Genomic DNA, 541639 nt, shown 5'->3' on the forward strand with positions numbered 1-541639 from the left:
ACTATGGAAACTGCTTAGTTATATTTTGCCATCATGGTGAATGGACAGTCATATCAACAGAAGTCGATGTCACTTTTTCTCTCCCTCCCCCCCTTGCCCCCCTCCCGCAAGCTCATTCTTCATGCTGTGTTTGTTTATCTGAGTCATCTGATGGTCCCTTATGTTCAGACTTCTGCATTCCACCAAGCTTTCCCTTTCAGATGCCATTTAAAAGAGTATAAACTTCACTGTGGTTTTGGACAATTAGTTTGAAACTAAGTTTAGTAGCAAAAAGGGAATTCCATTTGCCAGATTTCATGAATCACTGGGGTTTCCTTTGGCTAACGATTCCCTTCTTTGAGAGAGTAGAGCCCTCTTCATTTTGCTTCATCTATTCCTGTAGCCTTGTTTCTTCCCCATCTAATTTGTTCTTCATCTATTTATAAACTGCTCAGTTAAAAATGCTCTCTCTGTTGTTACTAGTGATCGTTCCCTAATCACCCAACTCAAAGAAAGACCTACTCCTTTCCCCACTGGAGACTTCTATAAATTAGTAAGTTTGCCTTCTTCCTTAAAAAAGCAAATCCCAAATCCTCTGAGGTTAACAATCGGAGGGAAAAACTTCACATGAAAAGAGAAGCTGGCCTTGGAAGCCCTCACCCTTGTCCTCCTGAAGCTCGCCTTCCTCTTTGTAAGATGAAGCCCTACAACGTGAGTCCCTTGACTCTGGGACAAGGGGGTTCAGGGCTCCTTGTCCTAACCACTGCAAAGCTGACAGGGTTGAGGGCAATGTTGCTCGGCTCTCAGCTTTACTACGTGACCCTTTCCTTACCTTCCCAGAACACCTCACACAGGTGGTTCATTCCTGCTTGAGTCACTAGATTTTGGCTCTTTCCCAGTATCTACGGTTAAACTTCTGGATGAAGAGATGGACTGATCTAGGACACAATGTTCCCAGGGTTCCTCTCTGGATGGACGTGTTGGACTGCCCACAGGTAGGCTTTTGTTGGGCAGATGCCCATCTCTGAGAAGACCCAGTGGTACTTCGTGTGTTTGTCATCTGAAACAGACCCTTTTTTAAAAAAAACTTTTCCTCTATATGTCAAAAATATTTTGAGTAACTATGTCATAATAAAAATCAAATATAATATTGATTTATTTTTTACTTTTAAAGCAATTATTTTAAAAAGCATTTTTCAAATCAAAGTATCATTTGAAACCCATAAACCAGTTCATTTAGGAAATAAAATTTGTACTTCCAAGCAATATTATGTATGTTCACATTTCGCTGTTTTAAAATTTGAGCAAATAAAAACTCCAAGTTGTCCCATAGAATTGAAGTAGTTCAAGTTCTGTTTCTCAGTTTTGATAATCACAGCACTATCATTGTTTATTTCAATTCTACTATTTAATTGCAGGGTTATGTTGTGCCACAGAACTTGCAGACAGGAATCGAACCAGAAGAGAGCTGGAACAATTCAGAACTACTTTCATCTGATAGTGAGTTCAGAGTGGTTCTGCATTTTTAAAACTTTAAAACAGCTGTGTCCATGTGCGTCGAGGCTCGGTTTTATGATTGGGAGTTCTTCAAAGTGACTTTCACAGAGAATATTATGTGTGTTAAAGGATAAATAATACGAATTACATTACATGTAAATTATTAGAACTCACAGTAACCCCAGAAATTGAGTAGAACTTAGACCAATGAAAGACTTTTTCAGGTTATTTTATCACTGACATTGTTTACAATGGCCAGCACATGGTGATAATAAAAAGCAGACACACTTTTAATTGGTTCTATTACTGTTGTTAACTTCTCTATTAAGAATGCATCCCTTTAGGGCTTCCCTGGTGGCGCAGTGGTTGGGAGTCCGCCTGCCAATGCAGGGGACATGGGTTCGTGCCCTGGACCGGGAAGATCCCACATGCCGCGGAGCGGCTGGGCCTGTGAGCCATGGCCGCTGAGCCTGCACGTCCGGAGCCTGTGCTCTGCAACGGGAGAGGCCGCAACAGTGAGAGGCCCGTGTACCACAAAAAAAAAAAAAAAAAAAAAAAAAGAATGCATCCCTTTAGTGTCTGCCTCTGCGATGGACCACACTTAGTGCCTGGACTTCGGCAAACCAATGGAGAGGTCTTCTCTGAACCCTCTATCTAATAAGTAGATCTCCCCTCTACTCTTATTTCTCTTTATCACCAGAACCCTATTAATTTGCTTTACAGCACTTATAATTTGTAATGACATATTTGTTCATGTACTTATTTACTGTCTACCTTACCACATTGCTATCATCATCAATTGGTGATGGTATGTCCCAGCACCTCGTGGATATCTGACATGTAGTAAGCACTCAGTACATTTTTTTAAATGAATGAATGCATGCATGAATGAATTAAAGTCTTATTCATTTAGCAGTGGCCAGGGGGATGAGATCATGTAATACCATATGGCAATTAATGCAAAAAATAGAGGTGTGAGTATGCTTTGATATGCCCTGGCCTGCCTATTCACCTTGATTAAAATCATGAGAGGTATATAGATCAGATGTCCACGTGATGAGATATACAACTGTCAGAAAAGCCAGGAGTTTACATCAGCCTTATCAGTGCATTCTTTCTTATAGTAAATATAGACGAGAAATCAAATCAAGTTTGCTTATATAGGTGGCCAATAAAGCACATGAAAAGATGCTCAACATCACTAATTATCAGAGAAATGCAAATCAAAGCTACAATGAGGTATCACTTCACACGGGTCAGAATGACTATCATTAAAAAGTTACAAATAACAAATGCTGGAGAGGGTGTGGAGAAAAGAGAACTCTGCTACATTGTTGGCGGGAATGTAAACTGGTAGAACCACTGTGGAGAACAGTATGGAAGTTCCTTAAAAAACGAAATGTAGAACTATCGTATGATCCAGCAATCCCATTCCTGGGCGTATATCCAGGGAAAACCATAATTCAAAAAGATACATGCACTCCAGTGTTCATTGCAGCACTATTTACAAGAGCCAAGACGTGGAAGCAACCTAAGTATCCAATGACAGGGGAATGGGTAGAGAAGATGTGGTACATATATACAATGGAATATTACTCAGCCCCATAAAAAAAGAATGAAATAATGCCATTTGTAGCAACATGGATGGACCTAGGGATTATCATACTAAGTGAAGTAAGTCAGACAGGGAAAGACAAAAATCATATGATATTACTCATATGTGGAATCTAATTTAAAAAATGATATAAATGGATTTATTTACAAAACAGAAACAGGTTCACAGATTTCAAAAACAAACTTATGGTTACCAAAGGGGAAACATGGAAGAGGGGGACAAATTAGGAGGTTGGGATTAATTTACACACACTGCTATATATAAAACAGGTAGCCAATAAGGACCTACTGTATAGCACACAGAACTTTACTCAGTATTCTGTAATAACCTATATGGGAAAAGAATCTGAAAAAGAATGAATATATGTATATGTATAACTGAATCAGTGTGCTATACACCTGAAACTAACAAAACATTATAAATCAACTAAATAAATTTTTTAAAATAAAGATTGCTGGATGAACCCAAAACTGGGGCCAAGAGAATTCAGGACATGCTTCAAATGTTTGACATAATAGTGACTTATCTGGAAGAAGTCCGTAATGGTTGGGGAAAAGGAGGGAACGAGATGGGGTCCAGAACCTAAAATGCTGGGTTAGGTCTCATTCTTGTTCTTTTAAAACAAACGCTGGAGTTGAAAATCCAAGATACAAAGAGACCTACAGACCATTCAAAGTGTTATCCACAATATTGCTCCTTTATACTCTAGTAAAAACAATCTCATACACACTACATTCGGAATTACTGATATTACTGACACTGGTTTCAGCCACCTGCTTGGGAGGTTTTTTTTTTAATGTTTCCAAGCAGATCTGCCACTCCCTTCCCTCATTTCATTGGATACAGTAGGGTTTGTCCGCAACTGGGTTTCTCTTTCAAAGGCATAAAATATACTGGCTTTATTTCTAACCACTAACCTCCCTGCTCTCTCCCCCTACATTCATGATTCAAGGTAAATATGATTAGCAGTGATTATCTAACCATAATGCTATTACCTTATTTGAGGCAAACTTAATAGGCAGCTCTCTCCTGCGTGTGCGATTTCTCTCTCCCTCTCCCTCTCCCTCTCCCTCTCCCCCCTCTCTCTCCCTCCCTTCCTCTCTAGCTATATTAAAGACCATGATGGCACAATTTATGGTTGAAGATTTCTCATAGGAACTCTATAAGCATTGCATGTCCCATTGGATGCAATATTTTTGTTTGTTTGTTTGCGGTACGCGGGCCTCTCACTGTTGTGGCCTTTCCCGTTGCGGAGCAACAGGCTCCGGACGCTCAGGCTCAGCGGCCATGGCTCACGGGCCCAGCCGCTCCGCGGCATGTGGGATCTTCCCGGACCAGGGCACGAACCCGTGTCTCCTGCATCGGCAGGCGGACTCTCAACCACTGTGCCACCAGGGAAGCCCTGGATGAAATATTTTAAAAAACATTTTTCTGAGAAAGATGGACACTGACATACGTAGAACTTATTTGAAAACAATAGCCAGTCATCACAATTTCTTACTTCAATCTTCTTCTCAAGTGAGAGGAAACTACATGGTGACTGTCATTCAGCTCCCATCCTACAAAAAGAGAATCAGTACAAAACCCCTTGGCTTCCTTTAAGATCATTGAAACAGATGGAAAACACGATTCTTCCCCTGGAGGGCTTGACAATTTTTTCTGCAAAACAAACTGGAAGAGAGACCTTCATTGTCTCTAACTCCACCGGGTCTAAATATGCATCTCCTACTGGGCTCTGATTTGCTCTTCAGCTGACTCTGTATTTTCTGTAGTTAAGAGCTTGGGTTTGGGGATGCACAGACCTGTGTTCAAATTCCAGGGCCATTACTTACATATGACTTTTGAGACCTATTTAATCTCTCCAAGCTTCAGTTTCCTCTATTAAATCAATGGGATACTCATACTTATCTACTCAGAGGTTCTGGGAGCATTTTATCAGAAAATGGAGGTAAGGTACTCGGTACAGTACTTGGCACACACTGAGATCTTGATAAATTATACCCCCCGTGATTAATTTTATACAACAGGGATTAACTATAGATATAGTGATAACTATTAATAGGGGTTATGGGGTTCATAACTAACCACCCTCAAATTTGGTGGCTTAAAATAACAAGCTATTTAGCTCATGCCACTGTGCATTGACAATTTGGGCTGGTCTCAGCTGGGCGGTTGTTATGCTGGTCTTGGCTAGATTCACTGTTGAATCTTTGTGGAGCTGGTGGGTCCGTTGTGGCTGGCTGACTTATGATGGCCTCGTCTGGGATGGTTGGGATGATTGGGGCCTCTCTCCTCCAGCGGAGCCCAGGCTTCAACGCATTTCCTAAGTCTCTGCTTGCACAATGTTTGTTGCTGTCCCATTGGCCAAAGCAAGTTGCAAGGCCAGTCCAGAATTAGGACTGGAGAAAGAGAGTCCCAAAGTCAACTGCAAGAGTGTGCACACAGCCAGGGGAAGAAATTGAGGACATTTTCCCAATACACCACAAACAGCCTCTTCTAATACAGCCTTATATGTGGAATCTAATTTTTTAAATGATAGAAATGAACTTATTTACAAAACAGAAAGAGACTCACAGATTTTGAAAACAAACTTATGGTTACCAGAGGGGAAATGTGGAAGGTGGGGACAAATTAGGAGTTTGGGATTAACTTACACACACAACTATATATAAAATAGATAAGCAACAAGGACCTACAGTATAGCACAGGGAACTTTACTCAATATTCTGTAATAACCTATATGGGAAAAGAATCATGTACTTTGATTTATCTATTCTTGTCTTTATGTCCTTTGTTTATGCTCCCCCTTCTTCCCTCTCTGTTCCTCTCTTTCTCCTTCTCTTCCTCAAATGTTTATTAAGCACCTAATATGCTCCATGTAGAGGGAATACCCCAATACATAAGATGTGATTCCATTTGTCATTAAAAGGCTTGTAAAGGATCTCACTGCCAGGAATGCCCCTGTGTTTAAGGAGCTTTTTCCTCTCTCTCCTTTTAGCAGCTCCACTACACCCTGTGTTAAATGCTAAAGCTAGCTAGCATTTTAGTAAATAACAATGAGAGATAATGCTTTCCTCTAATTGTTTAAAATGGTAGTGTTTCTAAGGAAGAGTTTCCAGCTGTTTTGTCTGACCTAATAAGAACTCTTAACCTTATTATCTCAGGATTTTGCTCCCTATCCATTTGCAATTCTCTTTATGAAGCACAGATGACTGTGACATTTGGCTCGTGGGATGATCAGGAGTGTGTGCCTTGCATGCTGTCCTAGTTGGCACAGAGAGGGGTTAGGAATGACCTTCTGGATTAGAGGCTCATTCTTTTTCGTTGTTCTTGTGTGTTTCCAACTACTTTGGCTAGGACGGTAGTGAGAAAATTACTCTGGCATTCAGAGTGCAGTGATCTCAAATGCATGAGCTTAAATGGCAACAGAAATGGCCTGATGAGATGTATGACATGATTAGAGTCTCATCATACTTCAAGTCTTTTCTAAGAGAATGGAGCTCCACTTTGGTTACACACAGAAACATCTGGAGAGCTTTTAAATTAGGTCCACACCCAGGCCACAATGCAGACAAAACTATATCAGAATCTGGGGAGTGGGAACCGGGCATGGGTTTTTTTTTTTTTTTTTTTTTTTGGTGGTGGTACATGGGCCTCTCACTGCTGTGGCCTCTCCCGTTGCGGAGCATAGGCTCCGGACACGCCGGCTTAGTGGCCATGGCCCACGGGCCCAGCCACTCCGCGGCATGTGGGATCTTCCCAGACCGGGGCACGAACCCGTGTCCCCTGCATCGGCAGGCGGCCTCTCAACCACTGTGCCACCAGGGAAGCCCCGGGCATGGGTATTTTTAAAAGCTCCCCTGATGATTCCAAAGTTCAGTCAAGTTTGAGAACTGCCTTGAGGGGACTCATAGAATGTTACAACACAGGAATGTCTCTTGATTTTGAAATTGAGGAAAATTAAGTCCAGAGAGGTCAAAGATGTCAAAAGGCCAGGTAAGGGGGAAGGCAGTATTCAGACCCACGTTTTCCAAGTCCAAAGTCTGTACTTTTGATGCCTCATAAGAACCAGAAAGCCCTGAGTCAGTATTAGGCAATGGTAGAAATAGAATGGAAAGAAATGAAACAAGAAGGGCATATTACTGATATAAATATTTAGTGAGAAAGAAAACTAAGCAACGAGAGCATCAATTTGCATCATTATGACCTTTTGGGAATAAGCTTTTGGGAGAAGTAAATAACCTTACAGTTATTTCCTATAAACTGTAAATTTGCTGGCAAATACCTTTGAGCACTGTACTTCCTTGGTGGTGCAGTGGTTAAGAATCTGCCTGCCAATGTAGGGGACATGGGTTTGAGCCCTGGTCCGGGAAGATCCCACGTGCTGCAGAGCAACTAAGCCTGTGCACTACAACTACTGAACCTGCACTCTAGAGCCAGTGAGCCACAACTACTGAGCCCGCGTGCCACAACTACTGAAGCCCACGCACCTAGAGGCCGTGCTCCACTACAAAAGAAGCCACTGCAATGAGAAGCCCGTGCATCACAAGGAAGAGTAGCCCCTGCTTGCCACAACTAGAGAAAGCCTGCGCGCAGCAACAAAGACGCAACTCAGCCAAAAAAATTATATATATATATATATATATATATATACCTTTGAACACAAAAATGCGTGCCAATTAAAAGTGAATCGTCTCAGTGCTTGATTTGGAAATTGGAACAAATACTGGACTAAACATGAAGCAGAGCTATTTTGGGCAATTTGGGCTAAAAGCAAATACTCTGATAGGATGTTGACAATGATCTTTCTAACATCATCTTAACTGATATTATCAGGCAGGCATCCTTTCTGGAAGAGGGATCTATCTAGTGGCTCATCTTGGTGTTGGCCCTACACAGTGTGTACGAACGAGAGCTGGTAAGTGTGTGGACACGGAGATGGATAAAGCCCAATTCCTCCCAGTTCAAATTGGGCTTTAAGAGAGGAGCACTGGGGCTTCCCTGGTGGCGCAGTGGTTGAGAGTCCGCCTGCCGATGCAGGGGATGCGGGTTCGTGCCCCGGTCCGGGAAGATCCCACACGCCGTGGAGCGGCTAGGCCCCGTGAGCCGTGGCCACTGAGCCTGCGCGTCCGGAGCCTGTGCTCCGCAACGGGAGAGGCCACAACAGTGAGAGGCCTGCGTGCCAGAAAAAAAAAAAAAAAAGAAAAACAACCGAGGTCCAGGAGAAGCAAACACTCTTAGCCTAAGTATTAAGAAGGTGGTGGCAGAATCAGTCCTCTAGAAATTGGGGGTGAGGGGAGGGGTGATACAGAGGCAGAACTTGATCCAGAGGATTTGACAGGGGAAAGGGGGTCTGTACCGTAACTGTGTTACCAGAAGCCTACGTGTACTAATTAGGAAAACACTTAGGTGTGGTACATGTGATCCAATCATCAGGATATTATTATTCCTGACCTTGTCCTTCCTTCCTTCCTCAGGATCTTTGGATGCTGATTTTATTTCTGGCAACTGTACAAAACCAAAAGGCCAAGGGGATTAAAAAAAAAAAAAGAAACAATGAAAAAACCAAACCCATTATGGGCCAAACTATCTCAGGGCCTCTGGGATTTGCATCTTTTTTGAACAATGTAAGCAGAGATGTCTGTCATTCGGCATCCGTATCCTCCTTTGCCTTCCTGGGCACTATGCCCTCTGGATCTCCTCTATCTCTGTCATTTTGGCCCCACACCCTCCCTCAGCAGGCTTTCTCTGACTCTTGCCTTCAGCTTTTGTCCCAGGGCTGAAGACTCCCAAATCTCTTCTTGAGATCCCTCTACCTGCCTTCAGGCTGGTATGCCCAGCTGCCTTCAGATCTATTCTCTCGGATGTTTCTCTTGGACGTCATCTCAAGCCTAATACGTAAAAGAGAAACTCACACCCTCTCTTCACATCTCCTCCCTAAAGCAGCTTTCCTTCCCAAGTTGCCTACTGCTCTTCCAGCGCATCCGTTTCTTATTCCGTAAACTTGGTGTTACGTAACTAACAGATGCCTCGCTTTTGCTCCCAAGTCAGCAGCCAGCAAATCCCAGGGAGTCTTTGTCGGCAGTAAGATTCAGCCCTTTTCTTTTCCACAGCCACCAATACTATGCACCTAACACTCCCTTCTGTATCAAAATCGAGGTCTTCCCTCCATGGATTGTCTGTCATGCTGTCGGCTCCATAGAACCCTGTTGCTGATAATTCAACGCTACGGTCCTTATAAAGAACCTAGAGTGGTTTCTTAAAGGACATATTCCAAGCTTGCACGTAAAGTTGTTCATTAACTAGTTCCATTGTACCTGTTTTGTTTTGTTTTTACATCCAGTCAATAAATATGTACTTTATTTACATAGTTATTAAATTAACATGCTCTAGTCCCCCTACTGTGTGCCAGGCAGGAATACAGAAATACGAACAGAATATGGTTTTCGTCATTTTCTGAAATGTGTACAGCCCAGTGGTAGAATACAAGCACGTATGACAGTTTACTTAGGATTAAGTGGGAAAAGTGCTACAGTAGAGGCAAATCAAGATGTTGTGAAAGTCTGGGGAAGAAAACTGGGAGCAGGAAAGATGTTATAGATGATAAAAATATGCAACAATGCATTGAAAGAAAACCAAGTATTTGGTAATCTGCCCCTTATACCCTTAAGCAAGAGACAGCCTCCAACATACCATTTGTACACACTTCCCTGACTCACTCTAAATTGCCCTCCACCCTCCCACAGTCTCTTTAAGAGCTCTCCAGATCTTTGCTAATTCAAATTCTGCTTTCTTACAAGTCCACCTCAAGATAGTTTCCCTCAAGCCCTCCCCCCTCTTATCTTCACCTTCTTTTTCTTCTCCTTTCAGTACTGTACAATATCATTTCTTAACCAGAATGTTGGCACTAGGACAAAGGATCTCAAACTTAAATAGGTATTTGAATCACCCTCAAGTGTGATCCATCGGGGTTTAGTTAGGAAGGCAGGAATCTGATTAACAGGTTCCCAGGTGATTCAGGCACAAGAGGATCTTAAGCCACTTTGAGAAACACCGGTTGAGACCTCTGTGGCTTCCTTCGATTTCTCCATACTGGCTGTCCACAGCCCACAGGGACTAGCTAAGCATATGTGGGATGCTGAAGGCTCTGGGCTCCAAGTATTCGCTTAGGTGACCATTAGATACTCACACATTCGCTTAGGTGACCATTAGACTCTCACATTCAGAGAGTCAAGAAAAGTGACTCAGTCAAGTGGATAGAACCGCCCTCTCTGGAGGAAACTGACTCCTGAGGCGTGAAATCTCTCTGAGTCACCAGCAGAGCAAGAGGAAATTACATTTGCTGTCCTCTCAGAACAAGCGCAGCCGTCGCCCCTGATGACCTCCGTATGTCTCAAACAAATCACGCTTTCAGAGAATACAGAACACACTGCAAGTTCAAGAGCTTATAAAAGAAAAAGCCTACAGGTACACGATGCACTCAAGGCCGTCACGCGTAGCCCTCACAACCTCATAAACGGGTGCAGTTGCAAGAAACAAATATTGCTAATGCACCTCGCATAAGGGTTCATGAAAATGAATATGACTCAAATCAGGAGGGTCTGACAATAAAACGAAGCCCGAAGTCGCCCTTATGCGCGGCCCTGTCCTCTCCAACTTCCCCAAGCCCCAGCAAGCAGCCCCTCCCTGCCCGGAGCGCGGCTTCCTGTGGAGGCGGGGCCGAGACGTCGGTGACGTGCTGACGTCAGGGCGTGCGGACGCCCAAGTGTCGTCCGGCGCGGAGCTGGGCCGGCTGCAGCGCCTGTCGCCAGCTTCCTTTGCGTGAGCCGCGTGGTTCGTGTCGGCGCTCTCCGCCCTTCGCCCTTCGCCCTTCGCCCTTCGCCTCGTCCCGGTCTCCCCGGCCCGTCCGTCATGGTGCCGTCGGCGCGCCTGGCGAGGCCCCGCTGAGCCTCGGCCCGGCGGCTAGCGCGGCTCGGGGTCACCATGCCTACCCGTGAGTGGCCGGCCGAGGGTCGGATCGGGCGGGGAGCGTTGGGAGGCGGCGGCCCGCTGGGCGCGCACTCAGGTGTCGCCGTCCGGCGGGGCGGTGGGGCAGGCGGGCCTGGCCGGGGAGAGCCAGGAAGTGCCGGCGACCGGCCGAGTTAGTTTCGTTTGGTCTTAGGCTTTCACGGTGGGGTGGCGTGGGAGCCCGTTGTAGAAACGGGGAAACCGAGGTCCGAGCGCTAAGGACGCACGGCTAGTAAGTGGCAGAGCTGCTAGTAAGCTTGACCTGTGGGACTTGGAAGTCCAGCTCTTTCTCCAGCAGAGCTAAATGGCACTGTATGGAAATGCTGAAAATAGCTCCGTCCCATCGCCGTTGCCTCCTCACTTGCTCGAGGACCAGGCATCTCCTGGTGGGACGCTCCGTCCTGGCCCAGAGCCCTTCCCCGCGGCGCCCGACGTCCCAGCTGCCCTGACTTTTCTCTGTGACACGTCCCGGGGGTTGAAGCAGGTGCTCTTTGGGGAACTTGTTGGACCCACCGGCTTCAGATCCAACTGGATCTGACAGCTGATTCCAGTGGCAGTTGATTGAAATTGCAGGTGTAGGCAATTTGAATAAGACGCGTTGAATAAGATTCTGGAGCTTGGGCCCAGGCATCTGCGTGTCCTGCTTGTTACTGAGGGACCCTGAAGTTTGAAAATTGCTGGATAGTGGAGGCGTTTTGGACAAACAGGGTACTATAACACTACCAACGACAAATTTTAAAACGACCCAGAGAATCACGTGACTTTAAACCCGGTGACCTATCTGGATATGTGCAGACTAGGGAAGCTCCTGATTTTGGACGTAGAGCAAGCATGATGATGATTGATTTGAGATTCTTTTCAAGTAGGGCTCTTGCAAGCGTTTCATGTTGTAGAATCTTGAAACACTTGTCTGTATGTTTCCAATTAGTTCATATTTCTTAGAATTCATAACTTTTCCTGATTGTCCTTATTTTTGTAGACACATGGGACATTGGATTTCCAGGTCAGCCTCAAATGCATTTTTTGTCCAGTGGTGGATAAAGAGGAATTATTTCCTGATACTAGAAAGGTTTATGTAACGCTGTTACAAATTTTTAAGCAATCTTGATGTAAAGATTACTAATAACTCCTCATGTATGTATGGGTAAGGTGGATTTTGTTCTCTGAACCCAGTCCTGTGTGTCCTAAACTTGATGTTCTTGGATTTTTGTATCCCGTACGTATGTCAGCAGTTTATATTTTAATTTTATTCTTCTAGACTGGAGGAATATCATCATCAGTATTAATTGTCAATTTATTGTTCCTAAATTTATATTTATGTTAACAAGTGAATTAGCACTGTGCTAATCTTTTACTTTCTTAGAAAGCAAAGGGGGTGGGGGAGGAACACCTTTCTTGAAAGTTAAGGCTTCAAGTGGACTTTATTGGTAAAATGGCAATTAAACAGAGTTTTTTAGTTATGTTCTAAGGTTATATAGGCCAATAGAGTGGATAGAGGACTTTTTTCCCCCTTTAATTGTGTGATTTACAATGCAGAACGACACAAGGATGAGCCATGGTGTACTTTGCATAGTTAGTTAGTATCCGTGACCTGACTGGAGGGCAAGTGAAATATTTGAGTTATCTATCATTGCTGTTAATATTTATTATGGTACAGTTTCTGTGATTGCTTAAAAGTGTGGTACCGATTGGTGGTACATGTGTGAAGTCAGTTGTGTTCATAATTGCCTTTTTCTCTTCTTTTGTGACCAGAACCACCAAAATAGCTGATAGTGTATGGATATTAGTACTTCCCAGAAATTCTGCATGTAGAATAAGTAATTTCCAAGAACATTATTATTTTCTTTAGGAATTTTTTAGGAAGGAACACCCTCCGTGTCCCGCCAGTAAGCGAAGCTTTTTTTCCTTCTAATGTCAGATGAGTTAGGAGGCTCATGTACATGCTCAGCCAGTTAATCCTTAAGCATTTAGTGAAATAAATGTAATGCTTTTCTGTAAAATGAAAGTGTTGGAGATGATCACTAGGGTCTTTTCAGACTCTATAATTCTGGGAGTGACCCTTATTCCAAGCCATAGAATTATTCTACTCTTGCTATTTTGTTGCTTATTTGGAATATTGATACCCTCAGTCATTGAAACTGGAATTGGTAAGTAGAATCCAGTGGAGCATAGCACCCCCCTGAAGGCTGAATGATGGCATATCTCATGAATGTTAATAGTCACTTCATTGGACTTATTTAGGAGATCCATAGACTCTTTTTCAGAAAACAGCTACCTGGAAGGATGTGTGACAGGAAGTTGCTGCGACACAGGAACAGTTCTGTGGTCATGTCACTGTATATTTTCAGGCAGTAGTTTGCAATAATCACTAAGCACAGATTTCAAGACTGTTTCACTAAACGATCTTTTCAAATCTACAAACCTGTAATTTGTCACATCATTTCTCTAAAAGCCTTCATTTCATCCTCCTACACCCAAAGGATCATTAAGAAACATTTTGATTGTGAAGATTTTCCAAACTCTGTATCAGAATTTGAGTGGAAGAAACGTTAAAGCTTCTCAATCCAATCGTTTTATTTTATTTTGCATATCAGGAGACTGAGACTCGGTGAGTTTCAGTAACTCGGCTAAGGTCACAGGTGGAGTAGAAGCAGGACTTGAACACAGACCTGGGATTAGGGTTTGGGTTAGGGTTCCTATCCATAATCACACTGAGCATAGATACTGTTTATTTTTCCATAGCAAAGTTGATAATAGTTTATCTTTTTAAAAAATTTTCCCTGGAGTTACACTAAGGCAAAAGTGAGCGTGGCCAAAACTTATATCAGACATGTGAACTTGAAAGAATATTTAACATTTTTGCCTTTGCTTCTGTCTTGTCACAGGAATCTGAGCGAAGATTGCCGGGGATTCCAGTGGTATGCTAGGTAGATGCTTGGTTATATAGGTATAGACGTAAACTTTTTAGTAAACTACTTCTATGAAAGGGACTCGTTAGCTGACAGATAACTTGTCTCAAAGCAGGTCCAATAAAATATGCCCTTTTATTATATATGAAAACATTGTATATTGGCTAAGGGAAACTGTAACTATTAACCATTCTTCGCTGTTAAACTATACTTTCAGTAATTATTTGTGGGTAATGCTTTCTTTTCTCATTTAGATGTTGGCATTGATATCTGGCTGCATTTGTTAGGCTGTGGTAATGTGGTCCATCTGTGTGTGGATTTTTTCCGTTGATGAGGTTGATTATATTTGACTTATTTTTCCATCCATTCTTATGAAATAAGTGCAGAATATAGGTGAATTGTGAAGTGAGGGATGAATGCTGGTGCAAGTGTTTTCATTTAGAAACACATGACAAGTAAACTTGACCTGTTACTGGCTTGTGAACCTTTTGTGTTTGTTCATTCTCTCTCCCTCCCTGCCCCTCACCCCCTTTTCTCCCTCTCCCACCCAGCACCTATGTACACTGCCAGAGTTACAGCTGAAGAGTTTTCTTACAGCGACCTTTGGCCTGACATGTTTTGGTTACTACCAGATCTCATCTTTCAATCTGTCCCCACTCACGAGGACACGGGGCTGCATTAAAGATGATGTAGGTCATGGGGGATGAGGCTGGAGAAGGAGAAAGGAGCCAGAATTTGAAGGATGTAAGATGCTGTGCAATTAACGTGACTAAATCTGTGTTCCAGCTGCCACAGTCACAGTTAGTGGCTACTTTGTAGGCATATTAGCAGTTTCCAACTTAGTGGTTGCTTAAAGACTTAAAATTTGCTCTTAATAATAGAAATTGATTATTGGATATTGATTGTGTGCGAGGCAATATACTTTGTGTTTTACAGGAATGATCTTACTTAGTTGTCTCCGACATTGAGGAAGGCCCTATTTGACCAATTATAGAAATGAAGAGATTGGTTCAGGGAAGTAAAGTAGCATGCCTAACGACAGTGAGTGGTGGAGCTGGGATTGGAAGTGGATAGGTGTGACTTCACAGTCCCAGTTCTTTTTTCACACTGTACTGCTCTGAGCCAGGCAGGGATTGAATCTGCAGTCCTCAGATCCTATCAGTTTCCTTTAACACTGTCACTTTTGCTTAGCGCTATGTCTTATCACATAATAGGTGCTTGGTAAATGTTGAATAAAAGAATGAATTCTAACCGGAGTCAGAGAAGTTATTCTTTGGATACTATAACCTGAAATAACTTTTTTCCCCCATAAAAACAGTGTTATAAAAAGTTTTGTAGTTTATGATTAGATTCTTAGCAGACCTGCCTGAAATATTTGCAAGACCTGATACAAGAATACAAATGGAGGCCCGCAAATCATAGTCTAAATGCGGGTTTCTCAGTTTTTTTCTCGATGACTTGGACTGGATCATTTTTTGTTTGGGAGGTCTAGGGCTTTCCTGTGCGTTGTAGGATATTTAGCAGCTTCTCTGGCCTCTACCCACTAGAAGCTAGTAGTAATCCTCCCTGTCCCCTAAAGCTGTGACAACCAAAAATGGTGGGGGGGATTGTCCCTGGGTTGAGAACCACTGGTCTAAATATTAAATGTTATAGACCAAGCTGTGGCCACAGCCTGGCCTGCTTTCCCATCCAGGGTCCCTACAATCTGCTCCCCAGAGATTACTTTCTCAACCTGGAGGTCCAAGCAGACTACAGGCCTGACCTCGTCAGCAGTGATCTGTTGGGTCAGGGTGGGGTCTTGCCTGACCCTGTCCAGCTTCTTTGGGGAGCCAGAGTGAGAAGGTCCCCCCCGCCCCCCATTACCTCACTTCCATCTCGGGAGTTTGGTACAGTTCTAAGCACCTCCCAAAGCTATTACCACCTGAGTAGAGGGGCAGGTGGGTGGAGGAAGCCCCGCTTTCTCGGGAAACTGCATCTGCCTGGACTCCCACTTCGGGTAATTTGGGGTGGGCAACTTCAAAGAAAAACAGCTGCCGCCATCTTTCTCTGGTTTCCTAGGATGCGATTTTCAGTATTGTCCCCTCCCCGACCCACACGTACCTCTCTAAAAGGAAAGAAAACTCTGTGTTTTGGGAAGCAGAGGCCTTTTCCCCCCCACCTCCACCCCCGAGTCGAGTGAAAGCACTAGTTCTTAGGAGAAAGCCACATCTTACCTATTATATAGTTCAACTTAGGTATGGAATGACCCCAGGTCATCTGAATACTGGGTGGGTATTCACAACTACATACTTCATACTACCTTTATGGGGGATGGAAAGGTATGGTATAGGAGTATTATAAAAATCTGTGGCTAAAGATTTGAAGAAGGATTCAAAGTTAACATCAAATAAAAGATCAGTATTTGCAGTATTTATACAAATCGGAAAGCAAAATACCACCAACCCTCTGTGGTTAAAGCACACACCTATGCTTGTCAAAGTCTAAGTGCAAATGGTTGATAAAGATTTGCAGGGAGATGGTTCAATTTTACTAATAAAGAAATGCTAATTAAAAGCTGAAATCATTTTTGGTTTACCGCATTACCGAAGACTTTTTAACAGTAATAGGCAAAGGTGGTGGTGAGGTGCAGTAGAAAAGGCAGAAGTTTAAATTGGTACAATTCTTGGAAAGTAATTTGACAATATTTTATCAAGTGCTCTGATAATGCTTTTTACTCATTGACCCAGTAATTTCACTTTGGGGAATTCTTAAGAAATGATTAAAAACATAAACTGCACTAGGATGTCTGCCCTGAGGTGTCTGTCACCATAATATTTATAAAATAGTAAAAACGCAGAAACTTTAATGTTCAATAATGGGGAAGTGGTGCAAACATAGAATATTTGAATATTTGAATGTAGAACATCCTTGCAACAAAATATCATGCAGCCATTTAAAATACTTATGAAAGCACTGGGATTATGAACTGTTTTTATTTTCTTTTCTATAATTTGTGTCTTCCAGAGTTTCTACAGTTAGCGTATAATCCACAATCAGAAAGAGTTGCTTAAGTTTTTTTTTTTACAACTTTACCATAATTTTTTCAACATTTTCATAATTCTTTCCAAAACCTAAATGAAACAAAATATTGCCCTGAACTGGTTCTTCCTTTAGCCCATAGAAAAGAATTTTGGGTAACTGATCAGATAGTGTTGATTGTGTGTGTATGTATATATATGGCTTAGGGGCACAGTGCACTTACTGTCTGATTGCTGTTGCTGTCAGGTGATAGCAAATGCTTATCCTTGGTGTTTTATTCTGAAAGGAGGAAGAAATGATTTCTGATTTATTAAGTGGTGGTTTCAGTTGTGAAAACCTGAAAGGTTGAGATGAATCACTTTGGGTGTGGTTTATTGGGAGTTTGTAGGCTTTTTTTGTTTTGTTTTTTCCCCCTGAATGATCGTGTATTGTAGAATGAACACAATTCTAGGGAAGTATGATCACAAAGTGAATGTTGGCAATTCCTCCTATGATTAATATGTCAAACCTGTCAAAATTCTTTCACCATTTGTATTTGCCAGGTTTATTCCACTCTTGAAATGAGCCTGCTTTCGCATATGCTTGAAGTCAAGCAGGAGCTACTATTCATTTTCCTCTTTCTGTATAGGCTGTCATATCCTCCCTTCTGCATATTTATTTACTGCTTGCTAACTTTAGGTATTATTAGATAACTTGCTAACTTTAGGTATTATTAGATAGCATGATTCTAATTTTCATTAAAGAAGGAATCACTACTCAGGTTTTTGTCATTGTACCTCTGCATCAGGTTTGCCATATTCTAAAAAATGGGCATTAAACCTTTTGCTCTGCAGTCTTGAAGAGGACTTTCATTCCCCTCAATGCCATTATGTTTGGTTTTATTCTTAGTTGGTGAGTTCATTACCAGACCTCCAGGGTATTTCTGCTGTACTGTATCCAGTACGTTTCTGGATAATTCTGAGTGTTCTTCACACCCCTGCTATTTAATCGGCTTTTTGAACAGCTATCTTGGCAAATTGCTACAAAGTTCTGTGGGCTGTGGTTGCACTTAACTTTAAATGGATCTCACTCCCGCTGGGCAGGGAAAATGAAATATAAGATGTTCAAGTTTGCTGTGGTCAATTCCTGGGGCCTCGTAAATGGCAAAAGGTACTGGCCAGGCTAAAGGACTGGCGTGGAAGTTGAAAGGAGTGGTCCGTTTATGATATCTGACATAAATTGTTTTTTGAACTTAGTTATAAGTATTTTTATTAACTATTTGATCCATTAAATGGAAAATGATAATACTTCTCAGGGAAATTTAGATACAGTAGAATTTATGTAATTGTGCTTTAGAGGTAGAAATGCTTTATGAGCATGTGATTAGAATCAGAATTAGAATTGCTTCTTGGATTGTTACCCTTTGCTGCAGCTGGTTCCAGAAGGGCATCTACAGAGGAGGGTAGTCTAGGCAGATGTGTAATAGCTAGAATTTTGGGTCTAAGTTCCTGTGGGGTTTTCCCATTCTCTTAGCTGGCTGGACGATGTGACCTTCAGGGGTCCAGTTTCTTTTTCAGTTCACAGCCCAGATCAGAAACAGACTTAAATAATTTGTCTACTCCATGCTACCTTTTCCCTTGGTTCCATCCTGCTTCATCACTTGGTCTTCCAAGGATGGGAGCACCTTTGGGAAGCTGCCCCAGGTTTGTCTTACTGTGCCATCTTTACGAAATGGAACAGCTCAGGTCCAGGAGATTGAGGAAAGAAACTGCCCCAGGTCAGTTCTATTTGTATGACCTTTACTAAAGCTCCACCCCCTGACACAGGATTCTCCTTGGGAGTTCCTGAGCATTACGTGTTGTTCTTGATCCGTATTGGAGGGTGGCACAAGGGAAGTTTGAGCTACTGCTAGACCTAAGTTTTCAGGATGTCTTCCATGGAAATATAACAGGGACTGCTGTGTGGAGAGGGTGCTGAAGAGACTGAGCAGGTAGGCCTCTCGACCTGACCCAGCTTCAGCCGGGCCAGCTCTGTTTTTAATCTGTCTTACGGTAAGATTCTGCATCCAATTTCAGGAGGTAAATAACATTGGCTCCTTTTTAAAAAGTTTGAAATTTATGGTCTTAGACATTAGAATGTGCCTTCTGACAAGAACGTAAGATATTTTAGAATCAAAAGCTTAGGGACCTAGAGGCAAAACCAAAGCCATTTAGCTGGTGGTGCCTCACCCGCTTTTGCTCTAATGACCTCTAGGAATGGAGCTGTCTCGTCTCTCCTTGGAGTCGTTCCGGTCATAGGCGCTGTCTGTATACTCGTGGAGTCACAAGCATTCTCTTTCAGTCTTTCTTATCTTCCTGTTGGATTTCTCTTAGGGATTGATCCACTCAGCAGATTATTTTAGTGCCTACATGTGCAAGGCAGTGATAGGTGGGGAATATGGAGATGAATAAAGCAGTGCCTAGCTTTAAAAAGTTTATCCAGTCTGTAGAACCTTGTGTAGATGGCTATCACACAAAGAAGGAAATGCAGGCCCCCTGAGACAGTGCTGTGGGGTTCACAGAGAGACTGCAAGGAAAAGGCGAGTGGAAGATGGCGTCCTCAACCTGAGTAGTTACTAGAGGTGAGAGTGCGTGTTTGGGGAAGTTAAGTTGAGTCACGCAGGTGGAAGTAACCGACAGCTGGCGGGAGTAAGTCATTGGTGCTGGAGAGCGTGACGACTTTAAGGCCATATATATATACTTGGTAATTCTGTCTTTTAAGCAACACATACTTATCAACGCCTAGTATGTGCCAGCTCTTACAGGCACTGAGGCCACAGCAGTACCTCATACTAGACACGTGGGCATCACCCCGGCCATCTTCTCTGCTCTCATAAAGCTTAATCTGGGGAGGAAGACAAGTGCTGACCAGACACTTATCTTCCTCACCAGACTAATTACAAGCACCTAATGCCTGTTTTCTTTGCCAACGTGTATATTGTTTTTGATACAGTAGGTGGCTCATGGTACACATTTGGTGTATATTTGTAGAGTGACTCAGATTACTAAAGGAGAAACACAGGTTGCTATGGAAACACATGAGAGAGGTTGGAGGGAGAGCAGTTAGAGGTTATTAGAATACAGTAGTCTGAGTGGTGGGCTTTGGGACTTGGATGATAGTAGTGGGATAGATTGCAGTGTACAAATCTGAATATTGTTGAGAAAGTACAATTCATAGGGTTAATTGGACGAGGCGTTGAGGGAGAAGGAGTCAGGATTCACTCCCAGTTTTCAGGCTTGATCATTTGGGTGAACTGCTCTGGTACGATACAGGGACTTTCTGGAGAATGAGCTGTTTGGGAGACTTGAGATGGCAGGTGCGTCCGTTGTAGGGTATGTTAAGTGTGTGGTGCCTTACAGGACTTTCAGGGTACATTTGTAGGAATAACAGTGGATGAAATTACTAAAGGATAGGTTGTAAAGAGAGGAAAGATGCTGAGGCAGATCCTCGAGGAACGTGTTCATTTAAGGATGGAATCGGCAGAGGGAGCAGGTGGAACATTGTTAAAACAAATGCTTGCACGACAAGAACTAGGTAAGACTCACGACAGTCCATTTATTTATAGAAGCGCTGGAAGCATTTCAATGTAGCAAGGAAAAGAAGCTGGACATTCTCTTACTGTTTGATGTGAGGCTTTTGACAATGATAGTTTATGAAGTGTTAGAAAAAAAATCTTACTTTAAAACCTTAAAGATGATTGTATGTCTTAATTGTGGGTATGTACTGTCCTGTACTTATGTCATTAACTTGTCACAGCTTCCTAGCTGAGGGGAGAGATTGTCAAATTATACTTGGTTGAGAGGATATAAACTCTTCTATAATTCCTGGGTAGACAAGCTAAATTGTGCAATGTGCGGGTAGAAATTAGGGAAGCTCCACATATGTAATCTGCAACTTTCATATAGAACTAAACTATTAGTAACTTATCATCCCATGCTGTCTTCTTTGAGTCTCACTGTGACGTGTATTTGTGGAAGAACTGAATGCTCGTGGCAGACACAGTGCTTATGTAAACTTGCTGAGGAACTGCTTTACTTCAAACAAAGAACTGAGGGGGCATTTAGAGACTGGAGCTGTCACCTGAGAGCATCAGTTCGCCCTGAGTGTTGAGCACCACATTCTCCCCCCACGCAGCTGATACTCCTCTTTTTCCCCTTCCCTATCCATTGCTTTCTGCGTATTTACTCAGTGACATGGAGTAGACAGCCTCTATCCTCTTTAAAGCAGCAAAGAAATATTGCTGCTCTTTTTGCTGCCTGCCCTGATAGGGTACAACAACGTGCTGGTTAAGGGCTGAAAATTGTTAAAGCTTTCTATCCAGTGGTTTCAGGAACAGTAGGGAGGGGTGAGTAGCGATTAAGTGTGGTTTGGCTGCAGAGCTTTTGCTGGAATGGTCGTTGATTCCACCATTCTTAATTTTTTAAATCTAAAATTTCACTGTGTTCAACCTTTCTAAAGAATCTGAGTATTTACACAAAAGTGAGATGATTTTCTCTTGTTCCGTTTTAATTTTAAAGAGTGAATAGTTTCTTTTTGTAGTTGTAGTAATAACATGAATACTACAAGTGTGTATAGATTTCCAGGTTCTCCTTTTGTGTATAAATGCCACAGAAAGTTGCCCTGTTCTTTATTTCTTCCATGCATTCGTTGTTATAAGTCTTATTAACCTTTGAACTTGAGGAAGATATAGTAATACATTGAAATCTTCAGATTTCAAAATCTTCAGCATCAGATTTTGGTTTATGATTCATTAAAAAAGATATTAGAGAAAATTAGATTGCCTTCTTAAGAGTTTTGATTCACATAAAAGTCAGTTGTGCGTGCTGTGACCATAATGTGTATAATAAATTAAAAGAATACCTAATTTAAAGAAGTCTTAGGCTTTTAACATTGTGTTACCCAAGTGAATACAAAATGTTTGGAGTCTTTATGCTTTAGCTGGAAGTTTTGGGGAGACTATGTCAAGCACTTAACTTCGAAGGTTTAAATTAGTAGCTTAATGTTTTTTAAATTAAACTTTGTACTTAGCTAGACCCACTCAGAAAGTCCTGTGTTATATTTTCCTATCTTCAAACTTTGGATAGAGAAATTAAATATATATTCTGTTTAGATACATAATGAGAGTGTTCCCTATCTTTCCCTTTACTGTTTAATCAGGAAATTTAATCATCTCAATTCAAATGAAAATCTTCAACATATGGCATAGACGTGGGTGTTGTGAAATCTGTAAGAAGAATCAATGCCATTGGTATATTGAATGTATTTGTTCTGAAAGTAATTTCGGAAGTTACAAATACCCCAGATTTAACCCTTTTGTTATTCTGTGACTAATAAGGAAATAAGAATTTGTTAAAATTTAAGTCGGGGAATTTTAATGCTGTTTTGAATTTTGCCTGAAATAACTCATATCCTACTTTTGAAATATTCAGAGAATTTTTAATTAAAAATAACTCAAACATCTGGTTCACTGAGAAAAATCCTAGTCATTGTCTATGGTGGATTCTTTATGTTTGTAATGGTGACAAATTAGTATCTTTTGATTTAAGGGTTTATTTTCCTCACTACAGTGCCTTAGCTCGTTTAAGCAGAAATTGGATTTGGATGTGTTGATGTTTTTTTGTTTTTGTTTTTTTTTAAAGAACTTAGCTAGAACTCTGCAGAAAACCCCACCTTTATCTTTTTTCAATATCCAGGTTTTCATTGTGGACAGTAGGGTAGCAGTAGGGTTTTAAACTGTGACCTTAGTAGTACAAATACTTACTAAGGTCACAGTAAGTATACTGATGGAAATAATTGATTTTTAAAAAGAGCTGTATTGAGATATATAATTTGCATACCTGTATTAAGTATATGGAAAGATGTGATTTTTATGTAAAATAAAAACTGTACAAATTACCTGAGCAGTGATTATAAATGTGAAATCCTAGGTGCCCAACCTTTCCTTTCCCCCAGATTTTGATTCAGTAGGACTCACAATTCGATAAATTGCATGGTGTTAGGAGACGTGCTAAAATTAAAGACACTGAGTGGCAAGATTCTGAAATTCTAGTTCTTTTTAACCTCTTTATTATAAATCAGATATTTTTTTCCTCTGGATTTTAAAACTTACACAGTATATTTTTAAATTTAAAAATCTGAAATCGTCCAGGACCAGATTACCATAATCCCAAAACGAGTGTTTTAATTTGTAGAGGGGAGAATTAACTGGACTTTTTCCTCTGTATGCCCAGATTATAATAAAGCAAAGGATTCCCACCTTATTTCTACAAAGTAAAAATGGGTTGTAGCTTCAAAACTGAAACTTGCTTTAAGTATGGATTTGCTGCTAGAGTTTTGTGAAAGTTTACATATAAATGCTTCTATTATTTTCCTTGTTAGTTTTGGGAGTATTTCGTTGTTACAAACTGAAACTCACAGTGCACAGTGGATAGGGAAGCTTTAAGACATCCTAAACAGCGGTTGTCATTTGGCTGTGATTTTGTAAAGTAATGAGGTTCTCTCCCCCTTTTTTCAGTGGCTGAGCTCCATACAGCTCTTGTTTGTTGTCAGGTGTGCTGGGAATTCACCAGTAACTTTTTGTGGGGGCAATCTAATAGCCTAACAAAAGCTTCTCATTTTTCCTTTCATGATGTTCTTGTATTCTTAGGGATATTTTAGAGCTCAGAGTAACCTACAATAGGAAAAGAAGACACTTTCTAGAAGTGGGAACTTTTGTAATATGACAGGTTCTCAGGCAGGGTGTCACTTCTCCATTCTCTACCATCTGACTTGTTGGAGAGCTTGGTAACAAGAGTATAATCTTTGGGCAGCTGTGAAATATTTTGACTGTGTTGCTCTACTCTCCATATTAAACAGTTCAGCTTATTCAAAAAAAAAAAGCCATCTCAGGAAGGTAGTACAGTATAGAAACTGTTAAGAGCACAGGCTCTTAAGTGGATCCACCACTTCTAGTTGTGTGACCTTGGACAGATTAGTTTTATCTTTCTGATTTCCTATTTGTAACCTATAAGATGTTGATACCTACCTCATACAGTTATGAGCATTAAGGAAGATAAAATCTGGAATATAGTAGATGTTCAAATACTGGTTGAATGCATTCTGAAAGAATCATACTGGCAGATAAGGAATAGATAAGCACAGGGTATTCCTGGGGCAGGTCTTCTGGTTTTCTACTATATTTTGCATTATATCCATGAAACCAGAATTTGTGCCGTGGGGAACTTGCATTTAGTGTTTGCTGTTGTATTAGTTTACTAGTGCTGCTGTAATAAAATACTGCAAACTGAGTGACTTGAGCAACGAATTGATTGGCTCACAGTTTTGGAGGTCAGAAGTCTGAAATCAAGGTGTTGGCAGAGTTGGTTCCTTCTGAGGGCCGTGAGGGAAGGGTGTGTTCCAGGCCTTTTGCTCTGGCTTGTAGATGGCCAATTTCATGTTCACCTGGAGTTCTCCCTGTGTGCATGTCTGTCTCTTAATTTTCCCCTTTTATAAGGATACCAGATATATTGGGTTAGGGCCCACTCTAATGACTTCATCCTCACTTAATTGCCTCTGCAAAACCTTATCTCTAAATAAGGTCACATTCTTACGCCCTGGGAGTTAGGACTTAAGCATATGAATTTGGAGGGGGATACAGTTCAACCCGTAATAGCTATGTGAGATATGAAAGTGAAACAGATTTTTTTTACTTACAATATTTCAATTTTCTAAACCATGCTTATTTATTAAACTTTGATGTAAACTGATGGCATAGTAACTTTTTATTTTGCTAAAACCAAATATTCATTTATTTAAACTTAGGGTGAAGTATATCTAGCGCTAGAAGAAAATTAGTAGAGTTGAACAAAAGTTCTTTCTTTTCATGGCTCAGTTATTTGGTATGCCACTAAATTCTCTGAAGGCTGACTTAAAGTCATTTTGGCATTTGAGTTGATTTCAGGAATGGTACATATCTTAATATCTAGCAAATACAGAATTTACTGGTCTACATGTTATATGAAATCTTACTTGTGTTAGTTTTTCAAAGCTGCCATATACAAGGTACCATAAGCCAAGTGGCTTAAGACAACAGAATATTCTCACAGTTCCGGAACCTAGAAGTCTGAAATAAGGTGTGGGCAGGGCCATGCTCCCCCATAAGTTTCTAGGGAAGGATCCTTCCTTGCCTCTTCTAGCTCTGGTGGCTGCTGGCAAGCCTTAGAGTTCCTTGGTTTGTGGCAGCATGAATGTAATCTCTTCCTGTCTTCAATGTGGCCGTCTTCCCTGTGTGTCTCCTCTTTCTCTTATCCACTTGTCTTATCTTTCTCTTTATGAGGGTACCAGTCTTTGGATTAAGGGCCCACCCTAATCCAGGATGACCTCCTTTTAATTTGATTCCATGTGCAAAAACTCTGTTTCCAAATAAGGTCACATTCACAGGTACTGGGGTTAGGACTTCAACATATCTTTTTTGTGGGAACACATTTCAACCTGCAACGTTTGTCCATTGCTTTAAAAAGTTAGCTTCTTTTAACTTCTCTAATCTTCCAAGTATTCTTGACTAGTAAATGGACAACTTTGTTACTACAGATTAATGTTCTTGAGCCTCACAATTCAGAACCCTCCCACTGTCTTGATGGTTAACCCATTACCTTGGTTTTCCAGGTAAAGAATTATGCTTCACTTTCAGCTCTTTGTCCTGTTTCAGTAGTTTGCTGCAAATTCTTTTTAAAGTACCTTTTGTCTCATACTTTCTTTACCAACTCAGTGTTATGAGTTATGTTTGAAATTGTTGAACCTACTATTTTATAATTTACAATAGATTGCAATTCCAGGAGCCTTTTGTAACTGGAATGTGTGTTATCTTACTGCTGAATGCATCTTATCTCTAGTACTTTTTATGAAGACAAGGTATTCTATACAGATAGAATGGTGTGAGCAGGTGCATGGGGATGAATAGGTTTGGAGCTTGATTTAAGAGCTGTGAATATTCACAGTTTTTATCTGGGAAGTAAGACTGAAAAGCTAGAGACTGTGCCCAGGTTCATCTCCAAAACCAGCCTAACAATGAAGTGTAAATAAATTGGGGAGATCTTTATTTTGGTAAAGTGTAACTGACTTCACTTTTTAAATCTTTAAATAAATGTGTGTGTGTGTAGCTAAAATGAACTATTAAATTTATCATATATATTTTGTAAAATAAGTGATTTGGGTTTTTGTAGGTATGCTCTGAATGAACTATCTTATAATTTGTCTAATCGTGGATACTATTTTAATAACCTTTTCCATTATATTCCATTATATTCTCAATATATTTCTGACATACAATAAAATATCTTGTAGTCATATTCTTTCTGTGTTAACTTTGCCTTAAAAAAACCTCACAGCCTTTTCAGAGGCATTTGGAAAATGTCAGTTTTGTTTTCTTTTTTTTTTTTTTTTTTAACTTTCACAAATTGGAAATGTCACAGTCAGACAGCTTCTGAGGAGAAATAGAAAGCTTTTATTGTGAGTCAAGGTTTGAACTTTATTTATTTATTGCTATTTTCTTCTTATTAGTCATCCATTTTATACACATCATTGTATACATGTCAATCCCAATCGCCCAATTCATCACACCACCACCCCCAACCACCCCGCTGCTTTCCCTCCTTGGTGTCCATACGTTTCTTCCTCTACTTCTGTGTCTCAATTTCTGCCCTGCAAACCAGTTCATCTGTACCATTTGTCTAGGTTCCATATATATGCGTTAATATACAATATTTGTTTTTCTCTTTCTGACTTACTTCACTCTGTATGACAGTCTCTAGGTGCATCCAAGTCTCTACAAATGACCCAATTTCGTTCCTTTTTATGGCCGAGTAATATTCCATTCTGTATACGTACTACATCTTCTTTATCCGTTCGTCTGTCGATGGGCATTTAGATTACTTCCGTGACCTGGCTATTGTAAAGAGTGCTGCAGTGAACATTGGGGTGCATGTGTCTTTTTTAATTATGCTTTTCTCTGGGTATATGCCCAATAGTGGGATTGCTGGGTCATATGGTAATTCTATTTTTGGTTTTTAAAGAACCTCTGTACTGTTCTCCATAGTGGCTGTATCAATTTACATTCCCACCAACATTGCAAGAGGGTTCCCTTTTCTCCACACCCTCTCCAGAATTTGTTGTTTGTAGATTTTCTGGCGATGCCCATTCTAACCAGTGTGAAGTGATACCTCGTTGTAGTTTTGATTTTCTTTTCTCTGATAATTAGTGATGTTGAGCATCTTTTCATGTGTCTCTTGGCCATCTGTATGTCTTCTTTGGAGAAATGTCTGTTTTGGTCTTCTGCCCATTTTTGGATTGGGTTGTTTGTTTGTTTGATATTGAGCTGCATGAGCTGTTTATATATTTTGAAGATTAATCCTTTGTCCATTGATTTGTTTGCAAATATTTTCTCCCATTCTGACTGTTGTCTTTTCGTCTTCTTTATAGTTTCCTTGGCTTTGCAAAAGCTTTTAAGTTTCATTAGGTTCCATTTGTTTATTTTTGTTTTTATTTCCATTACTCTAGGAGGTGGGTCAAAAAAGATCTTGCTGTGATTTATGTCGAAGAGTGTTCTTATGTTTTCCTCTAAGAGTTTTATAGTGTCCGGTGTTACATTTAGGTCTTTGATTCATTTTGAGTTTATTTTTGTGTATGGTGTTAGGGAGTGTTCCAACTTCATTCTTTTACATGTAACTGTCCAGTTTTCCCAGCACCACTTATTGAAGAGTCTGTCTTTTCTCCTTTGTAAACTCTTGCCTCCTTTATCAAAGATAAGGTGACCATATGTGCATGGGTTTAACTCTGGGCTTTCTATCCTGTTCCATTGATCTATATTTCTGTTTTTGTGCCAGTGCCATATTGTCTTGATTACTGTAGCTTTGTAATATGGTCTGAAGTCAGGGAGTCTGATTCCTCCAGCTCCGTTTTTTCTCTTAAGACTGCTTTGGCTATTCAGGGTCTTTTGTGTCTCCATACAAATTTTAAGATTTTTTTGTTTTAGTTCTGTAAAAAATGCCACTGGTAATTTGATAGGAATTGCACTGAATCTGTAGATTGCTTTGGGTAGTAGAGTCATTTTCACAATATTGATTCTTCTAATCCAAGAACATGGTATATCTCTCCAACTGTTGGTATCATCTTTAATTTCTTTAATCGGTGTCTTATAGTTTTCTGAACACAGGTCTTTTGTCTCCCTAGGTAGGTTTATTCCTAGGTGTTTTATTCTTTTTGCTGCAATGGTAAATGGGAGTGTTTCCTTAATTTCTCTTTCAGATTTTTCATCATTAGTGTATAGGAATGCAAGAGATTTCTGTGCATTAATTTTGTAGCCTGCAGCTTTTCCAAACTTGTTGATTAGCTCTAGTAGTTTTCTGGTAGCATCTTTAGGATTCTCTACATATAGTATCATGTCATCTGCAAACAGTGACAGTTTTACTTCTTCTTTTCCAATTTGTATTTCTTTTTCTTCTCTGATTGCTGTGGCTAAAACTTCCAAAACTATGTTGAATAATAGTGGCGAGACTGGGCAACCTTGTCTTGTTCCTGATCTTAGAGGAAATAGTTTCAGTTTTTCACCATTGAGAATGATGTTTGCTGTGGGTTTGTCGTATATGGCCTGTATTATGTTGAAGTAGGTTCCCTCTATGCCCACTTTTGGGAGAGTTTTTATCATAAATGGGTGTTGAATTTTGTCAAAAGATTTTTCTGCATCTATTGAGATGATCATATGGTTTTTATTCTTCAATTTGTTAGTATGGTGTATCACATTGATTGATTTGCGTATGTTGAAGAATCCTTGCATCTCTGGGATAAATCCCACTTGATCATGGTGTATGATCCTTTTAATGTGTTGTTGGATTGTGTTTGCTAGTATTTTGTTGAGGATTTTTGCATCTATATTCACCAGTGATATTGGTCTGTAATTTACTTTTTTTGTAGTATCTTTGTCTGGTTTTGGTATTAGGGTGATGGTGGCCTCATAGAATGAGTTTGGGAGTTTTCCTTCCTCTGCAATTTTTTGGAAGAGTTTGAGAAGGATGGGTGTTAGCTCTTCTCTAAATGTTTGATAGAATTCACCTGTGAGGCCATCTGGTCCTGGACTTATGTTTGTTGGAAGATTTTTAATCAGTTTAATGAAACAGCTTCAATTTCATTACTTGGTGATTGGTCTGTTCATATCTTCTGTTTCTTCCTGGTTCAGTCTTGGAAGGTTATACCTTTCTAAGAATTTGTCCATTTCTTCCAGGTTGTCCATTTTATTGGCATAGAGCTGCTTGTAGTAGTCTCTTAGGATGCTTTGTATTTCTGCCATCTCTGTTGTAACTTCTCCTTCTTCATTTCTAATTTTATTGATTTGAGCCCTCTCCCTCTTTTTCTTGATGAGTCTGGCTAATGGTTTATCAATTTTGTTTATCTTCTGAAAGGACCAGCTTTTTTATTGATCTTTGCTATTGTTTTCTTTGTTTTTATGTCATTTACTTCTGCTCTGATCTTTATGATTTCTTTCCTTCTGATAAGTTTGGGTTCTGTTTGTTCTTCCTCTCGTTCCTCTAGATGGAACGTTAGATTGTTTATTTGAGATTTTTCTTGTTTCTTGAGGAAGGCTTGTATTGCTATAAACTTCCCTCTTAGAACTGCTTTTTATGCATCCCATAGGTTTTGGATTGTTGTGTTTTCATTGTCATTTGTCTCTAGGTATTTTTTGATTTTCTCTTTGATTTCTTCAGTGATCTCTTGGCTCTTTAGTAACGTATTGTTTAGCCTCCATGTGTTTGTGTTTTTTACGTTTTATTTCCTTGTAATTTCTGATCTCATAGCGTTGTGGTCAGAAAAGATGCTTGATATGATTTCAGTTTCCTTAAATTTACTGAGGCTTGATTTGTGACCCAAGATGTGATCTATCCTGGAGAATGTTCCATGTGCACTTGGGAAGAAAGTGTAATCTGCTGTTTTTGGATGGAATGTCTTATGAATATCACTTAAATCTATCTGGTCTGTTGTGTCATTTAAAGCTTGTGTTTCCTTGTTAATTTTCTGTTTGGATGATCTCTCCATTGGTGTAAGTGAGGTGTTAAAGTCCCCCATTATTATTGTGTTACTGTCGGTTTCCTCTTTTAGAGCTGTTAGCAGTTGCCTTATGTATTGAGGTGCTCCTATGCTGGGTGCATATATATTTATAATTGTTATATCTTCTTGGATTGATCCCTTGGTCATTACGTAGTGTCCTTCCTTGTCTCTTGTAACATTCTTTTTTTTTTTTTTTTTTGTGGTATGCGGACCTCTTACTGTTGTGGAGCACAGGCTCCGGACGCGCAGGATCAGCAGCCATGGCTCACGGGCCCAGCTGCTCCGCAGCATGTGGGATCTTCCCAGACTGGAGCACGAACCCGTGTCTCCTGCATTGGCAGGCGGACTCTCAACCACTGCACCACCACGGAAGCCCCTAACATTCTTTATTTTAAAGTCTATTTTATCTGATATGAGTATTGCTACTGCAGCTTTCATTTCTCCATTGAATCAGAGTGAGATCCTTGCTGGGTGGAGTAATCTTGGTTGTAGGTTCTTCCCTTTCATCACTTTAAGTATATCATGCCACTCCCTCTGGCTTGTAGAGTTTCTGCTGAGGAGAAATTAGCTGTTAACCTTATGGGAGTTCCCTTGTATGTTATTTGTCGTTTTTCCCTTGCTGCTTTTAATAATTTTTCTTTGTCTTTCATTTTTGCCAATTTGATTACTATGTGTCTCGGCGTGTTTCTCCTTGGGTGTATCCTGTATGGAACTTGCTGCGCTTCCTGGACCTGGGTGGCTATTTCCTTTCCCATGTTAGGGAAGTTTTCGACTATAATCTCTTCAGATATTTTCTTGGGTCCTTTCTCTCTCTCTTCTCCTTTTGGGACCCCTATAATGCGAATGTTGTTGCATTTAATGTTGTCCCAGAGGTCTCTTAGGCTGTCTTCATTTCTTTTCATTCTGTTTTCTTTATTCTGTTCCACAGCAGTGAATTGCACCATTCTGTCTTCCAGTTCACTTATCCGTTCTTCTGCCTCAGTTATTCTGCTATGATTCCTTCTAGTGTATTTTTCATTTCAGTATTGTATTGTTCATCTGTGTTTGTTTGTTCTTTAATTCTTCTAGATCTTTGTTAAACATTTCTTGCATCTTTTTGACCTTTGCCTCCATTCTTTTTCCGAGGTCCTGGATCATCTTCACTATCATTATTCTGAATTCTTTTTCTGGAAGCTTGCCTATCTCCATTTCATTTAGTTGTTTTTCTGGGGTTTTATCTTCTTCCTTCATCTGGTACATAGCCCTCTGCCTTTTCATCTTGTCTATCTTTCTGTGAAGGTGTCAAGGTTTGAACTTTAAACATTCGTCTCGTTTTAGTGTAAAGTGTTTTGTTTACCAAGAAGTTAAGTAGACTTCCTTATTACCTGCAAAGCAAGTTAATTTAGACGGGAAGTATCAAAGCATATGAGTCCTTGTTAAATAATAGTTTCCATTGCTGGTCTTTTCTGTACCTTCCACAATACCTTGTATAGTACTTTCCACATAATTGGTATTCATTAATATTTGTTTTGCAGCTGAGTTGGCATGTCATGTGCATTTAGAGTTAGAAGGAATCTTAGATTACTTAATCTAACCTCTAGTTTGAATCTGGACAGCAACTGACAGATGATCCTGTTTGGAAGCTCTCAGAGAGTTCTCAGTTATTTTGACTACTTTTATCGAAGTTCTATTCTTTGAGGGCATTACAGACTAGTCTTTTTTTTACATGATGTGTTTTAAGTATTTGGGCAGTACCTGATATTTTGACATTTACTACATGATACATTCTGTGCTAAACATTTCTTCAAACTAAAAGAATGAAAATTTTTGTTAAGCATTATGAATTGCATTTGGTAGCCTTCAAATCTACGATACCACGGTCTATCTACAGTTAGTCAAATCCAACAGCAATTCATTTTTTTTTTTTTTGCGGTACGTGGGCCTCTCACTGTTGTGGCCTCTCGTGTTGTGGAGCACAGGCTCCGGATGCACAGGCTCAGTGGCCATGGCTCATGGGCCTAGCCGCTCCGCGGCACGTGGGACCCTCCCAGAGGACCAGGGCATGAACCCGCATCCCCTGCATCGGCAGGTGGACTCTCAACCATTGTGCCACCAGGGAAGCCCCAATCTTTATTTTAGTAGAACTTTTATTTTGCGATTATCTCATTCTAATCAATTATTTTATCCTTCATTATTTACTAAAAATTATAGAATATCATCTAGTTCTGTATTTCAGATAGGAGCCTTGTATCTTACTAAAAACTGATTAAAATAGTAATGAAATACATTACTAGATCCTTTTAAGGGATATTTCATATTATCCATCATTTTATTTTTAATAAGAACCTATAATCATTGTAAATTATGTGATTAGTCTCTTTATTTTTTCCCACATCAAGTGTAGAGTCTGTAAAACAGTGATTTTCATTCTGGATATTTTGAAACTGCCATTGCTTTGATTTAGTTTGGGTTAAAATATTTAACATATCTTGAAATTTTAATTTATATTACTGTAAAGTCTGAGATTTTCAGTTTACTTGTTTTTAAAAATGCTCTTAATTTCTTTTTCTGCTGTTTCCTCATTCTTGGAGTCTTTCTTATTTATTTATTTATTTATTTTTGGAGTTCTTATTTTATCTATGTAATTGGTACTTTTATAGAAGGTATAGGATTTGGAAAACTCTCCTTTGTTTTCTCTAACACTATTCTTTTTGTAGTTTTCTTCCTATTTCTTTAAATATCTTCCCTTTCACTTCCTTCTCTGCCAGTCATTATTTAAATGTTTGCTTTCCCCAGGATTCTCTCCCCAATTACATCCTATTTTTCTTTGACGACCTTAGCTACTCAAACTAGTTGCTTTTGCTATCATTTATATGCTTTTGGTTCTTAAATTTATATTTCTAGTCTAGATCACTTACCTACTACAGGATGTCCCACTTTCAGGTTTGTAACCTCAAGTTTAACATGTGCAAAATAAAATTTATTCTCTTTTTGATACTTCCTCCTACCCCCAAATTTGTCTTCCTCTGTTCCTTATTGGACACCACCATCCAACCACTTGTCCAAACTACCCTGTCTGTTCCTTTTGACTCCTTCCTCTTTATACCTTCTTAGTTCAGTTGGTCTCCAAGTCGGCTTCCTACAAGTTTGTCTAGCCATTTCTCTCATATTGCAGAACTTCATGTTTGTTTGCAAATTAAAACTACACTCTTGTTCTTAACATGTGGCTCTCTCCACCTAGAATGATAATCCTCCCCCCTTTGCTGAATTCCTACTTCTTCAAGACTTAGTTTAGTTATTACTTCTTGCAGGAAGGTTAGGGCTGCACTGCTGTTCTCCTATAGCAATCTCTTCTGTCATAGCTGTTGTCACATAGAGTTATAATTCTCTTTGTATGTGATTATGTTCTCTTATCAGACTATGAGCTCCTGAAGGCCAAGGACTTCGACCTGTATTTGTCTTCCCTGCATTTAGCCTAGTGCCTGGGGCATGGCAGGTCTCATGAAAACCTTGCTAAAAGAATTAATGTGATTGTGTATGTGTTTTTTCCAATTAGATATATCTGTTGATTTTAAGACTGTAGCAGTTGCACCCTTGTTCCCCTCTGAATTTGGAACCAATTGAGAGAAATATAAATATCAGACTGATAAAAGTCAAAATATGAGCTTTATTACTAGTAAAGCCGGGTCAGAAAATATGGTTTGACTTTTGTCTATCATCAGGCTTCCCACTTACTTTCCAGCCAAATCTAGACTTTCCAGCGATGTGTCTAAGGGACATTCCAGGTTGGCAGAGCAAATGCACTTACCAGCCTTCTGCAAGGAGGACACTCTGAGTTAGACTTCTGGGTAACCCCCTAGTGGCCACGTAGAGACAGCCTTCCAGGACCAAATATACTGATCACGTAGAGGCAGAAAGAGTGACTTGCAGAATGCAGATTTGAAAGAGAAACCTTTGAGAGTGCACTGTTCATTCATTCAACAAACAAATATGCCCTCTCTCTATGTGCTGGGCATTGCATAAGTGCTAAGGATACATATCCGGAGCTTATGTTTCAAGGCACGCTCAGTTCCTTTGTCCAGACTCACCAGTAAAATAAGTCACCCTTCCTCCTTATAATAGAAATTTTCTCTAGGAAAGGTAGGTCAGGAGAATAGAAAAATTTTCCAAACTGTGTAGCTCATTCTTTAGCTATTGCATGTAAAATAAATTCCAAGGACTGATCATTTTAAGGATAAAGTGGCATGAAATACAGAGAAGCATACCAGAGCAGTCTTTTAGGAAAAGGGGAAATTTCAAAGTTGTGGTCATATTTTGGAAAATCATGTGCGACGTCTGACCATGATAATTTGTTTTCCTTTGCTCCAGTACTTGATTTAGGATTTTAAAGGCCATTTAGTGCTTCACCTTGATTTACCTCCAGCATGGGTCTGCCAAATATTCACTTAACGTAAGTTGCTTAGAAAATCTAGTCCACAGGGAGGTATGGTGGTGGCATCTCACAGTGATGGGGAAGTTCTAGAGACCTCAGCCACGAATACCAGTGCACTGTTGGCAGTGAAGTTCTATCAGGTCAGTATCTTCTGTGACGTTGTTGCCAAATGCCCTAGCATTTATCGTCTCTGTCATTCATTTGGTCTCATAAATGGTGCTTTATATGATTCATTTATTATAATGTATTAGATGAACTTAAGATGCCGCCGGTATTATAATTTTTTATCCATTGCGTAAATTAGATAGTAAGTACAATGTCCTGCGTACCTCAAGTACACAATAAGAAAAAATCATATACGTAGTTCTTTAAATCATTATGCAAGAGGAGTGATTCTTGAGAACTTGAATGGTCATAGTAGGAAGCGGGGGTTATTTCTAGAAATAGGAATTCTGGTATCCCATCTCTAGAGACTGACTCAGAAGGTCCTGGCTGGGACCAGGGAGTATTCAGTTAAAAACATGTATTCCAGGAGACTCTTTTTCAGATGGCTCATAGAACCCTAAGGAAAGCATTGTACTATGGAAACACAGTTTACTTAGGTAGGATTTCTTATGAGGTAACCTTTTATCAAAAGAGAGTAATAAACACATTCACATCATAAAAGCAGAAGAGTTGAGAGTGTTTTAGTTAGGGAAGTTGAGGGTGTTCTGACTGTTCCCTAGAGATAACGTTTGTGTTAAGAGTGTGGTAGAAAAATCAGCATAATTCGATGTATATAATTCTACCTGGAGATTGAGGGTGAATTTGGTTACTTGCCATTATGGTTTTGTTTGCATCTGCCTTTTGTTTTTAGTAAAGGAATACTCATCTTGTTTTCTGTAGTATTGATTTCTTACAATTTTGTTAGTATTTTTTGTTGTCGCTTGATATTTAAAAAAAAATTTTTAACATCCTTATTGGAGTATAATTGTTTTACAATGGTGTGTTAGTTTCCACTGTATAACAAAGTGAATCAGCTATACATATACACATATCCCCATATCCCCTCCCTCTTCCATCTCCCTCCCACCCTCCCTATCCCACCCCTCTAGGTGGTCACAGAGCACCGAGCTGATCTCCCTGTGCTATGCGGCTGCTTCCCACTAGCTATCTATTTTACATTTGGTAGTGTGTATATGTCCATGCCACTCTCTCACTTTGTCCCAGCTTACCCTTCTCCATCCCTGTGTCCTCAAGTCCATTTTGTACGTCTGCATCTTTATTCCTGTCCTGCTCCGAGGAAGAGAAAAACAGATACTGTATGCTAACACATATATGGAATCTAAAAAATAACGAAAAACAAAAAACAGTTGTGTTATATTTTAAAGGTCTTCATGTTAGGAACCAGTTTTGTGACTTACACATCCCATCACAGTCCCTAGCTTCGTACCTTGACTGTAGTAGGCATTTGATAGAACATTAATTACAGATGTGCAGGGAATTTACCAGTTAATAACAAAAATTATTACATCATTTGATATATTATGATTGGAGTTATTATATACCAGAAAAATTAAAGCCAGGTAAACTCTTAAGTTATTATTATTTTTTTAAACCAATGTTCTATGTTTCTTTTTTTTTTTTCTCCTTACCTTTTTCTTTATCTTCCTTGGCTGGATTGTTGTTGCTTTTCCTCATTTTGTAGCTGTAACTGAAAATTTGTCTACTTTGTTTGATGCCTTTAGACATGTCCCAATACTCCGTCTAAGAGAATAAGGATAATCCTAGGTCCTAGGTTGCCTGTGACTGCCAAGATTTATATCACTGGTCCTGGCATAATTATTAATAGCATCCTCAAGTCACTCTAGAGATGCTAAATTACTAAGCATCCCTGGGCCTCAGAACCATCTGAATCAGTGATTTGCAAATGGAGTTCTTGCCTTTACTTAATCCATAGAGGTCCTTCTGAGGCTCTGCAAGTTTGTCTTTGCTGTGTTAATGTTAGTGGCTCTTTCTGTATTTTGATTTCTAATGTGAGGATTCCTAGACCCTGAAGTTTTGTTGTCCTCTAACAAGTAGCACTAATAGCATCTTTATTGAGAATTTTTGTGTTTTTTAAATGTGGAATTTTTAACTTATTTTTGAACTATACAATAGAAGGTTTTGGCTGTCTCAAGAAAATTTTGCCCTTTCAAAATGGATTCTAAATGGGTGAGAGAGAATTCTTGGGCCATTAGCTTATGTCTAGGCGTTGATATAAGAAAAACAATGTTCAAGAACACATAAAAAAGCAATATTCCATGGTGTTTCATGAACATTTGTTCACGTTAAGGGTTCTTTACAAGAAGTTCTAACTAAAGGGAAAGTTGTAAGTTCAGTTTCTTTTGTTGTTCTTCATAGTAAAGGAATTTAGATATACACTGATCTCAGTTTTTGTTTATCTTTGAAGAACACGTTTCCTTCTTAATGTAGGATACTCCTGTACTCTTTGGCTAGCTTTGTCATATTACATATTTACCAAGATTTGCTCTGAGAAGTGGAAAGTAAGTTTTTGTACAAAGCTCCAAAGATTGGTTTGTTGAAATATACTACAGAGATGGAAACTGTCAGAGCCCTCAGTTACTTTGCCAACTGTTTCCCTAGCTGGGTATTAAATCTCCTTTTGAAGATAAAGGGTTTTTTGTCCGCTAGAGTTTTTGTTAGACTGTGTTTTAAATAGGACTCTTAAAACACATTTGTGCTTTAGTATTTTACCTTGCTCAGTTACGTGACAAATTTTACATACTCTGATTTGCCTTATGCCCTTCTTCATCTTAATCATAATCCTTACATTTATCTTTGACCATTACATAATTCTCTCTTCCCCCCAAACATATTAATTGTGCAAAATAATTATCGATATAATAGTACCATGGTGTGGATTCAAGAGGAAAGTTCACATGCTTTTTTAAACAATTACATCTGGAGAAAATGTGATTCCTTTTGTAATTCTTAACAGTTCTACTGACATTATCATAGAGGACATTTAGTCAGTATTTCACCTATTAAACAAAAAAGGGAATCACATACTATTTCAGTTTTCAGTTCTGCCTCATCTAATTTCTTACCTCCGGAGATGGGGACACCGGAGCGCTGTGTACTCCCTTCCAAGACCACCCCTGAGTGCACTTGAAGAAGGTCTGTGGCACGCAGCGTCTGGTCATATGGTCTTAGAAGTAGGGATGAACCATACATGATGTCCTAATGGTGGTGGGGACAGAGCTGTGAGTACTTTTTTTTTCCTGTTGTAGCTCTGGTTTCTGTGTCATCCAGTGGATCCTTTCTTATTTGTTTTGCAAACTAAGCCAACATCAGATGAAATGAATAGAGAGTTGTATTTCCTTATTTTAATGTTTGTGGTATTTTTTTTTTATATGAGGATTCCAAAAGGTTTTCAAATGCAATCTTGCAGGATTAGATTTTCTAAAAGCCATGATTATTCTGTATTTTATTGCTCTTGTCCTTGTGTAACTCTACTGAGTAATATTTATTTTTTTCAGTTAAGTATGATAGTATACTGTAAAGTCTATGTATAAATCTGTAAATTGACTGTAAGTAGGACAATGCCTAATATATTTTTTTCCTTTAAAATTGTGATAGTGGGGGAAAAATGTGTTGAGTACAGACTGATCACTAGTTGATGCAACAAAATGCTGTTTTTTCCCTACAGAGAGTATCTCAGAGTAGTTTTTTGTTTTGTTTTGTTTTTTGTTTTTTTTTCGTTATGCAGGCCTCTCACTGTCGTGGCTTCTCCCGTTGCGGGGCACAGGCTCCGGACGCGCAGGCTCAGCGGCCATGGCTCTCGGGCCCAGCCGCTCCGCGGCATGTGGGATCTTCCCGGACCGGGGCACGAACCCGTGTCCCCTGCATCGGCAGGCGGACTCTCAACCACTGCGCCACCAGGGAAGCCCTCAGAGTAGTTTTGTGAAGTGTGCAGAGTTTTGTCTATGTTATGCCTTTTGTAGAGGCAAGTATTGCAATGCAGTGGAAAGACCATCTTTTAAAAAAGAGTTGGAACTTTAATTCCATTTACTGCCTTTGTTGTCCTCTTTTCCAGGAAGTTTATGTGCCTGGGAATAAAGAACAAGTAGTGAAATTGAGAATGAAAGGAGAGAACGTATAGAATTACATGCGGAAAGAATCATGTAATAAAATACTCCTCTAATGGATTAGAATCCTTTCAAAAGGAACACTTTCCTAAAGATAAGACTATTTTGTTCCCATTTTACTTTGACCCCTGTCTAATTAGTCACCAAACCCTTTTGATACTTCCTTTGTGCCGCCTTCCATGTGCCTTCCTTTCTAAGCTCTGGGTCATTAGAAAACGCCTTTTGGGTTTTCCATGCAGCGTCCTCCACAGTGAAACTTGCACTGTTCCATCTGCCTGTCATTGTCCTCCATTGTCTTCAGTGTATCCTTATAGTTCAGTCTACTTGTTCTTCAGGGGGAGCCCTCAGCTCAAATCCTATGTCCTTCACAAAACCTCCCTTCATTTGACCTGGGAGTGCTTTCTCTCTTCTCTCAACTTCTGTGGCCCTATGGCCATGTGGTCCATTTGACATTAAATGTCCCTTGTCCTCCAGTGTTGTCCAAATCTTGTTTTAAATTTCAATTTTTAAACCTTTGTCTTTTCAAGTAGATAGTTACCTTTTTGATCCTCTGTGGCTCTTAACACAGTACCTTGTGCATGTGTTGAAGTGCAGGAATAACACCCGTATTACAGACTTTATATATGGTGTCTATATGTGTGTGTATGGTATATGTAAATCTACATATTAAGTGTTCAGTACTTGGGAGGGGTATGTGTGAGTGGGACTGTAATATTACTAAATCTTTTAATTATATGAAGTGAATGTCTTGTTCTGACACTAACTGAATGAATAACTTGACTTTTAATTTTAACCTTGAAGAGAATATATGTGATGCAGACTTTTTTTGTGTGTGTGGTACGCGGGCCTCTCACTGTTGTGGCCTCTTCCGTTGCGGAGCACAGGCTCCGGACGCACAGGCTCAGCAGCCATGGCTCACGGGCCCAGCCGCTCCGTGGCACGTGGGATCTTCCCAGAACGGGGCACGAACCCGTGTCCCCTGCATCGGCAGGCGGACTCTCAACCACTTCGCCACCAGGGAAGCCCTGATGCAGACTCTAAAAGGGCTTTGGATACCATAGGGCTCGAGGTATTGAAGTAGTGAATTTTTTAAATCTTTGGATACCATAGGGCTTGAGGTATTGAAGTAGTGAATTTTTTAAATCTTCTAATAGAAAAACACGCTGTCTCTTTTCACCTTGATTACTGATAGCTTCCACTAGGCCTAGAAATAAAGCATGAATTGTTTAGAGTGATTCATGTGACACTGTCAGCTGTGCGCTGGAGAACTTACATTGTTCTGGCATTTATTTAGTATTTTGTGGTGGACAGTGTACTTTATCATTTTGATTTTTATAGCACATATCAACAGATATTAAATTCATTTTGTTTACCAGTGAACTTTGGGTCCAAATTCATTTAGTGAAGGAATATTTTTTGTGAATGTCTGATATATTCCAGACACGCACAACAATGAACAAAACATGGGCTTTATGTTGGAGTGACTCATTTTCATGGGGGAAAGACAGACATGTGTATAAGTACAATAATTTGTTATAGATACAATGATAGAAATATCATAAAGACCAAAATCCAGTAATCATAGCCATTCCCATTGGAAAGTATGACACTTAGTAAGCCCTAAATATGCCAGAGAATTCCTAATGCATTACATGTTAGAATTAACAGAGATAATATAATTGTTTTGTAGAAGTTATAGATACTGTTAATTTCTCCTTTAATAGATCATGAGACAAACCTAATTCAAAGTCATACAGTTGGTTCCCATCATAAGATCTAAACATTCTTCAACTTCATTATTTTTGTTTTAGAGGATAGCTTTTTCCCAAGTACCCAGTGCCATGATGGTGTTTAATAATAGACATTAATAGTTTAATTATTAATAATTTAATACTGGAGATATTACTATTTCCAGTTAGATTTAAATTATCATTGGTAATATAGTTAGTTGAAAGCATAAGTAACTTATTTTAAAAGGGGTCTTAATTAATTATCCAAACCCCCAGACTTACAAAGCTGCATAGGAAAGCAAATGTCATCACAAACTAGGAGTCCTCACTGGTGGACCAACCATTTAGATTATTGGCCCCATTAAGCAGAATTCTCCCAGCATTCCTTTATGCCCATGTATCCGGTCCATGGCTTCTGTCAGCTCAGACATGAGGTTTTCTGTGCAGCTACTCAAGTCCTTCTGTGAATGCCTGTTGGATCAGGACGGGTTGGAAATTATTTCTGACACCTCACCATGAAAGAAGGAGGACGATAGAGGTCGATACATTTCACTCCTGCCTGAGGCGAGGACTAGGAGACGCTGGTGAATCCACATGGTGTCTTGGGTGTCTTTAAAGAAGAAATGGTTAATTTAGGAGAGCAGAATTTACCAAAAAAAAATTTTTTTTCCAAAAGGTTTTGGATATATATATATATATATATATATATATATATATATATAATGTTTTTAAAGTGGCTTCTATATTCCAGGCAATTTTTTATATTGATTTAGTACTCCTAACCCTGAGAGATGGGTAGGATTTTTCTGTTTCCTCATTAAGGCTCAGAGAGCATTATTGAACAGGTTGCCCCATGAGCCTGTGTGCACACCATGTAATATGCAGCTTGGCACTTTTTTTTGGGTCATAATTTTTCTTTCCAGCTATGCCCCAGTTCCATTTTCCCATAGTTCACTTACCTACTTGAGACTTCCTGTTTCTTCTCCTGCTGTATCATACGTAGGGTTCTAAATTCCATATGCTGCAGGAGGAGAATGGTGAATTACCTTGTCCTTTATGTGTTAGAATTAAATTTAAAGGAAGAATTCATATTGCTTAGACCTGCCAGTTGCTTGAGGCTTTCTTGTGATATGCTTAGCCCCTTTTTCCTTTGGACAAGACGAGGTTGGGAAGCAGTTGAAAACTGAGGAGTTTGTTGGAAGGGATCAGAAGCTAGGATGAGGAGGAATTAAAGGAATGCTTTAAGAAAACAATGTAAGTTTATTTTCTTATTCAAACTATATGAAAATCTATAGTTAGTAAACTAGCAATACAATACTTTAATAGTATCTTGTTTAAGCTGTTTGGCCTTGTCAGCAGAATTTGATAGGGATATTATCAAGTTCTCCATAGCTTTATATTTGATGTCAACACGTTAGCTAAGTTACAGTGTATTAGAACCTTCTGTTAATTAATTACAAGTAAAGTGAACTAGGCGCTTCCTGCACAGTAGGTAAAAGGATCTAAGCAGGAAGATCAGCTAGAAAATCGTCTCCTACAACATGAAGGACTATGTTCAGGTACCTGCAGCTGAACTCGAAAAGCCTTATGAACTGACTTCAGCAAGGGAGTCACCCACATTTCTGTGCCTCAGTAGGTCCAATGATTTTATTTTACTTGTTCTTGTGGTGTTTATAAGTACAGCATTGTCTTATTTAAAATAGAGTTCTTTCTTTTGTGATTACTGTTACCACTCACTTTCACCTTGTATTACCTTCAGTATGTTACCATTTTATAGAAACCTGAGTAAATTGAAGCTTTCAAATCTAGTTTCATCTGTCTTCTCTATAGTTGGTAAGTTTTCATGCATAGTAAGTGGTCAAGAAGTTGTTTTTGTTTTGTTTCATTTTGAACCTCCTGGAGAAGCTCACTGTGATTGTTCATTTCCCTCCATTGGCAGTGCATTCCTCATCTGTTAGCCAGACTCATTCCTGCAGTCATGTTCATGGGTAATGGTTTGTGGAGAGCTAAAATGTTTAAAGTAATTTAGAAATTGTCTGGTACTTGAATTCAGAGTGGCAGTTACCCTTTAAAGTCATCAGATCTGCTTGGAATCTCAGCTCCTCTCCTTACCGGCTGTATGATATGGGGCAAATGGGCCTCCCTTAGCCTCTGTTTCCTTGTTTATCACACAAGGCTGAAAATAGCACCTCAGAGAGCTGCGGTAGGAACAGATGAACGATGCCGTAAAGTACTTAGTGTGGAGTGCTGCACACGTCACGTTCAGAAAACAGCAGTTACCCCACTGGTGCTCCTCTTGTTATTGAAGGCTTGCTGTGAACCACACGTAAAATTTGTTGGATTTTTAGATGATTAATTCTCAGCAAAGGTTTTCACGTTGTTGGCAATACTATCTCAAGGGCCCTCAAGCACCTCTGCTTACCCCGATTATAAGTACTTACAGCGTTACTAGTAATAACTACCATTTTATTGAATGCTTACTATGTATTACACCCTTAATAAGAACTTTACATATAGTTTTATTTCATTTTCCCAATAAATATGAAGAAGGCGTTATTACACCCATTTAACTGGTAAGGAAATGTAGGTAAAATAAGAGAAGGTAACGTGCCTTCCTAGGTGGACAGTGAGAGACCTTGGGTTCACCACGGTCTGTGTGACCCCAGAGCCCCTGCCCTTTAACCCCATGCTACCTGTGTCTTTTTACTCATCTGTCTCTTCCAGTACACCTAAGCTTCCTGAAAGTGGGAACTGGATATTATGTGTATTTCAAGTCCCCATTTTTTGGAAGCCTCTTTAAACTAAAAGCAGTGTATAATATCAGAAAGTGTCAATGTGAGACATAATACCTTATTAAGAGTTCTTTCTTACCTATTGAAAATTACATAATTTACCATTCTGACAGGAAACTTGAAGCTTTGGGACTTGTTTTTCAGTTCCATTCTCTCTTTGCCATAATAGCAATTTGAATTTACTATATTTGGCCTTGTGTTAGTGATAGCAAAGTATTCATCCTAATCTTCTTATCAGGTTATAAGCTTCTTTCATCATTGCAGTTTCTAGCTCAGTGCCCTATATAAGTTAATCACTTGATACATATTTGATTTTAACTTATTTCAGTGTATTAATATTCATCTGAAGTATTTTTATATTAGGTATAGTTGACACAGAGATATGACTTTTGCTTACTTGGCTTTTACCCTTGTTTTTCTTTCTAGTAATCTAGCCTGTGTTTTGCTTTTGGACTTTAAAAAGAGTTCAGGTATTTTGGTGTTAGTCTGAAAAAAATTCCCTAATGGACTCTTTGGAATATTTTCTTCTATTAACGTAGAAAACATCCTGAACAATGTATAACATTTTACATTATCAGCATGTAGTGCCTATGTATATATTGCTGAATTATCCACTATTTTTTTTTAATAACAAGTTTATGAACTTCTCAAGGGCAGGGATCTTGTCTCTTATACTTTCTTGTATCTGTGGCATCTAGCCACAGATGGTGGCTAGGGACATAGCAGGTGCAGATGAAATATTTGGATGTTGATTGATTTGACCACTAATATCTCTGGATTTGTGGAAAGAGCATGAGTTTAGAGTTAGACATTGGATTCTCACCCAGCCATTGATGTTGAGTAAGTTACTTGGTCAGTTCTGCTACAGTTTCCACTCTTGTAAAGTAGTAGTGATAATAATACCTAACAGATTTGCTGGAAATGTTAAATAATGTATGCACACTGCTTTATGGTAACTAAAGATGCTGTACATGTCTTAATTCTGTCTTGTTTTTATCAATATAATGGCTCCATTCTATGACAAATCTGGACTCAGTCTTACATGTTTTGGCCTGTTGGGCACTTAACTTGACGTTGTATATGACTGCATGCATGAGTCATGTATACTTCATGAGCAGAGTGAGGTCTGGAGAAGTTGTCTGTTGAATAACATTACTCAGTAAGATAATAGAAGTCTGCTTAAGTCTGCGTTCTCTTAACTTCTAGCTTAAGTGTTCTCTCATACCATATTTTGGTTTCTAAATCCATACAAGTGCACACTTACACACAGACACACATACCCCAGTTTCATAAATCATGGGAAGAATTTTATAACGGCTCAAGACCAACATTCCCGTGAAGTTATTAGTTTGTAGGACAAGAAAATGGATCCCTCCTACTTACATAGCTCTTTCCAGAGAGTTGATGTGCCTTACCCAAGGTCATGTAGCCATTTAAGTGAAACAATTGGAATGAACCCAGGTCTTCTAATCCAAATCCTTGACTCTTTCCAAGATGCCAACAACTGAAAATGTATAGAGCAGCCTTTGAGCACTTTTTGAAATTCCTGGACTTTCCCTTGATGTTGATTCTCCCTCACTCTTGTGGTTCCTTTGTATGATGCATCATATAGATACAGGTGTTAACTGTTTTCACCAGCTACACTAGGAGCGAACTGCCATTTTAAGACCATTGTAGCTGGAGCTGAGTGGATTGGGCTGGGCAGAAAAAGTGGGGGTGAGGGAGGTAGAGGTAGAGGTAGGGGTAGGGGCTGCAGAGAGTAGTAGGAAATGAGACCAGAAGGGAGGCAAGGTGGGGTACCAGTTGTGTATATGCTTTATAGGATGAATGGGGCAGGTTTTACGTGAATGTGCATGCATGTGTGTACACACACACATGCCCCAAAACAGTTTGAACAGTTTGGTTTGAAACTTTGGAGTAATTAATTAGCATGTTCATTTTGACCTGGTGTCTTTGGGGAGGGGAGGAGAAATTTAACTTTTTCACTTCTTAAGTAATTGAATTTGCATGCCTTTTTCTATTTCTGGCTGTTTGTACTTTCCCCCTTTATTTTAAATAACCCATAAATGTTCAGAACTTGAATTTCTAGGTCAGTTTACCATACGATTAATCTCTGTACTTTGTGATTTTATTCTTTTTGAACAGGAGTGTGTTGCTGCTGTTCAGCTTTGCGTCCTCGCTACAAACGCCTGGTGGACAACATATTCCCCGAAGATCCAAAAGTAATTTGATCTACATCTACTGATCCTTCTCTTTGCTGACCCGTCCTTCCCCCCTGCTGACCTCCCTAAAGGTTTCCCTAATTGCATTTCTCTACTTTTACTCCCAAATCTCATCGTGTACACTACTATTTTTATACTACTCTGTTTTTTTTAACCTGTAAATGATCCATGCTTGCTTGTCTGACTTTCAGATTCTTTTCTTAGATTAAAGCATAAATTCAGAATGATGGACGGATGATGTTCTTTAGTCTGTATAGTTCCTAAATTCAAGTAATACTCACTTACCAAAAATTTATGAACTAGTGTCAGATCATTTGTATGAAATGCCAAAAGAACACAACTGTGAATACAGACTTGGTCTTCTGCTCTCACCAAGCTCCTAGACAAGTAAATCGGCAATTACAATATTGTGTGAAACAATATGCTGTGATAGAGAAATAAGTACAGGGTACTGCTGGAGTAGGTAGGAATGATATCTAATCTGGGCTTGGGAGAAGAAAGGCCTGAAGGAAATGAAATCTAGGCGAAGATCCAAAGAATAAATAGGGTTGGTCACACAATTTTCAGAAGAGAATTGAGAAGTAAGGGGAGAATATTCCAGGCAGAGTTTGTTCTCTTTTTACTTAAGTGCTTTTTAATTTTTTATAAAAGTTACTTTATTGTGGAAGATGACTGGTTTCAAAGCAGTTGTCTTTGATTGATTTTGTTTGACACTGTCTTAAATTTTCCAAGACTCCTTTAGTCTAGTGTTAAATGGATAGGAACGAAAAAGTGTTACATGGGTTTGACTTCCAGAAGTTGCTTTATTTTAAAATGTAGCCAACCCTAGAAACCTTTTGGTTATCTTGATATTAATTTATGAGATACACCTCATTGTTAATCAAATCTGATTTAAATATTCAGCTATTTTTAGGAGGCCTATCAATTAAATATTTTGGCTGCGAGATATCCTGGATAATTTATGGCATATAAATAACTCTAAGATATGGTACCTGCCTTTAAGAAGCTTTCCATCCATTTGACTGATATAAAGCGAAAGCATACTAAATATTAAATCACAATGCATAAATCAGTAAGAAAAATGTTAAGTAAAACAGGTGGTAAAGTTTCTGCCTTTATATCAGGGAGGTATCACATGGGTTGGCAATCTCTGTGAAGCATTCTCAGAAGAAATGTAATTTGCTGAACTCTGAAGGATGTACACCATCTGGAGAAGCAGAGATTAGTCTCTTTGTTGCCGGCAAGAGAAAAATCATGGTAAAGTAAGAGATACATTTGCAAACAAGAGCCTTCAAATGAAGGTGCCTATAGCCTAATTGAAGTGTAATGAGTGATAATTGTACACAGTTCCTGACTGGAAGTTTCAGAAGTATCATTTAATAGACTGAATATTCAGATCATTTCCTTAAGGAATCTGGAACATATGATTACTGAAGATAAGGTGGAGCGCAGATTAGGGAGGAATGTAAATGACAGACAAGGCACCTACTTTATCCCCTGTAACTTACAGGCAGTGAGGGAGCTTTGAATACTTTTGATCATGGGAGTGGTGGCAGGTAAATTAGAGAATGGTTACAGAAAGAATCTTTATTTTTGCCAAGTATTTAGGTAAGATTTACGTAAATAGCAATCTGTAAAATAAGGTTTAAGGAAAAGAAAAGATTTACATGAACCTTGCATACATATGGCAACCATAAACCCAATTGACTACATTTCTTATTTTCAATTTATTAAACGAACAAATCTTGTGGTATATCCAAAACACGTCCAACAGTAGATACCCAGAGTGCAGAGGTCTACATGTCATAGTCTGTGCCTTCAAAGAGTGCTCTAATGAGGGGAACAAATAACCAAACCTTTTCTTATAATGACTAAAATATATTCTATTCCTTACATACTATATGCAGTTAATTGAGCTATTTTTCTGTAAAGGAAGGTGTTAGAATAATCCATTGCTTGTGAAAGCATATTTAAATGCTTTTCCTAAATGGGGCATTTATTTAACTTTTTGAAAATTCTACATATCCAGAATGGTGATTAGCTCTTAAGAGGCTATATCCAGGAAGGTTCAGCATAAATATGGATTAATTACCAATCCAAAAAGGGGAAATGTGAAGCAGGCAACACTTAGAAATACAAAAAATAAGCATGAAAATATAAATATAACCTATTTCACTTGTTTTTTTAATTTTTATTTTTAGGATGGCCTCGTTAAAGCTGATATGGAGAAATTGACATTTTATGCTGTATCTGCTCCAGAGAAACTGGATCGAATTGGTTCTTACCTGGCAGAAAGGTTGAGCAGGGATGTTGTCAGACATCGTTCTGGGTAAGGAAACTAAATTGCTGCTAATATAGTATCTTTGGAAAATTCTTCCTAGGCTAAATCATCCTATAAATTATTTTGCCATCTAGTCAGGGAAAGATAACATATGGAGAATAAAACATTGTAATATCATATAAGGAAATGTGTAATACCGAATAGCTAATACTGTAGCTTTTATTACTTTCCTGGTGGTCAGGTTTAAGAATAAACTCATGTTACTTAACAGAGTTGTTTAAGTATCCATTAATTTTTAAGACTTCCCTAATGGAAATAGTAGAAATTGATTCCCTTAGTCTGTCAGCACAGTACTGTAATTTAAAAATCAGTCTCAAAATTGAAAACTATCGGAAATTCTGTTAACGAACTGATTTTTATCACAGCTCCAGTTTTACCTATCAGAGGAGCAATAAAAGAGAGCTATGTTAGGCTTAAGGTTCAGAATACGTAAGCATGCTGATTTGACCTGTGCTAGCTATGCATCCACCTATAAATAAAAGTCTACCATCTTAATCCATTCTCTGTGCTTGAACAGCAGTAACTTTGCAATTTGGTTTATAAATACTTTTCCATATTGTCATTTTATGATACTAGTTTCTTAGAGTATTCCTTTCTCTAAGTGCTATACTGGCTCTCTCTACTTCTGCATTGTTACCATTTAGAGCATTTGATACAAATGTGAGTCTTGATACAAGTAGTTTTTATAGTTGATTGTTCAAGCAAAGTTATCTGAAGTCTGAATTTTAATTTTTAGTACAAGCTTTAAAATCTGATGAATTATATGGTAAAATGTATGATACCTTTACTTATAATATTGCTGATACTGTTTTATATACTCATATTTACAAATACAAATAAATTGTGTTAGAAATTTAGGCACATTTCTTATAATTACTTCTGGGTTGGATGCAAAGAAATGTGGTTAAAAGCCTGGAAAATGGAGAATATTTGTGTTTGCAAAAAAATTCACATGAAGGTAATGTTAAAGAAGCTCTGGGAGAGTTTTTGGTGAGCAGGAGAAAATGGGATAGTACAGTATAGTTTCTGTATACTTTCCACATGAGGACTATTTTATAATCTCAAGATCATTTGTGTTGTGTGAAGATTAGGATCTCACTTAGAAGCTGCTAAATTTGCCTTTCTGTGTTCTGTGCATTTAAGTAAACTTATTTTAATTATCCCTATGAAAATGATTAGGAGAATTAAGAGAGCTAGAGATGTGTTGACATTATTTTTCTCTTATATTTAGGTATGTTTTAATTGCTATGGAGGCATTGGACCAACTTCTTATGGCCTGCCATTCTCAAAGCATCAAGCCATTTGTAGAAAGCTTTCTTCATATGGTAGCAAAGCTGCTGGAATCAGGGGAACCAAAGCTTCAAGTTCTTGGAACAAATTCTGTGAGTAAAACTATTCTCTGATTTTAAGTTTAATTAGCATAACTTGGATTAACTCTTTTTAGAGTGTCTATCTGGTAGAAGCAGATGCTCTGGTCAGGGCATTTGGACAACCAGTACAATGGTAGATGATTAGAACATTTTGTCTCTAGCTTTTATTGTCGCTGCTTTTGAAATCTGGGATGTTAACCAATCATAAGGAACAACAGAAACTCAGTTGGCCATAAATGGAAGGCCTTTCTTTTCCCCCCAGGCCTTCTTACACTACTTCTGAACTATTTCTGCTAACAGCATTCATTTTCTTTTATCCGGAACCATAGTTTGTTAAACATGTGTGGGGTTGGGGAAGGCATATCTAATAAAGAAAATAAAATACAGTGATAACCTTTTTCCTCTTGTCTTTAGTTTCATTGTATAACCTTCAGTCTTTCAGTTCCAACTTCATCTCTGAGGAAGCTTTCAGGCATTCAACCAATCTATATGTTCCCATCCAGATTTTTATCAACAAATAACAGAGTCATATACTACCTGCTATTGTTTATAGATAACTGTTTTGTGGTTAGGAAGTGTAGGGGGTGACTGACAGCATGGATTCTAGGGTTTGACTGCCTTTCTTTGAATTATGCCTGTGACACTTCCTAGCTGTGTATCTTGGGCAAGTTATTTAACCTCTCCTTGCCTTAGTTTTTCATCTGTGAAATGAGGATAATAATAGGACCGATCTTGGTACTCCTGTTGTGTGATATGAGTTAATACAAATAAAGTTCTTAGAGCAGTGTTTGGCACTGTTAGTTATTGTTGGTAGTAATATAATGTTTTTCTTTTTTTGAAGCAAGAGTATGTAAATAAAATCCTCATTAAAAAGCCCTTAATATGATTTTGTCCATTTGTTTCAGAGGGAAACTATTGGCTATTTCCAAGTGCAGTTAGGTGGTGTGACAGGCTCCATTTCTGGTAACATAGCTACTTATGCTTCTCCTATTTCCTTTACATTTAGGTGAGGAAAGTTTAGGGGAAATTTAAAAAAAATTTTTATTGAAGTATAGTTGATTTACAATGTTGTGTTAATTTCTGCTGTACAGCAAAGGACTGAGTTATAGATACATATATACATATATATATATATATATATATATATATATATATATATATGTTCTTTTTCATATTCTTTTCCGTTACGGTTTATCACAGGATATTGAATATAGTTCCCTGTGCTATACAGTAGGACCTTGTTGTTTATCCATCCTATATATTAGGGGAAGTGTTTTAATGGTTGTGGGGGAAGGAGTTTCAGTGTAAATCTCCAGACGTTTCTTTACTTCAAGCCAGCAATGCCATTAGAATTCCTTTAATGACTCATTTGGGAAAAAGACAGAATTCTCCAGTTGCCTACTTTGACTTGAATGAATTGTATTAAATGAAATGCTGTATTATATTGACCAACATTATTTATATAGTATTCCCTGGAAGCCTGATTTTAATTTCTTAGTGGTGCTAAGCTGTCAAACATGACTGGTACTGATTTAGTCCCTCTGTATTTATTAGTGGTCTTTGTACATTTTATTTTAATTTGTTGACATTTGCCACTTTTTGCTGATGCTGACTCAGGGTAACAGTACGGGATTTATTCAGGTTCTCCTTTGTTTTAGAAATTGTGCTAGGTACTTTGTATTTTTACCCTTTTTTAAAATTGTGAGCTATTTCAAATATAGAAAAGTATAGAGAATAATATAGCATACCCGCATAAACACAGATTCAGGCAAGAAAATTGTTAAGTAGTTAATATATCAATAAATGATAATACATAATTATTGTTATAAATAATAATACATAATAGCAATAAATGTTAACACTCTGCAACATTGGTTCATGTTTTTTAAAAGAAATAATATAGTGTATGTTAGATACTTCATATACATTATATCATTTGATTCTCACAAAAACCCTTCAAGCTTAGAAGTATTATTCCCATTTTACAGATGAGGAATTGAAGCTAAATAACATGTCCAAAGACATAGTGAAATAATAGTGTTGTATAACAGGGATTCAGTGCTAGGCCTTTCCTACTCCAAAGCTTGTGTTATATAAATACACTGTCATTTTTGTGGATTAAAATCTAGGAAAAGCAGAGGTTACTTTCCTTTTTTTCTTCCTCTTGTATTCAATTGATCCATCTCACTTTTCTGAAGCCTACTGCTAATCTTAACCTTTTCTTTAACTATTGTTGACAGTTGTCCATAGGGCCCAGTCGTTTAAACCATTCACTACACTAAAGCAGTGATTCTCAACCAGGGACAGTTCTCCCCCCTCACTAACCCTCCCTGGACGTTTGGCAGTGTCTGGAGACGTTTTTGATTTTTCACACCTGGGGTTGGGGGAGTGCTAGTGCCTCCTAGGATGCTGGGCGTGCTGCTAAACATGCTATACGTAATGCACAGGACAGTCCCCACGACAAAGTTTATTGGGTCGAAAATTTAATAGTGCTTACTGTGAGAAACTACATCTAAGATCACAGTGCTGCTGCCTTTTGTTGTACCTTTTAAAACATATCTAGCTCTTCACTTAAATTTTTTTTTTAATTGGAGCATAATTGCTGTGCAATGTTGTGTTAGTTTCTGCTGTACGACGAAGTGAATCAGCTATATGTATACATATATCCCCTCCCTCTTGGACCTCCCTCCCACTCCCACACCTATCTGGGTCATCACAGAGCACCGAGCTGAGAGGGGGAGAAAGTAGCAAGGCCTTGTGCTAACTTTTGTTTGGTTCTCATTTGAACTTCTCAACAGCCCTGTAAGTTAAATATTCCATTTCACGGGTCACATATTTTGTTAGTAAATCCAGGATCCAAATCCAGAGCCATCTAACAGAATCCATTCCTAATCTCTGCACCATACTGTCTCATTTTTTCCCACTCCTACGTATGATAAGAAGTCTATAATGGTAATACCTTTCTTTTTATTGATTTTTCTTAGCACAGGGTATATAGGTTTAGAATTTGTTAGAGAGCTCCCAGAGTTACAGGAATTAGAAGAGCTTTTCCATAAAATTGGGAAGGAAGATAATATTTTATGCACTTCCCTGGAACATAGCCGCACATGTTTTATCCTGTTCTTTATGCCAAAGGGTGATAGGAGATGCTTCTGTAAATGATCACTCAGATTGTACTTGAGTATTTGTGACTTTCAATAAGTGAAAAGAGAATAAAGTTTCTCCTAAAAAATTTCTAGAACAATTTAACATTTTAATGGCCAAATTTTAAAATTTCTGATTAATTTTTTTCTAATTTAGTATGTGATTTTTGGTAGCAAGTTTGGAAAATGCAAGAAAATATGAAAGAGTAAACAAGTTAAAGATACCTGTAATTTCAGTATCCAGAAGTAGTCCTTTACTATTTTAATTTCTTTTTAAAATATATTTTAGAAAATGGGGAACATATTGTATATACACTTGTATGTGTTTTTATCATTCACATTTTTTGAGCATTTCCTGGTGTCATTCAAAGTTTCTTTTTATGAAAAATACAAATATTTGGCTTAATATTTTCTGAAACTCTTCATATGGTCAGTGTGTAGTTATGGGAATCTTGAAAATTGGAATCAAACCCCTGAACTGTAATGCCAGTTTCACCATTTACTCACAGTGTCATTTTGGGCAAGCAGTTTAACTTCTGAATTTCAGTGTTCCTGTCTGTAAAGTGGGGATGATGACACATTCTTTACAGGATTGTAGGAATGATTAAATAAGAACTCACGTGAAAACACCTAGTACAGAATATGGTACAGAGTAGGTAATGAATGTCAGTTTCATCTCTACCAGGTGTGGTATTTGTGGTCTTTTTCTAGATAATTGTGAATCATATGAAATTATAATTTAAAACAGATGACTTGGCTCTGGCTGAATTAATTTAAAATACTTTTAGTATCATAATTTTATTTTTTCAAATTTATTCTATGCTTACTTTAGTTTTGTTTCCAGGACAGCTTTAGGCTATTTTAGAAGTAATAAATTACTGAATAAATGAGAAAGCAAGTAAGAAAAAAAGAGTACATATTAAGGAATCATATGGCTAGGTCTGTGACTCATGTAGGATATTTAAAATTTCCTAAACATATGGATATCTCTCTTTTTTTAATCTTTAGAAAAGAGGTAGAATAAATTTTACCATCTCAGTATTTTTTCTTCTATATTGAGTTGGTTTTCTTCAGTTTAGGGCCCTTTTTTCTTGTCCCGTCTCATTTGTATAAATATTATTCATTCATGTGTTATGTAACAACTGTCAAGATTTCCTACCCGAGATTTAAGAAATAAAATTCCCTGAAGGTTTGGGACTGACTGAGGTTGTCATGGAAACACCGTCAGCATCCAGGAAATGCAGAAGGGCTTTAGAATGAGAGCTCTTGAGAGGGTGGGCTCACTCAAAAGAGACTGCATCACAAAGTTATATTTGATGTTTATAATGCTATATTCTTGATTAGGTAAAGTTCATTATCAAAAACTTCCTTTCGTATATATGTGGCATTTATGATATTTCATATTTCGTTTGCTTTTTACTTGGGTATTTCTTGTCGATGTAACAAATAATGAATGAAAGTAAATGTGTTTGTTCCACACTGTCAAAAAGGTGATAATACATCTTATTGTTATTTTTTTAGTTTGTCAAATTTGCAAATATTGAAGAAGACACACCGTCCTATCATAGACGTTATGATTTTTTTGTATCTCGCTTCAGTGCCATGTGTCACTCCTGTGATAGTGATCCAGAAACACGAACAGAGTATGTATTGTTTTATGGTTTATAGTCTTGGAGTTATTTATTGATGAATATTGTATTTATATATTACATAATGATCACCAAAGGAGATGGGAAAATATATGCTTTATTCCTGAAGTACAACTTTTCATTGCTGTTAGAAGAACTGACTAAAGCAGCAAAATTGAGAGTGGTTTCCTAACTCAGTCAGAATAAAATGCAGAGTCTTTACTGTAACCCAGAATGCCCTTTAATGCTCACCATACCCCAGTGTTAGATCCTGTCATTTCTTCTTCCTTTCACTCTGATCTAGTACATGGGTCTCCTCGCTTGCTTGAATACATGAGGCACACTTCTCCCCAGGGCCTTTGAACTGAGCGGTCTTTCGGCCTTACCTCACTTTGTTCAGATTTCTGCTCTTATCATGAGAATCCTCCCTCAGCCACCTTTTATTTATTAATATCAACCCTCCCAGTTAAGCTTTATCTTCTCATATCTTGTCTGTTGTCTCTCCTCTATGGAAGATGAACTCCAGGAGGGCAAGGGTTTTGTTTTGAGGACTGCTGTATCACTAGTACTTTGAATATTGCTGAGCACATTACCGGCTCTCAATAAGCACTTTTTGAATGAATACATACATAAATTGAACGAATGAATGACTGTATGTTATGGGATCATTGTTTGACTGAGGTTGTCATGACAACTGATTTGGGCATTTTTAAACATTTCTTCTAGATACATCCTAGTAATAATCTAGAATCAAATACTTATCTGCAGACACAATCGATAGATTGACATGTATATGAAAGTTAAAAATTAAATTCAAAATGACCCTGGTAAATGTAGTTTGAGCTTTACCATAATACACCTAAAAAGAAAGAAACTAACCCAAATTCAGAGTGTTGTCATGAACAGTCGATTGTCAAGATTGAGCATGTTTTGTGATTTTTACTTTTCTTTTAAAATAAAGGAATATACAGAAATGTAACTAGTTAGCTTTAAGCATGCAAGCTACAGTGTTGCTTTACACAAACAAAAACAAGTGTAAAAGTTACTTAACTTGGAGACAGAAAGCTGAGCGGTAATTTAATAGTTTTCAGATATAAGAATTATTTCTGTCTGAGATGCTGTTAGTATAATTTTTCCTTGGTATACTATAGACCATTTAGGATCCTGATGTTATTCCTTTATTACGGGTGTAAAGCCTTACAGAAAAATAGAGATAACTATAACTATCTTATAATAATAAACTACCTATTTCTCCCAATCACTGCTAAAGTCTCTTTTTCTCCCTAAAGGATATTCAAAAAATGTTTTATAAAACTGTTCCCTGTTCTCAGAAGCTGGTATTAACTTGTTAATGGGGCAAAAAGGTATAAAAATTAGCTAAATAAAATGCCACGTTTTGTTCAAAGTTGTAACAATTTTGTTTTCTTTTAAAATACAGAAAATAATCCAGAAGATAGGGTTTTTTTTTGTTTGTTTACTTTGTTCACGTAGGCATTTCCCAATTTTTGGTTGAGGTGGTGAATTTCACATATAAACCAATGTAGGTGAAAAGTGTTTATGATATTATAGTACCTATGAAAGGATGCATTTTAAAAATTCAAAGCTTTTACATAGGTATCTGATTTTTAGGTTTTAGCGCCCCCTAGTGAAAAATCTTGTCTTTCGAACACGTATTTTCGTAACATTTTTCAACTTACAAAAAAGAAACTTGAAATTTTCTGTACACAAATGAAAGGTGGTACTTTGTCTTAATTCTTTATTATATAATATTTGATATTCCAAAATAGCACTTCATTTGAATCACTGTGAAACAAATGAGTAAACTAAAATGCTTTAAGATACTTAGAGGGCTTGATTTTTTTTTCGGCTTCGTTTTTAGTAAAAGCCCTTTTGGTTTTCTTCAGGACTATTTATATTCCTTCTTAGGTTCTAACTTAGATAGTTATTATAAATCTCTCTATTTTTAGCAAAACACTGTCAAATAAAACTTAGGGGGCATGGCCAGTAGGAAATGGGACTGATAACTGTTAAGATTTTCTTAAAATATTTGACTTGCAAATACTACCTTTGTAGTAATGTTAGGCTTGCCCACTTGTGATAGCTGCAGAAGAGATTTTCAGGACTTTCTTTTTGTTGTAGAAAGCAGCATGAATAAGACACAGCTTTGTAAAAGGCAAGATTTGTCTCCTAGTTCACTTTCTCACCTGTTCAGCGTCATGTTACCACCGTATCCCATGTTCCACCTGCTACTACTGAATGTCTGCATTACTTCCCGATGGGTTTCTAAGCAGTATCACCCCCTTCCCCACATCTTCCATTCTCTAACCCTATTCGCAGCTTTTGGAAACAGTGCTGGGTAAGCTGAGTAAACTTCTAATGGTGACTATTTCAGGTAGTAACAATAAAGGAGGGTAAATAACAATCAAATTTGGCCAGAATGAAGGTGTTTCGGGGCAGAGGGGCTACCGTGTTAGCTCTTCTCGCGAGATTGTTCTTCCCCAGATTTTATATACTGTTTTCTAGTTACCTTTCTTCTCATCCTTGAACTGATAGATTTTATTTTTAAAGAAGAGTGAGGAAGAGCTTGAGGACGTTGAGGGCTGTGAATTGGGAAGGGAGGATAAGGCAGCATTCTCTCACAGTATGGATAAATATGGATAAATTTCAAGTCCCATATGCACACAGTAATGTATATACATGAGGACACATGGATGTATATGTGTATATGTATACGGCTCAGGTTATCGGCACTGCATTTTGATAGTTCTTCTTTGTCATACCTTTTAAGGAACCAGCCTCGTCTTCCATCTAGGTGGACTAAGGGAGGTGAGAGGTTCTCAGGGAGAAACAGTGCATGAAAAGTCTGCAGACGCATTAAGGGTGTTCAGGAACAGTGAAATCCTGTTCTCACTCAGCTGCTGAGACTTTTAGTCAGGAAATGGGAGAGAATCTGGTCTGCGTTGGTTTGAATTATTATCATGCACTCAGGAAAACCTAGTTTTTTTTCATTTTTTAAAAAATTTTACAGAAGTATAGTTGATTTACAATGTTGTGTTAATTTCTACTGTACAGCCAAGTGATTCAGTTATACATATACATACATTCTTTTTAATATTCCTTTCCATCATGGTTTATCACAGGATATTGAATAAAGTTCCCTGTGCGGTACAGTAGCACATTGTTTATCCATTCTATATATAATAGTTTGCATCTGTTAATCCCAAACTCCCCATCCATCCTTCCCCACCCAGCTTGGCAACCACAAGTCTGTTCTCTGTATCTGTGAGTCTGTTTCTGTTTCGTAGATAAGTTCATTTGTGTCGTATTTTAGATTCCACATATAAGTGACATCATATGGTATTTGTCTTTCTCTTTCTGACTTAGTTCACTTAGTATGATAATCTCTAGGTCCGTCCATGTTGATGCAAATGCTATTATTTTATTCTTTTTTATGGCTGAGTTGAGTATTCCATGGTATGTATATACCACATCTTCTTTATCCATTCATCTGTCAAAGGACATTTAGGCTGTTTCCATGTCTTGGCTATTGTAAATAGTGCTGCATTGAACATTAGGGTGCATTATCTTTTCAAATTACAGTCTTCTCCAGACACATGCCCAGAAGTGGGATTGCTGGATTATATGGCAGCTCTATTTTTAGTTTTTTTGAGGAGCTCCTATACTGTTTTCCATAGTGGCTGTACCAATTTACATTCCCACCAACAGTGTGGGATTTTTCTCCATTGCCTCTCCACCATTCGTTATTCTTTTCTCCATTGCCTCTTTTCTCCATTGCCTCTCCACCATTCGTTATTTGTAGACTTTTTGATGATGCCCATTCTAACTGGTGTGAGGTGATACCTCGTTGTACTTGTAATTTGCGTTTCTCTAATAATTAGTGATGTTGAGCATCTTTTCATGTGCCTGTTGGCCATCTGTATGGTCTTCTTTGGAGAAATGTCTGTTTAGGTCTTCTGCCCGTTTTTTGATTGGGTTTTTTTTTCATTATTGAGTTGTATGAGCTGTTCGAATATTTTGGAAATTAAGCCCTTGTTAGTTGCATCATTTGCAGATATTTTCTCCTAGTCCGTAGGTTGTCTTTTTGTTTTGTTTATGGTTTCCTTTGCTGTGCAAAAGCTTATAAATTTGATTAGGTCCCATTTGTTTATTTTTGGTTTTGTTTCTATTGCCTTGGGAGACTGACCTAAGAAAACATTGGTACGATTTATGTCAGAGAATGTAGGAGAACCTAATTCCTTTGATTAAATTATTTTTTATTGAAAACTGATACAGAGAAAATATGTCTATAAAAGTCTTTTTTAACTTTAAATGTTGATTGTAAAAAGATGGTATTAAAAGTAAGCCTTGAGACTTCCCTGGTGGCGCGGTGGCTGAGAGTCCACCTGCCGATGCAGGGGACGCGGGTTCGTGCCCCGGTCCGGGAAGATCCCACATGCCTCGGAGCAGCTGGGCCCGTGAGCCATGGCCGCTGAGCCTGCGTGTCTGGGGCCTGTGCTCTGCAACGGGAGAGGCCACAGCACTGAGAGGCCCGCGTACCACAAAACAAACAAACAAACAAACAAACAAACAACAAAAAAAAAAAAAACTAAGCCTTAGGCTTCCCTGGTGGCACAGTGATTAAGAATCCACCTGCCAATGCAGGGGACACAGGTTTGAGTCCTGGTCCGGGAAGATCCCACATGCTGCGGAGCAAGTAAGCCACAGGTGTGGAGCCTGCACTCTAGAGCCCACAAGCCACAAGTACTGAGCCCACACACCTAGGGCATGTGCTCCACAGTAAGAGAAGCCACCGCAATGAGAAGCCCGTGCACCGCAATGAAGAGTAGCCCCCGCTCACCACAACTAGAGAAAGCCCACATATAGCAATGAAGACCCAACGCAGCCAAAAATAAATAAATAAATAAATTTATTTATTAAAAAAAAAAAAGTAAGCCTCTTTTGGAACTGCCATATCTCTGTCCATCTTAGATTTTTGAGATTTTTATTTCTTAGACTTATTGTATGTTATTTTTATTGTCTCGAGATAACTATTTGACATCCATTCTCTTAGTTAAGTAAGCAGACTTGTTTAAATAGCTTTTTTTCATGACTCATTTTTTTTTCTTCTTTTTTATAGAATCCGAATTGCTGGAATCAGAGGTATTCAAGGTGTGGTTCGCAAAACAGTTAATGATGAACTTCGGGCTACCATTTGGGAACCCCAGCATATGGATAAAATTGTTCCATCCCTGCTGTTTAACATGCAAAAGATAGAAGAGGTTGACAGGTATTGAATAAAGATGTTAGGGCTGGGGCTGTGTTACTTTAATATGTGTGTATGTGTGCACGCTTGCTAGAGTAAGAACGTTTGTCTTTAGTATTATGTATATAGTAGTCCCGTGAACTTGAGCAAGTTTAAATATGTATCCTTTCTGAAAAAATATCAGCTTCAGTCATCAAATTAGACTGAGCAGACAGATTTTGACCCAGACACTTAAGCTTTTATTTCTTTTAGAATAAATTTTCACTTTACTTTCTGCTTATTATTGGGCATCCACATTGCTATTTGAATCAATACTACTTAGAGCTGCCAAGTGTAAGAAATAGAGATTATAAACTGAACTTCTGTTATTCTTTAGAGATCCAGCATGCTTTTTCGTAGGGAGTTAGTACTAATCTAAATAATAATAATAATAATAGCAGCTACTATTCAATGTATATATATTTTTCAACAGAAATACTAGGCTATTTATATCTTATTTATTCTTCTAAGATATTTTGGCATGGAATATTGTTTTGGGGTGTATGCTGATTTCTTCCCCCCCCCCACCCCAGTAACCTGTTGAACTTAGAATTCTGTACTTTATTCTCTTTTTTCAAATGCCATAAGCATGCTTTCCTCCCAAATTTGTTGCCTTACACAGAGGTACTATGCAGCCAAGTTTTAGAACCAGTATTCTCCAGTTTGGCTTATTATGCTGATCTCCCTGATTCTTGCAATTTAAAGAGGGAAATCCAAATCAAATTTAAAAGATACTTAATTCTGTAGCTCTAAAATTTTAACTTAATTTGTAATTTTGATGATTATGTATGCAATATCAAAGTAAAAGTGGTCTAGAAGTGAAAAGGTGAAACCGGTTAACTCTGCAAGCGCTTATATGTTTGTCAGAATTTATGGCAATTACAGCAAGTATTTATGCTAGATTCCTTAGATGTGATTGTCTCCAGCTTTGGAAACCTAAAATGTGAAACGATATATTTTAACACCTTGGGTATTTTTCCTGTTCTTGGCAATGTAGCTGAGGTTAGTTTTTCTGTCTAAAATATTTATTCTTCTAAAGGTACCTGGCTAGTTGAGAATTGACTCCCCATAATTATGGCTCTTGAGGTACAGGATTAGCATAAATAGGATACAGGAATGCTGATACCGTTGGTTGCCAAATTTTAAGAAGTTGTGTTTTCTCATGGTTTTATCCCAATGCTACAGATCCATGCTTTTTTGAAATTATTATTGCACATGAATACATTAATCTAAAATAAGGTTTTAAAATATGAACAAATAGTGTCTATTGAAGACATCTACTTATACAAATGTTCTAATTAGCTTTTAAATTTTTATTTTTTATTCAGACTGTGCCATAGTTTTTTACTTGATTTTATTTTTGCTCACTTACAGTTAAACTGGGTGATCTTTGGGCACCTTGTTCTTACTAGGATTTTGCTATAAATGTAGCAAAGTTGTAGGAAGTTAACAAAATAGCAACTACTGAGTATTTTGCCTTTAGAAAAGATATTCTATTAGTTAGAAACAAGTTATACAAGTGAATTTAGCTCTCCAGTTTTGAAAGATTATGTGATTAGCTTCAAGGTGTTGAGTTCATGAAGTAGAATTAAGCTCTAAAGTTATTTTGGGATAACAAGAAAATATCATTCTAATATTTCCGCGAAGTAAAAATCTGTTCTGTTTAACTGTCAGAACTAGTGTCAGAATTCTCGCATTCATTTGTTTGTCTTTATTTTTCAGTCGCATAGGCCCTCCTCCTTCTCCTTCAGCAGCTGACAAAGAAGAGAACCCCGCCATGCTGGCTGAAAACTGCTTCAGAGAACTGCTGGGCCGAGCGACTTTTGGGAACATGAATAATGCTGTGAGACCAGTGTTTGCGTAAGTAGTTGGTGTTTCCCTGGTTACTTGTGACTGTGCTACATTCCTTCTGTTCTAATTTACTTGCAGAGGACAAATACTCTTACCTGTGTGAGTGAGTTATTAATAGAGCCGGTGCAGCAATGTGGGAAGGGTACAGGATTGAGTCAGACAACATCCCTTTGAGCACTTGTTCAACCACTTTGCTAGATTTTCCCCCTGAAATAGGAAATACAGTCATGTGCATCATTTCACTAGAGTTTTTATTCACACCTTGAAATGTATATATCCAGTAAAATATTAAAACAAACGAATGTCCAAGGATGATGTATCTTATTTTATTAACTTCTGGTCAGTTCCTCATATTCCCTGGCTTCTGTTTCTTGGCTTTCTTTTTGCCATGGCTGGACTGCCTTAGGTCGCATTCTCTTCTCTGACTAAATTTTATCTTATACCGAGTGACTGAGCAGAGCAGGAATATTAAATATCTTGTTGGTACTTATATGCTGCCTTCCGAGCAGAATACATTTGTGAGCCTTGAGTTTCTCCACATAGACGTTATCTCTCAAGCCTTGTAAACCCTCTGAGTTCTAACTCAGTTGTCAGATGATAGATTTATATAACATTCTGTGTAATTTCTGGACATTTTTGCTAGTCTTTCTTTTGTTAATTATTTGCCTTGTCCTTTCCCCTTCCTGACTATAATAATGTCTTTATAGCATATATAAAGTAGTCAAAATGTAACATCCAGAATTCTTTATTTAGGGCAGATATTTGGGTTCAAAGTTGAGCTTTAGTTACAAGAATCTATAAACCGCAAAATTAAGCATCAGAGAAATATTATAGTGTTTTCAAAAGGATTCCCCCCACCCCACCCCACCCCCGACTGCTACCACCACCAAAAAGTTGAGATTTACCGTTTAAAGACTCTGTGGGCTTATGAAAATGCTACTAAGAACTAATCAAATTATGTCAAATATAACTAAAGGCAGATTTATTTTTTCCAGACATGCTGATTTAATATCAGAATTCCAGCTTTTATCTTGTTAACCGAGAGGTAATCTATAAGGCCTTAAAAATCTAGAGAGCTAGTCTAAAAGAAAGAAACTACCGAATTAACTATAATTGATTACTTGAGTAACTTGGAAGTGGGCCATATTCTTTTCTATGTAGAACTTAGTGGACTTACCTCCTGATCATGTGTTAATTAATTAAATGTTAATTAAATAGTTAATTATATATTAGCTATTTAGTTAATTAGCTGATTAAATATTAAATGCCCTCTGCAAGTAAGGTACCAGGTATTTTGGGGGAATATATACATGAATAAAACTGTCCTAGTCCTTAAAAACTTGATTGATAATTGGCATTCCTAGTGGCTTTTTACCTTGTGTGTTCTGTGAATTTTAACTTTGAGCTCATATTCATTGTACCTTTATTTGTGAGAATTCTTTGAGGCTTGGATTAATGGTGTGTACTCCATAAGAGGCTTTATTTTGCTTCTGCTGAAGGCATGGATGCAGTGTTATCCAGGCACCACTTTGAACTACGTTCTTATCTTCAGTTTTTTTGAGCCACATAGATACTTGTGAACTCTGTCAACCAAGATGAGAGCCTGGGTGCTAGGTTGAATTCTTCAGAGAGACTTTCGTTTTTGTGATTCTTCTCAGAGCCAAGGCCAACACAGACACGCTTTTTGACAGTCTTCTACAACATAGAACATTCCCCCAGATTCACTGAAGGTGTCGTCTTTTAAGGCTTGAATTGATGCATGTGTTTCTGATCTGATAGCCACCTTTCCTGGGTGGACCCTAAACTTTGTCTCCAGTCTCCTGTGTATACAACCCTTTAAACCACTAGCTATCAGCTACCAGAGATCTGAAGATGTGCCTAAGATAACTGCTGGCTTCAGTGTATACTTACCTCTCCAGATTCTCACCTTCTTGTGGAGTCTGGACTGAGGGACTTTTCTTTTTTGCCAGCTCATGTTGGTATTGAAAAATCATATATATATATGTATATGTATGTATATGTGTGTGTATGTGTGTGTATGTATATATATATATATTCTAGTCTTTTATTGTTACTGTTTTATGAAAGGATTTGGCAGTTCTGGAAATGGGAACATTGACTTTCTTTTAGATAATATTATTTTGTTGGTAGGCTTTGCATATTGTTGAGGGTTCTAGAGGAGAAAGTGTAATAAAAATAAGGAATTCTTAAAGTAATGTTCTTACTGTTAATTTACAGGCATTTAGATCATCACAGACTATGGGATCCCAATGAATTTGCAGTTCACTGCTTTAAAGTTATAATGTATTCCATTCAGGTAAGGATTGGTTAACTGTTATATTTATATATAAGTAATTTTAGTTCTGTGTCGATAAGCATGTCCTCAGACAGAGATAGAGAACAATGTAGGAGATAAGACGTGTTCTTAATTTAGTTGTCTCATTTATCTTTATTTACCGCTTTTATTCTTATTTGCCAAGATGAAAAAATATCTAATTAAAAAGAACTAAATGATTTTATGACAGTCTTTATTGTGCATTTATTAAGTACATTATTGAGCGTTTATATTTTATGATAAACTGGCATTAGAATTGATATTTATAGTCTTTATGCATCGAGGCACCTGATGAGGCAGTCTCGTCTACTGCGGAGGACAGCCTGGGTTTTCTTAAAACTTGAGCAGACCCAGTTAGCTCTTAATTCGAGTGGGATTTTAGGTCTTTATTTTTTAACACTATCTACATTTTTAATGCCCTAAAAAGTCATCATTAATTTAAAGGAGATAAGGTAGTAAGAAGCAGTACAGCTTTTAGTATAGGTCATACCAGGATTTTCATCCTAGATGTGCTGTTTACTAGTTGCATAGAACTTGGGCAAATTATTTAGCCTCTCTGAGCGTCAATTTCCTCATTTCTGAGAAGGAAATGTTAATGAATTCATTGAATGGTTCATTTTTATATTAAAATAGAAGGTACCATTTATCAAGCACTGGTTATACCTCTAAATATGCTAGTAACCTTATGTATATGCTTTATCTCATTAATCCTCCTTATTTTATGAAGTAGATATTGTTATTATCCCCATTTTACGGATCAGAAAACTGACCTTTAGAGAGGTCAGGCACCTCACTCAAGGGTACACAGGTAGAATGTAAGGATTCAAATTCTGGTCATTCTGTTCTAGAACTTTTGGTCTAAATTAAACATTAAGTTTAGGTTACTATAGCATGCCTAGCATAATGTAGGTTTTCAATGCATGGTAGTTATTATAAAGCTGGTTTGGGTGTGGAAGGATAATTTTTTAAAAAATTTTCCCGGTTTTATTGAGATTATAATTGACATATAACATTATATAAGATTAAGGTATACAACATTGCAAAATGATAACCATAATAAGTTTTCTCAAGATCCATCACCTCACATACTTACACATTTTTTTTCCCCTTTGATGAGAACTTTTAATTTAATTTTAGTTTAGTAGGTGAGAAGTTGATTTGTCCATCTGTAGACATAATTAAGGCTGTTCCCCTGGTTTTCAGTAGCCTTGTTTTTCTTCATTTGCCTTCCTCATTCAGATTTAGTTACTAGATGAAATTGTTATTTACAAAAAGTAAAGTAAATTACAAAGTTGAAGAAACTGAAGGAATCAATAAATATTTGTTGATTAAATGTCTGAGAAATGACTTCTGGTCCACAGCACTGCTTTAGAAGGAGCTTTAAGTGCACCATATGTTTTTTGAGGTCCATTAATCAAAAATTACGTGGTAGTACCCACCAGAATGGGAGTTTCTGTTTCATAAGACTATCCTGATACAATCAAAACTTCTGCTAGATTTGATTGTTTTAATTGCCATTTACTATAAAATTGATATAAGAACCATTCTTAGGTAATATTTCAACCTCTGTCCATAAAACGTTAAACTAGCTGGCCCTGATCAGGAAATTTCATCAGGTACACATTGTTAAGACTTTAATTTTGGTAGTGGCTCTTGATTAGATGAGAGTTTTGACTGTTTAGTATTGTTAGATGTCCATGATAAGTAATAGTATGTATCTGGTTGGGTAAGAGAGAAGTACCATAAATGTCATAATCTGTCTGTTTTTTAACAACGTTTTGTCCTATTATCAAGTTATAAGAGTGTATAAATATTCTTTGTGGAATTACAGAGAGGTACAAAGAGAGTAAAAATTTCTCATAAATCTCCCCCTCAGAGATGACCAGTGTTAATATGTAGGCATATATAATTCCAGTCTTATATACTTTTTAAAAAACAGAATTTTATTTAACGTAGTATTTTACAACTTACTTTTTTGCACTCAGGGTATCGTAAATATTTTCTGGTAACCCTATTTATTCTTAAAAAGAACGGTTTCTAATGGCTACATATTGTTCCATTAAGTGTCACATGGTTTATCATTCTTATGAATTCTGCCAGGATGCGTGTAATTGTTCATATATTTTTACACTATTTTGTTCTTTTAGGCTCAGTATTCTCACCATGTGATCCAGGAGATTCTAGGGCACCTTGATGCTCGTAAAAAAGATTCTCCACGAGTTCGAGCAGGTATCATTCAGGTTCTGTTAGAGGCTGTTGCCATTGCTGCTAAAGGTTCCATAGGTGAGTGCCAGCACCCCCCCACAAAAAAAATTCATTAACCTTTTTCAGAATTTTCTTTTTCACTAGGAATAGCAATGTGTGGAAAACGCTTTGAAAATATTTGCTATGTTTTTAAATGTGCCCTAATTTCTCTTGAAATGTTAGGTTCACGTGACTGTTGTCAGACTTCCTTAGTTACAGTTAAACACTTCCCTCCAGATCATTCTCTTCTTCCCTTCCTCCTTTTTTCCAGTAAAGATTCTTGAATACCAGTTAGTTATATGCTAAACATTGGGAGGGTACAGATTCAAGAAAGTTATGGTTTACTTGGAGTTAGATGCCTTTACCTACACTGTAATACAAGGCAGAATTTGATCACATATCATAAGAAAACCAGGGTCCAGAGAAGGGAGGGAAAATGGATCAGCAGGAGGGAAGTATTATGTAGCCTGTTTGACGAGGACGTATGGTGGTAGTGTGGGGGAAGCCCGAGAAGCGGCTTAAAGTTCCACTTGTGGCCAGGCCACGGGTGTCGTTCTACAGTGGACTGACACGAGTTAAAGATTTACTGTACCCTTCATCAGAGATGTGTTATAGGGTAATTCATCTGGCTGCAAAGCGTAGGACACGTTAGAAGTCACAGGTGGTTGTCACCATTGTAGGCACAGAGAAAGAACTTGACCTTGATGGCAGCAGTAGAAATGGGAACGTAAAGCCAGCAGGATTTGATAACTGACTGACTGGAGGGGTAACAAGGAGAAGGGACAGGTCAGACATCATGCTTTTTCACTCACATGGGATTAGAAGAATGGAAGGGTCCCTAATAAAATTACTAAAGTTAGGAGGAAAATCTAGTTATGGTTTCTTTGCTTCAAAATGAAAGTGGAGCTGTACATTAGCTGCTGAAATATTCTAATATTCACTCAGTGTCAAATGAGAGTGGGCATTTTGGATTTGGACTTGTCATTACTTATAACTTATCTCAAAGAGATGGAAGCAGGTTACTTAATTGAGGAGTTAACTTGAAATATGAAGTGAAACACAGATGATGCATTGACTGAATCGTCTCACCTGCTAATATCTATTATGTGTGAGGTTGCTATGTTTTAGGTTCCGTACATTCAAAGAAGCATTTGAACGTGGCTGCCTGTCCTGGAGAAAGTTGGCATCTAGAGTAGGAGGCAGAAATAAAAACACTGATTAAAGTATAGCGTGATAGATGCAGTGCCAGAAACACAGGCAGAGTATTTATAGTACTAAAAACAGAGAGCATAGTTAGTTTACCTGAATGTGATAAATTGGCTAGTTTCTGTCTAATAATTGAGGCAAAATTCTTTCTTCTTCAGCCTCAAAAGATGCCAAATAAATTTCTTAGGCCACAGTGAGCTATATTATAGTTCTCTGGATTCTGACCCAACAGTCAGGTTATCCCAATACTGTACACACTTTTCTGAGTAGACAAGATTAGATAGATGGAAAGTTTTTGGTAATCTTTATATGAATATACACATTTTGTGTGGTTTGTACCAAGGATTCAAACAGTGATTTGCTCAGAGATGCCCAGTAAATGTTTGTTGGAATAGCTAGGAGACTTTCTTGTTTAGGTATTTCTCATTTACTTTTTTAATGTGCTAGTTAGTTCATAAATTATGAAGTATTTCCAAGTACTTAGAAAATATGCAGAAATCTCTGTTGAGAAGTACGAGGATTGGATTTGAGTGTACGTTACCAGAAGAATGTATCTGCTTACATCAGGGTTCATTTGCAGGACCCACAGTGCTGGAAGTCTTTAACACCCTATTGAAACATCTGCGTCTCAGTGTGGAATTTGAAGCATGTGATTTACAGGGAGAATCTGTAAGCAGTGCCAACTTAAACACAAGTTCCAAAGACAGTGACGAGAAGATTGTGCAGAATGCTATCATCCAAACAATAGGTGAGTACATTTCACTTTTCAAATTATTCTGGAAAACAGCAATTCAGAAAGCCCTCACAGAAGGTACTTGTCTCTTACGGGACATTAGTCAAAGGTGAATGATAGCTTAGACTTTTAAAAGAACTTTCTGTTTGGAAAATAAACAAACATAAGAATACGACAAAGAACACTGTGTATACCCTTCACCCAAATTCATCTATTAATATTTTATGTCATTTACTTTATCATTTCCTTTCTCTCTCTGTCTGCCTGTCTCCATCCTTTTCTCCATTTCTCTGTGTGTGTATGTATATGTGTGTATATATAGATATGCACACATAAGCACATATATAAATATATACATATAGAGAGACATAGATACATACATATACACATCTACATTTTTTTCCTAACCACTGGATGGTAAGTGCATGGCTCTTTACTACAGATTATTTTTCCAAAGAATAAACCAGAGTACTCTTACATAACCAGAGTACAGTTATCAAATCAGTAAATTTAACTTTGATACAGTACTTTAGTCATATTTCAGTTTTGTCATTTGACCTGATAATGTCCTTTATAGCGTGTTTTTCCTTAGGTCCAGCATCCAGTCTAGGATCATTTAGTTGCATTTAGTTGTGATGTTTCTTTGGTTCCTTTAGTTTGGAACATTTCCCTTTTATAATATGGGCATTTTTTAAGACTATAGGTCCCCCTGACCCCTCACTTAAAAAAAAAATATCCTCACATGGGTTTGTCTGCTCTTTCCTCATGATTAAATTCAGGTTATGGGTTCCTGGCTGGATACTACGTAAGTGATGGTGTTCTTCTCAGATTATCACGTTCGGAGAAGTACATCTACTTCTCGCTGGTGATGTTAGTTTTGATCACGCAAAGTATTGTTCTATTTCTCTGCTGCACAGTTTCCATTTTCCCCCTTGCAAATAATAAGCAGTCTCTGAGAAGATACTTTTAGGCCGTGCAGATATTCTGCTCTCCATCCAAACTACCCCCTAGATGTAGCAACCATTCAAAATTCTTAGCTGAACCAGAGTCTCTACCATGATGGTTAAAAAATGATGGTTATCAACTTGGCACTCAGGGTTCATTGTAAGCAAGAGTCCCTTTTTCTCCCTACTTATTTATGTAGGATTACATGTGTTTATTTAAATACAGTGGTATGAGCTCATGGATTTATATTTTTATCTTCATAATTTATTTTGTACTTATTAAATTATTATTATTATTTTGGTGGTCAAACTGTCCCAGATTTGGCCAGTGGAGCCCCTATTTTCTATATCTTTGTAATATCCCCCCACATTTCTTTTAAGCACAGCCTTAGGTTCATTTTATACTTCCTGCCCCAATCCTAGAATCAGTCATTTCTCTAAGGAGCTGTGGCTCCTTTTAGTGGGGAAAGGCACTAGAGACCAGGATCTGGGTACTGATACTCAGGCTTTAATATTATATGCTTCCCCCTCCCCTCACACACACAAAGGGTAAAGAGCTTACTTTAAAAAAAAAAAAAAGAAAGAAAGAAAGAAAGATAGCCATGGGGAATTTTTTGGGAAATTAAATGATCAGACTGTATATAAATACAAATTAAAGCAATCAAACTCTTCCTACTTTAACCCTCCTCTTGCAATATTTTCTTTAGAGTATCCAGATCATATTTTAATGTAACTGTATGATTTCTAGGATAATTTCCAAATTGAGTTGTATTCTTGGGTTTAGTACCTAATCTCTAGTGGTTGCTAATAGTTTCTACTAATAATAGAGTCATATAAGTTTATTCTGGAGCTCAGTTTATGCCTTTTATTTGAGTAATATCCTACCTATGGGCGACTTGTCTATAATAGTCCTTTGGAATATTTAATACAGAGTTTTCCTTTGTTTATTTCTAAAGTTTTATGGATATGCATACATGCATTACGCATCCACATTCAGCACCTTTTTATTGAACGTATTGAACTTAACACCAGGCCGTATGCTTGGGCCTCTTGATGCACGTGACTCCTACCTTGTGGATGCCTTTGGTTGATCTGCTTGGGGTAGTACCTCTGTTTCACCTAATCACAACCTCATCATGTGTGTAGAAATTGTCCTCATTAGGGCAAAGGCCCAGGGTGTCTGTGATATTTTAAGATGGTATATCAAATCAGCTAGTCTTGTTTTCAGAGAATTAATTTAAATTGCTGTAGTGACTTCTAGTTAATTCAGTGTCACTGTTTTACTCTAGAGTATTTAATTTATTGTTTCTCAAGTATGTTGTTATAAAATGTATATACCACAGACAAGCAATATTTCTGTGATGTAACACATTCAGAATAACGTGAAAATTAAAACGTGAGAGAAAAACAGTGCAGTGTGGCACAGTGAATAAGACTTTTATTTAAATCACACTTCTGCTTTCCTCAATATTTTCTTTCAGAAGTTCTCAGTATTCTTTCTTTATCAGGTCACATGAATATCGGTGGGACACAGAACAGGGCTGCTGTAGCTTTTGCACTTGAAGACAGGAGGCCCGTTGGCCAAGCTCGTTCTTTTAAAATAATGCACTGCTCTTTTGGGGAGGCTCATTAGCACTTCTATTCAGCAGTTCAAATACAAACAGTGGGAATAGAGAATGAGTTAACTTTCTGGCTGTCCTCACAGTTGACTTGTTGGAAAATTTCCATCTTTGTGGTTAATGACCAGCTTGCTTGGAACAGAAAATCAGTGTCCAGTTTTGCACAGTGATGAGGAACATATCTAAGTGGGTTCTTGGAAAGTTGAAAATACCTTATAGAGAGGAAGCAGAGAGTAATAATAACACACATAGGCTTTGGAAATGTGAATGGATCTCACCTCAGGTCTTAGTGTTAGCTGTGTTATTTCTTGTATGAATTCCTAACCTCTCTTATCCTAATTTCCACAAGACGAAACTGACACAAATAATAGTACCTAGATTCATAAGGTACTATTATTTGTTGCTGTAAGGATACAAATACAAAGTAGCTTCTTACCCCATAAATATGTGCTCAAGTGTTAGGTAGAATAATATACTTTATGCTGATTGAATAATGTTCAGATCATGAGATTTTTGATTGCTAGAGTATGTTATAAAGAGAAATGAGTTTTACCCCTAGATCTAATCAAAATGATAAATAGAACAATTTGAATTTATAGAAAGAGATTATTAACTCCAGTAATACAGGCTGAAGAGTTAAGTTGAAAAACTAATTTACTCTTAAAGAAATATTGAAAATGTAGGTTTCTGTAATGATTATGTTGCACTTTAAGAAATGATCAAAAAATAGCCAGGTTTTAATACCTGTTCTGATATTTCAAAGAAACAACAGGGTTAAAAGTTTGAGTAAGTGATTATTAAGTGTCCTAAGTCTTCTGTGACAAGGAAGTAAACTTTCCAAAGCTATAACAGATAAATTCAAAATGTGCACAATACCCAAGAGTTCCTTGAGAAAAATGACAAATAAGTAAATAATTTGAATTATGTATATTGAATTAATACTGAATTAACCCACAATGTTAGACTGTAAACCTGGCTCATTATAATGGCATTCTAGAACATTTCAACAATCCTGGGGAAGCCAAAGTAGTGGCCTAATTATTGACTTTCTTACTAGAACAGGAATTTAGGCTTACAAAACGGGAACAAGGGTTTCATCAGAAATACTACCAAAAGTTTTTTTTTTCCTTTTTCTAAAACTCCAGTCAATTCAAATTGATGATTTGCCACTGTTAACTGTATGCAGAAAACTTTCAAACATTTATCTTAATCTAAGTATTAGTCCATTATACACATCTTATAATGTACATCATTAAGTGATTTTTACCAAAGAAATTATAATATCTTTAGACTTACATTTAGCTCAAAGACATTATTTTCCCACATATTGAAAGCTGTGGTTAAAAATATATTGATTTTTTATTATATGGAAAAATAAACTTTTCCATTTGCAAAATTTATCTTAAATTTATCTTAATATTTTTATAGGATTTTTTGGAAGTAACCTACCAGATTATCAGAGGTCAGAAATCATGATGTTCATTATGGGGAAAGTACCTGTCTTTGGAACATCCACCCATACTTTGGATATCAGTCAACTAGGGTATGTGTATGTAGTTGTTCTGTGTTCTCAAACTGTAAAGTTGAATTTAATCTTATATTACATTTTATCTTAAATCTATAAAATGTTTTGTCTTTTTACTCAGTAATAAAAGTCCTATGGTGTTGTTATGGCACTAGATTGCTAAGCAGTTGAATCAACATTGCATGCTTGGGTGGGAGGAATTGGGAGACTGGGGTTGACACATATACATTATTGATACTGTGTATAAAATAGGCAACTGATGGGAACATACTGTATAGCACAGGGAACTCTGCCTAATGCCCTGTGGTAACCTAAATGGGAGGGAGGTCCAAAAGGGAGGGGATATCTGTATACGTATGGCTGATTCGTTTTGTTGTGCAGTGGAGGCTAACACAACATTGTAAAGCAACCATACTCCAATAAAAATTAAAAAACAAAACAAAACAAAAAGAACATTGCATGCTTTTAGAATCAGTTTTCAGTATATCATAAATTCTCAAATTTTCTTATATTGGCTAGGTGGAAGGTCTATTCAGCCTGGGCATTTTCTATATATGTAGATTATTTAGGGTAAAGTTTCAAGTTTGTCACTGTGGAAGGAATGTTTACTTATTTCTAGAGTTCTAGAACTGAAAGTTATTTTAAAGATCATATGTCTTGGCCCCCTCCCCTCATTTTATAGATTTGCTTTGATTTTACAACATGCTAAAGCCTTAGTTTGTAAATATGTTTGTATGTTGCTAATTTAATAAGGAAATGATACTCTTATTTGACTTACATTTATTTGGCCATTAATTAGAGAACCCTTTCTTCATTTGTTAATTCTTTTTTGAAGAACTATTTATATAAGAATTATTTAGGCACATTCTTACCTGCTTATTAATATATGTTAAATAGATATTATGTTTGTCAATTATATTTGCAATAGATCTATTCTCCAATTTATAGTATCTTTTAATTGAGGTTGTTTTGTTGTGTATTCATACAACTGACTTTTCATGTCATTATGTGTAGAGGTCTGTTTCCTTTGAGAGCCAATAGCTTTTTAATTTTCTTTGTTCAAATTTGATTTATTTTTTAACATATAACCCTTTAATTCATGTGAAATTTACTTTAGAGTATAAAGTGAGCCTTGACTTTAGCTAGTATGAAAATAAAATCTATATAGCTAATATGAATAGAGTTTTAAAAATCAATAAATAATAATGTAAGGAAATGAAGTTAATTCCTGTTAATAAGATAATACCACTCTTTTGTATATTTTAGGGATTTGGGAACCAGGCGGATTCAGATAATGTTGCTGAGATCTTTACTTATGGTAAGGAATTTAAGACAGGTGAAGAACACACTTAACCCTAAATTATTAAAGAGGTTAAAAGAATAGCTTCACATTATCAGTTTCTTTTTCTTGTATTATAAGATAGTATTTACGGTAAGTTTTTTTTCTGTGGTTTATATACTTGAATATTATGCTTTTCATTCTTTAAAATTTATTTTTATTGTTTATTCCTCACTTCTCCTGTCGTCTTATTTGATCTTCATAATGATGAAACATACCGAGGGCAGGAAGCATTGCCATTTTATAGATGAAGATGCCTGGGCCCAGCTAGAGCCAGATTTGTCAGTCCTTTCCTCTGTGATCTTTGCTTTTTTATTTGTATCTTGTTTGAGAGCTCCTTGCCTACTCTGATGATATAAACACATTTGTTTATATCTTCTTACGAAAGGTGTAAAATTCAGCTTTCCACATGTAGAACTTTGATCTGAGGTTTAATTTTGTATGTGGTATAAGATATGGATATATTTTAAATTTTTCTAGGTGGGTAGTAATTGTCCCACCAATTTCTGCTCACTTATAAAACCACCTTTATCCTATAATGAGTGCCCAAATATAAATGTTAGATGTTCTATATATGCTAGTAATCCTGAATATAAATAGAGATTACCCACATGAAATTTCATTTGGTCCTAAGCCTTTTTATTAAATAAATTCCCTGAGAAAATAACCTTGTCTCTAATCCTAATTGTACTACATAGTCAACTGAATGAATTTCTATGTGGTATGGTTAAACTGTTTAATAGCGTTAAAGTATATGCTAATTAAAAGCTCCAACTTTAGACATAGGGATACATTCAGAAATGTCACATCAAATAAAGAATAAAGTACAGCTTTCCAAATGAGAATGCTTTCCTATTAACCTAAATTGCTTAATTTAAAATAAAAGAATTATTTGCCATTTAAAAATTTTCAGGTCTTACCTGTGTTATTTGCTGCCTGGTCTCCTTATATCCATTTAGGACTGACTCCCTGTTCCATATATTCTTAGTCTCTCTGAGCCTCCGTTTTCTTTTACAAAATGGGGGTACATTAATGCCTAGCCTCATAGGAATACGGTAAGGATGAAGTTAATACACATATAGTGCTTAGATTCAAGCCTGGCATATGGTGAATGTGTGCTATTATTAATTTTATTAACTCTATGCATGATGTTTTTGTAAATTCAGTAAAATCCTCATCATCTCACAAATTTCCTTTTAGTTTTTCCTTCAGGCTTGTTCCATACTTGCTGTTTTCTCTAAGCTTATGGTTCTTATAAAACAGCTTGAGAGTTTTACCAAAGAAGGACTCATGACAAAGGTTTTTTTGTTTGTTTCTTTGTTTTTCCTCCCTATAATCAGGTAACCTCTGGATACAAAGCAAAGACAATAGTTACTGCACTGCCGGGGTCTTTTCTGGATCCTTTGTTATCACCATCCCTCATGGAAGACTATGAACTGAGACAGTTAGTCTTGGAAGTAATGCATAATCTCATGGATCGCCATGACAATAGGGCAAAGCTTCGAGGGATCAGGTAATGTGCTATTTGAAAATAGGCTTAATGGTAATGTTTTCAGATTTCTATGTTAATGTATTTAGGTATTATAATTTTTTTAATCTAGGATTTTCAGGTTTTATTAATCCAGAATTTTATTTAATTGGTATTGTGACAATTTAATGATTAATATGTTTTAAGATAATCAGTGTTGAAGGTCTTTTAATGTACTTTCAGAGATCTCATCTACTAGTAATCACTAGTTACATAAATTTTATTTTGGTTTTGCTTTAAACTTAGGAATGACATCAGAAGTCAAGATTACTTTACGCAATTCTACTTGATTGAACTTGGTAATTCAGTAATATCATTACATATAGGCTTATTTAAAATGCTCATTGAAGTGAGTGTTAAATAGTTCAGACTCCTAAGTATAGCTGATTCATCATATAAGATATGATATTGTAACTAAGTGTGCTGTTCATTAAAAATGATGCATTGATTGCCTGTAGAATAATACCAGATGTGGCTGACCTAAAAATAAAAAGAGAAAAGATTTGTAGACAAGACACAAGTTTCATGAAAAAGGTAAGATTATCTTCTGAAAAAGAATGCATGACTTAAGTTATAGCCATTTGAATTGTTAGGTAGTTTTATATTGATCGATAACCTTAAAATGAAGCCATAGCATTTTAGAGTTGAAGATCTGAAGCCATCTTCAGCTCCCTACATTGCCACCACCGTCCTGATGGCGTCTCCTCCGGCCTGCGTTTAAGCTTTGGGTGGTCAGTCTGCTGTGATAGTTCCAGATTTCTCCCTTTGAGTAAAATGTCTCTCTGTGATTGCTGCCCTGCCCTCCTCCCCACCCCAAACACAGATGTTGCTTTCGCTTTTAATGGGTCCTTAATAGACAGCTTCAAGCTTTTGAGAATACTTACCATCATTGATTAAATACATATAATGAGTATTTAGTGTGTATTAGGCATTATTCTGTGCATTATTCCGGGTATAAAGGTCAGGTAGGCAGCATCTCTGCCTGTATAACTAGTATCTAGCTAGATTATCATTGCGATCACTTCAGTTTTGTAGGCGTATTGGCAAATGGCTGAATTTAGAAAATTATGGCATCTAAAGTTATTTAGTATATCAAATAAACTTTCTGTGCAGTTATTCTTCATCCAAAGCTTGAGCACCTAGTATTGCCAGACGCTGAGCTCAACACTGAGAGATACAACAGTAAGCATGCCATGTGTGCTAACTGACCTCAGTATAATCACAGTTCTGGTGGATAAATCACAGTTTTGGTGAGCCTGGATCTTTAGAGGTGCAGAGAACCACAGACCTATAGGAAGATAGGTACAGATATCTATAATCCCTGATCATCTTTGGCTCTTTGTCAGACCCCACTTTCTTCCTGTCACCATCTTTTATTTTTTTGTCCTTATCCATTAATATCGATTGCTGTGTTTCAAGTTAATGGCCTCACAGTTTAAAAACTTCATTTGAAAAATAATTTACAAACTATCACTGTTCCTAAATTAATGTGAATAAAAAGAATTCTTTTAAGTTTGACTGTATTGTGTATGAAAAAAGTGGTTAATAATAGGTCAAAGACATTAACTCTTTCCAAGTTTTATTTTTTTGATATTTTATATCATCTAGTTCATCAAAGAAATTATGCCCCATAACTGAGGAACTTTTAATCGAGTGATAGAATGAGTTTTAAAAATTTACTGATAGTTAATTTGGGGTTTTTTTACTTTAACGTCATGACATTAAGCAATCCTGAACTTTGGGACTGGATTGATTTTATTTTATCTAGTATGATAGAATAATCCTTTGTGCTTAATTTTGCTAGCCAATCAATTTGCAAAAGTATGGTTTAACTGAAAGGTTAGACTATTCCTTGTTAAAATTTGAATCATTAAACTGTTCTCTGAATTAGTTTTCCTTCCATTTTATAACTTAAAATAACCTGGCTAAGCATTTGTTACCATTAGTATAAACCATTTCTTTAGTATATTTTTCTTTAGGAACAATCTGTTCACGTTTTTCCTTTATCAAATTTTATTTTTACAATTGGACACCCTTTTTCATTTACTTTCTAATTTATTTTATCAGTAAAAATGTTGTTTGGTTTTCATATGCAACTTTAACTAGCCACTTACGGAAGTTTCAATGAAGACCTGAAGAAAAAATATTGAGGTCTATAGCCAGGGGACTGTGGACTGCCCTTTGGTTAAGAGAAGCTTGCAGTTTAGAATGGACAGTACCTTTGGCTTTTCCATGCAAGCATTATATCCAGGCAGCTGTGTCTCAGATGACTACCCAGCCTAAAACTGCTCCTTCTGACTGTGTTAGGGACATCTTAGACATTGGATCTAAGTTTGAAAAATTGTCCCAGGGCAGGGTGCCCTTACAAATTACATTGGGAGGTGCCCTTTCAGCTCTAATGTCCTAATGAAGGTATATTTCCAGATAAGAGAAAACAGCTGTTTCCACTCAGCTGTTCCAAACAGCTGTTTCCTCACCTGCCAGGGCTACTCTCCTAGAGCTAAATTCCTGGCAGAATGTCACTGTATGAAAGAGCTCTTGTTAGTGTTTTATCAATTAAGGATTATGTAGAAAAAAAGTACTTCTGGGGCTTCCCTGGTGGCGCAGTGGTTGAGAGTCCGCCTGCCGATGCAGGGGACATGGGTTCATGCCCCGGTCCAGGAAGATCCCACATGCCGTGGAACGGCTGGGCCCGTGAGCCATAGCCGCCGGGCCTGCGCGTCTGGAGGCTGTGCTCCGCAACGGGAGAGGCCACAACAGTGAGAGGCCCGCGTACCGCAAAAAAAAAAAAAAAGTACTTCTTATTATGAAATGTAAAATATATAGGCATTATTATTTTAATTACTTTTAAGTGAACAACAGTACAGCTAAAAGCATCCCACATGCCCATCTTGTTTACAACTCCATCTTCTCCCCAAGAGGTAATCACTGTTCTTGCTTTCATGAATATTATTCCTTGCTTTTTTTCCCTACAGTTTTGCCACCTAAGTATATCAGTATATCCCTGAACAGTACAGTGTCGTTTTATCAGTTTTTGTATTTTGTGTGAAAGGAAGCATACCTTATATATTCTTTTATGTTTTCTTTCTTTCATTTAGCTTTATTTTGGTGAAATTCATTCACATGTGTAGCTTTATAGTATTTTATGACATGAATATACCACAAGTTACCCATTCTGTTGGTGGACATACGAATTGTTTGCAGTTTGGGTTTGTTATGACCAGTACGGCTATAAACATTCTTGTCCATGTATTGTGCTATATATAACTCTCATTTCTCTGATGCCTGTAGGAGAGAAATTGCTGAGTAATAAGTTATGCATTCTTCAAATTTAATAGACAATGCCAAACCACTTTTTGCAGTCATTATGTCTATTTGCACTATAATATTATAATATGCAATGTTAGATCTTAATTTTATCTAATATGGTAGGTATGTAGTAGGTAATTTTTTTAAAATAAACTTGAATTACTAAGGAACCTGAAGTTTAAACTCCCATGTGTGTAAGCACTGCTTTAATGGTTGTTAATGACGTTTAGGAACGTCAGATTTAAGAATAGGATTGGAGGTCATGAAGAACCTAGGGGCGAGAAGGGAATAAAGACACAGACCTACTAGAGAATGGACTTGAGGATACAGGGAGGGGGAAGGGTAAGCTGTGACAAAGCGAGAGAGAGGCATGGACATGTATACACTACCAAACGTAAAATAGATAGCTAGTGGGAAGCAGCCACATAGCCCAGGGAGATCAGCTTGGTGCTTTGTGACCACCTAGAGGGGTGGGATAAGGAGGGGGGGAGGGAGGGAGACGCAAGGGGGAAGAGATATGGGGACATATGTATATGTATAACTGATTCACTTTGTTATAAAGCAGAAACTAACACAACATTGTAAAGCAATTATACTCCAATAAAGATGTTAAAAAAGAGAAAGAAAAGGATTGGAGAGGGCCCAATACATAGACTGTTATACACCAGAGTATAGAATCTTCTGAGAGAGAGACAAACTCTGGGTTCAGAAAGATGGAAACCAAAATGTCAGCTTCAGAAATAAAGAGGAATCTGTTAGGAGAGCATACATAGCTCTGTATCTGTAGCCAAAAATCCCCCCACTTGCTAATACTGAACCACAGACCTGAACAGACTTATTTAACCAGTCACTGGCGCAGCTGGAGGACTATGGCCACCCTCACCTGGGTAGGTCCACGTGCATGTTAAGTAGAGGACAGAGCAAAATGCATACCTTTAAAGACAGGCTGGCTTCCAGAGACTGTGCTGCTGTTGCTCATTTCGTTCTCCTAAAGTGAGGAAGCAGATGAACCTTCTGAGAAACAGAAACTTGAGCTTGGGGTGTTAAGCTCAAGCCCCTCCACGTGGGAATGAGCAGGCCTCACGCTGGCTGCACGTTACGATCACCGGGGGAGCTTTATGCTTTAAAAACACCGATGCCTGGGCTTCACCACTGACGGGTTAAATCGGATCGGGGTGGGCAGTGGTGACTAGTGGGGAGGAAGCGTGGTGGTCCTTCCATTTCCCAGTGATTGTGGCTTACAGTTTGTGTTGAGAACCAATGCAACACGTTGAGTTGATTACCACATAGTAACTTGAAATGGGAAAAACTCTCTTATTTCTGTTAGCTCTCACTTGGCAGTTAGACCTATACCCAGGAATGCTTTAGACAGCAAGGCTTTTATATTCTTTATTAATATATTTAGATTAGTTTGGTTTACAGGGGACCCTCTCGCAGTCCCTGGGGTGTGTCTGTAACCTCTCCCCTACAGATGGGCTTATAGATGTGCCATCGTCACTTCAGACAAAAGTGTAGCAGAACCTGGAGATGCTCTTCCCTGGACAGCTCTTAACTCACCTCACAGGAGGTTGTTCCCTAAGGCGGGAAAGCCTGAGTCCATTTCCTCTCAGCCGAATGTTCTTATCATTGCCAAAGCTCCCGTAATTCTGCCGTTCGTTTCAGTTTTTCTCAAATCAGTCTATAATTTGCTTGTCTTTTCAAATTAGTATTAAAAACATTTTCATTGTTTACAACTGGAACTATTTCTTACTTGCTGTTTTTACTTAAGTTTGTCCTCAACTCCAATATTAGTTTGTAGTTATATATTGGTGTAGTTATTGATGTTAATAATTGGAATATAATTTGACCCTCCGGTTATCAGCCTAACTCTCTTCCATGTTAAGTTATGTAATAAGATAGCTACGTTTTAAGAGGTTATATATGCATGTAAAATCTGCCTTGCTACATTTTAAGCAAAATTATCTTTTTCCTCTGTCATTCCCCTTTTCAGAATGGGCAACAACTATATCGGCACATATATTTGGGCTGTAAAGAGGAAGACAATGTTCAGAAAAACTATGAGCTACTTTATACTTCTCTTGCCCTTATAACTATTGAATTGGCCAATGAAGAAGTGGTTATTGATCTCATTCGATTAGCCATTGCTTTACAGGTATGTTTTCATAACCTTTCCTTGAAGAAAGGATTCTTTCATGAATTAGACACCATCTTTAAAATATTATTGCCTTTATCCAAGGACATGAGTTTTTTAAGTGAGATGTCTAGTTTTAAATCTAAAATACTCAAGGCTATGATCCCATTCATTTATTCTTTTAACAAATGTTGAGTATTGACTGTGTGCTAACTGTTGTTCAAGGCCGCAGGAGTAATGTGATGAAAAAGACAGCATGGTCCCTGTGCCCATCCTAGTGAGGAAGATGGTCATTAAATAATAAGAATTACATATATGTAGTTGTTTAATTGGAGTTTAAGTGTTACGCAATCACAGGACAGTATGCAACGAGAATATATATATTTATTTTTATATATCTTATATATATTCTGCCCACGCCCACGTTCCCTTTAGGAAAGGCTTTCCTAAAGAGCTGTTTGAATTGAGAGATTTAAGTCTCTTATAAATGGGCATTTATTCTCTTTTTAGTATTTTTTTTTTAAAAAGCTTCTTATAAGGGGACATTTTTGTTAGCATTCCAGACTACCTGCAGTTTTTTAGTATAATCATAGACAAAATGCTAATGAAGCGTAAGACCTTGATCTGTCAGTGTTTGTTTTTTGGTTTTTTATTAAAGGACAGTGCAATTATCAATGAGGATAATTTGTCAATGTTCCATCGTTGTGGAATCATGGCGCTGGTTGCTGCATACCTCAACTTTGTAAGTCAGATGATAGCTGTCCCTGCGTTTTGCCAGCATGTTAGCAAGGTAATGTATTTAGAAAAGCCCTCGAATTTGATTTTTATACAAAAGTGGCGGATTTTCTTCCAGTGATGATTAATTTTGATGATTATGTACCAAATTATTAAGATAATGCCATAAAAGTATGCATGACTTTTTCAATAGTGACAAAATCGACACTACAGCTCTAACTCTGACTAGTGTTATGTTTTCTTTGATGCCTGTTGTTGTATTAGAATTTTTCTGTGTAATGGTTGAGTAGAATATATGATTTTCTTCTAAAATACTTCATGTGATTTCTTATATAATTGTTTTCCTTTTAAACCATTATGAATCTTAGTATCTAATATTTCTTTAATTATACTGTTTTTGTTGTTATTGTTTTAAACGAATCTACTTGAGTTAGATCTGAAAAGTTGAATAATTAATATGCCTCTCAGAGATTTGTCCTGTGTCATTCAACTGTATTTAGCTTTCTCAGCAGTGACTCATTAAATAGTTACTGGCATGATTTAGTATACATTTCAGAGCTCCTAACTTACCTGGCAGAAAAAGTCCACTGTAGTTTTTATTCTTTAAAAACATCTTTCAGGGAGAACCTCATTTTTATGAAATTGGAAGCACATCTCTCAGTCCTTGCTAAAATGTCGGTTTTTAGAACATTCTAAGAAGTAAAACTCATTCATTCATTAAACAAATGTTTGAGTGAATATTTGACATCTGCCATTAGAGATACAAATGCTATGAAAACAGGGTCCCCCTCTAAGTGGCTCCCAGGTGAGTGGAGGAGCCAGACTTCACAAGAGCGCTGAGACCACCTGCCCATGCTGCAGAAGGTGGTGCAGAGGAGCCGGGACAGCGAGGGCCTGGTGTTTGTGAAGGCATTTCCCACATAGGGCATTTGAGAAAGTACAGCTTCTAATCCCTCTGTAGTAGGTTTAATCAAATGTAATGTATCCTCTTTTTTTTTTTTTTTTTTTTTACAACCTGTATTATTTTACTATCATGATTTTGTTACCTGCTTGCTGACTTTTTTTTTTTTTTTTGCGGTACGCGGGCCTCTCACTCTTGTGGCCTCTCCCGTTGCGGAGCACAGGCCACGGACGCGCAGGCTCAGCGGCCATGGCTCACGGGCCCAGCCGCTCCACGGCACGTGGGATCCTCCCGGACCGTGGCACGAACCCATGTCCTCTGCATCGGCAGGCGGACTCTCAACCACTGCGCCACCAGGGAAGCCCCTTGCTGACTTTTTAAAATAATAAATGTGAAAACAAAATGAACTCTACTTTTGGGCTCTAAATGTAGCTTAAATTCCAAAATAAAATGATGGTATTTCGTATAAATGTTTAGATTCTGTTTCTGTATTTTTAGTTTTCCAAACTTTTGTGGCAGGGTCCTGAGGAGTGAGGTTTCTGATTTTTATTTTGTTTTGTTTTTGAATATTTTTCAGGTTATTGAAATTCGAACTATGGAAGCCCCTTATTTTCTACCAGAGCATATTTTCAGAGATAAGTGCATGTATGTTAATTCTTTACATTTTAAGGAAGGGGCACTGACTTGGAAAACCAATCAGTGATAATTACAAAGGAATAAACTACTGTTAGAATAATTTTCTGGTGTTTTAAAATATTCATCGTTTTATGTTTCTGTCATTTAATTCATCTAACTTGTTTCTCTTGCTATAAAAGTTCTTGTAAAGTATAAATGTAGACTCATGAACACATGGAATCAATCTTTGATGAAAAAATGTATCTTACCTTTTTTTAATATGGAAGTATATCTCTTAAATATAGCATGTTCTGATATATAAGTGAACACTCCTTTAAGAGAATACAATATCCTGTTCAAGATTCTCAGTAATAGACAACAATATTAATAAAGCTGTAGGAGAAACAATGTATTACGGAAAATCAGTGTTATACCCTGAATTTTTTTCTTGCTGTCCAAACAAAAAAATACATATGAAAAATAGTTTATTCAAACTTTTGGGCTCTAAAACCAGTTTAATATTGAAAGCATGCACATAAGATAATATTAAGCAGTTTGAAAGGAAATTGAAATCGTAGGTCTTAGCCAGGTGCTTCCTATCACTTAGTTGGGTAATATCTTCTTCATTAACAGTCAGGGGGCTTCATTTTTATTTTCTTCTCTCAGTAGATTTTTAATTAGCATGAAAGTTAAAGCTGAATTTAGTCCTCTTCATCATTTAATGTGTGAATACCAGTGGAATCATGTAAGGCTGACTTCACCGTTGGGACATTACTGGGGAAGGAAGCAGCAGAATGCTTCATATATGGGTCCACATAACCATATGTTTTTAAAGAGCTCAAATTAGCCACCGAAAATACACTGATTTTTCTATTACTAATTACAGTTTAAGTTGCATTTATACTTAGGCCTTGATCTAAAATGTTTATATGTTAACTTATTTTTGCTCAGTAATTTAAATAATACTAAATGACTTCTTTTTTGATCAACTTGACAGGCTTCCAAAATCTTTAGAGAAGCATGACAAAAATTTGTACTTTTTGACCAACAAGATTGCAGAGTCACTAGGTGGCAGTGGCTATAGTGTTGAGAGATTGTCAGTACCTTACGTACCACAAGTAACAGGTAAGAGGAAGGTAATTAGAACTCTTACTCTAGTGATTATGTGTCAGCAATTTTTCTCTTAGCCCAGTTAGAAGGTTAATTATGTTTGTATACTTACTAGCTTAAGAGAGTTTACTTCTATTTAAAAATTTTGCTCTTGAAAACATTTAGTAAATCTCTAAAAACATGTATATGATTTTATCATGAGCATATTGAATCCTCAAGTGATTATCGTTATTATACTTCATATATTATTGATACTATACTGAATAATAATATCCTTTAAACAGAGAAGCAAAGTGAGATCTTTACTCTTTAAGCAATATTGTGTTTAACTTAGGGAAATTGGTGAAAATTGTTTAGTTAGTGATTTGTGACTATTGACCTTAATGAATTAGGTAATTTTTGTCATTTGAAAGACTACAGACTATTTGCTATGTAAACAAATCTGCAAACTTTTTAAGTTAAGAATATGTTTCCCTCTGCATTATGTATTTCCTTCTGTTCTTTTCATTGCCTGAGATAATTCTGTTTTGTTTCAAGGCAAAACTGCATGGTGTCTTGCACTCAGTTTTTACTTTGAAAACTAAAATCAAAGAATTTTTATCTTATACCTTCACTTTCATTTGATGACTGTATAAATATTAAATTTGGGAGAAAAACTAGTTCTTCCTTTGGGGATACCTCTGTTCTATAAGAGAACTGTTTGATTTCAGTTAGGTAGTTTTCTGGATTAATCACTGGAAGTAACACAATCTTTGGGAATAGCTATCTTTTTATAATGTGGATCCAAAATATATACATTTATTACAATGATAGTTGTTTATAATAGTCTGAGATGTTAATGAAAGATTTTGCATTTTCTTTTAAATTCCATAGTATAGGAAATTCTATTCCTCATGAGTTCCTTGGGGAAATAAAAGTGCTAAGAATAAAACATGAGTAGAGCTTTGTAATTTAAAAGAATTTTTAAAACAGACTTTTAAACTATTTCATTCTTATAACTTGGATTTAGCTCTCTTTCCTTCCGGCAAAAAACCTTATAAACCCAGGCACAAGTACAAAGGTAAATCCAAGTGTCAGTTTGGCTTGCCCTTTCCCTCACCTGTCCTCTAGGAAAATAGCTTAATACAGTCTGCCTTCTAGAAAATGGAGCCAGTGGCCTGTATATTTTATATAGTTGTGAGTTCAGTTATTATTTTGCTCTACCTTCCCCATAGCTGTAGTTTATTTTCACCCCTTGTTATTTCCTTTTACCCTATTCCTTTAACTGTAAACAATTTTTAATGAAAATTATGATACTTTCTTTAACAAGTGGTTTGCTCTTCCCATTTCCTCCCACCCCTGAAAATGATATATTCTCTTTCTTAATGTCTCCCTATCAGTGACTAGGAGAATTCTGAGTATTTCAGCATATACTTAGTTACATAACTGCACAGAAATCCCTAGTATAAATAAGGTTTTTCTGATTTATAAAGATTTTGATAGTTTAGAACCAGTCCGTGGCATGTGTGTCCTGCCTTAATGCAGAAAGAGTCAGAAGATACAGTGATACTTTATGGGATAATCAATCAGTTATTAAAGTTTCTTTTTGCTGTATAACCATCAGGTATTCATTTTTAAAAATAAGGGATTTAAGAACAATATATCAAAAGAAAATAACAAAATAGTTTGTTGTGTATCATGCATATGCCCCCATCATCATCATCAAAATACAGCCGCCGTTCATTATGCGCGGACTGTATGCCAGTCACTGTGATAAGCACTTTGTATTCATGTTCTCAGTTAATCTGTAACATAGTTTGGTGAGGAAGGTAGCACTGTCTTTGTTTACAAATGAGGATAGTGAGACTGAAACCACTAGAATTAACTGCCTTGCCTGTTCAGTTAGGTGCTTAATAAATTGATTTTTGCCAACTGTGTGCTCAAAGATTGTTCAGTCATCCATATTGATCCAGGTTTATTTTTTTATGTATTCCACAAACCTTTACTGAGAGTCTACTATATATATCAAGCACTTTTCTGACTTTGGGGGGTGGAAAGATGTTAAGATTCAGTCCCTATCCTCAAGGATTGAAATCTGGAGGAGAGGGCTTCCCTGGTGGCGCAGTGGTTGAGTCCGCCTGCCGATGCAGGGGACATGGGTTCGTGCCCTGGTCCTGGAAGATCCCACATGCCGCGGAGCGGCTGGGCCCGTGAGCCATGGCCGCTGAGCCTGCGCGTCCGGAGCCTGTGCTCCGCAACGGGAGAGGCCACAACAGTGAGAGGCCCGCGTACTGCAAAAAAAAAAAAAAAAATGTGGTGGAGAAGACAGACAAAGGATTGAAATATAATGGTAACTGGTTCTAAAGAAAGAAGAATGGTCTGCCTAAAGCTTACTGAACTGTTGGTGACTGACATATAGTAAGTGTTCAATAAATGTTAGCTGAGTATTGCATTTTCCTTTTATCTCAAATCAACCTATAATTTGAGTTAATAGCGTATGTCTAGGTGTATGCTAAATGCTCCTCTATGAGGGGGTACAGTACTTAATGAGTATTTGCAGTGTGCCAGCTGCTATGCAAACAGAAGCAAAAATGAACAAGAGAGAGGTTTCTGCTTTCACAAGACTTATAGTCATTCCTAATGGGTTCCTCATCTGGACCACAAAACACAGAAGATGACTTTTTTTTTTTTTGCGGTACGTGGGCCTCTCACTGTTGTGGCCTCTCCCATTGCGGAGCACAGGCTCCAGACCTGCAGGCTCAGTGGCCATGGCTCACAGGCCCAGCCGCTCCGCGGCATATGGGATCTTCCCGGACCGGGGCATGAACTCGTGTCCCCTGCATCGGCAGGCGGACTCTCAACCACTGTGCCACCAGGGAAGCCCTTAGAAGATGATTTTGAGTGACGTTTTTCTCAGTTCTCCCAAGATGGCACTTCACCAGTTTTATTCGAGATGCATAGGAAAGAAGTTAATTCATTATACAATTTGTCTAACAGGACAGTTGCAATATGCCTTAAAGGCTATGATCAGAGAGGTTTGGGGTCCTCAGGCAGCACCTAGGAGAGTGTTTGGTCCAGGTTTGGTGAAACGGATGTCTTCCAGAGGAAAAAGTCCCTATGATGAGCCTGAAGCAGGTGTTAGGCAAGTGAACTGTGTTTCATGCAGAAATAATAGCATATGTGGAGGAATGGAGGTAGGCAAGAACATGATTCTTCAAGGAATTAGTATAAAGTTAGTCTGCTTGGAGTGAATTGGAAGAGTAGGGTTGGGAATTGTAAAACCGGGTTAAATAGTTTGAACTATCCTAAAAGCAATGGGGAGTCATTAAATGATTTTAAACAGGATGGCATGATAAGAGTTGCATTTAGAAATGTTACCTGGTTGTAGTTTAGCAAACTGAAGACGGGACAACCATTTAGAATACTCTTCAGTAATCTCCAGGAGAGATGGCAGTGACCTGTACTAAGGAGGTCCCAGTGCGAATACAGGAAAGTGAGTGGACTCTAGAACACTGCAAGAGAGAATCTATAAGCAGTTGAGTGATACGGGGGCACAGGGAGAAAGGCAAAGATTTTGTCTAGGGCTCTACCACGGACATTTGGGTGCTTGGTACAGCACCAGGAGGAAGAGCTTGTTTGCTGCTTCATTTGCTTGCTTTTTGTTGTTTCTGTTTTAGGAGGGACGGGTGGTGTGACTGGGTTTAAGTGAAGAAAGAAAGAAGTATGCATTTCAAATGTAACTGTCTGTAAGTAGTTTTGAATCTTGGGTGATAGAAGGATGGACTTTTTATTAACAGAAATGAATAGGGAAGAGGGGGTAGTTTTGGAGCTCAGCCTTTTGTTGAGTGTCTTGGACAGTGGAGCATCCAGGTATGGTAGGGGTCAGGACTACGTTTTGTGTGAGAGATTAGAGGTTATGATGAGAATTTTGAAATTAGCAGTATAGGGAATTTTGCAAGAGCTTTCAGGAAAGATGACTTCTCAAAGTGAAGACGTGAAGAGAGAATAGAATGGCTTTGTTCTACCCTCGCTATGTGGCCTTGGGCATAACCCCTTAATCTCTCAGTGACCCCATATCCTCATGTGAAGCGAGGACCATAGCCCTGAAGCCATTTCGCTCAAATGGGATATATACATGAAAGTGCTTATAAAAACTACAAAATGCCATATCAATATAAGAATGGTATTAGTATTTTTTAATGTCTTAATCTTCCAGTTGGCATTTTGAATTTTGTTAATTTGTTTTATTGATTAAAAGCACTTATAACACGTGGATGTCTTTATCTGCTTTATCAAAACCTCCATTATTTTCCAACAAATATCTGCTTATAAAAGTATTTTCATGTATATATCCCATCTCTCCTTGTAGAGGTTTTGTTTTAAAGCTTGTTTTAGAAATAAAAGATTGTCTCTTAATATTACACTTTTTTTTTTTTTTCGTTACGCGGGCCTCTCACTGCTGTGGCCTCTCCCGTTGCGGAGCACAGGCTCCGGACGCGCAGGCTCAGCGGCCATGGCCCCTGGGCCCAGCCGCTCCGCGGCATGTGAGATCCTCCTGGACCGGGGCACGAACCCGCGTCCCCTGCATCGGCAGGCGGACTCCCAACCACTGCGCCACCAGGGAAGCCCTACACTGACTTTGTATTCATGGTGACAGTGGTTTTTTAGGTTCTTTTTATTTTATAAATATGCATTAGCTCTAGATGGAATTTTGTGTTTTTCTATAAGACCAAAAAAGTATATCTGTATAAGTAGTATCAGCATTAAACTGACATTTTAAATTTCGTGAAGATAAATTATCTGTGAAATTTCATTTTGCCCCAGTTAGCTTTTTCATTGAATCTGAATGGTATAGTAGCCCTAATTACATTTATGATTTATTATATACAGTTAAGTAAGTTCCTACCTCTTATTTTTTACATAGCCATAGAAAATTATATTGAATAATTTAATGTGGTTCTGTGTTATACTTGTATTCAGACTGTTTTCTCTGTTCTTTAGCCATCTGAATGCAGTTATATACATTACACACAGATACACCAGGTGGCAGCAAAATATCGCTGAAGGACGTTAGGCCTCGCTCTCTCTAAGTATTCCTTCTAAAACCCAGGTTCTAATTAAAAACAAAAAGAAGAAACAGTGATTACCATTGTGAACGGCAGATTATAGGAAGCGGAGAGGGAGAAGGGATGGGGAAATGAAAGGGCATAGAGAGTAGTGTCTGGGACTACCCCAAACCAACTTCAGGAAGGGAAGCAAGGGCCTCCCAAGGGGGTGCGTACGTCAGACACTGAGATGGTGACAGGGTAGTTCTCTAACTGGCAGGACAGTGCGGTCCACAGAGGCTGCAGTGATGCTGCATTTCAGCAGACTTTGAAAGGCAGGTCAGGAACTGATGTGGGCGGCCCGTGGAAACAGGAGAGTTATCTTTGGTAAGCTCTATTTTGGAAAGCTTACTTTTGTGTAGATGTACGAGATATCTGATGATAGTTGTATCTGGGCTTTTTCTGTCACCTACAAGCAGGTTGCTCTATAGGTCAAAAGAAAGAACTTTCTGAGAATATAGTATTAGAGTTTCCCACTGAATTTCATTTTCTTCCCTAATCTCTGCTCATTATACTTCCCTTCTGTTCTTGTTGATTTTTGTCACTCAGTAATCCCTCTCCTGCCTCTGTACTTCTCCTTTCCTTTTTAGTTTTGTCTTAGGCTTCAGTTTGACTTTTCTCTGCAGCCCATCAGCCTTTGTATATTAACCTAGAAAATCTTGTGTGGGTGGGAAGCAGGCTGTTATTTATTCCTCCTTTTGAATTCTGGTAAGACATTGAAAATTGGTGTGATTAGAGGGTAAAAAAGCAGGTCAGCAGTGATGACCACATACTATTTTGTGGCAGTTCCACTGATGTTTGGTCATTAGCTTTGGTGATTTATATTAGTGCAAATGATCATGAAGAAAAAGTAGAAAAAGTTCAGTATCTAGGCTACCTCAGTAATGGCCCTATGCAGGAGATATAATATTTCCAGCCTGAAAACTGTAGAACAACGATAGGTAATAACTTGTCACAGATATAGGTCTGTGTTCCTCCAGCCTTCACCCAGCAGAACCTGAGTAACTAGTGTGTGCTAGATGCAGACACAGAGTCTGCCCCTGAATTTCTTGTATACTTGGGGACATGAGACATTAATTCATATGTCTGTACTTCAAGGCCCACTAGATGACTAAAGGGTGATGATTGAAGAGTGACAAGGAAAGATCAGTCATAACTGAAAGGAAATTTCTGTAGCTAGAAGAAAGGGGGATAAGTAAAAATAATTAGAGTGATATTTAAGATTTTAAGGAAGCGATGTAATGTTTAACCAGGGCTTGAAAGATAAGAATCTTTACAGTGGGGAGGACATAAGAAAGGGCAGGTAATAAAGGGCTTCCAGCAGGAGTTTCTGTTTGTAGAAAAGTGTGTAAGGCAGATGTGCCAAAGCCTGCTCAGAGGTTGGAGAATAGGCACATTTGCCTTAAACACGAGATAAATAAGGGAGCAGCTCTGAAGTTACTGTTGGCAAGATCTGACTGGAGAACCCAGATGCCTTTTTACTTCATCAAGCAATGGGTAGAGTTGCTTGGAAGAGTGATGTGGTTAGTGTTTAAGAAGCTCATGGTGGCATAGAGGGAAAATTCTAGAAAGGTCTGTTATCAGTCAGGATAGACGGGGTCAGTGGTTCTCAACTGTGGGTGATTTTGCCCATCCCACGGAACATTTGTCAACCCTAGGGACATTTTTAGTTATCACCACTGGGGCAGGCCTACTGGCATCCGGTGGGTAGAGGTCAGGGATGCTGCCGAACATCCAGTGAGGCACAGAACAGTCCCCTTGGCAAGAATTACCTGGGCCAAAATGCCACTAGTGCCAAGGCTAAGAAACCCTGGCTAAGTTGTGCTGTGAGAACAGTCACAGGTTCTTAGTAGTTTAAACCAGTGAAGATGTGCTCATCGCTCCAACTAACTGTGCATAAGTTCATGTCATCCGTATTCTGGAATCCAAGCTGACGGGATCGCCGCGATCTGAAATGTTACTCATACTTTACTGGCCAGAGCTAGTTACACAGTCCCTCCTGACCACAAAGAGGCCAGGAATTGCAATCCTACTATGTCCCAGAAAGAGAATAAATTGCTGTATTTGATCAACAGCATTAATTACTGCCATGGAAGGCTACCTTGGAGTAGAGGAGTATTCAGTAAGAAAGAAGCTAGTTTCTTTATGTTGGCCTTCTTTTAGTTCATTATTCACCCCTTCAGAAGGATAAAAATCACAGTACAGTTGATCCTTTAACAACACGGGTTTGAACTGCACGGGTCTACTTATACACAGATAATTTTCAGTAAATACCTACTGCAGTACTATATGATCTTCAGTTGGTTGAATCTGTGAATGCAGAACATGGATATGGAGGGCCGACTAAAGTTATAATGCAGATTCTTGACTGTGCAGGGGTCAGTGCCCCAAGCCCCCATGTTGTCCAAGAGTCAACTCTATATACAAAATGAGATTAGGAAGATGGAGTGTTGCCAGATTATGAAGTGACTGACTGTGCTGTTTGACTAAGATTCTAGACCTGAGCTTCCCAGTTGTTATTGGGAGCTTTACAGGTGTGTCTGGATATTTATCTCCTTAGTTCTTCAGGTAGCTGGGTCGGGCCTGGGGTAGTCAGCTTGCAGTGCAAGCAGCCTCTTCCTTTTATCTCCATATGCCTTACATGTATTATAATTATATATATGTGGAAAAACTTGCGAAGCTCAGCATTACTCAGTGGGCTGGATTTGTTTTTTTGTTGTTTTTTAATTAATTAATTAATTAATTTATTTATTTATTTTTGGCTGCATTGGGTCTTCATTGCTGTACGCGGGCTTTCTTTAGTTATGTCGAGCGGGGGCTATTCTTCGTTGTGGTGCGCGGGCTTCTCATTGCGGTTGCAGAGCATGGGCTCTAGGTATGCGGCTTCAGTAGTTGTGGCTCGCGGGCTCTAGAGCACAGGCTCAGTAGTTGTGGTGCCTGGGCTTAGTTGCTCTTCGGCATGTGGGATCTTCCCGGACCAGGGCTCGACCCCGTGTCCCCTACATTGGCAGGAGGATTCTCAACCACTGCGCCACCAGGGGAGTCCCTGGATTTATTTTAAAATTACAGTTCAGTGTGAAAAAGATTTATTTTAGAACAACTCTACTGGTAGTATAGGAGGGAGTGTTGTATTAGACCAGCTAGTAAGCTATCCTCAGATCTAGGTAAGAAAAGATAAAGATTTTTCAATGATGGCGCTCTTGAAAAATAAATATGGCATTGTGGAGGTAAAGGAGGTTTATTAGAGATGTTAAAATTGGGTTTAGAACATGTCAAATAGAATTGGTTAATGGAGAATTGGGAAATTTGAACTGGAGATGTGGAGGGCCAACTGTAAAATGCTGTGCTGATTTTCGACTGTGCAGGTGTCAGCACCTCTAACCTCCATGTTGTTCAAGGGTCAGCTGTATTAAACTGAGTTCACCCATCAATTTTATTTTTTTAATCTGCTTCATGAAATATAAAAGTCTGAGAGCACACTGTTTTATATATTTAGTAAGAGCAAAAAAGGCAAACTGTCTTAATTTTCTGAAATTTTAAAATCTGAAATAGGTGTAGTTTATAAATGACATGTCATTCTAACTAGCAAATAATGGGGGAAATTTTTTAAAATTTTAGATGAAGATCGACTTTCTAGGAGGAAAAGTATTGTGGACACCGTATCCATTCAGGTGGATATCTTACCCAACAGCAATCCTTCAGATGATATGGTAAGTTGCTGAAAGTTTATGATGAAGTACTGTCTTGAGATAGACATCAATTTAAAAGAACTTTTTGCCCCTCCACACTTTTAAACAGGATCAAATACAACTCTCATTTATCCCTAAATCAACAAAATTGTTAGTAGAAGTTAATCTGATTTAGCCTTGAACTTATTTATAATTTATTTTACTGAACTCATTTCATGTACCTATAAATATACATAAACTTAATATTGTGTGTTATATCACTAGATTTCACATTGTAGTAAAAGGAACCATAAGACAGAACTAAGTATGTTTTTTTAATAAGTAAGAAATGCTACACAAGTCCTGTTATTAAATAAATAGGCCCTCTAATCCTATTTATTTTTAAAGATTTATGCAACATAAGTTGTGAGAATAAATGGAATTATATACACTGTCATGTGAAGCCAAATGCTCACTACTTTTAGAAAGTTTCAAAATTTCACCTATGAGAGAAATTTTTTAATCTTTTTGGATAGTAAGTATAATGAATTTAACATAGGTTAAGCTGTATCAGTGACCTGTGTACTCTTTAAGGAGTTATTTGAAACATCATAGATTTAATGTTCTCCTCCTGTTTCAATAGAGCGCAAGAGTGTACCCAACTGAGTTATAGGAAGAAAAAGCAGCCAGTGTTCTCTAGGACTTATCCACACAAATCAGCAGAGCGTTTTTTGATAGTCAAGTAAAAATTCCAGTGTGCCAGCATGTCACGTCAGCTTCCTCCTTGTGGTTTATCCATTGTTTGCCTTCCTAGGTATTTCATTATTTCTCATTGGTACAATGTAAATAACTAAAAGAATATCCATGTAAGAAAAGAGGAAGGAAGTTGTCTGAATTCATGCTTTCTCAGCCTCCTTTCTACCTCCTGCTTCCAATCCCTGTCAGTTAATTTGTCTTCAGGAATTAAAATTATTTGGTGGCCAGGGTACAGCCAATTAATTTATATCTTTCATGCTTTTAACTCCCTGTTATATAAAATTTATCAGTTTTATCAACGAATTATCTGCAGAGCATCAGAGTACTTGGAATAGGCAGTTAGTGTTCATTTTGGAACTTGGGGCTTTAAGGTTGGTTTAGAGTTTCTTACCAGTTTAAGACTCAGGAAAAATCATCTTCCCTAAATTTCACCTCTTCAAAGCCATTTTAATTTTTACACTCCTTACTAGCAAGAAGGATATCTTGCTAGCTGTATCTTTCAGTGATTATGAATTTGCTGCTATTACCTTTTGAGGGAAGAAATTCATCCAGAGCCTTAGTTTATACTTGTCAAGAGTGCAGTCTATTTTATTGACTGGTATTTTTCCCATTTGCCTTTTGTTAACCTTTTTTATTTCTTTTAAAAATACATATATAGCACTTTAAAAGATTGCAAAGAATCAGTCTATTTTGATAAAATGAACTGAAGAAACATTTGCATGAAGACAATATAGGAGGAAGACTCTTGAGCATGAATTCTACATGAAAAGTTCATTAATACATTTGTTAACTTATTAAAGATCCTTTTGTTTTATCTTTGCTATAACTATAAATCCTAAGTCAAATATGCCTCACCCTGAGTATTTGAAAAGTTAAATACAGTTTAGTATATAAGATTTACTTGAGCACATTGGAGTTTCAAACTCATTTACCGTTATGGTATCTGATTTTGTGTATTAGGAATGGTCGTTGAAACACCAGAAGACAGAATAACAGTACCTTCTAGGCTAAAACTAACTAATTTCATTGTGTGGACAGGAGAAAGTGTCATCAGTTAGGTATTCACCAGTTAGTGGTGTAACAAAATATCAAACTAAGAATAAGTATATTTGCTAACAATGAATCAAATTTAAAAATTGCTCATTTGAAAAATTGCTTGTAATTTCATCAAAATTACTTGAAATTGTATATACATAATCCCACTTCGTCCTCAAGTATATTTGATACCTGCTTTTAGAGCTTGTCATGTTGTTTAGATGGAGATCATAGGAAAACTTTTGTTTTCCCTGGATATAACTCAGCTTATTACTATGGTCTATTAAAATACCTGGTCCATTTCTGAGGTATGTGAGTTCTAACATTTGCAATTCAAATTTTAGCCCACCATGAATCATTTAGTGAACTTCTCCTAAAAATTGCACTATGTATGTATAAAGATACCTAAATTAAATTCAGGTATTCAAGAAGATAAATGGCTAAAACATTTATTTATTTCAGTGGCGTCTCTGCCTCCTGAAATTAAATCATCAGCTTGACTAATAGAATAAAGCACCATAGGCATGATTCTTTGATGCTGGGCAAATGCATCCTCATTATCCAAATTAAGGAAAACAACAAACAGAGAAGAGTTATTAGATAAAGTACTCTAGCTTTTCACTTATCCAGGATTGAACAGGTAATAAGTAAAAATTCTCCGTAATAAGAATTCTGGCCTTCTAGCTTCTCCTGTGTTCTTTCTCCTATACTATAGTTGTTTCTCAAAAGTCTAAAGCTCTTAACCAGTTGTAAGAACAACTTTGAAGTACTAGATTGCTTCTAGGTACAAATAATTGACCAGCCAGAGCCTAATCTTATATATCTGCTCCAAATATCTAGAACAAAGCAACTGAAGATTCCCAAGTTTAATCTGACTTCAACTAGAAATATGAGCCCTCAGTAGAAAAACTGAGGTAGTGGAACTCTTGCTGCTTTGATTTCCAGCTAAATCCTTTGTACAGAGAGCTAAGATGCAAAGCATGAAGTCTTTTGCTTTCACTAGTCTTGCTGCCTTAGGCTTAGCAAAAAGAAGCTCATGAGCTAAAATTAGGGATGACCAGAGTCCAAGGCAAGTACTCATATATCATTTCTTAACTTTTATTCAGAGATACTATAGTAACTGGATATATTATTCCTTCTGAAAATGTGCTAGTGCCACAAAAAGTATTACTGACTTCTTATGTAAGCACTTGATTTCACACCTTTTACATGTCTCAAAGCAAGCGAGATTTGAAAACTTCAAGTTAAAGGGAGTTTCTGGAGAATGAGACTTGGTGGTTGACCTTAAGAGATCCAGAATATAATTACTTTTAAGTGTTGGTTAACAGTACTCATTGAACATTTCCCAAAGTAGTGACTTTTTGCTTTAAGACTTTTGCACTTAAAGTTTTAGATTATTTCATCTTTGATTTTTAACCTGTATGTGGTACCAAAATTATAAAGAGTATAGAATATTTAGTTTTCATTTATTACATAGCTGAAGCTGCATTTATATATAATCTCTGCCTTGAATATTGGTTGGGTTGCTGTAAAGGTTGCTAATTCTGCCAGCCTAACATCAATCTGTAGACTTCTTTGGGGAACCACTGTGGTAGCCATTGTTAAATCCAGTGAAAACATGGAGATTACTTGATACTGTTGAGTGTGACCACAAATCCAGCCAACACAAAGAAAAGAAAGTATTTGTCAAAGTTCTTAGATTACTTGTAACTAGGTGCAGGTATCATTTATATTGACCGTTCCTAACTCTTTATTTTACTTAAAATCACTTTCCTCTAGGTTAGTAACACTGAAGAAATCACCTTTGAGGCGTTAAAGAAAGCAATTGGTGAGATTTTGCTTGTTAACTCTCCTAGTATTTTCTAGCTTATCTAGATCTTAGTACTTGTTTAAATGCCAGAATTAACAGAGGCAACATGGCAAGTGTATATACTGTCGATTTCTATATAAATATATAATCAATTTATTAGCTTATGTTCTTTAGGCTTTTGTAATTATCCTGTCTTGTCATAGATAATTATTTTCCTCTCTGTAGACTGACTTCTCTAGAATTATGAAAGCATATCACCATGTATTTGAATGCTGCCCTTATTTGGTGGCCAACATTGAGGCTGAGTGAATTTATGAGAAATAGTGAATGTATTTCCTTTTATAGGAGATGGGCAGGTGAATAATTCTGAGAGAATTACATAGAATGATTTTTAGTAGGCATATAGCAGTGTGATTCGAAGCGTGTTTCTAATGGGGTAAGAGAAAGGAGCTGGCTGAAATTGTCAGCAGGTACAGTAGAGTCACATTAATCCTTGCTATTTTATCAGTGAGGACACTGAGGCAGAGAAATGAGCAACTCTCGTGAGATCACAGAGCTAGTAAATACTGGAGACAAATTTCATACCCAGGTCTGACTGACTCTAGTCTTTTCACTTATGTTTGCATAAAATAGTACTCTGATTTTTTTTTCTCCTGTAGCCTTTATGGAAATAAATTTTACCTTATATAATTTGCCTCTTTTAAACATTTTTAAATGATTCCTTCAATTAAGTATTAATATAAATTCCTGCGAAGCTCATGATGCCTCGATCTCAATTCATTTCTAATTGGTAAAGCAATGCAGGGTGGAAACTGACTGTCACGATACAGAGTGGAAATTGGCTCTCAATTTGTAAGAAATATTAGAATAAGAAAATCATTAACAAGGGAAGTGAAGCGCTCTAGTACCCATCATACATGAAATAAAATCTGACCTTTTTCAGCTTAATCCATTAGAGGATTTTTTTTTTCTTATTGTAATATCAAATTTGCCAAAATAAAATTAATTGAATTTAATAAGCAATTTTTGAGCACCCATTGTGTACAAGATACTGTGAGACATTTAAAAATTAATAAGACATGTTGAGGAACTTACAGTCTGACAGTGGTTCTCAAAAGTATGTCTTTGGACCCCTGGAGCTTTGGGGAAGGCTCTTCCAAGGGATCCTTCAAATCAAAAAGTACATTCAGCACAATACTAAGACATTGTTTGCCTTTTTACTGCATGGATTAACGTGAATGAAGGCAGTGGCGTCAAACTGTACTAGTGGTCATTGAATTCTTCAGCACCACACATCCCCAGTTATTTATTTATTTATTTATTTATTTGCGGTACGCGAGCCTCTCATTGTTGTGGCGCCTCCCATTGCGGAGCACAGGCTCCGGACGCGCAGGCTCAGCGGCCACGGCTCACTGGGCCCAGCCGCTCCGCAGCATGTGTGATCTTCCCGGACCGGGACATGAACCCGCATCCCCCGCATCGGCAGGCGGTCTCTCAACCACTGCGCCACCAGAGAAGCCCACCCGTTATTTTTAAAAGGCAAGATTTCTCTTAAGAATGCCTTTGAAGAATCAGTATAAATGATTAATTTTATTAATCTCATCCCATGAATACATGCCTTTGGGGAGCACATATAAAGCACTTCTTTGATTGCTTTTACTTGCAAGCAGAACTAGTTGGTTTTTTTAAGGAATGTCACTTTTACTTTAAAAAAAAAAGACAGAAAACCTGTGGTATTTGAAGGGAAGCTGTCACTTCAAGAGAAAAAAACCACCCTGACAGTATTTGCTCCCAGTGATAAAATTAGCACTTTTTAACAAAATTAGAGTTTTGAAGCTTATGTCTGCCAGTGCAAGTTTGACAGTTCCCCAATATTTATTTAAAGACTTTTCTAATGAGATCAGTGATAATAACTAACAAATGTGAATTTAAAGAGTATTTTACAGTGAAATATGTCTACATTTAGAGGGTCTGCATAAATCAGTGGAGCAATATTCCAAATGACCTTGCATGATGTTACAAAACCATACATGAGTAAAGCTCTATTCAAACTGTAGAACAGACCAATAGATGTTAATATAACCAATTACAAAAAGTTCATTAATAAGGTTTCAAATTCCATATTGCAACTAACTTTTAAGAAACTACAGTTTGTCATGTTTTGTTGTAGTGTCCAAGAAGAAATAGCTACAATTCTGTGAAAAGGCTATTTATTGAATTACTCTTTCCCAGTCGATACCTGTGTGAGTTTAGTTTTTCTTTATATACTTCAACCAGAATAACATATTGCAGTGGATTGAAGGCATCTGCATGTAGAATCCAACTGCTTCTATTAAGTCAGACATTAAAGAGATTTGCAAAAATAGAAAACAATGCCATTCTCTTCACTAAATCTTTTCATTTTAGAAAATGTCGTTATTTTTTCATGAAACATTTATGTTAACATATAGTGGTTTCATTTCTTTAATGCATTTAATGACTATTTTTTAAGTCTCTCATTTTTATATTGTAATATGGAAAATATCAAATGTAATACATAAAGAAAGCAATTTGGCTTTCTTGATAATTTTTCAGAGTATAAAGGAGTCTTGAAACAAAAAGTTTGAGAACTACTGGACTTAATGCATGGAAAAGAAACTTGCTGCCTGCAGGCCAAATTTAGGTAGAAGAAGTATTTTCAGAAATTGGATTTGAATAAAGACCAGGGATATATGCTCAGCTTGCCCAAGTCCTGTTTTTCTTACTGCTTTTAAAACATTTATGTTTCCTGCCTAGCCTCTGGCACATTTGAGCTTGTGACCCTAATCTAGTGAACATGAGAGATGTGATCATAATTCTGTATTATAGTCATTCAGAAAAAGTACATAAATTCGACAACTTTCTTAACCTGCCACAATTTCAGAGGGGGGAAAATAAACCTATTTCGTTTGTACCTGATATATCCATTTTTTAAAAGTAGCTAATTGTTACAGTTTGTCTACCTGAAGGGAAGCTTTGTTTTTGAAGAACCTTGAACAGATTGTGTTTCATCTTATGAAATTCTTGACCAGGAAAAATAAAAAAGCTGAAGAGTTACTGAGTTGTTACTGTAGACCATCAATAAATAAGCCATTAATTAGCCTTCTTTTCAGATTCTTAAGCAAATAGACATAGTTATTATATGTATCAGAATGACAGACATTTATTATTTTATTATCTCACAAACTTTGGCCAGACCACACGTCATCTTAAGATTTAAAAAAATCCCTTTTCAAATTGTGGAAGATAAATGGAAGAGGCTAAAACAATATGGTTCCGCACGCCCCTATCTATATTTCAGTCACACCATTCACTATCAAGTTTAGCAGACTTTTAATTTAGTACCTCATATGTGCAAGGGCATGATTATTAATAAAAGAATCATCCTTCAGGAAGGGCCTTGAAGTTGTTGAACTTGTAGGAAGTTGTCATGCTTCTGCTTTTATTTGGTAAGAGAGACAAAGGTAGTCTTATGAGAAAGGGTTTTGTGCTGTGTAGTTTTTAAATTTTTTTATATCTGGGCTTTCTAGCCTTAACTAAGACACTTCAGGGATGTCACACCTTTTGCTTTTTTCCCTATACAAGTAGTCCTATAAATCACCCTTATTTTTTATTTATAGATCATTTGCTCTTATGGTCATTGGCAAGGTTCTATGAAATTTTCGTATTCCTTTTAATGGGTCTTTTTAAACATTTATATAGATACCAGTGGAATGGAAGAACAGGAAAAGGAAAAGAGGCGTCTAGTGATAGAGAGATTCCAGAAAGCACCTTTTGAAGAAATAGCAGCACAGTGTGAGTCCAAAGTAAGTGAACACATGGTGGAGGGGGCGGGGGTGGGGTTTGACTTCGTGGACGCTGTCCTGGTAATTGGTAGGTAGATTCCAAGCTTCAGGCAGATCAACAGAATCCACAAGGCAGTGGATTTGATAGGGACTGAAAGCTGAAGACATAGCTGTGAAGCCTAAATAATTTTTTTGTGTAATGTCAGCTGATGGGAATGGCAGATCCCAAATTAAATGTTAACGATTGTTACTGCTTTGAAACTGTTTTTGCAGTGGTTTTCTATGATTTTGCTATAGGTATTTTGTGTGTCTATCGATTTTGTTTTTACCAGTGAGACTAGGAGAGGAATAAAAGAAACTTTACATTAAATGCCAGTGTATGAGACAGATAAAACCAAAACATTAAAGCATTCTGTACCATCAGTTTAATAGTTAGAGTTATGCTTTGTCCTTTAAATCACACTTGTATTATTACATATGGGTATTCGGAATATAATAGATCCGTTCTTAACATTTTTTTTTTCTCCTTTGTAGGCAAATTTCCTTCATGACAGACTTGCTCAAATATTGGAACTCACCATACGGTAAGAGTTTTGGTACTACAAGAGCAATAAAGCAGCAAAATAGAAACCATTAGATCCTTATAAATTTGTGGCTTTTTAAGTAATTGTGCTTTTCATTTAGGGTAAACACAAGATCATACAGGTCTCTGTCTCAGTGGTTTTTCTGTTTACTGGATTGTCTGATACCATTTCTTGTCCAGGGGGCTTCTAGCTTTCCTTTTTAGATCATTTATTCCTTTAAAATGGTCCTATAAGGACATTTGAGTAATTGGAAGACTCTTATTCTAATGATATGTTTAAAAAGGTAATTTCTCAGATTTAACCATTGTGACCTATAAAAACTACAGTTTTATATGGTTCAACCTCATAGTTCTTTCCAGGGCAATAATGATTCTACCTATGCAGATGGCTCACTTGAATTATTAAATTTTACTTGAGTTTTCCTAAGTCATGTCTATTTGTGTCCTGTTATTAGTTACAGTCGGCCCTCCATACCCGCAGGTTCTGCATTCGCAAATTCAACCAACTGTGGGTCAAAAATATTTGGGGAAAAAAAAATTCCCAGAAAGTTCCAAAAAGTAAAACTTGAATTTGCTGCATGCTGACAACTATTTACATAGCATTTACATTGTATTAGATATTATAAATAATCTAGATACGATGTAAAGTATAAGGGAGGATGTGTGTAGGTCATATGCCAGTAGTGCTCCATTTTATATCAGGGACTTGAGCATCCAAGGATTTTGGTCTGTGTGGAGGGTCCAGGAACCAATCCCCTGTGGATACCATTGAACGATTGTATCTTATGCTCCAGAAACATAAGGTATCTAATACCGGTTTTTCTGTGTCATTTGGTTGTTAAGTAATGAAGCACATGACAGAGGGAGAGAAAAACTCCAGGTTCCACCTAAGGAAAGAACCTCTGCATATTCTTATATTGACTTCAGTGTGGAGACTGGTCTGTGTATAATGTGGCACAGTAAAGGAGCCATAGACAGAAATTGTGCTTCTGAAATTTTTTTTCCATCGCCGTATCTTTTATATTTTCAACTTGATTAACTAAATCTGTTTTGCTTCAAACCCTGTATGTATCCTTATAAACAGAATAAACAGGTAGATGCTCGAGATCAGTTGCTTTTTTTTCCCCAGCCTTTTTTCTGCCTTCATACGCAAAGCATGTTTTCATCACTTTAACATCTTATTCTAGGCATTTACCACCAATACTGCCCCCCCCCGCCCCGACTAAGTTGAGAATCACTCATTTATAAAAGTTCAGAACAGAGAATCAGACTCTGATACGCAATATACCTATACCTTAGATTCAGAGAAAATTGCTGGGTGCGGGCATTTATGCACAACCTAAAAGTTGAGAGTTAAGTTTTATTCGGGGACCTTGCTGAGGACTATAGCCCGGGAGACAGCCTCTCAGGTAGCTCTGAGGAACTGCCCGGAAGAGGTAAGGGAGGAGCCAGGGTATATAGGAGTTTTTGGCTGGAGAAAACCTTGTAGTCAAACATCAAAAGATCACTGCTAATCACAAAGAGCAGACATCTGAGGTTGATGATTTTAGTGCTTTTCTATGCATGGGAAGGTGCAAGGACCTGGGTTCATTGAAATTATTCCTTAGATATGCATCTTAACTGTCAAGGGCCAGTATCCAAAGAACAGAATGCTCCCTGTTTTTCTCCATCCTGAATTCCCCTCAGGGCGCACCATTGTAGGTGACTGCAGTGGCTGATGGCTTGATCTTGCAGAACTGGAATGGCAGGCAACGCTCCCTGTCCACAGCTTCTTTGATGCCTGTTAATTGTAGCAGTAAATATCTGCTGCTTTATATCTGTTGTTTTTACTAATCCTCCCCACAGTCCTGAAAAGTTAGGTAGATCCTTTCCCCCCCACCCCAGGTAAAGACACTGAGGCTTAGAGAAATAAAGTAACTAGCTGAAGTTTATCCAGCTAGTGAGTAGAAATAATCAAAATTCAAATCCATAACTCATGTTCTTAAAAGAAATGTTGCTAGAGGCCACCATGTTACATTTAATCACACTATCATAACTATATGGATTTAATATTTTAGAATAAGTTTTATGACTAATTCGGTTTCATTGGTACTGCAACTACTACTAATAATTTGTATTTATTAAGCCTTACTGCTAATAGTTATTTACTGAACACTTATGGTGTTCTAGGCACTGTGCTAGGTACATTCTTTCATTTAGTGTTTACAACAGATTTTAAAAATATGTAGTGATTATTTTTGCTTTACAAATGTAGAAACAGATGCACGTAGAAGTTTGGTAATTTATCCAAGGTCACCTAGTTAGGAAGTAGTAGTTTTGGGTACCTCACATGATACAGAGAAATGAAATAGACTTCTTAGTGTACCTTCAGGGTTTTCAGTTTCTATTTGATATATTTCCTCTTGTTAATTTGCCTCATTCTAACTAGGAGATAGAGAAAAGAGTTTGTATGCTTGAGAAAAGAAACAAAATAAGCAATATTATGTCTCAGTTTCCATTGTTCCTTCATTCACTTTGACCTTAGTACAATAAGAAAAAAATTACAAGAAATGCAAAGGAGCAGGAAAATACAGAAAAAGAATAAGCAGCCCCACAGATGATTGATCCAATTATTGGAATTAGTAGACCGTGACCTAAAAAGAACACACACACATATCAAAGAATTTAAAGGAAAAAATATGTATATTTTAGGAGAGAAATGGAAAGTCTAAAAAAGAACCAAATTGTAGTTCAAGAACTGAATGTTATAATATCTGAAAGAAAAAAATGTCATTGGATGGGCTTAATGGTATATTGGACATTATAGAAGAATTCGCATATATTGCTCATAGGAGTATAAATTGGTACACTTTGCAGAACTTCGGCAGTGTCTTATAAAGTTAAACATATACCTGCTCTTGATCCTGTAATCCCGTATCTCAGTATTTGCCCAGAGAAATGAAAACTTAGATTCACAAAAAGACATGTGCATGAATGTTTCAGCAGCTTTTTTCATAATTACCAGATGCCCATCAACAGGAGAATGGAGAGAGAGTAGACAAATAGTGGTACTCTTACAATAGTGAAATACTATTCAGCAGTAAAAAGGAACACATTTTGGGGGTAAATTTTTAAAAATGCATTGAGCAAAAGAAATCAAACATAAACGAGTATAGCTTGTATGGACCATTCCTATAGGCTGTATAGACCATGTGAAATTCAAGAACAAGTGACACTAGCCTTCAGTGACAGCGATCAGAACATAGTTACTGTTGGATGTGGGTGTATGTGTATGGGTATGTGGGAGTAGGGAGAAATTGGTTGAGGACACAAAGGACCTTTTTTGAATGATGAAAGTGTCAGTATCTTTATCTATGGTAGAGATAAGAATGAAGTAATGAATTGAGGGAAGAACATTGGTATCATGTGACAAAAGATCAGTTTCCGAAACTGATAAAAGAAAAATATCTGAGTAGAAATACAGGCAGTAGACTCAAGTAGACAATTCATTTTAAAAGAAACGCAGAATGGATACTAAATCTACAAAGGTATATAGCATTAGTAGTAACCCGAAATGTGAAAATAAAAGAAAGAAAGAATTCCCTTTTGCCTGCCAGAGCGCCGAGGATTAAAATAACAAGAAAGAATGATTATACCCAATATTTATAATGGTGTAAGGGAATGGCTACAATCAGATGTTGAAAGTATGAATTGCCAGTATTATGGCAATGTGTACCAGTCTCAAAAATGTAAATACACTTTGATGCAGAAATTCTGTGTGTAAGACTATAAACCAAGGAGACAGGATAAAATTATGTATAAGAATAGACCTAGGGGCTTCCCTGGTGGCACAGTGGTTGAGAGTCCGCCTGCCGATGCAGAGGACACGGGTTCGTGCCCCGGTCCGGGAAGATCCCACATGCTGCGGAACGGCTGGGCCCGTGAGCCATGGCCGGTGAGCCTGCGCGTCCGGAGCCTGTGCTCCGCAACGGGAGAGGCCACAACAGTGAGAGGCCCGCGTACCGCAAAAAAAAAAAAAAAAAAAAAAAAGAATAGACCGGGCAGCATTATTTATGATAATGAAAAATGAAAATGAACCTACATCTGCCCGTTGAAGTAAATCAATTATAATATATCTATATATTGAAGTACCATGCAGTGGTCATCAAAAGAAGTTAATATATGTATATATAAGATTTTTTACTAGTGAAACACAGCAAGCTTACATGAGTGGGTATAGCATAATCCCACTGTAAAAATTATACATACATATATTCAGAGGAGAATGTCTAGTGTAGACTTAAAAACAGCTTGGTACCACTGTGATCTATGTGCCATGCCACCTTGTAGCTGGCCCGCAGTTCCGTCACACTGATCCCTGCGATGAAGGAGCCTCACTCTGCTGCTGGCAGGTAGTAGTGAGAGTGCTCCGTGAAGTGAACAGCTTTGCAATGCACCTGTTGACGATGCCTCGCTCTTTTACAGCCCTCCTCCCAGCCCATCAGGAACACTGACCATTACTTCTGGGCACGCCCAATACCAGTCTGTCCCGGTCTACGAGATGAAGTTTCCAGATCTGTGTGTGTACTGAGTGGCTCACGAAGACCTCAGCATAAAGCCTAAAAATTAGGGCCAAACTGAGTTTTCAGGGTTTACTTAATGTGTGTTAACATACTTCGTGAAAATTATGATGGAATTTATCTTTAACCGAATGCTTGGCATATCAGATTAGATATTTTGCAGCTATATTATATGATTTAGAGTACTTTTGAAGATAGGTTTATGCCATGTTAATTTTTTTTGAGGTTCCTGATGGCTTTTAAAATTGAACGTATATTGGTCTCACATTAATTGTTAAATAGTATATTTAAAAATTTTCACAAACATGTAATTTAAAAAAAAATTAAGCCTTCAGAGGGTTGAAGATGTATCAAGTGTCTACTGTATTTCTTAGACATCTACGCAACTGCTTAAAATTAGAATTGCTGTTGTTTTTCTTTATCTGAAAAAGCAAAAACATACAAATATATTCCTAATCCTGGAGCAGCAGAACTGTTCTGTGGCTCTTGGTCCCCACGTTCTAGATGTCGTCGTGTGCATCCCTCTGTTCGTTCGCTGTAACGGTATGTGACAGTCATTCCTCAACTTGTTTGTGGAGATGACATTTACTGAGTAATATTCCTAGAATATGACCCTAAAATCTCCGACTTTAAAGTGTCTAGTTCTTGTAATACTGTGTTTTCTGCCAAAAGTTTGACCGTTCTACTTGAGAGTCTCAGAGCTCGCTCTTGGAGTACTGAACTGTGCAATATTTTTTACATCATTAGATGTATTAGTTTACAGACTGTGCTTTGAAATTACAGTAGTATTTTGCTGTGGCTCCATTAATTAAATGAGCTATATATTTAGTATAGGAAAAAAAGACATTTAAAACAGCTACTAGTTCACCTGTGAAGAGTGTGTACATTTTGATTTCTGTTGAGAGCATATTAATTTACATTTTAATATTGTGCAGTTTTTAAATCCTTATAGTCAAAAAAGGCCCCGAATGGACTTTCAGTTTGTAAGATTTGAACTGCAACTTGTATGCATCTCTGTTTAGGATTTGTGATATTACATTTGAAAAGAGTGCCTATGGGTTTAGCAATCAAGTGTGCTATAGATCGTCAATTTAAGCTTGTATTGATGTAAGCTACCAAGATTACATGTGCTGACAAACTTACAGTGTTCTTAAAATTGTGTACATTTTAGTGAATTCCATCACATGGCAAAAACGAACAATTTTCTTTGCAACTCATAAAATTCTTTTAGGACATTTTAATAAAATAATCTGTTTATAATTCTACTACCTTTTCAGATTTGATTCCCTTTTACATAAAACAATATACATATCAAAAATTGTAACCCCAAAAATAATTGCATTTTTAGCTTTAGATTTTGTTTGAAAAATTGCAGTGAAGAAAGGCATGTTATTACTTGGTGTTTACAGTTATTTGGGCACCTTTAGTAGAAACAAAAAAGTGAGGAAGTAATAATAGAACAAGCATACTCAAAATTTTTTTGAATATTTAAACCAAAGTACAGCGTCTTGAAACATCTTGCAGAAGATCCTAGTCTTTTTAAACCTGTCAAATGACACTCAAACATCCTGGGTGGTTTACTCACTGTTGATAAACAAGACGTTGTTTTCCAAGTGATAGTGCGGTCACCACTTGGGGGGTTAAATGGCCCCCATTGCAGCTGTCACTGTAACTTTACCTCTTGACGAGGTAAAATGTTTCACCATTTAATAGGCCAAGTTTTACGTTTTTTTAATTTCCCTTTTTTTCTGTATTTTTAAAGAAAGATTGTGTAAAAATCTAAGCAGGGGGACATGCAAAAACAATCATCATCCACTTGGATGTCATTTTATAGATTAACACTGTGTGCTTTTGTATGAAAAAATATATATAATTTAATAGTATAAGAAAAGAAGATATATATTCATTTGCACTCATGCAAAACAAACTTTGCTCTACAAAATTTCATGTTTCTCTGTGATTTAAAAATGCATGTATAGCATGTAAAGGAAAACCATTTCAGTTAATGTTTATCACACCTCTTGGTCTGTTTTGTAAACTGTAGATTTGGGTTTTGTGGGATTTTTTTCCTGTTGTAGTTGTTTTTAAATCACAGTAGACTTCTGTATATCCTAGATTACTGAACTGGTCTCGTTAACAACGATTCCCAAGAAATGAGGGGTCTTTTCTTAGGCTTTCTGTCCCTTCCAGGAGATTGCAGGAGATCCTGCACGTCATAGGTATGCCTACTGTATTACAGCCAGTTTGGATACTGAAAGTTTAGGATGTGTTGAAGTTCACTGTATTGCTGTATTTTTGTAGATATTTAAAACTCTTAATAAAAACTGTTAATCATTCTCTTTTTGCTATATACTGTTGCTTATATCATTCATTTTTTCCCCTTGACATTGAATAGTTAACATTGAAGTGTTCCTCCTATACTTGTGTTGTCTTTGCTTATACAGTCATTGGAGTTAACCTAAACACACACACACTTCCTTAATACTTCTGAACTCATTATCTTTTAGAATCATAATACTGTACTTAACCAGCAGTTAACTTCCCCTTCCTCTCAATATCTCTTTTCTTCCTTTCTGAAAATGGTACTGATTTGTTTTATTCATGCCAATATATGTACTAAATGTAATGAATTGAGTTTTTTGAAATGTAACAATTCACTGTGCAATTCATATGTAAGCAATAAAACAAAATCAGATTACTTCTGTATACGTACATTTTTGTAATAGCCATTGCATTTATTAAATTAAACGTATTCACTATTTTGCTTTAGTTAAAAATGAAGAACTTCAGTGAAAATCAAGCTGCCAAACGGATTCATCCTCACATACATTGGAAGAATCAGAACCATAACTGCAGTCGTGGTAAGATACAGCTAACATTAAGCTCTTAGCGTGTGCCTGTGAAAGCACGGTTTCCACCTCTGCATTAGTCTTACTGTTTGTATTTTCAACCCTACCCCTTTGCTGTGTAAGTTACATGAAGCCTCTCTCTAAAACGATAGCTCCTCTCTAGTACCCTCTGCCACCTGGTCTGCTCTCCTGCCGCTGGCAGGAAAGCCCACCATAGCCAGATGGGCTTCAGGGACTTCCTTTCGCAGTTTGGCAAAGCAACGAGGAGCACGGGCTCTGGCTTCAGACCCCACCCTGCCACTCCTGGCCGAGTAGCCTTAGGCAGTGCCGGAACTTTGAGCTTTGAAGTATGTAAAATGAGGCGAGTATGTTCTGCCCTCAGAGGTCATCTGTTGAGGGGTAAATGAATCACTTAGAAGAGGTTCCTCGTGTCATGCCTGCATGGCACAGACTAGACACTGAGTCGGTGTTTGTCATTAATAATCCTTGAGTTCGCCATGCATGGCGTCTTAAGCAAGCTGGGCAGCTGTCTCAGTTCTGCAGTCTTAGGCCAGTCACTCCAGTTTTCTGAACCTGTTTTCTGGAGGTGTAAAATGAGCAGCCTGTGTGATACACTCTCTCATGCGTTTTCTTTTCAGCTGTAATTGGTTGCGTCCCGTTCTCTCACCTGATACATAAGTTCACATGAATGAAAAAGCAGAGCCAGTGTGTAGCATCAAGCCCTGCCTCTTAGTTTTGCTATATTACATTCGCCTTGTACTTACACTTTGGGTCACAGGCAGACTTGGGAAGCCAGTAACTTAGCCTAGGTTCTCCCAAAGCAGAGCCGAAGTCAAAGGCTTACATGTAGGAATTGCTCTGGGAAGTGATTCCAGGGAACCCCAGCGAGGGACCGGACCAGTGAAGTGCAATGAGCAAAAGCTCATTAAGAGGGTTTATTTATGAATTACCAGCACCATAGGTGACTGGAGATCCATCCTGCTGGGCAGCCTGAGGAGTCTCATGAAATAATCTCAGAACTGTCCGCCCAGCTGATGAAAGCTGGGGAAGCATGTATGCTCCGCTTCTGTTCTTCATGGTCAAGGGTGGCCCTGTTGACATTAACTCCCCCGCGTTTTTGGATTGTGTGTGCTTGAGTGCCATTCCCAAGGCGTGCCATGCCTTTTTCTCAGAGAAGTCCTGTGTCCCATGCACGGAGCGTAGAAGTGCAGAAGGCAGGCATTGTCAGATTCCACCCCCGTGCACAAGGCAGGTGGAAGCCTGTGTGGAACTGGTTATCACGGCAGGATCTGGAGTAAGGTAGGGTTGGATGATGTGAAGTTCAGGCAAAAGATACCCAATATAGCACCACCTAGTGTAGTATTTAAGGACAAGATTAAATCTAGGAGCATCAGATTTATAATTTCATGTTTCCACCATCTTAGTTTAATGAGTCAAGGGAGAGATTTTTTAAAGATGGGAGACTTTAGGGCATGTTTGCATGCTGATTAGAATGATACAGAAGAAGAGAGGGATGAATTGATATAGAATAAAAAGGAAATGTTTGCAGGAATCAAGCCCTGGAAAAGGCAATAGCGGGGTACTGTAGCCAGAGCATAGGTGGAGGGGTTGACCTTTGACATGGATAAGGAACACTTTTTTCATTGAAACAAGAAGGAAGACAAAGACCGCCGGTAATTTTGTAGCTTTGGTGGCAAGAAGATCAGGACATTCCCACGGGAAAACTTCAGTTTTCTCAATGGAGTATTAGGTGAGGTCATTGTAACCATGTGCCTTGCATTTCTGCATGTCTTGTGAACAGAGACACTATCTTTATTCTGGAGTATCTTTTTTAAGGATATAGTACATCCTACAGACTTGGAACACAGAGACGGCATCTCCCTTTGGAGCCAAGGACAGACATGCTTCTTGTCCTGTATAATACAGATGATCTCTTTTCTGGGGTAAAAGGCAGGCTTGTGGCCAATAAATATTTTAGGTTCCCTGTGTAATGAAACCCACCCTGTGTGTAGGTGTTACCTGACCCTCTTTGCATTGGCCCAGGGCTTGAGGAACCAGCATAAATTATCATACTCAGGCTACTGCCATTACGGTAAGTAATAAAGTCCTTTGTCTCTGACCCAAGCATCTCGTATCTTCTGCCAGCATCCATGAAATGCAGACCAACTTGTTAAGTTACAAATAAGGTAAAATCTCAGACCCTTCCGCTCTGGACAGTTCTCAGCTGAGAGCAAGGGGAGGTGTGGAAGGTTTGAGGAGAGGAGGAAAGGGACCAAACAGTTGTCTTGGACAACAGAAAACTCAGCTTACTAAGAAAAGGTTGAGTGTCCATTTGAGGTTTTTGTGGTCATGAGCTTCAAGTGAAGTGGGTCAGCTCAGTTGCTTTTGTCCTTCGGCAACATTCAGCTGCCTCCGGTGAAGGTGTGGAGAAGGCAGGCAGTCACCATATGTGTGGGCAGCCTAGCATGGTGCCGGCCGTGGGAAGCGGACACTTAGCACACACCTGCTGGGTTAAAGGAAGGGAGTGCCATTGGTGGCCCACCTCGCCTTGACCGCTGTGGTGCCTGCGGGCTGATTGCCAGACACTCTCACCTGCATTTCTTGGCCTAAAGGCTTCCTCAGCCTCCAGAGCCTCCGGCCCCCAGGTGCAGCAGGCAGGAGACATCGCCCTCCATGGGAGTAAAGACTGATCTGATAGAAGGCGGTCTGTCTCCTCTCCCAGCGGGGTGTGTGTGTGTGTGTGTGTGTGTGTGTGTGTGTGTGTGTGTGTGTGTGTGCACGCGCGTGCACTATGCATATTCTACTTCCAGGGGCAACTGCCTTGGTAACGCAGCTTTCCCTGGCTACCGTTCCTCTGCCGTCTTATCCCTTTGCTCTCCCCTCAGCGTTTCCTGCACTTTCCAAATAAGCCACTTGCTCTCAAGTCCTTGTCTAAGGGTCCGCTTCTGGGAGGACCCAAATTTCAGCTGTTACTTAAAAGGTCACATGATTCAAAAGATTCCAACGTGAGGGACTTCTCTGGCAGTCCAGTGGTTAAGACTCCACGCTCCCACTGCGGGGGGTACGGGTTAGATCCCTGGTTGGGAAACTAAGATCCCACGTGCCACGCAAAAAAAAAAAAAAAAAAAAAAAAATTCCAATGTGTTGGATTCATCAAAAGGTGCTCATCAGGTGATTTCCCTGGAAGGTAGGGAAGGGTGTCAGCTGCTGGCTTGGCACCACGACCTTTTGATTTCTCAAGGTTTTCAATTCTTTAACGTCAGGATAGTGCCACACCATGAGAAGGTCACGAACACGAACTCTTCAGAGGCTCTGCTTTCCCGCCTGTCTGAGGAGCAGGCAGGGACCCTGTATTGTCTCACTGCAGGACACGTGATTTATGGGAATAGAGAACCAAGGATGTGATGTGAACTATAGTTCGTATCCTTATGAAATATTGAAGGGGATTCTGGAAGCACATTGCCTTTTTGCCTGATGCACAGTAAAATCTCAATAACTATCAGATGGGTGGGTGGATGGATGGATGGAGGGATATAATTTCCATTTTTTTGTAATTACAATTGTATTTGTCTGTGTCTGAGTGGGCATTGGCATCCCCCAAACTTCCAGCCACTGGGATAAACCCTATCATTTTTTTAAAATCAATTTAATATTGCCAGACCCAAGACAGGGTTATCAGTGATTCTTCATTGAGGTGGCTGAGGCCATTCTCTTAATAACATACCGGAAGAGCTGTCATCTCAGTCCTTGGCATATGTCTTTGGTGGGTTATTGGTGACCCATAGGTGATCTCATAAGATTGATTAAACATACTCCCTTCTGTATTTTTTGAATAGAAGATTGTGATTTCAGTGATTGCGGAGTGAAGATATCTTTTCCCCCTCCATTCCTCTGCCATCTCACCTTTGCCATCTATTCATGTACCAGCATCTTCAAAACCAAACCAGACAAAGAAATGTTGATGGGAATATTTATTGAGCCCCTACAGTGCACTCCAGGAAACATATAACCACCCCCTCGTTTGCCTTCTCCAAAGACACCTTTGGATGTGAGCTGACAAACATCACAATGCACATGTGCAAGGGTCTTCCTGCCTCTCCCCGCTTTGAGCCTCTGCTGAGGGCAGAGAGGATGGAGATGGGCCCAGAGAGGTTACAGTAGCAGGAGGGACAGAACGATAGGGTGTGATTGGTCATTTTCTCTGGGAATCTATCTGGGGCCACGCTGTGGCCTGGTCCCCAGGAGACCAAGGGACTTCCCCAGGAATCTTCTGGTTCTTCTCAGGCCCTCCCTGGGCAGCGGGGCCTCCACACTGTTCTCCTCAGAGCTGGAGCCAAGGGACGAAGCTGAAATCCTGCCGTCCTCGCAGGATGGCCGGTGGCCCTGGCACTCCTGTCTGCCAGGTGACTTGAGGCTTTGGTTGTAGAAGGCAGAGGCCAGGCATTCAGCCGCTGTCTGGTCACAGACACAAAGCAGCTTCTCACACAGGCTCTGGCCTACACCTTAGGGGGCAAGAACAGGGGAGCAGGCCTGAGACACCGCAGGGTGCTCGCCCCTTCCGCCCTGTACTCCCCGGCTCCGTCCTGAACCTCTTGGTCCTGCGTCCACTGAGTCCTCTACTGGGAATATTCTTAACTTTCTCCTCCTGGTTAGCGCATACTCTTCCGTCAGGAATCCACCCGGCATCCCCCCACCACGTCCAGAAAGCTTCCTCCAGCCCCTCTCCAGCCCCTCTGGCTAAAGGGAGTGTCTTTCCTGTGGGTTCCCATCGCATCCTACCCTATGGTTCTCACTGTCACAGCAGAAATACATGTATTTTTATTTGCTCCGTCTGGTGACCCCACTTCATTTCTTGAAGGTTTCAATGCATGTAGTGCGGGTTGGCACGCAGAACACGCGTGTGATTGAAAGGAAATAATGTATTTGAAGGTGCTCGGACGTAGGCAAGCATTCTGCAAACGTTATCCTTGTCTGTGGTTTTCAAAGACGTATTTGGTCCATTTAATGTTTTTTTGTCTGATCCTACCGCGAAGTATTCGTCAACCAGAACTTTTCTCATCACACTGACCCTCCACATCTCCTACCCTGGCCTTCACATCAGCCCCAGACATACTCGTTGCATCTCCACAGCGGGAGGCAGAAAGAGGAGACATGGAAGAGCAGAGCGGACCCAGACCTGAGCCTGTTCCCTAGAGCAGCTCTGCACTTGGGCCCCTGTGCCTTATGTGGGGTGGCCCGGAGCAGGCTCCGAGATGCCCTCATTTCTCACAACCCGACACCTGCAGCTGCTACAGGACACGGTGCTCAGGGCTCACAGAGGGTCGGAACCAGTTTACGGAAGCCCTGTAGGAGTTTGAACACCACACACAACCTTCCTGGATTCAGTGAGACCAGAGGGATGAAGGCGCCTTTAGCTGAGCAGGTGGGACCTCAAGGCGTGATTGCATCACAGACAACGATCATCTGGTCCTGTCGCTCATGGGTTCTAAACCCACCCCTGGCTTCTCACCCCCTAGAGGACAAAATGTAAATGTTTCAGCCTTGGGTTCGTGATCTGGTACCTGTCTCGCCAGCCTCACCTTGCATCACCATGGTCCCGCGACTCCCACTATCTCTTCCCGAAATATAGAACCACGTGTCGTTCCCAAACTGCCAGGAGTTCCCCAAAGGCCACAGTCTTTCTCTTCCTTTTTCTTGGAACACCCACACCCAGCACGGCCACCTGGGAACCTGTTAACCTCTTGGAAAACCTCCTTCACTGCCCTTCTAACTTCTCCCAAATTCTCCCATCCTGGCTGCCGTATTCCGCGGGCTCAAAAACCCCTTTCACCACGGTCCTGGGCACCTGTACCACCTCGTAGCAATACTAGTGATAATAGAAGAGTCCCTTGCTTGTCTCTCTTCCTTGCGGGCTGTGAGCAGTTTGAGGCAGGGATCATGTCTGTTCACTGTGTTCCTAGGTCCCGATGGAGTTTTTTTGGATAAGCAGATAATTGGGTGAATGAATGAATGAGTAAGTGACATATAAAGCACAGAGCTCCCTCCTGGGAGGTGAGAGGCACACACGATCCTCCAAGGCTGGGATTCCTGGAGGCTGAGGGAGGAGGTGGCACTGGAGCCTCAGCCTGGGCCTTCCCCAGATAAAAAGTGAGGGTGAGACAAACCCTCTCAGGGCTCTCGAGAAATGCTATAGGGACCATTTCCTTTTAAACTGCAAAGGGTAAGGGAAATACATCCACTGATGTACATGGGGAAGTGCAGCCAGAGAATGGAGATGAAGCCAGTTGTAAAGCAAGCCCAACAGAGTGAGGCTCCTGAGGGTGGGGCTGTTTCCAAATATCCCCCCCACCAGGCCCTGAATGGCCATGGAGGCACCTCCGGCTTCCACACCTGGGAGGAGTGGAGGTGCAGGCCCACCTCTTCCTTCAGCCAGAGACACTCCCCTTTTTATGGGCTTCTTAGGGGACCTCACTTGGGAAAAGTGTTCTGCTTCTCAGGAAAAGAGACCCACTGGCTCAGTGAAGACTCGGTTCTGGGTCTGAGGCTCTATGGTTTCACAGTTCCAGCCCCAGTTCTATCACCTCCTTCTACCTGTGGGGTCTTGGACCTCAGTCGCCACCTCTGTAAAATGGGAAGTCTCGTGGTGCTACCTCATAGGATTGGTGTGAGGTTGAACTCTGTTAATACACATGAAAAACTCAGAAGAGCACATGGGAAGCACTCCGTAAGCATGGGTGATTTACATTATTCCCCGTCTGCTCTTACTGGCTCTGTGACTTTTGTCAGCTGACTTAGCCTCTTGAACTTGAGTCTCCTCCTCAGTGGAACAGGAGTACTAATGTGTGCCTCAAAGTTAAGAAACATTTTAAATCACATTAGAGATAACAAGTGCTTGGGAAAGCATCTATAAGATGAGCTGTGGTCCTGATGCTGACTTGAATGAAAGAATAACCCACTATGCTGGCTCACAGCACTTACACTTGGGGGTACCATCCACGCATACCACTGGTGATCGAGGAAGCCTCTCGAGCAGGCAGTCCAGCCTTCTCACCTGCTCCAGGCAGCAGTGATGGGACAAACAGCACCTAAGAGCAAGGAAAATCGCTTACTGCCTAGAGCCCCCAGCTGTCCCCAGAACTCCCTCCAGGCCTGCTTATCCCATACTCCCTATATTGATGAGAGAAGCCAGTGCCTCCTTTCCAGTGCCACTGGACTCATTTATATACATCCCAAGGGCCACCATGTATGGCTGTTCAGGTTGTGGACTGCACAAGGATGCCACATCTAAGGCAGTGTCCATCACACCGGATGTATCTTACTCTTCTTTAAAAAACTCGGTGTTTTTATTGTGACTCTGTTGACTGAAAAGATGGGTGACTTGCATATTTATTACAGTAATTTTCCAAAAGATGGAAATAAAGAGTCTTGAGGAAGGGGTACCACTTCTAGCATACCATATGGGCTAAAAATAACCCACTCTCTCCAACCTTTTACATAATAGAACAGTTAATCTCACATCCATAAGGTACCCCCTTTGTCCATAGCCTTAAAAGAGAACAGAGTAACTATCTCGAACGTAAATAAATAACTGATCTAGGAAGGTGTCCAGCAAAGAGCAAGACCTCAGGAAATAGATGAGAATGGATCATGTTCTTGCTTTTTAGACCCACCCATCTGGCCTGATAAAGCCTCACAGTGTGCCCCCAGCTGGTGGACACCCCGAGGGAACTTGTGATGGCTCCAACCCATAGGAGGCTACAATTGCTCCTTAAATCCTCTCTCTTCAACTCTCCCCTGTCCTTTAACCACTCTCACTTGGTCCTGGAGGCCACAGCCGGAGGCAGGGTCAGGCAGACTTGTGGCTTTTCGGTAGTGCTTGTGTTTGACCACGTATGGGCTTCACCACCCATTCCATGGTGCCGGCAGTCGGAGGAGGAACAATCCACCTCTCACATCACATTAGCCTGTGTGGGATGGGAACTGCAGCCCCCATTCTACTGTTATGACAGCCGAGCCACTGTCTTGTGTGGCATTCGGCTGGGGTGGGTGGCGGTGGATAGTTAGTAATAGTTAAAATCTAAAGTCAGTGAATCAGAAATCATATATGATCCAAGTACCCTTGAAAACCATTCATATGTCTCAGGATATAAAGTATGCATGGTTTGGAAAAGACACCGTTGCAGAAAATAATATCATTTTGACTAACCCTTCCTTGTTCAAGGCTATGGCTTTCCATTTTTCCATTTCTTCCTAATGGATGTCAAGGAAGCTGTATCATAGCTCACTTGCTGCCTGGTCAAATCTCGTATTTTTTGTGAAATATGGTCAGTAGTCAGGAAACCTCTTCAACAGCACCCCCATATTCTTTCCATAGGGTTCAGCAGAACACAGTGACTACTGCTACCCAAATTTCTATTTTGCCTTATCTCACTGAGTGCTGTGGACTCAGGAACAATCCTTAAATGGTTCTCTGTCTTGGAGAGTAGTGGGCATGTTGTCAAGCCCCTTGATGAAAACACAGTGATTCCACAATGTGGTATACACTTTGCTAGAATAAAAACTTCTTCACTGTCACCTGGTGGGAGGTAAATTTTCTGAAGTCTGCCTGGGCAGCAGAGCCCCTGATTTCCCGGAATACCCCGCAAAGGTTGCATGATGGGGCGGGATGACTGTGCAGTGGAGACAGGAGAGCTGTTGTGGAGGTAGGTGGGTGCGTGAGTCATACAGCCATGCAGACACCACGTGACCTGCAGTGGACACGTTCCATGTTCCTGCCAGTACTGTATCCCTTTGTGTTAACTACAGTAAGACTCGTCTTCACTCTCAGCTATAGTTGTTGATTCTCCCCTGGCAAGCCCAACATTGGAGGTGGACATACACAATTTCACTAGAGCTCTAACTGGCTGTGAACTGGGTGAGTTTAGTCTTTAAACCTGATCAGTTCTGCTCTCAGCATCTTCCTCTAACTCATCTCCAGGCTGAGTTCCCCATCGTTTCCTCGGTGTCCCCACTGCATTTGTTACAGCAGGTGGTACTTGGTTGAATTGTCCATGTCTCTCACTCAGCAACGTCCCATGGGGCAGAGGCAGTTTGTTTTAATCCGCTTTGTTTAGGTTTAATCCTTTTTATGTCTCCAGCACCTAGCACAGTGCCCAACACAGAGCAAAAGCACAATAAATGTAGGCTGCATGCCTATATAAATGAAGGAATAAATTGATGAATGCATGAGGTCAGTGAAAATTCTTCCAAGAACAGTAGGTAAAAAATTTGACAATTATGCTTAAAAGTTGTTGAGAAGCTCATTTCAGTGTGTCATCCTGCAGAGCAAATCAACTGGGGACCCCAATTCTAATGCTGCTCGTTGCAAAATAGGCAGATTTGGGGTCTTCTGAAGTGTCTTTGCACATTGACCCTCATAGAGCAGCTGGGCAGTATTCGTGGTGGAGCTCTAGACCAAATCGAAAGATCTGGGTCTGCCTGGCTCTGCCCCTTTGTGGCTGAAGGACCTCAGACAGGTCAGCCTCAGAGCCTCAACTGCTCATCAGGAAAATGGGACCATAATGGCAACAAGCCCTCCTGAGTGAAATAATGGTACTCGGCGAGCTCTCTGTGAGCCCGAAGCGATGCCCGACATCGAGGAAGGCTGTCATCTCTCGCTGCAGCATCAACACCGCCCACCCGCCATCCTCACCCGGCCGTACCTGTCCAGAGCGTCCCTTGGCTCGCCTTGTCCTTCCTGCCCGCAGTAACAGCCGTAAGATTCAAATTCCTCCGGGCACCGGGATGTCAGACAAAAGAGCATCTCTCCAAGCTGTGGCATCACCCGAGTGTTGTCCCCGCTTCCCAGGTGCAGGAAGGTGAACCTGTCACAGGCTGATGAGAAACAACGACTCTGTCTCTCTATCTGGCCTCCTTCTCCTCTCCCCTCCTCAGCCTGCTCCTTGTGCTAAGCTAGGCGAAAGTCCACTGTGCAAACTCCATTGTCCTCAGTTCAGAGGGGGAAGAACCACGAAGCCGGAAGCCTGCGCAGGGCTCCTCCCCAGCCCCCCTCTCGAGAGCCTTGCATGCGTGGAGGGCTTGCCCAGGCATGAGCAGAGTCCTCCTGTGTGTCCCACTGGCTGTGGCTGCTTGCCGGTGCGGGGCCTTTGCCAAGGCACCCGAGGGAGGAGAACCATCCAAACCCAAGTGTTTCATTCTTTCCAGCAAACCACGCTGCGCATGACGCCAAGCTCTTTCCTTCAGGGCTAATAAGAGCGACAAGAGCCCTCGGTCAGGGGTTCCTTTCCCCGGCCCGGCCTCCAGCCGCTGATGGCTGCAGGCTCATCTGCCCGCTCTGAGAATCGAAGTGCTCAAGCGGCAGGAGGGATGGCGCCTCCCAGTGGCACCAAGTGGGACGGTCACAGTGCGATGCGGTAGCCGAAGGGGCTTGGTTAAGGACTTCACCAGAGGATCCCGAGGCCGGGAGAGGACAGACATCTCTGCCTGCTTCTGCTCACCTTTTCCAGATGTCTCCTCAGGACCACTTCTGATGGATGACACAGCCAACCCCAGAGATTTAATGCCAGCAGGGACGATGGTTGCACCTTTAGCTGTGGCAACAATCTCTGCAGACCCTGAAAACACATACCTTTATGGTCCATATCTGAACAGTGGTTCAAGAAGAGGTTTGCAGATGGACATGTAGTCAGGGCCAAATGCAGACAGAGCATCGGGAGAGTGTCTTCAAACTGGGTCTACAGGCATCAGGGCAGAGCCTCGGGGATCCATGGACACTACGTGAGAATCTGCAAATTTCCTACGATAACATTAAAACTGACAGGACCCCAAGCTAGGCCACCTGGATGACACCTCGTGGGCGAGAAAAGTCATAGCCTCTCAGGCCTATATTTGTGCTGTGTTTGCCATCATGAGCCTGCCGAGTGAAGGTCCATGATGATGCTCGCGGGTGAAGAGATGAAAAGAATGGTGGAGAGGTTAAGCCAACTCACAGTACTCAGTAATGCAAACTCCTCGGAGCACTGCACCAGCTTCTCTTCATACTCAGAATTAAGTGCAAGGTCCTCTCCATGGCTGTCAAGGCTGCCCGTGATGTGGCTCTGCCTGCCCCAGGCAGGCTCCCTGGCACTGTCTGGATCTCCCTTTGCTCTCAGACCTCAGTCCCACCAGCTCCTTTGGCTGGAGGCAGAGAGGTCTCCAACCCACAGGCCAGATCTCCAGCCCAGTGTGGTCCGGACCAAGGGAGCCTCAGTAGGCCCCGTGCCCACTCATCTGCTGACCCAGGCTCAGCTCCCAGAGCTCTGGGTAAGACCTGGGCCTCTGACTTGCAGTCCTTCCCCAAATCCACCATATTGGTTTGCTTTATACGTCTGGGCTTGTCTCAGCTTGCTCAACACTGGTCCTCATGGGTTAGAAGCAGACCTTTAGTAGTTCTGTCGTAACCTCAGTCTCCTAGGTTTAGTATCCTGCCCAGCTCTCCAACCCCACGAAGGTGAATCAGAGGGAACAGTGGAAAATAATGAGCTACCTTAATTTTCTATTAAAAATGGGTACAGGTTTTTTGTTTACTTGTTTTCAAATAATAGTAGGCACTGTTGGCCCCTGGCATGTGCATATGAATGTAAATTGGTTCAGTTTTTCTCCAGGGCAATTTGGCAACATATTGAGAGCCCTGAAATGATTATACCTTTTATCCAGCAATTCAACTTCTAGGCATTTATCAGAAGTGGATGGGCATAAAGCAAGTGCATATCTATTATTTATAATAACACATGTTGGAAATAATTGGTTAAACAGTTAATAGGATTCCATACAAGAAACTATTGCACAGCCTCTAAAAATCATGTTACAGAAAAATATTTCATGTCAGGGGAATATCTTCTCATTGCATGAAGTGATACAATGCAGACTGCAAAACCGTGGCTGCCAAGTGGTCTCAAATTCATTTTATTTATGTTCACAGATGTGCTCACTGTGGGCCGGGGCAGACTGGGAGAAAGCATCCTCAAATATTAAAAGTAGCTACTTTTATAATGTGGATTTAAATAGACAACTAAGTACAGTTTTCTATATTTTTCTAAATGCATCTCTTTAGCAGGTAGGTTTCAGTATCTTCCTACTAATGGATCTGTTTTCTAATTGCACTTGTCTAATTTTGGGCTGGGGGATATAAAAGTAAATTGGCTTCAATGATTTCTTTCATTCTCGGGAACACACTTGATTTCATAAACATATGGGGGACAACAATATATATAACATATACAAAGCTGAGCATGCTTACCTGGAGAAGGTGTGGCCCTTGCATCTTCTGTGTCTTCCTGGACTTGGCCTGGTTCTGCCCCTAGAAGAAGAGAGAGGGAGTAAGCATTAACTCCAGTCTGTCCCATCTTGGTCTCCAGAGGCAGCTCCCATCCCACTGAGCCCAGGAGGCAACGTGCTCCTTGCTCTGACCCTGGTCGCCTCCCAGGAGAGCTGGTGAGGGCAGGGTCCCTGCTGAGCTAAAAAAACCCCAGACTCAGGCTTGCTGATAAATACAGCCGCAACTTGTCATGCTAGAAGCAGGTGAGTCTGTTGAAATACTTTGAGAAAGCAGACTTCTCCAGAATTTGAATGAAAATAAATAAACATAAAAATCGCATTTTTTGGACAGAGGAGAATAAGGCAGCAGAACTGTGTGATTCCAGTTGCTTGTGGTGTGGCTCTAGGAAGGCTGCTGAGCCCCGGTTTCTTTGTGAAATGAATCTGTTGCTGTTTAACAGTCACTAAGCTTCTAGTATGCTATAGAATGAGTGTGTGTTTACCCCCCACCCAGATTCATATATTGAAAGCTAACCCCCAACAGGATGGCATTTGGAGATGGGACTTTGAGAGGTGATTAAGTCATGAGGGTAGATCCCTTGTGATGGGATTAGTGTCCTTATAAAAGGGACCCCAGAGAGCTCCCTCATCCCTTCTCCCATGTGAGGACACAGTGAGAAGGTAGCCAGCCATCCATAACTAAGAAGTGGACTCTTACCAGAACTTGACGATGCTGGCATCTTGATCTTGGATTTCCAGAGCCATGAGAAATGAATGACTGTTGTTTATAAGCCACCCAGTCTGTGGTACTTTGTTATAGCAGGCGGAATGGACTAAGACTTACTACATGCCATAGACAGCACTAAGTGTTTCGATTACATTAACTCAATAACAACCCCGTGAGTTAGTACTATGCTCACCCTCATTCACAAAGGAGAAAGGGGACACAGTTGCTCAAGGTCACGGAGCCAGGAAATGGTGACATGCAAACCTGGGCTACCTGGCTAAAGTTGACCCACTTAACCACTATGCTAGGCTACTGTTTCCCTTGTGGCTGTACCCCAGAGAGCTAGAGGTGGGACCTCCAAAATGCTTTGGAAAGGAAGGAACTGCCTTAACTTCAGTGTGCCAGAGACCAAGTTTATGATGATGTTATGTGAAAATCAGGCTTTGAAATTTCCTGATGTGGACACGAATGCTCAGCAAAGAGAGAAAATCTCGGCAGTTCTCAGCTGGGGCAGATGGTTCTCATCAAAGGCAGAAGGTACAGGTTCAGAACTAAAGGAATACTAAGATGTACTACCCTGGGGAGTGACCCACCTCTCAGAGCTCCTCCTTCATCTGTAAAATGGGGATAACAACGGGCCTCTAGGGTGAGAGAGGATTAACTCAGAGAAGGGGCCTAGGGGCCTAGGAGCCCGCCGACACATCGGAGGTCCTCAACAATGTCACTGCGTATTAAGCAAGGAATCCATTTGTTTACTTAGTCACTCTTAGTATTAGTAAACCGTTATTATCAGTTATTTATACTTATTAATAAAGGAGCCATTGTTGTTAATGACCACAAGCAAAGTAAATATGTTAATTCTTCTGATGACATCTCAGTCTAGATATTTTTAAGTAGGAGGTTTTTCTCTGTGAATCCCTATTGTATAACAGAAAGCCTGAATGAAGTCTGGGGTTAGAAACCAGTCTGCAAGTCACTGCTGAATGACAGGGCTTTTAACCTCCCAGAGCCCCAGTTTCCGATATAATCTGCAGAATGGGTATAATAATATTTCCTCCAGGCCATGTCAAAAACAGAACTGAACACAAATATTTAGATGGCATTTCTCCACTGGGTTTCTTGCTGTCCTCCTATGTAGTCCCCTCTGCTTACTTGTCCTGGAGAGAGTGGTCAGTCGGGCAGCTCTGGTCTCAGCTGCCACTGTGAAAGGAAACCACCACATCTCAGTTACCAACCCAGCTCAGCACCTCAGCTGGGCAGAGGAGAGAAGGCCCATGGCAATCTGATCAGACTATGTCTGGATGTTGTTGCACCATTACTTCCCAATTCAGTGGACAAGAGGCCAGATAAGTGCCAGTCCTGTGTTTAGGCAAAGAGACCGACAAATGACCTCTTTGGGAGAAAGGGCCATTATTTCCCCTGGTTGGGATGGCTTTGTTGGGGAAGGCAGCTGAAGAGGGAGTTTAGGTCTAGAAGTAAGGATGGAGACAGTGGAAGCCTCAAATCTCAGCCCTACCACCCAGCTCTGGGCTTGGACAACTTCTTTCTCCATCTCAATGTACCATCTCAATATGGAGGTTACAGCAATTATTTCATAGGGTTGTATGAGCATTAAATGAGATTATGTATTTTAGGCAAGTCGTCCAGTATCCTGCATGTGATTTGACATTGTATGCGGTTTTTTTATAGTCACGCTAGAATTTTTGGAAGATGCTGGCCCAGAATCTTCCCATGCTCTGTCTCATTCTCCGGTCACAACGGACTGGGATAATCATCCCTTTCCAGGGATTGGTAAACTATGGCCCTGCCCTCAGCCCATTTTTGTAAATAAAGTTTTATTGGCACCACAGCCACACCCATCCAGTTACAGATTGTGTATGGCTGCTTTTCTGCTGCAGTGGCAGAGTTGGGTAGTTGTGACAGAGACCCTCTGGTCCACAAAGTCTAAAATATTTACTATCTGGCCCTTAACATAAAAAAATGCTGATACCTGCTCTATGCAAAGGGGAAATTAAAGCTTAAAGAGCTTAAACCACGCTTCCCAAGTCACACAGATGAAAACTAGGAGAGCAGGGGATCCATCCCAAATCTGCCTGATTCCAAAACATAATTTCATCCCGTAATGGTGAGAGAACAACTACAAACCCCAGACCTTTTCCTCACAAACTGTCCCACCTGCACCTGCATGATTGATTTTTGAGCCCGCATTCAGGCTGCCCCCTCCTCTGAGGGCATTTGTGGTCACTGCCTAGGTCATGGATGTGAGGGGGTGAGTGCGTGTGTGTTGGGGAGCGAGGATGAGAGTGTATCCTCTCACTTCCTCCCGTTGGACTCTAGACTCGTTGAGGAACCTTATTTACTTTGAGTCTTTTCCAGGGTTGTGCCACAAAGGGCTGATGGGACGATGGTTCAGGCTGAAGAAAGTGGAAAATGTACGAATTTGGGGTTATTTTGTGATTGTCTGGTGGGGCCGTGAAGCCCGCAGCTTATCCTCAATTTAGAAGGGACATGGCCACTGCCAGTCATGCTGGGAATGGCTGCCGGTTGGAAGCAGGGCGTATGGTGGAGCTTTGGTTTGGTGTTGGTGCCATTTCCTCTTTTCTCTGGACCCGGTCTCCAAGGCATGGGCTGTCCGGAAGCCGTTGGGGCTGACATGCCCTTGGACATGGAGGATGGCTGGGGGTGAACACATGAGCCTCTGCTTTTAACCTGGCAGAAGCAGCAACAGCAGAGGAGAGCAATACACAAACTTGTAGGGCGGTGGGTGTGCAGCGCGATCTCCCTGAGGTGAAGAGTTGCCAGATTTAGCAAATAAAAACCCAGGATGCCCAGTTCAATTTGGATTTCGCATGAACAAAAGATACATTTTTAGTAGAAGTAAGTCCCATGCAAATCCTGGGACATACTTATATTAACAAAGTATGTGGTGTTGATCTGAAGTTCAATGTCAGATGGTCGAGGGCGGGGTCTGCCCTTTATCTGACAATTCTCCTAAGGTGGGACTAGGAGTGTGGGAGAAAGCTGAGCAAGTAGAGAAGAGATTTGGCAGTCAAAAGGAAGTAGGAGGGGTTCTAGAATGTTCCTGAGGCAGTTCCATTGTAAGCCCAGGCAGGGAGCATTTTAAGGGAGATAATCCCAGCAAGCAGGCAGCTGGCACAATCAAAACACGGCAGAAAGAGACTCACAGACTTTGAAAACAAACTTATGGTTACCAAAGGGGAAACGTGGAGGGGGGGTAAATTAGGAGTTTGGGATTAACAAGTATACACTGCTATATATAAAATAGATAACCAACAAGGACCTACTGTAGAGCACAGGGACCTCTACTCAGTACTCTGTAATAACCTACACAGGCAAAGAATCTGAAAAAGAAGGGATATATGTATATGTATAAATGAATCACTGCTGTACACCTGAAACTAACACAACATTGTAAATCGACTATACTCCAATAAAAAATAAAATTTAAAAAAAGAAAAAAAAATAAAGCTACTCTACCAAAAAAAAAAAAAAACAACCCACGGATATTTGGGTTCCATACCGGTCCCCGCGTGTTCATCTTCTCCTGAGAGGGCCGTCAGGCTGGAGTCCGTGGGCTCCACAGGGACCACTGCAAAAAGAGCCCCCAGGAGCAACGAGTGAGGAATGCAAGTGCCAGGGGTCCCCAAGGACAGGCTGGATGGCTGGATGAGGCAGGAGGATAAGGGGGCTGTAAAAGACGTTCCCAGAAGGGCTGCTTGTCCTGCCTCGGTATACCTCTGCCTCTCGCACATCGCCCAGGACACAGGGGTGCCCAGCAAGTCCCCCCCTCGGGAGGGACTCCAGCCAGGGCTGGGTTCTGGTGGGGAAGGCGACACCATTGGACACAGGCTGTGGCGATGAAAGGGCTGCAAACTCCGAAGGTTTTTGCCTATGGAGTGTGGTCCCAATTTGAGAAGACCTGTGTTCAAAGGGAAGGCAGATGGCAGAGAGAAAAGGGCGCTGACTCAGAACGTCCATAGAGATACAACCTGCACGCACACACGCAGCCATACACACACGTCAGCCTATACATGCCCATACACAAACCCACACATGCACACACGCATACACACTCATAGGCACAGGCACACCTGCATCCACACACACACAGCCATATCGGCTTCCTCTTTAACAAACACTGCAGTGCTAATTCTGAGAAAGAGAGCCCGGCCCCAGGAAAGGAGGGATGGTTGGCCGAGGTGCACCTCGAACTTCCCATCCCCGGGTACCCACAGTATTGGGACTGAAAGATCGTGGGAACTTTGGCAGACAAGGAATGATGGGCATAAACTTAACTCTCACTTTTTTCATAAGATGCATGTTTTAGAGTCAGAATCATCCCTTGCTTAGTTCAGTAGACAGTTATAAGGAGGCTACCCTGTCCTGAAAAGTGACCCATGAGAAAACAGCTTCCCCTTCAAGGAGCCTCACCTGGATCCAGGCAGCTCCTTGTGCTGCAGGCTCTGGGGGGCAGAGGAGGGGGACAGCCGGTCTGTTCCCGGGAGGCCTCAGTGGCCAGGAGTGCCCCCAGCCGGGAGGGGCCTTTGCCCCGTCTGAGCACTGGACCCTGTCCTGCTTACAACTATAGGCCGAGAGAAAGAACCTGGGGTCTCCGTCCTAACTGGATTAAATTCACACCTGTCTACGTAGAAAGGGCCATTTGACTTTGGGTGTGAACTGAGTTTATCAGAAGTAATGGCATCTCCGGCTGGGGGATGTGGGCACGTCTTCAGTGCCATGGGTCACTCCAGCTTCGGTGAGGCAGGCCAGGTGGAGGAGGTGTATCCACCCACTCCCATCAGTAGCCGGAGCCCTGTGGTCCAAACAAGAGCAGCTTCCCGAGAAGACCTTACCTCTGGGCAGAAGTGTCAGCAGCTCTTTCCTGCTGGTTGTCTCTGAAGAGAAAGCACATGAGAGAAGTGGTTTTGGAGAATGTTAGAAGGTGCTGGACTTGGCATCTGAAGAAACACAGCAACGATTGGTCCCATACCAGCTCCCGCCGCAGATCGCCATCCCCACCGCTGACGCAGGGCCTGGATCTTCCTACCTGGAGGCTGAGCCAGACAGGAGGACGTGTCCAGAAGGTTCAGGGAAGAGTTGATACTGGACTGAGCCAAGCACTCTATGGCAGCCTTGTCACAGGTACACAGCAGGTGCTCACAAGCGTCCCCGGACTCTGTACACAGAGCAAGGGCAGAGCAGACCGGAAGAGCTCATTGGGAATCCTGAGAGGGGAGGCAAACTCTAAAACTGACTCCCGCTCTGCCCCCAAAGCCCTGATTCTCTTGCGGTTTTCTTCATCTCATCCACGCCAGCTCCATGCCTTCAGCTGTGTGGGCCCAGCCCGGGAGCCATAGGCGCTCCTTTTCCCCCGCACTTACACCCGATCCACCAGGCCATCCTACCGGCTACTTTCAACCTATTTGAGTCTGACATGCGTCCCCATCTCCACCCCCGATCACCCCCTGCCTAGGTGATGTGAGTGACCTCACTGGCCCCCCCGCCTCCTGCCCAGCTGCCCAGCCTCTTCTCACTGAGGGGCCAGAACGGTCCTTTTCAAACCCAGGTTTCAAACTATACCTTTGTGTGTGTGTTCAGAACTTAGAGCAACTTCCGCACTCAAAGTAAAAGCCACTTGCCCCCTGTTCCTTCTCAGACCTCACCTTCTTGCACTCCTCCCCCGTCTCCCCACTTCTGACCCACTGTCCCCCTTGTTTCTGAAACACCAGGCACCTGGACCCTGGGGTCCACCACAGCTGCTTCCTCTATCTGCTCTTCTCCTGAGTAGCCACAGGCTGGCATCCCTTCTCTCAGTGTGTGCTCAACTGTCACCTTCCCAAGGAGGCTTCTCTTGACTTTCTTATTTAAATAGGAACCCACACCCCAGCTCTCCCTATGCCTTTCCTCTGATTTATTTTCTTCCGCAGATCTTAGCATTATCTAACATACCGTATGATTTGTTTCTGACATTTTCGGTGTCTGACAGCCAAGAGGAAATTCCAGAAGGTCAGGGTACCCCCAGCACGTAGGCGATTGTCTTACACTTGGTGTAGGTGCTCAGCGCGCGTGAGTTGAGCGAGTGAATGAATGAGTCATGTTTCTTTGTGTTCACTGTGTTCCTCACCTTGTAAACTTACACCCTTCCTGATGCTCTGAACTCCAGCCAGTCCATGTGGCCTGGACTGTGGGACCAGTCAAACCTGGGTTCAAACTCTGCCTTAGCCACTTAGAAGCTATGTGACTCTGGGCAAGTTATTTAATTTCTCTGAGCTTTCCTCGCCTTGTCTGAAAACTGGGGATAATGACCCCCATCTAACAGGGTTGTTCGGACGATCAGAGTTGCTGTGTATAACATCCGTGGCACGTAACAGGCACTCGGAGACGGTGCCCTAATATACTGCCCCAGCTTGCCATGGTCCTCTTCCCTCAATGCCTCTGCCTGTTCTACTTCTTCTGCCGGGATTGTCCAGAGACATGAAATAAAATTCCTGGAGTCACCCAGCTAGTAATGTGGAGGGCTGAGATTTGACCCGACGTGTGTGCCTGATTCCTACAACCACACCAGCCTTATTCATCCCTCGTGGACTCAACTTCTGTCACTGAGTTCTCAACAGATACCAGTCACCATATTAACTGTTTTACACTTAACATTGTTTACATTTTTAAAATGTAACATTGTTTTACATGTAAGCATTACTTAATTTCTATAACAAATCTCTGAAGCAGGTTTTCTCCTCCCCATTTTGAGGTTCCCAGTTGTTAAGTAGAAGGTCAGGGTATTCCCCCTAAATCATACAATGCATAAGTAGTAAGCTATTTGCTCTTCTCAAGCGGCCAGGCTTGGTACAAGCATAAAATTGTAGATCAAATAATCTGCTGAGCAGCTGTTGTTTCAATTCAAAAAGAATTTGTTGTGCCTCTACTCCATGCAAGGTACAGATGCCATAGATCTGGCCCTTGTAGGGCTCCAAGTATACACAGTGATGTTGCCAATGGAGATGATGATGAGGGTGGACCCTGGGAGCCTGGGCCTGCAATCTCTGAACTGTCATTTCTCAGCCCAGCCTCCTGGGACACCTGGAGATGCTCACCACAGGTGATACTCTTGCTGACACAGTTGACATCTGTGCTAAGCTTGGCGGGGTCTTGCAGACAGTCGATCTCAGCAGCCTGCTCGTAACACCTGCGATGCTGGAAGCAACAGCTGTGGCACGATGGGGAAGGGTCAGGGTGAGAGTGTGGGTTAGGGTCAGAAGAGGGGCAGACAGCACATGATCACTCTGGCAGTGGCCTGTTCCAAATACTTAGGGTACACACACACCCACACACACGATATTTGAATTTGAATTGTATTACCTATGCAGCAGGTGCTATTATTCTTATGAGCATTTACATATGTGAAAAGTGAGACACATAAAGCTCTGTAAGTTGCCAAGGTCCAGGTTGATCACAGAGAGAGGCTGACACTAAACAAGGGAGTCAGGTGGCGCTCGCAGTGCATGCAGCAAGCAGTGAAAACCAGTGTAAAGGAGAAGACATACAGGCAGCTGTGTGGGCAAGCTACTGAGTTTCTCACATTACCCAACTCATAAGAATTTGGGGGAGTCAAGAGAATGTCTATAAAGACCCTGTCATGTGGTTGACACTCAATAAACTATGGCAATTGTTTTTGGAATCTGGCGTGCAAGTTCGAGGTGGAAATAATCTATCCTCCAGGAGTCTGGAAATTCCCACCTCCATCACCTGCAACGTGTAAAGTAATTGAAATTGGGTAGGCCCACCATTCTGCCAGTTCTGGCCATCAACGCTTTGATCATTCAGACAGGGATGAATTACTGCTTCATTTCTTTGACTTCTAGGTTTGTGGGTGTTTTAATAACTAAAGGAAATGGTAAGGGAGGACCTGAAAGGAAAACACATTCCCAGAAATGGTTCTGGCGCTGTGCCCCGAACAGATTCAGCCTCCCCCTTTCTGAATGTCAACGGGCTGGCTTATGGTCCCAGAAACGACACACTGTCCTTTTGGTGCAGAAACAGCTTACACCAGTGGGAATCCTTCCCTATCTCCTGGGAGTCTGCGTAGATGAAAGCACACACTTTATCACACTGGATTTGGGCACAAATATAATACCAGTGAGGTGTAGACATGGTCCTGGAGTAGGGGTGAGATGTGGGTTCAATTTCCTGGTTCCACACTCCTGTTGCTGCTGCAGTTACTATAGCTCCAATTACCACTATTACGACTACTACTTCTACTACTCCTACCGCTACTACTACTACTACCGCCACCACCATTACAGTTTTATTAGTACTGCTGCTATTACTACTGTTATTACTATTACTATTACTACAGCTACTGTGACAACTGTCCTACTCCTAGTTACTACTACTACTAACAGCGCCACCACCACCGCCAGTTTACTAGGACTGCTGCTGCTGCTGTCACTACTGTTACTACCACTATTACTATTAATACTACAGCTACCTAGACAATTGTTAGTACTAATGCTGTTACTATCACTACTGCTATTACAGCCTGACTGTGACCCCCACAATACTATTACTACTATCACCACTACTACCACAGCCCTACTAATACTGTTATCAATCGCAAATACTCTTGCAGACCTAATAAGCCAGGCAAATCCCAATCACTTTAACTTGTATTTGCTCGTGTAATCCTAAACAATAACTCTAGGAGGTAGGTGTTATTATTACCACCATTTAATACATGAATAAATGGAACACAAAGAAGTAAAAGAACGTGCCTAACACCACAGAGTCCCTTAGGAACAGGGAATTGGAGGTACTGGGTTATAGGTGATAGGCATAAACTCTAACAGATACCACCAACTTGCCCTGATTGACCCTCCTGCTACCAGTAGCTACTTGCCGCATCCTTGCTAACCCCGGACGCTTCTAAGATTTTAAATTTCACTGCACACATCCACATACACCTGCAGACACAAACGAAGCCAAGGGAGTTTTCCGCATCCGTGCTCCGCCCAAGCCTCAGCCGGGCCTCCACGAGCTCACGTTTTGGTCGTGCTCACCTGTCAGACTCGTCCACAGGCAGCCCTTCCATCTCAAACCTGCAGGCACAGCCGTACTCTTCGAAGTCCCGGGGGCAGAGGCCAGCCACACACTTCATACCACTCACGAACTGGAGCAGTGCGGGGAAGTTGGTGAAGACATCCTGCAGCCAGGTGAAGTGAGAGCCCAGGCAGTCTGGGGAGGGGAGGAGGGCGCACCAGGAGCCAGAGTTGAGGAGGGAGCCCCCTTCTCGGGTGGATGGTGCCTTATCACCTACTAAGCGCCTACTGTGTACTTAGGACAATTCTAGACAATTGAAGGGAAGCGGGTTTACTAGCCGTGGTCCCTGTTGGTTGCCCACCTGAAAGCCATTCATCCCTCTTCCTTAACAACAAAACTGAAAAGCACTCAAGGAAGGTAATCTCCTCCCCAAGTCCCTGGGAGTGTTTAATAGTCATTCTCGGCTCATCATGGTAATCCCATGCTTCCAAGACAAGGACCCCAAATATGACCCCAAAACCCTAAGGGTGAGACTGTTAGAAGCTTTTGGGAAATAGTTCTTTCTTAATAAAGCATAAAGGCACGTAAGAGGGTCCTTCTGAGCTACACCTTTCTCCTTCCTTGAATATGGGGAGGATATGTTGGCTGGAATTGCAGCAACCACCTTGCAGCCATGAGGCCCCAAGCCTAAAGCTGAAAAACTATTATGTCCAGGGTAGCAGTGGGGTAATATAGAACAAACCTGCTGGCTCTCTGATACCTGTGTTGAGCTACTGCACCAATGCTGGTGCCTTCAGATGGCTTATGTGAGATCATTAAATGTCTTTATTATTTAAGTCACGATTAGTTTGCTGAATGGATCCCTAATGATACAGTCCTGGCAATAAAGAAGTATAAATCAGTGCAGGAAGAGAAGGGGTGCAGACACTAATCATTTGAGGGCACCTGCTATGTGCCAGAGACTGTGTTAAGGGCTTTATTTTATTTTTAACATCTTTATTGAAGCATAATTGCTTTACAATGGTGTGTTAGTGCTTTAAATAGCATGATAGTTAAAACTGATGGAGTGAGTAATGCTTTATAAAGCTTTCATTTGGTCTGTGATCCCATAAACTTCTTGGGTTTTTTGTTTGTTTGCTTGTTTGCTTTGCTTGTTTTTGGCAGCATCATGGGCCATGCCAGATCTTAGTTCCCTGACCGGGGATTGAACTCGCGCCCTTGGCAGTGAAAGCTCGGAGTCCTAACCACTGGACCACCAGGGAATTCCCCCCCCATAAACTTCTTGTTAATCCTGTAAGGCAGATGCTATTCTGTCGCCTCCCTTTCATGGGTAAAGAAATAGAAGGTCAGAGACATGCCCGAGGTATCCACCAGCAACAATGACTCATCCTAAACAAAAATGCTCTTGCACACAAAATTGGCAAGAAAACAGTATCCACCTTTTTGATTCCACAACTCATGGTCGCCCTCTCTGCTCTCTGCCTTTCTGATTGGATGATCGTCAGGTGCTTAATGAGGTGACCCCATAGCACCGATTTAAACACACAGGGTCATCGTGGGGAGCTTGGGGAGATCCAAAGTTGTTTGTGAGGACCACGTCCACCTCGACTGTTCGCTGCTCTTCTAGTTTCTTCCTACCTCATTCAAACTTCCCTTCCCACCTTTTGTTTCCACACAGCCTTATCAGAAACATGAATACATGGTTCTACGCTGATGGAAAGCCACCCTAAGGTTTATGTGTATGTGTATGTGTTTATAGAAACATGCATTTTCATTCAAGAGCTTCCAGGGCACCTGCACTTAGTCATACATACATTTTAAGTGCAGTTTTACGCGCAGCATTGTCTAATCCCGTAGCAGTTCAGAGTCACCTTGCTCATGTCCATCTTACTATAATCTTATTTTGGGTACTTTTAGTCATCAGTGATGGGAATCATAGTAATGCCGTGCGATTAACAGTCAAATAATAGATATATAACTGATCAGTGGAATGCTTCTTAAACTTTATGTATATTCAGTAGTTGAGAAGGAAAAATAAAACCACTTTTGTGGAAGGGGACCAAGCTCTGGACTCAGAGGAGACCTTGTCCCTTCTGGCTGTGTGGCTTTGGGCAAGTCCCTAACTCCTTTGGCTTAGTTTTCTTGCCTGTAAAGTAGGGATGCCATTCCCCTCCTGGCCAGGTTGAGGTCAGGATGAATGAAGGAAGGACAACGAAGCCACCTGGCAACTCAGTGACTCACCATGTGCTAAAGGGCACCACTACTCTCATCAGGACCTGGGTCACATTGTTGGGAGCTTGCTGACGAGGCTGTGGGAGCTCAGAGGGCAGAGCCCAAGGCCCTGGTAATTTCCTTAGATTTCCCACACACACCCCATGCCCTGACACCTGGGGGAATAAAAGGCAAGTTCAGATTTAACTTACCAAATATTTCGGCCACTCCTCCCACATTTTTAAACACCCCGTTGAGGAAAGTCATATCTAAGTGGAAGGAAGAGAAAATAAATTAGAGAGGCTTGAGGTCTACCCCTTTCCCTTCCCTGTCCACCCCCTGTGGGAAGAGTGAGTAAAACTCCTTCTCTAAAGATAGATTTGACCTTGGGCTAACTTTCTAATAACACAGGTTACCATGGAAACCTGATAAGATAGAAACCGTGAACTGTGTTGCTAGACAACAATGCTCCATGGTTTAAAAAAAAAAAAAAAAAAAAAAAAAAAAGGCCCGTGGATGGTGAGGTGTATCGGACGAACTACAAACACCTGGTGGGAAGTCATCATTTTTGGATCTCCATCAGCGTGACGACTCATTCAGTTGGGCACATCCATTCTGGCATCCTAGAAGTTATACCTATGCGGTGGTTACTAGGGGTACTGACTCCTATGGAGAGTGAAGATTCTAGGCCAGGGCGGGTCCTGGGTCTGCTGCACGTGAGCCCCGTTCCCTTGTACCTGAGTTGTTACCTAGGGGATCCTGGACTACTGTGTAGGTTGCTGCCAGGGGTTATCTCAATGAAGAAGAATGGCTGGCATGGCCTGCTGGCACACAGTGCTTCCTGGCCCTGATCCTTCTAAAAGCCAGGTGTGGCCTGTGAGCCTAAGTATCTACCTGAAGAAGACCTCCTAGCGGGCACTGCACTTTCCATGGGGGTGATGCCATTTGGAGAGAGGCCACTAACATTCATGTCTGGATGGGACTGATCACTTAGCTTGCGTGGGTTCCCGCACAAATAGTTCGGCTGACTCAGCTCACCTCTCTGCAAGGTCAGAAACGAACCCTTAACTCAGGGTTAACCTCACCAGCTAGTTCACGATGTATTCTATTCTTCAGCGATGCCTATATAAGAACCCTGAGAAATATTTACAATCCGTCACCAGGAAAACCTTCCGTTCCCCAAGGAACAATTACAGATCCCTCCTTCTAATAACCAGAGGACTGCAATACATCATATTTTTCTTTTCGTCCTGCCTTGCCTTTTAATGCAGTCACTACATAACCCTCATTCATCAGCCCATTTACTTCCCTCTTCTAGTTTCCCCTTTCAGCTGACCTGTGTCTTTGATGAGAGTTTTTAGTGCTTTATCTCAAAGGAGAGACCAACAGTGGGTCAGACACCAGAGTAAACTGTGAGAGAGAGGCTTTTGAGTCTTACTCAAATCACTTTACCTACAAATGCCACAGCAGTAAATGGCTCTAGGGTTTATTCAGAAGGGATCGATTTCTCTGCCGATATCCTAGACAGCTTTCTATCCAGCTAGGTCTCCTAAGAAAAAAGCAAAGGATGCTTACTGATATTTTCTGAGAGTCCTGGAGGCAGCTCCCATGGAAGATGTGGGGTGTCCAGAGGGTGGGCCGCTATAATCGAGGAGGAGAGCAGGGTTAGCACCAACACTGCCGCTGCCCAAGTGCTGGGCTACAGCTGGGAAGTGGTGGCCGGGCTAGCAATGAGGATGCACATAAATTCAATTCTAGACATATTTTTCTAGTACCTGCTATGTGCCAGATCTCTGTGGTCACCTCTTGAAGAAAATAAAGGAGTGGCTGGGTAACCCAGTGTTTTATGTTAGTTGGCCTTAAGGGAGTGACTTTCTGGTTTAGGATGGGGAGATTTGGGGACTTATCTTGAAGCTGTTGTTGCATATGAAGCATACAATTTTAACTTATATTGCATGTTTGTTTGGAGTTACTTGAGATGAAGGATTGGTGGAAATAAAAGCAGACATGGAAAGGACCCCAAACTCCAAGTAGTTTATAACTGAGGACAGGGGTTTCCCCCAGACTATCAGCATCAAACTCACCTGGGATGCAGGCTCAGTAAAAGGTACCATCCTTGTGCCCTCGCTCAAGTCTGATCCAGCAGGTCTGGAGTAAGGCTCAGAAATAGATATTTTTAACAAGCTCCCCAGCTGGTTTTAAAGTTGATGGCCTAGAAACTGCACTTTGAGAAATGTTGCTTGGGGGAAAAATGATGATTTCTACAGTACCCAAATATTACCACCAACTTTAGTTAGTGTTTCATCAAGGTGGGAGGATGGGCAATGGGGACAAATGGATGGGAATTGGAATCTTAGTTCAACCAGGGACCAGCTCCCTAGAGGCTCAGAGGGCTTACAGACTTGTCCATGCTCACATTGCTTTCCCCTCTGGTTATATGCAGCATGTGAGTAGCCTGAAATGTTGAAAGATTTTTGTCTTTCTTCACAAAGTGGTCAATTTAATCAGGCCCATAAGTTTGACATTGTTTGGAAACCTGCAAATCTGAAAGCCACGAAGGGTTGGCCTTCAAAGAAGCAGGTTAGATTAAATTTATTCAGGAAGATGCCCCCAGTTGGCCCTGTTTGGCTTAGAGCAGGTTTCACGGCCTAAGACTATTGATATTTGGGCTGGATAATTTTCTGTTGTGGCTGTCCTGTGCATTTTGTACCCCTGGTTGATATCTGGGGGACTGCAGTGAGCTGGGACAGCTGGGATCAATCCCTCTTGGATGCCACACTCCAACCATCCTGAATTGCTCTCAGTTCCATGAGTGTGCCCTGACCCCTGGGCCTTTGCACAGGCCACGTCCTCTGCTGGAGTACTTTATCCATGACAGCCTGGCTGAGCTACTCACCATTTAAGCTTAGCTTTAACAATACCATGTGGAAGTCTTTCCTCTCTCCCTCCCTCCATGTTGGAAGACTCTGGCTAGTTGCCTGCCCTCTGAGCTCTCATGCCCACTCCCACCTTCTGGTGACCTCTTCCATGGTACTATTCATGCTGATTCTCAGGGGCTCCTTACTTGTGGGTCTCTGGCATTAGACTTTGAACACCTGAGAGCAGGAACCTCATCATAGTTCCAAAGCCTAGCACCTCATTTGGCGTACTGTTTGCTGAGTGGATTAAAGGAAACCATGAAGAATGACTTGGAAGGGCTGAGATAGGAGGCCCAGAGCCCAGTAAGATTTAGACTGACTGTACTTGCCCAGGACAGAGAAAACAGGAGTCTTTCTTAAGACTCAAGACTGCAAACCCAAATCTCTCCAGGAGTCAGGCGGATGATTTAAACAAGAGAAGTGGTCCAGTGCTGGGAAACAATAAGGATTGGTGGAGACTGTGGAGAACTTGAGAGCCCCAGGCCTTGGGGAAGGAATCCCACAATCCAGATCTTAAAAAATTTGTTGGAAGTCTGGATTTTTGGAAAAATCTTCCCATTTTAAACTCTTGGCTCAAATTTTAAATTAAAACAGCAACAAAAGCAGGTTGCAGGCTGACTTTAGTTTGAGGGTGAAAGGAAGATACTTTGGGTGTGTGCAGAGGGGCTTGGTGGGGTCAGTACTCCACCTAGGCCAGCCAGGCAGGGCTTGAGCTGACGTACACGTCTCAGCTTTTGGTTCCAACCACGGCTCCTCCCTGCCAGGTTCTCGGAATGGTTCCCAGGGAGAGGAGTTCCCTCCTGACTGAGCGCCATGGGCTGTACAGCGACAGTGCTCTCTCTGCACAATGCAGGCTTTCAGACCAGCAGGGAGACTCACAACTTCAGTTCTGTTCGAGCCCTTATCACAGAGCCCGTGTAACTGCTCTGGCACTTTCTACACTGGGCACAGCGGCCTCAGGAACTGTTTAATTAGCATACCAGCCAACAGCTAAGAACGTCTACTGCCCACTTAAGCAGCGATTGTAAAATACGGCCTGCTGGGCTTCCCCGGTGGCGCAGTGGTTGAGAGTCCGCCTGCCGATGCAGGGGACGCGGGTTCGTGCCCCGGTCCGGGAAGATCCCACATGCCGCGGAGCGGCTGGGCCCGTGAGCCATGGCTGCTGAGCCTGCGCTCCGCAACGGGAGAGGCCACAACAGTGAGAGGCCCGCGTATCGCAAAAAAAAAAAAAAAATATATATATATATATATGGCCTGCTCCTTGTTCATTACTGCACTGGTATTTCCTTTGTGCAACTGATAATAAAATTTCTGCTCTGGAGGGTGGGGAATGATCTTATTACTGACATGGGCTTATCAGGTATGTTTGCCCCCCTACACTCCCACTTACTTTTCGGGATATCGGTGCCCACGCATTTTCATGAGCAGCTAAAAAAGTCACCCTGGATTTTATTTTATTGTATTTAGTTTTATTTTTTCTTTACATGCTGCAATATTTATTCCAAAAGTCTTTAAGAAAACCCTACTTTCTGCAGGGAATTGTTACAACCAGTGAACATAACGGAGAGAGATGTTTTCTCTGAGCTAATAGGAAACTGGCCCAGAAGTGAACTATAGCAAGAAGATTGATTTGGCACTTAGAAAAGAAACTTTCTAGACCTAAATAGACATTTCTCCAAAGAAGACATACACGTGACCAAGAGGCACCTGAAAAGGTGCTCAACACCGCTAATTATTAGAGAAATGCAAATCACAACTGCAATGAGGTATCACCTCCATCACCAAAAAATCCACAAACAATAAATGCTGGAGAGGGTGTGGAGAGAAGGGAACCCTCTTGCACTGTTGGTGGGAATGTAAATTGGTGCAGGCACTATGGAGCCTCCTTAAGAAACTCCAACTCCAGGAAGTGCTGTGCCCTGAAGTCTAAGGCAGTGTTCGCACAGAAGCCACAACCTGCGTCCCTCACGGCTGCTTCTAGCCAACAGCTCAGCACGGGCAGGTATTCACGGTGGGCTGGGTTCCTGGGGGACGCGGGACTCTTCTGATGGACTCCTCCCTGGGGGCCTTGCCAAATTTCCTTAGACACACCTGTGTCTGTCTAGGATGCGTTCACCACCACTCCTCCCTGGTCTCTCCTTCACTTGCAGAGCTGTATGACCTCTCCCAGACTTTCCTGGTTGACACTCCATTTTTTTAATCGTAGTTGAAACCTTTCCACACTTAATCCTGTCCCGTCATCAAAGAAGACCCAGACTTCTTTGAGTGTAGTGTGCAGGCAGAGGCCTCAAAAACAGACCTTTTCCCCTACAATGTCACGACCAAGAATTGGCAAACTGGGGAGGTGGGCAGTCTCTATGGTGGCCACACAGTCAACCCTGCAAAACTGGAACTGTAGGCATGGCACATTTAAACCCATATATAAGAGGGTATGTTTGCACTTAAACTTTCTATGGTTATACTTTTTTTTTTTTTTAACTCTAGGTGTTTGTGTTTGAAAATAAAATCTCTCAGGACAAACACAAATGTCTGTGACAGGTTATCATAACAGGATATCATGATCATTTTTAGTATCACAATGTAGTAGTAAACTAAGGGGAAACAGAGTTAAAGCAAGAAGGACAGATAGAAAAATGTTTAGTGGCCTCAATTTTATAAAGAAATTTAAAAATTTAAAAGGCATGTAAGTGGGGGTGGGAGGATATAAAAGGACAATTTTGATCAAAGGGAAATGTATCATTTTGGAAGAAGAAAGTGTTAGACAAGAAAAGTTTAAAAATTATAAAAATGGGTTTTGGTAAATGAGATTTCATTTAAAAGGAAAAAATTAGGGAAAAACTGTAGAACATTTCACAGTTTTGTCACCAAAGATGAGGTGAGTCAAGATCATAGCTGGGATCTTTTTTTTTTTTGCCACGCCACGTGGCATGCAGGATCTTAGTTCCCTGACCAGGAATCGAACCTGTGCCCCTTGCATCGGGAGCAAGTAGTCCTAACCATTGGACCGCCAGGGAAGTCCCATAGTTGGTATTTGATCAAGACCACTTAAGTTCTTGAGAAAGGTTGAGGGGCTGACACATCAGCCCCAGTTGTTCTAGCAATGGGACCCCAGTCATGACCAAAACCTTTTAATAAGAAAAAAGCCACATATGAAGGAAGTAAATAATCAATAGAAGCCCAGCACATTCTGAAAGTGGTTGACCCACTCTGTCTCAGAGGAAAAGTCCGAGGTGGTGTTTGGAAGGATTTGAAGTTGAAGGGAAGACTTTGCATCTTATGGAAAGTGGTTATATTCTAATTTCAACCTACAAGCTTCTGGACAACATGCAAACCTCTTGAATTATCTCCTAACTCAGGTCCTGGTCAAGATAAACGATCAATAATATTGTGGGTTCCCTTTGCTTCACTGTCACTATTGGGATTGGAAGGGAACCACAGAGAGGGGAGGGTCAGTGGGTTGGTACAGAGTTTACCTGAATATAGAAAAAGAAGGAGAAAAATGACAAGATAAATGAGTGATCTCAGCAATGACAGTGCCCAAGCAGTTGCAGGAAGGAAAGAAGTGATTTGGGATGTTTAGCTGCATAAATATGCAAATAAGAAAGAGCATAGGAAGGAGCCGGAAGACTCAGATTCACAGCTAAGATCCCAAGTGAACTCGTAGTTATTACCCTGGCTGCCAAGGAGCTTACTTAGATGGCTTTAGGGTTTGGTGGCATGGGCCCCAACTTTCGAATGTGGGGTTGGAAGTATTTGCTTTTACACCAGAGATGCCTCCAGAAGGGGCAAGGGAGCTGTTGCATGTCAGGAAGGCCAACACACTCCAAGGGAATCAGCAAAGCAAGGGACAGCAGCCCCTGAGCAGCGGGGGAGGAGATGCAATACTGGGTGGAGAGGACCTTGCTAACCCTTGCCCTTTGCTCTCCTTGGTGCCCACTTACCCCCATCCCACATGTCCATGCTCAAAATATCAACTTTAATATCAGTATTAACCCTCAAGCTTATCATTCATGTTTGTTTTCCACTACTCATTAGGCAAGGTGATAAAATTACTAGTAAGCAAATCAGATGGAATTTGACAAGACGGCCCAGGGTTCATTGTATGTAATTATATACTAAGCCAGAAATACAGTAAAATACCGTCACTCACCGCCATGCGGGGCCATTAGCATTCCTACAAGCAGAAGCACGATCATGGCAGCAGAGCAAACAGTGGGATCCTGGCATCAGCTGCGACAGCGTCCTGGGAGAGAAGTCAGCGTAATATGGCAGAAACCATGACACGAGACCCCACAGGAGCTGTTTGTCCCATAATGCAGTGCAGGAAAAAGAGAAAGCCCCGAAAGTGTCTCTGTCCCAGCTTTGCCAGCGGCTTTGTTAGCAATACGACAGTAAGGAGATTATGTTCCCTCTTTGAGACTCAGTTTATCCATCTGTAAAATGGACACCTCACCGTGCGCTCCTTGAGGACGTAGTTCTGGTCTCATTTATTTATTCACTAAATCAATGGTCATTTATTATGGGTCAGGCACATTGCAAGGATCCAGGAAAGCAAAGTGAGGAAAACACACCTTACCTGTGAGTGGTTCACAGACGAATGGGAAAGGGTGGCAATTTAACAAGCGCTATAGTTTGACTTCTGTAAATTGAATTTTGAGCAACCCATACGTTATGACCCACCAGCATTCTGAGCAGCATTCTTTTCTTAAAATATTTTTAACCAGTTTTTAATTGAAGTATAGTTAATTTACAGTGTTGTATTAGTTTTGGGTGTACAGCAAAGTGATTCAGATGTGTGTGTGTGTGTGTGTGTGTGTATGTGTGTATACTTTTACAGATTCTTTTTCATTATAGAGTATTACAAGATATTGAGTATAGTTCCCTGTACTATACAGTAGGTCCTTGTTGTTTAGCCATTTTATACATAGTGTGTATCTGTTAATCCCAAACTCTTAATTTATCTCCCCCCATCCCCTTTGGAAACCACAAGTTCTTTTCTCTATGTCTGTGAGTCGATTTCTGTTTTGTAAATAAGTTCATTTATATCATTTTTTTAGATTCCACCCATAAGTGATATCATAGGATATTCTTGAGCGGGCTGGCTCTGAACTTTTGTACCAACATCACAGAATAAATCCGGCCATCGCGTGGCAGCGCTGCCTGCTAGCAAACAATGCTTTTGCATACTTTGTGGCAGTCCTAGCAGTTCAAGGAATGTGCCTTTGGAAGGGCCTGGGGGGAAGGGGCGAGGTGGGTGGGGTCAGGAACCTGCCACATTTCAACTGTAGCTGCTGTGGGATCTGAGCAGTCAATATTGAACTTCAATAGTCACTTACGGTCTATTGCCTCAAGCATGTCAACCATGTATTTAATAGGGAAGGAACAACTTAAAGACCAGAGGGATTTAGAATAGAATAGTATTAGCTCCCTGGGAATCTAAATCCCAAAGGAATGTGAGACGGATGATTGACTTACACGTATTCAGTTTTAGAACATGTTTTTAGGACACAGTTTGAATGATAATACAGATTGACTAAGCTACCCCAGTGGCACACACAGGGCTGCTGAATACGGTTGTATATGTTGTGCACTTTGCAAAGGTGTTGTGCTGAGTGGGCAAGTAGGGGCTGAAATGCAGCCAGCGCTGAACTCCCACGCTTGCCCTCTGCAGGGCTGTGTCAGCCTGGAGGGAGGGGCAATTTCTGCAATTTTTTTCTCCCAGAGGCAAAGGCTGCCCTGTGTCCTGGTGGCCCAGCATAGGTACCCAGGTCCGTGGTGGGCCGCTCTGCAAGTGGACAGGGCTGGGTACTGGGGAAGGTGTCCCAGGGGAGAAGACATTTGTAGGTTGTAGGATCTCTACTCTGTGAACTTGCTCCAGGGCCCAGCACACCTCTGCTGGCTGGAAGATACCTGTTTGTTGAATGAATACACGAGAAGAGGGTGTGAGAGCTTTGAGATTCACACCAGCTCAAGCATTCTCTAATACTCTGTTTATTATCTGCCAGACATGAGGCTCTGCTTATAACAATTTTTAACCACATAAGTTCTTACAGCAGGTTAACTTTCAAGGTTAGACAGGCTCTCTGATGGCACAGGCTCTCCCGCTGGAAAGTGGCATGGCCTGGGAACTCTGTGGGTGGCAGCTAAAGGCATTTCAGGGGACCCTATTTAAGTCGTACCCTCATGACTGCGGCCGGTGGCACTACCTGGCACTTACTGAGTCAGATTTTTTAATTGTTACCATCACACAGAGAGAGGATGCCAACTGTTTGAGCTCAGAAGAGGCAGCAGAATCATCTAGTCCAAAGTCTCTTTGTACGAATGAGATCAGTGAGGCTCAGAGACTAGCAATTTATGGTAAAAATGCCCCATTCCAGATCCAGTGCTCATCACATTAACAATATAAATTAGGAGGTGTTGTGAGGACTGAATGAGTTAATCCACGCAGGGCACGTACAAGTGCCTGATGGAGAGAAATGGCTCAGAATCATCAGTAATTACAACGATAGCGTCCGGCACCAGAAAAGGCTCAAGAAAAAGCAGCTATTACAATGAAGGCTCCAGTTCCCTGTTGGAGTAGAAGCCCCTGTTGGATGAAATGCAGGAGAGGATCCAGTTGAGCACCATGGATGTTGTTCTTTTTCTCTTGTGATACTCATTTCAGGGAGATGTTCCCTTGGGTCATCCTGACGCTCAGGGAAGGACAGGCTGAGGGTGGTGTTTCTAGGAATCGCAAATATGTTTATTGGACTTTCAAGCATATATTTTATTAGAATGCAAATGAGCAGAAGTGACCTTATTACAGACATAATCTTGACTCGGGTCTAATATTTTTTTAAAGTAGGTTATAGGGGGACTTCCCCGGTGGCACAGTGGTTAAGAATCCACCTGCCAGTGCAGGGGACACAGGTTCAATCCCTGGTCAGGGAAGATCCCACATGCCATGGAGCAGCTAAGCCCGTGCGCCACAACTACTGAGCCTGAGCTCTAGAGCCCGTGAGCCACAACTACTGAGCCCGCGTGCCACAACTACTGAAGCCCACGCACCTAGAGCCCGTGCTCTGCAACAAGAGAAGCCACCGCAATGAGAAGCCCGAGCACCGCAACGAAGAGTAGCCCCCGCTCGCCACGGCTAGAGAAAGCCTGCGTGCAGCAACGAAGACCCGACGCAACCAAAAATAAATAAACAAAATTGACTCTTTAAAAAAATAAATAAAAAGTAAGTTATAGGGACGGGGGCGGGGTGATGGGGAGTTTGCGTTTAATGGGGCAGTTTCAGTTGGGGAAAATGAAAAAGTTTTAGAGATGATGGAGGTAATGTTAGCACAACAATGTGAATGCACTTAACGCTACTGGACTGCTCACTTAAAAATGGTTTAAATGGTAACTTTTATGTTATATGTATTTTACCACAATTAAAAGTGATGTTATTGTGGGGCCTTTAGGGACTTTCCACCCCCTCACTTGTTCCCGTAAACCAATTCTTCTCCCTATCGTGCGCCACTCCTTCTCCCTATCGAAACCAATTCTTGGAGTTTTTCAGTTGACGGGGACTTGCCAGACAGCGGGTAATTTTCCAGTTGCCCGTAACAGGTATACGCCCTAACCGCCACAATGAACAGACAACTATAACGGCCAGAAGGTGGGACAAAAGTTCCTAAGCCAATGAATTCAAAAGTCACCACATTTACCCAATCATTGTGAGAATATACCCGCCCTATGAGTAAATAAACCTATAAAAAGTATGTGATTCCGCTTTTAGGGGTTCCCCATCGGCCTCCTGCGTGAGTTCCAGGGAACCCCGGTGCATCGGCTCCTAATAAACCCCTTGCGTGTTGCAACGGCTCTCGACTCTTGGTGGTTCTTGGGCGAGTTGGAATCCCTCGTAGACCGTTTGGGTCTAACAGTTATAAACTCCAGGACCTCATTCCTTTAAACACTACCTTTCAGTGATTGGGTCATTCTTTGTCTTGGGTCTTCACAAAGCATCTCCGTATACTGGCTCATAAGGACATGCTAGAACTTTCCAGGTGAGGAACCAAGGCTCAGAGAAGTCCAGTAACTTGCAAGGCTACCTTTGCCAAAAGGCACCACGGCAGGGGGACCATGGCAGCACCAGGCACAAGATTCAAACTGTGCTCAGCCAGTCTGACTTAAGTCTTTGGTCCAGGTTGTAACAGGGAAGAGGCAAGTCTGACTACAGGCTGGATCTGTTTCTTTTACTTTAACCTTTGCTTTCCACTGCTTTTGTTCACTAAGAGGATACTGTCTATAAGTAATGGGCTGCCTCGGGGAACCCTGCCCCTCTGCCTGAATGTTAAAGTGCCTTTGTTCAGGGAAACATCCAGACCCTGTCCATGTGTGGATGGCTACAGGAAAGAAGAAATTAACACATCCCCTCCCTGAAGCTGGCTATTTCAGGGGATATTTGCAAAACTTATGGCCTTTTCACTTTACTTCCTGGTCGTCTCCTCCCTGCTCTGTGCTATAAGAGAAATTGGCATCCAAAACCCAATAAGATGGTTTTTTGGAGACACTAGTCTGTCATCTTCTCAATCTGCCAGCTTTCCGAATAAAGTCGTCTTCCCTGCCTCAATACCTCGCTTCCCGATTCATTGGCCTGTTGTGCGGCGAGCAGAGCGAGCTTGGACTCGGTAACAAGGTGTTTTACCCTCAACTGCGATGCTGATCATTAAATCTCAAATAAGCAGCCTAGTAATTTTATTCACTGTATAACTGTTGAGAGTTTTGGCAATACTTGTCGGGAGGTCCCCAGAGTGGCCAGCCACTCGCTGGGGTGTGGTGTGACACTGCAGTTGACAATCCCCAGCTGGGAGCCAAGAAAAGGGAAATTGCAGTGCCAGCCAGAGGTGACAGCATGGGCTCAGCCTTGAACAATGGGGAAAGAGACTTGAAGTGGGGGGACATGCACATTAGGATCTGGGGGTGGGATGACTCAGGGCGGCTGCTGAAATCCAGCATCCTTCTGCTGACAGAGTCAGGTGCCCTTGGGGCTGGGGCTGTGTCCACCTGGAGGAGAACAGCCTTTTCCTAAGGAGGCCTCCAGGGCTGTCAGGGACCCTGCGGCAGTGCTATCTTGTGGGACTGAGGGTCCCCAAGCCTCGCCTTGGTCTGCGTGCACTGGAGGCCTGGCTCACCAAGGTGTTCCCTGAAGACTGATTCCGCCTCATCTAGGATGTTTCTAAGAGCAAGGCCTTTCTAGCTGGACAGACCTGGGGTGGAGTCGGGTTGTGGGAGGGGGAGACCAGGGGAGGGGGCTCAGGCTCCGCCTTTCCTTTGATGAGTGCCCTGAGCCAGACACTGAAGCTGTCTTGTACTCATTTTCCTGGCCAGTAAGATGACCATTTATCTTCCTCAGGGTGTCATGAGGATTGAATGGAGTAATCCTTCAAGGTGGGGCCTGCCTAGCATGAACTAGGTGCTTAGTAAGGCCAGCCCATGACTCACGATGGTTATATTTCCACACCAGGTGCCCTAGGGAGAGACGGCCCACACAGGTTTGTAGGACTCTCATTGATGGGTTGTGCTGGATTTTTTCCCCAGGTAAATGCACCAGACGTTGTCCTCTGGCACTACATCTCTTTGTACAAGAGCTGAGTGCCTTTGAGTTTCTAGCTACATCTTGGAGTAGCATCCAGGTCTCAGGCACCCCTTGAGAGCATCCTCCCTCCCTCCCTTTGTTCCTCCCATCCTTACCATCCCTCCATCCTTTCCTCCCTCTTTTTCTCCCTCCCTCCCCCTTCTTCCATTCTTAACGCCCTCCCTCCATCCCTCCCTTTCTTCTTCTTTGGCCCCCTCCACAATCAGGAGAAGGGGGTGCCTACCGTGAAGGTCCCACTCGAAAGCTGCTGGATGCACGATGCTTGGCTTTGAGCAAGATGGAGACTGAGCCCTTTATACCCCAGGGAAAACCCTTAGTCATGCAGTCCCCCTCCCCCTCCTCACATCAAGAGGACAGCCTTTCATGTATCTGGCAGGTGGGCTGCCTCTGAGGGGGAGGAGGCATAACGCTCTGGCTTGGAGCAGGTGAAGACTCCATATTAAGAGGCCCATCTGGAGCCTCAGAGGAGACCCAGGCTCTAATTAGAGAACAATGGCTCCCCTGTTCCACACACCCTACCTCATCTCAAAGGCTTGGAGGCCCAGAGATTATGTCTCGGGGTCATCAGGGGAGCTCCAGTGAAATTCACAAGAGCTCTCCCTCCAGGAAAAGGGCTGGCTTTGTCTAGTCTAGTTAATTTTCCAGCAAGAGGATCTCTGGGATGATTCTTCTTCTATGTGCCTGGCCTGGGGCCTGGGAATTTGATACCTCTTTCCTTTAGGGCTTTTCTGCACAAGCTGGGGGGTAGGGCGAGATGGGGCTTGAAATCAGACATCCTAGGTTCCAGTGCCCATCCTGCTTACTCATTACCAGAGGGATATGGAGCTTGGAGCTTGTCACTGCTCAGCCTTGACTCCACATCCATGGGGAGTAATCCCACGAGGACCGTGAGAATGAGGTGAGCCAGATAAAGTGCATGGATGGTAGCGGGGCCCATTAAATCCTAGTTCTTCCTCTTCCCTTGATAGCCCCCTTGGGAATTGTTTCCTTTGCAGATTTAACAAGGAGAGAGAACATTTATTGAAAACCTATTGCGCACCACAAATGTTTTGACAGGATTTTGTCCTCATCATCCTGACAGTGGTAGGATACAGCACTAGCTCCATTTTACAGATGAGACAAGCAGGGGTCATCGAGGTTTGAGGAGTTAGTCCGAGCGCACGTGTGATGGGACCATTCTTGGCTTACAGGTGAACCTGGCTGTGAGCTGTTCCCTCCACCACTGCCTCCTGGAGAACCAGGGCTCATCCAATGATCAAATCTGGGAAGAGCTGAGCCTTTACAGAGCCCACTGAAGGGTTTCTTCAAATCATTAGTTGTCCTTGTGCATCGAAGCTTTGTTTATAGATCATTAATTACTGCTCAGTATCTCAGGTACACAGAGGAACGAAGCTATGCTGTGCCCATCCTTTCTCACTAATACAGAAGACGCACCATCTCTAAAACGATTACGTCAAGGGGGGTAGATGGATCAATGTGGCAAAATTCATCTTTTCAGCATCTCCAGAGCCCAAGTTCTGCTCAATGCCAAGGGGTAATAACAATCTGCATACGTGTGTTGTTCTAGACATTTCTCAGGATTTGAGAAGCTCATCTTCTTCCCATAGCCAACAACAGGGTATCTCAACCTTAGCACTACTGATATTTTCGTCCAAATAAGTTCTCGTTGTTGGGGTCTCCTGTGCATATTAAGGTGTTTAGCGGCATCTTGGGGCTCTACCCACTAGATACCGGTAGCAGTCCCCCTCCCCAAGTTGTGACAAACAAAAATGTCTCTAGATATTGCCAAGCAAACATCCCTGGGGGTCCAGATCACCTCTGATTGAGAACCACTGGCCTACAATATCCCTGGAACCTTGGCCTTTTCCTTATCTGTTGATGGAACAGGGTGAGAATCAGTTTTCACAAGAACTCAGACATAAGAGAAAAAAGGCTGTTGTATGGGAGTTTAAAATTTAAGGTTGCATTATGATAGCACCCTATTTCCTCACTCACACAAGCCCCCAACACAGGGCACCTATTCAGAATAGGTGGACATAGCAACATGCACACACGAACTCAACGGGACTAGGAAACACGCACAGAATCCCTTTTCCCCTCTCCTTCTCCTTCCACCTTCCTTTCTTTCTCTTGCTAGTTTAGCTAGTCTTTTGGACTTGAGTGAAATAGACAGAAATGCACCTGTGCTTTGCCTCCAGGAAGAATCCTGGTTAATGATGTTACATGTGTAGCTGCATGGTCTCCTTCATTGGCTGGGGCACCATAACTGTCCTATCTCTCTACCTCATCAGTAAACCACTGGTGGCCACATATGTACAAATGAGTAGGAACGCCAGTGTGGAAGCACCCCCTGAGGCCTCCTCATTGCCCTAAGCATCCGCCACATCAGGACTTATTCAGCCCAGGAGGGGCCAACCTCCCCTCACAGTCCAGGAGGCCATGGACTCCAGGCTCCAGCCAGTTTTCCTTGGGCCCTATTTACTTCCCGCCATGGCTGCTGTTGGGATAGTGTGACCCTAGAAAACCGGTCCCATGTGGTGCTCTGAGCCTTTGTCCCCGCTGCGTGGGCCTCAGACGTCCCCCACACTCGGGCTTTTAAAAGTTGTGGTCGTGCGTAATCATTATCCCTAAAGGATGGTTGGCGGGTTCCACACAAGCGGATAGCAGGGGTCGGGACCAGGTCATTCATCCTCTACCTTCCCTGATGATAAATTACACTCGGTGGAACCTCAGGGATCATTTCCTGCCAAACGTCCCTAATTAATATCAATTTGATCCTTTGCAGAGGGTAGGGTCAGATTAACTAACCCACACTTAACGAATGGTGCTGTTTTCTTGATTCCTATCCAGGTACGAATCCCTTCGCCTTAGCAAATTTACTGTATCCTCCTCAGCTTTGCAAACAAGGGGCTCTTCGCAGGCCCTAGGAGGCCCGACCACAGCTGTTTATGAGCTTGACATTTGAGTAACTTTGAGGGCCCCTCGGGTGTCCTGAGGATTAACAATAAATCGTTCTGTGTTTGACCAAACAGGGAAGCATTGAGCTACTTCCTTCACGAAAGAACCTGATGTTCACTGGTCGTGCAAGGACACTCAGGGTCTTCGGAAGGGGGAAAACTGTCTCCACGTGGATGCTACTTGGAAAGGCGGGCATAGATCATAAAGGAGGGAACGCTGGTGCTCCGCAGCGTGCAAGGTGAGTGAGTGGAGGGAAGCTGTCCCTGCAGTGAGGAACGAAGGGGTCCAGACGGGGCCGCTGGAGAGAGCTTAGTAATGCTCTGCATGGACACTCAGCATTTACAGAGATACTGGAGCAACCACAGACATGGAAATAGCGTACAGGGGCCTGATCCCATAAGGGGGATGACTCATTGTGTGAGTGTGCAGTAGAGGGTTGACTCAGGAGGGCATTCAAACCATGCAGCTGCCAAAGAACGTTCTGGTCCTTGAACAGTTCCTAGGACATAACCTCTAAACCCTTGGGGTATATTGCTTGGTAAGTGTCTTTGTATACCTGGGGCTTTGGACCATGCCAGGTAGTCTAAGCTAACAAGGTGATTTGTAGTGGGCGCCATGAGTCACACAGTGTCAGCTTGACCTCTGGTGGGGCTGGAGCCTGAGTAACTAAGCATAGCCATGTGGGCACTTCATGTCCCCGCATGGCTGACCCCCAGCAAAACCCCTGGACTCCATGGCTCGGATGAGTTTCCTGGTTGACAGTACTCCATACACGCTGCCACACGTCATTGCTGGAGGAATTCAGTGCTGTCCATGTGAGTCCGCTTGGAGAGGACACAACCAGGAGCTTGTGCCTGGACTCTGCCCTCTGCACCTTTTCCCTTGGCTGACCTTAATCTCTACGTTTTTGCTGCACTCGATGGTAAAAGTGACTCTAAGAACTTTTCTGACTTCTGTGAGTCCTATCAGTACGTCATCAAACCTGAGAGTGCCCTTGGGCACCCCCAAATACAGTGGGATGCACAGAAGAGAAATCAAGACCAGACATCCACAACACAACACTCTCCACCTCCCCGTGAGGGAAGGTTCTCATCACCTCCTGTTTAGGGGGCTTGGAAGGTTATGTGGATCGATAGTATAGCAAGTCTGATGAGTTGTAGATAAGCAAGTTTGAATAAACTGTGCAGAGAATTCATATGTGACTCTCTCCAGAGGATGGGTTCAGCTTTCCTCATTTATCCTTGTGTTGCCTTCCTGAAGTCCCAAGTTGAAGCCATGTCAGAGTCTCAGTGCCTGGACTGGTTTGTTCATGCTAGCATGACACCCCACATCCCATTTCTTCAGTCTTAGTCATCATGGGAGTCCCTTGAGCATAGCTACTAGGTTTCCATGACCTTGGAGCAGGCAAGGGAGTCAGCATCACTGCATTGATTGTGAGAGCTCTAACACGTGGTCTTCCACATTCAATCCCTTACACAGATTCACAGGAGAGAAAGAATTGCTACTTCCAAAAAGACCCACATTCAATTAATTGACCATCTGGCTGAATTCTGCAAATGCAGAATTCTGCAAATGCAGCCAACTTGGGCCAGGGGCCAGGGTGAACAGATGTTGCCCAGCTTACTGTTAGGTCCCATTGCTTTTTCAAGACCTCAAACAGACTTGCAGATATTCTCGAGGCATTTTTGTTTCAAGGCTGGAAAAAAAAAAGAGAGGGAACTCATGGTATGGAGAAGGAAATGCTACAGAGACATAAATTCTGACAGCGCCAGCGATGGCTCAGGCCCTTCCCAGGGGGCCAGTATATGGCAGTGCACAGGACAGGGTGTTACTCAGAGTCAACGTCAGAGAATGAAGGAACTTGTGCAAGACCCCCTTGCTAGTTAGCAGGAAAGTTGTGTTGAGAGCAAAGCCTCATTTCGCCAGTCTCTGCCAAGTGATGTTTTTCTAACACCCAGCTGTACCAACCTCATCTTCCCAGTTTGCACAGTGCTAATCTGAACTCGTTATGATGTTCCGTAAATGTAAAATGCTGTTTGTGTGGAGATTTTAATGTGGTGAGGACAATAGAAGAGCTAGTCAATAAGCAGTTTGCAAGATTTCCTCTTCCCTCTCCCCACACCAGGTAAATAGATTTCTATTTTTGACTACTGAGCCCCTCCAACACCCCCAGTCCAACTGCTTGGCTTTTATGATGCAGAATAAAGGTGACAGTGGAAGGAAAAGACAGCGGAAGGGGGGTGATGGATTTGTATAAGAAATAAGGAAGCTGTGTTTGAGAGATAAAAAAGTGAAAGGCAAAAGGAAAAGAAAATAATCAGAGGAGATATATGGAAACAGAGAAAGAGCCAGAAAGCTTGATTTTAGGAAAGTTATTGAGTGATACGTTGGAAAATGAAGCCTAAAGAGAGGTTTTGAGACGGTAGCTTGTGGGAGGTGAGAGATAATGGAGGGGCAAAAAGAATAAGAAGAGTTTCTAAGAAGTGTCATCATGGATCTCATCTGATATTCTTCAAAAGCCACAAGGAAGGGCTGGGCAGCTAAACTGTGTTTTGTTTGATTGTTTGTTGTTATGTAAAGCATGGCCGTATGACCACCTGCCTTATATTTGGGTTATACTTAGAAAGGATTTTTCACAGAGTTCAGCCTGGTTCCATGCTTTTCAGAAAGCCAGAGTCCCTTGACCAGACAGTTCAGGAGGGTGGCACAATACAATGGCCAAACTACTGGTTTTGGGAACGGACAGACTACGTCAGCCACTTTTGTCGGCAGGAGTGGAAGAAAAAAAGATGTCTGGCATCTCTGAGAATAAAAGGGGCTCAGATGCCATGAGGACGAGGACGGAGGTACCATACACATCCACTTCTAGCACTTCAAGCTGCCGTCTTCTTGAATTATTTGTATACATTTTGCTTTGGTCAGGAATTTGGGTGCTTACATGGTGAGTGTCTCCTGTTTCATTTGTCTTTGTCTTTTTGGCTTACATGGGGACTCAGAGAGGATAAGAAGCTTGCCCAGGAGCACAGAGAAAGCAACAGTGTTTGGCTGGGCTGACTCCTGCATTTTTTTTTTTTTTTCAAACTGTTAGGTGAAGGGGATTCAGAAATACCCTAGACTCTTTTTGTCTAGGATTCACGATCACTAGATGAGTTATACTTCCTCCTACTGACCCCGTGCTAAGGCAGGAACATCACTCAGAGTTCTAGAACCTTTTCTTAGAACGTGATTTACAATACAGTCCGGCTGTGTACTTACTGTGTGAGTGGAACACCCTTTTCACCCTCTGACAGATGTATGTTGCGTTCTTCAGAAACCAGGAATAGTATTCGAGACAATACCTAAAGATTTAAATCAGGGTTGAACGCAATTACTATCCTTTGTGGCTATAAGAAGAGAACCATACTAAAAAGAAAAAAAAAAGTCATAATGGCTAATTATTCATAGCAAGGAACTCCCTCTCCATGTTTATAGGCTGTGGGAGGAGAGGTAGAGAATGAGTCTGAGTAGGAAAAAGCTTAGACTTCAGAGTCAGAAAGACTTACTTTTAGTTCTACCATCATTACTTACTAGAATGTATGACTTTCAGGTTGATTACTTAATTCTCTGGGCCTTGGTTTTTTCATATATAAACGAGAGGCAATAATAGAATCTACACTCATAGGGTATCCTGAGGATGACATGAGATAACATTTGCAAAGTTCCCCAACGGTGCCGGGCGTATCATAGGTGCTGGATCAATGATGATGTTCATTTATTTATTTTTGTGTGAGGTGGAGTAAAAGTGCAGGGCTGTTATAGTCAACAATGTAGCAAATACTTAGCAAAATAATATCCTGCTCTTGGCTGGTGGCCGCAGGGATTGCTTCAAAAGGCTTCAGTGAAAAGGCCACACATGTCATTAGGAAGAAGAGTTTTCAGGACAGGCTGTGTCACTGGCTTCACATAGGACTCTTGGGAATCCGATTCCCTTTCAATCCTTTGCCTGAGCTATGAGGAGGTTGGGCTAAATATTCTCTAACTTCTCTTCCATCTGTATCATTCTGTGATTCTCGTGTATTCTGGGGAGCAACCAATTGCTCATGTAAAGCTGGCTGTGAAGATTTCCCAGGTTCTGTCACCCTCAATTTACAGGACACTATAAAACTCTGGAAACCGAGGCACAGAGATGTTGCTGCTGGAACTCTGGGAAAAGTCAAAACTCATTTGCAAGACCCAAGTAGATGTTGGGAAGGACAGGGTTTCCCGAATAGGGACATATGCTAGGACAGTGGCCTCCTGTTTTTGCTGTAGCTACCTGGAACTCTCCGTGGTCCTGAGATGTTCCAGTCTGCCTCTCACTCTCCACCTTTTTTGCCTGGAGTGGCCTCTCCCATTTTTTGCCCAACAAACTCCCATTCCTCCATAAGCCCTATTAGTTATTTCCTCTGGGGTCCCATGGCTTGTATTCTGCTATATGAGCTTGTATAGCAGAGCTTGTATCTGCTATAGCATCTGTCACACTTCTTTGTAATTTGTCTCTTCACATGGCCAACTGCCCCACTAAACCACGATTTTTTTTTTTTGACCACAGGGGCCGTCCTATTCAACAAGCACACTGAGTAATGCCAGCCTCCTACTCTGTTATTCTTATCCCATATTCAATGCTTACTATACGATTATAGAACAATTCACTATTAACTTAAAGGGGAAAGAAGGGATAAGCTCAGCTTTACAGATGCTTCATTTCTCTAAATTTAAACTCAAATTTCTTTCTGGAAATTTCTGCCTTCCTCATTATCCTTCCAGCAAATATGCAATATGGATGGTTCAAATCTGATTTTCTTCCAAGGGTATGAGATTAATAGGTTTTGCCTGTGTGCGTGACTTGTTTTTGTCACTTCCTATGTCATATTTTAATGTGTGTTTATGACCATTTATTCCCCCCAACTATGAAATCCTCAGTTTCTGGGTTTATTTCTGATTTGTCTCTATATCCTGCTGGCTCTGCTCAGTGTTAAATTGGTACATAGTGGAGACTTGACACTTGTTATTGATACAAAGAGCTCGCTAGATAGAGAAAGAAGGAAGGAATAGTGGGCTGATCAAGTAGGAAAGTATTGTTGCAAAATGTCCTCTTCTTTAGGATCAGCCTGTGCTGTGGAGAAGTGCCTCCACCCTGCTGGCTAACACCTTCAGGTCTGCGAATCCTGCGTATCTCCCTCTCTGGGTGGAAGAAGCATCCACTCTGATTGGGAGATCCAAGACCAGGGCCAGAAAAGAGTGATGGAAAAAGGCTGCCAACCTGACCTTGGGGCTCAGAGCCCATGGATAATGGGCATTTAAAAAGCTGAAAGATCTCATAAGTAGATTTTGAAAATAACTTTAAAGATCTGAGAGATTGGCCTCCTACTATTGGAGCAGAAATATTCATCTACCTTGTTTGGCTCTGGGTTTACAGCCAAGGATAAATCCCAGAAAAAAGGACAGTGTGTCAGCTTTCCCGGGCAGGAAAACATCCACACCTAGTCCTTCTTAATATAAGATGAGGTCTGCCTTCTAATTTTCCTTTTACGTCTTTATTATTGAGTCAGCAAATGACTGCTAGGGATTTATGAAAAAACTGGAATTTAGGTGGACATAACCTCTGATTAGTCTCTTCTAGCAAATCGTGCCAGGCTGAGGGCATTGGGGTTCTGGGACCACTCAAAATCCTCTGTAATTATTCCAGCAGATGTGACACAGCACAAGTCAACTTGACAGCACTGACTGTGTCATGGCCCACCCTTGGCTCTGGGGACCCAGAAATGAAGGAGGTTTCATGCTGGTTCTCAAGGAGGTGACAGTGCAATAGAGGACTCACTGGAGTGTGCATTCCTTGAGGTACCCCTGTCATCTGCGTGTGGATTACTTAATGCCTCATCACTTAGTGGCCTGCAGAGGAGTCAGGCAGAATCAGAAGCCTGTAAATACTGGATGGAAAAAGCAGTGAGTGGCTCAGGTTACCTCACTGCCTCCATCCTGGGGTCTCTCTTCTGGCTCATGCAGAGGCATTGCCGGAAAAAGCGGCACAGCTCCATCAGGCAAGGGTTGAGCTTCTGAACGGCCAGCGTGAGAGGAGCAGAGGTCATGGCGCCCTCCTTGAGGAGCGGCTCAGGACACCCTAGAAGATGCAATCCCAGACCATTCACATCAACAAGAATTTAGCAAGCATCTTCCCTTTGTTAGGGACTGTGCTGAGTGAATACTGTCTTGCCCCTGATCTCAGGTAGCTCGAGACCAACAGGTAAACATGGCCTTGCTTCACCATGTCTGGTAAAGCTGCTTGTGAGACTTCCCAGAGATAGGTAGAGAAAGGAGGGGGTCTGGTTCCTGGAAGGAATCAGAGATGGTCTCACTGAAATTTTATTAAAAATAAAAGTTCTAATGAGAAATTTTATATTTCTCATTAGATGGATGGAAAAAAATAAAAGTTCTGGGCTTCCTTGGTGGAGCAGCGGTTGAGAGTCCGCCTGCCGATGCAGGGTACACGGGTTCGCGCCCCAGTCCGGGAAGATCCCACATGCGGCAGAGCGGCTGGGCCCGTGAGCCATGGCTGCTGAGCCTGCGCGTCCGGAGCCTGTGCTCCGCAACGGGAGAGGCCACAGCAGTGAGAGGCCCACGTACCGCAAAACAACAACAACAACAACAAAAAAAACATCTCCTGTGAAACATCAACTCTACCGAATAAAAAGCTGGTAAAAAAAATAATAAAAAAATAAAAGTTCTAATGAGAAATTTTATATTTCTCATTAGATGGCTGGAACGATGGATGGATGGATGGAGCCATACAGAGATACATGTATAGATATAGATACAGATAAATATAGTCAACTTGTTTTCTAAAGCTCAGTCTGACGACTGCCCCCATCTGCACCACTCCTGTGTTTCTTTAGAACCTGGAGAAAACAGGGCTATAATTTCCTGTGGTAGCATAATCACGTCTTTGTGTCTGAAAGGTCCATTCACCATTCACTGCAGGTTGAGAATGGGGCTGAGGCAGATCTTAGGTCACATGAAAAAGGAGATGGTGCAGGGTCCAGCAATTTAATAATGCCCCGTTGACATATGACTAGAACATTCAGGTCCAGGAATATTCAGGAGAATCATATTGAAAGACATCTAGGAGTGGGAGGGACCTGAGGACTCAACCAGCTTTGAAGGACTCACTTTGTGTCAATTTCTCTCTCATGGAAACTGGCTCCACGGGAAAAAAGGAGAGATTGCCATCCAAAAATTGGAAAAATGCAACGTAAACCACAGAAACTCCCAAGTCCAGAGCCTCTGTCAGGGGTCCTGAAAACCCATATCCAAGCCCAGGAGAGGGATTCCCCTAGAATTCTGTAAGAATGAAGTGTCCAGGAATGTCCTTTCACAGGGAATAGAAGTAAATGGCACCCAGTGGCTGGGGATGGACTTTTGGAGTCATCCTTTTTTCCTTCCCCTCTTTCTGCTAACATCATGCTCATTGTAAGAACAGCTTCCGTTTACAAGGTGTGCAGCACATTCTCAGTGGGTGTCCATTCAAAAACAGTTGATTGAATTAAGTTATATGGAGCTCTCCAGTTCCAGACCACTTCCACACACATTATCTTACCTAATACGAAACGCTGCAGAGAAAGTACATTTTTAGTGCCCACGATAAATGTTATTATTCGTGCTTTACAGCGGAGGAAACTGAATTCTGGAATTTGAGCGCAGGAGGTTACCTCACCAGTAAATAGCAGAGCTAGGGTTTAATCCCAGCAGTCTGAATCTAAATTTATCAAACAAACCTCTTTTTATTATACTACACAACTTCGTCCAAAACAAACAAAAGCTATAGGAGCGACAGGGCACTGGTACGTACTTGAAACCTGGTGGGATCCTGGGACGAGGGCTGGCTCTTCTCCAGGGATAAAGGGCCACGCAGCAGGGAGATCACCTGCAAGGACAACAATGGCCTCGCAAAGGTCAGAATGAGATGGACCTGGGGTATACACACGAGTGGAGAATCATGGCATCTTAAAGAGTTCTATAAATCCATAGGGAAATTGTAGTCAAGAAAGAGAGAGTGATTTATGCAAGATCCTGGGGTGATTTAATAGCACAGCAAGACTTAGTTCTCCTGTTCTCCTCCTGCTGGAACCAATAAAATACAATAACAAGCTTAGTCTGCCTACAGGCACCCCCGTCCCGTCACGCCCCTGCCCCTGAACAATATTTTCCACCTGGGGTATTGGGTTCCTCTTTCCAGGGCCACATTCTTACCTGCCTGTGGATATCTGGGGGCCGGAGCCTTGGTGGGACTTGGAGTCTGTGTGCCAGGGGTGAATGGGCCTGGGATGAGAGGAGAGAGAGGTGAGCTTGAGTTTCTTCAAAGGATGCATGAGCAGAAGAGGCCCCCTGTCACCAGTCCTGCCCTGTTCATCCACTGCTGCTTATCAAGCCAGGTAGCTGGGGGTTGCCGAGGATGCAGAAACGAGTATGAAATAGACTCTACAATGGAGGCACCCCCAGTGTTGAGGAGGAAATGGGCAAGTCCCATCAGTAACTGTCATACAGTGTGTTGGTGCCACTGGAAACCCGCTAACACTGGTATGGAATGGGAGAGGAGTGGACTTGCATGGGCCCTGTCCCAGCACGGTGCTCCTAGGCAAAGAGGACACGAGATGCTCTTCATTCGCCTGAGTCTGGTGTGCACACTTACTCCGTCCCCACCCTGTACACTACCCAGCATCACACTCACTCCATCCCCACCCCTATACACTGCCCAGCATCATCATGATAGAATGTGGGCTCATCTCAACAATTCTTTTGATCCTCTTCATGAAGTCCTGATTTAAGGACCGCTTTGGGAAGCGATCCTGCTGTCAAGATGAATGCCTCTGGCAAAACCAGCAAAGCGGCCTTCTTACAGAAAATGAGGGAGAGGAAGAGGAAACAGGCACTTTCCCTCGTGTGGTTAAGCGGAAAGGAAAGGGGTGAGGCTGGGAGTGCAACATTTGCGTGGGGATGGGGGATGGGGGATGGGGCAGGTGACGTCTTCTCTGGGATGGAGAAAGCATAGCCGTAGGTGAGGGGAACACGCCTTCCAAGCAGAGGAAAGTGTGTAATAAGCAAAGACTCAGAGAAGTGAGTGGAAGGCCGTTTGCTATGGCTGGAGTCTGAAGGAAGATGTGGAGGGGTGGGGTGAGGTCTCAGAGCTTGGGCTGGACCCAGTGCAGTGTGGCAGTCCTGCTTGTTCCTCGTTAGGCTCCTCTGCTAGGATGGTGGGTGTGGTAGCGTTGAGTTCAACTGCCTCAGTAGCAGAGACGGGCAGCAGGACACATTTACAAACATAACTGTGGGCAGGACGCCCAACTCCAGGGGGCAACCTGGTCGTTTTCTCAGAGCCGGTCAGCATCCTCTTTGTTGTTTTTTGTTGTTGTTGTTATTTATTTTATTTATTTATTTTTGGCTGCGTTGGGTCTTGGTTGCTGCGTGCGCACTTTCTCTAGTTGTGGCGAGCGGGGACTGCTCTTTGTTGTGTTGCGTGGGCTTCTCATTGCGGTGGCTTCTCTTGTTGCGAAGCACGGGCTCTGGGCGCACGGACTTCAGTAGTTGTGGCTCACGGGCTCAGTAGTTGTGGCTCACGGGCTTTGTTGCTCTGCGGCATGTGGGATCTTCCCCGACCTGGGCTTGAACCCATGTCCCCTGCATTGGCTGGTGGGTTCTTAACCACTGAGCCACCAGGAAAGCCCTCAGCATCCTCTCTGGATTCCCCTCCAGGCACTGACTGTAAGCCCCTGAATACAGAAGGCACCGCTGACGCTCGCTGCCTGGGTGTGTTTCTGTGTAGTTCTGGAAGATGAGCAGCCTTAACTCTAACCCAAACACAGAGCTGACTCATCTGTGGTCACTGTTCACAGTTTAACTAAATGACTGCAGAATCACAGAGGGTTGGAGCTGCAAGGGGCCGAGGGCAAAAGCAGACACATGCTCTCCTCTGGTTGACACCCGCTTTGCCACTAGCCTCCTGAGCATGTGTCCTGAAGCTGGCTGCTACGCTGTCGCCCTGGGGGCAGTAGGACAGGGCAGTAGGCGTTGCCATTGACTGAATGATTCCAAGGTGCTCCGTGTGGAGCTGAACACCTTACAGACATCGCTTAACTGAATCAGCACAGCCACTCTGAGAAGTAAGCATCACCTTCCCCATTTCGAAGATGAGAAAACCAGGACTCAGAGAAATCAAAAGAACTGCCTAAGGAGACAGCAGTGGTGGAGTCAAGATGTCAAAGCTACTGTGTCTGAAATAAAGGCCAGAGCTCAAAGCCTCAGGGCTGTGCTGGCTGCTGTTGCCTGTTGGCCAAACCCAAGTATGTTAGCCTGTATTTTTGCCGATGCCATTATGTCAGGTGTTTCTCTGATTTAAGCTATCAGTTGCATTCCCAGACCTGTTTGTACAATTGAGATTTTGCGCCTAAAGTTAAGACTTTACATTTGCACCCTTTGAAATTCATTTACTTCTTCAGAAATTCAGGTAATTCAGCAAGCTTTTACTGGATGTCTGCTGTGTTTCATGGGAACTGGAGAGTAAAGACACAGGCCTTTAAAGAGAGCATAGTCCAGAGGGGAGAAAGGTCAAGTTCATGGCCCCTAACAGCACAGCAGTGATGAATGTTACGATCCATTGAAAACAGAAGCATAGAAGAAGGACCTCTGGCTGCAGAGATCAGAGGAAGTGATTTTAAAAACAGGTAAACCATTTTTGTCTGATCCTAGGAGTAGAAAATATGGAAAATTCATGACACTGAAGTGAAGAAAAATCGAATCTTATCTATTGATACTTCCCAGATATCGTCAAGGTTAACATGTTGTGAATTTCTTTTCAGTCTTATTTTGGTTAGTTTTTATTTTCTGTGTATCTGTATCACACACGCACACACATACACACATAAATACATAGACAAACACAAAATTGGAATCACACAGGTTTTCAGAGCTCAGGCCTTCCTCACACTATATGATTACATTTTAATGTGCCTGTCACTATATTTGATTATGTAATTAGTGGTGTAGGAGCGAGCACCCTCTCTTACCTGAGGTTGGGCTGGTCCCTGGTGGGCTGTCAGGCGTGGCCGCTGTCCTGGCAGGAGTCTCGGAAAAGTTCCGTGTGTTCGTGGCCATCTCGGCCTCTGCAGGAGATGTCGGCGGGGAGGAACGTGTTTCCCAGGGAAGCCCTCCAGGTGTTTTCTCACTGGTGGCCTGAGCCCAGGGCACAGGTAGTGTGGAAGCCCATGCCTGCCTGCGGGCTGTCACCCATGGAATTCCAGCCACCTTCCTGGTAGCTGCACAAGTGACAGTAACAGGGCACTTACTGCTTGCCTGCTTTGATCCAGATGTAAAATTGACAAGACATTGACGTATAGTCAAAGGGTACATGCAGTGCGCATGCATAATATAGATAATCCAGGGACTTCAACCCTACCCTGAATTGGAATAAGGGGACCACACTAAACTTTGTTTTCCCAACTACTAATTTAAAAAAATTCTCCAAATTCCTAGGACGTTGAACAGTCAGCTAGGGTGTGTGTCCAGAGGACAGTGGACACTGTCAAATTTAAGAAATACTGATTCTAGTCATGTGATACAGTGGAAAGGTTTAAGGTAAGGGGACCTGGAGGTGTACGTTCTGCCCCCACCTCCTCCATACTGTGAACTCTGGGGCAAGTTACTAAACTCTTCTCAGCGTTACCATTGAAATGGCAGTGTTGATAATGATGACGCCTGACTGACAATATCACAGGACGGTAATTAAGATAAGTCTTCCCTCACTGGTCTTTTAAACAATTGCCAGGTGTTTTCACTCGTTCATCCCCATGTTAAGAATTAAAATACATTTTTTTCAGGTTGTATAAAACTTATCCCCTGGGAGGATTTTAAATCTATAAGTTAAGTTGGGAACAGTTGCCATTTTAAACCTATTCCGATTTCTCATCCAGAACATGGTATAACCCTTTATTTATTTAAATATGCTTTTATTACTCTCTTGAAAGTTTTGTAGCTTTTCTCATGCAAAACTAGCACTTTCCCTCTCAGAGTGATAGCTAGATATTTTATGATTTTTCTTGCCACTGGCAATCACATCCTTTTTCACATTATACTGGAAAGCTTTCTAATTTTGTATAATTGTCTTGATGTGGATATATTACTAAAAAATTTCTAGTTAGTGAATCTGATTCCTTTTCCTGGTTCTTCTTTCCCTGTCTGCTTGCCTTTTATCAGTTCTCAAGCTCCTCAGGGGAGCTCCCTCTCTGGGCTTTCCAGGACAATAGCTCTTTGTAGCCTGGATAATAATTACCAGTTTACTTGTCTATGTCTCTCTCCCAGATCTGAGAGCTCAGGAAGGAAAGGGAATGTTGCTAGAGCTGTGTTTTTTGACAGCTAGCCTGGGGTCTGATATTAAATATACGTATTGATGAGTGAATGAATGAATGAATGTATTCTGATGACTGTGGTCCATTGTTGGAACTCATTGAGACATAATCGTCTTTTAATGAAGAGTTAGCTCAGTTGTATCTTATTGCAAATAGGATAAGCGTGCCTTTTACATCTTCAGTGGCAACACCACTGATCAGTGCCCACAAAAATGATGGGAAAAGAAGAACTTCTCAGCAGGTCAGCAGCAGCCGTTTTTTACACTGGCATCAAGTCATTAACATATTCTTGGCAACATTATCCAGCCAGCTACAAATTAACCTAACCCTGCCTGCCACAAAATGTTGACTGCATTTCACCATTTAGTGTGAATTTCAGGAGAGATATTGCTACCTGCTCTGTTAAAATGAAAATACCTGATGTTACCATATACCACATTTATATTACTATCGGGGGATGCTGGGTGCAGGGTGTGAGGGAATTTTGTACTATTTTTGCAGCTTCCTGTGGGTCTTAAACTAATATAACCGATTCACTTTGTTATAGAGGAGAAACCAACACACCATTGTAAAGCAATTATACTCTAATAAAGATGTAAAAAAAAAAGCAAAATAAATAGAAGTCAGGATGTTAAAAAAAATTATAAAATTAAATGTTAGAAAGACATTATGCCAGTGACATTTGTTGCCTTTGCGTATAGGTATCATACCCATACTGGTTCACATCTATCTCTTCTTAAAGGGCTGCTGAACAAAGAGGTTGGTGGAGAAGGGATAAAGGAAGGATTTCACTTATTTATCTGAGCCTAGAGGGAAGTGCGGGGAGAAACAGGACAGGAGAGGATGGGGTGAGAAATCTCACCCCAGTCTGGGAGGGTGGGAGAGGCGCCGTCCAGGGCGGCCGGGGCTCTGCTGTGACCCTCAGCATGCTTGTTTGTGTTCATGGTCTGTTCTCCCTCTGAAGGAGGAGTTGTCTCTGTCCTGGGAGAGCTTCTCAGAGCAGACACTCCAGCGTTCTGGGATCCACGTGGGGGGCTCGTCCTTGGTAGTGTTTGCTGGCTTGTGGGTGTGAGCTGTGAAGTCAGGGCTGTCCCCCTGGTAGCTGCACATTCAAGGAGACAGTCAATGGCAGCTTTACTATGCTTGACACTTTGCACACAGAGAACTGTCGAGCCACTGAAAGGTCACTGGACAGCAAATATACAGAATGCAGAGATTCAAACCTTACTCAGAGCAGTATGTTATGTCACCAAGAGGAGGGTTTCTCCTTGAATGACAGATTAAGCTAAAATATCGAGGGGTGAAAATGCCACGGGCAAAAGCAATGTGCACAGAATGCACAGCTGTCAGGCCAGAAAGCATCAGACACTTGAGGTGTTTCCTGAACAGAACCTGGATCCTGTCAGGGTCCTTGCCCACTTCACAACCCTCAACCCCTCCACAGCTCTGGCACTGGTCCCAGGAAGAGGGATTAGGTTTGCTCATGTGCCCTGTGGGTCTGACTAGGGGCCAGAGGTGAAATCTGGGGGAACTAGGGGCTGCCAGTAAGAAACCCACTTGAAAGATGGCCCCCCACAGAGACAGAAGGAAGGCTTCATTCAGAAGGAGATCTACACAGTGCCCTTGGATTCTCCATGAGGAACAGGAGGAAGCGGTCCAAGTGTTCATGAAGCCTACCTCGGGAAGGCTTAGGGGATGGAGGCTGCATGTTAGGATAGGACAGGCTCTCACTAGCCCATAAGGTCCCCTCCTCTGGGTGGACAAAGCCTGGCCTGCAGACAGGTGGGATTTCGGCCCCTACTTGCCCCTTTGGCAGGTAACTGTGTGTCGGGCACAACCAGTGCAATTGCAGAAGGTGGCCCTGCAGCCTCATTTCCTCTCTCCTGCCTTACTTCTGAGCTCAGTATCACCCCACATGCACCAGAAGCTCTCAGATTAATGCACGTGGGACTGAGTGCCTGCCAATCCATCTGTCACTCAGCCGGTGACTGGCTATCAGGCACATCAACTTTGTGTCAACTTGTTCATATGTTCTCTCTTCTCAAGAAGTTGTTGCTGGGAAAACTTTACGGGAGCACAGAAGGGGAGGCATCATTGAGACTGGGGGTCAGAAAGTCATGAAAGGACTCTCTGAAGAAGTGAGATTGACTCAACCCTCAGATCTGTCCTCAGAATTGGGTAGGTGAGGGGAACCCACCAAATGCCCATTTCTTCTCCTTATCAAGCAGCCTTATTCCATACAGTTGAAGTTCCTTCCTCGGCATAACTAAGAGATGCCCTACAATAAATACCAACCAAGGCAGCCCTCTGGAGTGGAATTGGAGGTTGACTGTAAACTTCATTTCACTCCAGTAAACACGGATAAAGAACCTACTATGTGCAAAGTACAGTGTGAGGCACCGAGGGGAAAGCAGACTATGGAGATGAAGGAGACAGTCTCTGCCTTCAAGTATGATTCAGTGAGGAGACACACAGATGAGGTCATCTGTGGTACAACCTGGAGTAACAGTCCAAATGACTTATAAGTGTGTGTTGTAGAATCATAGAAGACAGAAGACTAATTTTGACTGGGGGAGTTTTTGGAAAGAGGAGGCAGCAGCTGAGCTGGCCATTGACAGACAAATTGGATTCTGAAATATGGAAAAGTAGGGAGGTTCCATTCTGGTATGATAGCGTGAGCAAAGTTGCAGGGGCATGGAGATGTATGCCGTCTGCAAGAAGGGCAGGGATTTCAGTGGAGTCTTAGCAGAAGGTTTATGTAAAAGAGACTAGGTAGGGTGGGCCTGATGACAGACAAATGTATACTCGATGCTGAGGACGTCAGGCCCACTGCTGCTGACTTAGGAGTTCTGAGCAATGAAGAGACATAACCTAATTATTTTATCACTCTTATGACAGTGGATGGATATTTCAGAGAAATAAGAGACTAGGTCAAAGGAGATTGGTTCAGAGGCTATTATAGTAAAGATAGATGACAAGGACTTTAACTAAGATAATCATAGCAACAGACGATGATCTTGGAAGACCAGCCAGATTCCAGAAACTTTATTCAGCTAGAAATGACCCATAAGTGTAGGGGAGAAAGATGGCTTTAAGGTGGTTCCAAAAAATGCCACCTGATGCCAGAGAAAAGGCAGGAAGATGGGTAGATGTGTGTGGAGGGGTAGAGGATGGTTGGGTACGGTCTGTCTATTATGGAGTGGCAATGTCTACAACAGGGTCACAAATTCAAATACCTACAAAAACCAGGTGGTTTATATGAGAAGAAAGTGCAAGGCAACAGGGAGAAGTGAGGGCTATGGAAAAGAGGAGAAAGGTGTCTCTCCTAATGGGGAGGATGGCAACTCAACCCCAGTTGCCATGGGCGAGGGGGAGGGTCCAGGGCTACCCAATATTTTGCAAAAAAAAAAAAAAAAAAAAAATCTAGAAATTCAAAAAATTTTAATGATGAAATCCTCTGATTTTAACACAGTACAGCTAAATAAAATACCTGAGGGCAGCATTCAGTCTTCAGCTTGCTAGCTGGGACCCTGGTCTGGAGACTCTATAGTAGGAGTTTGGGAGGGTTACACTCACCCAGAACACCAGACATGCTGCTGGTAAATGTGTAATTGATAACAGGAGATTTTTCCGCCATCTCCCAGAAGTCAGAAAGATTCCTTCCTGCAAGAACCACACCAACACGGTCAAATCTCGGGCTCACCTGCTGGAGGGCTGTGTTTAATTCTCAGCTCAGAGAGCTTGTCAAAGAACAGCTGGTGGTTCACCTGACTTTCCTGACATCACACAGATGAAGATGCAGTCAGATTCATTCACTTGACTCACTGCAAGACAGACCAGGATACAACAGGACTTAGCAATGGGCCTGAAGCTGTTAAGTCTTTGGTTGAAATGAAAATTAAGCTGGAAATCTCTAGCTCTGGATGCTATAGGAAAATAAAGCTAACTCCTTATTTAGGAGCCCTGATTTTCAGTCAGCCCCGAGTTTCTGGTTTTCATTTTTTTGACGGAGGGAAGGGGCAGTATAAGGTAATGGCTAAGGGCAGAGCCCCTGGGGTCAGCGTCCAGGATTACAGCATTAGCTCTGGCACTGATTAGCTAAGTGAGCATAAATGAACTGCTTGACCTCTCTAAGACTCAGTTCACCTATCTTTAAAATGGGGAAAATTCAAATCCCACAGTACCTTATTTGCACCTTCCAGATCCCCAAATCTCCGTAAGGTGGAAGGTTTTTGTGTGAGTTTGGTACCGACTCATTCAGTGGCAAAACCTGAATTGACAGATGCAAGGCTATTGTAGTTTATCTATCCTTAGTGTAAAACGGGTGAACCATTTTGCTAAATGAATATGAATGTGTCTGATTTACAGCAAGCTGTCCTGGATGCTGCTGGAGGTGTTCTGTCGGGTGTAGTGTAGACACCCTATTACCCCATCAAAAATCCGAAAACTTCTGAGTTCCTAGGTATACTTGTCCCTGAAGATGCTGCCTAAAGGACTGTGGATGCGTGGTTGCACATCTCTGGTAGGATGGCTATGATGATCCAATGAGACAATGTACGTGAAACTCTAAGTATGGTGCTCGGCAGATAGAAGAGCTCAGTAAATAGGCATCATAGTAATAATGGTTCTTGTTAATGTGGCCCTATTACTATATGTATTAATAGTGACCAAGAGCGTGGACTTCAGAGCCAGATCACCTGGGTTAGAATTCTATCTCTGCAGAACGATCTTGGGCTAGTTCCTTAAGCTCTCAGTGCCACAGTTTCCTCACCTGTAAAGTGGAGATAAATATAGTAGCTGCCCCATATGGCTGTGGTGAGGATCCAATGAGGGAAGCCCTTAGAAGAGTCCCGGGCACCTGAATATATCTATTACTTCTCTTTCTTCCTCCCGCACTGCTCCTAAAACAGTAGTTGCTCCACAGTTGTAGGACGCCACCTTTCTGATGAGACCAAGAGTTGGGCTATTGACTGCATCTGTGCTTTTCAAAGTAGGCGCCCACGGGAGTGTGAATTGCCTGCGGGTTATGTGAAGCCACCTTATAACTGAAGCGTATCTTTCTCAATTGTATGTCAGACATGAGTTTAGGCTCCATAGAGATCTAAATTTGAATTCTGAGCCAACCTTGAGCAAAATATTCAACCTCTCTGAATCTCAGTTTTCTCATCTTTAAAATGGGAGTATAGCTGTCCAGTAGAAGCTGTTTTTTGAGTCTGCCTAACTCCCCCCAGTGCTGAGCCTCAGATTCTTCCTCCAACTTTTTGGACCCCAGGAATAGCTTTGATAGGAAGATGGAAGCTTCAAATACTATACTGGTGGTTGAAACTGTACCACACTGATTGTCTAAATAAAACTTACATTAAAGTTCCTGGCAGCCTGGCCTATGGTAGGGATCGGGGTGGGAAGTTGACTAGGTTTTATTCCATGATGAATGCCAAATCTCAAATTTGGCAAGCATTTTCAAGATGAGCACACCTGAGAGGATGGAGGTTGACTTTAAAATCTCTGTGAGGTAGCTGGTAGAATTTCCAGTGATGTCCACCAGTAGGGCTGTGAAATCTGTAAGACAGATTGAGGAGGTTTAAATTTCTGAGACTTGGTTTAAATTTCAGAGACTTGAAGGGAAATGTACATTGTATTTGGATTTTTCAGAGAAGATTTTACAAGTTTGATTTAGTTCGGTGTATTGGGGATTATTAACAATCATAAAAAGAAATACTACTAGTTATTTTTCAAGGCTTGATTTCAGGCAGGCAGAAAACTTTTGGATCCACCATCATCATCTCCTTTCTCCTCCATTTCCCTCCCCACCCCAGATCCTTCTCTGCCAGCACCAAAGAGCTTTGCAAAACCATAGTGTTGAATAATGGTTTTTCTGATTTGTTCCCCCCCCCCCATTATTTCGTCTAATTGATTTAGAATACCAAATTCATTGGATAGGAAGCAGCCCTGCAGACATGGGATGTAAATTTACATAACTTCAGATTTTCAAAATGATACCAAATTTAGTGGTGGATTATAAACTATGAACTATCAAAGGAGACAAGGACTTTACACAAAATAGAACAAGGGAGCTCTTCTCCTGCCCTCCACATTCAGAAGTCTGATGGGAGGAGATTGAGATAATTTTACAACATTTCAAGCTATAAAATCTTTGAGGACTTCCTCTCTGAGCACGTTCTGAACAAGTCTTGACATGGTGGGTGCCATTGACCAATGAAAGTTCCTAATGCACTTCCTACCCACACAGCTGCTGCCTCTTCTGCTGTTCAGTTATGGTTTTCCAGGACCCAGTAAGTTCTTGGCTTCTAAAACAAGGAGTACTTATTCTAGGAGCCCCAAACTGTGAATTTCTAAAGAAGCTTCTGAGGTCCCATGGATAGTTTCCCATCGTGCCTTGTCTAAATGCTTCTTTTACTCAGTAACGGGGTTATGAGCTGGGGTCAGGGGCAAGCTGACTTGAAAATATAGAACCCAGACCATTGAAAATATAGAACCCAGAGAGGCATGAAAACGTGATGTGACAACCAGTGGAATGTATAGCATGCAAGGCCAACAGGAGGTGGGCGCTACCCTATGTGAGCCGGAGCCATGGTGACATGCCACCTTACCACACTTGCACGGGTGCGTGGTTAGTCTCCTAGAGGAAGATGTGGTGGGCCACCTGTACAGGTGTGGACACGTGGCCATGCAGAATGTAGGCATCCTTCTTTATGTCTCTTTCGACTAATCTGTTTATAGTCACATTGTAGAAACTGAAGAGGGGTAGTATTTCATTACTTATGCCGTCTATTTTCTTTCTAATTCTCAAAAGTCTCCTTTGTTTATTAATTCATTCATCTAATAAACATTCATGGAGTGTTGGAGTATGCCAGACGTCTTTTAGGCACTGGAGGATTAAGACACCACCTCTGCCTACCCAAAGCTGAGATGAGTGAGAGAGAGAGAGAGAGACTCATAGATAGACAAGAAACTGCAGTCCACTATTTATATGACATAGAAGCTATGAGCATGGCTTTGCAGCCCAGACACCAAGCATGGAGTCCAGTTTCTGCCCAAGTTTCAGAGAAATGATGGAACTTTCCCAAGGTCCCAGAGCACGTGGCAGGGCTTGAATTTTATCTGAGGTCTGCCTCGTGCTAAAGCTCCTATTCTTCCCAAAATTTCCACCACTGCTCATACAAGTCTCCTACTCAATACGTTTGTCAACTCTCCTTTTAGAACTGCTTTCACAATCGGGTCCTAGGCTTGGAAGAATATCAGTTATCACTGCCTCAAAGATATTCTTTGTTTTGATGAAAATATGAACTATCTAATTTACTAGCAACACACAGATGAATGATTTCTGACTATTTTCATATATAAATAGAAAATAGGGAAAAAACCCTTTTTGTCTGTCTTAATTGGTAATGATTTAAGAATGTCTCTTGGTACTCAGTGTTGGCGAGGGTGTGGAAAAACACACACTTTCAAACATTACTGGTAAAAGTGTAAACTTATGCAAGATTTCTAGAGGAAATTTTAGCAGTTTGAAGCATCGCAAAATCCTCTTCCTGTCAGACAGCAGTTCTATTTTGAGGACTGTATCCTACAGTGATAATCAGGCAAACACTGCAAGTGATTGTATACAGGTTCTCATCACAGCATTGCTGATAATTGTAAAAAAAAAAAAACGTTTCCATCAGGAGGAGATAAATTATATTACAGTACATTCTTTCAATGAATACTATGAATTCATATGAAGGATGAAGCATATTTATATCATTGAATGGAATGTTTTTTAAGACATGCTGATTAGTTGAAAATGGAATATCAAATTTCATAGAAAACATGGTAGATACTGACAGCTGTCTCCCAATATCCATCCTCTCATTTTCCTTTAGTAAGAAAACATGAAATTTCAGTTGGACACATGGTAGTTTAACATAATTGAAACTTACATTTTCAAGCCTGCTTTGCAGGTGGGTGTGGCCATGTGACTCAGTTCTAGACAATAGAATGTGAAAAGAAGCAATGTGAAAGGTTTCCAGACTGAGTTTATATAGTGAATGGGCGTGCCTTCCAGTTCCTTTCTCCCCTTCCTTGTACTGGAATGTGAATGCGGTGACAAACCACCCTGGACTATGAGAACGAGGGCCAGACCTTGTGGAAGGCAGAGCAACAAGCTAGAGGGAGCCTGGGCTCCTAAACCGTCAAACCATCAGAGCAGTCCTGGTGTGCTTACCTAGCCTGTCACACATGAAACTTCTACCTTCTGTAAGTCACCCTGTTTTGGGGTCATTTGTTATAATAGCCTAGCTTGTTTTCTAAATAATATAGAGAAGGTACAGTAGGATGGGTAGATAGATGGCTAGATGAATGGGGTAGGTAGGTGGAGTATATAGGTAGGTTAGAGAGGTAGGTTAGATATGTAGTTGACAGATGGCTTAGATAGATGAATTAGAGAGAGGTGGCTTAGATCACCTTGGGTAATGTGATTACCTATGGATGTTGGGATATCAGGTGTCTCTGATATTTTGATTATACCTTCCATGTTGTATGGAAGGTATAATCATACCTTCCATGCAACACAATATATTATTTTTCACATCACAATATATTATTTTTAAATCAAGAAAATTTAAGCTCGGGCTTCCCTGGTGGCGCAGTGGTTGAGAGTCCACCTGCCAATGCAGGGGACATGGGTTCGTGCCCTGGTCTGGGAAGATCTCACATGCCGCGGAGCGGCTAGGCCCGTGAGCCATGGCCGCTAAGCCTGAGCGTCCGGAGCCTGTGCTCCGCAACAGGAGAGGCCACAACAGTGAGAGGCCCGCGTACCGCAAAAAAAAAAAAAAAAGAAAAAATTTAAGCTCACAATATATTATTTTTTAAATCAAGAAAATTTAACATCACAATATACTTTATCATCACAATATATTATTTTTTAAATCAAGAAAATTTAAGCTATTTTCATTAAGGAAAAACACACTCAGAGGAAGGCTATATATCAGAGTTGAGAATATTCAGAAAACAATCCATGTCTGAAGATTATCCGCAAACACATCTTCCCCAAAGGTTTTGAACCATGACAAGATGTTGGCCAAAGTGTACAGCCTCTCAAGGTAGCAGTTTGAGGGGAATCAGCATTAGGCGCGTTGTGACATGTTAAACCTTGTGAAAATCTCTGTGGTTTACCAGGGGAGCAAGATGCTATTTTATCAGTGTTAACGATCCATGGATCAATTCTTTTCAAATAAGCATTGCATGTGTATGAAAATACACTTCAGCTCACCAAACAGAATTACAAAATTCCCCAGCAGATGTGACTCCAATTTTTAAATTTTATTTTTATCTTTCACACAATCAGGGCAGGGTCTCAACACCAGACAAAACTTGGCCTCTAGCCGAGGCTAATAGATGGTGAGAAAGATGTGATTATGAAGAACATTTTCCCTCCCAAATGTAGTTTGTTGATGAGATTCAGAGGGTGAGTTAAATAAGAAGATGGATATTAGGTACTTATTGCAGAGTGTAGCATCCAGTACTTATTAAACAATAATCATTATCCTCTTTGCACAACATTTGGTCCATAAATTCCTCCTTGGGGAATCTATCCTCAGAAAGTAATCTAAAACAGGGAAACGTTTTAGACACGAAGGTGTCTAATACAGGATTTTTTTTATATTAAGAGAAACCTAGAATCCACCCAAAAGTTCAACAGCATACTAGCTAAGAAAATGCTCACATTCATAGGTTATGTAACCATTACACATTTGCAAAGAGTTTGTAATATCATGGAAAATATTTTTAATATTATGTTAAGCGAGGAGGAAAAAAAGCAGAAGACTTTTTCACCTTGAGTCTTTGCTTCCCTTACAGACTATTCTTTTTTTTTTTTTTTTTTTTTTTTTTGCGTTACGCGGGCCTCTCAATGCTGCGGCCTCTCCCGCCGCGGAGCACAGGCTCCGGACGCGCAGGCCCAGCGGCCATGGCTCACGGGCCCAGCCGCTCCGCGGCATGTGGGATCTTCCCGGACCGGGGCACGAACCCGCGTCCCCTGCATTGGCAGGCGGACTCTCAACCACTGCGCCACCAGGGAAGCCCAGACTATTCTTTAATAAGCAGCCAAAGGGCTCCTTTTAAAATGTAAGTTAGATCACGTCACTCCTCTGTGTGGACAATCACAATGGCTTCCTTCTTATTCATAGTAAAAGTGGAAAACCTTGTGGCAGACTATAAACTTCTACATGATCTGCAACACGTTTCCTGCCTTGCCCCCACAATTCTGAGCTCATTTCTCACGGCTCTCTGGCTCACTCGCTGGCCTTTCTGGTCCTCACTCTGCCTTTGCATGTGTACACGCATGCATTTATGCATTCTCTATGGCTGTCTTCCAAGCTTTGACTGTACCGTAGACTATTCAGCCATTTTCCTAATGATGGATGTTTAGGTTGTTCTCAGCTTTTGCTCTCAAACAATGCTACCTTTTGTTCTTGCCCCTTTGCGCAGATGTAACTATTGCTCTAGGGTAGAAAACCAAGAAAGGAACTTCCCAGGACGATGGATGTGCACATATTTAAGCATAATAGATATCATTTCATTTTCTGATCTTAGTCTAAGGAGAAAACAAATAATTCAACCTTATTTAAAAGGGCACAAGCAAAATCAGGGCAGCCTGCAAGCCTCAAAGTGAGTTCTACCCACCTGATAAATCGTTGGTCCGGTTGTTTAAGCAGTAGCAGTGCCGTGTGGGGAATTTGGCCGGGTCCACAGTCTTCAGGTTAGAAACTGTGAAGAGAAACGAAGCACATAGCAACCCTGACACAGGGCCTGGCCTGCCTACCCAGCGCTTACCATTCTCGCCACCGAGAAAAGATGGAGGAGGGGGCATAGGAGATGGATGGATTGGGAATTTGGGATTAGCAGATGCAAACTATTATATTTAGAATGGATAAACAACAAGGCTGTACTGTATAGCACAGGGAACTCTATTCAATATCCTGTGATAAACCATAATGGAAAAGAATATGAAAAAGAATGTATATATGTATAACTGAGTCACTTTGCTGTACAGCAGAAATTAACACAACATTGTAAATCAACTATACTTCAATAAAATAATTTTTTTTTTTTAAAAAGGAAGGAGAGCCAGCACTTACTGTTGTAAATGGCCACAGAAAACTTGTGGAAGGCAAAGGAGCTGTAGGAAGTAACACTTAACAAGGAGAAAAATTTCTTGCTATCTGTCAAAGACATTGAGATAAAGAAACAGTAAATGCCCACTAACAATAATAACAGTAATAGAAATTAGCAAACTGATCATGGAAATTAATAATACGATGAACAAATAAAAATATAAAAATAAACACTGAAAATAATAAACAAAAATCAAATCAAAGCAAAAACAAACAAACAAGGCAAAAATACATGTCCCTTGGCTATATTTCCTAATTTGTCCTTAAACTCTTGCAATTGTCTCATAATATAGTTATGAGTAGAGATGCCGACACAGATGCTGTGTTTGGAGCGCAGCTTGCTCTCAAAATGCTGGCAGACCTCCTGCTTCATCTGGATGTTTTCAATCTCATCATGAGTTAGGCAGGACGCACATCCTCTGCGCTGAACACAGAGGACCCGCGACACACAGAGACGTGACAGGTCTTGTCCAGGTCGTGGAGAGTCCAGAGGCGAAGCAGGAACAAGATAAAAATGGGCCTGGATTGTGCTTTTAAAAAAATGGTTTACCTTTTACAGCTCTGATGAGCATCCCGTTCACCAGCTCTGTCAGGTTAAGCGCAGACAGATCAGCCGACATTGCAGGCAGCTCTGAAAGAGATTCAAAGGTAACGTCATCAGCAGGCCTTTCTTGGCAAAAGGAAGAGTTCCTCATTTCCGACATTGAGGCAGATGTGCCTCCTCTTTGGACATGAACTCACACCCCGTGCTGGGCACAAGGAGTTGGAAGATAAAAGGCAGTTCCTGTCCTCAGGAGGTGACAGCTAATGGCATATACTGTGACAAGCAAGAGTAGGTAGAAGAAGTTTGGGTGAAACACAAGGAATGCTTATTTTAGGGAATATTTTCTCTCTGCATTGGAGAGAGTAGAGATTGGTGGGAGATGCTTATGTATAATATACAATATAAGCCCTAGGAAATTGCAGGAGTTCTCAACGTGCTGTATAATATAAATAATGACATTGTCTAACAGAGGAGCTCGGGGCTTCCCTGGTGGCGCAGTGGTTGAGAGTCCGCCTGCCGACGCAGGGGACACGGGTTCGTGCCCCGGTCCGGGAAGATCCCACATGCTGTGGAGCAGCTGGGCCCGTGAGCCATGGCCGCTGAGCCTGCGTGTCCGGAGCCTGTGCTCCGCAAGGGGAGAGGCCACAACAGTGAGAGGCCCGCGTAACGTAAAAAGAGAAAAAAAAAAACAGAGGAGCTTGGATCCTGGCTGGCCCTTGGCATCACTGGAAAGATTTTTTTTCCAGTTCCACAATTCTGATGCTTGGGCTCCATCCTCAGAGATTCAGATTTAATAGGTCTGAGATGTGTCACAGACATTACTACCTAAATCCATCCATCCAATTGCCGAGATACTGGTAGTGTGCAGCCAAGTGGAGAGGCGCTGCTTCTCCCAGCTATTCCCTGAAGACTTGGAAACAGCAGTTGACAAAGGGGACATAAGAGCTTGACGCTGCTCTTCATGTTTTGGCAAACACTATCTTCTTCATCTCTTAATGTTCAGATAATTGTGGCTAAAGCAATCTGAGGATTGGAGGGATGCCGTTGCTCTGCTGCGGGGGTGAGAATGGAGGTCCAGAGAGGCGGGAGAAGTAATCTCAGCGGCCCAGGCCACCCATGGAGCACTGGGGGTGGGGTGGGCAGTACTCACCTGTGGTATCCAGAAAAGCGACCCCCTTTTCTCTACTCTCGTCTCCTCTGAGGCCAGACACTGGGAAGAGAAAAGGCTTCAGGAGAGAAGTAGAGCCTTCGACCCCTGCCCCACGTTGCTGGAGGCGCCTTGAGGTCTGTACTGCAGCTGCCCTCCGGTTTAGGGAAGGTCTGCATCACCGGGGGCACTGTGGTCCCTCCCCCTGAGATTCTAGTCTCCTTGAACTGGACGTGGTCTATAAATGCATATTTTAATAAATGGACAAGGTGATTCCCATGCAGGGAGCCTAATCCACCCCATCTCTTTACTGGGTTGGGAAACCAAGGCTCAGAGAGGAGAAGAAACTTGCCTAAATTTGCACAACTGAGTCCTGGTAATGAAGGGCCAGAACCTACTTCCAGAATATCAGGCCACTTGCCCACTCAGCAAAAATTTCATGCTGCCAAAGAAGACAGTGTCAAAGGAAATCTTGAAATACCAAAGGCGTTCATTCATTCTTTATTCATTCGATAAATACTCACCTAGGGCTAAGCAGTATGGTAGGTGTTTGGTATAAAGAGGTCAACAGGAAGGGACTGAGTCTCCACGGCTGCAGAGCCTACTGTCTGTGGCTCAGAGGGAGGAGGGAGATTCATGTGTAATCCCATGAGAAGAGTGTCAAACAGGGACCAGCAGGATGCTGGGAGCACCTCTGTCAGAGAACCCAGCCTGGTCTGGGGGATGGAAGAGACCTCACTGCAGAAGTGATGGAAGCTAAAACCTGAAAAGTCAGCTCTTTTGCATTAGATGCCATTTACTTATATTGCATCCGTTACTATTATTGTTGCAATGATTATTTTTTCATGTCACATTCCAGTGGAGAAGGTGATTTATATCCATTTTATAGATGGAAAAACCAAGGCACAGAGAGGCTGAAAAATGTGTTATAGTGTCACAGAATAAGTCAGCATTTCAGACTGGTCTAGTTACCATTGCACCAAGGAAAGCCCCATCTTTTTCCTTCTTAACTTCTTTATTTCCAGACACTGAAATAAAAGTTTTCACGAATAAAATAGTACCGTGGAAGCAGAGCCTCAGCAATTTATAATATCCTTAAAACTCATCTTATCCAATACTACCTTTGAAGGATGAGAAACTGAGACCCAGAATGTTACGTGATGTATCTAAATCCCACATCTGGCCAGTCTCCCTGTGTCCACCTCCTCCCAGACCCTGGCAAGCACCTTTCTTCTCTCTGCTTCTATGAGTTTGACAATTTTAGATTCCTCATAGAAGCAGCATCATGTATTTGTCCTTCTGTGACTGTTTATCTCACTTAGCAGAAGGTTTATCCACGTTGTGGCAAATGGCAGGATTCCCTTCTTTTTCAAGGCTGCATAATATTCCACTGTGTGCATATACTCCATTTTCTTTATCCATTCGCTAGTGGATGAACATTTAGGTTGTTCCCTCTGCTTTCTATGTACCCTGTTGGGACTTAGGTTCAGTCAACTGTTGTCAGTTTGGCCTTTCACAGATGATCGGGTTTTTTGATTAAATATCAGAGCTTTGGGGTTAGAGGTAGGGGGAGTCTGTGGATGTCCTTCTTTACAACACAACATGGCTACTGGAGGTGGCGGTTATGTTCTCGATACAATTAAAGGAAGTCTGAGACAGATGTTTATTACCAAGCAGGCCTGAAGCTGTCAAACAACCCCCCCCACCCCGGCTTGGGAGAGTCCGTCCGGCTCTCCCCTCTCAGGCACACTGAGGGGCCCTTGACGCCCACAATCTACTCTGAAGCAGCTGCAGGGAGATCTGTAGGAGGTACCAGCCGACCTCACCTGTTACCTGACCAGGAAGCAGAGCCCTCTGTCAGGGTGAGGGACCAGAATCATCTGGGCTCTGGATTGCCAAGCTCCAGGGATGCTATAAGCTGCTGGGTTTGTGGGATTCTTAACACCTGTCAAATCCGAATGATGAGCCCTGGGCTGCAGTCTTCCTAACCAAGAGCCTTTCTTAACACTGCTCATTTCATTAAGGAAAAATTATTTCCACCACTTCTTTTTATAATTACAAACCCATGGGTGGATTTTGGTAACAGTATTTGAAGTGTGATCTAAATACCCCAGAAGCAGGGACTTCTGGATAGGATGCTATAGACATTTTTCAGGTGAATTGCTGGGCAGATAACTTAAAGCTATTGTTCTCTTTTTGGATAAAATGACCACCATAGTAGTATCTTTAAGGTAGATGGTATTAGCACTCTTCATACTTAGTCATGCTTAGTATTTTATTGCTTTTCATGGTTTATGATTACCTGTGAAACAGGAATCGTTCCCACTTAAAGAGAAAATTAAAGACCCAAACAGGGGAAATATTTACTGAAAGTTACCCTGCTTATAGAGAAGAAATTGGTACAACTGGTGTCTTCTGGAGAAGGAAGTGGCTGACTGGTAGAGCATTTAACTTTTACACCTTTGTACCTTCTGCATTTTGAACTATATGAATGTACTAACTAATTAAAAGTAAATTAAAAATTTAGCATAAAGAGTGATTCCTGCTACCACTCCCCATCCCCAAATTCAAAAATATTAAAAAAATTATCCTGCTTGTTTGCCAAAACGTTAGGAACAGAAACCCAGCGCCTGACTCCTCTGTGTCTTTTACCTTGTCCTGCATTCATTGTCTTGCTTTACAACCAAATTCATACCATCAGAAAAAAAGTCAAAGAAAGGTGGGATTATTACAAAAGTGATGATGTCAAATAACAATATCTCCCTTTATGAAATCTTCTATTGCTAATAGGAGGTCACAGCTTTTGTGGATTTAATAAGGTCATGAGAATCCGGGTGTACCATGAACCATAAAGCAATGAGCAGCTCATGGGAACTATTGCTATGACTGTTAGAGCTGGAGATACAGGTACAATCTCCATCTTACAGACAGAGAAAGTGAGGCTCAGAGAAGCCAAGGAATTTACCCAAGACAGAGTAAACTAAGAAGGACCACCTGCCCATTTACATGTTGTAAGTAGGAAGGTCATGACATTTTCCTTCTTGGCTTCCCCTTTAAAGGCAGACTCTAAAGGAAGAAAAGATTTCATCAGAGAAATTATAACCCAGACATAACATCAGAGAAAATTTAACCCAAAATAATCCTTCTAAAGATGAGAAAATTATGATGTGGACTTACTTAAAATCCCACATGTAGTTTGCTCATTCATTCGGTCATTTAGTCACTAAATATTTATTGACTAACTACAGTAATACTAATAGTTGATCATGTTACTAAGCCTCTAGACTTTAATAGGTGCTGTGTGTGTTAGATGCTGGTATAATATGAGCAGACAGATACAGATTCCATCCTTATGGAGCTTATATAGTCTAGTTGGGAAGGCCAACATGAAGGAAATTAAGACCCATGGATATTACTACAAACAATGTTAGATACTTTGAAAACGTTTTGAGTGTATGGAACAGGGAGCCTGATCTAATCTCAGGGATCTGAAAGCCGTCCCTGGGAGGTGACTTTCAGCTGAGATCTGAAAGATGAGTAGTGTGTGAGCAGGACGTACCTGGCTGAGGGGGTATTCTGTGTACAGGTAACAGCCTGAGCCCGGGGTCTGAGACGGGCATGAGTATTATTTTATGAACTGAAAGAAGGCCAATGTGATGGAGCATAAGGAATGAAGGATATGAGGGACTGTAGACGATGGGGAGGTGGGCTGGGTCATGGAGAGGACATAAAGGACTTAGGATACTGTCCAAAGAAAAGTAGAAAGTCATTGATTACTTTTGGGGAGGAGGAGGGAGAAATGAGGGAGGATTGGGAAGGTGGCTTAATGAAATGTATGAAAAGATGGCTCAGGCTGGTGAGTGGAGAATGGATCATTGAGAGACAAGAGGGGAAGCAAGGAGCTGCTTTGGGAAGCTCTCCTGGTGGCCCACCAAAGAGAAGATGATGCTTTGGATAAGGATGGTAACAGTGGAGGTGAAGATAATTCTGTTGCATAAATGGGACTCAACTGCAACAGAATAAATGGGGAATTTATTATTGCCATTTTTATCAAACTCGTTTGGATTCTGGGCTGAAATGCTGGCTGCTACAATTCTCTAAAGCACAATGAATACCCAAACATAGTATACAGAACAGACACTTGAACTTCGACCAGACCCACCTGTGTTGTAAAGGGACAGGACACATGCAAGGCCCATGCACAGCCTTACCAGTGGACCATGTAGCAGGAAGCCTGGCATGTCTTGGATACTCTGGCCCACCTGGAAGCAAGCAAGCAAGCACTTGGAGGAAACCAGCTGGATTACTAACCACATTGATGCAGAATATCCTTGAGAATACTGCATGGGGAGTCATTGGAAACACAATTGATGAAAGCCATTGTATAGTTAGGATAGGTGAGGTTATGCTGAGGTAACAAATTAACTCTGCAATCTCACTGGCTTAATTCAGCCATAAAAGTCGATTTCTTGTTGATAGTCTGTACCCTCTGCGTATTGGTGGGGAACTGCCCTTCACGCTCACTCAGGGGCTCTGGATGATGGAGGTTCCACCTTCTTGTAGGTCTCCATCCCTGTGGCCTCCTTAGTCATTGACTCATAGTGGCAGGGGAAGGGAGAGACCTGGAGGATTATGCACCAACTCTTAAATGCTCTGGTAGGAAGTGACACGCTTACATTCATTTACAGCCTCCACCAGAATTACTCATGTGGTCCTGAATAACTGCAGGAAGTCTGGGAGGGGTGCATGCTTATTCAGGGAGAATCAGTGTCTCTTCCATGGGTTTTCCCGCTGTTTAGATGGAAAATACCCTTCAAATACAGCATCACTGCTGCTTATAAATAAGAAAATAATATTAATACACACGCACACTTGAGTGTTCACACTCTCTTTCCTTCACTGCAGCACTGTGTGCCAGGCTTTCACCTGGGCATTTGCTGCACAGAATCAGTATGACAGTTAAAAGCCGCAAAGCTGAGACTAATAGGAAGGATGGTGAAAATTTATTGAGTGCTTTCTGTGTGCCAGACACCACACAGAATGCTGCCTGACGCACACTGTCACGTCATAACTACACAATCTTGATGTGTAGGTATTAATGTATTACCCATTTAATAGGGGCTGCGCAGACTTGATTTGAAAAGAGTAGAAATTTGCCAGTGGTAGAGAACGGAATAGATCTGGAAGGTGACTTGGGGAAGAGGAGAAATGTCAAGAGAAAGTGCGCTGGGGGGAAAATTGTCTCAGGAATTGAGCATCTTCACGGAAAATTATATTTTAAGAAGTTTTGCTACCCATTAGGGATAGAACCACCTTTGGAATTTTCTTGAAAGATCCTCGTAAACGTTTAAATTTGCTTTTTAATTATCGGTAGATACTTCAGTGGTGTTTCTTCTGGATGTCACCCTGGACAGAGATAGGCCTCACAAGGCTGGGGGGTGCTTCCTTGGAGTCCTCTCATTCTCATAAATCTGTCTACTCTTTGAAGCTTGGTTTTCCTCATCAGCAAAATGGGGATAAGAGAACCTAGCTCATTAGGTCTTTGTGAGGATTTAAGATAATGAATCTAAAGTACTTAACCCAGTGCCTGGCACATATAGGTGCTCGGTACATAACACCAGTCATCATGGGCAGGCAAAGTCCCCCTTAAGAGCCTGGGCCACCGTGGGACACTAGGGCAGAGGACGGAGCTGGGGTTAGGGTTTCACACACTTGATTTGCATCTTGAGTGCCCTCTGGCTCTAGATACTTAACCTGCATTCCCTCAAAAAATCTTTGTTGAGCTCATGGCATTGGTGTTACAAGCACAGACCCTGGAGCCCAGCTGCCTGGCCTTGCTCCTTGGTTTGGTCACTCCTGCTATGCAAGTTATTAAACCTCTCTCTGTCTTAGTTTCCTCACCCAAGGCTGTTATATTTATAAAATACAGTGAATGGTATATGGTGCAGAGCAAAGGCTATGTAAATTCTTAACAAATAAATAAAAGTGTTGGGACCTAAGAAGATGGTGGTACTCTAAGAGTAAAAAAGAGCAGCAATATTCCCCACGTGGATGGAATTACAATCTTCAAAGTTATATTTTACAAAGACTGGATCAGACGTCAAAAATTTCCTCTGAAACGGAGTCATCATTATTTCACTGCATTTCCCATGGCCATTTTTTAATTCTTTTTTATTTAAGTATAGTTGATTTACAATATTGTGTTAATTTCTGCTGTGTGGCAAAGTGATTCAGTTATACATATTCTTTTCCATTCTGGTTTATCACAGGAGTTTGAATATAGTTCCCTGTGCTATACAGTAGGACCTTGTTTTTTCCCATGGCTATTTTTGAATAAACAGCCAGTGACACTGGCATAAAAGCTAGTCATGTAGTGACACAATGACAATAATAACGTACTCAGTGGGGTCAAAATATGCTGCCCCCAAATATACCACTTTGGCATACGGATTATTTTGATCTAAAGCCCGTTGAGAATCAACAGGTGCAGAAAGAAGCCTTCTTGGAGCCTCCTCTCTCTAAGAGCAGGTCTGCCATAAATTCTCCTTCCTGGCGGGAGGGGGAGTCTTATGGCCATGAAGGGAATGGAAAGTTGGCACCAAGATGGGACTGCACAAACGAACCTTACTAAAATAACTCTTATCTTCCTCTAGTTTCCCCGTATATTTACCTTTCCACGATTTAGCACCCTAGAAACTCAAAACCCTTTTTATTTCTTGTCACTTCCCCACAAACTTAACATCCTTCTGTTAAAATGGTATAGAAGTTTCAGGGTCTGACCACCTTTTTGAGGTTTTCATTTATTTCTGTGGTGCTCCCATCCCATATGTATATGAAATAAACCTTTTTTCCTGTTAATCTTTTTATCATTTCAATTTGCAGAGCCCCAGATGCTGAACCTAAGAGGGTGGAGGGAACAGTTATTTTTTCCTCTCCAACAGTATAGTTTATTGAACCTCTACTTTTGGCTATCATCTCTGTTATTTTGCCTTCTCAAGCATCCCATGAGAGAGACACTGATATTTCAATTATACAAGAGAGGGCCCCGGGGATCGGTGGGAGAGCCCCCTACTCGTGGTCATGTGCCTCTAAGTGGGAGAACTGGGGTTTGAACCATGGTCTCCCAGATACTAAAGTTTGTGTCCTTTTTTTTTACCATGTTCTGCTCTGTTCTCCTGCCCTTCAAAATACCAGCCCAGAGTGCCACAAAAGGACCTGAGGTTGGAAACAAACAGAATTGATGATTATTTCAAAGCATTTTGGTGGGTCGAAGGGTAAGAAGTCCAGTCACACTCCCAGGAGAAGCGCCGAGAAGTGTCGTTGGGATCCATGATCCGTGAATCAGCCCAAGAGGCTTGTGAAATGAATTCACAGTCTGTCTGTGTCTGACTGGCAGTAGCCCTGGAGCTGGAAATGTGAGTGGTCAGAACAAAGCTGCTGGAGCCTTAATGAAACACTGTAGTACTTCCAATTAATGGGGCTCACCAATCAACAAAGACTAGTCTAGCCTGCCAAGAAAACCTACCTTTCTCACTGGACTTTGCAGCCGAAAGATGGCCAGTCAGATACAGAATAATGGTAATGTCAGCGTCAGGGTCAGAACTCACACTGAAGTCCATCTTGTTTGGACCAGCCACAGTCAGAGCAGCATGTTCTCAATACATTATAACGGCGCACTTGAGACAGGAAGTCAAGAGTACAGCCATTTTGAAAAAGGACTGGGGGAAGACCTTGGGCCAAAGGGGCCTTGGAAGCAAAAGAACAAAGGCTCTGGGGTCCTGAGTCCCAGAGACAAAAACCAGGCTCACAGGAGTACAAGATTAACTTTATCTCTGTTACACTAAGGAGTATACCTAGTTGCCACAAGACAAGAAGCTCAACTATCAATTTTAACCTTATCTGTTCCGATGTTTTCTTGCAGAAAATTCTCATGCACCCCTTTTCCCTCACCAAAGCGCTCCCTATTCCCGACAGCCACCATGGAGCCACCCGGTGCTGACCAAAGAAGTTTGATGATTTCTGGAAATTAACCAGTGATGATGAGACAAACCCTCCCTATTGTTACAAAAGCAACTCGCCCCTTCTCAGGGAGCTGCCACTCTCTTCCACCTTCTCCCTTGTGCACAAGCTCTTTCAATAAAAGAGAGAGCTTTGCTTACCTAAGAGTCTTGTGGAAGTGACATTCATGTCTATGGTATTGCATCCAAGAATCTGGAGATAACACTTGCACTCAGCATCCTTCCTAGTGAGGACCAGCTCCCTCTCTGTGAGGAGGACCCAGAGGCCTAAGGCCGTACACCCCAGCAGTCGGCTCCACTGCCCCGGGGGAGACACTGAAAGGGGAGGTTCTGGCTTTTCAATAGTTCATTCAGAAAAAGAAGGAAAGAATCTATTATTTCTTGACTATCTGAGGTGCCAGGAATTTTACATATGATATCTACTGGTCCTGGAAGTAACCCCACTTAGGGGTTATCATCCTTATTTTATAGTTGGAGGAAAGCAAGGCCCAGACAAGCAACCGGCCCCTGGGAACGCAGCTCAAAGAGCCAGGAGTGGAATCCCAGTCTGTTTGCCGCCCAAATCCGTGATTGATTGGCCTCTGAGAAAGTATAGTTTCTGAGCTGTTGCCTTGCTGCCAGCCATTTTTCACAGCATTCTTTTCTTCTCATTCCAATTCTTTGGATTAAAGATCGTGTTTCCTTTATCACAGATGTGAGGACAAGCCATCCTCCCGGCTGAGGACTGCATTAAGATGCTAATCGATAGCTTAAGGGAAAAAATGGAAAGAAACAGACTGTGATCAAGGGGTGAGTTTTAGCTTAAGTGCAGCGTAAGGGATTGGGTGATAGAAACTCCTCTCCTATCATTCGGCAACCAGGAGCCCAGAGTTTGGGAATTAGAGCAGATGCATTTCTTATCTGGCTTCATGCTTTGGGGAGTAGAGGGGACCGAAGGGTTTGCAAATCTCTACGGTATGTGACTTACCTGTCTCCCGAGCAGGATAAAGGACTTCAAAGAATTTAAGCAGCCTGAAAGATTAACAGCTAAGTCAGAGCTGTGGGGTTTATATGAGTTCTTAGTGAAAGATACAGAGGGTGGAGGTGGGGAAAGGCTTGATAACTTTGCTTTAAGTCCTCTGGAAAAAAAAATGGAATAATAATCATACCAAGAAGCCAAAGCGGTGAAACCGGATCACCTCCATCAGAGAAAAATGCCTTTGCTGGGAACTGAATAGCATCCATGAACAGAATGACAAAGCACTGATTCAGCGTGGGATGGGAAACCTCTTCTGACAGTAATTACATGTATTGAAGGAGCAGAACAGGATCACAGGGTGATGATTTCCCCTTCCTGCTGTAAAGGTCTGTGAGCCAAGCATCACCTGTCCTGTGAGCCAGTGGAAGTCTTCTGAAGAACCGGCTAGGGGTTGCTCGTGAATTTTAGCAGGGTGGGCAAGCCTGGCCCCATTGCCTGTTCTTATAAAGCCGAAAATGGTTCTACATTTTTAAACAGTTGTAAAAAAGCAAAAGAAGAAGAGTATTTCATGATGTGTAAAAATGATATAAATTTGAATTTCATTATCCACATGGTGAAGATCTCTTTGGCTGTGATATGCTCCCTTCAGCTACCCACACCCCAAGCTTTACCTCATCCTTTTTATTCTCACCTCAGACCTCCCCGTCACCAGGAAGCCTTCTCTGATACCCTCCCATCCCATTAAGGGTAATATTTTTGTATTTGTCTTATTGTGCTCTATTGGGATGATCTCTTTGCTTGTCTGTCTCCCTCAGTAGGTTGTGTGTATGTGTGTGCCTTCAGGGCAGGTACCCTTGTACCTCAAGCATCCTGCCTCCCCAGCACCTACAGTGGTTCAGGCCGGCTGGAACCCACGCAGGAGGTGGGGGACAGTGAGGATATTGTCGGAAAACGAGGCAGGGGCCAAACACTGTCTATGGGAATGGTCTAGGAGAGCCATTTGTGTGCCAGACCTTTTCAGGGTGCTGGGGACTCAGCTCCAAATAAGCCAGTCGGGATCCCTGCCCTCCTGGCCTGTACATTTCAGTTTAGGGAGATCAGTTACCTCAAAGTTACTTTTCTCATCTAGGAAATGAAGATCGCAATAGTAGCCACTGCAGAAGGCTGTCAGAAGGATAGAATGGTCGTAAGGAAAGGGCTTACAGCACCTGGTTCAAGGTAGACATTTGAGAATCGTTACCCATTGTCTGCCTAGAAAGATTGCATTTCTGAACTTTCGGTTGATTCTTGTGAAATATACCTACTGTGCTAACAGTAACATTTCTGGATGAAGCAGCAGGAACAAAAGCCACAGCTCTGGTTCTGCTTCAGTGACTGGCTAGCTGTGTGGCCTTGGGCAAACTGCTTGACCTCTCTGAGGCTCATTTTCCTTGTACTTAAAAATGCAGGTACAAAAAGACAAATGCTGCAGGCTTCCACTTGTACGTGGTACCTAATAGTCAAAATCATAGAGACAGAAAGTAGAATGGTAGTTGCCAGGGATGGTGGGGGGGAGGAGAATGGGGAGTTACTCTTGAATGGATGGTGCAGAGTTTCAATTTTACAAGAAGGCAAGAGTTATGGAGATGGGAGTTAGGGATAGTTGCACACTGTTATGAATTTATTCAACGCCATGGAACTGTATGCTTAAGATGGTCACTACGAGTTGTCCCTACTCAATGCCCCCAATTCCTCTCCTCTCCTCTCTCTCAAGGCCACGCCAGTCAGGCATCACGGCAGCACCCCACCCAAACTGCCTTTGTCAAGGTCTCCGTGACTCCCATGTGGCTAACTGCTCTGCTCACTCGACCTCTCAGTAGCACTCCGCGCCTGCAATAGGTCACTCGCTCCATGAGATGAGGTCTGCGCTTGGCATCGCCAACGCCATACTCTTCTGATCGTCTTCTATTTCATCAACTGCTTTTGCTCGGCCTCTTTTGCTGGTTCCGCCTCGTCTCCTTGACCTCTTGAGGTTGCTGGGTATAGTCGTTTGGTGTCTCCTCTTTTTTCTCTATACTTGTTCACTTGGAGATCGCATCTTGTCTCATGGTTTTAAAGGTTATCTAGAACTTGTCACATCTATAGATAGATAGATAGACAGACAGACAGATAGATAGGTGCCTTCAGCCCTAAATAATCTTAATTACACACTCAGCTCTCTACAGAACATTGCCACTAGATGCCTCATACGCATCTCAGATTTAACATTTAAAAAGCCAAATTCACATCCTTTTGCAGAAACTTGCCCCTTCCCTAATCTACTCCCATCTCAATTAATGATACGTTCATTCTTCCAGGTACTCAAATAAAATACTGCATAATCTTCCTGGATTCTTCTTCTTCCACATCTCACATTCAGTCTATCAGAAAATCCTGTCATTTCTACTCTTTTTTTTTTTTAATTGTCTGTGGCTGGGTTCTTTTTTTTAAATTCTTTTATTGGGATATAGTTTGCTTTATAGTGTCATGTTAGTTTCTGCTCTGCAATGAAGTGAATCAGTACCATGTGTAAAGCAGATGGCTAGTGGGAACCCGCTGTATAGCTCAGGGAGCTCAGCTCGGTGCTCTGTGGTGACTTACATGGGTGGGGAGGGGCAGCAGGGGGGGAGATCCAAGAGGGAGGGGATATATGTATACATATAGCTGTCATTTCTACTCTTAAAAGGTATCTAGATTCTAAATATTAAGATTTCTCACCACCTCCATCACCCTGGTCCAAGCCACTCTTGGCTCTCACCTGGATTATTGCTAATGCAGTCGCGTCCCTGATTAATCTCCTTGCCTCTGCCTTTGCCTCATTCAGTGTATTCTCAATACAGCAGCTAGAGAACCCCTTGTTAGCATCCGTCAGATCTTCTCATCTCTCTCCTCAAAGCCCTGCATGACTTCCTGTCTGACTCAGAGTAAAAGCAAATGTCTTTATCATGACCCAGGAGGCTGTTCATGACCTGACCTCTGTTACTTCTCTAATTTCATTTCTGCTTCTGTCTGCTAACTCCACCGGCCTGGGGCTGACCCGCCCAGAACCAGAAGATAAATTGCTGGCAACGTTTTCATATTTGATGTGGAGGCAGGATACAAGGACAATTGGACTCTTCTCAGGGGAGACACCTTACACGTCTTCAGTGTGGGGAAGCCACAGGCTCTCAGGTCACCTGGATGCCCGACATTGTTCATTGTTGCAAGCTTCATTGTTGGAAGCCGACATTGTTAGGAACAGTAACTGGCTCCCAGGAGGATCTGCAAGGTTATGAATGGGCTTTTGCTCCATTTGTGCAGATGGAAAGGGATTTTCTCAGGGATATAATTTTTAGGCTCTTTTTCTGTCTGGCATGCAGTCATCTGAGACCGGAGGTGGGTATGTTTTACTGGGGGAGGGACACGTTTGCTGAGTTGATGCTTATCTCACCTGTCAGCCACGGGTCTTCACAATGACAAATGTGGACCTGATCTTCTAGCAGACCCTCTACCCTGCTTCCTAGTGGTTACAGGCACTGTTTTAATAATGAACAAGTTCATGGGCACCACGGCCAGCTTGTCCAGTGTTGGCCAGCTTTGTCCTTTGACTTACAGAGTGATTTGCGGCAACCTGGCTGGGTTTTTGCTTCCCTGTGTGTATGTAGGGTTTTCAAGTGGGGCTTATGTACCAGATGCTCATGTTGCTATGCTGTTTTCCCTCTGCCCAGCTGCGAGCTCACCTGTGGTCACAGTACACAGGTCACAGCAGGCAGACAGCTCCTCTGGCTACGTCTCTCTGCTTCTCTGCCTTAGAGCTTTTGCACCTGGGAGCTTGCTCAGCTGTAGCACAGGAAAACTGACAGAGGAGGGAATTTATATCCCAGGGGCAACTCTCAACCAGGGAAGAACCGGGCTCCGTGGATGAATACCCCAGATACCTGTCCCAAGGTGGAATGATTCTCTGGTGTATTTCACATGCATTCTCAGGGGGTTCCTGGTGGAATTGAGCCCAGTTACCCACAAGGATTAGCTCATTCTTTACTGGCTTTTCTCCCTCCCTGTTCCAGTCTCTGCACTCTTTCTCAGCTGTGTTTTCTGGGATCACTTTCCGAATATACTACCTGCATCCAACATTCTGTCTCTATTCTTGCGGAAACCCAAATTAAGGCAGCCAGGCGTGTGGGTACAGGATGGAGTCAGAAGCTGTCATTCACTGAGCATGTGCTGAATGCCAGATCCCTGGCTAGGATAATGACCCTTCAAGGCACACATTGTTCTCCCCACTTTACAGATGATAAACCAAGACAGAGAAAGGTTAAGTAACTCTCCCGAGGTTCCCTGCTCCAACTCCCTCTTTCTCATGAGAAAACATCCCTTCCTGCTGTACTGACAACAGAGAGAGGCCATCTGATGTGAGCTTTACTAATTTCCTCTCTGTTGACTTACATTCACTCTGAGTCACCCACGTGGTCTTCCCCCCAACATGGTCTAGGAGGGGAAACTTCTCCAAAGAAAGTGGCATGAGTCTTGGGGGTAGATGGTCCTGGGCCCTACTTGTGACTGTTCACTTAGGAATGTCTGTCCTTGGGCAGGTCTTTTATGTTTCTGGGTCTGAATTTTCTCACCTATAAAAATGGAGTAATAATGTCTTAAAACTGTAACGATTAGATAATGTTTTACTAAAGTCTGTACATCTACAACCTGTATAGTGGCTGTTTCTAAGGAGGTGTGCAATCCACATCATGCACTTTGTAGCTATGAAAACATTGAATTATGTTTTCTTTCTTGTGTCTTTATTCTCTGCGTCTCAACCACTTCTTACAAACATACCCAAATCCCGTCCTATTCCTCCTGCCCGCAACTAATAATGAACTGTCTTTCCTTGTCGCTCTGTGTTGTTAATGAAGCAAAGAACATTTTGCCACACAATCATTGAAATGTCTATTTATTAATAAGTGGTGCGGTATTTATTTGTTTTAAGATAGAACATAAAAAATCAGGTAAGAATTGTTTGCATAATATATATGGAAATCAACTTATTAAAGTTGTTCAAATATTGGACAGAGCCAGAATATAAATTACACATACAGTTTAAAAATTACAGGAAATCATATTATAAAGAGCACGAAAGGCCACTTGTGGAAGAGTTGTGTTCCCATGTAAGCCAGAACGTGAAGAGAGCCTACTGTAGCGTGGAGGCAAATTCAGGGGGCAAGGCACCAGAATTCTATGCCGTTAAAGGGGGTTAAAGAAAATACAATCCAAAATCAGATACAACGGATTCATGTCACTGGAAGCCTCAGTTTGCTCTTCAGATTGGTGTTTTCCATCACTGCTACATCACAAAGAGAAAAAAGAAAAAGAATAGCCATACCCCATTGGAAGCAATGTGGAAGGCATCTTCCTCATTAAAACAGGGAATGATTGACAAATCTGATGAAGTTGGTGCATCTTTCTAAGGGGATTTTCAAGATGGGGCAGGGCCCACCTCACATCTCCAATAGCAAAGCCTCTGACACTTGACAACAAGATGGCTGCCAGTCTTGGAACTTGGCTTCCCACCTGGACTCTGAACTCTCACAGGAACTTCGGAGGGGGGAGCTGCGCTCCCTTCTCTTGGAAGAGGATTCAGAGGGAAAAGAAGAGCCCAATTATCAGATCAGGTTGGCTTCCACTGGGAACCTTGATCTTTTCATATCGAGAAAGAGAAACACAACTGTTCTGAGCCTTTGGCCTCCCAGAGAATGTTTTTGAAGACTCACCTGTTTCTGCAGGATCTCTAAGCTCTGAAATAAAGGGACAGTCTAGAGACAAAAGACTAGTCAGGAGGGACATTTGAACTTGTTTGGTTAAAACAATGAAAGGAAATCCTTGGGGGCAAAGAACAAGGGGCACTTGTGGGATAATCTGTAGCCACACCAAACTCCCAGAGCTGATGGATTCCAACATGAACCAGATGGACAATCTATGTGGCGTTATTCTCTGCCACCGACAGCTGGATCGTGAAACCACGCAAAGGAGCAGACAGGACCCGCCGAATAGCAAGGGGAACAGTCAATGCAAGAATCACTCTTCTCTCCAGGGAACCAACAGGGCTGTAATCATTTTACTTAAAGGTGATGGGGTGTGGGAGGGCAAGGCTTTGTGGAAGCCTGCAAGGCATGATTTGGGAGCATTTCTATTGACCTGGGAGACTTGGGGTGGGGAGGAAGAATGGGCTTTGGAGGTACATGGGTTTTGGTTAACGGCTTCTCCCTCTCAGTTTCAGCTTTCTATAAGATGGAAACAGTAATACCTCCTCAGTGGGGTTGTGATGAGGATTGCATGAAGTCGAGAGAGAGAACTATGACGTCACATGCTGCCCATAAAGAGAGCTTAGGGTGAATTCTCCTCCCCTTCCCTGAACTCAGTCTTGGGGACAGAGGAAGAGAATAGAACACTAAAGCGAAACGCACTCTCATTTTGAGTTACTCTCAGGCAACAAATTGTAGAGTCCATCTGACAAGTCTAAGAGGAATTACAAATATATTCCTAACCCCTGGGCAAGGCTTTTGACTGCTTAATTGTAAGTCACACTCAGGTTATTCTTACGTAGAACCCATTTTTGACTTATTTCCCTCTGAAACTTATTTTAACCTTAGAACGGTGCTATGTGAAGGCTGACAGAATGACAGTCATTAAAGTCAGTGGGTCACCTATTGCCATCCAAGAACTTGACCACCTTTCTATCTCTTAGGAGCTCCTGACTCAGGAGAACTGAACATCCTGCTACTAGCTTTAACAAGGGGAGCCCTGCCAAATTCTGGAAAGTCTATCCCAAGCACAATATAAGTGGAAACCAACTATGGAAATCCTCATTTGAGCCAATGGAGGCCTGTTGACTTCCTAAAATAATTTTCTAGGAACATAAGTTATCTTCAGTTGAATCCTGTTTGCTTCTTTGTAGCTTTTGGTGAAGACTAGAATACCTGGCTGTGATATGACCAAGACAGACGTTCTCTGGGACAAAGCAGGAGGAGCCAGGCCGTGCCCAGGTGGGACCCAGAGATCCCAGGGCAAAGGGACAACTTCAGTAGACCTGCTGACTTGGGGTCATATACTTCCCCAAAGAAATCACATCCCATTTCCTAAAATCAAGCCCATACATTTTTTTCAAGGAGAAATCCTGGTAAATTGGCTTATAGGTAAGGATATAACCTGAGGCATCACTCTGGAGCTGAATGAGTCCAAGTGATGGACCAAATTGCTGAACCAGTCTAAGCCTGGGGGAGAGGTCAGGGGAGCGGAGGGGAGGAGTGCCCTACATTCCTTTTCTCAACCACACACAGCAACAGTGGTATGTCTACAGCTTTGGAACACAGCAGGATTTTGGAAGAAAGAGCGATGTCATCTTTCAAGGCATGGGATCATCAATCATGTTCCAGAGATGGGAAGATGTCCCGACACATGTGTCTGGTATCGCAGTTTCTCCAGTGGACCAGGAAGTTCTCTCTCATCTCCTGGGCTCAACAGAAATACTTTATTCTCACTGGGTATTTTACTTTTAGTTTTTTGATCTCCAACATCTGTCCAGGAGTTAGGAGACCTAACTAGTCTAGATTCTGCTGAGTTCTAGATTCTGCTACACAGTCACTCATTTAATCACTGATCGACTAAGTGTGACTCCCTTTGCTCTGAGCCTCTGCTTCCTGATATAAAAAGAGAGGCGGTCTGGGTAATTAAGGTCTCTTCTTGCTCTGAGCATCTAAGAATCTATTGAAATTATACCTCCCTGTGTCTATGATAATAAAGCAGAACACTAGTCACAGTTTCCTGCAGGGATGCCAGAGTTGAGGCTGTTCAAAGCTGGGAACCAATCCCCCTGAGGAGGGTTTCAGCAAACTTAAACTCTTTCTTGGAAGTTCTCCACTCATTGCTAGCATTTGTCTGACAGACATCATGGCACGGTTGAATTTCCTCGTTGAAACCACTCATTTCTATATATTTAATTATTCCTTCTATTTGGCTTTACCTCCTACACATCATCCTTCGAGACAACGGGGCAGTATCTGTACAGTGTGTCCCATGGAACTGCCACAGCCCAACCACTGGGACCCAACAGTCTTGCTCTCCTCATTCCGACATTCCTGCTCTTCCTTATTTTGATGGAAAAAGTAAGCATTTCTATTTCTAGAGATGTCCTTATTTAAATAGCAATTGTGAAAGTGCCTGATTTTGTCGTGTAAAAATTGGGATTGTATCTTCACCACTCTTTTTCTGAAAAGATTTTCTAGTGTAAATTTAGAGTTCATGAGTAATACCAAGACTCAGGCAATGGCGTCCATACATGCTGTAACAAAAGAACACGAATAACAGTATCCCGGATATGGCAGTCATTGTAGTAGGGGCTTTATCTATATGGATTGTGTCTTTGAAAATCAAAACACGTCAGAAAAGCCAAAGACGTTTGAATATAAGTCAAATTTTCATCCAGGGCATCTCTATATCCTTCCGAGCTCTTTGGTATTTTTCATTACTGGTTTCCTAAAGCACTAAAGCTGTGCAGGTAGGCTGGTTCCTAACATGTTCTGACCTGGGCATCGTGATACCCGCTGCCTGATTTAGGGGACTGTTGGCTCAGTTTTAAATAGTGTAATATCAGTAACACAAGAACTTTGGGTTGATTTGAATACAAAGAAAGGACTTACGGTCTGTTTAAAAGTTCATCCTGAAACAAGCAAGCCTTCAAAGACAAGTGAGGACATGGGCAGATTCCTCAGGATGCCCAGGGTTCAGAAAGCAAAGATAATCCTTGGGTTCTAGGTTGCCCTGGATATGTATTCAAGGAAAACGAAGAGTAGCTATGGGGCATCTTCTGGAGGAAGCCTGGGGTGCACTTTCCAAAGTGCTGTTGGCTTCTTAGGACGCTGGACACATTTATTCTCTTGCCCCAGGAGAATCTGATGTGCAGGTTTCCGGAAGCAGAGTGACACTTTTCTCTTCAAATAGATGCTGTATATTGGTTTACTATAAGCTTCTCTTGGTCAACACAATGAAATGGAAGTAGCTCAGCTCCTTGCCTGGTCTCGATCATGGTAGGGATTTGGAGAGGAAGAAAAGCTGATTTCTCCAAGAACCTTCTCAGATACTCCAGAAACTCCTTCTTCCACAGCTTGTCTGGAGCTATAATGTCTAAGGCATTGAACGCAAACTCAAAGTCCCCATACAATCCAATCAGCCGTCCCTGAGCTGATGGGGTCATTACGATTTGATGCAGACGTTTTGCTTTCACTTTCTTCCATGTTCAGTCTCTCACTGATTCCAACCTAGGAAGCATTCCTGTCTGTATAGTTGTCTGCAGGGATGAATCAGGTTCTTCCCACTTCTGGTAGACATAATGTAAAGGGACCTTTAATAATTCCAGGCCACCAGATTCCTAGCTTTTTGATAGCAGTCTGTATTTTTTCTTATCTCTGAATTTCTGGTGCATTGGTGCAGTGCCTAGAAGACAGTGGTGCTTAATAAATCTTGTAAATGAATAACCAAAGGAACATTTTTATCGCGGTCATTAGAGTGGTATGGAATTATGACAATGATCTTGGCCAGTTTGAGTAGCTCCTGTTACGTTAACATTTTCTATAAGTAATTGTTCTTTCAACTTACAGTGTCTAGGAACCGTGTTGCACAAAGTGGGCATTAAACGCGTACTGTTGATTAATGAGCGCATTTGATGTACAGTATATACCTTGGGGTTTTCTGGCTATGTTTTTCATGACAACTAGAGCTTTATAATATCAACGCCATGTCTAATAAGTCTAATCTCTCAGTTTCCAGAACAAACACAGTTAGTGAATAGAACTTCTCAATTTGATTTTTTTCCTCTCACAAAAAAAAAACAAAAAAACTTTCAGTATTTGCTTGTGTGCTAGTCTCTGATAGTCAAACTCAAATTGATCTCAAGTATTTTCTTCTCAGCCCAATAGGATCACCCTTCACCTAACATTTGGAAAGTGTATCTATCTCATTAATGTTGATCCTGCTAAAAGACGAACCTCTTCAATTTTGCACATATCATGTTGTGACACAGAGACTGAATACATATATCATAGTTTTCCCTTGAGAAAATCATCCTTCATTTGCCATTAATTTCATGGAGTTCTGCTGAAACTACTGCAATTTCCTGGGCAAGCTTCAGAACCACTGGTTTATCTGAAGTAGAATAATCTTGGGCTGTGTTATTTGCCAATTCTGTTGATTATTTCATCATGCTGTTTTTTTTTTTTTTTTTTGACAAAAAGTAGGTTTGTGGAAGCACACACTGTTTCTCCTAATAACTTTATGTTTAATCCCAGACTCTGAATTTCTACTCATCAATGCAGCCATGTTGATGATGTCGTCTGTGGGCAGGCAACTTGAGTAGGCTTGGTTTGCATTCTGGAATGTGTTTTTTTTTTTAAAAGGAATATCAAAGAATATTCTAGATGATTTTTCTTTCTTTTTGTTTTCTTAGATGGGAAAGAACAGCTCTTAAGATTCTTATCATTTATTCATTCATGAAGACGTAATTTGCCTTTGTCTACACGGATAAAGACAACATACTGCATTGGAGTTATGGAATCGACACAAACCCAATCCCTGCCCATCAGTTACTAAAAGACCTAAGGTAATCCTCTTAACTTTGGAGCCATGGTAACTATTTTTAACCTGAGGATGAGAAAGTCTCACTCTTCCAGCTGGGAACTCCATTGAGTTCTTGGAAAATGCCTCTATTTGTAAGATACTGAGGCCAGTAGGTTCTGCGAGAATATTAATAAGTTAGAAAAATAATTGGACGTTAGACGGCTCAATCATTTTTGACAAGAGATTCCAGGAAGGTCAGAATCAAGAACCGAACTCTAAGGAAGGGCCATAAGGTTTCTTAGGTCATCAACTCCAGTGGCGCTTGCAGCCACACTGAAGGGGGTCAGGAGGCTCACATGCCCTTTGCCCTTCGGAAAGCCAGAAAGTCAAACGGCAAACCATGGGGGAGGGGGTTTCACGTCTGATGTATGTGCGCACCCTTGTGTATTTCCTACCTCGGACTTCAAAGCCAACACCCATCCATTCGTGGGACTCTCCAAGTAAAACTCCTTTTTTACCCCTCACAAAGCCAAGGAGTTCGGGCTTTGGTTTTAAGTCCCTAAAGTCAGGGGCTGACCCTTCATCATTACTGTACTCTGAGCCTTATACATGGTACCTGTTGACACATAGGTTGAAAGAAACCAATCTCTGAGGAAGGAGCTCCTCTCTCCAATATAGTGCAAGATCCCTGCATGAGGTAACGATGAAACCATCCACCATCATGTCTGCCACAGCCATTATGGCTCTTGACAAGACTGCGAGGGAAAGAACGTCGGTGGGACGTAGACACTCGCTTAGGCCATTTCAAACATCCTGTCATCAAGGTAACCATCCACAATGTGTGCTTAGACGTATGAAAAGAGTGAGACAATAACACTGCAGTGTAGTCATTTAGCTGATTACCTCAAGCCTAACGGAAACCTTTTCCATCAGTGTGTTTCAGAGAATAGCAACATCTCCTAGCAGGATGGCTTCTGCTTCATATTAATGCTTATATAGTAGGACAGTGAGCTCAGCTAGTCTTAGGGCTATGTGTGGTTTAAAAAATCTAGAGGAGGGGGAGTCCCTGGTGGCGCAGTGGTTGAGAGTCCGCCTGCCGATGCAGGGGACGTGGGTTCGCGTCCCGGTCTGGGAAGATCGCACATGCCGCGGAGCGGCTGGGCCCGTGAGCCACGGCCGCTGAGCCTGCGCGTCCGGAGCCTGTGCTCCGTAACGGGAGAGGCCACAGCGGTGACAGGCCCACGTACCACAAAAAAAAGAAAAAAAAAAAAAAAAATCTAGAGGAGGAAAAATGGATGGTTGTGGAAATTTTGTCTAGTATTAATGTCTAGTATTAATGAATGTTGTAGCTCACTTGTATTACTACTTTTTTCTGGGTCCAAAATGCAAAGCATCCGACAAACATGTTTTGCAATAAAAGCAGACATCCTCCTCCCGCTGGGTAAACAGTGTCACGAATGTTTTCCACACAACAGAGTACAGGCACCTCGGTCCTGCTGTGTAAACTGCAGAGTGGCGTGGCAGGAGGGACCAGGGCCTGGAGTGAGTCAGCTGACCGGGCTTTGAGTCTCAGGTCTCCGGGGAACACTGGAGTGGCCCTGGACATATGTCTTTACCCGGGCCTAAGCTTTCTCATTTTTACAAGGAAGGATGTGGACTGGATAATTCTGTGCGCCCTCTTGACTCTAGTTCCTATGTGAGGTGGACATTTTATACAGTATCTCGGGGAAGAATGTGAATTGGAACCTCATTTTGAAGGCACTGAGCTCCTGCCCCGAGGGGCACCCCGCTGCTGATAAAGTCTGTTATCTTTGGCTACGTAATTTGGGAACTATCTTAACGTGCGTGTGTGTGTGTGTGTGTGTGTGTGTGTGTGTGTGTGTGTGTGTGTTTTCTCCCTGCCTAGTCACAACTCATCCGACACGTTCCACCCGCCACCACCCCTCATAGATGAGGAAACCGGGGCGTGATGGTTGACGATGACAGACTTAGTGAGGTCCCTTTGAGAGCTTCTGGAAGGTTTTCCCAGGCTTTCCTTAGTAAAATAATGTTTTAAATTCTTGGTTTTGAAGATGTGATGATTATCTCGTTCCTGCCCTCACGTTTTTAGCTCAGGAGGCAACGTCACTGGTACGCAATGTATTTTTGTTGAGAGAATTATTTGCTTGCTTTAGAAAACGGTTAATTGTTGGGACTGTTTTACACAAAGGGGCAGTGACGCTAGAAACAACGTAAACGACTTTCTCTGCTCACCCAACCAAAACCCAAACCAGACGACCACACAGACACATAGCACGGCTCCTCAGTCATTTCTCCCTGTACTGGTCCAGTCATGATTCAAAGTAAGAAGAGCGGATAAATGTGTATCCTAAAGAGGTTAGCGGTACCATTTATATAGTGTAAAGTCATGCAAACCATGCTTGAAAGGAAGCGGCTTCACTGTGGTCACCTGGAGAAGAAAAAGGCCACGAGAAGCCCCAGCCCAGGTGGGGCTACCACGCACATGCAGGCGTTTGATGCAGCCACTGGGGATCTCACAGGTACATGGCGGGTGTGAGAGCAAGTGAGCTATACAAAGTCTGTCTACATTACAAGGAGGAGCCAGCCCACAACCCCTTTTAAGTGGGCTTGTTGGAAGGGGTCCATATCGAATCAGAAATACCATCCCCCGTGGATGACAAAGGCATGGAGCCACTGGGCGTGAAGGGGTCTGTGTCCGTGTCTGTCTCACCCTCGGCGAGGTACCGTTTCTCCCTCATCCAGCTTGACCCCCCGCTCGGGCCAAACACAAAATCGTCTCTGTCTTGGGAGATGCTGAAGCCACTTGGAGAGCGTTCCAGCTCCTCGTGGTTGATGGACATCAGGGACAGGGGTGTGTCACTGTCCCGGGTGATGCTGCGTCTCTGCTGGGGGGAGACCCGGTCCGAGCAGGGACTGTGCAGTTCAGCCTGGGAGTGGTAGCTCCCTCGGGAGTCGAGAAGAGTCAAGATAGGCAGGACGGTGGGCCTTTCCGCATAGGTGGTCGCCGAGGAGGAAAGGGTGGCGTGAACCTTTCCAGAACTGGGTGCCCCTCGGGACAGGTTCACGGGGTCGTGGGCAAAAACCCCGTAGGGGCCGGCCTTGTCAATGGGCACCTGGTGGACGCTGTAGGGAGCGCTGGGGGCGCCGGTCTCAGAGTCGTTACACATGATGGTTTTCAAATCCGCTTCCCTGCGGTCCTCTCTCTTCTCCACCTCAGCTGGCGAAGAGGTCCCCTGGGTCGGGCGGAAGTCGGTGACGTGCACCTGCAGCCGCTCCAGGTGCTGCATATGCATATCCACCAGGAAGTCCAGTTTCTTCCCCATGTCGCGAACCTGGAAAATACAAGGAACCGTGAATCGCTGCTTTTTCCGGACCTGCGGGTAGTTTTACTGGTCGGGAGGAAAAACTATAGCGTTTACTTTTCAGAAAGGAAGAGGGTTCTTGCAAGTCGTAATCATCATAACAGCTAATTATTTTGTGCCTCTTAATTTTGAGCCTTGCGCATGGATTAGTGCTAATCTAAAAAAAAAAAAAAAAACACAGGGCAAGGACTTTCCAGAAAGCCGGAAGCAGAGAGATGGGTGGAGGACAAGTTTTACCCGAGGAGGAGGTGGCCTTGCTGCTGCGTTTGGGTCTAGGAGCGGGAGATCTTGATTTGCAAACATCCCCTTACAGAAGCATCTAGACTGTTTGTGTACATTTCCCCTACCTGGTGATGTAAGCCCCAAAGATACAAGGGCAGTGGTTAGCAAGAATTGAGCTTCTCAGAACTGGAGACCCTGCCTAGGGGTCTTGGAGGCCAGGGGAAGATACACTGAGGTAAGCTGCATCTATCTGTTCCTACCCACACAATTGAGAACGTATCAAAATCTTTGAGTGCACAGACACAAGTGTGCATTCATGTGTGCATGGCATGTTCTTTCCCTGACAGTTCATAACTCACCAGGAAGCACTGCAGGCAGGTCTACCATCCTCTCTTACAGATGAAGACACACAGCGTAGAACTAGGTCATGGCTGAGTTGGTACCCAAGCCTTAACAATAACTAATACTTCTCTAGCAGTTAGTATGCACTTTAAAGATATTAACTTATTTAATTTTCGTAACAGCCCTATGAGGTGGATACTATTATTCTCTCTATTTTCCAGGTGAGGAAATAGAGGCACAGAGAGATGAAGTAACTCATCAAACATCACAGAGCAGGTAAGTGGAAGAGCTGAGATGAGAAATTAAAAATTTAAAATGGAAAAAGGATATTCCTGATATCCCAAAAAAGAATAATCATTCGAATTCTCTCTTGCTTCTTCTGCACAGATCCAATTTGAGGTTCTGAATAAAATAAAAGGGTTAATAGGAATCCTAAGGGAAACTGACAGTGCTATTTATCTAGTGTAAAGCTGGGCAAACGATCCTGAAATACAAGCTGCTTTACTGCAGAGAGGAGAGGTGGGCTACCTAGGGTGCTGTCACTGAATAGGTTTCTTTCTGCCCTGAATGAACCCCACCCACAGCCTGCCCCCCTCCAGGCCCCTTCACACCGGCCACACAATGACCCAAACTTTCAGGGAAGGAGGAGAATTACGAATAAACGTGGAGAAGGTCACCAACATTCCTTCAACACCATGAAGTTCATGGTAACAGGAGCCGCCATTTGTTGAGTGTTTACTGTGTGCCAGCTACTACTGTAGATAATTTACAGGTATCAGTTGATTTAGTCCTCATGGCAACCTTATGAGGTATTAAAATCCCTGTTCTACATACGAGGAAACTAAGACTCAGAACGGTTCATTCACTTGCATGTGACCACCCAACCAGTAAAGTGCTGAATCGGCGATTTCATTTCCAGATCCTTTTATGAATGGTAGATTCTCAAGTAAAGTATGTCATCTCCCTATGAAAAAAATGACATTTGAAAGTAAATTTCACATACTTGTTTTTTGGTGAGAGAAAGGAAGGACCTACCTGCCTTTCGACTTTCACAAACTTCCCCATCATGCTCTGGTCTTCAGTTTCGGATGTGGATGGTCTGGCCACATACGGTTCATTCCTAGGAAAGAGCCCATATTGCTGTAAGATCGTGATAGCTACTTTGGCCTTGCAAGGTCATTTCAGCTAGGTGGGCTGTGGCCCCTGGAACTATCCTTCTCGTGTTCAGGCTGACGTGGTCTGGAAGAGGCCACGCAACTCTGGAGGCAGATGGGCATCAGGAAAGGCCAGCATTTTCCTGTCTTCAACAGGGACATCTCATGCTTACCGTGTTTACTGCAGGAAAGTGTGAAGTTTAACCAGTGGACCGCCAGGGAAGTCCTGAAGCTGAATATTAAGCTGCTCTTAGGAAGCTTTGTGTCAAGGTTAGTAACTGTGCCCAGAGTGTTTGATTCCTTTAAATTATGTTCCTTGGCCTTTCCGTCTCACGACTGGTTGAGGATGGAGTGGGGGAGGGGTTGTCTCATCTCTGAAATTCTACACAGTGGGGACCAATATTCCAATATTTCATCTGTTTCATTTAGTTAAGACTGGGAAACAGATGTGAAATCTGGAAAATGATGCAAAAGATGCTGTTCGTAGGTAACAGGATGGAGACGTGTGCTGCATTTGCTCCTTGGCCAGGCACAGTTCACATCTGCCTAAATTCCAGTTAGTTTCAGTATTGCTCTATGTAGAAGAGACCTTTCAGGGCACCTAGCTATTGCTTGAAACCACTCATGTCTGGCACTTTCTAGGCAGTTGGTTTTTCTCTCTAGGCTACTGACTCCTGCTAAGACCCTGGCCTGTCTTGGGCTGAGCAATCTTGAATTAAAGCAGATGTCAAACACTGGTGGCCTGTGTGCTGAATCCAAGCCCACCAGTGTTCTCCTCGGCTTGCACAGGGTTCTAAACATTTAAGCCGTCTCAGAGATGGGGAATTGTACATCACATCTGGATATGCAGCTTTTCTTGAGAAATCAGACTCTCTGGAAACAGAGGATCTTCATTGGTATAATTAGCAACAGCAGAACAAAGTAACAGTTACCTCCTCGGGATGGGGCACGTTCACCCCTTGCTATTCTATCCCCAGGATTGAGCCCAAAGATTAGATGCTGTATATTATCCTCCTTATGTTCTCCCTTCTTTAATAATAAGGAGCCTTATTATGATAAGGTGCATAACATTTCTTATGCCTACCTCCCTTCACTCATGTTACCTGCCTTGAAGACATTCGGGAATAAAGAAGTGTACACTTCTTTTACAGTGGACTTTCTAAAGCAGGCATCCCCAGCGCCCGGGCCACGGACCGCTACTGTTAGGAACCGGGCCGCACAGCGGGAGGTGAGCGGTGGGCAAGCAAGCGAAGCTTCACCTGTATTTACAGCCGCTCCCCGTCGCTGGCATTACCGCGTGAGCTCCGTCTCCTGTCAGTCTCACAGTGAGCTGTATAATTACTTCATTATATATTACAATGTAATAATAGAAATAAAGTGCACAGTAAAGGTAACGTGTTTGAGTCGTCCCGAAAGCATCCCCCCCCTCAACCCCCAGTCCGTGGAAAAGTTGTCTTCCATGAAACCGGTCCCTGGTGCCAAAAAGGTTGGGGACCGCTGTTCTAAAGGACGGCTCCTTGTTCATGAGGACCTAACAAAGGACAATTCTCAAACATTTTTTGAGGGACAGCGGAGCTGCTCTGTTGAAGGACACAGCTCTACCTGTTACAATGTTGTCAGGGACCTGACATCTGATGTCCTTCTTGGGCTCTGTGGGTGATGATGCAGGAAAAGCCAAGATAGCTGACCAGGAGTGCCTTGGGCTCTGCCAACATGACATATTCTTTCGGTTCCAATAAAGCTCATAAGTCTCCTCTTATTTTATAACTAGGAACCCATTAGTTTCATTTTCAATAGCCATAAAAAGCAGTGTCACCTACAGGGTCTGGGTGGAGGGGCTGCAAGTCTTTTGTACAGAAACCTCTCAAATGGCCACAGGCCGGAATAGGCTTCAAACTCTTTCTCTTCATCTGGTTTAGGGGAATGGCAACCTCACCCCACCGTGAAGGAACCCAGCTGAGATTTGGGGAATGCTCTGTGGGCTTTGGCACCACACAGCCTGTCGGCCCATGACCACAGGCCCCACCTGGGAGATTGCTGGGATGGGTAGGTGAATGCTTTCTGAGACTTCTTATGTTTTGGAGTAGACGGAGGTCCAGGGGTGAAAATCATATCTATTCTGAAAGAGAGCACACAAAGAGAGGGGATTAAATTTAAAACAGCTTTACATGAAAAGAGAAGAAAGCAATTCATTCTCTTCCTTCTGTAGTCAGCTGTGGGTTTGGAATATAAAGGAGAAGAGAGAGGAAGGGGGAAAGGGAAAGGAAGAGGTGACGAGAGAGAGAGAGAGAGAGACAGAGACAGAGACAGAGACAGAGACAGAGGGACAGAAAGAGAGTAAGAATTTATAATCTCAAAGTATCATTATCTTTTTTCGGTCCAGGGGTACCGGGAGCATCTCTCTATCCCAGGGGAGAGAGGCAGCCAAACCACTGAGACAGGGTGACAGTTGTGTCTTGTTATTTCTTACAGGAAATGTCATGTGTGCTACAGCCTACGTGGTCTTCCGGCTCATTTATTCCACCCAAAACATCTAGTTAGGGAGTTTTTCTTCCTAAACCCTAGCCTCTGTTTTCAGCTGTGCTCTCTTTTCTCTGCTGCTTTGCAGGCCTCTCCGACCATTAGAGGGATGATCCAACACTGGCTCCCACGCCTTGCTTCCATTTCTGCTCAAGCCACTAGCTCCCTATCTGCGCCACCCTGAGCACAACAGGAGACAAACGCCCCCGCCCACCCCCTCCCCTCATCAAGTTGCAGGGCTAGGGCAGGGGCAGGGTGTGGGAACAGCCTTGAAGGCTTATCACAGGCCTAGGACCGCTAAGACCATGCACCCAGAAGAAGCCATGCCTTACTCTCTCTGCAAACCCAACCGCTCCTCCAGTGACCCCACCATGTACTAAATCACCCTTCCTTTCTCTCTGGCCTCCTGCAGTATCAGCATGGCTGGGGGTATGTGATTAGCCCACTTCGGCAGTCAACCTCCCGCTAAGACTCAGAAATTCATGTGCCTGCTAAATACCAAACATGATGACTGTGCAAAGGTCCACTCGATGCACATTAAGATGGGCTGATATTTCTGGAGGCCGGTATGTCCTAGACATCGTGTTCCCTCCTTCCATCTCTCAGAGAGACATACTGCATAAATAACAGCATGTTAGGCTCAGAACTTGTTCACGCATCCTTTTGCTCGGCAGGTATTGAGCGCCGATCGTGTGCCCGCCACTGTGCTGGGCCGTCACAGTTGGTATTCCATTTATGGATAAAGGCAGGTCACAAATAAGCATTCTTCCAACCCAGCAGCATCATTAATGGTCAGCTCATTCAACATGATGGTCCTATGAACTCTGCAGGACAACCCAATGGTGAAATATTTCAGATGAGAAAACTGAGGTCCAGAGAGGACCTGACTCATGTCAATTTGAAATCTCACACAGGTCTGAGAATGAGCCTCAGGGCTTTGGCTTCCTGATGTCAGTTCTATGACTTGACATCAAAGTGTCCTTTAGTTGTTTTAAATGATTTTCTTTTTAAAAGGATATTTTTACAATTCATTGAAGATTTGATACATTTAAAAAGTAGGAAAAAAAATCACACATGGACTCATCACATCAGTAGAGCTATGGTAACCCCTTGGGGGAAGTCTTATTTCTTTTCTTTTGGCTCCTGTAAGGGAGAGTGTGTATGTGTTGTGTATATTTCTGAATAAACGTTACGTGTGTACACTTTTGTAATCATAGTATATAAATAACATAGTTAATATCATCACAAGATCTAGGTAGACTATATATAAATATAATCATATGTATGTCCATGTAAGTATCTAAGTGTACTGTAAGTAATCATATTATGTATATATATATTCACTAATCACATAAATTTTTATGTCACTATATACATTTTTAACATGTCATTTGATGGCTGCGTAACTTTTTAATGAGAGCAGGTACCATTATTTTCTTAATCACTATTTATAGAATTGAGGCAGTGTGGTATGTTACAGGGAATGGGAGTTTTGTAACCAGTTGGATCTGGTTTGACTTCCAGCTCTGCCACCTACTAGCTGGGTAGTTTTGGGCAAATCCATTGTCCTATGAGCTTCAGTTTCATCACTGGTAAAATGACAGCTATAATGCAATAATTAGGGGGTTATAAGGGATTGGAGACATAAATGTAGAGCACCAGGTGCTTAACAAAAATGGAGGCAATTACTGGGAATTGGGAATCAATGCTGTTTCCATATTTTCACTAGTATAAATAACACTTGATGAACTTTTAATTGGGTGAAAATTTATATTCAGAATTAGTCAACTGGACTCATTTTAGGTAATCCCAATTTTGTTGGCAAAATCCAAAGCAGCACAGTCAGGGGCCAGTAGCACAGATGCCTTTTTCTCCCTGAGGCTTAATCATGGTGTTGGTTGGCTGTGACATCCATGTTTGATGAATGTTTGATGAATTTTGTTCTTAAAATTTCTCCCCTGCACTGTGGATTACTGAATGCCTTTCACCCTCAGCGCTAAGGTCTACCTGGCTCTAATTCCTTAGCAGTCAGGAGAGCACCATCCTTCCAGGTGTGCTGTCTTACCTCGTCTGAAGGTACTTTATCCTGGAAAGCATGTCAAGATGTCCGGCGGAATACTGCTCAATCACATCCTTCACGTCATAAGGCCTCAAAGTCTCCTTGAATTTTTTTTTATAGAGACGGAATTGTAGAATTCTGCAAGGCAAAGTAGAGACATTTGTACATCAAGAGTGGAGAGTAAAGGAAATTATGATACAAGATGAGCAAACTCTGGGGCGGGGGAGGATAAAAGATCCAAAGAGAAACAACTTGATGAGAAGTTTCAACTCTTGGTCCTGGTTCTACCTCTTGGAAACACGCTGAATGAGGCTAGCTAGCGTCTCTCCTTCATGACTACCTCCTCTTACTCATTTGAATAATAAATTCATAGTAACAATAAGAGCTAACATTTATTTCACATTCATTACATGCCAGACACTGAGCTAAGTGCATTTTTAACAATTTGCTAATAGATCAATTCACAGATGATGCAACTGTGGCCGAGAGAGCTTCAGCATCTTCCCAGGGCCATCTAGCTCATAACGTCAGAGTTTCCTTCAGACCCAGGTTTGTACGCGGACAAGGCTCGCGGTCCTAATCCTGTGTCACACTGCTTTCTATTTGAGGACAGCTGACATATCTCTTCCTCAATAGCCTCCTTAGTCTTTTGGCTTATGAGCTCCTGGAAGAGAAAAAAGCTAGCTTCTGTTCCCCGAGTTTTCTCAGGTTCTCAATTAAGTGGGGCACCCAGAACTTGGAGATGCTGAACCCTCACCTCCATCTTCCTGGGAACCAATAAAGTCATCCTAGGTGATTAATGCTCCTTGAAATTCCCATCACGAGGTCAACTCTTGCTGAACATAGTGTCAATTAAAACCTTTAATCATAGGCCAGGTAGGAAACACAGCTTCCCGGGTCCTCCCATCTCATTCTTGTACAGGTCTTTTATTTTTTGGCTGCCTCGGGTCTTAGTTGTGGCACGCAGGATCTTTGTTGAGGCATGAGGGATCTTTCGTTGCGGCAACAGGTTTCTCTCTAGTTGTGGCGTTCGGGTTTTCTCTTCTCTTCTAGTTGTGGCGTTCGGGTTTTCTCTTCTCTTCTAGTTGTGGCATTCGGGTTTCTCTCTAGTTGTGGTGTTCGGGTTTTCTCTTTCTTTTCTCGCTCGAGCTCAGTAGCATGTGGGATCTTAGTTCCCTGACCAGGGATCGAACCTGAGTCCCCTGCACTGTAAGGAGGATTCTTTACCACTGGACCACCAGGGAAGTCCCATGTACAGGTCTTTTTTATGGTGCATTCAAGGCTCATTTTGTTCGTCATAGCCCATGGCGTCAGCCCCTAAACACTATTTTTGCCTATTGACTGTATATCCAACTCGCCATCCTTTCCAATTTTACGTCATTTTCTAAGCCTGCCCTTTACATAGCTTCATCTAAGGTAGGTATCAGGAACTATGGCTTGCAGGCCAAATCTGGCCCACTGCCTGTTTTTGAAAGTAAAGTTATGTTGGAACACAGTCCCAGTCATCCATTTATAGACTGTTTACAGTTGCTTTTGCACTACAAAATCAAAGTTGAATACAGCGGAGACCTATGGATCATAAATCCTGACATATTTACTACCTGGCTCTTTACAGAAAAAGTTTGCCAACCCCTGAACTAAGGCATCAATGACAATGCTAAAAAGGATGGAGCAGAAGCCAGACCGTGAAGCATCCCGGCAGAGACCTCCCTCGAGCTTGACACAGATTCATTCATTGGTTTTCTTTGAATAAGACCATTCAACCAGTTATGAATCCAGGCCGTTGTGTTTTTATCCAGCCTCATTTCTGGGACATTGTACAGGATGGGATCACGAGGAACCAGGCTTTGCTGAGGGTCACATATTATAAACTATTGTGCTCCCTGATCTACTGGACTGGGAATCTTCTGAAAATATCACGACTAGTTCTCAGAGACTCTGACTTAGTTTCTAGAATTCACTGACTGCCACTATGGAGGAGTGCTTATAAGCCCATATCCTGGTCAAAGTTCCCTTGAAGTAGTAGCATATTTTTATTTTCTTGTGGAATTCAAAACAAAACAGAAATAGCCGGAGTGAATTACAGTCTTGTCTGAAGCAGACAAAAAAATCCTATCCGTGATTATCTTGTTGAAAATGCTAATTAAAAAAGAACTAGATGGATGAAGACAGACGGAAGAAAAGCTATTTTGAGGAAGAAGCCTATAAAATAAAACTCCATGTCAATACACCCCTGCCTCCCCAACATCCTTTAAAATAAATGGTGGCCGAAGCCAGACAAGAGGGTGACAGTCGGAAACACTGTCAGGGGCCTGTGGAAGCATGTTTATAAAACGGAGAGCAAGGGTCTCCCAGGATGACCTGCTAATGTAGCCGCTCCCTTAGAATTGACATAGTCTCTGGACTTGACTCAGGGGTTACTTGAGGGATCTTCTGCCCACCTTCCCAAAGCCTAAGAGCACTTTACAAAACCGCATCCTGTGGGAGCTGAGCTGGGGCCTTGGGAGGCCCACAGGTAGGGAGGAGGGGGCGTTACCTGACGGCTCGGATGGCGGCCTTCAGGGTGGGGATCATGTCTTCGATGAGGAAGTCATTCCCGTAGCCCCTGTCCTCCGCTATGGGGTCGGCCGTCCCGGCATCTGGGAGGGAAGGAGACACATATCAATGGCAGGCCGCAGTACTTGGAAAGGCTCGGGGACCTGGTTCGGTCAGAGCTATCCAAACTCAACCTCCTGAATCTCCGTTCCCATTTCAGAAACCCCGATGCGTTCTCCAGCTGTGACATCATTCCGTCATTCAGACCCTCTCCTCATCTCCCTTCCGTTATCCAGGTGTCTGAGTCAGAGGTGCCTGTAGGTCAGGACTGTTGCTGGGGGAGAAGGCTAGGATGGAGGTGATGTGAATCCCAGGGTTCCGGAGTGGCCCTTTGGAGGCAGCAAAGGGACACACGTGGGTGTCTATCAGACAGACCCGGGTTTGGATTCTTGCTCTGTCAGTCATTATCCTTGTGACCTTGACTTGGGGGGTGGTCACTTTCTGAGCCCTACTCATCCGCCCTTTTCGTAAGTGAAAGAGGCACACAGATGTATTGCTCCTACGGCCCCCATGGGGCACTTCTCCAACACCTCTTCCCACCCCTGGGGGTGCTGAGTTCCCCAGGTGTCCAGATCACTCTGCACCTGGCCCCTCTCCATCCTTCAAGGTGACCTCCATGGCAATGCACTCATCAGGGCCACCCTTAGGATCCATGGCGGTATGTCCCAAGGCTCCCTGGAGGGGATGTGCAGACACATGTGGTGACCCTGGCCCAGGAGAACAGCTAACGTGGGCCCTCTGCTCTTGGAGTGAGTGCAGGGACCTATCACAGCCCAGGGGCTGAGGATAAGACAAGTGAGACGCTAATGCAGGGCAGTAGGAAAGGGCTACTTTGTAGACTGCAGGGTTCTTCCACAGGGAGGGGAGGGAGGGAGGGAGGGAGGGAGGGAGGGAGGGAGGGAGGGAGGCGAGGAAGAGGGTGGGAGGAGGTGACAGGGAGGAGACAGGGTGAGGAAGAGGAAGGGCGTTACCTTCAGAGCTCTGCCAGAAAGCGTATGCTTTCATGCGGAAGGCGGTGCGGAAACGCTCTTTATTGTTTGAGCCAACAGGCTTTGGTTCTTTAGAAGGACTTTCTTCTATGGCATCTACATTCAGAGGGGTAAATAGCTTTCCTTTAGTATTGCTACCACGAGGATTAGAAAGGCGAACCCGATCCAAGAGACCCAGCTTTTGGCTACAAAATAAGCAAAAGTGAACAATTTTCCTCCTTGAGTGCAGGCTTTCGTAACTTCCCGTCCCTCTCCATAAAGACGCACACATCCTCTTCCACGCGGGAGTGGGACTCGCGCCTCCAGTGCTCAATCTGATTGAGCGGCTTGGAATGGGACAGGGCTTGGTTCAGATCCTAGCTCGGCAACCGACTAGCTATTACACCTCAGGCGCGTTTCTCTGTTTCAGTTTCTTCGTATGCTTAAGTGCAGCTTAAACGAGATCCAGGATATAAAATGCCAGCCTATAGCAGCAGGCAGCAAAGCTTCATTCCTCCTCCGCTCCCGTCTCCTCTGCATCAATAACTTCCCTTGTACTGCTTTGTGGTGCCCAGACAGTGACTCACAGAGGCAAAGAGTTATCAAGTGTTCCTTGAACAGAACTGAATGACATAAAGCAAGTACCCTAACCTGGTGTCCACAGACACCCCGCCATGGACAGAACTGTGGGGGAGGTCCATGAGCTTGAATGGGAAAAACACTGCATTTTAAATTTACTAATTAGATTTCAATTCACTAATCTCAAACTGAAAATTAGCATGTCTTTCAATTATGAATGTGTGAATAAACCCCAGTAATATCCTCAATGCCCCAGCCATGTCCTGTGACTTTCCACAACAGAAATCACAGGTCATTTTATATCCTGTTATCTCCAGGTATTGCCATGCTCGTCACTGCTTTGAAATTATGGTAGTATTCAACCTGCCACTACATCATGCCATTAGATTCAACACAAAGAAGCACGTATACGACTGCATCTCAAAAGTTTAAATATTTTGGTAATTACATTTCAACATTATCAGTTTCTTTTGTAACTGTCTGCCTTTTATTTATGGATTCAAAGTTGTTATTCTGAGAAAGGGTCCCTGGACTTCATTGTACTGCCAAAAGTCTTCTTGGCACAAAAAACAGTTAATGAGTCCAACAGAAAGTTGCCCTGGTGCAGAAACCATCTAGGTGTCCTCGGGCAAACCTGTGACCTTAACCAGACTCAGTTACCTCATCTTTAAAATAGGGATCAGCACATCCCACTTCACTTGGTTGCAGTGGGATCATGCCTGTCAAGGATTTGGCATGGAGCCTGGGATACAGTAGGTGCTCTGTAAATAGTAATTTCTCCCTCTGTTTCTTAGCCTCTGCCCCTCACCTGAGTGGGCACAGGAGGGAAGTCCTTTTGTGTGGTACAGACCAGAGAGACCCATAGTGCTTGTTTCACACATCAGTACACTCAGCTCAGCTGCGTTCTCTCCATCACCCACACGGGGCTTGGTACCCAGCAGGTGTGCATGTACTTGTGGGACAAATGAGTGAACAAATGAATATGACTATGGGTGGTCAAGTCAGCTTTGCGGCAGCCTGAGATAACTGAGTACTTCTAGAGTCTGCGTCTGGTGCTTCGCGCCAGAAGCCGCTGCCATCTCTGTGGCCTGGGGTGGTGAGGAGGTCCTGGCGTTGGAGCTGCAGAGGTGGGAGCACCTCGTGCCGAGCAGGTGCCTTACGCTCTCTGAGCACCGGGTCCTCATCGGTTAGGTGGGCCTAACGACACTTTGCTAAGGAGAGACTTGGGGAGCATTACATATGATAATGTCTGTAATGCTTCTTGTCTTCAGCCTGGCATAGAGAAGCCACTAAGAAGTATTTGATTAATGAATGAACGAACAGGTGGATGAGTAATTGTGACACCTGACTCCTTCTGGACTGTTCTCTCTCGCCCGGCATTGTTACATGAATCCATGTACATGCCCAGAGTAGATTCAGAGAAATGCCAGTACTCAGATGACTCCAACTTTCCTGAGCTGGTCAAAGTTTTCAGAGTGGTTTCCTGACCAGTACTAGGTAAATGACTAATGAGAATAAATCAGGGTCCAGGGGCTAAAAATACTAAACAAGGCAGGATGTCCACTGAACACACAGAGAAGGCTTTCCTAGCCATGAGCTAAGGGAAAAGGGGACTTTAGGTCAGTCACTTCTCAGGCCCTCTGCTTCCTGGCCCCTGCCTACCTGTCTTGCTATACCGCCAAGCAGATCCATCATCCCATCAGTACCAAGCCCCTTGCCCATCCCCAAGTCCCCTCCTGCATGCCTTGGTGCACTCAGCCATGCCCTTCCTTGCCTTCTCAGTTGACCTCATTCCCATCTGCCCTTTAAAACTGCCCAAGGGTCCCCTCTTGGAAACTAAGTTCTCCCCATCTGTTCCAAAGACAGGCTGTGTTTTTCTCCGTCTCTGTGTTTGGTACACAGGGTAAAGGCTGTACATTCCCACACCCGCCCGTCCCACTCGACTGTGTAGTCCTGGCAAAGAAAGGACTCTGCCTGGTTATTTCTGAACCCACCCCACAGCCTTGCTCAGCACAGCCTGATGGTCAGGACTTCGGGGCAAAACTGGCCTGAGGGGAAACGTCCTAAAAAACATGTAACCTAGGACACAGAACTCATGCCATCTGGTCCTCAGCTCCTTCACGGGCACAATGATGAGGGCCAACCCATGTTACATGTGGCTGTGGAAGGGTTAAGTGAGGGAATACGTGCAAAGTGCTTAGCTGACTGTCTGGGATGCGGATGTGAGAAGCTTTCAATAAATGCTGGCTGTCACCATTATCTCGGTAAATAATCCTCTTCCTACAGAAGCAGTAGAAAGCTAACGACATGTGTGAAAAGGATGGATAAAATTTCCTGAGCCACAAAAAAGTGTTTTTTTTTTTTTTTAATGAACTGAGATGAGTTCTCAGGATTTATGTATTATTTTACTGTACTTCTTCTCAACGCTAGTCTCAAACACTCACCACTGTCACAGAACTTGACCTGGGCAGGAGACAAGTGTATGAGAAGCTTAATTTTAAACTAAGCAAGACAAAAGTAAAAAAAGTAATGGCAGCCACTCTGTCCTGATTTGAAATCTCAGGATAACTGCTGACTATCAGATAATGAAAGAACTCTCTTGGTTCTATCTCTGTTGGGATTTAGGATTCGCTTGTTTGGCATTTAAATGTTTCACTGCAACTTCTAACAGTCTGAATTGCTTTGGCTATGTTCACTTAATACCCCACTGGTCACAGAGACCGTTTTATGAGAGATGGATTCTGACAGCATTAGGAATCCAGATGTGTCGGGCACACGTCAGGAATCTCGGCTCTGAATTATGGCCATTGAGCCTAAGAGGCTTAACGGAATTCTTTCTCCAGCAAAGTGGGTGATCAGCTTACTTCTTAATCGTGTCGCCTGAAATCCAAGACCCCAAAGGATAATCAAACGCAAGGCAAAGTTCATCCTTGAAACTCAAAACCCATCTCTGCCCTTCTCCGTATGGATTTCTAGTGCATGACTCAGGCCGTGTGTTTGGAGGCTATGCCGGGTCTCGCAAGAAAAGCTCTCCTTGAAGCTGACATCAGTTTCCCTTGGAAAGCCGGGGTCCCTGATTTGTTAAGTGCAGACAAATGATTTCCAAACACGAACTGGGAAAACTGGAAATAGAGACTAAGGATGGCAAAAGTAAAGTCCAGGCTGTTCTTTCCTGGCAGAGTTGTTCAGCCCCTGCCCTGGGCTCCTGCCCCAGGGAACTCTAAGTTGTGTTAAGCTCCACGCAGTTCCCCGATTACACACTTCCCAGCCGTGGCACAAGTGGTGACCTGTATCTAGGAAAACCTTCATCCCTTCTTTTATCCAAAAGACCGACTTTTTGTCTGAAACTTCGTCCAAATATCAGTCCCGAGGCACACTTCCACTCTTGGTCCAGTCAGATATCCATTCACTGTGCTTTCTTAGAGACTTTTCTCAACCATGGCGCTTGGCCACCATAATGAAATCTCTGACTTCCGAGGGACTCTCTCTCTCTCTCATTTTGCCCCCAATGGCACGTCTGGAATCGCACTTGATTGACGTCACTTGGAGAGCGCTACTGGCTTCCAGTGGGTCAAGGCCAGGGATGCTGCTGAACCTCCTACAGTGCACTCAGGGTGGCCCCACAGCAAAAACTTATCCCACCCAAAAAGTCAACGGAGCTGAGCATAAGAAACCAAAAGCGTAAGCTATTTGTTCAGAAACTGTACTTCGTCTAATGATCCAGCATCTAACACAGTGCCTGACACATTGTAGGCACTGAAAACACTGTTATGATGTTGGGTGAAAGAAGGAAGGAAGAATAATATTTGACCTTCTGATTAAGAAAACGAACCCAACTTCAGCTGAGGGAGGACGTGCTGTAGAGTGGAAAGAGTGTTGCCTTTGGGAGAAGAGAACTGGGTTCAAATCACTGCCCTGCAGGTAATATTTTTTAACTTGGGTAAGGCGTTAACTCTTTCTGATTCCATTTTTTTTTCACCTGTAAAATAGAGCTAATGTTATGTATTTATTCCACAAAAGTGTGTTCTACATCTTGAAAATGCTAGGCTCTTAGTAACTTGCTAAGGTAATAGTTGTGACTAAAACAGACGTGGTTTACAGCCTCCAGTGAGCTTACAATAAGGTCAAGAAATCACACAATAGGCAAACAGATATATGTATCGTTGGAAATCTGACCAGTGTCAATGAAGAAAATGTTGCCTGTCAAATCAGTAAACAAAGGATGTTGCAGCCATCAAGCCATCACATTACAGCTGCCCCAAAGGTGAACACTGAGGGAACTCAGGATAGAAACACGATGCCCCCCAGGGTGCACTCTGAGGGGATTCAGGATGAGAAAGTACCAGATGCTGGCCCTAGAGAGCTGAGAAATCATTCCATCAGTGGAATGATTTCAATGAGCCCAGACTTTTGCATCTTCCCATACATAGAAAAGCACGAAATTCCTTAACCTGAGATGCCAGGTTTTCTTTAATGAACAGTAAACTTTCGATGTTCTGACCACCCGGTCTTTGTGGCAGAAACTCCTATATATCCTGGATGCTCTTTGGAACGGTCCCTCAGAGCGATCTGAGAGGCTGCACCCAGGGCTTAAGTCCTCAGAAAGTCTGCCGAATAAAAAGTAATTCTCAACCTCTAGGCTGTGCATATTTTTTCAGTCAACACCAGGAAACAAAGAGAGCGCAGTAACAGAGAATATCATACGGTCACCTGAGGCAGGGTGGTCAGGGGAGGCCTCGGGTGGATGGGAAGAACAATTAGAGAACCAGGTTCAGTGGTTCAGGTTCAAGATAACGGTGGCTCCAGACATGGAAGCTGAGACTGGAAGAGCAAGAAGAAGCAAGATTTCAAAGAAAAGGAGTGAGAGCTCTCCAGGCAGAAGACTCGCACGTGGGTGCAAAGGGTGTGAGGGCTGGTTTGTGCCACTGAAGGGAGCGCACGTGACCAAAAATACGTGAATGGGGGACAAAGGGCAAGACGGGATCAGAGGCCAGGTCGGTGAGGGATTTTTAGAAATAGAATTCGAAAATAGGAAGAGGAACATAGGAATTTCTATTTTATTCTAGGTCTACCTGGAGACACCCAAAGAGTTCTAAGAAGGGAAGAGGATATCAACTTTGCTTTTAAAAAGAATTCACATGTTCATAGCAGCACTGTTCACAGTAGCCAAAAGGCGGAAACCACCCAAATGTCCGCGGATGGAAGAATGAATGAACAAACAAAACGCAGTATAAACATACGACGGAGCCTTAAAAGGGAAGGAAATTCTGACACGTGCTACAACATGGATGAACCCGGAGGATATCATGCTCAGTGAAATAAGCCAGTCGCAAAAAGACAAATGCTGTATGATTCCACTCCTAAAGTAGTCAAACCTGCAGAAACAGGAAGTTGAATGGTGGTTTGCAGGGGCTGGAGGGAGGAGGAAACGGGGAGCTGGTGTGTAATGGGTGCAGACTTTCAGTTTTATAAGACAAAGAAGTTCAGGAGATTGGTTGCACGACAATATGAGTATATCTAACGGCACAGAAATGTACATTTAAGAAGTATGTTACCACGGTAAAAACAGGAACACCGGGCTTCCCTGGTGGCGCAGTGGGTGGGAGTCCGCCTGCCGATGCAGGGGACACGGGTTCGTGCCCCGGCCTGGGAAGATCCCACATGCTGCGGAGCGGCTGGGCCCGTGAGCCATGGCCGCTGAGCCTGCGTGTCCGGAGCCTGTGCTCCGCAACGGGAGAGGCCACAACAGTGAGAGGCCCGCGTACCGCAAAAAAAAACCAAAAAAGCAACAAAAAAGGGAACACCGTGGCTGCTCCATGGAGAATGGATTGGAGGAAAGCAAGGAAAAAATGAAAGGCCAAAGAAGATGCCACTGAAGTTTCCTAAGCTGGTGGCTTGGACTTGGGTGACTGCAGTGGGAAGGAGGAGACCAGCACTTGGACATTTATTCTGGAGAAGAACCACAACAGTCTTCCTTGATGGGTTCTGGGTGGCCATGAGGGCAAGAGGCAGGTAAGGCACCACTCCCGGGTTTCTGGCTACACAAGTGGGTGGGTGGGGACACGATTTTTTCCTTACAGTGATGCCATTTTTTTTCAGTTGAGCAAAAGGAGCAAAACAGGTTTGGAGAAGAAACCAGAAGTTGAGTTTGGCAGTCCCTTGTCTTCACACACACACACACTTGATACAAGACTGTGGTGTGAAGCGGATTTTAGTAAATGGCGAGGATTTGCCTCACAACTCAAACAACTTAAGTTGAATATTAGACGCCACTCTTAAAATACTTTTGGAATTTGGAATATAAAAATATAAATAAATTTTGGTTTGTATGTGCTAAAGAAACACTGGAAAGATACCTAAAAACTGAAAAAGATTATTTATGGGGGGTAGGAGGGTGGAATGGGGTAGACAGGGATGGAAGTTGTACTAAGATGTTTTACTGTTTGCCTCTATATTATTTTGACTAATGAACCATGTAAATTTGTTTTAAGAAACTTAAAATTAAAAAAATTAAAATTAAAAAATCATTTAGACTCTCTCCATTGGGAAAACTTCTCAGTGGTTATACCTTCCTGCGTTATATCCTCCTCTCCCTTCCCATTTCTCCTCCTTATATACTCCCTCCAGGGTTGAGTCCTCCTCTGTTCCAATCTAGATTCTTCTCACTTCCAATTCAAGTAAACTCTCTTTTGTCTCTACTCTCACACTCAGCTCTTGGGCCCACTTTTGCACATTAAAAACTCACAGAAGTGTCCATATGAACAAAATACAAAGAGAACCTTAGGAGTGGTACTTTTAAATACAATTCTTGCCCTTCCCATCCAGGATACAGAATAAGATGAGATCGTGGGGAGGAGGTGTCAGTGAAGCTGTGATATCAGAGAGAAGTTGGAAGGGAGACAACCCAATAGGTAAGGTTAAAAAACATCAGAGGCAAACAGTGCTTAGTAAACAACTTTGCTTGGGACCAACCTGACTATATTCTCTGCCTCCTTATGCCATCTTTGTTGGACATGTGTGTCCTGGATAAGCTATAAATATGTTTTTTTAAAAAAACAAAAAAACAAAATTTGAGCTTGGGACAAGTTACTTTTAGGAAGACTGAGAGGCATCCTGTCAAATAAATCGTTGGGGACCTTATCTTTCTTATTCATAGCTATATTCCCTAAAAGGGCTTCTGGTACACAGGAGGGTCTTAATAAATATTCATTGAATAGGTGGATGGATGGATGAACAGATGGATGATGATGGATGGATGATGGATGGGTGGATGGACAGATGGACGGATGATGGATGGATGATGGATGAAGGATGGGTGGATGGACAGATGGACGGATGATGGATGGATGATGGATGGGTGGGTGGACAGATGGACGGATGATGGATGGATGATGGATGATGGATGGGTGGATGGACAGATGGACGGATGATGGATGGATGATGGATGGGTGGATGGATGGTTGATGGATGATAGATGATGGATGGATGGATCATGGATGATGTATTATGAATGATGGATGGGTGGATGGACAGATGGATGGATGATGGATGGGTGGATGGACAGATGGACGGATGATGGATGGATGATGGATGATGGATGGGTGGATGGACAGATGGACGAATGATGGATGATGGATGGGTGGATGGACAGATGGACGGATGATGGATGGATGATGGATGGGTGGATGGACAGATGGACGGATGACGGATGGATGATGGATGGGTGGATGGACAGATGGACGGATGACGGATGGATGATGGATGGGTGGATGGACAGATGGACGGATGACGGATGGATGATGGATGGGTGGATGGACAGATGAACGGATGATGGATGGATGATGGATGATGGATGGGTGGATGGACAGATGGACGGATGATGGATAAACCAAGAGAACAGTGTCACTGCAGCCAACAGAAGAGTCTTTTGAAGAAATGGTCAATCTGTCTTGTTCTGTTTGTTCAGCTCAATGAGCACAAACTGGGTAACCGGCACAGAGCAGCCAATCCCACCTACAGGAGTTAAAGCCCTGATTTTGTCCCTTCTCTTTTTCATTCTTTCTTCCTTCCCTCTTTACACATGGGAAAGGTAGAGCCTACACAAGACCAGCAGTCCCCTTTTAGAGGCTCCTTCAGCACCATGGTCTACCCTGAAAAAGGCAGAGAAAGCACAGAGAGAATAAAAATCTGTCACCATCCACGTGCCAAACCTTTGAGGCTTTGGTGCCCTGCTTTTCTCTCTGAGAAAAAACTATGAATGAAAGTCACTATCTTGCCTATGTTTGTTTTTCATTAAAACGAGAGATCTTAATTGGGAATTAGATGACAATGAAAATGGAGTGGTCGTCAGCATCCTGGTACTTCACGGTAGAGCTAGGAGAACTCACATCCTTTGTTTCTAGCTACGATATAAATTCCTCTATAGAGAAATGAAGACTCATTTATTTAGGCATTTTGCACATTTTTCTCTGCATGCTCTTCTTTACTGACCTTTAATGAGTTGGCGTTTCTAGGGATTTCTCATACAGAAATAGATGGCCCATGGAAAGATTACAGGCCTAGGGACTCAATGCTTATTAGTTTGAAGGATGAAAGAACAAAGGAGGGAAGGAACAAAATTAGAGCCCTAATCCCTCCCTCAGCCCCGTGTAAAGCCACTCAGCCCTTAACAGTCAAGTCAAAGGAAAGCACCTCAGGGATCCTCTCCTGATGTGTTGTTCCAGGTAGAACTTAGATTTCCCTTCCTCTGCTCACCTCCTCTGTACTCCTGTGTCTATAATATCCCCATACCAGCACCCTCCACACTACATTGTTCTTTTTTGGTTGACATATCCACCTCCCCCATCAGACTGTGAGTCCCAATTCCCTGGGAATCTCTAGGGCCTGAGGAAAAGCAGGGCTCTTAATGTTTGCATGGAAAGAAGGAAGGAAGGGAGGGAGGGAGGGAGGGAGGGAGGGAGGGAAGGAGGAAGGAAGGAAGGAAGGAAGGAAGGAAGGAAGGAAGGAAGGAAGGAAGGGAGGGAGGGAGGGAGGGAGGGGAAAACCATTGCCAAGCTAAGATTCAAACCTATGCTGATCTGGCTCCTAAGCTGGCCTTACAGCATGTGGAAAAGATCCTCGGCACAGAAAACCCAGAAATGTGGGTGTCAATCAGGATAATGACAGTAATAATAATAAAAGCAAACCTTATGTAGTATTTGCCAGGTTAAGGCTCTATTCACACCTAATCCTTACAATAGCCCTAAGAGGTAGGTATTCTTAATATAACCATTATATAGATGAGAAAACTGAGGCACAAAGGTTTGGCAATGTGCCCAAATCATACTGTCAAAAAATCTTCCAAGAGGCTTCCCTGGTGGCGCAGTGGTTGAGGGTCCGCCTGCCGATGCAGGGGACACGGGTTCGTGCCCCGGTCCGGGAAGATCCCACATGCCGCGGAGCGGCTGGGCCCGTGAGCCATGGCCGCTGAGCCTGCGTGTCTGGAGCCTGTGCTCCACAACGGGAGAGGCCACAACAGTGAGAGGCCCGCGTACCGCAAAAAACAAAAACAAAAAAAAAAATCTTCCAAGTGGCCTGTAACTCACATTATCTAATGTGGCAAAACAATGCGGGACCAATTCTGCTACTGTGGCCACAAGCTCACAACACACAGGAAGTGGCTGAGGAATCCCTTGGTCCGACGTCTGTGACGAGGCAGCCGAGGGCCAGGGGGCTGGTGGTTCCTAACGGACTGTCTGGACTGAGGAAGGAAAACGGTGGATAAAGCAGGGACCAGGAGGTAGGGTCATGATCGGACTGACTCCTGGGCTGTAGGAAGAACATCGTGATTTTAAAATAACCCTGATATATTGATCTGGTTCACTCTCATCTGGACAGGTTTGCAAAGTTAGCTCTGCTGAGCTCAAGGATCTGTTTCCTCTGATCCAGTATGTCTGGAGATCTATGAGCACAATTCCAGAACACTTGCAGCTGGTGCTCCGAGGACACGCAGACTCACACACTGATGGAAGAGTGAGAAACTACATATTTTTCTGTGTTGGTTTCCTAAAAGGATTACTTTTCCCATGTTTCCAAATCTCGTGGATGAATAACACACCAAATGAGCAGAACTAATCTCTAGTGAGCATTTACTTCTGCCGGATCACAGGCGTCATTCCAAGCAGCCTATGAGGTTAGGACTATTATTATCCCCTTCCACGTATGAGGACACAGAGAGGTTGCAGAAGTTGCTCAAGATCACACAGCTAATAAGCAGAGCAGCCAGGTTTTGAAGTCTGACGGTCTGACTCTGGAGTCTGTCTCAGCCGGAGAGGCAAGGAGGGTGTGTTACAGGAGGTGACATTTGGCAGAGTCTCAGATGAAGTGAAGGAGCAAGTGCAACAAAGAGATAAGAGTTCCTGGCCGAGAGAGAACAAGTGCCAGGATCAAGAGTCTGCGAGATTAACTGACCTCACTCTTTTCTCCTGGAGGACAAGGACGGCATGACGACCACCTGTGCTGTGCTGGGACTCAGCCTGTATGGTCTGATACAGTCAGACCTATATCTGAAATCCTCATCTTGGCTATTTCTGTCCTTGGCTTAGGTGTAAGTTACATAAACGCTTGAGCTCAATTTCCTCCTAAGGAATATGATTGTACAATATCTCTTTCGTTAAATCATTTATTTAGACATTCAGCAAATTTACGGAGCACACCCAACACTTCAGGCCCAGTGTTAGCCCTATCAAACTCGTAGAGAGGAAGAGGGAATTTTAAAAGTTTTGACTGTATATGAAGTAAATGCGGGACGTCCCTGGTGGTGCAGTGGTTAAGAGCCCACCCGCCAATGCAGGGGACACGGGTTCAAGCCCTGGTCGGGGAAGATCCCGCATGCCGCGGAGCAACTAAGCCCATGCGCCATGACTACTGAGCCTGCGCTCTAGAGCCCACGAGCCACAACTACTGAAGTCCACGTGCTCTAGGGCCCGTGCTCCACAAGAGAAGCCACCGCAATGAGAAGCCCGCGCACCACAACGAAGAGTAGCCCCTGCGTGCCACAACTAGAGAAAAGCCTGCACGTAGCAACGAAAACCCAACGCAGCCAAAAATAAATGAATAAATAACTTTATAAAAAAATAAAGTAAACGCTTCCTTAGGGGAAGTGCTGAGTCCTACTTTAGGGCACCATGAGTGGGGCATCTCAACTAGGTGAGAAGGGGTGAGGCGGTGGGTTGTCAACTGTCTCCATCTTTACAAGAATTAGTTAAGACGATCTATGGAAACTGCCCAGCCCCTACCAAGCCCACAACGGAAGTTGGCTCTCTTCCTTCTCAGAGTTATAGATCCCGAGAAGGAAGCACACCGTGATCAAAGCCAACCTCCCGGCCATTGTAGGAAGTCAGGGGGCTTCTGTTCCTCAAGCAAGCCTGCATAAAATCAAATCAGCCAAGACAGTCCCATCCTTGGGACCAAAGAAGCTCAGCTCTCTTGACCCTTTGCGGGGGGTGGTGGGAACACGCACTAGCTTTATAAGAAACTACAAGTATGAGCTCTTTCCAACAAGCTAAAATGTTCCTTTAATTTTTTTTTTTTTTTTTTTTTGCGGTACGTGGGCCTCTCACTGTTGTGGCCTCTCCCGTTGCGGAGCACAGGCTCTGGACGTGCAGGCTCAGCGGCCATGGCTCACGGGCCCAGCCGCTCCGCGGCATGTGGGATCTTCCCGGACCGGGACGCGAACCCGTGTCCCCTGCATCGGCAGGCGGACTCTCAACCACTGCGCCACCGGGGAAGCCCAAAATGTTCCTTTTCTTATCCCAACAGAGAACCAGGAGCTGTTAAGTTAAAGAGGATATAACTCTTTCCTTGGGCTGACAAACAGATGTGTGGGCCACCTGTGTTAGAAGGTGTCAAAAAGATGAACTCCAAATCTGATTCTGGCTATTTAGAAATAATAATAAAGTAAGATAGAAACACCAGTCAGCCGGCAGCCTGTTGAAGAAGCTAATGGTATACCAGTGAGTATTCATCTAACGCACACGTACATTGCTGACCATTCTCTGGTCTCCTTGCTCCCTGCCTTCTTCGGTCAAAGAATTGATTCCTCTGTCGACAATTCACCCATCCTTCCTCCAGATCTCCGGCACCGCCTCCAAGCTTCACGGCTACAATCACGCCTGCCATCTCACCTGCCAATCTATCAGCCAAACCTATTTGTTGTTCAAATCAAAAGTGCTGCACCCGAGCCTGGATGAGGGAGGCTGAGTGGCTTACGTAACTGACCTCGCTCTTCCTGAGGAGGATGAGCCAGAAAACCCCCAGCGACTCGAACCCCAAGAAATCATGGCATGTCCTTTCCCTCTGTATGTGCCCCTGGCAGAGTGGAGAGTTCTGGACAGAGGCGTGAGTAAGCTGATGAGCAGACTTCAGAGAGCCCATTTTCAATAACTGGAGAAGCATGCCCAGCAAAGCCGCAAAATGCATCTATCTAAGCCCAGATTAAACCAAGCTGCCTAGTCCAGTACACAACGGTGTTTTGCTCATACATTCCAATTTGGCTAAATTCTGTTCGTGTCTCCATAGAGAAGGATATGAAGGTCAATGCAGTCATTCACTTGCAGTGTCAACACCTGCATGATTTAAAACCCCATTAGTCATGAGATGAGGGGGAAAGACAACTCCACGGGGAGTCCTGAGATCACGTAACCCCTCGAGCTCAGGATTTCTGTAACTTGGGGTGAGCCTGCCCCCTTGGGGGGACTCATTTCTGTAAAATCATCCAGAGGAGGATCTCTGCGGCGTCTTCCCGCTCTGCCTCTGTGAGACATGAGCTGCTGCAGGTCCTCTAGCAAACGTCTCCTGACACTGTCACTGTCGGCGGTCAGCCCTCCTTTACAATCTCCCCAAATGCCCCCTGGAGTCCGGACTGGTTCCAACCACAAAATGCTCCTTCCATTTGAAAGTCTGCATAAAGGAGGGACAAAGTCCAAACTGTGTTCTTTGTGAGTTAACTGGTGCTGTCTGTTCCTTCCAGGCAGGATGAAGTGGTTCCCATACAGATGGTCCAGGGTCCCACCACCTCCTCTGCCCAATCTGTCAGCTCTAGAAGGACAACAGCTGAGTTGGCGTCCAGGAGATTGACTGAGAGGCTTTGCAAGTACTTTGTCAACAATAATACTTTAAATCTATATTATATACAGCGTGTATATTTACACATACAATTATTTCTATTTATAAATACAGGTGGCTTTCCATATCTGCAGGTCCCCCATTCACAGGTTCAGCCAAGTGAGGATCAAAAATATTCGAAAAAAATTTTCCAGAAAGTTTCAAAACACAAAGGTTGAATTTGCCACATACGGGGAACGACGTACAGAGCATTTGTGTTGTGTTTACAACTACTGACATAGCACCTGCACTGCATTAGGTGTTGTGACTAATCTAGCGATGACTTAAAGTACACAGAAGGATGCGCACAGGTCACATGCAAACACTCTGGCATTTTATACAAGGGACTCGAGCATCTGCGGATTTTGGTATCCTCGAGGGTCCTGGAAACAATCCCCTGTGGATATAGAGGGATGACTTGTATACAAACAGTTAAACTGTTTGCGAGAGGTGGTCTTCCTTTACAATCTCGAGCAGGGTCCATGGTTTCCCTGATACTGTGACATCTTCTCCAGATGGAACCAAAAGGAAGAGAGAGGACTCATGCGGAAGCTCAGCCTGCTTCTGCGGCAGCCTGCAGTGAGCATGGTTCACTGCGGATCATGAATTATAGTCTTGGTTCACTTTTTGAAAAACCATCTGTGAGCCCAAGAAGCAAACGAAGCAAGATATAATGGAAATAACATGGTCTTAATATTCAGACCTGAGTTTGGATTTTGGTCTTGCTCCTCAGTAGCTGTGTGACCCAGGCGGAGTAACTCAACGTCTCTGAGCCCCAGTCTCCTCAATCCATAAATGAAGACACGAGAGTCGATCTTTCACTGTGGATGTGAGGACCACATGAGATAACACATGCACGACTCCAGACACAGAGGAGAAACACTCAAAATGTGGCTGCTGCTATGATCACAATTAAGTTGTTCCTGAGTAAATTAACATGAAATTGGCAGAGGAAAATGGCGGCCAGCAACAGCAGTGAACCCCCAAACTCTATCTCACGACCTGCATGACTGCCCAGGGGCCCTACAGTGCACAAAACTGGACCCTCTGTCCCGACACAGCGGTGGGAAGAAGAGGCTTCATAATCACAAACATACCTGGCTGCTGCATCCAGCTGTTCCTTCCTGTGAGAAGACGGGGGAGAAAAAAATAAACACAGCATAAATTACATGCAACAGCTCCCCTTCTCCCCAAAATCTGTCCCCAAGCTTCCCTTTGATGAAGATCAAGGAGCAGGGTGGAGCTCTGGGACAAGATGGTGCATGTGGAGGAGAACCAGTGAATGACATGGGTTTCCCCAGCCAGACCGCAGACCCCTCCTGTGATCTAACAGGTCTGGCTCTGAACTCCAAGGTTCTTCTCAGCCATTCATTCATTTATTCATCCCAAAAATGGTTGCTGCCCCACACCTTGTGCTGGGTTCAGGTGATCTGTTTAGCGGTGGGGACAGATCAGGAAACCAGGAATTCCGTAACTTAGCAGCCGCACACCCCATCACTCTGTCACCACCGTCATCATTACAGTCGACATCATGTCACTAATATTTATTGTGCGGTGGTTAGGAGGCAGACACTCTTTTAAGTGCTTTTTATGGATTCACTTATTTAATCATCACTAGCGACCTCTGAGGTAAGTATTATTATCACCCCCATTTTCCTGATGAGAAAACTGAGACACAGAGAGATTCGGTAAACTGCTCAAGGTCTCATAACCAGGAAGCAGCCGAGTCAGGATTCACACCTAGATGATCTGGCTCCAGAGCCCACACTTCTAACCAGGAGTCTACACACATTCATAACTGAGACTTCGCTCAGGCTCTGCCTAGAACAGTCTGACTCCTCCTTTAAGTTCCAGCTGGAGGGGCTTCTCCTGGTGTTTCTATCTAAATTCCCAGGGTTGAGGCTGAGCTAATATCTTCGTACGTGGAATTGGACTGGATCACATTATCTTAGAATTACGGGGTCGTGAGGGGGCAGAGCCTCTGCTTTTCTCAGCTCTAAAATCTGAGCACCCCCTACCCTGGCACTTCGTAAGTGCACAGGAAATACTGAATGAATACCTGGACTGTCATTGGGATCCAGGGGTGGGAGAGATGGGGAGAGAAGATGAGGTATCTTGGTAGAAGAGCAAAAGGACCAGTTGGAGAGTTAAGGATTTCTAGTTCACGCGTCAGCTCAGCCTGTGGGTCTAGTGTGGCTTTGAGCTGGACACATCCTCTGGGCCTATTTCCCCTCCTGAAGCATGTGGACAGAAAAAGCTCTGACTTTTGGCTCCAGGAAAAGTAGGGACGGCACTAAGAGGAGAAGGAGAAGGCGAGGCGGTGGGCCAAGGGCAGGATGGGAGCAGAGGGCTCTGGGGGGGGCAGTGCTAAAGGGAGGGATAAATTAGGAGTATGGGACTATCAGATACACCCTACTATACATAAAATAGACAAGCAACAAGGATTTACTGTATAGCACAGGGAGGATCTTGTAGTAACCTGTAATGGAAAATCATCTGAAAAATTATATAACTGAGTCGCTATGCTGTACACCTGAAACTAACACAATATAGTAAATCAGCTCTATTTCAATTTAAAAAAAGAATTAGAGGCACCACTTCCATTCCCTTCTTATGCTACAGGACAATGATGCCATGCCTCCCCCTCCAGCATCAGAACTCCCCAACCTCCCCACTTCCCCCCCACCCCCCGCAAGCCAGTGACCTCCCACATGCCGCAGAGCAGCTGGGCCCGTGAGCCATGGCCGCTGAGCCTGTGCGTCCGGAGCCTGTGCTCCGCAACGGGAGAGGCCACAACAGTGAGAGGCCCGCGTAACGCAAAAAAACGAAAAAACCCAAAAAACTCTTTCTTTCCAGAGATACAATGGGCTTTGGCATAAGACCTGGGTTCCGATCTTCGCTCCACTGCTTACTAGCTGGGTGACATTAGACAAGATGATTAATCTCACTGATGCTCTGATTCTTCACCTATAAGCTTATGGCTATGAAAAATGGAGTCACCCATTCTACTTATCTCCCAGGACATTCTAAAGATTAAATGAGATAGCCTGTATGAAAACAGATCCAATATTATTTGGCTCTAGCAAAGGGTTACAGCATATAGTCCCCCTTCTCCATTTCTAAGCACTCCAGTAATCTTGACCCTGGTCATAAAAAGAACAAGTTCTGGTTCTACAATAAATTAACTGGGTCTTCTTGGTCACGTAACTTCTGTTTCTTGGGCCTAAGTCTCAGCTTCACTTTAGTTCTAATATCTAATGATTCCAAAGCTGCACTGTCCAATGGTAGCCACTAATCAATCATCACATATGGCTATTTCAATTAAAATGAAAGAAAATTAACAATTCAATTCCTCAGTAACTAGTAGTAGGTGCTCAACAGCCACATGTAACTAGTGGTTACCATATTGGGCGGTGCAGCTATAGACAATTCTACTATCACTTCTAGGGAACAAATCTGTGTGCATGTGTTCTTGTTGGTGGTATGCAACATCTGGTTTTTAATGTCTGCTCTCTTCTCTGTTTGTGCATGAGGATGTTCAATCTACCATCCCCCCAGCATCTTCCTGTACCTTCTCAGCCTCCTACCACCTACTTCTACTAGGTCTACACAGTTTCCACTGGCCAGCAAATCAGAAGACCTGGGTCTGGTCCCAGCTATGCCCAGCGTGATGTGTGGCCTTGAGCAAGCCCCTGAGCTGCTGGGGGGGGCCTCAGTTTCTTCTCATATGAAATTGGGGTGGGACTTGACACTCTCTGAGGTTCTCTGCAATTCCAAAGTAATGATTTTGTAATTTTAAGTAGTCATAAAAGAACACCAAAAAAGGCAATACCATCACTCATCACTGCTAGCCCAAAATATGCATGTATATACATACACATATGTACACATGTGTGTATACATACACACATATACTTGCAAATTAACAAAGAACTACGCTTGCTGGAAACTGATAGGACACCACTTTTTTTTTTTTTTTTTTTTTTTTGCGGTACGCGGGCCTCTCACCGCTGTGGCCTCTCCCATTGCGGAGCACAGGCTCCGGACACGCAGGCTCAGCGGCCATGGCTCACGGGCCCAGCCGCTCTGCGGCATGAGGGATCCTCCCAGACCGGGGCACGGACCAGCGTTCCCTGCATCGGCAGGCGGACTCTCAACCACTGCGCCACCAGGGAAGTCCTGACACCACTCTTAGAAATGGGCTACACAACTTCATCCTTCAAAGTCTTTTGGAGGACTATAAAGTGGTGCAGCCACCATGGAAAACAGTCTGGCAGTTCCTCAAAAAGCTAAACATAGAGTTACCTATTCCACTCCTAGGTATACACCCAAGAGCATTGAAAACACATACCCACACAACATGTACCTGAATGTTCATGGGCCAAAAAGTGGAAATAACACAAATATGCATCAACTGATGAATGGATAAATACAGTGGGGTATATACGATGGAGTATTATTCAGCCATAAAAGGAATAAAGTTCTGATACACAAGACAACATAGATACAACTTGAAAATATTATGACAAATGAAGAAATCACATTATAAGATTTTATTTTTATATGAAATGTGCAGAATAGGCAGAGTTGAGAGAGAAAATATTAGTAGTTTGCAAAGGGCTGGGGGACAAGAGGGAACCAAGAGTAACTGCTAAAGGGCACAGGGCTTCTTTTTGGGGTAATAAAAATATTCTGGTGGCGATCAATGCCCAACTTTGTGAATATACTAAAAACCTACCAAATTGTTACTTTAAAAGGGTACCTTTTATGGAATGTGAAATCCTTTTGTAGTATATGAAATATATCTCAATAAAGTGTTCTTTCAAAAAAGTAAGTCAAAGAAAAAAGCCTTTAGGAAGCAGGTGAGGACACACCAGTGTATTATCAGCTACTTTTTTTTTTTTTTTTTTTGCCATTAAACATATGGAGTGGGTTGGAATATGGGCGGGTGGGGGGGCACGGCATTTTTCTCCCAAGGGACGGCCTTGTTTCAGAACGGTTGCCAAGTGAATTCTCTAGTGGTTTTATACTTTTGTCCTTGAAAAACGGAAAGACATGTTCTCTCTTAGTGTAAAAGCCATTCCCATATCACGGCTGCTGTCTGCAGCACAACGTACTCCTTGGAGTCTCCGACAGCTGGGACAATGCCTTATTTATAATAAATCAACGCAAAAGAATGGGCCTCTTGCCAAGACCTTGGGATGCAAAGCAAACAGGAATCTTGATTCAGAATTCCATGTGGTGGCGCAAGTTCTTGTTTCTGAGTTCGAGGTCACTCTGTTCTCTTCAGGAGAAGCCCCCTGCCCATTCTAAGACCCTTGTTATCCCAAGGAAAGCTGATACTATCCCAAACCCAAAATGATTATAGCAACAATCGAATGTTAGAATCAAAAGGAATCACAGAGATCATCTTCTGAGTAAATCTAATTACAAGGAAGAAGACACAGTTAGTAAACCAAAATTTATCATTCCGTTACGGAAGGCTTGCTTCTTCACATCTCATTAACTCTCCCACAAGTCATCACTCCCTGAGTTTCTTTCCCTTTGCTTATTCCCTTTCAGGTCCTCCCTCTATCGTCCCTTCCTACTGCTGTTACCTTGGTTTAAGCTCTCATTTCCTCTTCCCCTGAATCGTGCATTCCTTTGCTAGCTGATCTCCTTGTGTAGAACCCTGAGCCTGTCCAATCCATCCTCGCTCCTGTCACTTTCCTGAAACACACATCTGATCACGTCATTCTCTGCAGCCAATGGCTTCTCTTCGCTTTCAGGATCAAGGTCAGAGTCTTTCACAAGTCACTTGTGACCTGCATGGTCTGGTCCAATCCTTAGCATATACAAGAGGCTCAAAAATATTGGAGGACTGAATGCCTGGACTAGAAAATGCCACGTGCCACTAGACCCTCTTGGGAGTAACAGCACCATAGACGCTGAGATGGGAGAGGTAAGCAGAGCCCTGAGGTTCTGGGGCCCTGCAGGTCGTGGTCAGGGTTTGGATCTTGTTCTCTTCATCATGGTTATCCAGTGGAAGGTTTTATGCAGGGAAATGAGTCAGTCATGATGTCATGAATTTTCTTAAACCTTTACCACAGTCCGGGGATGGAAGTGGAGGGAAAATTGAGGCCGAGTTCAGAGCCTGGCCCCAGGTTCCACAACGAGAGTGTGGGAAGGTGGGATGGGGTTGGGGGGAGCCACCCGTCCAGCACTGGGTCATGCTATGGTTCATGAACCCAGACACATGGCAGAAACATGCTTCAGGGCAGGGTTTCCACTCCAGGTATGAGTTCTGAGTGTCCCTCTACTTCTTCCAACTCAAGGGTCCTATCCACCCAGGCTTCTATCCACACACTTAAAAATCTGAGCTCTGGACCACAGTGTCTAAAATCTACCAAAGATTTTGGGCACTTCGCTGATGGTGTCGGTGAGCGTGTTTCCTGCCTGAGTGCAACTAGCGGTGAGTCACGGGCACCTCTAGTTTCCTAAGGTGAAAGCTTAGATTATTGAGATCAGGAACCAAGATGGCGGAGTAGAAGGATGTGCTCTCACTCCCTCTTGCGAGAACACCAGAATCACAACTAGCTGCTGGACAATCATCAACAGGAAGACACTGGAACTCAGAAAAAAGGATGCCCCACATCCAGAGACAAAGGAGAAGCCATGATGAGACGGTAGGAGGGGTGCAATCCCAGTAAAATCAAATCCCATAACCGCTGGGTGGGTGACTCACAGACTGGAGAACACTTATACCACAGAAGTCCACCTGCTGGAGTGAAGATTCTGAGCCCCACATCAGGTTCCCAACCTCCCAACGGGAGGAGGCATTCCTAGAGAATCAGACTTTGAAGGCTAGTGGGATTTGATCGCAGGACTTTGACAGGACTGGGGGAAACAGAGACTCCACTCTTGGAGGGCACATACAGGGTAATGTGCGCATCAGGACCCAGGGGAAGGAGCAGTGGCCCTAGGGGAGACTGAACCAGACCTACCTGCTAGTGTTGGAGGGTCTCCTGCAGAGGCAGGGGGTGGCTGTGGCTCACCGTGGGGACAAGGACACTGGCAGCAGAAGTTCTGGGAAGTACTCCTTGGCGTGAGCCCTCCCAGAGTCTGCCATTAGCCCCACCAAGGAGCCCAGGTAGGCTCCATTGTTGGGTTGCCTCAGGCCAAACAACCAACAGGGAGGGAACCCAGCCCCACGCATCAGCAGACAAGCGGATGAAAGTTTTACTGAGCTCTGCCCAGCAGAGCAACAGTCAGCTCTACCCACCACCAGTCCCTCCCATCAGGAAACTTGCACAAGCCTCTTAGATAGCCTCATCCACCAGAGGGCAGACAGCAGAAGCGAGAAGAACTACAATCCTGCAGCCTGTGGCACAAAAACCACATTCACAGAAAGACAAGATGAAAAGGCAGAGGGCTATGTACCAGATGAAGGAACAAGATAAAACCCCAGAAAAACAACTAAATGAAGTGGAGATAGGCAACCTTCCAGAAAAAGAATTCAGAATAATGATAGTGAAGATGATCCAGGACCTTGGGAAAAGAATGGAGGCAACGATCGAGAAGATGCAAGAAATGTTTAACAAAGACCTAGAAGAATTAAAGCACAAACAAACAGAGATGAACAACACAATAACTGAAATGAAAACTACACTAGAAGGAATCAATAGCAGAAAAACTGAGGCAGAAGAATGGATAAGTGACCTGGAAGACAGAATGGTGGAATTCACTGCCACAGAACAGAATAAAGAAAAAAGAATGAAATGAAGACATCCTAAGAGACCTCTGGGACAACATTAAATGCAACAACATTCACATTATAGGGGTCCCAGAAGGAGAAGAGAGAGAGAAAGGACCCGAGGAAATATCTGAAGAGATTATAGTCAAAAACTTCCCTAACACGGGAAAAGAAATAGCCCCCTAAGTCCAGGAAGCATAGAGAGTCCCAGGCAGGATACACCCAAGGAGAAACACGCCGAGACACATAGTAATCAAACTGGCAAAAATTAAAGACAAAGAACAATTATTGAAAGCAGCAAGGGAAAAATGACAAATAACATACAAGGGAACTCCCATAAGGTTAACAGCTGATTTCTCAGCAGAAACTCTACAAGCCAGACGGGAGTGGCATGATATACTTAAAGCGATGAAAGGGAAGAACCTACAACCAAGATTACTCTACCCAGCAAGGATCTCTTTCAGATTCGATGAAGAAATCAAAAGCTTTACAGACAAGCAAAAGCTAAGAGAATTCAGCACCATGAAACTGCCTCTTCAACAAATGCTAAAGGAACTTCTCTAAGTGGGAAACACAAGAGATGAAAAGGACCTATAAAAACAAACCCAAAACAATTAAGAAAATGGTCATAGGAACATACATATCAATAATTACCTTAAACGTGAATGGATTAAATGCTTCAACTAAAAGACACAGGCTTGCTGAATGGATACAAAAACAAGACCCATCTATATGCTGTCTACAAGAGACCCACTTCAGACATAGGGACACATACAGACTCAAAGGGAGGGGATGGAAAAAGATATTCCATGCAAATGGAAATCAAAAGAAAGCTGGAGTAGCAATACTCATATCAGATAAAATAGACTTTAAAATAAAGAACGTTATAAGAGACAAGGAAGGACACTACATAACGATCAAGGGATCAATCCAAGAAGAAGATATAACAATTATAAATATTTATGCACCCAACATAGGAGCACCTCAATACATAACGCAACTGCTAACAGCTAAAAAGAGGAAATTGACAGTAACACAGTAATACTGGGGGACTTTAACACCTCACTTACACCAATGGACACATCATCCAAAATGAAAATAAATAAGGAAACAGAAGCTTTAAATGACACAACAGACCAGATAGATTTAATTGATATTTATGGGACATTCCATCCCAAAACAGCAGATTACACTTTCTTCTCAAGTATGCATGGAACATTCTCCAGGATAGATCACATCAAGGGTCACAAATCAAGCCTCAGTAGATTTAAGAAAATTGAAATCATATCAAGTATCTTTTCTGACCACAATGCTATGAGATTAGAAATCAATTACACGGAAAAAAACGTAAAAAACACAAACACATGGAGGCTAAACAATACGTTACTAAATAACCAAGAGATCACTGAACAAATCAAAGAGGAAATCAAAAAATACCTAGAGACAAATGACAATGAAAACATGACGATCCAAAACCTGTGGGATGCAGCAAAAGCCGTTCTAAGAGGGAAGTTTATAGCTATACAAGCCTACCTCAAGAAACAAGAAAAATTTCAAATAAACAATCTAACCTTACACCTAAAGGAACTAGAGAAAGAAGAACAAACAAAACCCAAAGTCAGAAGAAGGAAAGAAATCATAAAGATCAGAGCAGAAATAAATGAAATAGAAACAAAGAAAACAGTAGCAAAGATCAATAAAACTAAAAGCTGGTTCTTTGAGAAGATAAACAAAATTGATAAACCATTAGCCAGACTCATCAAGAAAAAGAGGGAGAGGGCTCAAATCAATAAAATTAGAAATGAAGAAGGAGAAGTTACAACAGACAGTGCAGAAATACAAAGCATCCCAAGAGACTACTACAAGCAACTCTATGCCAATAATATTGGCAGCCTGGAAGAAATGGACAAATTCTTAGAAAGGTATAACCTTCCAAGACTGAACCAGGAAGAAATGGAAAATATCAACAGACCAATCGCAAGTAATGAAATTGAAACTCTGATTAAAAATCTTCCAACATACAAAAGTCCAGGACCAGATGGCTTCACAGGTGAATTCTATCAAACATTTAGAGAAGAGCTAACACCCATCCTTCTCAAACTCTTCCAAAAAATTGTGGAGGAAGGAACACTCACAAACTCATTCTATGAGGCCACCATCATCCTGATACCAAAACCAAACAAAGATACTACAAAAAAAGAAAATTACAGGCCAATATTACTGATGAACAGAGATGCAAAAGTCCTCAACAAAATACTAGCAAACAGAATCCAACAACACATTAAAAGGATCATACACCAGGATCAAGTGGGATTTATCCCAGGGATGCAAGGATTCTTCAATGTATGTAAATCAATCAATGTGATAAACCATATGAACAAATTGAAGAATAAAAACCATATGATCATCTCAATAGATGTAGAAAAAGCTTTTGACAACATTCAACACCCATTTATGATAAAAGCTCTACAGAAAGTGGGCATAGAGGGAACCTACCTCAACATAATAAAGGCCATATACGACAAACCCACAGCAAACGTCATTCTCAATGGTGAAAAACTGAAAGCATTTCCTCTAAGATCAGGAACAAGACAAGGATATCCACTCTCACCACTATTATTCCACATAGTTTTGGAAGTCCTAGCCACGGCAATCAAAGAAGGAAAAGAAATAAAAGGAATACAAACTGTAAAAGAAGAAGTAAAACTGTCACTGTTTGCAGATGACATGACACTATACATAGAGAATCCTAAAGATGCCACCAGAAAACTACTAGAGCTAATCAACAAATTTGGAAAAGCTGCAGGCTACAAAATTAATGCACAGAAATCTCTTGCATTCCTATACACTAATGATGAAAAATCTGAAAGAGAAATTAAGGAAACACTCCCATTTACCATTTCAACAAAAAGAATAAAATACCTAGGAATAAAGCTACCTATGGAGACAAAAGACCTGTATGCAGAAAACTATAAGACACTGATGAAAGAAATTAAAGATGATACCAACAGATGGAGAGATATACCATGTTCTTGGATTGGAAGAATCAATATTGTGAAAATGACTATACTACCCAAAGCAATCTACAGATTCAATGCAATCCCTATCAAATTACCAATGGCATTTTTTACAGAACTAGAACAAACCATCTTAAAATTTATATGGAGACACAAAAGACCCTGAATAGCCAAAGCAGTCTTGAGGGAAAAAATACGGAGCTGGAGGAATCAGACTCCCTGATTTCAGACTATACTACAAAGCTACGGTAATCAAGACAATATGGTACTGGCACAAAAACAGAAACAAAGATCAATGGAACAAGATAGAAAGCCCAGAGATAAACCCACGCACCTATGGTCAACTAATCTATGACAAAGGAGGCAAGGATATACAATGGAGAATAGACAGTCTCTTCAATAAGTGGTGCTGTGAAAACCGTACAGCTACATGTAAAAGAATGAAATTAGAACACTCCCTAACACCATATACAAAAATAAACTCAAAATGGATTAGAGACCTTAATGTAAGACAGGACACAATAAAACTCTTAGAGGGGGCTTCCCTGGTGGCGCAGTGGTTGAGAGTCCACCTGCCGATGCAGGGGACACGGGTTCGTGCCCCGGTCCGGGAAGATCCCACATGCCGCGGAGCGGCTGGGCCCGTGAGCCACGGCCACTGAGCCTTTGTGTCCGGAGCCTGTGCTTCGCAACGGGAGAGGTCACAACAGTGAGAGGTCCGAGTACCGCAAAAAAAAAAAAAAGACTCTTAGAGGAAAACATAAGAATACTCTTGGACATAAATCATAGCAAGATCTTTTTTGTCCCACCTCCTACAGTAATGGAAATAAAAACGAAAATAAACAAATGGGACCTAATGAAACTTAAAACCTTTTGCAAAGCAAAGGAAACCATAAACAAGATGAAAAGACTGGCTGAACTGCCCCGGAGCCCGAGGGGAGGGCAGCCTCACTGAGGCTGCCGGCTCTGGGGGGGCCCCACCAGCCGAAGCCGGACAGTCCTTGGGACCACGGGCCAGTTGTTTCAACAAGTAACTTAAAGACAAAATGGAAAACAAGGAGGTTTGTGCCTGAGATCATGTGGATGTGAAACCAGGGATGGCCACCTTGTGCCAGAAAAGCCCCTTTAAGATTTCTCGGCAGTCGGAGAAGATGGCGGAAGAGTAAGATGCAGGGATCACCTTCCTCCCCACAGATGCATCAGAAATACATCTACACGTGGAACTCTCCTATAGAACACCCACTGAACGCTGGCAGAAGACCTCAGACCTCCTAAAAGGCAAGAAACTCCCCACGTACCTCGGTAGGGCACAAGAAAAAATATGAAAAGACAACCCTCAGAATGGGAGAAAATATTTGCAAACGAATCAACGGACAAAGGATTAATCTCCAAAATATATAAACAGCTCATGCAGCTCAATATTAAAGAAACATACAACCTAATCCAAAAATGGGCAGAAGACCTAAACAGACATTTCTCCAAAGAAGACATACAGATGGCCAAGACGCACATGAAAAGATGCTCAGCATCACTAATTATGAGAGAAATGCAAATCAAAACTACAATGAGGTATCACTTCACACCAGTTAGAATGGGCATCATCAGAAAACCTACAAACAACAAATGCTGGAGAGGGTGTGGAGAAAAGGGAGCCCTCTTGCACTGTTGGTGGGAATGTAAACTGATACAGCCACTATGGAGAACAGTATGGAAGTTCCTTAAAAAACTAAAAATAGAATTACCATAGGACCCAGCAATCCCACTACTGGGCATATGCCCAGAGAAAACCATAATTCAAAAAGACACATGCACCCCAATGTTCATTGCAGCACTATTTACAGCAGCCAGGTCATGGAAGCAACCTAAATGCCCACTGACAGATGAATAGATAAAGAACAAGTGGTACATATATACAATGGAATATTACTCAGCCATAAAAAGGAATGAAATTGGGTCATTTGCAGAGACGTGGATGGATCTAGAGACTGTTATACAGAGTGAAGTAAGTGAGAAAGAGAAGAACAAATATCATATATTAATGTATATATGTGGAACCTAGAAAATGATGATGAACCAGTTTGCAGGGCAGAAATAGAGACACAGATGTAGAGAACAAACGTATGGACACCAAGGGGGGAAAGAGGTGGGGTGGTGGTGGTGTGATGAATTGGGCGATTGGGCTTGACATGTATACACTGATGTGTATAAAATTTATGACTAATAAGGACCTGCTGTATAAAAAAATAAATAAAATAAAATTCAAAATTTTTAAAAATTAAAAAAAAAATCTGGCAAGGTGCGGTCTATTTCAGAAGCCCAAGTAGTGAAAAAGATCATGGGCTTTGGAGGCCTCTAGATGTGGCTGACACTGGCCAAAATGACCAAAGTTCCTGAGCCCCAGTTGGCTCATCCACGAGAGGAGCCTGGTGATACTGACCACCCAGCCTGTCTCCAAGGATGCACCATGGGCCACTGTGTTAGAATCAACAGGGGCGCCTATGTGAGGTGCTTTAGCTACTCTAACGCCATTGAAATTGCTGAAGGTGGATGCAGGATCTGGTGTTTACAGTCCCCCACTGATTTTAACACACCTTGACATTTGAGAACCTCTGACTTATTTCATAGGATGCCTGTGAGAATTAAATGAAATGTGAACTTGGATTCCAGGAACATACTGGACATCCAATAAGTATTCATTTCCCTCTCCCTTTTCATAGGTGCTGGCCAAGGACTTCCCTGGCGGTCCAGTGGTTAGGACTCTGCCCTTCCACTGCAGGGGGCACGGGTTCGATCCCTGGTCGGGGAACTAGGACCCCATAAGCTGTGTGGCGTGGCCAAAAGAAATTTTTTAAAAAATAATAAAAAAAATAACTTAGGTACTGGCCATAGGAAGAGGTTTTAATTTTTTTTTTTTCCTGAAACCTTTCGATTAATCTCCCCCCACATCTCTGGGCCCCCAGCTGCTTCTTCCCCGTGCCCTTTCCCCCTGTCCAGAGCAGTCTGGCAGTGCAGGCCATGGGCAGGTGCTGCGGCCTCCAGGACCGCCAGGGTGGCCCATTGCACTGGATCCTCACTTCCTCAGCCACTGATCTGCTCAAACACTGGCCCGACCTCCCTTTTCAGCCACTCCACACTGTTTAGCTGGAAATGCTGGGTGACACCCTGGGGTCATCTGGGGAGCTTTAAAAAATACTGATACCTGGGCTGCAACCCTGGGGATTCGGATTGAATCTGCCTGGGTATGGTCTGGGCATTGGGATATTTTAAGCTCTAATGATTCTAACATGCAGCCCGGATTGGGAACCACTGCGCTGAAGGACGTCCTCCGGGAAACCGTGAAGCCAACAGGCACAAATACAGACCCACGGGAGGGAGGGTCGGTCACACACTGAGCATTCAGGTGAGCGGCCACTTGCCTGAAGAACGGAAAAGAGACGACTGATTCGTAGAACCTCCATGTCGCCACAAGGTCAATCCTGTTGGGGTTGGTAGCATAGTACCTCCAGGCGGCCTGGGGAGGAGAAAAGAGGGGCAGGAATGACCTGGCGTCACGAAACGTTCACATGGAATCCCACAACATTAAAACAGAAAGCCCTTGACACCTAAGAGTATAACGTACAGTGAGGTCATATCCAGAGAAGCCGGATTCTTGGCTTTCTGTAGCTCCTATGGGAAGAAAACCTTCCTTGACCCCATCATCTCGGAGCTATAATTGATGGTGTGGGGTGTGGAGAGGTGAACTACAGTGGACGGGGGAGGCGGGTACTGGGTAGAAGATCCCTGAAAGGAGCAGGGATTACTCTCGTTGCAAGATTCCTTGAGATTTCTCAAACAGGTAGGAAGACAAACAGTCTTCTGTGCCACTTCTGTGCATTTCCCAGTGCAAGGGCCAGCCCGGGAGATGAGGTTTTGATTCTAATATACTAGATCTTCTGTATACCGTGATGGTTTGGGGTTTGCGAAGATAGAGCGGACTCTCAGAGATCAGCACTGGCCTGGAAACTACAGTATGGAGGATAACGTCCTGTATCTGACCCACAGAGACACTCACTGCAACTGGACACAAGTTCACGAGTGGGTGGTCACGCAGACGTGCAGTCCCAGGCAGCTAGAGGCAGAACGCTCTCTTTTCCTATTCTCTGCGCTCCCAGTGGCCCATAAAACCACAAAGCAGGAACCTTCTCTGAAGTGAAAGAGGGAACACTCTGCCTCTCCCACCGTCTCTCCCGATGGTCCCCAACCCCCAGCCCACGGGTGGGGGAGAGATAAGGATGGAGAGCTGGCAGGAGACCAACACCGACTACTGCCTGGCTGCCTATAGACACACACACACACAGACACACAGGCAGAGGATCTGAGTTCCATTCCAGTTCATCCCCAGGCAGACAGACCTGGATAAGCTCAGCGGCGGGCTTCCTCCTTTTCTCAAAGTGCTTCTGACGGTGTTGCTCCTGCACCTTGAGCGCCAGCCCGGACCCCAGGATGCCCTGAAGAGAGAGGTCAGGCCCTGAAGTCAGCCCCACCCAGACTCTCCCAGAGCCCCAGCCCGGCTCCCAGCAGCAGGACGACACTGAAGCCAAGGGGAGGAGGAAAGATCCCTTCTTTCTCTTCCAGCGAGTAGGAGCTGGGTTAAGTGGAGCCTTAAAGCCAGGGCTTCCTGACGCTGCCACTTCCCTGCAGTGAGACCCTGGGCCAGCCTCCTCTACGCTGCATCTCACTTTCTACCACACGGAAGTAGGATAAAGGTACCTACCGCATAACTCTGTTAGGAAAAAAAGTGAGCTAATGTAATAGGAACGGCCTAGTAAGGAGTATGATGCAGAATAGATTCCCAGTTACTATTCAGGGAATTTAAAACATACTTTAGCTGCTTGAATTTTCACTTGAGGCTTTTACTCTGGCTGGAATCCCTCTGAATTGTGATCTGTTTTGATTTCCAGGTCGGACTCTCATGTGAATTACACAGGTAGGAACACACCCTTTTCAAGTCAAGAGAGAATTGAGAGACCAAGTCGCATCCTCACTGGCCCTAACCTGTTACAGATAAGGAAACTGAGAATCAAAAAGGCCATGTGCTCAAGGTCAAACAGCTTAGAAAAAAAACAGACCAGGTAGGGCTGCAGTGGTCAAAGAACGTTAGCCACAAAAGGATGCGAGGTGAAGGGCAGGGAAGAGGGTTTGTTATACAAGAAGGTTCTCTTCAAGTTTTGTGATTAAGAGCCAGGCTTGGAATGAGCAGACCTGGGTCCCTGGCTCCACAACCCAAAGCCCTGTGACTGTGGAAACTTCACGAACCCAGTTAAGCCTCGGTCTTCTCATCTGGAAAATGGAGATAAATGTAGCGCCAAACTCCTAATGTTGTCACAAAGATTAAGTGAGATGGTGTAGGTAAAGCATTTGGCATGAATCTAGGGCACACTATGTTCAACAAATGCTATCTGTTATTATTGCTGTTATTACACTGATGGGCACTGGGCTTTGGGAAAGTTATTCTATCAGGGGTCAAAACTTATTCTTGAGGGAAATGCATTTTTTATATAAACCAGTAGATGACAGGGCAAGGGAAGGGAACTCACATATACAAAGGACCCGCTACGTGCAAGGAATACGTGGGTGAAAGACATAATCTCAGCTCCCCAGGAGCTCACAGTCTTCTGGGCAGGCAGATTTGGAAATGTGCAATCCCAGCATGGGGTCCGAAACGCCTTTAAAGAGCTATGCCCAGAGGAGGGAAGGACTAACTCAGCCTAAAGAAGGCAGCATTGAAACTGGGTCTTGAGGATAAATAACAAGGTCCTACGGTACAGCACGGGGAACTATATTCAATATCCTGTGATAAAACATAATGGAAAAGATTAAAGAAAAGAATGTCTCTATGTGTATAACTGAGTCACTTTGCTGTACAGCGGAGATGGGCACAGCATTGCAAATCAGCTATACTGCAATTAAAAAGAATTAAAAAAGAAGAAACTGGGTCTTGAAAGAGGAGTAGGTGTTTGGGGGGATCACTCCTGGCAAAGGGATCAGCACAGCCTACGGAAGAGAGACAGGAAACCACGCTACGGGGATGGTTATTGAGTTGATAAGAGCTGGAATTCAAGATATGAGACGATGGAAGATGAGGCTGGAAATTTGAGCTGGGGCCAAGTGGTGAGGGGTCCTGCCCATCACACTAGGGAGAACACCTGAGATACTCACTGCTGGAAGGGCGAAAAAGGAGACGCCGATTAGGGAAAAGGTGGCTGCGATCAGACGGCCTTCCCACGTTTTGGGTGTCTTGTCTCCGTAGCCAATTGTGGCCAGTGTGATCTGAAGAGAGAAGAGTTCAGACGTGAGGCTTCCCAGGGAGAGGACATTAATGATGTATCAGCTGAGCTTCACCTACAAGCCTTGTGCTGACCGGGGTGCTGTTCCCGTTTAGAGTAAGATTCCCACGGGAGGGATGGTGCTAAGTACCAGCGAATTTATACGGAGCCTTGAGACCACACCTGTTTCTAAGTTAAGGATTTCTTCCCTATAGTCAATCAGTCCACACATATTTCAATAATTGCAAACACGTGCATGTGATATACATTCATGTGTATATTTGCCTATGTGTGATTTTGTGTATAGCCATGATTCTAAATATACGTGCTCTTGTGGGTGTATTCATATGCACTGTGTGTATACGTGTGCATGGCTAAGGTCTGTGCCCGTGTCTGTCCTGGTATGAGCTGAATATTCCTGTGTGTGTTCACATGTGTAGGTTATCAGCGCACATGTACTTATGAACGTGGAAGGCAGGCTTTCGGACCAGTTAAGGGTGTGGCTTCTAGAACCCGAATGCCTGAGTTCAAATCCCAAGTCAACCACTAACTGGCTCAGAGACTATCCTTGAATTAGTTACTCAACTTCATGCCTCAGTTTCCCTATTTTTTTTTTTTTTTTTTGCAGCACGCGGGCCTCCCACGTTGTGGCCTCTCCCGTTGCGGAGCACAGGCTCCGGACGCGCAGGCTCAGCGGCCATGGCTCACGGGCACAGCCGCTCCGCGGCATGTGGGATCCCCCCAGACCGGGACACGAACCCGCGTCCCCCGCATCGGCAGGCGGACTCTCAACCACTGCGCCACCAGGGAAGCCCAGTTTCCCTATTTTTAAAAGGGGGCTAATAATAAGAGTTATTTCAGCTTAAAATAGATTTATAAATGTAAGGTGCTTAGAGCAATGCTTTAGTACCACATGTCCTGTGGGTGTGAGGCTGCGTGTCTCTAGGTGTGTTTGAGGGTCTGGGTACACACATCTACATCTGCCACTGTGTCTGTTTGCACAGCATGGCTTGGCTGATGACAGCCTACGACGAATGAGGTTAGGTACCTGAATGACCGTAGGACCAGACTGTTGAGAGCTCTGACTTCTTATAAACACTACGGAAAAGCCCCTTCCAAGGGCCTACCCTGCAGGGGGCGTCTCCCAGGGGCAGGTTCAGAAATGGAGGAGGCCTCCCCTCACCTGTGGCCGCAGAACGCAGTGGCCCAACCGAGCGCATCCATGCCACGCCCTCCGTCTCTCTGTCCCTAACAGCCAATCCCCACCGGGCAGCCTTCAAGGTGGTGACTCACCAGACCCCACCAAAGGGCATCCGCGTAGGTCTCAAACTCCTCTTTCATCTCTTCTCCTTGGGCATCCACCTCCGGCACGTCCTTCTCAACCAGGTAGACGAGAAATGAGAAGGATGAGTGTCAGGAAACCCGATGTACCAGGCGGTGATGAGCTCCTGGGAGGGCAAAGCAGAGACAGGGAGGGGGTCACGAGTGGAGGCTGGGCGGAGGTTGGAAGCAGACACACTGGAGCTGGAGTCCAGGTTGCCCGGCTCTGTGACATGGGCAAGTTACTTACTTTCTCTGTTCCTCACCTCCCATCAATGTAAAGTAGGATCAGTAATATGGTCATTATTTTCATCATTAACAAAACAAGTGTATAGCTCTAGGAGGAGAGCAAGATTTCTGTGATCTCTATATCACAGCTCAAGGGCCTTCCCCTGGAGGCAAGAAGGCAGGAGAGACTGGCCACTGCCTCTGAGACAAGGCTCGGGACTCAGGAGAGCCGATCCTACACAGGACTGGGCAGGGCAAGGACAAAGCTCATTTCTACTGGGACAGGGATGGACAGCAATGGGGAGCTATCCTAGCAGAGCGGACGGAGCTGTGGGACAGGGACCCAGCCCTGCCACTAACTGACTGTTATGTGACTCTGGGGCAAATGACCCCTCCTCCACAGCCTCAGTTTCTTCATTTATTTATTTTATTTTTTTGCGGTACACGGGCCTCTCACTGTTGTGGCCTCTCCCGTTGCGGAGCACAAGCTCCGGACACGCAGGCACAGCGGCCATGGCTCATGGACCCAGCCACTCCACAGCATGTGGGATCTTCCCGGACCGGGACACGAACCTGTATCCCTTGCATCCGCAGGCGGACTCTCAACCACTGCACCACCAGGGAAGCCCAGTTTCTTCATTTTTAAAATGAAGGGACTGGACCAGAGAGTTCCAAAAAGTGCCACAGACACTTCAAATGCAGACAGGTGTTTTGCTACGTGACGTGGTCACCTACTGATTTAGACCATATTACACATTAGCATAGATTACACTGAAACCTATTATTTCGTGGATATTCCTGCATGACCGACTAGGACATGTACGTAAACAGGAGAAAGCTGATTTGGAGGAAAACGTTGAGGAATAGTAAGGATGGTGCAGAGATATGGCAAAGATGGGCAAATCACTGAGGTTTCGAACATCCTGGCCATGACAATCCCTGAGGTGCTTTCTATGTCTTTCATTCTATTCCAGTTCCAAGGCTTGCTGTGGTTACTGTGGCAGGCTGGGCAGAAGAAAGTCAAAGTCACGGGGCGAAACACCGCCTGGAGATCAGGCCCCGTCATTCCTGCCGAGTCATCACAGAGAATGAAGCTGTTCTCGTCGATGGAGTTCATCTGTTTGACCATCTGCGGCCAGTCAGCTGGCTTTATGGGTGAATCGCATCGCGCCGACGGGGCTGCTTTCTGCGCTTCTGTGCCTTTGTTCACCTTGGTCCTCCGTCCTCCCTGTCCCTCCCCATGGGACCAACCAGAGAGCACTGAGTCATCTTCAGACTCACGTCACCTCCCTCATGAGAGCTTTCCGGATGTTTGCTCCCCCAACTAGAGCTAGGGTTCATGTCTAGCTTTCTTTCAATGCCTTCACTAGTTTCCAGACACACTTTCAATCTCTAACACTTTCTTATGCTCGTTTGCTTAGAGGCCTGACCTTCCCCACAGCATCGCGTGCACAGTGCACTCGTGTGAGTTTACAGCGGAGAGAGGTTAGCGGAGGTGCTGTAGGCAATCCAGCCCGTCCTTCCCCTCCGTGAGTGTCTGCCCCGCTGGGGGCTCGAGAAGGAAAAGGTGAATTGGATCGTCCCTCCCCAGTGGCTGTATGGGCACGACCCTCTTGGTCTGGTGAGTGTGATTCTGGCGTGCCCAAGCTTGCTCACAGCCTCCGGCCCCCAAACGCAAGTCAGAAGTTTCACCTGGTACTTAAGCAGAGAAACAGCTGTCCATGCGCACACAGAAGCACTGCTGGGTGGGATTAGGAGCTGGTATAAAGGTCGTCCCTGAGGAGTGAAATGTGTCCCCACTCTGTGCCCTGCAGTCATCTCAAAGGCTATTCAAGGCAATTCTGCCTGGAGGCAGTTTTCACCAGCAGTTCTGTGGCAGAACACACGCCTGAGCCCCCCTGCAGTCAGGTGCGGGCTGAGGGCCTGCGGTCCAGCCAATGTGTGGGGGGTGATGGGAGCTACTTCCTGCCTTACATCCATTCTAGAGGACGCTCTGGGCTCCCCTTCCCTTGCCTTGGTGACTCAAGGCTCATTTCCAAGACAGACGAGGACCACCCAGCCCACATGACACACTGTGTGAGTGAGAAGACACCCACATCTTTTGTGCTAAGTCACAGAGACTCCAGGGCTTATTTGTTTTGGAAGCAGAGCCCGGCTGATCCTAACTTTAGTAAGAGTGTTAACTTTAAAGTCTAACCCTGTGCAGCCCTGTATGGGCCCGTCACTCTTCATCTCTGAGTCTCCAGGGGAGTCAAGCATGGAACTTGGCCCAGAGAACACGTTTTCTGAATGAATGAAGAAATGAATTGGTAAGTGCCTGTTCACCAGGAAGGAACTGGTCTAAGCTCTTGCAGTTAGTAAATGCTGGAGTCGAATCCAGGTACGCGCTTACCTCCTGAACACACGGCCTGCCCCGGAAGTGAAGGCCAGCCCTATAACTGCTCTGCAGCTTCGGCACAGTGAAAGGCTGAAGGCTCGTCTAGTGGGACTGTTGGGGGAAGGATGGGATACAGAGCTTGCCAAGCAGTTGTTTTGTCTGCCTTCGGTCTCCTACCACATACTTGAAGTTCTGCCCGCCTGGCATCAGTTGTGGGGTCTGGCGGTGGCGTGGACCATCTTTTCCCAGGAATTACATAGCAAACATCCAACTGTCGTCTATTCTAGTCTGAGGGAGCACAGGACAAGGACCGTAAGCAGCCACTTTTAGCCCTGATTTCCACTGGAGCTGTGAATCAGCTCAGCTCCATGGAGACAAGTTTAGGTATTGCTGACAAGTCCTCTGATAAAAGACAAAATAGAAGGTCGGGTGAAGAAAGAACTCTGAAAAGAAAGCCCTGACCTCCCAGAGCCTGTGGCCAGAAGTGGCACAGATGGGGAATAACACATGTATGGCAAGAAACTGCAACCTCCAGTGAGAGACTCCGGGTGTCTTAAATTTGTTATTTCATTTTCTGTATATTTTTACTTGTATGTTTGTGAAGAAAAGCATGTTTGAAATAATCCATGCTACCATTAATGAGCACTTACTATTCACCAGGCACTTACATGTACTTTTTCTTATGTGAGCAGCTGGAAGGATTCACATTTTAACCACTGGGGAAGCTCGTATAAAAACAGAGCTATGTTCTTAAAGTCTTACGGCTGGAAGGCGGCAGAGCTGAAATTTGCACTGAGCTGCTGTCTGACTCCTGAGCTCCTGTATTCTACGATGACATGCCGGCATATCTGGGTGTGCACTGAGCTGGAAGAACCCAGGAGTTAGCTGTGTGGAGGCATTCTGGGATTGCCAAGTGGGGATGGCATGGTGCTGTTAACGCATACAAGGGAAACTCTGAGCTCCCCAAGGGCAACTTGCCCCAGGATCACTGCCTTTGGTGCAGTTCCCCAGAAGCAGAGCCTGAGACAGAAACTTAGGTGCATGTGATGATTGAGGGACGGTCTCCGGAGAGAGGGAGTGAAAGAAACCAGACGGGGCAGGAGAAATAGCTCAGCAAGGATGTAGACTCTGCTGGAGCCTCCTTCAGCCTGATCCCACGGGGAGCTCTGGAGTGTGAACTGCACCACAGGGCTGGTCCCAACACAGGAAAGGTACTCGTGTCAGTCAGTCACTGGCTGTGTGCTTCCCTGATGTGGGGGAAGGAAGATGAGAACAGTATAAGCTCCCGGGCAAGGCTGCGCTCCTGTATGTCTCCAGAGAAGGGGACAGCTGGGAATATTAGCGGCTAACTCTCATAGCAGCTGAGGGCTGAGCACATCCTCCCGGTAAAGGTAGCCTGGTCAGGGCACCAACCGTGTCCATTGTACCCACCAAGCCTGGCACAAGAAGATGCTCTTGTAGTGAGAAAGGTAGCTTTGGCTTTATCCCCTGAAGAACACCCATCCCAGGGGCCCTTCACTCCGATTTCTCCTGAACTGGCCTCGGAGTGTGAGGTTTTTCCTGCCACTCAGAGGTTTTTCCTTCATTTCTCCAGGGTCCGGCTGAGGCAGGGATGTTAACACAAAGTGCTACCAAAGGTCTGGGCTAACCGTAGGAAAGAAACACGGGGAGCACGACAGAGACAGCTCCAGACACGCTGGACTCTGCCTGCCTGGGTTTCCACACCTGCACAAGCACGTGGGACTCTGGGAGAGACCAGGCCAGGTCCCACTCATCCTAGCTTCTCATCTCCCTTGGCGAGGCAAGAGCCACCACGACCAGCAGCAAATCACTGAACACAGGCTCTGAAGCCAGACGGCCTGGGACTGTGCTGGTGGGCAGCTCACTTCCTCTTTCCAGATCTGCTTCCTTGGCACTGAAATGGGGTAAGAACAGTGCCTGACCCCGGGGGCGAGCTAACCTGTATCAAACACTATGTTCTAGGCACCCGTGCTTCTGGCTCCATGATAACAATAGCAACTGAACCGCATCAATGAACTGGGTGTATTCTAAGGGCTTTTCACCCTGAGGTGAGCGCGTTATCATTTCCATTTTATAAACGGCAGGAGAGAAGACCCAGAGGGGTTACAGGAAATCTCCAAAGTCCCACCAAGAGAGTCTGGATTCAAACCGGTCTGCCGGGATTCCAGAACCCTTCCCTCCCATCCCATGCTGGTTTGCATTGGCTCATTTCATCCTCTCCACAATCCGGAGGTACAGGCATTATCATCCCTGCTTTAGGAATGAGGAAAAACTGAGGTCAAAGCGGGTTGAGTGACTTGGCCAAAGTTGTTTGCATTCGGTGCGGCTGAGACCTGAGCCCAGGTCTACCTGTGTCTGCCGGCTGCAGCACACCTGTGTGTGCTTCTCCTTCCTGCTGCTGCTTCTCCCCCCATCTTCACTGTCGTCATCATCATCACCAGTGGGCAGGACAACCACCCTCTGGGGATGCTGTCAGGGAGGAGATGCCACGGATGGGCCTAGGTGGGCGGGAAGCCAGTGCGCTCTGGCCCCTTCGCAGTGGCACTTACTTTGCTGTGGGCGCAGATGGCCGAGCCCAGGAGCTTCCAGGTGCCGCCCCTCCGGTCCATGCGGAGCATCCGCAGTATCTGCAGGAAGCGCAGGCTCCGCAGGGACGTGGCCAGGACATTGCCCTGGTTTCCCACGGCAACCACCGGCACAGAGGCAATCAGCACGAAGATGTCTGCAGAGAGGACAGAGGGTGGTAGGGGAGAGGGGAAAGGAGGTCAGGCCAAGGCACGGGAGCCATCACAGGCAGTCGGCGGCAGACGAACACAAGCTAAACGCTGCTGTGTTGAATCGTGACGTGGACCGCACGTGATCTGCGTTCTCCTGTGACAGGTGAGGAAACAGGAGCTCTGAGTGTGAATGCCCTCCTAGGGCCACGCGGCCGGATGTGGCCGACTTGGGATTGGATGCAGGAGGCCTGCTGGACTCCAACGCTCACTCTAAATCCTAGGGAAGTGATGCTCCAAGGCCCTCCAGGGGTGGCACTCGGGGGTCCCTCTCTGGCCGAGAAGGGATCTGGGTTGCCCAGGTGGTGGAGGTGAAGCCTGAAGCTCAGATGCTGCTTTACTGTGGGTTTTCCCTGCAAACAGCCCGAGACAGGGACGAGGCTGTGGCTGATTTAATGAGAAATGATTTCAGGAAGCAGAAGTGAGGGGAGAGGGGGGCGGGGAAAAGGCCAGTGCAAGGCACGTTGTCAAGGCCGCTGCTGGAGCCTCTGAGCTGTAGGCAGAACACCTCCCACCACTGTCCCTCTGAAAGATGGGAGCTGGGCCATCTGTCCACTAGATCCTGTTCCCTGCTGGCTGAGGGGGTCGTAACGTCCCCACACTCGCCAGCTCCACTGCCTGTGACCTCCCTCAGCTTCAGAGAAGGCCCTGGGGTAGACTGTGGGGAAACGTGGGGCCCACCCCAGAAGTGGGATGCTGCTGTCAGGAGGTGACCTAGAAACGTCTACCAGAGCTGTGACTGGTGGAAGCAGAGGCCGAGGGGATGAGGCACTTCTGAAAGGGCCAAGCTGGCTCCTGAAGTTAAATGGCTGAGGATGGAAGAAAGAGGGGGCCCTGGTCTCTTTCTGATTCCCTTCAATGCCCTCCCCTCAGCTCCCGGATCTGTTATCTCCCCACTGTACTGCAGGGGGCTAAGCAAGTAAAAAGGATCCCATGATCAAGTAAATCTGAAAAAAATTCAATTAAACAGGTTTTGCTACTGCAGGACTTCTCTGAGCCTTTAATATGCTAATATGCCCTGTGGCTCTCAGTTTCACCAATGAAGTCCAGCCTTTCTCCGAAGATTTTGACCTGTCCGAACTGTTTTTGTCTGTTTTGCTTTTTGTTTTGCAAGAGCATCAGGATTCCAGGGAACACATTGTAGGAATGTTTATCCACCGGGCAAAGTCCAAACTTCTGAAAACCCTCTGTGATCCAGCCCCTGGGAACCTTCTAGAAGCATGTGTGGTTTGCTGAGCCCACAGTGTCCTCTCACACCTCTACACCTTTGTTTGTGCTGCCACCCAGCTTGGATTAGGCTCCTTGATCCACACCAGGTACGTCTGCCAAAAAAGCTGGCACCCCTTCCACCATGGCCAAGTATCTCCCAGGTGTGCCTACGCTGTGGGAAAACGTAGTGCTCAGACACCTGGATACCAATATGTCTATATCCTTGGCCAGGCTTCTCAGTCTATCTGTGCAAAGATACCCATTTATCACGTTTGTAAAAGAGAAAACAAAACCTAGGTGCAGGGTAAATGTGACTTAAGTCTACGACACTCCGACAGGACAGCAAATTCTGGCCCAGAGGGACCCATCCACGCCCAAAATGGCAGGGTCTGAGGCTGCTTCGAGCAAGGAGGCCATGATGTGTGTGGACGTGATGACCAGCCTCTTGTCAGACACACAGAGAAAAGCAACATTTCCCACAGGGGCCACGTTACGGGAGAAGTTGAGAGGAGTAGAACAGAAAATGCAGCAACATCAGGAAAGAAGCCAGCAAGGATGGTGGATGCTGAGGCCCAGCCTTGTCTCTCCAGAAAGGCGGGCAGGGGAACGTGATCTGGAGCTCCGGTACAATCCTGGAATAGTGGAGACAGCTCCACGGGGAACGCCCCTGTTCCGGAGGGGCCCGGGCTCCACATGCTATGACATCCTCTAACTTGGCAGGAACCCGTTGATCACAGAGTCATCTCCCCCAACCCCTGCCAACACACACACACACACACACACACACACACACACACGCACACACACTGGATAGGTCACCCCAAAAAGAAGTCAGCTTAAGACTTAAAAGAAAGACAGGAAAGAGGAAGGGGAAGGAAAGTTGGGGGCTGCCATGGACTGAATGTTTGGGTGCTTTCAAATTCATATGTTGAGTCCTAACCCCCCGTGTAATGGTATTGGGAGGTGGGGCCTTTGGGAGGTGATTAGGTCATGAGGGTGGATCCCCCATGCATGGCATTAGTACCCTTATGAAAGAGACCCCAGCGTGCTCCCTCGCCCCTTCCATCATGTGAGGACACAGCAAGAAGACAGCTGTCTAGGAACCAGGAAGTGGACTCTCACCAGAACCCGGCCATGCTGGCACCCCAATCTCAGATGTCCAGCCTCCAGAACTGTGAGAAATAAATTTCTGTTGTTTATAAGCTACCCTGTCTGTGGTATACTGTTATAGCAGCTGTAAAGGACTCAGACACAGTAGATAGACATGGTAAGAGGACAAAGGAAGAGAGAAAAAAAATGTGGAAAAAAATCAGTAACTACAAAGTGCTCCAAAATTGCATGCGTGCATGTGTGCGTACACACACCCACCCTCCTTGCACTCAAAATTCTAAGCAATAAACAAAACCCTCAGATTTCCAACCTCAGCAGCAAATGGGAAGAAGGAAGAGAGGCTTCAGCCGAGAGTGAGGCTGGTACCTGTCCTTTGTGTGAGGCAACCTGCAAACGCAGCCACACAGCCCCAGGAGGCACGGAGAGAACTTGGCGCCTAGGACAGGGGAGGGGTCCAGCTCTTCCTCCCTGGCTGGGTCATTCGTACCCACAGGGCTGTGTCCAGTCCCGGCAGGTCACTTTTTAAAAGGGGAGTGAGGAATAAACAGCAGCTCAGAGGAGAGGGTCTATGATGCTAAGAAAATGGGCTATAAGATGGGGTTGAAGCCGCTAAGCACATCCCTCCCAATGAAAGGAGACTGCTGGAGTGGAGGGGAGGAATAGGATGGCTGAACTCGAATATCTGAAGAGAGTCAGAGGAGTTAAGATGGAATGAATACCCTCGAGAGGTGGTGAGCGCCCCATGACTGGAGGTATGCAAGTAGAGTCTGGGGGACCACTTAAAGGCTGCTGCAAAGGGGGCTGGGGAATCAGACAGGAGGGCATCTTCAACCAAACGCTTTTGAAGGTCCCTTCCAGCCCTGACTTTCTATGATCCTCTGACTTTAACCATCCCTAGGAAATCGAAGCTCCAAGACTCTTAACCATCACTGCAGGTAGATTTCGTCCTGTCACTGTATGATTTTAGTGGGATCTTCAGATGGGAACATGGTGGGGTGCACCAATAGGTGTGTGTGAGAGCTTCCATCTTCTTTGCTATCAAAATGCCTACACCTGGATGGAGGGGTCTCCATGACACCTCCCCAAAGCAAGGTGGGTCAGGACACAGCATTATGGTGGCGAGGGGGGTCACAGGTGCTAGATTCTTCCAGACTGGGTGTTAGGATGGAAGAATTACCTCTGCGGCCCTACAGAGGTCATTCTCAACCAGCAATGGTGTCACGCCTCCCATCCCCACCGTGGCCAGTCGAACTGCACGGGCAGTTTGCCTGTCACGGTGACTGGGGTGCTACTACTCCAGGGACTGCGGTTGCCCCACATCCTGCAATGAGCTGTGGCTCCTTCACGACCCAAATGCCAAGAGTGTCTCCCACCCGCCTTAAGAATTCCTGCCCTGTGGACTCATTATAAGGAGAAGCCACGGGGGCAGGAATTCCACCTACTGGAGGATTGAAGGGAGGGTCAGAGGCGGGGCGGGCCCCCACGATGCTGCATGGTTTCCCAGAAGAACAGCGTCTGCTTAAAATTGCCTCAGAGAAATAATGCACCAAAAGAAGGGGATGAGGCACCCCCGGGCTCGGGGTCAGGGCTTACCCAACATGCACAAGGGCTTCCTGGCAAACTTCAGTCGTCCCCGCCAGCCTTTGTATCGGCAGCAACACCCAGCAGCCCAGATCCTCAAAGCAAACTCGGCTCCGAAGATGAAAATAGCAAATGTTTCCTGCGTTGAAGCACATGTGGAGAGACACATTAACTGGGACCCGGTTGTCCAGAACTAGCGATTTCTGTCTGTAAGTTCTGAAGAGCTGGATTTCTGTTGTTGCTGGTTTGGTGGTAGAGGGGGTAGGACAGGCTGATCACCTCCATTCAGTTTGGGGCAGTTCCTGTCTTCACTCTGATGTGCTAACTGTCTCTAACATTAAGCCTTTTTTCTATGTTTTTGTTCTAATGGATCATTTTTTAAAAATCCCTTTAATGTACTAAAAGCCCCCAAGAAGTTCAGTTGGGTTGGAAGGAGAGGAATCAATGATATTGCCCAGCCGGTGTCTGGTCCCTGGTATTGCTAATCGTGGCCAATGGTTACTGAGCACAGCTCCTGGGCCAGGCACAACCGGAAGTATTTTATAATATGACCCTCATCTTGTATTTTGAAAAACCCAGGCTGGGCAAGGAGTGGCTGAACAAATGTCTCAAGGCCAAAAGTGGCAAAGAAGGAATCCCAGGCAGGTGATCAGGCTCTGAGCCCGTCAAGACCATGCTATGGCGTCTCCCGGGACAGCGGGTTTGCATCTTCCCTGCTGAGGGAAGATGGAGATACCTTCGCCCCCACTGCTTGGTGACCTCCCTGGGGCCCTTGGGGAGCTGCAGCAATCCTCGAAACTTAGTTCCTGGAACTGGATGGCTTCCCAGGAGTCATCTGCTCAGGTCTTAGCTTCAGATCTGCCCTGTAGACTGTCAACACCTGCCCTTGGAAGGAACCTGCTGATTTCGGCACCACGGACACATGGTTAGCTCAGTGGGAGGCAAAGCTATTTCGTAAACCCTGACTGGGGGCTGGCATCCCTTCCCTGTGCAGAGGGTGGGGCCTCACCCTAGAGAGGTGGGTTGATCCTAATCCAGGAAGGCGTGGTCATTCAAAAGGCCAGCTGGAGAAGGATCCAGGGCTGCAGAAGGATCCAGCCCTTCCTGGGAGCCTCCTCCTGGCCCGGTGTGGAGGCTGCACCCAGCCTATCGGCGTGTGCCCCTCACCGTACACTGCTACATCTTTTAGGTGAGGGTGGGAGGAGACTGAGTCGGGGTGTTAGGTAACTTGCCCGAGAATTCTAACTGCACGCTCTCTCTGCCGCATCACGGGATACAGACTGGAGAGTAAAAACAGGCGGAGGCCCAGAAGGGAGGTCCTGGAGTGCTCATGCAGAAACGGGATTTGTTGCTTGGCCTTGAAGGAAGAGATCCTCAGGGTTTAGGGAGGAAAAGCAGAGGAAGGGTTGGGACAAAACATGCCTTTGTGTTACTGTCAGAGGGTTGGGAAGCTGTATTTTATCATTTAACCAGTGGGTATTGGTGTTTGTGTTGACCTTGTTTATGTCCCCTTATCTCTAACCTGGAATCACACAGGCCAGCCGTTCCCTGCTCCACCTGTGCCCCCAGTAGACCTCATCAACTGATCCACCAATGCTTTCTCCTGGGACTGGACTTGGCCAGAGACTCCAGGAAGCCAAAACCGGTTGGGCAGAACTGCACCCAAGGGGCTCCTTGTCTTCATCGTTGGCGGTCCCACCAGAGCATCTACCCCCGCAGCACAGCACCACGGTGCAGGCGCCATCTCACCAGCAGCAGAAGCCAGTCTCCCGAAACAGTCTCGTACTCCCTGAAGGTGGTCAGGACGGCCAGAATCAAGCACCCAAGGACAATCAGGAACCTAGAGGGGAAGGAAGAAGGAAACTAAGGGAGCGTCTAGTCTTGGATCGCGCCGAGGCAAGACTGCGAAGGTGTCAGACGAGATGAAGCTACAGCATCCGTTAGACATAGGTGCGTGCTTTATCCGTTACCCCATTTAACCTCATAACACACCTGAAAGGCAGGTAGGAATTATTGCTCCAGTTGAGGAAAACAGGGCTGAGAGAGGTGAAGCAATGTGCATAACTGTTACTTTACCAGCTAGTTAGTGGAAACAGTGAGAATTTGAATTAGATCATCGGGTCCCAGCCCTGGAGGGCTGCAGATGCCTTGAAAAACCAAAGTTACCGCAAGCTTTGGTAGATCAACGGGAATATGAATATGTTAATAGTGTGTCCTGCACATATAGGTCTATGTTTTTCGAATATATGAAAACATTCTTAGAATAAAGACAAATTCATCCAACGATGGATAAATTCGGCGACGGCGCCTGTCACCATATCTTCATATTATTATTTTTTTTTTTACAGTCGATGGTTACTAAAGGAAACAACCCCTTTCAATTGGGGGTCTTCAGAATCGATTTTGAAATTACCAAGTGCGCTTCATGCTAGAAAGAACAGAAGCCACCGTGATGCACACTGCTGCTCATTGAAAAGTCACTGAGAGCTCGTCTGGTTCACGGCCCTGCCTCAGGCAGAAGCGAACTGCGAACAATCCTTTGAGATTATTATATTTATAAACTCCCTGTGTGTGAGGGGGGTGATGGTGGCGGTGGAGGGACAGTGTGTGTGTGTGCACGCTTCACTGTTTCAGCAGAGAAAAAGCGTTCTCCCTTGCCCTTGGTGGAGAGTCTTTGGTTCAATGGTCAGCACCAGGTCCTCTGGGTGTGTAAGAGGGAAATTACAAGAGAGGGTCCATGCAGGAGGCTTGGTCACGTACTCCAAGCTCTCCTGCTGTATATAATCTGGCTCTGTGCCCTGCTAGGTTCCAATCCATGCTTTTTTGGTTTGTGTAAGTGGGTACCCACTTGTACATTCATTCATTCATTCATCCAACCATCCATCCATCCATCCATCCATCCATCCATCCATCCATCCATCCATCCAATATTTATACGGCAGGCACTGGGGGACACAGAACTGAAATTCAATGATGAATAAGCTGGATCCGTCCTCCTGAGCTCAGAGTTCAGACAAACAGGAAGCGATCTCACGGTGTGACGGTAAGGACCATGATGTAAGGAGGCTTGGAAACGTCTGCTCCTGGCCCTGGATTGGACCAGAGTCCTGGCTCCGGCCCTTGGTGATCCTTCCTGATCACATTTTCTGATCAACAGTGCCGCTGATCTGCAGACCTGAATCTATGTTTCCAACCCTGCCCATGAACCCAAACAAGATTTTCAACCCCCTCCTGTGTTTGGCCATCTTATTTAAATGCATGACTCCTGATCCACAGCTGGAATCTGCCTACTCTTCCTCCCAAATCTTCTCAGGTGATGATGACGATGATGATGACGGCAGTGACAACTGTAACAACGTCAACACCCACCACCACTCTTTAGTGAGCAGTTACTACATCTATCAGCTCATTTATCCTCACAATACAACCGCCTCCCAAGGTAGATATGATCATTCCCATTTTAGCAATGAAGAAATTCATCAGAAGCAATCATTACCATCAGGACAACTGTGTTGTCAGTAAAAAGACCATACAGTCTGGAGTCCAAAGATATGGACTAGAAAGAGGCTCTGGTATGTGATCTTGAGAAGCTCACTGATTCTGGGAACCCCGACGATCACGTCCATAGAACGAGAATAACGAACCTGCCTAGAGATCACAGTTATTGTGAGGACCACAGGAGATAATGGATGGAGAGTCATTCAGTCCACTGTTTAAGATCAAGCAAATGACGCCTAGTGCTTGCCCGGACACACACGCATCACTGGCTGGACAGGCTCTGGAAAACGTGCTCTTAGACGATTCTAGAAATCCATATTCTTGTCCTCTCAAGACTTGACTTTACTCATTCAAAGTCTCTGGAGATAAGATCTAGATTAGAATCCTCTCCCTCCTCTCATGCTGTGTCATCTTAGGCAAGTTACACAACCTCTCTGCATCCTGATTTTCTCATATGTAAAATGGATCCAATAAAAGTGCCAGTGTTCTCAATTTTTCAATGATATAATCCATGTCATGGGCTTAGAAGAATGTCTGACAGATACTTAGCCTTCATTAAATGTTAGCTATTATTTTATTGTGATTTAATATCAGTGCCTCTTCTGTCCTAGGCAGAGAGATGGCTTTAAGGGTACAAACATGAATAAAGCCTAGCCGTCATTTCTCCTAGTCCAGCGGGGGAAACAGAGCACAAGTAATCACACGAGAGTGTGGTTGAGGTTATGATCTGAGCGTCCACCACATGCTTTGGGAGTACAACACTGGAAGCATGCCAGAGGCTGTGGCCAAAGGGTTGGAAAGATATGTGAGGCTTAGCTAGGGTTGACCATATGTTTCGGTTTATCCAGGACATCGCCCATTTTATGTGTTGACCTGGAGTATGGACCCTTCGGCACTGTGGACACAAAACCCCATTCAATCTTCTCCTTTAGCAAGGGGTGTGAGCCTTCTATGATCTGGCTTTCCCTCCTCACAGCCTCATCTCTTCTTGCTCTCCCACACCCAGGCGGGCCGTACTGAATCACAGCACTTCCTCAGATTCTCTTACCCTACCCGTGTCTGTCTCAACTCTCCCCTTCCCTGCCCGCTCCCCACACACGCCCCTTCGTCTTCCTGCTGATACCTTGGCGGTGCCGGTCATGGCTTTGCCTCCAGAGCCTCCCAGCTGCTGCCTGTAGGTTTCCTCATGCGATTCCCTCCCTTAGGATCACAGAGCACCCTAAGGCATTTCTATTCCAGTACTGATCCTAACCCATTATCATTTTGTAATCGTTGGTGCACTGTGTCATAAATAAAGCACTCTATCCTAACACCCAACTTCAGAATTCATCCTAGGGCAGGAACTGCCTTTGCCTAGTGAAGCATTTTACTGATCCAGTTGAGGTGGAAGTTGCAACCCTAAAGTCACAAGACTGCTAAACCTCTCAGTAAGAAAAAGTAGCCAGAAATTGGAGACGGGGGTTGGTCTTGAGGGCCGGGAATGACAAAGAGGAGAGGATATGGCCACATGCTGAAGGGGTGTTAGGTACAAGACTGGCTAAAATTACAAGTTCGTGGTCCTGCAAAGACAATCATCAACCACGGCCTTATGGAGTGGTTTTGTCTTTACCGGGCATTGAACATGGGGCTAGAGCCTGTGGTCTGGGTAGGGATATGTGTGGGGAGAAGGGAAAGCTTGATGTCCCACAGCTAAACTAATTCAGGAGGAACAAGAGTCCTTAAGCAGATTCTGGGACTCGACCCACAGTCCTGTACTTGAAATGTATGTGAATCTTGGGAAGAGTCTACGAGGTGTGTGCATGGTGACCATGCCGTAAAGTGACCCCGAACGAGCCATGCCCTTGTATAATCCTCATACCTGAGTGCAGGCTGAACCTTTGACTTGGTTCTAACAAGAGATTATGGCGGAGGTGATGGGATGTCATTCCCTTGAGTAGGTTTCATTATGTGGCAAAGGCAATGGGATAGACTCGTCTGTGATTATGTTACTTTAGATAAGACTCCATCTTAGCCGAATAGAGCAAGAATCACCTGCTGGCCCTGAAGTGAGCTGCCATGTCGGGAAGGGTCTGCGAGGGTCACAAGGCCAGAAACTGTGGTGGCTTCTAGGACCTGAAAGCAGCCCTGCATGAAAGTGGGACTTCAGTCCTACAACCACAAGGACCAACAGTCAGGTGAGTTTGGAGCACTCCCAAGCTCCAGAAAGGAGTACAGCCCAGCCCACCCTTTGACTGCTGCTTTGTGAGACCCCAAGAGGAGGGCCCAGTTAAGACATGCCCAGGCTCCTAACCCATGGAAACTGTGAGACGGTTCACATGTGTTGCTATAAGCCGCTAAGTTAGTGGCAATCTGTTAGGCAGCAACAGAAAGCTAAGAGTGTGGACGGGAATCTGTACCAAGTGCATCCAGTTTTTATAGAGCCCCACCTCACCCCCTCATTCTTCAGACGATGTCTGGGCTGCACTTGTGTGTTTGGTCTGTGAGGCTCCACTCCTTGAGGGTGGACTACCTTGTTCCTCTCTGCATCCCAGTGACTATCCCAAAGCCTGGCACTTAGGAAGAACCCATATGTGTTTAGAGAATGGATAAAAACAATTTCAGATATGAGCAGTGGTTGGAATAGAAGGCAAGGGATATAGGATGGGCCTGGAGGGGCAAGCCAGAATAGGGTATGAACAGTTTTGTTGGCCAAGTGAGAGTTTGGACTTTATTCTGCAGAAGATCTATAGCTACTACATCTGTAGGTATAGCCGTATCCATATCTGTATCATCTTTATCTATTTCTATATCCACCTCCATGTCATCTATATCTGTATCTATATCACCATCAGTATCCACACCCGTATCACCTATGCCTAGAAAGACTGCTCTCTGACAGGACAGCAGTCAGGAAGCTGTTGTCATGGACTGGCCTGCAGAGATGACAGGGGTTCCATGAGACAGAATCCTTCCGAAGTTTCAGCGGGACTTGCGACTACGGGGATGTGTAGGCTGGGCAGGAGGGGCATCTGGAGGCTCACGGGGGTTGGTGGGTGACAGGGTGGACCGTGTGGTGTTCACAGACTTCAAGAGTATGTGCCCCGGGGCCAGGACGACAGCAAAGATAAGCTACGCTGGGCACCTGCCGTCTGAGGTCCAAGTGGAAATATTCAGCAGGCTGGTCGAAATTCAAGTCTAAAGCTTAGGGGAGAGGTTGGGGCTAGAGACCTGAGTCCCTTTCAGCTCCAACTGTGATTTTAGAGCCAGGTGAGGGCATAACTCATCCTTAACCTGTCACCAAAACGCAGTGTCACTGTGGTTCCCATCTGCAGGGGGCATGCAGAACCGGGCTTCAGCCAGGAGAGGGCAGCAAACACCTGGCGGAACGTGGCACTTCCTGGCATCTCCAGGAATTAAAAGCACTGGCAACCTGGGGAATTTACTTGCTGGGATTTGAAAACAATGATTAATTCATAAAGCGAAAAGCAGCAGGGAAGCCCTCTTTCACCTGAGAAGGGGAAAACACCCTTTGGTCTCTTGCATAGTAAAGTTTATTCTTAAGATATGAACTTGATTTCAGACGGAAGGAACAAATGATCAGTCTCACAGATGGAAGCCAGATAGGTGTGGCTAGCCAGGGTCTTCCCTTCTCATCTTGTTCTTCTCTCTCTCCCCCCCCCCCCCCCCCCCCCCCCCCCCGCCTCCATGCCTCACCAATTATTCTGTTACTTCCTCTGTCACTGTGGTTTCCTTCTCTGTAGCCCTGGCTGTTTCCCTCACTCCACTCCTCTGTCACTGCCCTCCCTCCCCTGATTTCTTTTCCTATCCCCTCTGTTCCTCACCTAGCACTTCTCCCCCCGACCCCCGTCCTGGGACTTGCTGAAGTCTTGGGGAGAGTCAACAGCTGTACTTCTGTCGGCAGGGTCCTGGCTGTCTTTGCCAATGAGGCCAGTTAAGGTCAAGGGTCTTGACATACCCTTAAGCCAGACACCATCCCCTACCCACCTCTTCTCACCCGAGCTGGGCGTCCCCTGACAGGAACAAAGCCGGACCTGCTGGAAATATCCTCTCCCAGGCTTCGTTCAAAGTAAGCCCAGGAGGGTGAAAACTCCAGCATTGACTTGGTCGTCTTCTTTTAGCACATCATTTTCTTTTACCCCAGACAGCAGCAATGCCAGCCAGGGGCACTGTCACCGTTATATCTGTGCCCCCATTTTACAGATGAGGGGCACAGCTTCCAGGCTCAGGCAGCGGGGTCACCAAAGGAAGGAAGGGGGGCAGCGCTGCTGGGACCGGACCCTGTGCTGAGAGCGGTCACGGGGACTTCGGTGAGACTCTGCAGGGAACGGGGCCAGGTTAGAGCCAGCCAGAGAGTGGGAGGGCTGAGGCCCACAGTTCAGCTTCCCCTCTCCTCTGGACTCCAGTTTGGGGGAGAAAAGCTCAATTCCATTTCCAGGTAGTTCCCTGGGACCGCGGCTGGTTCCTGGGTCCTGGTAGGCATCTGTCGAGTACCTGCAGCTCACCAAACGTCCTAGACTGAGGGCGGAAGGTGGCGGCTGACCGCTGGACTCTCCTCCTTACACCCCTCATCCGTGTGCCATGAAACGGGCATGTGTAGAATCACGCTCCCTAGCCAGGCGCAGCAGAACTGACCCCTCTGACGGGGCAGGTGTGCTGAGGCCACAGCTAGCCCACATGTCCTGATCTTCGGCTACCACCCTGATCCTTGCTCTCCAGCAGAAGCTACAGCCTTCAGACCACATCAGGATCCTACCGATCCCCCATGGAAATTCCCAGAGGTAAAGCACCCACTGTGTGTCAGGGGCTTTCTTATTCCCTCCGAGTCAGCCCCAAGGCCTCCTAGAATCTCAGTGCCCAGCCCAAACGATTCTGAAGAAGCTACACACACCTGAGTTCTACTTCTAGCTCTGTTGTGTACTCATTGTAGGCACTTGGAGAAGCTTTTTCCTCTTCCCAGGCCTCAGTGTATACATCTGTGAAATGAGTGGGTTACAAGATCCAAAAGGCCTGTAAGGGAAGTTGTTGTGGGTTCAGGCCTCCAGCCCACCCTGGCAGGAGGGCCTGGAAGAGCTTTCACAGAAGCACAGACGGGTTCAGGAGTTCAGATCTCAACTCTGTCACTTGCCCCCTAGGAGACTGTTTCCTCATCTGTAAGTGGGAATGACCACAGTTCCTAATTCAGGGCTGTTGTGCATATGAGAAGCACACAAGGCCATGCTCGGAGGCTATGTGACACCGCGCCTGGCACAGCACGGAGGCCAATTCGTGTTAGCTACTGCAGGAGTGAATTTGAGCTTGGATGGGTCGGGCCTATGGCTGAGTGCCATGTGGCTAATGGAACTTTTTGCCATCTCTTCAGACCTGAGATTGTTCTTTAGAATAGGGAAATCAACTAGAACTTGGAAGAAGCCCTGGCAAGAAGATGTCTGAGTGCCACCATGCACTGCACCGTCTATACCAAGTCTGAGTCGTCACTTGTCTATTTCTGCAGGGATCCTGGCTGTCAGTATTCTCAGATCCATCCAGCCCTCCTAAAGGAGGCCACATTTATTTTGGGGAGGTGGGAGGGTTGGAGTCTTCTGCCTGGGGACAGGGTTATCAGCCTTCCCCAGACCAAGCGGTTCTGTTCCATGCCTCTGACCCCCTCTATACTCATAATATCATCAGCTGAAATAGACAACATTCCCATTAACAGTGCCACCAACATGCCCTCTCCAGTACCCTGGTTTTCATTTTACACTTCCTGATAAAGGTGATGCTATCCTAGGGCTGGCAGGTCACATTCTTTCCCCCCTACAGGCTAGAGACAGGAGTCATGAGCTCTGTACTTCCGGCTCCAGCAGGACTCCTGGGCCATGCTGAGTGGCAGACACAGTGGGAATCTGAACGAAGCCCGTGGAGAGAAACAGTCCATCTCTGGGTGTTTCCTTTTCTCCTCCCCAGAACAAGCCGTATCTCTGAAACATCCTGAGATGTTAAAGTCAGTCTGGCCCCCAACCCCCTCTCCCCATTCAATGGCATTCATTTCATCATCTGCAGTGTGCTTCCCGTGTGTCAGGCCCTGTGTTAGGGACTGGCGTATCTGCAAAGCCTTGTTATTGACAAAGCATTTTTAGTCAACATCCAAAAGCATTCCAAGGTAGTGGTGCTACAAAGTGATGTGAGGTTATATTTTAAGCTTCTTCTTCATGGTGCAAGCATCCACCATGCTCCCCTGGTAACCAGTACCAAAAAGGAGAAGAGTAAAGATTTTGGAATCTAGTGTTAACAGTCAGATCTTAAGATGACCCCAGTGAATCTTGCCTCCTGCTATACACACTTGTGGTTAATTCCCTCTGCGGAAAGTTGGCTGGGACCTATGGCTAGTTTCCAACCAACAGAATACAGTAAAGGTGGCATGTCACTTCTGGAGTTAGGTTATAAAAGACTGTGACTGCCACCTTGCTAGTAGACTCCCTCTTGCTGGCTGTATTTTTGGGAGGGGGTGGTGCGCTGTGAAGCTTACGGGATCTCTGTTCTCAGGCCACGGCAGTGACAGTGCTGAATCCTAACCACTAGACCACCAGAAACTCCCTCTTTTGCTGGCTTTGATGAAGCAAGTTGTTCATACCTCCATCTTGGAGAGGCCCACGTGGGATGGAACTCAATGTGGCCTCCAGCCAATGGCTAGCAAGGTACCAAGACCCTCAGTCCAAGAGGCTTCAGGGAACAAAATTCTTCCAATAACTACAAAAGGGGGCCTGAAAGAGAGTCCTTCCCCAGTGAAACCTTCAGATGAGACCCCAGCCCTGGCTGACACCTTAATCACAGGCTTTGTGAGAAACCCTGAGCAGGAGACCTAGGTAAACCACGCCTGGATTCCTGACCCATAGCAACTGAGATGGTAAACGTGTGTTATGTTAAGCTGCTAAGTTTTGTGGTAGCTTGTTATACAGTAATAGATAACCAGTGCTAGTTAACCAGGATCTGAATCTTGGCTCACCACCTAGAAACCAGATGACCTGGGGCAGGTTTATTTTTCTGAACCTCAGTTTCTCATCGACAACACAGGAGTGGCAAATCAAGGGATCTGCCTTAACTTCTTCTTTATCCCAGTCCGCGTAGCTCAGAGATTGCACAGGGCAGCAAAAATCCTCAAAACTAAAAACCACTTCTCTAATGAGGTCTCCATGCACACATCCTCGATGATTTAACAGCAGCCTATACCCTGGGCATCGCGGCCTTGAACTTCAGTCTCTGCCTCCCTATCAGGTAACAGCGTCCCATAGTACAATGTGAACCATCTGCAAAGTGAAAAGGCAAAGCTTACAAAGGATGTAGGATTCCACGAAGCTGATGGATGTGATGATGGAGAGCTGTTCTAAATACACCAAAGCCATTAACAAGTGACAGTCGTACTGGAACAACGAAAGACAAGTCAACTGATACTTCAAAGTGGGAAAAATACCATACAATCCTTCCCCCAGAATGTTGAGAAAATAAAATGTGAAGTTATATTGTATTATCATCTAGTTTTTGCAAAGAAAATATAACCTCAAATTAACACTCAATTGAGTCTGTTTTCATTGTAAAAATTAGAGCATAGTTGCAATTATAACCTCAATTTTGTGAACTATGAGATACAATAAACACGTTTTTGTATTTTAATTATATTTTTGTGATTACGTACTAATGAGAAATTTCCTTCACTGTTTAGTATGAAGTTTGGTCCCCATTTTCAGCAGATTCCCTTTAAGTAGATATTCACTGATTCCTATTAACTGTGGAATAAGGGACCCTCTAAACCTACCTCATGGCATGGTCATGTGGATGAAAAGAGAACCACATATGTAAACTGCCTGGAATCCTGGTAATTACCAGGCATTCATCAGGTGCCAGTTTCTTACCTCCTTCCTTCTCATCTTATGCTCAGAGAGGAGAGTAAAAAGATGACTTTAATGGGATATAGAAAAAATCATTTTGTCCTAAAAAAACTTCCCTGTTCCTGAAATGAGGCAAGAAAATCATATTCACAAAGAACCACAGACAAATCTGTATCTATACCTTGATCTATGTATATCCTATCCATATCCATCTATAGATTTACAGATGTGTAATGCAGATGCAGGTTTTGACCATCTAAACCGGGAGTTAGCAAACTGCGGCCCTGGGGTCAAGTCCAGCCAGCTGGTACTTCTTTCTGTAAATAAATTTTCTTATACCACAGCCACTCTCCTTTGTTTATATATTGTCTGTGGCTGCTTCTGTCATGCAACAGCAGAGCTGAGTAGTTGAAGCAGAAACCATCTGGCCCACAAGCCTAAAATATTTGCTATTCGGCTTTTTAAGAAAAAGTTTCCCAACTTCTGATTTAAACTAAGAGCCCAGGGCAACTGAATGCAATCGGTACCACCTCAAGATGTCTGATATGCCTAATTGCAGTGCAGAAAAAAATACTTAAAACTGAAAGTAAAGGATCTAATCTCACCGTGGTTGAGATAGATGACAAAATATTTAACAAGATTAGAGGAATAAAATAGGGTCACATCCAGGTTTGTGGAAGAAAAGAAATACAAATTTAGGGAAAAGAATACAAGTTATGATAAAAAATAGTACCGGGCTTGCACCTTAGGCTTCATTAGTTTCGTGGTGGATCTGTCTCTGGAAACATCTATTTGAGTTTCATGGTATGTTACAGTGTATTTCTTCTTGAGCATCCTGTCTGCTTACTAATGTTTTTTTTTGTTTGTTTGTTTTTTTTTGCGGTACGCGGGCCTCTCACCGTTGTGGCCTCTCCTGTTGCAGAGCACAGGCTCCGGACGCGCAGGCTCAGCGGCCATGGCTCACGGGCCCAGCCGCTCCGCGGCATGTGGGATCTTCCCGGACCGGGGCACGAACCCGCGTCCCCCGCATCGGCAGGCGGACTCTCAATCACTGCGCCACCGGGGAAGCCCACTAATGTTTTTTAAACAAATCAGCAGCTCTGTCTGAAGGCACTGTTGCTGCCCCAGAAGCATATTTGTGGATGGCACCGACTGTGTTACTTTAGGCTGCGAGGAAACTTCTCCACGACCTGACCAAGTGTCATGGGCACCTCTTGTCAGGGAACAGCCTGGGCCCTAGAGCCAAACACATCAGGGTGTCAAGGCCAGCCTCACCACTGGGCTTCTGGTCCCTGATCTATATAGAGTGGGATGAAGTGCCTACCTGCCAACAGGATTCAATGGGATAACAGATATAAGATGCTTACAGGCTGGTAGTACTCAGCACTCAGCAATTGGTACTTTCCTCCCGATTTGCCAACATACATGCCCATTTACAAAATATTTATAATTGGGACCCTAAATTTGGGAATCATACATGGAATGAATTTGAATTTTGACTACACTATTTACTGCTGTGTGACTTTGGGCAAGTAACTCAACATCTCTGATCCTTCAATGCCTCTCATTCCTTTTGGGGATAACTGCAGATGTAGCAATACCTTGGAGATATTGCAGGTTTGGTTCCAGACCACCACAATAAAGCAGGTCACGTGAATTCTTTGGTTTCCCACGGCACATGAAAGCTATGTTTACACTATACTGTAGACTGTTAAGGGTGCAACAGCATTATGTCTACAAACCAATGTACGTACCTTAATTAAAAAGTACTTTATTGCTAAAAAATTCTAACAATCATTTGAGTCTTCTGTGAGTCACAGCAGTAACAGCAGAGGTCAATGATCACAGATACTATAACAAATATAATAATGAAAAAGTTTGAAATATTGCCAGAATTACCAAAATGTGACACAGAGTCAGGAAGTGAGACAATGCTGTTGAAAACAATGGCACTCATAGACTTGTTCAAAGCAAGATTGCCACAAACCTTCAATGCGTAAAAACAGTAGCATCTGTGAAGCGTAATACAGTGAAGCACAGTAAAACGAGGTATGCCTGTGTTACACCTCACAGAGTTGTGAGGACCAAATGTGCCTCTGTTTCTCCATCTGTAAAATGGGGCTAATAAAGTGCTTAGGCTAGTGCTTGATAAATGTTGGCAATTAGTATTATTATGATGACTTATTTTTAATATTCCATAAAATAAAGTGCCTGGGAAATTTGTAATTTCTCAATAACTGGAAGCAACTCTTATTATTATAAGACATCTGGAGTTCATCTCACATATATCATCTTTGGGTAACTCTACCAAGAAACACTATATTTCATTCTCTCTCAGACACAATTAATTGTAAGACCGATTATAATTGTATAAACTACTAAGAAAGGGAAACTGGCAGTTAAACTATGACAGCCATTGATTGTATTCCACACCCTCATTTTAGAGATGTTAAAATGGGAAAAACATGCATTTAGAATTGACAAAGCAGAGGTAGGTAAAGCTGCCTTACAGCCAAGTCCTTTAGGACAAAAACCCTTGGGCAGGACAAGGGTCATGATAGGACTCAGGGGATGTCTGAGGGGCTGGAAGTAGATCCCGTGTCCCCAGCACCAGAAGGGCACAGGCATTAGTGTGGGTCCAGGGTTTATTTGGCCTAAGACCTTCTGCTTTCATTGGACCTGCTACAGCCCGAGTTTGTTTGCATCTCCTAACATTTCACATCTTTTATTTCACAGGAACTAAAGCTCCCACATTTTCATGCCGTGAAGCTTCCTGGGGCTCACCTCAGATAGCAGAGTGGTAAGCATCAGGAATCCTGTATGTGTTCCCAAGTGCCACAGGCTTTACGCCCTTCCTCCCTGGATATGACCATAACGGGCACCCAGCTTTGAATCTGGATCCTCCTTCTTGTGGGGTGTATGACTTCCGGCAAGACACCCCATCTTTCCGAGCTTCAGCTCATTTATTGGAAGATTTGGAAAGGAAGGCACAAAGGGCTGCTCACAGAGGCGTGACGAGTACTCAGTGAGATAAGGTTTGCCAGGTGCCCATCCCGGCTCCCCCACCAGGATACAGGGAGCCCCCCTACTCCTATGCTGCAGCTGTGCTCCACCCCTACAGGAATACTAATCCTTTAGCAAATTATGCCCATTTTTCCTCTGAAATAATATCAGACATCTGGTCGACTTGCCTCCATCTCTAGGACTGACGCCTTAGAAAGGCTACCTCATTTTTCTCTTGGATCACTCCAGGTGGTCTCCTGAGCTGGCTCCTACAGCCCTCTACTCCTGTCGCTCCAATCCATCCTGGAAAGTCCAGAGCAATCTTCCCCCAGCCTCATTTCCATCACTCCCCACCCTCCCTGCCTTCCCAACTCCTCATTTCAATTCTACAGAAAGGCTTTCGTTTTGCCCCCGTCTCCTCTCACCCTGTTCCTCCTAACCCACTCTCTCTCCCCACCTCCACACACACAGAGCCAAGCATCGTTTGGACAACTTGGCTTATCAGAAAAAGAAAGGTCTTAGTGGGAAGGCAGAATCTGCTTTCGATTTCTGGATCACGTTTCTAGCCATGTGCACTTGGTCTCGTTGTCTTGCCCCTGGAAACCTCAGTCTCCTTATTTCTAAAATGAGGCTAATAAAACACCAGCGTAAACATGGGACAGAGGCTGCTATTCCAGTGCAGATGGAGGGTAAGCACCAGTGAAAGTTGGTAACTTGCAACCCCCTTCAAGCCATTCCCAGTGTCCAGAGCACAGACTCCCATCCATTTCCTTTGTCAAATTTCTTTCTTTCTTTTATTTTTCAATTGAAGTATAGTTGATTTACAATGTTGTGTTAGTTTCAGGCGTACAGCACAGTGATTCATTATCTATCTATATTCTTTTTCAGATTCTTTTCCTTTATAGGTTTTTACAAAATATTGAGTATAGTTTCCTATGCTATACAGTAGGTCCTTGTTGTTTATCTATCTTATATATAGTAGTGTGTATCTGTTAATCCCAAACTCTTAACTTATCTCTCCCCCTTCTTCCCTTTCGGTAGCCATAAGTTTGCTTTCTATGTCTGTGGGTCCATTTCTGTTTTATAAATAAGCTCATCTGTACCATTTTTAAAGATTCTACATATAAGCTATATGATATTTGTTTTTCTCTGTCTGGCTTACTTCACTTAGTATGATAATCTCTAGGTCCATCCATGTTGCTGCCGATGGCGTTACTTCATCCTCTGTCAACTTTCAACCATGTCGACAGCAGTGTATCATCGTACAGAACTTCCCATGTGCACATACACCCCCAGAAAAAAAGTTACAGGATTTTTTCATGCCCATGTAGGACAGCTGATCCTGGAAGATTGGGTAAAATACAAAGCTACATTCCCACATGGCCCACTCTCACCAGGACCATTTTTATGGAATTTTTCATAATTTCTTCAAGACCTTGTCACAGGACACATTGTATTAGAGAGCTGGATGGGGTTGGGTGGTGCCTGCCATCAAGAAATCAAGAAAGTGGGGCTTCCCTGGTGGCGCAGTGGTTGAGAGTCCGCCTGCCGATGCAGGGGACACGGGTTCGTGCCCCAGTCCGGGAAGATCCCACATGCCGCGGAGCGGCTGGGCCCGTGAGCCATGGCCGCTGAGCCTGCGCGTCCGGAGCCTGTGCTCCGCAACGGGAGAGGCCACGGCGGTGAGAGGCCCGCGTACGCCAAAAAAAAAAAGGAATCAAGAAAATGAACCTTGAAAAATCAGAAGAGAAACAGTAGGTGCTCCCTTGGCTTTGCTGCAGGAGTGGGCATGAAAAAACAAAGGTGTAATTAAAAATTCATAAGCCTCAACTAAAAGTCCAGTCAGCTTTGTGAACAAAATATTCTTTCAGACTCCGGGTAGTACTTCCGAGGTCTCAATCCATCCTTCCATAGACGCCCACTCTGCCACTGGAATGCTACTGAACCCTAAGAGGATGCTTGATTTAACAATCGGTTACAGAGCACCTACTATGCTGTGAGCCTGTGATTTATGAGAAATAAATATGCGGTCTTGTCCCAGCTTCTGGTACTGAGTTCATAAAGCCTTTGGAATTTCCTTAGTGAGTAGCACAATCAAGGTGTCTTTTGTTATGTTAGTGAAGGTGACTTTTGGGAAGCACCTCAGGATGGGGGGCTGTTACCAGGAGAGGTAACCAAGTGATTAGAGGGTTGGAACCTCCAGTCCCAATTCCCAGACCTCTGGGGAGGGCAGAGGGGCTGGAGCTTGAGTTCCATCACCAGTGGCCAATGATTCAATCAATTATGTCTATGTAATGAAGCCTCCATAAACACCCAAAAGGACCAGGCTGGAAGAGATCCAGGTTGGACCCATGAGGGTGGAAGGTGACAAGGTGATGGGAGGAATGGCAAATAGGCTGCATGGTTCCCCTTCACCCCTCCCACTTTCCAGAAGGAGAGGGGCATGTCTTAAAAGGTTCACAGTAGAGGCTAGCATTTTCTCTCCAGTCCCACCTCATGTCTCTTCCATCTGGGCATAAGGATATTTTGCAAGGAATTGGCTGGGACTTGAAATCCAGAGCCTAGAGTCTAAGCATGTGTTTCCAGGGCATCCCTTCCCTTCCCCTCCAAGTCACCTCTGTTCCCATAGTCTTCCAGCCTCTACAGCTGCCCCAATAATAGCCTTTTCTTCTGCATTTCTCACTGCAGATCGAAAGCATCCCATCTCCTCACTGGTTCTTGGTCTCTGTGCGTGCCTACCATCAGATACCTTCCTCTGTGCATCTCCAGTCTTCTTGGTTTAAAAGCCTCAATTCACAGAAGACATTCTAAAGCAAACAATGGAGACCAAAATAAAAGAATCCTCGTATCTAATTCTGAGCCTAATAAATCAACTATTTTCATTTTCTCCTGCCCTTTTGCAGCCCAAGGACACAGGCACACACAATTTTTAATATTTGCTTTGTCTCAGCAGCGTAGTCTACATTTTTGTCTTATTAAAGCATAAATATTCTTCCACTTAGCTATAAAATATTCAAAACAATCATGTTTAATGGAAGAGCTGCATTCTACGATATCAGTGCACTGAAATATATATAACCATTCTCTTATTGCTGGATATTCCGATTTAGGTTGCTACCAATTCTGTATTGTTATAAGTAGTAACACGATGGTAAATGTTTTTGTGCGTGAAGTTTTTTCTTCTTTAGAACCAATTCCTCATAATAAATCTCTAGAATACCTGGGCTTTGAACATCTGAATGGATGATACATTCAGATATTCTGAATGGATTCTTTATACTTTTCTGAAGGGTCACACACTTTACACTGTCCCCAGGAACACAGGAGCACCCACTGTCACCCAATTTCACCAGCATTGACTATTTAATACAGTTTGCTAATTGACTTGCTAGTTTAACAGGTATAAAATGGCACCTAGGATTTGCATTTTAAAAGGGAATAAAGCCTTGCGCCCAAGGATTAAGTTACTTCTTGTGGGAGCCCCAGCTGAACAACAGAGGTTTTAGGAGAAAAGGGAGCAAGTCTTCTCAACAGCTCTGAAATTGTCCCAAGTAGGCATTCACCTTCCCACTCACATAGGGGCCAAGCCAGCCTTTCAATTGCCTTCAGGCTGAAGACAGTGGGAAAAATGCCAGTGTGTAATTGGCATATTACTTTTCTTACCATGCCCTGGAGACTTTTCTCATTCAGAGATAAAAATTGGTCCTCTTAAACCCAAACCAAAAGGTGTAAACATCTTATATTTTCTTATCCCATTAGCACCTTCCTACAAATGGCTCTAGTGTTTCTTTTGAGAGCTAAACACAGAGACACAAAGTAAGATCTGGGCCCCTCGCTGTATTCCCCCCAGCATGACACAAGCCCTGATTATTCTAGACTTTTTTTTCCTCTGCTTTTGAAAATCTCATTAGAATGGAAACATTTAGTGGCTTCAAGTTTCCAAAATGAGAGAGATTTTTTAAAAAAGTGTGTCCCATGATGGCGTTAGCATGACGGAGACACATCTGTTTGCCCAGCTGCACTTGTAGAAACAACAGCTATCATGGCTGATTGTTTGAGCAATTTCCTTCCTTCCCTGGGTACCGTGTTCATCTTTAAATGCTCCTGGATTTCATATTCACTCACTCAGTCCTTCATTCAATACACGTTTACTGAGCAATTACTCGTACTGAGCCCCGTGTCAGGGTACAGAGGTGATCCAAGAATCAGGTCTGCCTTTGAGATACTTACAGCATCATCGGGAAACCAATTACTCCAGCGGACATTCAAGTGGACAGAGCACGTACCACTGTGTGGGGACAGAGGGCAGTCAAGAGCACCCTACTAAGTTCTCAGGCGTTACCAGCTCTTAGCTACAATTTCAAAACCCAACAGTATCTTGGAGCTTTGAGACCCCCTTCCTCGCATTTCTAAGGTCAGTCACTGGAGGGAAAAATGCAAGACCATTCACTAGCCACGGGTGTTGGGAGTTACCTCAAGCTTGGGTTCACCGGCTCTACAGTTCCCAGTTCCTAGGACCAGCATCAAACTTTGTAAATTGAGCCACAATATTTATCTGAGGAGAAGGCTGAGAAAGTGGAGCAAAAGTTGCATGTATTTGGACGTGTAGGAAAAGAGGGATGGGGAGGAAAAGGAATACTAGGATAGGAAATCTCATTTTAAGACGTTGCCACCAACTACCTGGGCCATCTTGGGCAAGCTGACTCTGAGCCTCAATTTCCTCATCTGTGAAATGGGTCTAACCAACTGACCTCTCAGAGCGATTGTAAGAGTTGGGTTGGAAGAATCAGTGAGAACAAAAGCACACACAGTTCTGGCACATGGCAGGCCTTCAGTTCATGTTCATTCCACGTGTCATCCTCCCAAGACACCTTCTGGATCTAGAACAGATTTGTGATTCTTATTTGCATCAGGAGGGGCAACAGGGAATGTCCTGGGCTTCAGGCCACTGGAGAGGAGGCAGACGAGGCAGAGTGTGGCTTAGAACAGGCCCTCGGGGTTCAGTTACAGGGGAATTGTGATGAGCAGGAAGCAGACAGGCCCTTTCTCAGGAACTATGGGAACGATTTACCTGTGTGGGAAGAGAGATGGGCCACTTTTGGGTGCTCTGACTTCTAGACGCACCCCATATTCATTGAAGATAATCGGCAATGGGGTTTCACGTTCATTAGCCCTTGTCTGTCTCATTTGTCATAACTCTCTGACCTCTCCAGGAGGTGTCCTCCTCATTCTCTGACTTTGTATCACCTGTCTCTGTCTTTTCTTCTTCCTGCCTAGCAGCATTTGTCAGAGCACTTGGGGAAGATATTTGGTGCCAGCCAAGTACAAGCTGAATGAGGCTTTCCCCTTCTTAGGCAAGAAGAGCTGGGTATTAAAAACAATGTTTGTGTTTCAATGGAAAAATTATGATGCCAGTCGTGACCTCACCTTTTCCTAAATTATCTTTTAGCAAAGGGCTTCTCCCCAGATGTAATGATGATATGATTTCCTGGGCATCCCCTATGCCCTGGAACAGTAGTTTGTAAAGCTAGCTGTGAATTAAAATCACTGTGGATCTTCAAAAACAAAATACCATGGGCTACCCCCAACCCAGGGATCTCCTAGTTTAATTGCTCTGGGTGGGCCAATGCTGATCTAGTTTTTAAACTTCCCCCACATGATAATAATGTGAGGTCAGGGTTGAAAGCCACTCTCTGGAAGGAATACGCCACCACTTAACACTGTGGACTCTGGAGTGGAACCGTATGGCTTTGAATCCTGTCTCTGTCTGGTCAGTAGTCAAAGAAGCACATAAGCTTGCGGTGGGTACCTGCCTTGATCAGGGCTGTGTCTGTGCAATCAGAAAGAATGGTGTCTGAATCATAGCTCTAACAATTTTTAGTGATATACCTTGGGCAAGTTACTTGATATCTATAATCTCCTTATATGAATGAGTTTTCTATGCCATGTAACATACTGCCACAAGTTTAGCAGCTTAAAACAACACACATTTATCATCTCACAGTATCTGTGGGTCAAAAGTCAGCATACATGGTGGCACAGTGGTTAAGAATCCATCTGCCAATGCAGGGGACACGGGTTTAAGCCCTGGCCCGGGAAGATCCCACATACTGCGGAGCAACTAAGCCCATGCACCGCAACTAATGAGCCTGTGCTCTAGAGTCCGCGAGCCACAACTACTGAGCTTATGCACTCCAACTACTGAAGCCCGCGTGTCTAGAGCCCATGCTCCGTAACAAGAGAAGCCACTGCAATGAGAAGCCCATGCACTGCAACAAAGAGTAGCCCCAGCTCAACGCAACTAGAGGAAGCCCGCGAGCCGCAAAGAAGACCCAATGCAGTAAAAAAAAAAAAAAAAAAAAGTCAGGGTACAGCTTATCTAGGTTTCCTGCTTAAGGCTGTATCAAATGTCAGCCAGGGTTGGGTTCTCATCAGAGGCTCGACTGGGGATGAACCTGTGTCCAAGCTCCCTCTGTGGCCAAAGGGATTCATGGCGACTTGCTTTTTTAAAGCCAGAAATGGAGAGAGGAGGGAGGGAGGGAGAAAGAGAGGTAGAGAGTAAGGTTGCAGGGGGCACTCTAGCAAGACGGTGCTAAGCCTTTATGTTATTACGTATATCAGTAGAGGGGATGGTGAGGTCCACCTCGAAGTCTGTGCACCGCACTATTCCACTATTATCACCTGTAAAATGGGGAAATTATATTTACCTTAGGGTAGTTGTGAAAATTAAATAAGACAACCCACTAAAATGGCACATAAATGCTCAGTGTTAATTTTCATCAACAGTCCGCACAGAAGCCACTGCTGCACGGCTTCCCCATCAGAGATCACAGCGCCTCCCTCTGGGCCCACGGAACTCTGCACAGACCTGCCTTATGGCTCCTATTGCAGTGTGTCTTCCACCCAACCATCACGTCTGCCGGGCACCTCATCAAAATCTTGTCACGTGCCAGACATTGGTCAAAATGCAAGGCATGCATCATTTTCTTTTTGCTTTTTGGCTGTGTTGGGTCTTCATTGCTACGCACGGGCTTTCTCTAGTTGCGGCTAATGGGGGTTATTCTTTGTTGTGGTGAGTGGTGTTCTCATTGCGGTGGCTTCTCTTGTTGGGGAGCACGGGCTCTAGGTGTGCGGGCTTCAGTAGTTGTGGCACGCGGGCTCAGGAGTTGTGGCTCACGGACTCTAGAGCACAGGCTCAGTAGTTGTGGCGCGTGGGCTTAGTTGCTCTGTGGTATGTGGGATCTTCCCGGGCCAGGGCTCGAACGCATGTCCCCGCATTGGCAGGCAGATTCTTAACCACTGAACCATCAGGGAAGCCCTAGGCATGCATCATTTTCTTTAATCCTCAGAGCTAACTACTGATATACAATCTCTGCCATTTTCAAGATGGGCAAACAGAGACTCTAAAAGGTATAAGAAAACTCTGCATTGTTTAGATCATACCCTCCCAGGTTATCTTAAGTTTTTCATTGTCCTTAGGGGCTTTAGTCTTTCATTGTCTTTGAGCTACTTTATAACTGTAAATTGTAAATAAAAGAAGGCAAAGCCAACTAATTCTTGTATCTAAACATTCAGATTCTGTCCTGTCTAGTATAGGTTCAATTGATTTCTTTCCCCTTCCTCTTGTGAAAAAAACCCAGTGCTGCCAGGTGTCCATTTATTTCAATAGTCCTGATCTATGAATGTTTGTTTTCTCCCTTTTGAGTCTTTTGTAACATTTGCCTGGTTCCTTCATTAATTGATGAATTAAAGAAAATCTTTAACATATGTTCATTTTATATATGTATAGGAGTCATGAGTTTACTTTTTTTAAAAAATTATCTTTTAAGAAAGGTTACATAAATTTCCCAGGCCACATGGCTTGTAAGTGGTAGAACTAGCATTGATGTTCATCTGGCAACAAAACTCACATTCTTGGGCTTCCCTGGTGGCGCAGTGGTTGAGAGTCCGCCTGCCAATGAAGGGGACGCGGGTTCGTGCCCCGGTCCGGGAAGATCCCACATGCCGCGGAGCGGCTGGGCCCGTGAGCCATGGCCGCTGGGCCTGCGCGTCCGGAGCCTGTGCTCCGCAGCGGGAGAGGCCACGACAGTGAGAGGCCCGCATACCGCAAAAAAACAAAAAACTAAAAACAAAAACACCTCACATTCTTGACTGTATACTATAGTGCAACACGCAGGGTGGGTGCCCACTGATGCCTTGTTTGCCCCTCTGGCCAGCTGACCTTGACCTCCTTTTATTCATCACAGGCTCCCACACTCACTTTCCTATCTCCCCACGTCCATCTGATTCCTGCAGTTCCTGCAAAATTCCCTTAAAAAGCCCCACCAGTGGCCTTGGTCCCAAGAGCCTCCAAGTCCTTCCCCAAAAGGAGTTGACACCTGTCTCCCCATAAATTCTACCCAGTTGTCTTGCTTCTCTACTATGGAAACATACACAACACTACCTTTCATTCACAAATGGCTCTCCACGCCCACCACCCAAACTTTCTCTGGTTTGGAATCATGCTCTTTAAACCTGGCCTCTGATGACAGACTTTTGAGTGTCTTTGCCATGTTGATCATTCTCTTTTGGACATGTTCCACTCTCCACGAGCCCTCAGTAAGTGGTCCTTAGATCTACACACAAGGCTGGTCTGACCATGTAAAGTGCGAGGCCCCCTTCTGGATGTCCAGGCATGGCCCCTTTTAGAAGAAGACTCTTAGGTGAAGACTCAACTTGGGAACCTTGTCAGGCTTCAGTCCTCAGGCTGCAGACCCTGTATCCCTCATGCTGACAAGTCCTCGTCTCCGCTCTCTGCTCTGTCTCCACTGACGTCACCATCCATCCCCCAGGGCTATGACATTGGCTCTTCCCTACATAGGCATTAACTACTTGGGGTAACTCCCGCCAGGCCTGAGGAGCCCTGAGATGCTCTTCTCCACACAGAGCCCCTGCAGGCAGCCTGGAGCCGTGGATAGAGAAGGCAGACTTCTTCAGGTCGCACCACCGCCGACTCAGACAGCTTCTGAAGTCATCGGAGTTTGGGGCACGCACAGGACACTGTCGACTCTTCAAAGTGAACTTATGGAAAACTGAAACACAGATTTTCCCCCCACATTTATTGTAAAATCATAGATCGTTTCTCAGTGCTTGTGTAGTCGACGTCTTCTTGGACCTAAGTACAGGCACTTCCATTTATCTTTGCTCCGTTTCATCTTCTGAGACCCAGCCCGTATCTCTAGCTGCCACGATCATCTTCGACACTGAGTTCTGCTGCTGGAGCATTAACTGTCCCTTGCAGCTTTGCCATCTGAACGTCTGATAGTCCTTCCAGGGGCACATGGATTCATTGATGGAGGGGCCACTCTCCTTCCACAACTTCCCATGACTTCCCCCTCCCAGGGGGATCAGGGATGCCGGCTTAGGGTTCCCACTCCCCTCTGTTCCCCGGAGCCCATCTGCTGGAGAGAGCTTGCGGGTTTGGCTTTTTCATCTTTCCATATCTGAGAGTAGCTGCTGATAACATGCCAGCATCAAGGGCTCAAAGACCCAAATCAACACCAGTTACACTCAGCTCCTGCCAGGCATACATCATCCCCTCCAACCCTGAGATGCTGACGAAGCTCGTCCTCGGTGTGTCCCTCTCTTACTCACAGGCCACAGACCCAGAGGATGTGGAGAGAGAGAGCATCCTTCGTGGGCCGATCCGAAGGCCAGCCACCGCCTTGGCAGGCTACTGCAAGCTCTGGTTTGCAAACCATCCTAGACGCAGTAACGAAGACCCCAGATCCATTTATCAAGGTCCCTGTGCTCTCACGGGGCTCTGATGGGGACTGAGTAATCAATGCTCCTTGACGCCGAGCTATGGGGCTGCATGGGAAATGTGTCATGAGCGTGGCATCTCAAATGGGATGTTTTTTTCTCTCTCTCTTTAGAGATGAGGACACCAAGTTTCCTCCTTGAAATGAGGACAAGAAAAAAAGACAAAGAGAGAAGGAGAAATATGCAGAATGACTCAGAACCAAGGTACCTGACTAGTGCATTGTAAGTATGTGGAACTGTCCTCACTTCAAAGATAAAGCAAGGTGCGGAGGGAAGGGGTGGTGACAAGACCCAGGGCTGAAGTCAAGGGACTGGGTTCTGGTCCTGGATCTGCCAACTACCTGGGTGACTGGGAGCGAGTCACACTGTCTGAGCGACAATGTCCTCTAGTAACTAGATAATTTCTGCAGATCGTTTCCCATTCTAATACTAAGATACAGACCATCATTTAAGCAATAGACGTGCTCCTGAAAATATATGGGCAGACTTTTGTGCTCCCAACTGAAGCAGACTTTAAATAAAGGAGGTCAATATCTCCTTCTCTTTCTCTCTTCCCTCCTTCAGTCCCTCCCTCTCTCTTTCTTCCTCTTCTTTACTTAGGAGTGGAGTTCTTTCTTCAAAAACAAGTCTTTAAAACTACCGGCCATTCTCACACCGGTCAGAATGGCCATCACCAAAAAGTCTACAAATAATAAATGCTGGAGAGGGTGTGGAGAAAAGGGGACCCTCCTACACTGTTGGTGGGAATGTAAACTGGTACAGCCACGATGGAGAACAGTATGGAGGTTCCTCAAAAAACTAAACAGAGCTACCATATGATCCAGCAATCCCACTCCTGGGCATATATCCAGAAAAGACGAAAACTACAATTCGAAAAGATACATGCACCCCAATGTTCACAGCAGCACTATTTACAACAGCCAAGACATGGAAGCAACCTAAAAGTCCATCAATATATGATGGATAAAGAAGATGTGGTTTATATACAATGGAATACTACTCAGCCATAAAAAAGAATGAAATAAGGCCATTTGCAGCAACACGGATGGACCTAGAGATTATCATACTAAGTGAAGTCAGTCAGATGGAGAAAGAAAACGATTGTATAATATCACTTATATGTGGAATCTAGAAAATAATACAAATGAATTTACTGACAAACAGAAATAGACTCACAGACATAGAAAATAAGCTTACGGTTACCGAAGGGGAAAAGAGGGGAGGGGTAAATTTGGAATTTGGGATTAACAGAGACACACTACTATATATAAAATAGATAAACAACAAGGATTCACTGTATAGCACAGGGAACTATATTCAGTATCTTGTAATAACCTATAATGGAAATGAATCTGAAAAAAAATATATATATATATAAAACTGAGTCACTTTGCTGTACAACTGCAACTAACACAACATTATAAATCAACTATACTTAGGTAAAAAGTATCTCATGCAGAAGTCAAATAAATATAACTGCAAAAGTGAGAGTGGTTTTATGGGGAGGGATGTTTGTCCACCCTTGGCCACACCCCCTCCCCTCCGCTCCCCTCACTTCCCTCCCTCTCCGTGCGCACATGCAATTGGCACCATTTGTGGAGCACTGAATTAAACTATCCCCCTATTTAAAAGAGTCCTTGTTTTGATGAATGCTCTACCTGGGAAAGCAAAAATGACTCAGCCACATGAAGGCTAACGAAGCACTTTCCTGTCGCTACCTCATCGCTCTTCTCTGCAAATCTGCCAGGCTGGGTGATGTACCTGGTGCTACTGGAGAGGAGACTGGGCTTAGATGCATGAGAGGTGGGACGTGTCATTCTTGGTCATCGCTGTAGCCCAGACACCTGGGGACAGTACCTGGGGCATAGCAGGCGCTCCGGAAATAGTTATTGAATGAATGGGAGTGGGACTTGCTGACTCTCCTTAACCAAATCCCTGCCAGGGTTGGAGCTCCAAGTCTTTTCTCCCTCTTCTGGTTCACAGGCACTGAGGTTCCTTTCTTGGAAACATATGAGCAGTTGCAAATTCCACCCTGTAAATTTGAATTTTGGGTTGGACAGGTCTATCTCCCCCACACGCCCTGAACCATAGCAACGTAGTATCTCAAGGCTGTCCATCATTCATAGCAGAGGGAAATAATAAATCTCTATTCTGCCTTCTTCTCTTCATAGAGATGATTAAAGAAAAAGGGAGCCAGACAGGGATTCTAAAGCTTTGGGCAGTTCTATTTTGCCCTAAAAGACTGTAGCAGACGTGGTCCCTGCTCTGCCCAGAGCCTCTAACCAAGTACCTTTTACTGCTCCTCAGGTTCCTTCCTCCAACAAGCCTTATCTGCTATTCTTCTTGGGAAGAAGTAGCCCATGGGCTGCTGGAAATGCTTCATCTGTGGCCAGGAGCAGAAGGTAGAATGTATGGCCAGATGCGGGTGGGGCTTAGCCAATGACGAATGGGTCCTGGGTCAGGGCTGTAACTCACATTCTGGGACTCCTGGTAGGGTCAGGTAGAAGCTGCCCTCCTTGGGACTTTGCTGAAATCGTCCCTTTGTTTGTATCCTATAGCTTAGAGTCAGGTTCTTGAAAACCTGATGTGAGACAAAGGGGAGACTGGGAAAAGAGGGTCCATGATTATCAGTAAACATGAGTCTGAGGATATGCAAAAAAGCATAAATAGCCACATTTCTCTGTATAATAAACTCCTTTCATGATCCATGGAGAGGAGCTGCATTTCATGGAAGAGTGCTGGGTAGAGAAGTGGAAGATGGGAGGCTTTCAGGAGAAAAGGGCCAGAGGACCAAACCACATGGGAATGAAAAACAATGACAACAACACAACGGCAATAACAAAACACACCTCTGCAATAGGCCAGAAGCTTGGGGAGCGTTTGCTACATGCACAACTGCCTTATGTGCATGGTACTCTGAGGGACATCGGCGAAAGAGGCTGTGCTCCAGGTCCTGGAGACACCACGTGCATCAATGAGGAAGTACGGAGCCCTTCACAGAATATTATCCTGGAAGATTTCTAAGCCAGAGGACCACAGGCAAACAAGACCTCGCTCCACACAGCCCAGTGCTTAAGGAGACTGGGTGGAGGGAAGCAGGCTCCCACCATGCGTGCGATAGTGTTGGAACCAGTTCCACTTGGATCCCAAAGGACATCCAGGTTTCACACTGTTGATTGCACAGACCCCAGTGAAAGGGACAAGTAGAGGAACAGCTCTTAACACAAACAAAAGAAGGTGAAAAATGCCACTAACGAGGTGCAAACAGCATGCTCTTGGACCTTCAGCAGGGAGAGGGCACACCCCATCATCTGGTTATTTGCATCTTAGGAAGCACTTATTAGCCCCCAGTCCTCCCAGAGAGCACAGAGAGGGAAGAGGGGGTGGTGTCACTCCAGAGCTTGCACATGTGAAATGCGTAAGAAACAGGGGTGCACGGGAACCCCTTCATGGGACTCCAGAGAGCCGATGATTAAATTCTCAGGAATTTTTCAAGCTATGGTTAAACTCAGCTGTTATTAAAAACTAAATTATATAAGCTTATAGTGAAATAAATTATATGAAAAAAGGTACTAAATGCTCAAAACTCATCACTACCTAATGATTTTATATTTCACTGTTATCTATGCCCTTGAGGTTATTTACATCTTTTGTTTTCTGTCTGGTAGAAATATTATATAAGGGTGCCCTTCTCTTCCCTGTGTTCAGTGATGTCATGCTAGTAGTCTGAAATTCACCAGAGAGGGATTATTTACACCTCAGAAACCAGTAAACACTGCAACACAGGCCCCGCCCTTCCCCTGCTCACAGCTGGTTGTTAAATGTCTAGCAGCACGTCCATTGGAGAGGAATCTGAGAGTGCCCAGACAGGGTGCAGAGGAAATAAATCACATGACTTCATTCATTCATCCAACACTGCTTATGAATCACCTACTATGTGCAATGTGCATGGAGTTACAATTTCTTCATGGTTGGCTGTAACAGTGAGCTCAGTCAAAGCTGACTGATTGAGCTAATTGGGGCAAAGGTCCAAGCAAACCACTGGACGTTCCAACTACTGAGCGTCTTTCAATAAGTGCATTTTGATGATTTCCAGATCATGTGCGGCTCCATCTAAGAGCTAACTGCCAAGGAGGGGTCCCGGCAGACCTGCTTCAATAAATAGATAAAGATCATTTAAAAGCAGCCCATTAAACGTTTGCATGCAAATGGACTTGCCAGTCTCCTTGAAAAACAGTTTGTTCTCCTAAGGAGGTTAAATATTTTCAGACTTATTTGTGTTATTAATTTGCCTAGCCAAGTGTGTGGTTGAGGGTGCATTCTTAATAGAGGATGCAAAGACCTTGCAGAATGAGCCTTATCCTTGAAACCTAAATGAGGGAGGTTTTATGAATGCCGTCAAAATGACCACAGACTTTGCCTGTTTCCCGAGGAGAATAAATATCTGCCCCATTCAAGTCAGATAGCCCTGGTGTAACCTACAGGACGGGGAATAGAAGAGAAAAATGAATAAACTCCAGGCATGCTGCATGCCTCCCACCTAGCACTGTACCCAGCACAGGTGTAACCCACAGGTGAGGCACATAATAGAAAAATGAACAAACCCAGTTGTGTTGCATCCCTAGCATCTAAATAGCATGCGGTACGTGGTGAGCATCCAGTAGACTTTTGTTGAATGAATAAATGTTCCCATGCCATAATTCTAACCACAGTTTTGATGAGAAGGGTTCTCTAAAAATGGTAGACAGAAAAAAATCATAGAAGAAAAGGAGGGAGAAAGGAGGATTTATAAAAAAGAGTTAGACTCTTTTCATATCATATCTCATTTAATCCTTGCAAGGTTTTATTCTCCCCATTTTACAGATGAGATAAACTAAGGGTAATCAGTGCACCCAGTATCTCACAGGTAGGAAGCACAGAGGGAGGTCAAAATCTGGTCTGTTTCAATTTAAAATCCATGCTCTTTCTATGTATTATGAAATGGTGACAATCTTCCTGGAAATAATCAATTTAAAAAGAAAATCTTTCCCCCGCTCCCTAGAAAGTATGACGAATTTCCCTTATTGGAGAAGAGAGAAAATCGAAAACTGAAAACTCACACCAGAAACACAATGGTGGCCTAGCACCCCTTCCTCACTTCCTTTCTTCTGTCCTGGACCACAGAGGAATGGTGTGTGTGTGTGTGTGTGTGTGTGTGTGTGTGTGTGTGTGTGTGTGTGTGTGTGTGTGTGTTATTATTGTTTTCCTTTATTTTCCTGATCATCAACTTTTGCTTCAATAATGAGTTGGGTGCCAAACTCTACTTACAGCATCTCTGTTCCACAAAACTCTCTGTAAGGGGAGTATTATCGCCTCCATGGCGTGGATGAGAAAATTCAGAAACGGCTGATTTGGCTAAAGTCCACACCAGTAAATGGAACATCCAGGAATCTAGCGCAGGCTTATCTGTCACGAAAGTGTTTTTCCATTAACGGTTTTCTCAAACTCTAGTGTGTGCAGGAATTACTCGGGGACCTCACTAAATACACATTTTGATTCAGCAGGTCTGGGGTGGGGCCTGATAAGCCCCCAGGTGATGCCGAAATCTCAGGCCACCTTGGATGAGAAGGTTCCCAGGTAAACCGCTTCATCAATTCAGAGCTCAGCCCATTGTTTGGGGTTAGTTCTCAGTCCTTCCTCTTGTCTTGGTGAAGTTTCCACTCATCAGCCACAGTGAGGACCTGACAGGACAGGGTAAGCAGCAGTCTGTCCCCCCCTGGAGCCTGGCCAGCTTCCTCCCCCTTGTATCCGTTCCATCTCTGGGCAATAGGACCATTTACCCTGGAGCCACACAACTTCCCGGCTCTCCCCTCTTTGTCCACACACACCACCTACCTCTATAAATGGTCTCTGAGCCTGCAGTCTTGGCCCCTTGAGACTGTATTTTTCATAAGATAGTCATTGTGAGCTTTTTAAATGTAAATCTGATGACATCACTCTAGTTCTTAGATTCCTTCGAGAAAGGGGAAGCACCAACCCCCTTGCTCTGCCCCAAATCCTCTTTAACCAGAGCACCTTCCTTTTTATCTGCTTGTGGATACTGTGGTTCAGCATAGAACGTAATATTTTTATAAAACGAAAGATTCTTCTTCTAAAGAAAAGCAAGAATCCCTCTGACCAATCCAGTCTATGTCTTTGCCTTTTACAGATGAGAAGAACGAGCCCCAGAGAAGCCCAATCCCTTTCCCGAGGAGCCCAGGAAGAAAACTGGGGAGCTGGCACAAATATTAAGACCCTCCTGAAGTTTTCTTTGGTTTTCTCCTTCTCTTTCCTTTGCACCACACCCCTCCTCACCAACAACTTTCTATTTTTCATCAGATATTGCTTTCCTAAGATCCACTAAGTGAGTTCCTTTACTGGCTGAGAACAAAACACTCACGTCTGCTATGCCTTCTCCAAATCTGCCCCCTACAATTCCAAGCACGAGGAAAAGCAGAAAGACGTGCAGACTCTTATATTGGTTTTATAAGCAGCCTGTCGCAGACTAGACTGATTGCTTGGTCATGAGATCCGAAGCTTGGGGACAGTTAGGGATAAATAAGGAACAGTGACCAAAGCTACCACCTTCCTCCCAAAATTGAAGGAAGAATCTTTAAGGCTTTTATGAGGTACCATGGCCAAGGTAAGCTGACTCTCAGGACATGATAAAGTGAGTGCAGAGGCAGACTGAAGTAAGTACTCTGGGCCCTGAGCTGATGGACATTTTTCCCTAAAGTATTATTCTCTTAAAAAACATCAAGAATATTTTATGATGAAGGAAATCCTTCCTTTAATCAAAAAGTGCACCCCCAAAGCCCCTGATTACCAAATCTATACAAGCAAACAAGGCTCCCTAAAATTGGTTAATTTCCACATCAGCCCATTGGCCCCAGGATGACATATTCACAGTAGGTTAATAAATATTCCTTGAGTGAATAAGCATGTAATGAAGCCGACTGTTTGCAGGGAAAAGAGATACTTGGTACATCATTGCTTGCTAAGTTGAACGGTCTCGTTAGATCCAGAGATGGGGCACCTCAGTGTGGGCTAAGAGCAAGGGAAGGTACTCTGAGGGGGCTTTGGGTTGGTGGAGAAGAGAACATTCAGGAGGGTCCCAAGAGAATCAAAGTCTGCAGGTGGGGAGTTGTGTCTCCTTTGCTATATATGGTAGAGGAGAAAGCCAGGAGCCAGTTAAAATCTGAACCAGCAACTCTTGTCTACTGCATCAGCCACAGGAAGGCTTTTGTACGATGTGCAATGGACAGGTGGGTGGTATACAAGGGACCTTTAGTTATGTACTTAATGTGGATTTGAAAAAGCATACAATGTAGCATATCAGATAACATGATACTATTGCTTAGGATCAGGCTACATTTATGGGAGCCAGAATCAGCGAGTTTACTTCAAGAGAAAAATATTAAATCGATACCAGCTTGGATGTGACAAAAATCATGAAGGTGAACAGGAGCGACTGGTAATTGACACTTTGTGAAAGCTACGTATCAATGATCGTTATTCATTGTCTCATCAAAGGTAATACTGTGTGTGAAAGTGTTTTGTGGATTTCGTTCACTCATTCACAAATGTGAAAATTTATAATTCAGCAAAACAGATTAAATGAAATACTATAGACAATAATGAATAAGTTACTTCTCAGACAAGGAAGGAAGGAGACAGTATCTTTATGGACCTGCTAAGAATCAAACAACATGGGAGGCCTGGGGATTCAGACAGAAACAAGATGGGTTTCCTTCTCAAGGAGCCTGCTGTCCAGAAGGAAGGCAGGCAACTACGGACGTAAACTGCGATCCCACGTGAGAAGTATTTTCACAGAGATGTGTACAAAGTACAAGAACATGTAGGAGCCATCAGAGTAGGGGCAGCTGGCAGTGGTGGTGGTAGATGACTTTAGCACCTTTTGCCAGATGGGACTATCACTTGCGTTACTTACAAGTCAGGTGTTGAAGGAATTCTAGTGTAGGAATCTCAAGACACTGCAATCATTAAAAAAGCATAAATGCAAGCTATTACTATTATATTTAATGAAATGAATGACATCAAACTTTAGTATGCATGAGAAAGACCTGCAGAACTTATTTTAAAATAAACATTTTGGGACTCTCCCTTAATAGGCTCTGATAGTATGCTTGGAATGTGGTTGGGTTAATCTGAAATGTTAAGCCTAGGAGATTTAGATGTGGCAGGTATATCCTCTGAGAGACTAACTTAGAGAAGGCAGGAAACTTATTTACTTTGGACAACTCAGTATTGAGCACAATGCCGGCATACAGCTAGCGTTGAATAATGTTTGGTAAACACACACACACACACACACACACTAAATTATTAAAATCTAATAACAAATCTGAGCTCCAGAATAATATTTTGTTTTCCAATGGATTTAATTTATAGACTTAAAATTTACACTTGCATCCTTCCAGAAAGTAATGGAGATAGCCCATAATTAAAATTCAGACACACACAAATATAAACAGGATTAATTGCTTTTTAAAAGTTAATTTTTTGGATTGATTAGCCCAAGCTCAGGCTGACGGCTGTTGGGCCTCCCTTTGGGCGGTAGAGACTCTGAGAGTCTGGGTGCCCTTGAAAGTGAGGAAACATTCTCCTGCAGTGCATTCTGACCTGCCCCCCTCTACTAGTTGGTCTCAATTAATGGGGTCTGAAGCAACAGCTTGTCAATCATCAGGAACATACTGTACCCTCAAGAATCAAACTCAAGGCAGGCTTTCTCATGTTGCCATTTTCTCTGTCTCTGAAAAGTGTTAAAAGTAGGTTCATTATGGCCAATTGAGCCAAAGGGAACAGGACAATCCTTTCTCCAAGTGGCTGGAAAATAAGCCAATCGCTGGGCCACGTGTCACCCAAATACCTCGATTCGGATACTTTTTGAGCTTTCAGCAATGCTCTGTCCTAACCTTCCATTCTTCTCATGAGAACCTGCTGCGCCTAGCATGAGCTACATAATGGTAATTCCATTCACTGGAAGAATGGATGAGTGAATGAACGAAGGCACGGTCAGGTCTCATTACTGTCTACTGTACTTCAAGCATTATGCCAGGCACGGGTACGATGATAAAACAGAGCAGAGGGCTTTCCTGGTGGCGCAGCGGTTGGGAGTCCGCCTGCCGATGCAGGGGATGCGGGTTCGTGCCCCGGTCCGGGAGGGTCCCGCGTGCCGCGGAGCGGCTGGGCCCGTGAGGCATGGCCGCTGGGCCTGCGCATTCGGGGCCTGTGCTCCGCATCGGGAGAGGCCGCAGCGGTGAGAGGCCCGCGTACCGCAGAAAAAAAAAAAAAAAAAAAAAAAACAGAGCAGACACGGCCCCTCTCTGGGCTTACAGTTTGTAGGAGAAGGCTGCATTAATAACGTATTTATGCTAAAGTTAAGACAGAATAGACCCACCAGTTTGTCCCCTGTTTGCAAATCAGGAAGTGAGGATTCCCAGCAGGGCTTGTTCTGTGTGAGCCCCAGGAGGAAAAAATAAATATACTCTATTGGTAGCAGTAACAGCGAGGAATATTATGCCCAAATGAAAAGAACTTTCAAAATATCTTCACACCTCTAATAGAGATGGCATAAGATAAATATAAAAGTAGCCGAGTCCCTCCATGAATTGAAGCCAGAATTGAAATATGCCAGAGGAAATCAGGTAGTCAATCTAGAAAGATCACAGGAATCATATTCTGGGAGTGAAAGGGAAATGGTGTCTGGGAAGGCAGTTCAGAGCCTCAAGTTTTGCTAAATTTCATCAGTAGCAAGTAGGAACGGGTGCAGTGTAGGACAGAGAAGACAGGGTGGGTGAGCGCATGGGCTTCAGGATGAAGACCTGGGATGACGAGGCAGATCTTTACTTAGCTGTGACGCTAAGTGGATGACAGTGGTGTCCGGGGTCTGTTCACACTGCTTTGCAAGAGCCAGTTATGTGCACCCCTTCCTGACTCTGATTTCAGTCACTTTACATTGGTTACTTGAAACTGCCCATGGTGGGAGTATTAACACTACAGGAAGAGGCAAATGCTACAAACCAGTGTTTTTCTTTAAGTTAGTAAATATTTATCAGCACACGACTAGTTACAGAGTCCAAGCTAACAGCCAAAGGGACCTGCATGAAACCAGGAATTGAGAGCCAGAGCTGTGCTCAGGTGGTGGTGGCACTGGCTGCCTTGGAAGTGCCATTTCCCCTCCCCTGACATCAGCAAGGAGATTCAACTTTCACATGGGGGCCTGGAACAAGTGCTCTCGAAGGCGGCTTCCTACCCTGAGTCTGCACCCCTATGCTAGAAATAGTCGTGGAGGATTTTTTTTTTTTTTTTTTTTTTTTTTTTTTTGCGGTACGCGGGCCTCTCACTGTTGTGGCCTCTCCCGTTGCGGAGCACAGGCTCCGGACGCGCAGCCTCAGCGGCCATGGCTCACGGGCCCAGCCGCTCCGCGGCATGTGGGATCTTCCCGGACCGGGGCACGAACCCGTGTCCCTTGCATCGGCAGGCGGACTCTCAACCACTGCGCCACCAGGGAAGCCCAGTCATGGAGGATTTTAAGATTGCAGTGGTGAATTAAATGCCATAATTATGGGGTGTTTTCATCCAGTGCTGGTGGACAAGGGGGTGTGTGTGTGTGTGTTTACAAGCATAGAGGCAGGTTAGGGAATCACGGCTTAGTGGTAACATTTAAAATAAACTCATGAATTGACAAGTGGCCAAAGCCCAAATTAGAGTAACTTCAGAGCCAGAAACACAAAGCCGGAATGCGTGAATTTACACACTAGGTATGCTGTTTTGTGTTTTTTTTTAACATCTTTATTGGAGTATAATTGCTTTACAATGGTATGTTAGTTTCTGCTTTATAACAAAGTGAATCAGCTGTACATATACATATATCCCCATATCTCCTCCCTCTTGCGTCTCCCTCCCACCCTCCCTATCCCAGCCCTCTAGGTGGTCATAAAGCACCGAGCTGATCTCCCTGTGCTATGCGGCTGCTTCCCCACTAGCTATCCACTTTACATTTGGTAGTGTATATATGTCCAAGGCATGGTGTTCTTAAAAATAAACCTGAGTTGTAGCTATTACAGACAGTACCATTTTGCAGAAGTGTAAAGAGAGGTGGGTTGAGGCTGGTGCAAGATCACCTGAGAAATACAGCGGGGTATCAATTATCAATGATCTCCTGGAGCTAAGTCTATGACCAAACAGAGGAAAACTGATTTCACTGTAGGTCCCGCCAAGCCCAAATCAATGAGTGTGAACTGTGTGAGGAGGATGTAATTCTGTGCCCACATTTTGGCAACACTCTCTGAGTGATAAAAATAAAAGTCACGTTTATACAAAGGTTTTGAAAATTTCACGTCCATTATCTGACTGAACCATCACAGCATCTCAGAGGAAAGTATCACTGACATCATTTTTCAGAAGACAGAAGTGCATCTCAGAGAGGGGAAGTCACTTAGCCACGGTGGCAGAGAAGGTGGTGGCACATACAAGTTGCTACGTAATAAAGTACTTAATACATATCTCACTCCCAACAGATCCATTAATAATGGTTCTTACTTCTTCCACTGAGAAGGATCCCTATTCCTCATACCTTGACTCAGAACCAAGGATGCACAAGGCCCTTTGCTATCTGGCCTCAATATACTCCAACCCTCCTTTACCCACACCTTCCCAAGGACCACTAGCTGTAATCACACTGTGCTCTCATGTCTAAGATATCTTCTTTCCTAAAATATTTCATATTGGAGCATAGTTGATTGACAATGTTGTCTTAGTTTCAGGTGTACAGCAAAGTGATTCAGTTACACATATACGTGTATCTATCCTTTTTCAAATTCTTTTCCCATTAGGTTATTACAGAATATTGAGTAGAGTCCCCTGTGCTACACAGTAGGTCCTTGTTTCTTATCTGTTTTAAATATAGCAGTGTGTACATGTTATATGACCTTGTACATGCTATCCTCTCTCATCCATACCCACTTTCCCCATTCTCGGCTTATCAGAAACTTAAGCATAAATTCGAAATTTAGCTTAACTGTCACCCCCTCTGTGAGGCCTTTGCTAGATTTCCCAAGAGGATTTATTCTTTTCCTTCTGGCTTCACTTTACTTTGATCCCACTTTTACTACTGGGGACAGAACTGTTTAGGGGTGTTATGAGATGAACTGTGTCCCCCTAAAATTCATTCCTTAAAGCCCTAACCCCCAGGACCTCAGGATGTGACTGTATTTGGACACAGGGTCTTCCGATTGAGGATTAAGTTGAAATAGACTCTAAGTGTGGGCCTTAATCCAATCTGACTCGTGTCCTTGTAAGAAGAAACAATTGGGACAGAAAAAGAGATACCAGGGGCTCACTCACACAGAGGAAAGACCATCTGAGGACACAGAGAGAAAGTGGCCACATCTACCAGTCAAGGAGAGAGGCCTCAGGAGAAACCAAATCTGCTGACACCTCGACTGGATCTCCAGCCTCCAGACTGTGAGAAAATAAACTCCTGTTGTTTAAGCCTCCCAGTCGGTGGTATTCTGTTATGGCAGCCCTAGCAGACCAATACCGGGGCCTAGTTGACCCGTGCTTTGCGGAAACTTGAACCCACTGCAGGGTGGTGATCAACAGGGTCGCTGGGCCCTGTGCCGAGGGCAGCTCTAGCACATTGGCTGACACTTTGCCAGCGCTCTGCGGAGGAAGCCACGTTCGCCTGATTCCTCATTTCTTCTCTCCTACATCCGGTGGTCCCACTGTATCTTCTTCTATCTTTGGTTTACAATAAACGGCCCCTCACCACAATCATGGGGCTCCCTGGCCTCTCCACGCCTCTGCTACCATGCACATGTTTTGCCCTTGTACAAAGTCTGGCTCATCTCATTCTGGGTTTTGACGTTTCTCTCTCACCACAGGTGTCAATCCTTTAAAGAGAAGTAGGCCTTCTCCTAAACTTCTTCTCCTAAACTCCTAAACCCACAGCATTTACCAATTTTATATACATGCAACATTTGTTGCAGGAGTTATAAACCACGTCTCTTTTTGCTTACCTCTGTTCATAGTGCCTGGCATGTAATAGGTACTCAGCATATAAACGAGAGATTTTTTTTGGCTCTAAAGAACCACTGTTAACATTTTTTATTCTTTTAATATCTAACTAATTGCACGGATGTGGCAAAATTCTTATTTCTGACTTTGATTCAACTGACAGTATAGAGGTGACCTTGGAAACATTCTTTGTTGTTGTTGTTGATTTATAATGTTGTGTTAGTTTTAGGTGGTCAGCAAAGTGATTCGGTTATACATATGTATTCTTCTTCATATTCTTTTCCGTTATAGGTTATTACAAGATATTGAATACAGTTCCCTGTGTTATATAGTAGGACCCTGTTTCTATCTACTTTATATATAGTAGTTTGTATCAAACTGAGTGTTTTTTTTTTTTTTTTTTTTTTTTTTTGCGGTACACGGGCCTCTCACTGTTGTGGCCTCTCCCATTGCGGAGCACAGGCTCCGGACGCGCAGGCTCAGCGGCCATGGCTCACAGGCCCAGCCGCTCCGAGGCATGTGGGATCTTCCCGGACCCGGGCACGAACCTGTGTCCCCTGCATCGGTAGGCGGACTCTCAACCACTGTGCCACCAGGGAAGCCCAAAATGAGTGATTTTTTAAAAAATTATTTTATTTATTTATTTTTGGCCGCGTTGGGTTTTTGTTGCTGCGCGCCGGCTTTCTCTAGTTGTGGCAACTGGGAGCTACTCTTCATTGTGGTGCGCGGGCTTCTCATTGCAGTGGTTTCTCTTGTTGCAGGGCACAGGCTCCAGGGTGCGGGCTTCAGTATTTGTGGCACGCGGGCTCAGTCGTTGTGGCTCACGGGCTCTAGAGCGCAGGCTCGGTAGTTGAGGCACATGGGCTTAGTTGCTCCGTGCCATGTGGGATCTCCCCAGACCAGGGCTCCAACCCGTGTCCCATGCACTGGCAGGTGGATTCTTAACCACTGCGCCACCAGGGAAGCCTGAGCGGTTTTTTAAATGAGATAAAATACCCCAAAGTGCCCAGCCCAGTGTTTAGCACATTGTTGGTATTTAAGAAATCTCAGTTTTCTCCCCTTGATCAAGATGACTGATACTGAAACCTTGGCCTCCCATGTTATTAGAAGGGAACTCCTCTTTTCCGCAACCCCGTTATCAGTGGTGTTGTGGGAGACTTTATATTATGGGTAGTAGATTACACTGCCATTCCTATTTATTCATTTGCCCATAAGAAGACTACAAACTCGCCTCCCATCGCCCTCTGTCTTGCAGAATCTTCTGCGTCTCATAAACCGTAGACATTGCTCAAACTCAGAGAAGGTGAGAAATTAAGAAGCATTACTGAGTTCACGCAGACGTTAACAAAAACAACGAAAAACACAAAACCCAATAAGACTGTGTTCAGTGCCTCCCACAGTGAGTCAGCTGATTTTGCTGAGAACTCCTCTGCTGGTAGAAAATAGCATTGAAAAAATCAAAGCTATGGCAATTAGCCACAAGGAGCTTCCATGGACTGCTCATACATTTGTTAAGTAAGACCAAGGCAGTTTTGGTTCTGGGGAAACTTTTTTGATTTACACAAATCAAGTTCATGTGATTTCTCAACTAGTGGGCTTTTTTCCCCAAGAACTCAAACTATTCGGGCCTCAAAGTGACAAATGAATAATTTTATTGAGGAATACAGAGAGAGAGACACCCTATTACACTGAATAATTCACTTATGCACCCATCTGTTCACTCATTTATTAAAGAAAATGTTTATTGAGCACCTGTTATGTGTCTGGTATAGAATTAGCCACAGAAGATACATAATTGCAAAAGAAACGGTCTTTGCTTTCAAGGCGCTCACAATCTAGTACCTGTGTCAGAGAGCTATTGTGAATTTTAAATTAATTACTTCATGGAAACTCTTAGGAAAATGCCTAGAACATGGTGAACACTCAAAAAGCGTAGCTCTTGTTTTTATTGTTATCTGACAGAGAGACAAGAAAACATATTTTCAGTCCACTGTGGTCAAAGTTGAGGATAAGGGTAACCTTGGGGTCGCAGTGCGGAGAGGTACCTACCCCAGCCTAAGAATGTCTGGAAGTGTCCTTCCACAGATAGCCCGTCAGCTGACTCTTCAAAGGAAAGAAAAAGAGGCAGACAGAGAAGACTGGAAAGGAGTTCTGTGAGACGAAACCAGAGAGATGGAGGCCAAATCCTAACCAGCTTGACATACTGTGTTAGGGAGTTGAGTTTATCTTGCAGATAATAGGGCACCATCGAAGGTGAAGCCATCCAGAACACACCACCGTGGCATTCAAAATTATTTGGAGCTGAAGTCATTTGAGAATCGAAAGATGCAGAAAAGGGCCTTGTCTGAACTCCCCACCCCCATCTGCCTAAAAGCAGAACCTTCCAAGAGTATTCAGCTGCCATAAAGTCCTCCCTTCCAAGGGAGGCTTCCTGTACAGGGGGAAGATTGATTCCTATCACCAGAGACTAGAAGTCAGTACTGGGATGAGAAACTGCATAAACAAACATTGTCACAAAACTATCATAACTTGCATAGACTTTCCTAAGGCCCATTTTTCTTTCCCCAAAGTCATTCCTTTTTTTATAAGTGCCCTCTCTCCCCTTATCCTTCTCCTATTAACTTGGTATATAAGCCCCCAATTTTTAAAATAAATAAATAAATAAATAAATAAATAAATTTTGGGCTGTGTTGGGTCTTCCTTGCTGCCCACGGGCTTTCTCTCGTTGGGGCGAGCGGAAGCTGCTCTGCGTTGTGGTGCGCGGGCTTCTCATTGCGGTGGCTTCTCGTTGCGGAGCACGGGCTCTAGGTGTGCGGGCTTCAGTAGCTGTGGCTCGTGGTCTCAGTAGTTGTGGCTCCCGGGCTCTAGAACGCGGGCTCAGTAGCTGTGGTGCACGGGCTTAAGTTGCTAAGCGGCATGTGGGAACTTCCCGGACCAGGGCTCGAACCTGTGTCCCCTGCATTGGCAGGCGGATTCTTGACCGTTGTGCCACCAGGGAAGTCAAGCCCCAAATTTTAATCACTTCTTTGAAGTGTTTTCTGCACGCTCCTGCATACATATGTGAATGAAGTTTGTCTTTTCTCCTGTTAATCTGTCATTTGTCAGTTTAATTTGCAGGTCCTAAGAACAGAACCTGAAAGGACAGAGGAAGAGTTTTTCCTCCCCCCGACAAAGGATTTTAAATGCAATCATGATCACATTTGTGTTTCATAAAGATCTTTCTCGATGTGGGGTGAAGAATGGCATGAAAGGGGCTCCTGGTGCAGCTTTTCCCAGGAGATTACTGATGAGCGACTCAACCAAGCCAGTGGCAACAGACAGCAGGAGGAAGAGGCCGACTCAAAACACATTGAAGTCTTAAAGTTAAATCGACTTCAGAACTTCAGTAAAAAGGATGGAGAGTCAACTTTGACAGGGTTTGGAGGATAGCACAAGTAAGATGGCATTGCTCTTTGCTGCTGAGTTTTGGGTACAGAAGAAACTCTGGAAGAAAGCTATTGAGATTAATTTTGAAGATCGTGCTCGAGGTGCCTGTGGGGCAGCTTCCAGGCGGTGATGGCTAGTCAGCAAACACAGGCTGGAATTTCTAAGACAGTCTGATTTGGAGCTAGAAATTTGAGAGTCGTGAGCTAGCAGGTGGTCCGTTAAACCACGGGAACAAATAGGATTGAACAGAGCGTTCGAGAGGAGCAGAGGGTGTGGAGTGGGTCATTCCTAGACCTTCCAAGAGGCACATTCTTGTCACTAAATATACTGAACAAGGAAGCAAATGCAGCATCGCCCCACGACGAAACACGGCAGGGCAGAGCGCAGTCCCAGGCTGAATGCATTAAGGCTAAGGATATGCCACCATCTCCTACACGGAGACTTGCCGGGGAGGGAGCTTGGTAAATATCTCAACCCACATAATCGGCATCTTTCACAGAACACTCTAGCGCAGAAAAGGTGCTGGCTCTGGGAAGGGCACGATGGGGTCCGACGGCTCACCTTCCACCTGGGAAACCAATTTTGTCAATAACATGTTTGCTCCTCTGCTTCAGGGCCACGCTGGATCCACCTCGCCTGTTTCCAGGTGACAGGACCAAACGCCCCTCCCAGCTTCTCCCCAAGGCTGCCTCCCTAGAGTGGTACGGGGTGAGGTCCAATCAGCATTCAAACTGGCACCTGCCCAGGGCTCCCAGCAGAACGGACCCCTGGAGGCTGCCAAGTCCTCATCTGCACACTGGCAGCTGCCTCTTCAGTTTCCCAAAAGCCAGGATAAAAACAGCTCCCTACCTTCCAAGATGAAGCCTCCGCTAGAGAAAAGAGAAATCACACCCACGCACTCCGTCGAAATTCATCTTCCAATTTCTCAGCCTGTCACTGCTGAGAAAGACACAGCTACTGCTGCCACCACAGGCAGAAGAGGAAACCGCTCCCCCGCCCTGACACACACACACACACACACACACACACAACCCTCCGACCTCTCTCCAGATTCAGTCACAGGACAGTTTCTTACGATGCGTTTTCCTGCCACTCAGGGAGGTCCCCGTGACAGTATTTTGAAACTTTCTACAGAAAGCAGAGACATGAGAACTGATCCCAAGCCACAGGTGCCAGAGCAACGGGAAGACGTGATTCCTGAAAGTCACGGCCACACTAGTTTTTGGCAAGAAAGCACTATATTTTACTGGTGCTTTCCAAACCTGTTTTTCTTTTTTACCATTATGCTGTGGCCCTATATACAATACTAGGTTATATAGCTTCAACCCTCCCCTCCCCCTCCTCCAGAATTACATCCACTTCTCACCAAGAACCCTTGTTTAGTATTATGGGTTGAATCCTGTCCCCCTCCAAAGGATATGCTGAGGTCCCAACCGTCACTTCCTCAATATGTGACCTTATTTGGAAAGAGGGTCTTCCTAGAGTTAAAATGAGGTCATTAGGGTGGGCCCTCATCCAATATGACTGGTTTCCTTATAAGAAGGGAAAATTTGGACACAGACAGACATGCCCAGAGAGAAGAAGATGTGAAGGCACACAGGGAGCAGATGGCATGGGGCCGGAGTGATGTATCTACAAGCCAAGGAAGGAACGCCAAGAACTGCCGGTAAACCCCAGGAGCTAGAAGAAGCATGAAGGATTCTTCCCTAGAGCCTTCAGCGAGAGGCTGTGGACACCCTAATTTTGGACCTCTAGTCTGCAGAACTGTGAGGGAACAAATATCTGTTGTTTTACACGCAGTGCACGGGGCTTTGCTACGGCAGCCCTGGGAAGCTCATGCATTTAGATATGTGGGCCTCTTTGAAGATGCTTTTAAGCCTTTCCTTTGACTTGTGATGTCCACCGCAATTCTCTGTCCTGTTCCAGGCCACATTTGTATTCTGCATGATGGCTCCAAGGCATCTCATCTTTTAAGATGAGGGTTTTTTTTTTTTTTAATCCTATGTACAGCCTAGTTAGCTTTTTTAAAAATAAATAAATTTATTTATTTTTGGCTGTGTTGGGTCTTCGTTTCTGTGCAAGGGCCTTCTCCAGTTGCAGCGAGCGGGGGCCACTCTTCATCGCGGTGCACGGACCTCTCACTGTCGCTGCCTCTCCTGTTGCGGAGCACAGGCTCCAGACGTGCAGGTTCAGCAGTTGTGACACACAGGCTTAGTTGCTCCGCGGCATGTGAGATCTTCCCAGACCAGGGCTCGAACCCGTGTCCCCTGCATTGGCAGGTGGATTCCCAACCACTGCGCCACCAGGGAAGCCCGGCACAACGGTCTTTTGGGTCCCTCCCCTAGTCCCCAGCAGTCGTGATCCTGAGGGTCGCACAACAGTTCTAATTTTGAATATTTTCAGAAAGGAAATCTGTACTGACTGGGCTCCCATAACATATAAAACAAGGTGCTCAACACTCTGGATGTCCCATTCCTCACAACCCCCCTGTGGGAAATAGCGACAACCATTCCAGTAATTTCCAGCGGAGGTGACTGAACTTCAGAGACTAGGAAGTTGATGAAGGTCATCTAACTAGGGACATGGTAGGCTGTGGACTTAAATCATAGGCAAATGACTCCTTAGCATAGGCTCATCCCTCTGAACCACAGGAAAACCTACCCTTTTTCTTGTCCAAGTCTGTATTCCTGTTTCTGCACATGTGATCAAGCTACTTGGAGCATTACCATAACCCCAGAGCGCCTCAGGAGTTAATATGCACATGAATCCCTGGGGGTTTTGTTAAACGGCACCTTCTGATTCAGTAGGTTTTGGGTGGGGCTGAAGCAGGACATAGATGGGCCCCAGGGTAAGCAGCTGGAGTTCATTCCTTGTGGACAGAAGCTCCAAAACATCAATAGCAGGACAATCGAGAGAGGAGGCTGGCCCTGCCCAGATGAGAGATAAAAGACCACATATTCCTCCTTCTCGAAGTCAAGGAGACCTTCCTGACTACACATGTGCAGGAAAGCTCCTTGGATGTCGAAAAGGGAGTGGGCGTCACCCCACAGTAAGTGACGTCAACTATCCATAGGCCTCTTCGCTAGAATCCACCTTGGCTGAGAGATGCGCAAGCACACATGCGAGGTTCCTGAGATAAACCAAATACGGACTCAGAACCAGGAGAAGCAAGATGACTGGCCAAAGGAAACGGGGAAGGAATGCCCCATAAAAGTGATTCAAACTACACGAGGGCACAACTCTCTCCTCCCGTGTGTCTATCCATAGGTACCCTTTTCCTCCTAATAAACACCTTATTTGTTTCACTACTTTCCATCTCTACATGGAAATTCATTTCTACACAGCTGGCTGGCCAGGGCATTGTCACTGGCCACTGGCCCCTGGTGGTCTAGTGGTTAGGGCTCAGCGCTCTCACCGCTGAGGCCTGACTTCAGTCTCTGTCTGGGAACCGAAACTCTGCTTCAAGCCACTGCCTGCTGAGGCCACCTGAGATCAGGGCCTGAGAGACTGCCTTTCAAGTGTTTATTGAGAGTCTACTGTGTACCAGGCACAAGGCTAAGTGCTTGGAATACATCAGTGAAGAAAACCAACAAACATCTCTGTCCTCTTGCAGGGGGTGGCATGAGGACACTGTTACTTGTCAAGGGCTGTGGCCTCCTGTGATGACCCGGCATCGAGGTAGGTACTGGTTGCCTGTTTGGAGGAAAGTCTGCTTTGTTTTCTGGGATCGGCACACAGGGGATGTGAGCATGGTAAAGGATGGAGATGACTGGAATTTACAATCATGAGGTGTGGCTACAGGTTCCCGTCTCTCAATCTGTGTGACAACATTCAGACAGCCCGCCTGCAGCGTTTCCCACCCCACCTGGATATGGTGCCTTAGACTCAAAATGCAAAACTTCTTTTAGACTTAAGTCATTTCCAGGGTAATAAAACAAGTGAAAGAGTCCGTATCAAATTTCAGTCTGGGGACTTCCCTGGTGGCGCAGTGGCTGGGAGTCCGCCTGCTGATGCAGGGGACGCGGGTTCGGGCCCCGGTCTGGGAGGATCCCACGTGCCACGGAGCGGATAGGCCCGTGAGCCATGGCCGCTAGGCCTGCGCGTCCAGAGCCTGTGCTCCGCAGCGGGAGAGGCCACAACAGTGAGAGGCCCGCATATCGCAAAAAAAAAAAAAAAAAAAAAAGTCAGTCTGAGGGCCTCAAAGGCCAAGATTTGAAGGGAAATGGGAGATGAGAAAGCTAGCATATATTTGATTATCTACTTCGTGTCAACGATTATGCTTTGTGTTATGATATCGGACCTTTATTCACAACACCTAAGGTATTATTTTCTCAACACAGAAAGTGAAGCTCAGAATGTTTAAATGACCTGGCTAAGATCAGGAACTGCCATATTATCTTTTTCTATAATCGATTATAACTGGCCACCTATAGGGTCCAGTGCCATCAGTTGAGCCTGTCTTAAATGTCACATTTCACTGGAAGCCATTGTAAGGGTCACCCATGGCACTGGCACATCACAGCCCTGGGCGTGGGCTTCCAGCTTTTGCAATCTGTCAGTTTCAGTGTTACTATCCAAGGCTTCCTGGAGAACTAACAATCTCCCTCCAGCCTCCTCCTTCCTGAAATTACTTTGAGTCTCATTTTGTCATCCCCTACAGCATCAGCTTCCTAAATCAGTGGCTTTCATGAAATGTGCTTTAATTCTCCAAGCAATAACCTTAGAGGTACTTACAGAGGTGTTAAATTCCCTCAGTCTCTCCCAAGGCTTTTATTTATTCATGTGTTAGAATGTCGTTGATTATATCTTCTTGGATTTAGCAGCTTGCCAAGAGCAGGGTGTGTTTGCAGGAGTTCACGGAATCAAACTAAGTAGCAGGGAGGGCTGGACTGGGTCACGGAGCAGGTCATAGGGCAGCCTTAGTTCTTCCAGCATTTCCAAAGTCTCCCCCCATTTCACGGCTGGACTTAGTGACAGAGGAGCAGCAGATCCTCCAAATAAAATGATTTAAGAGGCCCCGGGCTTCCTTCGTAATACGTCAGTCCCCTAATAAATAAGGTTCTGCCAAGGCTTTCCATCCATCAATTAACTGGTCGCTAGGTAAGCTCACTAGCCTGACCCTTAAAGTACTTCATGACTTTGCTTCTGTGTTTCCCTCCAGTCTTTTCTTGCCTCGCCCCATTGCTGTGGAGGTAGCTTCCTCAGCACCCCTTTCATACAAATTCCCCCCTTTCTTCCCCATTCATTCAGTAGAAGCTTCCAAGTGAGGACTATATGACCCCATGTAATAGGCTGATCGGGCTGGGGGTGGGTCCCTAACCCAAGCTGGGCCAATGGAGTCTTTCCCTGAGAATTTAGTCTTGGGGCATGAGAGATGTTGTCATTCTCTTTCTGGGAGCATGGGGTATGACATGTATTTTGGGAAGCTCTTGGCAATCATGTTGCCCAAAGAGTCCAGGGGAGAAGGGGGAATGTAGGGAAAGAGAGAAAGAAAGAAGGTGTTTAAGAGAAAGGAGAGAAGGAGGGTTAGTTCTCGTAATACCTTAGATTCAGCTCAGTAATCCAGGAGACACCCTAGTTTTGTTTCGTTTTTGTTTTAATAATAAATTCTCTTTATTTCTTAGGTAGCTTTGAGTTTCTGTTATTTGCAATCAAGAAAACCTGACTTTTAAAGCACAGGTCTCCAACAGTTTCACCCAACTTTTGATTTCCCACACTTTTCATCCGATTGTATGCCTCCAGGCCTGTATTCATGCTGCCCCCGACCCTCCTCCACTGGACCAAGCCTCTTCCTACTGTGTGAAGCCCCTGCCTGTTGCCCAGCGTGGGCCATGGAAGGCCCCATGGAAGATGGGGCCAGGCGGACCCTGAGTTGGAATCCTGCTCTGACTAAGGGCGAACCTTGGGCCAGTGACATGACTAAAGTAAATATTCCCAACTTTCCTCAGCTTCAAACAGAGATTAAAATACTAGTTCCTGTCTTGCAAAGTTTGGTGTGAAGAGCAAGTGAGGTCACGCGTACTCAGCACTGACACAGAGAGTCCTCGGTAGATGTCAGCTCTGCCATCATGTCATCGTCGTCATCAACATCATGATCTCATCATCATCACTATCACTAGTATCCACTCCCCGTTGTGTCATCTGACTCAGTGTACTTTGTAACGTTACTGTGAGAGTATTACTGTTCCACTGCTGTGTGACTACCACAAACTTAGTGGCTTAAACGAGACCCATCTACTAGCTCCCAGATCTCTGGGTCAGAAGCATCTCTGCTCAGGGCGTCACAAGGCTGAAGTGCAGGTGTTGGCTAGCTGCACTCTCACCTGGATCTTGGGGTCCTCTTCCGAGGCCATTCAGGTTGTTGGCAGAATTCAGCTCCTGTGGTTGTAGGACTGAAGTCTCCGATCCCTTGCTGGCTGGCAGCCAGGAGCCATTCTCAGCTTTCAGGGGCCACCCACACTCCTTGCTGCGTGCCCCCCTTCATCTTCAAAGCCAGCAATGGAGAATCTCACTTGTGCTGCATCCTTCCCAGGCTTCAAATCTCCGTTTTTCTCTGACCTTTGTTCCCAGATTTAAAGGGCTCATATGATGGGGTCAAGCCCACCCAGATAATCTTCCTTTCTTAAAGTCAAGTGTGCCAGATGAGATAACCCAAACCATCATATCCACAGTCCCTGGAATTAGGCAGGGGCCAGGGAATGGTGGGGGCCACCTTGGAACTCCACCTGCCATCACGGGCTTAGACAGAGACGACGTGAATAAACCTCGTCTTGTGTGCTACTTGGCACAGAGCAGGCGCTCACCCAGTGGTTATTTTCTTGTTTTCATTATCAGTGTTAGTCGCAGTCGTGTTCTCAGTCAGGCTTCTGTTTTCTCAGTGTCAACTCTGCTTTCTCTCTCTCATAAGTTACAAGAAAAGGCACTTGAATCTCTGCAAGCATCAAAGATTTATGGGTTCTTTTGTATGTTTGGATTGAATAACCTGATGGAGGTCACGGTTAAGCTGGAACCATTTGGGAAACAGAGGTCCCATTGGAAAGATTTTCAAAATGTTCACTCTCAGGCAGAATCAAGTATTTTTCCAGGTGAAAACAGTTTGCCCTTTGCAACCGTGATTCTGTAACTGGGCTCGGAAAACTCTTCCCAGTAGTAGTGGAGTTGAGGAAGAGCTTGGAGATAATCCCACATTCTTCCTAGTTTGGCCACATTAGTGTAGGCGGCAGCACGGAGGAGAATCGGGCTTTTCCGATGGGTTCATCCAGAGGAGAATCTCATTCATCCACTGCTTCCTGCCAGGCCTTGTGCTGGGCCACAGAGATACAGCTGGAAGGAGCCCAGCATGGACCCCACTGAGCAGAGCACCTGCCAAGAGGGGAGGCTGACAATGACACATAGACCCATACATCAGAGGACTTCAGACAAGGGTAAGGTGCCATCAAGAAATGAACAGGGTGGTGCCGTTGGAAGTGGCTTAGGAAGGTGCTAACTCAGTTGGGGACAGGAGGAAAGCCAATCCAAGGAATGGCATTTTGGCTGAGATCCAAGTGATGCAAAGGAACCGGCCCTACGGAACCCAGCAGAGCATTCCAGGCAGGTGTCAAGATGGTGCAATCATCACCACTAGATCCGATTTACTTTTTAAAATGATGGTTCTGGCCATTGTGTGGAGAATGGACGGTGTGGCATGAGGCAAGGAAGCTCCTGCAGTGGTCCAGGAAGAACTGGATGGTGGCTGGACCAGGGCAGCAGTGGTGATGGAGAAAAACAGATGGTCCTGAGGCTTTCTGTTTTCCAAATCGGGACACTTGATGTGGTGACAGGAGCACAAACTGTGAGGCTGGACAACCTAGCTTTGGATCTACCACTTTCTACCTGCCCTAAGCATGGCAAATCACTTAATTGAGCTGAGCCTCAGTTTCCCAATCTGAAAAATGGGGACATGAATAACCACCTCATGTGTTTACTCTGGAAACCAAACAAGATAAAACACACATACATCCTATCACCATGCCCAGGAGGTAGTGTGCTCCATAAGTATCAGTTTTCTTCTGTTTTGAGATCTCTCTGTCCCACACTCAAAAGGCAGCCCCACCTTAAGGTCGGGTCTCAAGAACTCTGTCCAGGCATTCCCCTGTCATTACACAGAGTTAATTTCCCAAACCTGGAATGGGAGAACTGTGGGGCTTTCACCCACCAAGGGAAAACCGTTTTTCATGGAGATGGGAGAATTGTCACAATCTGAAATCCCCTGCCACCAAGCTGTGTAGTCTTGGGCAAATCACAACTCTTCTGAGACTCAGTTTCCCCATTTACAAAGGGAGTCATCTCCTCTGTCAGCGTTAAGCTGTGTATGCCTGGCGGGGGGGGGGGGGGGGGGCGGCGCTAAAGGTGACAGTCCGTATTTATAGTGTCACCACATATCCTGGTTTGCCCAGATCTGTTCTGGTTCACTCTTGCTGTGCCAGCATAATTATTAATAGCTCTGCCTTTCACTGTCAGAAGTGGTCTGGTTTGAACAACAAATTATTTGGTCATTCAATTTATTCACTTCATTACTTTTCCCGCAGGTCAAGTTAGACCTTTTCCTTTATTGCTTCAGCTGAAATATTGAAAGTGCCAGGTTCTGACAACTGAAGAGCAATTTTGGATGTTGGGTGCTTTTTTAAATTATTAAAGGAATCTTTGCCTGCTTTTCTGCCTTTAGAATCTAGTCAGCATAAGACACAATTGCCTTGCCTATGTGTAAGTATCTAATTTATGTTATATATCCATATTAAGTTTCTGTAAATCAGTAAAAAGGGCAAACATTTTTTCTGTGTCCTCAGGCTGAAACGGAGGGCAATGGGGAGGGTGGGGGACAGCTGTGTAGCTCGGTATCTCTCTTAAGAAGTGAAGAAGAGTGATGTATTCGTGTGTGAGATGAATGCAAGAAAGCAGGATGGAGGTCTCTGCTTTTTCCTCCCATCAAGAGTCTAAGCGGGGAAGCCAAAATTCCAGGGATGCTTTTAGGGTAGGGTGTCCAGGTGATTCATTAGCTCGGGTTTTATGCTTATGTTGAACCTGCAGCTTAGAGATAACCCAGAATGTATCCTAAAGGCACTGGGCCTCCCACACGCCCTAGCAGAATATCGAGGTTGAGGCAATTCTCAGGTAAACCTAGGATTTAGCATTTTCTATTCCGGCGTCTGAGTAGAAATAATTTCATGAAATGGACTCATGGAATCTGGATTAGACAGCAAGGGAAAGTGAAAACAGGGAAGAAGATTTGCTACTGACAGAATTCAAATCAAGTCATGGAATATGATTCTGGTTGGTGTTTGGCTGGAAATGATTTTGAAAACATGAGTTTTCAATGTCTGATGTAGCTTTGCTTCTCACTTTCGAATAGACTACCGCTATCTCAGCTGGTGCCGTGAGTGTGTTCCCTCCTGGATAAGGGTAGCATTAATTGGGAACACTCTGGGTCACCCATAAGACTGGCTTAAAGGAGGACATTTTATTTTTCTCACATAAGCAAGATATATGAGGCAAGCACCTGCTGACATCTGTTCAACAGCTCAGCGATGCCAGAGCCTATGTCTCAATGATCGTCTTGGCTTTTCCCTCGTCTTGGTTGTCTCATCATCATAAAGCACAACATCTACAGGTATTAAACCCATGTACAGGACAGAAGGAAGACAGGGGAAGCCTTTTATAAGGAAAAGCCAAAAGCCTTCCTGCCACACCTCAGTGGCCAGAACTATGTCACATGACCACCCAATCTACAGGGATGCTGATGGAGTTAGTGTCTGGGGCTGTTCTTGATGAACTGGGTGTCCGTTAGGAATGAAGAGAAGAAAGAAGAAAGACTAGTGGTTGACTAAGAACACCTGCCACAGGGGTATATTTCAGTGATGGTATTGTTTACTTGAGGGCTGTATTTTCGAAGCTGGGGATGTAAACAAGTCTTGACCAAGGGCTTGCTCTGTGCCCACGGTGCCCATTTCTTGAACAAATGAAAGAATAAATGAATCAGTTAATAAGAGTCTACGATGTGCCAGACACTGTATTAGGGCTTTTCCATATTCTAAGTCCTGTAGCTCTCACAACAACCCTACAAAGCTGCTATAATAATTCTAACCGTTTCATGGATGAGAAAATAAACTTAGTGACGTTAAATAAGTTGCTCAAGGTTACGGCTGGAAAACTGCCAGGACTCACATCACTGCGTTTATCTGCTTCTAAGCACAATGTAAAGTTCTTCTTACTTTATAAAGATGTCATGCAACAATAGTATCTTAGATCATCATTCTGTGATTACAGTTATTGTTATCCATCACCTGCCTTTATCTTTAGAAAAACACTGAGTGGTAGAAGGGAAAAGGATTAGTTCCATTTTTCGCAGAAGTGGAAACTGAGGAGGGAATTGAACTAACTTACTCAGGACTATAGTAAGCATTATACAGTCAAGGGCATCCGGAGAGATCAAGGATATTTTAATTTGCTTAGAATTTATTCCTCTTTGCACAGCCACTTACAGCAGCACCACATTCCTTACGAGGCAGGAAGAAAGCCCAGCTCATTTCTTTTCATGCATTAGTGGAAAAGAAATATCTAGCTGAGTCATGCAGAAGAGCAAATACCTCATATGTGGGTACGGCAGAGCTGATGACCTGAGAGGTGGTTAATGCACCTGCTTGCTCCCGTCTAATAACTTTTTACTAGTCAATCAACAGACATTTATTGAATAAGACACTGTGCAAGGATTTAAGGGGTGAGGTGGGTGGAAGGCAGTCCCACCCTGTGTAGGAACTGGGCGGGGCACGGACATCCATGGACCATCTATGATGTCTTGGCAACTTGCATACCCTGTCTCATCTGACCACGAGAACAACCGCATGACACAGGCCCTGTTTATGCTGAGAGATGTCAAGACACCTACCGAAAGCCACATAGTTGGTAAGTAGAAGACTTGGGATTTGAAACTAGAAAACTCTGATTTCAGAGCTGCAAGTTTACCTTCGGTACTACACCACTTTCAATAGCACAGCAGCTGGTTTTATAATGATCTATTGTTTTGTTGGGTTTCTTGACTAAATAGATGATAGATATACTAAAAACGTAGATTCCATACCTTTTTCATTCACCACCAGATCTCCAGCACCTAGGACAGCGCCAAGCACATAGTATGTATAAACATTTATTGAATGAATGAATAATTGAGTTATTTTTTGTTTTAGAATCCCAAGGGCTTGTCATAACATCTGACATTGTATTTTACGGGGAACAAAACAATGTTTGTATTAATTTATAGGCACTCTCACTTTCCTAGTTTTATAGGAAAAACCTCACTTTCCTAGTTTTATAGATGAGAACATAAATCTCAGAGAGAGTAGGCACTTGCTTTGGGACAAACGACTCTTTGGAAGAGAGGCTGGGATGCCACCTCCTTTCTACCATGATGTTTTACATAAGGAAGTGGGGGCAGTCTGAATATTTCTGAGGAGGAATAAGACAATAGAATTCCTAGAAGGAACTCTGGCAGTAGGGGATAAAAGGTATCAGGATGGGAAGATACTAGGCAGGAGAAAGAGAAGAGCCATCTGATTAATGTCAGTTCCATTCTGACAATGGGCCATGAGGCTTAACTTTCATGATATGGAGCCCATTCTACAGATTAACAACCTGAGGCTCAGGAAGGTTAAGTGACTTGCCCAAACTTACAAAGCTAGTATGTGATAGAGCCAGGATCTGAATCTCCACATGTTGGATACGATACAACCTCATGAGTCTTATAAGTCTCTAGTCTCACAATGGCAGTCTCGAAAGGAGAAAAAATAATGTGATCTGGAATTGTTCCCAAAGGCTTCCTGGAGGAGGTAACAGGTGACTTTGGTTTGGAAAGTGAGGTAGGGAAGGAATTCCTGGCAAAGGTTTGGAGGCCAAAAAGGAAACACATATAGGGTTCTGAGGGGTTTCAGCCTGAAAGAAGCAGAATAAAAAGCAGTAACTAAAAAGTGATTTTTTTAAACCCATTTATGAAAATTGTGTCAAAAGCCTCATCAAGTAAGACCAAGAGCTGCTTCATGGAAAGAGCCATAGCTTTGGAGCCAGAGATTTGGTGTCAGGGCCTGATTCCCAGCTTAATAGCTGTGTGTCCCTGGGTAAATTACCTAACCTGCCTGAGCCTCAATTTCACAGCAAGATAAAGTTACTAATGGTTCAATGTACACACTAAGTGCTCAATAATGGTTCATTTCCCTTTATCCCTTCCCTTCACGGCTGAACCTGTAAGGGTAGAAATATCCATCATCTTTCCTTGTATCCAGATTCCAAAGCTCTTAGGAAAATATGTTGGTTTCACAATCCAGGTATCATCATTATTGTGCTGTGCACGTGTGCTCATCCTTCACTGAAAATCTGAGGAAGGTCAGTGGCAAAAAGCATCAACTGAGCCTTCAAATGCCAGCTGACAGAAGGAAAACTACAGCCTAGTAGAGCAAGGGGGTGTCCTGGATGTTACTGTGCTGATTCAAACACGGATGAGCAACTGGTGAGGGACCGAGGTTCTTGGTCTCCCTCCAACCTCTAGAGTCTCAAAACTGAACAGGACCAGAGATAGCAGATAGTGCAAGGTTCTGAAACCTCAGTGATTACTTTTCCATATTTAATCACCACCTGCACCATCAATTACTTCTTTTTCTTGAGCTTGATTTTTTCACACAAAAGACATTTTCATAGGTATTTTGAAGAAGGAAAGTATATTATTACCTGCAATAATTAGAAGGAAACTGTAAAAATAAGTACAATGACAAAAAAAAAGACTGTGACTAAATTAGAGCCAGATTCTGTTGCCCGGCTAACATTTTGAGCCCAGGGCTTGCTCTTTTTTTTTTTTTTTTGTTTAAGAAAAGAAAGACCGAAAGAGGAAGGAAGGAAGGAAGGAGGGAAGGAAGAAAGAAAGGAAGGGAGGCAGTAAAGGTAACTATTAAGGGATAGAGAGGTGTTGAAAATATACTTTCAACAAAATGAGAATTCCTCCTTTTAACCAGAAAGATCGAAAAGAATAAAAAGGGAAAAACTTAACTATGTGATTCAATGTTATCTAGGGTCCTATTTCTCCATTTACTTTTTAAAACATGTGACAGAAAGAATCCGCGTTGGGGAAAACACAGATCCAGCCCCTCACCATGCACATGAGAGACTGAGGTCTCGTCTGAGCACCCTGAATTTGAATCATTGTACAGAACCCAGCCCGACATCCCCTCTGCTCCCTTCCTCTGCCTGCACAGAAGCCAGGATAAGGTGCTTCTCTCATTTCGGCCTGTGTCATCCCATAATCATTTGTTGGCAACTCTGGAGCCTGAAGGTAAAAGTTTTTCATTATTTACAGAAGCCTGGCTTTTATTATAAGAGTAACATAATCACAGCACCAAACTTAACCAATAAAAAGATGAAAAAGCTACTCACTACTACCCTATCACTTTGGTATCTCTTTGGTTAGCATTTCTTTTATGCATTCATTTACATAATGGCAATCACAATATGCATACTCCCCCCTGCCCCACCTTGAATGGTCTTATCTCCCGAGGGATGTAAACTGTCACCTCAAGCTATATAATTGGTGTCTGACCATATCAAAAGCCTTGGAAGGGGCTTCCCTGGTGGGGCAGTGGTTAAGAATCCACCTGCCAATGCAGGGAACACGGGTTCAAGCCCTGGTCTGGGAAGATCCCACATGCTGCGGAGCAACTAAGCCCGTGCACCACAACTACTGAGCCTGCGCTCTAAAGCCTGTGAGCCACAACTACTGAGCCTACGTGCCACAGCTACTGAAGCTCACGTGCCTACAGCCTGTGCTCTGCAACAAAAGAAGCCACTGCAATAAGAAGCCCATGCACCGCAACGAAGAGTAGCCCCCGCTCGCCGCAACTAGAGAAAGCCCGTGTGCAGCAATGAAGACCCAACGCAGCCAAAAATAAATAATAAATAAATTTAATTTAAAAAAATTAAAAACAAAAACAAAACAAACAAACAAAAGCCTTGGGAAAGAAGTATTTCCTCTGTGATTAATTTCAAGTCCTCTATCCTTCAGTTTCCTCACTTGCAAAATGGGGGTAATTCTAGCATATTTACTCACAGGGCAGCTGTGAGAATTCAATGAGATGATACACGTAAAACACTTAAGAACTTGCTTGTTGAAAGAGCTACATATAAGTTTCTCCCGTATTATTCTTACTCAGTTTACCTTATCTGGGACAAAGCTGGAACTGGCCAGGCCTCAGTAGGTCTCTGCAAGGACCTAGGATTAACTTCTGCAAGTTGGGATGAATTCAGTTCCTGCTCAAAGAACTTCAGCACTTTCTTCCACTGTGTTGCTCATCTAGGCACCTCTGGTCCTTCAGGATCTAAGAAAGGTGCCCACCTTTCTTATGCCATCTCCTGCAGTTTGCTCCTGTTTGCAAGCATTTTGTTTCATCATTCTGGAAAACTCCTATTCATTCATCAAAGCCCTATTCTGATGTGCTCTCCTATAGGAAAACTTCCCTGAAATTCTCTCTTAAAAGGAGGGAATTATGAGCATTATGTCTGCAGCCTATACCTGCATTTAAGGTTGTGTTTAGCAACTGGCCTCTAAATATATATGCTATATGAACATTGACTGCTTAAAAAAGTCGCAGATAAGGTTAAAAACTTCTGGAGTTTTTAACCACCCCTCTCAAGCCCACCAAGAAAATAACTTAGTTGCTTCCACTACTGGTCTTCTAAGATAATCATCAAAGTGACATAGGTCTATATGTCTCTTACATACCTATATCATACTTGGTGTGTTATTTTCCTACTCAGCACGCCTCAGATATTCAAGCATATTAGGACACATTACCTCATCCTTCCTAACTACTGCCTAGTATTACCCGGTATAAGCCTGTCGCTATTTAGCTTTCCCCAACATACATGGCGCTGCATCCTTGAACTTACTTTCCCAGGCACTTAACGCTGCTTGCTTGCTGGTAGCCTGTGAGCTTCTTGAGAATAGGGTCTAAATTTTATTTATGTCAGTAGTCATTTAACTTAGCAGAGTATCTGTTATGTACAAAATGCTCGTGAGTAGTTGATGAATCAAGGAAGGAATGAACAAACGAATGAATGAAGAGAAACTCAAAGGATCCCTCCAGAATGCAGACACAGAAACAAGAAGAATCTCTTCATCTTTCCTTCCCAATCTGCTGACCCTGAGGATTCAGGACCTGGGCAGTTTTCTACATGGGACATGGCCAGGGGCCCTCAGTTATATTGGGGGAGCCACCTGCTTACAGTAAACAGGCTGCCTGCCCCATCTTCTTTTTTTTGTACAAATGCTTAGAGCCCTTTGGGCACAGGCAAAGGGGATTTAAATAACCCAGGAAATAAATCATTGCTTCAAAATAGCCAAATGGGATATTTCCAATAAACCATTCCTTTCCAGGAGAGAAGGAATGTTGGGGGAATAACGCCCAAAGCAGCAAGTTTAGGAAGAAGCTATAAAGTTTGCAGAAATAGGAGGTCTGCAGAGAAATGTGCTGCTTCCACACCCCAACTTCAGGGTACTGCTGGGGTGTTGGTTTCTTTTATGAGGCCGTCATGAAGCTGGAAATATAAACAACACTTTAAATCATTATTTAGCAGGAGGGGAGCAATTTCTTTGCTTAGACAAGGCTGATCGCAGCCGTGATAATGCCTCTTGTTCATTTGTTCTCTCCCTCCAAGAGGCTGGAGATATTGGAGAGATTGTTCCAGTCTGTGCAATTTGCCATGACAGGGCATTACATCAGATTATTTAATGGAGTGTTCCGTTTCAGGGTTGAGACAGCAAGTTCTCTCTCTCCCTTCTCTGCCTTTCTTCACACTGCCCCTTCCACCCGGCACGTCTTCCTTCACCTCTGTCTTTCCTAACCAATTCTGCTGACCCCTCGGGGCTCAGCCCAACATCCCTTCCTCCAGAAAGTACTCAGCACCTCGGAGGAGGATATGGTGATGGTTATGAGCACCAGCCTATGTACGTGTGCAACTCTGTGCGCCTGCTTTAAACTCCTTTATAAGAGAGGGAGAATATTGGCATCTCCTTAATAAAGTTCTTAAACTATGTGTCAACGGCCACTGCCTAAGAAATCTCAGAGTCATTGTATTATGACTGTCGTTAGACTTTATGGCCTGGTGTGGCTCTTGTTACACTGTCGTGTAGGCATGTATTTACTTGTCTTTTTCTCTAGCTGTGATCTCCTGGAGACCTCAAATTCTCTATGAGCGCCAACAAAATTCTAACCTTTGCCAACGTACATGCATTTTTTTCTCCTTTATCTAATTTCACCTGCACCACAAACCTAGACATTAAACTGTGTATATTTTACACTTGCTTTGGACAGAAGAGAAAGTGAAGTTCAAAGGTGACTGAGTGACTTCAGCAGGGTCCCCCAGGTGAGACAAAGTCCAAGTCCACAGCACAACCTTGTCATCATATATGAGCTCACATTAGCCACCCTCACTCCTCATTTGCTGAAAGGGTAAGAGAAATACCTATTAAAGGCCGAGAATGTTCCATTCAACATGATTGTTTGGAACAAGGAGGGAGAAATGAAAATAACAGTAGCAATCAGTTATATATCACTTACCAGGTGCTTCACAAATATTAACTCATTGCATCGCAGACCAGAGGAGTAGGTACTATTAGTATCCTTATGTTACAGTGATGAAAACTGAGACGTGAAACAGTTACCAAAGGCTACGCAGCAGGTAAGTGGCAGGGCTTTCCTACTCTTCTGATACCAGACCCCAGGTTAATGGCTCCCAAAACTGACCCACAGACCTCTTCCAGTCTGTAAATTTCCATATTAGATATAGATATAACACAGGATTGACAGTACTATCTTTTCCAAGTAAGCACTTAAATAAGCATACGAATATGCTCATATATTCATGTATATATGACATATAGATTCATATGCTCATATATTCATGCATATATGACATATAGATTCATATGCTCATATATTCATGTATATATGACATATAGATTCATATGCTTACTTACGTGTTTGCTTGGAAAAAGAGAGCACTGTCCATCTTATTCGTGTTCGTTCACCAACATCACCTCCCCAATTAAAACCAGAAAATGACTAGAGCAAGGATTCCTTTGTACTGGCCTCTAGGGGGACCTCAGTACCCACCTCTGCCCCTCTCATAAGTCCTCTATCCAACACAATGGGCAAAATGAAGAGACAGCTCAGATTCCAACAAGATTTGTTGGGACCTTTCCTCTAATCACAGCACCTCAATACTCTTTACTTATCCTTCCACTCCTACACACTCAGTCCACGTGATTCACGTGGGGCTGATCCTCTCCACACCCGCCCGGCAGAGGCACAGACCCCAGATCCAGACAATAAGCAGACTCCCTCCCATCCTGCCACGGTGACTGCAAGTTAGTTCAATTCAAGACAATGCAGGGATGGATGTTTGCCAGCACGACTGGTGCCTCTCTTCATTGGAACGGCTCATTGCTAGGACATCATCCTGGGGAGAGTCCAACAGGGGATGGAGCCTCCACGGATAAAAGTAGCGCCAAGGAGACAGGGAAACAAAGGGATCCCTGACAACACCGTTAGAGTCCCTAGACTCAGCCTGGCTGGATCTTCAGCAATTCTTTAATGGAGAGAAATAGAAAGGCTGACCCCATGGAATAGCTTCTATGAATGTGATGTGTTTAGGCTTAAGTTAACTACATAGTACATAGTTTGTGGTTATCATTTCATATGGTGGGGACATCACACGTCTTTAAAATATTTCATCAAGTCCTAAGTTTCTAAGGTGAGCTTCAATAGGGTAACACCTACCTAAAATATGGAGTAGAGATTTGAGGGCACGAATAGCCTAGTCATACGTGAATATGAACAGATTATAAAGACAATCTCTGAGGAGATGTCTGGCCCATCTGTGGGCCATTTCACCTTCCCCAAGAGGAGTGAGCAGATCCTGAATTGGGCTCAGGCCCTTTGAGACACTTGTTATCTCACGAAACGGCACCAGGTCCTTCCCCAGATCAGTTCGTTCTGTCCACTGGTCACTCCTACCTGGCAAAATGGAATAGTTGCCCTTAGAATATTCAGGAAGGGTGACCCCAAACTCATCCCTACCCACTAGCTCCCAACAGTTTGGCAGAGGGAAACTTTATCGAGGGACATCTTGTGAAGTGCTGTTCATCAACTGCCCCAGATATTCTAAAATCAACCCCTGGGCCAGGTACGATCAGTAGAAGATGTGCATTGCTCTCCCAAACCTGCTTTCGTTGAATGGTGCGGAAGTGAAACACGTTCTCTTCTGTTGAGGAGGACCATGGCGGCTCCATGGGATCCCACGTGGCATCATCTCTCATCTCTGTCTCGAGGTTCCTGGGGATGCTCTTGAGCGTACTCTAATCTGATGGATACTAATGGCCCTTTTTCTTTTTTATTTATTTTTTTTTTTTTGCGGTACGCGGGCCTCTCACTGCTGTGGCCTCTCCCGTTGCAGAGCACAGGCTCCGGATGCACAGGCTCAGCGGCCATGGCTCACAGGCCCAGCCGCTCCACGACGTGTGGGATCTTCCCGGACCTGGGCATGAACCCGTGTCCCCTGCATCGGCAGGCGGACTCTCAACCGCTGCGCCACCAGGGAAGCCCGTAATGGCCCTCTTTTAATCACAGCTCATAGTCGCTTACGGAGTGACACTGCTCCAGGTAAAACACTGCTGTCTCACTTTTGCCTTTGTCACCGGCTTCTAGGAGGCCTGCCAATCCATTTTGCCTTCCTCACCAGTAGAATAAATCATCTCTGGAAAAGCACCTTTTCACTTCTTCAGAGAAAGATTTCACAAAGGCTCCTTCCTATACTTCCCTTTCTGAATTTCACCCACTCATCTGTTGAAGCAGAAACAGATTTATAGAGAGTGTCCTGTGTACCAGACACTGTGTTGGGTGAGGACCTCCCCAGAAGTTTGCATCCTAGCAGAATACGGGGTTCACTCCCAAGAAGCAAAGAGAGCAAGACTTGGAAGTTAGATGTGGGCACCACTCCTGGCTCTGATCCCAGCTGTCGACCTTGAATAGGTCACCCTCTCTGGGCTTTGGTGACCAACTCTTTAAACTTCAGTCATAACGTCTCCCTTGGAGAGTTAGGAAAATTAAATGGCATACTGGGTGGCAAGGACCCAGCAAAGAGCCTAGTGATAAAAAAGAAAAGCTAACATAACTCAGCACCTACAGAGGTGGTTGTATGTGGGTACTAACGTTATCCCCATCTTACAACAGAAGAAACTGAGGTACAGAGGAAACAGGCCCGAAACTGGAAACAAGATGCTCTCCTGCGGCTCCTAAAACACAGTGGCTTTGAGCACAGGGGTTTGCCTTCTCCCTCTGCCTTCCTTTCTTCTGCTTTATACACTTTCTCTCCTCCTCCTTCTTTTCTCAGAAAACGCGTATCGATATAAGAGACGCCTGGCATGTTTTGAAACCATTCAGATTTCTCCTGGCTTCCCCTTCACCCGTACTAATAATGCACAGCACTCAGAGAATCCAACCATGTTTGATTTTACAGTGACCTGGAAATTCCCTCCATCCATTCCTGGATTTCGGGCACAACCTCGCCAAAATCCACCCTAGAAGATGAACTTCTCCTTCACTCTGAAAGCCCTGAAGAAAATCCCACAGGATTCCTCTGTGACCCACATATGAAAGTTCAAGTGCATAAACAGCCCAGGTGAAGAAAGCAGATGGGAGCTATATTCTATCAAGGAGATGTAGGGGGCAGGCTTTGGAGGCCAATGCTGCTAAATCTTTAGGACCTTGCTACTCAAAGTGTGATCCGTGGACCACCATCACCCGGGAACTTGTAAAAGCACAGAACCTCAGGACTCATCCCAGACCTACTGCATTAGAATGATTTTAATCAGATTTCGAGTACCCACTGACATGTGAGGACATAGCGTTAGAGAGAGGCGGGAAAGGGATGCATGGAATCAACAGGAGAAGGGATGTCCTCTCCACTGCCTGGCGATGAAGAGTAGATGCATTCCATGTTAAGCAAATGAGTCACTGTTAAGCAAGTAATACTGAATTTACAGGGGCCTTTAAGGAACAAATAAACAAAGAATAAAACCACTTGCACAGCCAAGTTAGGAATACAGACAATGCATAAAATGAGGTGTACCACCTTGAGGGCAAAGGTTTTAAGGATAAATGAATAGAAAAGACAGTTCAGGAACACCAAAATAAGGTCCTCCTAAAGTCCTCTCCTTCATGCAAGCAACAAAAACCAGAATCACCTTTTCAGACCTCTGGAAATTAACCAAAGGCTTGGAACAATCCAGGAGTATTTATTCAAGAAACACGGCCGAATCTCAGAAGGAAGAGCAAAGCTTTGTTGCATTTTAATGCGTCTTAGTGCCATTTCTTCCTCTCCAGCCCCATGACAGCCTTGAAAACCAACAGCCCCACAAACCCCCAAGAAAACCAGCAGTCTAGTAGCCTCTGGATGGGGTGAGAATGGGTTTTCAGTGCCTTCAAAGCCAAGTTCCCAGAAAACTGTCATTATTTGATCTGTCTGGCAGTTCCCTGGAAAATCCCATTGCAGGGGCTTGTCTTTATTTGACCTAACTCAGAACTTGCCCAGTGAGAGCTGCTTTTTTTCCCCTGAGAGCATCTTCTTGAAAACCATCAGTGGAAACCGTCAGACATCATAGCTGACTGAGGTGGCAATAACAGCTGGGGAAAGCAAGAAGCTAACCAAAAACCTGAAAGGGAAAATCTGGGCCACGAGGGTTCCTGAATGTCCCTGGGAACCTAGCAAACCAAGCACACGCGTAGGGATGTGCACATGCCCAGGGCTAGGTGTCTGCCCAGGAAAGACCTGAGAAGGCCCTAAGCCTTCATTTCTGGCTGATTTTGAGGCTCTGCACAAGCAGAAAGTGGAGACCACGGTGGAGTTACAAGCTGCCTGCCTGAGCGCTGAAGCCACGCCCTAACACACATGCAGTACAGGCAGGGAGACTTACCCAGGAGCTTGAGAAAATCCCTGTCTAATCATTAGTTGACCACTAAGCTAAGTGAAGACTTAAGTGGCCGCACAGGAAAAAGAATACAGATCTTCAAGAATTAATTCAGGAGACTCACTGAACAAATACTGCCAACCACAATAAACAGTAGCCACAACAAATCCTGAGGGTATCTGGTTTCTAGCGTTGCCTAGCCTTATGACTTAAAGTGTCCAGTTTCCAATAAAACATAAGCCATGCAAAGAAACAAGGAAGTATTGCTCATATATAAAAAAAACCAGGTCAATAGAAACTGTCCCTGAGGAAGCCCCGATGAAAGACTTCTAGACAAAGATGTTAAGACTGCTAGGTTATATATGTTCAAAGGACTAATGGAAACCATGTATAAAGAATTAAAGTATGAGAACAACGTCTCACCAAGTAGAGAATATCAATGAGGAGACAGAATTAGAGAAGGACATTACACGAAATGGAATATTCACCAGAACTCAACATCAGGTGTGCACTGGCAGGAAAAAGAATAAGCCAACTTGAAGAGAAGTCAGTTGAGATTATTCAGTGTGAAAGAAGAAATGCACAACTTAAAAACTGCTGGAGATGTCAATACTCCATATTCAATAATGAACAGAACAACTAGACAGGAGATCAACGACAGCGTAAGCCGACTAGACCCAGCAGACATCTACAAAACATTTCTTCCAACAATAGCAGAATGCACGTTCCCCTCACGTGCACGTGGAACATTCTCCAGGATCACTATTTGCTAGGCCGTAAAACAAGTCTCAAAATATTTAAAAGGACTGAAATCATACAAAATGCATTTGACCAAAATGGAATAAAGTTAATAATCAATAATAGAACGAAATCCTATTGTTTTCATCCAGGGTATTTTTTTTTTGCTTCTCACCGTGGAATGCTCCCAACCTACTCCCATCCTTGGAAATACAGCAGCTAAAATAAAATGCTATATCTGCTTGAAACTTCCATAGTTCTTTGTTTACCCATTTCTGCTTTGATCCTTCCAACCCTCCATCCATCCATCTAATCACATATTCATCCTCTCATTTATTCTTTCATTCTTTTAGTATTGAAACCTAACCCCCATACTACAAAAGTCACTTTTTTAAAGTGTAAAATTTGTCGGTTTTTAGTATATTCACAAAGTGGGGCAACCACCACTACAGCTTATTTCCGGAACATTTCATCATTCCAAAAAGAAACCCCACACAGACTCACCGTTCCCAACAGCACTAAAATTTAAATCTCTTCCAAGGAGGTCAGAGGCAGAAGAGGGCCTGGGGCCCAGGAATATGCATGCAATTCAGCTCTGTATCTGGAGTGCATTGAGCAAAGTCGGGGGTCGGGTGGGACGTCCTGAAGCCACTGATCCTTGCTGAGGTACTGGTTTTCTCCCTGAAGTCAGAGAGGTCTCCTTTTTAATATCATGCTTCTTAGTGCGGCCACCTTCACCCATGCCTGACTCTGCCCAATCAAGTGTGCTCCGCCTTGCCCAGCAGGGCTCCATTTGCTAAATGGACCTGCACCAAATGACCCGCTGTCCCGTTCTCACTGTGCTTGTGCGTCCCCACCCCCATAGACATCCTTTGTTCTCTGACTGGCCCGCGTCCTCAATCCCTGCTCTGCAGCAAGCTTCCCAAAGGGTGGAGGATGTTTTGAAGCTACGACGAGGAAGGCAGTATGCAGTTGTCCCTCTGCAGAAAAGATGCAAGTGGCAGGATGGGACGGTGGCAAACAGAGTGGGGACCCACTGACGGCGGCAGATGTGACTGGAAGAACAGGAAAGACTGCAGTGGGGAGTCTTGGGCGGGTAACAAAGCTGACTCTGCTGCTCCCCCCTGGGCAGCTCCCCATTTCCAGCCTTTACCTGCACAGCCCTGGATGCCAATGTCCACACTCTGCTTGGGGAATTAGGCTGCTCTCTTGGTTTTCACTTTAGCCACGGAACAAAACTCTTCACATGTAGCAACAGGGCTGGGACGAGGGTGAGGGAAATGAGACGCTCACCTCATACACAAAATTTAAGGGGGTGCTTGTACACAAGATGCTCACAGCACTATTCAGAACAGCCCCAAAGAGGATACAACCCAGCAGATGAACGGATGAACAAAATGTGGTGCATCCATACAATGGAATCTTATTTGGCAATAAAAAGGAATGAAGTACTGATATGTGCTACGCTACAGGTGAATACTGAAAATATTACGGTAAATGAAAGAAGATGGACAGGACACAAGAAATGTCCATTTAAATGAAATGTCTAGAATGGGCAAATCCACAGACAGAAAGTAGACCTGTGGTTACCAGGGCCTGGAGAGAGGGGAGAACAGAGTGACTGCTAAGGGGTATAAGGTTTCCTTTGCCGTGATGAAAATATCCTAAACTTGATTTTGGTGATGGTTCCACAACTCTATGGACATACTAAAAAAAACTCTGAATTAGACACTTTGTATGGGTGGACTATAGGGTTGTGTGAATTATATCTCAGTAAAGTTGTTACCGATAAAAATTTAGGGGGATGTCAAAGGTCTCAGCAATCAAGGTATTTAATGCAACATTTAAAAGGTCAAAATGAATGCAAAACAAATCCATGATGAATAAAGTATCAAAAAATTTTTAAATAACAGGATCAACCCTGTACTGGCACGATTACCCTCACTCATCTCCTGTTTGTCCTGGCCGTGTATATCTAATGCATATGTGTGATAAACCCTATGTGTAGAATAGTAGTTACTTTGCAAAGGGATTAACCTGGGTAGGGGGTACACAAGGGGCTTCTATTTCCACATTCATATTATCTCATGCTCAAGTTGGATGGTGGGTCCATAGGTGTTTACTGAATTACTCTTTGCACTTTTTTTGAATATTAGGGATAACTGTTAATTCATTAAAATGTTAAAAAATGTGTCCTCAAATTTATTTATTTAGAGGAAAAACATTTTGCACGGCCGTTAAAGAAGTTAAAGCATAAATGATCAACAAAACAAATCAACCCCCCCCAAAATTCTCTACTGGGGCATCAGGGACCCAATGATAATTCAATGTCTCATGCAACACAGGTCTCTCAAGGGTGCCTGTGCTGGGGAAATGTATAGAGGTGAGTGGCCATCAAGCCCGCCTCACTCATTCAGACTTCCACTCATCCATATTTATTGAGCACCTACACTATTCCAGGCCTTGTGCTAGGGACTGTGGGCTCACGGAGGTGTTGGCAAGCCTCCAACATTCAAGGAGCTCCTTATCAGGCTACGCCAGGTGAGGGGTGGACAAGGAGACAGACCAATACGGTCTGACATGATACGTATAATCCTTAATGTTGGTGTCAGCAAAGACTTCTGTGGGGAAGTCACCTTTGGGCTGAGGGGTCCAGGATGACTAAGTGGGGGAAGGGCATCGCAGGCAGTGGGAATAACATGTACAGAGGTTAAGAGGCAGAGACCAGCAGGCTGCATCCGGGGGATGGGACTTCTGTCAGCCATCCCGTATCACCATATGCTCTTGAGGATGGAGGCGCACGCTAAGGAGGGGAGAGACAAAAAATGGAAGATGCTTTGGGTCCCCTTTGACACCCTGGAGCTGCCACACCAGCCTTGGAGAGGCTATGCCCAGACTTCATGAAAACACGGGAAAAGAAATATCTCACCCTTTTGTTACTTAGGTTTTATACATCAGAGCGTAACCCTAACACCATTTACTGAGTTCTTACTATGGATGACCTAAGTCCTTTGGAGGCACTGACTCATTTAATTTGGCCAGCAAAGCTTTGAATGGGTACAATCATCGTCCCCATTTTAATCAAGGGACCTGAGATGCTGAGGACGTGCCCAAGGTTCCATACTGACTAAGCGGAGGAGCTGGGATTCATCTCTCCGACCCCAAAGCTGATGCTCCTTGCATTGCTTTGGCTTCCCACTGAGTCAAAAATGGAGTTGGCATCACTCCTTCATCCTGCTGGTCCGGTGCTAACCTCGCTGCTAGTTTAGATGGTGACAGAGGACCACTCACTCTGGCTGCTTAATCCTAGGCCTGGCAATCTGCCTGGTAACCTACCCACTCTTTGACAGTGATCTCAGATCTCAGTGTGCTCTGCAAAGGGCTAGCTTCCTGGGGCTAGAGCCTCACTTTCGGGCCTAGGGCCCTGATTCCCATAGAGAGACTGATTTGACTGCTTTACCCTGACTCACCGCTCTGTCCAGTTCTGTGCTCAAGGGCACAGACCAACAGGTTGCTGCTAAGGAGGTTTACTGGGGCTCAGGCTGGTTTGCTGGCTTATTACTTCAAACGGCCAGAGGCAGATGGAACCAGAAGTCCACCTGTGCAGACTGTCAATGCTAAACCATCATCAGGTCCAGAGAAAATCTTGTTGATGAAACCGAAAGAGACAAGTTACTACACAGAGGCCAAGAACGGAGAGAGAAATCAAGTCAGGAAGGAGGAAAGAGGTCTTAGGATGCTTGCAGGGGGCGCGGCCCGGGTCCTCCTTTCATTGGGGGCTGAGGATGTGGTAGTCTCTGTCTCGTTTAATGGTCCAGGTTAGAGCAGCAGCCTCAGTACTCAGCTGGCCTGCAGACACATCTGTGACTTCAGAGAGGGCTCCCACTGCTGACCCCTCACTTTGCCTGTGCCCAGAGACAGCCTCGCTCCTTGGACAGTGTGCGCTCCCACCAGACTGGAGATCTTGAACTTTTGGGGTCACCGCCGGCCACGTCACGTCTCACCCTAGTGGCTCTAGCGCAGGTCCCTGTCCCTCAACTCCACCCACTTCTCCCTAGGCAACCTGAGAGCTCACTCTGTGTTAGGCACAAAGCCCAGCATCTTCAAAGTATCTAACGTACACTCACTATGATCCTATAGGTATATGATCATCCCCAGTCTGAGACACTGAGGTTCAGAGAGGCTGAGTGACTTGCCAAGTTGACCCAGCTAGCAAGTGGTGAAACTGAGTTCCAATCCAGGTCAGTCTGCCTCCAAACTCTATGCTTTTGACCCGTAAGCTAGGCTGGCTGCTTCACCTTAAATTCCCCCCTTGGCCAGCCTCTGTCCACAGGTGTCCAAAGGACTGGGCTGGAAGAGCATCAGGTAACTGCTGAGTACTGAGCTGCGCAGGAAGAATCAGAACCACACTCCCGCTGCCCCCAACAATCAGGAGGGGCTGTGTGTTGCTGTCATTTCCCCAAAACTTCCTGGCCATCTCCTGTCATGCTAACAACTGGGGCCCACTGAGCCTGGTGTGTAGTGAGTTCTATTTGGAGAGCCCAGGTGGACAGAAGGAATGGAACTTTCAGACACACAGGGGCTTCTAGGCAGGGGCTCCTACTCCAACTCTATCAGAATCTTCTGTGGGACTTCATAAAACACAACTTGTACCAGAGTCCCACCCCAGAAATTCAGATGCCTTCCAGGTCTAGGTTGACAAAGCAAATCCATTTGCCTGGGTTCAAAGCCACGGTCTACCACGTATTCGTTGTGTGACCTTGGATAAGTTATCTCCTACATTTCAGAATAATGACTACCTTACAGGGTTTTTATGAAAGTTAAAGGGACTTAGAATACAGCCTGACCTTCAGTAAGCATGCAGTAGGATGAGTTGTTACAATCATTTATTAGCTATAAACTTTTAAAAAGCTCTGAAGGTTAGAGTTGAGAACCATGGCAAAAGGCAAAAAGGGTTCTTTCTTCTTCTAGTGGAAAGAACCCAGGCTTGGCCTTAGACAGACCTGTGAGCTATGTGACCTTGGGCAAGACACTTAACCTCTCTGAGCCACAACTGCCTCATTCAAAAAGTGGGAATAGCTACCTTGTAGGGCTGTGGAAAGGACTGGTAGTAATTAAGGCACAGGGGCCTGGCACAGTGCCCAGTAGATGCTCAACAAATCACAGCTATTGCTGTTAAGCCATTCTAGAATAAGAAAGCTTAGCTAATTTCTACTGAATCTGGTGGTTTTAGGATATGAGTGGCCATTTATCCTCTTTCTCTGGATGAAATAGATGCTCTGCATTTTCAGACAGGAAATTTGTATTTGCTCGTAATGGCAAGGCCACGCTGTGTCAACCAGCATGCTTAGGACCTCCGGAGGGGAGTGTTAATAGCACAATTTTATTTCCTTGGCAATGAGTCTGTCTGTTATTCCCAGCTCTCCCAGGACGCTGAGTTGCAAGGCAAGGGCAAGAAAGCATGGCATTCCTTACAGGCCCCACTGTTCCGACAGGATGTGCTGTCTCCAGTGCCTTCCTAACCCCTAGGCAATGTCTGAGACACACCGTCAATCACCATGGAGATGGGGGCTTTTCCCGCGGAAGCTTGCGTGTCACACCCTGTGCATCAGTACGGCAGATTTTAGCTGTGACACACGTAAATGGTTGGAACTGACGTCAGAGCACACCATGGCCTCTGTGTTTACCGTTCATGTGCTTAGCTCATCTGGCTTTTTAATGGTGTTCCATGAGTCAGTTTGCCTTAAATCTCTGGGGTCTTTTTTTCCTCCCTAGAACAAGGTAAGGAATGAAACACTGGCAGGCACATTTAATGCCAGTGTCTTTTTCTGTCTCTATCTGATGTCGTCATCTAGACTGTGAGCTCTCTGGGCTTGGAGGCATCACCTTCTATTTTCCTGTCCCTCCTACAGCCCAGATGGCAAGCCAGGTAAAGCAGAAGAAGTCAGGCAGCCCAACTCAGCGGTCACTCGCCAGCTGGGGACCTTTGTAAACAATTTATGTCCCTGGATTTCTCCTCTGTAAAAAGGGAGCTAGATGTCGTACCCGCCAAGGTGTAGTTAGGAATGAATGGTACCACTTACCTAAAGTGCCTTTCAGATAGTAAGAATTCACTCAGTGCTACTTTAAAATCATTATGTATAGAGTCAAAGCGTTTGCTGATTGAGCTGACTGGTGGATGGATCTTTCTGGATGTGTTCTTTGCCGAATCAAAAATATTCCCAAGCAGCAGAAATGATGGAAGATTAATGACTCCTGACCATCTTGAGGGTTCAGGGGCGGGATAGGTAGCAGACTAAAATTTCCTGAGCCAGGAACCGAGATTACATTTTATCAAAGAATTCTCACAGTAACTCTGTAGCAGAGCTTTTTTGTGCCTGCTTTACTGATGGGAAGACAGGTGGCATGTTTGCAAGCTCTTCATCACAACCTGGTTTTTATTCTTTTAGGATGTTCAGACTACAAATCCCAGCCTGCTTCACAGGAGGTGTTTTCCAGTAGGAATGGGAGAGAAAGTGACCTGTATCCATTAGGACCTGGTGCAAAAACACTGCTATCCACACGTCTCCACCCTCCCCCTTCAGGTGGGAAGCAGAGGGCTCCAGAGGCCTGGAGCAGTGGTGATTCTCAGGCTTGAGGTGCCTCGGAATCCCTGAGAGTGTCTGAAAGCCCAGATTTCTGGGACCCTCCTAAGTTTCTGATTCAGCAGGTCTGGTGAGAAGCCTAAGAATCTGCCTTTCTAATAAGCTTCCAGGTGATGCTACTGGTCCAGAAACACATTTTGGGAACCTCTGTTCTAGACGATGACAGAGCTACAAGATGAAAAGTGCCTGGGTCCCTGAATCACCATACGGAGAACAGCATCCCTCTGTATTTAGCATTTGAAATCTTGTGTTATGTACCTGAAATCTGAGGGTTTATTTATTACCGCTGCTAGAAGGACACTGGAAAGGAAGGCTAAAGAAAATGTTTTCTCCATGTGGAAACGGATGATTTGCAGAAAACGAAAGCTACTGGATGGGAAATAAGGAACCAGGGTTTCCTACCAGGACCTCAACCCACTCAGATCCATCAGGAAACTCCAAGATGCTTTCTGTGGACTGCGGTCCTGATACCAAGAGCCACCTTCAAATTCCACTGCATGTAAAGAAGTGGTTGTAATACGCTATCAGGGATACATGCAAAGAAACAAAACCACCCACTTACCCAGGGTCCCAGATTATATTCAATCTTTGTTTCTGGAGTTCCGCCATACTCCTTCCTCTTATTTCCTGTTGGCATCATCTCAGCTCAGGAGTAAACATCACAACTGAAATGTGTTGCTCACTTCCTCCGTGCCAGGCACCATGTAAGTTCTTTGCACGTATTAATCACACTGAGTCCCAGCGTGCCTTTCCTGGACACGTGCGATGGCTTTCTAGCTCACAGCTGCAGACTGATCTTTTCAAAGCAACGCTTTGACCTTGTCACTCCCCTGATCAAAATCTTCAGGGCCTCCTTACAGGGCAAAGTCTAAACTCCTCAGAATAACCTTAAATTCTCTCCAAAATCTCACACATAGCTGCTTGTCAATCCTAAATCCTTATTACAGTCTGCATCAGTAACTCCTAAATGTTACTATATATCAGGACCCCTGGGAGGACCATGGACCCTCCTGAATGAAAATAGCTGGAGGAGGAACCCAAAAATCTACATTTTGATATCTCAGTGATTCTGGTGCAACTGGTCTAAGGACCACACTGAAAAACACTGCTTTTTACACGTTAATTTATTGTTACCCATAAGCATTGAAACAACTAACGCCCCATCCGTGTTGCCAACTGGACTTTATTTTATTATTATTATTTTTTAAATATTTATTTATCTTGGCTGCGCCGGGTCTTAGTTGCGGCACACGGGATCTTTAGTTGCAGCATGTGGACTTCTTAGTTGTGGCATGCCTATGGTATCTAGTCCCCCAACCAGGGCTTAAACCCGGGCTGCCTGCATTGGGAGCACGGAGTCTTACTCACTGGACGACTAGGGAAGTCCCCAACTGAACTTTATATCAGAGAGAAATTACCTTTTAGGCTAAAGTCCTGTTACAGCAACTAGAATTATCTTCAGTAATGCACAGATTTTGTCTTCCCCACTAGACTCAGCCTCTTGAATACAAGGGCCTGATCGCGGTGCCCCTTGCATATTTCTCTCCTCTTCCTGACTCCTGCCCTCTCTCCATCACAGCCCCACCTAACACGAATCCTGACGCAGAGCCGGGACTCAATAAATACTTGTCAAAATGAGATTTCGGACTTTGTGCATTCAGTCAACAGAGAGGCTGGGCGGGGGTAGGCAAGGCAAAAGGATGGGGCTCCCTCTGTAGCCCACACCTCTCCAAAGAGAGAATTTACAATTCCATCACCTACTCTGAAGTGGCTAAGTTTGTCAAGCCGTTTCCAAGTGGCCCATTATCTAAGGGACCACTTTCTCTAACCTTCCCACCTTCCCATTATATACCTGCAGCTTCCCTAGGATTTCTGAGCTTCATGATTTTTCTGGAAAAACAATTAAGCAGACTTTATTATGCAGCTTTGCCGAAGTAATCAGAGAAAACTTTAACTTGATGGTTCAATTAAAACTCTGGCAATGGGGCTTCCCTGGTGGCGCAGTGGTTGAGAGTCCGCCTGCCGATGCAGGGGACGCGGGTTCGTGCCCCGGTCTGGGAAGATCCCACATGCTGCGGAGGGGCTGGGCCCGTGAGCCATGGCCGCTGAGCCTGCGCATCCGGAGCCTGTGCTCCGCAACGGGAGAGGCCACAACAGTGAGAGGCCTGCATACCGCAAAAAAAAAAAAAAAAAAAAAAAAAAAAAAAAAAAAAAGAAAAAAAAACTCTGGCAATGGATACTGACACTGCCAGATTGAAAACTGATGGTTGGGAAAAGGCCGTTTTTCTAAAAATACCAAGTCAAGAATTTTCCAGTTTCCAACTGCCTGAAAGAGAATCTCCATATGCAGGGAGTCCTGGTCGCAGGCATTTCATCGCAGAAGTAGGCACATGTTGTTTTCCAAACACACTCGTCTGAGAGCATCCTTCCAAGAGCTGTGGGCAACCAAAGGCAAAGCTTGCACCACTTCCCTTTTAACTCTGACCATGGACAAGACTTTGAGCCTCTCTGAGCCTCAATCTCCTCATTTGTAAAATAAGGAGCTCTGGACTCTGAGGTTGGCAACTACGGCCTGTAGGCCAAAACCGGTCACTGTCTTTTTATAAATAAAGTTTTATTGGAACACAGGCATGCCCATTCATTTAAGCATTTCCTACAGCTGCTTTCATGATGCAAAGTCAGAGTTGAGGAGTTTCAACAGAGACATCCATGTATGAAAAATTTAATAAATTTATATTTTTATAGAAATACTTCCCAGAGTGTTTTTTTCACAGAATATTTTTACAGGATATTTCTTTACAGAAAAGATTTGGTTTGTTGAATGAACCAATGGCAAAGATTATACTTTGTCACTGACACTGTTATGTAATCACAGAGTGAAAATGACATCACTGTGCAGTGACTGACCAAAGGGCTAAAAGGCCACTTACTGAAATGGAAGTCGCCAGGTACCACATTGGTTAGAGCCAAGAAAAAGATGGGCTTCTCCTATGATCTGTTCCGCCTTATTTCTTTATTAAAATTTTAAAAAATCTCTTGAGAACTCTGCAATGAGCTTGTTTCTATGGTAACTCTGGCTGTCAGGCATTTCACTTCACTTCTGGTAACTTCCCTTCACCTAGGCTGTCCAGCAGGATGGAGAGATGGGATGGACATGGGCTTTGACATCAACCAGATCTGGATGCAAATCCAGCTTCATCTCTTGCTAGCTCTGGGTAACTACCTTGAGCCTCATGCTTAATCTCTCTGTGCCTTAGTTTCTGAATCTGTAAAATGGGGAGAATAACATATGCAAAATGCCTAGCATAGTGCCTGGCACAGAGTGGGTTCACAGAACTTAATAGTGTTACCAAACCGAACTAAGGTCTGCTTACCCGACGCACAGCAAAACCAGTTCACTGATGTTGGGTCACGGTGAAAGTACAGCATTTACTGCAGGGCACCATGCAAGGAGAATGGGAAGCTAATGCTCAAAAGACCCAAACTCCCTCACGGTTTTCAGGGAAGGGTGTAGGAGAGGGTCACAGGGTGTGTGATCAGCTTATGCACAATTCTCTGATTGGTTGATGGTGAGGTAACAGGGTGATGTTTGGGGATTACAGTCATCACCTTCCTTCTTGTTCCAACCGGTCTGGGGTCTACATGTAGGTGGTCAGCACGCAGTTAACTTTCTCCAACTGTTGGGGGTTTTAGTATCTGCAAAACAACTCAAGGATATGGCTCAGGATATTACTGATAGCCTTTGAGGAGGAACTAAAGATTCTTGACTTTATTTTATGGCTAAACTATTATTATTTTGTCTTGCTCGACTGCTTTCCTTTGTTTCTGTATTTTCTCACTTCTCTGATTAAATTTGCTCTTTGGAACTCGGGGAAGGTCTAGGAGGCTAAAGCTTTTCTACAAACAAGAGGCGGGGACAAGGAGCTTTGTCCCTGGCAAGGCCCCTAAGGGTCCTGCTCAGTTTCAGTAGCGTCACAGCCCTTCCCTCCCCTGCCATTGGCAGTGTTGGTCCAACTCTGGTCCACATGACTTAAGGCTGCCACCATTCCCATAGTCACTGTCTATCCAGAAGAAAGAGCCAGAATGGCTGGGCTCTATTTCTGTCCCGCCAGGAACTGAGTCTTCTGGCAGGTCAGTTTCATTGCATGCTAAATGAGAATAACTATTGTACTATCTAACAGGGTACACTAAAGGATCAAATTACAGCTCCTGCTTTTTCTGCAAAATATATTGCTCCCTTCCCCGTGCCTCTGCTCTTTCTAGAACTCGTGTGTCACATTTTATTCATTCCATCAAATACCGATTGTGTCTGATGTGCCATGTACTGTGCTAGGCTCTGCACTTGCCATCTTCAGGAAACTTGTGGCAGAGAGGGAAATGTCAACAAACAAACAAGTGTAAACTGTGAAGTTCTCAGTGGAGTGCTGGGAGCTGGGCGGCTGTTTAGGTAAGAGGGGACTCTGAGCTGGGTCCTGAAGAATGGAAAGGAGGTAGCCATAGTTGAGGGCAGGGGAAGGATCCAATTTATCTTTGCTCCCCAGGGCCTACACAATTCCTAACACGTAGTAGTCACTGAGTAAATATCTGTGGATTGAGTGAACCAGTGAAAAGGCAAAAGGGCATATGGGAAAATGTTTTCTAAACGATACGGCATTATACACGTGAATGGATGATTGCTACTATTGAAAGATTATTTAAACGCCCTTTCAAATCAAATAAAAGCAAACAATGAATTCACTGTATTATCCCTTGCGGGGCAGGGTGCGGGGTGGGGGGGCGGCGAGAAAAAGCTATGACAGAACACCGAGGAGTTCCAGGCACAACTGTTTTTTGCCGATCAGCCTTGCGGAGTTAGAAGCAACCAGGAAGGTCAGTAACTCCACCCTCCAGGCCCACTCAAGCCTCATAGGGTCCAGGGGTCGCTTTGAGGATCGATGGAACATTCCCTGTGTGCACTGGCCCTGACTGGTGACATCTGAAGCCCGCCTTGGGAACCACCTACTGAACCTAAATAATACAACTAAAATCTTACTACCACGACCATCACCGTCTACGATTTATCTATCGAGCACTGACTAGGTGCAGCCATTGCACTGACCCCATCTCGTCCACAGCCCCAGCAGATGGTGCCCCAGAACAGGCCTTCGATTCCAGGACTGCTCTTCAGACAAACCATAAAAGAACTCCACCTGTATTTTCATAATTTATTCATAGGAGTGAAAATAACGCTTGAAGCTACGTGTACTGTGTCCTCCCCACACTTCAGAAATGGTCCTGGGCACCTGCCCTGGATTATCTCACAACCACTGCAGGAGCCGGGGGCCCTTTATCAATTTTACAGAAGAGGAAATGGAGGCCCTAAGGTATAAGGGACTCGGCAAAGGTCACTCAGGAGGAGGGGCAGAGCCACGGACAGAACCTCAGAAACGTCCAGTCGAAGACTCTCCTTACCAGGGAGCCGAACGGGCATTTGGGAGCCCCTGCCCAGCCCCCTGCATCTTCAGTGGTGGGGAGTCCACCGGCCCCAACAAGGCCACCCACTGGGGTTTCAGGCATGATGGACATTTAAAACTATTTCCTCACATTGATTCAAAATGGGTATCTCTTCTCACTCCTCACAGGCATTTTTAGCCTACTTGGGGCTGAGGTCACACCTGCCTTATTTTGAAACATCAAGCAACCCTCCAAAAAACACATTTTTTTTTAAAGAAGTTAAAATGAATAAATAAATAACATGAAAAATTAAAACAATAACAACAAACAACCCTCCATCGTCAGGACTACAGACGAAGTGAAGAATCTGTGTTCCAGAGAACACCCGACAGAACCAGGATCGATCCCATTCTGCCATGCAGAGTCGCACGACTCTGGGAAATCACTCAAGTCCCTCGAGTCTGCACAACAAGGGTAACAGCGCCGACGGTGATGCGTGGATAAGCAGCGCTAAGAGTCCAAGAGTCCGCAATGTGTGCACAGTGCTTGGAACAGAGCACGTACTTAATCAGTGATCCTTCAACTTTCTCATCTTAGCACAGAATGAACGTGCCACATCAATGAGAGACAACAATTATGACTGAAGGAACTTGCAACAGAACTGGCTTAAAGATGGCAAAAAAGAATAAACAATATTCTCTTTAAAAGAAAGGAAAAATCTATATTGAAACTTACTACGTGCTAGACAGTATGCTCACCACTTTTGTGTTTTCTGAGTTTACAACCTATAAGGTAGATGTTACAGCCTCTTTTCACAGATGAAAAAGACTAGGACTCAGAGACGTTGAGCAACTTGCCCAAAGTCACACAGCTTTTAAGTCACAGATTCAAACTCAAGACTTTTGACCTCAATCCAGCCCTCTTTCCACTCCGTCTGTCCAAGCCATGGTTATTATCAGTGTTTGCTCAACCGTGGAATAGATGCAGGTCATGCTAAGCACTGCCAATACACGGGGGAACTAGATGCCCAAGTTTGCAAAGTAAATCTTAACAAGACTTAGAGAAGAAACTGCGAGGCTGCCAAATTAATCTGAAGGCGGACTCAATAGAGAAGGAGGGAAGGGGAAGACCGGCTGGGGAGACAGATTTTTGAGCGTCTTTTCGCGAAATCTAAAAATTACTAACCTTCTACATGTCAAAAGATTTTTTTGTCAACACATGCGAGAACGCCCTGCTGAGAAGGAGCCCAAATGAGCAGATGGGTGAGTTCGCAGACTCGCAGACGCTGAAGTTGGAAAAGTCCCTGCTGACAGTCTCCAAAGGACAAGCCCAGAAACCCCCGCTGTGAGCCGGGCTGGGTTAAATATCCCGGGAGCTGACTGGATCTTGTTGTCTGAAAACCAGAGCGGACAAAGGTCTTTCTGTTTCTGAAAATGAGACTCCTCCCTCTGTTTTCAGATCCTACCTGTCCTCTGTGTCTCTCCATTTCCCACTTGGTGTCCCATCTCTCCTTCATCCTTGTGGGGTAGGTGGGGGGATGACATCCTTCTGAGACAGGGAGGGGCTTACTCAAGGCTGGGATTCAAATGAGTCAGGAGGACCGAAATCCATCTGTCTTCCGAGACCACAAGATTTCCTTCAATTATGAAAGTAGGCAGACCACAGGAGTATTAATAGTGCCCATGCCTTTGTCATTAATAGAAATCACAGATGTTCTGATATCACATCATAGTTGTAGCAGAGATCTCAAAATAAGTCACTCTTTTCACTGCTTTGCAATGACGGTACTTAGGCTTGTTGCCGGATCTCGTTATTTAGCATATTACTAAAGATGCACATATATTACTGTTTCAAAAATGGTTTGTTTTGAATTTTGATAACTGCATTTCAGTATAATTGGCTTCTTGTGTAATCCTATTAATTTTATTTTATGCATTTAAAAAACATTCTGCTGAGAATGCCACAGGCCGACTGCCAGAAGGGACTGTTGCACAGACAGCAGAGAAGAATGCTGAGCCACAGACACTGGCTTCCTAACATCGCACTTTGGAATCGGCGTTTTCCTTGAGCAATTCTTCACTTCGCCAAGGCCTAGGGAGACAGATAAGAGAGGTGCAGGATTGGAAACAGGAACCGTCACTGACAATTTCCATTTGGATGGGAAGACAAGCATTGTTCTCATGAAATCAACCTCATGATTATGTCCCTCTCAGCATCTGTGGACAGTCATCAGGGATGCCATTCTACAGGTGAGGAAATGGGTCACCCAGGCTATTCCCGGCCCCTGGCCACTTCTGGTCAACAGGTGCCCTGGCTGCAGTAGCACAGAGGCCAGTCTTCAGGTTTGAATTTTACTGTAAGAGCCAACAGAACTGTTGGCTGAACTTCTTTCTCTATTTCTTTTCAACACCTGGGAGGAGGAGAAACACACCCAGGTCTGGGCGTAAGAGTGACTATGAACTGATATGCCCAGTCAACTCCAGACCAGGTAAGGGAGACTCCTATCCAAGCCTAGTTTTCACATCTGCAAAGTGGAGATAATATTACCTGCTCTGTTGATGGTGAGACACAAATATACACACACACAAACACTAACATATGATTGTATATGTATAGATGCACACACATGTGTAAGCATATACATATATACGCATGCCTATATGATTGTACATGTATATGTATGTATATATGAGTGTGTGTATATATATGTATGTACATCTGTACTTATACACACAAATATGACTGTCAAGGGGTATCATGGATCTGACGAGCTTTGACAAATTCCATAAGGAATTAACAATTGGGATAAACTTAATGATAAGACACTCATTTGTTTATGTAATATAATTACTGAGCACCCAATATCTATCAGACTCAGTTCTGGGTGCTGGGGACACAGTAGTGAATAAGAAAAACCAAGCCTCTGGTCCCACGGACCTTACACCTCAGTGGGGGAAAGACAAGCAATGAACAATAAACAAATACTCAAGATAATTTCAGAGAGAGGACAATTCTGTGAAGCTATGCCAGAGAACCACGACTGAGGAGGGTGGGCTGCTTTAACTTGGAGGCTAAAGAAGACCTTTTGATGGGGGTAACATTTAAGCTGAGGGTCCAAGGAGCCAACCATGAAGAACTGCAGGGACTGTATTCTAGGCAGATGGAAGAGAGCTGGTGCAAAGATGCAAAGGCAGAAATGAGTTCATCATGTTAAAGGAGGAAAAAAAATCCTTGTGTTTGCCCTGTAATTGGCCAGGGGACCACAAGTAGGAAATGAGCAGGAGAACTGCTGGCATCGTGGACCAGGGGTGAGCGATACAGGGCTTTGAACAGTGGAGGAAGAAGTGATGTGGTTTCTTTATTTGCCTGGATTCCAGCAAGACCAAGAATGGAAGCTAGTATCAAGGGTGGCTGCTCCGGCTGGGGTGGGAACTCACATTTAGTAAGCACCAGCTATATTCAGCGGCAGGCCCTTGCGGCTTTGTTTCATGCCCCACATCAGTATGGAGCACTTCCGGTGGATAAGCTATCACTGTCTGCATTGGACAAACCTGGAAACAGACTGAGACTGAGCATCTTGCTCATAGTATGCCACTGATGCCACCTGCCCTTCCGTTCAGACAGCACGTCCCCTGCAAACGCAGCTGAGAGGGACACTGTAGGCAAACCATGGCTGTGTGCCAGCATTCCCAGGGGTAGAGCAGCCCCAGGATGCATTCTGGTCCTGTGCAGTGCCTGCCCCTCCTCCTTTGCTACGGTACTCCAGGGGGGCAGCACTGACCCCCATCAAAGCTGTGTCCAGTCCTAACAAATTGACCTCCTGTGTATATATGTATGTTTCATAAATACATACATTTTATATATATATATATATATATATATATATATGTATATAATTCATCTACTTTACTCCATCTCCATCTGTATCTGCATCTCCATGCTGGTGTCAGTCTCCATGAGGACAACTGTGAGAGCCTCCCCTGGGCCGCCACATTCACTCCTCACTTAAAGGCAATTCACTGCGGCCTGGGAGAGCTTTACAAGAGCACGTCCTTGTAGACTCGGTATGTTGGGAATCCCACAGCGGCTGCCCACTGCTCAAGGAGCAGAGCCCAGCTCCTTCTACGGTTCAGGAACCCTGCCCCTCCTCTCACTCCTCTTGTGATGGTCCGGCAGGAAGAGGGAACTTGCTCCTGACCTCTCTTCCCTGGGTCCTCTGTCCTAGTCATCTTCCTCATACGCTTCATCCGTCTCACTCCAACTCCTCCCTCAAGCCTGGATGAAAGGTTCTGCGTGGCATGACTTTTTCTAACCACACCAGGTCATGGCTCTAGGTCCACAAAGCGCCCTACACCCAGCGTACCCTGTAAGACTCATTGGAAACACCCACTCTGTCAGCACCGGGAGGTCAGGGACTGGTTCCGTCTCCCCAGCCTCTAGCGGAGTTTCAAAAAAACCCCACCTTCCTGAGTGAACTGAATTTATCTGTGATTTCCTAAACAGCAGGCACAAGAGAAAAACTCCCTGAATGTTTGTCTTCCGGCCCTTTATCCCATCCTCAGCGGGTTAAGCAGGGCCACGTCCCATTCCTGAATTTTAACAGGATGAGAACCTTTAGTCCGCGCTCAGAAGGAGAGCGCAGGCCACCCTCATTCCCAGCCTTGTCTGTCCCCTTGCCCAGTTCTGAGGGACTGAACACAATTTTGTCCCTGGCACACTCCTGGTGTCTCTCGGGACCCTCTCAGGAGCACAGCACTGGGGTGTTTCTCTCCTCTTCTCGCCCACAATACTTATCCCCCCAACCATCGTCTGCCGTTCGCATCTCCCTCCTGTTCCCGCACACGAGAAAAACTCTGTTTCTCAGACCATGCTCTGCCAGGGCGGCTTGGCACTGGCACCGAGGCGGGCATCACCAGCCCTCCCTCCCCTCAACATTGGATGTCGAGGGCTCTGTGGGCCTAAAGCTCCCAAAATAGAACTGCGCCATGATCTCCACTTAGCAGGTTGCCCATGTGATGAGAGCCTGCTGGTGGCCTGGCCCAATGACCACAAGGCTGGCCACGGGTTCCCAGCAGAGTGGGGCTGGGAGCAGTGCTGGCAGGAGGGAGTCAGGCTGGGAGAGAGGGAAGGAGGATGCTGAGAGCAACCCAGGAAGAAAAGAGCGAGGAAGGCAACAACTGGGGAAGAGTCCCGGATGGGAAACAGAACAGAAGGAAGAAACAAGGAGAAAGGACACAGGGAGAACCCTCTGAAATTGTGTTTTTCTTGGTGGAAGATACTATAGAAATTCTTAATGAAAATCTGCTCCACTGCTTCTAATCATTTGCCCGGGCCTTTTTTTTCTAGCCAGGCATTATTATTTTTTATTTATTTATTTTGCGGTACGCGGGCCTCTCACTGTTGTGGCCTCTCCCGTTGCGGAGCACAGGCTCCGGACGCGCAGGCTCAGCGGCCGTGGCTCACGGGCCCAGCCGCTCCGCGGCATGCGGGATCCTCCCCGACCGGGGCACGAACCCGCGTCCCCTGCATCGGCAGGCGGACTCTCAACCACTACGCCACCAGGGAAGCCCCAGGCATTATTACTAATTCCCATTTTCCAGAGGAGGAAACAGAGGCTCAGAGAGGTAAAAAGACCAGTATTTATCTTTCACTCTCCAGCATACAGTCCTGAGTCAGGATACAAAGGAAGTTCTATCTAGCAAAGTGTTCACTGCATGGAAATATGAAGAAATGAATGGATTCGGTATATCTGACTTCAAATCCTGTTGTTTTACTAGGATATTTACGTGCATTTCTCTCAACAAGCAACACACACGGAGGAAAGACCCGGATCATCAAGCAAATAAAAGTGATTTGCTCCTTTCCATATGTTCTTGGGCATTTTGCTGGTAGAAACCCCAGCGCTGGGCGGGAGAGCTTCTTCCTGGTCTCACGTGAGTCATCAGCAGGGCAGGTCAGCATGGCCGGTGGGCTGCTGACCCCCAAGACTCCTCCAGAGGTCCCTGCCACCTCCTTGTCATCTGCACCCTGTGCCAGGTCGGGAGATGGGGAAAAGTCATCAGGGGGACAACACGCTGGATTTGAAAGTGCTCTGAAAACACTGAGAAATATACACATGTGGAAGGTGACACAGTTCTGCAAAATAGGGGCTGGTGTGTCCCTGATGTCATCTTTTACAAACTGCTTCTTTTTAACATTAGCGTCATGTGGGCACAGGATCACAGAAGGCGTAGGGCTGGAACCCCAATCTTTTGATTCCTATTCATTATTCAAATAAATATTCTTCTGGCATCTGCTTTTGTGCCACACACCAGGAATACAGATGGGACCCCTATGTTTACAGAGCCCAGAGAGGAGATGTACATTAAACAACAGGACAAGCAAAGAATTACAAATTGGGTTGTGTCCCATGAAGAAAAGAGGCGAGATGCTGTAAGGAATCTGCTCTGCTGATGCTGAGGGCAGGGAGATTCTCTTGAAGGAAGGGACTCTGGGGGTTGGGGAGGCATTCCTGGTCCAGTAATGAGGAGGTAAACATACCTTGGACTGTAAGTTACACCTCAAAAATAATAAAATCAAGAAAAGGTCACATCTGCTTTAACTCAATAATAACAACCATTTATTAATACCTACTATGTGTGAGTAGCTATCCAAGGTGACACAGCCAGGTGGTGGGCAACCTGGTATTTGAACTTGGATCTTCTTCTGAGGCTCTATGGATTTCCTTGTGTTCTCCACTGAGTACCCCATGGAGATGAAGAAAGGGGAGCAAGTGTCAGCCTGTGTATGGAGAATTTTCTACAGTGTTTTTACGAATATCTTTCCATGGGAAAAAAGTTCAAGCCGTACTGACTAGGCTTAGGATTAGACACTTTGTTTTGATGAAAAAGTACTATAATATGATAACCTCATCCTTCCCTTGCTAACATTATAACAGAAATATTTCCCCATGTTATTAAAATTTCTATAGAGTCATCTCCCATGGCCATGGAACAGTCCATAGACTGGGCGAGAGAGAGATCACACACCCAAAAGGAATGCCTTTGAGGGAAAAGAAGAGCTTAATGTGGGCATGTAAAGGGATTGAGTATAAAACCAGAGGGAGCAGTCGGAACTGAAGCTAAGCTGAGACATACAGGCCGACCAAAGACATTCAAGTTCAATTAAAAAAAAACTGACGATGAGCAATTCTACTTCTAGGTATGTCCCCAAAGGACTGAAAACAGGTATTCAAACAAAAACTTGTACACAAATGCTCATAGCAGCAATATTCACAATAACCAAAAGGTAGAAACAATTCAAATATCCATCAGTGGATGAACAGATAAACGAAAAGTGGTATATCCATATAACGGAATATTATTCAGCCTTGGAGAGGAATAAAGCACTGATACATGCTACAGCACAGTGAACCCTGAAAACAGTATGCTAAGTGAAAGAAGCCAGATATAAAAGGTCGTATGTTATATATTTCCATTTATATGAAATGTCCAGAACAGGTAAATCCACAAAGACAGAAAGCTGATTAGCAGTTTCCAGGGGGCAGGAGGGGGTGGGAAGTGATTTCCGTTTAGTGTGATAAAAATGTTTTGGAACTAGATAGAGGTGATGGTCAAACAACATTCTATATGCTACATACCACTGAATTATACACTTCAAAATGGTTAGTTTCGCTGCCTGCCACCTTGTGAGCTCTGGAAACCACAATTCATTTTGCTTTCCCTTCTTCTTGGACAGAGAAGGTATTTGCTGATTTTGACATTATAAATACTGCTGCAATAAACATCTCTATGCCTGATGTGTTTCCATATTTCATCTTATTCCTTTAGGATAGACTCTTGGAGGCAGCATCCTCGGGGTAAAATATGTGGGTATTTTTATGACATATTGCAAAGTCATTCTCTAATAAAACTGGATTAACTCAGCGTCCCGCCAGAAGTATGCAAGAGGTCTTATCACCTCATCCTCATCGACATACCCATGGCGCTTAACATTTTAAAAAATTGCTTGTATGATACAGGGCATGAGGCATCTCAGCTTTCCGCCTTGTAAAAATCACTTCTCCAAATCAAATTCCTGTAGGTAGTTCTCCCACGTAAATATGAGCTGCTCTCCAGTTTCTGGACTATTTGCTTTTCCCTAACTCTGTAAGTGACTCTCGTTGCCTCTGTCCATGCTGGTTCCATTGCCGGATAAGCACCTACAAATTCCCAGATTGCCCACGCTTCTCTACTGCTCTCTGATTCTCCATCACTGTATCACTTGTTTGCACATCTCTTACTTGCAAAGTACTTTGCCCCTACCTCTTTTTCAAGGCAGTACATTGTATGAGAGTTCTGGGCTTATGCGTCTACTTTGCTCTCTGGATTTTGAGATCCTTGCATTTGGGACTGATACTTACAAATCTCTGAGTTGAACGGAACCCACTGGCCCAGTCCCTGACCCACTCCGCACAATTTATCAGCCTCTGCGTGGGCCCACCTCAACAGCTTGGAGACACAGTCGGAATACTTAAGAGCCATTCGCGGTGAAGGGAGAATGTTATCATTCACGTTATTGGGTGGGAAGACCTTGTGCGTGGGACATGATTACACTATTCGAGACACAATGCAGAAGTTCAAAGTGGCAGAACGATGTCTGATTTTCAAGCAATCGAAGTGGATTTCAATAGGATCCTGAAAAGCGAAGATGTCGGTGGAGCTACAGAGACACTGGCTGTAAGAGGTGGGTTGGAAAATAGATCACTCAGATATGTTCTCATTCAAGGTTATAGGAAGAATATACGACTTAAGTCCTCCTTTAGCAGGAATATGCACTGAGAAGGCTGGAGAGAGAGAGAGAAGAGCTGTGAGCATCACGACGTGGAGGCTAATTAAAAGTGCACAGATGTGGGCTTCCCTGGTGGCGCAGTGGTTGAGAGTCCGCCTGCCGATGCAGGGGACATGGATTCGTGTCCCGGTCCAGGAAGATCGCACATGCCGTGGAGCGGCTGGGCCCGTGAGCCGTGCCCGCTGAGCCTGCGCGTCCGGAGCCTGTGCTCCGCAACGGGAGAGGCCACAGCGGTGAGAGGCCCGCAAAAATGCATAGATTCTAATGGTGAGCACTTCTTACACGTCGTGATTTATATTATCGATATTTGGGGATGAAGTTTCCTGAAGCTCCTGTGACAAATCGTCACAAACTTGGCAGCCGAAAACAACAGAAGTGAATTCTCTCAGAGTTCTGGAGGCCAGCCGTCCAAAATCAGTACCATTGGCCTGAAATCGAGATGTCAGTGGGCCACCCTCCGGCTGGAGGCTCCAGGAGAGAATCTGTCTCATGCCTCTTCCAGCGTTTGGTGGCTGCTGGCATTTCTCAGCTTCTGGCCACATCACTCCCACCTCTGCCTTGTCCCATGGCTTTTTCTCTTCTATCTGTGTGTCGCAACTCTCTGTGCCTCCCTCTTATTACAAGGGTACCTGTGACTGCATTTAGAGCCTATCAGGATAATCTGAGATAATCTCCGTATGTCACGACCCTAACTTAATCACATCTGCAAAGTCCTTTTTTTCCCAGTGCTTTTATATTCTCTCTCTTTTGCCTCCTTGTTGAATTACAGGCTTCCTGAAAGCAGGTATTCGACCTCTCAGGTCCCTTATTCAATCTGTGACTACATCCTTGGTAGCAGGCAGAAAAATCCCAACATCTCCAAGCAGGATTAGGTCCCAATGACACGGCCCTACTCTCTCTTGTATGGACTCTTCCTTGGTTGTTTAGACATAGTCTCAGTGTAGAAAGATGGTTTTGTATAAAGCAGACCTTCATACATTCAGCGAATGTAGAAGCCCATCTCCAAGTTCATGTATGGAAGATAGCCCATGCTCTTTCGTACCAAATCCGAAGTCCTAATAAGAAGGAGAACATTCATAATCCATACTCCTGACACAGAAAACGTGCCCGAGACTCTGACTAGTCATTACGTTAAAAAATTAATGCTACTCATCTTGGTGTCCTCGAGACCCAGCCAAGGACTGATCATCTGGCAGATGAAGGAGAGTGATAGAGGATGAGGCAGGAGGGGAAGAAGGCCACTGCAGGCTCTGTAAGGATGCTGTGCTTTATCCCAAGAACGATGAAAGGCACTGACGTGTTTCATCTGGAGGTGGGATGGGGGAAGGGGAGAGACATGACCCAATCTGCATTTTAACATGGGTCTCTCTGGCTGCTGGGTGGAGATTCAAATAGATGGAGAAAGAATGGTTGTTGCAGGGCGGGGCATTCTGGAGGCTGTAATCATACAGACTGGAGATTATGGTTTGAACCAAGGGCGTCCTTGGAGATGGAGAAGATAAAGACTTCAAGAGATATCTGGAGGCAGACCCAAGAGGTCTCCAAGATCAACTGGATACAGAAGATGGGAAAGAGGGAGGTTTCAAGGATGTTTTATAAGTTTCTGGTGGAGAATGGGTGGAATTCCACCCATTGGGTTAGAAAATACTGGGGAAAAAAGAACAAGTTTTAGAGAAAAGAAGAAGTTGCTTCAATGCCAATAACAAGAAGGCAACTGGACGTTCAGACTGAGAGCAGACACACAGACACATAATTGTGAGTGATATGCGCCTGGAAGAGAACTGGAGTCGTGAGTGTGGATGAGATTTCTTAGGCACCATGTTCTGCCTGGGAAAGACAGGTACCTCCATGACGACAGGGGACCAACAGTCAGAGGGGGGGAGAGGAGGAGGAGAAGCAGGACATCTAGTGTCATGAAGATAAAGGAAGAGAAGATTTCCAGAAGTGCTGAATGTTGCTGAGGTATCAAACATGTTGAAGACAGGAAAATGTCTGCTGGATTTAGTGTCATGCACTGGAGACCTTGGCAAGAGCTATTTCGGTGGATGGTGGTAAAAAGAGGCCAGACCAGGGTGGGTGGAAGGGGCGGAAATGGAGAGAGCAAATTCAGACAATAATTTTGAAGATCCGTGGAAGCTGGTAATGTTTACAAAGCACTCAGCACAGCGCAAACACCTAGGAAGTACACAGTCAGTGTGAGTTTCTTGGCCTTCCTCATCCTGAACACAAACAGCCTTTCGGATACTGAGAGAGATGAACACAAATGTTCTTTTCACAGCCTGGGAAAGTAGCAACAAAAATAATTCTCCATCACCAAGATTTAGCCTGCTGATCTGAAATATCCACAAAAATAATTCTTTTTGTTGCTGTTTCCCAGGATATGCCCGATGTCAAGTCATCTAACTCTACGTCATGAGGAAGGTCATCTGTTAATTAAGTTGAAATAATTTTTATGCCTCTGCTGCAGTTTTCCAATGTGTTTCTCAATCACATCTAACCAACACTTAGTTCAGATAATATTGCCCCCGTTGTGTATCTATGATTGTATACAAGATTCATGTTATCCCTTTCACTTATTAAAAATCCACATGAGACTTCACTTGGGAAAGATAAAGGCGTTCACTACTTGAAGAGAAGGTATGAAAAATGCCATCTATACATAACTGGATGCAGAGAAACTATAGAGACCCTAAAGAGAGGACCCCAGAGCCAGGACCTCCAAATGCCTGGGGTGATCCATCCAGGCATGCTGTGTGTAACTGAGTACTGGAGGCCAGATGAGGACCTTAAGGGAAAAGTTAATTTAAAAAGAACCAACAACATTAAGTCTGTCTTGGAAGACAAAATTTAAAAAGATGACTTGGCCTCCACGGGTTGCAGACAACAGAAGAGATAACAAAGGTAATATGCTGCGGTACAGCCAGTCCAGGCTCCGAGTGACACAGACAGAGCAAGGGCTGCTCCACGGGGAGATTTTAAGACCTTTTGTCCCCAAACAGCCCCACCCCACCCGAGTCCTGTCCAAATGTCTGAAATTGTTCATTACTTACACAGTGAAGAGTTCTAGAGTTTTCACATATTTAGTTTTAATTCCCAAATGATATGCTTGACTGATCTGTTGCTACTTCAAGTGATAGATGTTGAAATAATCAACTACATAAAATGCAGGGAGGGGCTTCCTTGTGGTGCAGTGGTTGGGAGTCCGCCTGCCGATGTAGGGGACGCGGGTTCGTGCCCCGGTCCGGGAAGATCCCACATGCCGCGGAGCGGCTAGGCCCGTGAGCCATGGCCGCTGAGCCTGCGCGTCCGGAGCCTGTGCTCCGCAACGGGAGAGGCCGCAACAGTGAGAGGCCCGCGTACCGCAAAAAAAAAAAAAAAAAAAAAAAAAATGCAGGGAAAGTCTGAGTCTCACTGGGGCGAAGAGTTCCTGGCTGATGGCCAGAACTTGTATGTCTTCAGTGTCCTTGGGGTCTGTAGTGGGTGATTAATAATAACAGCTAACTATATATCAGGAAGCGTTCCCGAGACTTCAAACGCATCATCTCAGGTAATTCTCACCCAACCCAAGGAGTATGAGGTAAATATTATTATTCATCCTCCCATGCAGATGAGGAAAGGAGGTTCAGAGAGACCAAGTCACATGGTAATAGCACAGAGCTGGAATCCCAACCTGTGTAATTTGACTCCAGAGAGTAAGCTGTTGGCCACCACATTACACATGTTTGTGAGTGGGTAGGTGGAGATATGGAAGGAAGAAAGGAAGAGAGGGAGGGAAGGATGGAGGGAGGGATGAAGGAAGGAAGGATGAACAGATAGGATAGGTGGAAAGACAGGTGAACAAATGCCTGAATAGATGGATAATGAGATGGACCAACAGAGGGATGGATGGATAAATGGACGGATGGATGGAGAGTTGAACATATGGATATTCATTTGTCTTAGGCTCCGTAAAAAACAGGAACTTCCCAGAGGGCTAGCGACAATGATTTAATACTGACTCTCACATTATTTGAACCCAGTTTCACATGAAGGAATGACCTACCAGTTATTGCAATGCCGTGCCTCTTATTATGGGAAGGCTGGGTTCTGTGCTGCATGAGTCATGGTGATGCAACTGACCTTGGGGACTGGTCAGGCCTGAAGAGGGAGGTCCATAGAAGGGTCAGGTCTTCAGACTGGGTGTTGAAGGGGAAGGCGCTGGGTGGGGAGGAGGGTTCTATTTCTTCAGGTCGTGATGATCGAAGAGTCATGATGTGTAGGACGATGCTCGAGAGACTGGGTGATCAGATGCTACTGGCAGGTGCCAGCAAACAAATGACAGGCAGGGATCTCTGTCCCTTCAGGTCTCATGTGAACTGGGACAGAGCTGATGAGCCCTGGAAAGGACCAGAACTCTCTCCTTTGTAAATGGCATTACTGAAAGATTCCTCACAGGCTCTGAGATGATCCTTCTAATGTTCTCCCTTAGTGTTCAGTAAGGTTGTTTGGAAAGACAGAGTTTATTCCAGTGATGCTGGAAAGAGAAAGGGGTTTAGGATTTTGTGGGCCATTATTATCGGGAACAGTGCTTCTGTGGGGGACACCTTAAGTTGAAAAGAAGAATCAGAGAGAGAAAGAAAATCCAAACTGATGTGTTAGGCCGTACAGCATCAGGGACTTTTGGTCCTATGGGTCCTTTCCACGGGGAACTTCTCATGCTGGGGCTAAACTTCCCAGATTTTGAGATTTATTTCATAATCCAGAGAAACACCTCCATAAGCACTCGTGGAATACCTGAATGATCAGATGCTCTATATTTTCTACGCTGTAAACATCTAGACTTACGGCTGACCCTACAGCCCGATGCTGGTCACACTGGCGGCTGCCCACCAGGCACTGTCCCTCTGAGATGGTGTTTTTACGCACTCCTTCTCCACAGGCGTGTGGAACAAATAAACAGGTGGTGAAAGTAATAATTTTTATATTTGAGCAACAACTCCAAGCCAGGTATTTTATGTACATTTTCTCTATTCCTTAGAACTATCGGGCACTTTAAATGTGGTTAGTGTGACTGAGGAGCTGAATTTTAAATTTTAATTAACTAACTTTGATTCATTTAAATTTAAACAGTCACACGCGGCTGGTGGGGGGATTATATTGGGCAGTGCGGAATAGAACATTGCCACCACCGCAGAAAATCCTACTGGACAGTGTTCAATTTGCCCAGTAAGACAAACTGTGTAGGCAGCCGAGTCAGGATGTGAACTTGGGTCTTTGCAACTCCAAAGCCTCAGAAAACTCTGATTTCATGGACAATTTACTGCTCACCATTTTAGTGGGTGGGGATCCAAGAGAGTTTAATGTGCCTTTTTCTAGAACCTTTCCCATTAGAGCACAAATACAAACTAACTTTATGTCGTAAATATATTCTAAATTATATATCAGTGGATCAGTCATGTAGGATAATTTATGCTACTATAACACACATTCTCCACATTTTTGTGGCTACGACATTTTGTGTCTTACTCATGTTACAAGTCCTGTGTGGGTCTGAACAGAGGTCATGCTGAAGGAGGCTACAGTGCCACCTGACCTTCTGCAGTCCCCCCGATACCCTGGCTCTAAAGCCACCAACCAGGACCGATAAGCTGGCACAGACTCCCTCAAAGGGTGCAGATTGGGGTGGGATAAACAGTGAAATTACCGATGACTTCTACAAGCAACTTACTGTCTTGGTATTTGACTCTTTCTCCTAAACGTGTATTGTAAGTTACGCAAGCTCTTTGGTCGTTCCGATTCTGAAATCACAAACGTTTACGCTTTGCGCTCAGGAGGTTATATTGGAGCCTGTGTCCTCGGCTCTGTGTTAGGGGAGGACCATGTGAGGGGAGCCTTCTGGCTAGCAGGAGATGCGCATGGGGAACCAACCACCCTGGTTTGCCCAAGATGGAGGAGTTTCCCAAGGCATGAGACTCTAAGTGTTAAAAGTAGGACAGCCCTCTGCAAACTATGATGATTTGGCCAACCTAGGGTAAGAGCAAGCAGAGCGCAAAGCCAGGTGGGACTGGAGCCTTGCAGCAGGAGACAAGGATGCCTTGGACCAGGGAGTGGCAAACTTTTTTCTGTAAAGGGCCAGACAGTATATGTCTTGGGCTGTGTGGGCTGCAGTGTCTCTGTCGCCACTACTCGAATCCCTCATGGTAGCACAGAAACAGCCACAGGCAACGTATAAACAAATGGGTGTGGCTGTGTGCCAGTAAAGCCTTGCTTACAAAGAGACGGGGTGGCCCACGGGCTGTAGTTTGAGCACCTCTGCCTTGGACTCCTAAGGATAAGATGTGTTTCAGCAGTCAGTGCCTGGGAGCAGTAGACACTCACTTTCTAGTGCTGACCGGTCTGTCACTGTCCACTCTTCATTTACTGAGCACCCACCTCATTGAAGGGGCCAGATCTTAGGGACGCTACAGGTAATACCTTAGGAGTGATCTCTTTTCACTGGAGTATGAGGTTTGATGGGCACCCTATCCAGGTGAACAGACCACTGTAGTCCTGCATGAGAGACTTATGATGGGGAGAGCATGGAATATTTTGGAAACAGAGAGGCAGAAAGGTGGTGGGACTTCCCTGGTGGCGCGGTGGTTTAAGAATCCTCCTGCCAAAGCAGGGGACCCGGGTTCAAGCCCTGGGCCGGGAAGATCCCACGTACCGCGGAACAACCGAGCCCGTGCCCCACGACTACTGAGCCTGTGCTCTAGAGCCCCGCGAGACACAACTACTGAGCCCGCGTGCCGCAACTCCTGAAGCCCACGCGCCTAGAGCCCGTGCTCCGCAACAAGAGAAGCCACCGCAATGAGAAGCCCGCACACCGCAAGGAAGAGTAGCCCCCGCTCGCCACAACTAGAGAAAAGCCTGCGCGCAGCAAAGAAAACCCAACACAGCCAAAAAAAAAAGGTGGTGATGGTGGGTACCACTGGGTGTGGGCACGAAAGGTGGAGGGGAAGTGTGTACCAGGCAGAGGAAACTGCTCCTGCAAATGCATGGGGGCCAGAGAGAACATGTCTCATTCAGGGAATTGCAAATAGTCAAGGATAGCTAGTGTATGGAATTGGTACCTTAACCTATTGGAAGAAAGGTCTGCAGATTATTTAATTAATTAAGTTACTTATTTATTTTTAATTCTAATTAAGATTATTTTGAAATGAGCATACATTCAAATGGCACAGTACCGAGTAGCGTATAGCAGTAAGTCTCCTCCTACCCTGCTATTTAGACAACTGTTCCCATTTCCACAGGCAACCAATGCTTCTAGCTTCTTATATATTCTTCCTGACATATTCTGTGCACATACGAAAAAAAAATACGCACATTGTTTTCCTCCCCAAATTGTTCCCCACACAAATGTTACCAGACTATACACTTCTCTGCATTTTGCTTTCATCACTTAAAAATCTAACCTGGAGGTGGTCCCAGGGCATTTGTATTCATAGGGAAGCTGGATCCTTGAGGGATTCTGATGGACATCCAGGGTTAAGATGCATGGCGGAAATGTGCTATTTATCTGTGTATGCCCTGTGCCAGCAGCGTTCACGGCAAATTCGCACTGGATGGATCGAGAGAACAAATGAAGAAATAAATGAAGCGGGAGAAGGGAAAATGCATTTTAAAATGAGATAAGGATGGAAAAAAGGAAGGAAGGATCCTATTAATATTTAATCCCTTGGAGGCATCTTGCTCCAAGATCTGAGAAGTGGCATGTCCTCATTTTGGAAAGTGGAATATAATTAGGGAGGTGCCCCGGCTTTCAGCCTGTAGGTCCCATTGCCTCTTCCAGAACCGGGTGCACAACTTTTTAAAAGTCTCAATCAAGCAGTCCTTTCCTGCCTGTCTGAAAAATGAAGCAATTTAAATTCTGTTTATAAGGTCAAAGAACTGAGCCCAAGGCCAGGCGATGATGGAAATGCTCTCCCTGTTGGCAGAGGGGATACTGGCTTATACCGAGGCCACGTGCCCCCTTTCTCTGCCCTCTCAGAGCTCTCTGGGCATCCTTCCATCCCAGCACCTACAAGCCCTGATTGTCAATACCTGTTCATACGTTTGCCTCTCTGTAGCCATCTGCAGGCAGGGATGTCTGTCCCCTATAACACTCCAGGGACACACTAACACATACAATAACCTGGGTCCTACTGCAACGGGGAATGAATGGAAAAATGTGTCTATTATGGGATGGAAAGAAAACAAAAGACAAGAATGGACCACAGATCATTCCATCATGGAAAAGTGACAGTTTTTTGTGTGTTTTTTTTTTTTTTTTTTTCATTTTCTCTTCCTGACAGGGAAAGTCCTTTGCTGCCATTTCAAGTGGCAGAACGTTGGAAGCAACTTCTGCCCATTTGTCAGGAGTGCCCCGCACAGAGGTAAGAGTACATGGATTTGTTTCACGATTTCTGTTTTTGTTCCCGGTAGGAAGGGCTATTTCTGTCTTATCTTTGCGGGGCCCCTTAAGGCAGGCACAACGATGCGCTCACAGGCTGTCAGTAGGTGGCAGGTTTAAAAACCGGGTACCTGCTGAGAGGTGCCCCAGAGGCCTTTTCAGGGATGTGAGACGGCAGAGGGAAGTCCAGATCTGGGACCCGTCAGCACCTGGCGCCATGACCCCACGACTGTAACACCAGAACCAGGCTGGGTCTACAGGCCCAGGCAGGGTGGGGAAGCGTTGTGGTTTCCAAGACTACCTGGGGAAGACAGCCCTACCCATCACACACTAAAACAGAATCTCGGGGGAACTGCACCCAAAAAACTATGTTTTAAACTGAATCTCAGGTCATGGTTCCACCTGCCTGGGACTCCCCACCTGCCTGGCCTCGGGCATATTAATTCTTCTCCAGGACCCTAGTGGCCTCATCTGTAGAGGAATCAGGAATGGCACCACTGATGACGAGGCAGGCTTGGCATGGAAATCAGAGAAGACGGTGAACAAGCGCTCTGTCCTCTGGAAGCATTCACAAGGGTTCACCAGCCTCAGAATGCTGACAATTATTTTGACCCACTTGCTGTTATAACAAGGGATCAAGCCAGCCAAAGAAGAATGAGAACGTTGCCAGCTTAGCCAGTGTTTTTTCTTTTCACTTTACTCGAGAGAAGGCTCACTGTCAGCTCGTGCTTGGCAAGTCGGACTGAAAGATGATGGGTTCCCTGGGTCTCTCTCCTCCTTTCTGCACATCCACACCCCTGTGATACCCAAACTCTTCCTTCAAACACTGTCTCTGCCCAGACATACCCTGGAGTCCAGGTGCCTTGTGGCTGCCCCAGTTTCCAATGGACTCCACGCCCATAGCTCGTGCTTTGTGCCTTCCCCACCCTTTGTTTGTCTTATGTCCTGTTCCCTCTTACTTGGGGCATGGAAACACGAATCTCCTGCTCAAGAACCAGCCAAGGCTCTCTATTTCCTTTTTTTTTTTTCCCCAAACCTTTTTTTTTTAATACCAGACCCTGAACTTCTGACAACTCAACACACCTTTTCATCGCATAAATAGTCAGCTCTTGCAATCGCTCTTAGGACCTCTACCAAAAATTTTAAGAGCATTTCTGTTGTTCTTGTTGTTGGTTTGTTTACTTGTTTTGGAGCTTCAAGGTTTGTTTTTTAAACTTTTAATTTTATATCGGAGTATAGTTGATTAACAAAGCTGTGGTAGTTTCAGGTGTACAGCAAAGTGATTCAGTTATACACATCCATGTATCTATTCTTTTTCATATTCTTTTCCCATTTAGGTTGTTACTTAATATTGAGCAGAGTTCCCTGTGCTATACAGTAGGTCCTCGTTGGTTATCCATTTTAAATACAGCAGTGTGTACACAGACTCTGAATAGCTTCTAGAGGTTTCCAGGCCCTCCAACTATGAACCTTCTGGCTCATTCCCCTCTGTCTACCTATCCCATAATACTCCACTCCAGTCAGGCCGACGATCCCTGCTGCTGTAAAATGGTCCTGTTCATTCCAGCCACCATTTCCCCCTGCCTGCCTGTCACACCTTCTTTTGCCACCTGACCGCCAGCTCACCCAGCCAGTACAGTCCTGTTCAATTCCATTTTTCTCAGGGGTCTTCCCAGATTTTTGTGCAGTTTACTGCAATCTGACATGAAAACAGGCCCACAGTTAAACAATTCATTAAGGAAGCGTTTACTGACCACATACTAATGACAGTTTGGACCAACTGAGAGGGATGATGATTAAACGGACAAACTGAAAGGAGGTCTTGCTTGGTCATTGACAGGATGTGGAAAGAGAGGGAAACGAAGGACTGTAAGATGACTCTCTAGGGCTTCCCTGGTGGCGCAGGGGTTGAGAGTCCGCCTGCCGATGCAGGGGACACGGGTTCGTGTCCCGGTCCGGGAAGATCCCACATGCGGCTGGGCCCGTGAGCCGTGGCCGCTGAGCCTGTGCTCCGCAGTGGGAGAGGCCACAACAGTGAGAGGCCCGCGTACCGCAAAAAAAAAAAAAAAAAAAAGATGACTCTCTTATTTCTAGCCTGAGAACCGGATGAGGGTGCTGCCCTTCACTGAGGTGGAGACGTATGAATGGGGCTAGGCTTGCAGGAGCATGCAGATCAGTTCCAATCAGGACTCTGCACCTTGGCTGCCGTGATGCACTTGCGGAACGGGGTCCCACAGAAAGCTGGCTATGTGCAATGTGTAGTCCCCAAATTAGAATATAAAGTAGCAAATGCAATAGATAAGGTGGAAACAAAGCTAAGGGAGCCAGAGGAAGGAATAGATAGATGCCTGGGGATGTCAGGAGACTTCTAGAGGAGGTGACAACTGAGCTGCTGCTGGAAGGATCAGTACAGGCTTAACATGTAAATGGGAGGGAAAAGGAATTCTGGGATGAAGGAACAGCATGTGCGAAGGTACTGTGGTGTGAATGAGGATGGAGTGTTCAGGCCTGCCCGCCTCCCTCTTGGGCGATTGATGGCTCTGGATGACAGTATTTTGAGGCTGCTGCCCTTTTGACTTGAGTCTTTCTTCCCCGCTAGTCAAAATGGCAGAAGAGTAGAGTATATGAAGGAATCCAGGGTAGTGGAGCTGGGGCAGATGAAGGGGCAGCAAAATAACAACCCTTGGACTGAATCTTATCCAGAGGATATGCTTTACCTGGTCCACAAAGTACTACAAGAAACTAGATACTTAACACCAAAATCCAGATTTCCCTCTTCTAATAAAAGAAAAAGGAAAGCCTGGACTCTCATTCTCTCGTATGACAACAGGCCAGCGGAGCTGTGGCTGGGCCCTCTGAGCAGCCGTGGACTTTCCAATGTGCCAAATTCTCCAAACTGCTACTTCACTCTTGGTGTCATCCACCTGGCTCTTGTTGGCATCTGAGACTTGACCTACGGCTGCCCCTGGAAAACAGCGCTAAGGAGTTTAGACTTACTTCTGGGGGCAACGCAGAGCTGGTCCCTGGGGACAAGATGATGAAGACACGGGGGTGAGGTTATTTCCTTTGAGTCCCTTCCCCTGAGAGGGTTGACCACAAACTGGTTTTGAATAGACACCATCAAAATGTTCTCTGGTTGGGCTTCCCTGGTGGTGCAGTGGTTGAGAATCTACCTGCTAATGCAGGGGACACGGGTTCGAGCCCTGGTCTCGGAGGATCCCACATGCCGCGGAGCAACTAGGCCCGTGAGCCACAACTACTGAGCCTGCGCGTCTGGAGCCCGTGCTCCGCAACAAGAGAGGCCGCGATAGTGAGAGGCCCGCGCACTGCGATGAAGAGCGGCCCTCGCTTGCCACAACTAAAGAAAGCCCTCGCACAGAAACGAAGACCCAACAAAGAAAAAGTAAATTAATTAATTAATAAACTCCTACCCCAAACATCTTCTTTAAAAAAAAAAAAAAATGTTCTCTGGTCTTTGAAGTCACGTCTCCTAGGACTAAGCTTTCCTTTCTCTCCTGCTCTCTCAGTTCTCAAACCCATCTGTAACAATGCTGTGTCCCAGGTACTGCGTCAAAATGCCTCTATCCAATTTTACCAGGGAATTCATCCACCCCAGGACCCCTCCGTTCAGCGGTCCTTTGGCTCATGGCTGCTCTGGACATCCAGAGATGTACGTGTCTGTCCAGCAGGCAGCTGCTCAGGAGAACCTATTGAATTATATCACAATTTTCAGGCACCGCTGATCCACCACCCTGCTGGGGAGGCATGCAAGGCAACATGTAATGACTGGGGGAAGAAAGACTCAAGTCAAAGGGCAGCAGGCTTAAAATACTCTCCACCAGAGCCATCAGTCGCCCGAGAGAGAGGCTGGCAGGCCTGAATTTTCTCTCAGCAGAGATCATGTTCATCTATAGAATTTAAACCTGTTAAGGAAACGGATGAGATTAGCACCAATAAGCCCCGTGCTATAGCCTTACCATTTCAGTGCTATGAAACCCATGAAGGCAGCAATGATGGCAAAGCACCCATTTGCCAAACTTATTCTTTATACCTACTATGCATCACACCTACTGTGAGGTCATCCTCAAAGACCTCACGCTCTATTAAGGAATGTAAGCAACTAAACAGATAACTGCAGTACGATGTGAAAGGTACACTGGCTGCGATACTAAGCATAACGTTGACAGGGCTTCAAAACTTTGCCTGGGGATTATAGAGGCTTCGTGGAGGAGGAGAGAGTTGAGTTGGATTTTGAAGGATGAGTAGGAGTTGGCTGAGAGGATGAGAATAAGGGTAGCTGGGCAGAGGGAACGGTCGTGGTATAAAGCCGAGTGTCTTTGGGGCCAGTGAGAACAGGGTTCCTGTCCTGACTCCATCATTTACCAGCCAAGTCATCATGGGCATGCTACTTAACCTTGCCAGGACTCAGTTTTCTCATATCTAAAATGCAGATAAAGAGAACCCCTTTCAGGGCTATTTACTTAACAGAGTAGCCCGAGCCTCTAAATCAAGTGCAAATTAACTAAAAGTAAAACTCCAGCTCATTATTCACAATAGTCATAGCTTGATAGCCACGTGCAGCTAACGGCTACCATACTGGACCATGCAGAAGGTCTGTTGGACAGTGCTGACTTAGAGGCTGAGACCTCTGGGTATAAAAGACAACCTGCATAAAGATGTTCAATAACATAATATATAATAGTGGATGGTTTATATATTATATTTTTATTTATACAATAAATATATATTCTATTTATACAATACAATTATAATCTGCAAGGGCTTAGAGCGGTAATTCCCAAAGTGTGAAATGACTGGAGGCAAGAGTGATAGATTGTAGTGACCCAGATGAAGAAGAATTAACATCAGTTGGGAAATGAAGAAATGAGCGGGGCGGGGGGGGGGGGGGAAGAAAGGAAAAGGGGCAGGCTGGCAGCTAAGGGTGCTGGTTCTTCTACATTTGTCCCCCAGAGCCATTTCCCTTTCCTGTCCTGCCCCGTGCCTGGGAGACTGATCTCTGAAGACCATCTCATCAGGGCTCCCTTGCAGGCTGCCTTCTGGTTTGGTTTGGCTAATGGGAGTGAGAAATAAAACAGAAACCAATTTGCAGAATGAACGCTGACCCTAAGAACGGATAATCTGAACCAGCCCTGACATGCAACACAAATTAAGCTCAAAGCATTTTAAAACCAGCTCCTTCAGTCCCATACGCTCCAAGATAAGACCACAAATTGATGTAGCAATGAACTCATATGTTCCAGAGATAAGACCACGGACTGTTCCAGGAACCTACCTAGTTCATAAATTCTGGTCAAGCTCTGTCCAGACCATGCTTACTACCATCTGCCCTCAAACCCTCCTATGACTCACTCCAGTCCCACAACCAGACAAGTACTTTCCATAATGCTTCTCCTTTGAGATAGTCTTGAAATTCCGTTTTGGGGCTGCTCGTCCTTGCTCATCATGTTTCATAAACCCAGCTTGGGAAGATCACAAGTTTTCCCTAGACAAGCTAGGAAGAGTTAGTGTGAAGCAGAAGTTAGTTTAAAGGGTAACAAAAATTTTCCTAGATAGATGGAACTGGTAGCCTTAGAAAGACTGTTATTCAGGGCAGAGTCTCATGAGTGATATCCCTTAGTTATATACACATACACACTGTTCTGGAGGAAGAGGATAATGGAATATTACCTGCCTTAATAAAGGTAGACCCTTGACAACATCCCTTTATATCTCGAGCTGGGAGGTGGGGAAATAATCTGCCCAAAGAGTCATGGGATTCTAGATGGGAATAAACCAAGACAGGATACAAAGTGGCTCAGAGTTTGGGGGGAGTCTTGGTCAGTGACACGGATTTCATACATGAACCACAGAATCTGTGAGAAAAGATTGGTTCCCGTATTACAAGCAGCTAAAGTTGACCCAGCCGTAGAATTATTCGTTACCAATCAATGACTGAGCATATAAGCATGCAATTAAGTAGGTGAAATCTTGGAACCTAAGTTTACAGCATCTTGGAAGCAAGTATAGGATTTGGGCCGGCAATAGCTCCACTGCAGGGTAAACAAAGCAGCCACTGGACTGTACAGGACCTGGGTTCCACAGTGACACCATGTGGCAGTGAGAAGTTACAGTAAGAGTGGACTGAGTAGCTGTCCCAATTTTTTTTTTTTTTTTTTTTTTTTTTTTGCCAGGGAGCATTAAGAGTACGACTGGCTCCTTTTTGAACTACGTAAGCCCTTTGAAATTGTGACTAATTCTAGAAGAACTTAGTGGTCTTCCCGCTAATAAGTAATAAATCGGGAAGGCAGAAGTGAAGTAGGTTGTAACAGTCACCTTGGGAAACCCAGAGCTTAATTCTAGTCACTTGCTGTGTGTGACTTCGACCAAAGCACTTCTCTTCTCTGGGCTTAATCATCTCATTTTTAAAACATCTTTTCCAGATCTGAGACTCCTCAGAGGGCTGTAAGCTCCATAACAACAGGGCCAATGTTTTGTTCATCACAGAATCCCCAGAGCCCGGTGGTGTGCAAAGCACTCACTCGTAAATGCTCATTTAATTGAACTGAATTAATGATCTCAGTATGATCTATTCTTCAGTGAGGTTCGCCTTGAGGCAAATGTAAAAGAAAAATCAGCTTTGGGTCAAGATATTGATCACTAACGGATTCACAGTGGTGCTGAGTATATGGAAGACATTGATAAATGTCCATCCCTTTATCTGTTCTTTCCCCTACCTGTCTTTGTTAGTGTAAGTTTTAGTGTCATACATTCTTGGGCATGGAGGGAGAAATATAAATGATCTTGTTCAGAGGCATTTAAATGTTTTTAAAAGCCAAATAGTCCTATCTTATAAAGGAAAAGCCTAGAGGAAAGCTCAGTATGTAAAACACTTTAGTCAGAGCTATTCTGATTGGCTGTGTAAGAAAGGAGAAGCCTCTGTGATTGGCAGGGTCAGAAGGGGTGGGGCTTCCATGACTGGCAGGGTAAGAAGGGGAGGAGCCTCTGTGATTGGCAGGGTAAGAAGGCAAGGATTCTCCCCTTGGCCGTGGGACTCTCCCTTCTTTCCATCCTGGGGGCTGAATTTGCCTGGAGAATGCTTTGAACTCTGCTGAACACAGTCGAAAAACTGCTCTTCTAATGCAAGGCTTAAGTCTTACAGCTGAGGAAACAGAAGATCAGAGAAGTCATGTGACTCTTGCGGAGTCACACAGGTCCCCAAGCTTCCCTTAGGCTTGTCTTTATGCTCCCTGGTGACAGAAATGTGTCCACCAGCTTCTTTTCTCCCTGGGCCAGCTGGTTGCTCCCATGAGAGCCTGCCTCCTCCTCTGGCCCCCTGAGGATGGCAACACTTGCCTCCTGGCCCAGAAACAAGCTCTAAGGCTTCCTGGGGCTTCCTGAGATCTTTCAGTGTCAGGCCCGCAGGGAGCCACAGGCAGGAAGGCAGGAGGACAAAGAAAGGCAGGACATCTCCAGGGAACTCACAACAGAAGCAGTCCTAGGATTCTGGTTGAAAAAATATACAGCTGGGCTCCGTGGCTCCCCTCGGCTTTGAGCCTGGGTCCCCTTCTTTCTCTATGGTCTCCTGGGTCCCTGGGCTTTCTTCTTTGTCAGTGGCTCCAACTGCAGTCCCTCCCAGTCCAGTGAGGAGGAGAGCAGATGAAGAGACATCTCAGCATCCGTGGCGATAACCACGATTGCAGAGAGGCTGCTGGAGCACAGAGAAGGGGGCGACGGACTCAGCCTGCTGGGGAAGGGCTGGACGAGGGACCTGGCTCTGGAGGGAAAGTAGACAAGGATAAGGTGGGAAGGCATTTCTGGGAAGACTATATAATTAGCAGGGAGAAAAGGAGATTTCCCAAAACTACTCTTAAGGATTCATGTGGGGGGCATACGTGAGGCAGGTGTGCGAACCACGCACTGTAATTCAGGAGCTGCCTGTATTTATTTTTAAATAATTATTAACATCAACGGGAATAATAATAACCCCAAGACGTAACGCTTACCGAGGGCTTGCGATGGGGCAGGTACGGTGACCGACATGGTTTGCTTGCTCATATAAGTCATGTGTCTCACAATAACCCCGTGACATAAGAATGTTATCATCCCCACTCTGCAGATAGAGAAACTGAGGCTCAGAGAGGTTAAGCGAATTGCTCAAGATGCCACAGATGCTAAGTGGCAGAAACAGGAGTCTAGACCAGATCCATCTGACGCCAGATTCTGAATTGTTAACTATCATCATCTCTTGTTGCTCATTCATTCATTGTTTAAGCAACTACTCTATACCAGGCACTGCTCTATGTTTTCCTACGTTGATTCCTGACATTCGATTTGGAGGCGAATTTCCAGGGGCACAGCTACCGCATGGAGCCACGCGCAAACCGGAAGAGGCCTGTGAGCTAATGAATGATTCAGCTCCACTTCGGCACCCCAGACACACTAGCCTGCATTGACAGGTGTGCCTCAGAACCTGAAGCCAGCTTCCAGCATCAAAACCAAGCTAACTGCAACTCCCAACAGCAAGGACCACATGCCAGAGATCTGACTCTCACTGAATTCCAGCTAAAGGAATGAACTGGTAACTGCATGATAAGGATTTTGCAAACAAAAAAATGAAATTGAAGAAGCATAAGCAGGCAGGACAAATCCACATCCTTTTGATGACCAAGTCCTGAAAACAGGTCCCTCTATGGCGTTTGAATCCCAACTACCTCACAGAGAGCTCTGAGCTATGAAATTCTAAACTTGGAAGGACCCTCGAACCTCTAGACTTTCCCAAATGTTGGTTGGTCAGATAGCTGATCACCATCTTTGCCTTATCCAGCAGGTACTACCCATACTATTAATTACTTTATATTTTTAAAATCTACTTTCCTTTCCACTTAAATCCAATTACAGTATTAGAAAGGGGAACTTTATATCACAACCTTTAAAAGGAAAGTCAGATGCCCTCACGTAAATGAGTTAGTTACTGCCAGAATAAATGTGCTGGCCCCAGGAAGTCATTAAGTTCAAAGCAATCTGAAAACTAAGGTCATAAATCTACGTGTCCCCCATATTTGGGGGAGAACAATGGGCTGCAGGGTGGGTAGGCAGCCTGCCTGGACCCCTGAGCGGCCGCTGCCTGGCCCGGACTGGCCGTGTAGATTCTATGTCCTCACCCAGGAACCCTTCCACGGCCATCCCATTGTTTGATGGATGCCTTTTCTTATCTACTAGCTGCATGTCTGTCTGAATAGCCGGGCACCCCAGGCTCATCTCCATGACCCTAGAAGTTCCCCAGCTGCCATTTCCATCGCAGGCTTCTCCATGTCTTAGCATGAATCTGTTGCCTATGCCTCTTCCACTCTATTCTCCACGGAAGTGCAGGTGAGGGGTACAAAGTGCTCCACTGGGGTCACCATGGTGAGGGCCTGGGGAAGAGTCATCTATCTATATGAGGAGCAGGTGTGATGGCGTGCCAGGAGCTGAACCCCACTGGCCTGCGTTGGCTGTTTGCTCCTGTAACTGACTGACAGGAAGCTGGACGTGCCCCTCTGCTCCCATCCCTATAAGCGAAGGGTCAGACTGCAGTGGTGCTACTCAAGGTGGGGCTGCATCACAGACACATACAGCTGCACACGCGGATTATGGGCTTCGGGTGACTCAGGTGGGGCGGGGGTAGGGAAGGTGAGTCCAGAAAGCCCACCCAAAGGTAAGACCCAGGGATGAGGCTCTGACCCCAGGTCCTGCCAAGAGCCTGATGATGGAAAACAAAGGCCCAGGGTAGCAGGGCTCCCAGGGTGTCTGAAACTCTACTGACCACGTGTAAGTGAAACTCACTGCTCCACCCACTAGATAACGCGGAGTCACAAAAGTGGAATATGAGCTGAAGAGTCTCTATTTTGAAAAAGGGTTAAAAGTGAATTTGGAAAAGTACATCTGAATAAATCTTGGAATTCTTTGAACAACTCTGCATGGTTTATTAAAGAGATGGGTTTGGGGGGGGGGGGGGCAGAGTCACCTACGTCTATATTTAATGAGACAGCTAACCTGGTAGATTAAAGTTATTTGTTTAGTCAACAAACCTTTATGGAATATCTACAGTATGTCAGGGAGTTTGCTAGGTGTTCTCCATATGCCAGGTCCCATGTATTACACAGGCACTGCGTGATGGCAAAATAAGGTGCCACCAAATGATTTGGAAATTCGGAAATAAGAGTGCCCTCTGGTTAGTAATTTATTTTAAAAGTAAGCATACAGAATTGGAGGACAATTATATGAATTGTCCTTAAGGAGACAGAAAGGTCAAGGTGATGTCTGTCCAGCAGTCCCAGTCTCCTTCAATTGGTATTTCTCATTAAAATACCAACGAGGACACAGGAGAAACAGGCAAAATTTCCTAACTCATAACCACACTGAAAACCAAAAGGGATAAGTAAACTCTTGCCAGAATTAGGAAAGAATTTTCATTAACAATATTTGATGAATTCAGGCATATAAAGTGCCTGGCACAAAGAAACACGAACTGTTAACTGTGATTCATCTAAAGTCAAAGGAGCTAGACTGAGAAAAAGTACTGGTGGCCTTGGCAAACACTGTCTTGTGAAAGAGAGAGGCCCAACCAGGCTGAAAGGTGTGAGGGGGAGCAGTGGATTGAACGGGGCCCCTCAAAATTCACGCGCGCCCAGGACTTCAGAGTCTGCAGACGTGACTTGTTAGGACGAGCTCACACTGGCTTAGGACCGGCCCTAAATTCAATGACTGGTGTCTTGGAGACACCAGACACACACAGACCAGAGGAGACACAGACACACACAGGCAAGAGGCCATGTGCAGATGGAGGCAGAGACTGGCGTGCTGTATCCACCAGCCAAGGAACTCCAAGAAATGCTGGTAGCCACCGGAAGCTGCAAGAGGCAAGAAAGGATCCATTGCTGGAGACTTCTGAGGGAGCGCAGCCCTGACCACACCTTGATTTCAGACCTCTGGCCTCCGGACCTGTGAAACAATCAATTTCTGTTGTTTTAAGCCACCCAATTTGTGGTACTTTGCTATGGCACCCTAGGAAACTACGACAGGAGATGTTGAGCCCCTCCTCTCCACTGGCAGAGAACCAGGGTCTGCATTCACGAGAAGAGTGGTCAGTCACCTTTCTGCTTTTGTGTGCTGCTTTACGAATCGGCCAGTGCTGTGTTCAGGCACTTCCTCCTCCCAATATTTTCATCTCCAGGGAAAAGACAAAGCAGAGAGCAGCAGCGATGCAATGCATCCTGGGGGATGGGGGTCACTGCAGGCGGAACCCTCCACTGGGGATGGAGACGGGACGGGTTTGCGGGCTTCACGCGCAGGAACTCGGTACCCTTCAGGTGCTGCACCACTGCAGACACACGGAAAGCTCTGACTGCCTGGCAGTGGAAGCTCCCACCACGGTTCATCAAAACTGCACACAGCAGATGCCTGTAAGACCCCAGGACCAGGGCCAGAAGCCGCTGGGCACACCAACCTCCTAGATGCACCCCTGGGAAAGGCTGTGACCATCATTCATGTGGCAGTGGCCAAGGCCAAAGGCAGTCCACATAAGTCTGCCTGTTGCCAAACCCTGGCCTGGAGAGACACCCCTTCTCTAGAAGCGAGTAAAGAGGAGGAAACAGCAAAAAATAAAGCCCATGAAAAGAACAGTGTGACATGAGTGGAAGAGAACGTTATCCGGAAGTCTCTAAGGAAGAGGATACCTCTGGCAAAGGGGAGACGGAAGAATATTTTAGAAACGCAGAAAGGGCTTTTGCAATAGGACATCAGGGAACCCGGCTTCTATGAAAACGGGAATAGGGAGTTACAAGGAGATCGTTTGCAATGGAAGGAGAACTGAATACGACCAGAGGCAAATACCTCCAGGAAGAAGACAGCTGCAAAAGTCCTTCAGAAAAATGGTAGCACGTGGATTGCCGAAGAACATTTTGAAGGAATAACCTACGGTGACTAAATAGGGTTTATGACATGGAAGGCTACCAGGGTTTAAAATCAGCAAATCATCTCATTATGTGTATCAGTAGATCATTTGACCAAGCTTATTGTCCATTCTTGAAAAAAAAAATCTAGTAAACCGAAAACGGAAGACTATTTTGTTGACATGAGGAACTATGGGAATGGTGAGCTATGTAATGGGATCCAACTAATGTCATGGACAAGGACCCACATTATCATCAACGTAATTTAATGCTATCCCTTTAAAAGGAGGAGTCAGAGGAATTAGAAACCAGAAATAATAGTTCTTGCGTTTGCATGTACCACTGTTTTTAGTAACATGAATCGTCTATCTCCAGCAACAGCGAGAGTAACATTCACTGAAGCCTCAGAAGGACTAAGCATTGGTTAACACTTTACATAAGTTCCCAGCTGAATCTTCACCATAACCTCACGAGGCAGGTACAGTCATTATACTCGATAAGCAGATAAGGAAAGCGAGGAACCGAGAGGTTAACTTTTTCCAGATCACACAGTGGCGAGTAGAGAGCCAGATGCACCGGCTCTGGAATCCACGTCTGAATGAGAACTCCCAAGCAAATCAGCTGAAAACAAAACCAAGCAAACAGCAACCAAGCACACCAAGCATTACCACTAATAAGAAAGAGACCAGGTTGTAAAATGGCTGGATATAAAAAGAAATGCATACGCCCAACACAGTGTAAAAACAGGAAAGATAAGAGTGGAAGAAATAAATCCACTGAAATTAGCAAAACCAATAATAACTCTGGCAACCAAACAGTGAGGGAGAGAAAATCCTGACATGAATTACTCAGCCCTGTAGGAAGACAAACAAAGGAAAAAACATGCCTCTGGAGGAAACACATTTCCTCTGGAGGAAAAGACTAACTAACATTTCCCAATTAATTTTAGGCTTATTAGAGTTCTTACAAGACCCCAAAGATTGTGGTGGAGAGACCCGGTTAAACTGATGGATTTTAAAGTAAACCTGGGAGAATATACCGGAATGTTTGGAAAAGCAGAGTAATGAGAAGTGCCTTGCCCTAAAAGAAAATGATAGTGAAAACTGTTAAGAGAGAAAATCATTAAGAGTTCTCGTGATGAGAAAAAACATTTCTCATGTTTTTTTTTTTTGCTTTCTCTTTGAGATGCATGAGATGACGGGTGCTAGCTAAACTTACTGTGTTCGTCATTTCACAATATACGTCAAAGTCAAACCGTTATGCTGTACACCTGAAACGTACACACTGATGAATGTCAATTCTATCTCAATAAAACTGGAAAAATGATTATTAAGCATACTTAATAATAAAAAATAAGGTACAAGCGTTATAACTTGTATAACAAGAATTGTTGGGTAGAGATAACCAAGCAAAATAACTGAAAAGAGGTTCCAGTAACGGGAAATTTAATTTATGGGAAGGTAGCGTCAGAAACAAGTGAGAGAAAGAAAAACCCAATATATGTTGTCCAAAACAATTAGCAAAATGAGATGTTTCCTCCATTCCAAACACCAAAATAATACCGAAGTCCTACAGGGTGTGGTGTGATAGACGTCTCTGAATGTGAGAAGTAGTAATGACCATCACAGGAGGCGGAGAAGTTAATTGCGAATGCAGGCGTGACAGAACGAAATGTGTCCAGACATTTGCGAGAAATTGTTTAGACTGAGGATAGAGTTCCAGAATAGGGAACATGAGAAAGAAGACCATGACTGTACATTGGATTTAGTTAGGGAGTTTAGGCTACCCTATAAGTGATGAAGAACCCACTACAGAATCATGTTAAAAAGATAAAAGGCATGGTCAGGTTAGGATTTTAGGAAGATGTTTTGGTTGGGAAAATGGAGGAGAAGCCAGAGAAATGGGAAATTGAATATAATTAGGAGGCTGCAGCAAGAGGCCGGGTGGAATACAATGAAGGTATGGAATAGGGCAGGGAGGATGCAGCGAGAAGGCTGGTCAGGTATAGAATTGAGAGATGCTCAGGTAGTAGAATCACCTAGACTAAGGCTTGCCTGGAAGGGGAAGGTTATGAGAGCAAAACGGAAGGGGAGGTCTTGGCTTCTGGTTGGTGACTCTAGGCCCACTGATAGAATTAAGGAATTCAGGAGGCAGAAGGGATAATGGTTAGGAAACGTTCATGTGACACGTGACTGAAGAGACTTGGGCTGTGACTCTCGGGGCATTAAAAGGTAAAAGCTCATACTCCCAGGGTTTGACTTGTCCAATGCCTACCTTCAAGGAAAAGTTGCTTTTCCCTGGCTCCCTTTTTGAGGGGGTCTTTGGGGTTGCAATACAGGTTTCTCTTCTGTAAGTACTTTCTTCAAGTTGGAAGATAACTCATTTCTCCTAACAGCTCAGTTCCTGTTTGTTTTCCCTTTTACAAGGGCAATCCATGTCCTTTAGTTTTCTTATATCTGAAACATTTCTATTCAATTAGCTCATTTCTCCCTGAAGTCATATCCTTCACTTTAATAAGAGGAAAATGAGGCCACTCTATGTATTATTAAACTTCATTTCAGGCCAAAATTGAATTATACACTAGCAGTAGTTCCTCTCATGTATCCCAAGTTATTGTTCTATGATTCATGCTTCTGAATGGTTTTCCATCTTTTGGAGGCAGTGGGGGAACTGTCTTAAAGGAGCCTGAATTGTAGCTCAATGAGTATTTTTGAGAAGTCTGTAATTTTGGAAATTTTTACAGAAACATTTTTACTCACAACGACCCTGGAACAGGGAATCTGCTTCAGGCTCTGCACAGGTGAGTTACTGTTTGTTTCTTTGCTTGTTTTCTTTTCCCAAATGTAGTGGTATTTTAAACGACCACATTTATCCCCAGATGAGGCAGGGTGATGAGATAGGCCCATTTTATCCAAACTCTCTGATTTCAGCAGTTCACTCTGGCATCATCCTTTCCTGAAAGATTATATTTAAATGCTCAGCTCACCTTGTCTGCCTTGAATAGTCTCTGCCTCTGTTTCTTCAGATTCACTCTGACTGGCACAAACTACTCTCCACCTCACAGAGCTGGGCGTGAGCAAGATGAGAAATGACGGTTAAGAACAAAGTCTCTAAAGTCAGACGGACCAAGTTAGAACCTTGGTTCTGCCAATTCCATGCATGGCTCTGTGATTTGGGGGCAAGCTCCTGATGTCCCGAGACTCTGATTCCTCATCTGCAAAGAGGGGAAAGCAGAGGTTCCTTCCAGATAGGTCATTCAGGCCACTATGAGGTCCAGCGTGTGATCCTGCAGAAGCACTAGTATGGCATCCAGCCCAGAGTAAATGTTCCAACACCGCACACATACACATGGCATCACGCGGCCTGGGACCAAGTCCCGCTGCCGTCTAGCTGTGTGACCCCGGCTGAATCACTCACCCTCTCTGAATCTCAGTTGCCACCTCATCGATATGCCAAAATGAGGAAAACGGATGTGACTCATGCAGTGACGGAACCCATCTACTGAGTGCCTATTCTATGTGAGACACTGAAGCATCACTTGACCCTGAATCCACTGCTCCCAGAAATGCTGGGCCCTGGTCCTTAAGGATATCTAGATCCCATGACCTTGGAGAAGTGCCTTGGATTGGCAGGAGAAACATTAGGGAGTGAGTGCAGGAAACAGCCAGGGCTGGAGATGCAAAAAGAGACGAATGCTAAAGACCAAGAAGGAAGGCTTCAGGGAGACTGAATTATAACAAGATAGAACTATAGAACTATAGATAGATAGATCCCCAAATGCCCCTGAAAAGTAAAGGGATGGGGTGAGCCAAGGCAATCCGGAGGCAGGGGAAATAAGTGAACAGGCAGGTTGGAAGGGGAAGGCATGTTAAGGAGATGATAATATTTCCCCATTTAACCAGGTGTTAGGAAATATCATAGAAGCCAGAGTCACTTCTGCCCAAAGGATGCAGAGATTGCTGGGGAAACAGGCTCAGAGAGACTGAGTAGCTTGTTCAAGTTCAAGATCACGCAGCTGATGTGATGATCTGCCATCATTTTCTATTAGACATTTTCTCCACAACCATGAAAAACTAAAAATATGAATCCACTCACTGGCGAGACTCTCTGACCTCCCAGAGCTTGAGCGGAGCAGGGAGGCACCCTCCTGACCATCGTCCTAACTGCAAAGCCGCAGCAGGCGCAGCGATGCCTGTCTCTCTGTGGGCTCGTGTTTTATCCTACTTGGTGGACTCCCTGAGGGCAGGGACCTCGGTCTAACTCATCTTGTCTCCCAGCGCCCAGCAGGCTCAGGACTTAACTTGTTGAGTGAGTTTAAAAGAATCAATCAACACACAGGCACCTGAAAAACATGCCTGAGATCAGAAGAGAGAACAGAGGCAGACTTTGCACTGATCTGAGACAGGCTGCCCGGGACTCTGCAAGTCTCCGTGGTTGGTCTGACCATGGCGTGATGGCCCGTGAATTAAAGGGCCGCTGAGGGCCCACCATGAAGTAGCTCTACTGCCCAGAGGTGACGGATGACGGCTACAGGTCCCTCTAGACTCCTGCGTCCTCCTCTCATGCTCATGTATGATCCCTGGATCACTGACACAGCGTGACGCAATGGGCTTTCCACTGCTCTAATGGCCTGGCCTGTCAGTGTGGACTTATCACAACATACACGGGGACATGGGGGCATGAAGCCTACTCAGGACGCAAAGTGAAGAGTTTACTCAGGCCAGCCTCAGTCTTACCCTCTCAGTTCCCCAGAATGGACCCCACCCTCACCCCTACAGCCGTTACGATGGCCAGACTTGGACAAACTTAGCTCTATTCCTGAACTACATGTTGAATGAATAAACGGAATAAAATGAATAAATGCCCACTGTGATTTCCAGCGAGCCCACAAGGCCTCATTTCCAACAGACAATAAAGCTGTCAGTTTTGAAAGTACAGTATCCTTAAAAAAGTTTAACGTACGGTTGGATTTGTATAGTTTCAGGTTCCCAGAACACTCACATATCACTTTATCTGGTGGTCAAGACCATGGGCTCTGGAATCCAAATGCCAAGGTTCTATTCCCGGTTCTGTCACTTACCAGCCATAGGACCTCAGAAAAGTTACTGAACTCTCAGACCTCAGTTTATTCATCTATTAAAATGAGGATGATAATGCCTATGGGCACAGGGCTGATGCAAGGAATAACTGAGATACACACAGGTAAGGAGCATCCCCGTCGCTGCCTCATGTGGATGCTGGCCTCATCTTGTAGGAATGGCATTACCTGCCTATTTTACAGATAAAACCACTAAGGCTCAGGAAGATGACACGATTTGCCCAAGGTCACAGTGTCACCAAAACCCAGGAGATCTAGCTTGCCATAGTCAGTTTCCAGCCTGAAATGGACCCAAATTGTTCACGATCCAGGTAATTCTGCCTGACCCTTTCAGCCCGCCTAATTCTGAGGGCAAAAAGCAGCTCACACTCAAAGGAGTAGCTGGGACTTTATCTTCCAGAAGGAAAGCTAATATATCCCGAGAGCCGCGTTTGCTCAGAGCCAGAGCCCCTGAAATTACATTCAGCACCAAGCGGAAGAGGGAAGTCTTAATGGATCTACGCGCTGCTGTTATGTACAACAAATGAGAAAACAACTGATGCTGGTGCCTGGTGAAGCTTCAAAATGCTCACAGCCGATGGGCACCTTCGTCTGCACCTGCTGAAGACCGTCTATATCCACTTGCAACCCTGAGAACTTCCTCTTCACCCACAGTCCCTCTCACAAATGAGTGGTTCTCAATGGAGGTTGCACATCAGAATTGCCTGGGCAACATTTGAAAAATAAATAAACAAGCAGAAGTATGTTAGATCTACCCACAGACAGGTCAGATTCAAAAGGTCTAAAATGGGACCTAGTCTTTGCTTTTCAAAAGCTCTAGGTGATTAAACGTGCAGCCAGGGTTGAGAGCCACTGGGGTAGCTCGTGGTTATGGAGATATAAAGTCCTCCCACTGTGTAGAGCACAAACATACTCAGGAGTCACAGAAACACAGGATGCTGGATACATAAGGCACCGTTCTCCCAAACTGGACCCCACCCCTCCTAGGTCCTGCCAGGTTCTTATCGCCCGACCAAAACCTGGAAGAGCCCTCCATTTTGCCCTGCTAAAACCTGGCTCTCACACCACTATCTCACCCTACTAAAACTGCCTAGGTACCACCCTGGCCGTGGACCACCCGCCATCTTGTCCTGCTAAAACCTAGCACTGGTACCACCATCTCACTCTGCTAAGACTTGGCCACGGTATCACCGTCTTGTAGGAGCCCTAGGTTTACCATGAATACCATCTTCTCCCGCTGCCACTCCCTCCTTGAGGCCCTCATCACACCTTTCCTGGGCTATTGTGGGTCTCCGTGCTTCCATCTGCTCTCCTTCCACACAGAAACAGAAGGAAGCATCTAAGCAGGTAATTTAATGTCACTTCCGGGCTGGACTCTGATTTCCTAAAGGATAAACTGCAAACTTCTCAGCATGCCCACAAGCCCAGCAAGACCTTCACAATTTCCTCTGGTTTTCTAATCACATTTTTTGGTGGCTTCTCCACATTATTTCCACCTGAGCCAAATTCATCTATATTCATTTCTAGAACACACCATTCACCACCATGCCTCAGTGCTTTTGTCCAGGCTGTTCTTTTTGCCAAGAACATCCGCACACCAGTGTACCAGGTGAAATCCTACTTGCTCTTTAAGATCTATTACATACGGACAAAGAATCTAGCATCACAGAAAGTGTCCTGGGCAGGCAGTCCCCAGCAGGACCCGCCTCCCCACTCTGGGCCAGCCAGGCTCTGGGCCAAGTCCCCTCCAGCATTACTGTTTAAAATCCCTGCTACAGCCCTATGGAAAAGGTATTATTATTATGTCCACATTATAGGTGGAGAAATAGGCACAAAAAGAGCTTTTCTAGCCCATTTTCTGGATAATGGCTTGGATGTGGCCTCAGGGCATGCTTTGGTAGCAGTGAGCGAGCAGAGAGAGGAGGAGAAGAGGAACAGAAATGGGCCTTGGGAGGGAGGGGCTCACAGAGATATCCGGCCAGTGAGCAGTTCGTGGGGATGAGTAGTCATCAAATAACACAGATGTCTAATATCCAGTTTTTTGGTTGTTTTTTGTTTTTTGTTTTTTGCAGTACGCAGGCCTCTCACCATTGTGGCCTCCCCCGTTGCGGAGCACAGGCTCCGGACGCGCAGGCTCAGCGGCCATGGCTCACGGGCCCAGGCGCTCCGCGGCATGTGGGATCCTCCCAGACCGGGGCACGAACCCGCATCCCCTGCATCGGCAGGCGGACTCTCAACCACTGCGCCACCAGGGAAGCCCTAATATCCAGTTTCAATGGTTTGCTGTTTAGTGCATGATTTGCCTCTCCCATCTCTGGTAGTATCCTTTATTCTCCAGAAATTCAGCTCTCCATGCCAATGCTCCAAGGAAGGGCTTTGGAAGGAAATCAAGGCAAGGGGCTTAGTGGGACGTCTCTGTTGACTCAAAGCAAAGAGGTGAGCAGGCATAGAGGGGAGGCAGGACTCAGATGGAGAGTCTATCAGAGCAGGAATCTCAGAGCCAGGTGACGCATTTGCCTGTTCCCACCACCACCCCACCAGGTGGCAGAGGTATTGGGAGAACAAAAAGAACTCACTGGGTTTCCCATCATATGTGGAATAAAGATAAGTAGGTCCTATCCTTTATTTAAATCTCAAAGATAAGACACCTGTATGACATGCCAAACCATGACTGCCATATAGCCCAGGCCTTCAGACAGCAGAGACTGGGACAGGCAGACCAAGTGTGTCTCTCTAGTCACTTGCTCAGCTCAGATACATTTGCAAAGGAAATGTATGCAAATGGAGCAGAAAACGTGGTCTTCATCCCTAGATGCTCGCTCTGAGCTGCACAGGCTTCCAAACCTCCACGTAACCAATTAAAAACAGGCGTGTTATGAGGGCTTTGGGCCACAGTTGGTGATGACCCATCTGAGGGAATGGGATTTCCCCAAATAATGACATTTCTCCGTGCAGCCCATGGACAAGCGCAGACGGGGCCACCTGCGAGGTTGTTAGATTGGCGCACCTTGGGCCCTGTGTTTCAGAGAGCAGTGATTATGTCTGCAGGACACGCCGAGCTCCCAGTGTCCCTCTCCTGTATGTGCCTTCCCTACAGATCACAGGCTGGTGAGGCTTCATCTGCCCCCAGGAAGCAAGGAAGGAAGTTTCCATTTGTCCCACCCCCTGTGCTCCATACAGAGGTCCACACTCGTGCCTGACTACAAAGACCTGCTTTCTTCCTCCCAAACCAAATCCACCCAAACTTAAAGCTAGAAGCAAGGCCGAGAAGAGATCCCGTGGCCTCAGGAAAAGGTAGGCATTAGGCTGACTGGTCCAAATCAGAGATCAGCAAACTACAATCCATGGATCAAACCCAGCAAATCCAGCCTGCCACATGTTTTTGTAAATAAAGTTGTATTGGAAGACAGCCACGTCCATTCATTTATGCATTATTTGTGGCTACTTTCATGCTACCAAGGCAGGGCTGAGTAGCTGCAACAGTGTTGTTTGTGGTCCCCGAAGCCTAAAATATTTACTTATTATCTAGCTCTTTATAGAAAGAGATTGCTAACCTCTGGTCAGCTGAAACCACCCCGATATACTTCCAGCCACCGTACTTCTCATTTAATCCCCACCACAACCAATGGTAAGCATTACTGTCCCCATAATAGAGTAAGAGTGAAGTAACTTGCCCAAAGTCATGCAGCTAAGAGTTGAAGTCAGGATTTAAGCCCAAGACTGCCCCTGCCCTCGAGGCAATCATAACCTCCTTAGGAAAAAAGAGAACAGAGAGTCTATTAAGAGTTGGAGCCAAAAGAGGCCTTTGAGATCATCCCAGGTCAACCCCTCACCTTGCAGCAGTGATGCCAAGGCCCAGGTGAGGTGTGTGTATCCCGCCTTTGCTCGGCCCACTCAGCTGGAGAGGTGCTTCGTACCCCCGGAAGGCTCAGCCCTTCCCAACCAGGACGTTGAGTAGCCCAGAGCCCCCGGGCCCACCAGATAGAAGGGTCTAGGGTAAGTTATGTTAGTCTGTTTCCTGGTTTCTGAGATGAGCTTTGGGTTGCCTCATTAGCTGTGAAGTTTCTGACTCTACGGTGAGGCTACTACTTCAAGGATTGACTCAGCCCTCTAGTCATCATCGACCTCTCTGCTATGACCCCAGCCTGGCAGGCCTGGCACGCTGGCTTGAACCAGGCTCTGCCCCGCGTTGCTGGGCATCCTTCCAAAGCGCAACCGCCACAAGGGTCCTGCACTTGAGGAACTGGCCTCCTGAAACCACGGTATCTGGTACATACCACCCGACCCGGACTCTGCAGCAGCTCCCACCCTCGGAATGGACTTCCTTGGACATCAACACCCCCAAGACCAGGACTGTCTCACTTTCAACACTCTGTGAGCATCAGGCTTCCCAGAATACTCTTCTCAGTCTCCGTAACCTCCATCTTCTTCCTCTCCTGTATCGTCAGCTGCAATCCTTGTATTGATGACCCAGTCTCTCTTGTCGGCCTTGATCCCTGTGCTGAGCTCCAGACACACCTCTAGAGTCTGCACGTGCTTCAGTTTTTACACCTTTATCTCATGATAATGTCTTTCGCTGCATTCTTTCTTCACAGCAAAACTATACAATTTTTGAGAGCAGGACCGTATTTATTTATCTCTGGGTCCCTAATCCCTAGACACAACATCTCAAAATCAGCAGATATTTGTTAACTGGATAAAGTGAAGAAAATGCACAGTGAACGAACGGGTGGGTGCAGACAGCCTTTGGCCCTCACTTTCCCATGTCAGAAAACTCCCCTCTCATCTTTTCCTTACCCCGTTAGCTGTATCTCTAAGGAAGGACCACACTTGAGGAAAAGTCAAGTGAACACAGGTTAACGTGAGAACTAAGGATAGTTACCAAACAGTATTTCCCTTTTTATTAAGGAACCATTCTTGGAGCATCTGCTAGGTAGCAACTATCGTGCCAAGTTCTTTATATGTATATTTCTTAAATAATTACGCGAAGGATGATGGGTTATCAGCTCCACTTTTACAGAAGGAGAAAACTGAGGTTAGATGGCAACCTTCCCAGAGTTTCCCAGCCGGCGAGTGATGGCGCAGAGGGAGGGCCCAGCTCTCCAGCTGTTGCCATTACAACACACCCCCTTCCTGAGCTTTCCTGTTATGTCACTGATTTGTGAAGCAAAGTTAGAGGCTTCCCAGACTGAACAAACCCAGAATAATATCGTTATGTCCTAGTTAGTCTTTTTTAAGGAAAAAATAAATAAGGGCAGCGTGTTCCCTGGCCTCCATCCCATTGTTTCTAGGATCGCCACACACCACAGCTCAGTAGGAGCTCAGAGTGGGCGGAACCAACACCCACACAGGGACAGGCTGGCTTTCCCCAGCCTCTTCCCGAGGCCCTGGAGGGACGGGATGGGGGAAGATGAGGATCCACCCAGTTAAGAGAGGAGAAACCGGCCGAGGAAGAGCAACAGGTGGGTTTCAGAAAACATTATCACATCGTCACATGGGATGGAGTGTGTGCTGGGGGACAAAAAACCTGGGTCCCTTCTAAATTCCAACACAGAGCTGGGACCTTAGTCAAGACCCTTCCCTACTTTTGGCCTCAGTTTCCACATCTGGGAAAGGAGATGGTGGCTGGTGTCATGGGCTGAACTGTGTGCCCCACAAATTCGTATCAAGTCCCAGCACCTGAGAACGTGACCATCCTAGGAGATAAGGTCTTCACAGAGGAAATTAAATTAAAATGAGGTCAAATGGGTGGGCCCTAATCCAATATGACTGGTGCCTTTACAAGGAGAGGAAATTAAGACACACAGAGGGAAGACCTTGTGGAAACACAGGAAGGGGAAGATGACCACCTACAAGCCAAAGAGAGCAGCCCCAGAAGGAACCAATGCTGTAAACATCTTGGTCTGGGACTTCAAACCTCCAGAATTGTCAGAAAATAAACTCTGGAGGTTGAAGCCACCCAACCTGTGGCACTGTGTCATGGCGGCCTGAACAGACTCATACAGATGGACAGGATGGACATCTGGTTTCTGCTCCGGCTATGACACGCGGGTGGGTGTGTCCAGTACCGTGGTGCCAACTGAAGAGAGTAGGGTTACGAGAGGCCAACAAAGGTGGCCAGATACGGAACTGGGGCTGTTTACGCTGGAGGAGGAATCACAACCGTGGAGGAAACACAACCTTTCCTTCTCACGACACTTATTGGGTGAGGAAATTTGTTTGAGTCCGTTAGGGCTGCTGTAACAAAAATACCACAGAATGGGGGGCTTAAACCACACGCACTTATTCCTGACAGTCCTGGAGGCTGGGAAGTGCAAGATCAGGGTGCTGGCAGATTCGGTGTCTGATAAAGCCCCACCTCCTGGTTTGCAGGCATCTGTCTTCTCGCTGTGTCCTCACGTGGCAGGGAGGGATCACCTCTCTAGCTCCTCTTTTCTCATAATCCCGTGACCTAATCATCTCCCAAAGGCCCCACCTCCACGTAGCATCACCCTGAGGTTTAGGTTTCAACATGTGAATTTTGGGGGGCGGGGGGGACATGAACTTTCAGTCCACAGCAGAGCCGGTCACCCTGAATGGAAGCAGCAGGGGGACAAATGTCACCATGGCCATTCCTCAGGGTCACGAGCTTCCCAACCCCGGGGGTATTTAAGCAGAAACCCAAATTGGATCCGGGGACGGTGACAAGGGCTCAGGCTGGATCATGGCAGAAGAAAGTTGACGCAGCATACATCTCAAAAAAGCTTTCTCAAAAGGGAGATAGCTGTCAAAGAAATCATGGGATTCCCATGCCTGGAGACGATCCAACAGGGTCCCAAGGCCACCTGCAGGGTTGTATAGATTCCCACCCCCGGTCAAAGTTTATACTAATAGACCTGCACTCATCCACAGAACAAACCTTTCGAGCATCCGCTGTCAGGCACAGCACAAGAGGCTTAGTGACACGGCAGAGACAAGACCAAGTCCCTGCCCTCAGATGGTTCATACTCACTCATTCATTCATTCACTCATTGACCTCTTCGAAGAGCCTTCCCTGAACATCTCATCTGAAACGGTGCCTCCAGACCCCCTTTCTTGTTTTATGCTTTACTGGAGTACTTAGAACCTCCAGCCACGTTCTGCATTCGGTGCTTGTTTGTTTGTCAATCTCACTCACTAAAATGAAAGCACCAGACAAAGGGGATTTGACCCTTTTACTAATTGATTCCTTGCTGTGCCCAGATTTCAGGAAATCAACAAGTAACGATTGAGTCCAACTCCACGCGAGGCACCAAGGCGGGTGCTGGGTGAACAGTGGCGCACCTCACAAACCTGGTTCTTGTCTTTATGGCCAAGAAACACACCAACCCGAGGAAACTGAGAAAACGGCGCGAGCTAACACTTACTTTCTGTGTGCCAGGCACCCGAAGACCTTCTATATCTTATTTCTTTGAATCCCCATAGTGTCCGTATGAAGTTACGTGCCATTATTATCCCTGTGTTACAGGTAGGTCAACTGAGGTTTTGAGAGATTAAGTAACTTGCTCTAAACCACATGGTAATAGGCAGAAGTGGGGTGTGAACCCAGCTTTGTGGGCAGTACGGTTCCTAGGGCTGGGCATCCAGGGTCCCTGTTCTGGCTCTGGCTTTAGGGACCCCACTAGGATCCTCCTTCTACCGTGTTCCCTGCCCCTGCACAGAAGGATCCTGCAGGACCAAGACGATGTGCCAGTCTGGAGCCCACGTCCCCACTCTGTCCCACCAAGGACCACGCAATTCCCCTGACCGACACCCCAAAGGTTTCCTGGGCAGGGCAGGTCTCATCGTGGCTCTGGGTTCCCTAGAGCAGCCCAGGCTCCTGCGGGCACATGAGGGGGTCTAAGGTGACGCTGGAGGGAGGGCCTAAATGGGTGGGGATGGAGGAGCTTATGTGCGAGCCGGGGGTCCAGGGGCGTTCATGCACACAAGCCCCTCATGGTCTGGGCCGCAGCTGGGGCTGGGAGGTGGGGGACAGCCGTGGTCTGGAGGGCCCTGTTCATACTTCAGCCCCTGCCTCACAAATGTTAGAGGCGGGCCTGCCTGTGGGACTCCAGGCTCGGACCCTTAATTTCCGTGCTGTGTCCCACAATGATGCCATCTTACCCAGCCCAGAGCCAGACTGGAGTAGGGCAAGCAGGATGCCTGCTCTCCAAGCTCAGGCAGGACGGCTGAGGTGCCACACGGCATGTTCACCTGGGAAGGGAACGTGCCGCGTGGGGAAGGGGCTGAATTCAGACGGCTGGGAGGATGCCCGCAGGCCCAAAGGGCAGTGGCACAAGGCACAGGGTTCCACCGCTCCACTCAGCGTAACCAGCCTCCTGCCCCAGAGGATGGTACCACCTGCTGGTGTCACAGCCGTGCGGCCTGGGAGTGGAGAGCAGGGGCAACTGGACCCCGGAGTTACGGGGGAGATGACCAAAGCCCTCCTTCGTCAACCTTACTGGCAGTTCTGCCTGTTACGTCTGTCTGTCTCCCTTCTCACTGCCTTGCCCTTTATAAGAAATGAAGATAGATAATTTTTACATGTTTGTTCCATCTCTTAAATACAACTTTATATCCCATATTTTAATCAAAAGCCGATGAGTTTCAAAATACTATAAAGTGCTGAATGAGTATATGAAACTGTCCATATGCAAAACAGTCAGGAGGGAACGCACTGGGATGGATGCTCTGGGTGGTGGGTTTATGCGCTCTATGTCATCCATCACCTTGCTTAGGCTTTTCTGTACTGTGTAAACTCCAAGTCAGAACTCTGACTTGCTTTTCTAACCACTTTCAGGTGAATGAAATTTTAACGATTCAAGTCTCTTCTTTTTCTTCACCGAGAAATCCCTAGCAAGATTAAGCAACTCATTTCTTTAGTATGAACCACTGCTTGTTCCCATGGGATGGTACAAAGAATAGATTCCCCATCCTTGCCTTAAATAGGCATAAGGGAATTGGAATTTTTAATCCCTTAAATGGAAACAAGCCCAATTTCAAGAATGTTATAAAATAAGAGTCAAGAGAAAGACAGGTAAGAGTGAGAAATAGGTAACACCAGTAAAGTGATCTGGAGCTGTATGGGGTGGGGTGGGCCATGGGGGAGGGACAGCTGGGGACCCTGTTGACCTTGGGTCAAAGTCTGGCTCCACCACTTCCTTCTAATTATGAAAGTTGGGGCGAAACTTGACTTTTTCTGAGCCTTACTTTTCTCATCTTTAAATGGGGATAATAACCCTGAACTTCCTTTCTCCCCCCTTCACACCTTCTATTTTTCCCCTGGCTAATTCCCATTCTTCCTTTAATTTCAGTTTATGTGTTGCTTCCTCCAGGGAGCCATTCCTGCCATCCTGGCCCAAGCCGCGTGGCCCTGTGAGATGGGTTCCCACAGCTCACAGGCTACCTGTCCACCTGTATGTCCACTGTGAGTCTTCACAGATAACTGGTTTTCAATGGTCTGTTTCCTCGTTAATTGGTGAGCTCCTGGGCAGGTGACAGCTAAAAACTATATCCCCCAAATCTAGTAGGTCCTCATTAAGCGTTTGCTGAAGGATGGTAGCCTGCAAGACGTAGCACTGTTGTTTCAAACAACAAATATTTACTGTGTTACAGTTTGCCTGGGTCAGGAGTCCGGGTGTGGCTTACTTGGGTGTCTCTGACTCAAGGTCTCTTATGTGTTGCTGTCAAGCTGTCTGCCGAGGCTGCGGTCTCATGCAATGGCTAGAGTGGGGAGGGAGCGTCTGAGTCCAGGCTCACTCATGTGGTCCTTGGCAGGCTTCTAGCTAGACGCCCCTCGTGGTGCAGTACCTCAGGGGGACAGGAATGCCTGTCTCCGGTGCCGTCCCCAAGCTGCAGGCCATAGAGCAATGCTTACAGGTGGGACAATCTCAGAAATACCTAATGGGGGCAGAGGGACTCAATAGGACATTCAAGAGCATTTCTTTCTGGGAAGACTGCATCCCTGGCTTTCATCCCCAGTGAGACCCTTCCCCCCGCAACTGTGCACACATGGTTATTTAACTCATAGTCCCACTGCCACGACCCTACTTCAGACCCCCACTGTCTCAGACCCGGATTTTACCGCAGTCTCCGCTCTCTGACCTATCACTGCCCCGTTTACTTTAAGTCCCCATCTTTCAGCCAAAGTGGTCTTTCCAAAATTAAAAATCTAAAACCAGAGCGTCGTAAATATTTTTCAACGGCTGTCCACTGACTTGCACCCCAGGCTTTCCATGACAGTCCCAACTTCTCTCGAGTTTCACTGTCTCCTCTGTGACTACACCCTCTCACTTTTTAATAAGTATTCACTCTGTGCCTACGAAGGGCCAGTGACTGTCATCGTTGATGTGGATACATGGCAGGAAGGCAAAACTCCTGCCCCCAGGGAGCTCGAGGTCTGATGGAGCAATCAGAGGATGACAGTCTGGGTGAAAGCATCCAGCAGAGGTGTGAGCAGGGCAAAGCACCCAATTCCAGAGCTCCCTTCTTTTCATTTAAAGCTTTTATCCCTTCACACCGATCACAAGACCTATTCCCAAAGAGACTGATCTAGACTCCAAATGCAAAAACAGAGAAAAGCCTTCTAGGAGTTTCAAGCAGTGGTATTTAGAGAAGTGTATGGGGGAGGGGTGGAAGGGTGGGGGAGGGGTGGAAGGGTGGGGAAGAGAACCTACATCCTCTTTATTCTGTGTCACTTGTTTTTATGTCTTTCCCCTCCCCTCCCCGCAGTGGTCTCATTTATTCAACTGAAGAACTCATCAAGCCTTAGAGTCTCACCGTGAGCTCCTTGGGCTGGGACCTTGCCTAGCTCCCCTCTGCAGCCCCAAGGCTAATTCCTGGAGAAGAGGCTCCTTCTTCATAAACAGAGCTGGACGTGTAGAAGGGAGCTGGCTTCACAGCAGTGGGGAGGCAGGGCCACCATCCCATCACCTGAGCTCTCATCCCACTTCCCTGCCTCCCCCACCTGACTAGAGGTTCCCAAAGGGCAGGTGCCGGTCTGGGCACGCGTGGACTGACCCCCGACAAGGCTGGCGGGGTTTCCAGAGACAGATCACCTGCATTACAAGCAGGGCTCGGCGGTGCCCTCACCTCCCCCTCTGCGCAGCCTCAGCACCGACCGCCACCTTGGAAGTCAGTGGTTGCTTTCCCATCATGGCTCTATTCCACGTGCAAAGGGGAAGGCGCTCAGGAGTGATGCAGGTTCCTCATCGGTTCATCTCAGGTATAAGGTACCTATCTGATCCGACGGGGAGGGGGAGGACAGCGTTGACGGCTAATCCCGTGGGGCTCCAGACAAGGAGCAGGGGGTGATTACAGCCATGGACTGACCTCCCACTCCATGCCAGGCACTATTCTAATGGCTTCATATGCACTATCTTTTCTAAGCTCAGAAGCACCCTGTGAGCTAGGATCTTTATCCTCCCTTTACAGACGAGGAACTGAGACAGAGACCATTAAGGAGGACGCCCGAGAGGTATACGGGGATCTGACGCCAGGCAGCTTGCCTCTGGGTCCACGCGCCCGCACAGCGTGTCCTCCGCCTCCCCTTGTCTATCAGGTTCATCTCCATGTTCCTGGAGGTTGGCAGATGAACTGGCCTCCTGGTTAAGCGTGTGGTATGGATAATGTTCCCTTCTCTCGGCAGTGATCGGGTTTGCAAGTTCTAATATGCTACGCTGTACACTTATTTTTGCCCACATATGGAGAGATTGCAGAAATAATTTTAAAAACCCCTACATAATAAAAGACATTGCTGCCTGGTCTGAAAAAAAAAAAGTCCAGTGAACTGTCACACACGGTCACAGTGTTCGCTCCATCCCCTTCCTCATACTTACACTCTGTACGGGGCACCCTTCATCTTATCACCATGACAATAAATCTTTTTGGATCAGAGATGCCCCCCATGCAACCCATAGACCCCCTTCACTCAAAACGATCGTATTTACAGGCAACAATGCAAAGGGCGTCCCCAAAGGTTGTTCAGGTTGTGCACTGCATGAGGGCACCAGGCCAAGGGGCCTCCGGTGGAGGCTGAAATCCAGCCCACACTCCACTCAGCAAGCCCTGACCCTGGAGAGGGCATCCAGGAGGAAGGGGACAATCTTGCTGATGAATCTTCCCAGAGAAGAAGCCCCTTTTTTTTTCCTCCTGAAAATGTTGGGCATCACCTTTTTCTAATTTGTATAGAGTCCTCTTTTGAGCTAGAACTGGCCTCGGCACTTACATATAATTCAAGGACAGCAGAGTCCCCAGGAGCCAATCAGTGGACGGACCGGGGGCATGATGGTTCCTCAGGACAAGAACTGTAGAGTCAGCTCCCACCTTGTGAATGATGGGCTGGTACCAACAGGCTCCCTGTTGGTCAATAGTTTGGGCTCAGAACATATTTCTACAGACAAAGAATTCACAAGGTGTCAAGGGCTCAGCACAGCCCCCTAAGCTACTGACCTTGCAGTTCAGGAATCACGGTGTAGTCGTAGTCATGGCTACGACTAAATGCATTTGGGCTCATTTTTTTTTTTTTTTTTTTTTTTTTTGCGGTACGCGGGCCTCTCACTGTTGTGGCCTCTCCCGTTGCGGAGCACAGGCTCCGGACGCGCAGGCTCAGCGGCCATGGCTCACGGGCCCAGACGCTCCGCGGCATGTGGGATCTTCCCGGACCGGGGCACGAACCCGCGTCCCCTGCGTCGGCAGGCGGACTCTCAAGCACTGCGCCACCAGGGAAGCCCTGGGCTCATTTTTGAGGATTAAAACCAACGTGCCGGCCCCATGTCTGGCATATAATAAATACTCATATAACCCTGCCCCCGCGCTTTTTGGGGTTGATTCTGTGCCAGAATGCCAAACTTGGACAGTGTAAAAATGAGCTTTGCAAAACACCTGTCAAGGGAAGCCTCATAAAATACACGCTCTATTCGTATCATCCAAATATTTTTTTTTCTAAATCAACCTAACATTGGAAGATGGAAACCACCTTGGGGCCATGTAGGGATGAGCCGGGTAAGGATAAAAGTGTAGTGGCAGGTCTCAGACGGTGGAAGGCTAGAGAAACAAATGCCTTCTGTAACTGTCCTTCTCTTCAAGTTTATTGAGAACATACGGGGTGCTGGGTAAGAGTACAGGGAAGCACTTTGCAAATGTCATCCTTTGTAATTCTCACGATGACCCTGTGACGGGGGTATGACCCAGCCTGGGGGACCCTGAAGGCGGGGGTCAGGCATGGCCCCAAGGTCATACGCTAACATGTAAGGCAGAACTGAAACTGTACACCCAGACCCCTGGCTCCACGACACCTCCTGCACGGCTGAGAGCACAGATCTGGGAGTCATACCATTTGCGTTTGAATCCAAACTCTGCCATATCCTAACTGTGTGAGTTTGGACAACCCCATTAACCCCATGTAATATAATGGGGATAATTGTAGCACCCGCCTCAGAGTATTGCTGGATGATTAATTGATCTCTGATAACATTTAGATGAGTGCCTGCCACTTGCATACTGTTCATTTCACTATCATGGCTGTTATTTTGATCACTGTTCTTCGAGTGTTGGTGGTTTGACAGTGGTGTGTGCAGGGAACCTGAGGGTGTGGGGGGAACACTTGCTAGCCTCAGCCCCAGTGGCGCCCGCCTGTCCAGAATTCCCATCTGTGCTCTGAGGAACATGCCGGTTGTTTGTCAGCAAATGCCCTTTCCTGTTGAGGGGATGGTGACAGAAAAAAAAAAATCGAGCTGTTTCTGGCAGGAAACAGCCCGGCAGAAACTGGCTCTGGGGGTGAGTGATGGATGGTTGCTGAGACTTTACAGAGATGTGACTCCAAGGTCGCCTTCGTGCCTCCTCGATGAGCTTTCTCCTGATAGAGCTTATCTAACGTTCTGGGGAGACCAGCTTGGCAAAACTCAGGAGAAGCCAGTGTAGAGCATGAGGGAGGCCCACAGAGCAAACCCATCAAAGGAGCTGCATCCCGAAAAATCCCATTTTCCACATTACAGGAGCACCTGGAATACGATGGAAAAGACATCAGAATCAGAGTGGGGGGATGGACCTAGAGATTGTCATACTGAGTGAAGTAAGTCAGACACAGAAAGACAAATATCATATATCGCTTATATGTGGAATCTAACAAAAAGGTACAAATGAACTTATTTACGGAACAGAAGTAGAGTCACAGATGTAGAAAACAAACTTATGGTTACCCGGGGGTAAGAGGGAGGAGGGATAAACTGGGAGACTGGGACTGACATATACACACTACTACATACAAAATAGGTAACTAGTAAGAACCTGCTGTACAGCACAGGGAACTCTACTCAATACCCTGTAATGGCCTATATGGGAAAAGAATCTAAAAAAAGAGTGGATAGAGGTATATGCATAACTGATTCACTTTGCTGTATACCTGAAACTAACACAACACTGTAAATCAACTATATTCCAATAAATACTAGAAAAAAAGAATCAGAGTGGGGGGACCCAGACTCCAGTTTGTGTCCTACTCCAGTTGTGTCAGGCAACTGTGTAGCCTCGGGCCACTCTCTTCCCCTCTCTGGGCTCAGGTGCCTCCTCTGAACAATGTAGGGGCCGGACCAGAGCCTGGACCAGGGTCCTTCCAGATATGAAATGACGAATTTTTAAAGAGAACAAGAATCTATGTTGTGTCTTATCTTTTAACTCTTCCCCTTCATTCATCCATTCACAAACTTATGCATTCTCTCCACCAATTGAGACTGGCCAAGCAGAAGACCCCTTCACCCCTCAAAAATCCAAACAGAACAAAACTGTCCTCAGCAATCCCAAATGCCTGGGAATTCAACACACTCCCTCAGAGACCTGCTGCCAAGGTCTGAATGTTTGTGTCTCCCCGAAATTCACATGTTGGAATCCTAACAACCAATGTGATGGTGTTGGGAGATAAGGACTTTGGGAGATGATTAGGTCATGGGGTAGAGCCCTCATGAGTGGGATTAATGACCTTATGAAAGAGACCCCAGAGAGATCCCTCACCCCTTCTGCCATGTGAGGACACGGCAAGAAGCTGGCCACCTGGAAGATGGCTCTCACCCAACCATGCTGGCACCCTGATCTATCTCAGGCTTCCAGCGTCCAGAACGGTGAGCAATACACATCTGTTGTTTATAACCTACCCAGCCTGTGGTGTACCGTTATAGCAGCCTGCGCGCACTAAGCCACCTGCCATTCCCCAGGACTTCCTGCAGGGTGGGGGTCTCTGCTTTATTGTGCACCCCCAGGTACAATGGTCAGCCCTTCACTTTCTTCCAAAAATCCACTCACACGAAGCGTTTTATCGGCTTGGATATTTAAGATTCGAGTGGAGGGTTATGTGACAAGCAAATGATCCCCGTCTGCTCTGCCCCGTCTCCTATCATCACCAGAAAGCCCACATTTTCCTGCCTCTGTTAGAGTAGCTTCCCCTTTCCCCAAAGCCTGGGTTTCTGGCTATACCCAGACCTTGAGAATATGGATGGGGCACCTTCTACTGGCCAACTTGTAAAGCCAAATCCACGAGAGCAGGCGCTCAGCGATACAAAGGTCTTCTCTGTACAGACATTCACTCTTCTTAAGAAGCAGCCTAGATTTTCAGCAGCAAAAAAATAGTTTCCTTCATTGCACCTATACTGAGCATCTACCAAGTGCCAGGAACTAAGCAAGAACACAGAGTTGCAAGGAGTTCTATTAGCCACTTTGTCTAAATTTAAATTAATTACGACTAAAACTTCAGTCCCTCAGTCACAGTAGGCACGTTTCAAGTGTTCGACGGTCAGATGCAGCTAGTGGTTACCATATTGAACAGAGCAGGTGCGGAACATCATCACTGCAGAAAGTTCTACCGGAACGCTCTGGTCCAGAAGGAGCAAAGAGAAAGGGAAGGAAAAGCTACATCAGCCAAGACGCGAGGCGTCAAACACGCATGAAGAGAACTCCTACCGCGCACAGCATTAATGCCTAACTGCCCCACAGGCAGGAGCCGCTCGCTGATAACCCTTAACGGGAGAGGTGTTTGTTGAAGGGTTGGCATGTTCCACCCTCTTCAGCCTTAAAGAAAGATGGGAGTGTCATCTATCCGGCTGAAGGCAAATCCTCTCCGTGTCGAGAGGTTCAACTCAAATGCCTCTTCTTCCCAGATGCTTCTCTCCTTAACTCCTGAGACAGTCATCTTTTTCACTCCTGCCATGTCCATACACATTCTACCTTGGGTCACAGTCATGGGTGTATGTGTCTTACAGTCCTTTCCAGCTGGGAGCTCCTTCTCTATCCTCGGGTCCTAGCACGGAACTTTGATAACCGAGTGAACAAATGAGTCTGTGAAAAGTGAATGAAGGAAGGAATGAACGCACACACCATGGCCCTTCCACCGTGGGCTTAAACCAGACCTGGTATCTCTGTTGTAAACCTCTCCATTCACTGTTGAACTTGGAGAGTCGAAGGTTCTATGCCAGCTGTCTGGTTACCATCTCTCTAACCTTGGAAATCTATGGGAACTAAAGGGAGGGCTTATCCACCTCTAATCGTCCAGAGCAACACCTATACACGACTCTCACACAACCATGCAGTTTTCACTAGACAAAAATAATTCACATGAGTCACATTTTTTCCCTAATAAATGGGATGGTTTTGCCTGCACAGAAACATCCTGACTCTTCTAGCCACACCCTCTTCTTCCTATGCCTGTTCCCTCCAGACTTGGAGGAGGAGTGTCCTCTCTGTTGACGTAAACTCTCTCCATGTCCTTGATCTAATCAATAACCTCCTATTTCCAGTGGGCATTGATCCACTGATCACTGTTCCCTCTCCTGCACGATCCCCCGTCCACCATCGCGCATGGTTGGTTTTCTGTAAGTTCAGATGGAGGATGCCAATCCCTCGGCACCGTTCTAACACACCCTGAACTCATTTGATTGTCCCTGGCTCAAGTCCAAACCATGACCCTTTCTGTTCTTCTTTCCACCATCAAATCTCTTAAAAGATGCACCATGCCTTCACATACTGCTCTCACATAACTGTCAAGCAGACTAAAAGAGACCGTGTAGAACACGTCATATTTAGAGCTGAAGAAAACAGACATTCACTGAGTTTGTTGTAGGGGCCAAACACTGTCCTGAGCACTTCACACATCCGGACTATGGACTCCTCAAGGAAACCCTGCGAAGTGGTGCAGTTATGATCCCCATCGTGTAGATGAGGAAACCGAGGACCAGAGGAGTTAAGAAATGCACCCAGGATCACACAGCTCATCAGGGGCAGAACCTGATTTGAATTTGAATCTAGAGCCCAGGAAACTAACACAGAGCAAGTGACTTTGTGGTACTCCTGGAAAAGACCACAACATAGGCTACAAAGGAGTAGACAGCTGCTGGGGACACTTGCATGGAGGCTATGGATAAAGTCAAGGCCAGCTGCAGCAGGAGCAAAAGGGAGATTGGGGGGAAGCAAACTGGTGGGTCCAGTGATGAGTGGGAGGCTGAGCTCTGACGGTGGGCAACTTGATGCAGTTGAAGAAGCAAAGAAGACGTCAACAAACAAAGGTGAAGGTGACCCAAGGAAGAGGACGAAGAGCTGAGAAAGGGACTTCCCTGGTGGTCCAGCGGTTAAGACTCTGCACTTCCACTGCAGGGGGCGCAGGTTCGATCACTGGTTGGGGAACTAAGATCCCACATGCCCCGCCGCTTGGCCAAAAATATTTTTAAAAAATAAAAAAGAAGAAGAGAGTCCACCTGCTGATGCAGGGGACGCGGGTTCGTGCCCCGGTCTGGGAGGATCCCACATGCTGCGAAGAGGCTGGGCCCGTGAGCCATGGCCGCTAAGCCTGCACGTCCGGAGCCTGTGCTCCGCAACGGGAGAGGCCACAACAGTGAGAGGCCCGCGTACCGCAAAAAAAAAAGAAGAGCCTAGCTGGCAACATACAGCTCCACGTGGTCCGTGGTGCATTTCTGCTAGACCGTGTTCGCATCGATGGACGACGGATCAAGGGGCACAGCATGGTGACTGTAACTTGCTTTGGGTGAGTCCCTGCTCCTCTGTCCCTCAGAACACTTACAAATATGACCCAGATGAAATTTAGAATGGCACTGAATCAGAGGTTCCGGCTAATTCACAGAGTAGCTACATTCACTTGGCATCTCTCATTGGTTTAATGTAGTCACTCAGACCCAGCCTGCCTCCCTGCCTTCGGTCTGCCTGAAGAATTAAAATAATAATAATTATATACGTGAAGGTGGCTACACTTGGAACCTCAGAAAGACTAAAATTGAGGGCGTGTGCCGCTGCCGGAATTTGTTCGAGCAGTGAGCTGGTCCTGAGCACCTGTCCAGGTCTGGGCAGGCACTGGGGATGCAGCTGTGAACAAGGGGATGCGCATTCGGCGGTCACCTCAGGCCGGGAAGACGGCTGCTGCGTGAATACCCACTGGAGGACAGCTGTGATAAACACTGATGAGAGAATCCCACATGCACTGAGAGCACCCCCTGGAGCAAGTCACAGAGTCTGGGTTGAATCCTATCCTCTCCAACTGAGAAATTTTTTTCTTTCCTTTTTTTTAAAATAAATAAATTTATTTATTTATTTATAATTTATCTTTGCTGTGCTGGGTCTTCGTTTCTGTGCGAGGGCTTTCTCTAGTTGCGGCGAGCGGGGGCCACTCTTCATCGCGGTGCGCGGGCCTCTCACTGTCGCGGCCTCTCTTGTCGCGGAGCACAGGCTCCGGACGCGCAGGCTCAGTAGTTGTGGCTCAAGGGCCCAGTTGCCCCGTGGCATGTGGGATCTTCCCAGACCAGGTCTCGAACCCGCGTCCCCTTCGTTGGCGGGCAGATTCTCAACCACTGCGCCACCAGGGAAGCCCGTTCCTTTTTTTCTTTTTGGTCCATTACATAAACCACTGAATCTCACTGGCCTTATCTCTAGAGCGCCGGAGCCCTGGAGAGTGGTGGGAAAATGAGATGATACGCACAGAACTTCACAATAGTAAGAGCTCAATAAATTGTTATTATTTATCATCACTAAAGGCTATAACAGCATTGACAGTGATGGTGACGGTGATGATAACTGATGATGATGGTGATTAAAACATGACGGTGACAGTGACGGTGACGGTGATGATAATGCGGGTGATTGACTATGATGATGTGATACGATGATGGTCACAATAATGGTGACAACAACGGTGAGATGATGGCGGCAGTGAGGCTTATGTCATGGCGTGACCTTAGCCGATCCCACTCTCCCCAGCACTGAGGACCCACAGTGGCTACTCGACAATAAACCTGGAACTTGAAGCCACGTGGGTACCCTGCTCTGGCTGTCAAGTTCCAAAAAGAGCAGACTGGCATTTCCACGCTGGTTTTCTCCAGCTGCATTTCCACTTCTGGCCTCTGCTCATGCAAGCGTCACCTCACTCTGAGAAAATGCCAGCCTCTTCGAGGTGAGAGCTGGAGCCTAGGCAGGCGGGTGCAGGAGCGTCGCCAAAGGTCAGGATGACTCAGCCGTCTTCTAAGCTGCTGGTGATAGGGGAGGGTGGTGCTGTCAGCACAAGGAGTGTCTAGAGCCCTCTCCACCATGCTCTCCCTCACAGTGAAGAAGCTTGACTCACCATTTCTTTTGCCTCTTCTGCAAGTCTAATGTGGGAACCTAGGAGATGTGTACAGTTGAGCTGCCACTGACTCTTCAACTGCAAAACCATGGAGCAAATTCCTCCACGTCTGCCTGGAAGAATCTCCCAGGAGGCCCTGGCTGGAAGGCACACCGGTGCTCAAGGAGCTGCAGGTTCTCCCACCAGCCAACCTTGCTCATCGCCTGTATAGTACTGTCCTGTAATAGGTTTATAACGCTTTTCACACGAATAATACATAAGAAAACAAACACACAAAAAATAAAGAAAACATTTTTAATCTTACAGTATAGTACAGGACCTTGAAAAGTACAGTAGCACAGTACAACAGCTGGCATCCAGGGGCTGGCATCACGTGAACAGGCAAGAAGAGTTACTGACTGGAGGAGGGAGAGGGGGTGGGAGGTGGCAGAGCTGAAGGATCGTCAGCGATAGGAGACGGAGGGCAAGCTGCCATTTCACTCACGCCCGATGCTGATGGCACAGGTTCTGGTTCCTTGCTGGATTTAATTCTATCTACCCTCTTGAAAAAATGATCCAGGATGTCTGGGTAGTAGCTCTTTTTTTTCTCATCACAGATGACACGTGGCACTGGATTGCATTCTGAACGGCCGCTGCAACCTTCATGTACCGTTCTATGTTCAGGTCCTGTGCCTCAAAAACTAACAGTGCCTTCTCAACTAAAGAAAATCCCCTTGTCATTTTCCTGCATCATGAATCGCTTCAGTTCTTCAGCAGTAGCAGCTACCGCACCGCTGCTTTTACTCTTGCTTCTGGACATCCTGGGCTTGAAGTAAAGATACTGCACTCCTGTACTCGCTACAGTACTGCACAGTAAAGTACACAAGAGCAGAACTTCTGGTAGAGGATGCACGCATGTGACAGTGTACGCCAGACACGTGAGCTAACTTACATGACTGGACGCACAAATGCACGCTTGCATCTTTGAAAGTTCGCAATTTGAAGGTTCGTATGTAGGGGGCTTACTGTATATATGTATATATATATATAACTGAATCGCTGTGCTGTACACCTGAAACAAACACAATATTGTAAATCAACTGTATTTCAATAAAAAAAAAATCTCTGTGTAAATTCACATCAGAGGGTTTGCTGGTTTGCGTAAGGTCTGCTAGAAAGAAGTTTTCATGAGGGTGTTTATGTTACAATCTAGGCTCTGCATGCTTTGTGGAGATCCAGTGTGACACCGTCCAGAACTTTTGGTGATGGGGGACCCATGCTATAGCTGTACTGTTAACATGGTGTCACTAGCTACACGCAACTTCGGAGCACGTGGAAAGTGGCTAGTGAAGGATGAAGAAACTGAATTTTTAATTGTATTCAATTTTAATTAAGTTCAATGTAAACAGCCACATGTGGCCAGTGGCTACCCTACTGGACAGCGCAGGTCCAGAGCCTGCCTAGTCCATCTTTCCTCCCTTTCGTGAAAGGCTCCACCACCTCATTAGACCACAAGGCTGGCAAGACCTGCTTCAAACTGTCATCATGTCTACCTCAAAGTGACCCTTTCTTGACTTCCCAGGCTACCAAAGACTTAGCAGGCTACAAAGGATTATCAAGCTCAAAATATCAATGCTGTTGAGGCTGAGAAACCCTGACAATTTAAGGTACACAACACAAGGCTCACATAGGAAAGTCACTGCCCAGAGCTGCTGTGATGATTAAGTCACGTGCTGCCCGTGGGCACAAGGAGAGCATAATGTTTAGGAGGAAGCAAGTAGGGACTGGGGTGGTTACTTAGCTCTGGGAGTGACAGATCTAACCACGAGATGGCGCTAGTAAGTGGCAATGGTTACATGCCGACATGCTCATTTTTTTTCTTTGATTTCATTTTTTCATTTAAATGGAGATTATCCTATTTTACCTGTTAGGGCAAAAATACTCGCTGACTCATGTGTCAAGATCTGCATAACTGGTTTTGTGAGTTCTTGACAGCTCTATCATGGTTCCTAGAGTTAAGGATTATTTTCTGTTTGGGGAGTTTAGGGATCTGTGTCCACTTCCCACTGTCCTGACCCCAGTTGCCTACTTGGCATGATGTCCGATATATGCTTGTCTGGATTCCTGGAAGGGACAGCATGAGAGCTGAGTACAAAAAGTAGGATTTTGACTGGCAGATCTGGGAGGATGCAGAGGGCAGAAAGAAGGGAAGGGAAGGATTTTCAGGCAGAAAAACTATCAGAAAAAAAAAGTGATAGACAACTAGGGACAGCTATTGGCACATGGAAAGAGTTAAAACTGGGAAGTATGGATACATGTGTTCCAATCTTGGCTCTTTCACTGACGAGGGACCTTGGGCAGACCTGGTCATCTCTTTTGGCCTCATTTCCTCATCTATAGTTTGATTTAACAATACCTACTCTGAAAAACCTCGAATTTTTATAGCAAGAAGGTGAGATCACAGGCAAGAGAGAACGCTGTAAGCTCAAAAATGGCAACAGGGGAGGTTATCAATGCCTTGTGGTTATGAGTGTGTGTTCCCTATCTGTCTACTAGGTCCCTGGGGCCGTGACCATGTTCTCATTGTCTTGCATTCCTTGCAGCACCTGTCTCAGGGCTTTGAACGAGAGAGGGCTGGAACTGTGTATGTTCTGTGAGATGCAGGAGCTTGTCTGCTTTTCCTCCTAGTGCCCAACTTGTGCTGAGTACTCACTGAACTTCCACTTTCCATGTCTGAAGAAAAGCTAAAAAGGATATCTGTAGGAGAGGCGGCTGGCTGCCATGAGACCTCACAGGATAAAATTTAGCATTAGTGTATTTGCCATTTTCCAGGCCTCCTCTTCCCTTAGGTAGACTCACATTAACCAGACTCAAAGAGACTGATGTATAAACCAGCATGACAAGTGATTACTGCACAGGGAAAACAACTGTCAAGGATACCAGACAATACTTCCTTAGGCCAGGATCAGCTGTAAACCAGAAGTTGGCTTCGTGAGACAGGAATCAAAACAAAGGCACTAGTTACATTATTTGAGTGTTTCCTGGCACTGAGCAAGCCAGACATTTCCATCTCCATCACAAGTATACACAGTCACTAAAACTAGATCATGTTCTTGGGTCAGCACGCGCTCCCCCTAGACAATGCTCAGGAGGCACTTTCGACTCTGCTCCCCAGACTCTCCATATTCAGACTTCCATGGTGGGCCAACCCCACGGTGGTGGGGAAAATTCTTTCTTCAGAGATGTTCCTACCTTCTATGAGAAGGCAGCCTGGTCTTGCTCTGGACTGAGTCATTCTGCCTTGCAGGTCCCAGATGTCCCCATCTGGAGGATGAATTCCTAGCTAATCCCTCCTTGTTTCCTTTATTGCTGGGCTTGTGGAGTGGGTGGGGCACCCCCAATAATCCCTGGTAGCCTCTACACTTTACGTGTCTCAGCAGACGGCCTGCTGACATAGGGATGGGTTGGGTGTGGAGGTTCAGCATCCCTGCAGTCTGCCTGGAGTATCACCCTGCCACTGTCTCCACTACTGTCCCCAGGATACAACTGGAGGGAAATCAGCAAACAGTGCCTGTTCTAAAACGGTCCCCAGGGCAGCAAAAAGCTCGAGGTGAAGAGAGAATGCACCTTGTCCTTTACGCTACTTAATTAAGAACTGATCTATTTGTGGAAATGTTTCTAGAAACATTTCTAGAAACCAGATTGAGGTCAGGATTTAGAGTGCTTCCGTTTACCTTACTGCAGAGCTGTGGGCAGGGTGAGCATAAATGACTGCTACAAAGAGACCTCAAAGCTATTTGTTACCCATCGTGAGCAAGGATCACACACCTAGCAAGAGCTCTCTCTCCCTGTTTCTAGTAGGCGCTGGGATGCCAGCTGGACCCTCAGTGCCTCTCCACCACCAGGCACCATCACAGGCTTGTTTGGAGAACTGCCACCCTGATGGAGCTGGCCATGCCCCTCCAGACTTAACATGTCCAGGGAGAGGCCCCTGACCCCAGGTGGGCCAATCATAAAGTCCCACCTCTCTACCACAGTGATAGGTCCAAAGATTGGCATGTGACCACAAGCCTGCCAATCAGAACTCTTCCTTGGGAATTTTCAACAAGAGTTGAAGAGGAAGAGTCCAAAGCAATTAGACTTTTTCAGCAATGAGACTGGTAGCAAACATATTTCCACACTCGTGGGAAAGCTGGTCTAAAAGAATGAAGCTGGCAAAGCAGAAAGAAGTGGGGGAGTGAGAGGGAATGCCAATGGTTTCTGAGTGCTTTCAACTGAGCCTGCCCATCACGTGGGCTGCAGACATGAGCTAACACGATCCCTTTTGTGCTTAAGTGATGATTCTGTCTCTTGCAACCAGGGAGTCTAGGCTCATTGACTTCTGAGGCACAGTCACCCCCAAAAATGTTTGAGCCAAGTCCCTTAACCACCCGGATCCTCAATGTGCTTTCAGGAACCAAGACTTCACGGATTCTCAGATGGTCCTCTCAGCTCAGGGGGAAGTGGAGCAGCAAAAGGCAGTGATCATCTGGGTCCAGGAAGTCAGGTAGGCAGGGCTTTGAGGGCAGGCTGACTCTGAATGGCAGTGCATCCCCTTATGAGGGTGATAACTCAGGCAATCACGCTTCCTCTCTGAGCCTCTGTTTTCCTCATCTGTATCATGGGAACATCAGAGGGCTGTCGATGGGTTTCATGGCTCTCAGCATAGCGCCAGGCACTAAGTGGAGGCTCCACCAAGGTTAGTTCCTTGCTATTCAAAAAGCAGCAGAAGGGACACCTGCTCTGAGGCTGTTCATCCTCAGCCGTCAGGTTGTTATCGTGGAAAAAAAATGTAACTGTCCATTCAAAGCCACATTTCTACAAGAAGAATGTACTAGGAAGAATGCTAGGTTGAGGCAGAAGGCCTGGTCCTGAGCTGACAGAAAGAGTGAGTCCTGCCCTTGGTATTGTAAGGTGGTGAGCACCACCCCAGCCTCTACTCACGAGATGCCAGTAGCACCCTCTCCCAGTTCAATCACAAATGTCTTCAGACTTTGCCAAGGGTCCCCTGGGGGCAGAATTGCCTCCAGCTGAGAACCACTGGGTGAAATGATGTCCAAGGATCCAACGCTCTGGGCTCGACATCACCATCACGCTCTCCTTTCTCTACCTTCTCACAGTGCCCTGTGCCCGCCTTCTGTCCCTCCAGATGCTGGGCATTGGGGCAGGTCACAGACAGTGTCTGTCGTGCTCTCCGCTCCATCCCTTCACCAACATAGTCTCTGGGACTGGGTTGGGAGTGGCAGGACCTTTTATTAGCTCTTTCCTTACAGCCCCCAGAACACAAGGGCATCTCTACTTGGTCCCCAGGACAGGTCAACATTGAAGAAATGTTTCTTCGTCTCTCCCAGCCCCTTACTTGCTTTCCCTCCTGGGAAGGAGTGACGGGCCGAGTGGGTTAGATGGCTGCAGTCTGAAAGGCATTGGTACCCAATTCTCTACAAAGCAGGAATGATGCTTTCAAGACCATACGCAAGAGCATCTTCCCACTTTGGGGATCTAGGTCCTTGTACGTGAGTGCAGTCAGGCAGACCCCAATCCTCCACAGACTTGGCCAGATGTGTGCTCACCCTGCAGACCCGTCTCTCCCCTTAGGAATGTCCCATGGTCTGCATGTGGAAAGAAAAATATTAGGAAGCTCTTTGGGCTCAGGACAAAGCCCCATTTCCTAATGAATTTTTACCATCAACCAAGCTGAGCCATGGCCCCTATCTGACTTCCGTGCGATTTCTCAAATGCTTTACAACCTAGAGGATACAGGGTGATGATTAATGCTCTTCTCACATCAATCTTTGTTGAGCTGATTTGTTGAGTGATAGCCCAGGAACTGGATGGTCTGTGAGGCAGTGAGCTCCCCATCGCAAGAGGAAAAACAACAGAGGGTGATGGCCACACAAGAGAAATGATATGGAGGCAATTTTAAGTATGAGTTTAGAATTGGATTAGATATCTTTAAAACTATGTGCCAGGTTTGAGGTTCTACAGTCCTGTGGCTTGGGAGAAAATGAAGTAAATCCAAAATAATTATATTAATAATAATAGTAATAAAAGGCCCTGGGATTCTGCGAGTTGAGTCACTTATGCAGGGAGCACCAAGAACATCTTGAAAATCCTCCCTTTCTAAATGAGGCAGAGAATCCTGTGTTACTCACCCAGCCAGACCATCTGGCATTAGATTCACTCGCGTTAAAACAAAAACATCACCCACTTGCTTTTATGTCCTCTCTTAGTTTGGGTTTCCCCAAAAGAAAAGGACCTGGGTGGGTGATTCATCTGGAGGGCAACTCCAGGAAGCAAGAGTGCGGGAGCGAGTGGAGGGGTGGGCAGGCAGGGAGGACAGCCAATGTGAACACGTGCTGTAGGCATCAGGGGCTCGATTCCCTCGAGACCACCTGAGATGCTTACAGAATCTCTCAGAATTCTCTGCATGAAGGTCAGGAGGCCGGAGCACTTTACACACATCTCCTGGGTTGGCACCAAGGTGGTTCACTGCCCTGCACCGTGGACCATGCCAGGTCCATCTGCAACTCTGAGCTCGCACTGGGCTGCCCCAGCAGACGCAGCTCAAATGAGATGTGGGGCAAGGAAGGGGACGGGACCTGGGGCACCGGAAGCAGCTGCAGCCCCCAACGCACCGTGTCCAGCCTCTCACTAGTCTCCAGTGCTCCAAACTCACGGCCCTGCACACTTATTGCGTTGAATTGTTAATTTGTGTGTCAGTGTCCCCATGAAAATAGGAGCCTCTTGAGGTCAGAGACAAGGTCTTATGCCCTATGTGGGATGGGACCTGGTACGAAGGAGACAATGATTATCGCAGGAGGAAAGGATGACTCCGGTGAACTGTCTTCAATGCCTCTAAGCTTCTTCCACTTCAGAATGAGGAAAGGGGCTGAGCGGAAGCATCAGACCTACGAGGTGCTTCTAGAGAGAATGCATTCGGAGGCCTCATGAATTAGGGAGATGCTCCATCCCTGGGCCCATCTTTGGGCATCACTGTGGCTCCACCGAGAATCCTGGTCAGCACGGTTTCAATCAGCCATGTCCAGACTCATTCAGCCACAGGAAGCCTTTGTTATAAAACCCAATCATGTCGCGAGGAAGTGGAATCTCCAAGAAGGCACGTTGCGTAAAGCTTTGCCTAGAGATGCCTCTGGTTCCTTTTCAGCCCAAGAGTTCTATAATCATCACGAACTTCTGACTACACTGAGCATGACAGACTTACTTGATTTGGGAAGAAATGTTATCCCAGCGCTTCCAAGGCGGGGAGCACGCAGTAATGACTGGAGTTGTTCCAAAAGAATAAAGGAGCCCAGTCCAGTGCGGGGAACATCGACGTGGAATTCAAATATGGGGATCGGACAATGTCGGAAGATCTTCATTCGGGATCCATGTTTGTGCTTGAGTGGTGGGTATGAACCCCTGAAATTTATACTGATTTGTGGGAATGCATACTTTTCCTGGATAAGGACTCAGCACTTTCAACAGATTCCTAAAGGGGTCAGTGAACCCCCCCAAGGCTAAAGCCCCCCAGACTCCACGATGGTCCAGACTGGCAGTCCCCACCTCCACGGGAAATGCACAGCCAGACACCATCAGCCGTGGGTGGGGGGGAGAACAGTGGGTCTGGGCCATCCCTGTCCATTGCTGGAATTCCGCTTCCAGTATATCCATTAACCAGTTCTCTGCCCTAACTCCCGTCATGCTTGTCATCTCTTTGACCTTGGCCCCGTACTCGACCTCTCCATGCCCTCCTTTCCTTATCTGTCAGTTGGAAACAGCACAGTATAATTGTGAGGGTCAAAGAGGATGATAGAGCATCACAAACATGCCAGTTTAATTGTAGTGGGGCATTCAACCAAATTACCCACCCTTTCAAAAACGGGAAAACCCTCACTCCCTGGTTGAAAGCTAAGAGGCAGAAGTGTTTCATCTTTGATTCAGATCGGGGAGCTCCTGCTAGGCAACCCAGAGCTAATATTTGATAACTAAACACTTTCCAGTCTTCAGAAATGTTTCCAGCTTGGTGTTGCTCATTGCCCTTTATCTCTGATGGACTCGTCACTCTTGCTTTTCCAGGGTCTGTCTTGCTGGGATCTCTGGGGAAAAGGGGTCTGCCATCCCCTCAGCCGCCTCTGCTTGGGTCAAGCCATCAGTGATGCCTTCACTGTGGAAGCTTTATGACGCTCCTTGGACACGTGGGGGGGGGTGTCTTTGGACAGGTGAGCGGGTTAGAGGTCTGTGGGTGGCGGCAGGGCTACCAGTTGAATCTGATCACACACCTCAGAGTCCTTGAGACAAATCCAGTCATCCCTGGTGCGACAAGGTGAAAGAGTTTCCTGATCATATCAGTGGTCCTTAGAGAAACTAGTGACGACGCCGTTGACAAATAACGGGTGTTAACAAAGCACCTTTGTATTCATTTCATTCTCTGGGTTCTCCTTGGCAAACCCAGGTCAAGGTACCCACCAGTGAACACGGAAGGTGCGGTTCAAAGGAAGCCCAGGCAATTCACTGCAAAATCCACAGACTTCTCTCCTGCCTCCCACCCACTCCTGGCCTGTGTTTACCCAGCTTCTGAGTCTCATCCACATTTCTGGATCTGCACTGGCCCCCTTGGATCTGATACCAATTTAGCTGCTCCGACCTGAACCTGGGCACCCCCGTGTCCCTGACAACGCCTACCCTTGACCTGTGGTTCTAGCTTCTCCCGTTACAAATGTCCAACACGGCCCCAGTTCTGAAGACTCTTAAGAACTTAGAGAGTCCAGCATGTAATGGAGTCCTTTGTCGTGGCCTGTGAAGCTCTGATCTCCCAGCGCTCTCTGATCACATCTCCCGTCTCCCTCCAGCCAGGCTGGCTTCCTCGCTGTTCCTGAAACTAGCCAAGCAACTCCTCTGTCTAGATTCCTGTGTGGCTCTCGCCCTCAAGCCCCATCCTCTTCCCTCTGTCCCTCTGCTTATTCAGTTTCATGGCACTTTTGCTCACCTGACCTGTGACGCTGGGTTTGCTTGTTACAGATCCACCTCCTCCCACTAGAACGTAAGTTTCCTGATGGCTGAGACTTCGCCTTGTTTACTGCTACGGCCAGCACAGGAGCAGAGCCTGGCGAAGAGGAGGTGCTCGAGAGCTGTTGGTGGGATGAGTGGAGGATGCACCTTAAACCTCACAGGGGCTCTTTGAAAGAGCAGTCAGCTCCGGCCCCCTGGTCCCATCCCCTCCTACTCCCAGAGGAGGTGTTATACTCAGAGAAGAGCTGGCGGCCGTTCTTCGGGCACTGCTGCCCCGCCTTCCACACCAGGGTCTCATTGACATCTCGACTCCCCCTACCTCTCAGGGACGTCACCCCATTTATTCCTTCTCATCTGTTTTCATAGTCTGTACCTCCCTTGTTTCTTCCTTTATTTTCTTCTTGAGTCTCTGTTTCAGTCTCTAGAATGTATCATGAAGGTAGGACCTTTGTTTTTACCCCCGGGGTCCTGGACAGTGCTTGGCGAGGAGGGAAGGGAGAGAAGGGGCTGACCTGGCTTCAGCTTCACTGCTTAGACCGTCGAGGTGATGCTTCCTTCAAGCTTCGGTCCAGAATGCACTTTATTTGATCTTCCTTATCTCTTCGGTTTTCATTCCATCCCCTCGCCTAGCACCCAATGCAAATTCCCCAAATTGCAGCCCACAGATGGCTTCCCAGGCCCCCGCAGACACAGGAGCACTTTAGACAAAGGGCATTAACATCACTCAACCGCCTAACCACCTGTAAGAGCTACGTCCAGGCCCTCTGATGGTACACCCTATAGGCTGGCCTCCATGATGTTTTTTAACTTACATTTTGAACATCTTCCATGTATTTATGGTCTGTGGACAGTACCTATCATCTGGAAAATTGGAAGCACACAGAAGCTGTGTTTGAAACTTGCCCCTCCTCCAAGGCGGAGCATTCCACATCCCATACCTACAAGACCTCTCTTGAAATGTTAGCCTCCGTGGTTGGAGATGGCCTACTGATTAGCCCAGTGGCTGTGAAGAGCTTAGGAACAGGATGTGATTTTTTTTTCTCTTTTGTTGGCCACATCGTGCGGCTTGTGGGATCTTAGTTCTCCAACCAGAGATTGAACCCGAGGCCACAGGAGTGAAAGGGCCGAGTCCTAGCTACTGGACCACCAGGGAACTCCCTGGATGTGAAATGTGATGAGAGAATGGTAAAATCTTTTCCAATTCCAAGGGCAGAGTGAAGGAATTCACATCCACTCAACCAATAACTAATGACTGAACCCTTCCAATGCCCTTTTACATACACCAGCCCACTCAATTTTCAGGTTAGTATCCTTGTTCAGTCTGAATTCTTTTGTCAAATGCATACTGACCGCTGTGCTAGAAGAAAAAAAGAAGAAACATGATACTAATGTCAAGAGGATGAAAGAGACCATATAGAAAGTGACCTCACCTATTTAGGGGGATGGAGGAGGCTACAGAAGACGGATGTTGAGTCTGAGTCTTGAGGGCATAAGCCAAGGTTAAACAGCAGCAACTGAGGCTCCAGAGAGGGAGTGCTATTCCCAAGGTCACCCTGCTAGAAGATGCGAGAATAAGAATTCAAGGTGATGATGAGATGGCACCTGCCCTACAAGTTAGTGTGAAGACTGAGTAAGACAGCAGATATGAAAGTATTTCCAGATAACTGGAATGCCCTCCAAGAATGTAAGGGTTTACGATTCCTCTAGGTCCATCAGAGGAGTTTGGGGTCATTTGCCAGGGACCCTTAACCAACAGATTGCTCAAGGAGTAGGAGAACAAGTCGGTTCTAAAACCAAGTCAGGAAACAACTAGAGTAAATTCATATCTAGATATTGTCTACTGCGTTCTGGGCACTTTCTATGTAACTCCTTTGATCCTCACACCAGCCTGTTGCCCCATTTTACAGATAAGGAAGCTGAGGCACAAAGCAATGAAGTTACTGCTCTCTGATACATAGCTAATAAGCTGGGATGCTGGATTCCAAAGTCCAGGCTCCTGACCATCACCCAGGGCCTCTTGGAAGCCAGGCAGTTTGGTTATAAATGGAATTGCACCAGAGAACATCCCACTCAAAGTAGAACTCCTGGCCTCACCTGATATTTGTACCGGATAAACCTCCCCAACCCCTCACTCCCAGATTCCCAGAGCAAAACTCCCCCAATGTCCCTGTCTGGTAGCTCCAAAGCAGAGATCTTTTATACCTAATGTATGTTTTTTATGTATTGAACTTTTGAAAATCAATAGAATATTTTTTATCTTCTGAATTTCTCCTGTGCTGACCTCCTGATCATTGTTTCAATTGTGTCTTGGAATAGCAACTCTGTCTTTCAGACTGCGAAATTTCAACTCTGTTTCTCAGACTGTGAAATTTCTGTCCGTGGGAAATCTCTCTAAAATATAAATACATAAAGCAACTTGAACAGACAATAAGATATCTAAAATAGTCACTATTAATAGTAATCAAAGAAAGAGAAAAGAAAGAAGCTTTCTTTTTCACCTATAAAAGTATACAAGTCAAGAGGGCAGTAAAACAGAATTCTTAGTTATTGATTAAGGAAGAGGACACTGGTAATTATCTTTTATAAACTAATTCAGGCAAATTTAGACCTTTAAACTGTCTATTTATATGTCTAAAACTAAGTCAGAGATATAAGCCCAGCAAAGTCCTTCAGTATTATTTATAATAATGTAATAGTGAAAAACAGTAATCTCCTTATACTAAATCCAGGAGAAAGAATATTATACAGTCATTAAAATTACATTAACAAAATTATGTTAGCAAATAGTAAAATAATAACATTGTAAAATACTTATGTTTTACATAAATGGAATGAGCAGGATTTTGAATTATGTGATGAAAACTTGAACACAGAAAAAACCTGCACGAGACCCTCTAAAATATTAACAGTGTTTTTTCTTTCCTGTGTGGCTTGGGTGATTTTTTTTTATCAATCTGTTTTCTATTATATATTTTCCAATATTTCAAAAGAGACCACTATTAATTTCATTTGGAAACGTTAAGTATAATTTTAAGAACCCTCAAAATGTATTTGCCAACCATACAACAAGATACTTCTACATCTTGGTTCAGGTCTACCAGAAGATTCCCAAACGCAGGATCTGCTGTGTTTTCTAAGAATGTCACATTTTAACCTGTGGAAAGCCTCTAATTCTTACCACTTATCCAAATTCAAATCACGCTTGAAGGACCTGCCAAAATTCCACTTTGCCAAGTCATCTACAAACATCTACTGAGTACCTATCAGCTCCTGTGGAAACAGAAAGAAAGAAACAAAAGCTGTACCCTTGAGAAGTTCAGGTCCGCTGGGGGAAATCAGTGCTTAAACAAACAAACAAGAAATGATGACTTGCTGAAGCAAATGCTCTAACTGGAGTCTATACTGCGTGCTTATTTCTGAGAAAGCCTCAGGAAGCACTGCTAAATGGGAATGGTCACCAAGGTACCCTGATGCCAGAAAGCAGAACATTTGAGCTAGGTTAAAAACGGGATGTGGGATTAGCCAGGCAAAGAGGAGAGTGCATAACAAAGAAGATACTAAGGAAGTGTAAAGGCAAGCAGGCTTGAAGGGCATGTGGTCTTCAGCTCCACAGCTGGCAGGAGGGCAGATGTACTGAGTTGGGAAATGCCGAGTGGAGGCTGGGGGCTTATGACCATGCTAATGAGACTCTGTAATGAATTTGTAAGCATGGCGGACACCATGCAGCTTTGGGTTTCAGGGGTTAGAATAAAGGGGAGGCAAGAGGCAGGGAATCCCATCAGGCAAAGATTAAAGAGCGGAGGGAAAGCTGCAAACACAGGAACCATGAACACCACAGACGGCTACCTGGCCGCTAGTAGACTCTCATCAAGTACTATGAATACATCAGGCAAAAGCAGTGCACAAAGTGAGAAGCCGGATTCAGAAGTAAGCCCTTCATTCAGCAAAACCTGGCCACTTGCAGGAGAGCTAACAAGATATGCTGGGCATCTCTGATCCAAATCCCGCGAAGGGCACCAAGTGGAACACTAATTCTGGAGGATATTTGTAGGTAAAAGCCGCAAATACAAAAGGGTTCCACGTGGCAAATTTGTTTGGGAAAGACTAGATGAAAGAAGAAGTCAGACTTGCAGACTTCTCAGAGCCTTTAATAAGCTAAGGTGTACTCTGACTCTCCAAATGATGGCTAAGTGTTTCCCAAATTATTTTGTCATTGAACCCTTCTTTCCTTAATTGATTAGTGTCCTTGGGAACACACTTTGGAAGATGCTACCAGGCCATGTTGTATATGTGTGTGTATGTGTGTGTGTGTGCTTGGTGTATAGGATATGGTTCTGATACAGATAAATATTCCCATAAAAAAGACTCATGAGCATTTATAGTGACGTAACCCGCAAGGAGGGTTCATCATTGCAGGCAGCCCCTGTGTTCCTGAGGGCCACCTCTCAAAACGTGCTGACCCAGGGTGACCTTCTGTTTCTATGGCACTCCACCACCAACTACCCTGGATGGCTTCTCTTAGTCCAGAATGTTAGTCCAGGGCGGAACAGCAACCCCACAGTGAATGGCTCCTACGTGCTTACGTCATTCACACTTGTTCTTTCCAAACCATGCTTCACACCTGACCCATCTCAGCCTTCACACCCCACTGGCTTGCGCTTCTTCTGCCCATCTTCCTTTCCTCCCTGCTTTTGCGCTTTCTGAGTGCCAGGGACTGGTGAATTTCATGCTGGGCTACTCTACTTTACCCTTAGGTGACCCTATATTTAAAAGCGGAATCTCTCAAAGAATCTAAACTCAAATGCAATTCGCTCTCTCTTTTAAAAAAGTCACATGTATCGTTGAAGTCTGTGTACTGCTCTTGGCTGCAACATAATTCACATCTTCGTTTGTGACGCTGATATTCGCGGAAAACTACTGTCCCCAAATGCCGTTAGTTTCAACTCCTCGGTCCATCTCTCCTGACACTTAGTCAATGATTCTCTGGCTCTAATTCATCACATCGGACACAATGCAAAAACTGAATTAAAACGTTTCAGGGCAGGAGGAATACAGGTTATGACACAGGATGTGGTTAACACTGTGAAAGGTGATACTCGAGAAGATATAATTTGAAAACAGTTAAAGAGGAAATTACTTTAGGAGGAAAAGAAAAAAAAATCACCACAATGGAGGTCTATCTAAGTGTCAGCCACACACCTATAGAACACGTAGCTTTTGGTTCTGGGCTGATGACTTCACATTATGTAGCTACAATGGATTCCCTAAGCCTTCTCCATTGAATCTGCCTTTTCACTCGGAAAGAGTTCTCTATCATCCCAGGGGGAGCCAGCCTCGTTTAGTATCTGAGAAGGGCTCAGAGAAGTAAAGTGGTGAGAGCCTGGGCTGGAGAGAGTGTCATTGCTGCTTGACTATCAATTCCAGAAGGGAAGATATAGGTATGTCTGACTTACCACTGTATGTCCAGGACCTAGCGCAGATGTGGTACTAGGTACTGAATACACATTTTATAAGTGGGCTCAGTAAAGGGATGGGTGGGCGGGTGGATGGGTGGAGACATATATTGGGTTGGCTGAAAAGTTTGTTTGGGTTTTTCTGTAAGATCTTATACAGTCCGCGTTAGCTCATGTCAATACTACTACAACAACAGCCACTGCTGCCAATAATAATAACAACAATCATGTCATAGTGAGCGTTGATAAATCGCCTAGGTACTTTCTTGGTATAAATTAGCCCATCGTGTAGTAGGTACTATTATTATCTTCCTTACTTTAAAAAGAAACTAGGTTTTGGAGTGGAAACTTGGTCAAAATCACAGAGCTAGGAAGTGGTCTCCTATTCTCTACCTTTATCTGGTGATAAAGGCTATCAATATGACAACAATGTCAATATCAATACGGTGACATAGAATATCAATGGGAAGGTGGTAAAGGCTACTCTAGCACTCCTGCTACTGACCTGGTATTGGTTTTTGGCTTTCTGTTTCTTTTATGTACCCATTCATTTAATATTTATTCCTTTTTAAATCCAGAGTTGAGCATAAAGCCTGCACACAGGAAGTGCATACTAACTCATGTTGAGTACATTAGTGGGTAAGTGTTAAATCTACTTTCTCTTGGGCTCCCTCCTAGGTGAAAAGGGGCTAACGCTTATTGGGCAGCAACTCTGCACTAGGCACTATGCTAGAGGCAGTATATAGGTGAAATCATTTCATCCTTACAATAATCCAATGAGGCATCCATTTCTCTAAAATTTTACCCATAAAAAAAATGAGTTGGGTGCCTATGCATGTTTTTCCTATCACAATACCTGTTTCCTGTTATTTCAAAATGAAGCACCATGGTTGAAGTGAGGGAGGGCTCTGGAGGTGAACTCCCTGGCTTTCCAGGCTGGCTCTGCCATTTTGCAACTGTGTGTGACCCTGAGCATATTACCCAACTTCTATGTGCCTCAGTCTTCACAGCTGTAAAATAGGCAGGATGATAATAATGGTATATGCCCCATGGTTTGTTATTGGATTAAATAAGTGAATGCTGGTAAAGGATGTAAACAGAATCTAGAACAAAATCAGCATTTGCTGTATAAATCTATTTGTCTAGTTAAACAAGCGCCAGCATGTTTATACTGGGACTAAGTTAACTTTATACATGAATATAGGCAGAATTGACATCTTTATATAAAAGCCTCAATTCAAGAGCACGCCAAACCCTCTCATTTGTTTAGTGCTTTTGTTGACTACCTGTAGGGCAATTTAAGGTTCTTTTCATATAACTCTTGCAGGTTGCTTGTTACATTTATCCTTAGGTACTTCATCTTTTTTCTTACTATGGTAAGTAAGTTTGTGGTCTCATTAAAATTTGCATATTGATTTCCGTGTATCAATTTTTTGCCCTGTCACCTTCCTAAATTTCTTCTTAGCATATGTAATCTGATTCTTTTAAGTTTTCCAGGCATAAATCATGTTATCTGAAAGTAGCATTAATGCTACCTCCTCTTTTCTGATTTTCATACTTCCAATTCCTTTCTCTGTATAAACACATTGGCGAGTATCGCTAGTACAATGCTAAATAACCGCACTGATAGCGTATGCTCTTGCCTTTCATACTTTACTCTGAACGCCTCCAGTGTTTTCTCAGTAGGCATGACGCTGGCTTTCGAACTAAGATAAGTCTTTCAAAAAAAAATTTTTAAATATACATCAATTCTAATTTTACTAAGAAAATTTTCAAGAAATATATGCTGACTTCTGTTAAATGCCTTCTCAGCATCTATCAAGATGATCATGTGCGTGTTCTCCTTAGATCGATTTCCTAAGATGAAAAATGTTACAGATCTCCTAATGCTACATTCCAGAACAAATTCCATTTGATCATAAAATATTCTTTTAATGCATTGCTGAATTCTGCTAATATTTTACTTAGGATGTTTGCCACAAGTGAAATTGGACTACAGGTTTCTATTTCTGTGCAGTCTTCACTGAGTTTTGGCATCATTCTTATGATTGCTTTATAAAAAGAATTTGGAAGTATTCCTTCTTTTTCTTTCTGAGCTGCATATCTTAAAAAATGTGCAGGAATAGCCAAGGGGAAGATGTGCGGATAAAAGAAGGAGGCATTACAGCGAAGGCACAAACATAAGAAACATTGGTACGTGTGAATTATTGACAGCCTGTCACCTTCCCCTCCCACTCAACCCCGAATGCCTGTTCAGAGACCGCTGAATACAACTGATCATGATATTTCCTATATACATGGTTTTTTTCCCTTCTTCAGCAAGATTATGAGACCCTTTGTTTATCCCAGAGAAGATGTTCTTAAATTAAATTCCAGCAACAGGGACTTCCCTGGTGGCGCAGTGGTTAAGAATCCACCTGCCAATGCAGGGGACACAGGTTCGAGCCCAGGTCCGGGAAGATCCCACATGCAGCGGAGCAACGAAGCCCGTGAGCCACAACTACTGAGTCTGCGCTCTAGAGCCCGCGAGCCACAACTACTGAGTCTGCGTGCCACAACTACTGAAGCCCGCGCGCCTAGAGCCTGTGCTCTGCAACAAGAGAAGCCACCTCAGTGAGAAGCCCGCACACCACAACTAACAGTAGCCCCTGCTCGCCACAACTAGAGAAAGCCCACGCACAGCAACGAAGTCCCAGTGCAACCAAAAATAAATAAAAAATAAATTGATTAAAAAAAAATTCCAGCAACACACTGGTGTCCAAAGAACTGGACTAAGGTAAGCCAATAATAAATCGTCATTCACATATTTATTTGGTCGCTCATTTTCCCAACATTTATTAAGCCTGTTGGCAAAATCTGGAAAAACAAGATACCACCCCTGTTCAAGATCTCAGAGTCTACAATAAAGAAATAACAGTGGTCTGGTGCTAATCTACATGGCAAGTTAAGCTACTGAACGGATTTTTTTCAACTAATAAACAATTTTCCCCACAGATTTTTCAAACCTCTAGTGCTTGCCAGCCCAAATTCAAAGATAATATCAAACAAAAAGAAGCATTACTGAGATTAGTTGGAGGCAGTAGCAATCTCAGACTTTCACAGCTACTTCTGGCAGACCTGTTGTTGCGGGGCCGTCTTGTACCCTGTGTTAATGCCTTTTCGCCAGATCACTTGTCAGAATGAAATATACTTATGTGTCCCTGTGCTCCATCAGAACAGCATGGCTCTCAGAAGCTCTGCTCCTCCCAGACATATCTGAGAATCAGAACGTGCAATTCCCAGAGAAATACAGCATACTGCTAGGTATACAGTAGGTGCATATTAAGAGATTACTCACAGGCTCAGATTTTGACATTCAGCTCCATGAACCTTGAGTTTGCATAAGGAATATACTGCACGGCCGAAAAAGGGAGACAACGCCACACCTCCTTCAAAGGGATACCATGGCAACAGCCCCTTCATAGGGGATTTGGGAGAACTAAGTAACCATAATGACAGTAAGAATCGACATGAATTGAGGACTTACTCTGTACACATGCTGTGCTTGGTATACAATGTCATATTTCTTTTTTACAAGAACCTTTTCGGTAATAATAGTATTACCTACATTTTACAATAAATGTTTTTGTTTAGAATAGTTATAGATTTACAGAGAACTGGTGCAGATACAGAATGCTCTCACAGACCTACAACCAGTTTCCCTACCATTGACATCTTACTTTACTATGGTACATTTGTCCCAACTAATGAATTAATATTGATACATCATTATTAACTGAAGTCATACTTTATTAAGATTCCATCATTTTCCCCATCACTGCCCTTTGTTCTCTTAAAGGATACCACTCAGAATACCATAGCACATTTATTTACGTTCCTTAGGCTTCTCTACACTGTGAAAGTCTCTCAGATTTTGCTTATTTTTGATCATCTTAACAGTTTTGAGGGGGACTAGCCAGGCATTTTGTTGAATGTCTCTCGGTTGATGTTTTCTCATGATGAGACTGGGGTTATGGGTTTTGAGGAGGTAAAGTGCCTTTCTCATCACATCACATCAAGGGTACATGCTATCAACATTACATCCCTGTCGATGCTGACCTTGGTCAGCTGGCTGAGGTCGTGTTCATCAGCTTTGTCCACTGAAAAGCTACTCCTCTTTTTCCCTCGTTATATGCTGCACTAATTGGACGGAAATCACCACATGCAGCCCACACATAGGGGATGGGGAGTCGTGCTCCATCTCCCTGAAGGGAATTCTCTACATAAATTATTTGGAATTTTCTGCACTGGAGATTTGTCTAGAAGCAATGACATCCCAATAGCAATGAGCACACTTACCAACCAGATCTTGATTTCTAATACCACTGGAATTTTTAGCGAAAGGACTGATTCTAGGGCTGGGGCAGGGACTATACAAGATGAGGCTGAAGTACTAAATAGTGCTTAAACACACACACACACATGCACACACACATACATGCACACACACGCACACACACACACCAGCAGACGTACATCAAAGGGACACAGGAGCCAGTTGAAAGAGCTCTCAATGGCTGAAGCTGAAACAATGTGAGTAACAAAATAAGGCAGAATTCAACTATAACCCAAAGTATAAGATAAACATCCACAAGTTCATACTGACATAGATAAATGATTACATTACCAGTTTTTAAAGATGAGGGAACTGTGTGATCACACAGCAAATGCAGGTGGAGCCAGGACTTAAGCCCAGACACTCTCACCCCAGAAGCAAGTCCTTAAAAGTTATCTGCCAGACACAACACTCAACAGCCCTTGAGATAAGGTGAGCTCGGTGCTTAGGAAGGCAGGGGCTATGGCTAGGCTCTCAATAAATGTCTGTGGTTGTAATTACCACAATCATTATGTCCAAACTCCAGGCCTTCCCCACGCAGCCCTGCTCCCTCTGCCGACAAGGCTCATTTCCTCCGTTTTCCCTTGCTTGAATCCCACTTGTCTGTTAAGGCTGGGCTGAAGCCTCTTCTGACGCCCGGCCAGGCTGACGCTGTCATCGTGACTCTGTCAGCACTCACCTGGGCACCCACTCCACCTATTCAGGGTCCCCAGTGGCTCAGACGTCACAGTGTACCAAGCTGCCGGAGGGCAGGGGCAATGAGCCACACACAGTAAGCACTTAATAAATATCCATTGCACGCATGCCCAGCACAGTGTTTGAGCAACAGCAAACCAGTTCATGCTTGCCAAGTGAATGGATGGAAGGAAGGATGGATGGATGGATGGAAGGATGGATGGATGGATGAATGAATCTTCTTGCAGAAACCTGACCCATGGAAGGAACAGGCATCATTAACTGTTTCCTGTAATGCTCTCCTGGTGCCTACTTGGAAAGTGAGTCCCCTGGTGGGCCAGTGGTTGGGAGGGGCATTTGTAAGCCACTAGCCTGCTCCCTCTGGCAAGTTCTCTGTGCCATTAGAGCGCCGTGTTTTCAGGCATGTTTCAAACAGCCCTGATCAATAAGAAATGGAAAGCAAGGGTGCTTGGCCGAATTCAGCCACAGAGCAATGGGGGATCCAGTTACACAGCTGGCATGGTTGGGAAGACCCACTCCAAGTCAGGGCAGACGCCAAGGAGCAGAGACCACTGCCGGGAATGCCCCGCCTACTGGTACTACTGGGAATAACCATTGTGCTAATAACAAGAGGCAGCGTTCCTGGACCACTTTACACCGTGCAAGGCACTGTGTAAAGTGCTCTTCATGCCTGGTCCCACTTACTTCTTGTCACTGCCCAACAAGGACGTCAGGGTCACCATCTCCATTTTACAGATCAGGAAACTGAGGTACAGAGAGGTAAAGAAAATTCTCCAAGGTTACAAAGCCCACAGTTTGCTAAGCAGGGAAATAAGCTCCCGAGTCCAAGCCCTTCAACCACTCCTGTAGGTTTCTCTGCCCTTCCCATTTTGCAAATCCTTGGTGAGACCCCTCGTTTCCCAGAGGCCGCCCTGGTCACTCCCAGCTGCATGTCACTGACTTCGGGCCACAGAAACATTTGTGCCGACAGTAATCTTCTCACAACCGCGCCTTATCTACCAGCTCCTCCATCTTCAATCTGACTCTCCTTGAAGGCAGGACCTGAGGTTTCTTCCTCCCTCGGCACGAAGGGAGCGCTCAGTAGGTATCTAGTGCTCACTGATGGACTGGCTATCTCACTAGGTTCTGGTCATCTCCAGGCTTCTTTGCTCCTCTGGAGTCTTTGGCACTGTGTGGAATTGTAATGTGATCTACTGCAAACGATACTGAATCCCAAAGCAGGCACTTAATAATTGGGGTAAGTGGCTTATTCTCTCAGAAACTTTATCACTGCTCTAAATGGGACTAATAGCCTATCTGCTAGGGTTGTCAAATTGATGACACAAATATTTACTGAGCGCTGAGGCCATGCACCGAGGAGCCTGCAGCCCAGTGCCGGAGGCAGACGTGCAAGCCAAAGGCTTCAATAAAGTATGGTGAGGGAGAGAACTGAGGCACGTAGGGTGCAGTGAAATGCAGGAGGGAGGGGCCAAACTCGCCTGGGCAATCAGAGAAGACTTCCTGGAGGAGGAAAGGCTGGAGCCGAGTTAGCAGGGATGAGGTGAAAGTGGCTGGTGGGGAAATAAGCGTCTTTATGGCCACCTTCAGCACACTGGTCCCCACGGAAGAGCGGGATTTGTGAAAGACTAGACCCCTCTCTGAGAGCCTGCCCTGTTTAAAGCAGGAAGAAGTATTTCCAGAGGCACGGGAGGTGGCATTCCTCTTCCTGCCAAGTCAGGACAACCAGGAATGAACCAACACCACACCCCATGAAAAAAAAAAAGCCCTACCTTTGAAATTTAAGCAACACTGGCTGGATCCTCCCAAGCAGTGGCTCCACTGTGCAGAGTCAGTAATTCCAGAGTAAACATCAGCAGACAGGCCTCGTGTTTCTTCAGTCTCCCCTCTGCACACGGCGGACATTATGCCCCGCCCTTTGGTGAGCACCGACTTCAGCGCTGGCCTGACATCCAGCCTTGAGAGCTACGCCAAGGGGACCTGTCGTCATTTAAGGCATCGTCGTTCTTCACACGGTAGCTACAAAGCCAAGGTCAAGGATGGAGGAAAGAGAATCCCAGGCCTGCCCACCGCTGTGGCCCCTGCTCCAGCCCCGTGTGTCCCCGGCACCGAGTCTCCTCACTTCATCTCGCAGCCCCGGCTCCAAGAACGGGCACACCTCTAGCCTCGGAGTGGCTCGGTCTGGGCTGCCGGCTTCCCCATTCCAACCATCTCTTAGAGGTTCTGTACCAAATGCAGAGTGCCCTTTATTGCTGCCTTGAGTAAGGTCTTTTCTGTCCAAGACTGTGGCTTAACACTGGGCTCTGGAATCAGACTATCTGTCTCTGACGCTATCCCGCCACCGGCACTCACTAGTTAAGTGTTCTTGGGCATCTCCTGTACTTCTGCAAGCCCCGAGCTCTTCATCTGTAAAATGGGCACCCTAACAGTACCGACTCCCCCAAGGCTGTTCTGAGGTTGGAGTGAGTGAAGACGTAAAAGCATTTAGGGGCTTCCCTGGTGGCGCAGTGGTTGAGAGTCCGCCTGCCGATGCAGGGGACACGGGTTCGTGCCCCGGTCCGGGAGGATCCCGCATGCCGCGGAGCGGCTGGGCCCGTGAGCCATGGCCACTGAGCCTGCGCGTCCGGAGCCTGTGCTCCCCAACGGGAGAGGCCACAATGGTGAGAGGCCCGCGTACCGCAGAACAAAAAAACAAAAAAAACAAAACAAAACAAAAAAGCATTTAGAACAGAGCTGGCAGGGTGGGCTCAGGGGAGCACAGATCACTCTCCTTGGCACAACAACCTCATGGGCTCCTCGTGAAGCCAGGAGAAATGCACGCAAACTGTGGGTGGAGTCCTGCTCCTAGAAAAAAGTGCCCCGTGAAGGTGGCTTCCTTAATGGGGCAGGAAAAGGAAGAAGAAGAGAGAGAAAATGAAAGAAAGCACAAGAAAGTGAGCAAAGATGCAGAATTTCCCAAAGCTGCCTTGGCCACAGCCTCTGGCTGGGGTCCTGAATCTTCCTTCCAGGCTCTCCTTTCTCGTTCCCAAAGATGAGCTCAGCAAATGCCCACTTTCCTGTGGTCTCTCAGCTCCAATGCAGGCCTCTCCCATCGCGGAGGCTCCTCTTAATGCAAGTAGAAGAATGTGAGTTCAAAGGCATGCCAACATCCAGGCCTCCAGCACTGGAAGTGTCACTGAAAAGTTAGCCACTGCAGTCGGAATAAACAGGGAGAGGTGGCCCTGGAGACCTACACCTGGGACAAGTCAGGTTCTCTGAGCCTCCATTTATTTATCAAAATCATTGGGGCAATAACAAAACACCTAACACGCAGGGCTGTGGTGAGAATGATGTGATAAGATGTGCTTTATGCTGCAATACATGCTAGTAGGGCAGGTCATCTTAACATGTTCAGGGCAGGACAACAAAATGTTAAGAGTGACATCTGTCTAGGACTTTCTAGCTGCCAGGCCAAGACCTAAGTGCTTTTATGTATTGACCCATCTGATTCTCATGCCAACCCTACAAGGTGAGTCCTTGTGTACCGTCTCCATTTCACTCCCAGGAAACCGAGGCACAGAGAGGTCAGGTTACATGCTCAAGGTAACACAGCCAACAAGTGGCAGGATGAGCCTTCCCAGTTGAGATTCCCCCGGGATTCCATGCAGATCTGACCTTTGCTTGCTGACTGCATTGCAAGAAGTTAACAAATAATCCTTCTCTCTCTCCTCTCTGTGCTCCCCCAATGGACCAAGCTTAGCTCCTGACACATAAGTGGTACCCAGTGAGCTCTGCTGAGTGACAGGGAGAAGACAGCCTGCCTTGAAGATCGATGAGTCCTCCTCTCCGCAGCTCCCTGGGCTGCTTCTGCCCAAGGAGGAGCTCATCACTGGCTATACATTTCCTCCCAGAAGCCCCTCCAGGCTGCAGTGACCTCCCCAGCTGAGATCCCTTTGCCAGATGCCGTGTCTGCGTTGTGCTATCAACCGTGGTCAGCGTGCTCCCTCAGACACCATCACGGACCACCCCTCAGGGCAGCCAGGGGCAGGGGGCCCATAGCTCCGAGCGGCAGTTGGGGGCTGGGACCTCAAACACCTCTCATCAATGAACATGACCCATCATGGGTGAGACCTGCAAAGGCCCCAGAGTCACACAGATCTGGGTTTGAATCCTGGCTCTGTCCGGCTTGCTCTGTGTCCTTGGGGAAGCCGCTTTCCCTCTCTGAGCCTCAGTCTCCTCATTTGTAAAATCCAAAGCCTCCAGCACCTTTTTCACAGTGATATTGCAAAGATGAGTGAGATAAAAGACACGAATGTCAGATCCAGCGGCAAAGGCTTGACATCTAGAACAGACCGTGGACAACCTCTGTCAAAGGAAGATTCCTCTTGGGCTGCCAGTTATCTCCATCCTCCACTCCCTCCTGCCCCATTTCTCCTACCCTGGGGCCAGAGGAGCCTTGACCCAGTACTGCCCCCTGCTGGCACTTCCTGACACGGGCCCTCCCGGAAAGCGAACTAAACTAGCTATTCGCGACATCTGCCATTCTTCACTACAGTATTATAGAGGACTGCAAAGAGCTTTTGTTCGTGTGGATCAGATCAATCAACATCTACTCTACTTGAAATTAAAACTCAGATATTTTAACATGTTTAATTCATTTAAAAAAAATAATAAACTTATTACGTTAGCATAAATAACACATCTTTGGTGAAAACCAGCTATATTTCGCAAAACAGATAAGCACTGATCTAATAAGCAGAATAGCGCTGTCTGGGCCTTTTGGCTAAATCTCTTTTCAACGTTTGGCTCAAGAGAAGACAGCTGGACTCTCATCTGCTTTTGCATCCAATCCATCGTGATCACACAGGCCGTGGGACCTCTGAGAAACTCCACTGTAGGCTCACAAAAGAATGGGGCTGAAAAAGGCAAGTGTGTCCTGAGAATGATTATGAAAATAGTTTGGCCTCTTGGATTCTCTGGAAGGGGGACCCTCGGGGTCCCCAGGCCATGCTTTGTGAACAGCTGCTTGAAGCCCATTCTCTGCACCCTGGCAGCCAGGGTGATTCGGTTCCCTGCTGACCTGTTCTCTGTGGGGCTGAAGTCTTTGCTGGCTCCCACGGCTCTCAGGGGAAGGCCCGAGCTTCCCCATTGGGCATCCCGTGCTCTCTCGTGGGCTGGGGCACTGCCTCCCTCTCCCGGGCACCCCGCAGCCACACCTCCCACCTGTGGGCCTCTCCCTGCAATACCTGTTCAGCCTCTCCTCCTGGCCCATTCCTTCTTATTCCTGCTGACTCACCACAGGTACCACTTCCCTTAGGAATTCTCTACTGACCCTACCACCCCCAGGCCAGGTAAGTGCTCACCTGTGCTCACCTGGCACTCTCTGCACACCTCATCCTAGCACTCCCCGCACAGGAGCAGGTTTTTCAGGTTAGAAATCAGTCTCATGGACCGTGAGCTCCTTGTGGGCAGGGGCGTGACGCAGCAAGGAGCCCAGGGCCCACTTCGTGTGAGACCCTCACAGAACATCCATGTCGATCAGTGTGTTTTAATCTAATTGACCTTGCCCAGCATGCCAAGTTGGTCTTCCCTCCACTTCATCCATCCAAATTCCATTTCCCGCAGTTATCGGTTTAACACCTCACTTCTAAGAGACGCACTTTTTTCTCCTCACATTACTGTATTTCTGAAATCAGATGTCTTACTTACATTGATGTGTACATTTAATGTTTCTAATTTTCTTCTTGAAAGTTGTAGCTAAATCGAGGGTCTGTCTTACAATCAGCAGCATTTTACTTTACAACGATTATAGTTATCCTATTCCAAAATACGATGCTGGTAATTCAGTTGTGCATTTAACTAAGTGCTTACACCCCTCACGCTGTTCCCCCAATAATCCACCCAGGTCTGGGCACACCAAGCGTGGTCTTGTTAACTGGGGGGTTTGGGGGGGCAGGAAGACAGGAATGGAAGAATTTCAGGCAAGGAAGCTTAGATGTTAAGAATTGAGAGACAGAGAGAGAGAGACAGGGAAGGGGGGGGAGTGGCCATTCCACCTCAAGTCACTTGATCCAGAAAAAATGTTTCTTTTGTAAACGTGACTTTCCAGATACCAAAGACATTGGTTCCAACCCCATCAGGTTTTGCTATTGTTGCTGTTGATATTGTTTTGTTTGGGTTTTTTTCTGGGGGGGGGGGGGGAAGAGATAAGTTTATTTATTTTTAATTTAATTGTATTTTATTGTGGTAAGAACACTTACCATGGGATCTACCTTCTTGACAAGGCTTTAAGTGTAGAATATAGTATGGCTGACTAGAGCACAACGTTGTAAGCAGCTTTCCAGAACGTAGTTATCTTGCTTCCCTGAAACTTTACGGCTATTGATCAGTCACTCCCCCTTTCCCCTTGTCAATGGAACCATAACGTCGAACAACTGACTTAACCAAGCCAGGACTTCTTGTTCTATGAGATATGAAATGCCCCAGTGTATAATTCCCCTTGGCTGAGCTATCTTTTACTTGCAGCCAGAAGCATCCTAACGATACAGGTACTATTCATAACCTGGTTTGTGTGTTTGCTTCTCACCTCCTCTGTCCTGCGTGGGCAGCTCATCACATCCATGAACAGAATAATAAAAACTAATATCTATTAAGGACTTGCTCCTTGCAAGCACTTTAGGAAGTCTATTATGAGTATCATCTCATTTGTGATCCCACAACAAACCTACGTGCTCAAAAAGAGTAGCCTGTTTTCTGGATGAGAAGGAAACCAACACTTGGAAGGGGAAAATAACATAATTCAACACAGGGACCAGAATGTGAGCCCAGGTCACTCTGTCGAGAATCTAAGTTTCTTCTCCACAACTACAGCCGCTGAGATTCAGCCCATCATTTATGATGGCTGCAAGGCATCCCGTTTTCTGTATGTAACACAAACGCCCCCCCAGGGATGGCCCACGCCCAGCGAGGTGAGGGCCTCCTCCCCTCCCCAGGCCCTTTCCAGCTGGTGGTCAGCATCTTCTAATCACCGATCCCTAAATACGCGAAACAGTAATATTCCTCGATCGCTCCCTCCTATAATTTCATGTAACAGGTCCCCCCAAATAGCAAGTCCTTAATTTTAATTGCATATTATGTTCCGTTTCTGAGGGCAGACAGCTATTTCTTCATCCAGCTAACTGCTCGAGAGACAAAGATGTGGCGTGCGTCACACCAAATGAAGTCTTTGCTAGTTGCTATTACTACTGGGGCTACATTACATTTCCCTGATTTCCATTCAAGGAGCTCCTAAAGAAATCTTGGCATCTTTTTTTTTTAATGTTCTTTTTGGCTTATCCTACCTATGACTACATAAAGGCCAACAAACCCCAGGGCTGTACTATTATTGGTGATGATAATAGTAATTAAGACAATGTAAAGATGTACAGCCATATGTTTTACTTGCTTATCGAATACCTACTGGGTGCCGACCACTGAGCTGGGCATAAGAAAAAAATTGCCTAATCCGTCTTCCGCATTCAAGAACTACTTAAGAGATTCTAGTATCCCCACGGTTACTGTTGAGAATTGAAGAGCAGAGAAATAAAAACACTTGTCTGCATGAGGCACACAGCTGTGCATCAGGAGGGGGGTTTTGAGCCCAGGCCAGTGTCAGCCCAAAGTGTGGGATCTTGTCCGGCAAGATCCGGAGACAGAGGCCCCTTCTAGCTTCATAACTCACTCCATGAGAACGAGACAAGCATGTCAATTCCACTTTATACATGTGGTCACCTTCCTAGACAGGAAGTGATCTTCCCGACTTTGGTGGATCAAACTCAGCATCAGAAGCCACATGAAGAAGGGCTTGGTGCTCACATAAAACACCCCTAGACTAACAGCCTGCCTCTTCCTGGCCCACTTCCCCTGCTGCCCACGCCAGAGAGTCTTCTGCTGGGTCCTCTACACGCACACACCCTGACACACCCTGGATCTCCCCTCTGACACACACGCACACACACCCATGCATGGCTGTAGGAATTATAGCCACATTCATCAGACTTAAAGACTTCTGGCTTTTTTCGCAGGGGCTTCAGTCTTAAAGCTAAGGGAGAGAAAATGTCCAGAGAGGAACCATCAGTTCATTTAATTCCTATTCACTGAACACCCACCCTGTCCCAGGCAGGCCTTGTGCACGCAGAGATGGGACAGACACAGATCCACCAGCTCCAGATCTCCAAGCCCCAGCGGGGGAGTCCCAGCTCATCACGACATATGGCCAAAGCTTAACTATATGGAAAAAATGGGCAGAAAGTAATGCCCTCTTACTATGGAAAAAGAAGGGAAGCAGAAAGATGTGGAAGAGGGGAAGGGTGCCCGCACACCTGGATAGAGACTTGAAATGTAAATCAGGGAGAACGGAGCAAAGGAAAGATGAATCTTCAGAGCTGTCAAGAAACCGATTAACCAGAAAGTAATTCTTGAGTGTCTCTGTCTGCCGAGCGACTTACCTACTTATGTTTAATCCGCCCAATACCCTTACAAGCTCGGTCTATGACTGCTAACTTTACAGATGTGGAAACTGAGTCTCAGAGAGGTTAAGTCATTTGCCGAAGGCCACACAGCTGAGAAGTGGCACTGCCAGGATTCAAGCCTAGACTGATCTGGCGCTAAAACTCCTCCCCTGTGCCAGACAGTCACCCACACTGGCCCAGACCGGCATGCACAGAAGTGCCAACCCTGAGTCCTCACAGACGGACCACACGCTCACTGAGCCTCACAGCTCTGGATTACTAAGTGGCACAGATTTCCACTGAGAAGTGACAGCGCTTCCCAAAGAGGTGCTGATCACGTGTGGTGTCATGTCCTACAGAGGGAGCTAGGGCTCCCAGACCACAGGACCCCGAAATGTTTAGAGAGAGCCAGGACTGCTATGCTGCAGGCAGAGGCGAGAACTTCCCTACAGATGGAGATTCCCCATTGGGCTAACTCCTGCTTACATCACCGTCAGCCTACAACTGGAGTTCCCTCATTCACCAAATATTTATTGAGCATCTACTGTGTGCTAGGCATCTAGATGCTTGCGCTCTCTCAGTGAACAAAACAGCAGATGCTGACTTCATGGCGCTGACATCCTAGTGGTGGACGGGAGGAGCAGATCCCACCAGCATCCATCGGGCCCCAACCCCGGCCCGAGGGCCCAGGAGCCGGATACTCAGAGGGACACCATCCCTTCCCTCTGGCTCAGTCCCTCCATGTACAGCGGAGGATCAGAGAGGTCTGGGTGGGCCTTGACTGTGGTCAGGCTAAGCCGAGCGCCAGAACTGGGGTAAGAACATCCCGGGCACATAAGCGGAAGCCTACTGAGCTAGGCAGCCATGTCCTAATACGTCACCACACCAGTTCCTCACCCCATCACGGCCTCTGCAGCAGTAGCCAGCAGAGAGCTTGTCCCAGTCACATTAAGTAACAACCAATGCCATACGGGGTGGCGGGGGGTGCTGAATGCATAGTTTTGAATCTTTGCAGGTTTTTTAAAAATTAATTTACTTATTTTTGGCTGTGTGGGGTCTTCGTTGCGGTGCGCGGGCGTCTCGTTGCGATGGCTTCTCCTGTTGCGGAGCACAGGCTCTAGGCGCGCAGGCTTCAGTAGTTGTGGCGTGCGGGCTCAGTAGTTGTGGTGCATGGGCTTAGCTGCTCCACTGCATGTGGGATCTTCCTGGACCAGGGCTCGAACCCGTGTCCTCTTCACTGACAGGTGGATTCTTAACCACTGAGCCACCAGGGAAGTCCTGCAGTTTTTTTTTTTTCTTAAATAACAGCTTTCTTTAGATCTAATTCATACACCATAACATCTTACAGGGTTTTGAACTGCTTCGCTGCGGGAGTCAGGCTTTTTGAAGTGAGACATTAAGACCCGTGGCCAGGCTTCAGAGGAGAGAGGTGCTGCTGAGGAGCTGGGGACAGGGGTAGGACGAGGGTGGACGAGGGCATGCCTTCATGCCATCCTTGGTACGGTGATCCTGTGAAGAGCTTAGGGCCAAGGGGTCAGATGAGCTGCACCCAGATGCTGCCTCTACCACCTCTTAGCTTGGTTCATCTGGGTAAGTTACTGACCCTCTCTGAACCTCAGCGTTCCTGTCTGTGAAATGGAGCTACAGCAAGTAACTGCCTCAGAGGGCTGTTGGGAGGATTAAATGACACAGGGTCCCTATAGTACAAAGCCTGGCTCCACGCCCAGCTCTTGCTATAACTCTCTCATTCCAAATAGACAAAAATCTAACCCCTTGTCTTCTACGAGTACACAGCTGAAAACACCCCATCCCCAAACCATTCTTGACCTCTTTCCCCACACACCCGGCAACCTTCCTTTGAAAACCAGGTGCTGACCTGTCTGTGAGGATACAACACAGGTGGTGGGTAGGGAGAGAGCGGGGGTGACATTATGGAGGGACGCCTCCCGCTGACGTAGAGGTGACACAGTATGCAGGGGCTGGGGAATCACATACATTTTCTAACCATAAATGACTTGTGCAGCGTGTTTTAGAGGGCAAGGTTGTCATGGTGACAGGGCCAGGGTGGGGAGGGAGGTGGGGACCCTGCCCGCCTGCAGGAAGCCAGAGGGGGACTGGGTGGACAGCAGAGGTCAGAGAGAGCCCGAGGCTCAAGGGGGCCAGTGAGGCGAAGAGAAGGGGGGGGTGGTTACAGTCACATCCCCTCACTTAGGACTGAGACGGTGCAGCATCCTTGCATTCATGCATTCAATGAGCCTTCTGAACTGCTTGTCACGTGACATCAACTAATAACAAAGACTCTCCTTGACCAGACTTTAATCTGGCTAGTCCTGGACCTTGACCCCTGTCCTGCCTTTGGCCTGCCCAGTCCAATCTTAGCAAAGAAACGTGCTGACTCTGTTTAGCAAGTATCCCCCCGTCTTGATACCTGATCGAGTTCCTCATGCCCCACCTTTGATGTCTAAGTCCTTGGTCTGCCTTTGGTAAGAATCTTGTTGGATCAGTTTAGCAAGAGTCTCCCTGTCTTTGAGGCCTTCTCTTAGTAATTTTCCATCCACTGGTATAAACCGTCACCCCTTCCTTTGGCTATAAAGCCCCACTTTTTTTTTTTTGGCCGTGCCAAGCAGCTTGTGGGATCTTAGTTCCCAGACCAAGGAACCCAAGCCTTCGGCTGTGAGAGCACGGAGTTCTAACCACTCGACGCCAGGGCATTCCCCCCACTTCTCCTCGTATTCATTCAGAGCTTAGCCTGATCTCTCTCCCCTACTGCAATCACTTTGAATAAAGTTTTCCTCATTGTTTTAACAGGTGTTGGAAGGGACCACACTCTGTTCATCTCTCTTGCCCACAGAACCCAAAGTGGTGCTGACACAGAGCACATGCAAGGTATGCAGAGAGGGGCTCTGGTGGATGGGGTCAAGGGTGGGCTGGGGAAGGAGGGCTACCTGGAGGAAGAAGAACCCAGAGACGGCTCTTTGCTGTTTCCCAATATGACACAGATTGGTCTCTGAGCCTCGGCTCTGTCTTTCCCTCTGAGCATCACCAGGCAGGGAAACAAACTGTGACTCAACCACTTCCTAGCTGTGTGACTTCAGACAAACCATGTAGCCTCTCTGGGCCTCAGTTTCTCCTCTGAAAAATAAGGATTAAATGAGTGAGCAGAGGAAAAGCATCTACAGAGTTTCTGCACTAGGCATTTGCTACGGTTCTTGTGATGGTCTTTGTCGAGCTTCCTTGACGAGACAAAAAGCCCAACTGGGGAGACTTGGAGTCAGTGCAAGAGCATCAGCATGTCACCTGACAAGCTCCTACACATCCTTCAAATCCCAAATCAGAGCTCACCTTCTACAAGGCTTTTCTTCCCCAAGGCCTGCTCCCCAGACTCAGGGAGTCTGTCTCCCGGGCACATGCCTACCCCGAGGCAATGTTTTACTTCCTGTCTGTCTCCTCATTCCTGTGGGCTGCTATGGCTGGCTTATCTCTGTGTGCCCATCAACGAGCACTGTGCGTGGCAGGGAATGAACACAAGCACATTTCAAAAGGTGAATGAACAGAAGAAGGAACGAGTGATTTCACCCAAGTGGAGAGCAGACGAGAGGAAAGTAAACACCTTGAAGTAATGGGATGGCAGTTTTGAGATTCCAGGATGGAGACAACTCACCAAGGACACAAGTACAAACAAAGAGGCCATGTACAGTGGAAGATGAAAGAATCGAGGCCCTAAGACTGCAAGCAGTAAACCTCAGAGGGCAGCGGAACATCCACACAGAGGCTTAATGGGAAAGGTTGCAACCCAGGAATTCTATACCTGTCAGCTGGTCATTCACGTGTAACAGCAACATGCGGCAGAACCAGATATGGTCATTGGAGAAACAGGTTAAAGGATATTTTCCAATACTTAAAAGTGACTGCTAGGGAAATCCAGAGCAAGGCTTATACCTTCCAGATCAATAGAGGCAGTATATTCAAGTCACACTGCCTGGGTTCGAGTACCAGTTCTTCTGTTCCTTTAATTAGGGGCAAGTTCTTTAAACTCTTGGTGCCTCACTTTCCCATCCGTACAATGCGAACGCTGACAGTGCCTGCTTCACAGGGCTTTTGTGAAAGTTGAACCGAATAATCCATATACAGTGTTTGGTCCAGTAACTAGCACTGGTAAGCGGCATGGATATTGTGATGTGCCACTGAGATGCCCCTTCAGGAACAAAAGACTCCCTTCCTCCCCCTCCAGGTGCTGGAATGCTAGTAGAACAGCCTTGAAAGGATTGCTTTGGTTGATGAAAACTCCTCGCCCAAGATCATGTCTACAGCCAACCACTGACCAACACAGGGGTAGAGAGGCCCTGCCCGCTTTCTCCAACTTGGGACAATTCTGAAAGATCATCCCAGCTTCAAGGATCCCAGTGAAGTTGGCAGAGGCCTTTGGAGGGACTGCATGGAAGCTCTACTTCTCTCTCTGCTCAGGGCTGCTTCCTTCTCTTCCTTTCCACAGGTGCTAATTTCAAGAGCACTCCCTAACAAACATCCTGTAGGTTAAAGTCCTTCTCAGAGTTAGCTTCCTGGGGAGGCACCCTGCCAACAAAAAGACCAACACAGAGATCCCCACACACCACCATCATTTGAGAAGACCCACCAGCCCCTGGGAGGCAAGGCAGATACACTGTAGCCTGTCTACCCAGAATGGGTAACTATTCCATTGGCAGGAACAGTTCGATACATATTTCAAGTATGAGTATCCCTTTCCTGCCTTCAGGATCTCAGACAGCCCCATTACCTAAGAACTGACAGCATGTTTGATTGACCAGCACCAGATCCCACATAACATCATGTCAGACCAAGGGATCCACCTTAGAGTATAAGAAGTGCAGAGGTAGGCCAACAGCAAAAAATAGAATACCAAGGAAACAGCAAGGAAATACAATGTACAGAAAGCAAAAATGAAACAAGATGGTAATGATGACAGATGATTAAATATATAATAAGTGCAAACAGATTTAAATATCCTGAAAATACTCTAAGGGGGGTAAAAAAACAAACAAACACAAATCTACCAATTTTCTATCTATCAGAAACACATCTAAAACAAAGTGACAAAGAAAAAGGAAAAATAAAGAACTCTGGGATGGGGTTGGGGGTGGAGGCAGGACAGGGAAGATACTGGATTGCTTATATTGTTTAAAAAGATCCTTTAGGTGATTTTGATAGACATCTTCCTAGGGAAGCATACTTTCTGATTGAAAAGAAAATGATAATGAGCACATCTCATATCAGAATATAAAAGTAGTATCCAAAGCTGTTCTCAGAGGAAAATGTGTAGCCTTAAGTACTGTCAATACTGGAGGAGGCTAGATTAAAATAAATGGAATGAGCTTGCAACTAAAATTTTTTTAACTATATGGAACAGCTTAATGGAATTAAAAATATAAAAGCATAAATTAAGAGTAAAGTTGAAAAATAAATTCTAAAGCCGGTTAAACATAGACAAAAATTTTCATAGAAAGTTTTTATATCCACAAATATACATTTTTAAATCACAAAAATATATTCTATATATAGTTCTTTTTAAAAGTTGATGAAATAGATGATGATTTTAAAGGAAAAATATGGATTACCAAAATTCGTTCAAGATATTTAAAAACTCATCACAGCAAAGATACAATAAAAAATTCAAAGCTCTTTTAAACCATCAAGGAATGGATCATGACTCATTCCTCAGCTCTCAGGAAAAAATGAAAATTCTCCCAATCCATTTTGGGAAACACAACACCATGTTGAAAACTAACAAAAATAAAATAAAGAGCATTCTGGCATACACTTACAGAAGCAAAAATCCTATATAATATCCTAGTAGGAGACTCAAGCGGCATATTAGAAGAACAAAACTTATTATGTCCTAATAGAACATTATGTTCAGTATGGCCTTTGTGCCAGGAGCATGAAAGATAGTCTGCCATTAGAAAAGTTATTAATGGGAGTCATCATTAATAAGTCAAAGGGAAAAATCCATATAATCATCTTCACAGATGACCAATGGCAATTGATCAAGTTTGATATCTGTTCATGTTGTTTTTTTAAATTAGTAGTATTAAAAGAATTCATCAAGATAGTAAAATAATTTGAAACCAATAGAAAACACCTTACTTAATGTTGAAAGCCTAAAGACAGTCCCACTAAGACAACATAGGGAAGGCTTTAGGAAGCAGAAACTTAAAGATCAAACCCCCCCTACACACACACACACACACACACACACACACACACACACAAAGCTTGATAAGGTAGTTTTTTTTTTTTTTTTCTGTGGTACGCGGGCCTCTCACTGCTGTGGCCTCTCCCGTTGCGGAGCACAGGCTCCGGACGCGCAGGCTCAGCGGCCATGGCTCACGGGCCCAGCCGCTCCGCGGCACATGGGATCTTCCCGGACCAGGGCACGAACCCGTGTCCCCTGCATCGGCAGGCAGACTCTCAACCACTGCACCACCAGGGAAGCCCGATAAGGTAGATTTTGTACATAATAATGGGAAACTTTTGAAGAAGAAAAAAAACAATGAACTTCAAAGAAAAGTTACCATTTGGGAAATATATTTGCAATGTATCTGATAATCCAAAGATTACTGCCCTTAATAAAGAACTCTTATAAGATATTAGCAAGTTGAAAAAGAAAAAACATAAAGAGTAACATAAATACCATTTTCAAATTCACCTGAAATAAATCAACTGAATATTAAACATGTGATATGACTTTTTAATCCATCAAATTAGCGCAGATTGAAAAAAAGTGATGGCACAAGTCTAATTGAAAATTCTGGGAAAGAGTATGTCTGAAGATTCTGAGAAAGAGGCATTGGGTTGCTTGGAGTAATTTAAATTGATTCAGAAATTTTTAAAGCAATTTGGTAATAAGTTTAAAAATACTTATAAATATTCATACCTTGATCTACTTCTAGGAATACATTCTGAAGAAGTAAACTGAAAAGCACATGAGGACTTCAGGATGAAGGATGTTATTTATACTAATCAAAAATTGGAAGTAATGTACAAGTTCAACGGGTCACCGATTTAAAACATTCCATATATGATGAAATACCAGAGAGCCATTAAAAATCACCAATTAGAAAAAAATTTACATTAGAAAATAGGCAAGAGCTATTGCTAATAAATCATATTGCCAATAGCATGTATAGCATGACCTGAATTTGTATAAATATGCAAAGAACAAAAAAGATGAAAGGAGATAAACAAAAGTTTTCATTCACTCACTTATTCTTAATTTCTTTCAAAAAATATTGATGAAGCATCTACTAAGTATCAGGCTTGGTTGCGGGCATCGTCAAATAAAATACGCATGAAATTAATGTATATGGTTATTTTGGGGCGGTGGAATCAGGTAGAGATTTTTATGTTCTTTGAGATGTTATTCTTTTTCCCAAATGTCCCACAAGAAACATGATTTTAAGCACAGTGCAGTAGTTGTCATCCCAGGGTATAATTTGGACTCAGCTGGGAAGCTTAAATAAATACTAATACATAAGCTGATAAAACAGATTTTTTAAAATATGTTCCTTGAAAAATCTGGTATCAATTAAAAAAGAAAATGAAACTGATTTCTACCTCACAGGATACACAAAAATCAGTTTCAGGTTGATGGTAGACCTTGGAATGAAAGATAAAACAATAAAACTTAGAGAAGAAAATAATGGAGAAACCTTCATGATGTTTTCATAAAGGAAATAATTCACCAATTTCACCGCATTGAAATTAAGAAGGCTTGTTCACAAGACAAAAGAAACAAAACCATTAAGAGAGAGAAAAGTGAAGCCACAGAGTGAGAAAAGATATTTGCTACACATATAATTAATAAAAGGCTTTTATCCAGAATACGTTTTTTTTTTTTTTAAAGTTGGCATCCTAATGGGAAGGTGGTGTAGAAACTGGAGTACCCACGTCACAAAGGAGGATATCCAAGCAGCAACTAACCAAATGAAAAGTGGGCAACCTCATAAGCCATCAGAGAAATGCAAATTGGAGCCACAGTGAGATACTTCCACAAGCCCATCAGAATGGCTACAATTAAAATGGCTGATAATAGGAAGGGGTTTTGGGGAGGTGGTATAGGAAGAATTCGCATACGCTATTGCCAGGAGTACACATTGGTACAACTGCATTGGAAAACAGACATTAGGTATTACATTTGAAGATAAAGATCCTGGAGCCCACAACTGTACTCCTTGCCATAGACCTTGCATATGTACATACACGCACCAAAAAGCACATACAAGAAAATTTCTAACAACGTTACTTGTAATAATCCAGTATAGAAACCAACCCAAATGTCCATCAATGGTGACTGATGCTACAGTCATACAGTGGAATTCCATACAGCAATGAAAATGAATGAGCTCAAGTGGCGCGCAATAACATGGATAAATCTCGCAAACGTACAGCTGAAGGAAAGAAACTAGACGCAAAATAACACCTTCTATAGGGCTCCAATTAAATAAAGTCCAAAAGCAGGTAAAAGAAACTATAGTGTTTAGGGATGAATACTTTCGAATTGAAACTCTAAAGAGAAACAAGAACGTAATCACTGTAGAAGTCAGGATAATGGTTACTTTGCGGGAAGAGTCTGGGTTGTGAGTGGAAAGGGACAGTGCAGGAGCTCTGAGGTGCTGGCAATGTCCTTACCTGCATGGTGGCACAGCTGTTCCCTTTATGTTAATTCCATTTGTCTTATGCCTTTTTTTTATGCATGTTGTAATCACCGTAAAAAAGCTAATAAAGCAAGAACAACAAAAATGCTGATGCCTGGGCCCCACCCCAGACCAAACAAACAGAATCTCTGAGTGGAGAGAGTGGCATTTGCATTTTTTAAAACACTCCCTGGCTGTTTTCAAACACTCACGTGAGCTCTGAGAAGCACTGGTACAATGGGAAAAGGCAGCACAAGCTCTCCAGTCTGTGAGCTGAAATTTAAATGCTACCTCCATTTCACCTTATCTGTGTGACTCTGAGCACTTCTCTGTGCCTCGGTTTCCTCTCCTGTAAAATGGGTGCAATAACAGTATTTCTAAGTAAGCTCTGAGGATTACAAATGCCAATACCCATCAAGGGTTTAGAGTGTTTCTTGGCACATTTTAAGTGCCCAATAGGTATTAGGCTGCTATCTTTATAATAATAATGTAGCAATATATATTCTTTTTAATGAGATAACATGAATGAAGGGGTCAAAATAATTACAAACATATAAAAATGTTATTACTATTAAATATTTGGTTTCTACAATCTCGGGACAAACTAGGATCATCCTCAGGTATGGAATACCTTTATCCTTTAGGACTGGGAGGATGGGTACAATTTCAGAACAGAGCAATGTCATTCAGAATCCAGGGTGATTAAGTCATTGAGGGAGTTAGGGGGCATTTCCACTTGGGGCACACCCTCTGATTTTGTAAGTTTATTTTATGTTTTGATAATATTTTTATTGAAGTATAGTTGATTTACAATGTTGTGTTAGTTTCAGGTGTACAGCAAAGTGAATCAGGTATATATGAATATATTTTCTTTTTCAGATTCTCTTCCATTACAGGTTATAACTCCCCAGAGACCAAGTCCAGATCCACCTTTCCTGGATTCGGCTGACAGTGGCTACGGCACACCCTGTGAGTGGTAATGGGCACAGATGCTCGTCTGGACAGAGGTTCATTTGTTCTGTAGCTCAGACACAAGCCCTGAAGACTACGGTATCAAAAGGCCAGATCTTAAACATTCCCTCCACCTTTTACTGGCTGGGTGACTGTGGGGCAGGCACGCAACCTCTACATGCCTGTGAAATAGACAGGATGACAAAAGAAGCTCTCTCCTCGTCTTAGATGTTTTGGTGAGGCTGTGCGGAGCTAAGGGATCCAAAAGCCACAAACACACTAAACGCGCTCAGCTAGAAAACACTTCACCCCCCCCCCGACACATCCAGCAGGTGGCTGGGGAATGACACTGATAAAACTGATTCTGCAGGCTGACCTGGATTTTAGAAGCCCATGGAGCTAAAACAAACACCACCAAACTGCTTTTGAAGGCTGCCATTGGGTACACAGCACAACCAAGGGAAAACAGAGTCAGAAACATCCTTTCTTACTGGTCGACAGCAACCAGAAGACAGAAAGCATCTTCCTCTCCCGCCGCAGGAGACTCAGAAACAGTTACCCATCTCTCTTCTTTCTAAACCCCTGGAGACTTATTCTCACCCAGCTGCTAGCCAGCCTCCTGCACCGCATTCTATGTGGGGAGCAGCGTTCTGGAGCCACCAGTCTTACAAAGGACTCTACTGCTTCCGAAACAGATGCTCACGGTGCCTGGGTACCACTGTCTTGGCAACTGCCTCCTGTGCTAAGAGGGGGTGGGTGTGGACACAATGTGTCTTCTTGAGCCAGAAAAAGAAAAAGAAAAAGAAGAATCCATTTGAAAGCCCCCATCAAATACATACTCTGATACTGACATATGAGTGGAAAGGTGTATGTGTCCACTAGCCACACCTCGGGGGGGTGGGGATGGTGGGCTTTTGCGTGTGCACATCTGGCTGGCTGTCGTAGACCACTGTGGACTTTCATTACCCAGCAGTTCCAAGCCAGATCCTTTTAATGCCTTCAGCATCCAGCTTCCCTCCCGGAGAAACATATCTGGTTACAGCGTAATTCCTCAGACCTACACTGAGTCACTTTCTCTGCAAAGAGAACAGTGGCTCTTTAGTTCTTGGGTCAATTTTATTGACTTGTCTCCAACAGAAACTCTCTGGAACTCATCTTTTGCTCCTGAGTTGGGTTAAAATTTTCCAGGAGAGGATTCACCATTTTTGCTGTGATCTTCAAAATGGAGGCACTACGCTGGCCCCCAAGTCCTGTCCATGGCCCATTACCTATCTGATCTCAACTGCTAGCACTCACCATTTTCCTACTCTGCCCCAGCCATACTTGCCTCCTTGCTGTTTCTCAGAGACGCCAGGCACATTTCCACCCCAGCGCCTTTGCACTAGCCGTTTCTTTGGCCTACAGGCTCTATGGCACATGCCTCGCATGGCTCACCCCTTCCTCTCCCTCAACTCTTTGTTTAGATGTCACCAATAACACCTACACTGATTCCCCCCTTTAAAACTACAATAATCTTCCCACCACATTTTTCCCTCCTGGCTACTCAGTCTATTTTATCCCTTAGCACTTTTCATCTTCTAATATAATAGTCTTTAACAAATTTTTTGGGGGTAGTTCTTTATTGTCTTGGTGTCCCACACAGTCTAGAATGTAAATTTCATGATGCTAGGAATTTTCCAGTTTAGTTCAAGTCTAGGTCCACAACATGAAGCACATAGTAGGTGCTTAATACTTCTGGCGTTTTTACTGCTACTTCACTTTTTCCCCCGCTTAAGTTTTCTGTCTGTGAAGAAGTGAATGGCTGCATAAGTGTCACCTCAAGAGAGAGGACACTCCATCTAAATAACTCCTCTGATTTCCCATCTCCCACCATCACTGTATTCTCTTCCTGAACTTATCACCCCGGCACTACCCAATGTAAGAAGCACAGAGTTTTGTCTTTGTCATTGTTCGTGGCTCTATCCCAACCATCTAGAAAAGAGTTCAGCAAATGTCTTCTTTACAGGAAAGGCCAGAGGGTAAATATTTTTGGCTTTACAAAAGCCATAATGTCTTTGTCTCAATTATTCAACTCTTCCTTGTAAAGCAAAGTTTCCATAGACAGTATGTAAGCAATACAAGTGTGTTCCAATACAAGTTGTGGCCTGGATTTGGCCTGCAGGCCATAGTTTGCTGACCCCTGATCTAGAACAACACCTGGCACATAGTAGGCGTTCAATAAACATTTGCTGAATACAGGAATGACCTCAGTAATTTATCAAGTGTGTACTCTGTGCCGGGCACCACGCTCAGGCTTTCTTTCAAATATTTCATTTTAGCCACAGAACCACCTATTAAACTCATGACGGTTATCCTCAGTTTAGAGGTCAAAGGACAGACACTACAGGAGGCCCTGTGACTTTTCCGAAAGCCATCATGATTAAGTGACAATGTGGCGACTGCAATCCAGGTCTTCCAGGCCCCTGATCATTCCACCACTGACACGTGTCCTGCATTCTTGCTGCATGTTCCATGAAAACGCCGAGTCATGATGGGGATGATGGCTATAATTCTTCATCACCTGTTGCATATATATTCTTTCCCTCATCTGTCCAGCCAGGGTGTGCCAAGTACCCACTGTGTCCCTTCATCTGCTCTGTGTGATACAAGCTCTAGTCAGACTCGAGTCCACGTTCAGGCAAAGAAGCCACCAGCATGAGGAAAACACGGACCATGTGCCAGGCGCCAGGCTGTGGGCATTAAAAACCGTGATTCTGACTCAGGGTCTGTCTTCCAAAGGCAAGGCAAGATGTGCAAAGCACTCAGAGGGCCTCCCCTGTGCCAGCCACCGTGCAGCTTCCTTCCCTGCCACGCTAGGAAGAAGGTGACAGGTACCATTAGAAGATCCAGGCAAAGGTCAGGGGAGCTCTGAGAAGTCAGAGTGGACTTTGACCTTGGGGTTCAGGGAACGCTTTAGCAGAAGGTCACGGCTGAGTCATGGGTCTGGGGGAGCCAGCCCCAGAACCCATTTCCATTCCTGCCACTTAATAGCCATGGAGACCCTGGGCATATGACTCAGTTTCTCCCTGACCCAGAAAACAGGGATAAAACTAGTACAAACCCCCATCATCAAAGAATTTTTTATAAAATTAAATGGGCTAATATATGTAAAGTGATTGCTTGATCCAGAGTGAGTACTTAAAATGTGGCCACAACTGTCACCCTCGTTGTCATGATTTGTTGGGGTCCTTGAAGATGTGATGACCATGGGGTGGTGAGAGAAACTCAGGGACCGGCCCAGCCCATGAGGCCCCTGTTAATTAAATAGTCCGAAGCCAGGGAAGTCCCCAGATTGGATCGTTTGCTGGCTTGACCAGCATCACCCACCACGGAAGGAGTCCATCTGTTGCTAAGACGTGGTATGGTACGCCTTGGCCCCGGCTGCCTGGATGTCCTGGGGAGACAAACTGTGCTTCTGCTCAGAGGTGCAACTTAAACTACCACCGAGGACCGGCTCCGATGGCACAGGATGTGGAAACCGATCTCCTACTGCTGGTAATGGGGCCTGCCTCCCTGCAACCAATCCGAACTCAATGAGTCAGCCCAAGCACCGCCCACTCAGAGCGCACAGAGGGGCGTGAAGCACTAATAGGTGCTTCATTAACATCCCCTCTGGTCCCTGTTGTGTTTCCTGGAACTCCCCATCCACACCAGGCTCTGGCAGAAGCCCCGGTGGTGGCGGGGTGGGGTCTAACTCAATAGCAAAGAGGTGGCTTCGAGTCTGATTTCACATAATGCAGCTCAAGTCAAAATGGTCCCCTACTCCATTCAGTACATCTTTTTTTTTTTTTTTTGCGGTACGCGGGCCTCTCACTGTCGTGGCCTCTCCCGTTGTGGAGCACAGGCTCCGGACGCACAGGCTCAGCGGCCATGGCTTCACGGGCCCAGCCGCTCTGCAGCATGTGGGATCTTCCCAGACCGGGGCACGAACCCGTGTCCCCTGCATCGGCAGGCAGACTCTCAACCACTGCGCCACTAGGGAAGCCCCATTCAGTACATCTTTTGCAACTGACAATAGCTCTTTTTTTCAACTTGCCCATGCATCTTAGCTCAAGACAATTCAGAAACATAAAAACAAACCCAGGGAAGTGGAGAGGCTTTTAATCACATAGTAATAACCTAGGGTTTATCCAGCATGTCATCCTAAGGAAACTTGCAGCTCACCAAGGATTCTGGAGCTTCCACAACGTGTCGTGGGCTTTCCCAGGTGCTCCCTTACTGGTTCCTCCCGATAACCTTCAGGTCAGCACTCGGTCGATCCCTACAGGGGCTGAAGTTCAGGGAGCCTCAAAGCCAACAAAGGCACTGATGGCATCTCCTAGGGGAATGACACATCTCACCAGAGACCAGGGATACTCACGGGACTCATGGGACTCGAATTGGCACTTAGCGATGCCCTTAAGGTAGCAGGCTGGTTTCACAGTTGCCAGGCCCGGGCTGCGGTCAGAGACCTGAGGTCAGCCCCAGATTTGCCAATATGATCTGTTTGGACTTCAGCACGTTACCTAATTTCAGCGATTTCGCTTTCCTCATCTGCTAAATGGAGCTAATTCTAGTTATCTATTCCCGGGATTGTGGTGAGGATTAAATGAGACAGTATGAGAGGCCCTTGGCACAGGCTGTGGCCACGACCTCTATCCCTGACCCAGGTACTCTGCTCCCTGTGCCACATACGCTATCTCATTTCATCTTCACAGTGGCCCATGACTGGCCCCATTTTACAGATCAGGATAACAAACACTTGGGTCCCCAAGTCCAGTTGTCATGGAAATCAATTCTCTAGCCACTACGTACACTGAGCAGTGAGATTCTGCAACTAAGAACCAACCTTTGCAGAAGGTGAATTTACAGGGGAGAAAAACATGCCGCTTATACTGTAAAGAAAACAAAAAAACCTGATCTCCTCAGAGCCACACATGGTCAAACAAACCTGGCAAGGCAGTAACTTCATGTATGTCAAGAGGGAGAAATTTCTTCCTGTTGCTTTTCAGGTTTGGCCTCAGATTTGTCCAGTCCTTCTCCCTGCAAGTACAAAAGCCTGGGTACCAAAACCTTGGGAAAATACCAAAGAGATGAAGGTCATTGTAGCAGGCAGAATTCTGACAGCATGCACGGCTCCTGGCTCCTGGTGTCCACACACACAGCAGCACCTGGATCTGTGCAGGCTTCAGCTGGCCAAGGTGGTGCAAAGCTGTTACAGCGATCTTGCCAAAGGTAAGAGAAAAGGAATTGGAGGGGTTGGGAGAAAAGGGGCGTGTGTGTGTGTGTGTGTGTGTGTGTGTGTGTGTGCATGAGCGTGTAACAGGGAAGAACAAATACAACTCCATATTGGATCTGTTTCTTTTTCTTGAAACTCTGTATTTTATCGCTTTTGCTACAAGTTAAGGATGTTGCCTACAGCCAGAAATACACAGGATAGCCCATTCTCAAGGCTCTGACCTTTAAAGGTACAACACTCTTCCATTCATATAAAGATAAAAAGTTGCAGAACAGAGAATAATATTTGTCTTGTTGGAGGTTTATAGGAACATTGCAACCAGACCTAGGTGGACAGCAGCAAGACCGGCACCAGGAAGTTTGCAACAAGCAACCACACCCACCACCACCACCCCTTTCAGTATAAAGAAGCCTGAATTCTAACTCGGGGAAAAAGGTTCTTTGGGACACTAGTCCACCATCTTCTCTGTCTGCTGGCTCTCCCAATAAAGGTGCTGTCCCTTGCCCTAACACCTCGCCTCTGGATTTACTGGCCTGTCATACAGCGAGCAGTATGAGCTTGGACTCAGTAACACGCACACTTGCAGGGGTGTTCAGGTCAGAGCAAGGGACTCTCAGCTATTCTGAGAAACTACTGAGAAAAGAGGATGTCACGAAGTTTTGCAGAGGGTAACGAATACAAACCCTCTCCACCCCTCCCTGAAGCATTTGTGAAGCCACAGAAAAGTTCCTCTTGCTTTCCAGTAAGAATATTTCTTCTGGACTAATGTAGCACTGTGCCACAGAGAACATACTATAGAGTCAGACTGCCCAGGTTCAAATCCCAGCTCCATCCCCGCCAGCTGTGTGACCTTGAACATGAACTTCCTTATCTGTGAAATTGGGACAGTAGTAGTACACCTCCCAGAGACTGCTGTGGGGTGGTGCACAGGACACATGCAGCATGGAATAAATCCTTGATAAAAGTGCAATAATGAAAAGTGATGTGTGAGGGGATAAACTCAAGGGAGGGCAGCAAAGACCCAACTTCATTCCGATAACTGGACAGTTCTTTTTTCTTGAAAACCTCTTCCACTCCTGGTGCGTCTTTCATGTTAGCATGTTCATCCTTTCCACAGTGCTTTAAGATAAGTATTCAGTCCAAGTCTACATTTTAGAGAGAGAACCTTATTTTCCCATTGCTATTTTCAACATCCTAGGAAGTGGGTGAGTTCTAGGCAGTGCTGTTAGGTGGGGATGGGCAGCTGGAGAGGAGACAGAGGTTTCCACACAGCGTCCAGCCCTGGCGAGCCCTGGGTTCCTGTGGATTTCCCACTGGTTCCCCTTGGTGATCTTTAGAAGGCCTTAGCCCTAGTGTTTCCTATCCTAAAACCTTCCATCTCCTCCACATCGCTGTATCTACAGCCCCATTTCCACCCAACTTCTAAACCAACTGGTCTACACAGGGTACCCTAATCTTCACCTCCCATTCAAGTTTTTTTCCTCCAACTTTTTATTTTGACATTTTTCAAACTTACAAAGAAGTTGAGAGAAAACAGCGAACACTTACATGCCCTTCACCTAGATTTATCCAATGTTAACATTTTGTCCCCTTTTGCTTTATTTATACTTTTTAAAAATTATGACACATTGGAAAATAAGTTGGAGACATCATGACTGTGGGGTGGAATAATGGCCCCCAAAGAGGTCCTCATCTAATTCTAAGAGCCTGTGAATATTTGGGGTAACATGGCAAAGGGGAATTAAGTTTGCAGGTGGACTTCAGATTGCTAATCAGCTGACCTTAAGGTGGAGAGATTTTCCTGGTGTCCTTGATAATATCTAGATTTTAGCCCTATGAGACCCATTTCAGACTTAATTTTCAGAACTCCAAGCTGATAAATCTGTATTGCTTTAAGCCACGAAATTTGTGGTCATTTGTTACAGCAGCAATAGGACAGTAATATAATAACCGTTCCTCTAAATTCTTCAGCATCTCTTAATAACAAGGACATTTTCCTTTATAACCACCATGTCATTACCACACCCAGGAAAATTCACAAAAATTCCATAGTATCATCTAATTTGAAACCCACATTAGCATTTCTCTGTCTCAAAAATGTTTACTCATATTTAAAAATCCAGGATCTAATCAAGGTACATGATGGAATTTGGTTATGTCCCTTTATTCCCTTTTAATCAAGAACAGTTTCTTGGGGTTGGGGGACGTTTTTCATGTTACCGACATTTTTAAAGAGTCAGGCCAGTTGCCATACAGAGTAACTCACGTTCTGAATTTGTTGGGTGGCTTACTCCTAATGAGAACCAGATTAAGCCTCTTTGGTAAGACAATCTCATGGAGGATATGGTAATCCTCCACTCACTCCTCAATGAACTACTCAAGTCACCAGTGCCTTCCACATTTCTTAATCCAACTGACACATCTCTTTCCTCGTATAAGACTTTCTCAGTAGCATTTGACAGATGGATCACTGTGTCTCCAAAAACATTCTCTTCTTCTCAGCTTTTATGACACTTAGCTATTCTAGTTTTCCCCCTACTTCTTTCTGAGATCCTTTTTGGTCAACTCTATGGGCTTATTTTCCGCTACTCAACCTTTAAACACTGGAGTTACTCAGGTTCAATGTCCCCTTTCTCTTTCTCTGTGTCTTCACCTGGGCGAGCTCATCCGCACCCACGGCTTCTATTTGCTGATGGCTCCCAAGTTCATGACCTCAACCTGGCCCATTCCTCTGACGGCTGGGCTCGCAGAGCCACCTGTCTACCTGACATCACCAGGATGTTTCCATGGCATCTCTAAGAAGTTAAAAACAAAACTCTCAATTTTCCTTCCAAAGCTTTTGATCCCCAGTCTCCCATCTTGGGAAAAACCACCAGCTCCTTCATTGTTCTTACAACTGGAACCCAGGGAATCATTCCTCATTGCTCCCTCCATTTGCTGTCACAATTAACCTGTGTTCAAAGTCCCTGGACACCATCACTTATGCCAGTCACTCACTTCTATCCATCCTCCAGTCTAAGTTACTATGATCTCATGTCTGGCCCAGGTGTTGGGATTAGACAGTCAACAAGACAGCAAAATCCCTCAGTTTCCTCTTTGTAAAATAGACTGGTGTATAGTAACTAAATTAGATAACACATAAAAAGTCCTTGACATAATGTCTGCCTTATAGTAAATATTCAATCAATGTTACCTTTAAGGGGAAAAGAACCTAGAGTAAGTAAAGCAGTGGGCAGGTAGGGATAGAAAGGAACAGTCATCACTGCGAGAAAGGAAATAAACAAAATAAGATGAAATTAGAAAGTGAAGCTCTTTCTGGATGCCAGACTTTCAAGTCCATCTGAGTTCCCTAATGATCAAGGCAAAGAGAAAAACAAGATTAGGTGCAAGAATCGTAGTGTTCAAAAGACAAAGACCAGGTGGTAACAGCCCTCTCTACTGAGCACCTGTTGTATGCTAGACACTCCAATAGGCCCTGGAGGTATAAAGATGGATGAGATGATTTATCCCTATCTCACACTGGGCCTACCCTCAATTAACTCTAGTTCAAATTCTTAACAATACTATTATTATTACAACTTATTTTATTCTAACAATAATTATGGTTATTAATATTACTACTTATTATTATCCAGTGCCTCTGCCTCTGAGATGACGAGAGCTTCGTTATGCCACCTTTTGACAGTTCGGCCCATTTATTTTCCAAGTGGTTTATTATTACCACTGCACTTTTCATAAAAAGCCCCATGGCCAAAGGCACACATTAAATTCAGTTGATCTGGTTGGATGGTGGCTTTGTAGGCTGAAATCTCATTCTACCAGATCACTACTTGAAGCTTCACTACTCAGTCTGGGAGGCTGAGCTGGGCCCCCCTGGGCCCCATGTGAGCATCTTGCCCGATGCCGACCTCAGTGGTCCCTCTCGATGCACAGTGAGCTGGAAGGGGGCCCGTCTTAGAGCAAAGCCTCCTCCCTCCCTGCCTGGGTTACCTCGGCAAGTTGCTGAACCTCCCTGGGCCTCAGCTGCTTCTTCTGTAATAAGGGAGTCATGACAAGAGTATACACACCGCATAGGGCTGGGGTAGGAATCATGTAAAATCTCACACAGGAGAACGCCCGGTACAAAGCACAGGATCAGGAAATGCTCTGTTTTCTGACAGGGATCCCTGAGGGAAGGCTCTGTTTTCCAGAGCCTATCAGTTGTGAATTAAAACAGGTTGTCAACAAATGATGCTCGACAAATTATGCTCATATGGCCTGCCTATGTTTGGTGGCCTCTGTATGGGTGACCCAGGGAACCACCTTGGGTCTTAGAATATTGAGCTTGAAAGATCCTTTCTTTAATAATTATATTTTTGAAGGTTAAAAAATACTTCCCAAAGAAGTAATTTGTTTAAGGGCACATGGAAGGTACAGGACTCAAAATCATGATCACCTCAATCCAAGCTGGAGAATATTTTTCTTCACATTTAGCTAAATGCCAACTATCTATACCCTGGTGTCTGTTTATCTGTCTGCCTATCTATCTAAGTCCTAGGATTGTCTTTTAAAGAAAAGAATATCTACTATGAAAAAGTCAAACTTATAAAACATTTACTCCTGGTGCAAAAGCCTCACAGGGTTATTTTGTGTCTGCATATTTGGGTGGGTACGCAGGGATGGCGGGGGAGACAGATGGTGCCAGGGGCAAACACTGAGCAACAAAATCTAGAGTGACACCAAATTCCACATCAGTTTTGAAAAATCTCTGTCTCAAGAGAAATCACCTTGTCTTCAAATTGAACACAAGTCCAAAATATAGTCTTTATTCTCTGCAAACAGTTTCTGCTGAACCAAACAAAACATGAACAAACGGCTTCAGGTCTCTGCCATTCTTTGACTCTTTGGTTAATTTTAATTGTCATTTTCTGGTGCAATATGGTCTCTCCCAATTAAGGAGCTGCTTGGTGTTGCTTTTGACTTTTGTGCATTTTTGGAAAATGTATTAGACTTGAACAGAATGGAAGAAACCAACTTCTACTGGCTTTTTATTTTTTAAATAGCATTCTCTAAAATAATTTGCTCATTATTTCCATTTTCTAAATTCTCTAAGTACCTTCCTCTGCCAAAAAAAAATTTCTCAAATGTCAGAATATTATTTGCGGTGCCTCAAGAACTCAACATTTTATTAAAGGTTACTTGCATAAGCCTTTTCCCTTATTAAAATGCTATTTTAGCATTTTGTTGAGGTTTCTGCATCTATGTTCATCAGTGATATTGGCCTGTAGTTTTCTTTCTTTGTGACATCTTTGTCTAGTTTTGGTATCAGGGTGATGGTGGCCTCATAGAATGAGTTTGGGAGTGTTCCTCCCTCTGCTATATTTTGGAAGAGTATGAGAAGGATAGGTGTTAGCTCTTCTCTAAATGTTTGATAGAATTCGCCTGTGAAGCCATCTGGTCCTGGGCTTTTGTTTGTTGGAAGATTTTTAAGCACAGTCTCAATTTCAGTGCTTGTGATTGGTCTGTTTATATTTTCTATTTCTTCCTGGTTCAGTCTCAGAAGGTTGTGCTTTTCTAAGAATTTGTCCATTTCTTCCAGGTTGTCCACTTTATTGGCATATAGTTGCTTGTAGCAATCTCTCATGATCCTTTGTATTTCTGCAGTGTCAGTTGTTACTTCTCCTTTTTCATTTCAACAAAATGCTATCAAACAGAATCCAACAGCACATTAAAAGGATCATACACCATGATCAAGTGGGATTTATCCCAGGAATGCGAGGATTCTTCAATATACGCAAATCTACCAATGTGATAAACCATATTAACAAACTGAAGGAGAAAAACCATATGATCATCTCAATCGATGCAGAGAAAGCTTTTGACAAAATTCAACACCCATTTAGGATAAAAACCCTGCAGAAAGTAGGCATAGAGAGAACTTACCTCAACATGATAAAGGCCATATATGACAAACCCACAGCCAACATCATTTTCAATGGTGAAAAACTGAAACCATTTCCTCTAAGATCAGGAACACGACGAGGTTCTCCACTCTCACCACTATTATTCAACATAGTTTTGAAAGTTTTAGCCACAGCAATCAGAGAAGAAAAAGAAATAAAAGGAATCCAAATTGGAAAAGAAGTAAAGCTATCACTTTTTGCAGATGACGACACTATACATAGAGAATCCTAAAGATGCTACCAGAAAACTACAAGAGCTAATCAATGAATTTGGTAAAGTAGCAGGATAAAAAATTAATGCACAGAAATCTCTGGCATTCCTATACACTAATGATGAAAAATCTGAAAGAGAAATTAAGGAAACACTCCCATTTACCATTGCAACAAAAAGAATAAAATGCCTAGGAGTAAACCTACTTAAGGAGACAAAAGACCTGTATGCAGAAAACTATAAGACACTGAAGAATGAAATTAAAGATGATACAAACAGATGGAGAGAAATACCATGTTCCTGGATTGGAAGAATCAACATTATGAAAATGACTATACTACCCAAAGCAATCTACAGATTCAATGCAATCCCTATCAAACTACCAATGGCATTTTTTACAGAACTAGAACAAAAAATTTCACAATTTGTATGGAAACACGAAAGACCCTGAATAGCCAAAGCAATCTTGAGAAAGAAAAACGGAGCTGGAGGAATCAGGCTCCCGAATTTCAGACTATATTACAAAGCTACAGTAATCAAGGCAGTATGGTACTGGCACAAAAACAGAAATACAGAGCAATGGAACAGGATAGAAAGCCCAGAGATAAACCCACGCACATGCGGTCACCTTATTTTTGACAAAGGAGGCAAGAATATACAATGGAGAAAAGACAGCCTCTTCAATAAGTGGTGCTGGGGAAACTGGACAGCTACATGTAAAAGAATGAACGTAGTACACTCCCTAACACCATACACAAAAATAAACTCAAAATGGATTAAAGACCTAAATGTAAGGCCAGAAACTATCAAACTCTTAGAGGAACACATAGGCAGAACACTCTATGACATAAATCACAGCAAGATCCTTTTTGACCCACCTCCTAGAGAAAGGGAAATAAAACCAAAAATAAACAAATGGGTCCTAATGAAACTTAAAAGCTATTGCACAGCAAAGGAAACCATAAACAAGATGGAAAGACAACCCTCAGAATGGGAGAAAATATCTGCAAATGAAGCAACTGACAAAGGATTAATCTCCAAAATATACAAGCAGCTCACGCAGCTCAATATCAAGAAAACAAACAACCCAATTCAAAAATGGGCAGAAGACCTAAATAGACATTTCTCCAAAGAAGACATACAGATCGCCAAGAAACACATTAAAGGATGCTCAGCATCACTAATCATTAGAAAAATGAAAATCAAAAATACAGTGAGGTATCACCTCATACTGGTCAGAATGGCCATCATCAAAAAATCTACAAACAAAAAATGCTGGAGAGGGTGTGGAGGAAAGGGAACCCTCTGGCACTGTTGGTGGGAATGTAAGTTGATACAGCCACTATGGAGAACAGTATGGAGGTTCCTTAAAAAACTAAAAATAGAACTACCGTAAGACCCAGCAACCTCACTATTGGGCATATACCCTGAGAAAACCATAACTCAGTAAGAGTCATGTACCACAATATTCACTGCAGCTCTATTTACAATAGCCAGGACATGGAAGCAACCTAAGTGTCCATCGACAGATGAATGGATAAAGAAGATGTGGCACATATATACAATGGAATATTACTCAGCCATAAAAAAGAACGAATTTGAGTTATTTGTAGTGAGGTGGATGGACCTAGAGTCTGTCATACAGAGTGAAGTAAGTCAGAAAGAGAAAAACAAATACCGTATGCTAACACATATATATGGAATCTAAAGAAAAAAAAAAAAGGTTCTGAAGAACCTAGGGGTAGGACAGGAATAAAGACACAGATGTAGAGAATGGACTTGAGGGCACGGGGTGTGGGAAGGGTAAGCTGGGACGAAGTGAGAGAGTGGCATGGACATATATACACTACCAAATGTAAAATAGATAGCTAGTGGGAAGCAGCCGCATAGCACAGGGAGATCAGCTCAGTGCTTTGTGACCACCTAGAAGGGTGGGGTAGGGAGGGTGGTAGGGTGACGCAAGAGGGAGGAGATATGGGAATATATGTATATGTATAGCTGATTCACTTTGTTATAAAGCAGAAAGTAACACACCATTGTAAAGCAATTATACCCCAATAAAGATGCTAAAAAAAGGCTATTTTAATTTTGCTATTTATACAAATAGTATAAATAGAACAGGTTAAGTGGTTGGGTACAGTAAGAGACTGAATGATGCTAAAAATGCAGAGTTGGTACACAGAGAGGGCAGAGAAGGGAGAAAGGGACAAAGAGAGGCTGGGAAGATGAGCCAGGAGAAAAAGGAGAGAAGGAAGGAAGCAAATAAACCACACAGCACATCTGATGGATTGAATGGACTTTCTCAGAACCCCAGGTGATGCTGGCATCTGCCCCAAAAGGAAGAAGCTGAACCTCAGACCGCATCCCCGTATGGCACGAGCTATGGGCTGCAACAGCAAGCTCTGGCTCACCCCTCCTCTGACCACACAGTGAAGCCACCTGCACGCGTCGGCCTGCACACACCTGAAGATGTGTTCAGTGCAGCCATATATCAAGTGCCCTTTGAGCCGGGCCATCCTAGAAATCCACCAACAAAACGGGAAGTCTTCTCCGGACCTCTGTCCAAATAACGGGAGGTGTCCACAAAGGTGCTGGAGGACAAAACAATGGTGTAACATGCACTTAAGATTTATATATTTATTCATAGGCTTCGTCTCTGTATGTGCAGTAGAATCAACCTGCTTCACAAGTTTTAACAACGTTGCAAGAAAAACTCCTGTAATGAGTTACAGAAATAGCTCTCACCTCTGTGCGCCCACAGAGCAGCCTGAGCCTCAGACTGTTTTTGTCGTTTTTCTTTCCAGTGCATTTGAACATTTTTGCAGCTCTCACAGTAAGCTGTTTGTTCTATTAGCAGACAAGCAACACGCTGCCTGCACCTCAGGAAGACAGCTCTCCTGATACACCTGGTGCCCTGTTTCTCTTATCCCATCCTTGCCATACTGGCCTTCAGGAGCCATTTTACATCGAGGCCCACAGAGCTAGAAAAAGGGAGAGAAAGGGGGGCAAAAGAATCCTAAGATTTCAATAACCCCTTACATTGAACAAAATACCAAGCATCCATAAAGATGGGAGAACTTTTGGGGCACCCCCCCATAAGGACATTATTACATCCCTGTCTGTGCACATGAGATGCTGGGAAACCTCAGAACAGGATGATCCTGCCCACCCCTAGGTTCCCAGGGCCTGCCCCTTCACCAGTTATTGGACTTCAGATAAACTCTCTCTCCGAGCCTCAGTTTTCTCTTCTGTAAAATGGAAACATTCCTTTCTATGGTCTGTTTTCAGCCTAGGAGCCAGAGAGATGCTACTAAAACCTAAAGCCAGCTCATATCACTCTCTCAGAACCCTCCAGGAGCATTTCAAATTCCCCAGAGTGAAGGTCCAGGCCCTAAGATGGCCTCCAAGGTTCTGGTGACCTCAGCATCCTCTCATCTCTCTGACTGCGCGTCCCACTTCATGTTCTCACCATCTGGACCACGCTGGTCTCCTGGCCGCTCCCAGAACACGCGAGACCCTTTCCTCCGTCAGCACGGCACGCTTCGTGTTCTTCTCCTCATTGCCCCCTCCCTCCCTTCCATGAACTCTGCTTCCAGGGCCCTTTGGATAAGGCCTCATCATCACCCAGCACCCAACAGCAAGCCACGCTTCCCCGCACCCAGCCCCTGCTTGTTTTCCTCCTGAGAGATATGACCACTCAGCCCCACCTGTTTTGCTTATTTGCTTATTTCCCCCTACCCTAACTGAAACCTGAGCTCTGTGAGGATGGGGATTTTAACCTGCTTTGCGATGGCTGTATCCACAGTGCCTAGGACAGTGCCTGATACCTACCAGGTACGTGATCACTCTTTCCTGAAGGCAAGCTTATTTCAAATGAGAGTCAACAAGCCCTACACGGAGTACGAACGCATTCTATCAGTGTGAGAGCAGAGAGCAAGGGACAAGCCATGACTTCTCAGGAGGTCCCTTCTGCTTCCTTCTTGATTTTGCATGTGCTCAGGATAGGTGATGAAAGTCATGTCCAGACGTCCTGTCCCCCACAGGGCAGGCAGGCCGTCTCCTAGTGGAGATGGTCACTGAAGCTGGAACGGTGTCTATACTTGGTAACGTTATAAAAAGGAGGACGTAAACGTCTAGTGGTGGCCATCAGAGAAAGTTTCCCAGAGCAGCAGGAATGTGCGATGGGCTTTAGAGGATGTGCAAGATGGCAGTGAACAGAGAGGTCAGGGAAGGATATTCTGGTTCAGAACAACGTGTGCAAAGGTGGTGAGACAGGAGAGCAGAGCGCCTTTATTGATCTGTTCAAGCATCTTGCATTGACCATCTGCCCTGTGTCCTGCCCTGTGCGCAGAGCTGGGTGGACTCTGGAAACAGAGCATCACATGGTTTGTGGTTTGCAATGAGGCAGGAAGAGGAAAGACCATTTTAGGACCCTGTTGGTTTGGTACTCATGTTGGGTGATGGAATAGCCAATGGAAGCACTAAGAAAAGGTATGACACTGGCTTTAGTAAGAAAGAAGGGAGACAAGGCAATGTCAATGTCTCAACAGTGGGGCACACATGTGTGAGGGTCTGCAGAGGTAGCAGATGGGGCAGGAGACCAGTGCAAGGGTCCCGGGGAGAACAAGGGTCTGAGCTGAGATGGTAAAAAAAAAAAAAAAAAAAAAAAATTCCAGAAAAGAATTCTGGTCTTACTATAGACCTCCCTGTCCCCCAGATGCTCAAGGGATTCTCTTGCCACCCCTCCCGGCATCCAGCCTAGCAGCAAGCCTCATCAATTCCACCCTAAAACACATCCCATATGGATCCCATATGGATGGCGGGAAGAAGCACGGGCTTGGCAACTAAGCTTCCTAGATGCACATCCTGGCTCCTCTACTTCCCTGCTCCGTGTCCTTCATCAAGTGATTTCTTTAAGCCTCTGTTCTCTAAGTCTCACCCATGACTTGGGAACAGTAATAGAACCGATGGAATAAAGCTGCTGGCAGTGTTTCATGAGTTACTCCAGCATACGTGCTCAATAAATATTAGCTATTATTACCATGAATGCCACCCCTGGTCCAAGCCCATCAACCTCTCATCTGGAGCTGTGAAGAATCATGCTAAGTGGTACCTCAGCCTCAGTTTTTGCCCCTCTTGAACCCATTCTTCACATCTCTTCCCACGACCCTCAGCACTGAGAACTCCAAAGGAAATGAAAAACGAGCCAATGCCCCCCATGTCTTCCTGCTGCACTTAGAATAAAATCCAAGGCTCTCCCTGCATGATCAGCAGGTTTTCCCACCTCACCCCACGTCACCCTCCCCCTTAACCACCTGGCCTTTAAATAAGTTCCTCCAACATGCCAAGTCCTTCCTGCCTCAGGACTTTTGCATTTACTGTTCTCGCTACACACAAGGATAACCAACTCCCTGGCATAAGATCTGGCCCAAAGATCAACTCCTCCCTTTCTGACTGTCCTATCTACAAAGCTGCTCACCCCAGGAATTAGGGCTTACCAATTCTATTTATTTCCTTTCATATTTGTTAAATTAATTCAGTGATCTCCCCACTCTAGATTCTAGCTCCATTAGGGCAGAAGTTCTCTATCTTGCCTGGTGTTGAATTTCCAGCTTAGCATCTAATAGGAGCCCAATAAATATTTTCCAAGAAAAAATGAATAAATATACCAGTTTCAGAGCTAGTGTCAAGGAAGAGAGTGTCTACTATCTCTCTTAGCATCACTGAACAAAATTATACTGGCTTCCAGAGATCTAGTCGTTCAGCCCAGTTTGGCTTCAACCACCCAACTGTTCATTTGTTCATTCATTTATTCATTCATTCCCTTGGCAAGTAGTCTACTGTCTACACTAGGAGCCAGGCACTGCTGGAGACAAAATAATAAGACACGGCCCTGCCCCCCAGGCACTCATAGTCTGCTGGAGGAGACAGCCGTGTAAATAGGCAAAGACAACGTGGAAAGACACATGCTAAGGAAGAGGCACATGTGGAAGAACCCTCCCTGGCAGTCAGGGAGGGCTTCCCAGAGGCAGCGGCACTTAGAGCTCAACAGTGAGCTGGACCTGGTCCGGTGAAGGAGGTTGTGTGCAGGGCGTGAGACAGATAATCTATATGCTACTCAACCATGCATTTATTAATATACTCAACACACAGTTATCTGGCATCCAGCTGTGCACCTTTTCTGTGGAATCTGCCTCCTTCTTTGTGAAATGAGGGGGTTGAACTAAAACCCAGTTCGACTCCCATCTGCCTCTAAGTTACCCGTTTGTTTCAGCACAGGGCCGGGTTCATGGCTCATGTGATCACGGTCTGATTTCCAGGCACAGAGCCAAACCCCAGGTCTGGCTTTCCATATAGCCTTGTGCTCAAGTACACAGCCTGTGTCATAACCCAGATAAAAGTGACATTTGATCAACTTGGAACAACAGGCTCTCAACAGGATGGCCCCACGTGGTGCAGGCTGCACAGGCGAGGAGCCAGCTCCCTGGCCCTGGTGATGCCACCGAGGGTCCCTGCACGGCGGTCCCACACCAGCTCCGACTCTGACTGCCAAGGAAGCCCAGGTGGACGAAGGGAAGCAGCAGAGACGCCCGCCTGCAAGAATCTCCTCTCCTGCATCACAACTGTCAGGAAATCAATCACAATCATGCACGTGGGGCGAGACAGTCCGTGAGAAACAGGGCACAGAGAAACAGAGCGGTGAGGCTCTCCAGCGCTCTGGCTGCTGTGTGTTTATGTCCCGGGCCTCCCTGTGCCTGGCCACAATGGCATTACATTCTAGCACCTTCCCTTCGCTCTTCTCTACATGGTCTCACTCTTTCACCAGGATCTGGAAAGGCAGGTGGTGGCATTAGTTTCACATCTGCAGGACTGAGGCTCCAAGCGAGCCTTGCCCAGGCCTCTGACACTAACACAGAGGGCAGGGGAGCTGGGGAACCCTTAACTCGGCTTCACAAAATTCACGCAGGAAGTTTGGGGCCAGGGCTGGGCTAGGGGAGGGCCCCAGAGCCGGGTCCACCCCACTCTGCATCGTGTCTGGTAGCAAACAACGTCTTCTGCTTGGTGAGTACTTAAGAGTCCCCTTAATTCTTCCCTAAACAAGATTAACCACAGATAAACACAAACCACCAGCACATTTTAATTCAGAGAAGCAACGAGGGCTGCTGTTATGGGGTCTGGTCTTTCACAGGTCTCCTGGCGGGACCCAGAACGACCTGAGAGGCTGTTTACAAATGCCCTCCCGGGCTCCTTGCAAGGCTGTGCATCCTCTTTCACGCAAGCTCCACCTGACTTCTAGCAGGGGGAGCACAGGGGACCTGGCGGGGGGGGGGGGGCGGGGGGGCAGTGAAGCGATTCTACATGATACTGTCACGGCGGACACAGGACTTTATGCGTTTGGCAAAACCCACAGAATTGTACAACACTAAGAGTGAAGCGTGATGTAAACTAGGGGCTTTGGTGAATGACACTGTATCACTATTGGTTCATCCACCGTAACAAACACGCCAACTAAGGCAAGATGTTAAAAATGGGAGAAACTGTGTGTAGACAGAGATCTACAGAAACTCTCTGCATTCTCTGCCTAATTGTTCTGTAAACCTAAAACTGCATTTAAAAAAAAAGTCTGTTAATTAAAAGGAAATTAAAAATTAAGCAAGAAGTCCAATATACAGTGGAATATTCCTCATCCATAAAAAAGAATGAAACCATACCCTTTGCAGCAACATGGATGGACCCAGAGACTACCATACTATGTCAAGTAATAAGTCAGACAGAAAAAGACAAATATCACATGATGTCACTCATATGTGGAATCTAAGATAAACAGTACACACGAACTTGTTTACAAAACAGAAACTGACTCACAGGCTTAGAAAACAAACTTACGGTTACCAAAGGGGAAAGGAGGGGGAGATAAATTAGGAGGCTGGGATTAACGTATACACACTATCATATATAAAACAGATAAACAACAAGGACCTACTTCATAGCATGGGGAACTCTACTCAATACTCTGTAATAACCTATAGGGGAAAAGAATCTGAAAAAGAATAGATACCTGTATATGTATAGCTAAATCACTTTGCTGTACACCTGAAACTAACACAACATTGTAAATCAAATATACTCTAATATAAAAAATAAAGAAAAAAGAAAGCAAGAAAATGTCCAAATGAGGATTTGTCGCAAAGAGAGCCGTGACCTGGGGCTCTCCTGCCGGTCCTGGGAGCTCCTGGGCCCTTAGCAGGCCCAGTGGCCACTCTGACCACCCCCTCCCCCAGACCCTGTAGTGGGACAGTGGCCCTGCCCCAGCCCCAGCCTTCTGCGTACAGACCCTCAGCCCATCCCTGCTCTCCGGGGAGCAGGCTGCTTCGAATGCGGAGGCTGGCACATTCAAGCAAGCTCGGTTTGGGGCTCATTAATTAGCAGCTGGATGTTTAAATGGCACGCAGGCACGGGCTACAAGCGTGAATCCTGCCTGCCGCCCAGGCCTCAGAAATACCACCTGATGCTCCACCCCAAGCCGTGTAGATGTCGAACTTTAAAAGCCTCAAGGAAACAAATAGCATAATTGCTTTTCCACTGGCCAATGTCTGTGAATCCTTCAGGACTCAGTCACCTCCTCTGGAAGCTTCTGGACCCACCCAACTGGGGCTCGTGATTTTCTCCTGCTGTACTCCTGAGTGCCCCACATTTACCGTTCTGGGGATGACTGTTCCTGCATCTGTCTCCTCTGCAGTCTGGTGGATCCTGCAGAGAACAGGGACCTAGTTTTATTCATCCTTTGGACACCTCAGGGAACATGCTGTAGCTGGATGTTAGTAGCTTAGTTTTCAGCTCCTAAGGACTCGCCATGAGGCCAGGCTACAGGGGAGGGTAGGACACTGTCCTCCCCCCATGGGCCGCTCTTGAATCACTTCTCCCTGAAACCTGTGAAATCACTTCTCTTCCAGAACCTGTGGCCAAATGCCACCAGGAACTCCTCAGGTGACCTGCAAGTTGGCCAACACAGCTCAGACTTGCCCCACTTTCGCTTCTCTTCCACAAAATTCACAGCAAATAGAAAGACACTGACAGGGGAGTTTCAATTAGGGAGGAGGGAAGTAGGACAAAGAAGTGTTCTGCAGACCAGTGGTTCTAGATGGGAAGAAAGGTCACACAGCAAAGCTCCAGGGCAAGGAGAGCTCTGTCATTTGAGAAAGTTTTCCTAGTTCTCAGTCCCTCAGAGAGTTCTCCTCTCTCCCCTGGTTAAGAACTGGGGTGGGGTTTTTTTTTTTTTTTTTTTTTTTTTGCGGTACGCGGGCCTCTCACTGCTGCGGCCTCTCCCGCAGCGGAGCACAGGCTCCGGACGCGCAGGCTCAGCAGCCATGGCTCACGGGCCCAGCCGCTCCGCGGCTTGTGGGGTCTTCCCGGACCGGGGCACGAACCTGTGTCCCCTGCATCGGCAGGCAGACTCTCAACCACTGCGCCACCAGGGAAGCCCTGGGGTGGTTTTTTGATTGTTAACTTGGCTAAGTACAACCTCCAGTTACTCAATCAAACACAAAGTGCTTCCTTGAAGGTATTTTATAGGTGTGATTAAAGTCCCTAATCAGTTGATTTTAAATAAGGGGGCTCACTTTGTATACGATAAGCATTTATATTAATGTTCACAATAACCCCACTCTCCTGATTTTCCAGATGAGGAAAAGAGAAGATTCCTGAGTGACTCACCCACAATCCCAGTTACAGAGACAGAACAAGGGGTTGAATGTGTGTCTCCAAGACCAAAGAGCCTGTATTTTCCTGACATACCAAGGGCGGGGGTGAGGTCAGGGCAGAGCCTGGGCAGAGTGAGGGCGGAGCTGTGGAAAGGGACAGGAGACACTGCAGGGGCAGGTGATTTCCCTTGGTTATCTTGGTTAATTTCCCATTCTTCAAAAGTTTGTCATGGAGCTGCCACGGGGCAAAAGTTCAGAAAGTGGCCAGAGACAAGACATTGGCTACTTCTGAATATGCACAGACCCCACCCATGAGCCATCAGTCCGCAAAGTGCAGGGTAAGCTTGTCCAGGTGCATGAAATGGCCATCCCCACAAAGAACAACTCTGAGATTCTCCAAGTTATGTGGTCCCCCAGCTCACTCTCCCTCTAGTACCCAGCCTCTTCGTGGCACTAAAACTACAGGCTGCATCTGAAAGAGCCCTTCTTGCATTTGGTTTCAGAGTAAGAGACCTGCTAAGGCACATTTTCCCACTATCCGGAAGGTGAAGACTTCAAGATGTGGTTGACTGGGGTTTACTCCACCCTATCAAAGAACTCTGGAAAAGCACCCACACTATGCAGTACCAGGGGCTGTGCTGGGGCAACAAGGTGGGGTGCAAAGATCAACAGACAGGGGTCCTGCCTTCCAGGAATTTGCAGTTTAGGCTGGAGACTGACGAGTTCAAAAACAACTCTGGCTGTTTCAAGACAAGATCAACGCTGCAGCCGGGTCCAATCATTTCTTCATTCAACCAACATTTCTTTATGCAGCAAACATACAGACTTAGCTTTGGAGGGCCTCTACCAGGGACAGGACATCACAACAAAGATGGAGGAGGGGACTCCCGAAAGGCACCCCAGGGGGAGGCTCCTCCCAGAAAATAAAACCGCTGAAAACTTCACTCCCAAATAGCCTCCAGGTCAGGAAAGGCAATGCTGAAGGCAACATTCAGCCTCAGAGAACAGGAAACCAGGCAGAAATGTCCCAGGTGGGTGGCCACGTGTGGGTGATTTCAATTCTCTGTGCAACAGTTTCAACACTTGTGAATTGGGAGTAGTAATGCTAAATTTTCCAGTTTCACAAGGCTATGGTGGAGAGTAAACCTTCTAATTGAAGACACAGGTGCTGTTTCAAAATATTTAACCCCGGGTTTTCTCTGGATACAGATTAATCAGAACAGATGGTGGCCTTGGGGCATCTTGGGTGCCAGTAATTAACACTTTTCTTGCTGGATCGAGTGGACTTTGGGACAGATGATTAGGGGTTAGGGGTGAGAGAGGGGGGTGGTCAGGGACTCAGGAGCCTGGGGCAGCTACCACCCCCCAAACCTGCAGAGAAGAACATCAGTATTTTAACTGGGGTCGCCCACTCATTATAAGCTCTGTTCCAAAGGCTTCCCCTTGCTCTAAGCATGAAGGAAACAAACATTAATTTTAAAATCTTGCCTTGCCTACTTTGCAGGCATCATCTCCTTCACAACTCTGTACCCGAGCCCCATTTGCCCAATGTACAACACACGTACAGACAGACACACAGGCCCACGCAGAGACACACAGAGACACATACGGAAACACACACACACAGACACACACACACACCAATACTAAACTAGTATGTTCCCTCAGTTCCGGACACCGGGAGTATAAGAAACACTGAATTTAACAACAGGTCAGAACTCGGGGGCTTGGGGTAGGAGATACTAACATTAAATATACAAACTGATCTCAGGAGTCAACTTGGATTCAGAAATCAGGTCAACGCTTCTCCACTTTCGTAGGCTTCAAGTGAAAAAACTGTGCGCATGTGATGAGAGAAAGGGGGAAAGACAATCTCGTGTGTGGGAAGAGAATGTAATAACTCACAAAGGAGACAGAAAATGAGGGGTTCTTTTTTCTCCCCATTTTACAAACCAAGCCAGGCTGGGCACCTCTGCTTCCCGTGCCAGGTGTAAGCTAGCAGTCAACACCTCCACCCGGGCCTCCGCCCGCCATCCTTCCTCAGAGGAGGTGCTGCCTGACGGAGGCGAGCGGGGTGGGCGAGGGCAGGGCTGGTTCCACAGGAGGCAGGGACCCTTCCCGCTAGGGAGGCGACGAGCCCTACAAAGGGAGCAAACAGCCCTGCCCCGCAGCTCTGCAGACTCGCCCTCGCAAAGGGACCAGTGGCCTCGTTCTTTTGGCTCCGCGCTATCTCTGATGGGGAAAGAGAACGACTCCCCAGACAAATCACAGATTGATTTTTCTCTCCACCCTGGAAAGTAGGGGTTTAGAGTTAGCTTCACCTGGAGTCTGCCAGGTTAAACTGGATTCAGAGTAAATCAATGTGGCTACACTTCAATCCCAGAATCCAGGGAGCACAGTTCTTTTAGTTCCTGGCCGTCTCTGTTTTCTCTCTCTCTTCTGATCCTTCTCCCTGGAACAATGTCCCCCTCCTGTCCGCACCCACCGCCTTCCTCCATCGCAGCAACGGACACACAGAACGGAAGTGCCTGCTTGCTGCTGTCTCCCCAGTACCACTGGGCTCGCGGGTCTCATGCTTCCACCGCCCTCAACTATCCGGGACGCTTGCAAAACTCACATATTCCTGGTGCCACAGCCAGGCGGTCTAGTTCAGTGGGTCTGTAGCAGAGTGCAGAAATCTGCATGTTTCACACGATCCCCAGGTAACCCAAGTTCAAGCACCCCTCGCAGCACACTGAAGGAACCCTGGGCCACAGTAAGAGCCAGGGACTGGGTGGTTTCTTAGCAACAGTGCTCACCCCAGCAGGGGGAGTGGGCTTTTGACAAAAGGATGCTGGCTACTGGCTGCAGGAAGTTGCTAGGTGGCTGGATGAAGAAATGAGTGAGTAAATAGGTTAATTTGGTGATAATGAACTTATTCACAAACCTGCTCACCCACCCATCCACTGAAATTAATTAAGCTCTGGACCAAAGGGCTATAAAAAGTATTATGCAGACTATGTCAGGTAACAATTAAAAAAATTTTTTTAATCATCACGGACTAAATTCAGCAACCAGCTACTCAAGTGCTCAATGTGGAATGGGTTCCATAAAATTCTCCCTAGAAAATCGTCAGCATAACACTCTACGGAGATATCTGCAAGAATCCAACAGGGTCTCAAGGCTATTTGCCAAATACTGGTGCAGTGAGTTTGAGTCCTGCTTCTACCGCCTGGGGTGTGTTTCTGGGTGTATGAAATCTTCTCTGTGCCCTGCTCTGGTCCTCCAGGCAGCTCCCTTACCCTCAACAAAGCGAATATCTGGCCCTGTACCCTGTGAATTAAACATGGGCCCTGCGGTAGGCAGATTTCCAAGATGGCCCCAGGTGTACACCCTGTATAATCCCCTCCTCTGGAATACCAGTAGGACTTGCGAATATGAGAGAATGGCACTTCTATGGTTATTTCACCTTATGTGACAGAAAGGATTCTGCAGATATAATTAAGGTCCCAGATGACTCTGAGTTACTCAAAAGGGAGATTATCCTGGGTGCGGCTGACCTAACCTGGCAAGCCCATAAAAGAGGTGAGAGAGGAGCAAGGTGCCATGTGATGATGGAGAGGGCGCAGTGGGAAGGAAAGTGGATGGCATCTAGGAGCTGAGAATGGACCCTGGTTGACAGCCAGCAAGAGAGCAGAGCCTCAGTCCTACAACCTCAAGGAAGTGAATTCTGCCAACAGCAAGTGAGCTTGGAAGAGAACCGAGTCTCAGCTAAGAACACAGCCCTGGCCGACACCTCAAGTCTGCCTTGAGATCCTCAGCGGAGAACACAACCGCACTGTTCCAGGAACCGAACCTACAACATCTGTAAGGTAATAAATGGGTGTTTTCAGCTGTTAAATTTGTAATAATATTTCACAAAAAACTTCAGAGAATCCCTTCTCCCAAGGAGCTCACAAGCACCAAGGGACGATGAACATGAGCAGTAATTACCATGCTGTGCTATTTTCAAGGTTACAGCAACTCTGCCAGCACCAGAGAAGAAGAAACGGAAACATCAGGGCCACACATAAAAGGCCATCTGCTCCCAGGACCCAGCACGCTGCTTCCTAAAGTGACACTGTCCCGAGATTCCAAGCGACTGCAGGACTTCTGAGTCCCCAAGTGCACAGATAAGCCATGGGCCTGCCGAGGTTCCATGGGGGATGGAGCCCCAGCTCCCAAGAGTGGGTTGAAATGGACAAGCGGAGGATGAATGGAGCTCCTGCTCACGCCCCGAGCGTCCGTCCTGTTCAATGAACTACTTCATCGCCCGCCTTTGAGCACTGATTCAGTACCTGCATCAGATGTAGACATCTACTGGCCTTAGGCGATTGAGGTTTGAACCCCAGCTTCACCCCCTTACTTACAGCATAAAATAGAGGACCCCCTCCACCATCCTCTGGGGCAGGAGTGAGAATGAAATAAGCCCACTGCATGACACGTGGCTCAGGGATAGTGCTTTGCTGATTCCAGGAGAAAAAAAAAAAAAAGCTCTGTGCTTTAAAATGGTGCTTCTCAGAAGACATGAAAGAGCTTCAGAATCACCAGACACCAAAGGTGGTGATTAAAAATGCAAGCTCCCCAGCTCCCCACCCCCCCCCCTCCAGGAAATCCTAATTCAGTTAAGCCTGCCTGGGGCTCAGGAGCCGGCCTTTTAACCCTTACCCCAGGCGATCCTGATTCACGTGATCCATAAAGCACGCCCTTTTGAGGAAAAGATGCTCAGGAAGGATATCCGAAGGGGAGGAAGCGGACTGGAAATTTCTGCCCCACAGGAGTACCAAGGCATCTCCTAGCAGAGTTCAACCGGGACCTGTGGGTTTGGGCAATGTTTTAGGCATTGAATAGAAACCTTTTGCAAACTTCACTGGCCACCTGAGCTTGCTAAGGTAAAAGAGGTGTGTGCATTTGTGCATCTGGACAGCAGTGCCACGGCAAGCGGGCACAGAACAGGCGTTAGATGCCCCGGGGGATTCTGGGAGCAAAGAGAGGACAGCACGGTCACCTCTCCTGCCTCATGACAGTGCGTAAAGAACCGCCCGTTGCTGTCCAGCAGCACACCTGGGGTGGCACGCAGTGTCTGTGGATGGACCCCAACTGTGCAGCAGGGTTCTGATCAGACCAAGAGCTTCGTTCTACTGACCTCATTTATTTAAAGCAAAGCGATACCAATCTGACCCAACAGGACGTGCTGGTCTCCCCATCCCTCACCTCTCAGCGCTGGTTTCCCCATCCCTCACCTCTCAGCTGGGTTCCTCTCCCCACTGACACCTCTCAGTGTAGCACACACTGGGCACTTGAGAAATATCTGCTGTACAAATTAAAGGATGGGTGGATGAATTCGTGAGTGAATGAATGAACGCACAAACTGATCTCCTTTCCTCAACCCACTCTGCCCCACGCAGTCTGAGTACTCTTGCCATAATACCAACAATACCAAGTTCCCCTCCTAGCCAACACCCATCCGTGGCTCCCACTGGATGGATCATGTGCAAACCTAGTGAGGTGTGCCGGGACCTCCACCTGGTTCATGTTTATCCTTCAGATATTCAACCCTTTAAAGCTTTCTGGAAAAACCATGCTTTCTCATGTGTTCCTCAAAATCCTCCTTCATCTAGAAACTCCAGCTCATCCTCCAAGTTCAGTTGAATCAGCACCTCCTCCAGGAAGCCTTCCCTGAATGCCACAGGCAGGGTTAAAGTAGCTTACAGTCAGCTGTTACTTATTCAGTACACTATGTCAGCAACCCTCTTCTCTGAGTGTCCTTAACATTCTGTACAGATGATCTCCATCCATCTGGTCTCCTGTGCCTAACAGTTACAGGGCCTGGCACCCAGGAGGAATAAAATAATTATATAAACTGATCTTATAATTCCCAGGGGACGTGTGTGTCCCCACGGTTAACAAACATTGTCAGACGCTGTCAAGGACACAGCAGGATGGAAAATACCCGCTTTCTTCCAGAACAGCACAAAGCTTTTGCCACGTAAGGCACAGGCAGCAGGTTCGCTGCATCCATTTTCAGAAGCTGAAGAAGTTCCTCCTCCAAGAAGCCGGGCTTCCTCAGCACGACTGTGTGTCATGCTGTCTGCAGGGGCACGTGACTGGGGAATCCCATCTGTTCTCCAGCGTAGCCCACCGCCCCCCCCCCACAACCCGTGACAAATGAATTCGTCTGCAGTGTTTGCCAGGAGATGCTGCTTTGGGAGCAAAGGAGACTGGTGATGAATTATTCATCCCGAACAGATGCCTGCCCCTGCCTCCTGGGTACAGCCTGCAAAGGCACCCCCTGTGCCTACCAGGCTCAGGTCCCATTACGCAAAATAATAATAATAATAACAGCAGCATCTACCTTGGGTGGAGTTCCTACAACATGCCCTGTTGGGAGCTTAACCTACATTATTTAATTTTCACAACAGCCTCGAGGGGTATGAGCTAGCACCATCCCCATTTATAGATGGGGAATCAGCACTGCAGGGGGGTAAGGTAACCAGCCCCAGTCCACCATTTTCCCAAGTCTCCAGAAGGTACACTTTCCACTGCAAGAGGGAGAAGCATCAGGAAGAAAGCAGGGAAGCCCTGGAAAGCCCAGGGAGGGGAGGGATCCCCTCAGGCAGAGCTGGGAAGTGCCAGGCCGCCCCTCCCCCTCTGGGTTTAACGTTCAGAGCTGCCACGCAGGCAGGCGGGATGACAGCCCTCACCAGCCCCAGCGTATCAAATGCAGCTATTTCCAGCAGCTTCTCTGCCAGAGAAGCCCTGTCACGTTTGATAGGGCTGACTCTGGAGGACGTACAGTTAGATGCGGCAGAGCTGAGGAAGGAGAGAAAGGGGACTCCCTAGGAGCTCGACCCCTGGACACAGTTATTCATGTCCTGCCCCGTGGACTGCTCCTGGGAAAGGAGGAGGGAAGACAGCATCCTTTAAGGAGAGGAATAAAAACCAAAGTGGGTGTGAAGCAAAAGAATATATAAAGGGAACAAAGAGACATTTTGCTTGAATCGGGAAGGATGAACAGGAAGTCTGGGGGAAGTAGGGATGGCGAGTGGTCCACGCTGGAGCTCCCAGCCCCAAACCACCGCCTGAGAGAGGCTGCAGCCAGTTCTGTTAAAGTCACCTGGCAGAGCCGCAGTGCCTGCCCAGTGCTCTGGCCAGACTGTGTCACCTCACCAGGGCAAAGACTTCATTAAACGCCCCCACAGCTAGAGCAGCTGCAGAAGTCCGCGGATGGAGGCCTCCTGGATGGACACTCAGCCTCCCTGAGCCGCAGGCTGCCCGGACCTCGACTCCAGGCGGCTTCCCCCTGGCCCTTCATTTCCACCCCCGAACCTGAGTCTCCTTCCAGCCCCGCTCCTCAGTCTGGTATCTTTGCCAGCCTGAATCTAGTGAGATTTCTCAACCTCCAGAGCAGCCTGGCCCAGTGCAGTGAGCATGAGGTCTGCCACCAGAGGAGTGTCACCATCACCCCAGGTGGGCATGCCTCGAACGTGGATGCTGGCCCCTGGTGCTGGTCCCTCTGTATCCCCCGTGAGTCTGAGGGCTCCCTTACTGAGGAGACTGAGTCTTACCCTCCTCCGGATTCCTGGGACCTGATCCCCAGCTGCTGAGTCAAACAGCAGCAGCCTCCAGCCTCCAGCCTCCTGTCTCAAGAGAGACAGGGCACAGGGACACTGGCTGCTCCACAGACCTATCAAGGGACTATTTACAACAGCGGGGCAGGGCTTCGGGTAATCTACAAGGGAGGGAAAAGTTCCCTGGGATTGACCACAGCAGAGAACTGTTATCACCCCTGGGCCTAAAAGGCAAAAGAAGGCAAGCAGGGAGAGGGCTCCCAGCAGGAGCTGCGGCCCACAACAGCCCAGCGGGAGGGAACCAAGTCCTCTCTCCCCAGCTCTCACCCTCTGATCTTCCACTGCTGCCTCTGTTGTCTGCACCCAACCAGAAGTCCAGGCAAGGGAGCCAATGATGAAATTCACAAGGTTAGTCTCATAGGGATACAGAGCAGGTGGAGAATGGATTTGGAGAGACAAACAAAATACTCGGCACACAGACGGCATCCACTTTTTTGACCGGTCTGCGTCTGGTCCCTGTTCTGGTGATACACCCATACTCCATGCGGTTGGGGAGGGGGGAGTTTACCCCTTAGCAATGGTCCTGTGACTCAGACCCGGGTAAAGTTCATTCATTCACCCAGTCGTTCATCCATTCATTCCAGGCTGAGTAAGAAGGATGCATCTGTGAACAACACCGACTTTCTGGGCTTCCCTGGTGACACAGTGGTTGAGAGTCCGCCTGCCGACGCAGGGGACACAGGTTCGTGCCCCGGTCCGGGAAGATCCCACATGCCGCGGAGCGGCTGGGCCCGTGAGCCATGGCCGCTGAGCCTGCGCATCCGGAGCCTGTGCTCCGCAACGGGAGAGGCCACAGCAGTGAGAGGCCCACGTACCGCAAAAAAAACCCCAAAAAAACCCGACTTGCTTCTTGGGGGAATCCAAGCAACACGAGTCGTCCCAGCATGCAAGCCAAGCCAGGCCATCCAGAAACTCAGTTCTGGAACCTCTATGGACCACAATGGGAAAGGGACGTTCTCCTTCTGTCCCCTTGGAGTTGAGAGGATGGACGGAGGGTCTTGGAGAGCCACAAGCCACCTGGGAGGGAAGCAGAGTGAGGACCTGGAGGCCCAGGGAAGGGCCCTGACCCACCCAAGGTCAGTGGTGTACAAACGCTCCTGGGTCATGGTCTAAGGGAATATTTCCCCACTGAGCCATCCTGCCTCATCTTCCAGGGGAGATGTCCCGCAACTAGCCGGGGTTAAGGGACAGGAATCCTGATCTGTAAGGACTCTCATGAACATGGAGGCCCTGAGCATCTCCGGCAGCTGGTGGTTTGGAATCACAAAGCTGAGGTAGGGTTTTCTCTGAGCCAGAGCGTCATTACTCACATTGAAAGTCCCACAGGAAGATGAGGAGGAAACAATTACTTTGATGCCTGAGGACAAGATAAATACAAGCTCAGATCCTAGGCTTCCTGAAGAGGACCGGTATCCGCTGGCAGCCAGAAGGAAGGGCTCTGTGACACAGCTGAGCAGACGTCTCCAGCTTCTGTGTGGTTTTAATAAGGTGCACTCGAGGGACGCGAGGCCGGGAGCAGAAAAAAAGCAGGCGCGGCAGTCAGGAGTTCTGGGTCCTAACCTGGTTCTGCTTCTAACTGGCTGTGAATTTAAGAGAAGTCCTTTATTCCCTACCCTGAGCTTTAACCTCCTCTTGTGCTAAATATAAAAAGAAAATAGCTGTAAGGAGGACGGGTGAGGAAAGTGGCAGCACCACGGCTGGGGGTGGGCTTTGGAGTCAGACCTCAGTTCAAGTCCAAATTCAACCTTTAAAAGCCATGTGGCATAAAGCAAGTCAGATCATAAGGCGCGGTTTTCTCACCTGTAAAATGGGTGGGCATGACAGCCCCTGCCTTCGAGCATCTTTGTGAGGGTTAAGGGAGGTGAATAAAGCCCAGCACACAGCAGAAACACGAGAAGGGGAGTCAGCATGACTGAGGAGGGATTGGTCTAGAAAGGTCTGTAAAAGATGCTTCCTGGTCCACAATCCAAATGCTTTGGGCGCTAAGACATGGTGGCATTTTTTGCATAAGGAGGACATTTCTTCCCTCCCCTCCCAAACTCCCTGCTGAGTAACTCAGCTCTCTCACCCAAGCCTCCGCAAGGCGTTTTCCACCTCCATTTTCGGCTATAAAAACACCCTAAAAATTATTAGAGTTTTTGTCTTGATTTCTGAATATACTGGTCACCGTCTTAGTGGAAGCTAGAGCTACCTAAGTAAAATTTAATAAGCACCTTGAGTTCCTGATTTCTGGGACCAGACAGAAGGCCCTTCTTAAAGTATTTGCCAAGAAAACCGTCAAGGAGACCAGAGAAAAGATGGTCTCAACCATACCCACTTCCGCTTGTGAAGCTACCTGTGCCTTCAGAGAGCGCTCCCTGCTGATAAGAAAGAGGAGACCTGTTTTCCAAGTGGCTAATGCATGCAGGGACTCTTCTAGGTGTTGTACCAGCTTTATTTCTAATCCTCCAAACAAGCCTAAGATACAATGGTCAGTACTAGCAGCCCATTTCACAGATGATACAAACTGAGGCTCAAAACCCCTTAAGTGGCTTGCCTAAGGCAGCACAGCAACACACCATCAGTAACAACTGATGAGGCTGCATTTGAGCTCAAGAATGTCTGACTACAGAGCCTGTGTTCTTCCAAGCACGCAAGTCTCTCTTCAAAGGAAAAACGCAAACAGAACTGCCTGTTGGAATACGTGGGCACCCACCCAGGTGGATGAACGCTGGGCTGGGTAAATTCTGAAGTGCCTAAGAAGGAATCCCTCCCGTCACCACAATGTCACGGGCACCGATGATGGCGGCCCATCAGCCTCTGGGCTGTCACAGTCAGACCAACCTGGTCACATCTGCAGCCTGTCCCTTACCTTTGAGCCGGAACCCAGCGCCAGGATGGATGTCTCCCGGGCTGACACCCCGAAGTGCATGGGCTGTGTTTTTCACTCAAAAGAAGACAAATTAACCAGAACCCAGACAGCACATCAAAGAGGTCACTGTGGTCAGAACAGACTCACGGAGGGAAGAACTCTCTAGGCAAGGACAAGTGTTTACTTAACTGCTTATGCCTCGATGAAAAACTAATTTGTACCAAACCACAGTGGACTCGAGACATGTTCATAAATGATGCTGCAGAAGCATCGTGTTTCTGGGCTTTCAGTGTGTTTTGTGTTCCTGAGGCTACAAAGAGAATGCCTGCTTCCCTGATTGAGGCTTCATATACTTGCCAACACAGCATAGAAGGCCCCTCATTGCTAAAAGGGCAAGAAGTGGCCTCATATCACTCTGTAACTCTAGCCCCCAGACTAGCACACAGTAGGTGCTCAAAAAACATGTTGCTTGGGTTAACATGAAGTAAATTTACATTTTAATCCAAATGGTGAATACAATGTTTGAAAGGTAAACTGGAATGCAGGGCTGGTATATTCCAACAGGAGGTTTGAGCCGAAGGTGACAAAGGTGAGTTTTTTAAAGGTTTATACAGTCAGTGCGTGTATCGAGAAGTACTCTGCTGTATTTTCGAAGTTTCCTGATGAGACATATGTATATGCATGGATATAATGTACAGCATCTGTGGATATGAATGGTCATATATTTGAAGATATTTGAGAACTAAATCTATTCAGGCATGTGATTGGGACACAGACGCCCTCAGCAAAATGGGAGCTTACCCTGGTCCAAGCAAAGCTCGAAGAAAGTGAAATTCCAACAGCGTCATCACATCGTTCGGTAAGAAGTCTCAAGAAACCAGTGTTGGGAATCGGGAAACGCTCTCCATTAAGTCCCAATTACAAAAGAGCAGGTGAGCCAAAGGAACGGGAGATAAGAGATTCAGGAGACATCTTTAAAAGTGTTTCACATCTGTAGGAAAAGCACGAGGGAGATGCAGACCCAGGAGGAGCAGAAGAAAGACACCAGGAATGACCAAAATTGTGTTGTACAACCTCGTGTAGGAGGAAGGAAAACAAAATGGGGGTAGATGGTGGATCGGCAACAGATGAAAGGCAAGACGTGGTCTTTTTCACCTCAATGGGTGATTCTGTCTTCAGCAAAAAGAATGTTTTCCAAACTGGAAGATGAGGAATAAACCCGAATAAAGCAGGAACAAAAGGAGACACAGGAAACATAATACCATGATGTGAGTCACGGGCCCTAGATCTGACGGCAGAATTGCCAATGAAATTTGCTTTCTGGAACAGGGAACGGGGGAGGCGCCTGGAACCTGAAGATGGGCAAATGCGACCCCGTTTCCTTAAGGGCAGCCAGGATGGGCCCAGGTTCAAACCGTCACACTAGTGCCCCTGTCCCATCCCTGCCTCTCCCCACCTTCCAGCAGCATCATACGTCCCGTCCGTAGCTCTGGGGCTGCACCACCGACATGAGGAAGAGAGGAAGGTCATTAACCTCCACTCGGAGCTGCTGCCCCTCTACCCAACTGCCTTTAAGGGCCTCCGCCATCTGTCACCCCACCATGAACACCTTCTACATCCCAAACACACCCCCGGATTTCACCTCCACATAGAGCTCTTCTCGGTAAACGGCACGACTATCTGATCCAGTTGCTCCAACCAGAGACCCACAAGGCATCCCACACCTTCCCCTTTCCTTTATCGGCACATCTCTTGTGCTGGCCAAAAAGTTCGTTCGGGTTTTCCGGTAAGATGCTACAGAAACGCCCGAACGAACTTTTTGGCCAACCCAATACTTCCAGAGTAAACACAACAGCCAAAGGGATCACCCCACAGCACACATTTTGCACTGACATTTCAATCTAACTCCCCATCCTGCAGGGCATTTCTGCTCCTCTGGCTTTTCTTTAGGTCCTGGAACACCCCAGCTCTCCCACCTCAGGACCTCAGAACACGGTTCTCTTCCAGCAGCCACTCTGCCCACACATCAGTCCTGGGCGTGACTGGCCCCTCATCCGACAGCTGCATCTCCGGGATGCCTCCACCCACAACCCTCCATTTCACCAAAGCCTTTGTTTCCAAATCATCACGTGTAGTTATTTGTCTGTTTACTTATTTGTCTGTCTGTCTCTGCACTAGAATCTCAGCTGCCTGGGAGAAGAAGGGATAGACCTTTAAGCCAAGGTCTGAGGAAGCAAAGGAGCCCTTGGGGTAGATGGTGGAGAAAGAGGGGAAAGCGCTTCAGGTAGGGACTTCCCTGGCGGTCCAGTGGTTTAGACTTCCCCTTCCACTGCAGGGGGTGTGGGTTCGATCCCTGGTTGGGGAGCTAAGATCCCATGTGCCTCGCGGACAAAAAAACCAAAACATAAAACAGAAGCAATATTGTAACAAATACAGTAAAGACTTTAAAAATGGTCCACGTCCAAAAAAAAACCCAAATCTTATAAAGAAGCATTTCAGGTAGAAGGAACGGCATGAGCGAAAGCACAGTCATGAAACAGCACATACTGGGAGGAACAGGTCCTGGATGAGGAGGGTGGGAGGGAGATGGGACTCTGCATATGGAGACGGGGGCCCAGGAGACCACGCTTGATCAAGCTGGGAGCCCCTTTCCAGGACTCACACAAGCTAGCCACCCCACTGTGAAGATGCAAGGAGAAGCCAGAACTCTGTTTGATGTCATCTGACAAAATTGGGGTATTACCACGTGCCCGTCCGTACTGCCTGTGCGGGAAGAGGAGGACGTAGCGGGCATGCCCTGTGGACAACACAGGAGCTGCTGGGATAGGGCACCACTGCTGGCAGGGACCAAAAGGAAGCATTCCCGGGAAAGGATGGTAAAGCTGCCCACTCCACGGGCATCGGCGTTCCAGGACTTTATCCCGATTCCACTGAATCGGGGCCACTTTCCAGCAACCTGGACCTCCACAGTTTACAAGGTTTAGCATCTTCCACCAAAGGCAATAGTCACTACCAGATACCCACCTGGAAAGACAGGAAGAGGCAGATAAAGAGCATGGACTCCGCCCAGGCTCTCGGCTTGGAAATTCTCACGGCCATGAGATGTGACTGTGAGCCTGTCACCCAGCCCCCCCATGGTGCCAGGTCTCCATCTGTAACACGAGGTCATTAGTGGCTCCAACCTCACAGGGCCGTTGTAACAATCGAACAAGGGAACCCCTTCGAGGAGGGCAAAGTCACCCCATTTTGCAGCTGAGCAAACTGGGGTTCAGAGAGGTGAGTAACTTACCCAAAGCCACACAGCCACAGTGGCAGAGCCCACATCCCTGACCTCTGAGCTGCACTGATCCCTCAGGTTTCAGGGGGAACATAGCCCTGACCCCTCACCCCATCACCCTACCCCACCCCCGCCCCCGTCCAAAGGACACTGAGACCCAAGCAGACAAGCAGCCCTGCAGGTGACTTGGAACGTTGAAAGCGCATATTGTCTTCAGCTCCGTTAACTCTAACCACATCCTGAGCACAACCAAAACTAGGTCAAAAGAATTATTTCTGGAATTTCAAAAAAATAAAAAAAAAACCAGAGCAGAAATATCCTAAACGTGTCTCCCATCATTTGCAGCCAAATGATCTCACATGGAGGGCTTGTTATTATTCTTTTTCTTTTCCATCATGTCAAAATCCTGCTCCGGACTGGAATGAACCGGCTCCCATCAGCAGTTCCCATCCCTGCCCCAGCTCCAGGCCCAGCTGAGTGGGAGAGGGCAGCATCTGCAGCTGACTCAGTGGGTGCAGACTCCCCAGCAGTTCTGCCCATGTGTCACACTCAGAAGAGCACCCATGCCCTTGGCCCCTGCACCCTTCCTCCCATGTTCCCCTGCGCCTCAGCCCCCCGCCCCTTCCGAAGGTTGCAATACTTAACAGCTCAGTCCCAGCACCCCCAAGGATTCCACCCTCAATCCCTGGTCACCCTGCTCTATTATTTCATAATCCCCTCCCCTCCCTCTCATTTTATAGACAAGGAAACTGAGGCCCAAAAGGCAAAACAGATTGTCTCAAGGCCACAGCTCATTAGTGGCAGACCAAGGCAAAGCCCAGGGGTCTTGGCACTCGGACTGGTCATCTTTCTGCCCCACCAGCAGCAGGACTCTTGAGACACCATGGGTGTATTAGCTTTCTGGGGCTGCCATAACAATTGATCAGCCCCCATGGAGCCCTATGTGGCGGGTGGTGTCCTCTCCCCCAGGCTGTGATCACGTGTGGATAACGAACTACTGTGGACACCCTCTGTCCTGTATTTGGTGTTGTGTGTCCAGCCACCCCCATAAAGGCCGGACTCCGTCCTTCACCTGTATGAGCTTGGCCAAACTCTCTAAGTTTCTTCATCTTCCAAGGGATAATAAAGCCTTCCTTGCAAAAGACCAAAACTCAAATTCCCATAATCTAACTATAGGGGCTCCCCTGCCCCAAGTAAAAGAAACAGAAAAGCAAGGACATCAATAACCACTGAGATAGGAGTCAATCTTCCTTCCTACCCCCTCATGTTCACATATAAACAACACTTGGACTCTGAGAAGGGATGGATTAGATTCCCTGTAACTACATCGTAGGTGCTATTATTAATCAGTGGAGAGTGGGCCACAGATTATTACTATAAAGCTATCGCATAAGAAAGACAAACACAGGCCAACAGGAGAGCACTGTATGGTACAAGGAAAGTAAAAACACTCATCCTGCATGAAGAAACTAAATAATGATTGGTGTCCCCCAAAGACTGCTTGAGAAGGCTCTGGCAGGAGGAGACCATGGTTGAGTAGTGATACCTGAGATTAACTAGTGATGCCTGCCACGGGAAAGGGAGTGGGTCAGGCAGCAGGTTTATGGCTTAAGTGCCTTCCTACCCTCAACAGGAGAAAGAACGCTGGCCTTGCACACAGAGCCCTGGGCTTCTAGCCATTCCGCCTCTCAGGGCCTCAGTGTCTCTATCTGCAAAATGAAAAGACTGAACTAGAGGACCTCTGAGGCCCCACCTCCTCTACCTTGTTCTGTCTCCTTTAATCTAATGAATCACATCATGGTGAGGGGTCAGGATGGGGTCACTGACCCCAGGGCAGGAGAGCAAGACACCATTCTGACCACCCTCTTGGATCCTGGAAAACTGTACTATCTCCTGATTAACCCTTAAACTCCTACCAGGTCTGATTCCAAAGAAGCTTCAGAAGCAAAGGAATGGCCTCAAGCTGCATTTGCTCTCTGCAACAGCGACTTAAAATATAAAAATAACACCCTGGTTCCCGCGAGACTTGGGGTCTGAAGAGCAAAGCCAAAGAAATCAAGGCTCTTGCTGGGCCCCATGGACACTCCCTCCCAAATTACCTGGGGACGGGGTGCTCCCCAGCCGAGCCACAGACAGGAGGAAAAGAGGGGAGCAAATCCACAACACTGCCCCCGCCCCACCCTCACACACACACACACACACACACACAGACACACACAATCAACTGAAACAGCAGCTGAGCACAGGGCAAAACGTGGTCCAGGCTGGTCTCTCTTCACCAAAGAGGCCCAGATCTCTTTTCAATAAAATAGCCTTTAATCACTTTAAAGATTTTATTTAAAATTCCCCATGGACAAATCATAGGCAAGGCCTCCTGGCCACGATCTACCCAGCAATCGTGCCTCGGCCTGCGGATGCTCCCTGGGTTTTCTCTCTCTCTCTTTCTTCCAGTCTCTCCCAGGGTGTCTGCCTCTGTGTCCCCGATCCCATGTGTGTGTGTCCCCACCGTTGTCTGTGCCTCTGCAGCTTGTTCTCTCCCTCCATCTGTCTCCACTCGGCATCTCAGCTCTCTCAAGGTCCATCTGCCCCCGGATGCTTCCCTCCTCCTTTTCTCCATCTGCCTAGCTCTGTCTCTCTCTCCTTGTGCCATTTCCCCTTCCACCTCCCACTCCTCTCTGTGATCCTTTCTCTAAAGCGGAGTCCTTCTGTTAGCTGTGCTCTCTTTTCATTCTTTCCTGCCTCCAGCAAAGTCTTTTCCAACTGGGAATGACTGCCACAGCTAGTCCAAAATTCCTTGGAAACACACCTAAGCCACTTCTGCATAACGCAACTTATTTACAAAACATTATTACAACAATTAACACAAACAATTTGAGATAGCAACCACAGCCTCTGGTCCCTGGAAACCAGCACATAGAAATTAGTCAGCGTTCCCTTTTCGTCCACTACCCTAGAGAAAACACACACACAAACACACACACACACACACACACACACACACACACACATACACATGCACGCACAAGCATATCCCAGCTTTCTAAGCCTCACTAAAAAAATGATTAACCCTTAAAATGCTCCCAAGTTTGTGATTTCCTTTATCGTGTCTTAAAAGTGGAAGATACAGCAAGGTACACCCATCTCAAATTGTATATGTAAATTATGTTTTGTAAAAATATATGCCTCGCCAGGAATACTACTTATATGCATTTTAGAACACCACTGGCGCAAAAGTAGTATACTCATTCAGTTAAACAAGCAGATATGAAGCACCCATTGTGTTCTGGGGGCTGACATATAAATAGGAGACTATCTTTCTCCTAAAGGCACAGAAACAGACATCTAAACGGAACATGACTCTATGAGATGATAAAGGCGATAACAGAAGGGACCCCTGAGGGAGGTCAGAAAGGCCTCCACGGGATTTCCAAGCTTATCCATTTCAGGCCTTTCGATACGGGGTGACCTTGGCATTTGGATCAGTGCTTTGTATTTTTCAAAACACTATTTGAAAGCACTTGCCCCAGATCCCCTGGTTTTGATCCTCACAAGCACAGTGCCAGGCCCACCGTGGGCACTTGACGTGTGCTTGTCAGTGAGGAATGAAGGAGTGGATGGTGTGAAGATCTCTGGCCCAGCAGGCATCTCGCCTTATTATCTTTGCAGCCTCAGCACCAAGCCCACGCCGCCCAGCTCCCAGCAGACGCCCGGCACATGGGTACTGAATGAACAGCTGGGTGAGACAGGAAGTAGAGGCACCGTATCCTTATTTGACAGACGATGAAACTAACACAGAAAACATAATCCCATGGCTAGTCATCCAGCTAACTAGGAGGACTGCTGAAAACAGAGGAGTAGCCCTAACTATGATACTCCAACCACCCAATACATGCTTTATCCTCTTAGGCACTGATTTGTTTTTCTTTTTCCGAAGAATAAGTATTTCTAGACCCACTCTCAAAGTTTGTCTGTGTCATGTCATCAAATAGATGCAGAAAATATCTAAAGAATGAGTTTTCCAAGCAGTCTGCTCAGAGCTCCTCTGCTCACTGCCTTAGATTGTTTCCAAAATCAAATGCTGCCATTCATTCATTCATTCATTCATTCAAAAAGCAGGTACTGATACTCAAACACCTACTCCCTGCCATGCCCTGTGCCAAGAACTGGGCATAGGGACAGAACTAAGGGACATGCCTTGGCCTGAGTAGTCATTCAGAGACCGTCCCAACCAGAGAGGCTTCTTCCTCATTTCATGAGCTATTTCTTCTTAGAAATCATCTTCAACAAGTGCTTTGGTTAGATTTCCACCCAGAACTTCCCTTATAAGCATCATTTGGAATTAGTTTGACCGGGCTAATGGTTCCCAGCCCCGGATACACATTAGAATCCCCCCAAAAGATTCAAAAACAAACATCATCTCAGTCTCCATCCCAGACTAAATAAATCAGAACCTCTAAGGTGGAGCAGGATACAGCCATCAGAAACGCTCAAAGTACCCAAGCAATGCTAAGGAGAAGACTCATTAGAAACTGCTGAACCAAGAATTTCCAAGCATCCTCTCAACGATTCAGCACAGAAAGGTCACTGAATTGAGCCAAAAGGCCTGAAGTGCCAGCCTTGGGTCTTCAACCAATCTGCCGTGGGACTTTGGGCAAGTCGCTTCCCTTCCCTGGACTTGGCTGGTTGTCTCCTGTTTGCAATCAACGAGCTAAATGAACCAGGGCATCTGCCAGGGCCTTTCCAGTTGTAACCATCTGTGTCTACAGAATCCCTGAGCCACCAGAACCTGCCCCATTCCAGGAGACAAACACCTACAGAAGCTAGGGAATCAGTGGGGAAATCAGCCATCGCCACCAGCTCCTCCCTATGCATCCAGAACAATTAGCTTCAGCGAGAGGAAGTATTTGTTCATCTTGCTGGACCTCTCCCCACACAGCAGCAGTAGGAAGATTTTTCCATTTAAATTGTCAAAGGCTGATAAAAGAATACATCTCAGAACAGCTCATAACGCTCCCCTCCCCAGCCCCTTTCCATTCCAAAGTGCCCAATGCCGCTCTCCTCTGAGCATCAGTCTAAGGGCTCGGTAGGGGCAGCTCAGCCTTCCTGCTCCTCACAGGCCACGTACTCTCCTGGCTGCCAACCTCGGGGCTCCCTCACCCCGTCCACTCTCCCCTCACCCCACGAACACAGTGCACAGTGCTATCCTCCTGGCCAAGACCCGGGCTGTGTGCCTGACAGTAACCCCTCAGGCTTCACCCTGATTGCATTAGGCCCTAGAATCTTCTTTCCCCAGACTGCCCCCAGGTAGCACCAAATCCAGGTCGGCCCAGCCTCCCGGAGGCCACTCGCATTCCTTGAAACCCCACACGTCAGGGTTCTTCCCTCCTACGTCCCCTGAGAAAGCACGTCCTCATGACTTTCATGGACCATTTTCAGGCATCACTAGCCCAGGAGGGGTTCCTGCCCCTGCTGCCACCCACAGCAGAATCACATTCTCCCAGAATCCAAAGGGACCAGAGAGGGGAGGAGTCAGACGTCTACTTCCAGGGTTTCGATCTCACTATGACGTTCCTGCCGAATACCCATCCAGGTTCTGTCTCCTCAGTCAGGAGACACGCTGCCCACGCTGGCCAGCTCTGGTATCCAGGGAGTCCTCAGTCATTCCTGTATCTCCCGGCCTGGTCGCCCTCGGAGCTCACTGCAGGTGTGCCCAACAAAGCCCGAAGTTCTCCCCAGGCTCTGACCTCTTCCATCTCCCCGTCTCCCGGGACGATGGAGCCCGGCTCACCGACCAAGGGATCCTCATGAAATCAGATCTATAGATGAGGCATGCCGGCTGTCCTCCTTGGCAGGTGGGCCCACAGTCCCCAGAATGGGAGGAGAGAGGAATAAGCATTGTTTTGAGAGCACGTCTAGCCCTGCTCATTTCCATGGCTCTATTGAAGCCGTCTTCACCCTTCCTGCTGGGGCCCAGACAGGCAACAGCCGGGGTAGCACCCCACCTCACAGAGAGCTCCAACCAGGCGCGTGCTGAGCCCTTTTACTACGGTCCAGAGGCCTGGCATCACATCTCGTTTATTTTTCCCACACTAACTGTACAACCTTGGACCAGTAACTTTACATCTCTGGGCGTCAGTCTCGCTTTCTCTAAAGTGATTTTAATAAGATCTACTCCATGGGGTTATTGTGGAGACCCACTGAGAACCACAGGTAGAAACTCGTACTGATTTCATTTAACTTAACTTGATTCACTCCCCATTTTTTCCCGTTGATCCTCTATTGACTCAACACGGAAATCCACAATCCAGAGGGACCCCACTCAGTTTATCGTTATACTGCAGCATCTGGCAGGCGACGGGGCACACGGCAGGCCCTCGGTGCACGTTCGGAGAGTGAATCAGAATTGAATCAATCAGGGTTAGGGTAAGAATCCATGGCAACCCAGCTTCCCGGTGGTAGAGATGTGACCAGCTAAGACATCGAGGGCCTAAGGCAGAAAATGAACAAACACGGCAAAAACCCAAGACAAAACCAAACCGCAATCTGTCAAAATACTGGAGGTTGTTTTCAAGTCCTGAGTTTAAATCAACCAAGAATTTACTTAAATACATAAAAGTCGAGCACTCCAATTAGGTTAAGTGGCACGCTGGATTTCCAGAGCTTTCACAGTCTTCCAATAACGTCCTCAACCACTCTCCTGACTGGTCTCCCTCCTTCAGAGACTTGCCCCTCAGCTCCACATAGGACATTATGGCCAGCGTAACCCCTTCTCATTTAAATATGTTTTCCCCACCAGACGAAACCTCCGTGTGGGTAAGAATTCGTGTCTCTTTTGCTTGTATCTCCAGGGGCTGTCATGACGCCAGGCACAGAGTATCTGTTGAACTAATGATCCAGTTGATGCTGAGAATAACCTGCCAGCACTTGAACAGAGAGAACCCACAAGCAGGGATGGCAATACCATGACCCCCAATTCTGGCTTAAACAAAATGGTATTGTCTTCTCTCCACGGTGGATGAAGAATCCCCGTTTGGTGTTACTAGAATTATTGGCTCCTTCAGTGCCCAAAGTGCATGGGGTCAAAGAGTCTTAGGCTGTTGGAGGAGAATCAGAGCAGCCACCCCGAACTCTCCAGGTGTTTATCTCATCCTTTCACATGAGCGTCCAGATCAGATGTTATAAAAGTCAAGGATGCCGTTCACCTGGATCCTTAGCCCCTACCGGTTCCCAATTCAGTGAAGAGCTCCCACTAGCCATCCGTTTGTGGAAAACAACCCCCACTGATGTGTGAGCTAGTTCTGACTCAACAGAGAAGGGCTGGGTATGGCCTAATGCTCCCTCATTTCCTTTTGGGTCAGCTTTCTTTCCAAGTCAACAAAGGTGGGTTCATCTGTGCTCCCCAACACAGCATTCTGATTTTCCAACAATCACCTGGGGAACTCAATCAATGAGTGTGAGAAGGCTGGACACTTCTTTCTGGAAGTTGAGGGAAGTTGAGGGAAGCTGATGAGAGTATGTTGAATTGTTTGTTTTTTTTTTAGTATATACCTAACAAAATAAACCATTATTTCCATGGTATTTTACAGCTGCTAAATCTTTCCATCACCTGTTCTATTTTCCTCCACAGTTACCACTGTTAAACAGTCTGTAAAATTTTCCCATTTGTTATGTTTATCATGGGCCTCCCCAACTAGAATGCTCACTCCATAAAGGCAAAGGTTCTTTTTCTTTCTTTTGCTCACTGAAATATTCCAAGTGTCTGTAACACTGCCTGCACATAACAGATGCTGGATAAGTATTTGCTGAATGAACGAATCAGCTCATGTGGTCATCGCAACCTTCCAAGGCAGACAGTTTTATTTCTGTCACATCAAAGAGAGAATTGAGGAGAAGTTAAATTAGTGTTGGATTATGCAGGTATCCTTCAAACTAAGATGTGGCTCACTCTAAATCAGCTCAGATGTTTTTAAGTTAAATCAAAATAATTTGAAGGAAACTTCTAGGGGCCACCAGGATGGTCATGAAGAGCTGTACATAGACAAGGTCCAATGATGGCCAGTATCAACAGTGAATACGGGAAAAGATGAGTGAAAAATGGGTTACTGGGCATGGAAACAAGGGGAGGCTTCAAAAGGAGGTGATCTAGAAAACAGCGGGCCCCTGGAGACTTGGCTAGACGTCAATACTTCATGGAACCGATACGAACCTCTGTAAGATTTTCCAAGTCTGAAGAAATTTCTGGCCCCAAAGTCCAGCCCCCTGGACCTACAGCCTCACATGGATGGGATGCAAAAATATCTACTAATCACCTACTAAGTGCCAGGGGTACTGTCCCAGTACAGGGTGTACAAGGATAAACCATCATGGGGCCATGTGGGAACACAGGCCCACACACCAATAATTAAGAAAGGATGTGGCATTTGTCATTCTCTGACTTGCTTCACTTAGTATGACAATCTCTAGGTCCATCCATGTTGCCACAAATGGCATTATTTCATTCTTTTTATGGTTGAGTAATATTCCATTTGGAATTTCTATTCTAAATACCATATGATATCACTTATATGTGGGATCTAAAAAAATGATACAAATGAACTTATTTACAAAACAGAAATAGGCTCACAGACACAGAACACAAACTTATGGTCACCAAAGGGGAAAGGAGGGGAGGGATAAATTAGGAGCTTGGGATTAACATATACACACTACTATAGATGAAATAGATAACCAACAGGGACCTACTGTATAGCACAGGGAACGATACTCAGTATCTTATAATAACCTATAATGGAAGAGAAGATAAAAAAAGAGTACATTATCTCTCTATATATGTATAACTGAATCACTTTGCTGTACACCCCGGAAACTAACACATTGCAAATCAACCATACTTCAATAAAAGTTTTTCAAAAATTAAACATAAAATCTTTTTAAAAGTAAAAAAAAAAGGATGTGAGAAGCTCAGGGAGCAATGTAAGGGCATCCTGGACCACAGATCCAGTGCTTCCCCTGGTAAATATTATTGTTTGATTCTATTTAGTATTTGGTTCTTTAATTTGTTAGTGTGTTAATATTTTCAGCACATAATAGATACTCAAATATTCTGTGGGATAAAATAGTGAATGAACAAATGAGTGCATGAACAGGTATGGGGTTCTTCAGTCGAGGGAACAAGAAAAGCTCAGAGCTCCCATGTAGGCTGACTTCGATCCTCACAAGAAAGGCAGAGGCAGGGATGAATCTCCTTATAGATGAGGAACTAAAGCTCAGAGAACATAAGTAACCACGAGCAAGTACAGGAACCAGGATGTTACCACAAGTCTACGCGATCTTAGCCACTGCAGGCTACCTCCCGTGCATTTCATCTTCAAGCATCTTGGGGGGGCATGCCTTTCTTATCCCTGCTTTATTGGTAAAGAAACCTAGAGCAATCTGCCCCAAAAGGGATCCAAACCCAGACTGAGTAACAAACAGAAGCCCAAGGAAATAGAGGAAAAGAAGCACAGACCATTTTTTCAAGAACCTCAACACAGAAAGAAGCCTCCCTGAACTTGGTCCACCAGCCAAGGCTTTTCTCATCACTCTGCATTACAATCAAGTCTTGTATCATCTCTACCAGCCTCCACACCCTGCCCCAGCTCTGCAACAGCTGGCCACTGAAAGCGGGGCAGAGTCAAAATTTATTAAATGGCTTTTTACAAAACAATTCATAATTATTATGTATTTCTGCCACAAAACGTTTTTGCCTTCGTTCCAGCAAATGCATTACATTCTGTAATTAAGATTTTCAGATAATATGCCCTCTATTGACAAAATGCCAAGTAAGAGAAACTTTCTTGGGTCAGTGTAGTTCTTAGATAGCTTTTAATTAATCTGGAGAAGCTTCACGTTGCTGAGGCAATAACAAGTAGAATCATCAACAAAATTCTCAAGGTATTATTTGGACGTGGAAATGAATCGTGACTTTCACGTTACCACATTCAAACACTGTAAGGGGGGACACATGATAAATTGTAACTGCAGGTGATATTATGAAATACTTTAACTTGATTGTATAGATCACCAACAGTCATTTTCAGCCTTTCTTAAACAGCATCTAGATCCATGCAGAATATCTAAAGTTCTTCTTTCAAATCTTAAATCTGGTATATTATGAAGAAAACTGAAAACAGTAGTATATTGTTCAACTTTGCTCAAAGCTCTCTTCAGACGATACTGTACCTTAATTTATAATGAACTGAGGTATCACCTATATGGTCTATATAGGGTCTATATAGTTTGAGCATTATTTATATATGAATCTTCTTGGAGCCAGGAAAATATTTTTGTTTCAGTTTCCTTATATTTTATTTTATTGGAATGTCATTTTTGTCACATATTTCATGCCGTTTTGATTTTCTCTGAGCTTAAAAAGGTTTTCATCCTTTTAAAAGTAAAATAGCCAGACTCAGATTTTTTAAAATTAAGCTTTTATTAAGGTTAATGGAAACTGAAAGTTCATACTAAATAACTGTTTAGCAGAGATTTTAAATTAATTTCATTTTCTGCTGAATATGACTTTGTAAATTTTCATTATTGTCAAGTTCCCACGTAAGACCTGACAAAGACAGAAAATGCCTTTACAGTCAAAAGGAAAGATTCCCAGCCTCCCCTCCTGCTAATGGTTCCCACGCGTAGATCTGGTGCCATGAAGTACTGCAGCAGAATGTTCTCTGAAGATCCATGCTGCATGGCTATTACTATACCCATTTCAAAGATGGAGAACTGAGGCTCATGGAGGTAGAGCGATTGGCCAAAATTTCCCTGCAGTTCTTACTGAGAAGATGTCTCCAAGAAGGCCAAGGATGCCCATGTCCTAATACTCAGAACGTGTGAACATTTATGGAGCCTGTAAACCACAGGGCCCAGCCCCGCCAGGCCCTAAATCAAGGCTGGCTATGTATTTATCAGAAGCCGTGAATGACATTCTGCTCAGAGTGATAGAGCAGAGAAGAGATCGCAACTCTGCTTCTCACATGTCAAAGGATTCTGGCCTACCAGATCCCCCATCGGCTCTTCCCTCTACATCCGTACCACTGCCACCACGGGGCAGGTCTGATCAGCCTCATTTTCCAAATGGGACAGATGCAGCTCTTAGAGGGGAAATGACTTGCCAGAAGTCTTAACTACCACGTGTCACAGCCAAGACTGGCAGCAAGGTCTTTGCTTTGAACCCTTTTCCCACTTCTGACACCTAAAGACCTCAAAAGGTAAAACAGATTTTTTTCTCCATATCTCAATTCCAATGTCTGTGATGCCCAGTGAGTTCTCCAAGGAGCTTTATGCCCCAGGCACCTCTTCTCTGGGACACTTACGGTGGTAATTTTACATCTATTTTTGTGATTCCCTGAATAACATCTGTCTTCCCTACTAGCTATAAACTCCATGGAGTCAGAGACCATTTGTTAGGTTTGGATGCCCCGTCAGCTCCCCTGGTGCTAGCACAGAGCCTGGCATGCAGTAGGTGGTAAATATATTTGTAGAATGAATCAATGGCTACACAGCCAGTCTCTAACCTCCAACACTAAACTTCTCAAATACTGGCTTCAACCAAGATGGGCCAGATCCTCTCTCCATGCATTCCCACAAGCTACCTGGAAAGCTTGCTCCACCTCTCAGCCTGGCGAGCCACACGTGCTCCCATCTGAGCCTGCTAGTCTTCAACTGACCCTATGAAGGCAAAGCATTCTCCTTCCCCAGATAAATATCCAGGACAGAAGACCCCTCCTCCAGTGCTGACAGTATTTCACTCCTTTCAACATCATTTTCCTGTTTTGAATTTTAATCATAACCAGGCAACCTGAAGCTTTAGCAGTGTATGTTTTTCTCTTCCCCAGATTTAGAGGAAAAATATATTTGAGGTATTTTTAACTGAGAACACCCAGTCCCCACCCTCACCCCCAACACCCTCTCCCTCATCTGCTCAGACATCTCCTCTCTGCCCCAGAGACAGGCCTTTGGAGGAGGGAGAGGCTCAAGCCATAAATCCTCATCTGTGGCTGGTACCCCACATGGAGAGGAATGACAAATGCTCTATTTAGCCCTATTTCCAAGGAAATTAGAATTACAAATCTGAGCTATCTCTGAGACCTGCTTGAGCGTAACCTTTGGAAATAAAGGTGGCAGGGGCGGGGGAGAACTGGCATTTGACTAGCCTGTTTCATTGCCAGGCTAGCTTTTGTAGAAATCCACCCCACAATGGAAATCGCGTCCCACTCCCCAGCACCACCAATTAGAGCAGGTGGCCCTGGAGTATTCACTCTGCTTTGTTCACTGCTAAAGGCACCACCAAACCAGGTAAGCAATCACTGCCAGGAAAAGTACAGAAAATTACTTCTTTAATTGGGTAGATTCCAGAGCTAAGAAAAATTTAATTGAAAAACAGCATTAATAAGAATCAAAGGGATCTGAAAAAGGGGCCGGGAAAGAGATACCCACATGTCGGAGATGACCAAGAGCCCGGGTTCTCGGAAGGCATGTAGACAAAGGGCTTGGTCTAAAACCCACCACCATCACTCCCCACTCCCTCCACTTCCCCACCAAGCACCCTAAACCCCCTGCCCCAGACACAGACACACATGTCCTAACTGGATGCTCCTCTCAAACCACAGACAACCATGAGGAAGATCGTTATCCTATTTTGTTTTGCTTTCTCTATTTTGCAGCAAGTCGTGCCATGTAAGGGAAGAAGTATGGATTTACCTGGGATGGTGCAAGGGGTCCTGGATTCAGGTCCTGCTCCTGTCCTTGTTAGGACCCTAGTGAGGTCGCCCAGCCCCTTGAGACTCTTCTCCCCACCTATGTGTTCTCCTTATTTACTTAACAACTACTTTCACAGGTAAGTGCCAGGCAATACTCTCAGCTGAATATTTATAAATGCCAAGCCTGTGAGAGAGATAAGCCCAATGCGTGATCCCTTTCTTCAGATCAGAAACCTGAAAAGCACAGAGAGGTTTAGTAACTTGTTCAAAGTGACATAGCTGGTAAGTTTCAGAGCTGGAATTCGAACCCAGGCAGTCTGGCTCCAGAGCCCACCCTCATATTATAACATGGAGATGACACAGTGTTTCTCCCATTAGTTTAGCCCAGGCCCCTTCCAGAGCTTTCTCGTCGGTCCCCTGTGTTCTCTCTGCCACTCTCACCTGGCCACCACAACTCATTCCTACATTAGACCCTGTTTCCACACTCTGTACATGAACTCTGGGAGTTCTGAGTACGTGTCTTCATGCTACAACCAGGGTCACGTGTCCTGTCCCTGGTGGAGAGCCTCCATGCTGAATTATAATAGCATCATTAATATTATCGAAAACAGTTAGGCACAGATTCATAATAAAAAGACAGCACCGTGTACAGGATAAGAGCAGGGACTCTGCAGGCCAACAGCCTGAGTTTGAACTTGGGCAAGTCATGTTACTTTTCTGTGCCTCAGTTCTCTTAGTTGTAAAAATTAAAAAATAAGAAAATAAAACTTGCTTCATAGGGTCATGCAAATTGAGAGTTAAAAGAAACAAGGCTCGGGCTTCCCTGGTGGCGCAGTGGTTGAGAGTCCGCCTGCCGATGCAGGGGACACGGGTTCGTGCCCCGGTCCGGGAAGATCCCACATGCCGCGGAGCGGCTGGGCCCGTGAGCCATGGCCGCTGAGCCTGTGCGCCCGGAGCCTGTGCTCCGCAGCGGGAGAGGCCACAACAGTGAGAGGCCCGCGTACCGCAAAAAAAAAAAAAAAAAAAAAAAAAAAAAAGAAGTAGGGGAGGAAATAGGTGTCCAAGATAAAGGAACCAAGGGTGCAGACAGTGGGTGCATAAACCATAAGGGATCTGAGATAGAACAGGAAATCAATAAAAATGCCTAAAGATGATTCATCAAAGGACAGCAGCACCAAGCCCATAACTGAGAGACATGGCAAGAACCACCAGGGGGTCTGGGAACAAGCAGAAAGAGAGGACTTTGCCTCCAGAAGTGGTATAGGGAAGGCACAGGGCGGTCTAGGGCTGTGGCTTTCCATTTTAAACCTGCGAGTACACCATTTGGGGTTTGAGTTACATGCATGTATTCCTCTGACCAAAATAAAAATAACTGAAAACATTTTTAAGGAATGGGAAAGGAGGTACACGCCGGACACTGCCCTCAGCAACTTCAAAATACTATCTCATTCGTCATCCCAGGAACCCTGCAGGGCGATCAAATCCTCCTTTTATTTTCCATTTAACTGCACCTACTTCATGCCGTGGTTGTGAGGATTAAAAGAGATAACATAGGTAAAGCATCTGGAAGAGTGCCTGGTGGGCTGTAAATGACATCCGGTGAAATCTATCGTCAAAGATTTTGACAAGCTCTCCTCCCTTTTCTTGGGATCACCTCTATTCCCTGTTCTGCAGCAGCTGTCATGCTCTCTCGTGACCCATACCCCCAGGACACAGGTTGGGAAGGGGGATCCAGCATGTTCCTAACTTGAAAACTAAAGAGGAAAGGGCAGTCTCTCTCCAGGGACAGAGAGACATAAAGTTCAGATGCTTGTAGGTAACCATGATTCCTACCACGCGGAAAGAGTCTGCAGAGAGAGAAGTGCGGATGGCAGCTCATGTCTGGGCAGTCCTCCAGCCCCTGGCTCCAAGTGTTCTTGGCCCCAGGTAAAGCCCCCCTCCTCGCTTGGTCCTTCTCTTGACCTCCTTTGGGATCCAAGAGCCAACAAGCTCCCTGGGACTCCTCAGCTGGTTCAAACGGGGCTGCCTTCATGGCCTCCAAAAATGTGAAGATGATCCCAAAGACAACAACATGTAGGTCTCTCCAGGGGCCTCTAAGAACAGGTGGCTGAGCCCCAGGGCTCCTGATGTGGAAGGAGAACGATCCAAAAAAAAAAAAAGACTGTGGACTCAGGGGATTCTACATCTGGGATGCTGCTATGTTATAGCTAAGGAGAAACTCAGCAAAGCAATCTCTGGTCACAGCTAGCAAACTCTACTTTGCATTGCCATCTTTCCAACCCACGATCTGTGCCATTTGGATTTCACGGTCTAAAAATATCTCCCAAACTTCCAAGTATGTTGGCATGAGCCGGTGGACTCAAATTTTTAATCCATTTGCAAATGTTTTTACACAGCTCTTCCCCCCCCCTCAAATTCTATTCCTTGCTGAATCCCTTCCATCATTCAATTTGACATTTATTATGAGCAGGAAGGAAATCATCTTGAACACAAATGTAAACCTTGGCCCTGAAGGATGCTGAAGCCTTCAGAGAGCAGGTGAGACAAAGAAGGGCCCTGCTGGTCAAACAGTGAAGTGTGCTGTCACTGGTACTGTGGGGAGAGTACAGGCTTGGGAGTTGGCATCTGGCTGTGTGTGACACTGAGCAGGATACTGGAGTTCTCTGAGAGTGTTCTTTTTTAACTACAGAGTGGGGACAATGCAATTCAGTATAGCAGAGATGCTTCAGAGATTCAGTGGGTCAGAATGCCATGTGCACCTCCAAGGCCAAGGCTTAATAAATGACCTCAATCTGAATTGTAGCCGCCATCTTGGAACAGCTAAGGACCACATGTATCCCTAAACCCCAACCCTTCTCCGCCCAGCAGCAAAGTCATTCTTACAAACACAAACCTGATCATGCTGGGAAACCCAGTGGCCTTGGGGACAGACTTAAATGTTTACTGTGGCCTACACAGCCATGTCCAATTCCCTACCTCCACCACACCTGCCTTTCCAAACACCTATCTCTCAGCCTGCAAGCAGGTATTCCCACTCCACTCACATGGTTTAGCCTTTGATTTCAGGCCCTGAGAAACGGCCACTTCCTTCCCCTCTCCCACTTCTCCAGACCCCTACTCGTGTTAGAAAAATGACTGCAGCTGCTCCAGATCTCACACCCTCACACCACACCACCCGCAGGAGATGACACCTCTTCTGGGATTCTCTCCCAAGTCCTCAGATCCACCCTCTCCTCCCACCGGCCCTGATCGGATGGCATGTACTTTCCTGTATCCACCACGGGGGCCAGAGGAGACGGGCTGACTGGATGATTCCAAACAGGGCCCGCCTCTGGAGTCAGGCATGGAGTTACTCTTAACCAAACAACATGGTTAAGAACAGGGTGGGATAAAGTCCCCAAAGGGAAATCAGAGAATGGTGGGAGAGACGGGGGCTACACATAAGAGGCAAATGATCGACACCAATTCCCACTGGCTGAAGCGAGGGGCAGGGCCAGAATCATGGAAGGTCAGAGCCAGCGAAGGCCTTACAGTTTTACTAAAAGGAAAAATAAGGTCCAACACGGGCCCAAGACTTGCCCATGTTCACACCGGGGCCACTGCCAAGTGTCCAGACCCCCACCCCAATGCTCTTCCCAATGAATTATGACAGTACTCCCCTGCCCCTCAGAAAAACATCTTCATTATTCAATCCATTTCACGCTCAGCAGTGCCCGCCACGGACTTCATAACAGAAGATGCAAGGAATGGTTTACGAATAGGAAATCTGAGCACCACTGGGCTCCAGAGTGGCTGACTTCACACCATCTCCCCGAGGCAAAGAACCACAAGGCAGGTGCAGAGTAGGCGGCAGGCTGGAAGCTGACGAGGAAGAAGGAACTGGCTTGGTCTTTCTCCACCCAGAACCATCTCACATCCCCAACCTTCCCTCCACTCCTAAGCACGTCCTCTTGTCTCTGCCCCTCTCTGGGCAACTAGAACAGGCAAAGGGACGAAAGAAGAAAAGCAGCATTGCAAGGGGGTATAAAGGACGGAGCTTCCTTCCGAGAGGGATGGAACTCAACCCTTCCACAAGGCTGGACCACAACAGCTCAATTCTTATTGACTTGTTTATTGCCATCTCCAAGCACACAAAACTACTGACTTAAATCAAACCTGGACCAGGATACACACATCACAGACTCTGGCTGAATTCTGCTCAGGGGTCGGGACGGTTGTAAGGAAATGGCATTTGAGCTGACCTGGCCCAACTAAAGCACAGAACCTTCACCGCAGGCCAAGTTCCCGGCGTACTTGTGGAGTCCCCACGGAAGTCAGCTGCGCTCAGCTTTCCAACAGCCGCTTCCCATGCCCGTGTTCAGAGCTGGGTTTTGTTTGGAACTCAGCTTGGATGCTGCAAGGCCAAGGGGATTAGTCAACAGTGTTTGTTAAACACGGACCTCATGGCCAGCATCATGCCTGGCACTGCCACTGAAAAGAAAACGTATCATGCCTGGCTCTTGCCTATAACGGAGCCCTGATCTGGTTGGGACACTCTGGGCAAACCCTGCCAAGGCACAGCTTAATGCAGGATGAGCGGGGGCGCCAGATCCTTTGCAGCTCAAGGAGAAAAGCCCAGGGAAAAACTGGGAAGGGAAACACAGCTTGTACTCGGGCCCATGCAGGTTCCCATCCAGCTCCATGGCCTACCAGCTGTGTGTCCCTGGACAAGTCACCTGACTTCTCTGAGCCTCCACCTCCTAACGTCCACATCGGGTCACAGTGAAAATAAAATCATGAGACAGGGCCAGAATAATATGTAAATAACAGGAACTTCCATTTAACAATGCTTACTATGTGTCAGTGCTGTCCCAAGTGCTTTACAGAAGTTAACACATTTTATTCTCTCAACACCGTAAGGAAGGAAACATGAGCACCCTCATTTTGCAGATGAAGAAATGGAGGCCCAGAGGGATACAGGACCTGCCCAAAGTTATTCAGCTAGCAGTTGGTCATCTTAGTGCCCAGGACTCACACAGTCCTTCCTCCCCACGCCTTGCCAAGGAGCAATGGATGAAACTGGCTTGAGGTGTCAGAGATACTCAGAGAAGCTGGGTCATGGTGAAAAGCATTAATGTGGCTTTGTGCACCCATGTTCACAGCAGCACCATTCACAAGAACCAGAAGGTCGAAGCAACCCAAGTGTCCACTGATGGATGGATGAATAAACAGAATGTGGGACATACATATAATGGAATATTATTCGGCCTTTGAAAAGGAAGGAAATTTTGACATATGTTACAACATGGATGACCCTTGAGTACATTATACTAAGTGAGATAAGCCAGTTACAAAAGGACAAATAGCCTATTATTCCACTTATATGAGGTACTAGAGTAGTCAAATTCATAGAGACAAAAAGTAAAATGGTAACTGCCAGGGGCTGGGGGGAGGGAGGAATGGGAGGGTCGGTGTTTCACGGTGCTACAGACTGACTGTGTCCCCTCCCCAAATTCCTATGTTGAAATCCTAACCCCCAGTGTGAGGTAGGGCCTTTGGGAGGTGATTAGGTCATAAGGGTGCAGCCCTCATTAATGGGATTAGTGCCCTTATGAAAGACACCCCATAGAGCTCCCTTGTCCCTTCCACCACGTGAGGACACAGCAAGAAGCCTTCTTTCATGAAACAGGAAGAAGGCCATCACCAGACATCAAGTCTGCCAATGCCTTGATCTTGGTCTTCCCAGCCTCCACTACTGTGAGAAATAAATGTCTGTTATTTAAACCATCCAGTTTATGGTATTTCTGGTACAGCAGTCCTAATGGAGTCAGACAAATGGGTGCAGAGTTTCAGTTCTGTAAGATAAAAACCTCTGTGGATGGATGGTGGTGATGGTTGCACATTAAACCACTGAACTGTACTCTCATGGCTAAAATGGTAAATTTTATGTTTTATATTTTACTACAATTAAAAAAATAATATGGCAGAAAAGGGCTGTACTTTTCCCACTTAGGTGGCCCACTATGACTCCCTGTTGCCTTACTTGGATTCATTTGTTCGGTTGGCATTTTTTTATATTTATTTATCATTTACTTATTTAGGCTGCACCAAGTCTTAGTTGAGGCACACTGGATCTTCGCTGCAGCACGCAGACTTCTTAGTTGCGGCATGCATGCAGGATCTAGTTCCCAGACCACAGATCGAACCCGGGAACCCTGCACTGGGAGCACGGAGTCTTACCCACTGGACCACCAGGGAAGTCCGTCAGTTGGCATTTTTGAGCACCTATGTGTTTACAGCAAGAATCCAAGAGGCCCTGACAGATCGTCATCATAAGAGCAGACACATACCACTGTCGTTTTGTGCCCATTGCTTTTCGTGTTTTACCTTTATTGACTCAGGTAATCCCTGCAACCATGCTCTGAGGTAGGTACTATTCATATCCCCATTTTATAGATGAGAAAACTGAGATCCAGAGAAGTCAAGTGTAATCTGCCTGAGGTCATACAGTGGGAGTTCAGACCCCCGCGGCCCGGCTAAGACTCCCTGCTCCAACACACCTTCCCCACCTGAAACACAAGCCACGCTTTCATCCACACACGACCTCCGCATCCAGCCAAAGTGCCCAGGCTCCTGGAACAGCAAGCTCGGTGCCTGGAGAGGGTCTGCGTCCTGGTGATATCCCAGTAAAGAATGCACTGCTCTGCTGCTTCCGACGTCAGCATCGGAAAATGCTTCCCATTTTTTCCATATGGAAGTAACAGGTCCCCAGCTTCATTTGTTCCATGCAGTGACACTAATTAATGTTCCAAACTCTGGGGCATGGGGACTGAGGAGTGTGTGTGTGTGTGTGTGTGTGTGTGTGTGTGTGTGTGTTTGTGTGTGTGCGCACATATATGTGGTTTATGTAACTTTCATTTTCCCCAACTTCTGAAATGATGTACGTGGTATTTTACCTGAGCCAAACTGTTTCAGCCTAAAAAGTAATTTAGGCTTTCTTGAAGTCATAAAAACACTGTATTAACCCCACAAGTGTAATGAATCCTCCAGCCTCCTACATCTGTGTTTTTGCTTTGACTCATCACTGACAGTGTAAAAACTGGGAATTTGAGACCAAAGTATCAGCCAGAGTCATGGCCTTTGGGGGCTAGTGGTGCTCAACCGAGGGTGCTACCACCTTCACTGGAACATTTGGAAAAGCCTGGGAGTGGCTGGGTTATTCCAACTCTGGGAGCTCTAATAGCACTTGTAGGCAGGGTCCAGAAAATGCTGAAAATTCTGCAAAATTGCAACTTTCCTGTCCAAAGAGAAACAATGTCATCCGTAACACTAACAGCTTCTCCATCAGGAAACCCTAAAATGTATCCAACTACCTGATTTTTCAGGGAAGAAGAAAAGGCACAGAGACATGGAAGTTTCTTATCCCAGGTTGCACAGCAATTTCACAGTTTAAAAAAATCTGACCCCTCCTATTACATTTCCTACTTCATCCTCTCACCACCCAGCTATCTAACCCCCCACAAAAGAGCCCCCAGGTACAGCCACCAGGAAATAGTCACACCTTACTCAGCAGCAGCAGCATTTTTCATTTCCAAGGCTTTGCCTAAGTTGTTCCTTCTGTCTTCAGTCCTAACCCTGACCCTGAAACCACCACATCCTTTTATGCCTGGCTCAAAGGCGGCCTCCTCCAGGAAGCCTGCCAGAGTCCTATCTCGGAACCAACCCACAGCAGTCTGTCTGTATTTTGACTTCCAGCCTGGGTGCCCACCTGCCTTTGTATGAGAGTCCTTTGTTCCCATTACCATCAGTAGGATGGAGCCAACTATCTTACAGCCATTATGCCATCCTATGGTGACAGCGGTCCGGCAGGGCAGGTCCTATTATCCCATTTTTACTGATGAAGAATTTGAAGCTCAGGAAGGTGAAGCAATTTGCTGGAGGTCACACAGGTGGCAAAGAGGATTTCCTCCCGTACCTCAGAGCCCACGCTGCAGCTACGAGGGCACCCTGGCTTCCTGTGTGGTCATGTGCATGTCTGCCTCTCGTCTGGACCATAAGGTCTTTGAAGGTGGGAACCACATCAATCCATCCATGCTTACCTTATGCCATTCCCTCCGTAAAAGATGTCAAAGAGCCCAGCACAAGAGCCCCCCATCCCATCTCCTGGTCCAGGACCCGCTCATTTCCTTAGGCCCCCTCTGACCTGATACAACCTCCTTCCAGGTACACGGTGAGTCAGGAGCAGGGCCACAGAGTGAGAAGTCTCCTAAGGTTTCCAGCCTCCCACCCCACTTCAACAGCCAACTGCAGTAACCACAGTAGCTTCGATCGGACAAAATAAATAACTTCCATTCCTTTTTCCTGGCTCAGGAGGCTGCCTGGGATATGGCAATGGGCAAGCCTCATCAGGGTGTCCAGGGCCTCCGGAACCTCCTTGCACACCCTCAACCACTCAGGGTGGGAAAGGCAGTGAACTCAGAAGCCCTCTCTGCAGAAGACCAGGCCAGCAGCCAGTGAAGCAGGACCTGGAGGCAGACATGACGGGGAAAGAAGACGATGATGATAATGCCAGCCGTCAGTCCCAGCCTCTGATACGGGCTCCTGGTGAGCACAACACAGCAGACGAGTTGTGTGTCTACCCAGAAGACACTCCCCCATCTTTCTCCTCCTAACGGAGTCTCATTCTGTCTGGTTGGCAATGTGCCAGACCCCAGGAAGTGGTTCAGGATGGGTCTAAGTCAATCACGGTACTTCCCTTGGCCTTCACTTCATTGGTCCAAGGTAGAAGGAGCAGCTGACCCAGTGCTGGTCAATGATACATAAGGGAAAATGTACTGTCCCCTCGAATTGTGCCTCAGGAAGTGGTCAGAAGAGACTTGGCTCCACTGGCCCACCCAGATGATGGCACTGAACAACTGATGTGATCTGAACACCGTCCGTTGGGGAAATCATAATTTCATGGACATCCCTTAATACAACAAGAGCAGATGAAAGAGTAATAGAAAACAGCTAGACTAAACTTGAAACTAGACGACCTGGGTCCAAATCTCAGCTCTTAATTGTGAGACACGGGGGACGTGATCTCATCTGCCTGAGGGTGTTTCCATGTCTATGTAACAGGTTGGAGGACCTCTGTAAATGCAGTGCCTCTGTTCACAGAGTCCAGCAATTAATTTTTTTTCTAAAACAGACCTTACTTTATAGAAGAGTTTTCCATTTACAGAAAAATTGAGCGGGTAGTACAGTGAGTTCCCATATAACCTGCACTCAGTTTCACCTATTACAACATCTTAGACTAGTATGATACATCTGTTATAGTTAATGAACTGATACTGATACATTATTATTAACTAAAGTCCATACTATATTTTTTTAAATTATTTATTTATTTACTTATTTATTTTTTATTTATTTTGGCTCTGCCAGGTCTTAGTTGCAGCATGTGGGCTTCTTAGTTGCAGCCTGTGGGATCTTTAGTTGTGGTATGTGGGATCTTTAGCTGCAGCATGCGTGGGGGACCTAGTTCCCTGACCAGGGATCGAACCCCGGGCCCCTGCATTGGGAGCACACAGTCTTACCCACTGGACCACCAGGGAAGTCCCCATACTGTATTTAGACTTCCTTAGTTTTTAACCTACTTTCATTTTTCTGTTCCAGGATCCCATCCAGGACACCTTATCTCATTCAGCTGTCACATTTCTGGAAGCCCCTCTTGGCTGGGACAGTTTCTCAATCTTTCCTTGTTTTAGATGAACTTGACAGTTTGGTGGAGTACTGATCACGTGCTGTGTAGCTGGGCAAGTGTTTTCCTCAGCATCTCTGCTTCCTCAGCAAACTTGAGTCACGCAGCTCTTTTCTTTATGCACTTCTTCTTCCCTTTCCATGTAAATTCCCTCCTTTTACCATGATAATAGAACTCACACATTGTAACAGAACTTCATCACGTCCAGAGCCTAACTTTAAGGCAGAAATTACGATATTAATTTCAACATTACTTCCATTGACTGACATCATTTTTATCTTAGCAGATTTTTGAAAGAATGGAGAGGGAACAGCAATGTATCAGATACTGACCACGAGCTACAACCAGGCTTTGGACCATATTACTGACATTTCACTGAATCTTTATAACAACCACGCGAATAAGCAAGTCCCATGTTACAGGTGAGGAAACAGGTTTAGGCTGGTTAAGTGGTTCACTCAAGGTTACTCGGCTAAAACACAGCACAGCCAGGATTCAAAGCCAGGTCTTATCTGTATCCACTTCTGCTTCCATTACTTCACCTGCACACCTCTCAGGACTGGCACTGTGTGCATTTACCCAAGACTGAGTATCTGGTGGGCCAGGTATTGCGTGAGACCCTGGGCTGCAAAGAATGAATATTTGCACGTACAGAAAGTACAGCTAGGAAACCATCTTCAGCCTCTTTAAACAGCTCACCTCAAGGTTCACCCAATGCTAGGTTCTATGATCCCACTCTCTCTTGCATCAATTTCAACACTTTTCCTTTAGTGTGAGAATAAATCAGACCTCTGATTTCTAAATGTGTGACACATAGTCAGGGTTGTACATTACAAAGTGAAGAAAGAAACAGTCTTTAACGTTATATGCATGAGGAAATCTATTTCTTGTTGATGGAAATTTGCCCTGACTCATTTAAACGATGTTGACAGTTTTACTTGAGTCTCATGTAGACTGAGTATATGCACATATGAAAGTATCACACCCACTATGCAATTATTTATTTACCTACTTGACCGCGGACAGAAAGGGCAAAAACTAATACATTCATCCCTATACCCCCTGTTCCTAGTCCAAGGCATGGCACCTTTTAGACCTGAAATCAATGTCAGCTGAATGATGCATCAGAATACCTTGAGTGTGATGAGCAGACATATTTGCAGACAAAGATGTTTAAACGTAAAGGATGAAGATTCTCCTATGAGATTTCTTCCCAACCAAATAAGGTGTTGAAATTATGGTACCTAATTCCCAGAGGAATTCAAGAAGCAACTCAACATTCCTGCTAACATTCTGGAATCCTGAAGGTGGATGCTAATTACTTTCCCAGGAAACCAGAACTGAGGCAAACGGTGGACGTCAGCACCACACTTCACAACCAGATCCTGCCATTTTCTCAATGAAAGATGTGTCTGTAAGGGCAACCGGAATATACCTATTTTAATCTTGTTTTGAAAATGCTAATGCTTCTCACATTATAAATTAGATTCTTCGTTCTTTGAAAGCATCACAAAAGGCACTCGGAATTATAGCGTCAGCAGGACTAAAGTTCTCCATGCTTATTTAAAATAACTCTCCTGTTTTATTTGGTAAGAATTACTAATACGTGAACACACCAGAATTTCAACAAGGATACGGCTCCATCCCCCAAAGGAAATGCAGGCAATGGCCTGGTTTCATGGTGCTTTTGAGACCTCTACAGTCCTGCACACATTAAGAGTTCAAAGAGCGCAGCCATCGTGAGATACGAGGCACTGAATCAACATATTTACAAATACTTTAAATTCACAGGTTTTTTTCCTGAATGACTTTCCTAAACGAAAGTTTAATGAGGGGGAAAAAACACTACAGAATTACCATGACCCTGAGGCCACAAGACTTCCTTTACTTAAGAACCACTGGAAAAAAAAAAAAAACACAGAAACATTTGTGAACCACAAGTTCCAATAGTTTCTTCACTTCAGAATGAGACAATGTACAGCAGTTGCTGTCAATGCCCCTCTCACCCCTCCTCAGCACTTTCTCCCAGCACCTGCCAAAGGTGGCCTTCTGCAAACAAATACCTTTGGCAAACACCCCCATTTCTGTCTAAGGGATTTCTCTGAGAGGTAATACCCCTGGGATCAGCCCTGAGCCAATGATGGATGGAGTCTGAGGATAATTCTGCACTGTTGTACGTTGCATTACAGGGGCCCCTGGGGGGGCCAGTGTTAATTAACCCCCATGGTGACCTGCTTGATGATAAATGCATCCTTACAGTCTGCATTCTCTTTCGTGTCTTATTTCCCCACTTGCTCCAATTTTACTTATTTTTCCAATTTTTCTCAGAATCACCTCCTAAATCATGCATTCTCAGTAGCGCTGGGTATTGCCTTCGAGGGGGCAAAGTTGGTTGTTGGAGGGTGGGGTTGGGAAAAGAATCTTACTCTCTTTATATATGGAGCCCAGACATAAATACAGTACATGCAGGATACACAGTATATCTGTGGTATTAAAACGTCATGGGTGGGAGCAATCAGGGAAAAAAGTGTCTAAAAAGACTCCTCAGCGGGGAGATATTGCAAACCAGACTGCATGACTGTGCATTAAATAAACCACTTGCACTGAGCACCTTGCCTCAGGGAGCTTCTGGAGGGACACAAAGTAAGATGCAGTGGTAGCTTCCCCTGAGTACATCATGAATTCATTCATTAAATCCTTTCAATGTAGGGCAGGGAACATTAGGGCCATTCATCAGATGAAACACTGGGGCTCTTACGAGTACGATGACCTATTGGAGACAACAGAGCAAACTAGCCCAGGACTCAGGGTGAGAGCTTGGGTCTCCTAGGGGCTGGGCTCTCAGCCACACCTTAGAAAAAACATGAAGAGCGTTTAGCCCAACGTGGCACAGGGAAATAACTCTATAAATATCAGTGACTGTTATTAATGAAAACAGATCAGGTTTCCATGAATGGGCCAGCTGCTGGTGCTGCCCCACAGGTGACAGAGTAATAGCCCAAATGTATAAAAACGTTAGTTATCACGGATATGCTGGTTTTGAATGCCCCAACTTAATGCTGGACTCAAGGGAGATCAGAGAGCATTTTATATGACTCTTGGTAGAGGGCTGGATTTGGGGGGTAGGGTGGAGAAAAGAGGGTCAAGGGACAAGGAATTTCAACAGGAAGAGAAACCCTCCTTGGCCAGAGGCCGACTGGGGCCTGTGGATGGACGCCTGGACAGCCTGCACTTGGCTTTGCTCTTTCTGCTGCTTATTTGATCCAGACCCCGAGACAAGGCAACCCAGAACAGTCATGCTGTTGGTAAGACTGCTCCACTGGTACACAGCCACTGGAAGCCCGCGAGGGAAAGCTGATGTGGCTGAATGGAAGCCGGCCTTGGAAGAAGAAGACCTGAGTTCAAGTCCTCCCTTTGCCATCAAAGTGACCTCAGGCAACTTTCTCACTGCCCTGGGCCTCCGTTACCTCTTCTCTACAGTTCTAACGGTCTCTGATCTTTGTAATCTGCCAAGTGCCTCTATCCCGGTTCGTAAATCCCCTAAACCGCTGTTTAGCTTGATTAGACTTGCTGGTGCCTGAGGTTTCATTTTTCCGGACTGGCCTCACTAGGTGGAGAAACATCCGAAACCGATATACGTGGGGGGAGATAAAGCCGGGGCTGGGGTTTTAGGAACGGGCAGGAGTAGGGAGATCCATAGTGTGATAGGACTGAGTGATTTTCCATTAGTGCAGATGGCCTGGACCGGAAGAACATGTTCCCTCGGCTCAATATTTTCAAGTCATGTTGGATGATATTTCACCCCATCCCCTACAAAAGACATCCATAAAGGTAGAGATGGACTTGAACTGCTGTGGCAGGTTTACAGAAAATCTAATGGCAAAGAAACTCCATGGACAGGCTCCTCAGATACAACACTGGCTTAGCTAGAAAAGACAGATGTGGCGAATTTGTAAGAAGGGCCCTGCTGTAACAGCCATTTGGATAATACTTCTAAAGCAAATGTCCTGGTAGCACTGCCCAAGAGGGAACAGAATAAACTACAAAATGTTGTAAAAATGTTGGTTATTATTGATAGCTTGGTTTTATATGCCCCAACTCAGCTGTTATACTCTTACAGGGTCCAAAGGAGTTTACGTCTCTTGAAGGAGGGGAGGGTGAAGAAGAGGAAAAGGCGATCCTGAGGAAACCCTGAAATCTTCAGCAGGACAGAAGCTCACCTCGGGAGGAAGCCAAGCAGAGCCCACGTACAGGATGCCCCATGAGCCAACTGCATCAGTACTTACTCCTGTTCTTCATAAACTACATGCAAGAAGCAATCTTATTCCCGAGTTATAACCCAATCTGTTCTCTTAAGAAAACATTTCAAACAAAATGCTCTATCCCTTCTGTGGCAGAATGAAAAGTCCCATCCAACAAGGGTACAATTGGATGGGATGTGGTTTGCATCCTATGAAGCCTGCCAAACTAGAGGTGACCTGAAACCTCGGTATTGACTGCAGTCTTGTCATCTTTGACTGTTGTCTTGTCATCTCCAAACCTCTTTCTCTTCATTCTCCTGAAAGGCGATCAACCTAGGGAAGCCAACATCCCTGTAGCACAGGTACTAAGGCATACCGTTAATGGGTTCCCGATTAAAATACCCAGTGATGTTCAGGTGATGCAACACAGACAGAAACGTGGCAAATCTGTCCCTGGGCAAATGCCCAAACCCAAAACCCAACTGTGGGACCTGTCTGCTCCTCATACAGCTTTCGGACAATGTTACCTCAGAATGCCGCTCCCTGTGTGCTTTCCAAAGTGCTTCCTCACATGCTGCCTCATGGGATTCTTCATCAATCCTACACGTAAGTATTTGCAGACTGTGAGACAAGGGAAGTGTTTGAATCACACATCTTCAAACAACTTACCCAATGCATTTCTGACAAACTCACAGCCATCTCCAGTCATCCCACACCAGAACCACGTACCACAGGGTCTAAAATGACTTTTAGTCAATCCAACTTTGAAGACCTTTCCCATGCTTCCCTTCACACTGCTCTGTGGTCCAAAGATGCACCAAATCTTGTTTTCATTAATGTCAAAACTTCGAAACCCAAGCCAAAAAGAGAAAGAGAGCAGGACCTTGATTCTCTGGAAAAGACCATAGGGGCACACTTGATTTAGGAACCTTTTAAACATTGATGGAATCTTTTTAAATGAATACAGATGAAAGGGGAACCTCCAAATAGTGCAGTGTTCTGAATTATTAGTCCTCCTAGTAGGAGGGGGAGATGAGTCGTCAACGGGACCGTCAGTAAATTCCTCCATCTTCGCCCCACTGCTTACACCTCCTTTGCAGAAGTCTCCCTTAACAAAGGAGACAACAGTGCCTTCCCCATTCTGCATGCCTGTGTTCCTCATTTGCATGCTATGACTGCATTTGCTAGGCTGTTTACATTTATTCGTTTCCAGTCTCCACCTCCATAGGGAAAGAGTTAGGTATGGCTCATCTCCCTCAACATCCTGGCACGAAGCTTGGCATTTGAGTCAGTACGTGTGGCCTTGAAATGAATGACCTTAGCATGCTAAACTGCACCTTTCCCATCACCTGGACAAAGCACAGGGAACTATACTCAATATTTTGTAATAACCTATAAGGGAGAAGAAACTGAAAAGGAATATATATATACATATATACGTATAACCAAATCACTTTGTTGTACACCTGAAACTAACACAACATTGTAAATCAACTATACTCAATAAATTTTTTTTAATTAAAAAAATTTTTTAATTAAAACAAAAGAAAAAACTCAAGGTGGAGAGGAAATTTGAGGCACGGTCTATACAGAATCCGTGAATCTAAGAAAGCCCGTTCAGCTCAGCCAATGGTTTTCAGGCCTGGCTTCATATTAGAATCACTTAACAATGATGCCTGGACCCCACAGAGCAATGGTATCTGTTTCTGGGGTAAGGCCTTCATCTGTACGTGCTCTGTGCTGTTTGTGTGTGTTTGGTCTTCTTTTTTTTTTTTTTAAAGTATTTTTAACTTTTTATTTTAAAATGTTTTTAATTAGAAGGGTAATATAATCCACACATATATAAGCCTTGCCTAGATTTTCCAAGTGTTAATATTTTTGCCATGGTTTCTTCCTTCTCCCTCTTCCCCGTGTATGTATTGTGCACACATACACACACACTTACAGAGTCTGTATGTGTGCTGAACCACTTGAAGGTAAGTTGCAGATATCATGACACTTCACCACTAAATATTACAGCACGCATCTCTTAAAAAAAAAAAAAAGAACCTTCATCTACATAGCCGAAATGTAATTATCATACTCAAGAAGTTAAATTTGGATATATATTGTCATCTCATATGGAATCCCTGTTCAAATTTTCTTAATTGTCCCTATAAGAATATCTTTGATTGTTATTATTTTTTTAACTCAGGATCCAATCAAGAATCATGAATTGCATTGGTTTGTTTGTGTTTTTTCCAGATGTACTGACATGTAATTGACATATAACATTGCACAAGCTTAAGGTACATGATGTGGTGATTAAATATGCATATATATTATAAGGTTCATAAACACATCCAACACCTCACATAGTTGATTTTTTTGGTGAGAATTTTTAGGATCTGCTCTCTTAGCAGCTTTCAATTATACAACAGAGTTATTTTTAACTATAGTCACCAAGCTGTACATTAGATCCCCAGAACCTATTCATCTTATAACTGGAAGTTTGTACCCCCTGACCAACTTCATCCATTTCCTGCACCCCCCAGCCCCTGGCAACCACCAATCTGATCTCTGGTCCTGAGTTCAATTTTTTTAGATTCCTGTATAAGTGACATAATATAGTACTGTGTCTCTCTGACTTATTTCTCTTAGCATAATGCCCTCAAGGTTCATCCATGTTGTTGCAAATAGCATGATTTGCTTCTTTTCTATGGCTGGAAAAGATTCCATTTTTTACATATATATATACCACATTTTCTTCATCCGTTCATCCAACAATGGACACTCAGGCTGTTTCCAAATCTAGTCTATTGTAAATAATACAGCAATGAACATGGGACTGCAAATAGCTCTGTAAGATACTGATTTCATCTCCTTTGGATATATATCCAGAGCTGGGATTGCTGGACCATATGGCAGTTCTATTTTTAATTTTGTGAGGGACCTCCATACTGTTTTCCCACAGTGGCTGCACCAGTTTACATTCCCACCAACAGTGCATAAGGGATCCCTTTTCTCCACATCCTTGCCAACACTCGTTATTTCTTGTCTTTTTGATGATGGCCATTCTGACAGGTGTGAGGTGGTATCTCGTTGTGGTTTTATTTTGCATTTCCCTGCTGATTAGTGGTGCTGAGCACCTTTTCATGTGCCTGTCGGCCATTTGTATATCTTCTTGGAAAAGTATCTATTCAGATCCTTTGCCCATTTTTTAATCAGATTATTTGCTTCCTTGTTACTGAGTTGCATGAATTCTTTATATATTTTGGATATTAACCCCTCATCAAATACATGGTTGCAAATATTTTCTCCCCTACCATAGTTGCCTTTTCATTTGACTGATCACTTCTTTTGTGGTGCAGAAGTTTGATGCAGTCCCACTTGTCGATTCTCAAGTATTGCACTTGGTTGTCACGTGCCTTTAGCCTCCTTTAACTGAAACAGTTATCCTCATCTTTGTCCGTTTTCATGACATGCACCCTTTGAAAGAGACCACGCCAGACATCTTGCAGGATGTCCCACCATTCGACTTTGACTTTGTTATTTCTTCATGATTAGATTCAGGTCATTTTAGGCACGACTGCAGGTATGTTGTAAATTTCCACTGAACTATTCAGGAGGAAGGTAGGGTCAGTTCGCCTCATTATAGAGAAGCTGGATGGCTTTGGTTCAGGTGGAGCCTGCCAGATTTCTCTTAAGGTGCCTTCTTGCCTAGGTGATTCACATGTGTATCAAAGTCTGAGAAGCCTTACTCCAAGTGTGGTCTGCAGACCAGCAGCACTGGTTTCCCCTGGGAACTTTCCAGAAATGCAGCTCTAAAGCGCCTCACCGTGGAAGGGAGAGTTTCCGTCCCTCTCTGTTACTCTTCTGGTACGTTGTCTTCTATAGAGGAGAACCATGACATGGTGAAGAGAGCACCACCTTGTGGGTGGAGGACTCCTGCGTGATCCGAGCTCCACCACCAAAGTAGTGTCAAGAGCCTGGGCAAATCTCAGCATCTGTCATTCATTTATAAAAGAGAGACACTGGGTACCCTCCATTCTAGCATGAAGGGCCGTGTGATGTTAGCCCATTTCCTAGAAAGTGAATACGGGGCACCTGTGGTCACTGTCATTCCCAGCGTATAGCCTCACTGCTGCGCAGAGATCTGATGTTCAACCGTCACCTGACCTCTTCATTCTGCTTGAACAGCTTGAAAATGTCATAAGAAAGAAGGCCAGGAAGAAGTCAGGAAGTTCATAAAATGAGAAGAAAAATCAAATGAGATTATTAGAAAGGGGAGGGGGCATGGATTTTATGAGGGGGGTACAAGAAGAAGGCAGATTAAATACGGTTGAGAGGGGAAGCAAAAATGAAACCATATTTACTAAGTCTACAATGTGCTGGTGGAGGTCATGGAGAGGTCGTGGTGGAGGTCATGGAGAGGTCATGGAGGAGGTCATGCAGAGGTCGTGGTGGAGGTCATGGAGAGGTCGTGACCGCTGGTAGACCTGTGAGCTGGCTCCTTATCCCTCCGGTGCTGGGCATGTACTCTGCCCACTGTTCCCACAGTGGGAGCTGTTTTCAAGGGTGCAGCCTTGGGTGAGCATATGTTGTTGAGACCACCTGGATAGTGTTACTGAACCCCATGAAGGCCTCTATATAAACTTTTAAGATGCTGGCAGTTGGGGGTGGAGATCTACCTGTCTTGCTGCCCAAGACAAGCCTCGTATGTAAGTTCTCTGCTTCTTAAACCAGGCTACTCATCCAGAGTGGCCTGCCTCTTTCTTCGGTCTCTCCTTGCCCTCCATGTACCCGACCAATTTCAGATTTCACCTGGGGAACTCCTGAGGTTGCAAATCAACACAATGCAGTGTTCAGGTGTCTAATATCATCACCTTGATTAAACTTCACAACAATCCTGGGGGTGTAGGTATTATTATCTCCATATCATAAATAAACTGAACTCCAGGGAAGTTGAGCAAATTGCTCCAGGTCACAAAGCAAGGAAATAGCAAAGTTGGCTTAAACCCAGGTCTGACTCCAAAGACCATGCTCTTACCACTGAGAAAGCATGACACAATACAGATCACCTCACACCTGTCAGAATGGCTATTATTTCAAACAAACAAAGAAAACGACACCCTAAGTGTTGGTGAGGATACAGAGAAACTGCAAGCCTTACACATTTTTGGTGAAAATGCAAAATGGTACAGCTGGAAAACAGTATGGAAGGTCCTCAAAAATTTAAAAATAAAACTACCGTGTGATCCAGCAATCCCACTTCTGAGTATTTCCTCAAAATATTATTATCAGGGGATCAAAGAGCTATTAGCACCTCCATGTTCACCGAAGTACTATTTACAGGAGCCAAGAGGTGGAAAACAACCTAAATGTCCATCAACAGATGAATGGAGAAAGAAAACAGAATACTGCTCAGTCTTAAGAAGGAAATTCTGCAGTACGTGGCAACACCGATGAACCTTGAGGACACTGTGCTAAGTGAAATAAGCCAATCACAGAAAGACAAACGTTGCAGGAGTCTACTTATATGAGGCATCTGAGACAGTCAAATTCACAGAGTCAGAGAGTAAAATGGTGGTTCCCCAGGGCTGGAGGGAGGAGAAAGAGGGAGTTACTAACCAACAGGCATAAAGTTTCAGTTAAGCAAGAGGAGAGATCAGCTGTACAACTCTGTGCCTACAGTCAACAGTAACACACTTAAGGATCTGTGGAGGGTAGGTTTCCTGTTAAGTGTTCTTGCCACAGTAAAATAAAAATTATTTAAAAACGAATGAGAGCTTTTCAAAATCCTTGGTTCGCAATAATGAGAAGGAAACCCGCAAAACTGAGGAAGAGAATGCAAAGAGGAAATCAGTGGGGTAAGAAAAAAAGTGAGGATGAACAGAGATGGTTAAGAAGACAAACATCTAGTGGGAAATGAGAAAGAATACGATACATGGGGGCAGAAAAGGAAGAGAATGGGATGAACAGAGTCAGAGAACAGAATAGCTGAGAGAACTGAGTCCAGCAGTCCATCCCCTCCGTAATGAATTACAAGTTGTAGCACTGGCTGAGATGCAGTTCAAGGGATTCCTTACGCCTAGGCCGGGAAGTTGACCAGATGGCCAAACTCCGAGATTTCTGCTAACACTAATGTTATTATTAGATGATATTGAATATTATTAAGATATTATTAGAGGGAGGGGATATAGGTATACATATAGCTGATTCACTTCGTCGTACCACAGAAACTAACACAACATTGTAAAGCAACTATACCCCAATAAAAAAAAGACATTTTTAGAATACATGTTCTATTGGGGCAGAGATCAGACTGTTTTGTTTTGCTTGGTTTTGTTTACTGCTATAATGCCAATGTCTAGAAGAGTGCCAGGCGCAGCGAAGGCATTTCTATTGACTAACATCGACAACACAAAGTTCTATCTATTATTGAGCACTTCTTCTATGTAAGGTGCTCTTAGCTCCACAAGAGTCTATATTGAGAACATTTTTTAGACTAAGAAACTGAAACTCAGAGATCCAGCAACTTGCCCAGGAACATACTGGCCGTAAGAGGCAAAGCAAGTTTGGGAAATCAAATTTCTCTTACTTCAAAGACTTGCTAAGACTCTACTTTCCTAAGGGGTCTCAGTGAGAGGCCAGTGTCTCTCCTCCACCTTGAGGGCTGTAGCTCCTTTAGTCAATATGCTAGGTCCACCAGCCAGGCCCTTCACCTTCCAGAGCAGCTGCTGGGTCCTTGCGCCCCACCTCTCAGCCTTGCCTGCCCGATGTCCCAGGGGCCAGTCCACCTGAGAATGCAATCAGTGTGCATCTCGTGATCATTTCCCGTTGGCGGGTCAACAGGTGATCAACTGATCATAGCCAACTGGCCACGGAGAGGTGGTCAGGGTAGTGGGATGCTTGTATGGTTGCCAGTCCAGCAATAATGCCAAGATGAAGCCAGCATCTTCCCACTAACAGGCTAGGAAGGCGGAGTCCCCAGACAGCCTCAGGACAGCCACAGTGGCAGGTGTGTATGACTTTTAAGGAGACCCTATTTCAGAATCAACTAGTAAACACTTCGTGCCTAATACTGGGCTAATTTCATTCATATACACTACTTTCTTTTAAGCCTAAAATATCACCCTCAACTTATAGATCTTCCCCAGCTCGGCTCATGCAAAGTCAAAGAGACTAAAGGCAGAGTCCAGATGTGAACTTCAAGTCCAGCCCCTTTTCTACAGCATCAGAATCCTTTTCAGCCATGCAGCTAAAGATACAGAGAAGTGATCAGCCTTACTGGGGTCACAGCGTGGTCTCCCACCTCTCCCCTACTGTCCACCGTGAGACTTCTGAGAGCTATTCTCATCATTAACGTTCCGTAATGCTGACTACTTATTACTGTTCTGAGAACAGGAAAACCACGCAGAACAAAGTCTGGGTGAACCTGAGAGTATGCGTTCACTCATCCATTCAGCAAACGCTTACTGGGTGACTGCCGTGAGCCCAGAAGGATGCTGGGGACTGAGGTGGCTAAGACACAACACAGCCCTTCCTCAAAGTAGTTCTCAGTTCTGCCGGGGGAGGTGAGCAAACAGGTCAGCCCAGTGCAAAATCCTATGCTTGCGGATGCTGCTGAGGAGGGGCAATTCTAGCTCAGCTGGAGGGTCGGGGAAAAACCTCCCAGAGGAGGTGACATGAGAACTCGGCCCAGGTGAAAGTGAGTAGCCAGGAGAAAGCAAGGGATGGGCATTTAAGGCAAAGGGAGCAGGGGCGGTGGGCTGGGGGCGGACGGGTGCGGTCTTTGATTCTCACATTTGCTGTATCCTGCCTTTGGGAGAGAAGGAAAAAAATCACATCTCATGGGTCCGGTTCATTTTTTTTTTTAAAAAAAAGCGTGCACTAGCCTGGGAGCCCACGGTCAGCCCAAATTCCTGGCCTGCCTTCTGTCATTAACCACAGCCCAGAATAGGATAATGGCTGCTTTGAAGCACGAATTTCAGTGCTTGCAAAATCCTGAATCATCAATGAAAGGTATGGTTTTGTTCACTTGACCAGACTTCCTCCCAGCTGGAGGAAGGATGTACAGTGCCTCCACCAACCAGGTATGCTTCAGTATCAGGAGCTCAAACCCAGCCCAATGGGTTTTCCTGTCTAGCGCCCCATTAATCAGAATCCCAATACCACCGCCACCCCAGGCCATGTCCCGTTTCCCTAACACTGTGGTTCCCTGGGTTCTGAGCAGCCCCTGCTTTGATTCCAAACTCCATTCCCAGCCATTTGCCAGCTGTGAGCTATGAAGGGGAGGCAGAGGCGGGACTAAGAGTCCTCTTACCAATGGGTGAGGGGCATCCAGGGACGCCTGGTAAAATACCCAGAGTCCCGCAGTTGTTGGCAGAGGGTCAGAACTGGAATCCGGGCTCACAAACAAGTGATGACCCACTGCATTCATATGTGAGCTCCAGCTATGGGATCCTGGACAAGTGGTGCTATCTGTTTTAGTTTTCATATCTTCACCTATCAAATGTAGGGAACAATTCCCACATCATAGCATCACGGTGAGAATGAAATGAAATAAATGATTTGCATGTGTGAAAGTGCCTTTCTCCTCCCATAGTTTGAAATTTTCCTGGGTCCTCTCTGGGAAACTGAGGCTACATACAGATTTTGGCATTCCCAAACCTGATTCCAGGTGATGGAATAATTCTAGAGAAGGATAACATTGAGGCCTTACCTATCCCTTCCCCAGACTGGTCAAGACAGGGCTGGAGCGCTGGCTGGGAAAGGTGGGAGGAGAAGAAAGAGGGAGCCCACAAACTCCAGTAGGACCCCAGGTTCGGAAGTCAGCCAACACGTACTGAACACCATTTACGTGCAAAAGGACATGTGAGGCTGTGTATGCTTGTGTACACTCAAATAATTCGTGTGCCTTTTTTATTATCACATATTCCAGTATTATCTTCAGTTCAATTGAACTAAATACAGCACTAGAGACAGAGACGAATATCTTTCAATCCCTTTTTACCACCTGAAGAAAGCAAATGGAAGAGCAACAATTGCTAACCCTTCTGTCCATTCACTAACGCCTGCAAATACACGCAGACATGAATGCCAAAGGCTGGACAGCCCCCCTCCACCCCACCGCCCAAAACCCATGTTCCTGGCTGCATGTCCTTAGCTCCTCAGTTTCCGGAAGGCGCCCTTTCCAGGCTTCGGTAACCTCTCTGATGAAACCTGTTGCCAAGCCTGAGGTCCTGTGCAGACGCCTCCACCTGGCGGCCAAAGCTGGAAAAGCCTTTCCAACCAAGGAAGATTGGCAGGTAGTGTTTAACTCTAAGGCTCCCCGAACTCCTTCCCACCACGTAAGTCATGGGTCAATTGGAGAAGGACAGAGAGGAATATCCATTGCTAAAGGCACAAGAAGGGTCAAGGTCTTGGCCGATTCCCCGCCAAAACCCTGGTAACGGGTACAGCCTCCTAAGAAGCAGCCATCAGGATGACTAAGCCACAGACAGGAAGAAAGGGGTACCTGGAAGTGCCCTGCCAGCCCTGAGGTGCGTGCTGCCAGCTGTGATTTCCCCTCCTGGAGAGGAGCCACCACTACCATCTTCGCCCTCTCCCCCAATACAGCAGGATTTTCTAGCCAGAGTGTCAGGAGTAGAAGTTCCATCTTCCTTCCCACCACGCATTTACATTCTGACTAGAAGGGGACCCTCTCCAGGGGGCAAACCTTCAGCCCAGGCCCCTTCACACTCCCGCTGCCCTTGCCCAGTCAAAGCAAGAGAAAAGCAAGCAGTTCAGGGGATATTAAGACCAAATTATGGAGATGTTTCAGCCAGAATTATCCCTGGCCCCCACCTACTGGCACTGTTAAGCCCTCACCCGTCAGTCTAGACTTAGAGCCTGAGAATCACAATCAATTTCCCCCCCATCCCTCTCTCTCTCATTAACTTCCCTAAAAAGAATCCCAAAACATGCATTTTGGCCAGTCCAAGTCCCCAACTGGAGCAAACCACGTTCCTTTCCATACGAGAATGGAGCCTTAAGAAGGTAGCACAAGCAACGCCATCGACACCCGCGCTCAAACACACACACACACACACACACACACACACACGCACACGCACACCCCACTGTGGGCAATGTACCACTCCCATCCCCAACTCCAGGATGTATCATTTAAAGTCAGCAGCGACCCCAAATAGAAGGGACCCACCCCGAGCAGAGCCTCAGAGCGCATGGGAAGATCCGCTTTATCCCGTTCGACCTCCTCGTTAATTAGAAAAACCACAGAATTCTTTTAAGCTTGGATACCAACATCCGGAGACGGTGCCATAACTGCGCACCCGCGCGCACACACACAGGCCAAAGCGGTCTCCAAATCAGCTGAGGAGCCACGCTTGGATCTTTCAAGCCCTGGTGTCCAACCCCCAGAGAGTGGTTCACAGACCCACACACACACCTACACAGCACAGGGCAGGCTGGTCTCCGATTCGGCGGACGGGCGCCCCTGGACTTTGAAGCCTCAGAGCTGTCCCCAGCTCCAGCCCACCGACCCCCCCCGAACCCCCAGCCACACGCCGCCTCCGAGGGGCGCCCCGAGCGGCCCGGTACTCACACGAGAGCGTGGTAGAGCAGCGCCCAGCCCCGCGGTCTCTCGAGGGAGTCGTAGATCAAAGTTTGGATGCGTCGGTACTTGGCGTTGTTCCTCTTGACAGGGCGGCTCAGGGGGGTCTTGGCCAGGAGCCCGATGCCCTGCGGGGTCCTCCGCAGCCCCTCGTCGCGGCCGCCGCCCTCCAGCAGCAGGGTCCCGTCTTTGTCAGCTCCGGCCCCGAGCGCCAAGGTGACTTGCTCCACGTCGCCCGGCGCCAGCCCCACTTTCCGCTCCTCGTCGCCCGCCGCCGCCGCCGCCGCGTCCCCTCCGGCCGGGTTAGGGGCCCCGCCGCCGCCGCCGTCGCCCCCGTCGCCGCCGCCGCCAGCCGCCCCCGCCGCCCTGCGCGCCTTGAGCCCCATCGGCCTCGCCCCCGCCGGCCGCTTCGCCTTCTCCGCAGCTGCTCCGGGAAGAAGGGGCGCTCGGGGTGCGTGGAAGAGGCGGCGGCGGCGGCGGCGAGCCCGGGAACTCCAATGCCATGATCCGCGCGCCCCTCCCCACCCCCCCTCCAAAAGCAGGCTAAGGCGGGGCCCCGGGGGGCAGGGGGGAGGGGTCACATCCCGCGCGGGTCAGCCGCGGGACACCGGGGGGCGCGGGCCGCGGGCTGCGAGAGGCGGGCGAGGGCACGCGAGGCTGGCGCGGAGGCGCTAGGGCGCGCGGCGGCAGGAGCCCGGCACCGGCGCTCCGGGGCGGCGGCGGCGGCGGCGGCACCCGGGCCGGCGAGCCCGAGACAGCATCGCAGTTTATTTACAAGCCGGGTGCCAGCCGCCCTCCCGCCCGCCACACGCGCCGCCGCCGCCGCCTCCTCCCTCCTCCGCGCTCCTTCCCGCTCCACTCCCCCGTCCCGTCCCGCCCCGCCCCGCCCCGCCCCGCCCCGCTCGCCCGCCAGCTCGCTCGCCCGCCCGCCCGCTCGCTCCAGCCTCAGCCTCGCTCCAGCCGCAGCAGCGAGCGGGCGACCGCGCAGAGGCCGGAGCACACGCCGCCTCCCTCCCGCCCGCGCCAGGGTGGGGCCGCATCGTCCCGCCCCTTCGCGGCCGAAGGCCCGGGCGGCGCCCCGCCCTCCCCGTGGCCCGCGGAGGGCCAGTGAGCGCTGCTGCGGCCGCCGAGCCGGGCTGCACGCGCACCCGTGGGCGTTGGGGCTCACCCCCGGCGCGGCGCGCGGCGCGAAGAGGAGAAGCGGCTGGGGGCGTCGTCTCTTTTCCCGCGTTCGCCTGGGCCCTGCATCTTTACGTTTTCTCGTCACCTCCCAACCCAGCTTCTGGGCTTCGGAAGTAAAATCGAAGTTGCTGGGTTGGCCAAGGCCGAGCGCACCGCGAACCCAACCGCTCGGTGCTAGCAATGCTTGTGGCTCCCTAGTCCCTTTGGTTCATGGTTCGTGGTGGACAGTTCCGCCCTCACATCCCGGCCCCTTCAATGGCACCTCCATCAACTAGAGTGAGCAGAGACCGAAGAAATAGGACAAGGGGAATTAACTTGTGCTCTAAGCAGGTCATTCCCTCTCTTGCCTGAGTTTCTGTTCATTCATTCAATCAGTGACTAAACCCACGTGAGTAAGAGAGGCGATGTTCTAGGACCAGGGCAGACGAGGTCCCTGCGCACAGAAAGCTTGCATTCCTGAAAGGTGGAAGACAATAACGGAAAAACAATCATAACAGCATAGTTTCCTATATTGGTAATTCTACGAGGAAAGAAAATAGCGTCCTGTGCTACAAGCGGGGAACTTCTTTAAGTTGGTTGCTCCTGGAAGAGCTCATTGTGGAGGTGACATTTGGAGGTGAGGTTTGATGGTAAGCTGGAAAAACTACGTAAATGTCCAGGAGAGCCTTCCAGGCAGCAGAACAGCAAGCGCAAAGGTGAAAAGCAGCTTCAGCTTACTGAGCTCCGAGGAGAGTAGAAGAAGGTGAGGCCTCAGTTGGGAGTTGGGGGGTGTAGATCTTGTTAATTCACTAGGGGTCGTGCCCTTTGAACCTAACCCCCCCCCTTCCTTCTACCATCGCTGCCAGCATTAGAGAAACCCTTCATTCCTGCTGCCCAGGCACCTGGTGCCTCCTTTATTTTTCACTCTCTCTCCTTTTGTCTGCTGGGGTGGAGGGGAGGGTGTGTAAGCAAGGCCAAGCCAAAGATCTATCCCTAGTGTGCAGAAAGGAGCCCCCAGAAGGCCTGCATGTGGAACGTGGCTCTGGATTTGCCTGGAGGAGTTGGCCAAGGAGAGTGAAAGAGAGTGAAGGGCAGGGGACAGGGGAGAGAGGAAATGGGGAAAGGGAGAAAGGATGGAGAAGGGGAGAAGAATTGGGGTGAGGAAGGAGGAGGGGGACCTGTATGAATGACTGTCAGAGGGAAGAACCTCAAAAATCTCAGCAGCAACAAGGGTGCAGTTTCAAGAAGGGAGTTAAGCTATGCTACAAAGCTGAAGTCCTTAAAATGGTGTTGCATTGGCACAAAAACTGCTTGGTGCAACAGAATCGGTTGCCCAGAAAGTGACTCTAATGTGAGAACTACATATAAAATAAGACATGAAAACTTATTCCTTGGTCAATGGGCTGCAGGATGGGTTTTGTGAAGGTTACATGAATTGGTAGATGGAAACGTGACTCCCCGCACGGTGGGACCCCGGTAAATGTTTACGAATAAATCAATGCTCAACAATTAGTTGGAACATGTTAGTAACCAGTCAGTGCAAACTCTGGGAAGGAGGAAAAGTATGGAGAAATGGAACTGCCTGGACGAGAAAAGGTCCAAACAGAAGCTGGGCACCTGAAGCAGGCTCCCTAACATTTGTTAAGCCTCCACCCCACCAGAGCACCAACACATGCAGGTACTTTCTGTCCCAGCCCAATTCCAGCTACCTAGAACCACTCTGCCCTTCATATTTGAGCACCTTTTGTAAAGTTACCTTCCCCTACATTTATCACTGCCTAAAATGATATTTGCATTTTGTTTACTATTATCTTTCTAAACAAGCACAGGGGCTCAGCATCCTAGAAGAACACCTGTTCTATATAATAGTAAGCGCTCAGTATTTATTGCCAGCATGAAAGAATGATGAATAAATGAATGCAGAATGCAAAGACTCCAGAACAATGCCTGGTACCTAATGAAGCACTGGCTGTATGTTTGTGTATGAGATTTTTGTTTTTGTCTTTTACTATTATGAAAGTCTTTAATCTTAGGAAATCTGAATACTGTTGTAACTTCAGTAACATAGTGACAAAAACATTTTGACAGTACTTAAAAAGCCTCACTAGATAAGCTCAAAAGGGTACTAGTCAAGGACTACATAGAAAGAAGGCATAAGAAAGAATTCAGTACTGTGCAATGAATCAAAAGTTCAGATTTCCAAAATGACAGTTTGGACCTCAGGCACGTGAGGAGGCTTCTATCTTGATAAGATCCTCAGACTGTCAAATATTAACGTTTTAAGATCCAGCGCGGGGACTGTTCATGCCCCCCAAAAAGGGTGAAGAAAAGTCAATATCAAATTTGTAACTCTGATCCAGTTAAACCCGATGATAGGGAAACTGCCAGGGAGTTTGGAAATGGATTTGCTTCAATGGTTTTATAATCTGATGGAGAGTGTTGTTCAGATAGGGAGTTTGGAAATGTCACAAAAAACTGGGTGCCATTTGGGAGACTATGTAATCTCAACCCTCTTTAGCACATTTTCCTGCTAATGGAAATCAGATGTCTATATCCCACTGGAAGGAATCTTCTTTGAAGCCAAAATCCCAAAATCCTCAGGTGTCAACTTGGTATTGGCACCAAGACAGAGTTCAGTGACAGAGTATCCTCAAGAGTCAGGCAGGGGCCATGGTGGAAACAACAGGGCATCCCCCTCCTGGCTTTGCATGCCAGCTCTGCACAACTTGTTATCTTGAAAACCCAGCCACTTCCTAGTTCTTAAATTTTCCTCTCGGGATCCCTCCTCTCTTCATTTGCTTTTGTTTTCACCTCTCCTGGTGTTCATCTCACTGTACTTTAGGGCGAGTGAAGTCTTTCCCCTTTGCAGGCGGGGAGCCTTGCTGAGAATGAATAAGGAGAGAGAGAGAGACAGAGACAGAGAGAGACAGAGAGAGAGAGACCAAAAGACCTCCTCTGAGCCTCAGTTTCCACCTTTGTAGATCATACGTCTTAGGGTTAGGCGTGTAGTGGCCAGATGAACAGAAATGTGCTTGTAGGAGGTGATAATACTCCAGTGCCGGTTACTACTACTGTAATCAAATGAGCCGGGTAGTACCTCAGGTTCACAGGAACAGGCTAATGGGGACCCTACCTACCCTCTCTCCCTGCTCCCAAAACACAGTAAATAACTGTTTTAGACCATGTTTAAATTTGCTTTTAGTATTTGTTGCATAAGAAGTGCATATAGTTGTAGAGAAATTATGAAATATAAATCAGCAAAAAGGCAACGAAAATAATTTGTCATCTTGTTACCCAGAAGTACCCTCTGCTAACATTCTGGCGGTGACTATTGCCAACGCTACTGCAGCAAAAACCAACGCTCAGCCCCCAGAATGGCACCTTCCCCCGGGTGTCCAGCCAGCCACCCGGTGGCAGGTTGATTACATTGGACCTTCCAACCGTGGGTGGGGGAGATGTGACCTCACTAGAACAGACATATCTCCTGGATACAGAATTGCCTCCCTTGCCCATGATGTCTCTGCCAACATCACCCTCTATGGACTGAACATACTGTATTCACTATCGTAGAATCCCACATAAAACTGCTTCTGATCAGATCATGCATCCCCACCATGCTTGTTATAACTCTACCTCTGGGAGGAGCCAGTGAGACAGGTCTTTGCAGCTAAGGAGACACCCTTTGCTTTTTTGGAAGAGACAGCACAAGCTCCAATTTTGGGTCTGTAACAACCCAGGCCAAAAGGACATATATTTGGAAAGGAAGGATCCCGCGCCTCCCCTGTATGTATTTTTGTTCTTGAAAACCCAACTACAGCAAATCCTCAAAGTTGCTGCCCTATTCCCTTCCTCCATGCCTTTGTTTGTCTTCCTTTTCCTAAACTTCAGACCACTCTACATGAGGGCTTCGTTGCAAGTGAGAAGCCTTCCTGGGAATGAAAAAGATGAGAGTGGCGGAAGGACACCCCTGCACCTGTGACCCAGAGGATGAGGGCAGCTTAAAGTATGGAATTTAGACCCGGACCCAAATTCGGGTCCTGGCTCTGTGCCTTTGAGCCTAGTGACCTTGACCTAGTTGCTGAACTCATATCTGACCTCAGTTTCCTCATCTGTAAAATGGTCTGATCACCATTCAGGGATCCATGATGAGGCAGAGCTGTGTAGCCTGTGATGTACTATGCACCTTACTCGAAGGTGTCTGGACACATGACTGTGGAAGGCAGCTCAAATCAGGCGTGATGGGGAATGAATGAGCCCCCAGCCACATGGCACTCACCTTCACCCCAGATGGCAATAACTAACGGGCTTAGCTTTGGTTGTTCTCAGTGGGAAAACAGTGCCTTGCCTTTGCCATTCTTACATTAACCTTTAAATTTAATTTGCATGTTTCTTCGTGTCATTTTTCCTTTTTCTTTTGAATAATTATATTGGGTAAAATAGTCAACTCATCCATCTAATGCATTCATTCATTCATCTTTCCAGTGAGCGTTTATTGATTGCCCGTTTCACGCGTCACTATCTGTGGGAAACAGGAGGAAAAAAGAAAAGAAAGGTGAGTAATGAATTCCATGTTTAGTTGAAAAGATGAGATAAACAATGTAAAACAATTTACTCATCTCTGTATCATCGTGCATTTCAATGACCTGGATCAGCATAGACGCTCATCATCATCATCATTTACATTTATCAAGTGCTCACTATATGCCTGGCACTGGGCGAAGTGCTTTACGTGGTGTATCTCACTTAATCCCAGCAACAAAGTTAGGAGAGAGGCATAATGGTTATTGTTCTCTACTAACCATGATGAAATGACACTTAAAGAGGTTAAGTACCCTGCTCAAGGTTACACGGCAAAAAATGGGGGTCCCAAGATTCAAGTTATCTAGAGTCTATACTTTCAACCCCTAAGTTGTACTACTTGCTGAGAATTCTGTGCCAAGTGGAAGCCTCAGCATATGCAAAGCCTTGGAGTCAAGACACAGCGTGGAGGGACTTCCCTGGCTGTCCAGTGGTTAAGACTTTGCCTCCCAATGCAGGGGCTGTGGGTTCGATACCTGGTCGGGGAGCTAAGATCCCATGTGCTGTGGTGTGGACCAACAGGAAAAAAAAAAAGACACAGCCTGAAGTTTCCAGGGCAAGAGGTTCAGTTGGCCGAGGCGAGCATAAATGAAGCAGGGGCCATTCGGGACAGGCTTGCCTAGGTACCAGGCTTATGAACTTGGGGACCACAAGGTGCTTTAAGCATAGACTGACGTGGTCCCAGGTGGTTGCAGAAAAGGCTTTGTGATGACTCTGGAGGAGAGGCTGGGATTGGGAGGAAGTAATTCTATTAGAACAGTTACAAGACTGTTGGTGGAGCTCATCTGAGAGATGTTGCGGTCCAGACGGAAAGTGGCGGCAGATCCCGGAGAAGAGCGGGGGGAATGGCTGCAAGAAGTGTTTAGCGCAAAAGAGTTCTCAAGAATTGGTATCTGGGAAAAGACAGGGGCTGGGTCACTGGGTCACTTGGCATTTTAGAGGCAGAAGCAAACCCAGCTAACGTCCCAGCCTCCCTCCCTCCTGACTGTGGGTTTCCTGCTAAGCTAAGCCTCCCTCCTCTGGCTCCAGTAATTGACTCCCTGGGCAGTCTGTTCCTTTCTCTCCATCAAATTAAGCTTTCTCTTCGGGTCTTGATTGTTAAAACACCCTGTTTGCCCGTGCCATTTACATATTCCAATTACCCGCTGCCATTTCCCTTCTAATGAGCCCATGTACCTGCGTTCAAGAGCGTCTGGCCCAGAGCTTGTTCATGCAGGAGGGCTGAGTGCTGTGGGCAGAGATGCTCTTCACGGTGTCTTCAGACAAGGAGTTCCGGGACCATTTCCCTACCTCCTTCTAGTCCTGATGGAGTAGACGTTTGTGTCTCATTACCCGCCCCCACCCCCCAGACGCCCAGATACTCCATTTACCTTAGTTGACAGAGAGAAGAGCTCCATGCCAACTGGAGAAGCGTTCCCGATTCTTACAGCCATCATAAAAGGCCCATTGTACCCTTAGTCACGTGCGCAGAGCCTGTTAAGTCCAAGGTCTTCCTAATTTCCATCACTGAACGTTTTGCAGAGGGGAAGCTGATGCCTGGGCGCTAAGGTGCTAGGAACTGGACGGAGGATTATGGGTAGCTGCACAATGATGCTGCATAGGGAGAACTCAGGCTTTTGAGACAGGCTGCTCTGGGCAGGAATTCTTTCTCTGAAAAATGCTAAGCATTTGACCCTGGGCAGATTAAATAATCAGTCTCAGCCTTATCTGTAAAATAGGAATAATAATTACCTTGAAGGGACTTTTCAGGAGTCAGGGAGTTAATATTTGTAAACCTTTGGCACTTAGAGGCAATTAATACATATTAACTCATACGCTGAATATTAACATATTAATTACAATAATAACAATTATTATGATATCCAAATTAGAAGAGAACTTTTGGGTGTCAAGTCCAGTGTCGCCCCACACTTGGTGACAGTGACCCACATTTATGTTACAACCCAGTGCATGTAGTATAACGTACACATAACCAACCGAAGTGAATGAGGATACCTTCTGATATCTGCTATCCTATAGTTTTTAAAATGCTGATTGCAAGCGGTATTCGTCTGCTGGCAGTGCCAAAACAAAAGCCCACAGACTCACTGGCTGAAAGAACAGAAATTTAGGAAGTCCAAGATCAAGTTTTTGGCAGGGCTGGTTTCTTCTGGTGTCACCTCCGCGGCTTACAGATGAGCTGCCTCCCTTCTGTGTCTTCATGCGGTCTTTTCTCCGTGTGTGCCCACCCCTAGTGTCTCTTTGTGTGTCCATTTCCCCTTCTTATAAGGACATCAGTCGTACTGGATTAAGGCCCGTCCTAACAGCCTCATCTGCGCTTACTCACCTCCCTAAAGGCTCTGTCTCCCAATAGAGTTACATCAAGGTACTGGAGGTTAGGAGGCCAACATGTGAATTTTGGGGGGATACAATTCAGCTCATAGCATGAGCCCACTACAGATATTTTACATTCCACTAAAGGGTCATGAACCTAGCTAATAAAATGTGAATCCTGATCAATCTATAGCCAAGTCTTTTGGTCTCTACTTGACTGTCTCCAGCACATTGCCTTTCAAGAAGGAATCCCATTGTTGAATAACCAATACGCTCACCACTTAGTGCCCACTTGGCGGGAAGCCCTGTGCTATTAGGCACCTTTCCTTCTTTACCTCGTTTAATTGTCACAGCTGCCCACTGAGGTAGGTTTTGCACAGTTGTATGTGGATTGCCCAAAGTCGGAGAACAATGGCTGAGCAAAGGTTCAGATTTTTCTCCAAATCTCAGAAGATGCTGTCCCCATAACTGGAAAGTTTTTCTTCGTGGTGAGATGAAGTTTTCCCGAGGTAATGTGAATGTAACGCAGGTGGTAAAATTCAGGTGTTTCATAGGACGGCAGTGATAGCTCAGGTTTTAGTGTCTGAAGACCTAGGTTTCAATCCCAGCCTTGGCACTTTCTGGCTATGTGGACTTGAGGAAGCTGTGAAGGTTCTCTCGTGCTCAGCTTCCACTTCAGGAAAGTGGAGTCGTTAGTAACATTTACCTCATGTGGTTATGGTGAGGTTCAAAGCTAAACACAGAGACCCCAAGAAACTGTTACATTGCAGATGGTTCTTGGGCCACATTCTTATTTCTGTTTGACCCATTATTAATCTCTTTGAGCCTAATTTTCCATTATTATTATTATTAATCCCACATTTATATTAAATATTATATCCATAATAAAAGCTTCCTAAGAAGACTATTGAAAGACTAGATAATCTAACACATGTAAGACATTGCATTATTTAGAACTTAATTGTGTCTTGACTTTTCTTTTGATGCTACAGATTGGGAAAAAATGAAAAGAATATCTTTCTTCCTCAAAGGAAGAACAGCCACTTAAAAAAAAATCTTGACTTAAGACTCCTTTTTAAATGGGTGTTAATTTGTAAATTTTCTGAGACCACACCAAACAGGCTTTGTCAGTGGAAGTCCTGGCCAGGGTTTGCAAATCCCTGTGTCAGTGGGGACCAGGCAGGTGACATAAAGCCGCGGAGCTTATGTAAAGTGTAGTACACAGCACCTAACACAAGAGGGAGCAATTCATAAGTGGGAGCGGCAAGTCTGATTGTGATGATGGTGTTGAAAAAAAAGAAGAGGAAGAACAAAAGAGTTAAGAGAGTGGGGAAGAGACTCTTGGGCCCCCAATTCTGGGGGAACAGTGTTCCCCCAATCTGCTTCCCATATCCTAGGCCTCATAAAGGGCCACACTTGGACACAGCCCTATTCTAGGGGGAAGATCCCTGCTCTCTGGTTTTGTACTTCCCACCCTGGTCTCAAGCTTGCTCTGTGGGTGATACCCCAGATGGTTGTCACACTGGAAACCCTCCTTCTTCATCTCTGTTTGTTTACCGTAAAGTATTTTTCCTATTAATTATTTGCGGCAAAATAAGAATAAAACAACACAAGAAAATAATCCATTAAATGTCATATACCATATATTGTTGGCATGTGGTATACTTATACTATAGCTGTTATCTTCTTTTAATTCAAAACAGTTCTCAAAATGCTTCACGTAAAACCAATGGTCAGGATAATGTGCTATGAGTATTCTGTCATTTTGTATCCCCCCAGGCATAGTTCTGTAAACCCAAAGGGCTAGACATACCTTATTTAAGAAAGATGTTTTTCAACTGTCTTTTAATATCTTCACAAGAGTCCCCCACCATTAGAAGATTGTGTCACTAAACCAAGCATCAGAGTGAGTTCATTTCCAAACTTGACCTTTGGCTGGCCAACCATATTTTCATTCACTTCTGGAAGAGGGGGCAGATAGTCACAACAGACCTCTGTATGTAAAAGACTTGTTCCTATATGTTTACATAGTGCCTCTGTGTCCAGATGTTTTGCATCTCTTAACACAACCTGATATGGACTGATAACTGCTCAGGAAATATTCACCCTCCCACACCCATGGGAAGACAATACACCTCACTAATGTGCTTGTTCCCATAACTTGCTTTGCCCAGTGGAATATGGGCAGAAGTAAAAATGCACCATGTTCAGGCCTAGACCTTAAGAGGCATCACATGGTTGTGCTTGCTTCTCTGACAGCCCTGACCCCTCCTCTGTGAGAAGAACATGCCCCAGGAAGCTGCTGGTCCCTACAGCCTGGGCCCCAGAATGAGACATGTTGGGCAGAGACACCCCACCACCTCTTGACCTGTGAACAGAGGAATAAATGCTTATGACCAAAAGTTATGAAAATTTCAGTGATTTTCTGTATCAGGAAAAATTGGAAGTCAACAAAAGTGATTATTTGGTGTCCTTTCGGCAGAGTGCTGTAATCCCTACAGGGATGCTCTGATCTATAGGTATCTGTACCTTTGCTATTTTGAAACTCTGCAGAGATAAAAGTTAACTTGTAGAAAACTGATAGCAGTGCAAATGAATTTTGTGCTATAGAGATATAGTTGATTTGTGTCCTGTAGAAAAGATAACCCCAAACTTGATATTTTATGGCCTTTTAAATACTAACCTATTACGCATCTTTTAGCAAATTTATTTCAGCATTCCTGATTGTCTATGTATCTCTCTGTGTTCTTCAAAATCTCCTTTGAACTGGTCTCAACATCTTCCTGATTCTCTCATTACTTCATGAGTTGGGTAAAAATCTTTACCATGTATTCATTTTATATATGCATGAGGGTTATGCTTTTAACTTTAAAATAAACTTTGGCACTTGTTACCAAGCATTAGCTGACTGATACACCGAGGTTCTAATCCAGCCCAGGTCATCAATTCACTGAGCAACTTGGAAAAGCTGCATGGCCTGTCTGGGCCTCAGTGTCCTGATCTGTAAAGTAAGGGTTTAGGACAGGTAGTTCCTTTATTCAGTCTTAAAGTTGATCCTCCCAAAGCCTTGTGGGGTAGGGAGGGAGAGCTTTATAAACCCATTTTACAGGTGGAGATGTTGAGAGGCAGAGAGATTTAGTGATTTCCTCCAAGTCACAGGATACCTCTGCCTCCCTGTTAATTCACCATCTACTAGACCTTTCATTCAATGCTTAGGTTCCTGCTTAAAGAAAAGAGCAGTGTGTGGAGTCTCACAGCCTGAACCTGAATCCTGGCTTCATGGATTAGTAGCTGTTTAACCTTGGGCAAATTGTTAAATATGTTGGAGCCTCATTTTCCTATGTGAAATGGAGATAAAAATGCCTACTTTATAATGTGGCTATAAAATGACTAAAGACTATCATGTCCAATATAGTGCCTGGCACATAGTAGGAGCTCTTGTAAATGCCAGTTTGTCTTCCATCCCTTTCAGCAAAGTCAGAGGAATACCTGCTTTAGAATCAAATCAACACAAAGTTCAACTCCTGGCTCTGCCACCCGCTTGCTGTGACTTCGGGCAGCTTGTTCAATCTCCCCGGGCCCTCATTCTATCATCTATAAAATGGAGATGCTAGTACCACACCTTGGTGTTATTCTGAAAACTACTGGAGTGCTGAGCATGGGGAGGCTGCGATAGAGGTGCTAGGGCCATTGTTCTTCTCATTAACTGATGATAAAAACACTCAGGTAGAGTGAAGGTCAAAGAGGAGACCAACAAAGGTCTTGTATGGAATTTTGAACAAAGTCTGCCTTAAAAGCAGGACTGACATCAACAGGGGTTCCTACCAACGACTATAGATTTTGGGAGCCCAGTTATCAGCTGAAAGGAACAGAATTACTTGATAAAAGAACTCCTGCTTAATCAAGAAATTGAGTGGACCCTAATTTCAAAAAAATGTTAATGGGAAGTATTATGTATTTAAATGCAGTCCTGAAAGATTTATGCCAGTCTTAATGGCTGGAGATGTCCTTCAAATTTTCCGTCTGCCTAATGTGATAACAAACAGGAAATCGACTGGGCTTAGGGACATGCAGTTCTGTTTTGAACCATAAAATCGACAAGGCTGCTGACATTGCATATTAAGTAGCTGATTCTTTCCTTTCCAGATTAAGAGCTCAGTTTTGTATTACACTCACGAAGATAAAACTTGGCTCTGTGGTTTGGGATGCATGAGATCTCATTCACTAAATATTTTTGGAGCAACTAAGAGTTTCTAGGATCTTCCAGGCTTGGCAAGGAATGAGTAAGACATAAACTAAATCATGGAAAATCTCTCACTATCTAGGAAGATGATGGAGAAGGGTAAGACAGAGTAAAAATGATTGCAGTAAATTGTTTCAGAAAGATCCAGGCTTTCCTAAAGCATCCAGTATGGTTTTATCCTGCCGTCATTGGAAATCTTGCAAGCTTGATGTTTCCCTCTTGGCTTTGGCCAAATGGCTAAAAGCTGATTTTTCCTGCTCCTCTATTTCAATGAATATGTTTAAAGCTTCATTCATTTCATAAACAGTTATTGAGCAGCTACTATATGCCACGTCCTCTACTAGGTGCCAGAAATACAGCTTTGACCAAAAGAGGCAAAAATTCCTGCACTCAGAAAGCTTACATTCAGGAAAGGGAGATAAACTGTCAACACAACAGTTAAGTCAATATGAACATAGGATTTTCCTTCATGTTCCAGTTATCTGTGGCCATGTAACCTACCACCTCACACTTCCTGGTGCAAAGCAACAGCGCTTTTATGATTTTTGTGGAGTCTTTGTGTCAGGAGCTCCGACAGGGCACCACACTACTGGCCTGCTACTGCCCCATGTTTGAGTCTCAGCTGGGATGACTCAACTCAAATGGGTGGGATTGGATCATCGGGGGTGAGAGGATCCACTTCCAAGACGGCCCCTTCTCTGGGGATGTTTGGACACCAGTGGGACTGTTGACCAGAGCTCTTATGCGTGTTCCCCTCAGGACAGTTGGCAGCAAGTGTTCCAATGAATGAGGTGGAAGCTGCATGACCTTTTGTGACCCAGCCCCAGGGCCACACAGTGTCACTTACAATGTACTCCATTGGCTGGAGGAGTCAAAAGCCCCTCGGATTTGGACACTGACTCAATGGAAAGAGTGTCAAAGAATTTGTGACTGTTTTTCAAACCAGCATTCTACATTAGGGCCAATACATTCATAGTGCAAGGCTTCAGATTTAGGGTCCGTCAGACCAGGATTTGAACTAGGGGTCAGGCATGTATTCGTGGATTTAGCGCGCATTGTTGGATGCCTGTGGGGTGTTAGCCACTGTGCTAGTGTCTCAGGCCCTGTGTGGAATGAGAAAGATGCAGCTTCCCCCTCACGGGGCTCACAGCCTTGCAGGAAAGTCAGGTGACTAAACACGCCATTGTAAGACCATATGACAAGCCACAGAGCGTCCATGGAGACACACGAAAGGAGGAACTAACTGAGTGAACTTGGGCAAATGATTTAAAGTCTTTCTGCCATTAGTTTCTTTCTCTGTACAATGAGGCTACTAAGACCTAACTTATCAGGGTGATACAAGGATGAGATGCAATAAGTAACCTGAAGTAGTCCTCAGTCAGTCACTTCATACGATCCTATTTTAGGTCTGTTACAACTATTTATCACTACGTGAACTTTCCCAGTTTTCTTGTTCATTTTACTTGCTTATTGTCTGAACTTCAGAAACTAGAATGTAAGGTATGCAGTGTATTATGATGGCTGCTGTATAGGAAATGGATATTCTCTGCTTAGAAAGTTCTTCTCATCTCTGTGTGGCTAACTCCACCTGTTAGAAGAATTGCTGAAATGTCATATCCTATTTAAAGCCATATCCTATAACCCCGCCTCCCCCTTATTCTGTCCTACCTCTGCTTTTCCCATAGCACGTACCACTTCTACCACACTCTGCAAGGTTTCCATGTATTGTGTTTCTTGTCTTTCCTGGGAGAATATAAATTCCATGAGAAAGGAATCTTTGTTTCTTTTTCCTGCTGATACATTGCAAGTGCCCATCACTGTAACTTTCACGTAATAAAATAAATGAATGCATTGGGAGAGGGGGTAGAAGGAGGTGCGGTCGGCAGGGTGGTCAGGGGGCTTCGTAAGCCATGATTAAGAGTTTGTATTTTTTTCCTTAAATCTGTGCTAAATATTGTAGGATTTTAGGAGGATATATGATATGAACTGATATACATTTTTATATTATTCTGGCTACTGTATAGAAAATGGAATATAAGAGGTCTGGATTAGATGGAAGGAGGTGAGTTAGGGGCTACCTCAGGTGTCAGGAGAGATGCTGGGGGCTTGGACCAAGCTGGTGACACTGGAGATGATATGAGATAGATTTAGGAGGTATTAGGAAGGTAGAACTGATGGGACGTGCTGATGGACTAAATAAGAGGGTAAATAGAAGAAAGATATTGAAGATAGTAGGTTTTTGGTTTAAGTAATTGAGTGCAATGTGCTGTCATTCACTGATGAGTAAGACTATGGAAGAAGCAGAGGGAGTGTGTGTGTGTGTGTGTATATGTGTATGTGTGTGTATATGTGTATGTGTGTGTATGTGTGTGTGTGTATGTGTGTGTGTGTATGTGTGTGTGGTATCAGGGTGGGGCAGTAAGTCAAGATTCCCTCTTGGCCCTGTTAATTGTGAAGTGTATATCAGACATCCTGGTAGAAGATTCTCCATCTAGACTCTATCCCAAGTAGATAATCAGAGATGCCTACCAAGATTCAATGAGGTTTTCCACCGCATTATTTGTAAGTCAAAAACTGGAGAGCACCACGGTGTCCGGTGTCATCCTTGAAAGGGCTGCTAATGAAGATTATAACGAGACTGGAAAATTCTCATTAAATAAACAAATGAATGACTGGGTGAGCATTTACCGCTTGGTGTGATAAGCATTAGTAGAAAAGTATCCACGACATGCTCTCATGGTAAACCCTATAAATTATGGAAACTTAGAAGTGGAAGAAACTTTGCAGGGGGCAGGGGCATCATTTCAGCTGAGGGAAGACAAGAGGTGGCAGAGAGGTCCTTGTCTAGGCTGTGAAATTTGATCCTATTCGTGGGAAAAGACTTGACCTGAGAAGGACCCACATCCTGACCCGTGGTTTTGTTGCTGCTACTTAGCCAGGTGACCTTGAGCATATCATTGGACCTCTCTGAGCTCAGTTTCCTCCAAGTCAAATGAGATGATTGATAATCCCTTGGATTCTTTACTTCTCAGGCTTTCCATGGTTTGGATGCCACAGACTCTTCCTACGGCATAGAAGGAGCCTTGGGGTTCATTCCTTCCAGCCCACTCATAATTCAGCTGTGGTGTGGAAGGCAGGAGACCTTCCCAGGGGTACACAACTCTTCTGTAAACATCTTCTTCCTCTTTACAATTTTCAGCAGGAGAGGCAGACACAAACAGAACAAGTCAGAATTTGAGCACTGGAAATAAAACTGATGACAGAAAACAACTATCAACAAGACTTGGTCTTAAAATAGTCAATTGCAACTTTAATTAATTTCAAATAAAGTATTTCTAGCTTTATGAGGTATTTCTGAGGTATATTAGACTATTGACAGTTAGATTTGCATCAAACTTTAAGACTCACCAAGAAAAACTGAGCTTCTGCGACATTTTGCTTCCTATTGCCGGTCCTGTCCCTACTATTAGTTCATCGCCCCACAAAGTGTACTTAAAGCAATTTTCCAAAAACGCAAATGTAATTACGCACACCCCTGACACATTAAACATCTGTATTTGAAACTGTTCAATGGGCCACCATTTCCTATGGGATAAAGACTAAGGTCCCCAGACCGGGTCCCCACGCACCTCCTCCATCCCATCGTCTTCTCTTGCCATCTCTCTCCCATCCCACTTGCCCTCCAGGTTGTTTCTAAATCTTCCTGTCTTTGCTGATGTTCTTCTCTTGCGTCCTTGGACGGCTCTCCTCGCCTGGCTCCCCAGACAAACATCGACTCAGCTTTCAGACTCAGCTGAGCACCACCTTCTTGATGGAGTCTTTTCTGACCTCTCTTGCCCCAGATGGATGTGCTGCCTTTCTCCTTTGTGACTGTTTAAACTGTGACCCGCACAGGCTGCTATCCCACCCGATACAATTCATTGTCTTTGTTTCTTTACTTTCTAGCCCCCGGTATTGACTAAAAGCTCCTTCAGAACAGAAAGTATATTATTTCATCTTGGTATCCCAGAACCTATCATGAGGTTTTCGTTAACTCACCATGCAAATGGATCAACCCCTTCTAAGTTCCCTGCATTTAGTAGGTACAGGGGATATAGGAGAGGAGCAGAGACTGTATTTGTTTGCCAACATCCCCTTATTCCCTGGTGGTAGGTTTTGTATCTGTACATGGACACCCAACTCAAGAGTACCTTTGTCAGCCTCCTTTGCAGTTATGTGGTCATGGGAAAAAGTTCCAGCTGTGGGATGTAAATGGAAGTGATGTGTTCACCTTCTGGGTCACAACCTTTAAGGGAAGAGGAGTCCTCCCCTTTCTTTCCCCTTTTCTTGCTGGTTTGAGTGTAGACATGACAGCGGCCACCGGCGCAGCCGTTCCGGATCTCGAGATGGAAGCTACCTGTTAAGGATGGCAGAACGAGTTAGAAGTAGGCTAATTTCCCTTCACCATCAGGCCCTCACACCATACCCGAACTGACTTTAAACTTAAATAAGGAAGATAAATTAATCGTGGCTTGTTCAAACCAGTGTATTTGGGGGCCTGTCTTTGTCTGTTCTGGCTGCTATAAAAGCATACCATAGACTAGGTGACTTATAAACAATAGAAATTTATTTCTAACAGTTCTGGAGACTGGGAAATTCAAAGTAAGGCACCAGCAGGTTCGGCATCTGGTGAATCTTCCTGGTCTCCTGGCTGTGTTGTCACATTGCAGAAGGGGCAGGCGGACTCCCTGGGGTCTCTTGTATAAGGGCATTAATCCCGTTCATGAGGGCTCCACCCCCATTACCTAAATCACCTTCCAAAGGCCCCACCCCTAATACCATCACATTGGGGGAATAGGTCTCAACATAGGAATTTAGGGGGAAGACAGATATCCGGTTTCTAGCAGGACTTTTTTGTTACAAGAGCCCTCTCTATACCTTGCTCATAGAAATTGTCTACAGCACATTGGATCTCTTTACCAATTGAACTTGCTTAACATAAACTCTGAGCACATGCATTAACAAATGAACGAGTGAGTGAGTGAATGAATAGCTTCGGGGCTAACCAGAACCAGCCAGAAAAAATAAAAAGAAATAATTTCCCAGTTTGTCACAGCAGGCAGAGAGCATCAAGTGCTATGAGGCTTAATTTATATGGCGCCTGTGCTTCAGACAGTGGGCTTAAGCATTCCAGCTTCACTGCGCCGCCCGCCGTACCCTCTACACACAGAGCCACTGTGATCCTTTAGTTCCCCCTCCACACACTGTCCTGATTTGGTTCCCTCCCAGTCTTTCCCAAAGCCATAGCTCTAATTCGGATCCTCATTACCTCTTAGCTAAACCATGGCTCTCGTTACTGAGCTGGCCTCTCCACCTGCCCATCTTTCCCCAGAGTTGTTGCCATGGCAATCTTCCTCTGGCACAGAGCTGATCAAAACCCTCCAGGGCTCTCCATTGCCTTCAGGTAAAAGGCCAACCTCTTTAAATTAGCTCCGTGCTTCCCCCGTCCCTCGCCATCCCGCCTTGTCTCCCACTCATTCGCCTCACCTATCCCACTTCACTACCCCATGACGCCCTTACCAGTGCCTTTCCAGATGCCTTTTCCCAATGCCTTCTTCATCCAGCCTCACTCCTCTTCTCTGCCTTTTAAAATCCTACCCTTCTTTCAAAGTCCAGCGAATTCTTTTCCTTTATGAGTCTCTCTTATGTTTTAGACTTCAAAGGATCCCACCATCTCCGTGGACATCCTTAGCTTTCTGTATTCCTAATACAGAATTTACCACACTTGGATTAGGACTGGATGCAGGGTGGGAGAGTGGAAAGATAACACTAATACTAATATTAACAATAACGTTAATAACAACAGTAATAACATCTAACCATTTGCCGAGGGTTTGCTACCGGCCCAACCTTCTACCCAGCATCTTAAGTACATTAGAGCATCCACCACCTGCAGCAGTCCTGTGGGGTAGGTACCATTTTCTCCACTTTAGAGATGAGGAAGTCATAGGTACAGAGAAGTTAAGTAACCTGCCCAGGGTCACACAGGAATCTTGAATCTTGATCTGACCGCTTACCAGACGCGTGAACTTCGGCAAGTCATTTCACCTCTTTGAGCCTGAATGCTCTCATCTCTCAACTGCTGTGTGGAGACAATTGTAGGACATGATGTCTTGGAAGTGTCCAGCCCAGTTTCAGGTACTCAGAAGGTTCTCAGCTCATGCTATCCTTGTGTCTTCAGAGATATATCTCGTAAGTCTTCTATCCGTGGCTTGTCGTATGTTTCCCTGTACGTGGTAGGTGCCTGCAAGGTGTTTGTTTATGCTGCAGCTTATATTTTGTCTTAGATGTGAAAGTCCTGGTCATATTCTGCCCAGTACCTCTCACTACAAGACAGAGGCTGTCCGCTAACGCATCTTCCTTTATTTACTATTACATTAATAATAACAACAGTTGATTTTAACTTAAAACAGGTATTCACACACCCCTCTTGGTGCTAGATAAGACCTCCTAACTGAGTCCAGGTCAATGGTGTGAGAGCAGAAGTGATGGAGGCAAAGTGCCTCGCCTTCCCCTCACCCCTTTCTTGCCACCCGGGGGGAGGATGTGATGGTGAGTTTTCAGGGACCACACAAATGGGGTTGTACCCCTAGGGAGGGCTGAGTGATAAGGTCAAAGGGACCTGGTCTCTGACAGCTTCCGTTAAGACTGACACATGAGAAAAATTAACTTCTGACTTGTTTAGGCCACGGTATTTGAACCTCTGTGACAGCCACTAAACCTACACCCTAACTGGTATTGCCGTGTGAACCCAGGTGAGCACAATTGCACTGTCTAGTAGCTGAGTAACCCTGGAGAAGGTCCATAAGCCCCAAGTGCCCCAATTCCCTCATCTGTAAGATAACAAGGGCACGCACCTATGCCGTAGGGTTGTTGTGAGGATAAATGTGCAAGTTGCCTATCCCAGCGGTTGGCACAATCCCTAAGCGCTCAATGCATTTTAGCGATGACTGTTATCACAAGTCAGCTAAAATTGCAGCTTTCCACAAACCTACCCCTGTGTCTAGCTGGGTGGCTGCTCCTGCCTCTGAGGTCGATGGTACGATGATCTCATCCTCCCATGTTTATAGAATTTGCTGTACTCATATGTTTCTCTCCAGTCCCTCCTACTGGTGTCATCCTGGCCCTTCCTCCCTTCACCTATGCAGAGGATGGGGTGGCTCATCCCGGTCCCAGCAAGAAAGCAGAGAAGAAAGTCACACCACTGTCACCATAATAGTTCTGAAACGGCTGGTGGATCTGCAGGGTGTACACTTGACTCAACGGGGGTCCAGGAGAGGAAACATTTTTTACTGAGTGCCTCCTGTGGCCTGGGACTCTCACGGGCACCATGCATTTCCCTTAATCCTTGTTCTTCCTACTGAGGTCGGTGCTCTTGATACAATTGCACAGATGTTAAAACTAAGGATGAGAGAGATGACGTGATTGGCCAAAGGTCACACAGTTGGACAATGAAAGGCCATGAGCATGGCGAAGGATGCTAGAAGTGTTCTCTAGCTTTAATCACCTTGCCATCTGAGGATAAGAGAACACCCGCATGTAAAACTGATTTATTTGGGGTGTAGGGGTAATTCCCTCCTGAATAATATTTCTGCCCTTTGCCACCCGCTTTTTCTGCCCTCGGTTCACTGTTACTGTGACTTCTGGTTCATACCTCCTGGGCCATCCAATTGCTCTCCCTCTCCCCACACCCAGGTTACACTATACTCTCAGGTTATATTTAGGTTTAAAGAAAAGAGAATCTGAATTTTAGGGGTGGATGTTTTCTTAAGCAAATAAAAATGGCATGTTATATAAATCACACGTCTGTGCTCAGGCCTCTTAGGGACAGTGCTGGGGGCCTGTGGTTCACAAGCCCTTGTCCTGGGGCCCAGGGGAGGTTACAGGTAGAAGTAGGACACCAGGGCTCAGAGGAGTCACACAGGCTGGTGCTGTGCTCCTAGCCCTTGCTTAATTATGCTTAATTATGATCTGTTTCATACATTGGGATTTTGCTTAAGACTTTATCTTGTGTCATATGGTATCTCTCATATGGGGAATATTAGAAAAGGATACGAATGAACTTATTTGCAAAACAGAAATAGAGGGCTTCCCTGGTGGCGCAGTGGTTAAGAATCCGCCTGCCAATGCAGGGGACACGGGTTCAAGCCCTGGTCTGGGAAGATCGCACATGCCATGGAGCAGCTAAGCCCGTGCGCCACAACTACTGAGCCTGTGCTCTAGAGCCCACGAGCCACAACTACTGAAGCCTTAGTAATAAGGTGCTGGTTAATAATGCAGATTTCTGAGCTTGAGCCAGAACTACTAGATCAAAACTTCTGGAGATGGGCTGGGACCTGTGCATCCACATTTTAAATGAACAGCCCAGGTAATTCTTATACACATGGAAGTTGAAAAACTCCTGACTTAAGTGATAAAAACTGATGGTGTCTGCACAACCCATGAATGGCTCAAATGAAAAACACTGCCACCACCAAATGTTAGCAAGGAAGCAGAGCAACTGGAATTATCAGACACATCTGGGAGGCAAGGGAGAATTTACAATGGTACAACGATTTTGGAAAACTGCTCAGGAGTATCTACGAAAGAGAAAGGTGCAAGTTTTCTATGAACCAGCAATTCCACTCCTAGGTGTATACTCAAGAGAAGTGATACACATCTCCACAAAAAGACACACACAAAATGCTCCTGGTAGCTTTATGCATAGTAACTCCAAACTGTAAATAACTCAAATGCTCATCAACACGCAAACGGGTAAATAAATGGAAGTATGTTCACACTGTCAGGAAATATTTTCTAAGACTTGGTACAGAGCCAAAGAGATCCCTAGGCAATCTTCTAGCTCAGTGCTGGGTGTGGTCCAGGGGTTTTCTGAGTGTATAGGGAATATACCTTTCTTTCTATGGATTCTGTGACTTAAGGTAAGTTATGGAAAACAGATAACAATGCAAATGCTTCCTGTTCATAGCAACTAAAAGTATTCCTGTTCACAATACCAACAAATTCTGTCTGGTAGAGAATACAAATCTCTGGAGGTCAAATCCTCATTGGAACCTGTTTTTAGTGTTTTACTGATTCACTCATTAATTAATGAGTTGAATAAAATCTTTGATACATGGCAAATTTACATTTGTATAAGTGTCAAGTTTTTAACTTCAGAAAATGATAATTTAGATGTAAAGTTGGCTACTACACAATAACGTAAAAGAACAAGCTACTGATATACACTAAAACATAGGGGAATCTCAGAGACCTTACTTGCATTAGAAGAACCAAAAGCAAAGGACCGCACACGGTACGATTCCATTGATACAGAGAACACGAATATGCAAAACGAATGGATGGTTTTGGAGGCCAGAATAGCATTTACCTCTGGAGGGTGGGTGTAAGGACTTGGGAAGAGCTCAAGGGCATCTCCGAGTTGATGAAAATGCTCTGTGTCTTGACCTTGGCAGTGGTTACATGGGGGTATCCATCTATAAAAATCAAGGTGTATGTTAATGATGTGCTCACTTTTCTATATGAAAGTGATACCTCAATTTCTTAAAAAATACCAAACATTGGAAAGAAATTAAAGGACGGTTCTTTATCTTCTCAGCCATGGTGTTGGCCTGAAACACTGTGATAACTAAACTGCCACCAGCCCCCGCCCAGGAGCTGCTTCCTGTGGGAGGTGAGGGAGCTGGACACCCCCGTGGCCCATCGGCTGTGGAAGAGCATCTCCCTGACCCAAGCCTCCTCCGGAGCCGCGGCCAGTAACACACTTTGTCCCTCTAACGGCTTCAGAAAATTGGCTGAGGCAGAAACAACCCCTGGTCCAGACAGCTGGGAGCAGATAGACGGGACTCATTTTCAATCTCAGCAAAATGTATTTTAAGGAAGCCTTTAAGAGCTTTTCAAGGAAAGTGTGTCAAAAATTATCGCAAAAGCCTCCATCTCAGAAGTGGCCGTATCAGCAACATCTTTTACACGAAGTCAAATCAAAACAAAATTTCTGCCTAGAAAGAAAATTTCAACCACGTCCTAAGAGGCCCTCTCATTTGCAGGCATTTGTTGTCTTTGACTCCCCCTGGTCTCCCACTAAGGGGTGGTCCAGCCTTTGTTAATGACAAGGGACCTCCTAGCCTCTCAGTATTTATAACTAGAATTTGCTAGGGACTCACTGTTTCATTCCGTTGAATCCTCGACACAGCCCAGTGAAGCAGACACTATTATTACCACCAGTTCACAGAAGCAGACTGTCCCCTCCATGTATTAGAGACTCCAACATAAGCGCAGCAGGCAAACCCTTCACGGCATGTCTCTGGCCCACCTCTCCTGTCCCATCTCCCCTTGTACATTCCTGCCAAACTCCGGGCCTGCTGTCCCCCCAGACGTGGGGTACCATTTCTCCCCTTCTTAATTATTCCCACTACCCCTCCAGGTTTTCCTGGAGAAAATCTCCATGTTTTCAAAGGCCACTCCCTTCAAGAGATGTGTGTCCACCAAACTCTAGGGTCAGCGGACAACGGCCCTCTTTGTACCCCCTATCTCCTTAGGCACACTTTTTTTTCACATCTTAAATCAGTGTGTGTTTAATAGGATGTATTAGTGCATAACTGAATAGAACAGCTCTAAAAACATTTGAAAAATACCCAAAAAATTGCTTCCTTATCCTGATTTAAAAAAGGATTCAACATTCGGTTTCAATACAACTTGGTATATATCCAGTTACCATTCATTAATTTTCTTTATGCTTACTAACCTCAATATATTCTTTTTTTATTTTAATTTTGTATTGGATTCTAGTTGATTTACAATGTTGTGTTAGTTTCAGGTGTGTGGCAAAGTGATTCAGATATACACATACTCATATTTATTCTTTTGCAAATTCTTTTCTCATTTAGGTTATTACAGAATACTGAACAGAGTCCCCTGGGCTATACTGTAGGTCCTTGTTGGTTACCTGTTTTAAAATAGTAGTGTGTATATGTCAATCCTTAGACACACTTTAAAGAGGGCAGCAGAGACTCTAATAAACTCATTTATTACATGTCTGTCTCCTCGTCAGACTGTGAGTCGCTGAATATTGACGTCTGTGTCACGTTTGTCTTTCCTTCTCCTTCCCCTCCTCCTTCACAAAGCTCTCGGTACTTGCTGAGTGAAGAAAGTTTGTCTGTTTGTGACAGAGATAGTGTGTGGCCACCCAATACACATCTTCCCCTTTTTTTCTCAGCTATAGAACCTCAATTTCATTCAATGTAACCACGCACCCAACTAAGAATACATCTTTCCCAGCAGCCTCTGCAGCTGGTGAGGCCCTTCTTTCATGCTTCTGGTAACACCAGCTCTTTCTCCTGCCCTCGCAGGCCTGGGGCTGGGGACAGCTTCCTACTGTCACCAGTACTTGGGTGCTTTCACATTCCTCAATGACATCCCTCACCCTGTAAGTGGACCCTTGATTCAGTTTCTTCAAAATCCCAGCGGAGTGCCTTCTATTTCCTACTGGGACCCTAAGTCTAAATTTTCTTGATTCATCTCCTCCTGTTGTTTCAGTATTTCTTTGTTTGAACTTTAAAATTTTAAATGCATGGTCTTATTAAGTCATTCTATAGCCTGAAACAATTATGACACATTCCCTTCCCTTCCCTGAGTTATGTTTCCTCATAGTTTGGGGTCTTTGTCTGACTTCTGCTTGCTGTGTTCCTTTCAGGAGTGTAGTTTTTTCTTCTGTACTGTATTTGCTGAGTCATTGTGTCATTTGTTTCCATCTGTCCCCTGCTTAGGTAGCTCTGGGTAGATGTTCTATTTGCTCCGATCCTAGAGGGCTGATTCATTGAATGTTTTCTCACTGTGTATGAATCCAGTGTAGTTTTCCTCTAAGGTACAGTGTGAGTATTAGGAATGGGTACTTGGTGTTCTTTCTATGTTCCCAAACATGTTTCTGTGTCTCCAAGGCTGCCAGCATTCCTTGGCCACATGGCTCCAGTCTCTTCCAGCCTCTGCCCTCCACTGTCATACTTTACCTTCTCTGTCTCTGAAATCAGATCTCCCTCCTCCCTCTTCTAAGGACCCTTGTCCTTACACTGAGGGCCCAACCCAATCATCCAGGGTTATCTCCCTGTATCATGATGCTTAACTTAATCCATCCACAAAGTCCCTCTTGCCATGGAAAGTAACATTCACGTTTTCCAAGGATTAGGCCGTGGTCATCTTTGGAAACAATATTCTGTCTACCTCACCCACTTTACTGGATAGTAGGAGACAAAATCAAAACAGGAAAAGGATAGGAGAGGCCCATGGAATCTTCAAGGTTCTTGATGAACATTTGCCAGGGTGACCTTCCTTCTTAGGGGCCCCCATCAAAGTCAGGGGCATGTCTTATTCCTCTCTGGTAATGCACTAAGCAGTATAGGACCCCGCCCAGGGTATATGTTTTGGGGGGTTGACAAATGAATTAATAAACAAATAAAAGAATAAATGAATGAGTAAAAGAATGACTGAATAAGTGAATGATGAGGGAAAGACAGGAAAATAAAAGTTGACTTGCCACCAATTTAAGCATATGCCAGGCCAGTTCTATGGCCCCTACAAGGAAAACGGTTTTCACATCCTGGAGGCCTGAGGGCTCGGTGTCATCATAGCTGTCCTGTATCCTGTTATGTCACTAACCTGCTCCATAGCCACCAAGGGAGGCTTGATGGTCTTCATTTACAAGCAAGCGGATGGACGCCCGTTACCCAAGGCCACCGAGGGAGTGTCACAGACCTGAGATTCAAAGCCAGCTCTCAGTTGGAACCGGGAGGCTTGCAATGCAGACGGGAAGGCGGGGAGCTCTGGGAAACGGGAGGCACTGCTGTCTGCGGAGCACCAGTTGTGTGTGGTCACTGTGGTCAACCTTTCTCATTCGTGGTCTTGGCTTTGTAACAGCCCTGGTAAATCAGTGATATTGGTCCCACTTCAGGAGCAGGAAATAGGAGCCCGGAGATGTCAGGCATGCTGCTCAAAGTAGAGCAGACGGTCAAGGGCAGAACTGGATTTGAGCCCAGGCTGGTTCCAAAGCTGTGTTCTTAGCCATTTGACGAGGATGCTGGACGTCGGTTGAGAATGAGGCCCCCGCCCCTGAGGAAGGAGAGACGATCTCTGTAATAGCATTTACCTTTCTCTTAGGAGAGCTAGGAAGACTCTATTGGATCAGATCAAAACCCAGCTTGCTAGATGGATGCAGCAGAGACCCTGTACTCCAAAGCAGTGCTGGGGGTCCACGGGCTGCTCTGGTCCCACAGTTCAGGGCCACGAAGGGACTGCATACCACCTCTGATGTATGTGCTGGGTCAGACACAATGAATTCTACCTGCATCAAGGCTTGTTCCGCATTTGGGAACAAGGCTCCTATCGCACGAGGATTTGAAGAGGTGACTCAGCAGGCAACCGCTGGGGAAGGCAAATCAGGGGCAGTGAAGGGGGAGGTCAGCCCTGCCTCTGAGTGACCTGAGATACCTTCTTCCCTTCTCGGGACTTCACCCTGTACTCTACGCACCAGTCTCTGAGTTATTTCAGTGCTGACAGTCTGGGACTGCCAGGAATAAAACTAGTGTCTGGTCATGGCAAATGAGTCAGTGTAAAGGGAGGTTTTTTGTGTATCCTTCTAAGAACATTTGGTTATTCATCAATATTGATGAGGAACTTACGACGCTCTTGGATGTGGCGGGAGCTCCCCTCTGGCTGATGCAATCGGGTCGTGACTTTGAACAGCTATTGGATTTTGCAGAAATCCTAATCTGGGGATTGCAGAGACAAGCTCCCCTTACAGATGGCTTCTGATTGGCGAGCAGGATATTTTTTAAAGAAACTCCATGGCTTCCCATAGGGCATGTCCTCACTGCCATGTCACAGACCCACCCCTCCTTTGTGCTGGTCGTGGATGGCATTTGAATTTCTGCTTATAAATTAGACAGCAGATCTGCATTCCAGAATGCTGGTCCGAGCCTTCACTTCTTCTCAGCCTTCGCTGGCCCAGGCAGGCCGAGGGGCAAGCTGTCATTTGCGGGCTGCCCTTTCACTGAAGCAGGAGCGGAACAAATGCTTTGATCCTCCCCTGCCCTGCAGGGCTCTGCCCAGCAGCCAGGCCCCGCGGAGAACCTGGAGGCCAGCGCGAGCAGGATTCTCTCCTATGCATTATTCACATCAGTGCTTCCCTTTCTATTTTTAATGTTCAGTGTGTAGAGCGATTCCCTGCGCCAGCTATTTTTAGCAACGTTGCTGCCAGCTGACACCAGAGACAAAGGCACCGAGGCACCTTGAGAATGACAAATGGCGATTCCAAAGATGAAAATAGAAGGGCTATTTTTCTTCCTGGAAAGAGAGAGAAGAAGACGTCTACAGTTGCAAAGTTGCTGGGGCTTGTGTTGAATTTATAATTTGGAACACAGCCGGCCACACTCAGGGAGGGTTTCCTTTGTCTCTTTCTCTTTCTCATCCTTTGTCCCAAGCGGAATATACCCTCCTTTGCAGAAGCTTTCGCTGGTGCTCCCATTTGCTTCCCATGAGCCCCCCCCATCTAGATATAACACCTCCATTATTGCAGTAATAATAAATGCATTATCCTCATATGGTATTGTAAATGTTTGCCTCCCTCCAGGCTATGAGTTTCTTGAGGGCAGGGACTTAATGTTTGGTCTCTATTGTCTAGTACTATGAAAGAAAAACAATCCAGAAACTGGCTGGGCCCTCACGGCAAGGCCAGATCCGTCTGCTGCTGGACATAAACCTTCTCCAGGACACCAGCATCCTACAAGGTTACTCTGAGACTATGGGAAAGTGATACAAAACAGGGCCACTTCATAATCTTGTCTGGGAACAGGTCAAAATGAGGTCCCTGGGCCACCCACTAAATATCAAACATCCCCACCTCTTGGCTACAATGAGTGACTGAGACCTCTTTTCCAATCCCAGTCTTGTCCTCGCTCTAGTCTCCCCTCCCTATAGATTGAGATTTATTGAGAAACCCAAACGTAAATTGTCCCCACTTTCTAACAACACCCAACTTAGAGTTGACCCCTGCGCCTTTAGTGGACCCCAAATCCCCAAACAAGGCCCAAATCCTAGAATAGGTTCTTTCTGGTCCCCTTTTACTGAGACTCCCCATGGTTCTCTATGCTCTGCCTTCTCGCTCCTACAACAAGTAGCATACCTGGTTTGCTCAACTCCAAGTATGTTCCTAGTGGCCTTTGACCAAAGGGTGTCGACAGCACAGTCTCACATAACTAGAAGGTCAATACATGTTTGATGTCCACCCAGGGCCTGGGCACGGGTGAGGCAAGCCAGGCACCCAGGCAGGGACCTGCAGTCCTGGCATCTCGCTTGAGTCACCCTTGCCCTGCCCTGCGCGTCACTGACACGCTAAGTGAGCAATTACTTTGTGCTGCCCCTAGCTCCATCTTACAGCGATCCTATGAGGAAGGGGTGATTATTTTCATCCATTTTTTGGATCAGGAAACAGAGACTTCAGAGGCTAAGTAAATACCCCAGGATGCCAAGGTCTTGAGGGGTAAGAAGAGACTGCTCCAGGTCTGGCTGTGTTCCTGCCCATGATAACACACTGCGCATGCATGCATGGAACGTGGATGGACAAACGTAGGCTTCGAAGTCTTCGCAGGATTTTAAATTTGAGGAGAGGACTCTACCTGTATGCTGAACAGAGTGTCTGACACATACGAACTGTCGAATGAAGGCCTCGCTGGTGGTGCCTGTATTGGAAAAGCCCAGGCCAACTGTGTAATTACTTCTTCCTGCCAATGACTTGTTCCGGAACAAGTATTTGACCTAATTCTAGGATCTGAGACATGAGAAGCAAGCCTTGAGTGGAGCTTCTGGGAAATGGCTTCCTCTCCCCTTAAAATGAACCCCTGGAAGAGCTGGTCTTCTTTCTTCTGTCCATGCAGCCCTGATGGGCTGTGCCACTCAGACCATTGCTGCAGCCTCTGAGTGAGGCCAGCCCTGAATGCGGTGAACGTAACTCTCCTTATGTGAGATGCACGTTTCCTCGTTGACGAGGCCTGTTTACATCGGACTTTCTGTTACTTACCTGTACACTCAGACCCTCGCTCCTACAAGCAGCTTGTGCTTTGAGGCTTCCTCAGACCATCCCAGATAAAATAGCACTGTCTGGGCTTCCCTGGTGGCGCAGTGGTTGGGAATCTGCCTGCCAATGCAGGGAACATGGGTTCGAGCCCTGGTCCGGGAAGATCCCACATGCTGCGGAGCAACTAAGCCTGTGAGCCACAACTGCTGAGCCAGCGAGCCACAACTACTGAGCCCGTGCGCCACAACTACTGAGCCTGCACTCTAGAGCCTGCGAGCCACAGCTACTGAGCCCGTGTGCCTAGAGCCCGTGCTCCACAACAAGAGAAGCCAGCGCAATGAGAGGCCCGCGCACTGCAACGAAGAGTGGCCCTTGCTCACAGCAACTGGAGAAAGCCCACGCACTGCAACGAAGACCCAATGCAGCCAAAAATAAATAAATTAAAAAAAATAAAAAGCACTGTCTGTAACCTCCATCCCCTCAGTCCATATAATATTCATACCTGGCACTAATCACAACTTGACGTTGTATTACTCATTCAATTATCTACCGCTTTTTTGTCCATTTTCACCTCTAGGAGGTAAGTTCCATCAGACCAGGGTGAAGTTTGTCTTGTTCATTCCGCATCAACACTGTCTGGAAGAATATGTGTGGAATAAATTAACAAATGGAAGGTGTTTGAATGAGAAAAAAACAGGATTCTTTTTGCAAACCTTCACCCAAATCCAGCCTTTCAGGATGGTAGATACTGGGGTTGGAGAGGCTGAATGACTCACAGAGAGAGACAAGGAAACAGGTGTCGAGACCAGGTGGGTCTGAGTCCAGGCCCTTGTTCTTAACCACTGGGCTCTCCTGCCTGGTTGGGCATGAGATGGGGTGGGTGTTTAGCCTCTTGTGCAGAATGTGGTCTGTGTACAACATGCGGGCTACTAGCAATAAAGGGAGGACATTGAAGATTCCATTTTATTCAGTCCACATGTGGAGTCACGGGTTAAATTCTCAGTACTGTGCTTTGGCCAAAGGGAACATATTTAGAAAAGAGAAACTTGGCGGATGGGGGTGGGGTCTTAAAAACTTTCAGGGAGCTGGGTATGTTTATTTAGAAACAGGGGAGCCTGGGAGGAGGGTCAAAGGAAGAATGGGAGGAAGGACATGGGAATTTCTAGGACACTGTATTCCCTTCGATCACCCACTCATAGCTAAGGGAGTCACGTGCCGGCTGAAAAGTCATGTGTTCCATCACTAAAGAAATCAGCAAGAACAGAAACATGCTGTGTGTGTGTGTGTGCCCGCGCGCGTGTGTGTACACATGTGATCTTATAAATATGGAATCATACCAGTGAGAACACGGATAGGAACGTCTGGAGGTTGCGTGAAGAGATCTGCAGTAAGTTTCTTTTAGGTCTGGTGGTTTTCATCTGAAGCTTTTCCCACTACGTCCAGATATTAGTTCAAAGATTTACTTGGGACCTAATTTTTGGCCACCTTTCACCACTGGGTTGATAAATTCTTCATCATAATCATCTCATATCAGCCTGGAATCCCTGGGACCCAGTCAGCTTTGCAGTTTCCACCTCTCTGTTTCTTCACTGTCACCCGGGACTCTTGACTCAGATTCTTCTGTCCCCGTGATATCAGTACTCGCGTGAGTCCAAGGATGGATCCACAGCAACACCCACTAATTTTGCAACCCTTAGAGCCTTAGCCTTTTGTATTTCCCTCAGAGCAGCCTTTTCTGGGCCCACTTCATCCTGGCCCTACTGGGGGGTGGAAAGCATGAATGCTGAGTCGTCATGTGAAAGACGATAATTGTCTTCATTGGGCTCAGGGGGTGAAAACCAGAGAGAGGGGTTTTAGCTAAACATCAGAAAGAAGCTGCCAATATTAGGCAGAGCGGCTCAGAGATACAGAGGGCTTCTTTGTGAGGTAGTGAGATGCCCAGCACAGGGAATTTACAGGCAGAAACCAGAACTACTTGGCAGAAATGTTTCAGAGAACCAGCATGGGTTGTGTGAGTCTCGGGGGTGCGGTGTCGGCAGAAAGGAAGGGTTGATGAAGCAATTGCAGAGTCTTTGAGTCCATAACCTTCATCCTCTCCACCCCCTCACCAATATATGTTGTTCAATGTGCACATACGTGGTTATGATTCATAAGATAAAGCTTCATTTAAAGGGGTAACTGAATTTGTAGTAGCTTTTCAATCAACGGATACTGAAAATGCAACTACTAGTATACAGGGATCTGTGAAATCCTTTGAGCCTAAAAGTGACTTCTTATTCTTGAAAAAATTGAGAAATGTAATTTCAGTAGATTCAGATTTCAGATGGGAGAAATCTGATTAGGTGACATTTACTTCCTTTCTAACCAGTTCTCGGATCCTAAGGGTTCACATTTAACATAATATTATTCCAAAAAAGGAAAGAAGAGAAATAAGCAATGAGATTTCTACGTATGTGATTATTTGGTCACTAAGAAATGGATCATTAAAAAAATATGTAAGGGGCATGCCCACTGGAAAAAAGAAGGAAATTGTATTTAATAATTCAATTATCCACATATCTGTCACTGACACTGACATTTTTTTCTTAAAAATCCATTTGGACAGGCCACTCAAATGTCACTTACGTGACCCTGAACTTTAGGCATTAACTAAAGTGCAGCATGCATCACGTTTAAGCAGCCTGCAGGAGAAGAAACATTCCTCATGGAGACGGGCCCTCGGCCATCCCTCCACCCCATTAAGCAGCTAAAAGAAACAGAGGCTGCAACCCAGATTTGCAGCAAAAATTATTTAAGTCAGTCACAAAGTAGGACTTTTGGAAGGCAAGTGTTGTCCAATTCCACAGCTCTTGCTGGATGGGTTAAAATCCTTCCTAAAAGATGGGTGTGAACCCTCATTTCAGTGGAACTTGGGTAAGAGATTATGTTTGACTTCTTTCCTAGGAAACCAAATGGCATCTAGAGAAAGAAGAGTAAAGCCTCAGGAAGCAAAATTTTAGATCATATATTTAAGGGAGAAATACATCACCTGCATCTGAGGCTGGCAGAAGGAGTCAGGGGAGGGTTCTGGCTTGATTCTTCTACATCAGAGCTTTGGTCTTGGCCTCAATTCACGGCGGAACATTTTCACCAGGTGACCTCGGGCGAGGTGTGGTGCAGCCAGCTGCAGATCAAGAGGGAAAGACCGAAAGGAGTTGTACAGTTTCCTGGGGAAAACACAGCACACCACACAGGGACACTCAGGGGACTCCTGGGGTCAGTCACCAGAAAGAGAGATGAGGGGACCTGTGGGCAAGACCCTTGACTGTGGGTTCCTTGGGAAGGAACAGGTGATGCAAGGTAAGCAGGGCTAGGATTGGCTCATTTGAGTAATTTCAGTGGGATCTTGGGTATCGGGGCTGTGTCTGGTTTTCTGGACCGGACCCTGGAGCAATTAGGGCGGGCATAGTGATGGAAAGTGTGGGATGCCTGTGAAGAAGATGGTTGGGGGTGTGGACTTAATCCACTGCTCAGGATGGGGAACTAACCAGCCTCTAGCTGAGGCCTCAAAACGAAGTCAAAGCAGCATTTATAGGACTGTATTACACGGGCCTTGACCAAACCACCTCCCCTTTCTGGAATTCAGTTTCCTCATTTTTCATATGGAGGATCAACTAAGATGTCTCTAAATTCCCTTCAATTCCAAAGTTATTCACTTTCAGGAGTTCCCTGGCTGTCCAGTGGTTAGGACTCTATAATTTTATTGCCAAGGGCACGGGTTCAATCCCTGGTCAGGGAACTAAGATCCTGCAAACCACAAACCACTTTCTGAGAGTATTTGTACCACCTCCAAGAAATCTAATGCTTTCCAGCTCAAACATGTTGGAATTCTAATTGAATGTAAACAGTAATTCTCCAAATATTGCCAGGATTGTCTAGAATGCAAAACATACCATGGAATAAACATGAACTGCAGATTTAATTTTTAATACAGTCTTTGAAGCCCTGGCAGACTAATCACCCACCTCAGCATTGTTCCCACATGAAGTGCAGATTGCTATTCCAAAGTCTGTGCCCTCGATTTCCCTGTACCATCTAACTTTCTCTCCAAGGATGTGCTCTCTCCTGTGCCATGTATTGTAATCTTCTGGAGGATAGTGAATGTTATTGTCTATTCATTCATTTGTTCAATCAATCATTCAGCCATTCAGCAGACATTTATTGGCTCAAAATTTCTATTTACCAGGCACTTTCTAAGCACCAAGGATGCAAAATAAGTAGGACACTGCCCACCCCCTTGATGATTTCCACATCTAGGCCAGGGAGCTATTTGTTTCAACAGACATGTAAGGGAGAGGGAGAGAGAAAGAGTGGAACTCAGAAAGTTGTCACAATTGTCCATTTGTCCCAAAAGAATGACCACACGAATTGTCTCTTGTATACAGAAAATGGTAAAAAATGTCTTGACTTTCTATTTTAAAAATGATGAAAAACGTGATGTATGGCTTCTTCTTCCTGGGCCTTCTCTTTCTCTATGGCATCTTTTTATAAAACCCCACAGGCTAATTTTATTTCAGTGTGCCTTTCCCAGGGGTGATCTATCTCCTGAAATCCCCCTCACTTCCTCTAGCCACCCAGTCCTCTACCAATCCCATATTTCATCAGCAAAGTCATTTTGGGTGAAAAACAGCTTAATTATATTTTCAGACTTGAATCATCATCCTAGTCATTCTAACCCTAGTCTTTTTTATTTTTTTCTAAAAGTTTTTAATGTAATTTTTTTAATTAGAAAGAGCACGTGACAGGAAGCATGCCAGTGAAACGGGTAGGTGAGCCAACGACACTTTCCAGGCTCGTATCATGAACAGATATGCTAGGCAACCCACAAGAATTATCTCATGGATCCTCATAGCAACTCTGTAAGGTAGCCCCTCATTTTACAGATGTGGGAAATGAACCTCAGAGAGGTGAAGAGGCAACAAGAAATATTTATGTATTGGGCAAATACAACCAATGAAAAATAATATTAAGTTTAAAGAGAACATTAGGTCAACTAGGGGAAAGATATTTTGGATTAATGCGTGGAGCAGAGGGGATCAGAAATTACTGGGAAGGATGCTTAGTTTGTGGGATTCAGAGTTTTGTTTTGTTTATGCTTGATTTTTATTGTCTGTGTCGCCACCCCTGTGTGTTTCTTTCCCTTGGATTTTCGTATTTGCTGCTTGAACAGCTCCTTAGCCCAGATACATATACTTAGCACTCTGAGCTTCACGCACTGCCTCCGTGCCTAGAGCTTCCCTGCTCTGTGCCTGTGACAAGGACTTCCACCTGGATGTCCCACAAGCCTGACACACTCACACTCAAACTTGCCTCCTCCCCATGTCCTGCTACTTGGTCCCCAAGGTCACCGTCCACACAGCCTCTTGAGTCATGGACGTAGAGCCGTCCTTGGATCTTACCCGCCCTCCTCCCTTCTGCCTCCACCTCCAGCTCTCTGACTCTGTGGATTCTACAATATGTTCCTTTCTGTGCCCATCCCCCTCCATCCCTCCAGCACTATCCTTGCTCAGGTCCACCTAGCTACCTCGGTTGGACCTCGGCAGCAGCATCCCTGGCCCTTCACATCCAGGGAGAGGCTATTTAATGACCAATCCTTTTGTTTTGGTAAATGCATTTTCCACCTAACAAAACTGACTTAGATTGGTTTCTCCGGAAGCAGACACTGACATGAGGACTCACACGCAGATAACTTGCAAGAACTTGTTCCCGGGAGAAGCTGGTAAAGGAATCAGGGAGACAGAACAGGAAGGGGAAAAGAAGCCAAGCAGGAGTTCAATGTCAGGCCAAGTCTTCAGCCTGATTCTGCAGGAAACTCCGGCGTATAAAGGATGCCTCAGAGTCTGTCCCTGCTCAGATAAAGGGGCTGGGCTTTGATACCCTGCATCACACAATCCTGGGCTAAAACCCACCCCAGGGAGACGTAACTCCCAGGTCCTTCCTGCTCTCTGTACCTGCAAGCAAAGGGCACCAGTAGCCCCAGGGCAGAGAACTGCTGGAGCAGGCCAACAGATGCAAAAGCACAACGCATGCAGAAACCAGGGAGGGGGTCCCAGGGTATCTGAGGGGAGCATAAAAAAATCCACTATGGAAAAATTTCCAATTTTAAAGAAGAGAGAGAACTAATATTTTCCGAGTACTTCCCATATTCACAACCACTCTGCAAGCGAGTGCCATTTTCCTTATATCATTGTCATAAGACAAAGCTAGTATTAGCTGAACTAGTGGCTCCAGAATTTCTCAGATGGAAGGAATATTACTTACTTAACAAGGTGATATAGTAAGAGCTTGGATGACCAGAGAACAAAGAGTGTTGCTTATCAGGTCTTGGGAGACTAATAAGACACGTGGATACAAAATACGTCACCCGAGCGCATATGTACGTGAACTAATGGGTGAGTGCTGCTTGAGAATCCAGGATAATTTTAAAGTCTCACATATTCACAGGCCTGGGTACTTGGTCTCACCTCTGAAATTAGCTGTGAGGTGTGAAAGAAGCTTGCTTGCTGGTTCGGCAGCGTGAGGTCTGAGATGTTACCTTATCACGTCAATCACTAGATAATTTTAGTAGACACATCAATAGCATTTAAATAGAAGTTTGGGGTAATTAATGAATCAATGAGGAACAACAGGTGGGAAAAACGTTTTCATTTTCTAGGCTTCCTTTTCCAAAACACCTTTAAAAAATCCTTTTGCATAGAACGTTCTTGATATTTAATATGTTGAGTTTCCTCTTGACCCCTTACATACATTTATGTTGATTAATATATATTCAATAAAGTATATTTAGGGGACTCCCCTGGTGGTCCAGTGGGTAAGACTCCTCACTCCTAGTTCAGGGGGCCCCGGTTCGATCCCTGGTCAGGGAACTAGACCCCGCATGGCGCAACTAAGACCCGACGCAGCCAAAATTAATTAATTTTTTAAAAAAGGAGATTTAGTAAAAAGCATATCAGATAAGGGAACATCATTGACCTTTCATTCATTCATTACTCTGCTTCATTCATTCATTGAACAAATGCTATTGAACACCTAATAAGTACAAGAGTCTGTGCTGGGCCCTTAGCGTAAATAAAAGATTCTGCTTTCATAAAGCTGACAATTTAGGGAAGGAGAGAAATGAAAACCTGCACACAAATACCCGCAATCTAATATTGAAAGCAATCCAGAGAGATAGAGAAAAGTGCATGATAATTCAGAAAAAGGGAGAGATCACTTCTACGTTGAGTCACCCAACTGCCCTACTCGTCTTTGGCAGACATTAACCCCCTCTGTGCCAGCACCGTGCTCGGTTCCAGTGGAACGAGGAGAAAAACAGAGGTTAACCAATAGGAAGGCCTCCAGCTGCCCCCACTGTCCTGTCTATTCTACCAGCTCTTGCCCAGATTACCACAAACCTCCTACTGGCCACATCCCAGAGCCATTTCTTGTTCTCATCTATGTGGTCACTTAGCTGTGATTGGCCATCTTCTCCAGGAAGCTGGTCTTTCCTCAGTTTCTCTTGGTTCAATCCCCACCCCTCTCTCTGTCCTATGGGTTCTTTACTGGATTACCTCCTGTGATCATGCCTACAGGCAGGGGTCCCTTGGACCTTCTTTGCCTCTCGGGAAAGTGAAATCTCCAAGATTATACAAAACCCTGTCCCATCCATAGGGTCATGTATTTTATTAGCAGCAATAATAGTTTTGTAACACAATAAATGTAACAAAATAAGACTAGGGACTCTGAAGGAGGTATAAATGGTTCCCTTATAATTTGAAGACATGATGGAGATGTAGCCATCATTTCCCTCCTGAAGCCCGGGAGTACGCGTGGTAGCGGATTCTAAGGGTGTTGATTCTAAGGGTGTTGAATCTAAGGGTGCTTCAAGGGGGACAAAATGTAAAATTGGGTAGAGTTTACTGACTCAGGTTCACTCTCTGAGCTACAGAAGTTAACATCCTGCCAAGCACTCGAGGAGATGGTGTGAATTTGTGATCCTGGAAGCATAGAAGAAGTAGTGCCTTAAGCTGAGCAAAGTTGAAATGCTAGACTTGCCATGGCAGGTGGTGAAGGGAGGGATGGAAAAGCTCAGGTAGGTGGGCAGGCTGGAATTGATTTACCATTTCTACGTTGGGGAAGACCCATCAGATGATTCACAGGAAGGCTCAGAGGACACACCATTTACTGCAGACATAAGGGATTCTCTGTTGAGTGGGCACCAGCATCATGAAAGGTGGTGGATCTCCTCTGTGGGCCAGGGCTGATGCAGAAGAGGCTGTGAAAGAACTTGTCTCGCAGATAGCAGTGGGGGTGGTAGGACCCTACACCAATAGAGGCCAGCGCTTATTGGTGGCCAGTATTAGAGGGGCAGTGCTTAAAGGCCAGAAACCAGGGGACGCAACTACGACAACTGTCAGTCTGACACACAGAGGACTACAGAGATGCTTAATACAATGTAGCATCCTTAGAGGCAAAACAGATGAGTAGGGGAGGAAGGTAATATTCAGCTGGTACCAGCAAAAGAAATCAAGGATAAATGACCACCAAGGTGGTACCGGAAGATGAGTACTTTGTCCTACTAACTTCCCCTTTCTAGTTTCTCCTAAGGAAAAGAAGCCCACCAGGGTCCTGGAGGACTGACTCCTCAAACACGTATTGAGAAGTGGATCTGAACAGGGCAAGGAGAGGACTGGAGTAGACACGCAGATGCACCGCCCAGGTGCTTTTCCCAAGAGCTTGCTGTCAGTTACAGGGAGTGTGGTTAGCGTTCAACCCGTGCTTCACTCCTATGGGATGTGACTGAGCTGTCTCATCCAAGACAATGCCTTTCCTGGGGCAGCTAGTGACCAAGTGTGATGGTAACAATCCCACTATTACTAGTCCTTGTGATTCCTCTAAAGCTTCCCCACACCTTTATAAATAGTCCCCTTAAGAAACCCACCTTGTACTATCCTAATTTGAGATTTGACTCTGATTGTCCAATGACCATCAAGACTGGTACACCGGGGCTTCCCTGGTGGCGCAGTGGTTGAGAGTCCGCCTGCCGATGCAGGGGACACGGGTTTGTGCCCCGGTCCAGGAGGATCCCACATGCCGCGGAGCGGCTGGGCCCGTGAGCCATGGCTGCTGAGCCTGCGCGTCCGGAGCCTGTGCTCCACAGCGGGAGAGGCCACAACAGTGAGAGGCCCGCGTACTGCAAAAAAAAAAAAAAAAAAAAAAAAAAAAAAAAAAAAAAAAGACTGGTACACCCAGGAGACACCCATAAATAAACGATTTGGGGGCACCAGGCACATTTGAAGGTTTCTGCCTTATTTAGCAGGTCAGTGTAAAACAAATAAAACTCAGATTAGAAATAGAAACACAGACCAGTAGTATGTATCTTGCTCTGAGTTTTCTGAGAGATTTTTGCACGTTTTCATCAGCCCATAGGTGTGGCATTTTGTTCTCACTCCAGGCTGCCGACTGCCTGTCTTAGATGTCACCCACTGAATGTGGCACCGACTGGCCACCATCAGTCAGCCTGAAGTCACTCCCTCTCCAACACTGCATCCTGCCAGCCTCCAGAAAGCATTTGTTCTCTGGGGGCTTCCAAAAATATTGACAGTTCTTGGAAGAGATTCAACACTAATTTGGGGACTTTCTCTTTTTCTTTTCCATGGTGACAGCTTTCCTGACAGCATGAGGCCAAGCATTTCAGTTGTTTAAATAGTGACTTTTTAAAAAAGATGATAATGATCTCATCTCTGTGGCTCTGTCTGGGTGGGTTGAGTGGCAGAGACATCGCCCATGCCAGGCTGTGTAATGAGCTCTTGGGAGGATGATGAGCTCATCAGACGGCTAGCATGACTGTGGTGTTGGGCTTGGGCTGTCTCCTGTGTATCTGTGGCATCTGGGTTCTTGCATATGGACGCCTTTGCTTCTGAAAATGGCACAGCTGGCCTTTTATTTTCCACCTGGCCATTGGAAGCTCCTCCCTGTAGAGATGCTATTTGAACAGATGCCTTCTTAAGCTCCACAAGATATGTCATTCCTCAAATGTGCCCTTTACAGTACTGTCTCCAGACCTTTGCTGTTCCTTCCACCTGCAATGCCCGCTTTACCATTTCTACATATGCAAATTCTAATTATCTCACAATTGTCATTATCCCCATGAAGTCTTCCACCCACCTCACATGTTGGATTTAATAGTTCCTTTATCTGACATCCATAACATCATGCCTCTATAATAACTTAGACAAAATATTTGTGCAGCATTTCACAGTTTCTAAGCACTTTACACATATTTTATTTAATCTGTACAACTTATGACATTATTTTATTACTTGTTGCAAGCTTATTCACTGTGGCAGTCATTGGTACTATTCACCCAAAATTCGCACTTCTCCTCTTGGCCATAATAATATTGCACTACCCTGCCCCTGTGAAGTTAAGTGTAGCCACGTGACTTGCTTTGGCCAAGATAGCAAAACTGGTACGTGATTTATGGGCTAACGCTTGAAAAACCAGGATTCAACTTGCCACACTCTTTTTCTCTATGACACGACAAGTGGTGGTATTTGAAGTTGGCATCACTCTAATGGCCTGGATTCTCTGCTAGGTGCTAAAGGTACAAGATTGGTAAGAGGTGGTCCAGCCTTGCAAAGACTGATGGGCTAGTGCAAAAGTACTAATGCTGGTGCTACTGCATTAGCAGGGCTAGGACATAGATTACTGTGATAAAATGAAAGCCATAATGGAAATATTTTTAAAATAATGTAAGTATATGAGAAGAAGACCCTAAATTTGCCTGGAAAGTTCATGGGAAAAGTTATATTTAAACTGATACTGGAAGGATGACTAAGTATTATCCAGGCTAAAAAGTAGGAGTAGACTGGAATAGCATGTGAAAAGTACAGAGGCAGGAGAAAAGCTTGTTATGTTGAGAAGTAAATGAGTGGCCTCCCAAAGAGATTATGGTGAAAGATAACACTATGATGTCTCTGTAAGCACCCATCTTTATTACTGATGGCACAAAGCAAGTACTGAGTAAATGACAGTTCCCATGCCCCTCTTTCCATGTCCAGCTCTATATAGTTTCTAACGTCAAGGATGAGGACTGTTTTCATATTCTCTAGATAAATGTTGCACAAGGGGACCTGGCTCTCTTTTCCCCAATGTCTGCCTCTTGCTTTGGAAAAGATGTGGCTTCTTCAGTCAACGCCCTGATTTTAAACTGTCAATAGTTCCCCGCTATCTTCAGGAGGAAGGTCAAACACCTGGGGAGGAATTCTAGGTCATTCCCGGTCTGTCCCCGAGCTACCTTTCCAGGATCAAATTGCACCGCCTTCATACAGAAGCATATGTCCTGAGCATTCAATTCTCTGAGTGTTTGTTGATCACTCCCACTACCTTGAAGATCTTTTACCCCAAATCATACCCATCTTTCAAGGTCCAGCTTAAGTATCAGGTAAAGTGAAATTCTCCCCTGATTCCACGCCCTTCATTCCTCAGAGTAACTCCCCCTCCTGTCTGTTGTTTCCTCTAGTTGTTTTTAAGAGGATTTTTTTTTCCTCTTTTTTTTTTTTTTTTTGCGGTACGCGGGCCTCTCACTGTTGTGGCCTCTCCCGTTGCGGAGCACAGGCTCCGGACGCGCAGGCTCAGCAGCCATGGCTCACGGGCCCAGCCGCTCCGCGGCACGTGGGATCCTCCCAGACTGGGGCACGAACCCGTATCCACTGCATCGGCAGGCGGACTCTCAACCACTGCGCCACCAGGGAAGCCCTTTTCCTCTTTTTTTGGTAGTTTTACTTGATGTGCTTAGGTGTAATTTTCTTTTTATTTATCCTACTTGGGGTTTGTAAAGATTCTTAAATCTCTAGCTTAATGTCTTTTGTCAGATTTTTAAAAAAAATTCCCAACCATTATCTCTTTAAATACTACTTCTGTCCAATTCTTAACCTTTTATCCTTATAGCGATCCATTACTCTCTTTTCTGTATTTAGCTGTCTTTTCTCTCTTCTTGTATCATTCCAGTCATCTTTCAGTTTACAAATTATCCTCCCAGTTTGGTTTAATCGTCTGTTAAGGAAGTCCATTGAGTTTTTAATTTTAGTCACTCTACTTTTTAAGCTCTAAAGTTTTATTTTTTGATAGTTTCTGATTCACTGCCCAAATTCTAAATCTTGTCTTTTAACTTCTAGAATATTTTATGCATATTTATTTTGTAGTCTGAAGTTGATCACTCCATTATTTGTATATGGGTCTGTTTCAATAGCTTATTTTCTTTTCTGTTTTTATCAGTTTGCCTCCTTGTGTGTCTGGTTATTTTTTGTGGAGTGCCATACATTGTACATGAAAAGCCAGGCAAAGTGGACAATAGACATTGCATGAATATGATCCCTTTGAGAGAAGAAACGTGTGAGATGAGCCCCATGATTGTTCCAGTTTTCTGCCTAGGGGAACTTTTTAGAATACAGTAGAGGGAGATAAAGCCCAAAAAGAATGCAGAGGTTTGGTGATCTGGAGAGACAGAGATCCGAGTTAGGAGCTGCTAAGATGGCCGGAGTTTGCGGAACCAGGTACTAGAGAGAAGGCGGGGAACTACACAGATAAGGAGCTCCAGAAATGTGCATAAGGTCCACTTAGGTCTTTGATCAAATACTAACCTGTGCATGCAAAGAGTAAGACTCTTTATAGCCCAGCAGAAAATAACTGCAGAGGAATTGTAAGCTGAATGGAGATTCTGGGGGCTGTGCAGTGCTGGGGATATAAAGAGTTCCAACCAGCCAGAGAAACCTTGGGGGAACCACCACTTCGCTCAGCTGACATCCCCCAAAGCCCTTTTTGAATTGGAGTGTCTACTGCAGCTATTTTGTGCTTATCTCATTGTATGCTGGGGGCGTGGGAAAGCTAACATACCTTGTTAGTTCACAGCTCTGCCATTGGAGAAGAGCCATACTCAGGGAAGCACACCCACTGAGCCTCATCTACATCCAGACGTAACTTAGTTGATGAGATCCAAGGCTGTAATGGTATGGGATTTGGGGGATCATGGGAGAGGGCGAATATATTTTGCATATGGAAAAATAATTTATGACTGGAAGATGGGTATGGTAAAGAGGACGATGAATTCTTCGCCACTCCTTGCATTGAGAGATGGGATCCTACCTCTTCCCCTTGACCACTGAGATCAGCTCTTAGACCTGCGTGTACGTGCAAGACCTATTTTATGTCTGTCTTGGGAATGTTGGATTCAAGGGGAGGCCCTCTCTGTTGGCGTTTCTCCTACACACTCTCTCACCCCATGCTCTTACTCCTTTCTTTGATAATCTAGGGCTAGGCCAGTAAGACTGGCCTCCAAACAGAAGGAGTCAGCTTCTCCTTCTTGCTGGCTCACACCAGTTTTTATGAGTGATTCTCTTAACACCTCTTTCCCTTCGCTTTGAGGATGGGAACCTTAAACATACACCGCGTTCCCAAGCCATGGGGAAAGGAGGAATGTGGCTTCTCTGTATTGTTCTTATCTTTCCTGAGCAGATGTACTCTCCTGTCTTCCAAGATTCCACTTATGTTGGTTGGAGGTTGCTGGTAGAGGTTGGGGATAGAGGTGGTGGGATAAGAGCTGTCTTGTTGAAATGGTACCTCTCAGTAAGCCGTGAGGAGGTGGCCAGTTAGAACGTGAGGCTCCTAAAGTCTTCTGTTTTCAGCTGTGCCATTCTTAGTTTTCCATTCTAGGAAAAGAAAGCAAGGTCCCATACAACCCCTAACAGCATCATTTTACATATATAACATTTTCACTATATCTCATTAGTCACCAACTGCTTTTAAAAATCACCTCAATATAGATGAAGACTGGATCAAAATATAGTGTTGCATCCTGCCTTTAAACCCTAACGTTTTCCATGACTTCAAATCCTTTCTAAAGCTAACTCTGACATCTATAATTTATTTAACCATTTCTCCATTGGATATGAGATGCCTTTAAAAAATGCCAGCGTTATAAATAGGGCTGTGATGGACATCTCTGAGACTAAGACATCTTTATGTGGTATGGATTATTTCCTAAGATCAGAATTATAATGTTGAGGTCATAGGGAAGAAACATATTTAATATTCTTGCTACATCTTGAAAGTGTCCCTTCCAAAAACGTTGTACCAGTTTACACGGCTGCCAGCAGCAGGGAAGCTGTGCTGTGATGGGCTTTGAAGGAGAAATCAAAGGCGTGCAGGGTTTTCCCTGTCCTCAGAGAATGACATCATCCCTTGGTGTCTTTGCCAAAAACAAGTCTCTGTTGGATGGACTGTGAATCGTGACTGCTTTCTAAGCCAACGAAAAGCTCTCTGAAAGTGGGATTTTACATTTTTTTCAAGTGAGTGGGAGGCCAGTTGGCTCTGGATCTGAGCTTAGATGGAGGAAAGTTTGAGCTGAGCTACAAAGGTTTTTTTTTGTTTCTTTGTTTAAAAAAGAGAGAGAGAGAGAGAGGAGAGAGACACACATGAGGATTTTCTCCTTACATCTAAAATCTTCAATCAAGCAGGAATGCATTTAGCATTAAGGGTGGTTTCTGAACCAGGTTCACATCCTGACTCATTAGCTGGATGATCTTGAATGTTATTTAACATCTGTGATTGAGTTTCCTTCCTTGTACAATGAGGTGAATGACGCTTACCTCTAAGTGTTGCCGAAGATTTAGAAATGATATCTCCCGCCCAATTCTCTCCTCTGGATTCCAGACCCCATCTGCCTACCCAATACCCCTCCCTGGGTATCCAACAGGCGTTTGCAACTTAGCACTTTCAAGGCTGGCCTCCTTGACCTCATCATTTAATATCACAGCCCCCGTGGTACTCTCAGTCCCTCTCACTTGCTTACTTTTCTCCATACCTCTTACACCATATGGTGGGCTTGTTCACTTGTTTGTTTGTCTGTTTTCCGGCTCCCTTCAGTAGAATGTAAACTCCCCCTCTTCCACTGCCCCTGATGAGGATAATTTTCCCCCCACTCTTCCAGATCTCTGTACAAGTCGCATCATCCTTGCAATTTCTTTTTTTTTTTTTTTTTTTTTTTTTTTAAACCTACATGTTTTTTTTTTTTTTTTTTTTAAATTTATTTATTCATTTATTTATTTTTGGCTGTGTTGGGTCTTCGTTTCTGTGCGAGGGCTTTCTCTAGTTGTGGCAAGCGGGGGCCACTCTTCATCGCGGTGCGCGGGCCTCTCACTGTCGCGGCCTCTCTTGCTGCAGAGCACAGGCTCCATACGCGCAGAGCTCAGTATTTGTAGCTCACGGGCCCAGCTGCTCCGTGGCACGTGGGATCTTCCCAGACCAGGGCTTGAACCCATGTCCCCTGCATTGGCAGGCAGACTCTCAACCACTGCGCCACCAGGGAAGCCCCCTTGCAATTTCTTAAACACTTCAGGACCACCCCTGACTCCTCTCTCTCTCTCAAAAAAACACACACTCCATCTGCAAACCCTGAGGTGTCTCTCCTCAAAACATATGCAGAATCCAGTTACTTCTCCCAACTTTCACCGCCATCCGCTAATCCAAGCCAGCATCGTCTCTCTCTGGATTGTCACCACCACTTCTAACAGGTCCCTGGCTTTTCCTGTTGCCTCTACAAGCAACTGGAGTGGGGCTCTGGAAGCAGTCTAACACATGGCACCCACTGTTCCGTGTCCTTGCCCACCCACTCCTGTCTCACTGGGGATGAAAGCAGAGTGGAAGGAGCCCTGGGAGCTGCTGTGTCATCTGGCCCTATTGACCCCCTGACTGAATCTCGCTCACCCTCTCCAGACACGTGGCCTCCAGGTCACCCCTCGCAGGAGCTCAGCCCATCCCCACCACAGGGCCTTCACATTTTTTGCTAAATCAACTAGAAACCCTCTTCCCCAAGAAGTCCATTCTGAGTCTGACAACTCAGTGAGTTCTTTGCCTAAATGCCCCCCTCCTCGACCTCATCATTTAATATCACAGCCCCCGTGGCACTCTCAATCCCTCTCTCTTGCTTAATTTTCTCCGTACCTTTTACACCATATGGTGGGCTTGTTCACTTATTTGTTTGTCTATTTATTTTCCGGCTCCCTTCAGTAGAATGTAAACTCCGTAAGGATGGAGATTTCTGTTAACTTTGTTTATTGCTGGATCCTCAGCCTGGAACATAGCAAGTGCTCAACCAATATTTGCTACAATAAAAGGAAAGGTACATAGTAGATGCTTAATAAATGTTATTTATTATTATTTTCATCTTTACAGTATTAGATGAGCCTCACTTAGCCAAATATGTCATGAAAAGGATATGCTGGTAAGCTTAAGGTTCTGGTTTGTTGTGAAATAAGTCACATTTTAAATTGTATTTTAAATTGTATTTTTACAATTTTTTACAATTTAACACATTTTAAATTGTATTTTTAAAAATAATTCTTCCCTAAAAATAAGGATTGATTAAATGGCCGTTAATTGCTTACTTAACACCCAAAGCTTTAATCAGCCATAAAAAAGAATGAAATAATGCCATTTGCAGCAACGTGGATGGACCTAGAGATGATCATACTAAATGAAGTAAGTTAGACAGAGAAACAAATATCATGTGATATCACTTGTATGTGGAATCTAAAAAACTGATACAAATGAACTTATCTACAAAACAAAAGCAGACTCACAGACACAGAGAACAAACTTATGGTTACCAAAGGGGAAAGTGGAGGAGAGGGATAAATTAGGAAATTGGGATTAACATATACACACTACTATATATAAAATAGATAAAAAACAAGGACCTACTGTATAGCACAGGGTACTCTAGTCAGTATTCTGTAATAACCTATATGGGGAAAAAAATCTGAAAAAGAATAGATATATGGATATGGATAACTGCATCACTTTGCTGTACATCTGAAACCAACACAACATTGTGAATCAACTATACTCCAATATAAAATAAAATAATTAAAAAAAAACACCCAAAGCTCTGGGATGGCCTTCATCAGTTCTGATGAAGAAACACTGGCCACCCTTTAGGCCCTTGTCTGCAAGCATCACCTCTGTCTCTCTCCCCTCATGAGTTTCAGCAAAATCTTACGGAGAGACAGAATAATGGGGAAGATAGGTCAAGGGAGCGACTAATGCTCACTCACCTCCTAAGAAGTCTGATTCTTCCCTTTAGATACAGCAGAAGCTGGCTGTGTTCATGTTTGTGCTGTGATGGCTGACCTCCTCTCTACCTGCCCTCATGTTGCAGCCTGTGTACTGAGGTAGTGTGTAGGCCCGGGTCTAAATCCTGGCTCTTCTGCCCATTAGCTGTGTGATCCTGGATATGTAACTTAACCTCTCTGCCCAGTCTGTTTATCTATAAAATAAGGATCTCATGGAATTGCTCCACGGACTAGAGATGAGGTTTGAATGCTCCTAGCCCCACGCCTAGTGCATAGCTGGCCCTCAGGACATTGTTAGCCATCTTCCACAGGCGTCTGGACAACCTGAATCCCTCACTCACCCTCTGTGCTGCCAGAACTCTGATCAATGGAACCACCCAGGAAATAAGAACCGACTCCATCTACCTCTGCAAATTTCTTATCCCTCAAAGCAGGACCACCTGGAAAAGGACTGTGCCCTGAATCTAAACTCTGAGCCTGGGATGTTGATGGTGCCGAGAGGGACACGGATGGTTCTGAAGGACATACTATGAAACGCTTCACCCACGTGGTGGCAAGGACCCAGGTCACAGCCCTGCCACAAAGACCCAGCCACAGTTGGCACAGAGAGAGAAGGGTTTTCCTGCCCAGCTCATCTTAAACCTTGATCAGGCAGGCTCCCCACATGGGACTAGAAGAGCAGATTTCACTGCGTGGGTTGAGGGAAATAAAAGAGGTAGCAGCTGCCCTTATTCATGCTTCTAAGACATAGTTATCTGGTTCACTGTTAAAATGTGTCTCAGTGAATGGCCTACTCAGGCTGATTGGATTAACCAGTCAGGAAGGTCCAAGCAAGGTGACACTGTCCTAGAAGAATTTTTGTATTACTTTTCACATTTCGATTTTAAAATAAGCTTAGGTGTTGAGTTTTGTGTGAAGTGGGAGTGAGTTTCACGTTTTTCCGTACAGATATGCCCTTGATCCAGCACCATTTATTGAAGAAGCCATTCTTTCTCTATTACTCTCTTAGTCTCTCTTTTGTTGTAGATCAAGTGTCCATATGCTGTGGTCCTGTTCCCGGACTCTATTCAGTTCCAACAGCATACTGTTTTAATGGCTAAATACTTCACGTATATTCTTCTTCTCTGTCATCAAAATAGTCACCATCGCCATCATCACCATCATCATTAACATCATCAGCACCATTACCATCAACATCATCCTCATTTTCATCTTCTTGACCACTGACAGTTACTGGAGTGCTTACTATGTGCCACAGCTTCACATCTCGTTTAGTCCTCACACCAACTCTATATGATCAGCATTATTATAAACCTTATTTTACAGATGAAGAAATGGAAGCTCCAAGTGGGTGGGTAGCATTCCCAACATCACACATCTAGTAAGTGGCTGAGCAAGGACTGGTCCCATCTTCTTGGGAACCCACGTGTGCCAGGGCTTTTTCTATTTCCCCAGAGTGCTTCCCTCAGCTACAATCTTCCCATCAATTATATGCCCCCTCTTTAGCCTAGAGGTGGCTGTTACAGGTCGTGGGACAGATGGAACCGACCAGAGTTTGCTCTATTTATGAACTGAATGAGTAAATTTCATCTCGGATGGGATTTTTAACCCTTGTAGAATTTTTAAAGACTGAAATTGGCCTGGGGAAGGAACTTGCAATCCAAGTGGGGCTAACCAATGATAGAGATGCCTGAAGACCTACTTAGGAGAAGCTCCCCTTGGAGGTGCCCACTGAGGTCCCTTTCATTCTGCCACACCCCCAGCTCCTCTCCCGTCTAGCATGGGGTTTTCTGACAGGTTAGACCCAGCACTGAATGCAGGGCATGGTTCCCATGGTGCCAGGGAGTTGCCCTGACCCTGTCCCATTAGCACAACTCACAGTTGACCTATCCATTTGCCTGGAGATGCCATGTGCTCTATTTAAGGGGTGACCTAGGAACAGAACAATTCCAGTCAGGAAAAAAAAAAACTGGCTCTGGAAGCCTTGAGCCCTGAGAGCTGGGAGGCAGTAGGGCCCAGGGGATGGTACAGCCAGGGGGAGTAGAGTGATTGGAAGGACACCGGTGGGCCAGGAGGACTTCGCCTTCTCTGACCCCAGGATTCTGCTTATGGCTAACACAGACCTACTGATATTTCTGCTGAGTTCCCATTCCTGTCTGAAGTCAGCAGCCGAGGGGGTGCTAACTGCGTTCAGGTAGCACCTGCGAAGGTAACTTCACGCCCTGCGTCAGTACTGATGGGGACACTTTAGCACCACTTCATTGTGCCAGCTTAGCAACCTGGCTAATTAACAGAAAAGAAGAAAAGAGTAAGGCGATGATTTAAAGAGACATGGTAAAGAAAAAATAGTCCCTGCAAATGTTTGATGCAAGGTGAGAGTATGGGATTCTTTTTATGTCAGTGGAGGTAAAGCTATGAACTTGTCGATACACTTACATACAATTTTGTATATTGTCATTATAAATCAGCGTGGTGTAGTATAAAAGAAACATGTACAGTGGCAAGTGCATGGTTTTGAAATAAGTTAGATCTGAGTTTCAAACCAGACTCTGTTCTTACTAAACCAACGTGAAGTCGTTCAATCTCAAAGAAGCCCATGTTCCTCATGTATAAAATAGGACTAATATGCCCGATACTGCAGGGTTATTCTGATTGGAGAATGCTGTATAGGATGCACTTAGAGTGCTGTTGGCCCAACAGTAAGTACCTTATAAATGGTTTATAAATGATAGTCAAGTATGAGAACTTTCCAGACTACAAAAGCATCCTGGAAGCATATGAATCCAGAGTTCTTTGGGCATACAAGTCTCCTCATTACCTTCCTGTATAAAGAACTGGCTGAACTGGAGCCTGCTGGGTCTAGGTAAAGGGTTGCTCTCCAGTGCAGGCTCACCTGGGCATCCAAACCCAGTTCCAGTTCAGCAAAACTGATCCCAAGGAAACCAGGCTTTTAAGTCCATAATATACAGCCTGTGGAGGTTTTTGAGCAGGGCAGTGACATGAAAGGTAGAAGCTTTGAGGTCAAGGTGGGAGAGTCATTCAAACTGCTTACACCACGGGCCAGGCTCTGTGCAAGCTTTGGGGGAACTACTCATGGTTAATATATAGCCCTGTTCCCGGGAGAGAAGGGAAGAACATGCAGTAATTCAGGGATTATTATAGCAACGGAGGCTTCCAGAGGTAAAAACCTAAATCAGCAGGTCTCGATGAAGAGGGACTAAGGAATCTTATGAGAATGTATGGTGTTAAGATGTGTGGTGATATAATAAGTAGCACCCCTGTTTTTATAGCCTCTGTTCAGATTTAATGAGAAAGAAACAAAGAGTCTGACATAAATGGATATTCATCCACATGGAAGGAGACATCAGGAGTGGGCAATCCATGTTCCCTCCAACAAGGAGTTTGATAGTAATTTGAAAATAAAACATTGTGACCTAATTGATCTTCAACAAGATGCATTGTCCTTATGGTGTGCAATTAGCTTCAAGGATCACAATGTTGTCTCATGAAATAAGTAAAAATACCTTCTTTTTCAAAGGTCAAAATGGAATTTTATTTCATAAAATTATCAGTTTGATTAATTGTAAGAGGCGCTATTCAATTTATTTTTGTTTTATTTATCTTCGGCTGGTTGTCTACCCAATAAGCATTCACCCCTTCTTCCTGTCTAATAGAACCCTGATTTTCTCTGGTGTAAAACAGTGCACAGTTAACCCATAATGGATTTCTAGCCATTGCAGCAAGCAGTGGCCATGTGTCCCAATCTTGGCCAATGAGATACAAGTGGGAACCATGGTGCAAGGTCTGGTGAGTGGTGAGCATGTTCTTCATGCTTTTGACCTTTTCTCATTTTTCTTTCTCCTTCCATCTGGAATAAAGATGTGATACTCGAAGATGCAGCAGTCATTTCATCACCGTGAAGATGAAAAGTGCATGCTAAGGATGGTGGGACAGGAAGACAGAAAAATGAAGCGTTTTATTAGACCAGCCCCAATTTGCCTAACTCCAGACTCCATGGACCTCCTGTTTCTTAAGCCATTGTGTGTTGGGTTTTCTGTTACTTGTAGCCAAATGCATTTCCAATTGGCATAATTTTGAAATTTTAGATGACATTAAAGGCATGTGCTTTTACAGTTTAACTTACACAGTATAGGTTAAGAAAAGGTGATAAGCCACTGATGGACACAGAGTCAATGAGGCAGAGATAAAAAGATGAGTGGACAGTACTTGGTGACCAAGTATACAGAGGCAGTGACCATTTTCAAAACACAAGTTGGTACACAAATTCTGACAAACGATCTGACTGGGAAAGAGAGTATTTGAAACCTCATGGAATATGAGAGAATGCAAACCTGTGAGCATGTTCAAGCCTTTGAGGAAAGCAGAGGAGGAAGAATGCAATGATTCAAGTCCGAGCTCTGCCACTTACTGTAGTGTACCTGAGTGTGTTGCTTAACCAGCCTGGACTCGGTTTCCTTCTCTGTAAAATGGGGCCATGAAGTAAGTAGAAGGTGTGTAGGAACTCCTACAAAACCTAAAGGTTTCTTAAAGACAGCTAACCTGGCGGGGGAAAAATCCACATCCTGGTCCATGTGAAGTAACCTCAGGACCTGGCAGACCACGTCTGCGCAACCAGCTGTGGCTGCCTACCCAAGAATGTGGCTGAACAAAGATGGCCTTTGCTATGGCTACTAACTTACTTTACTCTCAGAACATCTGAATGAAATAGATGCAGTCATCCTCATTTTATAAAGAAGGAAACAGGGCTTCAGAGTACCTAGTAACTGGCCTGAGTTCATAGTGCTGGACCAAGGCCGAGGAGAATGCTATCTAATCCTCGTTCAGCTTTGTTCCCTATGCATTCATGCCATCTGCCAGATTTGGTAGAGATTGCTAGTTTTTATTTTATAGCAGCACTCTGATTTTAGCTGGCAGATTTTCATGCAGAACTAACACTCCATTTCCAGCCTGCCTTGGATCTCAGGGTCACCGTTATCTAAGCCTTGGCCAATGAGAAGTAGACGTATGTAGGAACTACAAGAAAGTTTCTTAAAGACAGCTAATTTTGAAAACGTACTTTTCCCCTTTGTCCAGCTAGACCATGGATGTGATGGTTGGAGCTCCAGCAACCTTCTCAGGCCCTGAGGTAATATCAGCTAGCGATACCATGTGCTCAAATGGAGGAGCAGAAAGAAGACTGTTGCTTAATGACACCATGAAATCTCCATACTAGTCCTGGATTCCCTACCTCTGGACTCTTATTCAACGGGCAGAAATAAACATTGCCCTTACTTTATCCACTTTTTTCCTTTTATTTTCTGTTATATGCAGCTAGATGAATCCTAACATAGCAAAAATCTTAACTACTATAACCCATCTATCATGTAGTACTGTTGAATTATAAGCCTAGTTTGAGGCAGTGTCCCCACACTGACAGCTTTGGTCAAGTCCAAGGAATAGCTGGAGAGTGGGCTAAGGTGCAAGGCCTATTTTGAGATCCAGTGGTGTCTTTACAACCTCACGGTGATTTTTTCTGTTCTCCTACTGGGACAGGAAATTGTAGCATACGGGAAAGAGCTTGGGCTTGGAGTCAAGTCTAAATCCTAAATCCAACTGCCAACCAACCTCTTATTAGCTGTGAGGCTTTGTGCAGGTGTCCTAGCCTCTCTGAGCCTCAGTTCATTCATCTGTGCAACAGAGATTGTACATTATTTCTACCTCATTAGTGCTGTATGAGGAATAAACAGATGCTGAGTGTGAAAGGACCTAGTCTAGTTTTACAACATAACAGGGGCTCAGTTATCTGTTGAATTCAACATTGCTGAATTTGAGAGAATTTTACATATATAAAATTGTACATACATAATATTTATTATATATATTTATATAAAATTAAATATCTGTAAGCATTATATATGTGAGATTAATATATTTTATACATCTATGTAGAGAGAGAGAAAGAGAGAGAGAACTCTTGGTGAATAAGTTTGCTATTTGCTTCCATGTATTCTTTTATCTTTTTTGATAAAGACAATTTATTAACTGTATAACTAAGTAAAGTAGTGATTTCGTTTAGATTTAGATTGAATTTTTTTTTTTTTTTTTAATGCGTTACGCGGGCCTCTCACTGCTGTGGCCTCTCCCGTTGCGGAGGACAGGCTCCGGACGCGCAGGCTCAGCGGCCATGGCTCACGGGCCCAGCCGCTCCGCGGCATGTGGGATCCTCCCAGACCGGGGCACGAACCCGTGTCCCCTGCATCGGCAGGCGGACTCTCAACCACTGCGCCACCAGGGAAGCCCTAGATTGAATTTTAATTTAGATTTTGTTTGCCTTTCACTTTAAGTGGGTTCAAAAAGCAGGGACAACCCCAGCAGGCTGCATACCCCACGTGCTATCCGCCACGTCTGGCATCTTCTCAGACATCTTGAAATCGCATCGCTTGCCTGCTTCTTTCTCTCCCTTCTCTCTCAACTTCCTTCCTTCAACAGCCATCTCAAATGTTCATATTATGAACCAGGCACTGAAGGATGCAGAAGGAAAAATGGATATTGAATGAATCTTGAGACCTTTGTGCTTTGACGAGGGACACTGAGTTCCTGCCTCTGACTGCTGTCCCCAGGTCCTAATGCCAGGCCTGGAGAGCTGCTATGGATGAGACAGTTCTTTTTAGAGCTTCCACAACTTCCTGTCCACTGGAATGTAAGGTCTTCAAGGAAAGAGATTTTTTATTGGTCACCGGTGTAGCCCCAAGGGCCAAGAACAGTGCTTACTCATAGTAAATATTCCTCATATTTGGGGGGAAAATAAATTGTGACCACCAGTCTGAATCCATCTGTTTCTAGTTGGGCGAACTATTTCTCAAACTCCCTCAAAGCCATATGAAAGTAAGAAACTAATACTGACTTATCACCTTCCCTTCTCCCCCAACTTAGAGAATAACCCTCACTGACGAGAGTTAATCATGCTCTTCTACTCATTACACATCGTTCATGCAAAGCCTCTGCATGGCTTGTTTGATTTACATACATAAGAATTTATAGGTATGTATCTGTGTTATTTTCTCCATCACCCCACATCCCCACACCCATTCCATTCTTCCGTGACATTCAAGTTAGTCTATTTAGTTTATGACCTTCAAACCATCTTCCATACAATTACTTCGGTATACGTGTGTCCTTTAAAACAATTGTGTTTCATTGAGTGTGTGTTTTTTTAAGTTTACAAAGATTTTATTGTGCTTTACCCTTCATGCTATTTCTTATTTTTTCCACTGGATATTATTTTTCAAGATCCAATCATGTTTCTGCCTGTACATCTGGTTCATGTCATCTGACCCCTGAAAACAATGGCATTTAAAACACAGTCATCATTTTATTCATCCATTTCCCTGAACACTGGATACAGAGTTTCCTCCAACTCTTTGCTATGAGAAACATTTTTCTGTTGACCCAGGCTTGAGTTTTGCTGAGATACGTGTTTCAGGAATGACTTCCTATGTGATGGGTCCGGCACCCAAGGGATACCAACTGTTGCGTGATTCGAACATCACCTTTCCCACACTTACGTAAAGTCACCAAGAACTGCAGACAGGTTTCCAGAGGGGAAAAGTGCTCCTGTTTCTCCACATCTCACCAGAACTTAATGACAGGTTTTAGAGTCTCCTTGTTTAATTGGTCTTTTCTGATTGCTGGTGAAATTTACTTATTAGCACTTAGAGTTCGCCTTCTGTCAGTCCTTTTTCTCTGATCTGCGTTGAGTTCCTCATGTGTATTAGATACTAACTTCTTGTGGTTTTAGACTTTTGCAAATAATTTTTGATACGAGGGGTCTTGTTCAAAACATCCTTCCCCATCCTGAGATCCTAAACATATTAACTTAAAGTTTTTCTATCAGCTTCAGAGAATTCTTTCATATTTACATCTGTAATCCATTTGGAGTTTATTTTTGCTTATGATGGAAAATAGAGATTCTTATTTTTCTCCTTCCTGACAGTATTAGGGCTGTGGAAGTTGTAGGAAGCTGATAATAATGCAAATTGTGTCAGGTGGGCTGCAATTTATCACTGCCATATGGATAGACTGATTTCGTAAATTCATTTCAGCATTCCTTACTGCCTGTGTGCTAATGATTCTCTACTCTCCTTTGAACTAGTTGTAACATCATATCGGTCCACTCAATGAGTTAAAAATCTTTGACATTTACTTATTTCTATTTATGGGAGAGTTATAATTTTATCTTTTTCTCGAAAAAATTGTCTTTCAACAAAAGCTAAAACTTTCTTTGAAACATCACTTTTCTTTCAAACATTGCTTTCAGATTTTGACATATGATGCTTTCATTGTCATCTAACTCAATCATTTTATTTATTTCATTTTTTAACCCAACAATCATTTAGTAGTCTCTTTTATAGACTAAGAAAGCATAGTGTTAGCTATACTTTTCTAACTTTATTGCATGTGATCAAATAGGCTTCACTTATATATTTATACCATTTCACTTTACAGAATTTTTAGGTATATTATAATGGCATATGACATGTAATACAATAGAAAAATGTAAATGGAAACTTAGATCATGGGAAAATATATTATAAAGCAGATCTCGGTGTGTATTTACCTTGAAGCAGCTGCATTCATCACTGTGGTCCAGGCATATCTGGGCATGTCTAGGAAAATGGTAAGTGGCTGAAAGGAAGTCTCATCATGGGGCAGGGAAGAAAGCAGGATGGAGGAGTATGTTGGCTGTGCTCCTAAGCCACTGAGAGGTTTGATGACTTGCTTGGAAGCCTTGCAAGACTTGGCATATAGTCACAATCACAGCTATGATTTATTACAGCAAAAGGATACAAAGCAAAATCAGCAAAGGGAAAAGACACATGGGGCAGAGTCTGGAGGAAACCAGACACAGCTTCCAGAACCCCCTCCCAGTGGAGCCACACAGGATACACTTAATTCCTCCCGCAATGACTTGTGATGGTTGTGAAATGTTGTCCACCAGGGGTGCTGATTGGAGACTCAGGAGTCAAGGTTTTATTGTCTACCTCTGCCTGGCATGTACCAAGATCCCAGACTCCACAGAGGAAAGCAGTGTTCAGCATACACCACATTGTTTGCATGAACTGTTTAAGCACTGGGAGCCTCCCTTATCACGTAGGGGACAGTGGGAACACTCCTGAAATCCAAGGTCCCAGATGCCAACCAACAGCTAATCTTGTAAGCAGGCCTTTCTAAGGATAGCAGTCTCAGGCCTGCTGTGTTAACTCTTTTCACACAAGGAGCCTCTTGGGAGAGAAATTGACCTGATGGGAGGAGGGATTGGCTTGAAGGCCTGTCCCAGAACCAGACTAACTTTCTGAGGAGGGAGGGTGGGTTCAGAGTGCAGCGTGGTGACTATTGCCAACTCGGTCTTTAGCAGAGCCTGGGGAAACTGGCTGAGTCCTAAGGAGAGATAGGGCTTTGCCTAGTGCAGCCTACTTAAATAAAAATCCTAGGAATTCAAGAGAAGAAATTTGAGCTGAACGTTGCCAGGTGAGGGAGGGCAGCTCTGTTGGTTACCAGAGACAAGATTGTGAAAACAATCTTGTGAGTGAAAAATGTTGCTGCCATATCTGTAAACAAAGGATGTTGCAGCCACCAAGCCACTGCAGCCACCGGCCCTCCACCCCCGAAGGTGAGCCTTGAGAGAACTCAGGATGAGAAAAAGAACAGGATACTGGCCCTAGCTAGCTAAGGTGCACATCAAAGCAATGATTTCAATGAGCCCAGACTCTTACATCTTCCCATTAACTTGAGATTTCTGTTTCTTTAACAGTACTACCAGGCCTTTGTTGCAAAACCCCTATGTATCCTGGTTCCACACCTACCTCTTTGGAGCAGTCCCTCAGAGCGATCGGACAGGCTGTCTTCCAGGCTTGAAGTCCTCAGAAAGACTGCCAAATAAAACATACTTCTCAGCTTTTAGTCTGTGAGTTTCTTTTTTCAGTTGACAATCTCTAAACAAAATAAGACCAGGGTTGTTTACAAGAAATGAAGCCAGAGTTATGTTACCAGAAAGAGTACGACCATCACAGGGAATCCAAATGAGGGTCTGGGGGAAAGACTTTTCATGGTGGGTTTTCTTTTTCATCTCTGAGTGGAAGAGTCCCCCACCCCCTGCCTTGGTCTAAGGGGTGGCACTTACACTGAGGGATCATTCACCAAGTCTCGCAGAATCAACTTACAGTGACACAGAGTCTACCCTTTCCTCCAAGGCTCCCTGGACAGTGGAAGTGACACAGTTTTTTTAAGACAGAAGAGATTTGGAATTTGATCATTTCAATAGAGAGGTCTGCTATTTCCAGGGAAATGGGCAGTTGGGGCCATGCTGGGTAAAATGGTTCTGGCCACCAGTTACAATGTGTGGAAGGGCTTTTCCCCATACCACCAAGAAGTTCTCCGGCATCAGCTGGGTGTCCTACACATCAACCCAATTCTGACACTGTCTACCTGAAGAGGGCATCATATTCCACAAGTTAAGGGCTCAGTCCTGCAAGAATGCTCACTCTCCACACCGCCACCCCACTTCAGATGCCATCGCTAGACCAGGTTGTCACCTGGGCTTCTGACCAACTGGCTGTAAACTGGAGTTTCCAATGGCCCCCTCCTTAGGTTCGATTAATTTGCTAGAGCAGCTTACAGAGCTCGAGAAACATTTGACTTACCAGATCACTGGTTTATTAAGAAAGGATATAACTCAGGAACAGCCAGATGGAGGAGATGCACTGGGCAAGGCATGGGGGAAGGGCACTGAGTTTCCACGCTCTCTGAGCCCACCACTCTCCTCAAATTTCAATGGCTTCCTCAACCCAGAAGCTCTCCTGAACCCTATCCTTTGGATTTTTATGAAGGCTTCATTACATAGGCACGATTGATGAAATCATTGGCCATTGATGATGGATTCAACCTCCAGCCCCTCTCCCCATCCTGGAGGTGGGTGGGGAGATGGGACTGAAAATGCCAGCCTCGAATCACGTGGATGGATCTCCTGGCAACCAACCCCCATCCTTTTCTAACCAAGAGGCTTTCCAAAAGCCGTCTCTTTAACATAACAAAAGACACTTTCATTGCCTTCTGCACTGAGGACATTCCAAGGGTTTTAGGAGCTCTG

At 44.7% G+C, this 541639-nt stretch overlaps 4 protein-coding genes across 9 annotated transcripts; 1 reads left to right on the top strand and 3 right to left on the bottom strand.

The window, feature by feature from the left end:
• Positions 1–10820: 10820 nt before the first annotated feature.
• EFR3A (EFR3 homolog A) lies at positions 10821–200913 on the top strand. 6 transcript variants are annotated; one of them, XR_004346383.1, is made up of 28 exons: positions 10859–11084; positions 45326–45402; positions 47604–47731; positions 48975–49125; positions 53778–53899; positions 59022–59171; positions 60909–61046; positions 63276–63354; positions 65520–65655; positions 67403–67570; positions 71547–71661; positions 72910–72961; positions 74323–74495; positions 74969–75044; positions 79810–79971; positions 80609–80740; positions 82164–82231; positions 83199–83326; positions 92014–92105; positions 95634–95682; positions 99385–99488; positions 100002–100051; positions 107380–107470; positions 147317–147480; positions 196261–196315; positions 197350–197463; positions 198345–198518; positions 199113–200913. XR_004346383.1 is itself a non-coding variant. In XM_032609419.1 (23 exons), the coding sequence occupies exons 1-23, from the start codon at positions 11075–11077 to the stop codon at positions 104618–104620; spliced, it is 2466 nt and encodes an 821-aa protein (XP_032465310.1). In that variant the 5' UTR covers positions 10821–11074; the 3' UTR covers positions 104621–107307. The 6 variants fall into 6 exon arrangements, 4 of the variants coding, with proteins under 4 accessions (XP_032465310.1, XP_032465311.1, XP_032465313.1 ...); XR_004346384.1 differs by lacking the exons at positions 196261–196315; positions 197350–197463; positions 198345–198518; positions 199113–200913 and adding an exon at positions 179715–180308; XM_032609419.1 differs by lacking the exons at positions 107380–107470; positions 147317–147480; positions 196261–196315; ... (1 more) ...; positions 198345–198518; positions 199113–200913 and adding an exon at positions 104515–107307 and having other exon boundaries at positions 10821–11084.
• Positions 110240–138858, bottom strand: OC90 (otoconin 90). Its single transcript, XM_032609580.1, has 13 exons — positions 138813–138858; positions 133320–133385; positions 131957–132013; positions 129554–129728; positions 127592–127704; positions 125548–125676; positions 125354–125395; positions 124021–124089; positions 119736–119795; positions 117955–118071; positions 117160–117331; positions 114437–114543; positions 110240–111960 (listed from the first exon to the last, which is right to left on the bottom strand). Exons 1-13 carry the CDS (start codon positions 138856–138858, stop codon positions 111668–111670), a joined length of 1446 nt encoding a protein of 481 aa, XP_032465471.1. The 3' UTR covers positions 110240–111667.
• On the bottom strand, positions 148895–176761 carry HHLA1 (HERV-H LTR-associating 1). Its single transcript, XM_032609423.1, has 16 exons — positions 176683–176761; positions 175527–175586; positions 172524–172583; positions 171380–171460; positions 170794–170877; positions 170339–170422; positions 165131–165214; positions 163423–163479; positions 163226–163318; positions 160518–160757; positions 158318–158566; positions 155508–155576; positions 155107–155181; positions 153225–153381; positions 150498–150580; positions 148895–148938 (listed from the first exon to the last, which is right to left on the bottom strand). The coding sequence occupies exons 1-16, from the start codon at positions 176759–176761 to the stop codon at positions 148895–148897; spliced, it is 1599 nt and encodes a 532-aa protein (XP_032465314.1).
• KCNQ3 (potassium voltage-gated channel subfamily Q member 3) lies at positions 193313–485347 on the bottom strand. Its single transcript, XM_032609424.1, is given in 16 exon segments — positions 193313–195445; positions 197075–197159; positions 199220–199312; positions 201779–201910; positions 204309–204411; positions 205339–205541; positions 220155–220177; positions 233219–233317; positions 234198–234293; positions 236005–236115; positions 237405–237520; positions 237523–237559; positions 242607–242779; positions 246744–246870; positions 248481–248571; positions 484938–485347. Coding segments are annotated over 16 exon segments (2619 nt in total). The 5' UTR covers positions 485333–485347; the 3' UTR covers positions 193313–194710.
• Positions 485348–541639: the final 56292 nt, after the last annotated feature.

The sequence above is a fragment of the Phocoena sinus genome, chromosome 17 (genome assembly GCF_008692025.1).
Source record: "Phocoena sinus isolate mPhoSin1 chromosome 17, mPhoSin1.pri, whole genome shotgun sequence".
NCBI classification, from domain to species: Eukaryota; Metazoa; Chordata; class Mammalia; order Artiodactyla; family Phocoenidae; genus Phocoena; species Phocoena sinus.

Bases quoted from the DNA above. Each gene is read 5' to 3' on its own strand.
- EFR3A (XM_032609419.1), top strand. The intron at 59,172-60,908 runs GTATTGAATAAA...TTTATTTTTCAG, and splicing joins AAGATAGAAGAGGTTGACAG to TCGCATAGGCCCTCCTCCTT. The intron at 71,662-72,909 runs GTATGTGTATGT...TGTATATTTTAG, and splicing joins TTGGATATCAGTCAACTAGG to GGATTTGGGAACCAGGCGGA.
- OC90 (XM_032609580.1), bottom strand. From the start codon at position 138,858: ATGATCGTGCTTCTGCTTGTAGGAATGCTAATGGCCCCGCATGGCG. The intron at 133,386-138,812 runs GTGAGTGACGGT...CCTCGATTATAG, and splicing joins GCTAATGGCCCCGCATGGCG to CGGCCCACCCTCTGGACACC. The intron at 125,396-125,547 runs GTAGGAAGATCC...CTTTCTCTTCAG, and splicing joins CTGTCTGGCTCAGCCTCCAG to AGACAACCAGCAGGAAAGAG.
- HHLA1 (XM_032609423.1), bottom strand. From the start codon at position 176,761: ATGCCAGGCTTCCTGCTACATGGTCCACTGGTAAGGCTGTGCATGGGC. The intron at 163,480-165,130 runs GTGTGCTCATCT...TCTGTCTTGCAG, and splicing joins GTCAACCTCCATCCTCTCAG to TGAGTCAAGTGAATGAATCT. The intron at 153,382-155,106 runs GTACGTACCAGT...TGCATCTTCTAG, and splicing joins AGGATCCCACCAGGTTTCAA to GGTGTCCTGAGCCGCTCCTC.